The sequence below is a fragment of the Macrotis lagotis genome, chromosome 1 (genome assembly GCF_037893015.1).
Source record: "Macrotis lagotis isolate mMagLag1 chromosome 1, bilby.v1.9.chrom.fasta, whole genome shotgun sequence".
NCBI lineage: Eukaryota > Metazoa > Chordata > Mammalia > Peramelemorphia > Peramelidae > Macrotis > Macrotis lagotis.
The window spans coordinates 581781071-582243547 of NC_133658.1; the positions used below are offsets into that span (position 1 = coordinate 581781071).

The 462477-nt window shown below is 37.6% G+C and overlaps 6 protein-coding genes, 1 long non-coding RNA gene, 1 other non-coding gene and 2 pseudogenes across 29 annotated transcripts; 4 read left to right on the forward strand and 6 right to left on the reverse strand.

The window, feature by feature from the left end:
- Nucleotides 1-14438: 14438 nt before the first annotated feature.
- Nucleotides 14439-164523, reverse strand: LRCH3 (leucine rich repeats and calponin homology domain containing 3). 6 transcript variants are annotated; one of them, XM_074214729.1, is made up of 21 exons: nt 164249-164522; nt 106754-106898; nt 101496-101622; nt 96055-96160; nt 94461-94597; nt 92157-92266; nt 78176-78269; nt 72176-72296; nt 69011-69159; nt 63784-63863; nt 59729-59780; nt 59174-59323; nt 56354-56401; nt 54464-54517; nt 43761-43835; nt 38255-38303; nt 37648-37755; nt 36673-36791; nt 35876-36013; nt 30473-30550; nt 14439-21394 (listed from the first exon to the last, which is right to left on the reverse strand). In XM_074214729.1, the coding sequence occupies exons 1-21, from the start codon at nt 164502-164504 to the stop codon at nt 21269-21271; spliced, it is 2322 nt and encodes a 773-aa protein (XP_074070830.1). In that variant the 5' UTR covers nt 164505-164522; the 3' UTR covers nt 14439-21268. The 6 variants fall into 6 exon arrangements, with proteins under 6 accessions (XP_074070830.1, XP_074070832.1, XP_074070827.1 ...); XM_074214726.1 differs by lacking the exon at nt 14439-21394 and adding an exon at nt 21413-25050 and having other exon boundaries at nt 164249-164523; XM_074214731.1 differs by lacking the exon at nt 43761-43835 and having other exon boundaries at nt 164249-164521.
- A 10261-nt stretch (nt 164524-174784) lies between these two features.
- FYTTD1 (forty-two-three domain containing 1) lies at nt 174785-215727 on the reverse strand. 4 transcript variants are annotated; one of them, XM_074214744.1, is made up of 9 exons: nt 215481-215727; nt 209506-209637; nt 191710-191858; nt 186604-186716; nt 183170-183266; nt 182654-182715; nt 180942-181016; nt 179804-179930; nt 174785-177283 (listed from the first exon to the last, which is right to left on the reverse strand). In XM_074214744.1, the coding sequence occupies exons 1-9, from the start codon at nt 215578-215580 to the stop codon at nt 177188-177190; spliced, it is 951 nt and encodes a 316-aa protein (XP_074070845.1). In that variant the 5' UTR covers nt 215581-215727; the 3' UTR covers nt 174785-177187. The 4 variants fall into 4 exon arrangements, with proteins under 4 accessions (XP_074070845.1, XP_074070844.1, XP_074070843.1 ...); XM_074214743.1 differs by lacking the exon at nt 215481-215727 and adding an exon at nt 214926-215100; XM_074214742.1 differs by lacking the exon at nt 215481-215727 and adding an exon at nt 214863-215100 and having other exon boundaries at nt 182654-182709.
- Nucleotides 215656-305957, forward strand: RUBCN (rubicon autophagy regulator). 9 transcript variants are annotated; one of them, XM_074214737.1, is made up of 22 exons: nt 249786-250007; nt 273882-274035; nt 281240-281323; nt 282891-283050; nt 283402-283508; nt 284088-284244; nt 285009-285305; nt 285393-285545; nt 290080-290175; nt 290900-291015; nt 291605-291809; nt 292337-292438; nt 293318-293392; nt 296411-296471; nt 297163-297298; nt 298575-298720; nt 299542-299606; nt 300006-300244; nt 300858-300919; nt 301913-302066; nt 302829-302922; nt 303334-305957. In XM_074214737.1, exons 1-22 carry the CDS (start codon nt 249943-249945, stop codon nt 303495-303497), a joined length of 2892 nt encoding a protein of 963 aa, XP_074070838.1. In that variant the 5' UTR covers nt 249786-249942; the 3' UTR covers nt 303498-305957. The 9 variants fall into 9 exon arrangements, with proteins under 9 accessions (XP_074070841.1, XP_074070835.1, XP_074070838.1 ...); XM_074214740.1 differs by lacking the exon at nt 249786-250007 and adding an exon at nt 215656-215897 and having other exon boundaries at nt 285009-285545; XM_074214734.1 differs by lacking the exon at nt 249786-250007 and adding an exon at nt 215938-216128 and having other exon boundaries at nt 285009-285545.
- LOC141510319 (U6 spliceosomal RNA) lies at nt 217103-217209 on the forward strand. The gene has a single exon (XR_012474820.1). It is a non-coding gene; the product is annotated as a U6 spliceosomal RNA (small nuclear RNA).
- On the reverse strand, nt 242564-249916 carry LOC141507256 (ubiquitin-ribosomal protein eS31 fusion protein-like; annotated as a pseudogene).
- A 7326-nt stretch (nt 305958-313283) lies between the features above and the next one.
- LOC141507257 (deoxyribodipyrimidine photo-lyase) lies at nt 313284-339107 on the reverse strand. Of its 3 annotated transcripts, none has more exons than XR_012474111.1 (11): nt 338983-339107; nt 332868-333220; nt 332586-332731; nt 331338-331524; nt 328737-328891; nt 324293-324491; nt 321959-322111; nt 317145-317266; nt 316540-316699; nt 315694-315986; nt 314495-314580 (listed from the first exon to the last, which is right to left on the reverse strand). XR_012474111.1 is itself a non-coding variant. In XM_074214745.1 (10 exons), exons 2-10 carry the CDS (start codon nt 333196-333198, stop codon nt 314435-314437), a joined length of 1599 nt encoding a protein of 532 aa, XP_074070846.1. In that variant the 5' UTR covers nt 333199-333220; nt 338983-339107; the 3' UTR covers nt 313284-314434. The 3 variants fall into 3 exon arrangements, 1 of the variants encoding a protein (XP_074070846.1); XR_012474110.1 differs by having other exon boundaries at nt 314497-314580; nt 315011-315986; XM_074214745.1 differs by lacking the exon at nt 315694-315986 and having other exon boundaries at nt 313284-314580.
- A 555-nt stretch (nt 339108-339662) lies between these two features.
- LOC141521543 (uncharacterized) lies at nt 339663-351272 on the forward strand. Its single transcript, XR_012477999.1, has 4 exons — nt 339663-339787; nt 348356-348490; nt 348899-348993; nt 350818-351272. It is a non-coding gene; the product is annotated as an uncharacterized LOC141521543 (long non-coding RNA).
- Nucleotides 351273-356785: 5513 nt separating this feature from the next.
- On the forward strand, nt 356786-376162 carry MUC20 (mucin 20, cell surface associated). 2 transcript variants are annotated; one of them, XM_074234221.1, is made up of 4 exons: nt 356786-356987; nt 372155-373153; nt 374960-375051; nt 375536-376162. In XM_074234221.1, exons 1-4 carry the CDS (start codon nt 356900-356902, stop codon nt 375602-375604), a joined length of 1248 nt encoding a protein of 415 aa, XP_074090322.1. In that variant the 5' UTR covers nt 356786-356899; the 3' UTR covers nt 375605-376162. The 2 variants fall into 2 exon arrangements, with proteins under 2 accessions (XP_074090322.1, XP_074090331.1); XM_074234230.1 differs by having other exon boundaries at nt 356788-356987; nt 372170-373153.
- Nucleotides 363956-365301, reverse strand: LOC141521545 (tubulin alpha-4A chain pseudogene; annotated as a pseudogene).
- Nucleotides 376163-384347: 8185 nt separating the features above from the next.
- On the reverse strand, nt 384348-457611 carry MUC4 (mucin 4, cell surface associated). 3 transcript variants are annotated; one of them, XM_074214747.1, is made up of 24 exons: nt 457420-457611; nt 431104-439191; nt 429262-429386; nt 428248-428412; nt 420668-420820; nt 419717-419847; nt 418708-418796; nt 417270-417449; nt 416080-416199; nt 412375-412494; nt 412001-412206; nt 411332-411422; nt 410566-410733; nt 405500-405601; nt 404076-404309; nt 402492-402626; nt 400396-400574; nt 400092-400251; nt 398638-398790; nt 396708-396781; nt 391409-391473; nt 390801-391012; nt 388210-388375; nt 384348-384871 (listed from the first exon to the last, which is right to left on the reverse strand). In XM_074214747.1, exons 1-24 carry the CDS (start codon nt 457493-457495, stop codon nt 384679-384681), a joined length of 11385 nt encoding a protein of 3794 aa, XP_074070848.1. In that variant the 5' UTR covers nt 457496-457611; the 3' UTR covers nt 384348-384678. The 3 variants fall into 3 exon arrangements, with proteins under 3 accessions (XP_074070848.1, XP_074070847.1, XP_074070849.1); XM_074214746.1 differs by having other exon boundaries at nt 400396-400577; XM_074214748.1 differs by lacking the exons at nt 384348-384871; nt 388210-388375; nt 390801-391012; ... (2 more) ...; nt 398638-398790; nt 400092-400251 and having other exon boundaries at nt 400499-400577; nt 402451-402626.
- Between the last annotated feature and the right edge of the window lie 4866 nt (nt 457612-462477).

Here is a 462477-nt window from a genome sequence, read left to right on the forward strand (position 1 = left end):
TAGGAGAGTCCCTACTTACTTAACCTTCTTTCTTCCTTTTATAGTTTTGCTCAAGCTTTTTTTTCCTCTTTCCCAAATCTTTCCAATCCATTACTCAGACTATTCTACTTTCTTTTACATTTCAACCATATTTCAGCCTACATACCATTTTTAAAGGCATTAGCTTTAATAAATCCCTATTTTTTCCAATCCCATTTAGATTCTCTTCATTAATCTGCATGTCACAAAATTCAAGTGCTCTCTAGGAGATCAAAGAGTTCCAAATCTCTCATTCTCTCAAAAAAAGAAATAGAAACCTGTATTGTCTATTTTTAGTCCCAATAATGAAATAAATTTGTGAGACAAGGCCTTAGAAAAAATTCATTGAAATTTTTAATGACTACAAAAACTTTTAGGAAACATGTAGTGGCTTTTCTTTCTGTAGAAATATACTAGTAGGATTTCTGACTACCTTGAAAACTCATTAACAAATTTTGCCTGACTGCCTAATTAATACATTTTCCCCAAATTCAAGAGATTTATACTCACTTTGGTGAGTCTGGACTTGCAAGAGTTGGGGAGGGTTGGGGAAACAAGGGAAGTAACAAAGTTAGAAGCAGAAGAGAGAGAGCTGGGGAGAGGGAAGCTTACAAGAGATTTAAATTAAATGTCTATAGTGTTAATTCCTTTGAGATCTAGCCAATTCAGATCCATCAACAAAAATCCAGTAGGGTCATCCTTTAAGGCCATCTTTTAGTTGTACAATGCTGGTAATGATTTTAGATCCATGCCCAGTTATTTTAGGAGTAGTCCTTTAAGAAAACCAATAAAAAAAAACACTAGGTTTTTGAGACTTAGAAAATTACAGTAGAACTGAATTACAGTAGAATCTCAGTTTAAGAATAACCTAGTTTATGTATACTTTGCTAGATGAGGGAAAATTCTTTTGCAAAATTTGTCTTATAGGACACAAAAAATAATTCTCAATATGAACATCATATTTGGACTTGAACAGCTTGGGAAGGGATGATGTTCAACAAGGGCAATGGTTTTTTTGTTTGTTTTCATGTCAAAGTAGCTTCACTCAACACACATTGTCCATTTCTACTTCAAAACTATCTTCATGGACAGCTCCTTCTCACTATTCACAACCATCCCCTTTGCTCATGCTCTCATTATCTCTTACCTGAATTGTAGCATAGTCTCCTAATTGGTCTACTTGTTTCAAGGACCTCCCCTCTCTGATTCATTCAGAAGTGAATATAAAGGAAAAAAAAAGTCAGTGCATCAAAACATGAAAGTGATTCTGAAAGAGTGAAAAATAAGTGGAGGCAGTAGTGTTACTCTTACTTTTAGTGAAAGTAGCATAAGAGAGAACACTCCCAACATTGACATCCCTGATGTTCTCCAGGAAGGAGAGTCTCCTTCCAATCATAACCCTGCCTCCTCCTCCCTCTCATCTCTCACACCAGCCACAACTCTTCTTCTCAAAGGTAAAGTACAGGCTAATTTGGCTTATATTGTGTATTAATCATTGCTATTGTATTTCAAGTGCATTAGGGACAAAAACTTACTAAAAATAATTATTTTTGTATAAATATTTTTGGAGATGTAACACCAATAATCTGATTCTATAGTACTTCCTATGGGAAAATTCATTTTGCAATACAAAAAAATTGCATGATGAACAGAATCTCAGAAAGAATTAAATTCATAAACTAAGGTCCTACTGTATTGAACTATCAGAGAAATATGAACCCAGCCAAAAAAAGTCATTGATTACAACAATAGGGGTCGGGCAGAGAGAACAGGCAGGTACTCCTTTTTCAAAGCCATGATTCTATATAAAAACCTGGAAGCACCCTTTACAGCTTATAAAAAAGGTCTGATACTTCCATCTCTCTTATCTAATCCGAGCCACAGCACAAAATGAGAATACTCCCCAAAAATGGTGAGGAGAGGAGTCCTCACTGGCAATTTTGACTTGTTGGATTAATCTTCTCAGAGTTTGTCCCAATCAGGGACAAACGTTACCAGAGATTTTGACCTTAAGGAATAGCAAAACAAATTAGGTTAACCAGTACATTTATTGATATTTCTCTAAGTTGCAGACTTTGGAGTGCATGGGGGGGATCAAGTTGGTGAGTTAGACTCCTCAAAATGGGAAGTTACTTTCATCTTTAAATAGCCTCGTCCATTGGGAGATATGATCCAAAGGTCACCTCAGGCTTGTCCCACCAAAGAAGGATATGTTCCTTAATGTAGGATGGGGAAGGGGCAAGGTGAGGAAGAGGAGGAGGGAACACAGGAAGAGGCAGGGGAGATGACCTACCAGAAAAAGGAGAGTCTGACCTTCAATATGTTGTACCCAAAGAGCTAGACAGAGACCAGAATTTGATAAGTTTGGAGATCTTTAATATTCCCGGGGACTGTCTGGGGATAAAGAATACCCAAATCAGACAGTACCTGAGTGTTCAGGGGATAGGGTTTTTATAGGGTTTTTTTTGGGTTTTTTTTGGGGGGGGGGACTGAGAGCAAGCAGGATACAGAGAAGCAAAGACAGCAGTTAGATATATTATGTTGGCATACACATATGTAAACATAGGGTTCCGTATAGATGGGGTGAGAAGGGGTCAGGGTCTTTATGTAATGTTTGAACATATTTTCTGAGATGGAGGGAATCAGGAATTTACTGTCTTATGGTTCCAGCTGCACCTGGGGAAGGGGGAGGCAGTCCTGGAATTTAACAGATACAGCAAGATAATTAGGCTAACAAGGGGGCTTTGTAAATCTTTAGACAATTTTATGGTATATCCATGACCCCTTGGGTCCTCTCAGACTATTTTCTGACCCAAAGGCACCCAGCCAAAGTTATATCTCTAAGGAATTTCTCAGGGCCCAGAAGGATGTCAGGGACCTCTTTCTATACAGGAATTTCATAAACATTGATATTGTACTTCATTCCCCATTTTTTTTTTCAAAATAACTCAAACCTTTGAGTTATCATCTTCATAACCTGGATAAGCATGAACTGCAAGCATCTTTACAAAGGATCCAAATATCATCATTACATCTCAATCCACCTATCTCTTTAAGTTGTACAGGCCAGCTACATCAGAGATAAGACTCTCCTTAGACTGGATATAAACATACAACCCAATAGTCTCCCTCCTTTTCTTTCAATGGAGAATATCTGCACCCTGCCTCTCCTCCTTTTCATGAGAATTGTCATACTGTCTTAAGCTTGTAACATACATTCAACAATCATCTTAGTTCAGAGTACCCAGCATATGGCTTAAAAATAAAATAATCTTAGCCTTTGCTCTTATTACAATAATGTCTCAAACATCCTTAACCAAAATGAAATTTTTCAAAATATTCTCAAATATACCATTGATTTTTGTTGTCGGGTGGGGCTCTTCCCTCTGTGGACTGTCGGGGACTGCCTAAGAAAGACAACTCACACAGGTGATGGGGGCAAGTCCAATTTATTTCTGCTTCTGTAAGCTTATATACTATATTCTATATGCGGAAGCAGGGTATGGGAGGATCTCCTGAGGTCTATATCAGATTGGCCTGAGCCTCTTGCATTGCCTTTGTTGATTGTCTCTATGTGGAAATTTGTCAAGCAAGGGATGAAATAGGGAAGTAGATGGGTAGATATGGGGGGTAGATATGGGGGCACCTCCCAGTTTCCTTGTGGCCAAGGATTTGAGGCGACCAAGGTTTGCCTTGGCCTATATCCCGGAGTTTGCTCTACGGGACTTCATCTCATGTCCTGCAAGGCCAGTAGGTATGCTGTGGGGCGGCCTCCTACACCAAACTAATTTAACAATCTAGGTTATTTAATTCCTCCCATTCTGTACAAATTTTGTCAGAATGTTTCAACACTAGTATCCCTCTTTTAAAAACCCTCAGCATGCTTCCCAAAACGCTAGTTCAGAAACTTTAAAAACAATGAGAGTCATCACTCAGGCCACATGGCCAGCAGATATTCATTAAACGTGATTTCCTTTGAATAAAAGAGTCTCAACCCCTGGATCTTAGATTTTTTTCTTTCCCAATGGCACATCCCACCTGTGGAGGGGTCCTTCCCTTTAAGGCTTAAGCACTTGAGCTCTCCTGTCTCTCTTTCTATTGTTTTTGAGATAAGACTTTTTCTGCCAGTTCCCAACCATCCTCCTCCTACCCTCTTCTCCCCTTTTTATTCAGCGAAGGAATCTTCTGAGAGGGGAGTAGGCTGGTTCAGCTGGAAGGGGAGACAGATCTAGGAAGGTTCATTCCCTTCCCTGCTCTTTTATTTCCCCCCCTTTTGATCTAGGAGAGGAATCTTCTGATGGGGAACAGGCAGGACCTGGTGATGGGTGGGGGGGATGGGGTTTGGAAATTCAGGGGCTGAGGGCTCTAAATTTAACAAAACAGTAATATGTGTAACACATTAAGAACTAGATTTCACAAAATAATCTTTCCATTATTATATTTATACCTGGACCTACAGATCTAGAGCAAAGTCTAACAAATCATTTAAAATTTTCAGGAAACCCAGAGGGTCATGCTTTGATAATTTCCCTCATTAACAATCATTAATTCCAGCTTTGACATCATTACAGTAAAATAGTTTATATTTCCAAAAGCAGATCACATGTTTGATAACACCCTTCAATCTTACTTATTGATAAGTCATCTAATTAGTGTTACATAATTTTTAATTTCCTAATCATTTACCAAAGCCCCTCACATTTATTCAATATCATTGGAAAGGGCATCTAGCAGTTAAGATATAATGTAAACATTAAATTCTTAACCTATATGAAACATAACAAGCTGACATCTCTTTCTTTTAAAGCAACATAAAACAACAGGTTCTGTTAAAGTTAACCTTATAATTAAGTATCTTTTACTTGCAAACTTCTTCTGAATTTTTGCTTTTTAATTTATTTTATCTCTTCTTTCATATACACTTCTATTTTCAAAGAAAATAAGATCCTCTATCAATGTTAGTTTTATACAATAATTTTTTCAAAAGCCCAATGTACACTTATTACCCATGATGGTGTTACAGTTATATGTATAATTTCCTCTTTTAACAGATAATAAATAAGCTACATTGATCTTACATATAAATATTCCCTTTCATAAACATGAGGTGAAAAACAAAGCCTTTCACAAATTTTCTGGGCCAAAAGGACCTTGAGAACTATAACCCATTGGCAAGATATTCTCTAGTTGTTTTTTTCATAACAAAATCTTTACAAATGTGATAGGTGAAACTTCAATGCATTTGTTATTACAAAACAATTTTAAAATCTCAAAAACTATAGCTTAAATTGTTCTTATACAAAGTTTACTAATTGTACACAGCATATTTCAATTGCATGTATGTTTTCCTTATTCCCTAAAACTTTAAAATACAAAGAATTAAGACCAGGGAGTTGCTAAAAAATCCCTTTTTATGACTACAAAATTTTCTCCATACTTCTTTCAGATTCCAAAAGTCATATTCAAATTAGCCTTAAATCATTTTCTTTTCAAAAGCCTAAAAAGTTTGTAAATTCTTTTTATCTTTATCAGTGCAATTCTAACTAATCAATGCTCTCACTTATAAGAACTTTCTATCCTCACTGACAATATTTCTTAATATTAGAACATTCTATGTTCTGGGAATTGGAGATTCCCCACAATTTGAGATATCAAAGTAATATATACTAATTCTTTACCTTTACTGTTTATCATTACTCACTCACTCCAGAATTTCCCCAAATACATGATCTATATCCTAATCAGTGTAAAATATTACCTTCCCCTTGTTTAGTTATTCTAAAGCTTAAGAATACATAACTCATAAGTCTGTTCTGACTCCCATGACTCTAGAGGGGCCATAAAACATCAGAATCCAAACTCAAAAATATTTTTTATAAACCCCTTAATTCAATTTACATGTATTTTTAGATTGGCACATTATAGGATCAATAATAACATAATAAAATTAACATTTACCTAGCAATTGCTTTCATATGAAACTTCTCACTGTATGGGGTTTATTACTTTTCAATCAATCCATTGCCCAACATTGCAAAAAGTACCAATTTAATGCAATTTTAAATCATCTCAACCTCATATAAACCCATATCTCCCTATAGACTTACAGTTCTATAGTTTCTTCTTTTCTCATAATGATTTGTACACCATTTTCCAAAGTTCCCAAAATCCATCTTTGGTGTACAAAGTCAACCCTGCTCAAGCCTTCTGTCTACATACTTTTACCACTCTCCATACTTAATAAATGGTTCAAAAAAAAACCCCAATTGTCTCTATGTCTGGATTTTCTTTCCAGTACTTTCAGAATCTCTTACTCAAACTATACAACTCACATTTTCCACCATTCCTTTTCATTAACTCTTATTGACTTTAATTCATACTATTCTGAACTAGAATCACATAGTTTATACAGCTATATAAACCACAGATATGATTCTACTGTTCACAATACATTTTCCATTCCAAGGTTTTAATATTTAACATTTCTTGATTATAACTGCTAAAATCCTGGAGAAGGCAAACAGTCATTAAAAAATCCCTTAGCCTAATTAGAATATTCCATGCCCCCCTTCTTCAAATAGAGTAAACTGAATAACTTTTATAGAGACTATCCTAGATTCTTTCGGGGGGGGGGGGGTTGGTCTTCTATTCTTCAACCCTTATATGTCCCATAATTTTCTGTAATAACTAACAATATCTGAATCTATATTGATAAATTCCTGAAGCTGTAATGATGCCATATCATTCTGGAAAAAGATTAACTATTTAGTTTCCCCTGTACAGGTGTATCTTGGTAACCACATTATACACTTTAGGATTAACCTGACTCTTGTCTTTCTGAAATTTATTTTCCCTATTTCTTTCTATGATTTGTTTGTTTAACATATTTGGTAATATTTGCTATTTCTTTAACTTCAAAATGAGGTCCCTTTTAACACTTACTTTACTAATTCTTCCTGAAGTAGCTCTCTCTCCTGTAAGGGGGAGGGAGGGGGAAACACTCTGGCAGCACAGAATCACAGAGAACAGGAAAGAGAAGGGAACATAAACAGGGAATGGGGGGGGCCCTTCTCATAATAGTAAAATAGCAGGGTGAGTAGTTTGGCCTCAGTCAATTTAACACCATAATCCATTCCTTTTTTAAATAAAAATAAAAAATCCCTCTTGGAAGTGCTCAAGAGACAACACAGGGGTGAGGAGGGAGGGATCAGATTAGCCACTGTAACACAGGCAGAAAGCAGGCTCAAGGGGAGAGCCAGTGAAGGCATTAGATGCCTAAAAATCTAGGTGCCCAAAATAACAATGAGCAGCAATTTAAATGAGGTAATCCAAGGAAATTTTAGGGGAACTTTTCTCCCCATCTAGTAAATCAATAGAAGAACCCAAACACACATGTAAATAGACAATCTGAACACATAAAGACAGCTGAGGCACAAGCACAGATCAAACAAATGCAACAGAATTTTCCGGACTGACATTTTCAACACATATCCACAAACACAGGCCAATGGCAAATTCCTGACATCTCAGGAATGCCGTGAGGGGAGATTTCAGTGTCGCGTCCGACCATCTCTCCCTCCCAAAGGCCGACCAAATGTGTTCCCTGCTATTTTGCAAGGAGCACCCAAAAGAGGGGACCTAGATATCACGTCTGATACAGAATTCCCCTGCAACCAAAAGTCTAGACCCAGAACCAGAACAAGCTTACCTCCGGAGGTGTAACAGCATCTCCACTTAGGCCGAATGGGGGATTGCAGTCGAGGAGAGGTTCATACTAAGACTATGTCTACCTAGTCCTGGGGCCCTGGAACATCAGCAGCAGCTGGCTCCCCTAGGAAATGGAGAGACAGTCCATTCGAACCTAAACTCGAGGCTCCTGTAGTCTCCTTTGATGACACAAAACACAAAGATCTTGCTGGGGCCTTCAAATGTTGTACCCAAAGAGCAAGATGGAGACCAGAATTTGATAAGTTTGGAGATTTTTAATATTCCCGGGGACTGTCTGGGGATAAAGAATACCCAAATCAGACAGTACCTGAGTGTTCAGGGGATAGGGTTTTTATAGGGTTTTTTGGGAGGGTACTGAGAGCAAGCAGGATACAGAGAAGCAAAGACCGCAGTTAGATATATTATGTTGGCATACACATATGTAAACATAGGGTTCCGTATAGATAGGGGTGAGAAGGGGTCAGGGTCTTTGTGTCATGATTGTCTGAGATGGAGGGAGTCAGGAATTTAACAGATACAGCAAGATAATTAGGCTGACAAGGGGGCTTTGTAAATATTTAGACAACTTTATGTTATATCCATGACGCCTTGGGTCCTCTCAGACTATTTTCAGACCCAAAGGCGTCCAGCCAAAGTTATATTTCTAAGGAATTTCTCAGGGTCCAGAAGGATGTCAGGGACCCCTTTCTATACAGGAATTTCACAAACATTGATATTGTACTTCAAATACAACTATCTGGAGGGTCCATTGATGAGATTAGAAGGTGAACTCTTTTTTTTATTATTAATGGAGTCATCTTTAAGCAAGTGGATTTCCAGCTACTTGTTACAGAAATATATTTAAAATATATGCATAATATATATATGTATATACATACATATATATATATATACTTCTATATATAATGTCTATATCTATTTTACTGTTCACACTTTGATGAAGATCCAGCAAAGGAGACTGAAAAATAATGGGCAGACAGGAGAAGAACCAGGACACTAGAGGAAAAAAGGGTATTAAAGAGAAGAGATGATCAACAATATTAGAATTTGCAGATAGTGAAGGATGAAATTTGAGAAAAAAGCCCATTAGATTTGGTGAACTTTGAAGAGAGCATTTTCTTTTTTATTATATAAATATTTTATTTTTTTTCCAATTACATACAGTGGTAGTTTCTACCAATCTTTTTTTTCCTTCTTGCAAGGCAATGGGGTTAAGTGACTTGCCAAAGTCACATAGCTAGACAATTATTAAGTGTCTGAGGCCAGATTTGAATTCAGGTGCTCCTGACTCCAGGGTTGGAACTCTATTTACTGTGCCACCTGGCTGCCCCCATTTTTTTTGGCAAGGTTTTGAGTTTTACAATTTTTCTACCTTCCTCTCTTCCCTCCCCCACCCCCAACAGAAAGCATTCTGATATAAGCTTTACATTTGCAACCAAGAGAAGCATAGATCAAAATTGAACATGTTGTGGAAGAAGAATTGGTTCCCAAAGGAAGAAAGAAAACATTAGAGAGAAAAAAAATTCATAATACATAAGACAACTATAAAAAAATGAAGATAATAAGCTCTGGTCTTTATTTAAACTCCACAGTTCCTTCTCTGGATATGGATGGTATTATCCATCCCAAATCCCCTAAGATTACCTCTGCTTATAGCCCTGATGTAATGAACAAGTCCATCATGGTTGATCATCAACCCATGTTATTGTTAATAAGTATAATGTGAAGAGAGCATTTTCAATAGAAAGATATAAGCTACACTGCAGAGTTAAGAAAAAATGAGAAAGGAAAGGAAGTGGGAACACCTTCTCAAGGAATTTAGCCATGAAAGAGAAGAGAGACAGAGAATAGGTAGTAAGGATGGATGAATTAAGTGAGGTCTTATTGAACATAGGAAATACATAAATAAGTTGGTGATGTATAAAAAGTTTAAGAAACAACATCTGCCAATTTGACTGTGGCAGAATGAGGGAACATAAGTAGGGGAAAGACAATGAAAGTTTATTAGACTTCTCAGATGAAGTCAAATAGTTACAGCCTAGTCTCAGCCACAGGTATGAAGCAAAAGGAATTAGCAAAGTTGACAACTTCATACCCTTGATTAGGGGCTGGGCTATTTGGTCTATCATATTGATGAACAGGAACAGTCTCATTCATAGTATGCCAATTCTATTCAACTCCCTATAGACTACTATTTTTTTTTTAGGTTTTTGCTAGGCAATGGGGTTAAATGGCTTGCTCAAGACCACACAGCTAGGTAATTATTTAAAGTGTCTGAGACCGGATTTGAACCCAGGTACTCCTGACTCCAGGGCCAGTGCTTTATCCACTGCGCCACCTAGTTGCCCCCTTATAGACCACTATTAGCTGTCAGGTGCCATCTACTTTACTTACTTGCCACACAAAGGCAGGGGAACCTTTTTTCTGACAAGGGCCATTTGGATATTCACAGATCGTACAAAATAATCTACTTAAAATTAGCCTGCTTTATTTTTGCCAAACATTAAATTAATTCCTTCCTAAAAGGCTACTAGCTTTATTGAATTTTGAGTACTGCCTGCATTTGCTATGGCAGCACCAGACTGCATGATTTCCTGGGCCTTATATGGCTTATGACTGGATGTTCCCACTCTTTTTCCAAGGGGAGATAGTACAACAAAGTACTCTGGCCTTCTTCTTCTCTAACCAATGTAAGAAACTTTTTTTTTTGCTTTCCATTGGACCTTATATTGATTGGCATTAACTCTATGAGATGGCTCAGATAACCACTGATTTCCATTTGCTTCCATCTCATATAACTTCCATATAAATTGCTGAATTGCTGAAAAGGTATATACCAGTTCTGATACTCAAGAGCTCATGATGCCCCTTTCCTTAATGGTCTGCATTTTTTTTTTTTTTGGTTTTTGAAAGGCAGTGGGGTCAAGTGACTTGCCCAAGGTCACACAGGTAATTATTAAGTGTCTGAGGTTGAATTTGAACTCAGGTCCTCCTGACTCCAAGGCTGGTGCTCTACTCACTGCACCACCTAGCTGCCCCAGTGGTCTGAATTTTAAGAACTCCTGTGAAAAATGGAGTGCCTCTATGGGCTGATACAAGAATAGCTTGGCTAAGAGTTTCCTAGTATGCAAAATGGACAATTCTGATTGTATAAATTAAGTTTGTGCCCAAACAAAACTAATGCAGATAAAACTGGAAGATTAGGGAAAAGTCTTGGCAACAAGTTTCTTTAATAAAGATTTTATTTTTAATCTATAAAGGAAACTAAGTAAAATTTATAAGAATGAGTCATTCCTCAACTGATACATAGTCAAAGAATATGAAAAGGCAATTTTCAGAGTAAGAAATCTAAGCTATAAATAGCTATATGGAAACGTTCCAAATCATTAATTAGAAAAGTAGAAAATAAAATCATTCTGATGTACCTTACACCCAACAGACTGATTAATATGACAAAAAAAAAAGGAAAAGGACAAATGCTAGAGAGGCTGTGGGAAAATATTGAATACATTGTTGGTGGAGCTGTGAATTAGTCTAATGATTCTGAAAACAATTTGGAAATATGGTCAAAAGGCTATTAAACTGTGTATCATCTAGCTATATTGCTATTAGACCTATATCCTAAAGAGAATTGTTTAAAAAGAGGAAAAGGATCCATATATGTACAAAAATATTTATAGCAGCTCTTTTTCTGTATTGGCAAAGAATTGTAATCTAACTGGATCATTTGGTGAATAGCTAAATAAATTGTGACGGGGATAGAATAAATAGTATGGTGCTAAAAGGACTGATAAGGGGGTGTTTTCAGAAAAACCTGGGAAGCTATATATAAGCCTGATACAAAGTGAAGAGTAGAATCAAATCAATCCATAAAGTAATAGGAATATTGTAACGAAGATCACCTTTGGAAAACCTAGTTGCTCTGATCAACATGACTCACTGTAATTCCAAAGACCTTGTGATGTAAAATGCTACTCACTTCCAGATTGAGAGGATGAGTCCATCTGACTCAGAGAGCAGGTTGAAACGTTTTTTTCTTTCTTCCTTTATAATTTTTTTTGGACATGGCTAACACAGGAATTTGGTTTACATGACTACAGGTATTTGTAACGAGTTTTGTTTTACTTACCTTCTGAAGGAATGGGGAGGAGGAAGGAAGAAAGAGAATTTGGAACTGGAAATGAAATGGGGGGGAGGGAGGGAGGGAGAGAGAGAGAGAGAGAGAGAGAGAGGGCAAGAGAGAGAGTTTGCATTGGGAGCCTTAGGCCTAAATTGGCTGTCAGCCCCTTTCCCTAGTCTTTCATATTATTCTTTTCCCCTTCCCTTTCCCTAGACTTCCCTGGCCTAGTTAACCAAATTTTCCTCTATTTTTCTTGCCCCTTTGTCTCTCTTCCCCTTCATTTGCAAGCTTTTAATGTTAATTTCTGTGCCCTTTTCTAAAAATAATTTTTCACTCATTTTCTTATCTCTTCAATTTCTACTTATTTTAGGTTTTGATCTTTTATGAGTCTCCATATTCCCCATGATATTGAGGTTTCTAGGGTATCTATTTTGAATTTCCTGTTCTGAATAGTTTCTGCAAGGTTGCCTTGTAGCCCTTGGCCTCTTCCCCCTTTTCTATTATGCCTCACTCTACTGCCTGTAGAGGTAAAGGGTGTAGAACTACTCTTCTATAGTATTAATATTCTATAGTTCATTACTACTGCTTGCCCTTGTCTCCCCATTTTTCTGTGTCAGTTTTTCCCACAATCTCTGATTCTTCTCCAGATGCAAAACGTGGTCCATAATGGAACAATACTCTTTCAGGAGGACCATCGAAACCTTGCAAATTTCACCTGATGTAAGGGTCTTATATCCTATTATAGGCTCTCTCTCTTCCCCTGCCCCCAGGAGCATTCTTCAGTGGGACCCCCTTGCATACTAAATCTAGATTTTTTTCTTTCCCCAGTGTCATTTCTTCCTTTTACCAACCCACCCATTCTCTTGTACTCTATTATTCGTCAGAGACTACAGTATTTTCCCTCCATTGTTATTTACTTCTATTTTTTTATTCCCTTCTCCCTTTTATGCACCTTCTCATCCTGCAATTTAGTTTCACACACAAAAATAAAACACTGATTCACTTATGTGGTGGGGTGTATGAGGTTTCAGACCTATTCCTTCATTTATTAAATTTCCATTATCACTCCTGTCTCCTTACTTTTGGAAAGACATTTAATGGTCTTATTTTGTTGTGGAAGTGGTTGTTAACCTCATAGGTGTCTTTCTCTTTGTAGTTTTTTCCTTCTTTCTTTCCTAGAATAATTTATAGTTTTTTCCTTCTTTCTTTCCTAGGATAATTTAGATCATTACTCAGTCCTTTTTTGATTTCTTGTATTTCTTTTGTCAGAGGTGCTCATGAATCAAATGATCTGCTCATGTCTGGTTTTCAAATTCCTGGTTCAAACATCATACTTTATTGCACTCCCTCAAAGTCATCCTTTCTAGGATGCCATTAAATTCATGCAACACAATTTGTTTAACCATTTCTCAACTGACAGGCATTCAACTGTTAGCACTATAGGTACACATACACAATCTATATTTTGGTACATATGGGTTCTATTTTTGCTATTTTGATTTTTGCCCAGTCATATGATCTGAGTCAAATTAAGAAAATTCAACGCCTTTCTTGTTCAACAAAATTATTTTCCAGAATTGGTGGACTAATCCATATCTTCCACAACTAGTTTATTAATGTTCTGCTTCCTTATAGCCCTTTCAGCACTATATCCATTTTTTATCATCATTGCCAATTTATTGGGCATGAAGTAAAACTCCAAAGTTGCTTTAATTAGCATTTCTCTTAATACTGTATAGTGGTTTTAACTACAGATTTTGAAGTTACAAGGGTGAAAAATGCAGAAAATTTGTCATGTATTTTACTGTTACTTAAATGTCTTTTTGCTGTGAATTAGTGTGTCCTTTGGTTAGTCTGGTTTTTACCACCTGTGACAGCTCCTGATCTCTGGTATTGATTGGATAGTGATCAAAAACTGCCAAAAAGCTTTCAGGGTATCCCACAGTTGAGAAAGACCAGGTTAAATGTTCTCTAAAATCAAGTATATTCACTGAGCACTCTTTGGTCAGTATTATGTTAAATGCTTGGAGGCAATACTATAAAAATGGTGACAGTATGACAATTACTGACATTGGAGCTAGAGCAATCAAAAAGGGGTTTGAAGAAGCAAAATCCAAAAAACTCTTAGGAGAAATAATGAAAGAAGTAGTAAAAAGGGAGACCTAGTACTATAATCAGATCTCAATTCTTCTATAAATCAAACAAACAATTATGATACTAGCTAAAAAAATAGAAGTATTTAGTGGAACAGATTAAGGAAAACCTAAAAGTAATAAAAACAGATGTAGATTTTGATAAATCCAAGGATACCAATTATTGAGGTAAGGAGTCCCTATATGATAAAAATTGCTGGGAAAACTAGAAAGCAATGTGGCAAAAATCAGCTCAGTTGCAATTTTTTATATGACAAGATGTTAGTCTAAACATTGTCACATAAGAGATAAAAAAAGAACTAAATAAAATCTCAAATCATTTGTTCAGTTAGAGGGGAAAGAAGATCTCTTTTATAACTATAGAGAATAAAAATTTTATCTAAAGAAATGATCACAAAAGATAAAATGAATAAGTTTGATTATATAATATTGGAAAGTCTCTGCACAAGCAAATTATTTGCAGTAGGGATTAGATGAAAAACAATTTGTAAAAATCTTCACAGCAAACCTATTATCCAAGATAGTATTAATATACAATGGTGTACTGGAGAATGTTTAACTGGTCTTCAAAAAATGTATTCTTGACATTTTCAAGTTTAATATGAATTAACATTTTCTCCTTTAAATCATCAAAACAATAAAAGAATCACCAATTTATGGCATGTAAATTTTTTTTCTGTTGTATGCTTATTTTCCAGTCTATTTCTTGATTTTTAAACTTTTTAAAATTAAAAAAAAAATTTAAGGCAATGGCATTAAATGCCTTGCCCAAGGTCACACAGCTAGGTAATTATTAAGTGTCTGGGGGGAATTTGAACTCAGGTTCTCCTGACTCCAGGGCCAGTGCTCTATCCACTGCGCCACCTAGCTGTCCAGCATGTAAATTCATGAGGTGAAATACACCAAAAATTAATCTCTTCTCAGCTGATTTCTTTCCTCTATATCATATAAGGGGGCCTGAAGAAAAGACACTTTGGGAAATTTACCCCCTTGCCCCACCTTACTTGCCACATCTTTCCAATTTTTTATAGGTTTTGTTTTCCAGTTACACTGTGGAGTTTTTTGCTCTTCTTTGCTCTTCTCCAGCATTTAGCACACAACTGGATAAATGCTTAATGGTTATTGACACGCAGATCATTCTTCAATAGCTGGTCAAAGTACACAAATGAAATGTATGCTGTCAACAACTATATGGAAAAGGTAGTCTTCATATCAAGAAAAAATGAAAATCACTCTGAGGTTCACATCCATCACTTTGACAACAAGGACGAATATAGCAGCTACTGGAGGAATTATAAGACAACAGGCACACTAATGCACTGTTGGTGACATGCATTTTTTTTAAATAAAAGATTTTATTTTGATTTTAACAACTTGTCCCCTAATCTTGCTTCCCTACCCCCCCCACAAGGCAGTCTGTTAGTCCTTACATTGTTTCCATAGTATACACTGATCTAAGCTGAATGTGATGAGAGAGAAATCATATCCTTATGGAAGAAAAATAAAGTATAAGAGAAAGCAAAATTACATAATAACATAACTTTTTTTTTTTAATTAAAGGAAATAGCCTCTGGTCTTTCTTCAAACTCCATGATTCTTTCTCTGGATACAGATGTCATTCTCTGTCAGACAGCCCAAAATTATGCCTGATTGTTGCACTGATGGAATAAGCAAGTCCATTAAGGTTGATCATCAGCCCCATGTTGCTGTTGGGGTACACAGTGTTCTTCTGGTTCTGCTCATCTCACTCAGCATCAGATCATGCAAATCCCTCCAGGCTTCTCAGAATTCCCATCCCTCCTGATTTCTAATAGAACAATAGTGTTCCATGACACACACATACCAGTTTATTAAGCCATTCCCCAATTGACGGACAATCACTTAATTTCCAATTCTTTGCTACCACAAACAGGGCTGCTAATAATATTTTTGTACAAGTGATGTTTTCACCCTTTTCATCATCTCTTTGGGGTATAGAGCCAGTAGTGGTATTGCTGGATCAAAGGGTATGCACATTTTTGCTGCCCTTTGGGTGTAATTCCAAATTGTTCTAAAGAAAGGTTGGATTGAGTTCACAGCTCCATCAACAACGCATTAGTGTCCCAGATTTCCCACATCCCCTCCAACACTGAGCACTGTTGTTTCTGGTCATATTGGCCAGTCTGAGAGGTGAGGTGGTACCTCAGAGATGCTTTAATTTGCATTTCTATAAGTAGTGATTTAGAGCAATTTTTCATATGATTATGGATTGCTTTGAGCTCATTTGTAAATTGCCTGTTTTTGCATATCCTTTGACCATTTGTCAATTGGGGAATGGCTTTTTATAAAATTTGACTCACTTTGTATATTTTAGAAATGAGTCCTTTGTCAGAAATACTAGTTGTAAAAACTGTTTCCCAACTTACTACACAGTTCTTGTGATCTTGCAGTGTTTTTGTCTGTGCAAAAGTTTTTTTTTTAATTTAATGTAATCAAATTTATCTAGTTTGTTTTTAATGATGTTCTCCATCTCTTCCTTGGTCATAAACTGCTTCCCTTTCCATAGATCTGACAGGTAAACTATTCCTTGATCTTCTAATTTGCTTATAGTATTATTTTTTATGTCTAAATCCTGTAACCATTTTGATCTTATCTTAGTATAGGGTGTAAGGGGTTGGTCTAATCCAAGTTTCTGCCATACTCACTTCCAATTTTCCCAAGTTTTTACTGAAGAGAGTTTTTATCCCAATAGCTGGACTCTTAGGGTTTATCAAACAGCAGATTACTATAATCGTTTCCTGCTATTGCACCTAGTCTATTCCACTGATCCACCACTCTATTTCTTAGCCAATACCAGACAGTTTGGATGATTGATACTTTGTAATTGTAAATCTGGTAAGGCTCATTTTCTTTTTTAAAAAAGGGAACTATATTCCTCAGATCACTAAAATGAACAAATCCTTTGACCCAGGGTTATGACCATTATGTAATTCTGGGAGTTCAGGGACAGAGGATATGAGTATACTTATAACAGCACTGTGTCCTAGCTAAGAATCTGGAAACAAAAATATCAATTATCAGCTGAGAAATGGCTGAACAAATTATATAAAAATTCAATGTGCTTTTATTGTGTCATAAGAAACAATAAGTCATCTTCAGAGGACGTGCACAAATACTTGTCTGAACTGATGCAGTGATGTGAGCAAGAATCAGGAGAACAATGTCTAGGATGGTCATAACACAAGGGGAACAACGGTGAAAGATTTGAAAATTTTGAAGCTACAACCACTTATGACTTGCAAACACAGATAACAAATTCTATCTTCCACCTGTTGGTAGAAAGGTGACAGAGGAATAGAACCAGGCATACATTCTTGGATATGGCCTGTATCTTTCTTTGTTTTGCTTGATTGGCTATATTTGGCATCAGGAATAAATTCTACAAGGGGGAGTTAGTGGTGAGTGACAGGACATTCCAAAGATATTTTGCAGAGTGGAAGGGAAAAACAGAACAATTTGTGATCTTTTAAAAAAAACAAAAAACAACCTGATAACATATGGTAGAGGCTTCCTAATGACTTCATTGCTTCTTTAGTAATGGAATATCCTGTCTTGTAGCTGTTCCCTTTCAGTTCAGGATAGCCTTTGCTGGTAAATGAAATCTCTTAGCCCCTCCTCATTAGCATAATAATCATCAATCAACTTTCTTCCCAGCAATCCCTGCTTGGTGCCTTAATGGCAATTGTTTCAGCCCATAATATTCTGGGCAGTGGAATATTTTCCTATGGCCAGTTGTAACGCTAAATACACATCCTGGAAGAGGGATTATTTATATGAGAATATTTGTATTCTTCTGTAAGAGGCATTACTGCTGAATCTGGGTATATACTGCTAAACTGAATGGAAGAAATCTAGGAGACTTTCAAAGGTTCTTCTTGTAAGGTAGCTTAGGCATAGTGGTCTTTCTAAACTCCATTTCTATATAGAAGAGAGAAATAACTAATGGCCATGTAGGAGAAAAAAAGATGCTTTGGTAAGCCAACATTTGAGATATTTTGACAAATGGAAGCTTTAAGTCAAAACTTTTAAGTGAATAGCCAAAGGAAGATGTTGGGGTTGATTAGGTTATCAACAATCTTGATGTGATCACAAATAAAGTCCCAACCATTTAGGCCATGGTACATGTACATCAATTCTCATGTCCAATATCAGTACTCTGAGTTTTGAATATTAAGTACCTAACAAGAAGGTCTTATGGGATCTTCTTTAATCTTCTACTTAGGGAATCTGATGCTTTTCTTGCCATTCATCTCTGTGAAGGAAGCTATGGTACAATTTGAAATCAGTCTTTATGCTATTTAAGTGTTTCAGGTTTTTATTTTAATATCAATGTGCTAGTTTACACTAATGGCAACATATAGGTAATTTAAAATAACATGTTATTGACATATTTATACTTTTTAGAAATGATGTAATATATTTACAGACATACAAATATATGACAGTGTTTTAAAAATTCCTGTACTAATTACACGTTTACATTTTCTGAAATGATCAAATGAAAATGCTTTATTAAGCTACTTCATTGTAATATAAAAAAGGTTTTCAAATATCCACATTTTCCTTCATTCCTATAGCTGTTTTAAAAGTCCATTTTTTACAGAACCATTAGAATTCATCTGGATAAGCAACCATCACCAGATACTATAGAGGATCTAAAAATAACTGAGATGATGACTTATTTAATTAGTTGTGCTTCTTTAAAATAATAAGCTGTAAGAGAAAATGATAAACATTTTCCACTTTCTCTGAATATAAAGGCTCTTTCCAAGTCAGATTAACGAGTATGCAACAAAATGCTGCAATGGGAAAGAAAATATGAAGACTGGGTTCTTTCTTTTGACATAGAAAAATATAATTCAATACACATTTGGCATTTTTCTTTTCATGACTACAACAAAAAAATTGCAGCCAAAAAAAAAATTCCCATTCCAAACTCTAAATGCAATGAGAAGCTGCAACAAGTTTGTGTTTGTTTTATGTTACATAAATAAATAATTGACACAGTTTTAGGTACCTCTTTAAATCCTGGGGATCTACAGCATGCATTTAGAGTTGGAAAGAGCCACCCCTTCATTTTATAGATGAAGATGAGCAGTAAAGTGAATTTTCAAATGCCAAATAGGTAGCAGGTTGGTGAGTCTGAATCTTTAAATGCCAAACAGTGCTACTTCTACTATACCGGGCTCCAACTACATTCATTTCATTTTTGTGTTCCTCCCTGAGCACCTCCTAGGAAACCCTGACTACCTGCACAGCTGCCCCTTCCCCCACCCCCATCAGGTGTGGCTCTGAGCTCAGAATCAGACTCTACCTTATCCCAAAACCCAGAATAATTGTTCAATTTCAAACTTGTCCAAAAGACCCCATTGTTAAAAGCTTCAAATTTCTATGCTTTCAGAGAGAGGATTTTTTTACTTTGTCAAAGGTTCACTGGATTTGGAGCTGGAAGGGATCATCTAGTACAGTTCTTAACACTCTGAAGATAGGAATGCTGAGGTTCAGGGAGAGGAGCTGACTTTTCTGAGGTCAGAGAAGTAGTAGTAGTACAGCCAGGACTGAAACCCAAGTTTTCTGACCATTGGCATACCTGGGTGATCAGGCTGTGACATATTATCAGGAATACTTTCATGCATGAGAAATGGCATAAAGAAATTATTTAGGATATGAGTGATGACAGATGGTCAGTGTGGCACTGAAGAGAACTGAAAGACCATGTCTAGTGAAATGGATAGGTCCTCTTGAAATACAGAGATAAGAATCATGTACTATCAGAGGACTATGTCAATTAAATAAAGTCTCACACCTAAATGCATGCATTGGCATCCAAGAATCTAGATATTTGGCTTCTTATCCCTTCCAGACCCTACTAATTTGGTTCATAGAGGCAGTTAATACTGAGAGATCTAATTTATGAGGAACTGGCAATGAGATTAATGGTAAAAGTGGAGAATGGGTCAGGCTTAAGTCACTGGCTGAGGGTCCTTTAAATGATTTCTTCTTCAATGACAGACTTCAAAACAAGGTGAAATCATTAGGAAAAGTGAGCAAGTTTACTGAATGCTAGTGCTGTAAGAAAACAGAGATATTATCTAATCCAACTCCTTCCTTTTATAGTTGAGGAAACTGAGACCCAGAGATGTGTGTTTGGGTCATGGCCAGTGGAAGAACTGGCCTTTAAGCTCAGTCATCTTTCTATGAAACATGCTATTTCTCAGTAGATTTCTCAATCTATCTTTTTAAGATGTCCATAATTTAGGCTTAGACCCACAAGAAACTGAAGACTGCCTTCCCTCTTCTGCTTATTTTTCAAGGCATTTTGTTGGGCTTGAAGTCTTAGAGACTGTTTGCCATGTCTTCTTTCATCTAGTGCTATGGCAACTAATTAAGAAGTGATGGTTCTGAGAGGGTATGGGAATGGAAATGATGGTGTAGTAAACGTTCTTAAGTCTAAAGAATTTAGAACCTGTTGCTAAGGTCTATATTATTTGGGTGCTCAGAAAAAAGACTCCAGCCAATTGATAGGCAGAACCTTTTTCTACAAAGTTTGGTCAAAAGTGGAAATAAGAGAAGAGGTGGGCAAACCTGAAACATCAGGCTTAGGAGCAGATAAAATCTATCTTTTGTATCATATTATATATAGATTCTTTGGAACAGACTCATCTGTGTACCTATGATGAATCATACTGTATTATTTGGCTTTGATATGATAACATGGTTTTTAGTTTAAATCCTTATGTGTGACTAGAAAAGGTGAATGCTTACTTCAGAAAGTCAGTACTTAATTCTTTTTATAGGACTTATGGAAGAGGAAAAGAAATTATCATGACTGTGTCTTAATGGGATCACACTGTGTTTCTGTGAGGAAATTCTACTGAATATCTTAAAGGAACCCACTGTACAAGAAAACATCATATTAAAATTGAATAGTCAGTTTGGACCAGTAATTCTAGTTTAACAATAATCCTCCCACAGAACCAAAGAAAATGTACTTTTAGGGAGGCCAGTATTCCTCAAAATCAAATGGCATAAGTTCCCCTAAAATGGAGAAATGAAGTAAAACATTCCTGTCAGGAATTCTGGAAATATTCCCTTCTAAGAAAACACACCCATACACACTTTAAAAAACCAGAAGCCTGGCAGTGGTAGTCACATCATCTCTCTCGAACTTCTGCTTGGCCAAGACAAACCCTCCAGGTCCTGGGAGTCTTTACACAGCAGACAACTGGTGCTGCTGCTGCTTGGGTGGGGCAAGTTCAAGGAGGGCCTGGACAGTCACTGCTACCTGGGTCAAACCTTTTTCTTCTAAAATATGAAGAGGCAAACATAATCGCTCCTAAAAGGAGATAACATAACAGAAAAAAAATGAAAGAAAAGAAAATGGAATGAACACCAAAGTTTAAAAACTAAAACAAAACCAAACAACTCTGACCACTTACCAACTGAAAGATGAAATGTTAAGACATGAGAAAATCAACTAAAACACATAAAATCAAATGTATAGACTGTATTTCACAACTAACTATTCATGATAATGAATTTATTCTAATAAATTAGGAGGGATAACTACAAAAGTTGCATATCCACCACTATATATACTAGTATGTTCCAAAGACAGTCATTTTATTAATCATCAAAATTCAATACATAGAGAATATATGAACTGAAACTGTATGGACTGGAGGAGGCTGAAATGCATCAGTGGCATATGCTTTTTTTTCCTAAGAGGAATATTACACAGGAAGAGCAGAGGACAGTGGGAATTGAAGGAACAAATACCGTTGTTTTTTTTTTTATGACAAAAGATCTAAATATAACAGTAGACACCTGAAATAGAAAAAGAACTATAAGCTACCTATAAGACCTGGAAGAGATCACTGAATGAAAGATCTAGACCAGGAAGGGGCCTAAGTCTTCTAGTCCAACGTTTCATTTTACAAAAGAAGAAACTGAGGCTGAGGGAGACTAAGTGACTGTCACAGAGGTCATAATCATCACTCAAAATCCCCTGACTCCAAAGTCAGAGTTCCTGAAACTGCACCACACTGTCTCCTAATGCACCACAAGGGAATACTTTGGAAATTATGTGCCAGGTACATCAGAGATGTTGACATAACAATTCTGATACACCAGGGAGCAATGAATATGAGGTAGACTGTCATTTGCATATTTAGAAACTTGGATTTTACTACTTTGAGAGACGATACAAGAAAAGAAACAAGTAGAGTTTGAACTCTTGTGCTTGTTCTTCATTTATGGTCAGTTCTTTTTAAATGAGACTAATGGGGAAGGGTAGGGAGCTTAAGCTGAATTAGGGAAAAGTTTGAATTGCAGTAGCTTTAGTCTTAAATAATCTTTTGTAGTATTTAAGTGTGTATATAGAAATTAAAATGAAATTAACAAAATATTATACACACACACACACACACACACACACATGCCTAAATTTCTTGGACAAGAAATGAGGTGCATACAACACTAAAAAGAATACCAGGGAAGTTATAACTGGTGTGACTGACAATATAAATGCATTTATAAATGAAAAAAGATGCTTCTCCTGTGCATTCATTTGCTTAATTTTTACAGGCACTCATTTCTCAGGGTTAATAAGTTTTGCAAAAATTGTATTTTGTAAACAGTTATAACATTTACTTTCAGGGAAGTTATTAGTACTTGTGCTATTAGTACTTGTGTTTCTGATTTAGTAGGCTTTTTCTTTTTTTGGCAAAAACAAGATACTTAATATTTGGTAGTGTTTTAAAATTAGAAGATTTGTATATATCTTTAAATGGATGAATTAAAATCTAGGACAAGTTCCTCCAACAGTTTTTCTTCTCAGATTAGACATTTCTCCCAAGTAGAAAAGTACCCTTCTAAATAGAGCCAACTATGCTGGGGGAGTCTCTCCTGGAGAGAGATGGTCGGTTTAGGTAAATTTAGATTGGGGTGGTGAAATTCAGCATGCAGAGACCTACAAAATCATTTGGTCTGGTGCTTGCCACAGCAACTGCAAGTGGAACTCAAAATTCAATAAATCTAGAAGCTTTTTAGGGGTGAATTAATTAAATGTTTGAACATTTATAGCAGTTTAATTTTTAAATTGATCATTTTGTATGACCTATGAATGTTATAAATATCCAAATCCAGAAAAAATGTTCCCCACTTCTAATTTAGATGATGTACTTTTTACTTCCATTGTCCTTAATGCCAAAACTACATGTAAAATGCAATAAGAACAAATGCTACTTTATAATTAAAAATGAGAAGAGATTTTTTTTAAAAAGGAGAAAAACTGCCAGAATGATCATTGTCTCAGTCATCCATTGTCCTAAGCAATAAAATACTCTTAAAAACAGGAAAGAAGGCACCAGTATTCACTATTTACAGAAGTACCCAAAGTAGTCATGTGAATTTCTGTGGCTGGTTGTCCACAGTGCAAACAAGCTCAATGGCAAATCCCTTCATTCAGTAATTGCCCTCTCTAATAAGGAAAATTAAAGCAGACAGATTTTTAGGCTTTAAATCAGAACTCAAAAGAGAATGTCAGGTATCCAAAAAAAAAGTTTATCTTTTCTTCATTGAAATATTTTCTCCTCCTCATCTTTACATGGACTGAATTTTAATAAAGACTTCATGAGGCAGGGCGGCTAGGTGGCATAGTGGATAATGCACCGGCCTTGGAGTCAGGAGTACCTGGGTTCAAATCCGGTCTCAAACACTTAATAATTACCTAGCTGTGTGGCCTTGGGCAAGCCACTTAACCCCATTTGCCTTGCAAAAAAAAAAACAACCCTAAAAAAAAAGACTTCATGAAGGTGATTGAAGTAAATATTGAGGAATGCATTCTTATTATAAGCTTTAGTTATGAGGTAGTGCTTTAATTTTTCATTAGTATGGCTTGAAAGAGCAAATGTCACTCATTTCTGAAGGATGAATTCAAATTTTCTGCTTTCCATCCAAAGCAATGCTGCTGCCTGAAAGAAATACAACTTACATGCCATTCTTTCATAGAATGAGGATGCCCAGTGGGATAACATCTGCCTCACATGACACAAAGAGTTCTAATGGTTTTCACAAATGTCACAGGCTCCTTGTCTGTACTCCAAGGAGTCAGAAAAAGATCTTGGTCCCAGATAAAGCAAAAAGTTCAAACTCTTTTTATACTTTCTTAAGTCCAATGAGGGAAAAAAATGGCCCAGTTAAATTGTTTTGTCTTTGTTTCACATTCTGAATTCATCTTATGGGCTTAAAATGGATGTATATATAGAAAACAAATAGGAAGAAAAAATATTTACTTGAATTTTTGCCAAGACTAAATCTCACTGCTAAATACAGAGTCAATAAATAATGTGTATGTATGGACAGAGGAAGAGTTCCAATTTTTAAGTATGGAAAACCAGCAAAACAGTTTTGTTGACTTGGGTCAGATGAGAGCTAGAAACCAGCCAGACCATAACCTAGGAAATATATCACTACTTTACTGGTGGTTAGTAAACCATCACAAAGTCATGCTGGGTATTTTACAAGGAAGAAGCATTTTACTACTATGGGTGACAAGGATGGCTTGTTAAATTGGTAGGTCCCTGTCTTTTGAAAGTTAAGATCTATGTAAAGCTTTTAGTCTAAAAATGGGCTATTACGAAAAGTATCTCTAGCACATCTAATACTGAACAAAAAACCTGGAATCAGGAGAATGTAGATATTCACTATTAAAAAAAATTATTTTCGAATTCCTATTCAGTAAATATAAACACAGAATGTGAGAGACACTTACTGGAAGCCTAATTTTCAGCTAGAGGGAAAAACCCAGTTATAGAACATACATAGAGAAAGCATTAAAGTACAGTAAAATGCCACAAAGCCCAGAAGCTGAGTAGACAAGGAGATAAGAGAAGATTCTTCTGACTGTGCCCCAAGAGAAAGAAGTGTTTCAACAGTCCTTTTAACGCTGAGGTTTAGCTGAAGGATGTCTGAAGGGGAACAAAGATTGTCCTGTCCAAAGTGTAAGCAGGAAAGGAAAACAGACAGAAAAACAAAGTCAGTGGAACAGAAATACAGTTTTAGTGCAGAATTAAATCACGAAAATATATCAGTTATATCCCAAAATATACAGAATACCGGATTTCTTTTTATAGTTGCAAATAACTGAAAAGATTTAAAAATAAGCATTTAAAAAATCCCTATAGTTGCCCAGACCTGATTTTACTAGTGAACAGAATAAAAATAGCTTGCTCCAGACTTACTGGACAAAGGTGTATGCAATCTTTTGATGCTAAATGAGGTTCATGTCTGCTGGGGGCAACAAGAGAGCAGCTAGTCTTCTTTGTTTATTTTTTCCCCCAATATAAGAAATGGTTTCTGGAAGGAATTAATAGATGGGGTAATAGGCAAAGAGTTCGGAGAAGTAAAAATTCAATCCCTAGAGGATGGGACAATCTGGAAAACAAGAATTCTGGAGATCAACTAATGATTGATATTTATATAGTGCTTTCAGATGCACTGCAGAGCAGTAGGTATCAATCAGTAAACATTAATCAAATACTACTATCTTCCAGGCTCACTGCTAAATGCTGGAGATACAAAAGACAAGAGCCAGTTCCTGCCCTCAAGGAGTTTATAATCTAATAGGGGTGGGGATGAGTTGCAAACAAATATCCACAAAAAGAAATAATTAACAGAGGGAAATCACTAGAATTAAGAGAAATTGGGAGAGGCTTCCTATGAAAGATGGGATTTTGTTGGGGTCTTCAAGGAAGCCAGGGAGGTCAGCAGTTGCAGCAGAGGAAAAGTGAGAGTCACTGGGATGGAGGGATACCTAGAGAGGATACCCAGAAGACAAGATGAAGTTTTCTGTTCATGGAACAGACAGGACCAGTAAGACAGAAAGACTTAGGCTTGAGTCTGGTGTCTGATATACTGGGCATGCGACTCCAGGTCCCTTAACCTCTGTGTTTTCTGGGTAACTTCCTAGAATTATGAGGTGCAGGACACTTGGTGAACTGTTTTAGTAGAGGAGGCTTCCTCACTGAGAGTCCAACAGACTCAAGAAGTTATAGCTCAGCCTTCCCTTCTTACCCCCAACATACACAGTGTTTGCAAAGTACTTAGCAAAATTGGATATCAAATTTGAACTTTCTAACAATCAGGTGATGTGGGTGCTAAAGATAAATATTATCCCCTTCAGAGGTAGGACTTGAATTCAAATTTTACATAGTTTAATAGTCTATCTATTATGTTGTCTAATCAAAGCATTATAAAATCCATTGCATGAAGACCTCTAATTTAGATAATTTACTAAATGTTTGTCCTGAAAGAGCTAGTAGCACAAGACCAGAAAATTAACTTACTTACTCACTGGGAGAATCAGGCCATTTATATTAAAAATCATCTCACGTATATATAGAATCAGAAAATCACAGAATTGGAAACACTAAAGATAATAGGAAGACAGGTCATACTCATTTGTTTTTTAAAGAAGATTTAAGAAAGTATATTAATTATAGTGCAAAATAAAATTAAAGAGATGAAAAATGACAAATTTTCTTGGGAGTTAACAGCTGATATGAATCTTTTTATATAGAATATATCCATATGTATTATATATGTATATACACACAAAATATCTATCTTTATATATAGAAACATACGTATACATCAACTTGAGAGTTTTATATATTAAATGAAAGTTTACTTTCTATTCAAGTCAAATTGAAGCAGAAATAGGAATAAATATATTATTTAGTGTGACAAGACTTCCTACTATCATAAGTTTCAAAATCTTTGTATTTCAGAAAGATCAACCAATGAGAACTCTAGATGAACATGGAATATAAAAACATAAATGATAATGCATTCTAAATAGAATAATAAATCAATCTATTTAAAATATAAGCAATTTAAAAATAGGTCCAGACCACAATCAATCTTCCAACATCAAAAATAGTAAATATTGTTCTTTGGTGCTAAGGTAGAAAGCTAAAGGGGCAGGTAAGGAGCCAAGTTGGAAGGAGATTCAGAGTTTTGAAGAGGTCTAATTTATTAAGCACGTGAGTTTTCTTAATGGCTTATTCTACTATCTTTGAAGAGTTCTTCTTCTGGGCAAGGATTAATAAACAGCTCATCTGAAGATGAGCACATAGTTGAGATAAAGAGGTTACACAAATTCTTTTTTCTACTTTTTCCTCTGACTGAAACTGAGGGCAGTGGAGGTCAAGAAGAAATGGGATCCATCTTGTTTCTCTGGTCTCATAGCATTTATCTTAGGCAGATGTTAGAAACCTGGGTTCAACTTGGGATGCTGATAAGCTTGGTGAGATCCATAATTCTGCTTCCTTCAATGTGCTCTGTCAACTCAATGGAAAAAAGAATTCCTTTGGGTTTGTTTGGATGATTCTACGATATGTTCAAAATGATTTGGAAAATCAGTCCTTTCAAGAGATAATTGATAAAATATCCAATTTTGCCAAAAGCCCAATTCCCTTACTGATCTAGGAGGATTTGTGACTGGGAATCTTTGATCATTTAATGAGGTATTTTGATGAATCAAAGCTAATATCAAGCAATAACACATTAAAACATTTCTAGAAGCAGCGAAGGATATTTAGTTTTATCAGCATGTTTTTTTCTGGTGTTGACAGCAATAAGTGGGAAATTCAGTGCCTAACAGTAACAAAGAAACACTGATAATAATTCTTGGCAAGAATTGCTAAAAACAGGGGTGGCTAGGTGGCACAATGGATAGAGCATTGGCCCTGAGTTCAAATTTGACCTCATACACTAGCTGTGTGACCTTGGGGAAGTCACTTAACCCCATTTGCCTTGCAAAAAACCCCCAACAAAAAAAACAACAAGACTTATTTAGAATTGTTAAAAACAACAGAAGAAGAAAGAAATATTAGAAGTAATTACACAAAATAATTTTCTTTATGAGAATTTTTCTGACAGAGATAGATGCTGTTAGGACACTGGGATGATTAAAGGGAAACTACAGTAGGAAAAACAGTATTTAATCTAATTAGTATACACCTGGGAAAAGAATAAGGGGAGGAAATACAGCAAATAAATATTTAATAACATGACCACATGTTGCAGGAATGATGAGTTCAAGAGTGATACCCACCAGGCAAAATATAAAAAGTGATAATTCTATTAACAGGCAACAATTTAATTTAAATATTATTTTTTAAAAAACTAAGTTAATTAGTAAGAAAATATTTTAGAATCAGTTCTTCAAAATTAATGTTAACAAAAAGTATTTCAGTATTTATCTCATAATTTCCTTAAATGGACTAAACAATGCAATCATAGGATCTCAAGTTTTCTTCTGTCAAGATAAATGATAACATTTATATTAATGAAAAATATTGCAGGAAATTAAACTAAATTATCTTAAAGTTCTTGAAATTAATCAATCAGGAATTACTAAATGTCTTCCTTGAGTCAAGTACTATGCATATTTTTTTATTTAGGCTACACTTTAAAAATAATTTTGTTTTAGGAATCACTGAATATAAATATTAGTTTATTTAAACCTCAGGTACAGAACTCAAAACATTGAAGAAGATACAGGACAAAAGATATTCCAGTATACTTCCCTAAAAAGAAGCTGGCAGGGCATTTTTGACTGGTGAAAATTACTGAATTTTTCTCACTGTGAAGATATAAAGTGATGATATCCTAAATCATGTAATCTCTCCCTTCTGGTTTCTTTTCAATGGCAATGGTGAAAAAGTTTTGGCACAAAAGGGGTATCTGAGATATATTTAATGACCTCTGTAACTGGAGAGAGGTAAAGATAAAGATTCAAGAAGTAGCTTGAGGATTTGAACTTATTGCAACTATTAATTCCAAAGAAAAACATAGAACTGTGGAAAACTGAACCCAATGGACGAGTATAGGGTTTGGGTACCAAATCATGGAGTTGATAAAAAAAAAAAGAGTTTTGAAGATATAAAATGCAAAAATAGACAGACTAGGGTTGCTAATTATATATTAGGGACAACAACTTTAAACTGTATATTTCTTAAATCATATTCTTTATTTACACATGATTTTAATTAGCATTTTTAATGTTTATATATTTACTATTTTAATAAAGTCAAATAGTTAACTGAGAGGGACAGTCAACTAATTTCTGTCTTTGATAAATATGGGACACCCTTTAATTGCCTGAAAAGTCAGAAGTAGATGGGGTGGCTAGGTGGCGCAGTGGATAGAGCACCGGCCCTGGAATCAGGAGTACCTGAGTTCAAATCTGGCCTCAGACACTTAATAATTACCCAGCTGTGTGGCCTTGGGCAAGCCACTTTAATCCCATTTGCCTTAAAAAAAAAAGTCAGAAGTAGGGTACTTGCTGGTAGAAGACTCAAAGTATGGGAAACCTACATATAGACAGTTCTGCTGATGTAGAAATAAGAATTCCCCAAAAAACTACCTATATCACTTTATAATACAGGGCTGTTTCTCTTTCTCTCTCTTTCTCTCTGTCTCTCTCTCTGCTCCTGCCCCTTAACACTTTAAGGCCTCCTACTGCTCCATCAAAAAGAAACAAACTCTAAAAAACCCTCTAAAATAAAAGCAATGATAAGGAATTTGGCTTGAAATCTCTACCAAAAGAGACTTTTGCTCCACTGTGCCCACAAGCTTGCATATTTAGCCCCTACATGGCTGTCTTCTGTCCCTCTGTGCTCAGGAACCCATTCTCTTTCTAGCCTCAGTGTATGCCTCCTCCTGCTCTCGTTTCTCTGTCCCTGGTCCCCTGTCATTGAAATGTGTGCAGACTCCATCCCTCCATGGGTCCTAGGTCTGCTTTCCCATCTCCATTCTTCTCTCCCTCCCTTTCTCATGTCTATTGGTAAATTCACTTTATGTAAAAATTGCTTTTATAGAGGCCTGTGAAATGGTTCAGTTACATAAAATGAGAACTTTCTATTAAAAAAGGTCCCTTCTAAGTACTAAAAATGAAAATATTATCTAGTTTATAGATAGATGCCAGAGAGTTAAAGACTTTCTGGGCTCAATTTATAAAAATAATTTTAAATTAAAATATTATAAAGCTGGAGACTATAATGAGGGTTACTGATGGATATTTTTTAACATTTAAAATAGTTGTTTGTAGAGTATTACTTATATATTGTTGTAACATATCATTTTTGTTAATGTTTATATCTGTTTCAAAACTCACAGATACAAAACAGGTATATTAATTATGTAGTTTTTCCAAGATTTGGATTAGAAGTCTATATTCTTAATCTTTATAGGCTCTGGTAATCAAGAACAAGATGCATAAGACCAAATCAAGAACTTGGCTCAGAGTTGGACCAAGAGATCACCAGAAACTTGTATTTCTAAGAGTTGTTTTGCTAAATAACATATAACTCTTTATAGACAATAAAAGAGCAGTAAACTTATTTACCTGAGGTACACCAATTTTTCTGCAAGCCTCTAAGAAATTCTCCACATTTCTCCTGCACTTAGCCATTGTCAATTTAGGCTGCAATGAGAAAGAGAGAGAAAGTATATAATATGTATATACACACACACATGTATACAGACAACTGCTTCTTTTAGTATTGCCTCAAAGTCTCTGGCTAGAATTGTTTTATTGTTATGTGGCAATCATCAGTTTTATTTTTAAAATTTTATTGAATCATACATACACAGACACACACATTTATTAAATGCCTATTATGTACCTGTCATTGTACTGTTTTGGGGATATAAAAAGAGGCAAAAGACAGTCCCTGCCTCAAAGAACCTATAATGTAATGGGGAGGAGGGGGGCGTGGAGAAAACATGCAAACAAGTATAGATAAAGCAAGTTATAAACAGGAGAAACAGGAAATAATTATCAGAGAAAAGGCACTGGAATTAATAGGACTGGGATAGACCCTCATCTACAACACATACATATACATACAAAACAAAGAGTAAAATAGTTCCAGCAGGAAACTTTGTGTAAGGCAAGTACTAAAAAAAAGAGAATTATTAACTAAACACAGGCACATACAATACATACATGTATGTATACATGCACTTGTGTTTATAATCATGCAACAACACATATGTGATTAAATAAATTTTAAATAAAACATGATTATTACATAACAATATAATGCAATTATTCTAGTCAGGGGGCTTTGATTGTGTAATATAAGAATTAGAAAAAGGAATTAACTAAATAAAACTATTTGCTTCTGAATAGGTTAAAGATTCTGGATGCTTCTTTTAAGTGACAATAATATTTGAACTTCAAAATTTGTACTAGAAGTAACTAATTTTCCAAATGTCTATCTTTAGTGGAAAAAAAAATGCCGGGGCAGCTAGGTGGCATAGTAGATAAAGCACCTGCCCTGGAATCAGGAGTACCTGGGTTCAAATCCGGCCTCAGATACTTAATTACCTAGCTGTGTGGCCTTGAGCAAGCCACTTAACCCCTTTTGCCTTGCAAAAACCTAAAAAAAAAAAAAAAAAAAACTGCTAATAATTGTTTCCTTGCATAGCTATTGTGCCTGATGGTTCCTACCAATGCTTGTAATCACACTGTTCTAAGTTCTAGAAAACCATTTTGGTCTCATAAGTTTCTATTAGACATATTCCTCTCCTAGCTTATATGTTTTTACCTTGTCAGAATAACCAGGAAATTCATATGACCAGTTCTTCTTCCAATCCTGTATCTTTTATACTTAGGTCTAGGATTAAACAATCAGTTAGGTTGTCAAAGGGAAAATTTATTTGGAGAAATAAGCTGATGGGTGTAGGTAATGTCTTCAAAAGTGGAATTTAGTGACTCTCATACCTTGGTACCAGAAGTAACTATGGACATGGCCCTCCAGCAGGTGGGACACAAAGTTAAGAAACAGTGAAAATTGAAATGAGAGGCTAAATCTATACTAAAGAGTTGGAGGATTATCAATCTAGAGGTGGAAGAGATGACCTCATCTAATCTTCTAATTTTATAGATGAAAAAAGAGACTTGAAGAACTTAGCCGATGTCACACAGACATAATCTGAACCCACGTACACTTTCCATAGTACTATGTTGTCATTCCCATAGACTTTATGAGAGTGCTTAAAGATGCAGGGAACATAGGTGATGGAACTGTGGTCCTGGGCCTAGGCTGTGCTATTTTTATTTTATTTGAGGCAATGGGGTTAAGTGACTTGTCCAAGATCACACAGCTAGGCAATTATTAAGTGTCTGAGGCTGCATTTGAACTCAGGTCCTCCTAACTCCAAGGCTGGTCCTCTATCCACTGTACCACCTAGCTGTCCCTAGGCTGTGCTATTAATTATCAGATCCAAATTGATTCAAAAGTAAAAGGAAAAAAAATCTGTTTTAAGGCAATAGAAGAGTCAGTTCCTTTATTGTAAGGATAAAGGGATCCTTTTCAGATAGAAAAAATGAAATATTTTAGTACACTTTCTGGGTATGGTACATAAAGAAAATATACACTAGTTGCTATCTTCACTCTAGGAATTTTCTCTTGGAAAAGAGACTGATCCAATTAAGAAGGGATGAATATCATTTTTCTCTAGGTAAGTCTTTCTGAGGGAGTTGATAAAGAGTGACTATATTAGCTACTTCCAAGAAGGTGAGTATGTGATAGATATAACTTCAAGAGAGATGGGAACATAATGGAGGGAAAGAGGATTGGGGGGAGGAAAAAATCCAGCACCTACATGGTGAGGAAGCAAGAAATATGGGACCCTATCCTTTAAAGCACTGAAAAAATCCACCATCAATAACAATCATGAGATATGGAGATATGAGGACCTGTTTTATTTTATTTTTAAGGCAAAAGGGTTAAGTGACTTGCCCAAGGTCACACAGCTAGGTAATTGTTAAGTGTTTGAGGGCACATTTGAACTCAGATCCACTTGACTCCAGGACCAGTGCTCAATACACTATGCCACCTCCCTACCCCATTTTTGTCTTTGTGGGTCATAAGGACCCTTTTTTTTTTTTTAGGTTTTTGCAAGGCAATGGGGTTAAGTGGCTTGCCCAAGGCCACACAGCTAGGTAATTATTAAGTGTCTGAGACCGGATTTGAACCCAGGTACTCCTGACTCCCAGGCCGGTGCTTTATCCATTACGCCACCTGGCTGCCCCTGATAAGGACCCATTAAAAAAAAAAAAAGATTTCCTTTTCAGGTTTAATATGAGAACTCTAAAATAGATAACTCTAAGCTTTGGAGCTCTTCAGATGTTTGGGCAAGGACAAACAATAATCTCAACTGCCATTTAAAATGTGCTCTAGGAACCCTCAGCATCCTTGATAAATGAATCAATCAATAACTATTAAGAACATACTATAAGCTAGGCACCATGCTAAGCATTGAGAGAACAAAAAGATTTCTTATTTTTTTAAATAACATTTTGGTTAAATAAACTTCGATTAACTTTAAATCTCTTTTTCCCCTATTTTTCAATTTAGTTAAGAGTCACACTATCCAGTTGTTGTTAACTTTACAGGATAATAACTAATCTGAGATTTCACTTAAAGAATTTATTTGTTATAGGAAAGCCATAAGTATGTCATTCCATTCTCTTTTCTGAGATAATTTCAGTGTGCTAAACCTTAGCATTTCCAGAGTTAATGTTCTTCCTTGAAATTGTAAATTTATTGTTCAGAGTCTCCTGTCCTGCCAATTAAATTTTAAAAGGTTATTATTCGTGCTATTTCCTAGTTCAATAGCAAAATAAGTTAAGTATTTTCATTTATTAAACTACCCAACTAGCTGAGTAATTATCAAAGTGCTTAATTTTTCTCATACTTATTTTACATGATTTAATGGAAAATACTGAAATGGTGGTTGAAGAAAAGGAACCTTTACTTGGTCCAAATGAAATTTTTCCCTAAAAATCTAGCACTGTAAGTTTTTGAAAGTGATTTTTTTTTTGAAAAAATAATGCTAATTATATTTTAGGAAATGATAGCTTGTTAACTCAACTAAGAGAAACCAGGAAGTGTACAGAATAGAGAATAAACTTCTTCTTTAGTGACTTCCTCCAATAATATGCTGATTCCTATCTACTCAAGAACAAAATAAGATGTTTTTTGGTCCACTGAGTTTGTTTCTATACAATGGTTTCTGGCAGTCTTCTTTTTATACACCTGGATATATTTTCTAATCTCAGCATAAAAAGATGGCTAGCTGCTTCTTAAGGCATACAAATGATGGACTATGTACTTAGTCCTGACTGGCCCCATTCTGAATTTTATTAGATGAAGAAGAATTCATTCAAATCTTCTAGAGATTAGCCCAAGATTTTCAGTCTTTTTTCCTGAGTATCTGATATATGATCATGTTGCTGGACACAGGAGTCAAACTCAGGGTCTAAGACACACAGAAACACTTTCTTCTGATCAGAAGAATCTAAAAGTTGTAAGACAGAAGCAAGGCATTACCTTTGGAGAGGCTAGGGTAAGAACATGATAAAGACAAAATTCAATAGGCCTATATGTATATTAGGTACAAATGAAAAGAGAAGAATTGTCTATTTAATGAAAATACAAATTGTACTTTAGTCTGAAGAATCCTGGGATTCAGGAGACTTAGGTTTAAAATGCAATTCCAATAATTCCAAGTTATGTGATTATAAGCATATAACTTAATCTCTCTAGAGAGTATTATAGAACTCTGCCCAAAGAGCAATAAAACCAATCATACCCTTTGACTCAGCAATACTAATACTAGGCCTGTAACCAGAAGAAATCATAAAATTGGGAAAACTCCCACATATTCCAAAATATTCAAAGCAGCTCTGTTTGTAGTGGCAAAGAATTGGAATTGAGGGGATGCCCATTAATAGGAGAATGGCTGAATAAGTTATGGTATATGAATATTATGGAGTACTAATGTTCCATAAGAAACCATTAATGGTCGAACTCTAGAAAAGCACAGAACGAATTATGGATCCTGAGAGAAGGAAATAGAACCAAGAGAACAATGTATGCATTTACAGCAACATTGTGAGTTGATCACCCATGACAAATGCAGCTCCTCTCAGGAGTTCAGAGAGCTAGTACAAACTTAGAAGACTGGCTATGGACAATGCTATTACATCCAGAGGAAGAAAACCCAAACTAAACTAAACTTAAAAAACCCCTACAGAACCTGAATGAACACTTCATTCACAAATTTTTCTTACGTTTTTCTTTTCTATCTCATGGGTTTCTTCCTTTTCCCTTAATCCTAATTCTTCATACAGAAAATTACTAATGTAAATAAATAAAACACAAATGTGTATTTACAATATTCACCAAATTGTTATCTTGTATATAATGGAGTTAATATTTTCATTGCCTAGCACAGGTTTATGTGGAGGAATGTGTTTGGTAAAACTTGGGGCACAAAATAAATTTGTTACTACTATTAAATCAATAGGTAAATAGGATATGAAAATTTAAATCTAACTAAAAATGTAAACATGTAAAGTATCATTTAGGCTATTAAAAAGATTGAGTTGGGGGCGGCTGGGTGGTACAGTGGATAGAGCACCAGCCCTGGAGTCAGGAGTTCAAATCTGGCCTCAGACACATAATTACCTAGCTGTGTGGCCTTGGGCAAGCCACTTAAACCCCACTGCCTTGCAAAAACTAAAAAGATTGAGTTAATCTGTCAATTAACCAACTGTTCTCTAATACTTATAGGGCAGCTAGGTGGTGCAGTGGATAGAGCACTGGTCCTGTGGTCAGGTGGACCTGAATTCAAATCTGGCCTCAGACACTTAATAATTACCTAGCTGAATGACCTTGGGCAAGTCACTTAACTCCACTGCCTTGCAAAAAGTAAAAAAAAATTATATACGTACTACAGCAGGTGAGGGAACATGAATACTGGAAACAGATCGAGGCCGCACATGGTTGGCCAAATGACAAAGAACAACACCATCAGTAAGAGCTGCTCCAAGATCACATGGCAGAGAAACTTTCAACCGAAACTCAATATTCTGGATAAAAGAAAAGACTACACATTATAATACATTTTAATATGAAATATTACAAAGAAGGAAAGGACCTGAGAAGACTATGAAAAGACATTTCATTTGCATATGAAATCATTCAAAAATTGAGAAAAAAAGATTACTAAAATGGTGCAATACTTATATTCTCTTTCTATTTCAAGTGTGAGAATAAATTGCCGGGGTTCAAAAGTTACATTCTCTATCTTCTAGAGTATGTAAGGCAACTAGATGAAGGCACATTATAAAACTAATCATACGTATTTTCTGTGAACTGATCTTTCAGTCCCAGTGTAAAATAAATTGTTCACTACAATCTATATGCTCATAATAGGTTACATTCTTCTCCTCCTTCAGCAAGAAAAAATGTAAAGGACTTTGAAATTTCTTTAGATTTTAAATCTCATCTTTTACATTTAATCATGTCCTGAAGTCTCCAAAAAAAAAATCTGTTTATCTTAGTAGCACTGATTCAGAGGCTAAGAAGTGACATAATGCTAATGAAAGAAGAATTTATTTTCCACTTTACAATCAAGACAGAACATACTTAATGTTCTCAGTAAATGGGCCTTTGTTGTCAGGATTAATGAATGATGTCATGATGCTTGACTACAGTGGTACCACTCAAAGGTAACAGGAATACATACCTTTCGTAATTGATCAATTAACTCCAGCTCTTCCTCACGTAGTTTGGAATTCTGTCTTGATCTAGAATCTGCAGATTCAGAGGCTGAAGTAGCAGAAGAAGGAAGGGGTGAGGAATGACCTATAAAAACCATGAAAATAAAAGACTAGATCAGATAAACACCAAGCTTTGCATGAACACGAACACACTTGTTTTGAATAAACAAACAAGCGGGATGATTTCTCTATGTGGTTAACTTTGTGGTTAGATTTTTTTAAAAAACCTCATACTAATATTTCTACTTCAGAACAGTCAGAGTCTCCATGTTCATATTTAGAAGAGTTAGAACATTTGTTTCTGCTCCTTGGTTATTTCTTTTCCCTTCTGGGCCCAGGCTGAAAACTATCAAATTAACAAGTTACAAAGTAACAAGTAGTTTATTTTATAATTATTTTCATTATTCAAAAATGAAGAGACCAGGCTGTACCAACATAGAAAAAATATAATAATCTCAGAGGGAATTCAGAAAAGGAAGAAAGTCAATTCTGCATAATTCAAAAAGGTTATTCTATTTTTTCATTATATTCATTTCTACAATCATTATTTCTTGTTTTACTAGCTGGCTAAGATGGAAACAAGTACAACTTTTAATGCAAATAGTATTGTTTTATTTTCGATAGGTCACATGGCAGTGAGATCACAGATAAGGATATGTTTTACACTTTTGGCATGATAATGAGGTGCAGAGACCGAAAAGAATAGAACACATTAGTCTCATTCTGCAGTATACAAGCTGTCATTTTCTTTTTCTTTTTTTTTTTTTAAGATTTTCCAAAGCAACAGAGTTAAGTGGCTTGTCTAAGGCCACACAGCTGTGTAATTATTAAGTGTCTGAGGCCGGATTCGAACTCAGGTCCTCCTGACTCCAAGGCCGGTGCTCTATCCACTGTGCCACCTAGCTGCCCCATAAGCTGTCTTCTTCAGTACTATCACATACCTTTATTTGTTTCATCTCTGACAGCTGCTCGGAAAAGAAAACTTTCTGGTCGTTGGGGATGGTTTCTAAAGGGAGAAGCAGCAGGAGAATATGGAGGGGAAAGGTGTACTGAGACATCATGGAAAGACAAAAAAAAAATTGAGAATGAAATAAATTAAAATGTAATAGAAATCTTAAAGTAAAAATGTTTAATGAATAGACAAATAAGCATCAAATTAAAACAAGAAAACAGCACGAAAATTAATTTTGCACATCACAAAAAAGTATGGGAAAGGTAGGAAGGCCTACATACAGAATATTTTTACTTTATACAAATATTTTAATCTCTCTGAAAGTGTTATTTGAATTGACAGTGCATGAATTTTTTAAAAACTTTTAGGCTGTCCACTTTTCATTTCAAAAGCTAATAAAAATTAGGTGACTAATCTGTCCAACCCATCAAAGGGTCATAATGGCATCCATTTTATTTTTTTTAATTTCTACTTCAGATAAAGAAGTTACAGCATGGAAATATTTGCCTTTTGAAAAACAATTAGCAAAAAAAATTCTCATTATATGAAGGAGTAATCTAATTTGAAGCTGCTTAACTGTGATTTTGTGCTATTACCTGTTTGGATTGTAGGTGAACTTGGTGAGATGGTAGGTCTGTCATCATTCTGTGGATAGACAAATGTCAATAGTTATAATTCAATGGGAAGTAATTACTTAAACCCATGATTCCTTTGAGAATGTGTAAGGAAAGTATGACCTTTCACTTGGAAATAAAAATCAGATACAAAGATTTGTTAATTTTCTTTAGAGGTTAAATTTAGTCTTTTAGTTTGCATATGAGTGATAGAAGAATATGTGCTCCTATGGAAACAGGAAAAGCTCTGCTTCATGAACCATTTTGGATAAAAAAAACTATTATATTATATATGATATATATATATATATACATATATATATATATATATATATATATATATATATATATATATATATATATATGTATATATATAGTATACTTTACAGGAAGAACACAGGAAAGGCATTAGAACAAAATTCCATTTTACAGCAGTGCTTTCCTAGAATATCTAACAAAGTACTAAGGGCAGAAGAAAGAATGTGTGGAAGTACTGATCTAAGGCTAGCCAAAAGAAGGAAGGAGCAGTTTATGAATTTTAGATAAGGAAAGTATATTTGGAGGTATACTCTGTCTCAAGGAAAAGTTTTTGAATATTTCAAATTGTAAAATGTTTTGAATTCTTGGATCCTAGGGAACTAATAAGCCTTTCTTATTGATCAATTCAGGTTTTAGTAGATAGAAGGAAATGATGAATAGAACTGCCAGACCTTATGATTTGGACTAGCAAAAACAAAGTGAAAGTACATGAAACTTTAGGAGAAAGCAGCTTATAATTGATAAGGAAGAGGAGGATCCTGGTATACCCTGGTATACCAGGGTAACAAGGTGGCATGGTAGAGTTTAAATTTGACATCAAGACTAGCTAAGTGACCCTGGGAAAGTCATTTAATCTCTGTTTCAGCTTTAGTTTTTTCATTTGTAAAAGTGGGATTAATAATAGCCCCTAATTCCTAAGGATGTTCTGAGCATCAAATGAGAGATCTGTAAAGTACTCTGCATATCTTAAAGTAGAAAGAAAAGAAGGAAAAGCATTTATTAATGCTAAGTGTTTTAGAATAATTATCATATTTAATCTTTACCTAAAAGGAAAGAGGTGCTACATAAATATTGGTTTTATAGCAACGTGATGTGTACTTTACTTTTTTGTTTTTGCAAGGCAATGGAGTTAAGTGACTTGCCCAAGGTCACACATTAAGTCTTTTAGTTTGCATACGAATGATAGCCTCATTTGAACTCAGGTCTTCCTGATTGCAGGGTCAGTACTCTATCCACTGTGCCACCTAGCTTCTCTGGTGAGTACTTTAAAAAGGATTTTACAGGATTAGAGAAAAAAAACAGGTGGATTCAACAGCCTGTGGTTATTAAAGGGAAGTCAGCTCAGGAAAGTTTAACAATAAAGTTGTAAATAATTTTAATGGGGAAGAGAGGAAGAAGATATCTGAATAAATGTGGCTATATGGGGAGCTCTCTGATAAACTCAGATTTTAAAAAGTTATATTAAAAAAAATTCCAAAGATGACAGAAAGAATCCAATCTAGGAAAAAAAAACTAAAAAGTCATTAAAGACCTAAATCAACAGGGTTAAGATGGCTGAAGTTCAGTATAAACTGAGGCTTGCAAAGAAAAAAAAGGAGCAAAAACAAAAATGACTTAAAAAAACCCAAAGAAGAAGCTATGTTGAGAAGGACTTTCCCAGGTTCAGATGGCAAGGAAGTATCCGGAGCAGGATTTGAACTCAGGCTTACTGTTCCAACTAGTTGCCTCTGATGCTGGCAGATGTGATAACCCAGAAAGAGAATGTAGAAAGAGAACCTAGATCAGAGCTTTGGTTTCTAAACTAGTGGAGAAGACAGATGAAAATCTAAGATTGAGGAGTGGAGAGAAAGGCAGGAGACCCAAAGAGGAATACTATTTTAAAAGCCAAGGGAGAAGAGAGCACAAGCAAAGGGAATGATATATGGTATCCAAAGCTGGAAAGAGAAATGAGAAAAGGACACTGAACTAACCAGTGAAGAGCCTGTTGATAACCTTGGGGAAAATCATTTCAGCTAGGGGCAGGGCTTGAAGCCAGACTGAAAAGGACTGAGAAGCAGTAGAATAAGAAAATGAAGATGATGATAACAGACAATACTTTTCTGAGTAATTCTTCCCTACTATTATAGAATGTTAACATACTCACCAAATAGCTATCTCTTGTCTTTTCAGTGACTGTCAATTTAAATTCATCAGAGACTAGTATTCTAATAAATGTAGTATCATTAAAAAGAATATTGCCATTAGAGATATGAGCCTTCATATCATATATCAAGAAGCTTGGGGTCACCAAAAAAAAAATACTGCCCAATTTCTAAAATGCAATATAACCCAGTTCCCAGTTTACTTCTAGGTCTACTTGATCATTCTACTTCACTATTCAACATGTATATGAACAGATAATCTCTATAAGATGCTGTTCATTTAATATCATATAAAAATCTGGATAATAAAGTTCTTTTTATCCAATTTTTCTCTGTATTTAATGAAGCCAATTCTTTTGATTATGTATTTTATTTAAGGAACTCTTTCATTAAAGGGAACATTTAAGGAACTGTTCCATGGTTTGATGTAATTAGTACAATATCATTTGTACAAAGAAGCCTCTGGAGCATGCCACCATCCATCTATAGGAAATGTGCTGGACATCCTTCATAAGAGTAGCAAAAAACTTTAGGTGAGCTGTGTGCGTGTGTGTGTGCATGCATAATATGTATATATTCCTGTTTTATGCCTTAGTTGATACAAATAATTATAGGCTCTTCAAATATTCCTCAAACTTTATTCTTCAAATAAAGTTATTTGTGATATTACAAGATTCAAAGAATAGTCTAAGGTTTTAATGCATGTATAAGACACATCTATCAAAGCAAGTCTTGAAGATAGTGTTGTTCCGAATCAAATGCTTTTTTAATAATCCACAAACAATAACCACAGTGAGATCTTGAACTTTTGTCTACCTTTCAGACTGACTATAAATATGAGGTCTGCTAAAGAACTCTGAGAAAATCTGACTATTTCATTTTATTTTCAAGAATGCCCTAGACATGTTTAAAAATTGTTTTCATAAAGAGTTTTTAGAGATAGACAGATAAGTGGTAGAGTGGATAGACTACTAGGTCTCACATCAAGAAGGCTCAAATCCAGCTGCAGACATTTACTAGATGTGTGACCCTGAGGAAGTCACTTAACCTTTCTCATCTATTCAGTGAGCTGGAGAAGGAAAAGACAAACCACTTCTGTATCTTTGCCAAAGGGTCAGGAAGAATCAGACATGACTAAAAAATGACTGAACAATGAATACAAAAGAGATGGAAATAAAGGCAGCAACTATTTTGTTTTTGTCTTTGTATCCCCATTACCTAGAATAGTGTCTTGCACATATTAAGCCCTTAATAAATACTTGCTGAATTTACTTGGCTCCATATAGCAAAACAATAGAAAGGCAAACTTTTGCTCAATATGAAAAATAACTTTAGGGGCGGCTAGGTGGCGTAGTGGATAAAGCACCAGCCCTGGAGTCAGGAGTACCTGGGTTCAAATACGGTCTCAGACACTTAATAATCACCTAGCTGTGTGGCCTTGGGCAAGCCACTTAACCCTGCTTGCCTTGCAAAAACCTAGAAAAATAAAAATTAAAAAAAAATAACTTTATCAACTATAGCTACTCAAATAAAAAAACTGCCTTCAGAGGTTCTCAGATGAAGGATAGACGGTTGTCAGGAATGCTGTAGAGAGACTCTGAGACGCACCTGATGACTTAGAATCATGTGATTTCTTCAATTCTAAGTTCTGTCCTGGGGGACTGGAAAGAGGATGACTTTATTACCACAAAACTTAGCTGAGCTCATCAACAGATGGAAGCTCTTCCATTGGGGTAAAACCATTCATAACTTGATTTTTGTTAAAGTATTTTCTAAGTTTTCCAAAGAGGATCTGATCAACACATTGACAAAATGAGGATTAATTTACTTAAAATGGTGATTAGCTAAGAAGAAATTGGTTAAACTTAGAGCTAGAAAGAAATCATAAAAATTAGGCTAAAAATGAAAAAAAGGTGGGGCAGTTAGGTGGCAGAGTGGGTAAAGTACGGACCCTGGAGTCAGGAGGACCTGAATTCAAATCCGATCTCAGACACTTAATAATTACCTAGTTGTGTGACCTTGGGCAATTCATTAACCCCATTGCCTTGCAAAAACAAACAAAAAAAAAAAGGAGGGGAGGAATTTCCTTTAGTTTTTCAGGGCTTCATATTTCTCATTATGCCAAACAGGACTTCATGAACAAATCTGGAATATAACAAGCAAAAATGGGCTTAAATTGCACCATGATGGGTTCAAGTGAGATAAGATTAATTTCTTGACAATTAAGCTTATTAACTTAAGTATGGATTACTAACAAAATTTGTAGAATTGCCTTCCCTGCAGGTCTTTAAAAAGAGATTAACAGGGGTGGCTAGGTGGCACAGTGGATAGAGCACCAGCCCTGTAGTCAGGAGTATCTGAGTTCAAAGCTGGCCTCAGACACTTAATAATTACCTAGCTGTGTGGCCTTGGGCAAGTCACTTAACCCCAATGCCTTGCAAAAACTAAAGAGAGAGAGAGAGAGAGAGAGAGAGATTATCACAGTTTATTATTTTTCTGTCATTAACAGACTGGGAGTAGAGGGCAGAATAGACAACCCTTAAATAGATAAATTCTTTTCTTCTTTATAAGATTAATATTTCTGTGGAAAATTTTGCTGTTTTTAGGTTTGGAAAGTGTCATAACATGATCTATTCTAAGAGGTAAAATATGATGTTATTAGTTTTAATCTGATTTTGTATTTTTACCAAAGTAACAGACTTACTGATGACAAAAAACTCTGTTGAGAAGATAATCAAATGACATTTGAAAAACTCTAAACCAACAGAATTAATGTAGTCACACACATTTGGTATATGAAAAGATTCTGAAATAAACACCAAAATAGTGTTATAAATTAAATATAACTATGTAAGTGGGGAAAAAACAGCTATACATCAAAAAAATAAAAAAGTAAATGTAACAAAATCATAAAGATGAAGTAGGACTTGAATAAAGAGAGATGAGAAGACACCCCACATTCATCCCTTCATAGAAATGAGAGATCTACAGCGGGTTGAACATTATACTTATTTTCAAATTTTTTCAAGTTATCAGTTGTATTGACTTTTTTTCTCCCCCTGTCTAAAATACTCTGTCATCTGAGCATGGCTCTCTGAGAGGTGGAGAGAGAGGCATATTCGGGAAAACTATGATGATATAAGAAACAGAAAATATCAATAAAAACTGTAAAAGAAATAAGAAATTAACCTTAATCAGAAATTGTTACTGAACTACTGCATTGGCAAACAACACAGATTTAAAAAACAAAAGATACATTCTCCCCACCCCCACCCCCATTTTCTGGTGAATTTATATTAACAAGATACCTTGAGAGGTCTGAAGGCAGAAGAATGAGGCAGGGTAGTAGTAACACAGCCCACTTGAGTCAACCCTGACATCGACTGAATTCCAAAAAGGCAAAGAAAGATAAAAAGAAGGCAGCATTTATGTTAGTAAAATTAGCAAGATTAGAAAAGAAAAAGAAGAGGTCATTTATATATTCTTATGTCTGATTTCAAGTTGAAAGGGCAGGAAGAGAATATTTGTTAACAATCAAACCAAACTCAATATAAAAGAAAAATTTCCATTGTGTGTAACATTATCCTCCTAATTCTGCAACACTTCAGTATTTAATAAGCCTGAAATGAATTTCATGAAAAATATTTTATAATATGAAGAGAAACAGACAAGAACATAATAATTTTTTAACATAAAAAAGTGAAAATTTACATCAAAATTACATGGATTAAAAGGATTTAAATCTAAAACTAGTTTTAGTTGAATAGTATAAGTGCCTCGTGAAAAATTATCAAATAAAAATCCAGTTCAGAGTAAATTATATTTGAATCTAATAAAGATATGATTCTGTGTGACAAAGTAGCAGAGGAATGATTTATAAACAATTAGGCAGTCTTTACTTTATAGGAATGATAAAACATATACTATCACTTAATCAGATTCTTATATTAAAATAAAAATGATTTTAAAAAGCAATAAAGAGTATGCTGTGGGCTACATACACACACACACACACACACACACACACACACACACACATAGACACACATACACACAGACACACACACACACACACACAACGAAGGCATTCATTACATAATTTTAAAACACTTGAACTGAAAACCGAAATATTTAAAATTCACATTGTATGTTATTAATAAATGTATATTTCTGACGGATATGTACAATTATAGATATTGAGTAAGAGGAACTAATACATGTTCAAATTTAATTTATAATAAGGTGAATAAAAACATTTTTTAAAAGGGACTTGAAACTGGAGACAGGATTTTTCAAAGAGATAGTGGAGATAAATTTTGACTAAGTAATAAAAAATTTAAAATGATGAATTCAGTTAAATTTTAATTAAAAATATCTAAAACTAGGAATATAAATTTCATATAGACAACCTCAGGTATAGACCTAGAGTTGTCTAAATGAGATATTAAATGTATTTTTGTCTTTTTATGACCTCAGAGAGAAAAAAGTGAAACTATATTGTCTCTTGTTCAAAATATGTAGGTGAACAATTAAACAAAAAAAAAAATTTCCAGTGCCAGAGAGATTCACAAGTGAATTCTATCAAGCATTTAAGGAGCAATTGGTTCCAATTCTATATAAACTCTTGGGAAAAATAGGAGGATAAGATAATAAGATAATAAGATGGAACTCTGCCTAACTCCTTCTATTACCCCATTATGGTACTAATACTTAAACCAGGAAGAATCAAAACAAAGAAAGAAAATTATAGATCAATTTGCCCAATGAATATGGATGCAAAAATCTTAAATAAAAATCTCAGCAATTACAAGTTATCACTAGGATAATACACCATGACCAAACAGGATTTATCCAGGAATGTAGGGTTGGTTCAATATTAGGAAAACTGTTAGAATAACTGACTATATCAATAACAAATCTAACAGGAATCATATGATTATCTCAATAGATACTGAAAAAGCCTTTGACAAAATATAGCACCCATTCCTACTAATAACACTAGAGAGCATAGTGATAAATAGATTGCTCCCTAGAATGATAAGCAGTATCTATTTGAAACCATCAACAAGCATTATATGCAATGGGGATAAGCTAGAGGCATGCCCAAAAAAATCAGGGGTGAAGGATGCCCATTATCATCATTACTATTCAATATTGTATCAGAAATATTAGCTTCAGCAATAAGAGAAGAAAATAAATTGAAAGAATTAGAATTGGGAAGGAAGAAATAAACTCTCACTCTTCGCAGATGACATGATGATATACCTCAGAGAATCCTAAAAAAAAATAATCTAAAAAAAACTACTAGAAACAATTAGCAACTTTAGTAGTCACAGGTTATAAAATAAACCCACGTAAATCCTCAGCATTTCTATATACTACTAGCAAGATACAGCAGCAAGAGCTAGAAAAAGAAATTCTATTTATGGTAACTTCAGACAATATAAAATACTTGGGAGTCTACCTGCCAAGTTAGACTCAAAACTCTATGAAAACAACTATAAAACACAATATCAATTGCTCATGGATAGGTCAAGCTAATATAATAAAAATGACAATTCTACCTAAATTAAACTACTTTTTTTTAGTGCCTTACAAATTAAACTTCCAAAAAATTACTTCAATGAGCTAGAAAAAATTGTCACTAAATTTATATGGAGAAACAAAAAGTCAAGAATATCCAGGGATTTAATGAAAAAAAAGTAGAAAAGAAGGTGGCTTAGCCTTACCAGATCTAATATTATATTATAAAGCATCAGTCATCAAAACTGTCTGGCATTGGCTAAGAAATAGAGTGGTGGATCAGCGAAATAGACTAGTGCAAAAGAGACAGCAGGAAACAATTATAGTAATCTGCTGTTTGATAAACTCAAAGTGTCCAGCTTCTGTGAGAACTCTCTCTTTAATAAAAACTGTTGGGAAAATTGGAAGTTAGTATGGTAGAAACTTGTATTAGACCATTATCTCACACTCTATACCAAGATAAGATCAAAAATGGGTACAGGATTTAAAAGATATTATAAGCAACTAGGAGATCAAGGAATAGTTTATTTGTCAGAACTATGGAAAGGGAAGAAGTTTATAACCAAGGAAGAGATGAAGATCACTAAAAAAAATTAGACAATTTTGATGACATAAAATTAAAAACCTTTTACACAAACAAAACCACTGTAACCAAGATAAAAAAAAATGTAACTTGGAAATAATTTTTACAACTACTATTTCTGACAAAGGACTCATTTCTAAAATAGAGAATGGAGTCAAATTTATAAAATAACAAGCCATTCCCCAATTGACAAATGGTCAAAGGATATGCAAAGGCAATTTACAGCTGAGGAGATCAAAGTGATCCATAGTCATATGAAATATTGCTCTAAATCACTAATTATTAGAGAAATGCAAATTAAAGCATCTCTGAGATACCAACTCACACCTCTCAGACTGGCCAATATGACCAGAAAGGACAATGATCAACGTTGGAAGGGATGTGGGAAATCTAGAACACTAATGCATTGTTGGTGGAACTGTAAACTCATCCAACCTTTCTGGAGAGCAATTTGGAACTATGCCCAAAGGGCAACAAAAATGTGCATACCCTTTGATCCAGCAATACCATTGCTTGGTCTATACCCTGAAGAGATGATGAAAAAGGGTAAAAACATCACTTGTACAAAAATATTCACAGTAGCCCTGTTTGTGGTGGCAAAGAATTGGAAATTGAGTGAATGTACTTCAATTGGGAAATGGCTTAACAAACTGTGGTATATGTCATGGAACACTATTGTTCTATTAGAAACCAGGAGGGATGGGAATTCAGGGAAGCCTGGAAGGATCTGCGTGAACTGATGCTGAGTGAGAGGAGCAGAACCAGAAGAACATTGTACAACCCTAACAGCAACATGGGAGTGATGATCAACCTTAATGGACTTGCTCATACCAACTGGGCAACAATCAGGCACAATTTTGGGATATCTGTGATGGAGAATACCATCTGTATCCTGAGAAAGAATTGTGGAATTTGAACAGAGACCAAAGACTTTCTATGTACCTTTAATTTAATTTTTTAAAAACTGTCTTATTATGTAATTCTGCTATATCTCATACTATATGTTTCTTCCTTAAGGATATGATTTCTCTCTCATCACATTCAAATTAGATCACTGCATACTATGGGAATGATATAAAGACTAACAAACTCCTTTCTGTGGGGGGTGGGGGGAGGGAAGCAAGAGTGGGGAAAAATTGTAAAACTGAAAATAAAACCTTTCTAAAATTAAAAAAAGATGAAAAAGAAAATTGTAAAAAATTATTGATTACATTACAAGCAAACTTATATTAATTATATTATATTATAGTGATTATAAGCAAACAACCAGGACAATTTTGGGCTATCTGTGATGGAGAATACCATCTGTATTCAGAGAAAGAATTGTAGAGTTTGAACAAAGACCAAAGACCATTACCTTCAATTTAGGGGGAAAAAACCAATTATCCTATCATGTAATTTTGCTATCTCTTAATACTTTATTTTTCTTCTTTAAGGATATGATTTCACTCATCATATTCAACTTAGATCAATGTATACCATAGAAACAATGTAAAGACTAACAGAATGCCTTCTGTGGGTGGTGGGGGGAGGGAAGCAGGATTGGGGGGAAAATTGTAAAACTCAAAATAAATAAAATCTTTCTTAAAAAAATTATTGATTAGGGGGTGGCAAGGTGGTGTAGTGGATAAAGCACTGGTCTTGGAGTCAGGAGTACCTGGGTTCAAATCCGGTCTCAAGACACTTAATAATTACCTAGCTGTGTGGCCTTGGGCAAGCCACTTAACCCCATCTGCCTTGCAAAAAAAAAAACCTAAAAAAATTATTGATTAAAACAATTAAGATTTCATATCCAAATGTAAGGTTCCATATAAAGAATATAATTAACCTTCAGACATTACATTCTTACCTATTATATAATCACAATAAAATGTAGTTTATGTGAATGGCAAGACTAATTTGTAGAGAAAGAGGAAATCATTTTTAATTTGATTGATCAAGGAAGACATCAAGGAATATTGGGCATTTGAACAGTTTCTTAAGGAAGAAATAGAATTTCAAAAGCTTGTGATGAGAGTAGGGGATATTCTAGGTAGAGGGAATAGCAAGAACAAAGAAGCTGACGCAAAAAAAAAAAATCCTGTTGAATCCTTTAAAGATAAACATGAAATCTATGTTGAAATGCCAAAAGATATATAGAACCCAGATTTAACATGTGTTCAAAATGGTAGTCTAGACTGACTAGAATACAGGTTTCAAAAGAATGCCTGAGAGCTTTGTATTTATAATTCTAGACTAGTCTACACCAAGCTATATGCTATAGCTACTCTTCTGTTGAACTGAACTACTTGCCATTCCCCAAAGACTGGAAAACTACGTAGGTAGAAATAGGTCTGCTCTGATTTTATAAAATGCAGTGTCCAACAACATCCTTCAAAAGCTTAAGTAAAAGTGTCTTTTATAGGTAACCACTCTAGGACAAACAATGTAATAGCATTATGTAAATGCTAGCTATTATTATTATTAGATGTTTATTTTTACTGTGTAAAAATATTATTTTATTTGTGTCAAAAATAAGCCATTGTTTTCCTGATAAGAGGTTCTGTGCTGTGTCACCAGCTAGTCTTTCGGATGCTTAAAGAGAACAACCATGTCTTCACCCAGTCTCCTTTTCTTCAAATTGAAACAGCTCCAGTTTCACCAATGCAAGAAGTTTAAGAGAGAGGAAAAGATGAGAATAAAAGAAGAATAAATGAGGAAAAAAGAGAAAGATTTTAATTCCTATAGAGCAGCATTTCTTTCCAGAATCACTTGATCACTATTAAGCTAAACCATTACTTTAAAAAAGTCTATAAACTTTCGACATTCCCAAAGTTCAGTGTCTCCATCTCTCCAGCATTTCTTGTGTTAAAGAGACATTAGAACATGCTAAATAACTCAGTCATGTTTCTTCCCACAAAGACGCATTATTATTTAATTATCATCGGGTCCTACCTTGAAACCTAGGCTAATCTCAGTATCAGCAGGTCTGCTTCTAGGAAAAGAAGGTATTTTATTTTTTACTATTTCAGAGAACTATAATTATTACTACTAGCAGGACAGTACTCCCCTACAGTGATGGTAATGTTGGCATACTACTTAATTTATTATAATACTTTTATTTCTTTCTGTTGCCCTAATTAAATCCAACCATCATTTATTCTAAATATATTATAAATCCCTTCTTTGTTTATTCAGTTTACCTCACAACTAATTCTCTCTTCTCACAACATTTTTCTCTGGAAGAGAATCTAACCTCAGACTAAGGAGAACATTAGGATAATTAAGTTCCTTTATACATTCTTATCTCTACCTCAACACATCAGTAGCTCAGATCTGTTTTCTCATTCTTTCTACTAGTCTCAGATGAAATAGTTTTTAACAAAACAGTGAGAACATCCCAGAGAGGTGGAGGTGAGAAGTGAGCAGCAGAAGTCATTTTAGATGTTTGCCAACTATCCTTTTAATTTCAGCTTCCACAATTTTGCTTTCAAACATTTTATTAGATAATGTATTGGGGTGGGGAAAATCTACTACAGCTAGTAGTACAAAGTTATAATGATGGTAAAAAGAGCTAGAATTTATTAAGCACTTACTCTGTGTAAGGCAGTTTGCTAGGTATTGAAGTAGGTGTAATTATTAGCTGAGTCCAAGGTTACATAGCCACTAGTAAGTATCAGAAGCTGGATTTAAACTCAGGCCTTTCTGAATCCAGAGCCAGGCTTTCGTTTACTACACCACCATACCATTTATAAAGTATGCACATTTCAGCAAGTAAACTTAGGCCCAGAAATATTTACTTCCTCTGTTTTGCAAATCAGGACATTTGATTTACTCCAATCCCAGGACACTTCACATATTTTCCATCATATAAGAATCACTAACAGTGGAGCTTAGTAATAAATCACATCCTTTGCTCTAGTGTCCTTAACTCAAAAGCAATTAAATGATTTCATATTTTCTCTAAATCCTTATTATCTATTATCTTTTGACTTGGAAGATAAAAAAAAGCAAAATCAGAGCTGTACAGTTTTAACCTTCTGTGTCATTAGTTACAATCTCAAATAAGATGATACATGTATAGCACAATACTAACCAGACATCATTTGAAAGTATTATTATTATTATTATTATTATTATTATTATTATTATTATTATTATTAACAACTTCATTTCTATCCCCCTTGGCTCAGCTGTAAAATGGGAAACAATATATTTGTACTACCTATTTTATAAGGTTGTTGTAAGGCAGGGGTATCCAATCTTTCAGCTCTTCTGGGTCACATCTTCCAACAAAAACCCATCAAGGGTCATATACAGAATTCAGTACTCATTCATGAATAAAATGTTAACTCACCCCATCAATACAACAACAAGGCCACAGAATGTTTGGACATCTCTGCTAAGGAAAGCTTTTTTATAAGTTATAAAATGTTACATATAGACATTTAGTGGAAAGCACTAAAGTGTACACTGAGGAGACTTCTGGAGTTCTAGTCTTAATTACGTATAGAACTTTGGGGAACTCACAATGTCTCTAGATCTGAAGTTCTTTCGTATATAAAAACAAGAAACTGAAATATGTTATTTTATGGTCTTTTCTAGATTTATTATTCAATGATTATGTATTACTGCATTTTCCTGGTTTCTCTTGTTTCTGTAACAATATTTTTCCCCATTTCCTTTGCTATTTACTTTTCTGTCTTAAGAAAAGTGGGTCTCTCAAGGTTTCTCTTTTTCCTCTCTATGTACACAAACTGCTTCAGTGAGCTCATCCAATTATTCCATTTTTGCCTATATTCCTTTTCTACTAGTCACGCATTTGTCCTAGAACATCACCTTGGTTTATCTTTCATTCCCCCTTCTATTTTATGTACTCATTCTCATTCAACTAGAAAAGTACAGGGGCTTCCAAACCAGTTTCAAGTTGTTCTACAATACATCTCCTTTGCTCTGGCCTCAACTTTTTCTTTCAGTGTTAAGCAGAAACCCTGTCCTTCTTTCTGGAATGCCTTGTTCCTTTATCCTTCTACTTGTCCTATCATTTATCAGTCTTGGATTCTAATGCGATACAACAATTCACCATTGAATCTTCCCCTGGGCATTTACAAAAAGGAGCATGCTCCAGTAAGCTCCCTCTTTGCTCTGGTCTTGCAGAATCCTTATCTTCCTTCAAGGTCCAGTTTTGTTCAGATGCCATCTTCTATTTCCTACTTCCATCAGTTCTTAGCATTTTGCCTATCCTCATGTTGCCTTATATTTTATTTACCTTTGAAGACAAGAGGATGTTTTGTTTTTATCTTTGCATATCCAGCACCCATTTCAGTGTTTTACACTATGTACTTAATTGGTCTCCCAGATCTCTCTTTTTCAATTTATTCTGCTTAAAGGTTACTTTCTTAAATCAACATTACATGATATCACTCTCTTATTTAGCAAACTTAAAGAAGCTTCTCTTCAACCTATAACATCAAATCAAACAAAAAAAGGATTTGTTTGGTTTTCATGGTCCAATATAATCATGTCTCAACAGATACTTCAATTTTGTTTTCACTTTACTCTTTACTAAATACCTCCCAATGCAGTGGGACAGGTCTCCTTACCATCACCTAAACATCCACTGCTAATACCCATTTCAGTCTTTCCTATTTCTGGAATGATCTCCTTCCTCCTTCTCTCGAAATCATCATTGATTACCCAACTCAAAATCTATCTCCCTCCACAACTGATTCAGCCCACAATGATTTCTCCCTTCTTTTAACTCATTTTTACTCCAAATCAAAGTTTAGTGGTTAGTTGCTTTATGCATAATGGTTTAGTCTCCCCAAGTATACAAGATAATTTTGTATATCTAAATATATATAAAGAATGTTCCTAAAGTCTTAGTGCAGTTTTAAACCTCAAATTTTGAAAGTATAACTCTTCCCAAGATCTTTGGATCATCCTATAATATAAATTTTTTGAGGGAAGAGAGCACAAATATTTACTCTGTATTGCACCCTTTCCACTATGTCTGGCATAGTACAGGACACCAGAAATTGAAAGAATACTTAACTGATATAAAAATTTCTCTATGTCTGATAATATGCTTTGTACCTTAAAAGGGAAAAATGATGTTTCTTATAGTTTCTGTGTCATTCTGATTTTATTCACAGGCATATTCTTAATCAACAAGATGGTCACAGTGACTTGTAGTGAAAAATTGTTGATCGGATCACTCCTTCATAGAATAGGATATTAAGGCACCAAGAAGTCAATGGATGGAATAGGGAAAAGGAAGAGGAAAAAAAGGAGGACTGAAGTTACCCTTCATATACTTTATGATATCTTAGCTACAATCAGCAGAATAAAAATAAGGGGTGGAACAGAAGTACAGGTTTTTATTAATTCTGAAATTAAGAGGTTTGTGTTTAAATTTAGTAAGCAGACAATTAAGGCATTCCAGAAAATTTTTAACATACAAGAAAAATGCAATCTTAGGAACTGCAGAAATTCATAGTCTCCTAAAATTGAGGCAGCAATTACATGACATGATGGATAGAGCATGGTGATATATAGGTGGAGTCAAGAAGACCTGAGTTCAAGTGCTACTTCAAACCATTACTAGCAGTTATCACTTGATCTCTCTTAGCTTCAGTTTCCTCCTCTGAATAGGGATAACACAGTAATATCAACTATGTAGGGTTGCTGTGTGAATCAGAAGAGGTAAGACAAGTTACAATGTCTTGCAAACTTTAAAGTGTTACGTGAATATTAGCTGTTATTACTATCATTATTGAAATTAGGTTAAACTACAACTTTTGCCATTATCCTGGGATTTTTCCTTCAAAGATCCTCAACTAAATAGGTTATTCATTTTAATCATTAACAAAATTATTAACAATTTTAAAAATATCTTGTATTAAGAACAGTTTTGAAGGCCAAATCTTCATAATTTATTAGTTATTATATTTTCTATCATTTCCATGAAAAAGCAATTAATTCTGATTTCAGTAACACTAAATGAAAACTTTCATACAATGGAAACATTAGCAAAATTTTAGAGAAATCTCCAAGATTTTCCAAATTAAAAGTGCTTCATCTCTCTCATACTGAAATGGACAATGGTTGTAGAACACAAAGAAATTTTGACAATGGTAGGAAATGTACTAAGAATTTCAAACTCAAGCATGCAGTCACTCCATGCAGGAACAGGAAGTTGAATCAAGCATTACTTTCAAAAGTAAAAGAGGATAGGGAACTGCTATGGTCATCAGATTTTTAAAGTGCTAAATTTAAAAGCACAAAATAAGATAACATAAAACATGACAGTTATTTCGAAATAGATTTCTCCTCACAGGGTGGAAAATAGAATTTATGAAAATTGAATTAATTTTCTGGAGATAAAACAGGCAATAGAAGGAAACATTAATCTTCAAGAACATTTAAGAGGTAAAATAGATTTATAATCCAAATATTAAAAGTTACAAAACAAAATAATTATTATCAGTATAGATCTGCTTTTTAAGAACAAACTGGTAGATATCTCATTTTATGATTAACTATATGCCATAAAGATAATTTAGTAAAAACAGATGGTCTGTGGACCAAAATTAATACTCAAACAATAAAGAATATGTATACTTAGAAACCAAAGCTACTTCCCAATAATAACATTCAAGAATGAAATTATTCAGTTCCCAATTTAAATTGTGAACTTTTAGAGAAAATAAAAAAGGCTATTTTTTTACCGTGGTTGTAGAAAATGGTACATAAATTAAACTGAATATGATATAAATGAAGAGTTATAGATCTCTTGTGGAAAAAAATTACTTTGAAGGTCATGTTTTATGTTATTTGCAATATTTCTGAGGGAAGTGTATATTCATGACATATGCTCTCTAGACTCAGCAATGTAAAAATTGTTATTTCATGCAGGATTCTTACCACTAACAAGGCACTATCATCAGTGTGTTGAGACCTTCTGGATGGAAAGGGACACTAGGGAAGTAGGAGAAAAATGAAGTAATGTCAACAATATACAGCAAGGGCAGAAGATATAATAAACAAATATACACACCTTGGAAGAAGACATTAATATAAGATGTAACAAGAAGACTGCTAGCAATGTACAACATTCATAATGCCTTGGAATTTTGTTCATATCAACTAATCAACAAACATTTATTAAATGATTACTCTGCATCATGAATACTTGGACTTCATTGGGTGAATGCAAACAACTTATATACTACCTAAAACTCCATGTGAGCAAGAAGCAAATAAGGCAGTTCACACTCGGCAGAAGAGGAAGCAGAAGCACAAGCACTACAGTGACATTTTCATGCCCATTCAGTGAGGGGAGGAAAAAGCAGAAAGAAATTATGACCTACTCATGTCAAGTAAGTCACCTGTCTGGCTTCTCAAAGAAAATCCACGACTATAGGAGTTAATATTCAAATACTAGATAGATAAATTTGAAAATTAAAATTCCAGTTATTATCTTCTTTTAATTTTGTCCAGAAGCAGTTTAACTATTTGGAAACTTCATATAACTTATGAATATGTTATCAAGAAAGGAAAAAAAATTATAGAAGGAAGGTAAGAAAGAATACAGATTATGTGTTTCAAAAGTTCTATTGGAGTTATAATTCTATATTCTGTTTAAGATACTCAGCTAACTCAAAGATCTACCTATAAAGAATCAAATAAAAATATTTATTAGCCAATTAAAACTACAACAACAACTTTTTTTTTGGTCTGGACCACTAATTCATTATTAGTTTATATAACTTTTTATAATACACATCCTTGATGTATCAAAGAAAAGATTAGAATCCAGGTCTTGTAAATTCCAAGGACAAAGCTCTACCCACAACACTGCATAATGGATAATTATTTGAAAACAAGTTTGAGTCACAGTATAATTTTTAAGTGCATTCTGTATTTAGGCTTACCTGATTACCAATATTCAACAAGCATTTAACTGTGAAACACATTCATCACATAAAAAGTTACTTTACAAAGTACAAACTAGAACTTATATTTGTCACTTGACACATATACACATCAATTTTCCAGAGTATGGGTATCCAATGTTTTAGATCTTCTGGGCCACATCAGTGTCCAAAAAAAATTGTCAAGGACTGCATGGAGAAATGAATATTTATTTATTACTACATGGTAACCCATGTTACCACTGTGTATAATGATAAAATATAATAATGTCACATGAATTGACTTTTAAGACCACATGCAGCCCAAGGGCTAGACACACCTGTTCTAGAAGAAGTGAGTTCCCTTATGCTGGGAATGATAAAGACAGCACTGTAGAGGAAATAGGTTATTAAACAAATGCAAGTTTTAACAATCTTATCAGAAAGAAAATTAGTTCACAACAAGTAGATGACTTCTTAACAAGGTCAGGAACTTGTACATAATGAACATGTAAAATAAACAATCTATTCAATATTGAAACACTAACTTACAAAGATGGAATAAACAGTGATGGATAGTACATGATTAAAAAAATCAGGGGCTGCTAGGTGGCACAGTGGATAGAGCACCAGCTCTGGAGTCAGGAGTACCTGAGTTCAAATCCGGCCTCAGATGCTTAATAATTGCCTAGCTGTGTGGCCTTGGGCAAGCCACTTAACCCCATCTGCCTTACCCCCCCCAAAAAAAATCATGTAGAAGTAGATGTGCAGAATAAATGAAATTTGAGATTAAGTAAAAATGTCATCAGTTTGATGAGAAAAAACTGTTAATAACATGAGACTCCATCATCTGAGAGATAATTTCCGAGGACAATATCATGATACAATCATACTTTCTTACCTCGCTGTCAAGAGGGCTTTGTTTCTGTGGACTCTGTGATGCTTTTTGCTATAAATAAAGACAGAATTGTTAAGACTACATAAATCACAAAAGAGAAATTTAGATCTTCATCACAAAGCATTTATTATGGTATATATTTATTGGTAGGGGGAGTTTTCTGATGGAGATTTTCCTATATTAATGAAATAGCAGGTTTATTTTTTAAAAATCAATTATTAAGCACCTACTACATACAAGGCATTATGCCAGCAGTGTTCAGAGATTGTAATATAAGGATATCTAATGACCCTTTTCTTCATGGACTTAGAAATGAAAAAAGGTAAATTCAATAAACTTATATGCTGCACTATTATTAAAAGTATATGAATGAATGCATTCATAAATCAAAATCACATCTTCCTGATTCCAGACTCACCACTTTATAACCTGCAATCACCTGTCTGCCTTTGTTTTGTTCATTAAATTTAGAATAAAACCATCAAAAAAGAGTATTTTATACTAAATAAGGGATAGAAAAAGAATGCTCAGTCAAACCAATTAGATAAAGATTCACTATTCAACAAATAGGGAAAACTAGAAAGTAGTCTGGTAGAAATAAGATTTAGATCAACATTTAATATATACATAAGTTCCAAATGGATATATGTACTAGATGTAAATGAGAGGAACAGGGAAGGAAATACCCTTGCCAATTACAGATAAGGGAAAAGTTCTTGAACAAATGAGAGATAGAGAACATCAAAGGAGATAAAAATGGCCAGTTTTAATTATATAAGCAATTTGCCAAACAAAATCAAGGCAGTTAAAAAGTAGAAACAGTAAACTGGAAAAAAAAAAAATTCTGTGTAGAAAATTCTACAACATAAAAGTGTCATATCAAGGATATATCAAGGATAAATACAAGAGTCATTCCAGAATATTAGCTGGTAGTTCTCAGGAGAAATTCAAACTATTGACAACAATATGGAAAAAAGTTCCAAATAATATAAATGAAAATTAAAACAATTCAGAGGTAGTACTTCATATTCATTAGACTAGCAATGATAAGAAAATAAAATGGTATGTACTGGAGGGGATATGAAGGGAGGACAAGCTCACTGTTGGTGGAGCTATGAACTGGTCAACCAATGTTTTGGCAGAAGAATTTGAAATTACTGGAATTAATTCATTAAAATGTATATAATCTTTTAGCAAAAAATATTACTACACAGGGGTGGATAAGGTGGCGCAGTGGATAGAGCACTGGCTCTGGAGTCAGGAGAACCTGAGTTCAAATCCGACCTCAGACACTTAATAATTACTTAGCTGTGTGGCCTTGGGCAAGCCACTTAACCCCATTTGCCTTGCAAAAACCTAAAAAAAAATAACACTACTCCTAGGCCTATACCTCAAAGACGTTTTTTAAAAAAAGAAGAGGGGGTGGCTAGGTGGCACAGTGGATAAAGCACCGGCCCTGGAGTCAGGAGTACCTGGGTTCAAATCCAGTCTCAGACACTTAATAATTACCTAGCTGTGTGGCCTTGGGAAAGCCACTTAACCCCATTGCCTAGCAAAAAAAAAAAAAAACTTAAAAAAAAAAGAAGAGGAAAGGGGTCTATATGTAGAAAAATATTTATAGCAACTCTTTATATTGAAGCAAAGAAGTGGAAAATAAGGAGGTGTCCACCAAATGAAGAGTGGTAATGAAAATTACTGCAACAGAAGATATGATTAAATGGATGATTTCAGAGAAAATTGAGAAAACCTGCATGAAATGATGCTATGTGAAATGAAGAGAGAATACATTTTGCATTCCGACTGCCTAATTGCAAAAGAAAAAAAAACCACTTTGGAATATGAGAATTGTAATTGATATAATATCCAGACATGGTTCAAGAAGATGGATGATGTAGCATGTGAACCACATTCAAACAATTTCAAGAACAATCTGGAGCAATGCCCAAAGAGAAATAAAACTGTGCATTCCCTCTGACTTAGCAATACCACCAGCAGATCTATGTATCCCAAAGAATTCAAAGAAAATGTCAAAGACCTATATGTACAAAAACATTTATAGTAACTCTATGGTGCAAAGAACTGGAATTTAAGGGGATACCCATCAACTGGGGGAAGAATCAAAAAAGTTGTGGCATTATCATTGTGATGGAATACTATTGTGTTATAAGAGAGTTGATTTCAGAAAAAAAAAACAGAGAAAACCTATATGAACTGATGCAAAATAAAGGGAGTAAAGCTAGATCATAATACACAGTAAAAGCAATATCATAATGTTGATTGTGAAAGATTTAGATTTTGATCAATACAATGATCCAGGACAATTCATGATGAAAACTGCTATCCAGTCCAGTGAGAGAAATAATGAACTGAGGGCAAAGTGAAGTTTAATTTCCTAATTGTATTTATTTTCCTTGGTTTTATATGGAAATATGTTTTGCACTTCACATTTATAATGGGTATCATATTTAGTTTGTCCTCTCAGTGAATGGAGGAGGGGCAATGGAATGAGAGAATCTGAAATTCAAAATTCTAAAAAATGCTAAAAGCAAATAATAAATACACAAATTAACCAAATAAACCAAACAACCAACCAATAAACAAATAAGGGGAGTAAATAAAAACCAAAGTGATGCTAGATTTTTAAGTTCTTTTTCACAGAACCACAAATCATTATCAACAAACATTTTTAGTCAGTAATTACTTTTAATTAGGAGGAAAATAAAAATTAAAACAAATTCATTCAGTGGAATACCAACAAAGGACAATCCATACTAATAGTATTAGAAACACACATATTTCTGTATTTCAAGATAAAGATCTCACCTTGACAAAGTCCAAAACAGCATCTCTTTGTATTTGTTTGGTCCTTATTTTCTCCTCTTCATATTGCAGGGCAGCAATTTGTGCTTCTTTCCTTGTACGCTCTACTAATTGCTCTCGTCTCCGATGTAATTCTGTGTCTGTCTGTGAAAGCTATAAAAACATTGTTACTCCTCCTTGTAAGTAAATGGGTATAGTCTTAAGGTTGAATTCACAACAGGAGATAAGGAACAGTCCAAAGGGCTTCTTTTGTCTGTTATCTACCATTCCTTAATAGATGTATTTCTAAGATTTTCTCTAGTTTCCATTTTTGGCTTTTTTGGAATAAAATAACATAACTAAAAAGTTAGCTTTCAATTTTAAAAGGGGTAAGAAATTATAAGTGACTAACTTTAGTGTTTGCATATAAAATCTTATATTAATTATATCATATTATATCATATCAATGTGAGATCACAAATAGATAATAGGATAATATATCCAGAAACAAATGGCAATTAGTTTAATAATACAAAAATATTTTCCTGAAAAATAAAGCTCTATTACTCAGCGAATTACCTGACTGTGACTCTGTGACAGTGATAGAAGATAAGATGCTTCAACTGGAATCCTGATCAAAAGAAAGAAACACCTTTTGATAACAAGATAAATATGGCTTCAACTGACATGCATAATTTTAACATATTGCAAAGACAGTCTTCCAGTTGATAGTTATCAGTAAATTACAACAATGTGGTCAGTATTGTAAGAGTAGCCACATTTTGTAAACCTGAGCTCTTCATTAAATCAAGCTAAAGCAATAATTGATGCTACTAACTCATGTTTCATGTTATTTGATATCACAGATTAATGTACTGTTTGCCAACAAGTGTTTATAGCATTGGGCCAAACATAGCTAACTATAGACATAGCTAACTATAGATAAATACAGTTATCTAAGACAATTTTTACTAAATGTAATCAACATTTATATGTCACAGATACATATTATTTTCTTAGCCAGAATAAGCTCCCAGAAATACATGTAAATCAAGATCTTTTTTACTCAAAAGATCATTTTGCAGATGAAAATTTAGTCCTATTATAAGATAATTTAGTAATGATTCTTATATACTTGTTCTAATTTTCAATAGAAAAACTCTTTAAGAGTTTAATAATAGAATAAGAAAATTTAGTTGATTTTGCTAATTTAACAAAGAGCAGCAATTTGGTACTTAAATTCTTATTTTTATATTGCAGTCTTACATAAGTGATTTCTTACTTTCAGAACCAGTCTCTTTTCTGTAAGCACATAAAAACAAAAATTTTCAGAATATTAACTTTTTCTACTTTTTAATCATGCTATTTAGGTCTTCTCCAAACTATAAAACACCTTAATGCCTACATGCCTAAATCACTCTCTCACACCTACATCCTAGGATTCCAATCTCTTAGACTGGTTTAGCCTGAGCTAGCATGTTCCAACTTAATATTATCACCTACTCCTCCTCAAAAACCTTCCATTGAAACTCCCAGTCCAGTGTACTCAGTGTGTCTCTAACATATAATGGCAGCTGACTCCAAATTTAACATAATATTCATATGTATAAAATGTTTGCACTCTTCCCTCCATATTCCAAAGTCCCAGCCTCAAGTTCCACCCCTTCTATAAGGGCTCCAAGGCTATACTAATTATTCATCTCTAAACTCTAACAAGACTTACTTCCTTAAACTGTTTGTAATCAATATAAGGTAGTAATATAAAGAAAAAGATTTCGGGGGCAGCTAGGTGGCGCTTTGGATCGAGCACCAGCTCTTGAGTTAGGAGATCCTGAGTTCAAATCCAGCCACAGACACTTAATAATTACCTATCCTGGGTAAGTCATTTAACTACACTGCCTTGCAAAACACCCTCCCCACTCAAAAAGAAATATATTTCAGTACCAATCTCCTCTGTTCCATGAAACCTTCAAAAACAATCTAGTATAAAATGATCTAACTCTTCTATGAAATTCGGTCAATAAATCTATTAATAAATCATAAAGAAGTAATTTTTAAAAACTTCTTATTGCTAAAGAACAACAACAAAAATTCTCCTTTTTGAAGTATTTATAACATAACTCCTTCTGGACTGTACATTCCATTAAGGTAAGAGCCATGTTTCAGAGGGAGGATAAGAAACTGAAAGTTTAAAATACTCTGTATTACCACCTACCAGCATCCTTTGCCTTAACAAAACTACAAACTTATTAAAAAGTAAATACTCATATAATACAAAGAATGGAATTTTCCTTTCTGGACAAGATGGCTACCTGAGCAGGGACAGACCACATACCTAATTCAGCAAAAAGATGAAATTTGCATCAGATTAATTAATGATTGTGAGGGATATGGAGGTGTTTGGGTTCCACAAAAATGTGAAGGTAGAATTGTTAGTTTACATTACAGAGACTACCTGTATTGTCCTATGGGCAGGTATGTGAATTAAGACAAAAGACTTAGCCTCCATCTGATCAAAAACTGAGATTAGGTCAGGTCTGCCCTACCTAGTTCAGAGTTAATATAAGGTCTGTGTCCTCTTTTACCCATGCTCAAGAAGGTAGCTGTTTTTGCTCATTAGTATAATGAGCAGGAGAGGGGAAAATGTATGGGGACAAATGTAACAATTAGATTTGTGACTCCAGTTAATGACTGGCATGAAGGGGGGGATTCCTCGCCCCTTTCTCCTTGAAAGAGGTGTGCCATTTATTAAGATGTCTTAATAAAAAAAAACCATTTTAATAATAAAAAAAACATTTTAATCACCATTTAATCATGTAACAATGATCAAGAAATCCATTGAGAAATTACAACAAGAGATTTTGCTGGGAAGATCAAATATGAAAGATACCTTAATCTGATATCATATAATTTTATTGAAAAAAATTATGCTATCTAAAAATGAATACCTTTTTAAAAAATCTATAATCAATTTAAAATGTCTCTAAGTTGTTTTTATGTATACTTGTGAAACTCCTATTCTCTTCTGTGTATACACGAACATATAGAGATGTACTACAGTAACCTTTTCTTCTTGTTTGAGGGTGAGGACATTCCTATCACTAATTCAGTTGGTTATTTTTTATAGTGCAATAATATTCCATTATTCATGTACCATAATTTGTTCAGACTTTTCCCATTTAATGGGTACGCTTTGTGGGCACCTATGCTTAAGAGTAAAAAGTGCTAGGCTGAATACTTCTAATGCTTTCCAGAACATCTGGGTCAATTCAAAATTCTACCAGTAGTACATTAAGTATGTCTATTCTACTTCAGCCTCTTTCCTCAAACAATTATCATTGAAGTGGAATCTCAGAGTTGTTTAATTTGCAATTCTCTAATTATTGTGATTTCGAACCTTTTTTCATTTAGTTTCTGAGTTTTGAATTTTCTTTTGAGAATTGTTTATTCATATGTTTGAGGATTTTATCAATTGGGAATAATTCTAAATGAGACCTTGATCTTTCAAGGCATTGCTTCTTTTAATTTTAAGACAATAATGCTATTATATTAATTTTCTTCTGGCTAGGTGACCCTTGGCCACAAACAAGTTCTCAGGGTTGTAGGCAAAGCTAAGAATATCTGTTACAGTGTAGGTGTTGACTTGCGGTGAATTTATTCATTCAAAAATTTCCAAATCCAATGAAATGAGTGGTTTAATCTTTATTCCTATCTTAAACATTAGGGAAGCAAAAAACTAAAGGCTATGGAGTTTGCTTCCTCTTTTTAACTTATAAATAATGGATTTTTGGAATTCTGAGATAATAGACATCTTTCTAAGTCCTAAGGAGTTAATTTTGGAAGCAAAGGCTATTAATGGAAAATGCAATTAGAACATGATTAATATTCCATGTCTTAATTTCCCTGACTATAAAATGAGAATAATATTTTATATGTTTTTCCTTATCTCCTTAGCCTACACAAATGAACAAACTCTTCCTATTTTTAAAGCAGATTCAGTAAAAATTTTTGAGAAATCCATATTTCATTTAAAACATTATGCAAAGCTCATCTATAACAGTCTTCAAATCAATTAAGCAATAATAAAATGAATATGAATCTTTATTTAGGATTCCAAAAACTTATTTTAATATATCAAGTATAAGTAGCATAGGTCATCTTTTTGCTGAAAGGCTTTAGGTTTAACTAAAGTTTTATATACATAGTTTTAATCTAAGAAAAATATATAAGGTCTAACAAAAATTACTGGATTAATTGCTCTATAAATTATATTGTTGTTGTTTTGTCCTTCATTCTTGAAGACCATGACATGCATATGAATTCGATTTGAATAAGGGGAATGCTGTGCTAAGTTACCAGCCATGTTTTCTCCTCTGGAGCCATTTGAGTCCAGTGGCAAGATATAAATCCAGATGGCTGGAGATGGCCTTGGATGCAAGGCAATCAACACAAATGAGTCACTTTATTTCAAACTTTTCAGCCAGAAAAAAAACATCTTTTCCTTTGTTAAGTAGTTCTCTAAAAATCTAGAACCTGATTAAGTTTTTTTCTAATTCGATATCCTTTAAACTCTTATCACTGAATCTTAACTCCAATGTAAATGATTATGAACAATATGATCTGATTTCTCATACCTGTTTTGATGAACATATCTTCTTGTGTCTTCTGTTCTTTGAACATCTCTAATGGTTACTGGCTTAATAAAAGGTGAATTCTAAAACAAAGATGAAACATCAAATTTAACATATATCTGGAATTCTGAACTATGAATTTCAATTATAAACTGAACTATGTAATCAGGAATTTTGTCTCAGACTATAAATGACAGAAGAATTTGTGGATTATATTTTATCATATTGCTCTTTTAACATCATTCTAATCTATAATCTTTCTTCTTTGGACTGGACTTGTGATCTTATTGGCATCTCCTACTCTCAGAGGTCAATGCTCTGTGCCAAGATGTTAGTCAACCTTACTATCTATTTTAAAACTTGATGGACCAATGATTTTATTGGTTCATGTTCCCTACTTCAATTCATATTAGAAACCATTCATACCTCAAGGGAAGGGCAGGAAGAACTGAACAAGCACCTACTATGTGCCAAATATTGGGATAGGTGTTTTACAAATATATCTTTTGATACACACAACAACTCTGGACATAAGTATTATATTATTACTATTATTATTGTTGTTGTTGTTGTTATTATTATTATTATCTCAATTTTAATGCTGAGTAAATTCAGGTGCTCAGAGTTTAAGTGATGTGTCCTGGATCACAGATGTAGTGAATGTCCAACAACAGATTTGAAATGCAGGTCTTCTGGACTCCAAGTCCAGTGCTCTATCTATTATTGCCACCAATTTTCCCTTAGTAGACTTTTTTCCTGAATTGCCAGGCATTAAAAAACTCAACCCCTGGTGGCAAAACTTGTGGTGACAGAATTTTCCAGATTTAAGCTGATTCTAGGACAAGGGCAAAGTATGTCACATTAGCTATAAATCTTTTTTTTTTTTTACGTGGGGGGACACTGCTGGGTTTGTACTTTACTGGAAAATCAGTTTGGATTGATGAATAGTGTTGAATTTGAAGTCAGGAAGACTTTGCTAAGAAACAGATCTCTGAAGCTTATTAGTTGTAGGACCCTGGTCAGTCTCCTCATCTTATAATGGGAATAATATTAGTATCTACTTACAAAGATTATTGTTAGGATCAAATAAGATAAAGTATGTAAAGCACTCTGCAAATCATAAAGCACCACACAAATGTAGCTAATGATGATGATGATCTTCAAGAATGAATGGTAGGACATTAGTAGCAGTCAAGAGTATATTCTGCAATATTTCAGGGTTCTGTGATTTTCCTTATATGACTTAATAAACACAATAGCCTTTGAAAAGTACTATGGTACTTTTGCCCTGTGGCCAAACTAGCAATACAATCTATGGTTTAGCTTGACTAATCACTGGACAGAGATGTCACATTGTTCAATCAACCCTTATAACCAAACTTTCCAGCTTAACTGAACTTGCTGATGCCCTATTAACAGAGAACTAGAGTCACTTATATAACACAGTGGAGACAATGATCAGAAAGTAGTGCAAGAAGTTATACATAAGCACAAATGTATTCTTCCCCTACCCACAAGAATTCTAGTATTTCATAAAAACATCTTTTACTCTGCAAAGATTACTTAAGCACATATTAGTCACACAGAATCTTCAGCAATAAATCATCTAGCTCAATCTTCAATAGAAGGTCAATTTAATTCAATTCAAAGATAAATTTCTTTTACATTTATACCTGATAGTCAAATAGCACCTATTTAATAACTATATCTAGCAATGAAGAGCTTATTATGTAAATTAAATTTCTTTATTATTTCCCTATCATAAATTATTGCTGTTGAAAGGCACATGTGTTTACAAGGCTGTCTGATAATATCAAGATGTTATCATTTTTTATAGCAGGTCTTATCCTAGGACACTAATTTCCTAATGTTAATTTGTAATGTATAGCCTAAAATGCTTCCACAGTATTAAACCATAACATATCTAGCAAAATAGAAAATATTGATAATTTTACAAATACAAGTGAGGAAAAGGTTACTTTTTATAGGATTAAAGTAGTTGTGCTCTCTACCAAAGTTCTGCTCTGATATATCAAAACAGTGGCAACTTTCCACACCAGTAGAATGTAGGGTCTGATGAGATCTATAAAGGTAGAAAGCCTCTGAATATCAGTTGATGTCAGGTTACCTGTCATCTGTCTTATATGATCTGGTCATTCTGACTACTGTTCTCTTTCTCCTCCCTTTTGTGCTAAACTCCCCTTGAGGTCTATTTACAATAGGGACTTCCTTTTTCTTTCCTCTCATTCTCTTAATTCTTTGCAGTCAGATTTTTGACCTCATAAATTCTATCCAAATACCCTCTCCAAAGTTGCTGATTTCTCAATTGTCAAAACAAATGAGCTTTTCTCAATCATTATTCTTCTGAAATTCTCTGCAGCCTCTGACACTCTTCCCCTTAATATACAAACTTCTTCTAAATTTTAAAGATTCTATTCTCTTCTTGTTCTCTTATTTATCTGATTTCTACTTCTCAGTCTTCTTTGCTGGATCTACCTAGGTTGAGTGAATGACTCAAAGGACTCCCTTTTCTATTCTTCCCTCTATACTTCTTCTCATGGTGTTTTCATTAGCTTTCATGGATTCAATTACCATCTCTGTGCCTGATGAATCCCAAATCTAATAATTCTGCCTTGATTTCTCTTCTGACCTAAAGTCTCAAGTTCAACATATTCAAATCTATTATCTTTCCCCCAAACCTCCCATCTTCCTAATTTCCCTATCACAGTAGAAAGAAGTATCATCTTTCTAGTGATCCAGGTTCACAAGCTAGGTGTCATCCTGCATTCCTCACTCTCTTTCATCCTTTACATCCAAACCGTTGTCAAAGTTTGTCAATGAATATGCCCTTTTCTCTTCCCTGACACTCCCACTATCCTGGTGAAGATCATTATCCCATGCCTAGACCATTGAAAAAGCAGGCTGGCTGGTCTCCCTGCCAGTCCTTCCTCAGTTTAATTGGACAATTCAGCTTGCTAAAATGCAGGTCAGACTTTGTCATTCCTCTATTCAATAGTTGTAAACTCCAACAACTCTCTTATTTCTTGGATCAAATATAAAATCCTCTTCAAAGTTTTTCATAACCTGTTCCCTTTCTACCTTTCTAGTCTTCTTACACATTACAACTCCAGTTATTCTATGATCAAATGACCCTGTCTTCTTTGCTTTTCTTTGCATAGGCTACTCCACCTTTCAACTCTGAGCATTTTCTCTGAAAATCCCTAATACTTGAAATGCTTTCCCCTTTCTAGGTCTACCATCTCTGCTTTCTTGATTCCATGGCTTCCTTCAAGTTTCACATAAATTTTCACTTTTTCTGAGAAGCCTTTCCTAATCCTCCTTAATCTTAGTGCCTTCTTCTTAAAATAAAAACAACCAAAAAAAAACCTACATTCATCCCCCTGTCAATTTATCCCATATATTATGTGTGTATGTGTATGCTGTATAACATGTGTATGTTATATTCATAGTTACTTGCATGTTCTTTCCTCTATTACATTGTAAGCATTGGAGACTCATCACAAGAGATTGGCCACTGATGGTAAAATTTTTTGACTATTCATTTGGGAAGACTAGCTACAGTAAATTTGAAGTAATTGTCATACGACTTTGTGAAGGGAATCCCTATTTGCTATTTTTGAAGTAATAAAGTATATAAAATAGAGACAACATGGAAGCATGGAAAAAAAAGTAAAGAAGGCTATTTCCACCTTCACTGACCTAGACATTAGAGCAAGGGACACTCTCATATTGCTCCTACAGTACAGGTCTCATTCAATCATCAACTAATTTTTGAGCAAACATATAGAACCTGTCAAAGAACATTTTTTCATTGAATTATAAGTCGTGTATGATAAAACTACTTCATCACATTTTATAAAGAGATCAAGTTTTCAAAGTAGCACAAAAATTTTAAAAGGTATGGTATAAAGAATAATAGTACAAGATAAACTGACTTCAATGAAGAGGATATGAATTAATTTGAAAACATGTTAATGGGATCTATTGTATTAGAGATTAAATAATGCTTAAGAGTCTTTTCATTTTTAAAGTAAAATTAAATTTGAAATGAAATTTTATCATAGCTATAAAATAAAAAGACCAAAAAAAGAATCCAATGTCAAGATCATACCATGTTGTTAAATAGCTGCTCTTTACCCCTGTACCTTGAATCATTAATATTTTCATCATTCAGCTGTTTCAGTGTCATCTCCGAGTTGTACCACTTTTAATTAATACAACACAATTCAGCTTTACATGTAAGATGTCTTATGAGCCTCAACAAAAAAACTATTATGTACAGAAGCATTCAAATCCAAAAGTCAAAGGCCTTCTTTATTAGAATAAAATTAATCCCAACAAATAAAGTTATAGTCCTGAAGTAATCACATTCTACTTCTAAGAAATGAAGTATTTAATTTTCCAAAAAAGGTTTGAAGTGTGTTTCAAATAAACCCTGTTTTGAGTCTTTGAGTTTTTCTAGACATCAACATTCTACTCACAAGCAGATGCAACTTCTTTGTTGTTTTTTAATAGAAATATTTATGAGTCTTTTAAAAAGTCATCTTGCAGATGGCAGTGGCCTGAATGCTTTCTTTATTAGCTAAGGTCATTTTGTGCACCTTATTGAGGAATTTACATGTTAATTCATTTTACTGGCAATTAATTTATATTCTGTGTGATTAAATATAAAATAATTTGTCTAAACAATTTAATACTATTTTATGTTGAATGTTTAAAATAGATTGTAAGCTTCTTCATGGTAGGGACTGTCTTTTGCCTCCATCTGTGCTTAGCATAGTGCCTGGTATATGGCTGATGCTTAAAAAATGTTTATTGAATGAATGAGTGCTGCCAGAGGACAACTTTTTAGTTCTATTTATAATTAATGATCATGCTAATATATTGGTCAAATTTAGTAAGGGAGAAAAGCATTAATTGCTTCATTATTAAAAAAACCCCCAAAACAAACAAGTATAGCTCACTTTGGAAATCTCATTTATTCCTCTTCTTGATTAACAGATGAACTCAAAACCTAGCTGAATTTAATAACTGCTTTTAAAATATACCTACAGAACCAGAGAATTCTTGTTTCTTCACAAAACAAAGTAATATTAATACCTGAAGAATGAAGTTTTATTGTCAACTTGTTGCCCTAAGACCATAGAACTATTATGAAGACTTTTTATGAAAGAATAGGAGCATACTTGAGTTTAAATAATTGTACTACCTCATGAGAAGTTCGTCGCTGTTCAATATATGATGTGAATTGTGAGCTAAGGCTGTCTGAATTCAGGCCTTTGGGTTGCCTTATCTCTTCTTCCTCTTCTTCAGTAGCACAGCTGTCAATATAGTCAATCTGATCTAGTTCATGTTCCACTTGACATAGAGAAACATACACAAACACCAGAAAAAGCATTCAGATTAGATAACCAACAATGGAGAAAGAAACAGAAGCTAAAATGTATCATATTTCCTTCAATGACTCTTCAAGATGATTCCTGTTCTCACCACACTCTTTTACTGATATCGTCCATTTTAAAAGGAGATCAAGATATATGTGTATATAGATCTGGTCTACAGTTACTATCAGAAAAAATTATTTTCGTTACCTTTCCTTTTATGAAAGAAAATAAAAATTAGTGACAAAGTTATTATCATGAGTTTTTTCTTTCTTTCATTCTTGTTTCATTTCTTCAACAATTCCTCACAGTTTTGGATAAGATTGTTTATACATGTGAGAGCAACTTACTTTTAACTGATTGAAAGATATCATTTACATTTAGCATTTGTTTTCAAGTACCAGTTTGAGAAGTGAGGATCTCAGGTACTGCTCATGGCTTATGTGTCCTCACAGAATTAAAAGTACATGAGAGAGCTAACAGTCACATATTTCTTCCTATTTACCTATTTACCTTCCTATTTACTTTATTACTTCAAAAGAGCAAACAGGTAGGGACTCCCCTCACAAAATCGTATGACAGCTTACTTCAGATTTACTGCAAATAACCTTCCCAAATTCATAGTCAAAAATTTTTACCATCACTGGCTGATCTCTTAGTGAATTGTGAAAAGGATGGTATAGAGTAAGAAGAAAATGAATGGGGTATCAATCCTATATATAACCTGTATTTTTTCAATCCTATATATAACCTGCAGCAAATGCAACTCTATTTAATCTTTTTTTTTAACTTCATAAGGCTAAATACTTAGACAAAACTTTATTGACAGTATTATTAATAATGCTATTATGGAGGAGAGGGATTGTTGTTCAATGTTTTATAGAGATATGAGAGGAACTAAAATATTTTCCCCTCTCAAAATTTATCACAGAAGAAAAATATTAATATATTCCTCTAAGTAAGATCCAGTCTATCTATCATTGTAAGTCAAAATTTGGGTATATCATTAAAGAATAGTTAAATAATAGAAAATAAAGGAAATAAACTGTTCTTTTAAGAACTACTTTTCTTAAGGGAAAGAAAAAGGAAGAAGGAACTGATAAAAGGGAAGAAAAACATGTATAGACATGTGGATAAACTTTGAAAAACTTTCACAACATATAACTGGAAAAATAAAATAAAATATCAATTGAAAAAACTACTTTTCTTTTCTGATTTCTTTCTAGAGTAATTCCTCATTTCAATTTACAGGTAGTATAACAAAAATGCATAGAGAACTGGCATTGAAAACAAGAAGACATGAGTATTAGTCCTGCCTCTTAAAAAAATCATAGCTATATGACCACAATAAGTCACTCCTCAGTGAGCCCCAGGCAACTAAGAGCAGTTGGTTGACTTCAAGTGCTGGAGATAGTGTCCACATCACAAGTCTCTCACAGGTCAAGAAGTCTGGTACCTCCCCCAAATTTAGTCAAAGTAAAAAATAAATTTCCAAGTTATCACTTTACTTATATAAAGGAGATAAAATACATATCTCACAGAAAAACTAAACTATAAATTTAATTTCCATTTTCTTGTCTCTGCCAGACTAGCCCCATTCCATATAGCCAAAATAATATCACAAGAAATAAATGAACTGTTAAAATGATAAACTGCTCAGACATTATTACATATATGAAATGAGATAATACTAATTGGTGAGAAAAAGAAAATAAAAGAAACTAGTACTCAAAAGAAGTGAGAAGAAAAAAATTTCAGGAAACATAGAGAAGAGTCTGTTTTCTTATCAACTTCCTGAAAATCATTCTGTGATGTCATTTTTGATCATATTGCTGTCTGTTGTTCAGTTGTTTCAGTCATATCTGACTCTTCAGATGGTTTATGTCAAACCCCTTTTGGGATTTTCTCATTAAAGATATTGAATTAGTTTGTCATTTTCTTCTCTAGCTCATTATACAAATGAGGAAATTGAGGCAAACAGGGTTAAGTGACTTGTCCAGGGTCACACAGCTAGGATGCATCAGAGGCCAGATTTCAATTTGTGTTTTCTTGACTCCAGGTCTAGCACGCTACCTACTGTGCCACTTAGTTTCTTCTCCTTGATCATTTTTTTCTGAAAATATGAACAAGTACACTTGATGTCATCTCAGTGGGCCTTAGTTTCTTCAAATGTAAAACAAAAGGACTGAAGAAGATCTTTAAATTCCTCCCATCTGTACATCACAGACTTAATGATACAACAAACTTTACCTCATAAGAATGGTAATTAATGAGAATTAATTGGGACTCAGGAACTCCTTTTTACCAATCTTTGAGCCAGAGCAATGGTCAGCATTTAATTACTAAAGTCAATAAAATGAAGATCCAAAAACCTCTGAAAGGGCATAATTTTGGGGAAAAGTCAATGATTAAGCTCAAATATAACAAATTAAGTCACTTTCCTTTCTAAATATGGGCCAAAAATTGATAGTTACTATGATTTTTTGTTTTTGCAAGGTTATAGGGTTAGGTGACTTTTCCAAGGTCACACAGCAAGGTAATTAAGTGTCTGAGGCCATATTTGAACTCAGGTCCTCCTGACTCCAGGGTTGGTGCTCTATCCACTTTGCCATCTAGCTGCCCCTTGCCTATGGTTTTGATGCAAGTTGCATGCAACTTAAAAAGAGATTGAAATATTTACAGCAATAACACAAAAAGTTTCTGTTTTTATTTTCATTAAGGTTTTTCCTCAAATGAAAAAGGATACAAAAAATTTTTAAAAGGGGGAATATTTTAAAATAAATCAGAAAAAAAATTTAAACTGCATCATAGTACTGATATATGTGTAAATCTATTCCATATATAAAACAAGTTTCTGGAATCAAAAAGAAAAAGAAAAAGGCTGCAGGGACAGAGAAGAAACTATAGGAAGGAGAACAAATGGAAGGAGATGCAAGAAAGTATTTGTGGAGAAATAAGACTGAACAATTTATATGTCATCAATGTATATTTACCTCCACCATTTGTTACGACTACACTGCCTCGGTTTTCCTGGTACTGGCTTTCTCTTCGCAGTCTCTGTTCTTTAGTAATCTCTGCTACTCGCAAAGGTAAATCTGAAAATTCATCTGTAGGCTTTATGAAATATTAAAAACAATAAATATTATTTTTAACTTTAGTTGACATAAACATATAAAAAATTAATATCTAAATTTGAATGGAAAATTGTATACTAAATGAATAGAGTCAAAAGTCCAACTCAGGTATTTGTTGTATGCTAAAGTTTATTTTTATGTCACTTTTTAACAACTTTTAGCTAGGACAACACTGGGAGACCTGTTATAGACAATACTCTCTCTCTCTCTTTCTCTCTGCATATATATATATATATATATATATATATATATATATATATATATATATATATATCAAAACAGAGGAAAAAACAAAACAAACTACAAAATCTGAATGAACACTAGGTTCACTTTTTAAAAACTTCTCTTATGTTTTTCCTTCCCTATCCCATGGTTCTCTTTCTTTTTCCTTAATCCTAATCCCTGAAACAGAAAATGACTAATATGTAAACATGTTAAACACAAATGTACTTGTACAATGCTCACTAGACTATTCACCACTGGGGGTGGAAAGGAAGGGTGAAATAAAATCATGTAACATAAATATGCATGTGGATGAATGTTGAAAAACTTTCATAACATGCAATCAGAGAAATAAAAAAACCAAAAAAACAAAAACATTTTTATAATAAGACTAATAAATGGTGGCTGAATATAAAAGATGAAACCCAATACTTACCTTGAAAAATAGAAATCAATAATGTGGCAATATTAGATATTAAACAAAATAAAATCACAAAAATTTATTTAGAATGTTGGTCCTTAAAGATAAATGGTTATGAGGTAGATTCCTTTTTTCTATCTCATCAGTAGGAAACTTCTCTTCTCTCCCTAAATAATTATTACCTAGAAACACTGTTCTAAACCACCTTGCCCTACTCATTTTATAAAATAGTTATGCTACAATCAGTTCCCTATATACTGGTGGGATCAAACTCATATAGAAATGTATTACTGAAGAAAATCATAAGTTAATACTGTCTAAGTTGTACTGTATTTTATTTTCTTAAACAGTTTCCAATTACATCTTATACCATGAACAATGATTTCCCCTTGACTACCTCAGAAAAGAGTTAAGATGCCTTTTCTTCAATGGCTCCTAAGATAGTTTCTAGGCACTGTCTTACTCAATTATTTCCCTTTTGTTCTGAGAAACCAGAAATGTGAACAACTAAAGCCTGAATTAGCAAGTGGACTACAATAAAAGAACAGTAATAAAAGGAAAAAGTGAGATTGAGGAAGGAGTGTAACCATGTAGGAGAGAAAGAAAAATAGGAAAGATGAAATATAAAGGGATCAAATTAAATTGCCTTCTATGTATTTAAGGAATTTTACTGCATCTTTGCACCTCTCAAAATTTAGCATTCTGCATACAGGACCTATTAAATAAAATAATTAATAAACTAATATATTGATTTGAAAGCTTAAAACCCAGTTCCTATCTCTAAAAGGCAGTAATAAAGTTTTGCCTTTAAAGTATCCTTCAGTGTTTTTGGCAACAAAAATCCAAAAAATAACACAAATCTTAAAGATTTGGCCCACATTAGTTATTGAGGGAAGTAAACCACACTACTAGCTAATCAATTACAAGCAGGTACATGACTTAGTGGACATAATGCTGGACCCTGAGTGAGAAATAGTGGAGTTCAAATTTGACCTCAACTGTATAACCTATGGGGGGGGGGGGAGCCAAGATGGTGTCATGGAGGTAAGAATTCCCAGAAGCTCTTCCCTAGAACACTTCAAATGCTGTAAAATTATGACCAACCAAATTCTAGAGAGCAGAACCCATAGAAAGACTGAGTGAAACCATTTCCCAGCCCAAGACAACTTGGAAAATCTACAGGAAAGGTCCATTCCACCAGGACCAGGGTTGGAAAGGGCTGCAGCTACATGCACCAGAACAACAGAACAGCCCAGCTCCAGCCTTCCAGGAACAGCCCATGGGGCGCCTGGTCCATGGCAGCTGGAGTGGTTTCCAGACCACTTAACTCAAGGGTTGTGGAAGGGCAGTGGGAAAACTCTGCCCCACCAGAGTGAGTGCAAAGCCCAGTTCAGCACAGCCTCCCCTGAGACCTTGATGTAGTCGCTCTCTGGAAATCTGCAGAGCCACCTAACAGACGGAGTGGGAGAGAAGAGATTTGTAGAGGTCACTCCACTATCCCTCAGGCAGGATTCTGTTGCTTTGCCCATACTCAGATCCAGGGCCCAGTCTGGGCAAGAGGGCAAGAACCCTGTTCACAGCTCCAGGGTAGAGGAGAGTGCTTGTGGTCATCCACAGACCAGAGCACAGGCAGGAGAACAGCCAGTCTTTCATAAGACATTGAAGGAACTGAGATACTTGCAGAAATGTTCCAAAAAAACCCATAAGCTTTGGAAGTACCTTAAAATCAGGTCATATGCTGGGGAAATGAGCAAACAATAGAGGAAAAAGAATCTTCCCATAGAAAATTATTTTAGTCCAATGGAGAAGGAAAATATACACTCAGAAGACTGTAACAAAGTCAAAGATTCTGTATCCAAAGCCTCCAAGAAAAATAGGAATTGGTCTCAAGCTATGGAAAAGTTCAAAAAAGACTTCTGAAAGCAAGTAAGGGAGGTAGAGAAAAATTGAGAAGAAAACTGAGAGCAATGCAGGAAAATCATAAATACCAAGTCAGCAGCTTGGTGAAGGAGATACAAAAAATTACCAAAGAAAATAGCATGCAAAAAAACAGTATAGGTCAAATGGAGAATGCAGTCCAAAGATCAATGAGAAAAAGAATGCCTTAAAAAGCACAATTGACTAGATGGAAAAGCAGATAAAAAAGCTCTCTGAAGAATATAACTCCTTCAAATGTAGAATGGAGCTAAGGGAAGCTGATGATTACGTGAAAAATCAAGATACAATAAAACAAAACCAAAAGAATGAAAAACTAGAAGAAATGTGAAATATCTCATTGGAAAAACAACTGACCTGGAAAAAAGATTCAAGGAGAAAATTACTAGGCTACCTGAAAGTCATGAAACAGGAAAAGAGCCTAGATTTCAGTTTTCAAGAACAACTGTCCTGAAATCTTAGAAGCAGAGGGTAAAGTAGAAATTGAGGAAATCCACTGATCACCTCCTGAAAGAGATCCCTAAAATGTAAACTCCCAGGAATATTATAACCAAATTCCAGAACTCCCAAGTCAAGAAGAAAATGTTACAAGCAGCTACAATTACCATGGTGTGATAGCCAGGATTTTACATAGGATTTGGCAGTCTACATAATGGGCTTGTAGGACTTGGAATATGATATTCTGGAAGGCAGAAGAGTTTGGTTTACAACCGAGAATCAACAACCTAGCAAAACTGAACATCCCCTTTCAGGGGAAAAACATTCAATGAAATAGGGGACATTCAAACTTTCCTGTTGAAATGAGCGTAGTTGAAAAGAAAATTTGATCTTCAAGTACAAGACTGAGGTGAAACAGAGAGGGCAGATAGGAAGGGCAATTTATGATGGATTTATGATGGCTTTCAACTGCTTATATTTCTACATGGGAAGATGGCACTGTAACTAATATAAACCTTCTCATGTATCAGAGCAGTTAGAAGGAGCATCGATAGACAAGGTACAGGAGGAGCTGAATATAAAAAATACATGATCAATTATAAAGATGGAGTTAATGATGAAAGAGGAATGTACTAGAAGAAAGGGAAAGGAGAGGTAGAATGGGCTAAGATATTTCACATAAAAGAGTCAAGAAAAAGCTTATGCAATGGAGTAGAAGGGGAAAAAGTAAAGGGGGGGAGTGAGTGAGCCTTCATTCTCATCCAAAGTGGCTCTGAGAGGAAATAACATACACAATCAATAGAATATAGAACTCTAACCCTAGAGAAAAAAGGAAAGGAAAGGGATGGAAAAAGGGGGACAGGAGGAGGGGAGGGAGGTGTAAGAGAGATAGAGATCATGGGAGAGGGTAGTGAGATACAACACACTTTTGAGGAGGGACAGGGTGAAAGGAGAGAGAATAGAATAAATGGGAGTGGGGAGAAATAGACTAGAAGGAAATATAGTTAAAAATAGCTACTGTGGGGGCAGCTAGGCTGTGCAGGGGATAGAGCACAGGCCCTGGAGTCAGGAGTACCTAGGTTCAAATCCAGTCTCAGACACTTAATAATTACCTAGCTGTGTGGCCTTGGGCAAGCCACTTAACCCCACTGCCTTGCAAAAAACCTAAAAAAAAAATATATCAACTGTGGGGAAAAAGTATTGAAGCAATTTCTCTGATGGACTTATGAAAAGAATGCAATCCATCCCAGAGACAGAATCAATGGTATCTGAATTGTTTAATGTTTGTTGAGTCATTTAACCTTGCTCTGTCCCAATTTACAAAATTGGAAATCCTTTTAGGTTACTTTCTAGGACTGTTCTGAGGACCAAAGAAGATAATAGTCACAAAGTGCTTAGCACAGTGCCTGGAATATGGTAAGCAATAAATGCTGGTTTCTTTCCTTCCTTAATACTTCTGTCTAGTTAATTCTGGTAGGGGCAGTTAGATGATACAGTGAATAGAGCTTTGGTCTTGGAGTCAGGAGGACAGGAGTTTTGCCTCAGATACTTGACCCTTCCTAGCTGTGTGACCTTGGGCAAGTCACTTAACCCTAACTGCCTCGCATCCAGGGCCATCTCCAGTTGTCCAGATTCCTATCTGGCCACTGGATCCAGATGGTTCTGGAGGATAAAGTGAGGCTAGTGACTAAGCACAGCAACCCCTCACTGAAATCCAATTCACATGTATGTCATAGCATCACCTTCCTGATGTCATGGTCTTCTCCAAGAAAAAGGGACAAAAAAAATTAAATTCTGGCATACTACCCAATGCTCACTGTCATTAATTGTGTTATAATTAATGAAGTAAAAGGGTAATAGGCATTTTATGGCAATTAAATTGGATTCTGATATTTTGAGGATTGCCATGCGTACTAAATTATTCAAATTGGGTTATCTAAATAAATGCTCCTAAATATTAACTGGTCCATAATGCTAAAATTAAAAAAAAACCTATATACTTAAATAAGTCATAAAATTACCAAGCCAAACTATAGTGGGTTTTTTTCTACAACTTTCAACACAAATAAAGATTATGTGACTTTTTGTTTAAGGTTTTTGCAAGGCAAATGGGGATAAGTGGCTTGCCCAAGGCCACACAGCTAGGTAATTATTAAGCATCTGAGACCCGATTTGAACCCAGGTCCTCCTGACTCCAGGGCCAGTGCTTTATCCACTGTGCCACCTAGCCGGCCCGATATATATATAGACTCTTAAAGTTTTTTGACATCACTTCCCAATATGCTTTTCATTGATCCATCCCTTGCAACAAAAATAAAGATAAGCAAAACCAAACAAAAGAGCATACTTGTCTTTGTATGTAATATTCTGTACCCAAATCCTCAAAACTCTACAAGAAGTAGTGAGATATATTTTACCACTGGTCTTATTTAGGTTGTATTTAAAGAGCTACAATTTTCTTAGAATTTTCATGCACATTACCCTAATTTTGTGCACGGTTTTATAGTTCTGCTTTCTCTACTTGGGATCAGTTCATTTATGTCTTCTCATATTGTTTATTTTTATTATGACATTTTTTCTTTATTATTTTTCTGTCCTTTTTATAATTCAGTATAGAATATACTTTGGTTTTACACAAGCATGACGGAAGTTTAGGGATGTGTGGTCTATATTCAGACTATTATACATTTTGTTCATTTGTATATGTATTATGTGCTTATAACAGTCATTTATAAGTACTTAATGTTGTATGTGAAAAAATTTTTAATACTATTAATTAGAACATATTCCATTTTTAATTCCCTTTTCTCCTTTTTTTTTTGGAATATTTAAAAATTACTTACTTCATTCCCTGACCACCTCTTATCACCACTGTCCACACTATTAAAACCAGAATCAAGGGCTCCATATGGACGACTTGAGTACAATTCTTCATGGCTGTGAAGAAATAATTTTCAATTAATTTACATTGCCAAAGCAAATTCTAAAGTGATACTTTTATTCAAAATGAAATGATAGTATCAAGAAATTGCAGTATTCAGTGAATTAAGTGGCTTTTACATAATAAATGTATTATTGATTAAGCATTCACTTTGACGTCACTTCTGATTCTTATAACCCCAATTTTCCTTTAAAACTTTGTTCATGAGTCATTTTTCTACATGAGGCCTCCAGCTATGTTTCTTCTCTCTCATAAATTTACCTTGTATTTATTTTATTAAAAATTTTAATTCTCATAGCAACAAAAAAATTAATATTTCCATGTACAAAGTAGACCCTAAAAAAGAGGATTACAAATGAAAATAAAAATCTCTATACCATTGACTTTTTAGAAGTATACAATAGATGCAACAGGTTTCATTTTTTTAAATACTATTTTTCCAATTAAATGTAAAAACAATTTGTAACATTCATTTAAAAAACATTTTTTGAGTTTCAAATTCTCTCCCTTTTCCCCTTCCCTGAGACAGAAAGCAATTTGATATAGATTATAATCATGCAAATTATATTTCCATATTAATCATGTGAAAGAAAACTTAAGAACCCACCTCCTCCATAAAAACTAGGGAAAAAACAAAGTGAAAACTTGCACATTTCAATCTGCATTCAGTCTCTATCAGTTCTTGCCCTGAAAGTGGATAGCATTTTTCATCTTAAGTTCTTCAGAATTATCTTGGATCTTTCACTATATTGTTGAAAATAGCTAAGTCTTTCAATGTTTGATCATCATTACAATATTGCTGTTACAGGGTACAATTCTGCTCACTTTACTTAGCAACAACTCATGTGAAATCTTTCCAGGCTTTTCTAAAAGCATTGTGCTCATCAATTCTTATAGCAGTAGAGGAAATGCTAAGAAAAAATATGTTCTTCAATTAATCTGTCCCCTCTGCATTGACCATGTATCTTTCATTAACACTATCTCCCACCCTCAACTCAAAATACAAGCTATTAAAAAGAAGTCAATGAATTTTTTAGTAAAGTTCCTTGCCCCCTCCCCCCCTTACCCCCAAGTATTGACTAAATCCCTGCCTCTAGGCTCAAATCAAACCCCTAATAACAAAATAATGGATCCTTGCCCTAGTCTGAAATGATTAAGTCTTTGAACTATTAACCCGAATCTACATGTCCCTTAATTACTGTCCCTATCAATGTATACCTAATTATTTCATCTTCCATGCCCTTTAAAAGTTTACTGACTACAGTCTGTCTTCCAATGGAAAGCTAGCCCACTCTTGGGAAGCGTGATCCCCCAGGCAATCTCTCAAGCTTCAATACTTTTCCATACTGTTTAACCTCACAGGGTGAGGGAAGTGACTGGTCTAGATGACACTAAGTCCCATAGGGAATCAGTAATTAGCTTTATTCTTTCTCTCCTAAGCTTTTGCTAATCACAGTAATAGCTAAACTTTTTTTTTTGTTTGTAAATTCTTTGTGGTCAGAGTTGATCTTTTAAGTGAATTCTTAAATATTTGTTCAAACACCTGAAACCTTTAGCCCATCACACATTTTCCAGCAACAGACTCTCAAAATATAGTATTTGTTGATTTCCAAGGTATAATTGCTCATGCTGATAATTTAATAATTAATTCTTGGCATGAATCAGCTCCAGTACGCTACTATTAGCAACCATCTTTAGGTTTGGGGGTTTTTTTGGTGGGAGTCCCTTATTCCTAAATCTCAGGTCATGTGGGGAAACTTCTGTCTTGCCTGCATATACTGGCACTGTCTTTTCTAGTGGGCACCCTTTACTATTGCCTATGGGCTTCTGGTTGGCTTTTTTTAAAAAGAAATTAAATTATACGGTAGATATCACAGTGTAGTCTCTCACAATTACATAAACAATAAAGCTAACACAGGGAATAGTTTATCAAGTCTAGAATCAGGAAGATGTGAGTTCAAATATGGCCTCTCCTATACTTGTCGGTGTGATCCTGGGCAAGTCACTTAAATTTATCAATAAGATCTAGAAAATAATAGCAACTATCTCCCAGATTGTTGGAGGACCAAATAAGTTGTGATGATTGAATCACGTGATAAGCATTATATAATGTTAGCTTTATTATTTATTTTACATGTGTTTTACATTTAATTACTTATGCACATATCTCCCTCAATCAAAGGAGTACAAAGACCTTTTTGTTTCTGAAGTGCTTAACACAGTTCTTGGTTCACAGTGGACATATAATAAATGCTTAATGATTCACTGTGTATTTGAAATTAGTAAAATGTTTTTAACTAAAATAAGGTATTTTCAAATTGTAAATCTGTATTTTCTAAATTACAGTAAAGACTCAAATACAAATTTACAATATGCAATTTATTTCTTCACAAGCTGGTCTAATTATTTAGTAAATCTTAGTTGAATACTAAAATCTCTCAAGAAAAAAATCTGAAATTTCATTGGTTTAGGAAACTTTCAGGTGAGGAAACTATGAAGGTCAACACCTTCACTATAACTTATAGCCTTTAGAGAATTGTTTTGAGAACAGACTAGTTAAATGACTTGACTAGTATGTCACAAAGTCAATATGTGTCAGAGATGAGACATGGTCCCAGTTTGTACTAGCTGTGAGATCAGTCTTCTGACCACTAAAGTAGTGCTGTCTCTATAACAAATAGTATTTTTTTTTTTTTGGATGGGAGAAAAGGGCTGGAGAGAGAAAAATGAATTTAACATCAACTCTTTTTTTCCTAGTATATAGTCATTTTCATGAAGATTTAATACCATTCATGAATAATATAGAAAAATTAAAATTACTATTCAAATTTTGCTTTAAAAAAGATTAATAACACATAACTAATATATCACCTGTGATTCTTTACATTTTAAAATAAATTAGTGATAAAAAATACTCTTCCTGCTTTTCCACCATAAGTAGTAAAAAAATCCTTCCCTCATTTATCTGTTAATGCACTAGTTCATTTATTTTTTTCTTTTTTTTTAGATTTTTTTTTTTCAAGGCAATGGGGTTAAGTGGCTTGCCCAAGGCCACACGGCTAGGTAATTATTAAGTGCCTGAGGTCGGATTTGAACCCAGCTACTCCTGACTCCAAGGCCGGTGTTTTATCCCCTGCTCCACCTAGCCGCCCCGCACTAGTTCATTTATAAAATAATTTTTCTAAAAAGTAAACCTTGAAAGCAGGATGTTTTATATTCTGGTAAATGCAATCAAGATAATATTGGTATTTAATAAATGTTTATAAAAAAACCGCTAAGAAAATAACCTGAGAATTAGCAAAGGTTTAAAAAGAGCGACTTCTTCAAAATTTTCATGGCAGCATGTTTAAAATTGAAAAAAAAAAACTGAAAACAACCTAAATATCCAGAAATAGGGAATATTTAAAGATACTGAATTATGCAATTAAGATGGACAAGAATTTGGAAAGACTATGAAATATTGCAAAGCAGAGGAAAAATGGAACCAGAAAAAACTGAACATTATTCTAGACATATATGTAAGGAGAATAATTGAATAAGTAAAGAATCCTGAGAGAGACTTAATAAGTAGGAATTGAAAATTATGGCAGCATAATATGTTGAAATTACATAAATGTAAATACTACAGATATTTAATTAATTGTATTACTTGAGGTATATAATACTTTAAAAAAATAACCAAAAATTTACTTACTAGATTTTTTGAAGACAAGCTCAGAGAGCTTAAAACTGTTACATGAAAAGAGGAAAGCTCATTTTCCCCTTAAGTTGAGGCTGTGACTAGACAAATCAATAATGACTAACAGCTGTTCAGTCAGTCAGCTGGTGTTGCAACTGTATCAACAATGACAATTATCTGACACTCTAAAGATGGCAAGTGATAATGACACAATTGTGAAGCTGGCATCTAACACTCCAAAGAAGACATCTGATAAGCCCTTATTGCTGAATTTTACCAATGACTTTGGAGGGGCTGGCTGCGAAGGGGAGGGAACAAAAATATGTTTATAAGAGGTTTGATATTTCAGAAAAAGAAGCAACTTTATACTTGTTTAAAAAGAAAGCAAACCAAATGCAATTTTGTAATATTTTGGATAAATAAATCCTTAACTTGGAAATCTAATTGGAAAATGTTTTAATATAAAAGTGAAACTGCATGACAGAATTCATAAAATAACATGAAAATATAATCAAACAGGTAATTATAACCCAAAAGGATAAATATAGATTCTATTTTATTTAGGCTCTATTGTGGACCGTTAGATAGAAACTTTTTCCAATGACTGCAGATCTAATTGAAAAGACCATAATATATTTGAGGCTTTTGATATCATCAGTACAATATCCTTCACAAATAAAAGCTGCTACAGAATTTCATGCTCTATAGGGAATTCTTTTGGGCATCCTCCATGATAGTAATAAACTGTTTTCGAAGGAATGTGTCACTCTATTTTAGCTATCCTTTAATACTGATAGCTGAACAAAGTTATCCCTGCAACCTTAAGAAATCTTGGATAATTTGAAGGGGTAGAGGAAGGAGTGAAACTGAGGCTGTAAGTATGATTGGGACTTTTTGAACAAAAATAACTAAGTCATGAAGAGAAACAAGTCTTAGAGAAAACATGTTGAATCTATTTAAAAACCACTGACCTTAAGGTGACAATAGGTCATTCAAATGTGTATGTTAATAAAGCATACACCTTGATGTTACAAAACTTCTCCTAGGCAATCCTACTATACCTCACAAACCTGTTATCCCTAAACCTTTTTATCTCTCCTTAAACTTCCCATGACTCCCGCTCTCTCTCCCTAACTCAAATGCCTTATATATTATGTAAAAAACTGAGGTCATTCCCTATGAGTTCTCTCTCATGAGATGCTTCTGTAACACATGATGAGGTCGCCTTATCCTTTACTAAAGGTAATCCTTCTACCTGACAATTACATTCAATCCCTTCTTCTATAGCAAACTACCCTCTCTGTCATCTCCACTCACCACTTTTTTTATCCATCAATTCTTTTATTAGTCAACCAGAAGATACAATAGCCTGAAACAAAGACTTTTTTTATCACTTATTTTCAATCTCTATCCACTGATTCTGTTTGTGACTCCCTCACCCTGAAAAAAAAAGCAACCCTGCTGATTCTTTCATTCTATCATCCTATATCTCTTCTGTTCTTTATAGATAAATTCTTAGAAAAAGCCATCTACAAATAGGTATCTCTTATTCTCCTCTTACTTTCTTCTGAATCCCTTACAATTTGGTTTCTACCATCATCATTCCACCCAAACTGCTCTCTCCAAAGATACTTATGATCTCTCAGTTGCCAAATCCAAAGGCCTTTTACTCAGTCCTCATTCTCTTGACCTCTCTGCAGCTTGTTCTACTCCTATCTATCTGACCATTCCTTCTAAGTCTCCTTTGTTGGATCCTTATCCATATCAAACCCACTAACCATAGGTAACCCTTAGGGTTCTCTTCTGGGTCCTCTTTTCTTCTCTCTCCATACTACTTCCCTTGATGATCTCATCAGTTCCCAGGTATTTAATTACCATCTCTAATTGATGATTCTCAAGTTGATTTAACTTGCTCCAATCTTTCAATCTCCCCCATCATTAGATTTCCAATCCTGCATTTTAGACATCATGAAATGTCTGAAACTCAACAAGGACATAAAAGAAATCATTAGCTCCTCCCTTCCCTAGTATTATAGAGAACAATACAATCCTCCCAGTCTTTCAGTCTCACAGCCCAGGAGTTGTCCTTGACTTTTACCCTCATCTTTTCAAATTCAATCTGTTGTCAAGACTTTGTCAATTTCACCATTGCAAAAATCTGTTGAATATGCCCCCTTTTCTCTCCAGATAATGCTACTGCTCTGCTAAGGCTCCCCGCCTCTGACACCTGCACTAATGCAATAGCCTGTTGTATCTGCCTGCCTCAAGTGTCTCCCCACTCTAATCCATCTTCCATTCAGTCATAAAATGGATTTTCCTAAAGTATAAGTCTGACCATCACTCCCTCACTCAATAATCTCCATTGTGTTATCTAGTATCAAATACAAGTACTCTGTGTGGTAGTCAAAGACTTTCATAACCTAAGGCCTTCTATCTTCCCGGTCTTATTTCTCTATTCCCCACCATGTACACTTTATTATAATGACCCTGTTCTCCTGGTTGTTCCAACAACAAGACATTCCATTTCTCAGCTCTGGGAATTTCCTCTGGCTGTCCCCAAAATATGGAATGTTCTCTCTCTTCAACTCCACCTGGCTTCCTTAAGCCAACTAAAATCTCACCTATAGGAAACCTTTCCCAATTCCTATTAATTTTAGTGCCTTCCCTCTGTTAATTATTTCCTTTTTTGAGCTAAACTACCTAGCATTCCAACATTACCTCAGAGTGCAACTGTAATGGGCTGGACACATCATTAGAATGTCAGATGTACACTTGCCAAAAAACTATTTTGTGCTCACAAGGGGGTCAGAAGAAGCAATATCAAGACACCGTGGAGGTTCACTGAAGAACTTTAGCAAGAGAGACAATGGCACAGGATAGCCCAGCATGGTGTACCCTCATCAGTTGAGGGGGCTGTGCTCTATGAGAAAGGCAGAATTGAAGTAGCCCAAAGGAAATGTGACATACTTAAGTTTAGAGGACCCACTCCAGGTGTTCACAGGCTATCTGTACCCAACCTCTGGTAAAGCATTCCTCACTCATTTGGTCTGATCAGCCCAGTTGGACACACTGTAATTCATCTCAAATATAATGACATCATTTTGGTCTTCTTTGATAATGAAGGACAAGAACTAACCATTCAAACATTTATCCTAAATAAAGCTTGTTTGCATTTATCTGTTGGTATGCTATCTCTCCCTTTAGAATGCAGGATATACTGTCTCATGCTTCTTTTTTGTACCACCAGGACCTGAAACACAGTAGGTTTCTAGACTGACTGATTTTAGTGGAGTTGTCCTACTGAAAATTGAAGATCCTACTCTGAAACTTAGAGGACCGATCAGGTTGGCAATGGCACAGAGATCATAACTGAAACTCAGAATGCAAATGTGATAATCATGGGAGAGACTATACAAAGAAGATTATTTAGTAGAGAACACAGAATGCCTATACTAAGAGAATGAGAGGAAGAAAAGATGTCAGTAAAGACAGAAACCACTAAAAAGGTGACAAATTTTGTTGATTCTACTCCTAAAACATCTCTTGCATTCATTCCCTTTTCTCTGCCCAAATCATACCTCAATACTTTTTTTTTATTGGTCTGACTTAACTGTAAAAGCTTCCTCACTGGTCTCCATGCCTCTAGTCTCTATCTTCTCCAACTCATCTCCTATATTGGAGTTAAACTGGAATTTCTAAAATACAATACTTACTATTTCACTTGATTGCTCAATGTTGTGTCAAGACAAAATTATTTTTTAAAATAAATAGTAAAAATAAGTTTTTTAAAAGTACTTCATAATTTAGTTCTCACCTTTTTTAACTGATCACACTATTACTCCCCAACCCGTGTATGATGATACATTCCTGTAAATAAAACTACTTTGTTTTTACTAGCTTACTTATTGTTCCACATACATATCATTCCACTTTTCACCTTTGTGCTTTTGCATAGGTCTTCTGCACCTAGAATGCTCTCCATGATCACTTCCTCCATGACATATCCCTAGCTGTGTGGCCTTGGGCAAGCTACTTAACCCCATTTGCCTTGCAAAAACCAAAAAAAAAAAAAAAAAAAAAAAAAAAAAAAACCCAAAAAAACTATTAGCATTATTTATAGGGTGGCTAGGTGGCTCAGTGGATAAAGCACCAGCCCTGGAGTCAGGAGTTCCTGGATTCAAATCCTGTCTCAGACACTTAATAATTACCTAGCTGTGTGGCCTTGGGCAAGCTACTTAACCCCATTTGCCTTGCAAAAACCTACAGGAAAAAAAAAAGGTATTATTCACCTATATATACTATTTGCCCAATCCTGGTCATTTCATTCTTTTAAGTGTTCATATTGCTTAGTATTCTCTTAAATCTTCATGATTTTTTGTGCTGCAAAAAATATTTCATTATGTTCATATATCAAAATTTGTTAAGCCATTTCCCACCTGATGGGTACTTTCATTTCTAGCTCTTTACTTTAGCTTTTCTTTTTTCTTTTAAATTTCTACTTCAAGGTCAGGAAATTTGTTTTGATTATAAATTATTCCACTCCTGGCATTACTTGCCTCTAGAATGCCCCCATTCATTTGCACAAGTACATGATCAGCCTTCCTTTGTTCCATTCAGAGTGAGGTTCATCTGGTACCAGCAAGCATTGGGACTAGAGGATCTGAGTTCATCTCTAGTTTTAAATATTTAATAGCTGTGTGACTCGGGACAAGTCACTTCACCTTTGTTTGTTTCCCCATTTATAAAATGGGGATAAATAATAACACCCACCTCTCAGGGTTATTCTGAGGATCAAATATCAGCACTGGCCTGGCACACACATTGTAGGAATTATATAAAGGATAAGCAGGATAAAGAACAATGATGATTATATCTCCATGGATGTATAATATTCTTATCATTCCAATCATGAAAAATAAAAAGTCCCACCTTAGCTTCCTTCTTTTACTCTTCCTTCTCTTTCTACCTGCAGATTCCTTCCTTATTTACCTCCCTTTACATGTCAAAGTTCTTATTCAGCTTTTGTCTTTTTCTTTTCTTCAGTTCTCTATTACATTTAGAGTCTACTATTTTCCCCAGTAGAAAAGTTCTGAGACTTTCTACTTTGAAGCGATCTCCGAACTTAGAACAAATACTCAGGAATAGACTTTGCAGACTACAAGTATTTTGGCTGTACTCTAATTGTGGTGGGAAGTTTCTGGCTTGATTTCCAGTGCCAGCTCTGCTGTCAGTCCTCTTTATATATTGTCCATGATGGTCTTCTGGCTGACTTTTCAGATGAAGATCTGGGATGGTCATCTGATTATGACTCTTTGGTACTTGGATTTTTTTGTTGTGCTGTCTGTTCACAGTATTTTTTCTTTGACCTGGTAACTCAAAATATTGGTTATAATGTTCCTGAAAATTTTCATTTGGGGGCTCTTTCAGGAGTGACTGATTATCTACTTTGTCTGGTTCTAAGAGATCTGGGCAATTTTCTTTTAAGATTTCTTGAAAAAGGATGTCTAACTCTTATTTTGGTGGAACGGATGGGTATGATATAGAGTTCAGGCAGTCCAATGATTCTTAAATTTTTCCCTCTTCCAGTCTCAGACAATTGCTGTGTGATCTTGGGCAAATCACTTAACTTTTTTTTTCTTCTTGGTCTGATTTCCAGGTCAATTGTTTTTGCTATGAAATACTTTATATTTCTGTTATTTTTTCAGGCTTTGCACATTAATATTTTAATATTAATATTTAATATTTTAAAATATTTCTTGTTGACTCATGCCATCATTGGCTACAATTTGATCTATTCTAATTTTCAGATAGTTTGTAGGCTAGGAAACATTTTGTACCTCTTTAGATCAAGCTGCTAATTTCCTTTCCAATTTTTTCTTCCATAACTTATTTATTTTCCAATTTTTTTCCTGATATGCTCTCCTATTTATGAAAGCATTTTTAAACTTTGTCTTTCCTGTCCCTGTCAGTGTAAAAATTCATGCTTGGGCATTTTTTTTTGTAAGTATATTATTCTCACCTACTTCTTGACTTTAGCCTTGATGATAGGGTTGGCTCTGCTACACTTGTGGAGTGAAGGTCTGGTTGTTGCTACTTTTTTGGAGAATTCAGTGTGGAGTTATTCCAGGACCTCAGGGACAGACTGGGGACCTACAAACTTTCAATGGTCCCAAAGCTGTCTGAATAAAGGCAAAGTTTGATTGCAGATCCCTGGGTTTGAGCTTTGTAGATTCTTGATCTAACTTTGGTTCTGAGCAAAAGCAAAAAACTACTATTCCATCCCTATCAATCCAGCAGAAGGGGCAGAGTTGTTGCTCTCTTTTGGGATTCCCACCCTTGTTTATTCCTTCATAGATGAGGTTAGATAAAGGAAAAGAGATCCTGAACTTCCTCCTTTCCATTTTACCTTTCACCAAAGTTGGTGCTTAACAGTAATTTTTGAATTGAATTTCAAGTACCAAGTTATTTAGAAGTTAAGTGATGTCACAATAACAAGAAAGAAGTTGAAGACAAAACATAGGCCACTGGGGGCAGCTAGGTGGCGCAGTGAATAAAGCACCAGCCTTGGAGTCAGGAGTACCTAGGTTCAAATATGACCTCAGACACTTGATAACCTAGCCGCGTGGCCTTGGATAAGCCACTTAACCCCATTGCCTTGAAAAATGTAAAAAAAAAACCCCCATAGGCCATTGAATTTGGCAATTAGGAGGTCATTAATGTCTTCTGACAGTATTTTCAGCAGAAATCAGCTTCAGGTGAGAAATGTAGAAGTGGTGCTAACAGTAGGGCAGGTAAGCATAGACTATTCTTTCATTAAGTATGGCACACTAGAGCTGGGTCTAATGGTATTCACCAGTAGATGCTGAGGTTGGGGATACTGAGGCTGTAGATTGCTTGAATTTCGTGAATTCTAAAAGGTTAAAGATAACTAAGTATCCATACTCAATTTCTGGCACCAAGATGATAAGGTTCTATTAGCAGAGGGCCACTATGCTATTTAAAAAAAAAAAAAAAGAGTGAACTGGCCAAGGTTGGGAAAATTGGAAATTATAGTTTCCAAGAAAATTGGTATTGGTAACAGGTTCTTAAGTATCTAATGTATTTTCAGGTTAAGTGAGTTGGGACATTCTATCTCCAAATTTTTTTTAAAATTATGACACCAGGGAAATGAGAAGTGGTGAATATGTGTGTATATATTTATAGGGGCAAAATAGGAAAAGAACTCTGACTGCATCAGATATAGCTCAGATTTTGGTCATTTCCAGAAAAAGGAGAATTAAAAGCATGATTTCCACAAAACTGGCATTGGCATCCTGGCACAAAACTGAAAAATTAGAATTCTGCATATAACTTTCTTGTTTCCAACATTCTCTGTATGTTGAGGATATAGGTCAGAGCAAATGTGACAATGCCCAGGTTACATTTGTGATCTAAGAGCAAAATATCTTCCTCAATGTCTATGGAATTTCTGCTAGAGAAATTTCTGCTAGACTATAGTGTGGATGGGTCCCAAGAAAAATACACTGTACATAGTTTACCAATTTCTAAAGAAAATGGGGAAGAACTGGCTCAATATGTATAAGAATTCTTATGTGTATACTCTGGGATCTTCAGTTCACAAGTTTAGAGAAGAATTAAATGAGCCTTTATCCAGGGTTTCTTTCTAATCTTTTTTCCTTGTATTCTTTCCATCACCTAGAAGTTCCTGGGTGGGATGTTGGCTCAGATATCCTAATGAAGACTTTTCATGGTCTTGTGTTATGATTCACTTTTTGCTGTTTGTGGACCCACCATCAGTGTTCAAAGAATCAAAAGCAGAAGAAAGTCACAGAAGAAAGTCTGATAAAGAAATTTCTTTTATCAATCAGTACAAAAGGGCCATCTTCAATTCCATCTCATCAGTGTGATTGAAACAGTCAGTGGTCCTGATGGTCAAGTAATCATCACTAGTTTTCTGGATGTTTTTGTTTATCTTGGACATTGAATTGTGTCATAATCTCATGCAAAGCAGAATGACCTGGATATATAATGATGCTAGTGCTGTTCCTTGACTTCTACTACTAAAAACTATCAGTTTCACCACAAAAATTTTACTCTTCACTCTGGATTCCAATATCTTCCAACTAAATCTCATAGATGAACTTCTGAGGAGGAGGCAAGATGGCAGAGTGAAGTTAGAATGCTCTTGGAGCTTTTCCATATACAAGTGAAGCCTTAAAGTCTACAAATTCCACTAAAAAAGGTAAGATCAAAAACAAATTTTCAACTGTAGACACTGTGGAGAACCTTCAGTGAAAGTCTATCTCTTCAGGGGGAAGGGGGGAAGTAAAGTCCAACTAGGCAGGAGAGCAGGAAAGTCAGCGAGAGGTTTTAAGTCACAAGTGAAATTCAGGTCTTGGTAGCTACACAACAGTCCAGGTCCAGACAGCTAGAAAGCAAGCCAGCAGTGAGAGTCCCAACCCCAAACAAAGTCTGAACACTGGGACAAAGATACAACTGGGTTGGGAACAAATGATTACAAAGGCAGAACCTGTACATAAAAGAGGAAACAAACCTCTGCAAAGGCAATCCCTGGGTTGCATAGGCAACATCTTGACCAGTGAAAAACCAGGGATCAGACCCCAGACCTCACACAATTAAAATGAGGAAAAAAATTAGAGAGAGCTAACCATAGAAAGTTATTATGCAAACAGAGATGATAAACCTCATAGATTCCCATAACTGGAATCTTTCTCTTTTCTAAGTATATTTTGATATAAATTCTGAACTATTGCACGTCGAGAATTAAGATGAAAAGAAAAAAGGAAGACTTTCTATTTGACAATAATAGTTGGGCAGTTAGATGGCACTGGCCTTGGAGTCAGGAAGATGGGAGTTTGAATCCACCTGACACTTGACACTTACTAGCTGTGTGACCTTGGACAAGTCACTTAGCTTTGACTGCCTCACATACAGGGCCATCTCCAGTCATTCTGATTCATTTCTTGCCAATGGACCCAGATAACTCTGGGGAAGAAAGTGAAACTGGTGACTAAGCACAGCACACTCTCACTCAAATCCAATTCAAGTGCTTGTCAAGGCAGCACCTCCCTGATGTCATGGTCTTCTTTAAGAATGAAGGACAAACAGATGTCCATCAACTGGGGAATGGCTGAACAAACTGGGGCAATATGTATATGATGGAACACTATTGTTCTATAAGAAGTCATGAGGGATGGGATTTCAGAAAAGCCTGGAAAGACTTGCATGAATTGATGCTGAGTGAAATGAGCAGGACCAGAAGAACATTATATACATTAAGGACAACATGGGATGATGACCAACCATGATGGACTTGTTCATTTCAGCAGTACAATAATCAAAGACAATTTAAAAGACTTATGAAGGAAAATACCATACATATTCAGAGAAGAAACTGTGGGATTTAAATGAAGACCAAAAGCCTTCAATTTTTTAAAAGTTGTCTTTATGTATGTCACTTTTTTCCTCTCTTTTCTTCCATTTGGATTTGATTCTTTCCTTACAACATGATCAATATGGATCAGATTGCTTTCTGTCAGGGGGAGGGAGAAAAATGTAAAACTCAAGCTCTTGCAAAAAAAATGACTAGTATAAAACTATCATGGCATGTACTTGAAAAAACAAACAAATAAAATATTTTTAAAAAGAAAAAGAAAACTACTTACATGTAGTTAGAAAAAATAAAGAAATGAAACACAAAGTTATAACAATTAGGTAACAATTAGGTAAATTATTAAGGAGCAAGTAGGCTCTGAATAAAAGACTAAGGATTTCTCTTGTAAATTTGGTACATGGTGTATTCTCTGGAGCTATTTTGATTCCCTCACTGATTTGTTGAATTACTCCAAATATCTGAGGATGTTTGATCAATGACCTGAGAAATGTTGAGTTCTCTTTGTACTACTTTGAATTTATCTTTTTTCAGTTCCCAGAACAATCCACATTCAACTGAACTTCATATAAGCAGAGAGATTAGACAAGTTATCATCTGCAGTTAGTAAACTATTCAGTCTTTGTTTTAATTTTCCTGCTATTGGCTTTTTTATCCAATTTAAATAATCTAAACAAATTCGTTTAATCAGTTTAAAGAGACAAAGATAAAGGGTTTCAGTAAAGTTTAATCAGATTTTTATTAATCTGTAGTGAAGTATTGGGTCACAATAATAAAAGAAAAAACACTTACCAAGAGCCAAAACCCATAGGCCTCCTATCATAATCTGGCAGGTCTGGAGCCATTTTGCATGCTTGTATGTTCAGATATTTAAATATATGGATTTTGCCTTTTATACATATCTAGAGAAAAAGAAGAACAAATAACATGATCAAGGACCTATCCAAAGTACTACTTTATCATAGCCATGTCTTATTTAAAACATGCTATGAACTAAGAAGAATGCAACTCCTCTCAGTGTTCAAAGATCAAGGACAGTTCTGGGATTGCCATTCACAACTAGAGGGGGGGGGAATCCCCCAAAAACCACAGAATGTGAATGAATACTATGATGGCTTTTTAAAAACTCCTCTTAATTTTTTTCCCTTCCTATCTCATGGTTTCTTTCGCCTTAATCTGAATTCCTCTTATACAAAATGACTGATACATGCTAAACATAAATGTACATGTAAAACTTTACCAGACTGTTCAACACCAAGGGGAGGGGGAAGGAAAGGGGGGGATGATAAAAAATATGTAACTTATAAATCTTCAAATGGATGAACACTGAAAAACTATAAATAAACAAAATAAATAAAACAAGTTGTATAAAAAAATGGCATTTCCATATACTTAGTGCAAGAAGAATGAATAATAGTGTTAAAAACACACACACACACAAACATCCATATACATTCCCAGACATATATACATGTAATGGTACATATACCCATATATACTATATGTGAAGCATATCACACTGTAATATCCTGTGTGCTTCAAGTAAAAAAGTTTTACCACCATTGTTCTAGAAGTGTAGAAAATTAGACAGTGATTAAAATACCTGTCCATCATTAGTGGTATTAGAATCTCTAGTTTCAAAATTGGTATTCAGCTAACTGAATAGTGTCTAATAATTGTTTAAGGGAGATATCTTTTTCCCTTGGAAATTCTTTGGTGTCATATAGACATATGTGGACCAGACATTTCCATAGAGAAAAGGATTTTTATTTTTTTTAATTTTGTTTATTTAGGCAAGAAGGTTAAGTGACTTGCCCAAGGTCACACAGCTAGGCAATTATTAAGTGTCTGAGGCCAGCTTTGAACTCAGGTCCTCCTGACTTCAGGGTTGCTGCTCTATTCACTACACCATCTAGCTGCCCTCTGAAAATGATTTTTAAAGTATCTCTTCTTGCACTAATTTGTTTTCTATACCCAGTGTATAAACATTTCTTCCTAGGATATACTTGAAATTAGTGCCTCCAAAGGAATAGGAGGCAAGATAGTGTTTTGGGTCTGGAGTCAAGAAAATTTAGCTTCAGACACTAAGGATGTGATAATAGACAAATCACAATCTCTATCTGCCTCGCTTTTCCCAACTCTAAAACGAGGAAAACAATCACATCTACCTCCTAGGGTTGTCCTGAAGATCAAAGGAGATATCTGTAAATTGCTTAGCTCAGAGTCTGGCATTTAATAAGCACTTAAAAAATGCTGGTTTTCTTTCCTCCCTCCCTCCCTCCACTTTCCTAAGGCTATATCCAATTTCTCTCATTTTAAGAGAGTTCCTTACCATTTTCAATCTTAATAAGAAGAATAAAAATACACAGACAAAGCGTATACCATACCACTATCAAGAGCCACTATCAAGCTTCCAGAAATGAAAATTTAAATTCTTTGGGACTATTATATCTATCCATATATCTATAGCTATATACATATATACATATACATATATATATATATAAAACAAATAATCAGAATTGTATCATAGCAGATGGCAAACTGCAGATATAACTTCAATCTAGAGTTCTGGAATTCTATTAATTATATTATGGCAAATATTATGAGAATTGATGGAATTCTGTAACAAATGTAAGATTATTTCAGAACTGCATTTTATTTGCAAATCATTGAATAAATTATATTACCATTATTATTGAGCAAATGGCTAATACTTGCTCTGATAAACTTTTGCTCTCAGAAACATTGTTACAAAAATAATCACTAGATACAATAAATGGACATTTAAATACAAAAAACTTTAATTTTCTCTTCTTTCACGATATACTTTGATATTTCCAAGGAAGGAATTCCAATTGTAAAAAAAAGGAAAGGAAAGAAGAAGCAATAAAAGAGGTTGGGAAAAGGGGAAGAGGGAAAGAGAAGAGGCAAGAGGAATGAAATCAAGAGATCTTTCCTACTTTCCATCTCAACTACTCAAAGCTTCTAAATAATAACATAAATTTTCTTAAAGACTTCATTTAAAAAAAGAAACTTAAATGGAAATAACCTAAATTTCAAATTCTATCCTTTACTCAGTTTATAATGGTTCACCTGTGCAGGAGGAGACTGTAAGGGGTTGTTATCTAGAGTGATCATCTGTAGATGTCTGAGGTTCCGATAACAAACAGGGATTGATGTAACTTTATTGCAGGAGAAGTCTAACCTTATTAAAGGCAAGTCGGCGAGTTCTGCGTATATGGGGAGAAAATGGAAATGTTTAGTCAATTCAATCAAAAATCCCAAAGAATTAAAAGGCATATGACCAAAAAATACACATTCTTACAATACATTTTTTATACAAACTAGTACTGGTATGTATTTAAATCAATCATTATGCAGAACTACTACTCTGTTACTACTCTCTGAAGACTACAAGCACTGCAGGAGAAGACTGCAAAGAAGGGATTACAGTTTCTGTTGAGCTCTAGTGACAGCTCTTGATATCTCTTGCTCCTAAAGTAATGGGGTTAGCCAGAGTCCCAGAGGAAACAGGATGAAGAGAGGGGCTGATGGGTAGGGAGAGGGAAAACAGAAAAGATGTATAAATTTTGGGTAGTCTAAGTAGGTTGTGTATTTTGGATATGTTGGGAGTTTTCTAGATACTTTAAACTAATGAAATTACTCAATGGATAAGATCACTGATAAAAAGAACTAAGTTTTGCACAATATAACAGTTTAGACCAATCTATGACCTCAGTTTTTAAGGATTAGATGCACTGTGTACTTCTTGTATGTATTTCTTTCTTTCTTTCTTTTTTTCTTTTTGCAAGGCAATGGGGTTAAGTGGCTTGCCCAAGGTAATTATTAAGTGTCTGAGGCCGGATTTGAACTCAAGTACTCTTGACTCCAGAGTCAGTGCTCTATCCACTGCGCCACCTAGCACCCCCATTGTATGCATTTATAATAACATTTTATCTTCCTAGGATATGCTTTTTTGGTCTTCTTTTCATATTTAAACCTCTTCATTGAAGAATAGTCCCCAGAATTACCTCTGATGTACATCCTTGGTTTTTCTTTCTATTTTCACTCTATCTATCTTTTTTTCTTTTCTTTTTTTTTTTAGTTTTTGCAAGGTAAATGGGGTTAAGTGGCTTGCTCAAGGCCACACAGCTAGGTAATTATTAAATGTCTGAGGCCAGATTTGAACTCAGGTACTCCTGACTCCAGGGCCAGTGCTCTATCCACTGCGCCACCTAGCCACCCCTCACTCCATATTAAAAAAAAATTATAAACTTGATTTAGTTATCCAATTAAAATTAAGCTTTGGTATTTTCCATAATGAAGAATTTATTCTGGAAATTCTAATCTCTTTTCATCTATCATGACAAAGATGTTCCCCACCCTCATTACTTTTATAACTTGAAAATATATAGATTTTTATCATACATTTCTTTATATTCCATTTACTATGCCTATGGTTAGGCACATCATGTAGCACATATTCAACTAAATATTTAGTGAAATGGAACAAATATCTCCTCAAAGAATTTTGGTATAATATGCTGTCATAAACTTTCTTTAATGAAAATAATATTTGTTACTCCCAAGCATTTATCTAACTTCCATGATTGGGGTTTGAGCCCTTATTAAATTCTACCAACCTTCTTCCAAAGAAGTCAAAACAATAAAATCTTTTTATTCTTACCTTCAGGTAAACGCACTAAGTGATTTCTTCTGATGTTAAGGTCCCGCAAAGACTCCAGATTGCCAACTTGGGGCGGTAGTGTCTGAATTTCATTACAACTCACATCCTATGCCAAAAGGATAAAAAATATAGAAATGTTCTAGTATTAGTAATTTTATTATGTCAAACTATTTTAAAAGGGAACAGATAAGCAGAAATGACCTCTAAATCTTTAAAATCCCTAAAAATTATTCTTTCCATGATCATGATTGTCTAATTTCCATACTTTGCTCTGGTAGTTATTTTTGATAATATCAATCATCATTACATTTAGTAATCAATTTCTGAGGCAAGGTAGTAAAGGCAGGGACTGCCCTGAACTCTGCCCCAACCTTTAAATAATAATAACTTTAAATAATAACTCTAAACAAATTCTAGGCAGAACTACAAAAAAGATGAAGTAAAACAATTTTCAGATCATGACAACCTAGAAGGTCAGAAGCAGGAAAGATGTCCTGCACCAGGGTGAGAGAGGAATTCAGTTCAGCATAGGACATAGCATCACAGGAACTGTGGGGCGACTGAATCAGTAGCAGTAGGGACAGTTTCCAGACATTATGGTCCACAGACAATAAGGGCAAGAGACGAGTTAGAAGGATATTTACAGGGGTCCCTTTGTTGGCACTTGGATCTGGGTCACAAACTCAGTGTGAGGAGGAACACTAGCACAGGAGAGCTTGTGGCCACAAGGGGAGCAGGGATCTTAGTCACAGTTCTAGGATTGAAAATGTGCTTGTGGTCATTCACATATCAGTGCACAGTACAGTAAAATAGATACTATTTTTAAAATTTCTACTGTTAGAAAGTTAATTTAGTTAAACTAAAATAATTAAAGTAATCAAATACTGTTTCTCCTTTAAAATATCTTTTTACAATATTATTACGATGGTAGATATTATTTTCACTTTTCATACAGGTAATGAAGAAGAAAGAAGTCAAATGTGATCACACAACTAAAGTGAAGCTCTAAATGGAATCCAAGTGTCAAATTTTTTAGTTTAATGTTCTAATCATCAAATTTAGTTTTTATGGGCAGTTAGGTGGCACAGTGGATAGAGTACAGAAGTCAGGAGGACCTGAGTTCAAATTTGACCTAAGACACTTAATTGCTTAGCTGTATGACCTTAGGCAAGTCACTTAAAAAACTCCCATTTATTTAAATAAATAAAATTTTTTAAAAAATTTAGTTTTTAAAAAGATGCTTACTGAATTCAAGTGTCTGTCAGTGTTTTACACAGAGGCAGATACTTTAGTGTTTACTGATTTGAACTTACCATTTTAATTTCAAATAGAATAGAATATCAAAAAATGTACTTTAACTGCAACCTAGGGCACTTGGGTTAGTTACAAAGAAAAACTTCAGTGTCAGCAAGAAATTGATTTTAAAAAATATAATGGATTCTAAAGGGAAGTTGGAATCTTTTTCCTTGAAGGGATAATTTAGAATAAGATTTTGTGGGGACAGCTAGGTGGTGCAGGGGCACCTAGAGCATCAGCCCTGGAGTCAGGAGGACCTGAGTTCAAATTTGACCTCAGACACTTAATAATTACCTAGCTGTGTGACCATAGATAGGTCACCCCACAGCTTTGCAAAAATAAAGGGGGATCCACCTAAAAAAACTTTGAAATAATAAAATAAGATTTGCCTAGAGTTTAGTTTTATAAAAAATCTGTAGGAACTCAAAAGTCTGGGTCAGAAGAGTTCTAATGGTATTTTGACATCCATCATTCACTGTATATTTCAACTTGGTTTCTTTAAGATTTAATGAACTTAATTCTCTAAGTATATTTTTAAAAGGCAAGGTTTCATATTCCTCAAGTACTCCATAAAAAAATCATGGGATTATATTATGCCCCATAAACCTTCTGAAACTAGTAGTTATTTCCACGAAGATGTAAGATAATTCAGTATTTTCAATGACCACAAAGTAATTAATGGGTAATTTAAGCATAAATTGAAAAAACATGGCTAAGAGATTTTTGTCTAGCTGCAGAACATGTGAACAAAGAATAAATGTGGAACGAAACACAGATACAATTTGCATGATCCAGTCTTTTTTCAAACTTGTATTTGTTTCAAGTATTTTCAAAGTCAAATCATTTTAACATAGAAAGTAAAAATACCAGAAATATATAAGATACTGTAGTACAATATATCATTTTAATGCCAACATATACTGTTTAGCCAACTTTTGGTAACTTTTCTAACAAATCCTCTCATATAGAGTCAGTCCTAAGAATACTGAACTAGATTTAAAATAAGTTACGTTTTCTTTCCAATTTAACCTGAAAAAATGTGAGCCAATTGCGATACCAATATTATGTTGCTCATTATATTCGACATTTAAATACAAGTGGATTGAATTTCAGTACAGTTTATGATTGCAATATTAGTTCAGAAAAATGCATATAAACTTAAAAAATAATAGAGGTGCTAGGAAAAAAGTTGCACTGAAAACTCTAAAAAAATTCAGCTAGAGTTAAACTAGGAAAACCTTTGACTAGTGGGGCAAGGACGGGGGAAGTTCATATTTATAAAATAGTTTTCACTGTTCTTGTTCAGTTGTTTCAGTTATGTCTGGCTCTTTATGACTCCATCTGGAATTTTCACTAAAGTGGCTTGCCATTTCCTTTTCCAATTGATTTTACAGATGAGGTAACTGAGGTAAAACAAAGTTAAGTAACTTGCTCAAGGTCATGCAGTTAGTGTCTAAATCTGGATTTGAACTCAAATTCTCCTGTTACCAGCCTATTCAAAGCACCACCTCATTGCTCTGCTTTTCAGTGAGAAATGTTTTTTGTTACTTTTGACAACCACATTGTGAAAGAGTTAATAGTTGATATTTCTTTAGAGCTTGAAGGTTTGCAAAATGCTTTACATACATGATCTCATTGATTCTCATCAATATAGCCCTGTGAGGTAAATAAAAATAAAATTATATCAGCTTTACAGATGATAAAACTGGGGCTCAGAAAGATTAAGTTACTTGCTTACAGTAACAGCTGCTTATAAAGCTACAGGATCTGGTCATGAACTAAAGTCCCCTGACCTTGGGCTTCATTCATTCTGTCATAATGGTTAAATAAAATCTCTTATCTAAATGAGGGATTCTTTACCTGGGGTTTGATAACTATATTTTTTTTAATTAAAGATTTTATTTATTTGGAGTTTTCTGATTTTTCCCCTAATCTTACTTCCCTCCCCCCACCCCCACCCCAGAAGGCAATTTATCAGTCTTTACATTGTTTCCATGGTATACATTGATCCAAATTGAGTGTGATGAGAAATCATATCCTTAAGGAAGAAACATAAAGTACAAGAGATAACAAGATCAGACAATAAGATATCAGTTTTTTTTTTCTCTAAATTTAAAGTAATAGTCCTTGGTCTTTGTTCAAACTTCACAGTTGTTTCTCTGGATAAAGATGGTAATCTCCACTGCAGAGAGCCCCAAATTGTCCCTGATTGTTGCACTGATGGAATGAGCGACTTCATCAAGGTTGATCATCGCTCCCATGTTGCTGTTAGGGTGTATAGCGTTTTTCTGGTTCTGCTCATCTCACTCAGCTTGATAACTGTATTTTAACATAATTGATTTCCTTTGTATTCTTATGTATTTTATTTTATGCATTTAAAAACATTATTCTGAGGAGTCCAAGGTTCCACCAGTGCAACAGGCTAAAAACAAGGAATCTTGAGCTAAGTGATATTAATAGAATATATTTGAAAAGAATCTTACACAACAATAGTAAACTCAGTGTTTGAAAAGAAAAATCTCTATTAAATTAGAACAAACAAAAATCTAAACCATTATGTTAGAGCATAGATCTAATGATGAAGAGTCAAGAGTGCTAACTTAGTTTCTTTTTTAAAAAAAATTTATTTTTCCATTTATGTGTAAAAATAATTTTCAACATTAAGTTTTGTAAAGTTTTCTCTCTCCTACTCTTCCCTCATTTTGCCCTAAGGAAGTAATATGATAGTTATACATGCACAATTAAACACATTTCTATATTAGACATGTGTGAAAGAAGAATCAAAACAAAAGAGAAATAATACAAGAAGAAAAACAACCAAATTTTAAAAAGTGAAAATAGCATACTTTGATCTACATTTCAGATCTCCATAATTGTTTCTTTGGATTTGAATGGCATTTTCCATCTCAAATCTTTTAAAATTGTTTCTGATCACTATGCTGATGACAAAAACTGTGTCTATCTTAGTTGATCATCATACAATGTTGCTATTACTGTGTATGATGTTTTCATGGTTCTGCTCACTTCACTCAGCATCAGTTCATACAAGTCTTTCTATGTTTTTCTGAAATCTGCCTGCTGATGATTTCCTACAGAACAATAGTACTTCATTACATTCATATACTATAACTTGTTCAGTCATTTCCCAATTGATGGGTATTCTATTAATTTCCAATTCTTTGCCACAATGAAAGAGCTGCTATGAATATTTTTTGCATGTGGTTCTTTTTATGAACTCTTTGAGATACAGACCTATTAGTGGTATTACTGGATCAAAGGGTATGCACATTTGTATTGCCCTTTGTGTATAGTTCTAAATTGTTCTCTAGAATGGTTGGATCAGTTCATAACTCTCCCAAAAGTGCATTAGTGTACCAACTTTCCTACATCCCTTCCACCTTTAATCATTTCCCTTTTCTATCAAATTAGTCAATCTGACAGGTGTGAGGTGGTATCTCAGAGTTGTTTTAATTTGCATTTCTCTCATCAATAATGACTTAGAGCTTTTTTTCTATGACAATAGCTTTAATTCTTTTTTTTATTCAGGTTTTTTGTTGTTGTTTTTTTTTTTGGCAAGGCAATGGAGTTAAGTGGCTTGCCCAAGGCCACATAGCTAGGTAATTTTTAAGTGTCTGAGGCCGGATTTATACTCAGGTGCTCCTGACTCCAGGGCCAGAGTTCCATCCACTCACCTAGCTGCCCCCAATAGCTTTAATTCTTCATCTGAAAACTGCTTGTCCATATCCTTCGACCATTTATCAATTTGGGAAGTAGACTTAGTTTCACATCCTGTCTCTTTTATGTACTATCTGATATGGCCTTGGAAACTTTTCCAAATCTGTTTCCTCCACTACAAAATGAACAGGATGGAAAAGATGACTTTTAAGATTCCCTTCCAATCTATAATTCTTTGATCCTATCAGTGAGATAGTTAGTTTTTTGCTCTTTAAATGGCCCTCATTTCTAGTCTATGATCGCAAAATAAATCTGTATTGGTCACAAGAAAAAAAAATACTGACTGAATTGGCACAAATCTATCAATCCTGAAAACTAAACTAAAAGGTACATGTTTTTCTGATGGATAATTTTCACATATTAAGAACAGCATATGTAGAATTCACAATCAAAAAAAGGTATGAACTTACAAGCTCTGTCAAGTGTCTGAGATGCCCAATTTCTTCAGGAAGAGAGACCAATTTATTGTTACTGGCAATTAAGACTTTCAGTGGGAGATTACACATATGTATTGGCAATGTTGAAAGCTGATTCCGACTAAATAGAAAAGAAAAAGAGGAAGTAGTCAGAAAAGACCACTGAAGGAAAAATACTTCACATTCAGACTTCAACAGTACATAAATGCATAGTTTCCATAAGTGCAGTAATATTTAATATACATGCATTATCAGTTAAATGGCTTAAAGAGTTTTAATTTCTTTTCATACTCTCATCTTCAACATCTTTACTGCTTCTATACCTCTTCACTACAAATATTACCAAATTTTGAATAAAATCAATCAAATTCAAAATGAAAAGTTTTTTTAAAATTTCAAATCAATTAAATTTCTAAAAGAAATCAATTAAGAAGAGAAATTGCCCTCTTTCTAATGACTCAGATTCACAGCCTTAGAGTGATTCTCATATCTGATCACATTCCAAGTATAATCTGAACTCTTTTTCATCTACACTTTTTATCTCTATTCTCAATCTTATTCAGGCTCTGCTTATAATAAATGAATGCTGAGTGAATTCATTCAACTCTTACCTGGACCACTGTAATAGCATCCAAAATGGTCTCCAAATAACTGCCAAAATAATCTTCCTAAAGCAAAGGTCTGATGTCATTCCCTTGTTCAAGAATTTTCAATGTCTTGCTATTGCTTTCAAAATAAAATACAGGGGCAACTAGGTGGTGCAGTGGATAGAGCACTGGCCCTGCAGTCAGGAGGACCTGAGTTCAAGTCTGACCAGAGACACTTAATAATTACCTAGCTGTATGACCTTGGGAAAGTCACTTAACCCCATTCCCCTAAATTTTAAAAAATATTAAAAAAATAAAATAAAAAACCAAACTCTTCAGTTTAAAATACCCTTAAAAAAAATAATACTCTCAGCTAATCCTGGGTCCAATCTACCTTGCTAGCCACATAAGATACTCAATGTTCCAGTCACCAGAATTCATCATTCATCTCTCATTTCCATGCTTTTGGAATCCTCTTTTCCCTCTCAACTTGTTGCCTGGTATACCCTCAACCTTCACATGCATCTCTTCATATTCTTAGGGTTTAGATCAAGTGACACCTATTATGGGAAGCTTGGCCTAATCTTCCTGGTTATTACACTTTTCCTCTTCAAAATATTGTGCACATGTTACATGTTTTATTCCTTCTCTAGAATATAAACCCCCTGAGGGAAATAATTATCAATAACCATGATTTGGAGAGATCCAGAGTTTCCCTCTTTTTCTAAGGTAGCAATATTAAAAAAGTTCAGTCTCTTGAAGGCACTGCTGATAATGAGATTGGACTTTCTTGGTAGAATAGTCAATATGGTCTGCTCAGGCTTGAGTGAATTGGGAGGGTTACTTAAGGCTAGGGGTGGTCTAGGTATAGATAGTCTCACTGTTCAAGTATGACATGATGTTAACCTCAGGCTCTCATTGTGATATTCTTTCCCTTTTTAACTGTCAACCACTCAGGGTTGACTCCCACCTTCGGGAACATCTTTGAATGATATATAAACTGTGAGTCAATCACCATGACTGTATGTGGTGTAAGAGAAATGGCCAAATGACAGCCATTTTATTAGTAAAAATAAATATTAGTAAAATGATTATATTACCCATAAATTATGTCTATTGATCATTTTTAATCACACACCTTAAAGGCAAGACCTGTCATTTTTTTTGTCTTTATATTTCCAATGCCTGTTTCATGCAGAGGGACACTTAAAAGATATTTGATGAACTTTTTTCCCCTTAGTTACTATTGTTCCTTAATGTTGCCTGTGTCCTATGGTTTCCAATCAAGCAATAATTCTAACTACACTGCAACTGTAGAAAAAGTTTCATGCTATTTAATTCTTCCACTATTTCTAGAATTTTATATTTCAAATACTCCATAAGCACAAACAAAAAATTAAACAACTCATTTGTTTTTATGGCGAAAGCTTCCTTACAAACTACCATCACAAGATAAAGTCTGTTTCAAAATATTTTCAGTGCCAGTCTATGCCTTTCATCTCAGAAATTTTACCATTTTTTTTAAAGATCATTTCAGAAGTAACTTTTCTTTAGAAATCATGGAACTTAAAAAAGCAGATAAAATATCCCATATGAATAACACTGATGAAACCAAATCAGAAACTCATTTTGATTATCTTTCATGTTTACTTTTTATGAACATCTTTAGCTGGGATTACAAAAGTTCTATCTACTAATGACCAAGCAGTAGTTTTATAGGGAAGATTTTCAAAAGTTTTAAATATAGTGATTAAGAAAGTCTTCAGCTTTTCCTAAGTAACTACTGAATTCTTAGGATTCTTCAAAAGGAATTCACTCATACAGCTTTAACCACTAGTTCCCTTAATTTTTAAAAGCATTATCACAACCTAATCCCTTAATTAAAATGGTAGCCTATTCTTGCTTGTTTATGACTTCTTTCATCATGGCCAGCTATTACCCCGATTAACTCAATTGATTCAATCAATCACTCTTCCACCAAAAATATGTTGGGCTTTACAGGCCCAAATTACTCGAGCTGTTCTGGATTGACCAAAAATAGATCTCAGACTAAGCCCCCCACTTAGTCCCCATCTGGGCCCTGGCTGGTTCAAAGTGAAGCAAATAGCAATTGTTTCTATTTTGGTCAGAAACCTTGAGATGGTTCTTTGCTTCATTTCTTCCTTAGTTGCCATAATCACAGAATGGGTGATTCATTTACAGCAAATAAAATAATCCACATCCTTTAATAGGTTTGAAAATACCTCTATTGAATCAAATAATCAATGGTGGGAAAGTCCTTAATTATTTTAGAAAGAGTGAAAGTCACTAGATGAAATGATGCTACAATCAGAGTGCAATTAGGTTTACCTGAAAAGATGCAATCATTCCCTGTACGTCTTGAATAAAATAGCAAATCAATTTGGAATCTGGATTTAGACTTGGCAGGGCAGTCCTAATAGTAGAAACAGTTCTAGCAAAGACTAATGATTCTGTAGACAAGAATTTTCTTTCCTTCCTTCTGCTTAGATGTATTTGCAGGAGCAACTGTCAGGCTATATCTATATAGGAATTCCTTTCTATATTTACAAATATATCATTTGATCCTGACAAAAACTTGGGAGAATAGTACAATTTTACAAATAAACCCCCATTTTACAGATGAATAAAGTGAGGCAGACAAATCTTAAGTGACTTACCCCAGGGTTCCAGACAGTACCATCTTAGAGTCAAATTTAAATTCAGTTCTTTCTGACTACAGGTCCAGCAATCTATCTTTGTCACCTGTCCCTCAGGTTCCTGGCCTGTTTTCATCAGGGCCTGAGGTGCTAATCAAGGTCTGACTTGCTGGCACATGCTGCCTCCTACTTCTTCCTCAAAGTGTCAAGCTTTAGCTAGGCTGGGCTAAGCTTTGTGCCTTTGAATGGCAATTGGAAGGAATGAAAAGTCCGTTCTCTTACAGCAAGCTGTTTCCCCAGATGAAGACTGGAAGAACTGAACTATAAGTACCAGTGGTCTGGTGGGCACTGCATCTTCCAGAGCTGTTTTGTCTGGTGGGTATTGCATCATCCAGGGTTCTTGTGTCCTTCTGCCCTGGGATGGAATTTGGTTGGCATTTATTGCAGGTGGAGATGAGAAAAGTGGGACCTCTTTTCTTCAATGATTTCTTTTCTCAAAGCGGGTTATGAGGCCTTGTCTGGAAGCAGATCTGGTGGTTTGGGAGACACTACTATTCCCAGTGCTGTTGGGTTTGGCATCCTGGTGGTCTCCATCAAGGTTTGAGAGGAGATGGTAGTCATTTTTTTGTCCCTTATTCTTGAAAAAGACTATGACATTAGTGAAGTGATATCATGATTTGTACATGAAATGGATTTGATTGAGGGGACGCTGTGCCAAGTTACCAGTCTCACTTTCTTCTCCAGAGTCATCTGGATCCATTGGCCAGATATGAATCAGAACGAATGGAGATGGCCCTGGATGTGCAGCAATCAGGATTCAGTGACTTGTCCAAGGTCACATAGCTATTAAGTGTAAGCTGCCCAGATGGTAGTCAAGGTAGTGGTGGTAGTAGAATGATTCTCTTACTACCTCTTATCTCTCCCTCAGTGTGCCTTTGCTACTTCACCTAGGTTGGCTATCTGCCTCATGAGAGACAACTGGTACTTTCTCTGCATCTTATAGTCTAACACTGAGAGGTTATGTGACTTTACCAGAGTCACCCAGCATTTGTCAAAGACAGGATTTGAATCCAGAGTTCTATAACTCTGTGCTAAGCTCTTTATTCACATCATTATGCTGGCTAAGATACAGTACATCTTTATTAAGACAGAAATATTAAGAATATAAAGAAATTTGGAAGGACCTTTATGAAATAATGTAAAGTAAAAAAATAGACTCAGATATAGGGAACTCCAGGTGAGGAAATTCTTTTAGCCAATTCAGGTTGGCAAGTATTCTGGACTTACAGTCTTAGAGATTTGCTTAGAGCACTGAAAGGTTGATTTGCCTAAAGTCATGCAGCTAAGGATAAGCTACATGCAAGACATGAAACCAGGTTTTCTTGGTTTTAAGGATGATTCTCTAATCATTGTGTCAGGCTGTCTCTTTATTAAAGAAAATAAAAGAAATCTTTCATATTAAATAACTGTAAGAATAACTTCAGTTAAAATTCTAAGTCCAGAAGTTGAAAATTGGTTCATTTTAATTTTCTTCTCTATGACTGTTATGCCATCTTACATAACTTGTGCCCTTATTATCTAGCAAAATTTCTTGTGTATATTAATCTTCATATAGAAAGATAAATCAGAATCAAGTTACACATGTAGATGAGAGAGAGCCACAATCTCAGACATCTTTCTAGTTGATGAAATATATTTCAAAAAATAATTTGAGACCTAAGGTTACGGTGACCATTTCAAAGAACTAGACCATTTGATGTCAATTGTGAGGAGAGAAAAATGTAAAAATCTATGGCTTAGATACAATTTGGACAAAAAAGGGAAAAAACAAGAAAGATCAGAAAATACTGTTGGTAAAGATACAATGACATACTCACTGGTGATGTAAACTCAACATGCAATGTGCTATATGTAGTGTTAAGTAAAGACAGATTTACTTATTAAGATGATGAAAATCTGCGACAGAGATATTAAGTGATGCAATTTATAAAAAGTCCATTACTCTTACCTGATATTTAGAAACGTTAATGCTTGCAGATTCAAAATTGCTTCTGGGATATACCGAATACAATTTTGATACAAGTTGAGACTCTCAAGAGAAACAAAGTGGCATGCTTCTGCAGGAATTTCTGAGAGGCGATTTCTTGATAGATCTGAAGGGAAAAAAATATTTATCAGTATTTAAATCTAATCTCTCAAGTCCTCATTTAATTGAAATATTAATTATAAAACCAGGGCTTAATACATATTTTTTTAAAAAAAATCATTCACAGTGCTAAAGAAACAATGAAAGCATTAATAAATATTTGCTAAATTATAATGTATATAAATATAAATTATAAAAATGGTTTTAATTACGTTAACATAAGTAACTCCTTATGTTGCATTTTTTTTGTAACTACTGGTAAATTCACCAACATCAAACTTAACCATTACACATTTCTGAAAATGCTGTAGAGACGAGATGATGCAGTAGATTTTTGATGTTTTTGCACTTCCATTAGAAGGTAATGACATGGCAAGCACATGAATAGAATTTAAGCAAGGGGGTGCTCTGCTAAGATACCAGTTCTCATTTTCTCCTCCAGAGCCATCTAAGTCCAGATATGGATCAAGTATGAACAGACATGGCCTGGATAGGAGGCAATCGGGATTAAGTGACTTGCCCAAGGTCAAACAGCTACTAAGTGTCATGTGACTAAGATCATACTTGAACTCAAGTTCTCCTGACTCCAGGGACAATCCTCTAACCATAGAATGATAGACTTGGGAGTCAAGAATAGAGGAATTCAAATCCTGTCTCAGATACCTATTTAACTATGTGATCCTAAGTAAATCATTTAAATTCACCTTTGGTTTCCCATCTCTAAAATAGCATAATATGAAAAAGTGAGGAACAAATGAGATTAAGATATATAAAAAGGTTTTTGCAAACCTTTAAATGCTACAAAAATATACTTCATTGAAGTTTTGATTAGTCACTGCCAAAGTTATCATTCAATTTTAGAAAGCCCTTGGAAACCAGTTTTCCCTAGCCCACATGAAAAATGTCTCCAAACCATTAAGAAAATATTTAGACAAATGACCCTCTCCCCACCAATTTTTCCAGAGATTTTGACACTTATGGACTGCAAAGAATAGTGCAATTCACACCTATTCAATTTGGCTTTTTTAATTAACTTAATCAAAAAACATATTCACAAATTCAAGAGGAAAAAAGAGGATCATGTGTGAAATTATGAATTTCTATCATATACAGTTTTATTCAGTTAGACTAACTTAAGTCAGTACCTTGGTAGTGTAGGTTCAATATAGAGACAAAATAATATACTTGTAAGTCATTCAAAAGTTTAACAAAAGGAGATTTACTTAGCTATATAGCAAGGGAAATATATTCAGTGAGAGGATTCTTATTTGACTTAGCTAAATGAAGCCCTCCTATTTCTTAAGATGCCTGTGGTAGTCAGTCATTCATTCTCTAAGTCAGACAAGAATACCTCATGGTCATTTTATACTAACGCAACCAGAAAGTTTTATCAAAAACCATAGCCTTAGGGGGGGCGGAGCCAAGATGAATGTATAGAAAAATGATATTGATAATATTCATATGAACCTTCTCAGTTAATAGAGCAGGTAGAGGGAGCTTTTATAGTTGAAGCACAGGAGAAAGCTGAATTTGAAGATAAAATATGGAGTAAAAATGGAGTCAATAGAAAAAAAAGGAAATGAAATGGGAGAAAGAAAAAGGAGAGAGGGAATAGTCTAAGATATTTCACATAATAAGTTTTTTTATTACAATGAGCTACTGCAATGATATGGAAGGGGGGAGGCAAGGAGGAATGAGGGAACCTTTGCTCTCATCAGAGATAGCTAGGAGAGGAAACAGCAAATATACTCAATGGGGTATAGACATCTGGAGTAAGAAGGAGCGGGGAGCAGGGGGAAGGGGTGGGGATGTGAATAAAGGAGAAGAGGATGGACCATGGGGGGAGAGTGGTCAGATATAACACATTTTCTTTTTTACTTCTTGCAAGGGGCTGGGATTGGAAGGCCTGCCGAGGACCATAGGGCCAGGTGGATGCTGGGCCTAAGGGGGGTGGTATGGGGGCTCAGGGCTTCTTGGCCCCAGGACCAGGGATCTGTCTGCTGTGCCACTCAGCGACCCTAAAGCAGAGTCAGAGTGAAAGGAGAGAGAAAATATAGTACATGATAGTGGAGAAATAAGAAAGGAGGGAGTTGCGATCAGCAATGGCAACGTTGAAAAACTATGGAAGTAACTTTTGTGATGGACTTATCATAAAGAATGTGATCCACTCACGACAGAGTTGTTGGTGTTGGAACAAAGACTGAAGCATATTTTTTGTTATTATTATTTGGGGGAGGGTGCAGGGCAAGTGGGGCTGGGTGACCTGCCTGGGGCCACATAGCAGGGTGATCTTTGGGTGTCTGGGGCTGTATTTGGACCCAGGTGCTCCTGGCTCAAGGGCCAATGCTCTGTCTGCCACCCAGCCACCCCTACTATTATTACTATTTTATTTTATTTTGGGTCTTTTTTTTCTTATTATTGGTTTTTGCAGGGCAGTGGGGATCAGGTGGCTTGCATGTCACACGGCTGGGTGATTGTTGGGTGTATGGGGCCTGATATGGGCTCGGGTGCTCGTGGCTCCAGGGCTGCTGCTTCGTCCATTGCGCCACCTGGCCATACCTACAATTATTACTATTATTTTTTTAATTTTAATTTTTTTTCTCTCCCATTTACTTTTTTCACCCAAGCAAGTCTATCTATATTTGTGGGGGGAGGGGTATTTTGTTTACTTGTAAACAAGAATATTTTATTAATGTAAAAAAAATTTGTACAAAATGAGAATAAAAAATAAATTTTAAAAATTTAAAAAAAAACCATAGCCTTGAGAGAACTGAGACAATTAAAAGAAAAACTAGCCAAACTTGCATGGAATGGGGCAGCAAAATGAACTGGAGATGGAAATGGCAAAAACCATTCCACTATCTTTACCAAGAAAATCCCAAATGGGGTCATTAAGAGTAGGACACAACTGAAAAAGACTGAACAACAACAAAACTTGCATGAGGGTAGGGAATGGAGTTAGGATATTTCTACTATACCCTTTGATGATAAGTAAGGTCTTTAAGATCTTCTACAGTAGTATTGTCAAATTCAAACCAAAACACATCAAAGCCTGAGTTTGACACTTCTGTTCCAAGAACACTATCACTTAAATGACTTTTACTTAAAAAGATAGGCATTATGCCTGTACACATTAACCAGTTATTTTATGTACAATAAAGGCATGGGGGAAGGGAATCAAAAAAACGAGAAAACTATACTGAAGTAGTCAGGATGTTGAACCAAATCTTGGTGGTTTTTTGGGGGTTTTTTTTTATAGTTTTCAAGGCAATGGGGTTAAGTGGCTTGCCCAAGGCCACACGGCTAGGTAATTATTATGTGTCTGAGGAGGGAATTTGAACTCAGGTACTCCTGACTCCAAGGCCGGTGCTTTTATCCACTGCTCCACCTAGCTGCCCCTAGATCTTGGTTTTCTAATTGTGAATGTACTGTTTTCTTTGGGAGAACAGTTCTGGAGTAGAGTTGCAGGTTCTCTTTTTAAAAAAATACCTCTCTACTGCTGGAATATATCAATTTATCTATATCCTCCATTTTCAACTATGCAGATGTATCTGTTTGGAATTTGATCTGCCTCATTGACAAACCCTCATAATAGGCTTTCATTAGTTTACTAAGTGGTATGTGCTTCTTAATCTTAAATCACACCACCGAACCATCTTGCCCTGTCACCTTCAAATTAACATGATCACTGTTTTCAGTCTTGACGCCTTCCTTCAACTTTACATCAGTTATGGGGAGTCTGAAGATCTCCTCAGTCACCACTTCATAAAAAAGGCACCAGGATAGTCAGTTCCAAGGGAAGGGGGGAGAAGCAGCAGGAGGAAAAGGAGGAAGACAATGGTGGTGATGGTAAGGAGGAGGAAGAAATGACTTAGAAAGAGGAAGATCTGTCCTTCATTTTCTTATCTTTCTTTTTTTTTTTGCAAGGCAACAGAGTTAAGTACTTGCCCAAGGTCTCACAACTAGGTAATTCTTAAGTGTCTGAGGTCACATTTGAACTCAGGTCCTCCTGACTCCAGGGCCAGTAAACTTAACCACTGCACCACCTAGCTGACCCCTGTCCTTCATTTTCAAAAAAGATCACAACATCAGGGAGTTGGTGTCATGACAAGCACATGAATTGGATTTGAATGAGGGGTGCTCTCCTATGTCACCAGTCTCACTTTTTCTCCAAGCCATCTGGGTCCAGTGGTCAGATATGAATCAGGATGAGTGGAGATGACTCTGAATGCTAGGTAATCAGGGTGAAGTGACTTGCCCAAGAGCACAGCTAGTTAAGAATCAAGAGTCTGAAGCTGGTTCTGACTTCTTTCCTCCAGACTCCATGGCCAGTGCTCTATCCACAGTGCCACCTAGTGGCCCTTACCCATTTAGTATCGATTGGCTCACTTCCCTTCCTTAGGAGTTCCTTGAGAATGACAGGAAACCCCTTTGAGGTTTTTGTGGGACTTTAGAAGAAACTGGGTGGACATTTTTCACCTTTTCCTTTTTGTTAGAGAGTAAGCCACCTCCCAAGAATGCTAATCTTTGGTTCTCTAATTGCTCCTTGGAGAGAAGTTGTCCAGTGACCAATGGATGTCCTTTTAAGGAAGCAATGTGGAAGTATCAAATTGAGCAGAGGGTTACAATGGGTCTGCAATTGCCACTGTCTAAGCCAATATCTACTCCACAGGGTTCTCTGCCTACTCTATTGCTATTAGGGTTTGAAACATGTTATATTTCCATTAATGCAAAACATACTAAACTTTTTTAATTTCTGAAATTACTTTTAGAAATCCCTTCTTTCAAGGGGGCTTAGCCCTACCTGATCTAAAAATATATCATAAAGCTTCAGTCATCAAAACTGTTTGGTATTAGCTAAGAAATAGAGTGGTGGACCAGTGGAATAGACTGGGTGTAAAAGAAGGAAACGATTATAGTAATCTGCTGTTTGATAAACCCAAAGAGTCTGGCCATTGGGATAAAACTCCCTCTTTGATAAAAACTGCTGGCAAAATTGGAAGTTAGTATGGAAGAAACTTAGATTAGACCAACACCTAACACGCTTTACCAAGATAAGATCCAAATGGTTACAGGACTTAAGACATAAAAAACAATACTATAAGCAAATAAGAAGATGAAGGACTAGTTTACCTGTCAGATCCATGAAAAGGGGAGTAGCTTATGACTATGGAAGAGTTGGAGAACATCACCAAAAACCAACTGGATGATTTCGATTACATTAAATTAAAAAGCTTTTGCACAGATAAAACCACTGTAACCAAGATCAAAAGAAATGTAGTAAATTGGGAAACAATCTTTATAACTAATGATTCTAACAAAGGACTCATTTCTCAAATATACAGAGAACTGAGTCATATTTTTTAAAAAAGCCATTCCCCAATTGAGAAATGGTCAAAGGATATGCAAAGGTAATTTGCAGATAAGGAGATCAAAGCAATTCATAGCCATATGAAAAATTGCTCCAAACCATTAATTATTAGAGAAATGGCAAATTAAAGCTTCTCTGAGGTACCACCTCACACTTCTCAGACTGGCCAATATGACCAGAAAGGATAGTGATCATTGTTGGAAGGGTTGTGGGAAATCTGGGACACTATTACACTGTTGGTGGAGCTGTGAACTCATCCAACCTTTCTGGAGAGCTATTTGGAACTATGCCCAAAGGGCAACAAAAATGAGCATACCCTTTGACCCAGCAATATCACTACTGGGTCTATACCCTGAAGAGATGATGAAAAAGGATAAAAACATCACTTGTACAAAAATATTCACCCTGTTTGTGGTGGCAAAGAGGTGGAAATCAAGTAAATGTCCTTCAGTTGGGGAATGGCTTAGTAAACTGGTATATGCATGTCATGGAATACTATTGTTCTATTAGAAACCAGGAGGGATGGGAATTCAGGGAAGCCTGGAGGGATTTGCATGAACTGATACTAAGTGAAATGAGCAGAACCAGAAAAACACTGTACACCCTAACAGCAACATGGGAGTGATGTTCAACCTTGAAGGACTCGCTCATTCCATCAGTGAAACAATTGGGAGCAATTTTGGGCTGTCTGCAAAGGAGAGTGCCATCTGTATCCCGATAAAGAGCTGTGGAATTTGAACGAAGTTCAAGGACTATTCCCTTTAATTTAGAAAAAAAAAACAGATATCTTATTGTCTTATCTTGTTACCTCTTAGACTTCTTGTTTCTTCTTTAAGGATATGATTTCTCTCTCATCACATTCAATTTGGATCAATATACAACACATGGAAACAAAGTAAAGACTGACAGATAGCTTTCCTTGGCAGGGGAGGGAAGTAAGATTGGGGGGGAAATTGTAAAACTCAAGTAATATCTTTAATAAAAACAAATAAAAGAAGAAGCATAGGAAAGGGTTAGATTTTTTTTTGGCACAAATGGTAAAATAGATAATAATAGAGTCATGGACTTGTTTCTAGAGCAAAACAAATTGAGTACAATAACTGAACAACAATGACAAAGATTAATGATAATAAAAAAATAACATTTCTGTAGTGTTAAAAAATGCTTTCTTTTAAAAAAGTTTACCACAGAAAGCAGTTACAGCTAAAACATTTAACAAAAAGATGTTAGTTTGAAATATTAGATTTTTTAAACTAGGAAGAAATGATAAAATATGATAAAATATTGTCTGAGAATGCTAAATTTCATTTTATTCTTATATTAGAAAAAGTACTTAGATAATTGAAGCAATTCAAACAAGCAAAAAATTATTTTAGTGTTCTTATATTAACTACATTTACATAGAATATGGTCAAAAAATGAGATGACCAGTTTGACCAAAAAATGACATCAATAGAATGAATGGGAAGAAAGAAATCAAGTTAATTTTAAAATGCTGGAAGTCAGAGTAAATGTAGTCAAAAGATTAAAATAATCATGGCACATTTTTAAAATGAAAAGGCATATTGTCTACTCTGTTTTCTGCAAATATTGATATATTTATTATACCAGTACAACTAAATCAACTTTAAAGCACAGATAAATACAATTTATATCTCAAGGAAAAAACTGGTAGTAAAATAAATATCCTTACAAGATTCTTCTCTGTAATTTTTGTTTTCCATAAAACTTTTTTGGAAATTAATTTCAAGATAACTAGTTATTTTAATAGATGATCTTTCAAATCTTAAAAATAAGATTTCTAATTAGAGGGTTGGTTTTTTTACCAGATTAAGCTGCATTTTGACAGTAGTCAGTTTCATGTCAATGAAATACTTCCTTGTTTTAAAGGAATTTTGTGGAAAAACAAATGAATGAATAATTACACAAAATTTTAAAAAGTATAATAGTAACAAAGAAACTATAGCAAAAAAGAAAAAATATACACTATAACCAGGTTGGATTTATAACAGGAATGGAGAGTAAGTTCAATATTAAAAATGATAAATATAATAAATTGGAATAAGAACAAAAAAAAATTCCCCATCACCCATTGGGCTATATCAATAAATTTAAACTTTTTTTCCTTTAAAAATACAGAATTTCTGTTAAAAATAATAATAAATATAAAACAGGTAGACTTTTCAATAATGAGTAGTATCTATTTAATGATGAGGCTTATACTTTCTTCCTGAACAAGATCATGACATCAGGGAGGTGTTGCTATGACATGCACATGAAATGGATTTGAGTGAGGAATGCTGTGCTAAGTCACCAGCTTCACTATCTCCTCCAGAGCTATCTGGATCCAGTGGCCAGGTATGAATCAATGAATGAAGATGGTTCAGGATGCAAGGCAATTTGGGTTAAGTGACTTGCCCTGAGGGTAGCTAAGTAGTACAGTGGATATTGACTGGTCTTGGAGTCAGGATAAGAGTTTGAATCCAGCCTCGGACACTTACCCACTTAGTTGCTGTGTGACCCTGGGTAAATCAATTAACCCTGATTGCCTCACATCCAGGGCCATCTTTAGAAGTCTTGATTCCTATCTGGCCACTGGACTCAGATGGCTCTGGATTATAAAGTGAGGTTGGTAATTTAGCACAGCACCCTTTCTCAGATGTCATGATCATTTTTGAGAACAAAGGACAAACATCAGAATCTATCTAAAAATTTTTAAAAGTCAGCATTATACGGAATGGGGATAAATCTAGAGTTCTTTGCAATGAGGTTGGGGTTAAGCCAAGATGTCTAATATTTGAGATACTGCTAGAAATATTCTCAATATAATTAAGTTAAGAAAAAGAAATGGGGAAATAATATAAAGAACAAAGTTAGAACTTTTAAATGATATAATGATTAATATAAAGAGAACTCCTGAGAGTCAATTAAAACACTAACTGAAAAAAAAATTTCAGTCAAGCTGCAGGACATAAAGTATAATAATCCACACAAATTATCAGTAGTTCTGCATATTATCAACAAAATCTAGGCAGAAAAACATAAAGAAAAATTTCAATTAAAACATCTACAGAATGCCTCATTTGTAGGAAGACAGTGAGTCACCATTAGTAATCTATAATCATAGTTAGTCATTATACTGATCAGAATTGGGAAGAGAAATAAATAAGCATTGACTTAGGGCCTACCAATTAGCACCTATATTTGTAAAGAATTTAGCACAATGTCTGGCATGTAAGTATTTGATAAATGTTTATTGAATGACAACTAGAAAACTACAAAGACTAAAACAGAAGACCTAAATACACTGATTAATTCTTTGACAAAACTTGCTGTTTCTGCCCCACACACAGAACTACTACTACTACTACTACTACTACTACTACTACTATTAAGGTTTAAGACCCTAAGGTTAAGAACCCCTGGATTAATTCATCAATTGATGAATTATCAAAATATATGAACAGCTAGGTTGCAGAGCAATAAATCCAAGATATCAAAAGTCAAATTAAAAAAAGTTCCAAATCACCAATAATTAAAGGAAATTCAAATAACTCTAAGATTTCACTTCAAGTCTACAAGATTGGCAAATTGACAAAAAACAATTGATAAAAAAAAATCATGGTGGGGGGCGGAGCCAAGATGACTGGCGACAAGAAGGTATCCAGTCTTAGGTGCTCTCCGATAAAACTCATCAGCTAAGGACTCTAACTAAACTTTCAAGAGACAGAACCCACAAAGGGACCCAGTGAGGCAGTTCTCTTACTCAAGGTAACCTGGAAAAGAGCAGAAAGGCTCTGCTCCCCAGGGTTGGAGGGGTGGCCCGCCAGAGCCAAAGAACCTCAGCCTCCCGGAGCCAGCCCCAGGGCACTGGGAGCCACGGCTCACAGCAGCGGGGGAGTTTCCTGAGCTGCACCCCGAGGAGCACCAGGCACAAATTGGGGGAACAGCAGGACCTCTGCCAGAGCGAGCACATGGAGCCCAGCCCTCAGGGCACACAGCCAGCAGCTTGGTCTTTCAGCAGCCCAGATCCAGAAACAGAAGCAGCCGGAGCCAGTAAGCAGGAGCCCCCAGGGCATGAGCCCATTGAGCTGAGGGAGGGGAGTGAAGAGAGACTGCGGAGCTCTGTCCTCTGCCCCTGGAACAGGACTCTGGGGCTCTGACCACATTCAGATCCTGATCCCAGTCTAGGCCCCCCCCCCATAGAACAGCAGGGGCCCCCCCACCTCAGCCCTGTGGCAGAGGGAAGTGCTTATGGTCATTCACAGACCAGGAGGGAGGACAGAGCCTCACACACTGAGACCCTTGTGGGAGTGTACCAAAAGCTCAAGAAACACCCCAAACCAGGCCCAGGCTGGGAAAATGAGCAAGCAGAGAAACAAAAGGAAGACTATTGAGAAATATTTTGCATATGAGTCCAAGAGGGATAAAAATACTCAGTCTGAAGATGAGGAAGCACAAGCTCCTGCATCTAAAGACTCCAAGAAAAACAGAAATTGGGCTCAGGCTATGACAGAGCTCAAAAAAGACTTTGAAAATCAAATGAAGGAGTTGGAAGAAAAACTGGGAAAGGAAAGGAGAGAGATGCAAGAAAAACATGAAAATGAAGTCAGCAGCTTAGTCAAGGAAATCCAAAAAAATGCTGAAGAAAATAGCATGCTAAAAACCAACTTAGGTCAAATGGATAAAACAGTTCAAAAAGATATTGAGGAGAAGAATGCCTTCAAAAGCAAAACTGGCCAGATGGAAAAAGAGATAAGAAAACTCTCTGAGGAGAACAAATCCTTCAGACAAAGAATAGAATTCAGGGAGATTGATGAATTTACCAGAAATCAGGAATCAATACTTCAAAACTAAAAAAATGAAAAATTAGAAGAAAATGTGAAATATCTCATTGAAAAAACAACTGATATGGAAAACAGACTTAGGAAAGAGAATTTAAAAATTATTGGAATGCCTGAAAGTCATGATCAGGAAAAGAGCCTTGACATCATTTTCAAAGAGTTACTACAGGAAAATTGCCCTGATATTATATTCTAGAAGCAGAGGGCAAAATAGAAATGGAGAGAATCCACCAATCCCCCCGAGAAAGAGATCCCAAAAAACCAACCCCCAGGAATGTTATAGCCAAGTTCCAGAACTCCTAAGTCAAAGAGAAAATATTACAAGCAGCCAGAAGGACACAGTTCAAATATCAAGGAGCTGCAGTCAGGATTACACAGGACTTAGCAGCAACTACATTGGAAGCTCGTAGGGCTTGGAATACAATATACTGGAAGGCAAAAGAGCTAAGAATGCAGCCAAGAATGAACTACCCAGCAAGGCTGAATGTCCTCTTCCAGGGGAAAGGATGGACTTTCAATGAACCAGGGAAATTTCAAATGTTCCTGTTGGAATGGCCAGAGCTGAACAGAAGGTTTGATCTTAAGATACAGGACTCAGGTGAAGCATGGAGATTGGAGAGGGGGAACATATGAGGGACTTAATGAGGATGAACTGCACGTATAGAAAAATGATACTGATAATATTCATATGAACCATCTCAGTTAATAGAGCAGGTAGAGGGAGCTTTTATAGTTGAAGCACAGGAGAAAGCTGAATTCGAAGATAAAATATGGTGTAAAAATGGAGTCAATAGAAAAAAAAGGAAATGGAATGGGAAAAAGAAAAAGGAGAGGGGGAATAGTCCAAGATATTTCACATAATAAAGATTTTTTTTTTATTACAATGAGCTATTGTAATGATATGGAAGGGGGAAGGCAAGGGGGAATGAGGGAACCTTTGCTCTCATCAGAGATGGCTAGGAGAGGAAACAGCAAATATACTCAATGGGGTATAGGCATCTGGAGTAAGAAGGGGGGAACAGGGGGAAGTCGTGGGGATGTGAATAAAGGAGGAGAGGATGGACCATGGGGGAAGAGTGGTCAGATATAACACATTTTATTTTTTACTTCTTGCAAGGGGCTGGGATTGCATGACCTATCTGGGACCACAGGGTCCGGCAGTTGTTGGGCCTTAGGGATGGTATGGGGGCTCAGGGCCTCTTGGCCTCAGGACCAGGGATCTGTCTGCTGCGCCACTCAGCTACCCTACAGCAGAGTCAGAGCAAAAGGAGAGAGAAAATATAGTACATGGTAGTGGAGAAATAAGAAAGGAGGGAGTTGCGACCAGCAATGGCAACGTTGGAAAAATATGGAAGCAACTTTTGCGATGGACTTACCATAAAGAATGCGATCCACCCATGACAGAGTTGGTGTTGGAACAAAGACTGAAACACATTTTTTATTATTATTTTGGGGAGGGTGCAGGGTAAATGGGGCTGGGTGGCCTGCCTGGGGCTGAGACCCGGGTGCTCCTGGTTCAAGGGCCAATGCTCTGTCTGCCACCCAGCCACCCCTACTATGATTACTATTTTAATTTATTTTGGGTCTTTTTATTTCTTCTTTTTGGTTTTTGTAGGGCAGTGGGGATCGAGTGGCTTACATGTCACACAGCTGGGTGATTGTTGGGTCTATGGGGCTGGATGTGGGCTCAGGTGCTCGTGGCTCCAGGGTTGGTGCTTCATCCATTGTGCCACCTGGCCATACCTACAATTATTACTATTATTTTCTTTAATTTTAATTTTTTTTCTCTCCCTTTTACTTTATTGCACAAGCAAGTCTATATTCATGGGGGGAGGGGTATTTTGTTTACTCTTAAACAAGATTATTTTATTAATGTAAAAAAGACATTTGTACAAGATGAGAATAAAAAAAATAAAATAAAATAAAAAGAATGCGATCCACTCACGACAGAACTGGTGGTATTGGAACACAGACTGAAACATATTTTTATTATTATTATTTGGGGGGAGGGTTTGTGGGGTGGATGGGGTTGGGTGGCTTGCCTGGGGCCACACAGCTGGATGATTGTTGGTGTCTGATGCCGGATTTGGACCTGGGTGCTCCTGACTCTGGGCCTGGTGCTCTGTCCAGTGCACCACCTGGCTGCCCCTACTATTAGTATTATGATTATTGTGATTATTATTATGATGATTATTATCATTTTATTTTATTTGGGGGGGGGGGTTGCAAGGCAATGGCATTGGGGTGGCTTGCCCAGGGTTGCACAGCTGGGTGATTGTTGGGTGTTTGGGGCTGGATTTGGGCTCAGGTGCTCCTGACTCCAAGGCTGGTGCTCTGTCCAATGTGCTACTTAGCTGCCATTATTATTATTGTTATTATTTTAATTTTTTCCTCTTTCCTTTATTACTCATGAGGGTCTATATTTTTTGTGGGGGGGGGTATTATGTTTACTCTTAATCAAGAATATTTTAATAATGTATAAAAAACATCATTTGCAAATAAATGAATAAATAAATAAATAAATAGATAGATAGATTTAGACCAAGAATAACATTGTGACTTGATCAACCTCAATGGATGCAACTCCTTTCAGCAGTTCAGAGAGCTAGAACAAACCTAAGAGACATGTTTTGGAGAATGCTATCCCCATTCAGAGGAAGAGCAACAAAATAAAAACAAAATAATCTACAAAATCTGAATGAACATTACATCATTTTGTTTTGTTTTTGTTTTTGCAAGGCACTGGGATCAAGTGACTTGGCCAAGGCCACATAGCTAGGTAATTATTAAGTGTCTGAACCTGGATTTGAACTCAATTCCTCCTGACTCCAGGGCTGGTGCTCTATCCAGTCACTGTGCCACCTAGCTGTCCCACTACATTCATTTTTAAAAAATTTCTCTTATGTATTTCTTTCCTATTTCATGGTTTTTCTGTTTTCCCTTATTCCTAATTCCTTATAAAGAAAATGACTAATCTGTAAACATGTTAAACATAAATGTATGTTCAACATTCACCAGAGTATTCACTGTTGAGGGGAGAAGGGTGTGAAGGGAGGATGGAAAGAAATTATATAACTTACAAATATGCATATGCATGTGGATGAATGTTGAAAAACTTTCATAACAATTAATTGGAAAAATAAAATATCAATTAAAAGAATTGAATACAGCAGAACTGGCACAGCAACAAGGTGCTATAATTTATTTTTCCAACCACATTTGATGTGCTGATTCAGATATGCAGATGTAGTCTCAAGTCTCCTGGAAGAACAACACAAACCCCCTCAAGCATATTTTTAAAGACTTTCAAGTCTTTAACCCCCAACCTTCTTCTGGTTATCTAACTAAATTGAAACTACTCTGAAATCTGAAAGTAAGTTTGATAATTTGCCATCTATCAATGATCTGATCTATACTAGAAAGCACAAAGCACAAATACACAAAAATCAAGCATCTACATGGGGACAGCAAAAGAACAATATTTTTTTAAAAGTTAGAAAGCAAAGAAAGTATGCATGATTTTTAATTTTTTGTTATAACCCAAGTGATTTAAAGTCTAAGCAAAATAATGGAGAAAGAAGGTATATTGTCACAGTGTTCCCTAATGTTAATTCTAAAACATTTCTTAATCTCAAAATGACTCTGTACCAATTCCTCTCTCTTACTTCTGAGTGCCGTGGCTTACCATTTGTTCTCTTAGCATTACCACTACCAGCACCCTTTATTCTATCTGAAATTCTCTCAATAGACAATATATTCTGATTTGCCATTTTAGTGAGAGCTTTGCGGTAGCTGGGATTCATTTATTAAAACACTTAGGGGTGGCTAGGTGGCAAAGTGAGTAGAGCACCAGTCCTGGAGTCAGGAGGACCTGAGTTCAAATTCAACCTCAGACACTTATAATTACCTAGTTGTGTGGACTTGGGAAGCCACTTAACCCCATTGCCTTGCAAAAAAAACCCCAAACATTCTCACAAAATACTTAGGGGGCAGTGAGGTGGCACAGTAAATAGAGCACTGACCCTGGAGTCAGGAGAAACTGAGTTCAAATCTGACCTTAGACACAATAATAACCTAGCTATGTGACCTTGGGCAAGTCACTTTTCCCCATTGCCTTGATTAAAAAAAAATAAATTAAAACACTTATGAAACCCATAGGGGGCCAATGAAGCATTTTTGGACAGCCCTGATCTAGGGTGGGTGGGTGGAGGCAGGAAGTTGTGTGATACAGATGCTGATGAGGGGAAAGAAAATAGTTTGAACAGTTGCAAGTAGGGAATGAGATATGGAATGACTAAAGATGAGTAGAGGGATTGTTGAGCATTAGGGAGTAGCCAAATGAAGTTGGTTCGTTGTTGTCCTCTGTGCTCAAAGAGAACCAAATTGGCACTACTATGTTAGAGTCAAGGTACAGTGTGTTCAGCTTTAATTGATTACACCAATATAAGCTCAGAAGGTTGTACCACAGGATGGACACAAATAGTCCATTTAGAGTAGAAATGTCTCTAAAATTTGTGCATCTCACATTTCTTTTGAGCTATTGCAATTCTGTTTTGCTCATAGAGCACAGTACCTTCTTTGACATGGGTCTGCCAGTTAGGCAGTCCCTTTGTATCTGCTTTGTCTCACAATTCCAAAATTCTGCAGAGACCTTGAGAGTGACCTTGTATTGCTTCTTCTAACCATCACGTGAGCACTTGACTTATTTGATTTCTTTGTAAAGCACAGTGTTTTAGACAAATATACTCTTTGGCATTTGAGTAACATGGCTAGCCCATTGGAGTTGCACTCTATACAATAGAGTTGAAAAGCTTGGTAATTTAACTTGAGAATGGATCTTTGCAGGTTATTTTCAGAATCTTTCTGAGATAATCCAAATGGAAGTTATTCAGCTTCTTGGCATAGGACCAGTAGACTCTAGGTTTCATAGGCATGTAAATGAGGTCAGCACAACAGCTCTGTAGACTTTCAGTTTGGTGGGCAGTTTAATACCTCTTCTCTCCCAAACACTGAGCTAACTCTGCTAAACCTCATCATCTTTATGTAAATTCCTGTTAAGTATTATTTCCAAGTTAAGTGAACTTTTCAATCATATTCAAAATTTCTCCTGCTGTTCTATCAATGTATGAGATACTATGGTGCTGGCTGGTGGAGAATCTATGTTTTCTTGGTGTTGTTTAGGCCAAAATGAACATAAGAAGCAGAGAACTAATTCATACTTTGTTGCTCCTCAGCTTCAGAGACTTCACTGAGTGCACAATCATCTGTAAAACAAAAAATCATGTACCAACTCCTCTACCTACTTTAATATTGGCTTGTAGCCTTTTGAGGTTAGATAATTTACTAGTTGTGTGGTAGTTGAATTTGATGCCATTTTTGTTCTCTCAGGAATACCCTCTCAATGTCAATTCTTGTATACTGGGTAAACTTTCTATGAAAGAATTAGGAAAATATGGGCAAGGTGGGTATGGATGACTTGTGATGTGATTCACTGGAAGGCATGTCTTAGTTTACCAACTCAGTATAGTATTATAGCATCAAAGTAGGTTTGAGAATCAAGGAACTTTAAATCCTGTCTTCAATTTGCCACTGTGTGACCATGATCAAGTTACTTCTATTTACTATGTACTACTTACAGTATCTTATTAGGAAAATCACCTAGCTTTTCTGTGTCCCTGTTTCTTCATCTACAAAATTAGAGGTTCTAGGCTTAATAGAGGAGATCTAGAGTTCCTTCTAGTTAAAAGTTCATGACTCCATGTCCTAGCTTACAATGTACCACACAGGCATATTATAAATGATTAAAATTTAGACACTGCATGCCTTTCATGGTACATAAATCTCATTTGGGAAAAAAGATTTTCCAATTCCCTTTATGATGGGAAAAATGGTAGGTCAAAGGTATTCCCCTCAGTTGTTAAATCAATCAGTAAAGGCATTTGATTAATTCTTCCCTTATCCACAAATATGAGATAAATTATTCCATGCTCTCTTAATATGCTTATGATATCAGTCCTTTATGTGTAATGTTATAAACCAGTTAAAAATTTTACAAAGAAAAACATCAAAAAAGGGAGCAAATGAATGGTACATTCCCATTTTTTGGAGACAATGCCAATTTTTGATAGGTTGAATTGAAGACAAACCTTCAACTGCAAAAGAAATAAATGGAAAGAAAAAGTCTAAAAAAGAACATTCAACATTGCAGATTGAGTGAAATGCATTTAGTGTACATAAAGCAAAAGCCTTTCCAAATCTTATTAGTTTTTTCTATTTTTTTAACATTCTAATCTAAAGTTTTGAAACCCAAATTCTATTCCTCCTTCACTTCTTGCCCTCCTGGCTCTCTGAGATGACAAGCAATCAGATATAGGTTACATCTGTGCAATTTTATAAAACATTACCATATTAGTCCTTCTTGACTAGAAGATTTAAAAAAAAAGGAAAAAATGAAAAAGAAAGTGGGGGAAAAAAGCATATTTAAGTCTGCATTCAATCAATATTAGTTCTTTGTCTGAAGGCAGATAGTATGTTTCATACTTTGGCACTGTCTTGGATCACTGTATTGCTGAAAATAGGTAAAGTCATTCATAGTTCTTCATTGAACAATATTGCTTATGACTGTGCATAATATTTTCCTAGTTCTGTTCACTTCACTAAGTATCAGTTCACGTAAGTCTTTCCAGGTTTTCTGAAGTCATTCTGCTTATCAATTCTTATAGCACAATAATATTCCATCACAACCATATACCACAGCTTGTTTAGCCATTCTGCAATTGATGAGCATCCCCCCTTGATTTGCTAATCTTAGTCACTATAAAAAGAGCTGCTATGCATATATTTTTTGTAGGAATAGGTCCTTTTCCATATTTTTGGATGTCTTTGGGATACAGATCTAGTAGTGGTATTGGTGGATCAAAGGATAAAGCACAGTTTTATAGCCCTTTGGGTATAGTTCCAAATTACTCTCCAAAGTAGTTGGATCAGTTCACAACTCTAACCTGTTCCTCAGTTTTTCCCACATCCTTTCTCTAATATCCAACAATTTCCTTTTTTGTCATATTAGTTACTCCGATAGGTGAGGTGTTACCTCAGAGTTGTTTTAATTTGCATTTCTTTAACCAAGAGCAATTTATAGCACTTTTTTATATAGATAGCTTTGATTTCTGTGGCTGAACATAGACTGTTAATATCCTGTGACCATTTATCAATTGGGATTGACATGTATTTTTATAAATTTGTCTCAATATAATTGGGAAATGAGGTCTTTATCAGAGATACTTACTGCAAAAATTTTCCTCCAGTGTTTTGTTTTTCTTATAATTTTTGTTGTATTTGTTTTGTACAAAAACTGTTAAATTTAACATAATCAAAACTGTCCACTTTACATCTAGTAATACTCTCTATACCTTGTTTGGTCATAAATTCTTCCCTTATCCACAGATCTGACAGATAAACTATTCCATGCTCTCTTAATATGCATATGACATCACCCTTTGTGTGTAAATCATGAGCCATTTTAACCTTATCTCAAGGTATATAGTGCAAGACATTGGACTTTATTTAGTTTCTGTCATATAGTTTTCCAGTTTTCACCGAAGTTCTTATCAAATAATTTTTTCTTCTAAAAGCTTATGGTTATTTACTATAGTGTAATTTGTACCTAATTTACTCCACTGATCCATCACTCCATTTCTTAGTACCAAATTGTTTTGATAATTATCACTTCACAATACAGTTTGAAATCTAGAATTAACAAAGGAGGAAGTGGCAGAAAGTGAAAGAGGTTGAGATCAAGGGAACAGGTAGAAGAGCTAGCCAGAATCATTTCCTCTTCAGAGAAGGAAGTGGAGGAAAAAGTTGAGGATGAGAATATAGGATTTTAAGGCATGGAATAAAGAAAAAGCTGTCAATCTATGGCCTTGAAGTCTTTAAACTAGGAATCAAGGTGGGGGAAAAAAAAGTTGACTCAGAGAAGGATTTATTAATCTTAGAGGTCTAGGAAAGGTTAAGAATCCCCTTCTTGGAAAAGTTGTTTTTAAAGGTATAGAATAAATAGGATTACAAAGGAAATAAATTATATTAAAATACAGCTATCAAACTATTTTAAAGAATTTTTTAAGGGGCGGCTAGGTGGCATAGTGGATAAAGCACCGGCCCTGGAGTCAGGAGTGCTTGGGTTCAAATCCAGTCTCAGACACTTAATAATAATTACCTAGCTGTATGGCCTCGGGCAAGCCACTTAACCCCATTTGCCTTGCCAAAACCTAAAGAAATTTTGTTTATGATGGACTCGGTCATTCCATCAGTGCAACAATCAGGGACAATTTGGGGCTCTCTGAAATGGAGAATACCAACTGTATCCGGAGAAACAACTGTGGAGTTTGAACAAAGACCAAGGACTTTTTATCTTAAATTTAGGGAAAAAAAACCTGATATCTTATTGTCTGATCTTGCTCTTATAATTTATGTTTCTTCCTTAAGGATATGATTTCTCTCTCATCACACTCAATTTGGAACACAGTATACCATGGAAACAATGTAAAGACTGACAAATTGCCTTCTGTGGGGGGTGGGGGGAGGGAAGTAAGATTAGGGGAAAAATTGTAAAACTCAAAATAAATAAAATATTTAATCTTAAAAAAAGAATGTTTTGTTTAAGTTTTGTAAGCTTGAAGTTGTTATTAGCTGATATGAAAGAAAGTCAAATAGGGAAGAAGATAGTTATGCATCAGTAAGTTCCAAGTAGAGATTAGATAATATATTTGCCATGGACAAAAGCACAGTTGGATACCTTTCTTCACCAGCATTCAGTACAGAATGTAGGAAAAGAGGCAGATCATGGGAGTAACCCAGAGTTAATGTTTGGCTAGGTATAAGCAGCTAAGGGCCAAAAGGAAAGAAATTAAAGGATGGAAGATACTATGTGGCTATACTGTCAACAATAGGGTTAAAATTAATGAAAGGAAGAAAGTGAAACCGGAACAAGAATGATGGTCTTGAGAGAACAAGCAGGTTTAAAGACCCTAAGGCTAGGGTGAAGATGAAGAACAGATTTAAGAAGGAGCAAGGCAGGAGACAAGATGAAAGGATAGATGGCTATGATTAAAGAGAGGAACTTCAGAGTTCCAATTCATGGGACTATAAGGATAATAAGATGGTGAAATCTAGGGCATGAACGTGATAATAATTGGCTGAAAAAATGAAAATAACATATAGAAGAATTGAAAAGGTTGATGAATTGGAAAATCATGAATTCCAGGATACTGTGAGATATAGGGAACTAGGATAGTGTGGAAGAAGCTTATGAGTCAAATACAGAAATACCTCAAGACTGGGAAGAGAATGACTTCAAGAACAACAGATGATTGCAATGGGAATCTGAAAATAATTACAAAGAATAAAGCTCCAAAAAAGGCTGCAATGAAAAAAAAAGAATTTTTCTGAAAATGGAAGCTTGTAAGATAGTATTCCTAGTCTTACTACTGGCCCAGTGTTCCAGCATCAGGAGGGAAGAAACACCTGGAAAGAAGATGGAAACAATGTAAAATGCAGAAATGTAAAATAAAGCATAGACAATAAATAGGACAAGGAATCCAAAGTATACAATGGAACAGAAGTAAGGCAAAGTATATACTACAGAAGTACACCACAGAGAAGTACAACCATTCATGATTATACTTTTTTTTAAGGTTTTTGCAAGGCAAATGGGGTTAAGTGGCTTGCCCACTATACATTTTTAATGTTTATCAAATAACATTTTCTCAATGAAGGGGAGTGGGGTGGGAAGAAGGGAGATAATTTGGAGCTCAAGTTCTGGAAATGAATGCTGAAACTTGTTTTTGCATGTAACTGGGAGAAAAAATAAAATAAAGAAGAAAAAAAGATACACCATAGAACACTGATGTCAAACTTACAGATTTGTTAGCAGCATATTGACTTAGAAGATCATATATATTAAGCAGTTTTAGTGGGCTGAGTTTTATACTTCTGCCATAGAAGAAGTGGGTTGAGATAGATATGGATGAAAATATGGGTGAGAAGAAATTATTTTCACCTCATTTGTGAATCATAAGACTAAGGGAGCAAAAGCTAGGAGTTTACCTCATAATAGGAGGGAAAGAGCAGTTAAATAGCTCCTCCTTCCATTCCTCTTTCAAGAACTTTTGCTATGTACACTTGGAGGAAAAATGAATAGTTTTTGAGGATATTTACTCTTAAACATAAGGGAATTCAGTGTAGGTGGGTGGGTGAATATAGCAGAAAGTCCTGTTCAACTATTGTTCTATTAGAAACCAGAGGGGATGGAAATTCAGGGAAGGCTGGAAGGATTTGCATGAACTGATGCTGAGCGACATGAGCAGAACCAGAAGAACATTGTACACCCTAAAAGCAACATGGGGGTAATGATCAATCTTAATGGATTTGCTCATTCCATCAGTGTAACAATCAGGCACAATTTTGGGGTATATGCGATGGAGAACACTATCTGTATCCAGAGAAAGAATTGTGGAGTTTGAACAAAGACCAAAGACTATTACCATTAATTTTTTTAAAAGAACTGTTAACTTATTAAATAACTTTGCTATCTCTTATACTTTATTTTTCCTTCTTAAGGATATGATTTCTTTCTTATCACATTCAACTTAGATCAATGTACACCATGGAAACAATGTAAAAAACAGAGTGCCTTCTGTGGGGAGTGGGGGGAGGGAAGTGAGATTGGGGGAAAATTGTAAAATTCAAAATAAATAAATAAATAACAAAATAAATTTTTTAAAAGTTCTGTTTAGGTGTCTGGGTCAACAGAATTCTTGTTGCTCAGATTAGATTGATTTCACATTAGACATCAGTCTTATCTCAAAATGCAGCAAATAAATCATACCCAGAACAGAATATACCTTGCATGCAGAGAAAGCATTAAGTTGCCAAATAATAATAGCTTTAGGGGCAGCTAAGTAGTGCAGTGAATAGAGCACCAGCCTTGGAGTCAGGAGGACCTGAGTTCAAATGCAGCCTCAGACACTTAACAATTACCTAGCTGTGTGACTTTGGGCAAGTCACTTAACCCCATTGCCTTGCAAAAACAAGAAGTAATAATAGCTTTAAGGTTTACAAAGCACATATGTTACTTTATTTATTTGGTCATCACAACCATTCTCTTATTTTAATTTTACATATGAAAAAAACTGAAGTTGAAAGAAAGTGACTTGGTTGGGGACACACAGGTATTAAATAACTGAGGTAAGATTTGCTATTGGATCTTGATACTCATCAAGTACAGCACATTCTCAGGTGGTGGATAAAGCACCAGCCCTGGAGTCAGGAGTGCCTGGGTTCAAATCCGGTCTCAGACACTTAATAATTACCTAGCTGTGTGGCCTTGGGCAAGCCACTTAACCCCATTTTTCCTTGCAAAAACCCCAAAAAAATGTAAAAAAAAAAAGTACAGCACATTCTCCATAGTTACTAGCATCAACATCTAAGTGTTCAGAAATATGTTCAGAAGGCTGGGATATCTTATGGTTATGGGTCTTATTTGTATCAATCTCTCATTTATCAGATTCCTAGATGGTATTTGTGATTTTTATTTAGTTGTTTTTAGTCATGTCCAATTCTTTGTGAGCTCATTTGAGGTTTCCATGGCAAAGATACTAGAGTAGTTTGCCATTTCCATCTCCAGCTCATTTAAAATGAGGAAACTGAGGCAAATAGGGTGAAATGCCTTGCCCGGGGTCACATATCTAGTAAATGAATGTCTGAGGCTGGATTTGAATTTGGACATCCTGACTCCAGGTCCATGACTTTATTCATTACTGTCAAGTCACTTAATCCTGTTTGCCTCATGTCCAGGCCATCTCCAGGAGTCCTGATTCACATCTGGTTAATAAACCAAGATAGCTCTGGAGGAGAAAGTGAGGCTGGTGGCTTAGCACAAAATACCCTCACTCAAATCCAATTCACGAGCTTGTCATGGCATCACCTCCCTTATATCATGGTCTTCTTAGAAAAGACGACAACCTGGCTGTGATTATTTCTTTAAAAGATAACTGATTTTTATAATAAAGAAACCCTTATTAAATTATCTTTAAGCAAGGAAGAAACAGGGGAAAGATGGGAGGAAAACACAGTACAAAACATGTAACTTCTGGTCTTTTCTAGCTCATCCTATTCTCAGCTGTTTATTCAAGTAAAAGTATTTAAATAATAATCATTAATAATACTATTCTATTTATTAAGTTTCTAGGTAACACAATATTTTTTAATTCATCTTAGCTCACACAACACTTTCAGTTCTGTCCTTTACTTCTGAAGCATGAACCAGAGAATTAGAGAAGGAAAGAACTTAAGAAATAATTAAATCTAATTCTTTCCTCACATTACTCCATAATCCTTATCTTGCAAATGAGAAAGTCAAACCCAAAGAAATAGAACAACAATCTTAATTTCTGCAACAACACCTCTTGGTCTCTGCAACCCTTTCTTTTTTTTTTTATCATTCATTTTTATCATTTTTGTTAATTTCTGCTAGATTTTTTATGTTAATTTCTGCTAGATTTAATTAATTTAGCTCTCATATCTAGTCTGAATTAAGGATTCAACAACCTAACTAATTTAAAGTAGCCAGACTACTGTGAGTCACAACATAGGTAAAATACTAGCTAGTAACAACAAAATACAACAAAAAAAGTTGTTTAAGTTTAAACATGCACTAAGTTCTTCAAATCTATAATAGATTAGACTTTATCTACATCTATGTGAGGCTCTTAAAAGTTAAAGAACATTAATAAATATATTTCAGTATCTCATGAGCAATAAAAACAACAAAGAAATACCGTTTCTTAGATTCTACAAAAATGAATAAATGCTCCAGACATTCTTCAGAGCAGCTCATTCCTATTTCATTGCACCTTCCCAATTTCATCAATGTGAATTAAATTCAAATAGATTCTAAATGATAAATCTTAAAAGAAATTCAAATCAAGCTTAGGCCATCTCGCAGACAGCAAACTGACAGATGACAAAAAGAAAGAAAAGAGCAGCATTAGAGGGGAAGGCATACAATATGGAAAGAGGTAAGTATACCAATATTTTGATGAAGCTACTAATTTATTCAACCTCTTTAACAAGTAATTTGGAAGTATACTAAGAAAATTACTAAAAAGTTCTCATTTTAACCCTGAGAATTCACTTTTGGGCATATGCCTCCAAGGAGATCAAAGATAGAAAGATCTCATAGACCCAAAATATTTACAGTAGTCTTGTGGTAGTAAACAAATGGAAACTAAGTAAATGTGCACTGTCTGTACAATGGATAAACAAGCTATAATACATGAAATTAATGAAGTAATATTATATTTTAAGAAATAATGACTTATGAAATATTCTGGGAAGCACAGAAAGCCAAATGAAGAGAAGCACAAGGAAGCAATAAGAATCAGGAAAACAATATCCACAGTGGCAACAAATTAATTAGAAAAAATTAAAAATATGTAGCATAATTATAATGACCAAGCTAGTTTGTAAAGCAAAGATTTATAAAATGCACCTCCCTTCTTACTTGAATCTATGAATATGGAACTTTGCATATACTGCTAAAAGTAGCTAAACTGGGGGGCAGCTAGGTGGCACAGTGGATAGAGCCATGGGCCCTGGAGGACCTGAGTTCAAATCCAGCCTCACTTAATAATTACCTAGCTGTGACCTTAGGCAAGTCACTTGACCCCATTGCCTTGAAAAAATAAAACAAAAAAAAACAAATAAAAGTAGCTAAACTGGTTAGTTTTTCTGAACTCTTTTCTTCCCCCCCCATTCTTCTTTTTTTATCTTTTTATTATAAGGTGTGGATTGGTAGGAGGAATTGTGTGGAAATAGTGATATAAAAAGAAAAGATATTAAAATAAAAAATGAGAATTATTTGAATTAAGGGGAAAGCATCTTTTTTCTCTTTTGCCTGTCATATTTATTTTTGAATTACTATAGAAACTTCTAACAAATCCTATATCCAAGATCTAAATAGGTCACATCTGAAAGACTTAAATATGCAAATTATAGAAATAAGATCAACACAGTATTCCTGGATATACAATCCCAAAAACTAGCCTCTACTTTGTGTACACTAGAGAATACTTATAAATTTCTCTCTTCCATTTAATTTATATCAATTACTCTGTATATATAGTCTGTATTTCTATATGATGATGACAGTAAGACCTATTGCTAGCCACAAAGACCTTGTTTCATACCAGAGACAAGTGAATGTCATCAACAATACAGTATTTATTAAGAAATGCTGGTTAGTCAAAAGTCTTATGTTCTTCTAAAGATTCCTTGAGGCCATCCTACAAGTGATATCATCCTTACCAAATATAGTTTGCTATGCATTACCCATAGATAAAGTCCTTTCTATAAGTACAATTATTTCTAGAAAATTTTTTTTTAAAATCTGGAAATATGCCAGGCTCTACAGGAAACTTCAAAATAGAGGAATTACAAAATTATGACCAAAAGAATATTTGTGGATAATATACTCTTTCACAAGCAGATAATATATTAAATAAATTATTAATTATTTCTAAAATATGCATTCCCAATAAGTAGCACATTTAAAAATTAGTAGTGCTCCATGGTCCATCAAATTATTTTATAGCTGTTTACATGTTTCATCTCCCAATAGACTGTAAACTTAAAGAAGGGTTCTGGGTCATTATTTCCCCAGTGCTTTGCATTTAAGAGGTACTTAAATACGATGAAGAAGGAAATGGCAAACCATTCCAGTTTCTTTGCCAAGAAAACCCCAAATGGGGTCACAAAGAGTCAAAAAAAAACAACTGAAAAATGACTAAACAAATTATTTATTGAATTGGAACAGGAAAAACTAAACATTTGAATAGTTAAGCTGATAAAAAAATAAAATTGATATTTTAAAACATAATATTGGGATAATTTGTGATCCACAGCAATCTGTGAATAGTCATTTTAAGGATTAGAAAACAACAGAGGCAGGCAGCAGGATTGGATCATCAAATGCAAGTAGTAAAGAAATCCAAAGACAACTAAAATAAATTGATTATGATGCATTTACTTTAAATGAACCTTGTATATAAATATTCTAGATTTAATCTCCACATTTATGTTTGTATGCTTTTTGAACAGAAAAAAATTAATAGCTCCTACTTATAAATCTTAAGGTTTATAAAGCACTTTAAATGTTATTTGATTTTCAATACTATGATGGAAATAGTATAATTTAAGTATTATTTTTCCACTTTACAAATGAAGAAAATAAGATTCAGAGAAGTTAAATGACTTCTCAGGGTCACTTGTGGCTACTAAGAAGCAGAGAACTTGGATATAAATTCTTTTTCATCTTCTCAAAACAAAAAGGGCTCTTTTTGCTACGTCAATTAGGAAATAATTTAAAGTCCCTTCATATGAAAAAAATACACCCCCCCACCCCCAGCAACTGTTCCAAATTCCTCTAAAGAGAGGGCAATTATGAATTTGAATTAGGGCAAATGACTTTATTTCAAACCTCTCCCCCAGCCCCATGTGTCCATAGATATTATCTTCCCAAGTTGTGATTTTTTTCTGAAGCTTATGGACAAATCTACTTCAATCTACTTCATGGGTCCTTTTGAGTCCCTTTATGCCCGGCCATTCAAATAGTCTTAAAGCATTCCTCTTGTCACAGTGAAGTCCTTGTCCACACTCAAAAAGTATAAGGCCTCCTGAAAAGCAATTATTCAGATAATTATAACATTACTTACTTGGAAAGTGTATTTTTTTTAAAAAGTTTAGTTTCTTAATCTCTACATATCCCTAGGAGAGTGGAATGTTAAAAAATGAATGTGGGTTGATAAATTTTTGATACATTATCTTCAAAACTACCCATATTTATGAGAAAGACTACAGAAATGGAGAATTAAGTTAACTCCATAACTGAAGTCTATGCAGAACTTAAAAAGTAGTTTAGCTAAAGGACAGTCTTGCAGAATCAATCTGGAGACTAGTATTCAATGCTAGGTGCTGCCAGCAAACAATGCTGGGAGCAAATCCCATTTGTTCCATGTACCTTAGATTCCCAGTTTGTAAACAACTACTTCCTCTGAGATTCTGTTCCCACTCCTGCCCCAGAAAGCCTCTGAGGTGACTGAAGAAAAAATGTTAAGAGTTTTGAGGAGGAAAGGTGATCCATTCCATGGCAACAGAGTGCAATGGAAAGAATTTTTGGTTTAGAACATTTGTGTCCCAATTCTCTCCCTGGATGATATTTGGCAAGTCATTTAATCTCCAGAGGAATCCATTTCCCCATCTAGAAAATGATGTGGTTATATCAGATGGCTTTTAAAGTTCTTTATAATTCAATAACTAAAATCCTATCATTCACAAAGAAAAATATTATTAAGATTGAGCTGATTTTTGTTCAAAGTATGAAATCAATGAGAGTTGACTGCTAGAATATTGTTCAAATGCTACCTTATGAAAAGACTTCTGTCACTGCAACTCAAAGTTTGTAATGAACTTTCAGTTCTTTCTTGGAGTTCTCATTTTGATTAATGGTAAATCAAAATCTAGTTTCTTTAAAAGTTGAAAAGCAAAACTACAAAAGTCATGTTATAGAATTAAAAGTATTAAGCAGAAAAGAAAATTTTTCATTAATTCAGAAGAGAACTGAATCAAGAATTTAAAAATGTTTTCGTAAAACAATTTATAGTAATATTTAAAACATACTAAGTTTAACAGGCGTCATCAGATACCTTCATCTTCTTTGTTAGGAGAAAAAATGTTAACCCAAAATCACTAAAGAGCAAGATATAATTTACAAATATATTTCATTTCTCAATTATTAATTTAAAATAGTAATTCAAAGAATTTTTAACAAGAAATAAGCTAGAACTGAACCAGTTTAATCATCATTTACCAAAAAAGGAATTCTTTAGCAGTGAACTAAGACTATTAATGGATGGCACATGATGTATTCTCTTTTCCTTCAAAATGTGCATTATTACTAAGAAATGTCGGAAAACAGGTATAGAATTAACCATTAGCTTAATTAGAAGACTCTGGGACAAACATCAGTTAATTTGTATAGTAATTATCATTTATTTATTTCTTCAAAGCAGTAATTTCATATAATCTCAGCTTTAATGGTTAATAGAAAAAAATTATTACTTATATGCTATCCAAATTTTTAAATTAAAATATAAACACAAACATCTGCTGCAGCAATTTATTGGCATGAATATATTGTAAGATTTTGAGATGTAAAAAAAAGATTTTGAGATGTAAAAGTCTTGGGGGAAAAAAAATAATTTTAGAAATAAATTTTTACCTCCTTTGTTTTTCTCTTTTAGGAAAATTTTTCCTAATATTTTCCCCAAAAATAAACTAAAAAGAAAAAATGTTGCATTAATTTTTTAAACAATACAAATAAAAAGGCTTAAAATAACTTAACTCTGGCTATTCAGTTTTCTTTTTCCCCCAAATTATTTCAAAACATTTCAAAGTAGGGAGGATTTTTATACTATTAGTTACATTATCTATTAATTATGATTTGTGCATATTAAAGTAGTGGTGGGCTACATTAGTAGCAGACTACATTAGTAGACAACATTAAAAGCCCATAGGCAAATCACAAAATCAGAATCACAAAATGAGAGAATCTGATTCAAGTCATATTTGAACTAGATTCTCATTCAGGTCATACTTCAATTCTATAATAGCTCCATGCGGTTAAACAGCCCCTTGCCTGAAGACTTCCAGAGAAGCGAAACATATTCTGAGGCAGCTGATTCGACTTTCAACTCTAATTTTCCTTATATAGAGTTGAAATTTGCCTTCCTGCAGAATACATCCACTATAGTACTAGATTAATTGAATCTAATTTCTCTTCCATATACATTCCTTTTCCTTAAGTATTTGAAGAAAACTATTATGCTCCCTGTATCTTTTCTTCTCCAGAAGAAACATCCCTATTTCCTTCCACTGATCTTCCCTTCTAACTCCTTCATCTTGTCATAATTTTCTTTTTAATGTGTAACAGAATATTCCAGTAGTTAAACCTCCCTTACTCTAGTCACAAAATTTCTATTAGTGAGATTGAAAATTACTTGTTTTTTAGAGCTGCTGTTCTTTATTCATATCGGATTTTCAAGTCACTAAAACTTTGAGGCCCTTTTCACACTAATTGCTCCCTAGTCGTGTCTCCAATAAATCTGTACCTGTGCAATTTATTTTAAACTCAGGTAAAGAGTTTGCCATTTATCCTATGTGTCATCTTATTTAATTTTGTCCATAATTTCCAAGATTCTGTATTTCTCTGAAAATGATAAGATTTTAAAAAGTAAAATTCATGAAATTTATTTTATTTTTAAAATGCTTGTTTTATTGAGTTCAGAATAAAATAAATAATAAGAATAAAAACAAAAAGTAAAATTTAGGTTCAGTCTATATCTTACAAATAAGTATTTAGAATCATAATTATCTCCAAGTTAAATGGAATTAAAAACTTTCAAAGCAAATAAACATGGTCAAAAAGATCAAAATCATGTGGGAAGAGAATGATGTTCATTTGTTCTACTCCTGGAGTTGTACTTAAGGATACTATCAGTGAGTCTACAGAGGATTAACTTACATACTAATGTTTTTATTCAACTACATAAAGCTGTGATTTTACTCATATACACAACATGAACATGAAATAATCAAGATTACAGTTAAGTCCCATTTTAAAAATGGGAAAATGATAATGATGATTATGTTATTTATATGACATAAAGTTTGTAAAGGACTTTTAATAAACCAGTTAAGTCATGTGGCAGTGACTATTATTCTCCCCATTTTACAGAAGAAACTAATGTTCTTTGAGGTTACACAATTTGCCAATAGAGTTAGAATCTTAGATAAACATTTATCCCAAGTATTCTGACTTCAAATTCAGTGCTCTTCCCACTACAGCACAAGGAGATCTTCCATCAATTATTTAATCGTGGCACCTTGAGAATCATGATGCAAAAGGGAAGGGTCTGGAGGATATGGAAGGGAAAGAGTCGAGAGCAAATATTAGCTCTGACACAGAAGAGACAAAAGCTAAAAGTAGGGAGGTTTGGAAAAGAGAAGTTTTTAAGGTAGGCAGAAGGGTAAAATAAACAGTTCACATCAGGAAATAACTTGCACAGAGTTAAGGGGGATAAGATGGGGGCTCTTGAGAAGAGCAATAGAAAGGGAAGGACAAATATGAAAGGCATTTCAAAGGAAGAATATACAAGATTTGATGGTATTATTCGTAGAAATAGAAGTAAACAAAGAGGATTCCAAAATCTTTATCCTAGCAGACTAGAAGAATGGTAGTATCAGTGTCCAAAATGTTATAATTGGGAAGCAAACCAATTAAGAAATCTGACAATATTATAAGGTAAAATCACAAAGCAGAAAAAAAGCTGCTTTTTGAGAAAAAAAAATCAGTTCTAAGAAAAAAAACAAATTAGATTTTAAAAACTAAATAATTTTATTACATATTATTACAAATAAAGTAAATGCACACTTGGAAATAAAGGTAAATTTGTGATTTCATTCAATTAGCTGTCATAAGAATTCAAGTTGTAATTAGGTATTTTAGAGCTAAATACAACAGACATCTTCCTTTTAGAACACCTCAACCTTATACCACAGACTGTTAAGAATTCTCAACAAATCATGAAGAGTGTAAACAACATTTAAGGATTAGAAATAAGACATCTGAATGAATGCAAAGTAAAAATTCAGTCCATTTTTAAAAAGAAAAATTCTGTTACCCTTTGAAAAAGAAAATGAGTCTCTGATTTGAAGTGATCAGAATATATATATATATATATATATATATATATATATATATATATATTTCCTTTTCTAAAACCCTTTCCTTTAATCTCCTTTTGTCTTTATTTCTTAGGCTTTGAATTTTTATGAAAAATATTACATTTTAGAAAAATTAATTACTTGTGTTAATAAGATTAATTTTACTGTAAGCAAATAATTTCACCTTTCTCTAAAGTGTTCCTTCTTTCCTTATCTCAGTAAATTAAAGAGTTGGGCTAAATCATACATTTAGATATGGAAAGGAACTCAAAGATCATATACAACTAAATTTTTTCAATTTACAGAAGAAACAACTAAGATTCAAGGAGGATGATCTACCCAGGTTCATTAGAGCTGGGATTTAAATCCAGGTCCTCCACTCCAAATCCATACTAGGCTTTCTGCTCTCAGATTATCCTTCTACTCCTCTCCCTGTCACTGAACTGAGGACTTCATTCATGAGTTCCTCTGCTCTGATAGGGTGTCAGACCTCCACACACCAGTGCTGTCAAACTCAAACGGAAATGGCATCAATAAACCATACAATACACAAGAATTCCTGCCTGCAGTATACTGACTTGGAAAACCACATATTAATATAACCTATGCTTTAATGTATTTTTATTTATTTTCTTAATTATTTCCCAATTAAATTTTAATCTTGTTTTGCAGAACTCAGGAGTGTAGTCAGTCTGTCCAGTGTTTGCTACGTCTGCTCTTCATCATGTCTTTGGCTCTCAGTTCATTGTTCCCATCATAAAATTGACCTTGTGGTCAGGAAGACTTGTATTGAAGTTCTGTCTCTAACATATAGGCTATGTGACCTGGGCAAGTCACTTAACACTTCTTAGTGCTTTAAAAAACTCTCTAGGATTTTAAGTTTCAAAATCTTGCACTAATAGAGACTTTACCTCATCTGAAAGGGTTTCCTATGACAAAGAGATACAAGTCCAGTTTCATATTCTTATATACTGCTGTTAGGCCACATCATAAATTTTGATATACCCACAAAAGATGCAAAGCTGTTTTCTAGATCTCCCCTATCTCTTCACTCTAAAGTCTCGCTCCAGCTCTGGAATTCACCCATTAAAAGTACTCTCTGCTCCTGCAACTTCTTCCTCTGATTAGATAGCTTCTCCTACAACCTCCTTTTAGGAAACCATCCAGGACAGACATGTCTCATTCCTTTCCAGGATGCAATTCAGACCATCTCATGTGTTGCATTCTTCAATAAGAATGTAAAGTCCTTGAGGGCTCATAGAAAGTACTTAATACATTTTAGTAGAGTGAACATTTCATTTATTCAATGAGTATATATGCAAGACACACTTCCTTGTACTGGAAAAAGATAAAATGAAAAACAGTACCATTTTACAGGGGAGATGTAAGTGGGGTTTATTTAAGCAAGTTAAATACCAAAAAACAGGCAGGATGAGAATATTAATAATTAAGGGCAATCATAGAAAGTTTCCTATAGGAGGTGGCCTCAAAGGAAACTAAGAATTCTAAGAGGCCGGGGGCTGCTAGGTGGCGAAGTGGATAGAGCACCGGCTTTGGAGTCAGGAGTACTTGGGTTCAAATCTGACTTCAGACACTTAATAATTACCTAGCCGTATGGCCTTGGGCAAGCCACTTAACCACATTGCCTTAAAAAAAAATCTAAAAAAAAATTCTAAGAAGCAGAGGGGAAGAGAAAGGACATTCTAGACATGGAAGACAGCTTGTGCAAAAACAAAGAAGTGGAAAATGGAGAACAACATAGGGAGAATAATACCCTATACTACTGAAATAATAGGTACCACAAAGAGTAAAATTAAGAATAAACTGTTAACTTACTACTTCAGTTTAGAATGTGAATAAACATAGAACTATTAAATGACTATTTAAAGCCCCTTCATTTTTAAATGAGGAAAGTTACTTGCCCAAAGTCACATGATTTGTTGGTTGAGTCTTGTCTAGAACCCAGGTCTCCTGACTCCTAGTCTGGTGGTCTATTTCCAATATATATCATGCTCCCTATTAGATTCTCTAATTCTAGGCCTAGGAGAAAAGATAAACTGTTCTCTTTCAAATGTGCTGTTGGCAGTACTCACAGGTTTAGGGAAGTTTGGAGAGAATAAAGATTTTTAGGTGAAGATACTGAGCTTGGTTTGGCAGATGTTGAATTTGAGGTGAAAATGATACATCTAAGTAAAAATATACAGTAGGATAAGAAGAAAGGGCAACACCAGAGATTTAAATTTACAAATTACTAACACTGAACCTGAGAATAGGTGAATGCTTCAAGGAAATGTAGAAATAGAACAAGTTAAGGATAATGTCTTTAGTAATACTAAATGGACAGAAGGAAAAAAAAAATGAATAAAGGTTATTTGACTGACAAAAGTAGCAGAAGAGTGTCAAGGGAAAAATTTTTCAAGGAAGAAATAGATTCCTTAATGCTAAGGAGGCATACAGATCTTATAAAGGTGGAAACCCAAAGACTTGGCAAATGATTGGATCTGGGAGGTAATTAAAAGAGGCAGGAAAGAGACACACAAAATCCAGGGCAGTTTGAAGGCCCAATGAACAGAGAGGCCTGGACTTGGACAAGGAACATCTGAGTTCAAAGCCTCAAATGCTTACTAGTTGTGTGATCCTGGTCAAATAACTTAATCTCTGAGTATTCTCAACTGTAAAATGGGAATAACAATATCACCTACTTCACAGGGTTGTTATGAGGATCAAAAGAAATAAGATGCTTTAACATAGTACCTAGTAGATAGTGGATGCTTACTTCATGCCTGTTCTGATCTATCTCCATATCTATCTATCTATCTATCAGACTGGGAAGATTTTCATTATCAGTTGCAGAAGCAGCTATCATTTTCATGATAATGTAAGGAATTTAAATACAAAAGCTTATTACCTACCAACTGAAAACTTGCTAAGCCAGATTCTAAAATATCCAAGTTTAGCTAAATAAATTTTGGTAGTTAACTTTTTATAATTTTACAAAGATAAAAAGCTTAATGTTCAAATGAGATTTCAATGTTCCCATCACTGCAAAAAGTATTTTATAAATTGGAACCAACAAATTTAAGAAACAGTCTGACTTGGAGAATTTGTGAAACACTTCATCTAAAAATACAGGGTGAACAAAATGTCTCTCTGTATATAAGCTGCAATAAAGATCACTGATCCCAGCCAGCAAAACTAAATGAAACACCTGCTCAGTCAGATAGTGACCATGGCTTAAAGCTAGATGAATAACCAAACTCTCTGCTCTGTAATAGCCTCCATGAGAGCTTTCTATTTGGCTATCTAGATTTCATACCTTGGAAAAGTCTGAATACAAAGGCCCATCCTAATCAGACTCTTAGAAGACTCATTCAATAATCTGGCACTTTAAAGGGCCATTTTGCAGGGTCTTTATTGCAGTTTCACCTGCTCTTGGAAACATAAACTTATTCCCTGTAAATAATAGGTTTTTTTTTCCTACTGTCATCCTGATGATTCCATAGTTTTAACCAGAAACTTCAAAGCTTACATCTGGCATAGTCAGGAGGATTTTGAAGTTCCCAGCATGAACCAGATTTTTTGCAAAAAAGAGGCAAGGAGGGGCAGCTAGGTGGCGCAGTGGATAAAGCACCGGCCTTGGAGTCAGGAGTACCTGGGTTCAAATCTGGTCTCAGACACTTAATAATTACCTAGCTGTGTGGTTTGCCTTGCAAAAACCTAAAAAATTAAAAAAAAAAAGAGGCAAGGAACAAATGGGTCATAAACTAAAAATGAAGCAAGTGTTATCAAAAATAATTTAAAAAGAGTAGCTTGTCTGGGTAAAGGCCTTTTACAGCGCTGGTGATAGACTGAGATCCTTGAAACAGCTTTTATTGTATGTTCAAACTGCAGGAGTTAGCACTGGAAAGCAGGTTGTGCAGTGTTGAAGGTAGAAGGAAGAACTTGGTTGTATTCTGCTTATTGTTACCTATTACCTGAATGCTTATTCTAGGCAACCTAAGTTGAAACTGGAAAACAAAGGGCAGAGAGAGCAGACAGGGAAAATGGCACAAGTCCTGCTTGCTGTGCTCTGCCACCAGAATGGCTATATAGAAAGGCAGGAGAGAATGCTGTGGGAAGAGCTGGGCAGTGGGAGGATGAATATGGTGAACGTATGCAGATACCCCAAGGAGGTCATACCCAGACCACTAGAACTATAGGAAATATTATAGCTAGGAGAGAACTAAAGAGATCTTTGCATCAGTCCTCTTAGAGTATCCTAGTCATAGAGTGCAGCTGCTTTCCTGTATTTACTGGGCTTTATACTGGAATATCCCCAGAAGAATTGCAGCTGGCACAGGGAAATAATGCTGTACTAATTCAAGAAAAAGCTCTGATCTGAAATAATCATCTAGAGAGACTTTATAATTCTTTAGGTTGCATACCTCAGGGTTATGTGAATAAAAGGAATTCTTATTAGAACATGGAAGTTTCTTCCCATTCTGCTGGAAATGTGAGCTTATCCCCTTAAATAACTTATTTTTTACCATGTTACAGTTGTTAGAATCACAATTGGAAACCAGGTATTCTATGGACTAAAATGAAATAGTGAATTTTAGAATGATCTCAGAATCAAAGACCTGGTTTCAAATACTGCCTCACATACTTTCTAGCTCTGTGACCATGACAATGATCTTTGCAGCTCAGTTTCCTCCTTTATAAAATGGGATGGTGGGGGTGGAGTAAAGGCAGGGACTCCTGCTAAACCACTCTAAATACCTTTAAATAATGACTCTAACCAAATTCTAGAGTGGCAGAACCCCCCAAAATGACTGAGTGATACAATTTTTCAGCCCAAGATAACCTGGAAGATCCAAGGGAAGGGTTGTGGTACTTGGGTAATAAAGGGTCCAAAGAACAGCTTAGATCATGCTGGAGCAAACCAGATCCAATCATTCAGGAACAGACCTTGGGGCACCTGGGTCAGGCAGTGGTGGCAGTTTCCAGACCTCTCAGTCCAGGGACTGCCAACGACAACTTGGAAGGTCAGCAGGAAGACTCTGTCTCATCAGGGTGAGAGGGGAGTCCAGGTCAACACAGGCATCAGCATACCAGAGGATCTGGAACAGGCATTGGGAGTCACCCAGCACCTGCTTCCAGAGTGCTCAGATCACAGAGGGTAAGGGGGTTGGGGGGAGACTGCAGAGTTCTCTTTGCTATACCTGAGGCAGGACTCTTCCTTCACTCATACTCTGATCCAGATCATAGTCGGAGGCCCCAAAAGGAGGTCCCAAAAGGAGAATAGTACAAAAGGGCTCACTACTTGCAGTGGAATAGAGAACCTCCTCACAGCTCCAAAGCAGAGGGGCATGCTTGCGGTCATCCACAAACCAGAGCACAGGCCCAGGAGAAAAGTCATAGTCTCTCATAAGACCCTGGAGGAACTGAAAACTTCTAGGTTGCTGGGGGGTACCCCTGAAAACCCTCAAAAGGGGGTGGGGCCAAGATGGCGGCAAGAATTTCTGGAAATCGTTTCCCAAAAATGCCAAAAGTTATCAAATTATGACTCTAGCCAAAATATAGAGGGGCAGAACCCACAGAAAGATTGAGTGATACAATTTCCCAGTCCAAGACAACTTAGAAGTTCTGCAGGAAAAATCTGTTTCACAGGGACCAGAGGGTGGAAAAAGCCCCATAGCAGGGCTGAGTGCCTAGATCCCTGGGGGCACCTGGGTCTGTGGCAAAGGGGGTGGTTTCCAGACCTCCAGGCCTAGGAATCACCAGGAAGTTTGAAGGGGTGGATAGAGAACTCCACTGCACCAGAGCGAATGCAGAGCAATCGCTGGCCTCAGAGCAGCCCTGCAGTGAGAACCAGCGGTGGGAATTGGGGAAGTTGCCCCTAGATGGTAAGGGGGTCTGAGGAGACTGCAGAGGTCTCTCTCTGCTCTCACTGGGGCAAGCCTCAACTCTTTGCCCACACTCAGATCCAGGTTGCAGTCTGGGCTCCCATACCACCATAGCCAAGCAGGGACCCTCCTCACAACTCCAGGGCAGAAGGGAGGGCCTGTGGTCATCCACATACCAAAGCACAAGCAAGAGAGCAGTCAGAGCCTCTCCTAAAACCTTGGAGGAATTAAGGTCCCTGTGGGTTGCCCCAACCCCCCCCAACCCCCCCCCCCCCCGCACAAAAGCCTTGGAAGTGTAGTAAATCAGTCATATGCTGAGGAAATGAGCAAACAATAAAAAAAAGAAGAAGAAGAATCTGACCATAGAAAATTACTTGGTCCTAAGGAAGATTCAGAAGATGACAAAATCGAATCATCTGTCCCAAAACCTCCAAGAGAAATAGAAAATGAATGGCTCAGGCTATGGAGGAGTTCAAAAAAGACTTTGAAAAGCAATGAAGGAAAGTAGAGGAAAAATTGGGAGGAGAAATGAGAGTGATGAAGATAAATTATGAAAACCAAGTGTCAGCAGCTTGGTATAAGAAATACAAAAAAAAAAAAATGAAGAATATGTTAAAACGAGTTTGGGCCAAATGGAACAAAGCAACACGAAAGGCAAATGAGGAGAAGAATGCCTGAAAAAGCAGAATTGGCCAGCTGGAAAAGGAGATAAAAAAAGCTCTCTGAAGAAAATAACTCCTGGGGGTGGCTAGGTGGCACAGTGGATAGAGCACTGGTCTTGGGAGTCAAGGAGTACCTGAGTTCAAATCCAGCCTCAGACACTTAATAATTTACTAGCCATGTGGCCTTGGGCAAGCCCCTTAACCCCACTGTCTTGCAAAAACTAAAATAGAAAAAAAAAACTCCTTCAAATGCAGAATGGAACAAAAGGAAGCTGATGACTTTGAGAGAAATCAGGAAGAAAATTCCAAAAAAAAAAACCACCCCCAAAATTAGAAGAAAATTTTAAACATTTCTTTGGAAAAACAACTTACCTCGAAAACAGATCCAGAAGAGATCATTTTAAAACTGTTGGGCTACCTGAAAGTCACAACCAGGAAAAGAGCCTAGACTTCATTTTTCAAGAAATAATACAACAAAATTGCCCTAAGATCCTAAAAGCAGAGGGTAAAATAGAAATTGAGGGAATTCACCAGTCACCTCCTGACAGAAATCTCAAAAGAAAAACTTCCAGGAATATTATAGCCAAATTCCAAAACTCCCAAGTCAAAGAGAAAATACTGCAACAATTCAACTACAATGGTTTTATACTTAGGATTATATAGGATCTGGCAGCATCTACACTGAGGACTCATAGGGCTTGGAATATGATATTCTGGAAGTCAAAAGATCTTGGTTTATAAACTCAGAATCAACTACCCGGCAAAACTGAACATTCTCTTTACAAGGTAAAAGATGGATTTTTCAATCAAACAGGAGACTTTCAGACTTTCCTATTGAAACAACCAGAGCTGAACAGAAAGTTTAATCTCCAAGTACAGGACTCAAGTGAACAACAGAGGGGGTGGAAGAGAAGGACTAACTATGAGGAGCTTAATAATGTTTGTATTCCTGCGTGGGAAGAAGATACTGAAAACCCATATGAACTTTCTCATTTATATGAGCAGTTAGAAAGAGCATATATAGACAAGGCACAGGAAGGAGCTGAATATAATGGTGTGATATAGTAAAAAGATGGAGTCAGGGGTGATAAAGGAAGGTACTGGGAGGAAGAGAAAAGAAAGCAAGAAGGAGCTAAGATATTTCACATAAGAGTCAAGAAAAAGCTTTTTTCAATGGAATGGAATGGGGGAAGGCTAGGGGGAATGAGTGAGCCTTCAATCTCATCAGAAATGGCTTAGAGGGGTGGCTAGGTGGCATAGTGGATAAAGCACTGGCCTTGGAGTCAGGAGTACCTGGGTTCAAATCCAGTCTCAGATACTTAATAATTACCTAGCTGTGTGGCCTTAGGCAAACCACTTAACCCCATTTGCCTTGCAAAAAACCTAAAAAAACAAAACAAAAAAGAAAAGAAATGGCTTAGAGAGGAAATAACATACACACTTAATAATGTATAGAAATCGATCTTAACCTAGAGCAAAATGAGAAGAAAGAGATAGGAAGTAGGTGACATAAGAAGAGGGAAGATCATGGAAGAGGGTACTCAGATACAACACACTTTTGAATAGGGACAGGATGAAAGGAGAGAGAATAGAATAAATGAGAGTGGGAAGGAATAGAGTGGAGGGAAATACAGCTAGTAATAGCAACTGTAGGGAAAATACTGAAGCAACTTCTTTGGTGGACCTGTGATAAAGAAGGCAACTCACCCCCCCCCAAAAAAAAAGTTTGTTAGGAACTTTGTATCATATTGAAAATATATCAAAAAGTATTTTTTGGAACAAAATAGAATAATCTTGGCAGGCTAGAATTATAACCTTAATCAAATAAGATAGTTGGATAAGGTTAAATGTTAAGTTCTGTACTTGTGTTAAAATGAATAAATTTTGCATGAACACATAGCGCAAGTATGACTGGACAACAAATAATGAACGTTAGCACTCTCTGCAGGACTTAAGTGACCTGCAAATTCACAGGGCACTGATACAAAAGCTGGGGGCAGCTAGGTGGCACAGTGGACAGAATGCCAGCCCTGGAGTCAGGGGGCCTTGGGTTCGAATACTGCCTCAGACAATTGTTAGTGACTACATGACCTTGGGCAAGTCACTTAACTCCATTACCACAAAAAAAAAAGAAATACAAAAGCTGACTGGATCTTAAACTGCATTAATGAAAAGATTAGTGACAAGCACTAGGAAGGGGATAATCCCCTAGTCCATCTGAGCATTCTCTGTATTGGTATACATTCCACAAAAACCTTTTTTTTAAAGTACATTCTCTCTGGATGAAGTTAAATAATTGATTATTAATATTCTCTTTATACTTATATTTCTACACATTTTCTTGTCTTCCCAGAATAGGAGCTTTTCAAAGGCAGACAGTTGCATCTTTTGCTTTGTATTCTGAGCACTAAGCACAGAGGTTATCATGCAGTTGGCAATAAATGCTTGCTGATTGATTGAACAATCAATAACCCCACATGGGAGAGTGGTAGTGGGGGGGGGGGGAGAAGACCAAGACAATAATATGCATGCAAAGCCAGGATTCGGGTATTTTTGAAAGAGTCTCGAGAACAGAAGACTTAAGAGGTCAGCATGATAACCACCTTCAAATATTTAAAATTTTGTTTTGTGAAAGCTAGTTTATTCTTGTTCTGCTGGGGTCCTCATGGACAAAACTAGAAGCAGTGGGTAGAAGCTTTGGAGAGGAAGCATAATGCAGTGTGCAGAAGTGGAAGAACTGCCTCTTTAAGAAGAGGGTTCCTCATCTGACCTCAGTCACTTAATAAATACCTTAGCTGTGTGGCCTTGGGCAAGCCACTTAACCCCACTGCCTTGAAAAATCTAAAAAAAAAAAAGGAAAAAAAAAGAAGAGGGTTTCTCTCCCTGGAAGGCTTCAAGCTGAGAGACCTTTTATGGAAGAAATCATAGTCTAGACTTCAGCTCATGTTTGGACCAGATGGAATTGGAGGTTCCATTTCATTTCTGGGATTCTGCAGGATAGGGGTTTCTTCTGTAAATCCAAAATAGACTTGTTTGGGACTTAAACTCTCTTTTAAAAGGAATCATCTATCTGTTGAAGTTCTGATGACCATTCAATTCCTGGGGCTGAAGGGATAATCCAGTTTTGGTTTGAATTATATGCTTTTTCCTTAGATTAATTTAGGTGTTTAGATTATGAAGAACACATTCCTCATTAATGAGGATAGGTCAGTGGGGGGGAGGGATTGTGTTAGGATATATGTGACCCTTGGGGTCTTTTCCCTTTGCCTCAGTCTCTGTAATTGATTGGGGCCCATTTCTTGAGAAACGAATAAAACTTTCTCTTCATAAAAACAAAAATAAAAGGAATCATCAGTTTTATAATGTGTTCAGTAATGGTCAGAAATTGTGTGGCAAATTGAGCACAGCCTAAGCAGAGAGAATTGCTGCTTAGCTCTTTCCAGTGGAAATAGAAGTTACAGAAATATCCCTGGGATTAGTCTTTTTTTATAGAAATACATTTTTAATGACATCTTTTCATCACCTGCATTTGCTGATGTAGTCTTCTCTCCCTGCCTTCCAAAGAACCATCCTTTATAACAAAGAATTAAAAAAAGAGGAAAAAACAGATCAGCAAAACTAACCAACAAATAGAAGAAATCTGGTATTTATAGTGTTCCACACCCTTAGCCCCCACCTCTGCAAAAAAATTGGTTGAGTTGATTAGAGAAATTTTAGTCCCATCACCTTCTGAAAGAGATCCCTGAAGAAAAACTCCCAAGAATATTATAGCCAAATTCCAAAACTCCCAAGTCAAAGAGAAAATACTAAAAGCTGCCAGAAACAAGCAATTCAATTACTGTGGCTCTATAGCCAGGATTACCCAGGATCTGGCAGCATCTTCATTAAGGGTTTGTAGGACTTGGAATATGACATTCCGGAAGGCAAAAGATCTTGTTTTACAACTGAGAATCAAATAACCAGTAAACCTGAACACTGTCTTTCAGGGGAAAAGATGGACTTTCAATGGAGCAGGGGACTTTCAAACTTTCCTACTGAAATAACCAGAGCAAGGGGCGGCTAGGTGGCACAGTGGATAGAGCACCGGCCTTGGAGTCAGGATTACCTGAGTTCAAATCTGACCTCAGACACTTAATAATTACCTAGCCATGTGGCCTCGGGCAAGCCACTTAACCCCATTGCCTTGAAAAATGTTTAAAAAAAACAAAAGAAACAACCAGAGCTGAACAGACAGTTTGATCTCCAAGAACAGGACTCAGGTGAACCATGGAAGGAGTGGATGAGAAGGATTAACTATGAGGAACTTAATGATGAACTTAATGAACTTAATGATTCCTGCATGAGAAGATGATACTGATTAACTCATATGAACTTTCTCATTTATAAGAACAGTTAGAGGGAATATATATATATATATATATATATATATATATATATATATAAAACGCATAGCAAGGAGCTGAATATACTGGCATAATATAGTAAAAAGATAGAGTCAATGGGTGATAAAGGAAAGTACTAGGAAGAACAGACAGAAGAGGAGAAAGGGCTAAGATATTTCCCGTAAGAGTCAAGAAAAAGCTTTTTCAATGGAGTGGAATAGGGGAAGGTGAGGGGGAATGAGTGAGCCTTCATTCTCATCAGAAATAGCTCAGAGAGGAAATAACATACACACTTAATAGGGTGAGGAAATCTTATCTTACCCTGGACAAAAACGAGAAGGGATGGGATAAAGGAGAATGGGGGGAGGGAAGGGGGGGAATAGGTGATAGAAGAGAGGGAAGATCGAAGGAGAGGGTACTCAGATCCAACATACTTTCATCCAACAGGATGAAAGGAGAGAGAGAGGGAGAGAGAATAGAATAAATGAGATTGGGGAGAAAGAAGAATGGAGGTCCAGGTAGTAATAGCAACCATAGGGAAAATATTGAAGCAACTTCTTTGGTGGACTCATGATAAAGAAGACAATTATCCTAGAGACAAAGCCATTGGAATCTGAACACAGACTGAAGTACATTTTTTTTTCTCTCTCTCACTATTCTTGAAGTTTCTCATCTTTTTTGGGGGGGGGGGATGGGGGTTTATGTCTACTCTCACAACAAGATTATTATAATAATAAACAACAAAAAAAAGAAAATTAAAGAAAAAATTTTAAAAACCCTCAAAAGATTGGGACAGTATGTCCTACACCCAGGAAGCAGAGTCCCACCTTAACAAAGATTTAAAATCAGATCATAGGCTGGAGAAATGAGCAAACAACAGAAGAAAAAAAAATGTGACCAGAGACAATTACTTTGGTTTTTGGAGGACTGAAATACACACTCAGAAAATAACAAAATTGACAAAACTCTTACTCTTTTCAGATTACATGATGGTATACCTAGAGAATCCCAAGAAATCCTCCAAAAAACTACTGGAAGCAATTAGCAATTTTAGCAAAGTTGCAGGTTATAAAATAAACTCTCATAAATCCTCAACCTTTCTATATATGTCTAGCAAGATACAGCAGGAAGAGCTAGAAAGAGAAATCCCATTCAAAGTAACCTCAGACAATATAAAATACCTGGAAGTCTATTTGCCAAGACAGACTCAGAAACTTTTTGAAAACAATTATAAAACACTTCTCACACAAATTAAATCAGATTTAAATAACTGGGCAAATATCAACTGCTCATGGATAGGTAGAGCTAATATAATAAAAATGACAATTCTACCAAAACTAAACTACCTGATTAGTGCCCTACCAATCAATATTCAAAAAAAAATTACTTTAATGAGTTAGAAAAAATTGTAAGTAAATTCATATGGAGAGATAAAAAAGTCAATAATTTCTAGGAATTTAATGAAAAAAAGTGCAAAAGAAGGGAGCCTAGCCCTACCTGATATAAAATTATATTATAAAGCATCAGTCATCAAAACTGCCTGGTATTAGCTAAGAAATAGAGTGGTGGACCAGTGGAATAGACTAGGTATAAAAGCAGGAGATGATTATAGTAATCTGCTGTTTGATAAACCAAAAGAGTCTAGCTATTGGGATAAAAACTCTCTCTTTGATAAAAACTGCTGGGAAAATTGGAAGTTAGTATGGAAGAAACTTGGATTAGACCAACACCTCACACCCTTTACCAAGATAAGATCCAAATGGTTTCAGGATTTAGACATAAAAAACAATACCATTAGCAAATTAGAAGATGAAGGACTAGTTTACCTGTCAATCTATGGAAAGGGGAGCAGTTTATGACTAAGGAAGAGTTGGAGAACATCACCAAAAACCAATTAGATGATTTCGATTACATTAAATTAAAAAGCTTTTGCACAGATAAAACCACTGTAACCAAGATCAAAAGAAATGTAGTAAATTGGGAAACAATCTTTACAACTAATGATTCTGACAAAGGACTTATTTCTCAAATATACAGAGAACTGAGTCATATTTTTTAAAAAAAAAGCCATTCCCCAATGGACAAATGGTCAAAGGATATGCAAAGGCAAATTTACAGATGAGATCAAAGCAATCCATAGCCATATGAAAAACTGCTCTAAATCATTATTAGAGAAATGCAAATTAAAGCTTCTCTGAGGTACCACCTCACACCTCTCAGACTGGCCAATATAACCAGAAAGGATAATGATAATTGTTGGAAGGGTTGTGGGAAATCTGGGACACTATTACACTGTTGGTGGAGCTGTGAATTCATCCAACCTTTCTGGAGAGAAATTTGGAACTATGCCCAAAGGGCAACAAAAATGTGCATACCCTTTGATTGAGCAATACCACTACTGGGTATATACCCTGAAGAGATGATGAAAAAGGGTAAAAACATCACTTGTACAAAAATATTTATAGCAGCCCTGTTTGTGGTGGCAAAGAACTGGAAATCAAATAAATGTCCTTCAGTTGGGGAATGGCTTAGCAAACTGTGGTATATGTATGTCATGGAACACCATTGTTCTATCAGAAACAAGGAGGGATGGGAATTCAGGGAAGCCTGGAGGGATTTGCATGAAATGATGCTGAGTGAAATGAGCAGAACCAGAAAAAACACTGTACACCCTAACAGCAACATGGGAGCGATGATCAACCCTGAAGGACTCGCTCATTCCATCAGCGCAACAACCAGGGACAATTTTGGGCTGTCTGCAAAGGAGAGTGCTATCTGTATCCAGATAAAGAGCCATGGAGTTTGAACAAATTTCAAGGACTATTCCCTTTAATTTAGAAAAAAAAAAAAAGATATCTTATTGTCTGATCTAGTTATCTCTTATACTTTTTTTGTTTCTTCCTTAAGGATGTGATTTCTCTCTCATCACACTCAATTTGTATCAATGTACAACATGGAAACAAAAAAAGAAAATAACAAAATTAAAGTTTCTGCATCCAAAGCCTCCAAGAAAAATATGAATTGGTCTCTGGCTATGAAACAGTTCAAAAAAGATGTTGAAAATCAAGAAAGAGAGGAAGAGGAAAAATTGGGAAAAGAAATGAGAGTGATGCAGGAAAATCATGAAAACCCAGTGAGCAGCTTGGTGAAGGAGATACAAAAAAATACTGAAGAAAATAACATCTTAAAAACCAGTTCAGGTTGAATGGAAAAAGCAGTTCAAAAAAACCAATGAGGAGGATAAAGCACCGGCCCTGGAGTCAGGAGTACCTGGATTCAAATCAGGTCTCAGACACCTTAGCTGTGTGACCTTGGGCAAGTCACTTAACCCCATTTGCCTCGCCAAAAAAACAAACCTTAAGGAAAAAAAAAAACAATGAGGAGAAGAATGTCTTAAAGAGCACAACTGGCCAGATGGAAAAGCAGATATAAAAGCTCTCTGAAGAAAATAATTCCTTCAAATGTTGAAAAATGAAAGCTGATGACTTTGTGAGAAATCAAGAAACAATAAAAGAAAACCAAAAGAATAAAAAACTAGAAGTAAATGTGAAATATTTCACTGAAAAAAACAACTGACCTGGAAAACAGATCCAGAAGAAATGATTTAAAAATTACTGGACTACCTGAAAGTCATGATGAAAGAAATAGCCAAGATTTCATTTTTCAATAAATCCTCCAGGAAAACAGCCCTGATATCCTAGAAGCAGAGGATAACATAGAAACTAAAAGAATCCACTAATTACCCCATGAAAGAGATCCAAAAAGAAAAATTGCCAGGCATATTATAGGCAAATTTCAGAACTCCCAAGTCGAGAAAATATTACAAACAGCCAAAAGACACAATTCAAATATCATGGTGTTACAGTCAGGAAAACACAAGATTTAGCAGTTCCTACTTTAAGGGCTTATAGGGCTTAGAATATGATATTCCAGAAGGCAAAATAGCTAGGATTATAACCAAGAATCAACTACCCAGCAGGGAGCTAGGTGGTACAGTGGATAGAGCACCAGTTCTGGAGTCAGGAGTACCTGAGTTCAAATGTGGTCACAGAAACTTAATAATTGCCTAGCTGTATGACCTTTGGCACCCCATTGCCTAAAATAAAAAAGAAAGAAAGAAAGAAAGAAAGAAAGAAAGAAAGAAAGAAAGAAAGAAAGAAAGAAAGAAAGAAAGAATCAACTACCCTGCAAAATGGAACATTCTCTTTTGGGGGAAAAGATGAAGATTCAATGAAACAGGAGACTTTCCTGAAGAAATAACAAGAGTTGAACAGAGAGTACAGGAATCAGGTGGAGTAGAGACAGGTGGACAGGAAGGGCATAATGATGCTGAACTGCTTGAATTTCTGCATGGGAAGATGACACTGAAAATGCATATGAACCTTCTCGTTTACTAAAAGAAGCACATATAGACAAGGTAGAGGAAGGAGTTGAATTTGAAGATAAAATGAATTAAAAAGATGGAGTTAATGGAGGAGAAAGGAATATACTGGGAAAAAGGGAAAGGAGGTGGAAGGGGTAAGTTATTTCACATGAGACAAGAAAAAGCTTTTGCAATGAATGGAAGAGGAAGAAGTTGAGGAGTGAGTGAACCTTACTTTCACTGGAATTGGCTCAGAGAGGGGAATGACATACATGCTCAATTGGGTATGGAAATATATTTTACCAGAGAGGAAAGGTATGGAAAAAAGGGAAGGGGGAGCAAGGGGAGGGGTATAGGTGATAGAACAGAAGGATGATCATAGGAGAGGGTAGTCAGATGCAACACACTTTTGAGGAGGGGCAAGGTGAAAGGAAGAGAAAAAAGAACAAATGGGGCTTGGGAGGGAATAGATGGAGGGAAATACAGCTAGCATTGGCAGCTGTGGGGAAAAAAATAATGAAACAAGCTTCTCTGATAATGCCTCATTTCTCAAATACAGAGAACTGGGTCCAATTTATAAAAAATAAGAGTCATTACCCAACTGATGGATGATCAAGAAATATGAACAGTTTTCAGATGAGGTTATCAATGCAATCTATTTAAATATATATGTAGATATATATACATATATATTAAAATGTCCTACCTATTTATAGGAGAAATGAGAGTTTGAACAATTCTGAGGTACTATCTTATACCTATTGGATTGGCTAATAGGACAGAAGGAAAAAGTGACAAATGTTGGAAGGGATGTAGGGAAATTGAGTCACTAATATACTGTTGAAGGAGTTGTGAAAGGATTAAACAATTCTGTAGAGCAATTTGGAACTATGTCCAAAGAGCCATAAAACTGTGTGTACCCTCTGGCCTAGTAGTGCCACTGGTAGGTCTATATTCCAGAAGAAATGAAACACTTTAGGAAAAAATCTATATGTATAGTGATATTTATAGCAGCTCTCTTCTGGTGGCAGGGAGTTTCTGGAGACTGAGGAGATGCCCAGCAGTTGGGAAATGGCTACACAAATGGTGGTATTTGAGATGAAATGCTGTTCTTTTTTGGGAAATGATGAACAGGATGTTCTCAGTAAAAATCTTACACGAGCAGATATAATGGGAAATGTACCTTATACAAAATAACAGCATATTGCAGGATGATCAGTTGTGTATGACCTACCTTTCCTTAGCAATGTTGTGACCCAAGAGAACTCTGAAGGACTTATGATAAAGAATGCTATCTATCCCAAAGACAGATCTGATGGTGTCTGAACACTTTATTTTTCTTAAGGCTTCTTTTTTTTGGGGGGGAGGGGTTATGTTTACTTTTTTTTTTTTGCCATGGAGCTAAATAATTTGCCCCAGGTCATATAGCTAATTAAGTGTCTGAGGTCACATTTGAACACAAGTCCTCTTGACTCCAGGGTCAGTGCTTTCTCCACTGTACCAACTAGTTGCCCTCTTTTACAACATGACTATTGTAATAATGTTTTTCATGGCTACACATTTTTAACCTACACCAAATAATTTGCTTTCTTAATGAGGGAGAGTGGGGTAGGAGGAAGGGAGAGAATTTGGAATTCAAGGTTTTGGAAGTAAATGCTAAAACTTGTTTTTGCATGTAGCTGGAGGGAAAAATGTAAGAAATAAATAAAAATTATAAACTAAGATGATAATACTTATATCTTAGATCTGTTATGAGGAAAGCAATTTGTAAATCTTAAAAATGCTATTTAAATGTGAGTTATTATTATTAAATATCAAAGTCTCAATTTCTAAGCATAATTTAAATAATGATCTTTTGGGTACAGGGTACAAATACATGCAATTTGCAAGGTACTGTTGGGGTGTAATAAAAAAGGACAGATATGGGAGTTGGAAAGATGGGGGTAGGTTTACAGTTTTATCATTTAGAGGAAGAAGACTATTTATATTATGGCTTATTTCAAAGAGCAATATCAAGATCAAATAGGATAAAGCACTTAAACAAATGCAGGCCACTATAAATGTTTTTTGGCATTTACCAGTATATATTTATATAGGCTTTAGGGTTCATAATAAATCATTACCCACCCTTTTTTCATATTATTTTCATACAACCTAGGTAAGGAAGGTCTTCTAAAATCAGGGTTGTTAAGCTGGTCTCCATCAACTTAAAAGATATTATTTTGATAACTATATTTTAATATAGTTGACTTCCTTTATAATTCTATATATTTCACTTTTATACATTTAAAAGCACTGAGAAGCAACTTCACCAGACTGTCAAATGGATCACATAACACAAAAATGGTTTAGAATAACAGCTTCTCTGAGAATCACAGGTTAAGTGACTTGTCACATGACTAGTTAATGGTAGAGATGCTGAGCACAGAGAAAAGTAAATAGGCCAGTTGGAGAGAACATACAGTTTATAAAAGGTAATAATATACAATAAGCCAGGAAATAGAGGATGTGAAGAGCACTAAATACCAAGTTGAGAAGGTTACATTATCTTCGGAGTAATACGAAGAATCCACTACTAGTTCCTGAGCATGGAAATTAATATAGTGAGATTTATGATTTAGAAGACTTTTAAAATTCTTAAAAGGATATATTAAGGGGCGGCTAGGTGGCGTAGTGGATAAAGCACTGGCCCTGGAGTCAGGAGTACCTGGGTTCAAATCTGGTCTCAGACACTTAATAATTACCTAGCTGTGTGGCCTTGGGCAAGCCACTTAACCCCATTTGCCTTGCAAAAACCTTAAAAAAAAAAAAGGATATATTAAAGAAGAAAGAGACTATATGTCATGAATAAAATTAGAATGTTGCTGCACACCTGGTTAAAGGTAATGAGGGGAAGGGAGGACCACTATCACCTGACTGAAAACTGGGGGATGAAAGATAATGAAAAGTCAAGGATGACTCCAAAGTTGTGAATCTTGGTGATTGAAAGGTTGGTGGTGCTCTCAACAGAAATAGAAAATTTTTAAGGAAGGATAAGATAAAAGTTACATTTGTTGAACTTGATGCTTTACTGGGAAAAGGTGTTTAGAAATTCAAGTATGAAACTTGGGGAAAATGCTAGAGCTGTATATATAACTTTGGGAATCACTGGCAAAAAGATGACCATTGAAGTCTGCGAATGTGAAAGAGAAAAGGAAGACCAGGGAAAAGTTGTTGGGTAATGCCTATAATGAAGGGAAGGAGAAAGAAAAATGAATAAAAAAGAAAAAGTAGTCAGGAAACTGAAGATATTTTTATACAAGTTAAAGAGGGGACATTATAAAAGTGAAGGTGAATCAGTGCCAAAAACTACTGAGAACTCAAAGGAGAGACTTTTCACAATAGACTGACAATTCAGGGAGAATTTCAGTAGAGGATGGGAATAGGAAATTGAAAAAAAAATTAAATTGATTCTGTGCCAAGTTTTTATTGATTCTATGATTTTGCTCTGAAAGAAACCAAGACATGGTTGTCTATGAATGTAATTGAGAAATTTAGGTGGGCTGTAATGAGTTAAGTTTAGAAGTATAGTTCTTCAGCAAATCATTTTTCTATTCTTCAAGAAAATCTGCTGTTCTTGAAAAATGTAGTTGGATAATAATGAATCTAGTTCAGTATCTATATATCACCAAGCTATCCTTCAAGGATATCTGCTTTACTATCCAAAGAAGTCTAATCCACCATCTCTGACCTTGCAGGTAGACTCAAACAATGAACATTTTATAGTCAAAGGAAGGAAGGAGGGGGTTGTAACTAGTCCCTCATTCCTAATTTCGAGTCAGTCATATTGTCCTACTTGATTCCTCTCTGAAACCAATCAAACTGATTTCATCATCTGTAATATTGAGTTCTTGTAATAATAATAACTAGTTTCCAGCCTTTAAGTCCTGTTCTGTACTTCCCAAAACTAAAAAAAGTATCTGTCCTTCTACCTGCAGTCTTTTGTCTAACTAAGGCAGTCTTTGGATCCATTTTATAACCAGATTTATTCACTGATAATAAACTTATTTTGTTCCAAAAATATGTACCTCAGTGTACTTTTGATGCCTTTCCACTCCTGACAAAATGAAGGAGGGTTGAAGTAGAAAGTATTTATTTAGGGAAAAGGAAGAGGGAGATGCAACAGTAACTAGAATGGGTAGCAAGATCAGGGTAGCATTTTTTTTTTGGATGAGAGAAGCCTAAGTTTATTTGTAGCTGAGAAAACTAGTAAACTAAAGAAAAAAAAGAAGAGACAGGATAATTCATAGAATAAGATCTTGGAGAAACTAAAAGAAAATGGAATGAGGGGTGGCTAGGTGGTGCAGTGAATAGAGCAACGGTCCTGGAGTCAGGAGTACCTGGGTTCAAATCTGACCTCAGACACTTTAATTACCATTACCTAGCTGTGTGGCCTTGGGCAAACCACTTAACCCCATTGCCTTGAAAAAGAAAGTCTAAAAAAAAAATGGAATGAAAGATACAGGTTAAAATATATGTTAATCTGAGTCTGACTCTGAAATATGATGAACTTTTGAAGCATCAGGTTCAATATATCAAAAATTAAGTATAATATGCAAGAATATTATGCATAAGAATAAAAAAGATGAAAAACCTCCAATTTCATGTAATTCAATAGGGAGATAAGATATGTACACAAATAATTATAAACAAAAATGAAATAAGCACATAGGAAGGGTCAGACACATGATATAGTAAGAAAAGGAAAAATCAGAATTATGAAGAAAGTACTTTATAGGATTTGAAACCTTACATAAATGTGAGCTATCACTAAAATCACTTCTAGCTAAAGTGATAAGGCCAGGCTTTTGAGCTGGTTCTCTTTCACTAGATTGTAAGTTTCTCTTTCACTTCTCTCTTTGTATGGCCTATACCTAGCACATAGGAAGAGGTACATAATAAATGCCTCCTGATTGAGCTATATATCAAAGAGAAGAATTAACAATCAGAGAATTGGGGAATTTGAACAAATGCACAGACTCAAGAAGGCAAATGGAAGAAATCAGGAAGTAACTAATAATCCAGTTTAACCAGAAGAGAGTACACAAATGGGGGAGCAGTACAAAAATCCTGGATAGACAAGTTGAAATCAGATTATAAAAACCTTGAGTGACAACACAATCTCTATTTGATTCTATGGGTAGTAGAAAGTTAGTGCACGGTTTTGAGCAGGGCAATGAAGGGATCACACTCATGCATTAGAAAGGTTACTATGAAAGTAGTATGAAGGATGACTCTAGAATTGATGACCTAGGTTTAAAGCTCACCTCTAAAAGGAGAGTGACTTTTTTTTTTTTTAGGTTTTTGCAAGGCAAATGGGGTTAAGTGGCTTGCCCAAGGCCACACAGCTAGGTAATTAAGTGTCTGAGACTGGATTTGAACCCAGGTACTCCTGACTCCAGGGCCAGTGCTTTATCCACTGCACCACCTAGCCGCCCCCAGAGTGACTTTAAAGAAATCATTTCATCTCTCTGGGACTGAGCTTCTTCTGTAAAAATGAAGGGATTGAATAAGATGCCCTATAATATCTCTTCTCAATCTAGATTTATGTAATTATATAAGGGGAACTGGGAGCAAGGAGATCAGTGAAATAGAGAGATAGAAGTGGAAACAGAAAGCAGTGATTGTGAAAACAAAATTTAGCAAATGATGGCATGGCTAAGCCACCGCACCAATTAAGTTGGTACAACTTGGAAAAAATGTCCAATGCTTAAAAACTTCTTTTTTCAATTTTTTTTTTTTTATTTTTTTTTTTTTTAGTTTTTGCAAGGCAATGGGGTTAAGTGGTAATTATTAAGTGTCTGAGGCCACATTTGAACTCAGGTACTCTTGACTCCAAGGCTAATGCTCTATCCACTGCGCCACCTAGCCGCCCCATGTTTAAAAACTTCTAATGAGAGAGAACGCATCTCCAGAGGCAGTTCATTAAATTTCTGATCTGTCTGAAAAGTCCTTCCTGAGAATACTCCAGAATCTTCCTTTATAACTCCCATCTAATATTACCCTTTATGGTCAAGAAAAACAATTTTAATCTGTCCTCCACGTGACAACTCTTCAAATACTTAAAAACTATCATGTATCCCATTTATCCTCAAGCTCTCTCCAAGCTAACTATCCCCAGTTTCTTCAACCAACCCTTTTATAGTATGATTCCCAGTTTTCACACTGATACAAAAGCCCATTTCTTTCCCCATGTAGCTGCTGAAAAGCCTACCCCTCCTCTTCATGTAGTTCAATTTGTCAAAGTCATTTAAAAAATGTAGGATCCAGACTGAATTCATTATTGTTATGGAATGCCTATGACAGAATACAACAAGACTACTACTTCTTACACATGACTTCATAATATGGACAATGAGCTTCTATTGATGCAGCCTACTATTACACTGATTTTTCTTGGTTATCGTGTTATATTTTCTATTCATATTAGGCTTGTAATCCACTAAAAACCTGTTGTACAGTCTTACTTCCACTAACCTTTATCTGTGCATTGAAATGTCAAAACTCAACCATGTAGAACTACATCTATTGTTATTAATTTTCAGTCTGGACCATCACCCTGGAGTGTCAAAAGACTGATGTCAGATATATGAGCTAATTCTTCCAGATTCATGTCATTTGCAAACTTGAGAAACATGTCATTTATGCATTCAAGTTATTAAAATGTTTGACAGAGCAAAACAACATAAAGATACTTAGGTACTTCTCTAGAAAACTCCCTCTGGGTTAACAATGTTATATTAATCACTTCCTTTTGGGTTTTGGTAATTCAACTAGTTCAGGTGGTTGATTGAAATATTTTGCTAACTACTGCAAGTTGAGTAGGTGTTCCATTGTTCAGTCTAGAAACAGCATTTCCCCTCAATTTATTCACATTAGCAATACCTAATCTACTCATAGATCTTTGCAGTGATATCAGACTAAGATCCTGATTTTATATACATATATCTGGACATAATCATTTAACCAGTCAATACATTTATTAAGTACTTACTATATGCTAGGGACAGAACATAAATACAAAACAATGTTCCCTATTTAAGAAGTCTGAATTCCCATGGGGGAGACAAATACATAAACTGGTACATAGGAGATATATAAAATAGAGGGAAGCATTAGAGAGAAAGACAGTAGTGGGAACTGAGAAAAGCCATTAGGAAAAGTTGAGTCTTAAAGGGAGCCAGGGAAATGAAGAGGGCACTAAAAGTCAAGAGAGCATTTCCTAGGGTGAAGGACAACCAGTACAATGGCATAGACAGAGGAGAGGGAAGACAAAAATGTAAGGAACAGCAAATAAGCCAATATGGCTGACTGGAAAAGAGAAGAATAGTGTGTAAGAAGGCTAACTGGAAGGGGCCAGGTTGTGAAGATGCTTAAATGCTAAACCAAGAAAGTAATATTTAAACTTAGACATAGTGGGAAGTCATTAATAATGGCTGAGTAAGGGAGTGACCTGGTCAGACCGATGTTTTTAGAAAATCATTTTGGCAGTTGTGTGGAGGATAGATTGTAGTTGGGAAAGATTGGAGACAGGGAGACCAATTAGAAGACCATTATACTAGTGAAATTCAGAGATGATGAAGGCCTGAAATAAGATCATGGCTGAGAAAATGGAAAAGAAATATATGTAAGAGATATTAGGGAGAAAGAAATTTTTAGGTGTGACAACTCACTGGAAATGTAATGACAACAAGGAGTTGAAGATGACACTATAGTTGTAAACTTGCATGCCTGGAAAGATGATAGTACCCTTAAGAGGATGAGTTTGAAGATAAAGTGGTGATTTTGGAATCAGAGAACTTAGGTCCAAAACTTGCCTCTGTCATTTACTACCAATAGTAGTCTCATAAATAATACGAGGGGGCTGTACTACAATCTCTAGTTTCTTTCAAAGGTGAGTTCAAATTCAACCTCCTAAATGAGGTTTATCCTGATTTCCCCAGCAACTAATGCTCTTTCCACCCATGTGTACATTACTGACCAATAAATGTGTAAATCATTTTAATCCAACAAAGTATAAACTCCTTGAAGGCAAACGTTCTCTTCTTGTCTTTGTCTTGCACACAACAGGGGGCTTCAGAAATGCTTGCTTGTTGAATGAAAAGATGATTGGAATCATTAATCAGTTAATTCATTTATTAAGAAATTATTATAAAGTACTAGACAAGAAGTCGGTGGCAAAAGTATACTTGTTTGGTTTTCAGCATGGACTTGGACTAAAACCCAATTCAATTTAAATTGAAAGAAGGGGGGTTGGGAAATTTGGAAGACAATCTAATACTGCATCATCATTTTGTCTAATATCAACTAGGCTCCACTGTTTCTCTGAAATCCTTTCAGTCATATCCTGTTGAGTGCCAAATTTCCAGTGGTTTACAGAATCATCTGTAAAACCCATTTCCTTCAAAATTTGGATTATCAAAAACCTTAAGTTTTCTGGATACCAGACTTTTAGACATATTCCTTTCATTAAGAAAAAAGGCCTATGTCTCCTCATGTAATCTTAGAACTGGAAAGGCTTGTGGAATATGTCTAGTTCAATCTACTTATTTTACAGAAGAAGAAACTAAAACTCAGACATTAAATGATTTTGGTCATGGTCACACAATTTGTTAGCATAATAGCAATAACTCTACTCACTATTTCATGCTGTCTTCTAATATGTAACCCTAAATGATCTAAATTAACCATTGAAGGTTAATAAATTTGGCTGTTATTTTTTAAATCTAAATAATTTTATTAGTTCACTGTTGTGATCATATCATTTATCTCTTAAGTTGAGTGATTCTCATTATGTCTTACACATTAGGATTGGAAATAAAACTTTCATACTTTAATTATTTTTATCTTTCTGATTATTTTAAATATTTCCAGTAAATAATCATGCTTTATATCCATACATCAAAGTTCCTAGAATGTAAAACTCCTAGATTATGTATGTTGCACAATATAATGAACTCTGATGTTGGCCTTCAAGCAACACTTCCAAATTTTATATAGTTTATGCAAAAACTGGCATAATTTTGGTATGGTTTATAATAAATATGGTTCTAGAAAATATGATTTTTGTGCCAAAAGAGGCAGAACAACCAACTAAAGATGCATTATGAAATTATAAAATGTTTTTAAAAAAATAACATGGGGAAGCTAGGTGGTGCAGTGGATAGAGCACCAGCCTTTGAGTGAGGAGGGCCTCAGTTCAAATCTCAGTTCAGAAACCTAATAATCACCTAGCTGTGGAACCTTGGGCAAGTCACTTAACCCCATTGCCTTAAATTGAAATAAATAAAAGTTAATTGTTAAAAAAAAATAAATAAAAATAGCAACCCTTTGATTTAAGGGCTTTTTTTAATGTTAGACTAAAAGTGTCAAAAACAGGGCCTGACTATATAATACCATTTTTACAAACTTAAAATGTAATAAATTAAACTTGATTATGAATGTACTTCTACAAGAGAAAACTTTTACTTAAGCAGTGTCCTACCAACAAAGTACTTGAAGCCTCATTTCACCAAGTGAAATTTGCTAGAATTTCAAGGAGGACCTCCAAACACTACTTCAAAGTAGTAAGGACAATGAATTAGATAAAAGAAGTAACATGGTCCTTCAGAATCAATTAAGTAACATTGAAATAATAGGACAATGAACACTACTTCTTCAGGTAGTCACTTCTGTTAACTAAATATGGAAATTGTAGTCATGAGTTACAGATTTAGATACTGCCTTTCAATAAGCAGGCATATGGTGGGTGATTGCTCAGTTTTTTTATCAGGGTAAGCAATTAAAAATTTTAATATAGGTCATTTTCAAAATACAAATTGTAAACATACTGTTGCTTAAAGAAGTGTCCAATTCTCCCCCCCCAAAAAAAAGTTATACAGGATGATATAAGCAGAAATAAAAGTTACATATATTATGGAAGACACTCAAATTATAAAAGGAAAAGCAAATGCACAGCATAATTCCTTATCACTGACAGAAACCACCAAAATTCAGAATTACAAATGAGTAACATATAACAAACTGAGTTGGTGTTAAAAAAAATAAACAACTTTCCTCTAATTTCCATGGACACAAACTAAGTTGTATTAGTCTTGTTTTTACTTTTCTAATATCAATGGTAGTGTATATCATGTCAACCTAAAATGAGTTTGTACCAAATAAACAAAATACATAAAACCTAACAAAAGATTCTTGTGTAAGTTATTTGAATATAAATGAATATATATAAGCAAACAATCAGATTCTTCATTAATAAGTCTGCATACTATTTTTCCATATTGAATAAGAAGCAATGTTATTCAATATATTATGACCAAAAACATCTTACTTAAAAAAAAAGCACATTTATTTTTTCAAAAGCTGTGTGGGGAATTCATAATGATAAGTCAAAATTAGAGGCCAAGTTTTCTGTTTGTTTAAACCTGCAAATGGATAAATTTTGAAAAATTCTATTCTAGGAGAACATTATATTTAAATAAGAAAAACCTAATGTGTTTAACCTGGCATCATCATATACATTTGGCTTCTATGAAACTGCATTTAGACATCTAAAAGAAGGAAAAATAATGCATAATTTCTAACAAATCTTTCCCTTCCTTTTTTTCAAAAAGTATAGCAAAATGCTAAAGTTGAAAAGTCTGAGGATATTATGATGCAGCATACAAATTTTATCAAATAAAAATCAAGCTAGCAACATTTGGACTCTGTTTTAAGTGGACTCCTTAATTCTATTTAAGAGAGATTATTAAGGGCAATTAAGGGAATTAGTTGTACTATTAGTTCAGAAAAGTAAAAGCCATCAATCTCTGAACGAACCAGGATCAAAGCTATTCTATATCTTAATAGTGGGGGTGGCTAGGTGGTGCAGTACACACAGCACCGGCCCTGGAGTCAAGAACACCTGAGTTCAAATCCAGCCTCAGATACTTAATAATTACCTAGCTTTGTGGCCTTGGGCAAGCCACTTTAACCCCATTGCCTTGCAAAAACTAAAAAACAAAAAACCCCAAAAAACTTAATAGGTAACGGGACCTGGGCTTGTGATTCCGTTGATAAAAGGAGTTCCTTCTATTACTGTGGGAAACTGCCTTCTCTGAAACCTACAGGTGAAACCCCGGGTCATGGATCCACTAAGGCTGTCAGAAGCAGCACCCAGGTCTTTCTGGCTTTCAGATCTGCTTTCCATCAGTTAGGAAATGCTGCCTCTCAAGACCTTGATAAGAACAATTACAGAAATCATAGAAAGGGGAAAAATATAGGATCTGAATGCTAGATGGAGCTACGTTTCTTAAAGTTAAATGTCCATCACCTCATTGTAATTACAGTAAAAAAACCAAACTGTAACAAGCAGTATCACCACTCGTACCCACAGTCTCCGAGTTCTGATCTGGGCCCCCGGACTTGGGTCTTCTAACTGCATTTTCAATGGTTTCTACTGTAACTTAATCGTCTGCAGGGGCCCGCGGGCTGGCCCGGGTGCCCAAGCGCGGGAGGCGCGGTACCTGCGGGGGGCCCAGCCCCGGTACCTGCGGCGGGCCCAGCCCCGGTCTGGGGGTGCAGCCCCCGGACAGCCGCGGGCCGCTTCCTGAGCACGCAGGCGCCTGCTTCTCCGCGGTCGGGCCCCGCACAAGGACCGGCCCCAAGTCTTCCCCAAAGGACAGAAGCGCCCGCGGCCCCGCAGCCACCCGACGGGGTGGGGCCCAAAATAAAAGGCCTCGGGCGCGGCGGCCGGGCGGCACCCGGCCCCGCCCCGCCCCGCCCCGCCGGCCGCCCTCCTGTCACCGAGGGATGCTGCCCGCTCCCTCCCGGGCCTGGGGGCTGCGGGGCCGGGCCGGGCCGGGGCTGAGGGCGGAGGGGCCGGGCCGGGCCGGGCGCCCGCGCCCCCAGCGGCCGCTCTCCCCCCGGCCCTCGGCCCGGCCCGGCCCCGGCCCCGCTCTGCCCCGGCCCGGCCCGGCCCCGGCCCCGCTCACCGGCCCGGGTGGTGTCCGTCAGGTCGTGGTTGGCCGCTCCCCGGGGGAACTCCCTCAGTTTCCGGCCGCTCAGGCTCAGCGTCCCCGTTACTGCTGCCTCTTCCAAGGCCCGGTCGAGGGAACGACTCCACGAGGCCGGACCCGGACCCGTCCCGGGGCTTGGGCCGCAGTTTATGCCGCAGAAACTGCCGTTGGGCGCCGCGAGCCCCGAGTTTTCGGCAGCGGCAGAAACAGCCACTATCCCCGCGGCCGCCATTTCCCAGCCGACTCCTCTCCGGCCGCCGAGAAGGCGCATGCGCCGGGAAGCTCCAGGGTGGGAGGGGAAGAGGGCCCCCCCCCCCGCACCGCCGGGCCGCCCTTTGCGCCTGCGCGGCCGAGAGGGCCCGGCTCCGGGCAGCGTGTTTTGGGGAGAAGCTCCTGGGGCTGTCCGGGCCGGAATTCGGAGACGGGTCGAGACGTGGCAAGTGAGGGCTTCATTGGCATGACCCCTAGCGCGGCAGAAGGGAAGAGGCTGAACCGCCCCCCAAAGCCACCAAGTAACGAGATGGCGCTTTCTCCAGCTCCCGTAAGGGGGTCACCTGTGGGGCCATCCCCTGGGGTTCCCGCCCGCCTCCTGGCCCGGGGGCCCCTGATCGATACACTGAGTCTTTCCCCGACTAACAGCCCAGGCACCCGATCGATACACTGAGTCTTTCCCCGACTAACAGCCCAGGCACCCGATCGATACACTGAGTCTTTCCCCGACTAATACACCAGGCACCCGATCCATAGCCTGGAAATCTTCGCCTGATACAGTGCTTAGCTAATTGCTTAGCTACACTCCTCCGGGTTTGCAGTAATTGCTAAAAGGAAACGCCGGGCTTTAGATAGTAGCAAAGCCTTTATTTGTGGACCTTATCCGAGGCAAGACTTGAAAATTGAGCCCTTCCGTTAATCCACCTGGAGCTTTTGAACGACATGGGATCACAAAATAAATGCTTAGGTGCCGTAGAAGGAGGGATTTTCTGGAATTAAAATACGTATTTTTTTTAAATACTGTTTAAAAATTGCTGTTCACCTGCCCGTTTTGTTTATTTATAACTGCTAAGTTTAGATAGCAGCATTCCTCTCTATCCATCCTGAAATTAATTTCAGCCCCATTCCATACCATAAAATGTTAAGAATCAACACCTCCATCCTCACCACCTCAAGACTTTAGGGAGTGAAAAAGCGCCTTTTTCTTACAAAAATCACTGCAATTCCCTTTTCTCCAAAAATATATTTCTTGGTGATCCTCCCGCAAATCCCTCAAAAGAAACTGCAGGGAGGGAAGACCCTTTGAAAGTCCCAGCCTTGGAATCCCTCTCCAAGAAGGTAGGCGGGCCCTCCGACTGCCGGAGACAGAGAGAGCTGCGGGACGGCCGACCCAAGTGGCTCGGGGTATTTAGGATCTGGCCCGAGGGACCTCGGAAACCGGGCCCGGGCCGCCGGGCGCGTTTGTCTCGGCGGGAGGTGCTGCAGGTTTCGGATCAGGAGAAAGGGTTCTGTGCCCCGCCCGCTCTGGGAAAACAGCCATTCTGGCACCTGTTCCTCAGGAGCACTCTTTACCCATCAGATCGCTCAAGTATTTAAATCTTAAATTCGCTAGTCCTACCATCAACGTATCCTCAATTGTGCACAAGTAGGATTTGTTTTGATTTTACTTAATGAGACAGAAATGTGACATCCAGATAAATCATCTCACCTTGGTCTCCTCCAATTTCCCCAATCTCTATTTTGTATTGTATTAGACCTTCCTTACATAGTCCCTCACATATAGGGAGTTGATTAATACTTGACTCTATTGCTTATTCAAATCCAAATAAGTCTAGATTTTGGATTTGGAGCTCTTAGAACTGAACAAATAAGTCTAGATTTTGGGTTTGGAACTCTTCAATTGAACAAATAAGTCTAGATTTTGGGTTTGGAACTCTTACAACTGAACAAATAAGTCTAGATTTTGGGTTTGGAACTCTTACAACTGAACAAATAAGTCTAGATTTTGGGTTTGGAACTCTTACAACTGAACAAATAAATCTAGATTTTGGATTTGGAACTCATAACTGAACAAATAAGTCTAGATTTTGGGTTTGGAACTCTTACAACTGAACAAGTCTAGATTTTGTATTTGGAACTCTTACAACTGAACAAATAAGTCTAGATTTTTGAATTTGGAGCTCTTTACAACTGAACACGGGAGATAAAGAGTTCAGGGCCCTGTTTGGAGTGCAGCGAGTAACAGCAGGGCGAGCTAGGCCAAAAATGAAATCATTCAAGGGAAATGATGCCTCCAGTTTCACTCATACAGCCCTCACTACCCATTTTACAGGGTAATGTTTTGACCATTTAACGCCACCTACTGTTCGATGGAGTAAATCTCAACTTCAAGAAAGTCAAGGTGCGGCTAGAATACACATGGAAGAGAGATGGTAGTCATCTTCTGGGAATGGGTGGGGTAGGGGGACTCAATGAAACAAAAGGCCAGATTCCTCTTTCATAAGTGCACTAAAGATTTAATGAAAGACAATGAAAGAGATTTATGTAATAGCTTCATGAATTAGGTTGAAAATGTCACAAATTGTAACTGTTCAATTCTACAAAGTTCTGCATCTTTTCTAAATGCTGTTCTGTCTTGGAAACAGGAACAAGAAAAAAATTAAAGAATAATTTACAGTTGGAATTGTTGCTGTGAATTTTTCTATTTGTTCCTAGATACATAGAATTTAAGCCATCCAATTTCAGTAAGCAATAAGGGGGTGGGGGTGGGGGGCTTTTGATCAACATTGTTTTCATCCATCCACTGCAACAGGAAACATGATCACCTTGTTGGTTTAACCAAAAGTCAAGAAACTAAGATCCTAATTAATTCCATTCTCTTTACTAGGAAGCCTAATAATCAACCCTTATATTTACACCAAAGGAGAGTACAATATTTGAAAGTTATTTTCTTCTAAGTTTATAATAACACATTCTGGTCAAACTCTCTTAATGCATCATTAGTTTAGCACTGGGACTTTCCCTCCCTAAAGTGTTATTACAACTGCCAAGGGGCTGAATTCAACCAAGGTTATTTTGCAGAACCAACATTTTTAATCGGTTCTACATTCAAAATAAATAACTATGCTTATGAACACTGGTATTAAGGATTTGGATTTCTTAAGGTATTGCAAATTTCAAGGTCTGTTGTTAATGTTAAAAGCTGATAAACTGTTACAGACTTAAGGAGTGGGAAAGGGGAATCTCCAGAGTGATCTAAGTGGAAACTTCCCTTGAAGGGAGAGTAAACCAAAGACTTGACTTTTATAATATAAAATAACAGTATCTATTACTTAATGGACAACTATACAAATTTGAAGCAGGACAAAAAGTAACAAGAGTAAAAAGCAATTTTCTGCCTTTTCACTCATCCCATTCCAGAATTATTAAAAATAATAATAGCTTTCTGTTCTAAGACATTTTAATTTCCTCAAAAAGAAAATTTCATTTTCACCAGAAAACTGAAAGTAAAAATTAGATATTGTATTGGTCTTTAAAAATTAAAGCTATATATGGAGAGTAATGAACAGAAAACAAGTATTACATGTACACTGCTCTGTATAGGAAATAGTATCCAATGAAACCAGAGTTCCTACATAATATTTCCAAAATGGATTTGCAAAAAAATTAGGTCTGTTGGGAAAAATATCACTTGAATAACCATGTAATTTTCAGAAGTAGTTTTCTCTAATGTTCTACTTGACTCAAATGAAGTCTAAGATATCAATATAAAATTATCTTGGTTATAGTATCCCCTCAACCCGAGTTTTTTAGTTCTTTTTCTGCTTTCAGGAGGTAAGGACATGGCCCAAGGGAAGCACAAGTTTCAGACCTGGAAGCTAGCCAAGACATCGACTGCAGCAGAATCACAGCCCCCCAAAAGGCCCACATCAATCAGCAGTGGAAACTAAAGAACCTGAAAGAACATTGAACATGAGGTTATGATGAAAGCCAGCACTAGCTTGCCAAAGAAACTCTCTCTGCTAGAAACCCCAGATAAGGAGGCCAAAAAAAAGGAATTTGGTGGCAAGAATTAATTCTAACAGGGAACATGAAAGTTAAACCTTGCTTGACCATCTGGCCTGTGGCTCTGAAATCTCAGGTGCCCTAGTATGCCTGTGGATACATAGATGGTAAGAACTTTATTAGGGGAGAAGAAATAGAATTCTCTTTAGTCAGGGATGCCTGATCTCTTTTCACAACCTCTTAGACCTCAATTTGACCAAAACAGAATACCCCCCTCAGAAGAGAACACTTTTCTAGCTGTCCTAAGACTGCTGGTGTCTACAGCAGCTCCAGAAAGCATTTCAGCTCTCTTTTTATTTCTCGCTGCTTGTACCCTCCCTGAACCCCATATCTCTAACTTGGAAGTATTAAAAAGGAAACAGTTGCTCTAGAAAATAAAAGATTGTAAAAAGGCGCTTTCCAGTTCTAAAATATGTTCCCATGATGGATTGGGGGGAGGGAGAATTTAGCAGGAAATTCAGTCAGGTTGTTTTTATAGTTTTTGTGATAGACCAGGCATGTGGTAATAAAAGATCTGGATTAAGAGGGGCTTTAGGAATGGAAAGAGATAGATGCATTCACATGACTTGATAATGACTTAAAGAGATTGAGGTAGATGAGAGATATCAAGATGATTCTGGAAGCTTTGAGCCATTAGTGATATGGAATATGCTGATATTGATATAATTAACAAAATTAGGACCAGGAGCTGATGCTAGATGAAAAAAAGTTTTTATCTGAACCATTCTGAGATTAAAGTTTCAGATGCATATGTGTATCAAAAAAGTGTAGAGTTGGGGCGGCTAGGTGGCCCTGGAGTCAGGAGTACCTGGGTTCAAACTCAGTCTCAGACAATTAATAATTACCTAGCCATGTGCCCTTGGGCAAGCCACTTAACCCCATTTGCGTTGCAAAAAAAAATTTTTTGAAAAGTGTAGAGTTGAAAATATAGTTCAAGGACTGAAGACTGGGGCAGATTAAATATTCAGGGGTTATTCAAATAAAATGGGTCCATCTATGAGGTCATGAAGGTTCATGCTGGGAGGACATAGAAAAAAAGAAGAGAAAGCTTCAGCTGCAAAAAGGAGATAATCTGAGATAGATTGGTGTTTGTCCTTCATTCTCAAAGACTCTGACATTAGATTTGAGTGAAGGGGTGTCAAGTCACTAGTTTCACTTTCTCTTCCAGAACCATCTGGATCCAGTGGTCAGATATCAATCAGAACAACTGGAGATGGCCCTGGATTTGAGGAAATCAGTTAAATGACTTGCCCAAGATCACACAGCTAGAAAGCATCAAGTGTCTGAGGCATGATTTGAACTCAGATTCCCCTGACTTCAGGGCCAATGTTCAGGACCTAATTGCCCAATAATCTGATAGATAATGAGAAAAAAGGGCAGATAGAATATGGAGATGTGAAAGAGAGGTTAAAGAGATAAGAAAAAGTTGTAATTACAAGTCAGTGGCTTCAAATATAGCTAAAAAGTCAAGGATAAGAATTAGATTAACAAAATAGGGATAAGCAAAGACAAAAAGAGCATTTCATTTGATAAGGTCACTGGTAACTTTTCTAAACAGTAGCTTCAGAAGAATGATGGGGACAGAAAACCGACTTCTAGGATGAGGGTCTTGAGTTATGTCTGATTCATTGTGATAAAGATACTAGTGGTTTACTATTTCCTTCTCTAGTGAATTAAGGTAAACAGATACAAAGTGACTTATCCAGGGTCACACAGATAGTATCTGAGGAAGAATTTGAACTTAAATCTTCCTGACACTAAGATCAGCACACTATGCACTGAACTATCTGGCTGCCTCCTAGGCAGTTGTTTCTTGTCCTTCATTATCAAAGACCACCAAAATGATAGTATTATGTTAGACACAAATTACAGTGTGTCTCACTGACTGATCAGACCAACATAAGCTCAGAACACACACTACCATAGGTAGGGTACAAGCAGTTCATATGAACACTTAAGAGTGCTTAAACTTATGAATCTCACATTTCCTTTGAGCCACTTCAATTGTTTTGCTCATAGAGCATAGCACCCTCACTGATGGCCATATTGAGTAGTCTTGGTAGTGTCTTCTATGCTGCACAATCAATTCTGAAGTTCTTAAGAAAGACCTTTAGGGTACCCTGGTGTCACTTTTTCTGACCCCCTTGCCCAACATGAGTTCTCCATAAAAGTCTTTTTGGTAAGTGTATGCCTGGCATTCAAGGAACATGCCTCCCAAATACTGAGCTAGCTTTGGCAATTTTTTTTGGAGTTTTACAAGGCAAAGATGTTAAGCAACCTGCCCAAGGCCATATGACTAAGTATTAAGTGTCTGAGGCTGGATTTGAACTCAGGTCCTGATTCCAGGCCAATGCTCTATCCACTGCACCACCTAGCTGCTTGATTGCTTAGCTTGGAAAGGACAAGTATGTGATCAATCCAACACTCTGCATCACACGTCTTCTTAACTCACATCCTTACAATCACATAGATGACAGTGTATGCTGTGAGGGTGCATTCAGTAAGTTTCATTGCATTTTACGTCAACAGAAGTGTTTGTGATTACAAGGTCACAAGATGCACTCTTCAGAAGTAGGTGACCATTGCAGTTGTTTCCAACTAAGGGGGAAAAAAGTTTTCCTCCCAAGGATTCTCTACCATGGATGGTGGTCTGAGCCTTCTCTAGCATTTATGCTATTCAGAATTATAAGCTTGTCCTCTTGTTACATTTATAAGGATTCCCAGGTCTTCATAAAACTTTTAATTTCAGGGTTTGTCATGGAGCATAAGCACTGATGGGAGCATGTTTTCCTGCAAATAGCAATCTCATTGTCAAGAGCCTCTGCAAGCATATTTACCTACCCCAGCTTCACAGTGCTGCTCTCCTTCACTGTAGTCACTCCTGAAAAATGTATATTCAGCTCCAACTTCATTAAGTTGAACTTCATTTGCCAGTCTAGTTTCTCTCAAAGGTGCATTTTGGATATACCATCTGTTTTTCTGCAACAAGAGCTGCCTTTCAAGTCTATTGGATCTTGTGTTGACTGTGAGTATATGCGCATTGCCTGTACTGATGGTTAGTGGAATCTTCTTTGAAGCTTTTGTACATTTTTTGTTTCCTGCACAGGATGGGATCCCTGTTGCAAATGGCCAGCAGGCCGGGGTTAGGTGAACAATTTTTAGGGCCCTTTGCTCACTCTAGGAGGTGAGCAGAGGGATTCTTAAAACAGCTGCTCAGCAATAACACTACTGGGTCTATACCTTGAAGTGATAATGAAAAGGGGTAAAAACATCACTTGCACAAAAATATTCATGGCAGCTATTGTGATGGCAAAGAATTGGAAATCGAGTGAATGTCCATCAATTGGGGAATGGCTGAACAAACTGTGGTGTTTGTATGTTACAGAACACTTGTTCTATTAGAAACCAGGAGGGATGGGAATTCAGGGAAGCTTGGAAGGATTTGCATGAACTGATGCTGAGTGAGATGAGCAGAACCAGAACATTGTACACCCTAACAGCACCATGGGGTTGATGACCAACCTTAATGCACTTACTCATTCTATCAATGCAACTATCAGGCACAATTTTGGGGTATCTTCAATGGAGAATACCATCTGTATCCAAAGAAAGAATTGTGGGGTGTAAGCAGCAAAGACCAAAAACTATTACCTTTAATTACAAAAAAAAACCCAAATCATTATCTTCTTATGTAATTTTACTCTTAGAATTTTATTTTTTCTTCCTTAAGGATATGATTTCTCTCTCATCACATTCAACTTAGATCAATATGTACCATGGAAACAATGTAAAGACGAATAGACTGCTTTCTGTGGGGGGGGGGAGTGAAATTAGGGGAAAAATTGTAAATTTCAAAGTAAATATTAAAAAACCACAGCTGCTCAGACACCCAGGGGCCTATGGAATCCCACTGCTGCTTTCCTGTGGTGAAACAACCCTATAGCCTAGGACATCTGTGTGCAGGGTTGTGACTGCAGCTCACAATATACCCACATCTGCTGCTTCATCACTTGCCTGAAGTAAGAATGCTAAAGTGGTATGAGTGATAATTTTTGATGAAGGGAAATGGGAAGGATACAGGAGGAAAAAAATCTGGGTAAAGTAAAAACAAAAACTAATGAAAATGTGTTTTTAAAAAAGGTTAGATAATGAAACCTACTTACCTCACTTCTTTCAATGAGACAAGTGCCTAAGGCAGAATGTTTTATGTATTATCAAATATGGTCCCTATATTTTACATTCTTGCATTAGTTTTTTCTATTATTCAAGGGTTCAATTTAGTGGAGAGAAAAATTTAATTAAATGACTGGTGTAAAAATTTTTTAAGCTTAAAAACATTTAGTTTTTCAGGGCAAGGGAAAACTGCTTTTCTTTAAAGTTAGCAGATTGAATATAGGAAAGAAAAGGGAAAATTGAGTTAGCAAAATCCTAAAAAATTGATGTAAAAGATGATATATGTGGATGATGTGGTTAAGTGTAGCATGTCATTAAGAGAGTTAAATTTGTAGTCAGAGAATCTGATTTTGGATCCTGACTGATTCAAAGTCACAACTCTTAAATAATTAGTTCTCATTTCTGTAAAAATCAACTGAATTTTTAAAGGGCCTTTTCAGCTCCAAGTCTAATTTTTTCAATGACTAATTCCTCAGGTAAAAACATCCTGAATGTTTGGTTTTACTGCAATAAGAATTTGTTCTATGAATAAAGATTTCAACTTATACATTCCTTGATAATCTTCGTAACTATGTTAACTATGAGCAAAGGGGTAGGAAGCATTTTCACTTTAGGTAGAATGATTCTCAACTGATGCCAGCAACTAGTTCAAACTTTACCACTTGGTAGAATAAGGCACTTGAATATGATCTTAAAATTTTTTTATGCTTAGATTGAAATAGGTGTTATAATTTTCAGTTACAATAACTTTATTATTTGACTTGAACAAAAATTCTATAAGGCAGGTTTTGTTCAGATAAAATTTGGGACTGCTTTGGGACTCATAGAACTCAGGAATTCCCTGAGTTAATAAAAATGAACAGAAACTTGTATCTGTTAATGGTCTCCACTTTTGAAGAAACTACTGTTTTGCTTTTGATGGATTTTGAAAGTACAGTATGAGATGCATAGACATTAAATGACTTGCATGGTCACAGAACTATGTGCCAAGACTCGATTTTTATCCTCTCATACTGCCTAAAAGTAAAGACATCAAATGATCCTCTCCCTAGACTATTCATTCTAACAATCATACACTACTTGGCTTGATTTCATAATTGCTTGTTTTTCTCAATCACTTCAAATGTATCTTTCTCTTTTTTTAAATTTATTTTTATTAGGTTTTTTTTGCAAGGCAAATGGGGTTAAGTGGCTTGCCCCCAAGGCCACACAGCTAAGTAATTATTAAGTGTCTGAGGCCGAATTTGAACTCAGGTACTCCTGACTCCAGGGCCAGTGCTCTATCCACTGCGCCACCTAGCTGCCTCCAAATGTATCATTCTTACATGTTCTTTGTATTCTTCTAAGTGTCTACTACAGCTGTAAATTGTTTGGTAAATTAATTCTCTACAGTACTCTGCTGTCCATTCTCTATCACCCATACACATTCAGTTATTTTATAAGCTATTTATATAGTGGAGTTTGGGGAGAGAAAATTGGGCTAGTGCTATGACTTCCCTAATGTGACTTCCACTGAGGAAACTACCACTACCATGGTAGAGAGCTTTCTAAAAGGTCTCTGAAACTGTTTTCTAAATATGATTGGGGAAGCTGTGAAAAGCTAGATTCAGAGAGCTGCTCTCTATTCAATAAACCAAATTGCGCTTAAACTATTAAACAGTTAAAAAAAAATCACAATAGAAAAGGTATACCAGGGCAGCTAGGTGGCGCAGTGGGTAGAGCACTGGCCCTGGATTCAGGAGTACCTGAGTTCAAATCTGGACTCAGACACTTAATAATTACCTAGCTGTGTGGCCTTGGGGGCAAGCCACTTAATCCCATTGCCTTGCAAAAACCTAAAAAAAACAAAAACAAGAAAACAAAAGAAAAGGTATACTAGTCCTAAATAAAGGAGCTTCTTCAAAAGTGGAGACATATTACTCCAAAGTATACAGCTCATGTATGAACCTCTAGCTGCACAGGTTGATTTAATTAGTGTAATGTCAAATGTATTATTTTTTTTGAAAGGCAATGGGGTTAAAGTGACTTATTAAGTGTCTGAGGCCAGATTTCAACTCAGGTTCTCCTGACTCTAGGGCTGGTGGTCTATGCACTGAGCCACCTTCCTTCATTTGATATTTATCTGTCCCTTAAATGTATTATTTTTAAGCACTCTTAATATTTACTTGCTCCCCATCCATTAAAAAATAATACAAATTCCTTTTCACGAAAACTGTATTAAAACCACACAATTTGTTACCTTAGGTTACCATTTCAAGCTTTTTAAACTAGGCATAGACCATATGAAACCTGCAACATTTTATTTTTAAAAAAAATTAACAGCTTCAGAATAGTTCCAAATGTAATAACTTTTCCAAAAAATACCAAAAAGTACAGTGTAAAGCACCTTCTCATTAAATACAAACTTTCTTTTCATGATGCATTGCATCAATGTTTTGCATCGATCTTGATGCAAAAAGAATTTTATGTTGCATCCTGAAACATTAGAAATCGTATACACTGAAACAGGATGACTAACACCAATTAGCTGCTTAAACTTCAACAGAGGGACTTTTTTCCCCTTAACAAAACTGACCGTTTTCTGCTTGTTAAAAGTCAATACTCAAGAATTTCCACTTAGTTATAGCGAATGCAAATTTGTATTTTTAAAAAGAAAACTTTAGGTTGAATAATGTTATGGAAGCATTAAGACAAAAAGCTTTAAGAAACCAGTCCTGTTGCTTGATGTACTTAATGTCAACATTCAATAATGGATTTCAAAATAAAACACCACCTACATTACTTTTATAGAATCATTTCCAAGACTAATGCAATAGAATTTCAAAATAAAATACCACCTACTTTACTTTTTATAGAATCATTTCCAAGACTAATGAAATAGGAAAATAAAAATAATTTTTACTCCCCTTTCAATCTTTTTGCAAAAAGATAATGGTAGCAAACTTGTACTCCGGTTTTAGCTATTTTTTTTAAAAATCATCAATTATCAAGCTGATCACCCTCAGTTTAAATCCCCTTAGTCTTGGATTGACTATAAGCTTTGTATCTATGAAAATGATTTGAAATGGGTCCCTGGTCTCTATTAGAAGCATAAATGCCCTAAAAGCAATTTTAATTTACTTTAGGATTCTATGGCTGACTCTATATAATTCTTTATCGGTATAAATCAGAAGTTACTCTCATTCAGACTTGACTTCTTTGGTATATGCACATAAATGGCATTGACAGCTTTCTATCACTTCTTAAGAGACCAAGTTAAAAATCCAGAAGGGGCAAGAGATTGGGAGTAGAGTGGCAGAGGGAGGAAGAGAGATGGCGGAAGATAAACTGAGGAGGATGGGATGGGGAAAAATTTTCTTTTTATAGGAAAATAAAGTCAACACACTTAAGGTGATCTAAAATCCCTACCATCTTTTTTTTTTTAAAGATGTGGAACATCAAAAAAGTCAGGTTTAGAAATGACAAGACCTGTAGTTGAAATGTTCCCTCAGTTTTTTTTTGGCATTATACCATGGTATACAACTATCTAAGGATCCCTCAAGCACATTCTTGGCACAACAGACCCCTTCAACATCACTCTATTAACATGAAGTTGATCACAAATATAAAACAAAGTTTCAGCTCACCCTGCTTCCTTTTTTTCTTATTCAACAAGTTCAAGTTTACAAATCACTTCTCTTTTAAAGGGGCCACTTTCAACATTTTTTTCCAGTGTGTTTAATGAATGCAAAATTTAACATGCCAGATAGAGGAACTTAGTACTTTAATGATGTTTACTTTACTGCTGAGATTTCTAACCAGGTAGATATGTATGTCAAATGATTTTAAATATGATCTGAATGTCTGGTCTTGGTCTCAGGTCCATGTATGGCCAGTTTACACAATACTCTTTTAATTATTTCCCTTTTCATTTCCTTCATTTGATAAAAACTTAAAAGTGGGATTTTTATAGTAGATATTCTCCCCCAAGGTCACTATAGGTGATTATGCCAACATGCATTCACAACCTTTAAACACACTGAGTCAAATTTCTGGCTAAAATATAGTCACTACAGACTTATTCTAGGAAAGTAAAAAGGAATAATGGGAAATTTACCTTCTGTCATGGACCCATTGTCTAAAAATAAACTTCAATTGAGAAGAAAATAACAAGTTTCAGGTATACACATGCAAACATTGAAATTCTCAATTTCCTGATAGACTTTTTTTGTATCCCTGCTGATGAAATCCATCTCATGTCAAATGCCAATCAGAAAAGAAATAGAATGATACCTCTTTAAAAAGAGATTTACAATGGACGTGTCTATGCAATCTGAATGGATAAAGGAAAAGAAAAGATAACAAACAGCACTATTACAAAAATAATTAACTTCTAAAGGTCTGTTACATGTATGTTGCATGAGGAACCAAAGAAGAATGCTACCCCTTTATCATCCAATTAAGTCCATGTAGAATTTTCTGTCAGACCAAAAAGGACAAATAGATCAGAATTTTCCTGGTATTCTCTTAGGGGATTACTTTATACATTAAAAAAAAAATACTATTCCAAAGTAAAAGCAGTAAGAGTTATTTAGATTTGTCAGTATCGAAACAAAGTTCCATGGAATTTTTGGGACACACCATCTTCTGTCAATTCAACTTTTCAAACAAGTAGTTGTCACTCAAATTGTCCCTTTGACAGATGATCTATCCCACAGTCACAAAACGACTTCCTTTGTTCTGAGTGAGAGCAATTCTTTGTTCCTTCAGGATTCCAAATCGCTCATTCAACGTCATCCCGGTCTAAAAAAAAAAAAAAAAAAGTTCAACAATTTGATTTCAAACCATTCAACTAAAATTTTACTTGGGACAAAGAGAACTTAATTACCACACAGGAGAACTTGTGGCTAGTTTTGTGGAGAAAAGGAGGGAGTCAGTGCCACAATTCACAAGGGAATCTACATCTAAAAGATGGTTTCACTGAAGAATTAATAAACTATGAAACAAGAACCGATGAAGAAAAAAAGCATAGGACCTGAAATCACTGTGAAGAAAACTTAAGACAAAAGGGAGAGGTCCTCCCAGTGTTTTATAATCCCAAGAAGATACATTTCCTAAGTGGAAAGAACTCCTTTCCTATTTTGTTAAGAACAGATGGGAAAATTTGAAAGCAACCTTACAGACATCAGCTTTCTTATATTAGATAGCACAGTAAGATTAAAATAAATATACAACCTAGTAAGTCCCAGATTAGGTACTATTCACATTTAAGGCTGTAAAAGAATTTTTTTTTAATTAAGTGTTCATATTAGTCCTGATGCAAATTCCTCTGCTTTCCTCCCTCTATCTCCCCAATAAAGAAATTATAAAAGTATGTTTCTATCTGAACACAGAGGTTCAACAGATCTCTCTAGAATTTTCTTGGATCACTGTCTTGATCACAATTATTATTTCACAACTGATCATTGTTACAAGATTGCTGTCACTGCATACAATGATCTACTGGTTCTGTTCACTGCATCAGTTCTTATAAGACTTTTCAGGTCTTCCTGTAACCATCCTGCTCCTTATCTCTAAAGACAATCTCCTCAATTTCCTATCTTTCCCATCACAAAAAGTGCTTTATTTCCTCCTTTTTCTTTTATCTCTTTGAATGACTCAGAACTAGTAGTGGCATTATTGAATCAAAAAGTTTACAAATTGATAGCCCTTGGGCACCATCTCATTTGGTTATAAATTCTTCTCTTATCCATAGATATTAGAGGTACATCTTTCTTCCATAATTTACTCATGATTTCACCCTTTATGTTTACGTGCTGTATCCCATTTAACCATGTCTTAGTATATGGCATGAGAGCTAATCCTAATTTCACCTAAATTGCTTTCAAATTTTTCCAGTACTTGTGGAAAAATTCCTAACAAGTAATAGATATGACCATAAAGACAGTGATTTCATTTACAAGAAACTGAAAAGCTTTTGCATAAACAAAAACTGTAAAGAGAGGGTTAAAGAAAGGAAGATCTCATTGGGGGAAATTCTGTATCACATACCTGATAACAGTAGAATACCCAAGACATTTAGAAAACTTGTACAATCAAACAGTATTCAAAAGAACTGCATCTAAGAGTCACTAACAGAAATAAAATTAAAATAAAGCCGAGGTTTTTAATTACCAAGACAACAAAGAGGCAAATGGACAAAAGATGGAAGAAGAGAAAAGCTGATACTGACAATGTCGGATAACTGAATTTGTGCAACCTTACTGAAAAGAAATTTGGAATTGTGCTAAGAATGCCTGTCCTCTGACTCAGATATCCTACTGCTAGGTATTTATTTCCACCCAAGGAGGTCAAAAGATACAACGGTACTCCATACATCAAAATACATATATGGAAGCATTTTGTAGCAAAGAACAGGAAACAAAACAGTTAATTGGAAAATAGCTAAATAAACTATGATACATGAATGTGTTAAGGAACATTATGGTGAATGGTAATAAAACAAAGAATTAAGAGAAAACTTATATGAACTGATGTAAAAGTGAAGTAAGCAGAACTAGGAAATCAATACACACAGTGACTAAACACTGTAAAAAACAAGAACAAACCGAGGATTAGGTAATTTAATTACCAACGATGAAGAAAATTCTCCTTCCCCTGCCTTCTTTGCAGAGATGGGGAATTAAGAATATAGACATGCATATATTGTAAAAACTTGTTTGATATTTAGCTTGGCTTTAATTTATATTTTAGTTTTATTTTTGTTACAAGAATAACACTCTAGGGAGAGGAAGAAGAAATGTTTAGGAAAGAATATGATGGGGGACAAAAGATACAAAACTTATTTTTTAAGTTTTGGCAAGGCAATGGGGTTAAGGTGGCTTGCCCAAGATCACACAGCTAGGTAATTATTAAGTATCTGAGGCCAGATTTGACTCAAGTCCTCTTTGATCCAAGGCTGGTGCTCTATCCACTGTGTCACCCAGCTGCCCCCCAAAAAACTTTTTTTTTAAATAGAAAGAGTTGGGGCAGCTAGGTGGATCAAGCACCAGCCCTAGAGTCAGGAGTACTTGAGTTCAAATTGGGCCTCAGACACTTAATAATTACCTAGCTGTGTGGCCTTGGGTAAGCCACTTAACTCCATTGTCTTGCAAAAAAAAAAGTTCCCAAAAATCCATAGAAGAAAAAATTCACCAAATACAAAAACATTAAATACCTAATATGTATTAAGGTATTGGTACTGAGTAAATGCTGCTGTTATTTTGTTAAATTAAAATAGACTCAGTAAACTGCTTCAAGTACTAGAAAGAAAACAAAATTTACCTGTTTTCCAACACTGTTTATGTCAAATTGTAAGGGAACTCCTTTAGGAATCTTCTTCTCTTCTGGGTGATCCCTTTTCATCAGAAATGATGGTATAGGAGTACGAGTTAAACGGGGTCTCTGAGCTCTGTTAAAACAAAATTTTCAAAGTGAAAATTAAATTGATGTAGCAAAACTATAAAAACTAAAAGAAAAATTTGTATATAAGGTATCTTGGCCTGATTACTACTTTTAAATACTTAATATGTAGCTTCTACAATATATGAGAAATAAAATATTTTGAAGGAACACTTAAATTCACCTTACTGACTTCTTCTTGGCACCTGAAACATAAAGGAAGAGTGTGTAGTAAAAAAAAAAAAAAAAAAAAAAAAAAGAGCAGGCCTTTGAGTCAGGAATGAGAAAGGATCAAGTCCCACTTTCAACACTCCAAAGTTAAGTGACTATGGGTAAGTCACTTAGCCTGAAAGTCTCTGAGGTAACTGGGGACTTGCTGATATACACTGATGAAGGAAAAAGGAAAATTTCCAAACTAGTCAAGTCACACTGGCAAGAATTAAAATAATCCAACTGATTTAATGCTCTAAAGATTAAGTCGGTGAGGCTCACTCATAACAGACTCAAATAAATAGAAAAATAAAACCTCCTGTTTACCCTTTCCTCCCTTAGGTAAAACAAACTGTAATTAGTAACTCATTACCATGTCAGTTTGTTTTATATTTCTGTGCCAAGAGGAGACAGAATTTCATACTGTGATAAAAGCACATGAGCAGCTAAGTTCAGCAGAAATTACAATGTGCTCTGCAAAGTGAAAAGCCAACATAACTAATCAAATCATTAAGGTGAACAGATCAAAAACAAAAGAACCCCAGCTTTCATAGTCTCTAGCTCCATTATGAAGAGAAAAGGATGAAAGATTAACTATTCAAGGTGATATATGGGATAGAATGTATGACCACTACTAATCTGATATCAAATTAAACCTTCCAGATCACTCTGCTGAAACTTAAAAATAAACTAATAAAGCTAAATCTCTAAAATAACATTAAAAATGAAATGAAATTATGCAAACCAATCAAATGGCAAAACATTCTACAGGTTTACTGGCAAAAAAAAAGGAAAATTTTTTTATACTTACACTGAAGAATGAATTGCTCCAGGATTATCAATGGAAACAGTCAAAATTCCTCCATTAGTGGTAGAAGTTCGCCATCTAGTTAAAATACATGAAAATACCTCATTGAAACTGATAATCCACATGAAAACTGACAAATCTCTTATCACTTTAATTTTGTGAATTTCAGCCTAATAAAAATTTGAAAGACATAAATTTAAGTGATTTTATTTTAAATATTTCTGATGTCTAATTCTGTGCTATTTAAACACCTTTCTACATAAGCCCTTTTATCAATGGCATCAGTTTTCTTAGTCACCCAGAGCAGACAAATGCAGGTCCTCCATTTTTATCTCTCCACCATCCCTTATATATACAATCTGCTATTAAATCCTATCAATTCTTTCTTTATGATCTTTTCCAGTTATATTGCCATCATCTTTGTCTAGGTCTTGACACATGAACTATTCACAAGGGCTTTCTTGTAAATTCTATTTTTAATCTATACTGCACCCCAATTCATATAGCAAAATAGCCACCACAATAATCTACCAGGTCTACAAACTCACAATTATCCATGGGATCAAGTATAAATTCTCATTTTATCACTACCAACATTTCTCTCCTCTCCCTTTCCAATGTTTTAGCGATGCTGGTCTTTCCATCACTTTTTTAAAATTTTTTTTAGTTTTGCAAGGCAATGGGAGTTAAGTGGCTTGCCCAAGGCCACACAACTAGGTAACTATTAAGTGTCTGAGGCCAGATTTGAACTCAGGTACTGCTGACTCCAGGGCCGGTGCTCTATCCACTGTGCCACCTAGCTGCCCCTTTCCATCACTTTTTAACATTAAAAACACCACCTTAATCTTCTTTCCAGGCTCATTTACAATTCCCTTTCTTTCACGAAGTGTTATTTCCTTTATTCCACTCAACAAGGATATCCTCTCCCAGCCTAAGAGTACTCACTGAAACATCAAGCTTCAACTTTTTTATTTTGGAAAGGCCTTCAGCTAAAATAATTTAATATAGCATATCCTAATCAGGAAACAATACTTCTGAAGACAGAGAAGGATATATATGAATATAACTTACCCTATATTGCCCAAGTGAGACAATATTTAATTATGTGACGAAGAATTTCACACTAGTATTTGTGCAGTTTTAGTTTATTATTTTATGTAAACACATATAACATAACTACCTAGTCAAGAGACTAGCATTAGAATTCATCTCTCTTCTTCCATATTCCACTGTTTATTACTATGCCATCAACTGATAAACCATTACAATCCTTATTTTACAGTCCAAAAGCACTCACTAAAATATGTAGTAATAAAAATACTTGAGTAATGTTCAAAGTACTATAATTGTTAATATAAGCAAAATTAAGTGTTTTTTGAGCACAGAAATATTAGTGCAGCTCTGTTGATTGTAACTAAAAAAATGGTTCACGTATAAAACCTGCTTCAGTTCCAAGGATATATATTGATCAATGATACTAACATTCTACAGGCTACAATCTTTAAAGTTTCTTTTCCAAGTGAATACTCCTTTAAAAATCCAAAGATGGGTAGGAAAGAACAACAAAAAAACTAAGCAGGAGCTACTGATTTCAGATTAATCCAATTTTACTCATGCTTATTTTAATTTCTTTTATTATACAACACATGCTCATTTTGGTAGCTGAATTTTTGTTTTAAAAATGATGTTCTTAAAAAAAATCAATTTAGACTTACTGACGAGTTCTCTTTGCTGTTGGTTTATCTAACAGTTGTCCTGGGTGCACCTGGGTCTGAACCTGAAAAAATAAGCAAAGCAACTGTTCTTGTAGAAAACACAGGGTTGTGCACCAAAAAAAACTAGGGAAAGGAACTACTTTATTGCTAAACTAATGTGTAGGGATGAAATAAACATAGGGTTGGGTGAAGAACATTACTAACAAGCTAAATAACTTAAGTTATTTCAAGTAATGGAGATTCCAAGCATGTGCCCAGGAACTGGCTGAGTAATACAGTCTTAAGCAAATACCTGCTACAAATTAAAATGAAATAAAGGTTTCCAGAGGAAGTAATTTTTCCCAAGAGTAAAGTAAGCAGGGCAGATAATAACAGATGTTTATGAAGGGTGCTGCTCTCCCATTCCCAAAGCACTTCTCTTTCACTGTCCAGCTACACCATGAAATGATACTCCTAAATTACACCTATCATAAATGGCTAAAGGTCTTCTCTTCTGATTGACAAGTTTTCCCATACCTTTAGGCCTCTTCTGAAAAGAAAGGTTGCCTGACGCGTGTCTTTTTGTTGATTTAATTTAGTCCCATTCCTGGTGAAATTGACTGGAACATTATTCCTGTAAAAATTATTAAAAACAAAACAAAACAAAACAAAACAAAAAACCCCCCAACACATTACTGTGAAGATCTCAGACACTTCAAAACAAAAATTTCAATAATCCATGTTCAAAAGAGGACTAAGATTCTGAGATAATTCACAATGAAGAGGAACCCGAATTATTTCTGTATCTACTGACAAGTTTCAGTAATTCAAATTGTGAGTCAAAAGTTGTTAACTTCAATGTAGAAGTACTCTGCCACAGTAGTTTGCCAAGTCAGCAATAACATCAATAACAGTATTTGCCTCCGAAAATAAAAGTTAAGGAAAAAAATCAAAAACTGACAAGCAGGGAACATCAATTTGCAACTGGATAACTTAAATTTGGTTTTCAGCTTTCCACGCAGACAGAAAGTTGCATGCCCGATTCAATTTATTTTCAAGAAACCTTAGTATACTCAAGGTAAATGTCCACATCCTAAATTTCTAAATTGAGATTGTCCCTGTCTTAAAAAGGCCATACGTAAACTTCATAAAGTAAACAAAAACATGATGGACAGAATAGTACAATGGCATGAGTTCTAGGGCCCCAAGTCTTCTAAAGTTTTCAATTCCACACTGGTCTGACTTATTTAACTATTCTTACTGCTCTTGACTTTTCAGTGGCTTTCCTTTGAGCAATTCTATGTGTTCTCTCTGGTTATTTGACATGTTTCTAACCCAGTCATTTACTCCTAATCCTACTTATTATTCAAGACCCAGCTCAATTCCTTCTCCATGAAACTTCTCTTACTACTTGAACTCACAATGAACTTCTTTTTCATAAACATCTTAAGTCACATAAACTAGCACTTTATTCCCATTTTATTTAAGCGCACACAAAGAAGAATATAAAATACAATATTGTAATTGCAAAATTAAATAAATGTGAGCTCCTGTTGCCATTACAGTTTGACTTTCCAAGAAGTAAATAATCTCAGTGAAGACTCTCCTCATGCTTTACTATTCTTCATAGTAGCTTAGGTTCACTTTGGGGCTTAAAAGATGTACTTAATGCCTATTTTCTGAATTAACTATCCCCAAATTTTATAATTTTTCAATTCTAAAATTAGATGAAGGTTGACATGAAAAACCATTGCCTATGCAAGTAATTACTGTATGTCTCTGTTAGGTACTGGAAACATAAAGACAAAACAAAACAAAAATCTTTGATTTAAGTACCTATCCAGAAAACACTTTACCCTATGCATAATCTTGTTAATGGTATCTTTGAAATATAGACTGTTTTAATGATGAAATGAGATTATATCTATCATGACAAGATAGCCACTAAATTCCTTTCTAATTTTCCAATTCTATAATGTTGTATATGCTAACAGACTAGTCATTGTGTACACTACTTTCACACAACTGTTTTTCTTTGTTGTACAGGAGACTCCTGGTAGAAGACAGATACAGAAATTATTGTGATGTGAAAACAAATGGAATGAAATGCAAGTTAACAGCAACGGAAGCCGTCAAATAGCAAATAAGAGAAATGAAAAGAAAAAAGAAAAAAAAACACCTCTTAGGTAACTTAATGCTAGAGGGATTATGGAAGGCCAAGCATACTGTTGATGAAACTGTAGATTAATTCATCTCAAAATTTGGAATTATACAAAAACGAAAGTCACTAATGAATAGAAAAAAGGAATAACAGGCATTTATCTCAAGAATATCAAGGTCTCCTATTACAAAAAATGATAGCAGTACTTTTAGTAGTAACAAAGAATTAGATGGAAAGTAGGTAACTCACTGATAAAGGAATAGCTGAACAAATTGTGGCACATAAATACAACAGGATGCTACTATGCTATAAGAAATCATGAATAAGAATAATTCAGAGAAACTTATAAAGACTTATTATGAATTGATGCACACCAAAATAAGTATAAGCAGAACGATTTACACAAAAACTATAATAATGTAAATGAAAACAACATTGAAAGATGTAGAAGTCTGTTCAAAACATTATCCAATCTTGATTTCAGAGGACTGATGAAGCATGCCTCCTACCTCTCTGCTGAAAGATGATGGACTATAGGTGCAGAATTTTTCTTGACTTTCCTTATTTGTTAAAATAGAGGGGGGCAGGGGAGGGTTGATAGTCCCTGGGAGGTGACTGATATAAAAACAAGAGCATCAATAAAACATTGTTTTAACTATTTAAAGGCATCAATATGATCTATTAAAAAAATAAAGCTTGTTTCCAAAGAGGTTTGGCATCACAAAACCTCCATTCTGATGAATGTGTTTAAGTGCACAAACAAAAGGATCAGTCTCCACATACAGCTCCAGTTGGTTCAAACTGGGATATCTTGCAACTCTAGTAGCAATGTTTTAAAACAAAATCATAAAACCCAGGATATTCTAGTTAACTTCTACACAGATTCAGTAGATAGTTCTTGCAAAGAAGTGAACAGCTGGGCTTTTCTCCTTGTCTTTACAGAGAGCAAATGGTCAAAGGAACAAATTACATCTAAATTTAAAGCTGCTACTGTGGTCAAATGGGGAAAAAAAAAAAAAAGCTAGATTTGGAGTTACAGGACCTAGGTTCAAATTCAGACTCTGTCTCTAAGCTTCATTTTCAGCAGCTTTAATTTCCTCATCTATAAAATGGGGGGTTGATTTTATGTAGAGGTTTCTTCTTATAGGTATATATCTATGAGTAAATGATTCAGTCAACTAATACAGCTTCAGGTCAACCAGACTGCAAGAAGAATGTCTGATTTGTTCTTTATGCCACAGGCTCCCAGGAAAGACGACGCAAGTCTAAATCAACTTCCACACCCCATTTGTGGTTAAAAGATTTTGTGATTATAGCAACAGATTTAGGGGAAGGTGAGTGAAGCTATAAAATACAAGTTTTGGGACTCAGTGCTAATGGGTGATTAGATCAAGAAACTCATGGAATGTTTGCTTGTTTGGCACTCATATTTTAGGTGGGTTTTTTTTTTGCATGACAAACGGGGTTAAGTGGCTTGCCCAAGGCCACATAGCTAGGTAATTATTAAGTGTCTGAGGCCAGATTTGAACTCAGGTTCTCCTGACTCCAGGGCCGGTGCTCTTATGTACTGTACCACCTAGCCGCCCCATTGTCATATACCCCAAGCATTCATATTTTAGGGATCACAGCTAGTGATCTTGAAAAGACATGCGCTCAATCATTTAAGAAGAGTGTGGACAGATTAACACAAATCTACCATCACTCCTGAAAAAAAAAAAATCACAACCAAAACACATGCATGCTAACAGAGTGGCATCATTTTAACTCAGGAAGGAGAATACATTATAATATTCTACTTCAAACCTCTCACCTCCTGCTTAACTGGTTAGGTCTCCTGAGAACTGGGATCGGTTTCCTCTGCATGTCATTTTGCCTCTGAAGGTTTGTCTTCCTTTTTAACATTGGATAATATCGCTGTATGTTCTTTAAAAACAATAAGAATAACAATCCAATTAGCATGGTTTCTTACCTGTAGACAGAAGGTATTCTTCAATGAGGGGTAATAAAAAGAGTATAAATAATTTTCAGAGTTAGAAAAATGGGTTCAAGTCCCTGCTCTGACATAGGAACTACACAAATAGTGAAAATTATCTCCTCTGAGCTGTTTCTTTGTCTGCAAACTAGGGAGAATATCCCCTGGAAACCATTTTTAAATCATAAGGTGACACAATTATTTATATTTCTGCCTTTCTTCCTCTCTAGAAAGAGGTCTTAATTCACCTAACCTTTGGCAAATCTCCCTGGACTCTGGATAGGACTTTCCCCAAAGGTGCCTTTAATAAATGTTGAATGAATGAGTAAATGATATAAATAGAAATGTGAACTATTTGCTGAAAGTAGTTATGGGGTAATTCAAACAGTTGAAACCAACATTCTTAGCAAAAACAAAATTGATACATCCTCCTGAAAAAGGAAAACACTGTATATAAATTTTGTCCCTCATCAGGTAGAAATCTATTTTTTTAAACTAAATATGAGCCTAAAGTCTGTCAGAAAGAAAATATTTAGTTTTTATAGTATAAATAAAATAGGTAATGTTAATTCTCAACTTGTTTTCCATTCCAAAAGTTTGCTTCTTTATATATCATTTATATTATATATTCCCTAGATCACAGATTTTTTAACCATTTTTGGTGTCATGAAATTTGACAATCTGGTAAAGCTTATGGGCCCATCTCATAATAATGTTTTTAAATTCAAAAAACAACAATTTCTCTAGACATGTTTTCTCATTTGTGAAATGAGGCAACTACACTATGTACTCAATCATTTTTCACAATCCATGCAATATATGACTAGTCTCTCTCATCCTCTTATTAACACAGCATACTCATGCATGTCTTCATGTTCTCTTGACCAGAATATTCCCCCCTTTCACCTATACAAACCCAATCTACTGGATTGGGCTTTTAAAAAAAAAAAACAGTCCAGTTTAATTACCTAGTATATGTTAAGAGCAATAAGTACAAGAAAAATGTTATATTTATAACAGGTAAATAAGTAACTTTAGTGGGAAGACACTACTAGGCAAATGAGGGGAAATCAAGACACATGGAAAACATGGCACTTCAGTTGCATATTGAAGAAAGTCATGGTATCTCAAAGATGGAATGTGAAGAGAAATATTATTTCCAGCAAAGGGAACAATCAGTGCAAAGGCAAAGTGATAGAAGATAAGAGTATTAACATATGGGAAAACAGTGAGTACATTCAGATGACTAGACTATCATGGAAGAGAGTGTGATGTGTTAGATAAGGTAGCAAGACAGCAGGCTAGAAAAAAGCTTTACAATCTAGAGGAGTTGATAGTTGAGCCTAGATTTTACAGGAAGCCATTGAAATTTACTGAATAGGAATGACATGATCAGAGTTGTGTTTAAAGAAAATCATTTTGGTAGGTATATGCAAGATGGACTGGAGGAAGGAGAAATCTGAGGTAGGAGGACCAATTAGAATGCTGCTATAATAGTCTACTCAAACTGGAAGTAAACATATACAAGGGATATTATGGACAGAATAACAACTGATTTGAAAAGAGATAGAAAATAGGAGCCCAGGAACAAGTCTTCACTGGTGATCAAGATACAAATGAAGGGATAGTAATGAAATTTGAGGAGTTAAGCTGGGATAGAAGAAATGAGAAAGCAGAGTCATGAATCCAAAGAAGAGCCAGCATTTAAGCCATGGTTTCAGGTGTGTAAAATTCTACACAGAAATCAAAGAAGGATGAAGGTTGAGAAGAGACCATTAGATCTGGTAATTAAAGAGATCATATTTTAAGTTGAATGAGGTCAGAAGCTAGCCAGCAGAGGGATTAGGAGTAAGGGGAGAGGATGTAGATACATTTTTCAAGCATTTAGTTGAGAAAAGCAGATACAAGACATGGTCTAATAAGCATTTTTTAAGTTTATGATAGAGCTGGACATTTTTGTACAGGAAAAGAACTAGCTGATTGACACTTGAAGATGAAGGAATTAAATAGTGTGGCAATTTATTGCAAAAGACAGGAGAAGTTGGGACAAAAGTCCATAGAAATGTAGAAATGTGTTGGCCCTGTTAAGGAAAGGCCAATTCTTCATCACAGATTAAACTAAGAGATACTGGAGGATATACATCAAGGAAATGTGAGATGAAAAAGGGTGAAGAGAACAAGAGATTGAAGTGAAAGGCATTATTTACTAAGTTTCAAGGCTGTGGAGAAGGGAAAGTGTGGTGGGGGATTTGGAGTGAGAAGAAAAAATTTGGAAGATGCTAGGGGAATAAGCAATTAGGGAGTAGGACTGTCCTGTTGTACTGAGTACATACTTGAAATTAGTAACATCAGGGAAGCTAGGTGGCACAGTGGATAGAGCACCGGCCCTGGAGTCAGGAATACCTGAGTTCAAATGTGGCCTCAGACACTTAATAATTACCTAGCTGTGTGGCCTTGGGCAAGCCACTTAACCCCATTGCTTTGCCAAAACTAAAAAAAAAAAAAAAAAAAAAAAAAAAAAAAAAAAAGTAACATCTGCAGTAGACCCAACTATGTGACTCACTTCAGCAATATATGAATGGAGGGGCAGCCAGGTGGCACAGTGGAAAGACCATCAGCCTTGGAGTCAATTCATTTGAATTTGATGAGTTCAAATCTGGTCTCAGACACTTAAAGATTACCCAGTTGTATGACCTTGGGCAAGTACTTAACCCCATTGCCTTAAATAAATAAAAATCTTTTTAAACATTTGTGTGTGTGTGTGTGTGTGTGTGTGTGTGTGTGTGTGTGTGTGTGTGTGTGTGTGTTGTATACACACATCTATATGAATAGAAAACACAGAATGCTCTGGTAATACAGAACTAGGTTTTAGTAAGGTGTGACAGATAACATGACATAGGATCACTGGATTCAAAAGTAGTTAAACAAGAGGTGAAGATTCAGGTGCATACAATATTATAAGCATAAGAAGAAATTGCATGATAAAAGAAAATGACTATAGATAAAAGAATTACAGACTTCTTGAACATAGTAACTGAACACTGCAGAATGTTAGTAAGCTCAAAGGAATTAAGAGAGACTCACTGATTTCTTGCAGTACTTCTAGTATATTATTAAACAATTCATCCCTCAATTTTCTAATTCCTTGGGGAAAACAACTACATTTTATATATTCTCAATGACTAGCAAAGATTTTCTGACCGATTCAAGTAGAGAATTTCTCTATTTCTAGATCTGTCTTTGTCTTTAAAACAAGAGATTTCAATTAGTAAATTCAAATTGTTGTTACTATTGCAAACAGTAAATGAGAAAAATTATTCCTTGAGAAATAGAAATACATGTTTACTTAATCAGAGAAATACAAAAAAATCTATAATTCAAAGTCTTAGGATGACAAAATCACTATATGCTATATAAACTGATCAAAGGATAAGAAGTTCAACATTCATATCAGAGAAAAATTAAAAAATAAATAGAAAATCTACTTACATTTCAGAATATTCTTTTAAAAGGTGAAGGAAAGGACAGGACTTCTCTCTAAAGTTCCTTCTTATTCTATATTTATGAGATTAAGTTATCCCAAACTCATATAAAAACATAAGACATTCTGCAATACAGAATGTTAGAATACAAATTCTAACCTCTATACTAATTGGTCTGCTAAAGTTCCTTCCAGCTCTAAGTCCAATGATGGACCAGAGAAATAATGTAGAAATTTTACCTTTAGTAAAGCAGCCAGACTATCTTACTAGAAGTAAAGCAGCAAGACTATCTTACTAGAGATGCAGGTATGTCTTTTTCAGTTTTATGGAACTATGAAAACACAATTCTAAACAGAAGTACTTCACATAGCCATTTGTGCAGTTGCTCAGGGCGGAACAAGTTACAATGATCAAAGAGGACAAATTAATTTTATTATTCATTCCATTCACAGGTGAATTAAATCTTATTCATCTATATAACAGTAAAACTACCCTGAAGTTAAGAATAATTGGAAAGGGGCAGCTAGGTGGCACAGTGAATAGAGGACCAGCCCTGGAGTTAGGAGGACCTGAGTTCAAATGTGGTCTCAGATACTTAATACTGCATGACCTTGGGCAAGTCACTTAACCCCATTGCCTTGCAAGAGCCTAAAACACACAAACAAAAAAAAGACTAATGGAAGAAGTGAATTCGTGAAAAGTATGAGTAAGATTATTTTATAAAAGTATTTTATTATATTTTTAAACTGGAAAACTCTTTCTTTTGGGTCCTTTGGGCAGTTATTTTAATAAAAATATAAGTTGTTTCTATGTGAATGGTTACAATTTTTTTTTTACTTTTTAACAGTTTTTGAGCACTCCTATAATTCATTTTTAGCCATTATAATCACTATGAAGAACATACTTAAAGAACAAATGCAAAAAAATTAGTAGAGCTGGAATTAAAAAGCTATTTCTAGTTTTAAGATTGCTAGATAGTTTCTGGTTTACCATTTATCATACTGTTTATGTAAATGTGCATGTAACAACAGCATGAAAATACAAGTTATTAATTATGGTGATTCAATAACTGATCCTACACTAAATACAATGCCTCATCCAGGTTCTTGAATCTATGTCATGTCATTGAAGCACCAGCTCTGGCAGGTTCTTCCAAGCTGAAACCTTAAATATAGCCCCAGTTATGAACTGCCCTCTAAGGATTAAGCTTGTTTTAGTTTCAAAAGATTCCTCATTTAAAGGCTAAGCTACCAGATAATTAATTTTGACCATGGCAACTTACAGAATTAGCTCCTAAGGTTATTCACATTCAGCGTGGAGTACCAGCATGATTAAATAATAGTTCTTTTGAAGTCCTTATTAACTAAGATATTAGTCTTCTATATATCATTTCTAAACCAAGTTTGGAGGGAAGGCAAAGAGGAACAGATGTGGAGGTGTAACTAGTTTCATACCATCCTACCTTCTCACTTAGGGGTGGTCGATTGATAGAGCTGATTCCTTTACGAACCCCATTTACTTTCCGAGCTGCCAGGCCAGTAATAACTCCATATGAACGTCTTTTTCCAGGACCCATTCTTCCTCTCCGGCCCAAACCATTTTTGCCAAATCCTATTGAGATGAAATGAGAACGAGATAATCAACTATAATGGAAAAAATATACTGGAGGCTACTAAAGCTTAGATTATAAAGTTATTGGGGGAGGGGCTGCTAGGTGGCGCAGTGGACACAGCACTGGCCCTAAAGTCAGGAGTACCAGAGTTCAAATTTGGCCTCAGACACTTAATTACCTAGCTGTGTGGCCTTGGGCAAGCCACTTAACCCCACTGCCTTGCAAAAACTAAAAATAAAATAAAATAAAAAAATAGAAGTTATTGAGGGAGACCATTGCTAGGTTACCTTCTCCTTTTCTTCTTCTAAAGAACTTTTGAAACTCAAACACCTATTTGGAATCCTCTTAGAATCTCAATATAGAAATTTAATAACCACCCTGGTCTGTGTTCATGGGGATCACTCACTTGAAGCTGGAGTTGTGTAAGACCTTTGGATAGCCACAATTATCCCTTCCACATTGTGTTGGAGGTATATAACACTGCCACAATCTGGAAAATCCATGCAAAATTTTTTGACCCTCTCTTTGTACCAGAGAAGTTTGAATTATGGTATTAAGAGATATAATGAAACTGCAACGAGTAAAGTCATGATGTGGAAGGGATAAGTGTGGTTCTTTTCACAGTACCAGGGAAATATGTACAGTATGCAAAAAAAGCACATTTTAGAGAATAAAGTCATCCTACAAATGTCTGAAATTTATTTCTAAGATTGGCTCCATACCCAACTAGGCAGAGCTGAGTCTCTCCCCCTTTTTTTCTCTCTCCTCATAGCCTATATAGTTAATCGGTCAGAACAAATCTGATTAAATCTCAGATAGCACTGCACTTAGCAATTTCATCACAGCACACTTTATTTTTGGTTAATTTTACCCAAGGAACAAAAATATGCCCTATTGTTCTTACTTGTACACATTTCTCAATGTGTTAATGGCAAGATATCCTTTAAAATGTTCATCTGCAGGATAGAACAGAGAAGAGTAGCATAGGCAGTAGTGAAGACAAACCTCAAGGGCTATCTAGACGTCTTAGTCAGTACACCTTTCATCTGGCTACATAAACTGGCCCACTTTTCTATTCATATATTTCCAATTGGAATATGAATAAACCCCTTGAGACCTGTCAACTGTTGGGCTAAGGGTTGTGGAAATGAATAAAAAAGGACACTAAGAAGTGTTACCCTCATGAGGAGTTCTAAACTAATAACCCTGGGAGGGAGAAACTATTATTATTATTATTTCCATTGTACAGTTGAGGAAAATGGGACGAATGATTATTAAGTAACTTGTCCAAAAGAGGTTTGTTAATAAGACACTGAATTTGAACTTGAGACTTTCTGAGTTGAGGTCATCTCTTTTTATTATGCTATTACGAAAAGGCACATTAATTACACCTTATCACTAAGTATATACAACATGTACATGGCCATTTTGTATAATTTTGCTATTTCAAAGAACTTTAGATATTTCTAATTTGTTATTGTTGCTTTTAAAATATATTCTTGATCTTATTTCTTTTTTTTAATCTGACAGCAACTTCTTAATTCTTGATTAAGAATATATCCTAGAGTTAGTATGGAAGAAATTTAGATTAGACCAACACCTAACACCCTTTACCAACATAAGATCCAAATGGTTACAGGATTTGGACATAAAAAAACAATACTGTAAGCAAATTAGAAGATCAAGGACTAGTTTACCTGTCAGATCTATGGAAAGGGGAGCAGTTTATGACTAAGGAAGAGATGGAGAACATCACTAAAAACAAACCAGTTGATTTCTATTACATTAAAATAAAAAGCTTTTGCACAGATAAAACCAATGCCAACAAGATCAAACTGGGAAACAATCTTTGCAACTAATATTTCTGACAAGTGACTCATTTCTAAAATATACAGAGAACTGAGTCTGTTTAAAAGAAAAAAGCCATGCCCCAATTGACAAATGGTCAAAGGATATGCAAAGGCAATTTACAGATGAGATCAAAGCAATCCATAGTCATGTGAAAAATTGCTCTAAATCATTACTTATTAGAGAAATGAAAATTAAAGCTTCTCTGAGGTATCACTTCACACCTCTCAGACTGGTCAGTATAACCAGAAAGGATAATGATCATTGTTGGAAGGGTTGTGGGAAATCTGGGACACTATTATATTGTTGGTGGAGCTGTGAACTCATCCAACCATTCTGGAGAGAAATTTGGAACTATGCCCAAAGGGTAACAAAAATGTGCATACCCTTTGACCCAGCAATACCACTACTGGGTCTATACCCTGAAGAGATGATGAAAAAGGGTAAAAACATCACTTGTACAAAAATATTCAACCTGTTTGTGGTGGCAAAGAAGTGGAAATCAAGTAAATGTCCTTCAATTGGGGAATGGCTTAGCAAACTGTGGTATATGTATGTCATGAAACACTTTTGGTCTATTAGAAACCAGGAGGGATGGGAATTCAAGGAAGCCTGGAGGGATTTGCATGAACTGATGCTGAGTGAGATGAGCAGAACCAGAAAACCACTGTACACCCTAACAGCAACATGGGGTGATGATCAACCTTGATGGACTTGCTCATTCCATCAGTGCAACAATTGGGAACAATTTTGGGCTGTCTGCAAAGGAGAGTGCCATCTGTATCCAGATAAAGAGCCATGGAGTTTGAACAAAGTTCAAGGACTATTCCCTTTAATTTAGAAAAAAAAATTACTGTCTGATCTTGTTATCTCTTACACTTTATGTTTCTTCCTTAAGGATATGATTTCTCTCTCATCACACTCAATTCAGATCAATGTACAACATGGAAACAATGTAAAGACTGACAGATTGCTTTCTGTGGCGGGGTGATGTGGGGGGTAAGATTGGGGGGAAAATTGTAAAACTCAAAATAGATAAAAACTTTAAGAATATATCCTGGGAGGCAGCTAGGTGGTGCAGTGGATAGAGCACCAGCCCTGGAGTCAGGAGAACCTGAGTTCAAATCTGTCCTCAGACACTTAATAATTACCTAGCTGTGTGGCCTTGGGTAAGCCACTTAACCCTGTTTGCCTTACAAAAACCTAAAAAAATTTAAAATTTTAGTTATAGATGAAAAAATGTGATAGTCAATATGAAGCTGTGAGAGTTCAATAATCATTAAGAAGACCAAAGTGAAACTGCCCAATCAAGTCAATAAACCTTTCCTAGATCTTGGCCCTCAGGTCTCAATAATGAGCACATACCCAAGGAGATCAAAGACTCTGCCTCCCCCCAATATTAACAGCAGTACTGCTTAAAAAACTAAAAGCAGAGTTATAAGTTGGAGAATTAATTGAACTCATTGTGTTGTATGAACATAATGCAACATTACACCATGAGAAACAAGAACTAAAAAAACAGAAGACTTTTACAAAATGATACTTAGTGAAATAAGCAGAACCAAGAAAATAAGAAATAAGCACTCTGAAGACAATAATGTAAATGAAAACAAAGCACTGGATTTAGAGTCAGAAGAAGCAGATTGCAATACCAGCTCTCCTACTTTGCACCTGTGTACCTCTACGCAAGTCACCCTCTCTCTGAGTCTTAATTTCTTAATATATGTCAAAAATGAGAGGGTTGGACTATCTGGCCCATAAAGTCATTTCCAGATCTATTGAGCCTTATGAACTAAAACCAAAGAAAGTCATACCGTATTTCATTGTGATGAATAATCTTGGACCTAGAGTAGAGAAAAATCTTTTTTCTTAGGGTTGTGGATATAGGTATGGAGTTTTACACACATGATGTTAGATATGGTACTAGACTCAATTGGTTTTAACTGGGGTGGGCGGGTAGCGATAATAGGCATTTAAGTGTCTGCTATCTGTGAGACTTTTACTTTACAAATATGATCTCATTTGATCCTCAACAACCAGGGAAGGTAGGTGTTAACTATGATCCCCATTCTACATATGAAGAAACCAACGCTGATTAATGGACAGGAAGATGGATCCCAGCACTCTATCCATTTTGGTTGTAAGCAGGAACAGCAAGTATATCCAGAAATGACTGATATAAAGAGGTATTCACAAGACTGTTTAAAAACATAAGCTAAGGAATATAGCATGTCAAATACATATCTGGTTCTATAAACTCAGCATACTATCATTATCACTGAATGATGAGTTTATCAGTTTATAAAAAATCCTGAAACACAAATCACTGGAATTAAGTATTCAATTGTTGCAGTTAAACATCAATTTCAGTCTGATACAGATTTCATTTTGTAGTAACCAGGAGAGAAAAGCAAGTCTTAGTAATTTAAGCAATCTTTTAGGAATAATTGTGCACAAAATCATCAACCAATAACAATTTTATTTCCACCACTTAATCATCAAGATATTTGTTAGTTGTAGCATATATCAGTTTTAAACCAAATTGTAGACTGTTACATATTCATTTAATCAAGCAATCAATCACAAGTATTAATTCCCTCCCCAAATTGTAGGTCACTTGAGTTTTAATTTTGTAAAATTTTTCTGGATTTATGGAAAGGATGTGTAAGTTTTCCCAGGCTTAATATGTCAGTATTGAGATAAAGCTGCTAAACAAGTTGAAGCATTGAAAGTGGTAGCTTAGTAAGATGAAGGCTATGTGAAATGGGCTTCACCTCAAAAACTCTGTATCTTCACATGTTGTACAACCTTTGATTTTCCTTAAGCACATATCTACCTAATCATACCATTCTTCTAACTCCAGTAGCTTCCTATTGGTTCCAGAACCAAATATAAACAGCTTGATTTGGTTTTTAAAGCCCTGTCCAACCTGGCCCTAACCTTGCTTGTCATTTATCAACACATAACCATTCTCCATTATTCTCCCTGGTCCTCTCACACATTTCATGTTGCTCTCCATAATTGTAAAGAATTGCCTCAGAGACTCCCATCTCTTTCTTCAAAATACAGCTTAAAACATCACCTTCTATATAAAACCTTTTCCAAATCCCTTCCAAATTGCTAGTGCCACTCCTTACCACTTATTTATTTACATGTGTACATGTGTCTCACCTTGAATGATACTAACTTACGTGAAAGAAATTTTTTTTATCCTTTGTCATTTTTATCATGAGGACAGAGTATACTTGGATCCTTAATAAAAGCTTGGTGAATTTGGCAACAGAAAGTCAACTGGATAAGGAAGCCACTAGTTCTGCTTTGGGGCTTTCTTGTTTTCAATTTCCTTTCCCATAAAGTAATGGAACTGGCATATTTATAAATAAACAAATCATTCCCCAATTGATGAATGGTCAAAGGACTAGAAAAAGGCAATTCTCAAAGAATTCAAAGCTATCTATAGTCACATAAAAAAATTGCTCTAAACCATTAGAGTAAAGAAATGCAAATTAAAAAAAATCTTAAGTACTAGTTCACACCTCTTAGATTTGCCAATATGACTAGAAAGGAATGTTAGAGGGAATGTGGGAAAGGTGAGTCACTAAATATATTCTTGGTAGGGTTGTGAACTGATTCAACCTTTCCAGAGGAATTTGGAATTATGTATATCCTTTGATCCAGCAATACCACTATAGGGTCTATGCCTTGAAGAGATCATGAGAAAGGATAAAAATCCCACATATACAAAAATATTCATAGTAGCTCTTCTTGTAGTGGCTAAGAATTGGAAATTGAGAGAATGGCTGAACAAACTGTGGTGCCTGTCTGTCCATCTGTATGTATGAATGAATGTGTATAATATTGAACTATTGTTCTTTAAGAAATTTTGGGCAGTAGGTGGCCCAGTGGATAGAGCACCAGCCCTGGAGTCAGGAGGACCTGAGTTCAAAGCTGGCCTCAGCCACTTAATATAATCGCCTAGCTGAGTGACCTTGGACAACTCACTTACCCCATTGCCTTAAATGAATAAAATTAAAAAAAAAATTCTTGAGGGATGGGGTTTCAGAAAAAGCCTGGAAAGACTTACAATGAATTGACACTGAATGAAATGGGCAGAACCAGAAGAATATTATTAACATTAATAACATGAGACGATCAACCATGATGGACCTGTTCATTTCTTTTTTTTGAAAATTTCATTTATTTAAGGCAATGGTGTTAAGAGTGACTTGCCCAAGGTCACACAGCTAGGCGATTATTAAGTGTCTGAGGCCAGATTTGAACTCAGGTCCTCCTGACTCCAGGGCTGGTGCTCTATCCACTGTGCCACCTAGCTGCCCCTTGACTTGTTCATTTCAATAATCAAAGACAATTCTAAAAGTCGTGTGGTGGAAAATATCATCCATATCCAGAGAAGAACTGTGGAGATTAAATGAAAAACAAAGCATACTATCTTCAATTCTTAAAAGTTGTATTAGGTAGTCATTTTTTTCTCTCTGATGTTCTCTTTCTTCTTTTTGAATGTGATTCTTATATCATCAGGATCAATATGCTTATAAATGTAGAGCCTATACTAGATTGTTTTCTATTGGAGGAGGGAGGGAAGGAGAAAAATGTTAAACTTAAAACCACACAAAAAAAATGGTTAAAAACTATTGTTACATGTAGTTGGAAAAACAAATAAATATTTAAATTTTAAAAAAATGGTTTGTCAAATAGTAGATTGTTTTCTCAACCAGTACCAGGCAGATTTGATGACTGCTGTTTTATAGTATAGTTTTAGATCTGATAGAGGTAGGCCACATTGCCCTTTTGTTGCTTCAGATGAATTTTTCCCTGGCTTAGTAACATAGTTATTTGGCAGTTTGATTGGTATGGCACTGAATTAAGTAATTTAACTTGGGTAGAATTGTCATTTTTATTGTGTTAGCTCAACCTAACCATGAGTATTTGACATTTTTCCAATAAATTTAGATCTGACTTTATTTGGGTGAATAGTGTGCTTTATAATTGTGTTCATAGTTTCTGGGTTTGTCTTGGAATGTAGATCCCCAAGTATTTAATGGTGTGTATAGTTATTTTAAATAGAATTTCTCTTTCTATCTCTTGCTCTTGGGCTTTGGTGTTCATATAAAGAATTGCTGATGATTTATGTGGGTTTATTTTATATCCTACTTTGCTGAATTTATTGTTTCAGGGAGTTTTTTAGATGATTTTCTAGGCTTCTCTAAGTATACCATCATATCATCTGCAAAGGGTAAAAGTTTTGTTTCCTCATTGCCAATTCTGATTCCTTCAATTGTTTTTCTTCTCTTATTGCTGGAGCGGGCAATTTCTAATATATTGAATAGTAATAGTGATAATGAGCATACTTGTTTCACCTGATTTCATTGGAACCGATCTGAGCTTATACCCCCACATGTAATATTTGTTGGTGATTTTAGATAAATACTATTTATTAAGGAAAACTCCATTTATTCCTAAGCTTTCTTTTAATAAGAATGGATATTGTATTTTATCAAAGGTTTTTTCAGCATCTATTAAGATAACCATATGGTTTGTTTAATTATGCTGACATCAGGCATCATGTTGGTGTCATAAAAGGAATTTGGCATAACTCCTTCCTCTCCTATTTTTTAAAAATAGTTTATGCAGAATAGGAATTGTTTCTTAAATGTTTGGTACAATTCACTTGTAAAACCATCTGGACCTGAAGACTTTTTCTTAGGGAGTTTGATAGTTTCTTCAATTTCTTTTTTCTGAAAGGGGGTTATTGAAGTAATTTATTTCATCTTCTGTTAATTTGGGCACTTTGTATTTTTGTAAATATTTACCCATTTCACTCATGTTATCCAATTTACTGGCATATAGTTTGGCAAAGTAACTCGGAATTACTGCTTCAATTTCCCTCTCCTTGGTGATTAGTATACATATTCATTGTTGACACTATAATTTGATTATCTTTTTTTGGGGGGGTTGCAAGGCAAATGGGGTTAAGTGGCTTGCCCAAGGCCACACAGCTAGGTAATTATTAAGTGTCTGAGACCAGATTTGAACCCAGGTACTCCTGACCTATTATTTGCCGTTTGATCCATCCAATACTTAAGATAAATTATTTAATTTCCAATTAGTTCTTGGTTTATCTTTCCATGATCCTTTATTACATACAATTTTTACTGCAACATAGTTTGAGAAGAGTGTATTTATTATTTCTGCCTTTCTGCATTTGATTGTAAGGCTTTTGTACCCTAGTACACAGTCAATTTTGGTATAGGTGCCATATACTGTTGAGAAAAAAGTATATTCTTTTCTATCCCATTAAGTTTTCTCCAGAGGTCTAGCATATCTAAGTTTTCTAAGATTTCATTCACCTCCTCAATTTCCTTCTTGCTCACCTTCTTAACTTCCTTCTTGTTTATTTTACTGTCAGATTTATCTAGTTTTTAAAGAGGGAGATTGAGGTCTCCCATTATTAAAATTTTGCTGTCTCCTTGTAATTCACTCAGCTTCCCTCTAGGAATTTGGATGCTATACCATTAGGTACATACATGTTTAATAAAGATATAGCTTCATTACCAATAGTGTCATTTAAGAATTCTTTATCCCTTTTAATGAGATTGATTTTTGCTTTTGCTTTATTTGAAAATAAGATCACTACCCCTGATTTTCTTGCTTCAGTTGAGGCACAATATATTTTGTTCCAAGCTTTCATCCTGTGTGTATCTCTGTTTCAAACGTGTTTCTTGTAAATATTATTGTAGGATTCTGTTTTTTTTTTTTTAAGGTTTTTGCGAGGCAAATGGGGTTAAGTGGCTTGCCCAAGGCCACACAGCTAGGTAATTATTAAGTGTCTGAGACCGGATTTGAACCCAGATACTCCTGACTCCAGGGCCAGTGCTTTATCCACTATGCCACCTAGCCACCCCAGGATTCTGATTTTTAATCCATTCTACTATCTGCTTCTGTTTACGGGACAGTTTTATGGGAAGGAGAAAAATGTAAAACTCAAAACCATGCAAAAAACCCCAAAATATTTAAATTTAAAAAAATAAAGGGACTGGATGATCCCAGAGTTCATCCCAGCTCTATTATAATTCTATGATTACTAGATCTTCTACTTGGCTCAGACTAACCTGCTTATGCTTAATTGATTCCATCCCTTAATGAATGTTATACAGAAAATCCCGCCTAACCTTAAAACCAAATATACAAGAACAAAAACCCATAAATATGACAACTACTATCTCACAAGAGATTAGCAATTCCTCTCTTCACTTGCACTCTAAACTCTTATAAAGAGCCTATACTCACTGCTCACTTCCTTATAACATGCACCTAAGAAAGCCTCAACTCTTGCAATCTGACTTCAACATGCCAAAATGTTAAAAGTTATTCTCCCCTCCAAGTTTGTGACTCCTTCACTCTTCTATTTCTGTTGCCACCACCCTACTAGTCATGCAAGTCCACAGACCCAAAAATCATCTTCAATTTCCTTCTCATTATCACCTCAAATCTAATCAGGTGCGAAAACTCCCTTTTCTCCAGTATATCATTTGTCATGCTTCTACAAAAATGATTTTCCTAAAGTATAGGTCTGACTATATCATTCTTCAGGCTCACTGCAACATCTTCAGGGTCTTTCTCTTCTTCAAATGCAAAATAACAAATTCCTTAAGATCCTTTACAGACTAGCTCCAAGTTGTCTTTCCATTCTTATTTTTCTATTATTTTTTGTTCTAGAGTTTCTTACATTCTACTTTTCAAATAGTTGTCCCCCAAATTCAATATTTCATCTCTCACACCCTCCCCCCACCAGAACTTGTCATTTTCTAAGATTCACCTCAAGGACCACTTTCTCCCCGGCTTTTCTTAATTACTTCAGTTGAAAGCATTTTTTTTCTCTGCAAATTTTTCTAACATACAATAACTAGACTCTCTTCATTTCAATGCAAAATTATTGCCTCTCGTGATTAAGGTTTTGATGAGGAATAAGAAAAATTTTTTAAAGTGACTGCCCTTATACTTTCTACTGCCCCTATAATTTCCTACTTTTCATTTATACTTACATGTCATAAAACATAAAACATCTTACATGTCATAAACCATCATAAACCAAGAATATTATATTTTTAAGGAGTAGGGTGTCTTTTTCATTATTGAGGCATTTTCAGTGCCTAATCCTCACTAGTTTGAATGCAGTAGTTACTTTATACTTAATGAATACAGAATATACGGATCATAGACATTATTTCATTCTAGTATTGATCAAGTCACAGAGAGTATTTCCAGTTCAAGGTTCTATTTTTTAAGAATTACATAAGCAAACAGGCCAAGTGCCTAGAAATAGGAATACAATGATTTAAAAAAACTAGATTTATCAGAAAGGCAAAATAATTTACTATAAGTAGACCTATAAGTACAAAAATAATTTAGTATAAGTAGACCTATCAATTTATCTAACTACTATCTGAATTACTTTGGAGCTATAATCTTCAAAACTAAATTATGAATACCCTTTGATTCAGCCATACAACTACTAGGGCTATACCTCAAAGAGAACAAAGAGGGTATGTACATAAAATGGTTGTTTAAATTGTTGCATATTAACGAAGGAAAAACAGTATTATAAAGGAGTATTATTCCACAGGAAATAATGAAAAGGAGAGATCATAGGAAAACTGGAAAAATGTATATAAACTGATGCCAATTAATGAGCAAAATCAAGAAAACAGTTTATAAATCACTATAAAGGAAAACAGTTTTGAAAGATTTAAAAGTTGATGAATGCATTAAACAACCATGACTCTGGAAGACTGATGATTCAGGATATCTCCCATCTCTTTGATAGAGATATAATGGGCAAAAGATGCAGAATGAAATATGTATTTTCTGACAGTCAATATGAAGATCTGATTTGCTTAACCATTTTTATTTTACAAAAGAGGGTACTAATTTTGTTCTATTATGTTTGAAGAACAATGATGATCAAAACCAAAAACATGGTAAAGTATTTATAAAACAGGGAAAGAGAATTTCACAAAGTCATGTAGGTGTATAGGACAATATTTGGATTATTTAGTATATCATATACTTTATAAAAGTTAACCGAGAATGACTTTTTTTTGCAATTATCTTTTTCTATTCTTTGTTTAGGAAAACGATCACGTTTGCTGACACCTGCCAAGGTCTTAATTTAAAAAATAAAATAGGGGAAAAAGGGAAAGAACTCAAAAGGTTTAGCCTGTATTTAAGAAGATTAATAGGAGGAACAAACAGGGATACTATCTAGAAAATGGAAGACATTTTGTTTAAGGTCATACTAGAAACATTGGTGAAAGCTAAAGAGATTTCACCTTAAACAACTAAAGAAATTTCGAATCCATAAAGTAAACTGCCCTGTCTTTGTGGATTTCTCTCTACCTCCATGAAGATCAGGATTTATCTAGTTCAATCCAGTTAATTTTGCAGAAGAAATGAAGCACTAGAGAGGTTGCAATGTGTAGGAAGCAAACCTGGCCAGTAAGAGATCTTCAAGACTAGTCTGGCCCCCTTGTACCAAGTTGCTGCCTCTCAAAGATAGTAATATTGGCTCATTGTCAGAAAAGCTACAAAGGTCGGGTTTCCCCCCCAATAAACAATCTGGAATCAGATAACTTCCTTCCAAACTCTAAAATCATCATTTTAAACATATTTTATTCGGAAAACAATTTTGATTATATTGAGGAATATAGCTCCAAAATAATTTAAATAGTGGTTGAATAAATTTATGAAGCTCACCTATAGTAAATTATCTTTATGCCTTTCTGAAAAAGCTAGTTTTTAAAAATCATTCTATTAACTTAAACACTTAAAGTGCTTCTAGGTACTTCACCTATCACTTCACTTATGTAATTCTTAAAAAGTAGAGTCTTAAACTGGAAATGACACTGTCTGTGATCTCATCAATACCAGAATGAAATAATTTCTATGATCTGTATATGCTACATTCAGTAAGAATACATTCCATTCAAAATAGCTAGGGTTGGGGGTGGCTAGGTGGCATAGTGGCAGGTGGCACAGTGGATAAAGCACCGGCCCTGGAGTCAGGAGTGCCTGGGTTCAAATCCGGTCTCAGACACTTAATAATTACCTAGTCATGTGGCCTTGGGCAAGCCATTTAACCTCATTGCCTCGCCAAAAAAAAAAAAAGAAAAAGAAAGAAAGAAAAAGAAACACCCATCAACTCAGATTATAACCATTTCCTAAAAATACATATTTTTGAATAAATAGAAATCAATCTTCCAAAAGGAGACCTCAGCAACTGACTTCCTTAACAAGCTGAGAGATGCTAAAGAAGGACAACATTGGTTTAGAATATAAATTCATTCCTAACTTTTTTACAGAAGAGGATGGCTTAAGTTTTAGGAGCAGTACCACCAAATAAAATAGTGAGAAGCAGCTTTTTATTATATTCATTATTCATATGCAAGAGTATGTATCTGAAAATTTCTGCATGAGAAATGACTTTAAAAATTTAAGAGAAGTTTAGAAAAACTTGCACAAGTTAATTGAGTAAAGGAGAGACACAGCTGGCAGAACCAAGAGAACAATATACCTAAACACAGTAAAATAAAGAAAACAACCATGAAATTCAAAAAAAAAAATCGAGTTATTACTATAATGGTATGTTCTAAAAGGACTCGACTCCAGTAGAGTGATATATGATGGTATTATAGTAGATACTGAAAGGCTACAGAATCAGATACTGTAATGATGAATTCTTTTATTTTTTCATTTAACTGCACTTCTTTGCTATAAGTGAAGATGGGCTAAAAAGTGACAGGGAAATGACAATATTTTTAAAGCATGTTTAAAAAAAACCACCACAATTTCTTGGGTAGAAACAGGATAGGAAAACTTTCTTTGTATTGAAGCCTCAGTTCTTTCTTAACACAATACATGGCACAAAGTAAAATAGTTTTTCAATCATTCACTGATATTTTTGAAAAATCAGTTTAAAGAAAGCTTAGCAAAAGAATCATTCTGAGGGCATTCAAGAATGAAACAAAAAGAAATTAAACAGATAAAAAATGGAAAAGATTTGCAAACATTTTTATATCAAACTCTTTTTGTCAACCAAGACACAGTGTTTATGCTCTTAACATGCAATCCAAGGGGTAGTTAGGTGGCACAGTAGATAGAGTACCAGCCTTGGAGTGAGGAGGACCTGAGTTTAAATCTGGTCTCAGGTACTATTAATACTTAGCTTATTTGACCTTGGGCACTTAACCCCATTGCCTTGTTAAAAAAAAACCCAAACATCACCACCAAACAAAAAAACATGCAGGAGGAAGCAGAAACAGCCCTGCAGAAATCAGAGATAGGAGAGTAGCCATACTATATCAAATATATAGAGAGGAGGTCCATGTTTGAAAACTGAGAGGGGAGAAGGAAAAAGTTGCAGAAAAACTCCTTGGATCTTATTATTACTAAGATCAAATAAAAGTAACAGTACAACAATAAAGGTAATCAAGAGAAGAACAAAAACTACTGACCCATATTGTCAAATGTTCCTACTTCTACACATTTTTTGCAAAAAGTTCTATGTTCTTACATCACAGCCATTTCTCCCCATCTAGAGCCCTCCCCTTCATGGAAAAGACAAGAAAAAAGATCTGACACCAAGACAAGTGCTCTAACAATATTTGCTATCTGGTGAACTACCAAGTGTGCCTCCAGATCTATACTATAAAAAAGGAAGGAGGGTTCCTTGTCTCTTCTTCAGAACTCTAGTTTTTTCAACATTCAGAGATAACTACCTTTTTGTAGCTTTTGTTCTTATGATTGTTTATTTTGTTCTACATTACCTCATACAAATCTTCCCATTTGTTTGAATTTCTCTTTTCTTATTGCACAGGCATGTTCCATTACATGTATCACAATTCCATTTAAACACTCATTTCATGAGAACAATCCTCATGCAGATGTAATTATTGAAGAGCACATACACACACGCACACACAGAAACAGACACCAATATATCCCAAAGATATTTTTGAGAAATGATAATCACATACTTCTGTTTGAAACAAAACCCTACACTTTTAACTCCAATGTTCTTCTCCAGGGATGTTACACAATATAAAGATGTGGAATACAAGCTTCCATAAAAGGAAAGAATTATCCAAAAGGCAAAAGAGAGAGAGGCACCAGAGGCGCAAACTAGCTCTAACTTATTACAAATGAGGAACTATAAGGAAAATTAGTGTTAAAATACAGAATTAGAAGTAAACGATGGGTCAATTATATAATGAAAGCAAAAGAAAACTGGACGGTTTACATGTTACACTGATATTCACAAATATCAAGAGAACTCCAAAGACTCCCAGGACATTGGGTTGATCCACTAAAATCTATAAAAGAAATTTTACAGAATGTACAAGTGGATAAATCACAGATGTATACCAATATACATAGCATGTACCCACAGCAAAAAGTTCAAATTCATTGGCATTTGTTGCTATTCAGTCTTTACTTCAATGTTTCATTGGCAAGATAGTCAATATATAAACACCTTCTGTCAAACATCGAAGTCACTGTATAACAAAATTATAATCCATTTTTAGGTTAAAAAGTTTTTTTAAAAAATCAATTTTTAAAATTTCACCACTTTCAGGGGCAGCTAGGTGGCGTAGTGGATAAAGCACTGGCCCTGGAGTCAGGAGTACCTGGGTTCAAATCCAGTCTCAGACACTTAATAATTACCTAGCTGTGTGGCCTTGGGCAAGCCACTTAACCCCGTTTGCCTTGCAAAAAAACCTAAAAAAAAAAAACCCTCAAAAATTCACCACTTTATTTCTGTTGGAAAGGTCTATCTAGGCAGCTAGATATTAGCATCTCTTTATCTCTCAATAGTAATATAAAACTTTGTACCATTTCACTTCTTAAAATGCATCTAACAAGATTTTTGCTTTTTTTATTCATTTCTACTATGCCTGCTTATTTTTTATTTTCTCTGTCCTGACAATTGATTTATCCCACAGATCATTAAGCTAATGTTAGCCAAAACTTAAAATCTGCAATTTCATTGTAGTACAATTAAAATTAACTACTAAAATCACTCTTAAGCTTCAAGTCACAATGACTACCAATTCAAAGGAAAATTTTCAAGTATGTGAACATCTTATAAAAATGTGGGTCGGCAGGGGTGGCTAGGTGGTGCACTGGATAAAAGCACCAGCCCTGGAGTCAGGAGCATCTGGGTTCAAATCCGGGCTCAGACACTTAATAATTACCTAGCTGTGTGGCCTTGGGCAAGCCACTTAACCCCATTTGCCTTGCAAAAAAAAAAAAAAAAAAAAAAAAAAGTAAGTTGGACAAAGAGCAACAAAAATGTGCATACCCTTTGATCCAGAAATACCACTACTGGCTCTATACCCTGAAGAGATTATGAAAAAGTAAAAAAAATCACTTGTATAAAAATATTCATAGCAGTCCTGTTTGTGGTGGCTTAGAATTGAAAATTAACTGAATGTCCTTCAATTGGGGAATGGCTTAACAAACTGTGGTATATGTATGTCATGGAACACTATTGTTCTATTAGAAACCAGGAGGGATGGGAATTCAGGGAAGCCTGGAAGGATGTGCATGAATTGTTGATGAGTGAGATGAGCAGAACCAGAAGAACACTGAACACCCTAACAGCAACATGGGGGTGATGATCAACCTTAATGGACTTGTTCATTCCATCAGTGCAAAAATCAGGCATAATTTGGGGGTATCTGTAATGGAGAATACCATCTGTATCCAGAGAAAGAATTGTGGAGTTTGAACAAAGACCAAATAAATTAACTTTAATTTAAAAACAAAAATATTATATTATTAATTTTGCTATCTCTTATGCCTTAATTTTCTTCCTTAAGGATATGATTTTTTTCTCTCATCACATTCAACTTAGATCAATGCATACCTTGGAAACAATGTAAAGATTAACAGACTGTCTTCTGTGTGTGGGAGGGGGGGAGGAAAGCAAGGTTAGGGGGAAACTTGAAAAATTCAAAATAAATAAAATCTTTCTTTTATAAGGAAAAAAATGTGGGCTGGAAGGAGATAAGATTATGATTCTTCTTAAAGGTAATACAAAGCCAAAACAACACAGTGGTCTGAAAGGAAAATTTTCTGTTGCCCAACAACCTTGGAAGTATGCAATCACCTTAGTGATTTCTCAACTCTGGGTTCAGAGCTTAACATCACATTATAATTTCTTTGAATAATTTTATTTAGTATCCACTTTAGAATACCAGAAAAAGTTATCTTACTTGTCATCCAACAAAGACATCTAGATCAGAGATGTCAAATTCATATAGAAACAAATCCCTACCATGGTAAACATTCTCCAATTACATATTAATCTGGTTCCAGTTTTACTGGGAAGGTTTGCAGACCTTGAGTTTGACACCTCTCATCTACATGACTATATGTTCAATAGGCTTTCTATGTGTAATGGTCAAAAATAATGTGCTGACATATTGATACATCTGAAATATTTTCAAAGTATTACCTAGGTCACATTAATTCATCCCATTTCCAACTTTACATACACACCGTAACTACTTTTACCCTCTAAATATTGCAATTTGCTTTGATTAAAATGGAAGGGAAGAAGTATTTATTATGAATTTATGTGCTGGGGCACTATACGAAGCACTTTACAAATGCTCATTTAAAAGAAGTAAAACTCTTTATCAAGAGATTTTTCCCTTCTCAGAAGGATGATACAGTTGAAAAATACTGAGCTTAAGAGTCAAATATGCTTGAGATTGTGTCCCAGCTATGCTATGTGATCTTGGACAAATAATCACTTTTCCCTTTCAGGTCACAATTTTCTCATTTGCTAAAAGAGGAGGATTGACTAGTTGATCTGAAAGATCCTTTATGGCACTAAATTCTGAGATTTGGGTCTTATTTTCTAGCCCCCCCCCCAATAAATTTAAGGAATGAACTGTTAATTTCTATAACTTCTAGGAAATCATCTTCATTTTCTTTGATGTACAGAAAAACTTAAAACCAAAGACACTTGTATTAACAATTTCAATTACAAGTTGGATTTTTTCCTTGCATCACATTTATTTCCAACTACATCCCTCTCTCCAAAGGGTCCAAATCTTTTTAAAGAAAATGAAAAAACTTTTAGAAAAAAAAATTCAATTTATCAACCAAGTCTGATAACATCATGCTCCACACCTACACTACATTTGCAAAGAGATGGAAGTATAAGTTCTTATTTTTTTTCAGCCTGATAACTGTAATTAAAATTTTTAAGTAAAATTTTATTTTATTTACTATATTTTATTAATTTTATATTTATTAAAATAAAGTTTTGGGCTTTTTGTTCTTTATACACACACACACACATATACACATATATATAGTTGCAGACAATCTGATTCTACTTACTTCAATCTCCATTTGTTTCTAAATCTTCCCATGATTTAATAATAATAATTTAATAATAATTTTTATTCATATTTTCTTAACAAGCAATACCTTATTTATGTTTTACAATTTGTTCAATCATTTCCCTTTCAGTTAGCATATCTCTACCTTGTTTTGTAGTGCTATAAATATTTTTGTGCAAATGGAACATTTTTATCTATTACTACCCTTGGAGCACATATCTCATAGTGAGTTTGATGAGTAAAGGGGAAAGGGCATTTTAACAACTTTTTAGAAATATAACTTAAAATCAAATTTCCATTAAATTCCAAAAGGAGTTGAGTTTAGAATGCGTACAGGAAATCACAGTTTCTTTTCAAGACTTACCAGTCTGTTGTTGTAGTCCCCATCTGGCTACTCTCATCCTGAATTGCCGGGCACCAGTTTGTTTAAGTCTTCTATTCAATTTTGGAAAATTCTGCTTTCTTTCTTCCTTCTTATTCAATTTGATGATATCATCTGTGTTTGAGAGATATAAATCATATAAGTTTTAACTTATCGGTTAATTACTTAAAGACAACTAATTGGATCTTATATAACATCCTCTTCTTCCATCTATTATTCAGCTGAGATGAAATTTTGAAAAGACAGGAAGGTTAGGGAAAAGGAGGTAAGACTCCAAATGCATGTATTCCATTGCTTGCTTACTGTTCATAAAAACGTTTTGGTAGGCAAAGAATACTGAAATCAGAGACTGAAAGGTTTACCGATAATCTAGAAATTCCTATTTTCATACTGTATCCCTTTTTAATATTCATCATCTTCCAAAAACTGCCTTCACTTCAACTTCTCTATCTCATCACTCTAACTGTCCACACCTGAGCAACTAGGTGTGGATCAAGCAAAGGGCTGTGGTCAGAAAGACCTAAGTTCAAATGCAGCCCGAAGACACTTAACCTCGTCTACAATCTATGCCTCGACATTGGGGATATCTAACAGAATCTACCCCTCAGGGCAGCTGTGGGCATAAATGAAATACTTGTAAAACTGTCAGAGCAGTACACTTCCTTCCCTCCAACTAGGTTAACAACAACACTATTTCAAACTGAAATGAAGTATATCGTCTTCCATCAACACTTCTGGAACTTAGAACTGTACCAGTGTTCTAGTCACTATTTGGACATGTCCATTCTGCAGGAAAATGGTCCTGGTTCCCTCTTGCCTTCTGAGGAAAACTTTTGCTTCCTCAGGGAAAAAAAGCTCAGTTCCAAAAAAAGAGGGAGCAAGTTCATTCATTTCCACTAAAGAGGTACCACCTCCCTTCCTAAAAATAAATAAATATATGGTCCTTAATTTCAAACAATTACAAAGGCCCTAGCCTTTACAAATTTCATTATCCATCTTTTCTTGCACTTAAATGTGACCTCAATTTCTTTTTTCAGAAGAATGTTGATACCAAAACTTATCTGTTTAGATTTAAATCATCAGATCATACTTAAAGATTAAACTACTCAATTTAAGTGTAAGAAACACACAAATATAGAGAAACACTTCAAATTTTTATGGATTCAAACTTAGACCTTCTGAAATTTTTCATAAAATATAAATGTTTAAAATCCATTTCTTTAATAATATTAAGCCCAACTCCTAAAAAAGTCATTTCTAACTGTCCCTTACACGGAAAATCATAACCAGTTAATCTAGAAATGATTAATCCATGTGACAGAGGGGAAAAAAACTTTACAAACTATAGGTCTTTTCCTCTTTATTTACAGCAGTGGAAGATTATTACTAGTAACTATTCATTAATTTATTTAATCTTCATATTTTTCCAATGCCAAATTACTAGCTTTAACAAAAAGAGAAATAAAAAATTTTGAATATCTTTATGAAAAAATATTTTACAATGTGAAAACTGGATCATTCTGCTTACTGAAACATATTCTATGACTCTACCTGTTCCCTATACCTAGATTATGATTCCTCAGGAGATGAAAGGGATTTTTGAAAGTCATGTTGGTCAAACCCTAAAGAATTCTCTCTATAGTATCAAAACCTATCTAAAAACTTTTAGTAAGCAAGAGGCCCTCCATCTTTGGAGACAGCTCATTCCAACTTGGGAAATGGCAATAATCAATAGGAAATTTCACTTTATATCAAAAATAAATGTGCCTTCTTTCTGCAACTTCTACCCAGGGCTTATTATCACTCTCTAAGACCCAGAAGAACAAGTGTTTGCATAGTGTGTGTGTGTGTGTGTATATATATATATATATTCTTCTAAAGTCCTTTCTTCCCTAAGCTAAATTTCTGCAGCTATTTCCACAGGATCATATTAAATCATGAGAATCTCAAATCTCTTTACAATACCAGTTGCCCTCCTAGATTCCCTTCAGCTTTTCTATTTCCTTCCTAATACATGGTGTCCCAAAATTCCATGAGTTTAACTAGGACAGCATATAAGGGTCTTTCCTCCTGGTCTTTGACACCAAATCCGTGCTAAAATCACATTAGTCTTTTTTTGACCACAACATTTATATTGTTGATTCATATCAAGTTTCCAACAAAATTCCCATATATTTCTTCAGATAAACTGCTGTTCTCTGGTCTCCTCTTTTATCTTATTCTTGTATGTCTATTTAGTCCAAGTGCAAAACTCAGGTCTTTACTCCAGGCCCAGCTCTTTATCCATGGAGTCATTCAGCTACCTCCATGAATGTGATTATGTTATTATTGTTGTTATTATTATAATCATTACTACTACTTCTAAAAAAAATGCCTTTTCCCCTAAAGGTACCAGTAGTTTTTGTAAAGATTTCATAAAAGAAATTCACAAAAACATGAGGCAGATGGTTTGTATTCTTTGTTAATACATTCTAAATAATATAGAAATGGATAACATTTTTTAATTATCACAAGGTCAAGGACAGATCCCTCAGGCATTTTACTAAAGATATTCCAAGTAGATTAGAAAGCATTAATGACTACTTTGTGGATCTTAACATAAAATTATCTAGCCCATATTTCACTATATTGTCCCCAAAATCACTGCTAAAATCTAGGTAAACCATTCTATCAAAAAAGAAATTAGTCAGAGGACCAAGGCTTTTTTTTTTGCAAGGCAATGGGATTAAGTGGCTTGCCCAAGGTCACACAGCTAGGTAATGATTAAATGTCTGGGGTCAGATTTGAACCCAGGTACTCCTGACTGCAGGGCCAGTGCTCTATCCACTGCGCCACCTAGCTGCCCGGCCCAAGGCTTTAATCCTAGTTTCTGTCATGCACTCACATTAGGTAATCACTCAAAGGAAAACCCAGTTTCCTCAGATATATAAGGAAGGTAATAATACTTGAACTATCTGCTTTTAAGAGTTATTATAATGGGGCGGCTAGGTGGCGCAGTGGATAGAGCACTGGCCCTGCAGTCAGGAGTACCTGGGTTCAAATCTGACCCCAGACACTTAATCATTACCTAGCTGTGTGGCCTTGGGCAAGCCACTTAATCCCAAGAAAGTAATCCATAAATTATAAAGAGCTACATAAATGTGAATTATGAGATTACCAAATAATTCCCCCAGAGTAAACTTGCAATTTAATAAGGGACTGATTTTTCTCATCTGGGTAGATTTTGAAGCCTGGATGACTCCATCAGGATATTTCAGAATATTATTCTTAATAAAGTTAATCTAGATAACCTCAGATCTTTTCCAACTCGGATTCAATCTAGAAAATAGGAGTTTACCTACATTGAAGCAAACAAGATACTATTTATTCTCTGACAAAAAGTAGTCTAAATTCTCAGTTTAGATTTCAGAGATACTAAGTTTGATCAAATAACCAAAACTCCTAAAAAGGGAGTTGCTTTTTGGGTTACAGCAATTCTATTATTTCAGTAGGATAAAAAATTTAATAAATTGTAGAACAATGTAAAATATTAATATTTAAAAGTTTTTTGACCCCTTTTTATAAATCACCCATGTCCCCAAACCAACTTAATTCCTGTACAACACAGGAAAGGATTTTTCCTTGCAAAACAGGGATAAAAATTAAAAATGCAAAACAGAATACTATAATGAATCATCATAATAAAGAGCATATCTTCTACAGGTCTAGAAATAGCAACACTTTTGTGCTTTTTTACAATGAATTACTTGCTCATGACCCCAAAAATGAGGGAGTGAGACTAAGCTATACCTCAGTTTCATAGCTCTGGATCAAAGAGCAATTACATTTCAGCTTTTCTTCAGTGAACTCCTAAGTACCCACCAAAAAATTTGAAACCCCAAAATATCAGAAACATCCAGAAAATAAGAAAGATTGTGAAGGTATCTGCCATCTACTTGGCCAAACCTCAACTTAACTCCCAATTACCAGTTTAGAAGCTATAAGCATCGTGAGATTTAAATAAATCAGAAAAAGGGGGCAGCTAGGTGGTGCAGTGGATAGAGCACCGGTCCTAGAGTCAAGAGTACCTGAGTTCAAATGTGGCCTCAGACACTTAATAATTACCTAGCTGTGTGGCCTTGGACAAGCCATTTAACCTCATTGCCCTGCCAAAAAAAAAAAAAACCAAGAAAAATAATAATCAGAAAAAAATGTGGTTACTTTGTGAAGTTCATCATACCATTTGACTTTGATCCATTATGAAAAGCTAGTCCTTAAAACCATACAAGAGGTAGATACAGGCAAGAAAAAAAGCTTAACTAGATTTTTATAACTGGTTTCATTGTAACAAGAAACTATGCAGGTAAGATATCCTGAGTTTTATGAGTATCAAGGATCCCTATTTTCAAAAGGGCACACCTAGAAAATTCACATACTAAGGCACATCAAAAGCACACTACAGAACAAATCACACATAAAGATTTCCTCACTCACCACAATTACAACTATGAGGCACAGTACAAAGCAAAAACAGTGACAACATGTACCAAAGGCAGCCCACTGGAAATAGCACAATGTGTAGTACACCCAGATTCAAATCCCAGTCTCACATTTAATACTTTTGTCCTTTGAATTCTCTTTATGTTAAATGAGGAATTTTTTTTTTTTAGTTTTTGCAAGGCAATGGGGTTAAGTGGCTTGCCCAAGACCACACAAGGTCATTATTAAGTGTCTGAGACCAAATTTGAACTCCAGTCCTCCTGACTCCAGGGCCGGTCCTTTATCCACTGTACCACCTAGTGGCCCCTGAATGAAGAATTTCAAGGAAAAAATCTTTTCTGGAATCCCCAACTCCTCTAACTGCTTCCCAGAAATGGGAAATTATCTTCAATCTATCCTCTCTCCTACCTATACAGTTATTTTTCATGTGGGTCTCTCGAAATAGATTCGAATTTTTTTGCTTCTATTTTTATTCCCTTAGAAACAGGCAGATACACAATAGGAACTTAATAAATGTCAGCCAAAGGAAGACAATAGGTTTATAGATTTACAGTAGCAAGTCTTTGAATGTAAGTCGGGCATATATTAAGTACCTATGTGCTGTAGAAATCAAGGCCACAAAAACAAAACCTCTGCTCAAGACACCCAAACGCCACATATAAACAAATAGACTTTACAGAGCAACGTGCTTTCCCGGATAGGTTAAGACACCATCTAGTATTTTAGTATTCCTCTAATATTTAGAGGAATAGTAAAGTTTCTTATATAAGATGGCATTCGAGGAAACTGAGGCTGGGACGTTAGTTTGTCTTTCCTGCTTCCCTTCTTCCCTGACATCTCGATCCGCAATATAGATTTAACTTTTAATAGCGGAATCAAGTCGCACGAATCCAGCTCTTCCCGGGCTACAGCAGCGCTATCACCTCGCCCTCTACGCGAGCCCCCCCGACGGGGGACACGTGTGCCCCACAAGAGCAAGCCCTGCCGGCGGCGGCCTCCCCTCCTGCTGCAAGCACAGGTGCCGGCCCGGCGCCCCCGCCCCCGGCCATCCGCCTCCATCCAGGCTCCGCGATTCCGCCCGCGGCCGGGCCCCGGGCCCCCCACCTCGGGGCCCCGCACCGAGAGCGGCCGCGACTCCCTCCGGCGCCTCAACCGCCCCCTCCCCCCGCCCGCAACTGCCCAACGTTCGGCTGCAACCCCCTGGGCAGCTCCCACAGAGCCCAGCGGCGCGGGGGGGCTCCGGGGGGGGCGGCCCCGCCCCTCCCCCCCCCCGGGCGTCCTCTCCCCGCACCCCCCGGCCCGGCCGCCCCGTTCCACCCTCGCCTTTGGTCCGGCCCGGCCCGGCTCGACAATCCCGGTGCCCGGTTCGACCCCGCAAGCCAACCGCCCCTTCCCCCCTCAACCGGGGCACTTGGTTCCACCCGCTCGCTCCCCGCCTCCCCCTCGGCCCCACGAATTGGTGCGGCCCGACCCCTCACCCAGAGACATATCAATCTTATCGAGGTTTTCGTGGCTGCCGCTCTTCAACGGCGCCGGAGCGGCCAGGGCGGCCGCCATCCCGACGCCGAAGCCGCTCATGGCGCTGGCTGTCTTCTCGGGCACTCGCCGCCGAGCAAGGGCTGCGTCCGGCCTCGGCCGCCTCCCCCAGCCTGACTGAGACGAGGAAAGCGGGAGCAGCGCGCAAGCGCGGCTCCGGCCCGACCCTCCCGCTCGGCGCAGGGCGGCCGTGCCAGGGCGGGGGGCGAGGGAGGGAGGGAGCAGCGAGAGCAGACCTCGGCCAGTGAGTCTCCGCTTCCGGATCGCCTTTCTGGCGCCCCCTCGGGCCGGGAGGAGACGCTGCAGGCGCTTCCCGGGGGGGGGGGGGTGGCGGCTCCAGCCCCGCTGCACCGGCGACGGTACGCCTTCGCGTGGTCATGTTGCTTAGCAACCAGGCCGGGTGCGGGAGCCGGACCCAGGCAGGGAGGGAGGTGAAGCCAGCCCGGATGCCAAGGCCCCCCTGCGGGGTGGTGCCCCTGCGACGACTGCGAGCCCTGCGGCATCCTATGTGGTAGGGACGGGTCCTGCCCAGCCTTGCTGGAGCTGCACCCCTGTGGCATGGCCCTCTGGCTGCTGGACCTAGGAGGAAGGTAGGGCATCTCCAGTTGGCCTCTAAGTAGCCCGGCAGCCCAACCCTTTTCTTTCTAGGGACCCCCTCCTTAAAATGATGGTGATAGGGGCGGCTAAGTGGCACCGGCCCTGGAGTCAGGAGTCCCTGGGTTCAAATCCGGTTTCAGACACTTAATAATGACCTAGTTGTGTGGCCTTGGGCAAGCCACTTAACCCTATTTGCCTTGCAAAAACCTAAAAAAACAAAACAAAAAAATGATGGTGATGATGATGATGAGCTTTCTTATGAATGGGGATGACAAACTGATGGAATTTTTATAACACTTTACAAATAGCATCTTAAATGAATTAATTAAATTCCTTAACACATGATGGGTTCTTATGTTTCGTCCTTAAGGATAACGATTTCTCTCTCATCACACTCAATTTGGATCAATGTATACCATGGAAACAAAGTAAAGACTGGCAAACTGCCTCCTGTGGGGGGTGGGGGAGGGAAGTAAGATCAGGGGAAAAATTGGAAAACTCAAAATAATTAAAACCTTTAACAAAAATAATCAAAATTTTAAAAAAGACCCAAGTTAATCAATGAGACACTCTAAAAAAAAATGTGATGGATTCTTGCATGCTCAGATTTGTCTTCAATTCAAAATATAGTTGGTATTCATAATTCCAGAGGACTAATGTTGAAACATGCAACCCACCTTTTGATAGAAAAGCAAGTTGTTGTTTTTTTGACATGGCCAAAGTAGAAATTTGTTTTGACATAATAGATTTTGTTTTTCTTTCTCTCAAGGGGGTAGGAGGAAGAGGCAGCAGACTTTTGCTGATTAAATAAATATCTGTACACATATACTTAATTCAATAAACAAAGTTGTAATTGGGGTAAAACTTTAAAAAAAAGCATCTGAGGTCTAAAAGAGGTGGAGGTAGGCAATTTTATTTGTACAGAAACCTCTTCTACCTCATTCCCATTGTCCTCACCTATCTGCTCGTGCTCGCTTGGGCAGCACATATACTAAAATTGGAATGATACAGAGAAGATTAGCATGGCCCCTGCGCAAGGATGACACGCAAATTCGTGAAGCGTTCCATATTTTTTTTTTATTTTAGAGAGGGAGAAATAATATCTTTAATATATGCTAAAACATTGTAATCTAATGTTAGTTCATTAACACTCTTGTGGTCTGATGACAGTATGTAGCTATCAGAAAGCTTGAATAACGATATCAAATTACTCCTTGGTCTCTAAAATACACGGTTTTGAGGTATCTTAATTGTTTATAAAATGTCTTTTATATACTTAAAAGAATTGAGTTCCATTCTATTCCATCCATTTTTTGCATGTATAAGCCCTGAAGTCTAGGAAAATAAAACTGTTAACAACAAGAAAAAAAAAAACTATCTGCTCCCTTTTGGCTAAGGAACTACCTATGGCAAAGCTGTGAAACTGCAATGTAAATATAGCCCATCACTGCTGTTCTCACATTAGGATTGTAGCATAGTAAAATTTGATACATGGAAAAAAGTCTAAATATTGAAAGTATCAGCAATATTATACCTTTTTGTACACCAGTTTGCAACTAGGGGAAGTTAATCAGCAGACAGAACCTGTGGTTTTTACTCTGGTAAGGTCATCTTAGCTTCAAGAGTTTAATCCTCAACTCAAGGGACTGGCTTTTGTTAGTCCATGATGTGATAATCAATGTATAATTTATGTGAATGTGAATTCAACTCACAAGAGATCAATTCATAAAAATCAGCATGACACTTTATAAGTTTACAAGGAAAAATAAAATTGCCAAGTGGACTAGATGTTTATTGATGTTGCCTGATCAGAGCATTATTTTTTTCTCATTAGAAAAGCCAACATAAAATACCATCTTCTGTGAAAGTAATGCTTGTTATGATTCACATGCCTGTGGTACTTTAATGTGCATAAAGATTTCCCCCCATAAGGGGCGGCTAGGTGGCACAGTAGATAAAGCACTGGCCCTGGGGTCAGGAGTATCTGGGTTCAAATCCGGCCTCAGACACTTAATAATTACCTAGCTGTGTGGCCTTGGGCAAGCCACTTAACCCCATTTGCCTTGCAAAAAAAAAACTAAAAAAAAATTTCCCCCCATGGATAGATTCAAACAAAGTCAGAGGAACTTAAGGAAAAATTATGTATCTTGCCTTTGTAGTGTATGTCCGATAAGCTGGTTTGATCTTACTGATTAAATCATTTTTGACTCGGCAGTGCTAGACAAACTGATAAATTCTTTGTATCCGTGTCAATATTATCCCAGATTGTTACATTTGATTAATTACACTTTAATCTCTCCCCAAGCTCTATTTGAGAGAAATTTTGGCCTCATCTATCAACCAATATTTATTATTTAATCAGCACCCACTGTATGCCAAGCCCTGTGCTAGGCACTAGAGATACTAAGACAAAGCCAATGAAGAATTCCCTGCCCCCACAGAATTCATATTCTGCCAGACATGTTGATCACTAAATAGTAGTTAAGAGAAACAAGCATTGGGGCAAAAAGAAGAGGGAGAGTAGGGGATTTCCGGGACAGGAACAAGGCTTCAGCTGCTCCAAGAATAGGGATGGTTTGTGTAGGTGGGGAGCATTTTGGGATGCAAGGGGTAGAAGGCATTCCAGATGAAAGAATGTACTGTTTCTTAGGCTTTTTTTTACTTATGGAATAATAATCTTTGCTATGAATAATCAACATGTTAAGCATTTCACTTGACAAGACCATGCAAAACACATTTATGTAATGTCCCTTCCATAAGAGCTGCAATTTAAAAAAAAAATCATTCAATATTTTATTTATTTATTTTCCCAACTATATGCAATAGTAGTTTTCACTAATTTTTTTTTTTTGCAAGGTTTTTAGTTTTAAATTTTTCTTCCTCCCAGCCCTTCCTCTTCCCCCGGAGAGAAAGCAATAAAATATGGCTTATACATGTAAAACTATGTTAAACATGAATACATATTAATCATGTTGTGAAAGAAGAATCAAATCCAAGTGGGAAAAAAACCCCAACATTAGAGAGAAATAAATGACATAATAATAAATGACAACTTTTAAAAATTGAAAACAGTAAGCTTTGATCCACATTTAAACTCCACAGTTCCCTCTCTGTATAGGGATGGTATTTTCCATCACAAGTCTTTTATTATTGTCTTTATGGTGTTGCTGAAATGAACAAGTCCATCATAGTTGATCATCACCTGATGGTGGTTATTAGTGTCTACAATGGTCTTCCGTTTCTGAGAGCTGATATTTTTATGAAGTTCTTTTCATGTTCAAGATGTGTTGTGTTTCAAGTTTTGTTAATTTTGTAAACATTATGCTTACCATTCAATGTAGGTTAGGTTAAGTAAAATTCATATCAAACAAAATTATTTATATTCCAAAGTACACCTTTTGATAGACAGCAAGAAGAAAATTCAGAATCAAAGTGGGAAAAGAATATAAGCCATCTTTATTGTTGTTATTGTTCAGACAAACTAACTTTTTGTGATGCAGTTTGGGTTATCTTGTCCAAGATACCATGGTTGTTGGTCATTTCCTTCTCCAGCTCATTTTATGGATGCAGAAACTGAGAGGGTTAAATACTTTGCCGGGGGACACAGAGCTAGGAAGTCTCTGGAGGCCAAATTTTAATTCAGGAAAATGAGTTTTTGTGACTCCAGGCCTAGAACTTTTGTCATACACCTAGCTGCCCGAGGCATCTTTAAGGAACAGTGAATATAAGACTTTGAGAGCTAAAGGTAGAAAGATAGAGTAGAAATAGATCTCAGAAGGGACTTTGTGGTAGTGGCATAAAGAATCTTCTGAATACTGAACTATTGAAGTGATTAGGGTGATTCAAAGTAGAGTAGATCTGGAGGCAAGAAGTCAGGACAGGGTGTTGTAGTAGTCTACAAGATATTAAATGAGAGTATGCAAAATGGAAAGAGAAAGACATGAGTGACCTCAGAAAGGAAATACTAGGGGCAGCTAGGCGGCGTAGTGGATAGAGCACTGGCCCTGGCATGAGGAGGACCTGAGTCCAAATGTGACCTCAGACACTTAATAATTACCTAGCTGTGGCGACTTAACCCCATTGCCTTGCCAGAGAGAGAGAGAGAGAGAGAGAGAGAGAGAGAGAGAAAGAGAGAGAGAGAGACTGAGGGGCAATGAAGGAGAACTCCCCTGAGCTTCCTCTTAAGTCTATCAGCAGATGTTTACAGCCCCAACACCCCAGGGAGAACAGGCTGACTTCCTCCATCTCAGCAGCCAAGCAGGGAGTACTATTATCACAAGAAGAAGTGAGTTGGATACATAGAAAGGGAATTACGTATACAGCAAAGCGAGTACACTGATGCAAAAATCAACTTCAGTCGCAACATTCATTTCTAAAATCTAAAACACATTTTCAAAATAGAAGGTATGGGAATTAATTCTTTGTTTTAAAAGTTCCCTTTTAAAAAGAATTGACAGTAAAATGTCTCCTTAATCCAAGGAGGATAGAACAGTGTTTTATCTGGGTAATTATGGCAATATTAATTGCTAATTTGCAGTCTATATATACACCAAAGTAATAATTCCTTTCTGATCCCCAGAAATTATTTGTTTGACTTTGAAGTTTATAGGACCATGCAATTATTTACTAGCACTTGTGGGAAAATATAAATAAAACCATTTATTTATTTATTTTCCCAACTATATGCAATAGTAGTTTTCAAGCAATTTAGATTGTTGTACAAATTTTTCCTACCTATGATATTATGAATTGTGGATCACTACAATTGTTAGCTAATCAAAATTGCAGATAATCCAAAAAACAGTGAAGAGAAATGATGCAAAAATAATTATAGTAGTAACAGCTGATATTTAAAGAGAGCATTAAAGTTTGCAATAGCTTTTTGTATATTTCATTTAATCTCAAATTCCAGTCACCCTTCTTGTAAACAAAAAATTCAATAATATGATCCTCAGCTCTGAAATTTTGGAATCTGATCCTATCCTTCTTTCCACCTCAACTTTCCTAAACCTATTTTTTTCCTTTACTTCGATTTGGACAGTTCCTTACTCCTCCGTCTTTCCCTAATCCATCAATACAGCTCTAGCTTCTGTACTGTCTCTATTGCTGATATCATCAGCTTTCAAATGTTCAGTTATTTTCTCAGATCTATATCTCTAGTCCTGTGTTCTTACCTGAGTTCCTGTCTCCATCCTCACTTAACCTTTTGGACATCTCAAACAGGATGTCTCACAGGTATTTCAAACTCATTGTGTCTAAAATAGAACTCATTATCTTTCCCCCAAAACCCTTTTGTCTTCCCAGTTTTTTTTTCTTCTTCCAATTACCCAAGTTCATAACCTTTATTCATTTTTACTGACTGAAATGGGAGTTAAAACCTCCATTTCATCTTTTGTTTCTTTGGATATTTTATATTTTTGCCCATTTCCTTTGAATTCTTGGTTTTATTAGGTTATGACTATAGAATAGGTTCAAATTTTTTTCTGTTCATTTTTTTAAATTTTGATAATTTGATTTTCCCATCTTTAAAAATCAGATTAGCTAAAGACTTATTGATTTATCTCTCCAACTTTCTCCTTCTGTATTTATTTAATTATGTTCTATTGCTTTGTTTTGGGTGAATGATACAGTGTGGGGCTCAGCTAGGGTTTGATTAGTGATAGAATTTCACAAAAACTCATGACTCAGAGTGATAAGGGGCAGATAAGTTTTATTTTGCTGGTACAAAATTATTGCCTGTGACCTTTATTCCTAGCAGGTGATAACCAGCAGGGAAAAGAAATCTAGGATTTATATAGGAGTACAGGAGATTTATAAAGGTGCTGGGAAAGGTGTGGGGACTGTCAGTATAAAGGAATATATATCAGCATGTTCAGGGGTAACAAAAAGCTAACAGTTGGTTATCATGTTGGGCTTCTGCCTCTCTTTCTCTGTCCTTGTAGGATCTTCTTGATGGGTCCTTTCTAGTTGGCAGAAGACAGGGTACACAGATGGCTGTTATCAATTCAAGGTCTGGTATAAGGGAGGAGGATTGTTCTCAGGACTGGTAACAAGGGATGTTACAATAACCTAATTTCTCAGGACACACAAAAGGACATCATGGAAAGGCACAAGATCTATCTGCTTAGTATTTCCTACCACAACATGAGAATTTTTGTTGCATTTTTAGAAATATCAATTTATTATTTAGTTTGCACTAAGAAACAATGAATATTTTAAAAGCATGGAAGGAGTTATATCCTGATAAGGAATGAACAGTCAAGATTAATATGTATATATATATATAATATGAATGTGTACACAGACATATATATATATATACATATATATATATTTACGTGTGTGTGTGTGTGTGTGTGTGTGTGTGTATACGTGCACAACAATTAGAATAATGGAAATGGAAAGAAGAGCTAAAATCAGTCAGTAAACATTTATTAATCATCTTCTCTATCAGGCACTCTGCTAAACAATTGAAAGTTAATGCCCTTAAGAGGAGATATGAGAAGTTACCTCCCACAATTTCTTTGTAAAGGTGGGAGCTCCATAAGTGAAACTTTGCTTATATTTTCAGACTTTTTCAATGAGTTGCTATTTTTTATTCTTTTAAAAATATTCTTTTTTTTTTAAATAAGGGGAAGCTTTAGGGAAAGATAAGAGGGAGAAATCCTGGGAGAAATTTAAGTAATATAAAAACAAATCAGTAAAAATATATTTTATACATTTGTATTAACTTTAATAAAGTCAAAAATTAGGTCTAGTTTAGTGACTTAGGGAGAATAAAGAGTTGCCTGTTTATAGCTTTAATAATTTATCTATTGGGGAATGCTCTGGTTCATATCCATATCCACATATATATACATATACAAACACATCTATGCCTTTATGCATATATGACAATTTCTTGTATATCTTTAATGTCAAACCTTTATCAGAGAAATTTATTGCAAATATTTTTCCCAATTAACTATTCCCATTTTAATTCTAATTTGCAATGACTTCAATTTTATGAAATCAAAATTGACTATTTTTATCTCCAGTTTCTCTTCCTTCTTTAGTCAAAACTTCCCCTTTCTATAGCTACAAACGGTATCTCCTTCCACCCTTTTCTAATTTGCTTAGAATATAACCTTTTGTATCTATACCTGTTGTATATTTTTTGATTTAAATATAATTTCTTTTACACTACCTTCCAATTTTCCCAGTGTATTTTGTTAAATAGTGAATCCTTAGGTTACAAGTTTCTGTCCTTGGATAATTAAATTCTATTCTCCTGTTCCATTGTGTTTGAATCTTACATTCCTAATCTGTTCTATTGAAGAACTTTTCTGTTTTGTTTTGTTTTTTTTAACTCAGGACCAACATGTCTTGCTTACTATTAAGTACAGTTTGACACCTGGTCCTAGTAGGTCTACTTAATTCCCATTTTTTTATATTTTCCTTTAAGAATATTGAACTTAGATTTCTCCAAAGGAATTCTTTGACCTAATACTATCAGGAAACCCTTGATTGTTTGTTTAGTATAGCATTAAATCTGTAGATTATTTTGGGTAACATCATCATTTTTAAGATATTGGCAATATATGTTTATTATGTATTTTTCTAAAATATTTTGTAGTTTTAATCATATGATTCTTGTATGACTTAGTAATTGAATTTTCAGATCTTTTATATAGTCTATAGTTATTTTGGAATAGAATTTGTTTTTTTTTCTAGCTCTTCCTGCTGGTTTTTAGGCATAAACAGAAAAGTTAATGATTTTGTGGGTTGATTTTATTTTATTACTTTCCTCAAATTATTAGTTGTTTTGATGAATTTTTAGTTGAATCTCTAAAGTTCTCCAAGTATAAATCATCATATCATATCACCAAATAATTTTGTTTTCTTATGTAGGATTATTTTCTCAATTTCTTTTTTGTTGCCTTATTACTTACTATAGGTAACATTTCTAGAACTATATCAAGTAACTATATTCTATAATATATTAAGTACCTGTGGCTTTATAGTAAAGTTTCTAGGGTTTTTCTATGATAGTTAATGCTTCCTGGTTTTTCATAGAGTAAGGAAAGACCTAATTCTTGTGTTTTCATGTGTATGTGTTTTAACACAAATGCTCTTGTATTTTGTCAAAAGTCTTTTTTTGTATATGTTAATATGATCATGTGATTATTATTAGTAGTAATGTAGTCTGATATATTTCTAGGTGTCTTAATGTGACCCAATCCTCTTTTCAGGTATAAATCCAACCTGACTTGGAGTCAGGAGTATCTAGGTTCAAATCTGGTCTCAGACACTTAATAATTACCTAGCTGTGTGGCCTTGGGCAAGCCCCTTAACCCCATTTGCCTTGCAAAAACCTTTAAAAAAAAAAAGAAAGAAAAAATATTAAAATTAAATCCAAACTGATCATAATGAATGATCTTATAGATTGTTTTAGCCTCTTTGTTAACATTTTATTCAGTATTTTTTCATCAATATTCATTGGAAGTACAAGTCTTAAGTTTGTATCTCTAATATTTAATTTCCCCAATTTAGGCATCTGAACCATATTTGTTTACTATAAAAATTTTGTCAAGGTGCTTTTTTTATATGTATTTTTACAGCTAAGTTCCATTATGTGGGATCTAATTGTTCTTGTAATTTTTCATAGAATTCCCCAGTATCTGAATCTATTTAGACCTAGAGTTTTTTCTTTGAGACTTCTGTTATCACTAGTTTTCAAGTTGTTTTTTTTTTCCATTTTTCTACTTCTTGTTCTGGGTGTTTTATATCATACTTTTGAAAATATTCATCTGCTTTGTCTAAATTTTTAGTTTTGTCCATATATAATTAGACAAAAGAGTTTCTAGTAATATCTTTAATATCCTTGCCATTTGTTGTGATTCTTCATTTTCATTTTTTGGTTTATTTCATTATTTTATTTTTTTATCAAATTATGTTATGGTTTGTATCATGAATCATTAAAACACCTTTTATTATTATTGTAGCAGGTTTTTTATTTTCAATTTTATCTCTTTAATTTTCAGAATTTCTATTTTATAAAGATGTTTTAATTTGTTGCTTTTCTACTGTTTTTTCTTAAATTTGTTTGCACAATCCATTGATCATTCTACTTATATTTAGACTTGGCCTTAGCCATGTTTTTCTTATCTCTCTGTCAGATACCTAGATATGCTGTCTAGAGCAGAATCCATACCCCTGAGTATTTAACCATTTTATTCCCAGAACTCTGGACTTATGACCCTTATTGGTAATTGGTATTCTCCCTTTTCCTCAACAGTCACAGAGGAACTTGTGCCCTCCATCTTGACCCCTCCCCTACTTGCTGCTTCTGGAATCATAATCAGATCAATTCTGTCATTGTTACTGGAAAGAGTGTGTCAAATACTCCCTCCCCTGTGAGGATCCCATTAACTTTCCTAAACCAAAATATTCCTCTTGCATATACCACCATTTCTTCTATATGTGGGATTGCCACTTATTAGAATGTAAACTTTTTTTTTTTAGGTTTTTGCAAGGCAAATGGGGTTAAGTGGCTTGCCCAAGGCCACACAGCTAGGTAATTATTAAATGTCTGAGACCAGATTTGAACCCAGGTACTCCTGACTCCAGGGCCAGTGCTTTATCCACTGCACCACCTAGCCGCCACCTAGCCATCCCCTTAGAATGTAAACTTCTTGAGAGTAGGGACCATCTGCCTCTACAATCTTCATTCATATTCCTAGTGCTTAGCACATCTCATGGTAAGCACTTGATCAATACTTTTCATTCCTATCTGAATTTGTTACTTCAAAGCTGAAGGTCTTGTTTGCTGGCAAAATTTGTTGTTTGATATTCAGATTTTTAAAAAAATTATTTTATTTTGCCCTAGAAAGTCATTAATAAATATTAACATTTTCTTAAGCAAACAAGGCCAGAAAATGGAAACTGCTCATGAAACTTGTGGATCCATTAGAAAGTTCTTGTTCCTTTCAGTAGCACTTTATTTGGCACATAAATATTTTGTTGCTCACTCATTCATTCCTTCTATCAGTTCCATATCTATTATGGATATCAGATTTTTATCAGAGAAATTTGCTACAAAGATTTTTGCCATTTCCCCCTCTAATTCTAAAGGCATGCTTTTGTTTTTGCACAAATATTTTGATTTACATAATCAAAATTATTTTTCTGCCCTGTTATTCTCTCTATCAGGAGAGAATACTTCTTGTATCCCTAATTGTAAAAGGCATTTTCTCTTCCTCTAATTTTGTTTATATTACCTTTTTTTTTTTTTTTTTTTTAGGTTTTTGCAAGGCAAATGGGGTTAAGTGGCTTACCCAAGGCCACACAGCTAGGTAATTATTAAGTGTCTGAGACTGGATTTGAACCCAAATACTCCTGACTCCAGGGCCCATGCTTTATCCACTGCACTACCTAGCTGCCCCCTATATTACCTTTTTTGTCTAGGTTATGTATTCCTTTGGAGCTTGTTGTAGCATAAGGTATCAGATGTTGATTTAAATATAATTCCTTCTAGAGTGCTTTTCAGTTTTCTCCATCAGTTTTTGTCAAATAGTGAATCTCAGTTTGGTAGTTTGTGCACTTTTTTTTTTAATATGTTTCACTGAGGAAATAGCATGGATTTTAACCAATAAAAAAATTGTTTAAATATTATTGCTTTTAAGTGTAATTTGAGCTCTGCTACTAGTATGTCCATTTCACTCCTACTTTTTTTTATATTTTCCCTTGAAAGCCTTGGCCTTTTCAGCATGACATTAAATTTTTAAGGGAATTTTTGTGTATTATGATTTGTATTTTGATAGTATGACTGAACCATTAATAATTCTTATCCAATAATCTAAATTTTCCTTCATTTCTGTAAAGAATGCTTTGTACTTGTGTGGGATAAAAATCCACTTAAGGGGTGGCTAGGTGGCTAGGTGGCGCAGTGGATAGAACACTGGCCCTGGAGTCAGGAGTACCTGAGTTCAAATCTGGCCTCAGACAATAATTACCTAGCTGTGTGGCCTTGGGCAAGCCACTTAACTCCATTTGCCTTGGAAAAAACCTAAAAAAAAAATCCACTTAAAAAATATAGAGACTCCTCTGACAAAAAAAAAGTTTATTTTGGCTTTTCTCAAGAGAAAGGGCACAGTCCAAGTCTCAGAAAGGTAGGGAAGATCAAGGAGCTGCCCCGAATTGACAGTCAAGCAAGATTATATGGCCTAACGCAATCCCCTCCTCCTCCCTATTGACCTTCTCTCTGTTGACTCATTGGTTAGTCCTCAGAATTAACTTTCTACTTTTGAAAATCTACCCCAGCAACAAAGAAAAGAATGAAAGATTTTCATAAAATATTATCTCACCATCCAGATGATGAGAATAACCTTCAGAATTATAACTATTTTACTGAAGAAATGTAACTTGTCTTGGAACACAGTGTCTTAGGAACAGTCTACTTCAAACAAGAGGAGGCTAATATGCTTCTTCGGAATGCAAGGTTTTTTCTCATGGGAAAAAATCTACTGTCCTTCTAGTAATCAGTAAAAGTAGCCTTCTAGAAATAGTTTAAGAATAATAGTTTGTTCTTTCTTTAATATTTCTTAACCCTGAGAGGATTTCACTAGAAATAGTTTTATTGGGAATATTCCACTTAATCCACTCTTCCTTTTTTTTCTTAATATATATATATATATATATATATATATATACACACACACACACACACACACACACACACACACACACACACACATACATACATACACATATATATTTTGCATCTGAAGACCTCTCACACTATCCTTAATACCCCCTCAGGTTCTATTCTCTCTTCCTTTCTACTGGGGACCCATCTTCCCATCTTCCTGTCCACTGGGGAACCTGACCAAACAACCCATATACACCCACATAGGCACAATGGAGGAAGGTGAACTCATCTGGCCTCTTTCTTTTCTGCTGGAGGTATTCAATATCTTTCTGTATCTGCAGAGTCCATTCCAATCTCCAATTCAGATGACTTGTTGAAATCTCCTCTTCTGGTAAAGGAACTTTGTAACACAACATCTTATTAGACTCATATTTTCATCATTAGACCATAAAATACTAAAGCTATTAAAATTCACATTTTGCCTTACTCACCATCAATTGATATACATCCTTTACTTCAACAAAAGTATAACTTCTATAATTGTTCACTTAACAAGTGAATGTGTTGAAAATTATCAAGTTAACTTGAGCTTATAATATTTACATTAGATGACCATCCTAAGATGTATATAAAGAATGTCTAGCAAATGATATACAAGTACCCTTAATCTCTTGCTCTTCATCAAAATAACTCAAGCATCTTTAATTAAAATAAATTCTTCTTTCTTTCCAAAATGTTTCTAACTAAACTGTAGGTGATTCTTCTCCTGATATACTCAACTGACTTACATTCCCTTCTCAAAGTAGAACTTGAAATTGCTACTGCACAGAAGTGTATCTTGAGATTATATAAACCATCTTTATTCTTCTTACCTAAATATCCTTTCTCCTAGCATAAAATCAAATCAAATCAAGGAATCTTAATTCTTCTCAAAACATATAGCTAGCAGCAGAGATTAACACCACATGCTAGCCTATCTAGCTATTAAAGCTCCACTTAAACTAAAATTTCTATATCAGATTGACCTTTAGCGATTTACTATAAAGATCCAGGACATCAAAGGAAAATTCCTTTACAGATATAATTTTGAGTGTGAGTTTCCAGGCAGAGGTCATGTGGTTAATCAGACACCTTAAGTCAAATTTCAGATTTATACAGTGAGACATTATTCAAATGTCACATTTGGGGAAGTCAAGTCCAAAGGATCCAGTCTCAGGTTGCACTGAAATTGGCCACTTCAGCTTTTTCTCCCAATACACCCGTCAACTGTGTAGTGTCCAAACCACCTTCTGGCTTCCAGACTTCAAGAGAGCATTTACTCAACAGCACTTCCTTTGCTGATCATACCTGATGTCAGACACAAAACAAAAGCCAATTAAAAGTCCCATGATCTAAAATAGTAATTCCATCTAATGAGATCTCCAAGTGAATCTACTTCACAAGGAGTAAATGCTAATTCTAATCTGGATGGGGGGAGGGGTCACAATCAATCAGCCCTCTTCCCTACTCACATATCACCTATATCTACTCTTGAGTGTCCTTATCATCAGAATACATTAAATAAGGTTATTATCTTTTTCTTTTTTTTACTTTTATTTTTTATTCTCATTTTGTACAAATGTTTTTTTTACATTAATAAAATATTCTTGTTTAAGAGTAAACGAAATACCCCCTCCCTCCAATGAATATAGACTTGCTTGAGCGATAAAGTAAAGGGGAAAGAAAAAAAATTAAAATAAAAAAAATACTAATAATTGTAGGTATGGCCAGGTGGTGCAATGGACAAAGCACCAGCCCTGGAGCCCCCAGCACCTGAGCCCACATCCAGTCCCATAGACATGCAAGCCACCTGATCCCCACTGCCCTGCAAAAACCAAAAAGAAGGGAAAAAAAAGACCCAAAATAAAATAAAATAGTAATAATAGTAGGGGTGGTTGGGTGGCAGACAGAGCATTGGCCCTTGAGCCAGGAGTACCCAGGTCCAAATCTGGCCTCAGACACCCAAAGATCACCTTGCTATGTGGCCCCAGGCAGGCTAACCAGACCCATTTGCCCTGGACCCTCCCCCAAATAATAATAATAAAAAATGTGCTTCAGTCTTTGTTCCAACACCAACAACTCTGTCATAGGTGGATTACATTCTTTATGGTAAGTCCATCGCAAAAGTTACTTCCATATTTTTCCAACGTTGCCATTGCTGATCGCAACTCCTTCCTTTCTTATTCCTCCACTACCATGTACAATATTTTCTCTCTCCTTTCACTCTGACTCTGCTGTAGGGTCGCTGAGTGGCGCAGCAGACAGATACCTGGTCCTGGGGCCAAGAGGCCCTGAGCCCCCATACCACCCCTTAGGCCCAGAATCCACCTGGCCCCACGGTGCTGGAGAGGCCTTCCAATCCCAGCCCCTTGCAAGAAGTAAAAAAGAAAATGGGTTATATCTGACCACTCTCCCCACATGGTCCATCCTCTGCTCCATCACTCACATTCCCCCTCCTTCCCCCTGCCCCCCCCCTTACTCCAGATGTCTATACCCCATTGAGTATATTTGCTGTTTCCTCTCCTAGCCACCTCTGGTGAGAGCAAAGGTTCCCTCATTCCCCCCTTGCCTCTCCCCTTCCATATCATTGCAATAGCTCATTGTAATAAAGAAAAATCTGATTATATGAAATATCTTGGCCTATTCCCCCTCTCCTTTTTCTTTCGCCCATTCCATTTCCCTTTTTTTCTATTGACTCTATTTTTACACCATATTTTATCTTTGAATTCAGCTTTCTCCTGTGTTTCAACTATAAAAGCTCCCTCTACCTGCTCTATTAGTTGAGAAGGTTTATATGAGTATTATCAGTGTCATTTTTCTATGCAGGAATACATGCAGTTCATCCTCATTAAGTCCCTCATATTTTCCCCCTCTCCTCCAATCTCCATGCTTCACCTGAGTCCTGTATCTGAAGATCAAACCTTCTGTTCAGCTCTGGCCATTCCAAAAGGAACATTTGAAATTCCCCTGGAATACTGAAAGTCCATCTTTTTCCCTGGAAGAGGACATTCAGCCTTGCTGGGTAGTTCATTCTTGACTGCATTCTAAGCTCTTTTGCCTTCTGGCATATTATATTCCAAGCCCTATAAGCTTCCAATATAGTTGCTGCTAAGTCCTGTGTGATCCTGATGGCGGCTCCATGATGTTTGAACTGTGTCCTTCTGGCTGCTTGTAATATTTTCTCTTTGACTTGGAAGTTCTGGAACTTGGCTATAATATTCCTAGGGGTTGGTTTTTTGGGATCTCTTTCTCGGGGGGCGGGGATCAGTGGATTCTCTCCATTTCTATTTTGCCCTCTGCTTCTAGAATATCAGGGAAATTTTCCTGTAGTAACTCTTTGAAAATGATGTCAAGGCTCTTTTCCTGATCATGACTTTCAGGTATTCCAATAATTTTTAAATTATCTTTCCTAAGCCTGTTTTCCATATCAGTTGTTTTTTCAATGAGATATTTCACATTTTCTTCTAATTTTTCATTTTTTTTTTGGTTTTGAAGTATTGATTCCTGATTTCTGGTAAATTCATCAATCTCCCTGAATTCTATTCTTTGTCTGAAGGATTTGTTCTCCTCAGAGAGTTTTCTTACCTCTTTTTCCATCTGGCTAGTTTTGCTTTTTAAAGCATTCTTCTCCTCAATAACTTTTTGAACTGTTTTATCCATTTGACCTAAGCTGGTTTTTAGCATGCTATTTTCTTCAGCATTTTTTGGATTTCCTTGACTAAGCTGCTGACTTCATTTTCATGTTTTTCCTGCATCTCTCTCATTTCTTTTCCCAGTTTTTCTTCTAACTCCTCAGTTGATTTTCCAAGCCTTTTTTGAGCTCCGTCATAGCCTGATCCCAGTTTCTGTTTTTCTGGGAGTCTTTAGATGCAGGAGCTTGTGTTTCCTCATCTTCAGAGTGAGTATATTCATCCTTCTTGGGATCATAGATAATGTATTTCTCAATGGTGTTCCTCTTTTTTCTCTGCTTGCTCATTTTCCCAGCCTAAGCCTATTTTGGGGGTGCTTCCTGAGCTTTAGGGGCACTCCCACAAGGGTCTCAGTGTGTGAGTCTCTGTCCTCCCTTCTGGTCTGTGAATAACCATATGTGCTCCGTCTACCACAGGGCTGAGGTGGGGGGGGGGGGGGCCTAGACTGCGATCAGGATCTGAATGTGGTCAGAGCCCCAGAGTCCTGTTCCAGGGGCAGAGGACAGAGCTCGGCAGTCTCTCTCTTCACTCTCCTCCCTAGGTTCAATGGGCTCGTGCCCTGGAGGCTCCTGCTTACTGGCTAGCCTGCTTCTGTTTCCAGGTCTGGGTGCTGCCGAAAGACCAAGCTGCTTGCTGTGTGCCCTGAGGGCTGGGCTCCAAGTGCTTGCTCTGGCAGAGGTCCCCTGCTGTTCCTCCACTTTGTGCCCGATGCTCCCCGGGGTGTAGCTCAGGAGACTCCCCTTCTGTTGTGAGCTGCGGTGCCCAGCTCCCTGGGGCTTCCTCCGGGAGGCTGAAGTTCTTTGGCTCTGGCAGGCCGCCCCTCTGACCCCGGGGAGCAGAGCCTTTCTGCTCTTTTCCAGATTACCTTGAATAGGAGAACTGCCTCACTGGGTCCCTTTGTGGGTTCTGTCTCTCAAAAGTTTAGTTAGAGTCCTTAGTTTAGAAGTTTTATCAGAGAGCACCTAAGACTTGATCCTTTCTTGTCGCCATCTTGGCTCTGCCCCAATAAGGTTATTTTCTAAACATTCAAAAAGCAGTCAAGTTCCTCCACCATCTGGAGTATTCCTTGACATACCAAAAAAAAAATAAATAAAACTTCACAAATATGTTTCACAATTTAACTAGAAGGTCTATTATCCTCCTAGTGGCACTAACTTCTAATCTGCAGACCCACATTCCTTTGTCTGAAATCATAGCTGTTTTATTTCTGGATAAAGATGGTATATAAGAGGCCTCTTGGCTAGCCTGCTGTATTACAATAAATAAACACTTCCTTTGTCTAGGAGATTATTCTAAGAATTCTCACATAACAATTAGCCAGAGATTGTCACAGAAAAAAAAATCACAAATTGTTATCATTATTGTCTTTCCAATGTTGCTCAGGTGCTTTTAGTTCAAACAACCACAACTTTGAGGTTATAAATATATATAATACATATAACCACAAAAATTCCAGTTTATATATGTGTGTGTGTGTGTGTGTGTATGTGTGTGTGTGTATATAATTAGCAAGTTCTTATACAAAGAATTCTCTATAATAAACCTGTTTAATTATTAGCCATGTTTGAAATACAAATTATCACTTTTCAGAATTCATTCAATCCATTAGAATATTTTAAGGGTCTCTAAATTTAACAAAACAGTAATAAGTATAACAACCACTAGATTTCACAAAAATCTTTCCATTATTACATTTATACCTAGACCTACAGATCTAGAGCAAGGTCCAACACACCATTTAAAAATTTCAGGGACGGTGGTGCGGAGCCAAGATGTCAACAAGAGAGGATCCTCTCTTAGGTGCTCTCTGATAAAACTTCTAAACTAAGGACTCTAACTAAATTTTCGAGAGACAGAACTCACAGAGTGACCCAGAGAGGCAGTTCTCCTACTCAAGGTAACTTGGAAAAGAGCAGAAAGGCTCTGCTCCCTGAGGTTGGAGGGGCTGCCCGCCAGAACGAAAGAACTTCAGCCTCCTGGAGGCAGCCCCAGGGCGCTGGGAGCCATGGCTCACAGCAGCAGAGGAGTCTCCTGAGTTACACCCCAACAGCAGGCACAACTTGGGGGGGGGAGGAACAGCGGGGGACCTCTGCCAGAGCAAGCATGTGAAGCCCAGCCCTCAGGTCACATAGTGAGCAGCATGGCCAAAGCAGTCCAGATCCAGGAAACAGAAGCAGGCAGAGCTGGTAAGCAGGAGCCCCCAGGGCATGAGTCCATTGAACCTAGGGAGGGGAGTGAAGAGAGAGAGAGACTGCAGAGCTCTGTCCTCTGTCCCTGGAACAGGACTCTGGGGTTCTGACCACATTCAGATCCTGATCGCAGTATAGGCCCCCCAAAAGAACAGCAGGGCCCCCCCACCTCAGCCCCATGGCGGGGGGGGGGTGCTTATGGCCATTCACAGACCAGGAGGGAGGACAGAGCCTCACACACTGAGATGCTTGTAGGAGTGTCCCAAAAGCTCAAGAAGCACCCCCAAAACCAGGCACAGGCTGGAGAGATGAGTAAGTAGAGAAACAAGAGGAACACCATTGAGAAATATTTTGCCTGTGAGCCCAAGAAGGATCAAAACATTCAGTCTGAAGTTGAGGAGGTACAAGCTCCTGCATCTAAAGACTCCAAGAAAAACAGAAATTGGGCTCAGGCTATGACAGAGCTCAAAAAAAGACTTTGAAAATCAAATGAGGGATTCTTTCTAAAGAAAAACTGGGAAAAGAAATGAGAGAGATGCAGGAAAAACATGAAAATGAAGTCAGAAGCTTAGTCAAGGAAATCCAAAAAATGCTGAAGAAAATAGTATGCTAAATCAAAGGTCATGACCCTCTGGGTTCCCTGAAATTTTTTTAAATTTTTTTATACATTAATAAAATATTCTTGTTTAAGAGTAAACAAAATACCCCATCCCTCCCCACCAAAAAATATAGACTCTCTTGAGCAATAAAGTAAAGGGGAAAGAAAAAAATTAAAATTAAAAAAAAAGTAGTAATAATTGAAGGCATGGCCAGGTGGTGCAGGGGACAGAGCACCAGCCCTGGAGCCAGGAGCACCCCGCTCCATACACCCAACCATCATTAGGTCAAATGAATAAAACAGTTCAAAAAGTGATTGAGGAGAAGAATGCTTTAAAAAGCAGAATGGGCCAGATGGAAAAAGAGATAAGAAAGCTCTCTGAGGAAAACAAATCCTTCAGACAAAGAATAGAAGTCAGGGAGATTGCTGAATTTATGAGAAATCAGGAATCAATACTTCAAAACCAAAAGAATGAAAAATTAGAAGAAAATGTGAAACATCTCATTGAAAAAACAACTGATATGGAAAACAGACTTAGGAAAGATAATTTAAAAATTATTGGAATACCTGAAAATCATGATCAGGAAAAGAGCCTTGACATCATTTTTTTTAGGTTTTTGCAAGGCAAATAAGGGTTAAATGGCTTGCTGAAGGCCACACAGCTATGTAATTATTAAGTATCTAAGACCGGATTTGAACCCAGGTACTCCTGACTCCAGGGCCGGTGCTTTATGCACTACACCAACTAGCCGCCCCCCTTGCACTACACCAACTAGCCACCCCCCTTGACATCATTTTCAAACAATTACTACAGGAAAATTGCCCTGATATCCTAGAAGCAGAGTACAAATTAGAAATGGAGACAATCCACTGATCCTCCCGAGAAAGAGATCCCAAAAAACCAACCCCCAGGAATATTATAGCCAAGTTCCAGAACTCCCAAGTTAAAGAAAAAATATTACAAGCAGTCAGAAAGACACAATTCAAATACCATGGAGCTGCAATCAATATCTCACAGGACTTAGCAGCAACTACATTAAAAGCTTGTAGGGCTTGGAATATAATATGCCGGAAGGCAAAAGAGCAGTCAAGAATGAACTACCCAGCAAAACTGAATGTCCTCTTCCAGGGAAAAAGATGGACTTTCAGTGAACCGGGGGAATTTCAAATGTTCCTGTTGGAATGGCCAGAGCCGAACAGAAGGTTTGATCTTCACATACAGGACTCAGGTGAAGCATAGAGATTGGAGAAGGGGAAAATATGAGGGACTTAATGATGATAAACTGTATGTATTCCTGCATAGAAAAATGACACTGATAATGCTCATATGAACCTTCTCAATTAACAGAGCAGGTAGAAGGAGCTTTTATAGATGAAGCACACGAGAAAGCTGAATTTGAAGATAAAATGTGTAAAAATGGAGTCAATAGAAAAAAGGGAAATGTAATGGGAGAAAGAAAAAGGAGAGGGGGTTTAGGCCAAGATATTTCATATAACAAGATTTTTCTTTGTTACAATGAGCTATTGCAATGATATGGAAGGGGAGAGGCAAGGGGAATGAGGGAAACTTTGCTCTCACCAGAGGTGGCTAAGAGAGGAAACAGCATATATACTCAATGGGGTATAGGCATCTGGAGTAAGAAGGAGTGGGGAGACAGGGGGGAATGCGTGGGGATGTAAATGAAGGAGGAGAGGATGGACCAGGGGGGAGTGGTCAGATATAACACATTTTCTTTTTTACTTCTTGCAAGTGGCTGGGATTGGATGGCCTGTCTGGGACCATAGGGCCAAGTGGATGCTGGGCCTAAAGGGGTGGTATGGGGGCTTGGGGCCTCTTGGCCCCAGGGCCAGGGATTTGTCTGCTATGCCACTCAGCTACCCTACAGCAGAGTCAGAGTGAAAGGTGAGAGAATATAGTACATGGTAGTAGAGAAATACGAAAAGAGGGAATTGTGATCAGCAATGGCAATGGTGGAAAAATATGGAAGTAACTTTTGTGATGGACTTATCATAAAGAATGTGATCCACCCGCGACAGGTTTGGTGGTGTTGGAACACAGACTGAAGCACATTTGTAATTATTATTATTATTATTTTGGGGGGGTGCAGGGCAAATGGGGCTGGATGGCCTGCCTGGTGCCACATAGCAGGGTGATTGTTAGGTGTCTGAGGCCGGATTTGGACATGGGTGATCCTGGCTCAAGGGCCAGTGCTCTGTCGGCCACCCAGGCGCCCCTATTATTATCACTATTTTATTTTATTTTAGGTCTTGTTTTTTCTTTTTTTGGTTTTTGCAGAGCAGTGTGGTTGGGGTAGCTTGCGTGTCACACAGCTGGGTGATGGTTGGGTGTATGGAGCGGGGTGCTCCTGGCTCCAGGGCTGGTGCTCTGTCCCCTGAACCACCTGGCCATGCCTTCAATTATTACTACTTTTTTTTAATTTTAATTTTTTTCTTTCCCCTTTACTTTATTGCTCAAGAGAGTCTATATTTTTTGGTGGGGAGGGATGGGGTATTTTGTTTACTCTTAAACAAGAATATTTTATTAATGTATAAAAAAATTTAAAAAAATTTCAGGGAACCCAGAGGGTCATGACCTTTGATAATTTCCCTCATTATCCCTACAAAGAAATCAATCATTAATTTCAGGTTGACAGCATGGCAATAAAAATAGTTTATATTTCCAAAAGAGGATCATTAGGGTTATATAATTTTTAATTTCCTAATCATTTTCCAAAGCCCCTCACATTTATTCAATATTATTGGAAAGGGTATCTTGTAGTTAATATATACCTTCCAATCTCTTGTAAACTATACTTCCTATACTTCCTTATCTGCATTTAATGTGGGGGAAGAAATCTGCAATTTTACGTCTTTAAAATTTAAACATTAAACTCTTAACCTACCTGAAACATAAGGGTTTTCATGCTGACATATCATTCTCTTAAAGCAAAACAAAACAACAGGTTCTCTTAAAGTTAACCTTATAGTTAAATATCTTTGATAAACAAACCTCTTCTAAATATGTGCTTTATATATTTATTTATCTTTTCTTCCAAATACACTTCTATTTTCAAAACAAAGAAAATAAGATTCTCCACAGATTTCTTACACATATGATAATTTCATATCACATACCTATGATAATTTCAAAAGCCCAATGTACACTTTTTACCCATGCCAGTGTACACATAAAATTTCTTCTCCAATAACAGAGAATAATAAGCTCCATTGATCTTACATGTATATATATTCCCTTTTATAAACATGAGGTGAAAAAACAAAGCCTTTTACAAATTCTCTGGGCCAAAAAGACCTTGAGAGATAAAACCTGTTGGAATTGTATTCTCTAGTTTTCTCATAACAGTCTTTACAAATGTGATAGGTTAAACCTGAATTCATTCATTGTTTATTATTGTGACACAATTTTAAATTCTCACATTATTTCAATTTCATGTATATTCCCTTTACTCCCTAGAAATTTGCAACCCCGAAAAGTTAAGACCAGTTGCTGCTAAAAAATCCCTTTCTATAATTACAAGATTTTCTTTGTACTTCTCATAAATTCCAAGTCATATTCAAAATAACCTTAAATCTTTCCAAGTCTAAAAAGTTTGCAAATTCTTTTTATCTTTATCAGTGCAATTCTAACTTCTCAGTGATCTAACTTATAAGAGTTTTCAATTCTCACTGACCAACAGTTCTTAATGTTAGAACATTTTATGTCCTGGGAATTGGAGATTCCTGTCAATTTGAGACATTAAAGTAATCTGTACTAATTCTTTCACTTTACTGTTTATTATTACTCACTCAGCCCAGATTTTCCCCCCAGATACATGAACTATACCCCAAGCATAATTTGAATCGATGTAAAATATTACCTTCCCCTTGTTTAGTAATACTAAAGCTTGATTAAAAGCATATAACTTAGTCTGTTCTGACAATAGTTTTGTCAGATTCCCAGTCTCCACCACAGCCATTCTGTCCCTATTGATTTATAACATTTCCATTAATTCTTTTTCCTTCTATGACTCTGGAGGAGACATAAAACACTAGAATAAAAAAAAAGCCAACCTTTTTTTTTTCTTTATAATTTTTTTTAATTTTTTTAATTTTTAATTTTAATTTTTAATTCAGTTTTACATATATCTTCAGATTATTTTGTACAAAAGATTAGCACATTATGGAATCAATAATAACATAATAAAATCATTAACATTTACCTAGCAATTGCTTTCATAGCAAACTTTCCCTCTTATTGGATTTATCGCTTTTCTGTCAATTCATCACCAGATATTGCAAGTGTTAATTTAATGCTATTTTCAGATTACCTCAACCCCATTTAAACATAAATCTCCATTTGAACTTTTAGCTTTCTATACTACCCTTTTTTCTTACATTGATTTTTTTTTAGTTTTTTTTTTTTTTTTGCAGGGCAAATGGGGTTAAGTGGCTTGCCCAAGGCCACACAGCTAGATAATTATTGAATTCAGGTACTCCTGACTCCAGGGCCAGTGCTCTATCCACTGCACCACCTAGCTGCCCTCTTACATTGATTTTTTAAATCACCTCCCAAGGCTCCCCAAATCCCCAAATCAATCCTTTTACTTATACAATGTCAAACCTGCTCAAACATTGTCTACATACTTTAACCAATTTCCATACTTAACAAATATTTCAAAAACCATAATTGTCTCTATGCCTTGATTTTCTTCCCAGTTCTTTCAGAACCTCTTACTCAGACTATAAAACTTACTTTTCCCCCTAATATTCTTTTTCATTAACTTTTTTGACTGTAGGTAATACTGTTCTGAACTAGATCCCCATAGCTTAGTTAAAACTTTATTTTACAGCTATAAAACCCACATATATGATTGCACTTTTCACAATACATTTTCTATTCAAAGGTTTTAATATTTAACACTTCTTGATTTTAACTGGTAAAACTTTTGAGAAGGCAAACAGCTACTTAAAAAAAATCTCATAGCCTAATTGGAATGTCCCCTGTTCCCCTCTTCAGATAGAATAAACCACATAACTTCTCTCATAAGGAGGCAGGTCCAAAAATCTTTCCTGGGGCTTCTTGTGTTCTCAGATCCCCTTTTAACACTTATTTTACTAAGTCCTCATGAAACAATTCTCTCCATTATTTATTAGTCCTTTTTCTTAATAAATTCTCTTTTTGCTCCTGCTTCCCTCCCAAGGTTGAGATAAAACAAACCAAAAAACCCCAAAATAAACAAACTTAGGCAAGTGCCCTGGGAGAAAAGAAGCAGGGAGGGGGTAGGAGGGAGAGGAGGAGAAAGCCTTCAGGCAACAACACAGAATCACCATGAGGAAGCAGATAAGAGAAAAAGTCAACAACATTTTATCATTTTCTGCAGTTTTCCCTTTTTACTTTGGATTTCTTCCCCATTATTAAGTCTAGACCCTAGAGCTCTCAGCCAGCATTTCTGGACCCTCTGTCTTGTCCTTACGGACTCTAATTGCTTGGACTTCTAGAGAATCTCTCCCTACACACTATATTAATTGCTTGGGAGTATTTCCACCCCTGCCCTTTTTGCTTCACCTATCAGATTCAATATGCAGGTTTGAGCTGTGTGGGGGTGACAAGGGTCGGGTCTCCCAGGGCTTGTATACACAAATTTATGGACCCGGGGTGTGCCATCTCTGAGTCTTTTCCTGTGGTGGGGTTTCTCCTTGTGGTGCTACCTCTGGAGGTCCTTTAGCTTTCAATTTTGCTCAAACTAAGTTTCTCTTGGGGATTCTTCCCTCGCTCCTAAAGGGATCTGCCTGGGCACTAAATCACAAGCTGCTGACATAGTGCCTGTTTGTGTCTGTGTCCAGGTGAGTCTTAAGGAGGGGGTTAATTTCCCCACCCATGCACCAAACTGTGTGGGATAAAAATCCACTTAAATGAGTATAGAAACTCCTCTGAGCAAAAAAAAAAAAAAAAAAAAAAAAAAGTTTATTTTGGCTTTTCTTGAGAAAAGGGCACACTCCAAGTCTCAGAAAGGTAGGGAAGATCAAGGAGCTGCCCTGAATTGACAGTCAAGCAAGATTATATGGCCTAATGAAATCCCCTCCTCCTTATAGTCCCTCAACTCATTGGTTAGTCTTGAAAGTGACATTCTACCCCCAGCAACAAAGAAAAGAATGAAAGGTTTTCATAAAATATTAGCTCACTGTCCAGATGGTGAGAATAACCTTCAGGATTATAACTATTTTACTGAAGTAATGTAACTTGTCTTGGAACACAGTGTTAAGGAACAGTCTACTTATTATCAAACAAGGGGAGGCTTATGTGCTTCTTTGGAATGCAAGGTTTTTCTCATGGGAAAAAAGTCTACTATCCTTTTAGTAATCAGCAAAAGTGGTTTTGTCAAAAATTAGGAGAGTGAGCCACCTGTTTGGAATCCAAGGGGCTTTCTTCTAGAAATAGTTTAAGAATAAGTTTGTCCATTCTTTAATATTTCTTAACCCTGAGAGGACTTCACTAGAAATATTAACCCTGAAATGGTTTTATTGGGAATATTTCACTCATATTTATAATTTATATATTTCTTCTTTGTGTATCTTTGTACCAGATATTTTATATGTTGTTGTTCAGTTTCTTGGTGACTCCATTTGGGGTTTTCTTGGCAGAAATACTAGAGTGGTTTGCCATTTCCTTCTCTCTCATTTTATAAAAGAGGAACTGAGGTAAGCAGGGTGAAATGATGCTGACTCCTAATAACAAATTCCACTGTATCTAATGTCCGGGAGTGTGCTGACATCCTGGAGGGGAAGATTATCTTTGCTTTTGTGGAGGTCTTAAGCATAATTGATAAGGCACTCCTTTTAATAGAAAGTCTGATAGCCAGCTCCTCCTGAGTTGCCCCATTGGGAGCCACTCCCTTCTTTGAGTGGACCAGCCTGAGATGGCTTTGAAGAACCCTTCTTTTGATAGTCAAAATAGTAGAAAATCTCCAGTTCTGGACTCCATTTGGGGGCTCTCTTTAGCCAGGCCTTCCTCTCCCCCACCCACACATTGATTAGTCTTCAAAGTTACATTCTACTTGTGAAAATCTATCCCAGCAACAAAGAAGAGAATAAAAAAGGTTTTCATAAAATATTAGCTCACTGTCCAGATGGTGAGAATAACCTTCAGGATTATAACTTTTACTGAAGTAAGGTAACTTGTCTTGGAACACAATGTTCAGGAACAGTCTACTTATCAAACAAGGGGAGGCTTATGTGCTTCTTTGGAATACAAGGTTTTTCTCATGGGAAAAACGTGTATGTTAATCTAATTCTCTTTTACTCTTAAGGTCAAACTGTGGAAGTTAAAATTTGTCCTTTATTAGGATAAACTCTGAAGGTTAATATATATTTAATTTAATTATTATTTTTAAGGCCAAACTCATGTAGTCCTCAGTGACTTGCCTATGGTCACAAAGGCAGTAAGTGTTTGAACCCAGATATTTTATATATTATTTTATAATAGTTTGGAATAGAATTTCTTTTTATAGTCTCTTTTGGGGTTTGTTGACAATATGTAGAAAAGCTGATGATTTGGGTGGTTTTATCTTATATCCTCTTGCTAAAAAGAAAATTCTTTGTTCACTCTTTTGCCCTAATTGAGATAAAAATCAGGAGAAAGAAAATGGATAGTTTATTATGTTGCTACCAAAGTAGCAACATGTTGAGAGGCTGATCATTAGAGATCATCAAGTGATTCAAGATGGAGTTAGCTTCTGTGAGATCTTGGGCAATTACCTTGCTAAAAAACAAACAAAAAAGATGAAATTAGCCTTCATTGAAAACTTTTATAATGAGATTAAGCCAATTTGATAGGCCCATGGCATTAAAAGGGGATGGGCCCTTGCATCTCAGATTCTCAATTGTTGGTGTAACAGGTGGGGGTCTGGAGGGGGTGATCAGGTACTTCCTGAATAACAGGAAATAAAGAAGATGGTGATAGGGTGACACCTCTCTCAGCAGAACCTCCCTCAACACTGATTGACAAGAAGGACTCAGAACCATGGGGTCTTTGAGTCAACATAACTTTCCATACTGTTATTTTTCATGAAGATATTGATTTCTTCTGTTCATTTTAATTGAATCTAATGAACTCCAAGTAACCTATGATCTTATGAAGAGTGGCCATTTTATTTCCTCCATATTCTTTTATTGCTATCACTAGTTATTCTTAGGATTGTATCAAAAGTTTTTTTCCCCTTCTTGACATTCTCTTAAATTTTAATCAACTCAATGGCTACTCAAATTATTTTTTTTAATAGTTGAATTCTTTATTAACACATATACATTTATTTGTCTTCTGGCTTGTTGAAGCAGTAGGTTAGACAACATTTGCCACAATAATGCCTGTCAAAATGGCTAGCCATAAAGACTCCAGCACCACATTCATCAGAAGGGCATTCCTGTCCAAGGCGGTTAATCTTGCCATTCTCATCAACCTTATAGTACTTCAGAACAGCAAGACCTTCTTTCTCTTATGTCTGTTCTTTTTGGGAGTGGTGTAAGACTTCTTTCTCTTCTTGGCACCACCCCGAAGCCTCAGAACAAGATGAAGGGTAGACTCCTGAATGTTGTAGTCAGACAAAGTCTGTCCATCTTCCAATCTTTGTTGATCTGGGGAATACCTTCCTTATCTTGTATCTTGGCCTTGACATTTTCAAAGGTATCAGATGGTTCGACCTGGAGGGTGATGGTCTTCACGAAAATCTGCATCACGCTGCCTGGTCCACCTGCTGGGTCCACCTGAGAGGGAGCAGAGGTACAGGGGCCATCAGGGGCGGTGGGTGGGTCGTGGGCGTGCACACTCACTCTACTTAAATTATTTTTAAAGAAATATGGTAAATACGTGGTTTTTATCTTTGTTACAGTTAATATAAAATGAATCACTTGTAAGGGTTTCCCCCTCCCAAAATCCACTGTAAAATGTTTCCAAACAAGCCTTTATCACTGTACCACTTTCAGATTTGTTTTTCCTTTAGTAGTTTTGAACTTAAAAAGTAAACTCATATTTGAGCAGTTTTATCATTTAGAAAATTTTATATTACTGTCTCAGTTTATTGAAGAGTATGCTGCCCCCAATAAAATTCTAAGATACAGTAATTCAGCATACTTTGGGCAATAAAACTACAATAGCATTACCAAAATTTGCATAGTATTATGCTGCAAAATTTGCAGTAGCACTTTCTGAGTAAGCATGCAGTTAAACCAAAGTGAGTGATTGATATTGTAGTTAATAACTATATCCTGCTAAAACATCATTTTCATCTTAAGGAATAAAAAAAAATTCAAGAATGGTGAACAGACTCAAATGTTTTTAGATTTGGAAGTCAGAAGATAAAATTAAAAGTAAAGTTAAGAAATTTTGAATCATAAAGTGAAGCACTATACAGAGACATGTAGCTAAATAGAAGATATATAAAGGAGTTAAAAGAAATGTAACCTACACCATAATTATTTTTAGTCAGCTAAATTACAAATGCCCAGCAGTATTATGTAGAAATCTCTTTTCCTTTTTCCTTCCCATCTCATCTCTGAAAATTCTCTCCAAACTTTCAAGTACGATTCAGATGTAACTAGAACAGTTATTTATTATTCTTTTTTTAAAGAAAGATTTTATTTTGAATTTTACAATTTTTCCCCTAATTTTGCTTTCCTCCCCCCACCTCCCCATCAAAACAAAGTCTTAACAGTACTCCTAATTTTATTGGAAAGGCCTCTAGAACTTCTCCATTATGGACAATATTTAATCTTAGTTTTAGATGCAGATTGATTACCATATTAAAGAAAGTTTCATTTGTTACTAGTCTTTCTAGTGGTCTTAGCAAAAGTAGGGATTGGATTTTTGTCAAACTATTTTCTATTATCTATCCATCTAATCAAGTAGTTTTTTTTTATTAAATGTATTTTCCTAATATTGATGTATTTTCTTAATATTGAACCAGTCTTTAATTCCTTTTATAAATCTAACCTCAGCAAAGTATATTATCATAATATATCATTAAAATCTCTTTTCTAATAATGTATTTAATATTTTTAAAAATTGTATTTATTTAAGGCAGTGGGGTTAAGTGACTTGCCCAAGGTCACACAGCTAGGTTTAATAAAACATAAATAACCACTAAGCTTGGATGTCCAGAGAAAGATAAAGAATATATTTTTGATGGAGTAAAAAAAGGTTACTGTGTTCCTGACCTAGTATTCCTACTATGATTAAGTGTCTCAGGCTGGATTTGAAATCAGGTCCTCCTGACTCCATGGCTGGTACTCTATCCACTGTGCCACCTAGCTGTCCTTCTATTTAATATTTTGTATGTATTCATTAAGAATATTGACCTATAGTGTTTTTGCTCTGTAATTTAAGTATCAGGACCATATGTTTAACATAATAAATTTGGTAGACTCTCTTCTTAGTTTGTAAACTACTTATTTAATGTTGCAATAATTCTTGAATGCTTGATATATTTACTTGTAAATTCATCTAGTCATGGGGATATTTTTCTTTAAGAGTATTTATAAATATTTCAATTTCTTTTTCCAAGATTGAGTTATTTAGTTATCTATCTATCTATCTATCTATTTATAGTTTTTGCAAGGCAGTGGGGTTAAGTGACTTGCCCAAGGCCACACAGCTAGGTAATTATTAAGTGTCTGAGGCCAGATTTGAACCCAGGTACTCCTGACTCCAGGGCTGGTGCTTTATCCACTATGCCACGTAGCCGCCCTATTTTCTTTACTAAATTTATAATTTTTATGATTTATCTTTTGACCTATTATCTTTTTCAGGATTAACTTATTTAATTTCCTTTTATGTTTGAATCCTTCCTTTAGAGACTTTTATTGACTATCATTTTGTTGTGGTCAATAAAAAAAAGTCCTTAGCATAGCTGCATTTCTGCATTTTATTATGATTTTTTTTAATGACCTAGCACATAATCCATTTTTGGATAGGCACCATATAGAGTTGAGATATATGTCACTTTTATTAAGTAGTTGATTTGCAATAATTGACAAAGATCTAACCAGCATATCTTTTCTAAAATTCTATTTAGGTCCTTAAGTTCATATTATCTTTTTTATTAGATTTATCTAGATCTGAATAAGGCACATTGAAACTGCCAACTATTATAGTTTTACTGTTTCTCCCTCTGATTCAATTAACTTTTCATTTAGATATGTAGATAGGACCTCATTTGGCACATACATTATTGATGTCTTCATTATCTTTGGTACTTTACAGCATAATGTAATTTCCCTTCAAACCTCTATTTTTGCATTTTGAGAAATAATTGGTATCTCTTTTTTAATTAGCCTGAAAAAAATTCCACATCAATTTGCCTTAACTTCTAAATTAACCTTACTTAACTTTAACTTAATCCTTGTTTCCTTTTATCTAGAGTTAACAGTAATTTCTTAATTGCCAAAAAATTGTCCTAGTCTTGGTCTAGCTCTTCTCAACCTAGATGCTGCATTTGAAAATGTTATCTATCTTCTTTTTTAGAATCTATTCTGGATTTTGTTGCTTCATTCATCTGTTTGCTCCTTTACTGGTTCCTCATCTAACATCATACCCCTTAACTGTTGGGTATTCCCTAAAGTTATGTCCTTGGCCCTTTTCTCATTTCTCTTTATCTTGGTAATCTCAAAACCTCACCTAGGTTTAATAAAACATAAATAACCACTAAGTTTGGATGTCTAAAGAAAGATAGAGAATATATTTTTGATGGAGTTAAAAAAAAGGTTACTATGTTCCTGACCCACTTCTAAGAGGTCAGAATAATGATGACCTATATAACTCAAGAGGAATTGAGATTTGGTTTGAATTTTACATATAAATAATTTTTAGGCTTTTCACATCTCTTGGAGAAAAACAAAATAGCAATATACAAAAGCAGCAACTCAGCCACAGAAAAGAGAAGGAATCATACATGGCCTTTCTCTCACCAGTTTCTGGGCTAGCACAGTACGAATGGAAACTAAAATTTGTGACCACCAAAATCCCTGCATGGATTTACATAAGTAGATGGCTTCTGGTTACCTACATAAGTTCTTAAGCTTAAAATTGTATTAAAAATGTTTGGAGGGGCAGCTAGGTGTCCTTTTGGTTAAAGCACCGGCCCTGGAGTCAGGAGTACCTGGCTGTGTGGCCTTGGGCAAGACACTTAACCCCATTTGCCTTGCAAAAAAAACCTAAAAAAAATGTTTGGAACAGGTTGTACCTGAGAGTTTAATTTGTTGTTTTTTTTTGGTTGAGACATGAAGACTCCAGAGAAGCACAAAATACCTGTTCCCCTACAGAGATTTTTTTCTCTTCTAAGTAAATGGATTCTAAATGCCCCACCCCAATCTCTATCTTGAGCTTTAGTTCTATATCGCCAATTGCTTTTTAAACTTTTCAAAATTAATGTCCCAGAAACATCTTAAATTCAACATGTCTAAAACCGAGTTCATTATCTTTTTCCCTTAAACTCTTCCTTTCACAAAATTTTCCTCTTTGTTTTGAAACACATATCCTTTCAGTACCTCAGGTTTATAATCTAGGCATAATCTTGGACCCTTCCCTTTCCCTCACCTCACACACACACATATCCCCTTTTGTGGTAGAAGCAATAAGTTGGAAAGTCCTTTTCACTTAGGCTAGGATAGTTTTTCCTTTAAAAAGCAGTAAAACAATCCTCCAGACAGTCCAGAGTACTAAATGGATTGAACACTTAGACCTGAAGTCAGGGCAACCTGAATTTACATCTGGCCTCAACTACCGAACAGTTTATGACTTTGGGTATGTCATTTAATCTGGAGGCTTCATTTTCCTCATATAAATGGAGATAAAAATACCATCTACCTTTTAGGGTCATTTTATGAATGAAATTAGATAATATTTGTCAGGTGCTTTACAAACTTCAAAGGACTATATAAATGCTAGCTATTATTAGTATCAATAAAATAATATTAGTCATATAAAAAAAGCCCAGTGAAAAAGCTGTTGGAATTCCTCTGGCTCTATGCCTGGCCCCCAAATGACTTTTACTTCACTGAGACCACAGTGAACTTGGTCTGCTCAGGCCTGACCACCTGCCTCCTCCTAGACATTTTGTCTTCCTTTATCTTTAGTAACATATTCAGTCACCTTTGTTGAGGCAGTCAACCAACAAATAAGAGTTTATTAAGTACCTACTATGATCAAGACATTGTGGCAAGCCTTGAGAATTACAAAAATAAAGATTGAGTAATCCCTCCTCTCTAAGAAAGTCTGTTGTCATCTACTTGCTGGACTCTGCCATTTGGAAGATCTCAAGTTTAACATATCCAAAATAGAAATCATTAGCTTTTCCCCCAACCTGTCCCTCCTCCGAATGTCATTTCTAGGGAGGACTAGACCAATCTCCTTGTTCCTCAGTTTCACAACTTTGCTTCCCATCTTTAGTCAGTGGCCACCTCTCCCTTACACTGTCATAATTTAGGCCCTCATTAGACCAAAGCCTCATAATTACTATCCCTGCCTCCAATTTCTTCCTTCACCAAACATCCCCTCAAACAGCTGCAAAATTACATCCTTCAAAATACAGCAATAGTCATGTATCCTATATTGAGAATCTTTCGTAATTCCATTTTCTTTCCAGCATAAAAATAAACTCCCTAGCCTGGCCTTGTGAGTCCTTCACAAACAGGTTCCAGGCTAACTTTGCTGACTTGTTTCATTACTTCCCTTCATGTATTAGATGGTCAAGCTAAACCAGCTTTCTGTTCTGTTTCTTTTAATAATTCTCAAACCTGTCAGAAGAATATCACCCCAGCCTCTCTCCTGTGTGCCTTCACACATGTCTGCTGCTCACTTCTCATTTCTATCTCTTAAAGTCCTCCAAATTTTTCCTCCAAATTCAATGTTGGTACTAAATCCTGTGGAAATGTTTACTCCTTTCCTTACCTGATTGTGAAGACAGGAGGAAGGAGTCATAAAGATGGAGCCTGGAGAAATGAACTTTCTGGAAAAAGGGACTTAAGGATTGCTCTGTGGCAGTTTGTTTTGTGAAGGGCTCACCAGTCACTGACTCGGACATTAAGAAAGGCTCAGATGTTAAATCACCAGTTGCTCAAACAGTTTACAAGTTACTACAAAAAGTTCACAAGTTAGGTTCTTTGGAGAAGCAGCAAGATAGTGAATTACATAGAAGCCAAGAGGAGGGATGGGAGAGTTTGGGGAATCATGTTCCCCAGCAAAGGGAAAGGAGAGTTTGGGGTTTGATCAACTGAGCAGTGAGCTGAGCTTTTAAGGAGGATATAGGGAGCCATGGGGGGGGGGGGCTCAGAGAGCAGGGGTGAGGTAATGAGGGGCATGTGGATGAGGGGGGCTAGGCCAAAGACTGACCTTTCAGGCTAAGGCAGGGATCCACTGTTTTATTGTTTGGGTGCTTATCTTTTGCTTGGGAGGGCCATGGTACTTTGCTGAAAGTTCTTGGACCTCATAGCTGGGACAAGGGGATTCTGAGGAGGTGGGGAAGAGACATGGTCAGTACCGAGGGTACAGTTTAATAACTATGAAACATACTTCTCTGTCCACTCTTTGCTTTATTTCAGTTGGATTATGGCTCCAACTTTGGGAAGAGCAGGAAGGGAGGAGAACACATCAGCCATCCGACAGATGTTAAGGTGTTCAGTGAACCTTGGACAGAGCCGTGGGAAGCGCTCATCAGTTCAGGCATCTCCGGGGTGGTACCTCCTCAGCTGCAAGAGTTAAATCGTCAAAAGGACGATCACTGGGTGGGCCAGAAGCCGTGGTGGCAGTGAGGAGGGCTCCAGAATGGTGTAAATTAAACATAAACCTCACTAAACGTCAGTAACTAGTGGCGCCCTTCACGGATGCTGGGCCCTCCGGGGGCAGCTGGATGGAGCAGGGGCTACAGCACCGGCCTGGCGCCCGGAGGGACCCGACTTCAAGTTCTTCAGATTCGGCCTCAGACCATGCTTAGCTTGCGACCTTGGGCAAGGCACCTTACTACATTCCCTTGCAAAAACCAAAACCCGCAACCCCACTACAGACGCTGTTTGCACATTAAAGGGGGCTGTTTAAATAGGGCCTAGTTTTTAGGCCGTGTTGGCACTCTCAGGGCCTCGATCTTGCGCCCCTGGGGGGGCTGAGGAGCGGAGGCACAGGGCTTCGTGCCTGGGCCGAGCCGCAGGGCAGGCCGGGCAGCTGGTCCATGCCCCTGCCGGGCCGGCCGGCTGGCTCCGGACCCCAGGACCCGCCTCCTCACCCGCTCCGGCTCAGGGGCTGCGGGGTGGGCAGGGGAGGCGGGGCTGCCGGGAGAGGCCGGTCCGGGAGAGGAGCAGGCACGGAAGCGTGGGCCAGGCCAAGAGACTCCGAGGTCGCGGCCCGGGCCCGCCCCCGCCGGAGCGCGTGTCGGGAGTGGTAGTTCTTCCCGCGTGGGGTGCCGGGAGGTGTAGTCCTCGATGGCGGAAGCGGGGGCGGCGGGGCCAGAGGCGCCGGAGCAGCGGCGGCCGCGGCGGCGTCAGCGCGGCAGCTCGGCCGGCCGGAGGCTCCCGGCCCCGCGCGCCCGGCCTCGGCTTCCCCGGAGCGCTTGGACGCCCGGAGCCCGGCCAGGCAGGGGCTAGGCGAGGCGGCGGCCCCGCCGGCGGCCAGGCCTCCTCCCGATGCGACCCGAGAGCCCCAGCATGGAGATCGGCTGCTGCGGAGAGGCGCCGCCGGAGGAGAGCAGGTGGGAGGAGGGGAGGAGGGAGGCCGGCCGGGCCGGGCCGGGGCGCGCAGAGCCAGGGGAGGTGCGGCTGTGCCGAGCGCCCGCCCCGGGGCAGAGGGCGGGCTCGCCGGGAGCTGCGGGCCAGGGGCCGGGCCCGGGGGCCCGGGGCGGCGAGTGCCCGGGGCCGAGGAGGCGGGCGCGCAGGGGCGCAGCCCCGGCCCAGGGCGCCCGGGCGGGCGGGCACCGCGCTGCCGCCGCTGCAACGTGCTCATGCCTCCCCGAGAGCTCGTGCTTGCTGACAGTCCCGTGTGAAACGTCACGGCGAATAAACAAAGCTGCGTCCTTCCACGCGTTGCCGCGTGAGGCGGCTTTCTGTTCCTTTGGTGGTACCGAATGTGGCAGGCTCCGAAGTGGGAGCGGGGCACGTTCCTCTGCGAGGGCAAGGGCTAGCTTGTGCTCCTGTAGTCCCATCAGTCCCGCTACACACGTCCCAAACGCCTTCCTACAGTTTTAAGTTTCGTGGCTCACGTAGGTAACCGGACCCTGCTTCACTTGTGCCGCAATGTGGTTGTCAGAAACTTTGTTTCCATCTAAAATCTTAATGCACTAGCTCAGGGACTGGGGAGAGAGGGACCATGCAGGACTTCTTAACAGTTTTACTTCCTTTTTCCTATCTGTTCGAAGTGCTGTTTTTGTATATCGGGGCTATTCCATTTTCCTCCAGGTGTCTGAAACACTTTACATGAAAAACTAAAATCTCAATTCCTCTTTGAGTTGTCAGTCCTCATTACTCTGATCTCTTACCACTAGGTCGGGCACACAGTCAAGTGATCAGCTTTTCACTGCATTAAAATATATTCTCTATTTTTCTCTGGCATCCAAGCTTAGTAGTTATGTTTTATTGGAGAAATAATAGGAGATATTGCACCTTTGACTTGTTTGCTCAGGGCACCATATGAGCTCATTGCCAGATACCTTTGTCCCCATAGTTCACTGTCTGTGTTGCTTTGTTCCTTGCCGAGATGTTCCAATACTAATTTCAGCATAGTATGAAAGTATGAAGAACTTCCAGAAATCATTGCTCTGTGACTTTTTAGGTGGCTAGTTAATTTTTTTAGAGTGAAGAGATTGAGGTTTGATCTCAAACCCAAAAAGGATTCTCCACAGCGTGGTCCAGGATCTCTCCTTCCCTCCCAGTGGGAGAAGTGTGTCCCTAAAATTCTTCCACTGTCTTGTTAGACCTTGAAGATGATCTGGAGTTGTTTTTTTTTTTGCAAGGCAAATGGGGTTAAGAGGCTTGCCCAAGGCCATAGCTACTTAATTATCAAGTGTCTGAGACCGAATTTGAACCCAGGTTCTCCTGACTCCAGGGCCAGTGCTTTATCCACTGAACCACTTAGCCGCCCCCCCTCTAATTCTTTTAGATCTTTGAAGTAAAAACTATTTTCATAATATTACTAAGTTATTTTAATTTCCTATAGGTAAACATTTCTATATATAACCTACATTGAGTAAAGCTTTTTAGGGGATTCTCCAATAATTTTAAGAATGTTAGAGGTGGTCCTGAGACCAAAAAGATTGAGAATTAACCTTATATCCTGGTCATAGATTGCCTCTAATTTTGTGTATCTTGCAAATACAAACCCATAGTACTAGAGGAAACTTATTTTAAAAAGTCAGGGCAAATCTAATGCAACCATGGCAAAAACAAAACAAAAACTAGTTAATTCATTTGTATGGTGGGTTTAGCAGCTTTTTATTTTTGTGTATGAAAGACGATGCATTTTTGATAAATTTCCTGTTAGAACCACAAGATTCCAAGTAGCAGGGAGGAGCTTGGCATTGCGGGGTGCTGCTTGAAGGATGGCTTTTTTATGACTCATCTCTCCCCTTCCTCCCTCCCCTTTCCTTACCGCCTGTCTTTTCTGGATCTGGGACTTTGAGATAATGACTTACTACATCAGAAACCTAATTTTTAACCCTTAAGTGCTGTAAGACTCTATAGTTAATAATATGTTTTCTATTCTATTATTTTTGGATTCTCTTTTTCATTGCCAGTCTGAGTAGATATTATTCTGTCCAAACTCTAATAAATGATACACCAAACATTTGTTCTTAGGGGAATTCCTGAACATTGGTAGAATTGTTTAAAGCTATAATTTTAATCTCTTTGCCTTGATAGCCCTGTATTATAATATAACCTCTGAGGATCCTAATCCTAACTTAAACATTCACAAATTAGTTATTTCCCCCAATAAGGCTACATTTTCTCTTAGGATGATAGGTAATACCTGCTGAGGATTAGGAAAGTGATTTTCTATTTTGATTAGTTCAGTCATCCAACCACTGTGCTTCTCCCCAAGATTATCAATTAAAAATAATTTTATTCAGCTGGTCTTTCATAGCTTCTAGAAACAAGTATTTATCAAGATGACATAATAAATGGTTAGTACAAAATGTTCCTCAAAGATCTGTGACACTTTCCCATAAGTCCACACAGACTTCAAGGGAACTAGACTCAGGCTTTGGGAAACATGATAAAAGGGGTAGCTCATAATTTCTGGAAGTCCTTTTCTTCCTTTTGTGGGTACTCAAATAAATCACCCTTAGGCATGGTGTGGTTTCTTTGTGAAATTGTGATTCTGTATCCAGACTACTCTTGGCTTCAGACACTGCCATCAGCTGATCAGGGGGTTGATAATAGAATACCAGTGAGAGAATGAGAAGTCCAGCATTGCTCTATTATGCTTTGAAGTTTGCTAGATTGAGGTCCTTGACCAGGTGAGGAGGTGGGAAAGAGACCTGGTCTCTGACCACTCTTCTCTGATCTTCATCTCACTGTCCTAATGATTCCTTCTCCGTTTCTATACTTGTTTAATAATTTGTAGAAGACCCTTGGATTATGACCAGATTTCCTTGGGATATCTGAACATGTTTCTTGTAAAATGTCATTTCAGTTCCAAGGACTTCACCAAAGTCTTATGTAAGATTTGGATTATTTGACAATATTATCACTATTTCATATGACTAGTTAAGATAAAGAATTTTTCCCAAAAAAATCTCCCAAGTAATTTTAGATGAAAGAAACTGAGAATGGTTTGTATTTCCTTTACATTTTAGTCTTTGTTTGCCTGTACCAGCTGCCCTCCCATTATGAAAGAGTGGTGCTGCAACAGGGTTTGGATCTCCTGGAAGAAATGAATGAAATCATATAACTACACCAAAACCATAAGAGCTGAAGGAATCAAGAAGTAACATGGCTTCTGACCAGAGAGACTAACTTGGTAACTGCAATTAGGAGAAAGGGACAAAAGGACATAGAGATGATCATACTTTTGAATATTTCTATTTGGTAGAGAGTAATTTACAGTTAAAACAAAAAATTCCTGTTGAGAATATATTTGTTATGAATATAAAAAGCCTGAGCAATGCACCCTGACCCTGACTTGTCATTATCTTTTTTTTTTTTTTTTTTTTAGATTTTTCAAGGCAATGGGGTTAAGTGGCTTGCCCAAGGCCACACAGCTAGGTAATTATTAAGTGTCTGAGACCGGATTTGAACCCAGGTACTTCTGACTCCAAGGCGGTGCTCTATCCACTGTACCACCTAGCCGCCCCCGACTTGTCATTATCACTCAAAATATTTCAATGATGAGTAATTCATATCATTTACTGACCAGAGTACTAGAAGAAAATAAAGTTTAAGTGGTCATTTCCAAACTAAAGACCTATTACCTTGCCCAGCAAGAGATATTTCTAGTTAGTGTGTTAACTTGATGGTTTAGTCATTTTTGTCTCTTGGTTAACCCTGTTTAGTGTTTCCTTGGCAGAGGTACTAGAGTGGTTTGCCATTTCTTTCTCCAGCTCATTTGATAGATGAGGAAACAAGGCAAAGGAGGGTGGAAGTGTCTTGCTCAGGGTCACACAGCTGATAAGTGTCTGAGGCTGGATTTGAACTCAGAAAGATGGGTTTTTCTTACTTCAGGCGTTGCACCCTGAGCACTGTGTTGCCACAAAACTGTTTGTGTTGTTACTTTATTGGGTAATTATTCAGGAACTGAAATGATATCTACAAACTTAGTTATTTCTTGATTTTTAACCACAATTCACAAAATCTCTGAGTGGGCAAGAACTTCAGTTATCTGTTCCTCTATAAAACATGTCATTGTCCAATGTATGTATGTTTCCTTTACTGGCATATGTTTTCACTAGCTATCCTCTGTCTCTGGAATGATCTCTCCTGACTTTTCTGGCGTCCTTCAAGTCCCAACTAAAATTCCACCTTATACAAGAAGACTTTCCCAGCCCCTTTAATTGCTAGGCCCTTCCCTTTGTTGATTATTTCCCATTTATCCTGCATTTTATCTTGTTTGTACATATTTGTTTGCTTGATATCTACCTTTAGACTGTAAGGGTGGAGATTGCCTTTCTATCCCCAATGCTTAAAACACTGTTTAGTACTTGGTAGGAATTTCATAAATGATTATTGATTGAGTAAGTGATGCAAATGAAAAAGTGACTTGATAAAGTAAATTAAAAATCCTTACCCTTCCTCTGGAAAGCAGATGTTCTTTTAAACCTGGGTTTAAAGTCTGTGGACAGCTATTAAGGGATCTTTGAATTAAATGGGGGGGAATTACATTTTTATTTCCATTAGCCTCTCTTTAAAATGTAGCATTTCCTCTATTTAAAGACATTATTCTAAGAGTCCATCCTTTTCATCAGACTGCCAAAGGGCTCTATAATCCAGAAAAGGTAAAAAATCCTACCTGCTGTAAAACAATCAACCACCTACTTGTAGATGTCAGTGACTGTGCTTCAGCTCTTCCTCATTCCTTTGTTATCTTTAAAAGACTTAAATTATACAATGCAATCTAAAGCAGTTATTCTACTGGCAATTATTTAGTGCTTACTCAGTGCCTGGTACTTGAGCTCTACTGGGGGATATCAACCTAGGCAAGAAATTTCCCCTGTTCTCTAGGAGCTAACAGTCTAATCATTATGTCATTATGATGATAATTGAGCCCTTAGGAGCTGATGAGATCACCAAGCAAAATACTGGAGAGCCTAGGGCAGAACTTTGAGGGGTACCCATGATTAGGGAGCATGACCAGGGTGAGAGGTCAGACTGAGAAGAATAGTATCAGAAGAGAGCAGCATCAAGAAAACCTAGGGAGTCTTTAGAGTGTATCAAGAGAAAAAGGTGTTGGACAGTATCAGGTTGCAGAGAGAGATTCAGAAGGGTTAGAGAGCTGAACAGAGCAGTTCCAGTTGATAATGTAGTCTGAAGTCAGATTGTAGAGAGTAAAGAAGAGAGTGAGAATAAAGAAATTGGAAATAGCTATAATAGATGGATGGTCTTCTCAAGGAACTTAGCTCTAAAAAGGAGAGCTCTGGGAACACAATAGAGGATTGAGATTGGATATTCTGCTTAGTTTTTCTGGTGTGGTGTCCCAGAGTGTTGTATAATCTATGAGTGGTGACCTTGCTATTTATCCTGAGACAATTATCAGTCTAATTACTACCATTCCTTTCCTTGTTCATCTTTTTCTTAAATCCAGTCCATTCTCTCATCTTTTTTCAGTTCACAACTGTTCAGTTCTCCTTGCCTCTACCAATATTTATACTGCCAGTTTTTTTATGCCAGTAGCATAAAAAAAACTGCAAACAATAACCTTCCAAGTAATAGAGAACATTGGACAGTGACTCAGGAACCAGGTCATAGACCAGGGGGAGAGAAATTTTACGTGCCATTTTCTGGGTGTCTTCATCAGGGTTTAATTCTCCCAATCTTGCCTTTTATAATATCATCTCTACTATCCTTCAAAACATAGTTTCTCCAAAGAGCACAGGACTTCCCTATTGCAATTCCCACATCTCCCTCAAAAGCATTACCCATATACTTAATATAGCCTAGAAATAGCGTCATTTTCCAGATCTTTTCTAGTATAACTTTTCTAGTATATCTAGTATGTGACTCTAGGATATCTGCAACTCAGTACCACTGTTGCCCAATTAATTTGGAAGTTCTTATTCCATAGTGACTTTGCTGGGCAGGGAGCTATATCTTTCTATATACCTTCTGTATATTAATAGCCTCTGATTTTTAATAATAATAACAATAATAGCTGCTATTTTTATAGTGCTTTACAAATGTTGTCTCTTTTACCTCCATCCCGATTGTGGAATACATGGATGTTTCATTTACCAATACTGGTATAATTTGGGATTATAATAAATACATTCCCAAAGAAAAAAACTACAAGAGCAGATGGATTTGCTAGTCAATTTTATCAAACATTCAGATTCTATTCAAAGAATAAGTAGTTTCAGTACAACATAAGCTGCAATAATAGGAAAAGAAGGAGACCTTCCAGTCTCTTCCAGTGATGTAAATATGATCTTGATACATCAGCTGTACCAGGGAAAGACAAAGCAGAGGATTAAAAATACAACGAATATACCTTGCAAATGTTGATAAAAATTTTAAATATTAGAAAAAAAGGCTAAAACAGCCTGTGAGAGTGATGATACTGATCAATTTGGAGTTATACCAGAAATTCAGGGTTAATTTAAGATAGGGAAAATTATAAATATGATAATGTTGACATGAATAATAAAAACCACATGATTATACCAAAAGATTCTGAATAGGTTTTTGACAAATTCATTATCCATTTCTGTGTATCTTTTCTTAATATACTAAATATATCTAAAATTAAGATCAAGCATATGTAATGGAGAAAAGTTAGAGACTTCTCCAGATTCAGACTTAAAGCCAGGATGCCTGTTATTGTCACTATTTAGCATAGATCTAAAAGTGCTAGCTATGGCAATAAGATAAGAAAGAAATTAAGAGAATTAAGATAAACAAAGGGGAAACAAAATTATTGCCTTTTGTTAGGTAGATTTATTTAGAAAAACATAAAAATTTAAGCATTAAATTGAACTGTTATAGATAATGAAGTAAATCCACATAAATTATGAGCATTTCTTTATTTTTAGCAATAAAAGTATACTTAAAGAAATTTCATTCAAAATAACTATAGAAACATGGAACCAATGTAAACCCTAACAGAATGCCTTCTATGGGGGGAGGGGAGGGAAGCAAGAATGGGGGGAAATTGTAAAACTCAAAATAAATGAACTCTTTTAAAAAAGCTATAGAAGCTTTAAAATATTTGAGAGAGTCACACCCAAGAAATATGTAAATCACCCTTTTCAGAACTGTAGACTTAAAAATAGGAGAAATATTAATTGCTCAAGGGTAAGTCAGGGTACTGGGTATGGGTGGTATTCAGGGAAGACTAGCTACTCTGCTGTGAATTTGCCTGATCTCTGTTCATCTACCTTTGGTATCCATTCTCACCTGTGACTCCACCAAATTGTAGGATGCTTAGCAGCCACACCCTGGTAAAACCATCTTAGCAGACGTCCTGAGCCTGGTTGAGGGTAACCAATGGGCCTCAAACCTGTCAGTGGGTTAGAGGGATGTCTTCCCCAAGCTTGTGAAGACTTCCTCCAAAGGAATAGGCAGGAGAGAATAGTCTATTCTAAAGGACATTGAGGTGGGTTGAAGCAGGTTTCTCTGTAGAGCACTGGAGCCTGTGGTCAGATATCAAAGACGTCAGTGTTATCCTCCACATCCCAGTCATCTTGACTTTTATCTTGGATTACTCTGGTAGAAAGACTAAAGCTGATGACTTCATGAAACTCTGCCTGACTTAAATCCAGCTCATGCACAAGTCAAAACATCACCCTGAGATGTCATTGTTCTCTTCAAAATGAAGGCAGACAAAATCAGTTTAACATGGTACCTGGCACCTAGTAGGCTCTCTATAAAGGCTTCTTTCCCTTCCCCTCCTCCCTTTGGTCCTATCTTGCACAGTTTTATGTGTTCCTTTTCTAAAGTGAGAATCTAGTATAAGGCTTATGCTTTCTTAGAAACAGCCAGATGTCATAGTGGATAGAGCAGAGAGCCCGGATTTGATCTCAGACACTTAACTAGCTTTGTGACTCTAAGTCACTTAATCTCTCTGCCTCAATTTCCTCACCTGTAAAATGAGGTTGGGTGAGGTAATAAATAATAATAATATCTATATCTTGTAGAATTTTTGTGAAGATCAAATGAGATTTTTAAAGTACTTAGGAGAATTCTGGACATAACATATGATAGGATTTATAGAAATACTCCTTCCATTAAATTAAATTTAGTCATTACTTATTTGAGTCAAAGGATAAGAACAATTTTTTCAAAGGAATATGTCCAAGTTATCAACCTCCATATGAAAAAAATGCTCTAAATCAATAATAATTTGACAAAAAAAGCTTAAATTTTGATATTCCAGAGGAACTATGGGAAAACCAACACTTTAATTGTATTATTGGTAGACCTGTGAAGTAATTCAAACCATTCTGAAAGCAATTTGGAACTGTACTCTAAAAGTTACCAAACTTGGCATGCCTTTTAACCAAACCATCTATATTTGTGTTACTTGTACCTATACCCCAAAGAGATCAGAGAAAAAGGAAAAGGTTCTATATATACTAAAATATTCACAGCACCTCTCTTTGTAGTAGCCCAAACTAGGGAGCACTCAATTATTGGAGAATGGCTTAACAGATTGTTGTATTTAAAGGTAATGCCATAAGAAATTAATAAAGAGAAATGAATTACGAGAAAAGTTCAAAGGAAATTGTGAAGGACTTTATTGATTGAGAATGAAGTGATTAGAACTAGAATAGTTAACATGATGATAACCAAAATGACCACCAATATAAAGATAAAGCACAAATCCAGATGACTGGGGAGATACATGTACTGCCCATATCTCTTCCAGAAAAAAAGGTGGATTTAAAAGACAGAATTAGACATTTTTGGGGACAGTTATCAGAGTTGGAAGTTGTTTTGTTGGATTATGCATATTTATAATGAGGATTTTTTTTTTGGTTCAGTAGTGGGAGAGATAATGAATGAAAAAGAAGAAATTTGGAATTAAAGAGATTATTGACTCTTAGAATGTGGATTTAGTGTTTATCAAATGGTTTCTGTGGAATGCTGAGATTGCACACCTGTTAGCTTCCTCAGTTGTTTGCTTTTGGGACAGAAACCAAAAAAGGGTTTGTCTAATCTTTCCTGTGACACATTTTCTACCTTCTGTGACTGCTGTGCATTTTGGTATTGTTTCTGTGTGAATGTTACTTGTCATCCAAACACTTCGTAATACAGTTACATGCAGTGTACACCTATTAAATTTTTATGTAGAACGTTAAGTTTTACAAATAAATTACATTCAGGGGCGGCTAAGTGGTGCAGTGGATAAAGCACCGGCCTAGGAGTCAGGAGTACCTGGGTTCAAATCCGGTCTCAGACACTTAATAATTACCTAGCTGTGTGACCTTGGGCAAGCCCCTTAACCCCATTTGCCTTGCAAAAAACCTTAAAAAAAACAAATAAATTACATTCAAATATGATGATCAGTTATAGAATAATAAGATTGTTTTTGTGTGACTTCCAAGGCAACCAGTCTCATGATTTTAAAGTCAAGTTTTATATTTAAATGAAAAGATTGAATATCTACTCAGTGCTGGTTGCACTTTGTTTTTGGGAAAGTCGCTTTCCCAACTCTATGGCTTTATTCCTTTTTTTTTTTAAGGTTTTTGCAAGGCAAATGGGGTTAAGGGGCTTGCCCAAGGCCACACAGCTAGGTAATTATTAAGTGTCTGAGTTCGGATTTGAACCCAGGTACTCCTGACTCCAGGACCGTGCTCTATCCACTGTGCTACCCAGCCACCCCGTATATTTAATGTTGAGACATTACTGACTCTTTTGGTTATGTTTTTGAATTTTATTTATACTGTTTGTTTTTATGTAATCTTTATTTACAAATAGATCCTTCATTTCTTGTAAAAAAAAAATTTAAAAAGAGGGGGGGACACATTCAGTACAACTAACCCAGTACATTAACTGAGTCAGACTATAGGCAATTGTCCACACCACTGGAACCAAGTTTAGTCTTAATTACATAGCATTGAGTTCTTTGTTTTTTTTCTTAAGTTATTCTGTGTCAGGTCGCACTAGTCTTGTCATACATGCTTCTTTGTATTTGTCATTTCTTCGGGCATAATAATATTATAGTCATTTATCACAATTTGTTTAGCCGTTCCCTACTTAGTGGCAAACTAAGTGACAGACTTTGTTCTTATCAAAAAGTTCATTTTTGTTAAAAGTGTTCAGCGCAGGACCTGGTGAAGAATAGGTTCTATAAAGGCTTCCTTCCCCTCCTACCTTTTGTTCTATCTTAGATTTTTTTTTTTTTTTGCAAGGTGCACTGGGTTAAGACCAAGGCCACACAGCTAGGTAATTATTAAGTGTTCTGAGGTGGGATTTAAACTCAGGTACTCCTGACTCCAGGACTGGTGCTCTGTCCCCTGTGCCACCTAGCTGCCTCTCTGCACAGTTTTAATTTATAATTATGTTGCCTTTTCTAAAGTGAGAATTAAGTATATTCTACCATTGTAGAAGCAGCAGGTTGTCACGGTGGATAAAGCATAGAGCCTGGAGTCAGGAAGACTTGATTTCAAATTTAGCTTCAGACACTTAGTACTGTATGACTCTGGGTAAGTCATTTAATTTCACCTTAGTTTCCTCATTTAATAACTGCGCCTTTACCTTGAAGGTTTTTGTAAAGATCTAATGAAGTTTTTAAAATGCTTGGCATTCCATATAGTAGGTGATGTAGAAATACTTACTCCATTGAATTAATTCAATTACTTACTGAGAATCTATTATATATCCATCACTATACTAGGTGCTTTTTGAGTACAAAGGAAACATAAAACCTATCCCCTACCCCTAAAGGAGCTTACCCTCCAGTTAAGAAGAGAAATCTGTTATTCTAGGTCAAAGGATTTAGAATATAGTATAAGTAAAGTCATCAAGGTGGAGATAGCTGTGGGGTATTCACTGCTCTGGTCCAAGTGAAATAGGCTTGAGGAAAGGTGCTAGCATTGGGCAGGACAAGTGGAACCAGATAATGGAGAGAAAGCCTTATATTTGTTGGAGTGGAAAGGAGTTGGATTCATTCCAGGGAATAATGTAATGAAACTTTTAAGTCTCTTTTTGAATGTTCATTTTTTCTTTTCCAGTTCTTAAAATTGAGTATGTCTGAATTGTTATAAATTCTTTACCTTCTCAAATAAAAAGATGGAATCTAGTAATTGGTGAGATAGTTGGCATAACTTATTGGCTTGAACTTGAACCAATTCATGGTGTCTCCTTGGACCATTGAGGTTGTTTGCTTCCTTCTAGTCATTTCTTAGCCCTTTTTAAGGAGCTGCCAAAAAAAGGATGGATGGGTGGAGTCAGTGGCTGCAGAAAGAGGAGCAGGTCTAGGCATACCATGGGGAGTGCTGGTGGACAAGACTGGTCTTTGGAAAGCTCATTCCCTGACCCTTGTGGCTAGTATAAATGAATTCACCTGTACTTGTGATTTTAAAGATTGTTAAAAAATGAGGGAACTAAGGCTCAGAGATAGAATTTTCTTACTGCAGGAAAACATCCATTTTAGTTTCATACCATTTTTTTCTCTGTAAGGATCTACTGAGACCTACCATTGGAACTTTGTTTCTTCATTTGACTTCTTTGGGGATGTTTATCCCTTAATGCCATTGCTTGGTCAAAGGATATGAACATTTTAGTCCTTTTATGAAATCTGGAACAGTTGGACTTCTAACAAATAAATAGTTTGTGTGATGTGAAGAGAAAATTCCAGTTATTTTAATTTGCATTTCTCTTGTTAATGGGTTGGGGCATGATTTAATTTGGTCAATTAACTTTTGCAATCCTTCTTTAAGGACATAATTGTTTATATCCTTTGATTGTCATTTGAACAGTGATGATTCTTGATATCATATATTTGTCAGTTTCCTAAAAATTTTGGAGAACAAGCTTTTATTGTGATGTTTGATGCAAGATTTTCCCTCTTCTGTCATTTTCCTCATCATTGATTTGATTTTTACAAAAGCTTTTAAATTTTGTGGAGTCAAGACTTTATCTTTTATGATTTTTTTTCTTTTTTCTTTTTTTGTTAAGAATTTCCTTCCTAGCCATTTCCATATATGTGTGTGTGTGTGTGTGTGTGTGTGTGTATTTCTTTTTGGTGATTTGGCCATTTTGTGTTTTATATAAGACAGTCATTTCCCTGCATAATGGCTCCCCAAAGAGTTAGTTTTTTTTAACAGTGAAAGGTTTCAACAAACCATCAATATCAGTTAACTTGTTAATATATACAATTAATTTACATTCCTAATCCACTACCTCTCTAGAGAAAAAAGATAAATGTTTTTAATCATTTGTTCTTGGAATTGGTCATGGCCTTTAATTTGAATTTAGTTGTTTTTTTCTATTGTTTTCATTTATAATATTTTAATTTTGCATATTCTGTTCTTCGATTTTCATTCCTCATTATTCCATATAAATTTTTATATATTTCTCAATTCTTCATATCCTTTATTACAGCCTAATAAAATCCATTGGATTTGGAAAGCATAATTTATTTAATCACTCCCCACTCAATTTATTTCCAGTTTTTTACTGCTAGAAGTGAGCAATATATTATTAAAGGTACAATGACTGAATTGACATATCCAGAATTAGAGAGGACTAGGCAAGATGGGAATGTAAGAGTACCCATCAAATAGAAGTTTTGACTTGTCTTGAAGAAGAAAGTGAGGGGAACAAAATAGAACAGTATCACTGACTTCAAACTTTTTGGAAACCTCTGGAAGAGGAATTGTAGATGAGTAGGTTTTTATAAGGATTAAAATTCATAACAAATAGCTTTTCAGAATAGAATATGATCCAGCTTCACAAGTAATAAATCCCTGGAAACGCTTCTGACTCAGAACTGGACTTATTGAGGAAGCCTAATCTATTTAACCATGGATTTGCATACTTCTTAATTTTATTAATTGCAGGTAAAGGTCATAATCAGAAGAGACACAGAAAGAAGTAAGTAGATGAAAATCCCTGCAGACTTCAGGGGTATACCATGGAAAAGACCCTAAAGATAAGAGGTTGTAAGATGCCATCTTATCACCACTATCATTTAGATTATGCTCCAGAAGCATAAACGTGTGTGTGTGTGTGTGTGTGTGTGTATTATACCTCTATATCATGTAAAATGCTTTTATAAAGAGCTGGGGATTATTTGATTAACATGAAGATGAATAAGACAGATGTGATTGTTGTCTGTAACAAGAACAGCAACACTTCCTTGCTTCTAGGCAAAAATGGGGATATATGGCCTTGGTAACATGAGACTAGAATAGGAGAGGAGACAAGACTTTGCCTGGCAACATGAATGCTGTGAATCCAGAATGGGATTAGAGACAGTAGTGGACAGTGGTGTTTGTTCTTATTTGGCAAAGAGGTTCCCTTGGACCTCTCTGCCCTAGCATCTAGACTGAGGCTTTCAGTCCTTCCTTGTTAATCCCTTTTCCTTCTTGTGGTTCTATTAGGATGTAGAAGAACCTATCCAAGAACATATCAGAGTATGTCAGATAGCACTCAGACTTAACAAATAATGAAGTCATGAGGTATCCATGTCACCAGCAAGAATGAACATATCTTCTAGATGCCACAAAGGAGGAAATGAAAGTTGCTTTAAGAACTTTAATTCTCCCTTTGTCCCATATGTCTCCTCTCCTATCTTCTCTTCCTTTCTAGAGTGGCTATTCTGTTCGTTTTTTTTTTTTTTTAGGTTTTTACAAGGCAGTGGGGTTAAGTGGCTTGCCCAAGGCCACACAGCTAGGTAATTATTAAGTGTCTGAGGCCGGATTTGAACTCAGGTACTCCTGACTACAAGGCTGGTGCTCTATCCACTGCTCCACCTAGCTGCCCCCTATTCTGTTCATTTTGAGGATTTTATATTCCTTCTCTTCTTCACCTGGGAATCCTGTTGTTTGGAAATAGATTTTTTTTCCCTTTCTTTCTACATTTCAGACTTATCTTTTTCATGTTGCAATTTACTCTTCTGCATAATTTCTCCTTGCTGAAATTGTTGCTCAGTACCGACCTGTGGAGTCACACTGAGTTTCCAGAATCTAAATGGTATGAACAATTCATGGATGAGACGGGCAAGTATTTTAATGGAAAGCAGTTATGTTCTATAATGAGAGAGAGGAGTGAGAGAATATTTGATATGTTCTGATTGTACGTGTATAACCTATATCAGATTGCTCATTCTCATGGAGAGGGAGAAGGGAAGGGAGACAGAAAAACAGAATTCAAAATCTTGTAAAAATATCAATGTTGAAAACTACTTTCCATGCTATTGGAAAAAATTTAAAAAAGGATTAGAATGAAAAAAATCATTCTTTCTTGAGTCACATCATGTGGTTCATTTGAAAAGAATTCAGTAGTCATTTATGGAATATACCATCTTTGTATAAGAAGCATTTTACATGATATGGAGGTATGATACACACACACACACACACACACACACACACACACACACACACTCTCTCTCTCTCTCTCTCTCTCTCTCTCTCTCTCTCTCTCTTCTGGAGCATAATCCAAAGAATAGTGGTGATAAGATGGCATCTTCCAACATCTAATCCTTAGGGTATTTTCCACCTTTGTGTCCAAGGGTTTCAAATGATTCTCTTTCCTGAAATACATTTTATAAGAAAAGATTTGAATTGATCTGTTGGAAGATCATAAGGAATGAAAATACAGCCTCACAGTCCTTAAATTTATAACAGTATACAAATCACTGGAAGATCACACATACATCGAGGATATATGTATTTAGTTTCACCACGCCATCCAGAGGTTCTAGTCTATGAAAGGAAATTATTTTAGACAAGTCCCAGGAAGACCTGTCCTTCTCAGAACTGGTGGCTAGACCCAAGAGGCTCCAGTATTTAGGGCTAGTACTACTTTATTCTCAAAAGGGGTAAAGGGAACCAGTTTAGAGTAGGAAGACTCCATGTACCTTTTAAAAAAATAATTTTTTCATTGAGCAATTTATTTTTCTCCCCCCCCACCTCAATTAGGTTGGGGGAGGTGGCACAACTCTTATGAATGATAGGCAAAACAAATACTCACATTGGTCATGTCTAAAACTATGTTTCATTCTTCTTGACTGCTTCACTTCTATCAGGAATATGCAGTTAGTTTCTGGGTATGGTTCCAGGCACCTTTTGAATACCCCAATTACAGGTAAATTAAATGAAAATATTCCTTTGGTAAAGATTAAATTTCCTATTCTAACATTCATTCTTTTTGTTTGCTTGTTTGTTTTGTCTCGAAGTTCCTCTTTCTCCTTCTGAGGAAAGAGGCCTAATTTGCCCAAACCACCCTCACCTTTTCCTTGAGAAAAGATATCCACATAGGTGCTTCCTCTCCTTTCATTCATCTCTAAACCTGTTAATGACTTCCAACCTTATCATGTAACTCAAAATGCCTTCTCCACAATTACTAATGATTTTTTTTCCTTTTTTTTTCTTTTTTTTTTTTTTGGCAAGGCAGTGGGGTTAAGTGGCTTGCCCAAGCCCCACAGCTAGGTAAATTATTAAATGTCTGAGGCTGCATTTGAACTCAGGTACTCCTGACTCCAGGGCCGGTGCTCTATCCACTGTGCCATCTAGCCACTCCCCTAATGATTTTTTAATCACCATATCTAATGATTTGTTCTCAATCTCTTCATCCTTCACTTCTTTTATTACACTGTTGACTATTTTTTTCCTGGATGCTCCTTTCCCCTCTAGGTTTTTGTGACTATTTTCTTCTGTTTTTTTTTAACCTGTCTGATTCAATTTTTTTTCAGTATCTTCATCCATGTTATATGTAGTCAGTCCCATATTACAGTTTCCCCCTCCCCGCATTATTTCATTTGATAATGTTCATGACCCTTATAGATTCAATTGTTATCTCAGGGAGGGTGATTCCAGGCCTGTTTTTCAGCTTTGGTCTCTTCCCATCAGCTCCATTTTGGCATATACAACTACCTTTTGAATATCTTGAATTGATCATCCCATAGACATTTCAGATTCAACATGTCCAAAAAAAGAATTATCTTTTCTTTCCCCAGTAATCCTCTCTTCCAACTTTCCTATATGTTTCAGGGGTTCATGATCTTTCCAATTACCTTGACTTGAAACCTTAGTGTTCGCCTAAACTCATTTTTTTTTTGCATTTATCTAAGTGAGCTTTATTTTTTAAATATTTTATTTGTTTTTCCAATGACATGCAATGGTAATTTTTACCAATCATTCTTTTTTTAAGGTTTTGAGTTTAGCATTTTTCTCCTCTCCCCCTTGAGAAAGCAATCTGATATGGGCTCTACATTTATAACTGCTAAAAGATAGATCCATATTGATTATGTTATGAGACATAAATAGAAGAAAACATTAGAAAGAAAAAATGACATGATATACAAGACAACTTTAATTGAAGATAATAAACATTGGTCTTCATTTAAAATCTACAGTTCCTTCTCTGGATATGCATGGTATTTGCCATCACAAGGCAAGAAATTGTCTTTGATTATTGTACTGCTGAAATGAACAAGTCCATCATGTTTGATCATCTCATGTTGTTAGAGTGTATGTTCTTCTAGTTCTGCTCATTTCACTCAGTATCAATTCATGCAGATCTTTTCACGTTTTTCTGAAATGCCATCCCTTAAGATTTCTCATAGGACAATTAGTGTTCCATCACATACATATACCACAATTTGTTTAGCCATTCCCTAAATGATGGGCATCCTTTCAATTTCCAATTCTTTGCTTCTACAAAAAAAGAAGTGCTATGAATATATTTGTACTTGAGGGATTTTTACTCTTTTGCATGATTTCTTCAGGATACAGACCCGGTAGTGGTATTGTAGGATCAAAGGGTATGCACATTTTTATTGCCCTGTGGCATAATTCCAAATTGCTCTCCAGAAAAGTTGGATTAATTCACAACTCCATCAACAATGTATGGGCGGCTAGGTGGCGTAGTGGATAAAGCACTGGCCCTGGAGTCAGGAGTACCTGGGTTCAAATCCAGTCTCATACACTTAATAATTACCTAGCTGTGTGGCCTTGGGCAAGCCACTTAACCCCGTTTGCCTTGCAAAAAACCTTAAAAAAAACCCCAATGTATTAGTGTTCAGTTTTCCTACATGCCCTCCAACATTCATCATTTTCCTTTCTAGTCAAATTGACCAATCTGAGAGGTGTGGAGATCAACATCTTATTTTTACCTTCCATCCAATCTGTTGACAGATTTTGTCATTGATATCTTCTCAATGTCTCTCAAATGTTTCCTCTCAATTTGTAGCCACTACTCTAGTTCAGCCTTCATTGACTCTCCTCTGGCCTAATGCTTTCAAACTGACCCAAGTTCTGAACTCTAACCATATCACACTTTTGCTTCATAAGCTTTGTATTGCCTTTTTTCTTTCAGAATCAAAGTCTAAACCCTGTGTTTAAATTCCTTATTTAAAACTTCTTCATGTTGTGGTTCCTTCCTGTCTGCCCAGCCTTCTTACACTTTCCTCCACTCCATATCCTCTTAAGATCCAACTCTGACCCACTCCCTGTCCCTCACAAAGGATGCTCCAGTTCTTGTCTCTGCCTCTTCCCTGATTGACTTCCCTGCCTGAAATGCCCTCCCACTGCCTCTATTTCTGACTTCCTCAGCCCAAATCTTACCTCCTTTCCACTTTTCACCGACTGCTAGAGCCTTTCATCCGAGATCTTCATTCACTCTGTAGATTTTCTGTGAATTTAGATACTTACATTTTTCTCATTTTAGAATTTGAGCTCCTTGAAGACCAGGGCTGTTTTTTTAGGGTTTTTCTTTCTTTATTTTTTTGTACCTCTGTTGCTAAGTGTAAGAATTTAATAATTGTTTACTGATACACTCATATTTCCTCCTCCCTAATCACAGAGGTTAAGAAGACTTGCTAAGGCATTGATTACTTAATAATAATAATAATAATAATAATAATAATAATAATAATAATGAATGTTTGTCCTTCATTCTCCAAGATGACCATGACATGAGGAGGTGATGCCATGTCAAGCACATGAATTGGATTTGAGAGAGGGGAGCTATGCTCAGTGACCAGATATGATTTGGGATGACTAGAGATGGTTCTGGATGTGAAGCAGTTAGGGTTTAGTGATTTGCCCAAGGCCACACAGCTAGTGAGTGGCAAATATCTGAGACTGCATTCAGACTCCCATCCTCCTGACCCCAAGGCCACTGTTCTATCCACTGTGCCATCTAGTTGCCCTCATTGATTACTTATTTTGGTTATTACAGAAGAAAGAAAGCTTGTTGCCCCACTAGAACACCTAGACAGCTACTACAGCCTATATTGATAATGGGGTCTTTGAGCATTCTTTAATAAAGATTGATTTGATGCAAGGTAATTTCATCTAAAGCAAGATTTTTTTTAACCTTTCTGATGTCATGAATTAACCTTTTCAGCAGTCTGGTGGCCCTTTTTCAGAATAACATTTTTAAAGCATAAAATATTTAGGATTACAAAGGAACAGAATTATATTGAAATATAATATTCAAGATATTTTTTTAAAAAATATGTTCACAGGTTCAAGCCAAGAACTCCTAAGGCTAAGTTATTATTGTCACCCACTTAAAGCTCTGAACAGATTTAACCTGGAAAAGACTGGTCTTACCAGCTGAAACTAGCTATGCTTAGGTGGTTAGGTGAATGTGGAGGATATTTGATCTTCATGGTGATCAGTTTACTTGTATTTAGATCTCAATGGATTTTCATTTCTTCTCTATAGAGTTTTAGAAGTAGCTTGCCAAAAAGAAATAAGAAATTATCCTGGACAGATGTGGCAAAAGGGATGGTAGAGGGGGACAAGAGGTTACCTTGCAATGTTAGCAATTTAGTACTTTCTTTTCAAGTTCTGTGACTTCTTTTATCCACATCTGCTGTTTTTCCCTTGCTTCAAAGAATCCATTTCTTATCTTTGTTACTAATTGCATTGAATTTCAAGTTTTTCTTGCTTTAGAGATTGCACTGAGAAATGCCAAGTGTACAAACTGTAATGGTCTCCTTGGGAAAATTATTGAAGTAAATAAAACACTAATAGCTCTTCTCTCTCTCTCTCTCTCTCTCTCTCTCTCTCTCTCTCTCTCTCTCTTTAGGATTTTTGCAAGGCAAATGGGGTTAAGTGGCTTGCCCAAGGCCACACAGCTAGGTAATTATTAAATGTCTGAGGCTGGATTTGAACTCAGGTACTCCTACTCCTGACTCCAAGGCTGGTGCTTTATCCACTGCACCACCTAGCTGCCCCTAATAGGTCTGCTGTTGAAAAACTGCATGACTGTGATGCATCTTACCCAGAACAAGCTCTTCTGGGCTTTGAAGAGACTTATGATTATGAATGTTGATGTGAAGATTAACTCTCCCTTGTTATACACAGTTGGATCCTAGCATTTTTCTCTTTTCTCACTCCTATTGCTCTTGACTACTCTGATTTTACAATCATGTCCTCTTACTATCTGAACAGGGGTTCTTAACCTTGAATCTGTGAACTTGTTTTAATTTGCTTGAATTTAAATATAATTGATTTATTTTGTAGTTCTATATATTTATACATTTAAAGATACTATTTTGAGATAGGGTCCATAATTTTCATTAGTTTACCAAATTAGTCCTGACAAAAACAGAACACTTGACCTAAATGAAAGTTGGAAGATGGATGGAGGCCTGCCTGAGACTCAGGATGACTCAAATTCAAGATCTGACCTGCTTTCAAGTCTTGTTTTTTAACTTACGTTTTTGTGGCCCTAAGCAATTCCTTTAAGCTTTGAATGCCCTCATAACTTTCAGAAACTTAACTATAAGAATACCACTGCCCTGCAAGAGCAGCGGAAGCTCCTTCACCAGGAGCTCCCCATGTTTAGGTAGTCACACTAAAAATGCGTCTTTCACATGTTCCTCAAACAACACTCCTTATCAAATTGTTTTTCTGCTCAAAAATGTTAGTAACTCTCCCTTGCAGGATGAGACTCAGTGCCTCTGTCTGACCTTCCAGAGTCTGCCCTAGTCAGCAAGTCTTTCTTAGTTACCCACAGTATATCAGAAACTGAGATACAAAGACTTTGCACTTTGGTGCCATACTCCCTGATCTTATAAAGCTTACATTCTATCAGGAGAGGCAATATGTATTTACAAAAAAATATGCATAGTAATTGCAAAATAAATATAAAATTACTAAAGTTGGCACTAGCACTCAAGAGGAACTTGTGCTTGTTCTGTCTCTTGTGGGAAGATGGTGGTTCTGGGAAGTAGAGGTGAAGAAAAGGTATTTACCAGGCAAATGTGCAAAGATGGGAGTTGGTCCCCATGGCTTGGGGAGCAGAGAAAAGTCCAGTTTGTCTGGACTATATTACAGGAAGAGTAGAAAAGTCTAATGAATCTGAAAATAGAGATTGGGAACAGTTTTGAAGAGCTTTAAAAGCCGGTCGATGAGTTTATTTTTATCTTAGAGGCAATAGAGGAGTGACACAGATTTGTGCTTAAGGAAAATCACTTTGTCAGCTATATGGACCATGGATACCAAATTGGAAGTTAATACAATAGTTTTAAGTGAGAAGTGATGAGGATCTGAACTAATGTGGTAACTGAATAGAGAAAAGGGGTCGGGTATAAGAGGAGGTGTAGAAGAGAGACTTGGACAAAATATATGGATTTCTGAATCACCTGCAAGGAAGTGATAAACCCATGAGAGCTAAAGAAATCACTGGGAAAGAGAGTATAGAGAAAGAAGAGGACTTGGACAATTAGAGTATAACAGTCAAATTGTTACCGAGGATTTCCATAATCTCCAAATTAAGACTGAGAGGTCTTGAAGATGAAAGAATTTACATATAGCCATGAAGTTTTAAAAACTGTTCTGGATTTATTATGCAGGCCTGCAAAGTATACAGATTAAAATCTTTTCTCCTCCTGGAGAAGCAGCAAGCTGCTTGAGGACAGGTTAAACAGCAAAGGACTAGGCCAGGTGATTGAGGGAAAAAGAAAGTGAAAGGGGGAAAATAGCCAAGAGACCTGACTGAGATGAATGTGAGGGGGAAAAGAGAGATAGCCACAAGGGCTGACTTAGTCCAGCCACAAGGCATAAAGGCCCATGGTTCTCCAGTGGACCTTAAATCTGGAACATGTGACACTACTTTAAGGAGAGAGAGAGAGAGAGAGAGAGAGATCCTATCCTTGCAGAGTGAAGATCCAGTGAAGGAGACAGAGAGCTTCTCTTTCAGTCAGACTCAAATGCACTTTTGCAGTGGGTTGGACAAGGGGACAAGGGTGAGGAGTAGTCTAGCACCTGGCTTCCAGAATTCTCCAATAGGCAAGCCAAGTGCAGGTCTTTTCCTGTCCCAAGGTGCAGGACTTCTAAGACATTTCCTGTTGTGCCTGTTCCAGCTTGATCCATCAGTAACCAAGGTCAGGTAGACTGGAAACTGGAAGCTGGAGGAAGGGGAACAAAACCAAGGCAACTCCCATCTTGATGAATTCACATTCAAAAATGGAGTCACTTTGAACCACAGGGTGTTCCCCAGATAGGCACATTCAGTATTTTTCCTTCTACAAAATTTGTTTCCAATCATACCATCTCTTATGTCCACAATTCCTTGCATCAAAATGTACAGAGAGTGGTCAAAAAAAGATAAAGACCAATGTGGGGGGGTTTGGCTTTCAGAGACGATGGGTAACTGCACAGAGCAGTTCCAGTAGAGTGGAGGTGTTTGACATGGATTGTAAAAGGGAGAGGGGGAAGAAGAAGTGAAGGTAGTGAGTATAGACAGTTCTCTTTGAACTTGGTGAGAATGAGAAGACAGATACAGGCCAATAGCTTGAGGAGATAATAGGGTCTATGGAACATTTTTGAGTTCCAGGGTTGGTTCCCGCTCTTAGCAGCATTGCTGCAGCCAGGCTAGTTGTCCTTATCTTTCCCACCATTTCCTTATATATGTGTTGATATCAAAAGGTATAGATAACTACCTTTTTTCACTGTTGAACTATGCTAGTATCCATATAGTTCCTGCTTCCTGAAATGTCCTCTCTCTTCCCTTCTGCTTAGTTGCATCTGTCCACTTACCACTTTGAGCTTCTGTTACTTTCATTTCACTTTTCCAGGATTCATTTAATGATTAAAGTGTACTAATAGTCCTTAATAAATGCTTGTTGACTAATTCTTAATTTTATTCCATCCTTGCCTTTGCTTTAACAGGATCCCATTTATTTGTTATATGTGAATAGAGAATTATTACAAGAAGGCATTTAACTTGATAAAGAAAAATGATCTCAGAAATACTGGAGTGGTTTACCATTCTTTCTTTAGCTCATTTTACAGATGAGGAAACTGAGGCAACAAGGGTTGGTTACATAATTTGCCCAGTCACACACCTAGAAAGTGTCTGAAGCCAGATCTGAATTTGGGGAGATCCTGACTCCAGACTTGGTGTTCTATCCACTGCTACCTAGGAGTCCTAATGGAAACTTTAGTAGGTGTTAAATTATTTTCTCTGAGTCTGAGGAAATGTATGTGACCCTAATTAATCCAAATGATGTATTTAAATAGTTGCCTCTATTGTTTACAAGGGGATTGTTTTGTTGTTGTTGAATTCCAAGACCTAATATTGATACAGGATTGTGGTACTAGTAACTTGTCCTTTGGGTATCAAAGAAGACCATGACAACAGAAAAGTGATGTTATGACTTACACATAAGTTTGATTACAGTGGGGGTTGTGCTACAGCACCATTCACACTATCCCTTGTGAGCCCAGTGACCTGTCATTGTAAGATCAGGACCTTGACCTTTTAGAGTCCTTTCTTTTCCATATCACCAAGGCTTTTCAACTGTAGGGCAAAGCTAAACCCTCCCTTGATTGTCTAATTATCAGTACAAAAATATTACGACTATAAACTTTGGACAGTATAGTAAAGCTAAAACTACTGTGGGAGAAATAACCATGTCAGAAAATCATCTTTTGTGAAGGTTTCACTTCTCATTAATGTCAACCCATGGAAACTTAAATGGCACAGAAGATATATACCTCCTGCTCCTGGCATTCCAGGCCCTTCACAACATATCCCAGTCAGCCATTATAGACCGTATCATGTCCTACATATGAACCACATTAAACTATTCTTTCTGATATAGGCCTGTCTCCATGCTCCCATCAGTCCTGGCACCTGGAATGAACACTCCTCCCCTCCCACCTTAGCTAGATTTCTGTTTATGAAAGTCTCTCCTTTCCTTTCTTTGTTTCCCCCGTCTCACCAAGACTTGTCACTGGTACTGTTTCCCCTGAAGCCTATCTTGGCCTTCAAGGTGAAAGTGGACTCTTCCTCCTCATATTTTTTGTTACTCAGTTTATTATGACTTATTCGTTGTACTCTTTTCTCATTTCCTGTCATCATAATTTTTGTGCAAATATATATTTGAACAATTAGAAAATAGGCTCCTTGAGAGTAAGATTTGTAGTATCTGTCTTTGTATCTCCAGTGTCTTGCAAGAAGTAGGTACCTAATAAATGTTTGGGGTTTTTTTGAATTCTCTACTTTGTTAGATTTTTGTCAAATTGAATAATTGATGTGAATATTTTTTATAAAGCTTGTCATGTATTCATGGCATTTATAGTCATCATAGTGATTATTAATAATATTAATAATTATTCTTGGATTTGAATCAAACCTGATCATGTTTGAGTGTGGCTGTAACAAGTTAATGGTAGAGATAGTAACAGGACATTGAGGCAGGATGAGGAACTCAGGTCCATTGCTGGGCTTAAGGTAATAATCATTTTATATAATGAAATTTACCTATAGCTTATTTGATATCATTGCAGGAGAGAACATTGGAAGTTACTAAGTAATTTGAAGACTACTGTAGAGGGTTTGGTGTCAGCTAACAATCCAAATGTATGGTCCAAATATGGAGGTCTGGAGCGACTTTGCAGAGACATGAAGGGGATCCTTTATCATGGCCTCATCAGTGACCAGGTATGCCGAGACTCTTCTTGTTTACCAGTTATACAGAAACACTCATTTGGGAAGAAGGGAAAATGACTTACATTATAAGTGAGTGGGTTAGTTTGCAGGGAGAAAATGGCTAAGTAGGTAATTGAATCTCTGGGAAGCAGAAAGTTAATTAATTCAAGAGGTTCTCAGTTCAAAAACTATATTTTTTACTTAAAATCACATGGCAGTTTTTTGCTTAAAATAACACTGAAAATACAAGACAAAAATATGATAGAGTTGACCCTTGACTTGAACAGCGTTCCGATTATTCTAAAACTAGTTATATCTAATTTTGGGACATTTTCCCTTTTTTGCTCTGAAACCAATCTGATTGAACTGAATGATAAGCTGTGATTTAAATATTATTTGAGAATACCTTTACATCTTAGAATTCTATGTTCTTTGCTTGACTCTTAATGAATTAGAATCTTGAGTCTCTGTTCCCAAATTAAGATGTTTATATATTGTCTACAAGTTAGTAAAGGGAAAAATTAGCTGTGTGAATTGTTGATACTTTCCTTGCCAAGGTTACTAGAGTATATCTTCATGAAAATGCATTTTCAAAGCTGAAGGACTTGGTGAGAGAGAAGAATTAACATTCTTAGTCCTTGATGACAATCAGTTGCTTTGGAGACCAGCCTAGGAGAGTTCTTAGAGATATGTTATTGCGCCCTTTGGTGTAGTTGCAATATATTTTAATGTTCCAAGGAACTCTTCCTATCACTTTATCATTTTTTGATTGAAACTTGGAGAATAGTTTTCAGTGCCGCTTTTCTCCCCGCAAGGTTCCAATATCATTGAGTTCATTTTCTTTTGTTCATGCTTCAAATTTTTACTTATACTTTTTTTAGGTTTTTTTTTTTTAAGGCAAATGGGGTTAAGTGGCTTGCCCAAGGCCACACAGCTAGGTAATTATTAAGTGTCTGAGACCGGGTTTGACCCCAGGTACTCCTGACTCCAGGGCCGGTGCTTTATCCACTGTGCCACCTAGTGACTTCTTTGCCATTCTTGGTAATAAACCTTGATACACCATGCTCTTCATTGAAGGATCTAATCCTGGGTAAATTTTTGTGAAGTAAGTGTAAGGTCCCAGGATGAAGGTAGATAGAGACTGTCAGAAGACCTGTGTTCAAATGATTGAATCTCTGAGGACCCGAGGAACTCTGCAAGACTTTAAGTTGTAGAGCAGATTTGCATTGGTAAAGAGTTTCCTCCAAGTGTTTATTTTCTCCAAAGTTCCTCTTTCTACCCCATCTTTTCCCATACTTTTCTTCATTTTTTTTGGTTTTTGCAAGGCAGTGGGGTTAAGTGACTTGCTCAAGATCACACAGCTAGTAGGTATCAAGTGGTAGGGCTGGATTTGAATTCAGGTCCTACTGTCACCAGGGCTGCTGCTCTATCCACTGTATCACCTAGCTGTCCCTCCTATAAGAAATTGAAAGTTTTTGATAAGTTCTCATTTATTCATATTCTTGTGCCTCCTCTCTCCCAGCCTCCAGAATGTAGGGATTTTATATGGCCACCAGAGAGTCCCAACAAGTTCTGTTCTCTTTTTTAATTTTTATTTATTTTTTTGCGAGGCAAATGGGGTTAAGTGGCTTGCCCAAGGCCACACAGCTAGGTAATTAAGTGTCTGAGGCCAGATTTGAACCCAGGTACTCCTGACTCCAGGGCTGGTGCTTTATCCACTACGTCACCTAGCCGCCCCTGTTCTCTTTAAAAAAAAAAAACTTTTCTCTATTAAGATTTATTCTTAACTATCATTTTTTAGAATATCTGACGAAAGATTTAGGAATCTTCATTTCCAGGGTTTTTTGAGTTTTAATGGTAGCAGAATTTTGGAAACAGATGGAAGGATTTCTAATGGTTGAGTTTCAAAGAACAAGACCAGTTGATAAGTTTTTACTTAGGGCTAGAGAGGAAAGAAATTGAAGTATTTGTGTGTCCCCCTCAGACTATATTACTGTAGTTAACCTAAGTGTTGAATTTGTTAACTGCTCAGCACCATCACCTGAAAACATGTTGATCTCCTAACTTCACAGATAGGGAAATAGAGGCGAGGGAGAAAGGAGCCCTTGAGATTTAGTTTCTTTGCTGTTCCTGAAACAAACAACTTCCTTAGGTGCTGTAAACTCTCCATAAACAACTTCATAAGAAACTCTAAAAATGGTTGCTGTGATTATCATGAAATCTTAGAACATATCATGCCCTTGAATTCACAATTTTATTTAGAATAGATTCTCCTTAGGAACAGGAGTAGGCCCCACCACACAGGTACAGGTCTGGTAAGATCAGACTTCAGAGATGATCTAGTCTAGCACATTCACTTGGCAGCTAAAGAAACTGCAGCCCCGGGAAATTAAATGACTTGTTCAGGGTAACACAGTGAGAGATGGAGCCAGAGTTGACATCTGACGGAGGTCTTTTGCTTCCAGAAACTGTTTTCACTGTTGAGAGTCAGTGGTACAGCCCCCAAAAAACTGATCCAGACTTTCTAGTGATGAGATGTCACCCTTGTCCTGTTTCTTCTTCCTTTGTTTTTCTCCTCCAAGTAGTGCCATGATACTAGATCCCCTTCTCTTTGAATTTAAAGCCCCATTTTAAAAGTATTACTACTCTCAGAATAGGATATAGAAAATAGTAGTTGATTTACCAAGAAAGCAATATATAGTAAGATGCCTCTGGAAAAAAGAGATCTAAAAATGACTTCATCAGCAAAATGCTACAGGGTTTTAATAATACAGAGGAAATGGTTCTCAATGTGTAATCTTGGGGACCCTTTCAGAGGATCATTGAATTCAAAACTATATAATAATACTGGGACCTTATTTTCCAATTAAAATATTCCTCTCTTTTCCATTAGCATAGTTGTTATGAGGACAGATTTTCTTCATAGACTTCAACCAGAACAACATTACAATAAATTAAATGCAGTGGAAGCAATGGAACTTTAGCCACCTTCTGTCTTCTCTAGCTTGCCATACATCAAAGAAATCCACAAAAATATGTAAAATAGGGTCATTCTCACTATTTGGGGGGGGATATAGTTATTTTTATATTTTTTAATTTTACTTATTTAAGGCAATGGGGTTGAGTTACTTGCCCAAGGTCACACAGATAAGCAATTACTAAGTGTCTGAGGTCGAATTTGAACTCGGGTCCTCCTGACTTGTGGGCTGGTGCTCAATCTACTACGCCACCTAGCTGCCCCATTTTAGTTATTTTTCATGAAAATATTATTTTTCTTGATTTTAATTTCTCATATAGTGACATTTCCTTCTCTAGCTCATTTTACAGATGAGGAACTAAGGCAAATAGAGCTAAGCAATTTGCCTAAGTTTCTGAAGCCAGATTTGAACTAGTGAAGATGAGTCTACTGGATTCCAAGCTCATAGTGCTCCACCCCCACCCCCAATATCCCCTATATGCTAACAATAGATAGCAGCAAAATCTCTTCTAGGTCCTCAGTAATTTTTTTAAAATGTAAAGAGGTCCTCAGATCAAAAAGTTATTGAACCACTGGTCTGAGAGTTGCCTTAGGTTAAATTAGCCTTATGTTAATCATTATGTTAAACATTACTTACAGGCATCCAATATGAGTCTGACACTGGGCTAAAGTGCTGGAGACACAAAGTCAGTTAAGAAACAGTCCTCTCTTCTCTCTCTCTCTCTCTCTCTCTCTCTCTCTCTCTCTCTCTCTCTCTCTTTCTTTCTTTCTTTCTTTCTTTCTTTCTTTCTTTCTTTCTTTCTTTCAGTTTTTGCAAGGCAAGGGGGTTAAGTGGCTTGCCCAAGGCTGCACAGGTAGGTAATTATTAAGTGTCTGAGACTGGATTTGAACTTGGGTACTCCTGATTCCAGGGCCGGTGCTCTATCCACTGTTCCACCTAGCTGTCCCAACAGTCGTCTCTTCAAGGAGCTCACAGTCTAATAAGGAAAACAACATGTCAGCAACTATAATAGACAAAATAAATTGAGTATAATCAACAGAGGAAAGAAACTGAGTCAATAAAGGGTTTTGTCTCTTCTGATTCAGGCTTATTTGAAGCCAGGAAAAAAATGTCTTATATCAGTTTCTCAGGAAAATTTTTACCTTTCCATACTTAGCAAAGATAACAATTTTTCATCTTCATCATCTTCAAAAAGCCTGGATTTCTTTTTTATGGCACTATAAGAAAACTTACTTTGAGAAATTCTTTTTAACAAAATCTAGAGTTCACTAGCACCAAGATTAGAGGCCAATTCACATTGTAAAATCATTTCACTTGACAAAATTATTTGCCTTGGTTGTTTTTTAATGACTTGCCCTGTAATACAAATTATTTTAAAATAAATAGATATATTCTCTCTGGGAATTGAAAAGTTATTAATGGTATCATTAACAGAGATGCTAGGAACAATATTGGGTGGAGATCAAAAAGAATGAGCCCATTTCCATTGAAATTGCATGTCTGGTTTGGTCAGGCAAAAGCAACCAGTTCTTCACTGATTTACTTAGGGAGCCCCCATGGAAGAGATGTGAGAAATGTAAGAAACACTGGATATAGAGAAGGAAGATTTAGGTGTGAATCTTGACTCATTTTTTACTTGTGACCTTTGGTAAGACAAGTGACTCCTTAACTGAAAAATAAAGAGGGTTTGGATTTCATATATGTTTGATCCCTATCATCTAAAAAAATCCCTTTATCCTTGAAGTTATGATGGAAGGAATAATGTAGTCATGCTATTTGGAAGCAAAGTATATGAGGTTCACGAAATTGCTACAGAGTAGGTTGGGTGGCAGAGTGGGATGAACAATGTGGAGTAGGTGTGTGTCTAGGCTCACTAGAATAGTGGATCAGAATCTAAGAAACTAGGAAAGGCGTAGTCCAGGATGTAGTCTTGCTGTAACACTGACTAATGAATAGCGAGACCAAGCAAGCAAGTGATCTCATGGTCCCAGAGGCCAACTATTGGCTCACTCTCAGTCCAGCCTAATAAAAGTAGTGTGAGTGTTTCCCAGGGAAATAATTGAAATACCCAGCAAGTCTTTGAGAGGTTCCACTGTGAGTGAACTGCACAACTGCAGTGAATACCAAAGGAAGACTCTTCCTCCTCTCTTTATCTCATATTTGGCAACCCAGGATTGAGACATACGTTGGGGATGTTTATTAGTAAAGTACTATGTATGAAAATATCCAGTGAAAATGATGTGGTTCATGTAAAACATTAGCATTACTTTTTATTATTATTACTTATTATTTTTTCTTTTTTTCTTTACTTTTTTATTCTCATTTTGTACAGATGGTTTTTTTTACATCAATAAAATATTCTTGTTTACAGGTAAACAAAATACCCCTCCTCCTCCCCCATGAATATAGATAGACTTGTTTGGGCAAAAAAAGTAAAGGGGAGAGGAAAAAAATTAAAATAAAAAAATAATAATAGTAATAATTGTAGGTATGGCCAGGTGGCACAATGGATGAAGCAACAGCCCTGGAACCACGAGCACCCGAGTCCACATCCAGCCTCGTAAACCCAACAATCACCCAGCCGTGTGACATGCAAGCCACCCGATCCCCACTGCCCTGCAAAAATTACTTATTATTGTTAATAACACTTTTGAATTACTTATTATTAATAACACCTTTGAAGTCAGTTTATTTATACATTGAGAAATGTATACATCATTTCTTATAAAAAACAAAAATCCTAAAATCAGCGCTGACTGTAAACTGAGCAAAATTGTCTCAACTTTCATTTCCAGACATGAAACATAATAAATACAGTCCTAAGAAGGGAAATTTATAAAAGATGTGAACCAAATCATTGCTGTTCCATATTCCTTTGCTAGTTCTCTGTCAAGAGTTTTGGTTCCCTTTTTCATTTCCTTATTAAGGAAGACTTAGAGTCTCAAACTTCTTTAGGTTTCTATATTCTGGGCATCAAGGTTTTAGCATGGAGAGGGAAGAGAAAGAATGAAATATCCTACTTAAGTCTTCCATTGGCTCTCAAGTAGAGGGGTCTTAGGGAGAAGTAGCTAAGAGCTCATGGTAAGCTTTGACCTCAGGGTTATTCCTAGGGCCCCCAGAGCCTTCTTTCCCTCTTTTCCTTTACCTTTTACTTCTTTTTCTTTCCAAAGAAAGAAACCTTCCTCTGTAATATAGACTAGAAATATCCTAGGACAGAGGTACCAGAGGTGATTAGATAGAATGAATAGAATTTTCTAATCTAAATTTTTCCTATTCCTTAAAAGAAGAAACCAGAGCACAAGGAGTCAAATTATTAACTCAAGGTCATCTGGTGGCAGTGCTGCCCTGGCCTGAGACAAATGCCAGAAGCCTGACTGTACTTGGGTGTGATTCTCTGACTGCTTTTATTGCCTCCTGCCAAGTAGGCAGAAGAGACCAGTATCAATGTATTTTGAGGCCTTTTCCATTACAAGACTTAGATCTTGAATTTCCAGTCCACAAAAGCAAACATCCAAGAGACAAGATAATGAACAAAACCTGATTCTGTCCTTGATAGCTTGGCTGCAGAGGGGGACCAATTGAAGCTATCTCTTTTTGGCTTTCAGTCTGGTGCTGCCCACCACCTCTGAGTATAATCTTTTTTTTCTTTTTTTAGTTTTTTGCAAGACAAATGGGGTTAAGGGGCTTGCCCAAGGCCACACAGCTAGGTAATTATTAAGTGTCTGAGGCTGGATTTGAACTCAGCCACCCCTGAGTATGATCTTTTACAAGCCAGCAGGCATGTATTCACCTGATGGGGTCTGCTAGGTGGCACAGTGGATAGAGCACTAGTCTTGGAGTTAGGAGGACAGGAGTTCTAATCTGGCTTCAGACACTTGACTCTTACTAGCTGTGTGACCTTGGGCAACTCACTTAACCCTGATTGCCTCACATCCAGGGCCATCTCCAGTCGTCCTGATTCATATCTGGCTGCTGGACCCAGATGGCTTTGGAGGAGAAAGTGAGGCTGACTTAGCACAGCACCCTCCACTTAGATCCAACTCATGTGCTTGGCATGGCATCACTTCCCTGATGTCATGGTCTTTGAAAATGAAGGACAAAACATTCCTCTAAGGTATAATATAAGGTGTCCTTGGTGATATAAATGAAGGTTATACCTCTTGTTCTCTCTTAGTATATCAACACTACAACTGGCATGGAACCAAGATGACATCTCACTATTTTTGTTTTCTGGACAGGTATGTTGCCAACCGAATGATTATTGGCAGTTTGTGAAGGACATTCGGTGGCTCAGCCCTCATTCAGCCCTTCATGTAGAGAAGGTAAGATGTGAATTTGAGGGATATGCTTGGAAATGCTGGAGGTAAACTATTATCATTCAAATGCTTACTAATTCCCTGGCCTATGCAGTGAAGTGAATGTTATGTGTGTGTATGGCAAAGGTGTGTTGTGGGCAGAGAGTTATTAACTAAGTAGGTAAGATAGTACTGATTTCCTAGAGAAGAACTGGGTTAGGATAGAATGGGGGGAGAGTGCCTGCTTTATTTTGAGGAGGAGAGTGAAAGGTTTGGCATAAATGACTTCCTAGTTCTCTGACAGCTCTAAACCTGTGGTCTTATGAGCCATTTAAACCTAGTCATTTATGGGTTGTTACAGAATGCTGTGGCAAAGGAGGAAAAGTTGCATTTTTCTCAAGTGAGGAGTGGAATTAAGTGATTCCTGAAGTTCTCTTATAGCTTGAAAGCTATGATCCTATCCTGTGACCTAAGACTGCCTTTGATTTGTTAGAATGGAATTTGTGCATTGAGTAGTACAGTTAAGGATTGCAGAATCTAGGACTACTGGCATCAGCTTGTCTCTGAAATAGCATCAGGAAAGAAGGAACAGGAAAAGCATTAGAGTGTAATTTTTGGCAACTTTTAAGAGAAAGTACTATCAGGAAGAGAGGAAATTGCAGGTTTCCAGAGATTCCCTTTGCCTGGAACCAGGTGTGCTACACATTGGCTGTTACTATGACATTGCCCTTATTCTCCCCCCCCCCCCATTTTTGAGCATAGGATGGTAGATGCAATGGTAGAATAATGACAGAAATGGTGAAATTCCTAAAATTTTCTGGGGACCAGAGTTCCTCTCAAAGAATCCCTTTATCTGTTTCCTCCAACATTTTTTTTTGTTTTTTTTGTAAGGCAAACGGGGTTAAGTGGCTTGCCCAAGGCCACACAGCTAGGTAATTATTAAGTGTCTGAGATCGGATTTGAACCCAGGTACTCCTGACTTCAAGGCCGGTGCTTTATCCACTACGCCACCTAGCCACCCTTTCTCCAACATTTTTGAAACATCCTGCTAGGGAGTTATCTAGCGTTGCTTGACCAAATGAGTTAGTAGGAGAAGGGAATATCACTGAACCATGTAGATACATCATCCACCATTTTTCAACCTCTTAAGATTTCTTTGGGTTTTGCTGTTGGCTATCACTCCCAGATCCATAGCAATGGCAAGTCAGTCAGTGTAAATCAACCGACATTTTATTAAGCACCTGTTAGATGTAAGAAGAGAGGCACAGTGGAGGCAGAGTTAATCTCAGAATCATGAGTGCCTGAGTTTACATCTTACCTTGGATATGTTCTGTCACTTCACCTCTGAGTGTTCTCAGGCAATTCTCTAAGACTAGAAATTGCAGAGAAGATGACAATTCTTTGCAGGTAGAGGGGCTTCCTCATTAAGAGATCAGATAAAAGAATGTTAAAGCTGGAAGGATCCTTAAAGATCCTCTTCACTCCCTCCCCTCTTCTTTGACCCAGGGATTTTCTCTCTTAGTTCACTTCTGAAGATTTTGATGAACCTTAGACTTTCTGTGATAACAGTCCTCACAGTCTGTCTTTCTCTCAGTTCATCGACTTATATGAGAATGGTCAGCAGAGCCCGGATGGTGTGAGGGACCAGGCCATTGCAGAACTGTGGTTGCAGCACAGTCTGCAGTTTCACTGTCTTTCGGCTCAGCTGCGCCCCTTGCTTGGAGACAGACAGTACATCAGAAAATTCTACACAGGTAAGTAGAGACCTGGGAGCCTTTCCTTCCTTGGCGCTTCCTGGTGTCTTGCAAAGTGCTCTTCATCATTTCCAGGACAGTGGTTCCCTTTTCCTCAGAGCAGGGTTGCCAGCTCTCTCTCTTTCATACACACACACAGGGATACTCCTTCTCTTCCCCTCCCTGCTACCCCCTCGATTACCAGACTTTTTATGCATCTGTTTCTGTTCCTGATTCTCCCTTTACAAATCTTTTAAGGCCTGTTCTGCCTAGACTCTTTTTCTGACTAAATAAAGAGTGGTTTCTTCTCCCCCCTTCTTCCCCAACCATGAATTTTCTGAAACTCTTCCTGGGTTACCTTTCTCTTTGTAGATGCTGCTTTTCTGCTGAGCAGTGCTCATGTCACCGCCATGCTGCAGTGCCTGGAGGCAGTAGAGCAGAACAACCCCCGGCTCCTCGCGCAGATTGATGCCTCCATGGTAAAGAGGCCAAGGAGGTCTTAGATGCCTTGTCCTGTTGCAGCCTGTTTTCATTGAAGGGTTCAGGATCCTGGGATAGAAGAGTAAAACCCCATTCCCCTCCCCTTGCTCTGTTTTTGGATAGTAGAAATATCATTAGATGGGCCCTAGAGTTAAAGAATCTAAGGATGGGGTTAGTTTGGATTTGCTTTCTATTTTGAAGAATTGGTTCTCGTTTAAGAAGACAACAATAAGATGCTACAAAAGTCTCCCATCTGAAAAGGCCCTTCGCCAGGGAAGAGGAGATAAAAGTCTAGGTGGAACGTTTAATGCATCCTTAGTAAAAATGTTAGATTGGCTCTGGTTAATCAGAGCCTCCTGGCCAGACACTCCTGAACTGACCGGATAGAAAGCTTTTGGTAGTGGAGATCAAGGTTCCCTGAACTGCTTATTGATGGAGAGGTTGTGTTGCATTGTTTGATGGTAAGTTCAGGCTGTACCAGAATCCTGAAGCCAGGAATCCCAGAACTGCTAGTCCATATGCAGTTGTCCTCCTTCAGGAGTACCCTGTTTCTGTGCTTCAACCCTATTTCCTTTCAGTTTGCTAGGAAGCATGAGACCCCGCTGTTGATGACCAAAAGCCAGAGTCTGACAGCACTGCCTGGCTCCTGCACTACCCCTCCTGCCAAGTACACCCAGCATTGTTACTTTGGCTCCTTCTCTGGCACTTACCAATCTACCCCCATGCCCATCACAGGTGAGGAGGTGGGGAGACCAGTGATCCCATGCATTCCACACAACTCTTATGTGTGAGTGTGGGTGAGAATGAATAACTTGTGATTAAGTTGTTTAAAGCTCCTTAAACTTTATATACGAATTTAATCTTTTTTAGCTGCCCAGGATAAGTAGGTTAGAGAAAATAGTAAAAAGAGAAATAGCTTATAATTTTTTTCCTGGCCCAAGAAGGATTTTTTTTTTTTAAGGTTTTTGCAAGGCAAATGGGGTAAAGTAGCTTGCCCAAGGCCACACAGCTAGGTAATTACTAAGTTCTGAGGCTGGATTTGAACTCGGGTACTCCTGACTCCAGGGGCAGTGCTCTATCCACTGCGCCTAGCCAGTCCCCAAGAAGGATTTTTAAGAAAATGATTTTTCCTTCCATAAATCTTCTTTCTTCCATGTTATAGTGGGAAAAAAAGCTCTGGACTCACTCAAGAACTGACTGCGAATTTTCATTCTTATACTTACGATGGGTGTGGCATTAAAATCACTTGACCATACTGGGCTCCCAATTCCCCTATAAAATGAGCGGTTAGATTAGGTGACCTCTGGTCTCTTCCAGCTTCATAGGTTTATTGTGATCTACCTTCCTTAGGCTTACATATCTAGCCCAGGGTTGGGCAAGTACTACATCTTACAGAAATACAAATAGATTGTGCAGTTCCTTTGATTGTGTGAGCATTCTTTGTTTTAACTACTATGTGATATCAAATTAACCCTCTGCTCGTTTTCTTTTCATCCTAGACAGAAGACCCACTTCCTTTTCCCTTTCTGGCCCTCCATATAAACCTCAAGAAAGCAAAGAGTCTGTCGCACAGGCAGAGAACCAATCTTTCCAGGGCTCCTTACCTTCTGTAGTCTCAGCAGCGGCCAGGGATTCACCACCTTCCCCAAACGACATGAGCTCTAGCGCCCTGACCAGCCCCAGTGAAGAGCCTTGGACCAGCAGCCAGGATGACCCCCAGAGCGATGCCAATGATGGGCCTGAGTATCTAGCCATTGGCAACTTGGGCAGTCGAGCCCGAGCTACCAGCTCTCAGAGTAATGGCAGCAACAGCAAGAGTAGCAGTTCTAACTTATTCTCTTCTAGCAGCTCCCAGAAGGCCAATTCTCCTACTTCCTCTGTAGGGGAGCAGGAAGGAGTTGGTCAGAGCCAAGTTCCTGGGCTTCTTCGTAGATCCAGCTTTTCGGAGGGCCAGACACAGGCTGTTTCTGGAGGAGCCAAGAAGAGTCATACCCGTTCACATTCTGACACCAACATAGCTTCTAGGAAAGTCCAAGGTAATGAATGATTAATACAGGACATTCAGTCTTCTTAAATTGACTTAGGAATAAGTTCTAGCCAGCAATCTTAAGATGACAAAAGGAAGCTCACTGTTGATGATAATCTGTGTGCTGCTGGGGAAAGGAAGGTTTTCCCACCAACCTGATACCATGGGTCTTTGAGAATTATTCTCTTCTTTTCTCAGTTTCTAAATGGATTAAAAAGCCTTTCATGGGTTCTTCTTCTCTTAATCTTGAACACTAATAGACGCTAGGGCTTAGAGTTAAAGGATCCTCTTAGAATTTTATGCCCTCCAACATCTTAAAATCAGAGAAACTACATCCATGAACTTCAAGAACAGTTTTCATTGTTACTTCTTTCAGTGTTTCCTTTGCTCAGTCTAGTTTAGCACAAAATGATGCTTTGAACACATTCCAATGAGACATTGGAGTTTGTTACTGGAGAATAGAGTAGAGATATTACGAGTGGGAGAAACTGGTAACTGATACTAGTAACTGGAAATGAGGGAGCTGGCTCCTCTGTTATTAGTTCTGTTTCGGTGGTAGTGGGGTAAAATGATACTGACTTCCTTTACCTTCTTCATGGTAAAAGTCATATGGCACCAGTAAAATGAGGATTACATTTGTCCCATCATCGTCCTCCCCAGGCTATATAGATGTCTGATAGCCCTCTAGTGGGTTTCCATTGTAATGGCATTCTCACGATCTTTAAAAGCTGACATGAAATACCTTTGTGCTTGAACGCAGCCTTGAAAAGGTACCCATTTGGAAAATAAAGGACCAGAGGAGAGCCCTGATCAACAGCTGGAGCTATCTTTGGTTTCTAGTGATATTACTACAGATGTTAATGCTTTTTTTTTTCCCTGGAAAGTTAAGAGATGGAGATTTTATTTTCAGCTGCCTATAAATACAGTGATTCTTTTGACCATGTTGTTAATTTGGCTGATCTGGAGACAGCTAAGAAAAACTTTGAAAACAAAGTCTTTGTTTTGTTTGACCCCTGGACAGCCCCAGGAGCTGCTGGACTGGGTTCTCTATTCCAGAATTCCTGCTAGCCCCTTTCCTCTGCTTCCTATTCCTGAATCCTTGTGGAGGGGAGCACAAAATTCAGTTTTAGAAAAAGTAGGGAGGATATTTGTCTGAGGTGTATGGTAAATGAAAGCAGTTTCCTCTCTCTCTCTCTCACTCACTCACTCACTCACTCACTCACTGTTGTATCTGTATTCTTTCTGCTTTCCTTTCTCTCCACCTACAGAAGGCCTCAGGAATATCACCATTATAGTTGAAGATCCTGTTGCAGGTTTGGGAATCAGTCCTATTCTATTCCTCTTCCTTCTCTTCATCTAAAACAATTTGTTTGGCTTGACTCAGAGTCTCCCTTCACATTCCGGTGTTAAATCAAGTTTGGCTAGTTTGGAGGCGTCTTTGCCCTTCTCTTTTTTAAAAAGCCTTTATTAAATATTTACTACATTTCAGACACTGGGCCTAAATGCTGGGGACACAGAATAGCAAAAAGCATACCCCCCTGCCTTCAGAAGTCCATACTATCTTAGGGTGGTAGAGACTGTGCAAATAATTATATGCATAGAAGATAGGCAGCCAGAGGGTAAGGAAATAGACCACCTACAAAAGGTTAGATTGGAGTCGAGTCTTGAGAAGAATCTGGGAAACTGGGAGGTTTGACACCAAAAGGCTTCTCTGTCAAAGTTTAGTGGTGCTCAATCTCTTGGCAGCCTCTAGAAGTCAAAAATTATCCACATGACTTCCCATTGAAATTGAGAGGTTAAGTCAACCAGAGATTTTGTGATGCATTGAGTGGCACAATTTTTCAGAGGCTAACATCAAACCATACTGCTTCTCTTGACTTAACACCATTTTATATTCTCTTTTCTGTGATCCAGAATCTGGTGCTGCATGTGCTTTGTTATTCCCACTTCTTTTTGCCCTTTTATCCATTTTCCACCACTGTCTAGTCTTTTTTGTTTTTATTCCATTTCAGCCACTGCCCAGGATTTTCTCAGGGAAATAAGTCTTGTTCATATGGGTTTCTACTGGGGTTATTGAACAAACATTATTAGAATTTGACCAGTGGCTTCTGCTAAAAGTTTAGATACTATATTTTAAACAGATGGAAAGGATTCTGAAAACCATGTCCTTAAAAAGAATGATCAAAAAAAGTTGGGTATAGCTGCCCTGGAAAGAACTAGGTATGTGATAGTTGTCTTCTACATTAGAGTTTTAACTGTATTTGAAGAAGATGGAACAATTTGAGGCATTGTTGTGTTGTTTTATAAAGAAAAAATTAAGGATGGAAATTATATAATGACAGATTTTAACTCAATTTGGAATGAATTACTCAGTTGCAAGGTGAGATAGTAAAAAATTACCTTCTGTCTGTGATACTGGGGAGGGACTTTTCCCTTTACATTGCAGGTTAATACTTTCCATCTGAAAATTCTATCACTTCTGGGTCATTGGGTATTCCATTCCATGATTGCCTGGGCACAGAAGACTAATGACTTAGCTAGTACTGACTTCAGCAGCATGTCTTAATTACACACTACTGACCTTCCTTGCCAATCTCTCCTTACTCTAGCGTCTGGTGGTCAGGAACACTCACACAGCCTGACCAGTGATCCTTTACAGCTCAAAGCTGAAACAGTACACCAGGGCCTTACCCAGCCATGTGATAGATAGCAGGCCATAAGTAGAGCAGCTGACAAATTGGTGTTCTTTGTCAAAGAGGACAGTTGGATATTTCTTACCTCTTATTCACCTGCCTGGAATACCCTCCTTTTCCCTTTGGATTGTGCAGGTGAAAGATGAAATGACTGAGGAAACAAATGATTGAGCTTCTGAGCCTATTGATTTATTAAGCAATGCAGACCAATAGCCTTCTTCAGCTTTAGCACTGGATCCCAAATACAGAGGAGAAACAGATTGTTTTTATACATTATACATTTATACATTATACATTTTATACTTTAAAAACAAATAAGACAGTTAATAAAACAAATAAAACAAAAAAAAAATAAAACAGTTAACCAGAATGCAAAATTGGGTAATCTTTTTTCTATTTGGTGAAAAGCTTAGGCACTTTAAAAGTTGAGAGAAGAAGAGCAAACAGGTGCAGTTTACTGAAATAGGAAAAGAGGTTTCTCACTTTACAAAATGTCTCTATTTAATCAAAGGAACATGAAAACAATAACTGATGGATCAGTATGAGGCCAGTTTTCAGATAAGACATTGGGGTCACTTGAGATGTTAATAGTGAGAAAACTCCTTGCCTTAATCTTAGGATCAAAATGGATTTCTGGTCAGCATAATTTAGGTCCTGAGTTTACAGTTTCTAAGCAGCAGGTAGAGGAAGTTCAGATTCCTGACCCATATAAGGATAGGTACAGACAATAAAAATGCCACAAACTGAACAGAAACTGAACTTAGAAACACCTATAGAAAGGAAACTGAGCTAGTTCCAGAATTAAGTCATAAGATGGAGTCAGTGTGCTTCACTCACTTCCCACAATTAGCCATTTACTATCTTATCCTCTTGATTCCTCCCAACCTCAGGGTTCGTTGTGTTCCTTTTCTGGCAGAGAGGTATCCATGACAACCCGTATACAACACTAGAACCTCCTTTCTTGCATCCAGTCCCATTGCTTTCCATAACCCTTTTATGCCAGGACAACATATGAGCAGCTTTTATCATAACTCTGAAAAGGTTAGGTATAAGTAGTCCTATCTCTTTCACTTGGTATTTCCATCCATAGCTCTCCTGCTTTTGCCTTGACTACTTGGGGATACTGCCTTTTAAAAGAGCTGCTTGATATCTTCAACCCAGTTCAGAAATGTAATTTCTAATTTAATGTGCATAAGTTAACTATTTTAGTCCAGATCGAAGTGTGTGGAAAAAAAAATATGGTGACTAGGGCATACCTCCTTGTGGTTTTGCAATCTAGTTTTCAGGGAAAATGGGAATTCTGAATTTTCATTCCTTTGGCAGTGAAGAGAGACTTCAGAAAACATTTGCCTTAAATTAAGGCTGTTATGAGGGGGATAGCATTATTAGAAGACAGGTGAAATAAGTTGGGGCAGTTTTTCTGGCACTCATTTACTTTTTTGGGAGAAAAAAATATGCTTTTTTTCTTTTTCCTGGGTGTACTGAGTCAATTTAGTGATTTTTCTGGGTATCCCTGTTTTTGACATCTTAGTGAGATGAATGATCTTGGCCCTTAGCAAGAAGAACTGTAGAAACAAAACTATTGGGGTAAGGAAGAAAAATACAGAGGATTAACTGATTTCATAATGCCCCTTTGATTTGCTTGTTTCTCACATCCTTAGCCACTCTTGCTATTGTTGGAGACATACTTGACTTGGCTTCATTTCTACTTTCCATATGTTCCTTTTAGTGTACCGTTTTCCTTCTTTGACAAAAGGAGTAAGGATAGGCACATCTTGAAGTTTTAAATTCAAGGGGATAGTTCTTCACTGTTCACCCCTTTTTTCTTCCTCTCTCCCTGCCCCCCATTAGAATCCAGAAATGATAACTCAAAGTTGAAAGTACCTGTCTCCTGCACTGGCCGAAGTAGTGAAGTCAGTACTCCCAGCTCTCTGGATATGGAGTATGGTGAGTGAGTATGCAGCGTGTCAGGAAAGCCCAGGCAGGGGGGAGAAGTTGAATATGTCTTGTTTATATTCTGTCTTTCATCTCCCTGCACTCTGGAATAGCTCAGTACACAGTACATGCTAATTTTCCCTTTCACCATTTCTAACTCTGGTTCTATAAGTCACACTTTTCTATTACTTTACTTTCTTGCTTCTCCTCCTTGATACCTCTCTCCTCTCCCCTCTCTTGGCCCTTGTATTGCTATCTGATGGTCTAGAAGGTATTGCCTAGATTTCCTGCAGAAACAGTGGGATCCTGAAGATACTATTGTGGAGGTCTTGGTAAGATGTCCAGAGAACCTGTTGTGCCTAGAATCCTGTAGTGGAAGTGGGAAGTACCCTATTCTTTTCTGATTCTTAGCGAAGGAATTTGGGGTAGGGGGTGGGATCTGTCTATTGTAGGTGTAGGCAGCAAATTGATTGGGGTCTATCTGTGACACTCTCTGAGGTCTGACTATCTCCAGTGACCTCACCAAACTTTCCTCCCAAGAGTTTTGGTGAGCTGGATTTCCTTAGGTTTAGAGGTTCTCTCTCAGGAGATAGAGACTTGTTCTCTCCAGCTTGGTTCTGTTGCCTGGAGAAAGCTGGGAGCATCTTTGCTGTTTCAGATACTTCATGATAAGTTGGCTCCAATAATTTGTGAGCCCATTCAGAACTGACCACTTTTCTTCATTGTTCTTCCCCAGATGGTAATCAGTACCTGTGCTCAGGGGAAGGCATGTTCAGAAGGCCTTCAGAAGGACAGTCCCTTATCAGTTATCTGTCTGAACAGGATTTTGGTAGCTGTGCGGACTTGGAGAAGGTAAAGAGGCCTAGGGGCTAACAAGGAAGTGAAAAAGGCTGGTTTTGGAGGCCATGGGCTTCACTGAAACTATATGCTATCTCAGACCCATCTCTGGGCAGTTCCAGGAAACCTTTCTCTCTGAATTGGAGTAGCTTGTCCCTGCTTTTTTTCCAGAAAGTGAATGGTGAGGAATTGGGTTTGTCACCTGGTCACTTGATTCATCACTTAAAAATGCTTTTTCCAGCAGAACAACAAAATTCACTCTTGTTTGTGAAAAACTGCTGTGCAGACCTTAGATTATAAATAAAAGCCCTTGGACTACTGCCATGGTTTTTATTTGTGCCAGAGGTAGTGCAGGAAGAGGTGGGCTCTGGGGAACCAGAGGGAAGGGAACTGCTTTCAGATGAGATGGAACGTAGTTGCACAGCAGTGAGGACAGAGACACCTTAGACAAGAAGCTTTTCTGGAAGTCAGCCCTTCATCTGGTAACTTTCACAAAGTGTGATGAATCAAAGCAGTGATTGTCTGGGGACATCAGTCTTCAAAGGTTTGATCAATGAGACCTTTAACATCCCTGGCTCTTCCTTTGGTATCTTCCCTATCCCAGGAGAATGCTCACTTTAGCATCTCAGAGTCCCTGATTGCTGCCATTGAACTAATGAAGTGCAATATGATGAACCAGCACCTGGATGAGGAAGAAGAGGATGATAGTGATAAGGAGATCCAGGAACTGAAACAGAAAATTCGTCTTCGGCGGCAGCAGATCCGTACCAAAAACCTCTTCCCTGCCTACCAGGAGACTGAGCATGGAAGTGAGTCTCTGGGGTCCTAGGCTGCCCTTGCCCTGCCCTGCTTTGGTCTAGTCCTTTGGGGATCACCTGAGTTCATTTGGAACATCATACTTCTTCCAGGGGTTATCCTGCATGGTATGCTTCTCCATCATCTCATCTCCAGTGTTCTTATCAGACTCAGGATATTAGGTTTGACCTAACAGGGTCTGGCCTGTTTTTCATCAAAGGAGCCACTCTTTGTATCCTCAGTTGGTTCCTATGTGGTTTTTTCCCCCCTACTTTGTAATATGCTAAGGGTAAAAAAACATTCTTGAAAATGTTTAAGGCTGCAAGGTCTAATGTTACATTTTCTCTCCAAGAAGATTCTGAGATGGCAAACCAATAGAATGTTTTCATTTTTTTTTATCATGTTTACCAGTTAGGTTCTCACTTGATACCTACCTCTTTTTGAATTTATGCTTTGTCCTATCATCTTCTCCTTCCATTGCTGGGTCATAATGGTGCACATGGCAGTCTTGCTAACTACTTTATCTCACCCCAAAAAACAGGCTTTCTGGTTACTTCTAGCGGTTCCCAGTTCAGCTCACGTGATTCAGCCCGACTTTCTGACTCTGGTTCCACTGATGAAGTTGATGAATTTGAGATCCAAGGTAAGAGATGTCACACTATTATACACAAATTTCCATGATTTTTTCCTTTAGGTTTGGATAGCAGCCTCATGAACCTACCCTAGATAGGCATTTACTTAAAAAGGAAAAACATTCCTGTATAGGAAACTAGCCGTGTCTACAATTATCCACAGTAGCTTGCTTGCTGGAGTAGACCTTTCATTCTCAGAGACTCTGGAGTCCTCTTCATATCAGTCTAGGGAACTCATTTGCTTATGCAGATTGTAGTAACTGGTTTTTTGTTCCATTTGAAACTTGATTTCTTGCTTCAGAATGTCTAGTTAAAGTGAACTTACTGTTCACAGAAACATACAAGCTGCATCTTAGTTATTAGTTAGTTAAAGATCCTTCCATTTTTTCTTCAAGCCCATGAAACCAGGAAGGAGGAATCTTCTGTTCCATTTAAGTTTCAAGGGTTGTCATTGCTAAGAAGTGAAACCTTCACCAAAGGTGACTTTCTGACATGTACAGAGATGAGTGTAGCATTATGAATCTATTTGTTCAACTTGAAGGAAAACTAATTTATGAACACTGAAATGACCTGGTGCAGTTGTCCAGGGACTATTACTATTCAGTCTCAGTTTTGTGTATCAATTGGGCAATGGTTGTTACCTTGCCATAGGGAGCATGCTTTCTAATGGGTTTGGAGAGGTAGATTTTGAACTCGAGTGGATACCTACTCTCTGGACTTGGTATCAGTCTCCCAGGACAGGCCAAAGTTTGATTTGGGTATGGTTAAGAATGAAGGGCTAAGTCCTGACCCCCTTCAGGAGGTCAGCTCCAGTCTTGTTCCTGCCCTGTTATTTCTCCTTCCTGTGACTGAACACTGAAGTGCACCATTTTGTCACCGTTGTTATACAGATGGTAGTGATGGGTCTAACCTGATTCACACGTCAAAGAACGGACTGTCAGTGTCCATGGCTTCATTGTTTTCAGGTAGCCTGTGTTAAGAGTGTTCTCTGTATGTATTTATGTATGTCTCTAGCACGTGTGTATGCCCTTTGATTATTGTGTGTCTCATTGTTCTAGAGAATGTCAGGGTTTCTTGGGGAACTAGTCAAAAACCTGAACTTGAAAGTCACATATAGAGAATGAGCCTTATTAAACTAAGCTGCCTTCACAGGCCCCACCTCTTGTCTTATGGTTCTCTGATTCTTGCTCTGAAAATTCCAGGATAAATGGCAAACATAATAGGGAGAAAATTGCAGATCAGAGTAGTCAGACTTATAATTTAGCCACTGGTACTATCTAAGTGGAAATATTAATAAAAAAATGATAGGAGGTTTGTAGAGCCTGAACTCAGGAACCCTATATGGTTTGCCTGTACTTGGGTTTGGCTCTCCACTGGTAGATAGTAAAGCCTTGTGGGCTAGACCACTAATTCTTTGGAAGAACTAACTGCTCAAAGTTAGAACACATTCTTCGATACCTAAAAGCAAAATGTCGTATTAAATAGCTAAGAATAAGAATATGTTAAGTAATATTTTTAATTACTTTTATATCGATCATATATATAGTAAATGCAGTTAGAAGCAATATAGAAATGTGGTAGTTTGTGTATCTTTCTCATTGATCCTTAGCTGTTATCTATCACTCTTTAATCTAGTCTTGAATAGTAGAGTAGAATTTATTCAGGATCTAACAGATTTCAAGCCATTTTAGCATCAATAGTCTTTCCTCAACTGTAGATTTTTTTCGTTATCTAAAAAAGTAACCTCTGTTACCCTAACTGTTAATCAGGATAAAAAAATGAAAATATTTTACTGATATCATTTCAGAATTCTCACTTTGTTTAAACCATCAGATGTAATGAGGACTGGGCCTTATTTGACCTTTCTGACACATCTGATCAGCTAAGATACTTTATCATGTTTCTTCTGACATTCTTGCATCTCCTTTTGACTCCTATTTGTTCCTTGTACTATTCAGTAAGGAAATTTCTTTCTAAAAATCGAATTTCTTTTAGGTTTAAAATCCTAAATCCTTGAGAATTTTCTTTTTCTTCCTTTTGCTCAGGGTCTCTCAATCAGTAAGCTACACATCAAGAGTATCTCTTCTTCCAAGCTAACTGTCATAGTCTGTTCTATGGAATTATCTACTTTGAATGTAGAGGCAGTTGTAACTTCTTTGGTTTTCTTCTTTATTCCACCTGACTGGGTAGAAAAAAGTGAGGAGGTTTGGAGGAGACAGAAATGCTTATCCCCAGAGTTCCTGAGTGATCTTAACTTTCAGTGCTTCAGGAGGATCAGAATTTGTGTTTCATGACATAATTTTCATCACTTAGAAATGATATTAATGGAAATCTGGACCAATTATGGAGGGCCTTGAATGCTGAACCCAGACCTTTGTATGGAGGAATAATCACAGCCCCTCACAGAATTTTTGAGCACTCATAATGAGTCAGCACCATGTTTGACAGATATAATTGAGGACATTTGAAATTTCAGGCCTCTTTCCTGTTTATCCTATCACATAGTTTACTTATCTTGAAGAGAATTATCTATCTAAGGGTTTTCTCTTCTCTTCTCTTCTCTTCTCTTCTCTTCTCTTCTCTTCTCTTCTCTTCTCTTCTCTTCTCTCTTTTTTTTTAACATAGCCTTTTCTGTTTCTAGGAAACATACCAGCTTACCTCCATTCCTTTCTTATGTTCTGGGGGCCTAAAAACTTTAAAAGCTCAGTTCCAATTCCATGGTACGAGAGATTGTGTAGCTTCATTCACCTTCATGTGCAGGGAAAGAGAACTGGTTTGAGTTCAGAGGACTTAAATTTGAGTTCCAACTCTCTTTCTTTTAATTGTCTTTTTGACTTTGTACAAAAGAGTTGACCCTTGGCTCTTCAAATTTATTACTGTAAAATGTTAAGATTAGATTAGATCATCCCTTAACGTCTCTTCCTTCTCAGAATCCTCTGATCCTGTGAATTTGCTAGGAAATTACTTGATTAAAAATAATCCATCTTACCTAAGTGAAGGACATATTCTCTAATGTCTATCTGCCTTTGAACTTCTTTCCAGAGATCCATAACTTGAACAATTCTGCACGCACCCACAAAACATTTGGGTGCCATATCAGTAAGCATAAAGTTGATCAAACTACATTAATGCTAAAGAAAAAGAGAAAAAGATAGTAGTCAGTTTAGAATGAAGTTCATCAGGGATGGTAAGTTTTGATCTGACTTTTAAAGGACTGAACAAGAATGATGAGAATTTTAGTATCCTCCTTGACTAGGCAGAGATGGCTGGGCTGCCTACCTAAGCAACCTTTGCTTGATCCCCTTTCCTCCAGATCACAAGGGTAAAATATGAGGTGGTTGATGATCTCAGAAACTTAATCCCAAAAACCTTAATAAGAGGGTAAAAAGATTTACCAGCTTCTCTCTAACAACTGTAAGAGCTCTAAAAAGGAGTACAAACATTAGTTTATCTCCTGCCAGATGTTTTACTCAGTTTTTTCTTTGGGGATTTATTGCGATAGAGAAATGCCTGTGCCCCCTATTTTATGGGTCAATGAAGCTTGTGTGACTACCTCCACATCCCCCACTAAAGTCCAGAGATCTCTCCCACTGTAGCCCCTATGGGACATTTCAGTTGTTTCTTGTGCGTTTGACTTGGCTGTGGTGTGATACTCCCTGATAGGTTGTTTCCTTAGCTTAATCTCTTTCTTTAGCCTTTTCCCACCAGATTTTTGTAGATGTTTGTGTGTCTGTCACCTCTCTGTCACCCTCGGTGCTGTGCGTAGTATCACTGACTCGGCCTAATCCTCACTGCTGGTGTTACCTGTGACCTCTGAACTCGAGGTTATGCCCCAAGCATCACTGAACCTCTCCCCCACCCTCCTAGAAGACAGCATGTAGTTGTCCCCTGCAGAATGCCTACCTGGCAAGAGCACGGAATGATTGCTTACTTCACAGTTATTCACCTTCTTTCTGTTCCCCTCATGTTTTGTTTCCATTCAGATGCTGACATCAGGAGGAGTGCAAGCTCCAGCAACAGATCCTACCTTTCTTCAGAGTCCTTGTAAGTATTTACTTGGTAAAATCTCCTCTGAGGCATAAGGAGATACCATCAGGGCTTTGGGGGGGACTGGGAACAGAAGTTCTGGGGCCACTCCCAGGGTTAAGGCCACAAAATTGCTTGGCTCTGTCTGTGGTAAAGCAGCAGTTCCAAGGTCAGCTGTTCAGGGCTTTGGGGATGGGGTATTCCTCCATTGGATGGCAGGGGAGAACTCCAAGATTGAGGCAGATATTGTTTGGAGGGGGCTTAGCACCCGAAGAGGCCTCATCTAAATGTTCATTACACTCCTTCCCTTTCCCTCCCAACTTTTCTAAATCTTAAGAGCCTAGGATTCTACTCTGGGAAGCAGTAAGCTTTGAAGTGATGGCAGCCCTTTTTGAGTGGAAGTGCTTACATAATAAGGGAGCCCGGGGACTTGAATCTTTCTTCTACCCCATAAATGAGGAAGTAGGGAATGTTAATTTCTGAATAGGAAAATAAGAATTCAAGAAAATCAGACTTTTTGAAACCCCACTAGGCAACACCTGCCTCCAGTAAGGGCAAAAAGAGAAACTAAAGGAAGAAAAAAATAATTTGACAAGAGTCCACATCTGCAGAACCTGGGTAATACAGGGATCCCCCGTTGAATCCTATGACCCTCCATCCTTCCCGTTGCTCGGCCTACATGTTTTATTTCCTGTCTTGTTCTCACTAGCAGCTCCCACTGTTTTCTGCATTCCACATCAGCTGAGGCAGTGGCCATGGGCCTTCTGAAGCAGTTTGAAGGGATGCAGCTCCCAGCCGCTTCCGAGCTAGAGTGGTTGGTTCCTGAGCATGATGCACCCCAGAAGGTAAAGATCCCTTCTTGCTCCTTTCACCCTCTTCCATCCAGCTTTAAACCTTTTCCACAAGGCTACCTCATGACATTTCTTGTTTCTCCTCCCAGATCCTTTACACACACACACACAACACCTTGGGGGAAGGGGTATGGGAAGAGGGTTTTCCCATCACTTGAGATGGGGAAAAGGTTGACTTTGATATCTACTCCTTTGGTTCTCATAGGCCACATATTAGACTAAGCAGTAAAACTCCTGACTTGTGTCTCTTTATCACCTGGCTGTGTGAGAGAGAGCCAGGCTTACTGTAATAGACAACTTGCCTCTTCATTCCAGAATAGACTTTTTTTCTCTCTCTCTTTTTTTGGCTTTGGGGATGCTCGATAGATTTCTGTATGGTGGATCTTGAGCCTAATCCTAGTCTCCTCTCGTCCATAGGAAGAAAAGCAGAATGTTAATAAGATGCAGGACATTTTGTCAAATTCATTCAGAGAGAGGCCAGCTGAGTCTGGGGTCAGTGTCAGGCTTTATGTTCATTCCATCGCAAATCCAGGGACCCATTCCCATCCTCATCTTTCCTCACATCCCTTAGGAAGCACAAGGATTAACCTACTTTCCCAACATTCTCCAGTCCAGGGGCATTTTAAAGTAGTATCTTCAAGCTTCTTTTAAAATATTTTGATGAACTATTTCAACAAAATTGGCTCTGTTTATAATCTCATATATTTTATTTTACGCGTTTATTAACTTTATTCTGAGGAGACCATAAATTTCAACAGACCATCAAAGGAGTCATCTTTGACAACAACAGTCAAAATAAAAAAAGATACCCCAATCCTAGACTAAAACTAGGTCTAGCCCTAAACCAGATAAAGGATTCTGAATTGGCATCCTAATGATGTTCTTCCATTGAGCCATGGTTCCCAGAATTTTAATAGCACAGAGTTCTTGGAAGATTATTAGGATATTGTACCTGAGAACCAGTGTACTTGATTCAGATGGAGCAGCTAGGACAAAGCCCAAGGAAGAAGGGGGAAGGATAGAACTGACTCAGAGAAAGCTAAGATTACCTGAAGTCATCATGGTTACTAGTGAGATGATTTACAGCACATTAATTCACTGGCAGACTATATGGGATAGAGCAATAGCTCCTAGAAGGTAGGGTTGGTTTAATTTTTATCTTTGTGTCTTGGCAGATAGTCGGCTTAATAAATTTTTGTTGATTAATCAACAAGGGAGGGGAAGGATTTCTTGTGCTGCCACCCTCCAGGTCACTTCCTCTCTCTTCCAGCTCCTGCCCATTCCTGATTCATTACCCATCTCACCAGATGATGGGCAGCATGCTGACATCTACAAACTACGTATCAGAGTTCGAGGGAACCTGGAGTGGGCCCCACCCCGTCCCCAGATAATCTTCAATGTCCATCCTGCCCCCACGTAAGCAATCAGTGGCCTTATTTGTTTGATAAAATGCCAATGATTTGTTTGCCAGAGATCTCTATTCACCTTTCTCAGTATGTGAAATCATTAATTATAGTACCCAACTACCTCATCTAAATTCCCTTTTTAAGTGGGAGAAGATGATGAATTCTCCTGAATTTTATTCTTTCAAGAGGTTAATTTGTCACTAGTCACTAGCTCTGGTATCTTCCCAGTTTTTCTTACTTTTTTTCCCCCTTTTTTAATTGCAAGACAATAGGGTTAAGTGACTTGCCCAAGGTCACATACACAGCTAAGTAATTCTTAAGTGTCTGAGGCTGGATTTGAATTCAGGTTGTCCTGACTCGAGGGCCAGTGCTCCATCCACTGCGCCAACTAGCTTCCCCGCCCGCCCCCCAAGTTATTCTTTTAACAAGATCAATAGCTACTGGCATTTTTTGACCTTCATCCTCTTTTCAGTGGTTTTGAGAGGGTTCACTATATTTTGACTGTATTTGGTATTAAGTAGTTTCTTTCTATTCTATTATTGCTCTTCCTTTTCTGCTTTATGATCCTGTATTCTGTTATGAATAAGGGCTGTCTACTGTAGCCATCCCTCTCTTAAATTAGTCTTATTCCCCCATATGAGGTTCTGTTGGTATTTGGGTGACAAAAGCCAGATGGCCAAACCTACAAATAAGCAATTTTTCTTCTCCTTGTAATCTAGTTTTGGGAAGTGAAAACCCAATGTTAGCACCTCCCAGTGCCTTGATGTGAGGGCTCTTAAGATATATTTGCCAGGTGTCTGCCAATCCTTGATTTACTCCCTCTTCTCACAGGAGAAAAATTGCTGTGGCCAAGCAGAATTACCGTTGTGCAGGTTGTGGCATCAGAACAGATCCTGGTGAGTATCTTTCCCACCCTTGTTCTATGGATTTTTCTTTCCCATTCCAGGGAGACAAGGAAGGATATTCAGAGAAGAAATGAAAAAAATTATGATGGACAGTATCCAGGGAAAGGCTAAAGAGACTGAGAGAGGAATGAGTGAAGTTGAGAGAACACTAGCAGTTCTTGAGAATATCAGCGGTCTAAGATTTTCTCACTGGGATGGTGAAGAAGAAGAAAACTAGATGTTTCAACCAGGGCCCTAAAGGCTAGCTCCTTAACAGCCTGTTATTCCTGTGCCCTCCTTCCCAGCAAAGATGCCATCTGGTCCCCATACCTCATTAGATATAGGCCTAGCTTTGTATTGTTGTCTACCTTGCGTTTTTTTGTTTGTTTGTTTGTTTTGTTTGCTCCCCAGACTATATCAAGCGACTTCGCTACTGTGAATATCTGGGCAAATACTTCTGCCAGTGTTGCCATGGGAATGCCCAGGTGATCATTCCTAGTCGCATCCTACGCAAATGGGACTTCAGCAAATACTATGTCAGCAACTTCTCTAAGGACCTGCTTACCAAGATTTGGAACGACCCTCTCTTCAATGTGCAGGACATCAACAGTACCCTGTATAGGAAGGTCAAGTTGCTTAATCAAGTCCGGGTAAGGCTGTGAGAAGAGATTCCATTATAGATTCTTTCCCTTGTCATTGCCTCCTTTCTTTTGGGCATGCAGGCTCTTCTCATCTTCCCACTTTTCTTCCTTTTGGCCTTGGACTTCCAAGTTAGGTTCCTCATCCTTCCTGATTTCTCCTCCCTCATCCCAGAGATTAAGCTTGAGAGAGAATCTCAGACTTGAGTTTGGCTCTAACTACTGCTCCAAAGAAGCAGATTTAATGCATTATGAAGTTATCCTAAGTCTGTGGATATGAATCACTCAAAAGTATTGTTACTGGTAAATTAAGTATTGTGTCTGGTGGCTGGGCTTTCTGAGTTCTTTTCTCAGCTTAGCCATCAGTATTAGAATTTGAGCAGACCACTCAGATAACTTGAATGGCCCAGGTTTCCTGTTCTGTCATTACTTGGACTGCCCTTGGAGCAGACTGGAGAATAGGGGGTAGAGGAGGCATACCAGATCTTCTTAAATTCATGGCCTAAGAAATCTTCCTACACTTTTCATGGATTCTCAGATGCAAAGGAGTCAGCTTCTTCTGAAGCCCTAACCTCCCCTTTTTTCACTTTGTTTTCTTCACTTTCCCTCACATCTCTTTGCTCAGCTCTTGCGGATCCAGCTGTACCACATGAAGAACATGTTCAAGACTTGCCGACTAGCAAAAGAGTGAGTCTCACATGACCTTTATAACCCTGGGATCCCTTTCCAGGAGCCAGTCTTAAACTTTTGGGTGTCAGGACTTCTTCACACTCTTAAAAATCATTGAGGGACTCCAAAGAGGAGTTGTTTACATGAGTTCACTCTACTGATATTTACTGTATTAGAAATTAAAACTTAAAGAAATTTAAAGTATTAGTTTATTTTAAAATAAATCCATTATATCTTAACATCAATATCATTTTTATGAACAATTATTTTCTGAAATACTTTAGTGAGAAGAGTGATGGTGTTTTACATATCAAATACAAATCTCTTTGATGTCTAACTTAATAGAAAACAACTAGATTCTCTTGTCTGCTTTAGTTAGCATTCATCTATTGTGCTGTTGTTTTGACTGAAATATATGAAAAAAAAATCTAGCCTTACATGTATAGACAGAAAGAAAGGAGTTTTTAATTGGCAAATGACATCTTACTATTACTAGAAAAATAGTAATTACTACTCTGTTGCTACTATAAATTTCTAGGAAAATTTGCTTCATAACTCTCCCCTCCTCTGTTCCCCCAGTTCCCTTCCTGAGAAGACCCCCAGGGGTCTGTGGTCCATTCTTTGAAAACCCCTGTTTTTTTGGTTTCTGTTTCTAAGCTTTGTCTAAGTAAACCCCAGACCATTGGCTTTTGAGAGATGTAAAAATGGCCGCATGGAGATTCCCCCATCAGGTTGTGCTTTGGTCACCTTTATGTCATGGAAGAGACCTGAGATGGTTATTGGAAGTATTGAAGAGGGCTATCATCTGTTTCCCATTTAGTTGGAAGGGTCACTTTTCAGGAACCTGCTCACTGTCAGGGTTGGGGGAGTGGTTTGCTCTGGAACAGGGGGCCATAGCAGAAGCATGCTTCATCTGGGCCCTGAGACTATTAGGGCTACCTGTTCTGTGGTCTGATGTGGGAGGGGTCCTTCAGAACTCTGTCCTCATGTATCTCCCTTCTGTGTTCTCAGTCTCCTGGATGCCTTTGACACAGTTCCGGGACACTTAACAGAAGATCTCCACCTGTACTCCCTCAATGACTTGACTGCTACCAAGAAGGGGGAGCTTGCACCTCAGCTTGTGGAACTTGCCAAGGCAGGCGCCACGCATGTTCAGCACTGCATGGTGAGAAATTCTTGCTTTTTGATTTATGTGAATGTTTTGATTGATAGGTGTAAAGTTCTGAATACATTGTGGAGCAAATAACATATTCTAGACTATTGAAAAGATGCAGAGAAGAAGGGAAGTCTTCTCTTACATGGAGGAGCAAGTACTGAGACTTTCAATGCCCTTGGGTCAACTATCTTAAGTCTTGGTATCTCTGGTGCCTGAAATCCAGAGATCCCTCAATTCGATGCTTAGATAATTCCCATTTTGAGTTCTTAGGATCTCCCCTGTTGAGGAGCTTGTAGCAAGGGAAGGAGCAAAGAATCTTGTTTAAGATTAGGAGGGTGGCAAAGGTTTTCCTTTCCATGGATAACCTTTATATTTAATGTTTGTTATATACTTAGGACGTTTTGTTTTCAAATGATAACCCAAACTGAAGCACTATATTTAAGGGGCCTCAGAGAATTTTGCTAACTGTCCCCTCACTGAAATTCAGCCTTGTGATCAAGGGCATCAGAAATCCAGTCTTGCTCTTGGCCTTTCTTTCCAGAGTTTCTGTCCAACATTGTTGATCCACGTTGCTAGGTCTTCTTCTGTCCTCTTCTTCCTGTGGAACTCTAGAGTTTGTAGTACATGGAAGAAAGTGAATTGGTCAGAGCTTGTAGCCACACGCAGCTTTCCAGCTGGGCACTGTGTCCTGACTCTGTTCATACTGCCCTCCAGTAGGATGATCCCTGATATTCTGTCCTTCATCCCTTTCCTATCTGTTTTCTTCCTCAGCTCTGCCAAGCCAAGGGCTTTATCTGTGAGTTCTGTCAGAATGAGGATGATATCATTTTTCCATTTGAACTTCATAAGTGCCGGACTTGTGAGGGTAAGACCCAAGGGAAAGGGGAGAGAATACAAGTAGCCCATCTTATGCTGTTTTCTTAGTTGTCACAAGTTAGTTTTTGTAATCCTGAAAAGATTGTTAACAGAGTGAGGGCCAGGAGGTTTGGGTTCTAGTCCTAACTGTATCACTGGCTACCAAGTTACTTGAACCAAGTCTTTTCACTTTGGGTGCCTCCATTTTCTTAAAGTAAAATAAAATATGTAAAATAAAGGAGTGAACTAGATGATCTCAGGTTTCTCCAGCTCTGGAATTTCAGATGTGTTTTTTGTTCATTTTGTTTTAATGAACAAGTGGTCCTGTTCTTCTCTTAGTGGGTGAAGAGTAGTTAGTCCAAGCCTGGAATAACAGAGAATTGTTCTGTTTCTCACTACTCCCGCCCCCAATCCTGTGTAGAATGTAAAGCTTGTTACCACAAAGCCTGCTTCAAGTCTGGAAGCTGCCCCAAGTGCACACGGCTGCAAGCCCGGAGAGAATTGCTGGCCAAGCAGAGCCTGGAATCCTATGTGTCAGAGTACGAGGAGGAGCCAGCCGAGGCAGTGGCCCTGGAGGCCACCTGAAGAATGGCAGACATCCCAAAGACGCTCACACCCAAACCGGCCACTGGACTCCTCACCCCTCCCCAGCCTGGTCCTGGTCTGGGGTGGGGGATTTTATTTTTAATAACTAATATAAGCCCCCTCATCTAGGCACACCCCGTCTGGGATGTGCCAGGTTACTGGGCTCCCTGCTTTCTAGTCTGCTATGGAAGAGGATTTGTTGGGAGCTAAAAATTTCTACCAGGACTGGCAGTGGTCAAAGACTGCTGAACCTGTCTTCCTTTGCCACCTACTGGCGCTTGGGGCCAGCCTGTTCTTCCCTGTTCCTGCTGTATCCTCAGTACTTTTCCCATGCTTCCTGATGGTTCTAACACTTCTGAACCAGGGTTTTCCCAAGTCCCTAGTAGAACCTCCTTCTCTTTTCCTGCTAAAACAGGAAATGGTTTGTTTTTTACTCTCTTCCACCCTGGAATTGGGTTAGCCTAAACCCTGAGGAGGATCAGCCTAAAGCAGAGATAGCATCCTGGGTACACTGCAGCTACTGCACCTTCTCAGGCACACGAAATGTCCATGAGCCTGTTCTGGTGGGGTCCGGCCAGAGCAGGCGTCCCTGAGGCAGCAGCTCATTGCCTGCTTCAAAGGGGATTCTATGTTCAGGAGGCTCCGAAGGTGCGTCTTACCTGTCCCATCAGCCCAGGATGCAAGTTAAGTCTTAACACTCTGAAACATGGGACAGGGATGATCTTTGGCAGTCAGGCACTTCTCAGATATCAATGCTGCCTTGCTTAAAGGTGATCCCACTGATGGGGCTGGGCCCCTAGTCACTGGGGACTGTAGGGGAAAGTAAAGCTTGGCCCACCTTCTTCCTTTCATCCAGCAGTGACTACAGGTTCACCCTCAGCAGCCAGTCTTGGTTGTCATTCCTTGTGTGATTGGCACTCCCCCCTGCCTTGGTGAGGCAGAGCCAGGCTGTCACTGGATGTGCCTGAGTCCCTGTGAGCACGTGACTTGTGGTCCTCGTCTCTAGACACAAATCAGTGTTGCTAATTATTCACTTAAAACCCTTCATCTAGCCCAGTGACAGTTATCTGATTGTCCTTTCTGTTTTAAATTATTTTTTTCATTTTAAGTACTTTGGGGAATGGTTCTCAGTTTGGAAATGTATGCATTTGTGGAGGGGTTTTTTTGGTCACTTTACTATTGATATCCTTGTCCACCACAAGTAAAACCTGTAGCCCCAGACTTTAAGGATTGCTGCTTTATGGACTACTGTTGGGCACTTTTGTCTGCACATTCCTGTCTTCCTGCTGTTACATGTACCCACTGTGGCCATTCTTGCCTGTCTGCTGCTTCGGGAAGGGAAATTGAAAGTGGGGAGGGTTCAATGCTGACCAGGTGAGCCTTAAGCACTCCAGAAGTGAGTCTCAGAGGATGAAAAGGCAGAGAGAGCATGGCCATAGGGAGGAAGGGAAGTAGGACAATTCCTTGAGGATCCTCAGTATGATGTAAAGACCCTTATGCTGGCTCTGGTCAGTTCGGTTTGAGCCTACAGAAAGCCTAGTCATTAGTCCAGTCTCAGAAACCTAAGAACCTGGACATGAGCCTTGAAAAGTTGCTGGGAATGGGACCACAGGCCTGCTGCTTTGGAATGGCAGTGATTCTACCTCCACTTGGGGCCTGGGCCAAGAGGCCAACCTTCCTGAATTTCAGTTTCTGTGCTGAGGGAGCAATGTACCGTCTACAGCCCTGCCTGTTTTATTAAGCTAAGGTTTACAGCAGGAAGTACTATAAGCGCCACAGCCCACCCAGGGAATCTTGCCAGTGTTCTGGATTTTTCAATTCCTTCACCTTGTTCCAGATTGTTAATCTGGTTCAGGAATGGCTCTATCACCCTCCAAAGGGCCTCTGGTTCTGCGTTTTGGGGTTTTTTTGGGGGGGGTTATGGAAGTGAAGCAGGGACAGGCAAAAAAAGAAAGATAATTGTGTTGTGTGTGTGTGTGTGTGTGTGTAATATGAGAATGTTTTAAAAGCACTTTTCCAACTTTTCAGTATCTGAAAACCCAGTGTTCTATTTGAGAAGGGATTTCTCTATGCACTGATTTAATTTGGGGGTGGGGTAAAGGAAGCACTGAAGAAAGTTTCTTCTCCTGAATGGAGGTAGGTGGAACTAAGTACATATTTTCTGTTAGTGAAGGAAAAGGCAGCTGCTTATGGAAGTGGGGACAAGATTCAAGACATGGCAGAGGGGTGGAAAGTCAATCTACACCAGTGAGGCTGCTCTTGACTTTGTCCACCAAGGTATTAAGAGTCTGTTGTAATAAATAATGTTGAGATTAAAATGTTGAGTGTAAATAAAGATGATCCGTCTGTATGTCATAAAATACATTGCATTCCGAGCTGGATTTTTGTTTGTTGTATTGTACTTCTTCCACAGTCTAACAGTCCAATGTCGCCTTTAATAAACTAAGGAAATGAAAACTCTTCCTGTTCTCTCTTGTCCTGGTTGATTAGGGGCCCACCAGGAGCAGAGCATGTCTAATAAGCATTGTTTAGCTGTCAGTCTGAGCCATAATGTAGTAATGTAATGCCTTTTAGATTTCATATTAGTTTGACTAGAATGTCAGTTCTAGGCTTAATATCCACCTCTTGCTTCATCCAGCTTTACTCATCACCTCTGTGTTCATCCATAGCCCCTAGGTCTTTTCTTCTATTTAAGGTTCTCTGTGTAAAACTCCAAGTACTTAGTTGCTATTTCCACATGGACATTCAAACCCATGGAGAAAGCAAATTCATCTTCTAAAGTTGCTTCCTAATCCTATCTATTTTTGTTAGAGTAGGAAAATATGGTATTATAAGTTGTAGGTTGAAGATTGCCAGAAACAATTTTTATTAACTTAGTATTATTCTATACAAGCATTTTGGTAGTCTGGAGGGAGAAATGGCTAAGCTGGAAAATGTCTTCATACCCTTGAACATCTGTTCTACTTTATCCCAAATTTTAAAATAACAGGATTCTTGAATAAGGAAATTCTACACATTGATAAAACATAGTTACACAACTCAAGATAAGGTAAAAGTTAACATTTTGATTTGTCAATCTAGAATAATTTTTCTAAAAATACTACTTGATCTCTTCAATCTTCCCTCTCCACTTCTCTAGCTTGTTACCAGGGCCTTGATGCAACCTGTTATAGTGGTATTAAATAAAACTGTAATCCCTATAGGCCAGATACTTGGAAAGCCACAAATTAACATCTGTGTTGTATTGGGTTTTTGTTTTGTTGGTTAACATTTCAGTGTGTTTAGAATGGGACACGTTTGACATCACATTTAGTCTAAGAGTGGTTCATCTCTTAAAGGCTTTTGGAAAGAGGCTTCTGCTCTTTGGTGGATCTGATAAAGGCCCCTTTGCCCTTATCCTTCCTTTGATGGTCATTACTCTAGCTACTTCAAGAGAAGAATTGTCCCTGGGTTAGAGGTGAGCAGGGCATATTTTCAGCATTGATAGGGAATGACTAATGAGAATATGAGATATGTATGTGGGTTGTCTGAATACATGGGCACCAGTGGCATGGGTTGATACGGTTTGTGGTTTGATTTGCATTTGTAAAGAGGAAGAAAAGGGCCAAGCCTGCATCACCAACATGCTTTTTACTATCTCTGCCCCTTCAAATCAAGAGATCATTTAGTCAATAAAAGAAGCAGAAGTCACACGCCCTACAGGTTAGACTATACCAAGAAATACAGAATAAATGAGCTTGTCAGCTTGGGAGTAATATAGCATCTTAGCTCAAACTTGGAGAGAGTGATCTCATCTAAAAGGAGGTCCTTGAGAGTTTCTAGAATTACAAATCCTAAGATTGGCAACATGATGAGGCTAGCTCTCATTACTTTCCATAGTTTAAAGGACTGCTGCTTCATGGACTACTGTTGGGCACTTTTGTCTGCACGTTCCTGTCTTCCTGCTGTTACATGTACCCACTGTGGCCATTCTTGTCTGTCTGCTGCTTCAGGAAGGGGAACTGAAAGTGAGGAGTGTTCAATGCTGGCCAGGTGAGCCTTAAGCACTCCAGAAGTGAATCTCGGTGAAAGTCTTCACTGCTTCTCAGGTGTTCCTATCTCCATCAGTAAGCATTTGTCAAATACCTATTTGCCAGGCACTGGGGGGACACGAGGAAAAAAAATCCCTTTCTTCAAGGAGCTTATGATTAAATGGGGAAGGAACCATGCCAATAAATAGATACAAAGCAAGCTATAAACAAAATAAGGAGGAACCAATTGAGGGAAGGCACTAGAATTAAGGGACTGGGAAGAACTTCCTGTTAAAGATAAGGATTTTAGGGGCGGCTAGGTGGCCTAGTGGATAAAGCACTGACCTTGGAGTCAGGAGTACCTGGGTTCAAATCCAGTCCCAGACAATAATTACCTAGCTGTGTGGCCTTGGGCAAGCCACTTAACCCCATTGCCTTGCAAAAAAAAAATAGGTTTTTAGTTGGAACGTGATTATGATTTTTGTCCATTCTGGAAGAAGACCATGACAGCAGGGAGGTGATGCCTTGACAAGCACATATACTGGATGTGAGTAAAGGGGTGCTGTGCTAGGTCACCAGCCTCTCTTTCTCCTCCATGGCCAGATTTGTATCAGCACAACTGAAGATAGGACTTAGGAACCCAGGCAAGGTGCAGTTGGGGAGGGAGAGCATTCTAGATAGAGAAAATGCCCAGAAGCTAGGGATATATGCTGTTCATGGAACAGCCAGGAAACCAAGGTCACTGGATCGAATAGTACATGTCCAGGAATAAAGTATACTGGAATAGTAGGAGGGATTTAGGCAATGATGGACTTTGAAAGATTGTGTGTTTGAGCTGAAAGGGAGAGGGAGTCACTGAGGAGGAGGGTGACAGGTCAGACTTACACAAGATCACTCTTGGTGACTGAGTGGAGATAGATTATAGCAATAATTCAGATGTGGGGTGATGATCTGTTCTAGACTGGTGTCATTGTCAAAGAAGGGACATATAAGAGATGAAATCCAACCTGTTGGATTTGGGTTGGATATTGGGGATGACAGCAAAGAGTCAAGGATGACGCCTGGATTTGTGTACCTGAAGCATCAAGGATGGTGCTATAGTAAAAGGGAAAATGGAGGAGGGGGAAGGCTTTTAGGGGGGAAATGAACTGTGTTGGATATATTTAGTTGAAGATGTCAACTGGCCATCCAGTTTGAAATAATCTGAAAGGCAGCTGGATATATAAAATCTCAGGTCAGCAGAGTGGCTGAGGAAGATTTGGGAATCATTCACTTAGAGGCAGATTATTAAATCCATGAGATCATCATATGAAGTGGAGAAGAGAAGGCTCAGGACAGATCTCTGAGGAACACCTACAGTTAGCATTATTTAGAAGGGAAAAAAGGACACTTGAGAAGGAGCAGTCAAAGGTAGAAGGAGAGCCAGGAGAGAGTAGTGCCTCAAAAAGCTAGAGAAAAGAGCATCTAGGAGGAGATGGTGGTCAGTAGTGTCCAAAGCTGCAGAGGTCAAGGAGAAGGACTGAAAAGATCCTTGGATTCGGCAACCAAGAGATCATTGCTAATTTTGGAAAGCTGTTTTGATAGAATGTTGAGGTCAGGAACCAATTTAGATACTTAGAGAAGAGAAAATGGAAGCATCTATGGAGACATGCTTTTCAGGGAATTTAGACACAAAGGGGATTAGATTTTAGGACAATAGTGGAAATAGATCAAGGGATTTTTTTTTCAGGTCTGAGGCGACAGCTACAATTGACTTGCAAATTTTTTCTTCACTGCTTCCCAGGAGGTCCTTTCTCCTTATGGGAAAGTCTAAAGACTTCCAAGAACTTGAGTCTAGAATCATCTGAAATCTTTTACAGTAGGTACACATCATCCCCTCTGCCAATCAGGACTCCTGTCTTTCTCTGTGTAAGTAGTGACATAGTACCAGCTGTCTTTTTCCAAAACTGCAATCTGCAGAGTTGTACTTTCAGATTAGTCCCAAAATTTTAGAGTAGAAAAAATGTTAATGCTTTTTTAAAAAACTACTAAGGAGAGGGGAGTGAAGAGAGAGAGACTGCCGAGCTCTGTCCTCTGCCCCTGGAACAGGACTCTGGGGCTCTGACCACATTCAGATCCTGATCCCAGTCTAGGCCCCCCCATACAACAGCAGGGCCCCCTCCACCTCAGCTCCGTGGCAGAGGGGGGCGGCACATATGGTCATTCACAGACCAGGAGGGAGGTCAGAACCCCACACACTGAGACCCTTGTGGGAGTGTCCCAAAAGCTCAGGAAGCACCCCAAAAACAAGCTTAGGCTGGGAAAATGAACAAGCAAAGAAACAAGAGGAAGACCATTGAGAAATATTTTGCAAATGAGCCCAAGAAGGATCAAAATACTCAGTCTGAAGATGAGGAAGCACAGGCTCCTGCATCTAAAGACTCCAAGAAAAACAGAAATTGGGCTCAGGCTATGATAGAGCTCAAAAAAGACTTTGAAAATCAAATGAGGGAGTTGGAAGAAAAACTGGGAAAAGAAAGGAGAGAGATGCAGGAAAAACATGAAAATGAAGTCAGTAGCTTAGTCAAGGAAATCCAAAAAAATGCTGAAGAAAATAGCATGCTAAAAAAACAGCTTAGGTCAAATGGATAAAACAGTTCAACAAGTTATTGAGGAGAAGAATGCTTTAAAAAGCAAAATTGGCCAGATGGAAAAAGAGATAAGAAAACTGAGGAGAACAAATCCTTCAGACAAAGAATAGAATTCAGGGAGATTGATGAATTTACCAGAAATCAGGAATCAATACTTCAAAACCAAAAAAAATGAAAAATTAGAAGAAAATGTGAAATATCTCATTGAAAAAACAACTGATATGGAAAACAGACTTAGGAAAGATAATTTGAAAATTATTGGGATACCTGAAAGTCATGATCAGGAAAAGAGCCTTGACATCATTTTCAAAGAATTACTACAGGAAAATTGCCCTGATATCCTAGAAGCAGAGGGCAAAATAAAAATGGAGAGAATCTACCGATTCCTCCCGAGAAAGAGATCCCAGAAAAACCAACCAGGAATATTATAGCCAAGTTCCAGAACTCCCAAGTCAAAGAGAAAATATTACAAGCAGCCAGAAGGACACAGTTCAAATATCGTGGAGCTGCAGTCAGGATCACACAGGACTTAGCAGCAGCTACATTGGAAGCTCGTAGGGCTTGGAATACAATATACTGGAAGGCAAAAGAGCTTAGAATGCAGCCAAGAATGAACTACCCAGCAAGGCTGAATGTCCTCTTCCAGGAAAAAAGATGGACTTCCAATGAACCAGGGGAATTTCAAAGGTTCCTTTTGGAATGGCCAGAGCTGAACAGAAGGTTTGATCTTCAGATACAGGACTCAGATGAAGCATGGAGATTGGAGGAGAGGGGGGAAATATGAGGGACTTAATGAGGATGAACTGCATGGATAGAAAAATGATATTGATAATATTCATATGAACCATCTCAGTTAATAGAGCAGGTAGAGGGAGCTTTTATAGTTGAAGCACAGGAGAAAGCTGAATTCGAAGATAAAATATGGTGTAAAAATGGAGTCAGTAAGAAAAAAAGGGGAAATGGAATGGGAGAAAGAAAAAGGAGAGGGGGAATAGTCCAAGCTATTTCACAGAATAAGATTTTTTTTTTATTACATTGAGTTATTGCAAGGGAGGCAAGAGGGAATGAGGGAACCTTTGCTCTCATCAGAAATGGCTAGGAGAGGAAACAGCAAATATACTCAATGGGGTATAGACATCTGGAGTAAGAAGGAGGCGGGAGCAGGGGGAAGGGGTGGGGATGTGAATAAAGGAGGAGAGGATGGATCATGGGGGGACAGTGGTCAGATAGAACACATTTTCTTTTTTTACTTCTTGCAAGGGGCTGGGATTGGATGGCCTGCCCAGGACCATAGGGCCAGGTGGATTCTGAGCCTAAGGGCTGGTATGGGGGCTCAGGGCTTCTTGGCCCCAGGGCCAGGGATCTGTCTGCTGTGCCACTCAGCGACCCTACAGCAGAGTCAGAGTGAAAGGAGAGAGAAAATATAGTACACGGTAGTGGAGAAATAAGAAAGGAGGGAGTTGTGATCAGCAATGGCAACATTGGAAAAATATGGAAGTAACTTCTGTGATGGACTTATCATAAAGAATGTGATCCACTCACGACAGAGTTGATGGTGTTGGAACAAAGACTGAAACACATGTTTTCTTATTATTATTTGGGGGAGGGTGCAGGGCAAGTGGGGCTGGGTGACCTGCCTGGGTCCACATAGCAGGGTGATCATTGGATGTCTGGGGCCGGATTCGGACCCAGGTGCTCCTGGCTCAAGGGCCAATCCTCTGTCTGCCACCCAGCCACCCCTACTATTATTACTATTTTATTTTGGGTCTTTTTTTTCTTCTTTTTGGTTTTTGCAGGGCAGTGGGGATCGGGTGGCTTGCATGTCACACGGCTGGGTGATTGTTGGGTGCATGGGGCCTGATATGGGCTCGGGTGCCCGTGGCTCCAGGGCTGGTGCTTCGTCCATTGCACCACCTGGCCATACCTACAATTATTACTATTATTTTTTTTTATTTTAATTTTTTCCTCTCCCCTTTACTTTTTTGCCCAAGCAAGTCTATGTATATTCATGGGGGGAGGGGTATTTTGTTTACTTGTAAACAAGTATATTTTATTAATGTAAAGAAAAACATTTGTAGAAAATGAGAATAAAAAATAAATTAAAAAAAAAAAACTAAGGAAGGGAGCAGTGGCTGCTCCCAAGTGCCATTATTCTCCAGTCACCCAGCATCAAAACCTTTTAAGTTATTTGGCTACTATTTCTGTGACTCAGGTGTTTTAACAAGCACAACCATGGGACCCATAGCCAATGGATTACTAAGCACTATAGATTCTTTGTTGTATCTCCTCCATCCATGCCTTCCTTTGCATTCCCATTCTCACCATCTTTGTTCATGTCCTTGTTCCCTTGCACCTAACAATTGGGATGGGCTTCCAGGCTATCCAGCGCATTACCAACAGATAAAAAAGTCATCAGAATTAGAAATTATCTGGTTCAACTTCCTCCTTTTATAGATGAGGACATTGAGCCCCCCTTCTATATCTTCAGTCTTCTAAGTAGTCCCCCAATTTTCTGTAATAAGTTCAAATTTCTTACTGAATGGTAGTCTGCCCTCAAGTTGATATTGATTACTGTAAAGCAAGGTGTGATGACACAAGAGCCAGGGAACCCAAGTTCAAATCCTGTCCCTGGTGACCGTGGACATATCAGTTAACTTTCTTGGACTTCAGTTTCTCCATCTTTAAAATGAAGTGGTCAGATGATTTAACCTCTACCACTTCTACTAGTTGGTCTTTTTCAGTTCTAGAGCTGAGCTTCCCAGTGAGATTAGATTTGGGGGTTTCGTTTAGTGTTCTCAACACTTACTTAAACTAGGGGACCTCAATTTTCTCTTCCAACAAAAGCAAACTTAGAAAAGGAAAAAAGGTTAAAGTGAGCTCTGAAAATGAGTCCAGAAATTCAATTCTATTAGAGTCAAAGGCAGTTAATAGGTTCATCTCCCCATTGGGAAGTTTGTGAGGAGGTAACAAAAGCTTTCCAAAGGCGAGTCTGACTCAGTAATTAATAATTTGCCAAAAATACCTAAAGGAGAGGATGAATTATTCCATCACTACCATCCCATCCCCTACAACCAACACTGAGTTGAGTGATTAAAAACTACATGATTCTGAATCAGACACATTCTCACAGAGGTATAGACAAAAGCTGCATTTCAATGATTTTATAAACTTGAGAGATTAAATGAAGACTGAACAATCAATAGGTGTGGGTTCTAGGTTTCCCATATACAGAAATCAAATTGCAGAGAAGGTATAAACAAAACTCTCAAGATGGATATCTGAACAGTTCATGGACACATGTGTAAAGCTTTAGGCTATTGTAAAAAATAAATTTTTATTGACAGCTTTTTGTTTTTGTCTCCTTTGTGTCCTACCTTATTCGACCCCCACCCCCACCTCCCAAAGAACATTCCTTACAATTAAGTTGCACAAAACTAAACATTAAAAAAAAAACACCTGATAAATGCAATGTCACACCCATGGTCGACCATTTCTATGAAAGAGTACAGGAAGGTGTCTCCTCTTCTTTGGGGCCATGACTGGTCTTTATAACTTCCCAGCATTTCAATTTTGATAGTTTTGTGGTGGTTCTTTATATTACTGTACCCATTGTGTCTGCTTACTTCATGCTGCATTAGTTCAATCTTTCCATTCTTTTAACTTCATTTCTTAATGGCACAGTAATTACTCCATTATTCAGATACTACCATTTGTTAAACCATTTTCCTCAAATATAGGGAATCTACTCTGATACCAGTAATGCTCACCAAGGCAACATACAAATCTCAAGCTATAACTGGGTCTCCTGGGTAGGCTAGCAACCTCAGGACCAAGGTCCATTCACATTAAGTATGACCAGCCATATTAGGATGTATTGAAAACCATCCTTCCCATAGTAGTATATCCCCAGGACCCTGAGTCCTTTTGAATGTTACAGTGGTAACCCTTAGATAAATCCACAGACTTCCTAAAAACAGATACCCTTTTTTGAATACTGGACCTAGAGAAACATAACAAAGAAAGACAGGTCTAGCTTGACATTAATTTCCAAGTAACATCTGTGAAACTTTTGGAAACACAAAACCAAAGTGCCCTGATAAGTCCAAAGGAGATTATCTGTCACATATATAGAACAAAGTGTCGATGCTTGGAAGGAGGTAAGAACAAGAAACAGCGGAGCCAGCAAAGCCATTTAAACAAAAGAATTGGAGCCTGGGCTGCAGGCTGTCCCTGGGTCACTGTGCCTTGTGTGGGGAAGAAACTGGATTTAAGGAGAGAAGCCAGGAGATGGGGGCCCTTAATCTGCAGGGCTGTATTTTCGTTCAAACTCTGCCACATCAAACTTCCTCTTACAGCCGGCATAGTTCATATAGCGGATCTTTCCAAAGATCTCACGTTCTGCCCAGCCCTGGTCATGGATGCCACAGATGGACCACATGCAGCCTGTATCACAGGGAAGAAGCAGAAGGAATAAATTAAAAGCGGTTAGATAGCACAGGCCTGGAGTCAGAAGACCTGTGTTCAAATCCAACCTCAGACTGGCTTTGTGACACTGGATAAGTCATAGTCTCAGGGTTGTTCATCTGTAAAAGATGAACATCTTCCAGAGTTGTTGTAAGGATCAGATAAGATCACGGAAAAGCAATTGTGACCCAGAGCAAGTCACAACTGGTTTGCCTCAATTTCTTCATCTAGAAAACGAGGTTCATAGGACGCAGTGGTTTAGAGCACTGGCCCTGGAGTCAGGAGGACCTGAGTTCAAATTTGGATTCAGATACTTAAAACTTGCTTATCCATGTAACCTCGGATAAGTCACTTAACCCCATTGCCTTGCAAAAATAAAAAAAAAAACAGGGTTCATAATAGTACCTACCTCCCAGGATTGTTGTGAAGATCCAATGATATAATAATTGTAGCATGTTTAACATAGAAGTCCCCCTAGCCCAATGACCCCAACTGGGATTGATGGTAATTTCCTATAGGAATCAATTCTGAACATCAGATTCAAATACATTTCAGGAGAAAGTCAATCCAAGGAACAATAACAAACATTTACAAAACCCTCCAAGGTTTGAGAAGGTCTTTGTATGTAAGAACTCATTTGATATAAAGCAGGGGTTTTTAACTTGGGGTCCTTGGTTAGATTTCAGGACATGAATTTGGATGAGAAAAAAACTGCATCTTTATTTTTACTTATCTTTGATTTCCTTTGTAACCTATACATTCTATTTTGTGTATTTAAGTACATTGTGAGAAGGGTCAGTATCCTTCACCTGACTGCCGAAAGGATCCCAGACTTCTAGAAAGGGGAGAAGCCCTTGGTAGAGAGGATAACAATTAGGAAGTGTCTACAGTGAATTTTGGACATGGCGAGGGGTGGATGACATGACCCATGGAGGATCTTTCAAGCCAAAGAACTGGCCATAGGAAAGATAAGACAGAGTGAGGAGCTAGAAATGACATAATCAGCCCAGCACACCAGCCCAGCCTCAGAAACAGCACCAGAATGGCAGTCAGAAGCCAGGGTTCAAACCTTGCTTAACCATTTATTATTACCTGGTGGCCTCTGGAAAAGTCATAGACTTCTGGCCTTCCTCATTTGTGAAATGAAGTGATTGGACAAGGTCTCTCAGGTCTTCCAGCTCTAGCTCTATGTGAGTCCATACCTAAGTGTACTATACCCTTCTGCCCTTGGGCATTTTTCCTATCAGAGAACTGGACCTGGGGTCGGGAAGATCTGAGTTCAAATCCAGCCACAGACATTGACTAGCCTTAGTAATCTTGGGCAAGTTAAGCTCTGTCTTCCTGAATTTCCTCAACTGTAAAATGATGATAATAAAAGCCCCTACCTGTGAGGATAAAATGAGATAATATTTGTAAACTGCTTAGCACAGTGTCTGGCCCATAATAAATGCTTCCTTACTCTCTTCCTTCCCTTCTCCCTTCCTTTCTTCTTTTCCTCCTCCCTTCATTTTTTCCTCCCCGTTCCCTTCCTTCACTTCTTCCTTCCTTCTCCCCTCCCTTTCCCCTTTCTCTTCCCTCCATTTCCCATTCTTTCCTTCCCTCCCTTTTACCCCTTCCACCTCCCCATTGCTTCCCACTCCCCTTCTTTCCTCCTTTTTTCTTCCTTCTCTCCTCCTTTCCTTCCCTCCCCATTTCCTTCCATCCTTCTCCCCCCTTCCTTTCCCCTTCATTCTCTTCATCTCCTTTTCTTCCTCCTCTCCTTTTATTTTTCCCTCCCTCCCTCCCTCCCTTCACTGACCTAATAAAAAATTCCACTCTGAGTTTTTTTCCTAAATGAAGCAGTGCTCATCTTTGGCTAGGCAGGGGCCCCAAAGGGACAGCCTTCAGGACTCCAGACCTGCTCTGCACAATCTCAAGGCAACCACTAACCATCCTCACCTACATAGCCATTGGGATCTCTGCCGTCCAGTTGAAACCGGTCATTGAGATAGATAGCAAACTCTAAAGCTTCCTCGGGGGAGCGGGTCCACTCCAGAATCTTCTTGGCCCAGTACATTCGGAGGAATCCATGCATCTTTCCTTCCTTCACCATCTGCATCTTCAGGAGAAAAACCAATACTGTAAAACAGCAGGCAGCCCTGACTTCAAGGGGACAATCCCCTAAGACCAGGGAGTGAACCTCTAATTCTGGGAATTGATAATGGGTTCGAAGAGAATCAAATGTGCAAGTCAGGATGGAGCTCCTCAGTGCGCTTCAGAGAAGCTTCTCTGTGAGCCTTTATCCTTGGTTGGCATGAAAAGAAGCCATCCTTGGGGCTGTTCCCTTCTCCTGGGGGGTGCACTTGTGCCTGGCTTGTCCCACTGGACAACAGTCAGGACTGGGGGAATGAGCCCATTGACTGTGGGACCCCCCCACCACCACTCCTGTAAACTCAGGCCAGGGGTCCCTGCCGCACTGCTGGGCTTCGGCCAGGCTGGGAAGAGTGGGTGAGGCCCCCTGAGAAGGGAATGAATGGGGGAGCATGGCTGGGCTGGTGGAGTACCTGTGCGGCATTCCAGAGCGGGTCATGGGTCTTCCCAGACTCCAACTGTTCCAATGAGTACAGATGAGGTCTTTTGTCCTTGGCGTGCAGCCTCAGGGTGGTTTGGGCCCAATCATAAGCACCTGGAGATGAACAATAAATACTCCTGTATTAGCTCTCTCCCCTTCCCTCCCCAAGCTCTCCAAAGGGTCTCTGCAGGAGGAAGAGGAGAAAGGTCCTTCTGATGAAAGGTCAAAAATTTAACAGATTTAAAATTTAAAGATACTTTTTTTCAGTTTGTTCTCTCCCTATCACTATCCAACCTTCAATGATCCACATGAATGGAAGGGAGAAAAGCAAATTGTCGCAATTTATGGATATCTTTTATTTATACAGCTTCATTTCCAAATATATCCCTCCCTCTTTCTTCCCCTATCCAGGGAGCCCTTTTAAAGGCACAAATAAGGGGGGGTGGGGAGTAGTTAGCAAAATTAATCAATATATCAACTGAGTCTGACAGCCCCTATATCCATAGGCCCCCCAACCTCTGAAAAGATGGAAGGGAGGTATTTTAAAATCATTTATTCATAAACAAGTTTGGTCATTATAAAATTATTAAGCTTTCAATAATTTATTTTAATCTATCTTCCCACAAGTCCCATAAACAAAAGTTCTACTTCTCTGACTAAACTCAGTGCTTTTGGGCAGTGAAATAGCAAATTGGTGAAAAAAAGAGGGATCTGACAATTCAGAAATCAGATAATTAAGAGGTGTTATTTTTAATTTGCTAAAACTGGTTGAAATGTTGTTATTGTTTTTCAGTTGTTCCAGTCTGGTCCAACTCTTCAAAACCCCATTTGGGGTTTTTCTGGCAAAGATAATGAAGTGATTTTATCATTGCCTTCTCCAGATGAAGAAACTGAGGCAAGCAGGGTTAAGTGACTTGCCCAAGGTCCCACAGCTAGTCAGGGTCTGAGGCCTCACGAAGTTGAGTCTTCCTGACTTCAGGACCAGCTCTCTATCTACAGAGCCATCTGGTTGTCCACAAAGCATCTAGCTGCTTCAAAAAGAGTGCATACTAAACATTATATAATGTTACAGAAAACACTAAATATGCACTCATACGTGTATCATCCACACATGCACACATATAGATATAGCCACATACATGTATTATACATATGTATGTGTATATATATATATATATATAGATAGATAGATAGATAGAGAGAGAGAGAGAGAGAGAGAGAAAGGGGAGACAGAGAGGAAGGGAGGGTGAGAAGGGAAAGAGAAGGAGAGAGAGAAAGGGGGAGGGAGAGAGAAGGAGAGAGGGAGAAAGGGAGAGAGGGAGGGAATGAGGGAGAGAGAAAAAGCAAAATTAGAATGTTAGGACACTTGATACTCTGTCAGGGACCTTAGTGATAATCTAGTATCTGGGGTTGGAAGAGTTCCATCTACTTCACCACCTAAGTAGATCATAGAGAAGTGTGAACGCAACTGAGGATTCCTCCTGGAAGTCAACTAATATATCCATGAGCTAGATGGATTATAAACAGTTCTAGATTATAATCTAGATTATAAACAGTTTTATGATGCCCCCAAAAGTGGGGACAATAAAGTATAGAAGGTGTTCTAGAAAGGGTTAGGTAGCACTCTATCTTGGAGTCTGGGGTACTTCTAAGAGGAAGAGGGGAAGAGATTAGAAATGGCATAGCTGGGGCAGTTAGGTGGTGCAGTAGATAGAGCACCAGTCAGGAGGACCCGAGTTCAAATTCGACCTCAGACACTTAATAGTTGTGTGGCCTTGGGCAAGCCACTTAACCCTTACCTTGCAACTCCTGCCCCCCCCCCAAAAAAGAAATGGCATAACTGGGTGGCACCATGATATCCATAGTGCTGAGGTTGGAATCAAAATAGACTCTTTCCTGAGTTCCAATGTGACCTCAGGGCAGCTAGATGTGCAGTGGATAGAGCACTGGCCCTGGAGTCAGGAGGACCTGAGTTCAAATCTGACCTCAGATACTTAATGATTACCTAGCTGGGTGACCTTGGGCAAGTCACTTAACCCCATTGCCTTGCAAAAAAAAAAATCTGACCTCAGATACTCCTAGCTATGTGACCATGGATAAATCACTTAACCATGTTTGCCTCAGTTTCCTCATCTGTAAAATGAGTTGAGAAGGAAATGGTAAACGACTTCAGTCATTCTTTACCAAGAAAGCTTGAAATGGGCTAACAAAGTATTGGACATAATTGAAAAACAATTGAACATCAGGCTAGAAATACAAGGTGAATTCATGACAATGGACTCCCTTGAATGCCCTGATAGATACAGAGACAAAAATGTGGATGACAGAATTCATGATCACTATCTCCCAGATTACTGAGACTCTCAAGAAAATTCATGTGCAAAGAGGGAGAGGCTCTGGGAGGAATTTGGAATGGCTGTTACTATGGATAGACTATCAAATAAATTTGAAATAACAGGAAGAGGGGCATTATAGTTTTTAAAGCAAACTCTGTGACTAAAATACAATAAAAATAAAGTGAACACTGTGCTTTCTGGGTTATCAATAAGGAGCTATCCAAGAATGGAATGGCTTGCCTCAGGAAGTCATTTGAGTCTAGAAATGTTCAGAAAGAGCCTGGAGGTTGACTAGTTGGGAAATCTTGGTTGACATTCCCTAGTTATGTTTCCTGGGCAAATGACTTAGCCTCTCTGTCTCAGCTTCCTCAGCTGTAAAACAAGGTACCCACAGGGTTGGGATAAAACTCAGACAAGATAATACATGACAAGCTCTGCAAACTCCAAAGTGCTAGGGAAATTCCAATTGTTTCTATTTCTAATTAGAAGCTGTGATTCTGTGATTTCATCATAATAGGGAATTCTCAGTGACTTGACTCCACCAATGCATGTTAAAAACTACTGACAGGTTAAATGACTCGACCTGGTTCATATGATCAATATGACTTGGGCGGGGGGGACTTAAACCAGGTCTTCCTCTATTCATACAACTTATCAATGTCACATAATCCTTATGAGAAACACTATGACACTGTGGTCTGAGAGGCAGCTTCACAGCCAGGGAGACCCAGGTCCAAGTCCAATGTCAGATACTGGCTGGGTGATCTTAGGCAGACCTCTTGAGGTCCCAGACAATTCTCTAAGACTACAAGATGCAGAAAAGATACTTGCTACAACTAGAAGGAGTTTATGTAGGTAAAATTTTTAAAATATTTTTATACAGGTATTTTTTATATAGCTATATATATTTTATATATAGCTATAATCACAGGTCTTGTTCCTAGCTAATAGTGTAGAGGGGATTCTAGATCAAGTTTCATTTTAGACTAGACGATCTTTTTTTTTGTATTTTTTTTTTTTGCAAGACAGTGGGGTTAAGTCTAGGTAATTATTAAGTGTCTGAGGCCTGATTTGAACTCAGGTCCTCCTGACTCCAGGGCCAGTGCTCTATCCACTGCTCTAGCTAGCTGTCCCAGACTAGATGATCTTGAAGGTACTTTCAAACTTGAGAGTCTATAATTTTTGTCAAAAATTTTTGAGAATGTATTGCCAATGAAGAAATAAAGATCTTAGAGACAATAGGAGGACAGTGGGACAACCCCTTCAAACACTGTTGCTCAAGCAACAGAATCACCACTACCCTTCACTGAGTCTTGCAAAGATTTTAGGATTGACAAACTGGGTAGGCTCAGGGTTCCTGGAGTCCTGGGGGGCAGTTCCAATAACCCCATCTGAGCTTTTAAGAGGTTGAACTCAGCTAAGCTCAAGCCTTTCCTAGAGCCAGGGCTGACTGGTTGCTAGTGAGGAATCAGCCTCAAGGCGTTTTGGATCCAGCCCAGTACTTCCCCCCAAACAGCCTGGGGCAGGCTGGGTCCCAGCAGGGCTTCTACATAGTCCTAGCTCCTACCCTGGCAGAACAGCCTCAGGAAACTCCAGGGTACCAGTGACCCAAGTCAAGTTAATCTTAATTTCTATTTTTGTAAAAGATTACTGGATCAAAGCAATGTCATAAACATGTCTTAATTTCCATCAAGACATTTGACAAAAAATCTGTATTTTCTGTAAACAAAATAAGTAAGTGTTAATACAATTAAGTAGATTTGTATCTGTTTAAACAGCTGAACCCAGAGGGTTGATGAATGGACCCATGCCAATCTAGAGAGGGATTTAATGGGATGCTTCTTGGATCTATCCTATTCAAAATTTCCATCAATATCCTAGAAGATAGCCTACACAACATACTTATTAAAAGCACAGAGGATGTACAGCTGGAAGAAATCATGAATAAATGAATCACAAAATCAAATTTCAGAACAACCAATAGGCTACAATGATAGGCTGAAACCAGAAGCAATAAATGGAAAGTTCCATGGATAGGTTCAAAAAATAAATGGCACTAGGATAATAAGTGACAGAGATTTGACTTTGAGAGGGGTTCATATGAAAGAAAAAATGCCCTGAGGATTTTATATGTCTACAAGTTTTCAGTAAAGGCCCACAGTATGAAAAAATTACTAAAACATAATTAATCTAATCCTTGGATGAATTATTAAGAGGTTAGAGCTAGATCAAAAAGGAAAAACTGAACAAACGGAGAAGGAAGATATGAAGATGATCATGGTTTGCTAGTAATGACCACAGGAGAAGGCAAAGGGAGTAATATATAGCCTTTTGGGGGTCTGGGGGGAGGGAATAAAATTAATATCTATACTGTGCTAAGTCCTTTACAAATATTATCCCGTTTGATTAGGCAGTATTGACTTTCCAAACTCCTCCAAACCCATATAAGAATTTGAGAGACGATATTTACCTTCTAACTTGTCATAGTTCTTATTGTAGAAGCAAAAATTGTCAGCCAGCTCCCTCCTCACCACAGCTTCTTCCACAAAGTTAGCCACAGAATCTGGGTACCGACTTCGATGTTTCTGCACTTCTAGAATGGCCCGCTGAACAGAGACTTGCCCTGGTGGGATGGGAGGGGAGAGTTAAAACATCAGAGTTAAGAGAAAAAAGGGGTGGTGGTGGAAGGAAAACTATTTAGGAAATGGGGCAAGCTCCTTCAGGGCCCAGGAAGCATCCTATCTCCCTACCACCCTAGAGACACCTAGCACACCACCAATGATGGACCCAGCCTGGTCAGTCCTTGGCTTTCTACAAAAATATCCTAAACACAGGGCTATTGGACAATTATAAATTTATTTCAGTTTCTCCTAACATATCTTTCCCTCTCTGAGCCACCTTTCCCAAAAATTGTTTCTTGAATACTGTCCACTATGGTAGAAGTTGTAGGTGGATTATAAGATCATGGATCCAATGCTCTCATTTTACAGAAGAGAAAACTGAGGCCCCTAGAGATTAACTAATTTGTCACAGTCACATAGCTGGAATGAAGGCAGGATTTGAATGAAGAACTTCCTGACTCCAAGTCTAGTTATCATCATCATCATCATCATCATCATCATCACTGTTAACATTTATGTAATGCTTACTATGTCCCAGGCTAAAACTTTCACAATTATTATCTCATTTTATCCTCATAACTCTGTAAGGTATATGCCATTATTAATCCCATTTTACAGGTGAGGAAACTGAGGCAAAGTTTTAGTGACTTGCCCAAGGTCACCCAGCTAGTATCTAAAGCAGGATTCCCTGCTCTAAGTCCAGTGCTCTATACACAACAGCTGATTTATATATATTAAGTACCAAGAAAGTAGATGGAGTGCTTAGGGAGCAACACTGCATCATGGATAAACCACTGGCCTTGGAAGCTGGAAGATTATGAGCAGGGTGGTCTTGGGGATGGGGACTCTTTAGGTCTCAGTTTTGTCATCTGTCAAAAGTAGGGCTGGATTCCATGACTTCCAACATCATTTCCAGCCTTAAATCTATTTTTCCTGTGGAGTCATTTAATCTTTTCCTTGGTTTCCTCATCTGTAAAATGAAAGGGTTAGACTCAATGCTTATGGTCCCTTCCAACTCTGAATCGATGACTTTAGGAGCCTACAGAGATCACAGTCAAGTAGAGAAAAGAAGTACAGTTCTTCATCACTCCTATGTGGTCTTCTCCACCTCCATTTTCTGGAATAAAAGTTCCTAAATTCTTTTATGTCCTGGATCCCTTTGGCAGTCTGGGGGAGCCAATGAACCCTCCTTAGAATCATATTTTTATTTTTAATAGTTATAATAGCTAATATATTAGTAATATAACATTCTTTTTTTAAATTTAAAAATCATGGTTTTATTTTTAATAGTTATAATTGTTCATATATTATATATTATATATATATCTAATTCTAAAGCTAGAAAGTTTTTATTTCTGACACAATTTTTACTATATCACATATGGAATATTTAATTACATAAATAGCAAGTTTGAAATTAAACAAACAGAAAAATAAATATAACTTGAACATTCTTTTTAATGCTGAAGAACCATGTTTTTATTTTTTTATTTTAAGTTATAATTATTCATGCTATATATCTAATTCTATAGCTAAAGTTTGAAACTAATCAAACAGAAATCATTAATATAACTTTATTCTTTTTTAAACCTGAAGAAAAATATTTTTATTTTTAACAGTTATAATGATTAATATATAATAATTATATAGCCAGCAAGTTTGAGACTAATCAATTAAAAATCATAAATATGACATTCATTTTTTAATTTTGAAGAACAATTTTTACATTTTAACAGCTATAACTGTTAATATATATGATTATATAGCTTGCAAACTTGAAACTAGCTAAATAGAAAACAATATAACTAATATTTAATTTTAAAGAATAATCTTGTTTTATAATTAACAATTATAATTGCTTATATTACATATATATAATATATATAAAATTATATATCTATCAAGTTTGAAACTAATCAAATAGAAATCACAAATATAACATTTAGCATTTTTTTAATTCTGAAGAACAATGTTTTCAAATGCCTAAGCTAAAAACACATAGAGGATTACAAAGAAAACCAATTATACTGAAATACAGTTAACAAAAACACTTTTTAAAAAATTTACAAACTCAGTTTAAGAAATTCTGTTCTAGCGTTAGCCAAATAATGAGAGAATGAAACTGTGGAATTCTAATGAGGTAATAGAGGAAGAAAAGCAGGTTTAAGTGAAGACTCACTCACCAAAGTGGAACCAAGGGGAGAGGTTGCTGAGCGCATCCTTGTTGGGATTGTTCCGGTCAGATCCAAAGTATGGGAGCCTCTCGGCAATGAAGGACTGCAACATTGTCAGGCCGGAGGCAGTGCCTGGCTTGGCCCAGGACACCTCCTTCACTGATCTATCCACCTGCAGCCCTGCCCTGCAGGCACTCCAGTCCACAGGCTGTGCTCAGGAAGGGGAATGAGAAACAGTGATTACAGTAACACACCATGCAGACCTCAGACATGGCATCTGGCCCACAACATGCCTAAGGGCTCCAGGGCCTTGTCATCTGCCTTCTGATGCACGGTCAGGCTTGTCCTTCCAATCTCTCTGCAGTCGCCTTTCTTTATGCATTGTCCATTAGACTGACAACTCCTTGACAGCAGGAATTATCTTTTTTTTTAAATTATATAAATATTTTATTTGTTTTTCCAACTGAGGAGAAAGTGAGGCTGGTGACTAAGCATAGCACCCCCACTTAAATCCAATTCCTGTCATGGCATCACTTTCCTGATGTTGTGGTCTTCTTCGAAAATGAAGAACAAACATTATATGCAATGATAGTTTCTACCAATCATGTTTTTTGTAAGTTTTTAAGTTTTATAATTTTTCTCCCTCCCTCCCTCCCTTCCCTCACATTGAGCAGGAATTATCTTTAAAATTTTTTTAAATTTTAATTCCTTTTTAAAAAATTTAGTTTTTTTAACTGAACAAAAATATATTTTCTCTCTTTCTCACCTCCTTCTCACACTGCCCTTTCCTTACCATGTGATTGCCTTATTTTATTAATTTAAATTTCCAGCATCTAGTAGAGCATTTAGCAGATAATAAATGCATTTTTATTCATTCATTCAAATATGGACACTCCCCTGCTAGGAGAGAATCATGAAATCTCAGAGTTGGAAAGGACCCATTTTGCTCAACCTGAGCAGAAACCACTCTGACTAGTTGGTAATCTTCCAGCCTCCCTTAGAAGACTTCTAGAAATAAGGAATTTAATTTAAGGCATTTGACCATAGCCCACTCTAATTTAGAACAGCTGTAAATGTTAAAAAGTCTTTACTTAAACTGACTTAAATCTAATCTTGGTGCAATTTAGGGTTGCAGGACTAGAGTTAGATGGGGTCAGGGAGATTAGTTCTCCAGGTCATCATTTACCAAGTGAAGACACTGAGCCTCATGGAGATTGGAGTCACTTGTCCAAAGCACACAGGTGCCTGACTCTAAATCCAGTGTTCTTTATACTAAACCACTCCTTTTCCCATATGACAGCTGTCATGTTCTCTCCCTCCCTGAAAACCCCAATTCTTCTCTTCCCTAGGCTAGAGAGCATCATTTCCTTCAAATGACCCCCGACTTTAAGTGTCCTCACTACTCTGCTGACCAGCCCTTGGGTGCTCTCCAGTTTATCCATCCTTTTCCTAAAAGGAGCACTACTAAGACCTAAACATAATTCCCCAGATACCTCCATTTGTCCAAGTCTCACATGCTCATAATCATTCTCACAACCCACATATAAAGTCAGTTGCCAGATCTTGCCATGATCCTCTCAAGTTCAATCCTTTTTGCCTATTCACAGCTACTACCTTAATTCAAGGCCTTATCACCCCTCATCTAGATTTTCTTTATTCCTTATTTTCTTTCTCTCCCTTCCTCTCATTATCCCTTTCTTTCTTCCTTTTGTTCTTCATTCCTTCCTTTCTCTTTTTTTCTTCCTCTCTCTCCTTTTGTTCTTCCTTCCTTTCTCTCTTCCTCTCCCCCTTTCTTTCTGGCAATTGGGGTTAAGTGACTTGTCCAGGATTTCCCAGCTAATAAGTATCTGAGGCTGGATCTGAACTCAGGTCATCCTGACTCTAGAATCAGTGTTCTATCCACTATTCCAACTGGCACCCATTTTCTAATTGGTTTCTCTCCTTTGAATCTATCCCCATTTCAAGTCCATCTTTTAATACTGCAGCCAAAGTGATTTTCCTTAAGCTGAAGTCTGACCATGTCACTCTCTTGTTCATTCAAATTCAATAGCTCCCTAGTGCCTTGAGAAAAAAGAAGAAACTTTTCTTTGGCTTTTAAAATACAACCTGATTTCAACCTATCTTTCCAGTCTCATTTATTTTAATATTGTTTTTTATTAATTTTTATTAAAAATTTATATGTAACAATGATCCAAGACAGGACTTATTTTGAAAAATGCTACCCGTTCCTAGGGAAAGAACTATCAGAGTCTGAATACAGATTGAAGTATACTTTTTTAACTTTATTTTTGGGAGGATTTTTTGGTTTAAATTTTCTTTCACAACATGACTATTATTATGGAAATGTGTTCCATGACTACACATCTATAACCTTTATCGAATTGCTTATCTTCTCAATAAGGGGGGGTGGGAAGGAAGGGAGAGAATTTGGAACCAAAGTTTTTAAAATGAAAGTTAAAAATTGTTATATGTAAATGGAGAAAAATACTGAATAAATTTTTTAAAAATATATTTATATCAATTATGACTTTATTTCCTATAGTCTATAATCCAGGAAACTTGGTATTTCTCTAATCTTCACATATTGCACTTCCTCTCCCACATCTTTACCATTAAGCTGCTCATCCCCATACCTAGAATAACTCCTTTTACACCTCTCTTTATTCTAGACTTTGTTAAATCACCCGCTTATTTTTCCCAAAAATCTTAACATATTTTCAATTTACATGTAAAAAGAATTAATTCTTATGGACTTTGAATAAAGATCAAGGACTATTACCTTCAAATCAGAAAAACAAAAAACTTTTATTTTATTATGTAATTGTTATCTCATACTTTTATTTTTCTTCCTTAAGAATATGATTCCTCTGTCATCACATTCAACTGAGATCAATGCATAACATGAAAACAATATAAAGACTAACAGAATGACTTCTGTGGGGGGGTGGGGGAGGGAAGCAAGAATGGGGGGAAAATTGTAAAACTCAAAATAAATAAAATCTTTCTAAAAAAATTAATTCTTTTTTAAATTTTGTGTTCCAAATGTTTTCCCTCTCCTCCCCCCTCATTGAGAAGGTAATCAATTTGATGTAGATTATATATGTGTAGTCATGTAAAATATATTTTCATATTAATCACATTGCAAAGGACAGCACAGACAAAAGCCCCAAGAAAAATTAAGTTAAAATTATATACCTTGATCTGCATTCATACTCTCTTCTTTCTCTGGAGCTGGATAGCATTTTTCATCATGAGTCCTTCAGAATTGTCTTGGATCATTGAATTGCTGGGAATAGCTAAGTCTTTCATAGTTGATGTCCTATAATTTATAAAGCTGTGACTGTGCAAAATGTTCTCCTTGTTCTGCTCACTTCCCTTTAAGCACCACCTCCAGATAGCACTATGTCATGTTGAGTATCAACTTCATCCTCCTCCTTCCCCTTTTTGGGACACTGGGCTCTAAGAGTTGAATTTTTGCCTTATCTTGCCAAGGAATCACACCACCTCTCAACCACAATGATGCCTTCCCCCTTGCTCTAATTCTCTTTTATGTGGTGTCTTTATCCATTAGAATGCACACTCCTAGAGAGTAAGACTAACTTGATGGTATTTATAATGCAAGTAGCTCAACACCTGGTACAGATACTAATCAATACATGTTCTCTCTTTCTCTTTCTCTCATTCTTTCTTTACTTCCTTTCTTTATTCTCACTCTCTTCTCTCCCTCTCTTTTCTCAATTCCTTTCTCTTTTCTTCCTCTATCTTTTCTCACTCCCTTTCTTTTTTCCTCTTTTCTCATTCTCTTCCTTTTTTCTCATTCTTTTCTTCTCTTCCTTTCTCTTTTCCTCACGCTTCCTCTTTTTCTTCCTCTCTTTTCTCAACCTCTTTTCTCATTCTCATCCTTTCTTCTTTCTCATTCCCTTCCTTTCTTTTCTTTCTCTTCCTCTCTTCTTCTCCTCTTCTCTCCCCTCCCTTCTCCCAAACTATCTTGAATCTATTTGCACTGATTTCCTATATCTTTATTCCCACATTAGGATGCAAATTTCTTGTTTCTTTTCTTTTCTTTTTTTGAGGGGGGGGAGGGTAACTATCCCCAGTGGCTAGCATTGTGTCTACTACGTGGTGGGTACTGAAAAAGTGATTTATGATTAATTGGTGTAGCTCAGGTGTAACCCCCCTGAGCAGGGGGGGAGGGCCACTGCAGAGAAGCAGGCAGAGAAATCGCAGCCCTATGAGAAATTCTATTTCAGGCAAACACATCATAAGACTGTATAAAATAGTCACTTGGGATACTGAACTCCAGGGCTTTGCTGCTAGTTTTTCCAAAGTCCATTATGCCACTTTCCTGGTGCCTCATCTTCAAAAAACTTCTTTACAGGTGGGGTGTTTGAATCCTTCACCAGACCCTCCCCAATCCAAGATCAGTCCCCTTGAGGGCATGGGTACATCTTACCTCGGCCTGAATATTTGAAGCATATGGATGACATATAATAGGAGGAAACTCAGTAAGAAAATGAGGAAGCCGGTCATGAATCTTGTGTCGAATGGTTCGAGCACCATATTCCTGTTTGTCAGAGGCTACCCAGCAAGGAACAATGTTGTGAGCATCTACCTGAAGAAGAACCAATTGGATTATAAACTCTCTGTGGGCAAAAACCATACCTCTTTTACTCCAGCTTCTTACTATATACATATATATATATATATATATTATATATATCAAATATATATCAGTTAGCAACTATGTATTGATGAATTAATGTCCAAGAACCCCCAAAAGAATCAGTTTCTTACTGAATGACATTATGGCCTTCTACCCCCATCTAGCCAATGTAAATTTCAGATACAACTATTGCTTTTTATCTATACCTTATTTTTACTTACAACTTTTCCTTTTACATCATCTTTATTCTACATAATCCTTTTTCTCCTCTCATAAAACATACTTGCTAGCAAAGATTTAAGAAAAAAGGGGGGAAAAAGCATTTTGGCAAAACCAACAAATGCATACAATTCAGGATGTATTGGAGCCAGAAAATACTAGAGCCAATTGTTAAATTTTCAGTGTGAGCATTTTTATCTTGGAAATCAGTAAATGTATCAAACAAATGAGGGCTTGGTAAATTGTTTTGTTGATTGTTTAAACTTAATAAATGGGGACAAAATGTTAATAGTGCAGATTAAATCTAAAAGTATGTCATGTCATTTTTTTTCTCTGAAGAGCTAATTATTAAATATATATCAGCACATTAGTTCAGTCATATCTTAGTGATACATTTGAGGTTATCTTGGAAAAGATACTGAAGTGGTTTGCCATTGCCTTTTCCCTAAAAAGTATTTTTTTTGGTTTTTGTAAGGCAATGGGGTTAAGTGACAGAACTAGGTAATTATTAAATGTGAGGTTGGATTTGAACTTAGGTCCTCCTGACTCCAGGGCTGGTGCACTATCCACTGCACTACCTAGCTGCTCCTTCCCTAAAAAAAAGAATTAAAATAATTTTTAAAAACATGATTTGAGGAATTTGATCAATACAATATTCAATCAGAGTCTCTTTGAACATATATATTTATGTTTATATATAAACATACACACCTCCTGATAGGAGGTGACAGACTCCAAGTGCTTAAAAGGACACACATATTTTTAATATAGCCAAGTGCAGATTTCTTTTGTTTGACCATAATCATTTGTTACAGGACTATTTTCTTTGTTTTTCTGGGGGGGGGGTGGCAATTTAGGGATGGCGAGGCAAGCTATGAGAATGTTGCATAAAAAGAGAAAAGATGGTCAGTAAAACATTTTAAAGCATCAAAAAGAACAGAAGGAAACTCAGAAGACAGTACACAGAGGCTTTGAAAGAAACATGACAATTTAATAAAATAAAGTTTTAAAATATCAAGCTGCATATGACAAAGATTGTCTTTTCTACTTTGTATGTAGAAATACTGTGCATGCTTATTAAATTTAGAACAAGAAAAAAAACGATACTGAAACTGAGATGGAATCCTAACTACAAAAAGCTGGTACATGAGGAGTTGAAAAAGTCCTTCTGCAAGAGCTTCTGAATGGCAGAACAGGAAGAGAGGCCATACTCCAGTGATAAATGCCACATCCTCTTTAAATATCCTTTTCCTGCTGTGGCTAAGTAAATTTCCTTTTGTTAACTAAGATATTGTAGATAAGGGTCTCATCTCATTCCAAATCTGAACCTGAGCTACCAGATTGTCCCGAGGCCTGACTTATATTAGCCATGGTCTCCTACCTCTACAAAGAGGGGAAGGAGAAGCAATTTCACAGCTTCTCTCTTACCTGGTCACAAACAGGTTTTCTACAAAAAAATGTAGAAAATACAAAACCTATTCAATTTTTGTGTTCAGTCATTTTTTCAGTTGTGTCAGACTTTTTTTTGTGACCCTTTTGGGGCTTTCTTATGAAAGATACTAGAGTGATTTACCATTTCCCTCTTGGAGGTCATTTTACACATTAGGAAACTGAGGCAAACAGGGTTAATTGACTTGGCTACTAAGTATCTGAGGCCAGATTTGAACTCAGGAAGATGAGTCTTCCTGACTCTAGGCCTGGAATTCTGTCTATAACACAGCCTACTCATAGCAACCCATAAACAATCCATACAATTCCACCCCTTTATGATTAGTCCTACAACTTTTCCTAGTCATCTAATCCTCCAGAATCACCCCCCCCCACCCTGCCCCAAGGAAAACAAACTTGGAGTCAATAGACTGGCAAATTCCTAATATTCTGGTGATTTTCCACTTTTATTTCAAAGACTTGTACAATCATCCAGACTTATGATACTAGACCTCTTCCAAGAAGGAAAATCTACTTGTGGCTGCTGAACAAGCAACCTTTTCTCTACCGCAATCTCCTACCCCCTTAGACTTAAACATTAAGCATAACCAAATATAATGATGGAGGTCAAAATTCAAGTCTTTGCTCTACCATATTGCAAAAGACCTTACTTTCTGACTCCGAATTTCATTCATTCATTCATTCATTCATTCAATCAAAATGACACTACTTTATTGTAGGCACCTACCTGTACAAAGGGCACCTGCCTTGGCAATGCATCTTGGACATCCTTCACCCACTGGGTGTGGTGGAGCAGAGGGGAGAAGTCAGTCACGATGCCACCAATCCCATGTGTCTGTACAAAGGTAGGAAGTACATCCTTGGGCAGGCCTAGGAGCAGGTGGAAGGGGATGCCCAGCTTCTCACACTCCTGCAGCAAAGCGATGACAGTACCCCTTCCCAAGTCAGAACAGGATTTCTCTACAACCCTCTATCAATGCCTTAGCCTGGCACCTCCCTCCCTCCCTCCCTTGCCCAATCATCTCAGATTATTCTTCACAGGTCCTGGGGTCAAGCCAAATAGGACTCATTGCTATCCAGATGTTTCCTGCTCTCATGCCTTTACTCATGTCATTCCTGAACACTAGAAGACCCATATCTCCCATCACCACCTAAAGGCCCACCTCACCTTGAACCCCTTGTATAATGCCAACTCCTCCGTGCAGCCTTCTTCCAAGCCTTCCAAGTTTTTCTTTTCCAATCTCATATAACAATTTCTTCCTATCTTATGCTTGCCCTATTCAGTTCTGTATTTGAAAATTACTATGTGATACTGTAGGTAAATTATTAAATGAAGGCATGAACCATGTGTTAGGATCATAAAAAACTTAGATTTAGAAATGGAATGACACATTTAGTACAACTTCCCTCATTTTTCAGATAAGGAAAATGAAGCCTGAACAAGTTAACTGACTTGCTCACAGTCACAAAGGGAGGTAGGATTTGAACACAGGTTCTCTCATTCCAAAGTCAATAGTGCTATTGTTGTTGTCCAGTGGTTCCAGCCATATTTCTATATTTGGGATTTTCTTGGCAAAAATACTGGACTGGTTTGCCATTTCCTTCTCCAGCTCCTTTTACAGATAAAGAAACTGAGGCAAACAGGGTCAAGTCACATAGCTAGAAAGTGTCTGAGGTCACATTTGAACTCAGGTCTTTCTGACTCTAGATCTGGCTCTATTCACTGACACACTGACACACACACACACACACACACACACACACACAGTAGGCAGCTAGCATAATCCAAAGTCATCCTCAGACATTACCTGGGTGACCCTGGGTAAGTAACTTGACCTTTGTCTACCTGTACATAGTAGGCATTTTATAAATCATTATTAAAGGAAAGAAAATCAGCTAGTGTACCCCTAAAGAAGCTACAGACAGCTCTATTTCTTCTCCAGCTCCCCCATATGTCCTTTGCCCATTTACCTCGGCTACTTCTTCCAGGCCACGAAGCATGAAGTCGTAATGGCGGATGGTGGCCCCCAGGAAGCAAGAAGTAAGGCAGAAGCAGACATGCAGGGGTAGTTTCTGTTTCAGGGCCAATCTTTGGGCATATAGGAATGCCCAATTATCTGCAAAAAAAAAAAGGATAGAGGAGGGAGGGCAACTGAGGCCAAAGCATGTAGCTGCTCAAGAAGGCAGGCACCAAAGCCAAGGAGGCACCCCTTCCCCCTGGAAACCCCCTGAGCCATCTCCCTCTCCCCAGACCTTGTACTCTCTGGTCCCGAGACATCCAGTACAAAAAGGCCTGGGAATGGTCCTGCAGATGGCAGTCCTGGGAGATGAGTCGCACCCGCTGTTTGTTGAAGCGAAATTCCAAAACAGAGGGAGCTGTGCGTAGCCTGGACTGCCTGACGGCTTCCTGCAGGCCTTCGGCTCCTCCTTTTTTCTCTCCTTCTCTCTTGTCTTCCTCCTCTTTCTGAACCATGTTGCTCTTGATGAACTGGTGCCTCTGGAGGGGCATCCTCTTGGCTTGACTCTCTGGGCTTTCCACTTTCTCTGGCTCATCATCACTGTGGTTCCTCTTTTTGGGGGCCATGGTGGGTCTTATGCCTTTTATTCTGAGAATAAAAAAATAGAGGAGTTGGATTAGACAGGGGAGAAGGGATTTGTGATAATGAGCGTGAAATATTGAACTCTCTCCTCAGCGAGTGGCTGGGTGGATCCGTATAATCACCAGAGCTATAAATCACAATCCTCCGTACAAATCTAATTTGGCTAATTTGGGTCCTCTAAGCCAACCTCTCCTTGAAAAATGGTTATGACCACATGGTTATAACATTTCCCTAAATGGCTGAGAAGAATATCCAGTTTCCTCAGTCTGCAAGAAAAGAACTATCATGCCCTACTGAGAAGAGTTTCAAATCTAAGACAACAACATATAAATTCTTGCTTATCACTACCTCAAAAACCAGGAATAATTCTCCCCTTTTCAAACAATCAGCCAACTGGAAACATTGTGTTAAATTTGGGCATAAAATTGAAAAGATAAAAATTAATAAAAATTAAAAAGCAAACTATCTTAAGAAGCTTACAAGCTAATCAAGAAGACTGCAGATATTTTATATTTTATTATACTTATTTTATCATATACTATAACATTATATTATATACACATTTATGTGTGTATACACAGATATATGTATACACATAAACATATACACACATGTAAAAGAGTAGATGAAAATAGCCTTAGAACAGAAAGCGCTACCATCAAAGGGATCAGGAAAAGTCCCCTATAAGAGGTGGTATTTAAATTAAGTCTTAAAGCAAGGATAGAGAACCTTTTTTCTGCCAAAGGCCATTTGTATATTTATAATATTTATTATGTTATAAATATTTGGTTAAGCATTTAATTAATTCATCCCCTATAAAGCTCCTAGATATACTCAACTTCAAGTCCCACCTGTGGTTGCAATGGCAGTTTTACTGCTTATTGATGGAATGTTCCTGCCCATCTTAAAGAAAGACTAAGAGCAGATAGGTGACCTAGTGGATAGAGCACCAGTCCTGGTATCAGGAAGACTCAAGTTTAAATCCAAGCCTCAAACACTAGTTGTGTGACTCAAACAAATTATTTAACTTAACCCTGTTTGCCTTAGTTTCCACATCAACCAAATGAGCCAGAGAAAGATATGGCAAACTACTCCAGTATCATTGCCAAGAAAATCCCAAATGACTGATGGTGAGGAAAGTGAGCAGAACCAAGAGAACACTGTGCACATTAATGGCAACACCGTGTGATGATGAACTACGATAAACTTAGCTCTCCTCAACAGTACAATGATCAAAGACAATTCTTAAGAACTTGTGATGGAAAATACCATCCACATCCAGAAAGAGAACCATGGAGTCTGATGTAAACCAAAGCAAACTATTTTCAATTTTTAAAATTTGTTTTGTGTTTTTCCTCTTATGGTTTTTCCCCTTTTGTTCTGATTCTTCTTTCATAACATGACTACAGTAGAAATGTATTTGGCATGGTTGTATCTTCACAACCTCTATCAACCTGCTTACTGTCAAGGGGGGGGCAGGGGAGAGGGAGAAAAGTGTGGAACTCAGGATCTTACAGAAGATGAATCTTGAAGGCTGTCTTTACATGCAATTGGGGGGGGGGGAGGAAAAAACTTTTTAAAAGGAAAGAAAACTCCAAATGGGGTCAGACACAACTGAACAACTAAGATTCTAAGAGGCAGAGGTTAGGAAGGAGAGGATTTCATCACATGCAACCCTCTTCCAGGGCAGTCCAGGTTTCTAGCATTCTGTGTCCAAGGAAATGTACAAGGCAATCTCTAGCCTTCTTTTCATGACTTTTAAGCTAAGTAAAAACACATTAATTTTTTAAGCAGAGATAAGAAAGATTTCTTTTTCTTTTGAGGAAAGGAGGTGTAATTATTCAAAAGTCAGATGGAAAAATTGTTCCTAGCTGAATTTGAAGTCAAAAGAAGTAAATCCAGGTCTAGCCTCACATATTTACTCCCCTGAGAATAAATGAAGGCTCAATTATCTTCAGTTAGAGGAGGGAGGAAAACTGGGACCATGAAAATTCTGGTAAAGCACATAAAATCTCCCCCTGAATGAACGACTCCAACTATCCAGATCACACAATCTTTGGTCCAGAGACATCCAGTCCCCAAAGACCCTCTCAGATGCTGTTTCTTCATCTATAAAACAGGAATAATGATATTTGTACTGCTTACTTCAATATAAGAAAAGCATTTTGGAAATTTTAGAATGTTTTAGAAATGTAAACCATTATTGAAAAGCAGAATGGCAAAGTCAAGGGACCTGATTTTGAATCCTGCCTTTACTTCTAGTTGTGTGATCACAGGCGTGTGACCAGTCTTCTAAGCTTCAATTTTCTCACTTCTAAAATGGATCTAGTAATATCTACAACACCTGTCACAGGGTTGATGTAAGGATCAAATGAAATCATGTCCATAAAATATTATGCAGAGGTTAGCTGTTATTTTTTAATTTTTAGACAACCATAAAACACTGACCTGCTTTCAAAATTGAAAAAAAAGAGAACAGAGGATGTTTCTATTTCATATGAAAGACCTCAACAAAGAAATGCTTGCTCTGAAAAGGAGGTTGGTCATCTATCAAAATTCAGGAATAATAAGCAGGCAGAGGAAAGCAGTATTGGCACCTAGAAAATGTGAAGGGAAAGACCCAGAAGAAGAATGCTTGGCAGATATTCTCTGGAGCATTCACCAGTGACAAGACAAAAATCATCTGCCCACATTCCTGAGATCACAGATCCATCAAAATCAAAGGATTTCATGTAACAGTCTATTACAAGGCTGAGGCAGAAGTTACCAAAAAAAAAAACCAAACAACAAAAAGGAAATGACAAAAGGCAAAAAAGTAGGTGTAGCAAAGAATGAGAGGAAAAAAAAGGAGTGAAAGAGAAATGTTGGGAAAGGAGAGCAGGCTCAGGATGTTTCTTTGGGGGAGTGTTCATCTCTGATGTAACATGCTCTTTATCAGATTCAGTAATAAAAAGGGGTTTAACTTTTAATCTAAGAAAAACTGTAGTGGAGATCCTTTTTATTGCAAGGGCTGTTTCCCCCACAGATAGCATGGGACTGTTGTGTGGCTTAAAGGGAAGACTTCTTTAACCCACTTCATCCCCCTTCCATAAAGGAGACTTTAATTCCTGCCAGGAAGGGGAAATAAGGCATAAACTTGGCTACTTTGCCATCCTCTGAGAGACAGGAGGGGGGTGATACTATAATAAGATCTATCTGCTCCCTTAAAAATTATTAGTTTAGGGGATATGATTTTTAGGTTAAATCTAACTTCTGATGGCAGTCTCTTATTGGGGAAAGCAGGACCTCATGTTTTATAATTTTACATTTTCAGGTTCAATCTAACTTTTTTTTTAAAGTTTTTGCTAGGTAATTATTAAGTGTCTGAGGCTGGATTTGAACTCAGGTACTCCTGACTCCAGGGCCAGTGCTCTATCCACTGTGCCACCTAGCTGCCCCCTCAATCTAACTTCTGATGGCAGTCTCTGACTGGGGGAAGCAGGATTCCAAGTTTTAGATAAACCCAACTTCTGAAGGCAGTTTCTTAGCGTGGGAAGTAGGACCCCAGGTGTTATATTTTCAGATTAAATCTAACTTCTGATAGCAGTTTCTTACTGGGAGAAGCAGGACCCCAAGTTTTATATTCAAAGCTTGACTCCTTCTCCAGCAAAATATCAGTTCCACAACACACACATAGGAATTATCAAAGAAACCCAATTATCCAATTTGCTAGCCAAAAGAAAATCAGAGAAAAAAATTGGAGAATATACACCAGACAATATTGAATGAAGGCCCTCTAAAGCCCTAGATCTCTCTGAAGGAGAAGGTTCCTGGGTCTCTAATGTAGCAATTGGGGTTAGGGACATGAAGGAGGCTGCCAGATTTCTGCAAACTGAAATCTCAAAGCTGGAAGCCAGTGCAAAGAGACCCAGTGACTCAAAAAGACTGGAAGCTTGATGAGAAGAACTGCTCTCTCTTGATCTCCACTAATAAGGAGTCCGAAATCAATGGGCTTTGTTATTGGAGGGAGGGGGGTTTGATTTTAAATATGACAGGTTTGCTGTATTTTGCTGATAAAGTATATTGCATAACAAAGCATATTTGAAGAAACCTTCTTTACTTATTAATGCATTTTCCAATAAATATTTCTTTGCTTCTGTTTATTATCTGTTCCATGAAGTTTGTCTTTTCTTCTCAAAGAAGACCATGACATTAAGAAGGTGATGCCATGACAAGCATGTGAATTGGATTTGAGTGAGGGGGCCTGTGCTAAGTAACTATCCTCACTCTCTCCTCCAGAGCATCTGGGTCCAGTGACCAGATTTGAATCAGGATTGGAGATGGTCCTGGATGTGAAGCAATCAGGGTTCAGTGATTTGCCCAAGGTCACACAGCTAGTATCAAGTGTCTGAGGTTGGAGCTGACCTCAGGTCCTCCTGATTTCAGGGCCCACTGCACCACCTAGCTGACATCTGTACCACAGAGGGTGTCTCATAAATCTTAGTACAATTTCAAACTTTAATAACTTCAGAATCATGGGTACTACAGATTTAGTCCCCCAAAAACAGTTTATTTAAATTTGTTTAGTTTTGTGAATTTTGAATAATACACTTTGAATTTGAATTTTAACAAGAGGGAGCACCCTGTGCCTTTGTATTGCTAAAGTTTATTTAAATTTATTTAGTTTTGTGAATTTTGAATAATACTTTGAATTTGAACAAGAGGGAGCACCTCCTCACTCTGTATTGCTAGTACCAGTTTTGGGATGTGGCTGTTATCAGATCCAGATATTAATGGAGGAGACTCTCTGCTTCCATACCTCAGTCCCCTGACCTATTAGGCTTTTTCCTGTGGGATCACATCAAAATTGTCCTTCATGCATCCAAAACCCTTTCTTTGTTTAATCTTCATATTAGTATTAAAAATGAAACGAACAGCAGCTGGAAGATTTTCCCCGAGGTTTGAAAATCAGCAATTCATCAGCACCAAAACGGTTTATGTTGAATTTTCAGAAGAAACACCCAAATTTTGAAATTTAAATAATTCACTTTTCAAATTGGTTTTCTAAAAAAATAGGATGTAAGCTGAAGCCATTAAAGCTCACAAGGGCACTAAGACTTTTGGGACACCCTGCATCTCCTCTAGATGCCGAAGCCTCCTTAAGCTGCAATCTCAATTATGCTTTTTTAAAGTAGACATTTCTTAACTGTTTGTTTTTCTGTATTTCCATTTATTCTCATACTTGATGACACATTTCCGTTGATTGCGCCCTTTAGAAAAATGAGTTTTTTAAAAAATATATTATATATACATATATATTTCTAAACGGGCTTTTTTTCTACCCATTTCTGTAGCCCTGCAAGTGAAAGCGTGCTGACTCGCCATGCCCTCAGAGCAGCGGCCCCCGCTCGTGTTTTCTTGCTGCACGCGGCGGCAGGAGCGGGCCCGCGCCCCGGCCTCCCGGGCCCGGCCCGGCCCGGCCCCGCTCCGGCAGGATGAAGCGCAGATCCCGGGCTGTCCGGACCTCGCGGGGGCATCCGACTCCTTTCTGCGGCAGAGGCGCCTGCGGCCAGCGCGGGGCCGGCGGCCGAGCCGGGTCCTCCGCCTCCGGGTCCGGGTCCGCAGCTGCAGCCGGGGCAGCCCAGCCCGGCCCGGCCCGGGGCCCCCGCGCGCATGCAGGACGGGCTGGGGCAAGGCTCCCGGAGGCCCGGGGCCGGCCGGGGGAGGGGCGGGCCGGGCCGCCCCGGGCCCCCTCGCCCCGCCCGAGGGGCGCTCCGGCTTCTGCTCACCTGGGGGCGGCCGCCGACGGAGCCGGAAGCCCGAGGCCCCCCGCGGCCGCGGGAGCTGGCGGCCAGCCGGCCCGAGCGCGCCGAGTCCGCGCGGTCCGCAGCAGCAGCTCGAGGTCTGGGGAGGAGGCGGCGCCGCCCCCGCGCTTATGCAACCCGCCCCGCGCGCCCCCGCGCGCGCGCCCCCGCCCGCGCGCCTCCGGCCCCGGCTGCCCAGCTCCGCCCCCGCCCGGCGGAGGAAGCGCTCCGGACACGTGACCCCGCGCCGGGGGCGGGGCCCGGCTGCCCAGCTCCGCCCCCGCCGGCGGAGGAAGCGTTCCTGACACGTGACCCCGCGCCGGGGGCGGGGCCCGGCTGCCCAGCTCCGCCCCCCGCCCGGCGGAGGAAGCGCTCCGGACACGTGACCCCGCGCAGGGGGCGGGACCCGGCTGCGTGCGCAGCTCCGGCCGGCGCCCGCTCCTCCGGGGCGTGGCTGCGGGCCGGGCGCCAGGCTCGCCCTCCTTTATCATTGTTCTTTCTAAAAATGTGGCATCCTGCCAACGCTGCATGAGGCATCCTGAGAGCCCGCAGATAACGCTTTACAGTCTGCAAAGCGCTTTAAACGGACTTTTTTTTAAAGAAAGATGTTATTTATTTTGAGTTTTACAATTTTCCCCCCATTCTTGCTTCCCTCCCCCCCCCACAATCTGTCAGTCATTACCTTGCTTCCATGGTATACATGGATCCAAATTGAACGTGATGAGAGAGAAATCATATCCTTAAGGAAGAAACATAAAGTATGAGAGACAGAGCGGAATTACATAATAAGGTAACGGTTTTTTCTACTTGTTCAAACTCCACAATTCTTTCTCTGGATACAGATGCCTAAATGGACTTTTTTATTTTTTTATTTTTTGCGAGGCAATGGGGTTAAGTGACTTGCCCAAAGCCACTCAGGTAGGTAATTATTGTGTCTGAGGTGGGATTTGAACTCAGGGACTCCCGGGCCGGCGCTCTAACCACTGCGCCGCCTAGCCGCCCTTAAATGACCATTTCGTAAAGGGCCTCCCGGCTTCCTCCTGACTGCCTTCCCTCCCAGATGATCTCTAATTGATCCGCAGCTCTCCCGATTTGTGCTGCTTACGTTGCTTGTCGTCTCCATGAGAACACTGAGCCCCTTGAGAACAGGGCCTGGGGTTTGCCTTTGTCTCCCCAAGTTGCTTTTCAGTCGTGTCCAACCCTTTGGGGTCCTCCTTGGGATTTTTCTAGGCAGGATTTCATGAGTGGTCTGCCATTTCCTTCTCCGGCTCATTTTACAGATGAGGAAACTGAGGCAAGTGGGGTTCAGTGACTTGTCCAAGGTCATACAACTATTAAGTATCTGAGGCTAGATTTGAACTCAAGTCAGGCTCTATCTGCAGTATCATCTAGTTGCCTAAATAACTGCACAAGTATAGGCTCTTCTCTTGACTGAGTGGTAGGTGTAACTATTATCTGCATTTTTACAGGTGAGGAAACTGAGTCTGAGAGAGGTAAAGTGTCTTGCTGAAGGTTACACAGCCAGGAAAAGGATAAGGGAGCATTCAGATATTCAAAGGTGGGTCTTCCTGACTCCCAGGTGCAGCTCTAGATCCACTACAGACTACAGGCTAAATGCTTGTCCTTCACCCTTGGAAGACCGTGGGAGGTGGTGCCATGACTAGCACATGAAATGGATTTGAGTGAGGGGACACTATGCTAAGTCACCAGCCTCACTTTCTCCTCCAGAGCCATCTGGGTTCAGTGGTCAGATAGGAATCAGGATGAGGGGAGACAGCAATCAGGGTTAAGTGATTTTACCCAAGGTAAATAAGCAAGCAAGAAAAGTAGCAAGTGAGTAGTGGACAGAGATATGACCTTGAAGACAAGTACACTCAGGTTCTTTTCTCTCCCTGGCCCTGTCCTCTACCAAGAACCAGAAGCTGAGTGACTCTAAGCAAGTCAGTCGCCCCTAATAACTGGAATTTGCCTTTCTTAAAATTTTAGATGACCTAAGGGAATTCTCTAATTTGCAGAGCGGGTGTGTTCATCTGCATCTGTTGTCCAGAAGTGTCAGTAGAGGGAGTTCTTCACCAAAGCTCTTTACACAATACAATCTCTAGTCAAGTTAAACCAAAAAGAAAAAAAAAAAAAAGAATAAGAAAGCGTATTTTATTGGGGGTGTGATGGAGAAGCCGAGAGGAGAAGGTGAAGCTCTTCATTGGATACAATCAGAAGATCTGCTTGTAGACAGTTATCAATTGGAATTTATCAATTACTCATTCTATAACCCTGGAGAACTACACGTTTTGTGTATAGATGTGCAGGTTGGAGAAAGCTGCCAACACTGACTAGGAGTCACAAAATTTGGGTTTGAATTTCCTCTCAGACACTTAAATCTTAATGATTATGAGCAAAGAATGTTTTTTTAAAAAATTATTTTTATTTTTAAATGTATTTTATTTCTTTATTATGTCCATATTATTTCTATTTTATTGTTTAAGACTTAATATTTATTGCCTTTATTATTTTATTTTTATTTATGTATATGTATAAATATAATAAAGTATAAGATTAATAATAACTAAGTTTTATATAGCCAGACATTATGCTAAGCAATTTACAATTTTTAATCTCATAAGATTCTCACAACAACCCTGGGAGGTGGGTGCTATTAATATCCCCATTTTACTGATAGGGAAACTGAGGTGAAGGGATTTGTTCAGGGTCACACATCTAAGGAAGCATGTGGATAAATTTTAAAAAGCACATGCTGGAACTATGATAGCATCCATAAGGAGAACTCTCTCTAGTAATACAGGTCTTAAGAGAGTTGGCTGGAGCATTGAGAGGTTAAGAGACTTGCCCACATAAGGGTCTCATAATCAGTATGTATCAGAGTCAGAATTTGAACTCAGATCCCCCTGGTTCTAAGGTCAGTTTTGTCTATGCTATTCCAGGTTGTCATTCAAATAACATCTACACAGGCGAGAGAAGAGACAGACAGACAGAGACAGAGAGATAGACACCCACAGAGACAAGATAGTCAGAGATAGAAACCCAGAGACAGAGAGATTGACAGAGGGAGACAGACACAGACCAAGAGATGAGAGAGAGAGAGAGAGAGGGAGAGAGAGAGAAAGAAGGGGGAGGAAGAGGACATAGAGCCACACATAGAAACAGAGATATAGAAAGACAAAGAGAGTGACAGAGGGGAAGGGAGGTAAGGAGAGAGGAAGAGAAGGAAAGAGAGAAATAAAGAGAAAAAGACAAAGACAGAGACCAAGATATATACATAGAGGGAGGGAGGGAAGGTGAAAAGGAGAGAGAGAGAGAGACAAAAATAATTTATTAGCATTTATTATGTTTTCCAGTACTGTATTCCAGGAATACAAAGACATCCCCTGCCTTCTAGAAGCTTCCATTCTAATAGAAGAAGAAACCCCAGAAAGGAGAGTTAGAAATGAGAAGTGAAGTAGTGATAGAGTCCCATGTTTCCATTATACACTATTGCAATAACTAGCTGGTGGCTCTGGCTGCCTCAAGTCTTTTCCTACTCCAGTTCATCCTCCATTCAACCACTAAGGTGATTGTTTTAAAGCACAGGGCCAATCATATCATCCACTACTCATTAAATTCCATTGCCTCCTTATCACCTCAAGGATCAAATAAAAAAAACTTACCCTGTTGGCATCCAAAGCCTTGCTGACCTAACCTCCTTTTTATCTTCCCAGTCTTTTTTACACCTTGTTCCCAACTGTACACTTCGGTCCAGTGAAGCTGCCTCCTGGTTACTCCAAGCACGAGACCCTCAGGCTCTTGGCTTTGGGCACTTTATCTGGTTGTCCCCCATGCCTGAATGCTTGCCCTCCTCAACTATGCCTACTGACTTCCCTGGCTTTTTATAAATTCAAACTAAAATCTCATCTATTACAGAAAGCCTCTCCCAACCTCTCTTAATTCTCATCCCATCTCTCAGTTATTTCCTTTTGACTGAATAGAGCTTGTTTTGAATTATTTTTCTCTATATGTTGTCTCCTTTAGATTGGAAGAGACTGCCTCTTTTTGTATCCCCAGGATACAGTAGTATAACACAGTAGACAGTAAGACATAGTAGATAATTAAGAAATGTTATCATGGATGAGGGAAAAGAGCTTCAAGATGACTTCCTAACTTTTCTCTTTGGGAAAGAAAAAGTCTCACCTCTGTCAAAGGAGCTGGGGAAGGAAATGGTAAACCATTATAGTATCTTTGCCAAGAAAATCTTTAATGGGTTCATAAAGAGTCAGACAATGACTGAAAAAACATAGTGGAAAGAGTATTAGCTCTTATTATATGATCTTGGACAAGTCACATAAGTCTCCTGAGCCTTAGAGGAGGTTTGACTAGCTGGACTTCAAGGTCCCTTCCTCTTCTAGATCTATGCTCTGGTGATAATGAAATTTATTTGGAAAAACTTGAAGGGAAGAATACCAATATTTCCCAAGGAAATATTTTTTAATAATCTATTTTTTTCCAATTACATGTAAAAAATTTTAACATTCATTTTTAAAAATTTTGAGCTTCAAATTCTCTCCTTCCTTTCCTATTTCCCCTTTGTGAGAAGATGAGCAATTTGGTATAGGTTTTATGTGTGCAGTCATGCAAAGTGTATTTCTAAATCAGTCATGTTGTGAAAGAAAATACTGGCAAAAAAATAAAGTAAAAGAAAATATTCATCTCAGGAAGTGGATATCACTAAAAATAACTTTATAACATTATTTCAATTAAGAAATGTCATTTTAATGAAGATTATATAGTAGCTTGAAAGTACCAATAACACAGATAACCAGAAGTGTAGGAAAGACTAACAGACTGAGGAGCAATTGTGGTATTTTATAACCATGAAGAAGGGCAGATATGACAACTACACTGAAATATTTAGTTTTTCCCCCTGCTTGGGGAACTTCAAATTTCATTTCAACTTCTTGTCTAATAACCATACTACATAATTCCCCATTCCCTCTTGAGGCCAGTGATCTCTTCCTTTGTTCACCATTGCTACAATTGAATATGGCCATATCTTAAATCTCCCCATCATTTAGAATTTTACTACTTCAGAGGTCACAGCCTCCCATCCTCTCATTCACACAAAACCTATTCTTTCTTTATTCCATTCTGGAGGAAGATAGTGGTGCAGTAGATAGTCAGGAACACCTGAAGTCCCACCCAACTTTAGGCACTTAATAGCTGTGTGATAAATCACTCAACTGCTGTCTCCCTCAGTTCTCTCAACTGTAAAATGGACAACAGCACCCATATGTCAAAGAATTATTGTGGGGATCAAATGAGATCATTATGAAGTACTTAGCACTTAAGGAGATAGAAGTGAATTAAATTTTCAAGGAAAAGAGATGAAAGGCAAGGGAGGGAGACAGACAGAGAGAGAGAGAGAGAGACACACACACACACACACAGACACAGAGAGAGACAGACAGAGACAAAGAAGAGAGAGACAGAGACAGAAAAAGGAAGAAGAGAGACACACAGAGACAGAGACAGAGAGAGAGAGAAAGAAAGAAGAGGGAGAGACACAGAGAGACAGAAAGACAAAGACAGAGAGACAGAGACAGAGAGAGTCAGCATCAATGGATCAGCTGAGTTTACTCATGGTAAATTTGTAGAATTGCTCTGTGTCTGTTCCTTGGAACCACACCTTCTAGGAACTGGATTGCCTCTGACAGTCCAGGTGTCAAAGTTATAGTTCACCAATGGCATTCTTGCCAGGTGAGCTTAATCGGCAGCTGTCCCCCCGCCCCAAGTTGAGTAGGTATTAAAAGTCTTTACCCTAACCCCTGAGAGCCTGTATGCTTCCAGCCCCATCCCTGCAGCCATGAACCTTACCTTGCTGTTTCTGCTTTTGTTGTGTCCTGTGACCCTGCTCCAGGAGACAGGTGAGAGGTTTTGGGGACATTAAACCAAGAATCAATTACCTATGTGATGAGGTACAAAAAAATGTTTAATTGGGCAAGAAATTTAACCTGGGTTTCAGTTCCTTAATCTGTAAAGTGTGCCAGTCTCTCTAGTCCTAAAATGCCAGCCTCCAGTGATCTGGCTTGGCAGAAGATACCCCTAACCTTGTTCTGTCACTCACCCTGTGTAGGATTGAGGCTTCTTTTTGGCACGATTACCAGATTACTATTACTTGACAGAATGAGCGCCTGGGGACTGTTGCATGTTCCTCCTTCATTTCTAAAACATAATAGTGAGAGCTTATGTTAAAAATAGTGGTTTATGGGGTGTCTAGGTGGCGCAGTGGATAGAGCACCAGCCCTGGAGTCAAGAGTACCTGAGTTCAAATCCAGCCTCAGACACTTAATAATTACCTAGCTGTGTGGCCTTGGGCAAGCCACTTAACCCCATTTGCCTTGCAAAAACCTAAAAAAAGAAAAATAGTGGTTTAGGAGTGCTTTCCTCATAGCAGCTGTGTCAATAGAGAAAACCTTTTTTGTGCTCATTTTACAGAATAAGAAACTGAGGCTCAGAAAGATCACCCAGTTAGTAAGTTTCAGAGCCAGCTTTGGAATAGCTGTCTCCTGGGTTCAAATCTCTTCAGAGTGAACCATATCTTCATAATCACCTCCTCTTTTATCATCTTTACCTTCTGAATGTAACTTAATAAGGTCATCATTTCAAAGAATGGGGAGGGCTGCTTCTGTTGCAAATTCCAAACTCTTAACTTTTACTGAGGTGCCAGCCTGCCTGCCAGTCTCAAAGTTTGCCATTGATTAAATCAGCAACCATCCATTTTAGGGGCTTTGTGCTTCAAAAGAACACCACTTGTCCTCCCTTCTATATCAGATCTACTGGTGGAGCATTCAACAAGCTGAGGGGATTTTCTTAAGGGAGGTCAAAGAGTCCTGTTTCTGGAAAGCCCTTTAAGTAAGGGAGGAAGCATGGAATCAGGGAAATTGTCCTAGGAATTCTATTCTACCTCGCAATCCAAAGTCACAGGCCAATTTTGTAAGAGATCAGCCCAAAGTTAGCTCCACAGAATCTCTCTTTGCCTCTGGTAGAAGTGTGACATTCCAGAGAATGTGGGTCCCAGAAGGAAGAGATGCAAAGGGGAACCAGCCCAACTAGGTGTTAATTTTAGCTGCCTTACTGAGATCTTGATGACCTGGGGGCTAAGAGCTTTTCCCCCTTAAAACTTGGTTTCATTTTATCAAGCCATAGACATACACACACACACACACACACACACACACACACACACACACATATATATAATATGTATATATATACATATATATGTGTGTGTATGTATGTATATAGAATAATTTATATATTAGGACAATAGACACTGTGTTAATAGTTGGGGGAAATGGGGCAAAAGATAATTCCTGCCCTGGAAAAGCTCATGACCTGATAATGCCTGATGGGCACCATTCAGGAGAATGAATTGGGAGTGATGACTGTACTGTCCATATACAGATATTGGGGTGGGCTCCTATGTATTCCTTGAGCTCAGGATTGTCTGTGCCTGTGTTTGATCTGGAATAGGAAAGATCTTCAAGTCTAATCTGACTCATTTTATAGATAAAAAAATCAGGTCCCTGAAAGGCAACTTGAATAACCTCATACAGCTGATCAAAAACCATTCTGATGCTAGCAGACATACAGCCTCCAACTACACCATGTTCTCTGTGTGAGTCTTTGTGGGGAAATTTGATGCTGGAGGAGAAGATCGTAGAAAGAATAGGAGAGCAAAGCTGAGAAGGGAATAATAGCTCATTTTTATATCCCTCTTTAAGATTTGCAGAACCCTTTGCAGGCATTACTTCATTTCATCCTCATATTCTCATACTCAACCTGCCAGGTAGGTAGGTAGAGATAGCCTCTATTTTGTAGATGAGAAAACTGAAACTTAGGGAGGTTAAATAGCTTGTCCAAGGACAAACAGTTAGGCTAGTGTCTGAGGTGGGATTCAAACTTGGGTCATAGGATAAGAAAGAGACTTGAAGGGAGTAGACCTTTATTCAATTCCTATGTCAGACTCTTACTAGCTGTGTGATTCTGGATAAATTACTTAACTTTTCTAAGCCTCAGTTTCTTCATTTGTAAAATGAAAGAGTTGGATTCTGGCCCCTTTCAACCCTAAATCTACAATCCAAACTCTGACTACTGGAATGATGTTGCAGGAGACTGCAGAGTAGGAGAATGCTGTTTGTCCTTCATTCTCAAAGAGGACCATGATATCATGGAGGTGATGCCATGACATACAAGTGAATTGGATTTGAGTGAGTGGGTGCTGTACAAAGTCAGCAAAGGCTCTGCTCCAGAGCCACCAGAAATAGATCAAGTAGACTACAGATGGTCCTGCAAATAGGTGGGAGACCTTGACCTTTTAAAGGCCTTGACCTTTTAAAGATAAGATCATTAACAAGTCTTTTTGACTAAGGCAACATCCATTCAGTGATTAAGGCTAGGTAAGAAATGAACCAAGAAATGACCTCTTTTACTAGTCAAAAAAAAAATCAACCTGGAAGGGGAAGTCCATGGGGGTTTCTGGTCAGGAAAAAAAATGGAAACAATTGCTCTGAACCAAGCCACATTCAAGTGGGGTTTACCCTGGGATTTGTTATTGGCCAATCTAAAATAGAATAAGAATATGAGGAAAGTATAAGAATAACCCCCCAAAGAAGGGCAGAAACCACTCAGACCTCATCGGGTCCATAGTTCTCTTTCCTTAACATCTTGTACACAGGATGTTTTCATAACAAAGTACTCAAAGCACAATTTGTACCCACCCCTTATCTTCATCACATACTTTTCTACAAGTCTTCTCTCTGAAATTCTATCCTTGTTGAACCTGTCAACCTAGGGAGAGCAGTTCTGTGTTCCTTCTAAATAAACCCCTGGACAGGTGCTAATAGAGGGCAATGGAAAAGGTATTGGAAAAGAGGGAGAATGTACTTTAGGACTGGGGTCAGGACACCTGCATCTCATTTCCAAGTCTGCTACAGCTTAAGTCCAAGGGTCACATTCCCTCCTCTGTTCAGTACCTCAGTTTCCACATTTGAAAAGTGATAAAGGAAAAGCATTCCATGCTATGGGGCCAGGCTGTGAATGGATGATGTTTGTGCTGACCTTAGAGAAGGTGATCAATGGTAGAAGTAGAGGAAGATGATTTAATGAATAGAAATTGTCACTAATTTCTACCAGTAGAATGTAAACTCCTTGGGAGCAAGGGTCCTTTGATTTTGGCTTTGTCTTCCCTTTGTTCTGTGCTTTGGGTATTTTGTCACCTAGGAGGGTATCTTGCATTAATAAAGTTGAAAGCTGGTTCTCTCTCTCTGCTTGCCCACAGAGGTTCTCTTTTTTTCTTCTCCCTTTCTAGGAAGCTGTTCCCAACACCCTCTCCTCTGCTGCTCTGGAGCAAACAACTATTGCAAACGGGGAAGCTGCTATTGTGATGAGTTCTGTCACCTTGTTCCTGACTGCTGCCATGATTATATTGACACTTGCAGACCTGGTAAATAAATAACCCATGGATTGGTGACCAAAGATCCCATAATCCTTATTAAAAAAAAGGGGGGGAGGTTCATTTGCTAACTTAACCTATCACTTCCAAGGTAGCCATCTACTGACAAAAGACACAGGATGTTGCTTTCTCCCAGTATTCCCTAGTCCCTTTAATGGCTTCTTTGCCAGTAATATCAAAATGGGCAGTTCTAAAAATCACAGGTAGGGCTCTAGTTCCCAGTAGAATGTAAACTCCCAACTCCTATTGCTGTCTTGACAAACCCAGACTCAGTCGTAATCAGATGTCAGGGGTTTGGGAAGGGGACTGTGCAGAAAAACTCAGAAAATGACTATTTGGGGATTACTAAATTCTGGGCGAATGGCAGAAACTTGGACTCCTTCCACTTTTTTCTTGCAGCCCCCCAGGGAACCAAACTCATAGCACAAGTGGTAGTAAGGATATGGCCCCTTGAAAGCATTACTCCAGGAAACCAGACCTGGATTCAGACTATGGTGAGTTTAATTAAACTTCCCCCCAAGAAAATTGGGACACCATAATGGATTGTTGCTGGACTTGTAAACAGATCCAATAATTCTGGAGAGCAATTGGAAACTCTACCCAAGTGGCTTACTGTGCATTCCTTTTGCTCTAGCATTACTACTACTACTACTACTACTACTACTACTAGATTTGTTTTTCCAAATAAATTAAAGGGAAAAAGACCTGCATATACAAAAATATTCATAGCAGCTTTTTTTGTAATGGCAAAGAACTGGAAATTGAGAGGATATCTATCAACTAGAAAATGGTTGAACATGCTATGGTATATGATTGGAATACTATTGTGCTATAGGAAATGATGAGCGGGATGCTTTCAGCAAAATCTGAGAAGATTTGTATGAACTGATGCAAAATAGAGAGGAATCAGTAGGAAGTTGTACTCAGTAATTACATTAAGTTGTACTCAGTAATAGCAACATTGTACAATGAGCAAAATATGATTTTCTTAACTCTTCTCAGCAATACTATAATCCAAGACAATTCCAAAGGACTCAAGATGGAAAATGCTATCCACATTCAGAGGAAGAATTGATAGAGTCTGATCAAAGCATACTATGTTCACTTTATTTTTTCACAGTTTTTTCTTTTTGTTCTATTTCTTCTTTTACCACATGACTAATATGGGAATGTTTTTCATAATTATACATATGTAATCTATATTAAATTGCCTATCCTCTTAGGAAGGAGGGAGAGAAGGGAGGGAAGAAAAATTTGTAACTCAAAATTTATTTTAAAAATGAATATAAAAATTGTCTTTATATGGAATTGGAAAAAAATTTAAGAGAAACATAAAATTCCTACCCCCATCAAGAAAAAAAGAGGACTATGGAATAGTTAACAAAGCAGGGACTTTCCTTACTTCTCCTGGACAGTCATTGCTATGTGGACAAACTTTTACTGTAAAGATTGTTCAGTCATTCATGTCAGGGAGTAAAAATTCAATTAAACAAATTCAGCTTTTCTTCCATTTTCCTAAAGGAGAGAGTTGAAACCTAAGCAAAGATAGAATCTAAACTGTGATGGACCTAAGAGCCTTGACTCTTCGGACCTTCTCTCTACCACACATACTATGAAGAAGATTGTCTTTAAGAAAGAGAGGAGAGACAGAAAGACAGACACACAGACACAGAGACACAAAAAAGAACGAGACAGGTGAAAGAGAGAAGAGACATACAGGGAAAGTCACAAAAAGAGAATGAGACAGGAAAAGCACAGAGAGAGACATAAAAAGAGAATGAGTGAGTCAGAGACTAAGACACTGAGAATGAGAGAAAGAACATTTATTAATTTCTTACTATTTGTCAGGTACTGTGTTAATCTCCAAACATATAAATACAAATGAGTAAATTAGTTCCTACCTTAAGGAACTTCAATTCTCCCTAATTATAGCCCTTAATTTACTCAAAGGGCAACCTCTTCCAGTGTAGTTCATATAATGCATATGGTACTATAGCTACTCAAAAGAAACTCCATTTTTTTCCTCTGCATCTATTCTTTTCAATATTTGGAGAGGAGAGATAGACAGTGGCAGATATTGAAGTAGTTAAATGTGGAGAGACCGGTCTGGGGTGCTAGACTGGTCCTCTTTGATAAGTTGTCTCTATTTGACCCTCATCCCTCCTGGTCAGGTTCTATTTCAGTGCTCTCAAGTCCCAGGTAAGATGAAACTTAGAAATCCCGTGGATCAATTGAGCTCCTGATCCCAGAACCTCAGTGCTCTGGAGATAATGTCTAAGATAATGATGCCCCACACTTTTTTTTGCTGTCAACTACAGGTCTGGCAGCTTCTTGACACTGGCTTCCCTGACCTGTCCCTGTCCAGCACAGTGAAGGGAGCCAAGAAGAGAGACTGACTCTTATGTGATCTGCTTCCCTCTGGACCATTCCCAAGCAGGACCAGTAGTGGACAAGGAGTCAACAGGAGCTCATACTAGGATATTCTTGAATATTAACACAGAATATTCTTTCAGCACTTAGTCTGGATTTCTCTGTTTGTTCCCATCACTTTACTACCTTGTGTTGTACTTACCTGTATATCTTCAACCCAAACTCCTAGTTGAGGGCAAAGACTAATTTTTATTCTTATATTCCCCAGCACTTGCTGGTGCCACTTAATATGTTACATGAGAGAAAGAGTCAGAAGGAAAGTTGAATACCATTCAGCCCAAGTCTTTCATTTCAAAAATGAAGAAACTAAAGTCTTAAGGAGTAAAATAATTTTACCAATGTCACAAAGCTGGGACTAGAACCCAGATGAGATGGGAGAAATAGCCTAATTTTTTTTTTTTAGGTTTTTGCAAGGCAATGGGGTTAAGTGGCTTGCCCAAGGCCACACAGCTGGTAATTATTAAGTGTCTGAGATCAGATTTGAACTCAAGTACTCCTGACTCCAGGTCCAGTGCTCTATCCACTGCACCACCTAGCCACCCCTCTAATTTTTTTTTAAATGTTTTGTTAAGATTTAATTGTAAAGAGGGGGGGTTAGATTAAATAATATCTAAAGTCCCTTGCAGTAACTTTTTAAAACCCTAAAAAACCTGGTCCCCTTGATTGCCACCTCTGCCATCATCCTGGTATAGGCCTTCTTCACCTTCTGTTTCAACCAGGGCCATAATCTGCCTCCATTCAGCCACCAGAAGTGCAAGTCTGATCATGTCACCCTCTTCCTCAATGGCTCCCTTTCATCTTCAAGATCAAATACAAAAATCTTCTGTTGGACTTGGAAAGCTGCTATCACCTAGAGCCCTCCTACCATTCCAAGTTCTTTATACAAAACCTCCTCCTGGATATATATTCTGAGATCCAGTGAGCCTAGCCTCCTGACTGTTCCATGAATAAAATGCTTTATCTTTTGGCTCCAGGTGTTTTCTCTGACTGCTCCTTATGTCTGGAATGCTGCTGCTGCTGCTGCTCCTCCTCCTCCTCCTCCTCCTCCTCCTCCTCCTCCTCCTCCTCCTCATGTCCCTTCTTTCCTTCAAGTCCCAACTAAAATTCCACCTTCTATAGAAAAACTTTCCCAACCCCTCTTAATTCTAGGGTCTTCCCTTTAGGAATTATTTGCTATTTATCCTGAGTTTCTTTTATATATATTTTTATATATAGAGATATAGGATTTATGAATATGAATACTTGTGTATGTATATCCACAACATATCTTCCCATATATACATGCAAAACAAAACACATGTGCATACATTGAATTCACAATGCATAGTGACCTCATATACATACATAAGCATATACATATAGACATATAATATATGTACACTACACTTATGCAACACACATGCATTTGTTTTTGAATTTGTATTGTTAATGTTTGTAGCATGTGTGTGTTCATATCTATGTGTATGTCTGTCTATGTTTATGTCTATTTGTGTCTGTTTCTATGTGTCTATGTCTAAGAGGTTTATGTTTATATTTGATGTGTCTATGCCTTAGTTTAGGTCTATAGTCTCCTTCATTAGATTGAAGACCAAGACTGGTCTTTTTGCCTTTCTTTGTATCCTCACCATAGTGTTTGGTAAACAGTAGGTGCTTCATAAATGCTTATTGATGGACTGCTTGCCTGACCTTTTAGCCTACTTGAACATTACTTCCCCTAGATGCTCTCACTCTGAGATGGGGTCAAACTGGCTTTTTCTCTTTCCTTTACCTGAGATGCTCCATCTCCTTCCTTCCCCAAACATTTGTCCTGGTCATCCCAAATGCCTGGAATGACTTCCCTCCTTCTCTCTGAGTTATAGAGTCATTGATATAATGGAATCAGCTCCCATTGGAATAGGTAAAACATACTTGGCTGTACCATTCTCTTGGCATAGAAGCAATAAAAAATAATAAACACTATTAAATAAAATATTTGCCACAAACATCTGGCCATTTTTCAGCCAAGGATCTCACCCAGAAGAGGTGCTCAAGGAACCAGCATGGGTCTCTCTCCTAGGTCAAAAAATGTAGTCTTTAGGGACATCCCACAAGGCTTTTCCAGGCAAGGTCTGCCCTGTTCTGTGCTGTTTTATATCCAGGGTCAGAAATCACCCAAAATACAGCAGCTACTCAAGGCAATGTTTCCTCCTGTGTCTTCAGAGAGATAAGCCAATAGTAAAATATAATCATAGTGTCTATTATTTGAAGACACTAATAATAATTATTAAAATATTTTTATTTTAAAATAACTATTAACACAATTATATTAGAATATATTTTATATTTATATTACATATTACAATATTATACAATAACATGTTACATTTTATATAAAATATTATATAATACATATATTATAATAATTTAATTGTAATTCTAAGTAGTTGTACTAATTATTACAATTAGTTATGATAATATTATTTTATAGCTTTTTAAGATTTGTAAAGCACTTTTCAGACTTCTCTTTTGATCCTTGTAACAATCCTGGGTGAAAGGGACTATCATTATCCCCATTTTACAGTTGAGAAAACTGAGACAGGCAGCAATTAAACAACTTACCCAAGGTCACCAGGCAGTTAATGTCTGAGGTCAAATTTGACCTCAGGTCTTTCTGATTTTAAGTCCAATGCTCTCTAAAGGGCTGTAATTCTAGGTGTCACTTGAAGTCCCGAGGCCTTACTCAGTGTTAGATTCTTATCCTTGGCTGACCCTTCATAGAAAGGCCCTGTAGAGGCTACTGACTTTAGGGTCCTTCCTACATTTTTGGATACAGGAGAAATGGACTCACATTGGAATCCCCAAGACCTTTTTCAAATAAGTGCCTTGCCTGAATGGGACCAGGAATCTTAAAGTTACTAAAAAGGAAAAAATGAAGAAAACATGTATTCAGCCCTTAAGATTCCCAACTCAGCTCTCCAGGGCTGGAAATTCTCCAGATGACAATAAAGGTACCTTCAGGGAAGGTTAAGAGGGGAAGCATTAGAGCTAGACTTTCCTTGGCTCAGTTCCATAAAACCTTATCTCCAGGTGACTTGCAGGTGTTAGGTCTATTTATGGTTTATGTGATTAAAGGGAAAAAAGGAAATAGAGGAATGGGGGGAGGGGGCAGACAGGAGTGGTGAGAGGCTAAGGTTAGCATGAGGAAGAGGCCTTAGTTGTTCACAGATCACAGATTAAGTATTGACCCTGGGACCCACCTGTAAGTGGAATGAGGAAGCCCCTTCCCAATTCTGGGTAGGGCAGGGCAGAGCTGAGATGCAAAGCTCCCTCCTCCGTGCAAGCTGGTGCTTTCCCATTGTATAAAGGAGGAAATTGAAAATGGGTCTTGGGGTCACAAGAAGCAAGGGGCAGAGGCAGAGACAAAGTAAGACCCATCTTCCTGATAGACTCTCAGGACTCTTTCTGAATCCGATGCCCCATCCAAAGGGAATTTATTTTCCCCATTTCATTTCTCACGCAAAAAGAGGATATCTTTCTTTGGATATCTTACCCCTGCCCCATCTAGGTGTCACAATGGATAGCTATGGACCTGAAATCAGGAAGGCCTGAGTTCAAATTCTGACTTAGATGCTAGCTAGTTGAGTGATTCTGGGCAAGTTACTTTCTTCAACTATAAAATGAGAATAATAACAGTACCTAATTCCCAGGGTTGTTGTGAGGATCAAAGATGATAATATTTACATAGTACTTTGCATAGTGTCTAGCATGCAGTGGGAATTTGATAAATGCATATTCCCTTCGCCTCTCTCTTTCTCATGTCAGCAGGGGAACTAGATCTATATCCTGTCAAGAGACCTAGAGGAATATCCTTAGCTTCCTGAAGAGACCCCCTATAGAGGATTTATGGGAGAAGATGGGCAAGAGTTCCACAAGATAAGAAGGTGTGAATAATTGGTTAGTCAGCATTGGCAGGGAAGGGAGAATAATGCAGAAAAATCAAGAAGAGAGCTTTAAATCATCAAAAATATGAATAAAATGACTCTATATAGTCTAGATTGAATTGGTGTCCAAGCTTGCTAAATTCACATTTCCTGAGCCTCCTTTAGGTCAGCCAATGATTCCTGAGATCCGTAGGCTAGAGACAAAAAGATTGGAAAGCTGAATGTATATCTCAGTCCAGAACTTCAAGTACCTGGACCAGGAATATGATTGTAAATTTAGAGCAGGAAAGGAATCCAGAAACCATGGAGTCTTTTTTTTTCCAGATGAGGAAACTGAAGCTAAGAGAGATTGAACTTGTTCAAGGTCATATGGGGAGCAAGTATCAGAGGCAAGATTTGAACCCCTGTCTTCTGATACTGTAGTTAATGCTTTTTTCAATAATAATAATACCATCATCATTATCATCTCCCTAATAGTTGAAGACTGGGGTAAGAAAGTGTCATCAGGTTGTGAAGCATCTTGAAAGTTAATCACCCCATTCATTAATTGTATCAGGGAGCCTGTAAAGATTTTTGATAATAAGGGTATCATGGTCAGATTTAATCATAAGAAAGATTATTCTGGGAGTGAGGTGCTTGATGGCACAGTGGATAGAGCACAGAACTGGAAGTCAGGAATACCTGAGTTCAAAATAGGCTCCATATACTGGGTGGCCTTGGGAAAGTCATTTAATTTCTGTCTACCTCAGTTTCCTTAACTGTATAACAGGGCTAATGATAGTACCTATCTCCCCTGATTGTTGTCAGGATCAAATGAGATAATGTTTATAAAGCATTTGGTTCAGTAAGCACTATAGAAGTGCTAACTCTTATTTATTATTATGGTTATTAATAATCATTCTTTTATTATTTATTTTAATTTATAAAATATAACTATAATAAATAATACCAAAAGCTAACATTTATATAGAGCTTTAAGGCCTAGCAAAGTGCCTTAGATATGTTTACATATTCTATTCAATCTCAATTCAATATAAAACCTTTCGATGAATAAAATCACTTCCATTTTACAGATGAGGAAAGTGAGGCTGAGAGAATTGATTGGAGGAGGGGAAAAGACTAAGGAAGCTCTAATAGAAGTCTAGGTAAATGGCATTGAGGAACTGTGAATCCATAGGAACCTGGGTTTTATTTTGTCTATGCTTCAGCTCCTTATTTCTTGTGAGTCCAAGTTCTGTTTTCAATTTTCTCCTCTATTCAAGGAGGAAAACACCAACTAACAAGCGGGGAATTCCTAACCTCTCAGCTCTACCTTGCTCCACCCAGAGTTGGGAGGGGGGTTTCCTCATTCCTAGAGGAATCTCTAGAGCTAGAAATAGAGGAAGGATGGATAAGAGAGACTAGACATTTCAAAAAAGAGTATGAGAAAAAGGGAGAGGGGAGAATCAAAAATAATCCCAAGGTTTTGAGCATGGGAGGCTGGGTAAATAGTAATATCACTGACAGTATAATGAAGGCAAGAGGAAATTTTGGGGAAAGATAATTGCAGTTTGGGATGTGGAGGTTTTATCTAAAACTTAATTTACTCTCACCCCATTCATTAAATATATACCCAGTTTTTTTTAATAGGGTCCAATAGAAACTAGAAGACCCTTCCTCCCCCCCCATCTCAATAGTAATCCACTGCTCAAAATGATTGGCAAAAATAGCATCTCTGAAGTTTTCTGTCTTGTTCACCTTTTCCAGACTCCTTGAACTTGGAAATAGAAGGGATGAGGATCAATGCCTCCATTTTATAAAACAGGAGAAATTAGAATAATAGGTCACAGGGACCTTGGTGGAAGGGAGAGGCAGGAGTAGTGATGGGTCACTGTCCAGCCTGCTGTCCTCTAACCTACTAGCTCCCAACTAGGTGATCTGAGACCAACTGGACCCAGCCAGTGGAAGCAATAGTTTAGGCATGCTGGTAAAACTGGTGGAGTTCCACCCGGCTGCCCCACCTCCCGGGGATTAAGGAAACAGGAAAGAGTGAGAAGGAGAGTTTGTGGCAATGGGCACAATGGGCTCCCTGGTCCGAGAACTGGGCTTGCTTTTCTTCTTACACTGTGTGGTGGGGGACACCAGCAGGAGCAGCATGGGTAAGGGCAACACTCTGTGTGTGCATCTTTTATAAGCTTCCGGGTGTGGGCATGTGTTTATATATGTATCTGTGTCTTTGAATGCATATAAGACTTTAAAGGGATTAAGATTGGAGAAATTTCAATGAACGTGGGTTGTGAAGATGTTATTTGATTGAGAGGGAAGGGGATTTGATATCTGGTGAAGGAACTTGGACTTTATTTGATAGTAATAGGGAACCATTGAAAATGACTGAACAATAACAACTAGCTCTCTGACAGAAAAAAAAAACCCCAAACACCTTATTTTCTCAGTCCATAAAGAAATATGTGAATGGGACTAGAAGAAAAAGATATGTTTGAATGAGAATTTTTTTTAAAGATTTTATTCATTTTGAGTTTTAAAATTTTTCCCCTAATCTTACTTCCCTCCCCTCCAGAAGGCAATTTGCCAGGCTTTACATTGTTTCCATGGTATACATTAATCCAAATTGAATATGATGAGAGAGAAGTCATATCCTTAAGGAAGAAACATAAAGTATGCTATTAAGTTTCTTCCTAAAGTAAAAGAGATAGCAAGATCAGACAATAAGATATCAGTTTTTTTTTCTAAATTAAAGGTTATAGTCCTTGGTCTTTGTTCAAACTCCACAGTACTATTTCTGGATACAGATGGTATTCTCCATTGCAGACAGCCCCAAATTGTCCTTGATTGATTGTTGCACTGATGGAATGAGTGAGTCTATCAAGGTTGATCATTGCCCCCATGTTGCTGTTAGGGTGTACAGAGTTTTTCTGGTTCTGCTCAGCAGCAGTTCATGCAAATCCTTCCAGGCTTCCCTGAATTCCCATCCCTCCTGGTTTCTAATAGAACAATAGTGTTCCATGACATACATATACCACAGTTTGCTAAGCCATTCCCCAATTGAAGGACATTTACTTGATTTCCAATTCTTTGGCACCACAAACAGGGCTGCTATGAATATTTTTGTACAAGTGATGTTTTTACTCCTTTTCATCATCTCTTCAGGGACCCAGTAGTGATATTGTTGGATCAAAGGGTATGCACATTTTTGTTGACCCTTGGGCATAGTTCCAAATTTCTGTCCAGAAAGGCTGGATGAGTTCACAGCTCCACCAACAATGTAATAGTGTCCCAGATTTCCCACAACCCTTCCAACAATGATCATTGTCCTTTCTGGTCATATTGGCCAGTCTGAGAGGTATGAGGTGGTACCTCAGAGAAGCTTTAATTTCCATTTCTCTAATAATTAATGATTTAGAGCAATTTTTCATATGACTATGGATCCAATCATCATTTATTAAAAAAAAGTTTAATTGATTCAAAATGAGGCCCCATGGAATCAAAGATAGTGAGCTGATCTTTGAGTTAGGAAGACCCAGGATTTGAGTTCTACTTCTGATGCATATTAGCTCTGTAACCTGGGCAACTCCAAGACTATAAATTGCAGACCAGTTACTGCTCTGTATTGGTAAAAGGAAGTTCCCTTATCAAGAGTTTTCTTCTCCAATTAAAAAATACCCAGATCCAGTCCAAAAAATGCAATTATACTCTTTATGCTTCACCATGAGCTGATGACCCAAATGTTCCAATGTGATTCTGCTCCTGAATAAGAGAAAAGTAGCTTCAGAATGGAGATGGGAATGAAGGAGATTTTCCCCTCTTTGCCTTTAAATGTCTATTTATTCTTTCAAGTCCAATTCAGTTGCCACTTCCTCCAAGAAACCTTCCTTGGTCCTCTTGCTTAAAAATATTCTTCCTCATATACTTCTAACTATGGGGGGTAGAGCGAGAGACACTCCTTTGTGGGATGACAAAGATTTTGAGAAACAAGACTGATGCTTGGGAAGGTGCCCTTACCCTTCCCTTTAGAGGTAATGGGGTCATTTGAAAGTTTCCTTTTTTAACTAAATATGCTTGATAACTAGGTCCTATGAAAGTCAGTTGTTTCTTCACATTTGCTTCTGAGAAAATGAATGGAAATCTGAGCCTCTGGTTATACTACTATTAGGTAAGGATGGGTTTGGTAATCTTGACAGCCAAGATACACAGATGTTTTGTGTGGAGGAGAGTGAAAGAGAACTTGTAACCTACTTTGTCAAAACTCTCTTAAGTATCAGGTTAGAGCAGGAAGAGACTGCCAATAATCTTTTTTTGAAGAGGAGTTAATTAAGATCCTAGAAAAAAGCCCATTCAATTTTTGTTGAAGTTGACACTGAGCTAAAGAGGAGTCAAATAAAGCCCAAACTCATAAATACATTCCCTTAATCTATAAGAATTTTTGATTACAGATCTGTCAGATACTATAGTAGTAGCTGGAGATATAAAATCACAAATGAAACATTCCCATCCTTAGGAGCTTCTATTCTTATATATTCACAAAAAAGGATCTTAAGGCTGCTTTGTCAGACTTCTTCATTCTACAGAGAGATGCCCAGAGTTATTGTCAGAATCCAGATTGGGCCTGGGGTCAGGAAAGGCTGAGTTCAAATACTGCCCAAATACTTATTAGCTGGGTGATTCTGGGCTGAACACTTAACCACTAGGTGCCTCAAGTTCCTCAGCTTTAAAATGGGGCATCTACTTCCCAGGGTTATTGTGAGTATATTTGTAAAATATTTGTAATATTTTTAAATAAATAATTTTTGAGATAATGTCTGTAAAATGCTTAGCACCATGCCTAGTAAACAGTAGGAGCTTAATAAATACTTGTTCCCTTTCCTTCTTTCTGAGTCTCAGTCCAATGCTCTTTTAGACTGATTATGGAAACTGGATAGCTTGATCCTCCTTTCCCTTCCCAATCCTTTTTTCTTTGGAGAATAGAAGTAGAGTCAGCAGACTTAAATTCTCTGTCCTGAGGTAAGTTCTCCCAGGATAAAAAGCAACCCTGGTTGTGGCTGTGTCCTTTGTAAACTATAGCAAGGGTTCATAGAAACCTTGAGTTTACCTCAGGATCAGTTGAGCACAACTCTGAATCTGGCAAGTGTTTGCTGAATGAATGAATGAATAAGCAGGAAGGAGTAAGTGGAAATGCCAGTTGATAGGTGTGTGAAGCTAGCCCCACCGAAATGAGCAGTGTGGGCCTGCCTCTGTGACTTCCCTAACCTGCATTTAGATTAGATCCTGAGATTCTCTTCTAGGGAAATAGAATAATGTTTTGAGACAGTCCACTGACATGAGAGAATCTCTCCTGGGAGAACCTAGGATCTTCCTTTCGACCCTTGCTTTCTCCAACTGGGCCCATAGTGTCCTCCTCTCCCAGTATAGGGACAGCTATCAATAGACTAAGTCCTCTTCCAGTTCCCAGTTTATGTCTAAGGAGAGCCTCCTGGGCCAGTCAGAGAGCTCAAAGATGACCAAACCCTCGATGAGTTCAGATGCTGAGAATAACAAAGTAAAACTATGGGAGTTAGTTCAATTCAAAATTTTATTGCAAACAATGGGGGAGGGGATGAAGGGAAGAAACAAACAGCACAGACATACACATTACCCTAGGGCAGCCCTGTGCTATGGGCACAGAGACCCCAATCCAGTCAGTAGAAAGTGGGGCTCATCTTCTGATTTGGGTGAACCCTTTGAAGTTGGCCAAGTGTATATGAAGGGTCAAGGGCAAGATATTACTTTTTGTGGGGGTGTTGTTATTGGGGAGAAAAAACCAAAATATTGACTGAGGGATACAGCTGTACCAACTTTTGAAAAATATTATCATCAGATATTCTTCCATGAAACTTATAGTCTAAGGGAGAGCTGTCATGGTGGTCTAGAGACCCCCAAGGCCTAACCTTATAACAAAATTTGGACACTTTAGATGATTGAGGATGTAGGGAGCTGGGGAACACATGATGGGATGGGGAGAAACCTGATTTTGTTGCTGCTCCTCTTGTGGTTATTAGCCCATAGTCTAGTTCCCAGGTGGCCATACTTGAGGCAGCTTGGGGAACTGGAGTTATGTGGCCCTGGGCAGGTGACTTAACCTCTGTCTTTGTTCTTTCTGACTCTAAGCCCAGATCTCCATCTATTCCTGGTACCTATTAGCTATATGACTTAAGCAAATCTTTGAATATTTGTGCTCTAGTCTGCTCTCTAGGACAATGGGCTGCAGAGTTGGGATTGACTTGGTTTGGTAGTGATAGTTTCCTCAACCTATACTAGCTCTATTAATTAGGTGGAGTGATAGATGAAGAGCTGGGCCTGGAGTCAGAAAGATCCAAGTTCAAATTTTGATACCTAAACATTGTGTTCAAAATTGCTTTTCTTTACTTCCTTGTAGGTTTTCTTCTGTTCTCTGCTGTGTACTGTTTACTTTATCCCCCCCTCCCCTCCCATCTCCTCCCAGGACATCTATAATTATGCATGGATATATCTATCTTATCTATATATAAACTTCTACTTATATACTTATATGCAAACTCAGATACACATAGTCAACAGGGAGAGTGAAATAATCAAACATTCATTAAGTGACCTAGAGATCTACAAACAAGCTTAGTCATCCTATTAAAAACTATTGTTTACCACTAGGGTGTGAATAAAACCTAGTATTTTCAGAAGGAAAAAAATTATTAAGTACCTACTATTTGCCAGGCACTGGGTATACAAAGAAATGGGGGGAACGAGCATTCCTTCAATTTCCAGTTCTTTGCTGATATAAATATTTTTGTATAATATAAATTTTTACCTTTTTATGATCTCTTTGGAAAACAAACCTAGTAGATGCTGTTGTTGGATCAAAGGGTATGCAGTTTGCTTGCCCTTTGGACATATGGAACTCATATTCTTCTTGTATTTTTTTTTGTGTGTGTTTTTTTAGGGGTTTTTTTTGCAAGGCAAATGGGATTAAGTGGCTTGCCCAAGGTTACACAGCTAGGTAATTATTAAGTGTTTGAGACCGGATTTGAACCCAGGTACTCCTGACTCTAGGGCCAGTGCTTTATCTAAGGCGCCACCTAGCCACTCTGAACTCATATTCTTAAAATTTTTTTTTTAATTTTACAAAATTAAAAAAAAATTGTCCTTCTCAGCAACAAATGGGAGAGAATTTATAATATAAAGTAATAAATTTTGATTTCAAGAAAGTCTATATAATAAATATTACATTTGGGGGCGGCTAGGTGGCGCAGTGGATAGAGTACTGGCCTTGGAGTCAGGAGTACCTGAGTTCAAATGCAGTCTGAGACACTTAATAATTACCTAGCTGTGTGGCCTTGGGCAAGCCACTTTAACCCCATTGCCTTGCAAAAACTAAAAATAAATAAATAAATAAACAAATAAATAAATATTACACTCATAGTGTTCAAAATTGTCTATCTTTTCTTTGCCTCCTTGAAGGTTTTCTTCTGTTCTCTATTGTGCAGTTTATTTTATTTGCCCTCTTACCTTCCTCAGGACAGCAATAATTAAGCATGGATTATATATATATATCCATATATATGAATATATAAATATATACATATATGTATATATACACATACACATATGCACCCCTACAAATATACATTCCCCCATACATATTCATATATACATATATTTTTATTTGTGTGTATATCTCTCATTTTTATATTTCTTGAAAGCAACAATCTCTCCTTACTCAATATCTTGTCCTCCTATTCCTTAATCAATCACCCTTCAAAGAGTCCCTCTCTTATATATCCTTCTATACTTACTTCCTTATTGATCTATAACCCTTCTATATATCTCTTATTCCAGTCCCTTACCTTCTAACTCATTATCCTCCCTATCTCCTCCTCTTATTTCTTTCTGAATTTAGACTTTTATAGCCTTATATATTTGTATATATATTGTTCTCTCTTTAACCCATTCTCTATGATATTAGGTTTCTAGAACTACCAACTCTCCTTCAACATCTAATTCCTCTGTATCAATTCTTTTCACACGTCATTAGTATAAAATTGTAAGTCTTTTAAAAACTCTTTTCCTAGGCCATTTTACTGTTAAGAATCCCATATGAAAAATTGCTCTTAATCATTACTGATTAGAGAAATGCAAATTAAAACATCTTTAAAGTACCATCCCACACCTCTCAGATTGACCAGTATAACTAGAAAGGAAAATGATCAATGTTGGAGAGGATATGGGGAAATTGGGACACTGATGCATTGTTGGTGGAGCTGTGAACTAATCCAGTCTTTCTGGAGAGCAATTTGGAATTATGCCCAAAGGGTAAAAAAACTGTGCATACACTTTGATTCCACAATACCACTATTGGTCAATATCCTGAAGAGATCATGAAAATAGATGTGTGGCCTTGGGCAAGCCACTTAACCCCATTGTCTTGAAAAAAAAAAAACCTAAAAAAAAAGAAATCATGGGGGACAGGATTTTAGAAAAGCCTGGAAAGACTTGCATGAATTGATGCTGAATGAAATGATAAGAACCAGAAGAATATTATTAACATTAACATAAGGTGATGATCAAACATGATCGACTCATTCATTTCAGCAGTACAATAATCAAAGACAATTTTAAAAGACTTGTGATGGAGAATACCATTCACATCCAGAGAAGGAACTGTGGAGTTTAAATGAAGACCAAAACATATTATCTTCAATTTTAGTTTTTATATGTTTTTATATATTTTATATGTCATTTTTTTCTCTATATTGTTTTCTTTCTTCTGTTTGGATTTGATTCTTCTCTCACAACATGATCAATATGGATCTATGTTTAGCATAGTTATAAATGTAGATCCTATATCAGATTACTTCCTCTCAGGGAAGGGAGAGAGGGAAGGAAAAACATTGTAAAACTCAAAACCTTGCAAAAAACAAATGATTGGTAAAAATTACCATTGTATGTAATTGGAAAAGCAAGTAAATATAAAAAACTCATCCTATTCAGCTCTTCCCCATCTTTTTTCTTTCTTTTTTTTTTTTAGTTTCAAAACACAGAGGCTGTTTATTTCGAAAGGATTTTGCAACAAACAGTAAAATGGTTTCAGGTGGCCGCTTTACTCTTCCCCCTCATCCTCATCCTCATAGGAGTCGATGCTTGACTCCTCATAATCTTATTCCAGGGCTGCCATGTCCTCCTGAGCCTCAGAGAACTCTCCCTCTTCCATGCCCTCACCTACATACCAATGCACGAATACTCTCTTGGCATACATCAGGTCAAACTTGTGGTCCAGGCAAGCCCAGGCTTCTGCAATGGCTGGTGTGTTGCTCAGCATACACACTGCTCTCTATACCTTGGCCAGATCTCCACCAGAGACCACAGTGGGTGGTTGGTAGTTGATGCCAACCTTGAAGCCAGTAGGGCACCAGTCCACAAACTGGATACTCCATTTGGTCTTTATGGCCACGATGGCAGCATTGACATCTTTGGGCACCACATCACCATGGCACAGGAGGCAGCAGGCCATGTATTTGCTGTGGCAAGGGTTGCACTTCACCATCTGGTTGGCTGGCTCAAAGCAGGCATTGGTGATCTCAGACACTGAGAGCTGCTCATGGTAGCCTTCTCAGCAGAGATGACAGGGGCATAAGTCGCCAGGGGGAAATGGATTTGAGGATAGGGCACCAGGTTGGTCTAGAACTCTGTGAGGTCCACATTAAGGGCACCATCAAAATGAAGAGAAGCTGTGATAGAGGAGACAATTTGGCTGTTGAGACAGTTGAGGTTAGTGTAGGTGAGATGTTCAATATCCAGATTTTGGCGGCAGATATCATAGATGGCCTCATTATCCACCATGAAGGCACAATCTGAGTGCTTGAGGGTGGTGTGGGTGGTCAGGATGGAGTTGTAGGGCTCTACCACAGCTGTAGAAACCTGGGGAGCTGGATAGATGGAGAACTCTAGCTTGGACTTCTTGCCATAGTTGACTGAGAGTTGTTCCAGAAACAGGGAGATAAAGCCAGAGCTGGTGCCACCCCCAAAGCTATGGAGTACCAGAAAGCCTTGGAGTCCTGTACACTGGTCAGACAGTTTGCAGATTTGATCCAGCACAAGGTCAATGATTTCCTTGCCAATGGTGTAGTGGCCATGAGTATAGCTGTTAGCAGCATCCTCCTTTCCAGTGATCAGCTGCTCTGGGTGGAAGAGTTGTCTGTAGGGGCCATTTCAGATCTCATCAATCACTGTGGGCTCTAGGTCCACAAAGACAGCTTGAGGCACATGCTTGCCAGCCCCAGTTTCACAAAAGAAGGTGGTGAAGGAGTCATCTCCTCCCCCAATAGTCTTGTCACTGGGCATCTGCCCATCAAGCTGGATACCATGTTCGAGGCAGTATAGCTCCCAGCAGATATTGCCTATCTGGACACCTTCCTGTCCTATATGGACTGAGATGTATTCATGCATGGTGATGGTCAGGGCCGGAAAGTCTCACGTGAGTCTGCGTGATGGATCTCAGTGAGAACTGCCCCCTATCTTTTCTTCTAACTTTTCAATTATTAATAACAATCTTGGACATATGGTTTACATTTCCATGTATAGATAGAAAACAGTTTCTCCTTATTGAGTCTCTTGTAATTAGCCTTTTTTTTTTTTTAGGTTTTTTGCAAGGCAAATGGGGTTAAGTGGCTTGCCCAAGGCCACACAGCTAGGTAATTATTAAGTATCTGAGACCAGATTTGAACCCAGGTACTCCTGACTCCAGGGCCAGTGCTTTATCCACTACACCACCTAGCTGCCCCTGTAATTAGTCTTTGATGTTTACCCTATAGTTTTCTTGGTTCTTGTATGTCAAATTTTCTATTAAGTTCAGATCTTTTTAAAAAAAATTCTGAAAATATGGTAATTCATTGCATATCCATTTTTTTGTTGTTGTTCAGGATTGTGCTTAACCTTGTTGGTTATGATATTTTTGGTGACAACCCCAGTTCTTTAGCTCTTTAATATGTAGTGTTCCAAGTCCTGCAGTCTTTTAAAGTAGCCTCTTAAGGTCTTGTGTAATTCTAATTGTGGTTCTGCCATATTTGAATTTTTTCCTTGTTGCTCTTAATATTTTCTCCTTAACCTGGGGATTTTAGAATTTAGTTATAGTATTCCTATCAGTTTTCTTCCTAAGATCCTTTTCAGGTGGTGATTAGTGAATTTTTTCTATTTCTATTCCCCCCCCCCCTTCCCCTCTTGTTCAGTACAATTTTCCTTATTTCTTGTATTATTTTACCAAGATTCTTTTTTGATTATAACTTTCAGGTTGTCTTATTATTCTTATGTTTTCTCTTCTTGATGTTTTCTGCAGATAAATTGTTTTTCTTGTGAGGTGTTTCACATTCTCTTCTATTTTTTCATTCTTTATATTTTGTTTTATTTATCTTTTATAACTTCACTGATTTCCCTTTGCCCAATTCTAATTTTCTTTTTTTAAAGAAAGATTTTATTTTGAATTTTACAATTTTCTTCCTATTCTTGCTTTCAATTCTATTTTTCAAAATGTTATTTTCTTTTTACAGTAAGATTTCCTTTTACAGTTTTACTTTCTTTTTGTTTTTTTGCTTTTCTTGGATTGTTCTTATTTTCTTCTTTAGTTTTTTCTCAATCTCTTTTATTTGGTTTTTAAAGTCTTTTTTTTGAGTTCCTCTTGAAATTACTCTTTGGGTTAGGAGAGGTTTTGTTTTGTTTTGTTTTGCTTCAGGATCTTTCTTCTGAAGACAAATTCTGTTTTTTTTTTTTCTATTCCTATACTGCTATGGCTGGGGTTTTTCTCCTTTGCTTGATCATTAAAAACATTTTTTTTTTTAACAGGTTTTTCTTATATTCACCTCTAGTCCTGTGGTAGGACCTTAGGAGTTTTGTCCTGGGGTCAACCTCTACATTCCTTTTCCTCCCTCCAAGTCACAACTGGGGTCCCTCAGCACTGATCATACTCCCTGAGAACCCTCTAGTGGCTATAACCTTCAGTTCTCCCCTCTGGCCAGGAATCTGGATCGAGAATTTAATTCTATTTATAGTGTCCACAGTGTCCCGAGGTACAGACTCTGCACTCAAGGGGTGGGTGCTGGATCTTTCTTGCCTAGGATTGAGTCTCACCTGGACAGCTGGACCTGGTGTCCCTGGCTCAGACGTCAGGCTTCTCACACAGTCCAGGAAGTGAAAATTCCTATGACTGAAGCAAGGAGCCTATCACCTAATGGAACTGCCCTAGGGCTTGCCTCTTGATGTTTCCGGTAGCTAGCCTGAAGGTGTTTGCTCTCCATTCAGATAGCCAGTCCTGAGATTTTTCTTTGGATCTTGTCCAATTGTCCCAGAAGGAACACTTTTTATTTGCTTTTGCTGCTCTGTATTCACCCTGGGGTGTTTTTTGACTTGTTTGTGGATGAAATCTGAAGGACTTGGGGTTTTCTGAACTACTCTACCATCTTCCCAGAATCTGGAACTCACATTCTGTTAAGAGAGATATCTAGGAACACACAGGATAAATACAGATTATATTAGGGCAGGTAGGTGGTGAATTGGATAAAATGTTGGATCTGGAGTTAGGAAGACCCATCTTTCTGAGTTTAAACCTAGGCTCATATGCTTGTGAGCTATATGATCCTGAACAAGTCACTTTAACCCTGTTGCCTTAGTTTCTTCATCTGTAAAATGAACTGGAGAAGGAAATGGCAAACCACTTGGAATTTTTGCTAAGAAAATCCTAAATGGGGGGTCACAAAAAGATGAGCACAACTGAAAAATGATACACCAACATATTTGAGTGATCTGAAAGGGGAAGGGGAAGGGGATGGACAGTGTACTAGGAAAGGCTTCCCTCAGAAGATGATGTGAACTGAGGCCTAAAGGAAGCCAAGGATATTAACAGGATAGGTAAGGGGGGGGCAGAACATTCTTTGGGGAATAGATAAATAATGTAAAAACACAGAGGTACAAGATGGAATGTGGAATTTGAGGAATAAGCAAGGTGAAGGAGAGAAAAACCCTGAGTTAAAAGTCTTGGGGTTTGGGGGTGTTCACCATTCTTGGGATTGAAGAGCAGGGAGGGTCTGAAGGGAAGGGTAGAGAAGAAGGTGGAGTTTACCATTTTTCAGTGCTAAATCAATATTGACTCCTGTTGGGTCCTGGGACTATTGAAGCAGTTGCAGCTGTGTGATGAGACTTGGGAAAGACAGGAGCCTGTTTCCTCATTCAAGAAAAGAGGGGCTTGGACCAAATGATATTTAAGGTTCCTTTCAATCCTAACAGATAGTTTAACTAAGACCTATCATTTTTCAATGATTTTTCTGAATTGACCTTCCAAGGGAACCAGAAATGTGCCATCCAGTTTGGATTCTGCTCTGAGAATTTTGACACTCTTGGCTAGAAAATAAAAATAAAAATCATCTCAATCAGATTCCTCATTGCCCCATTTGACCTTCTCTTTATTTTTTTGGAAAGATTTAATTTATTTTGAGTTTTACAATGTTTCCACTAATCTTGCTTCCCTTCCCCCACCCCCCATAGAAGGCAGTCTGTTAGTCTTAACATTGTTTCCATGGTATACAATGATCTAAGTTGAATGTGATGAGAGAGAAATCATATCCTTAAGGAAGAAAAAATAAAGTATAAGAGATAGCAAAATTACATAATAAGATAACGGGTTTTTTTTCTAATTTGAAGGTAATAAATAGTCTTTGGTCTTTGTTCAAAGTCCACAATTCTTTCTCTGAATACAGATGGTACTCTCCATTGCAGACAGCCCAAAATTGTTCCTGACTGTTGCACTGATGGAATGAGTGAGTCCATCAAAGTTGATCATCACCCCCATATTGCTGTTAGGGTGTACAGTGTTTTTCTGGTTCTGCTCATTTTGATCAGCATCAGTTCATGCAAATCCTCTCAGACTTCCCTAAATTCCCATCCCTCCTAATTTCTAATAGAACAGTAGTTTTCCATGACATACATATACCACGGTTTGTTAAGCCATTCCCCAATTGATGGAAATTCACTCAATTTTCAATCTTTGCCACCACAATCAGGGCTGCTATGAATATTTTTGTATGTGATGTTTTCACTCTTTTTCATAATCTCTTGGGGGTATAGACCCAGTAGTTTGACCTTCTCTTTAGAGAGCAAGTCACCCCTGACTTTAAAAGAATTCAATCTAAGCCTAGTCCAAACTGGTTCTCTGTTTAGAAATAAACAGAAAGTGGGGTCCCACTTTGACTAGTGCTCTGAGACTAGAAGTGATCATATTCCTCAACAATGCCTTGTTTTGCACTGGGAGAGGTCTTCTTTTGAGTTAGGCTAAGAGGAAGGTTTTGTTAAAATAGGGGAAAGGATAGATTAAAGAGTAATGTTAATTATCTAATGATACATAATAATATTAATTTTCCTCACTATTATGTTCCAAAGGGATACAAAGGAAGGTTGAAGGACAGTTCTTGTTCTCAAGGATCTCACCATCTAATGGGGGAGACAGTGTATGAGTTGATTTGTATAAACAGGATGTATACAGCATAAATTGGAGATAATTAACAAAGAGAAAACACTAGCAACAGGAAAAGCTTCCTGTAGAAAGTGAGATTTTCATTGGAACTAGAAGGAAACCAGGGAAAAGAGAGGGATAGAGATGAGGAAGGAGAGGATTCCAGGCATGGAGGACAGCCAACTTGACATCAGGGACTGTCTTTTGTCTTTTTTTTGTACTTCAGCACTTAGTACTGTGTTTATTAATTGATTGATTGAGTCTGGAGATGGAGTGTCCTGTGTAAAAACGGCAAGGAGGCCAGTGCTATTGGATCCAAGAATATTTGGCAAAGATGCACTTAAAAAGTTATAAGAAGACTAGAAAAGTTGAGGAGGTATAGAATATGAAGGGCTTTGAATGCTAAACCAAAGATTTAATTTTTAATTTTATATTGATTAGCAAGTCTATGGGACTAGTTACTGCATAGATAAACACATGCATGAAGAGACAGGTATACTGGACTCTAAGTAGGTGTGGATAGTGTGATCTGATCAGTGTGTTAACAATGTCTACTTGCTTGAAATATCCCCTCCAGTTGAGTGACATAATACCTGAAAGTCTCCTATTTGAGAAAGGTACTTTCTTCTGAAAGTTTGTTGTTGCTGCTGATGTTCAGTTGTTTTAATTGTGTCTGACTCTCTGTGACTCCATTTGGGATTTTCTTGGCAAAAAAACGCTGGAGTGGTTTGCCATATACTTCTCTAACTCATTTCCCAGATGAGGAAATGGAGGCAGAGTTAAATTACTTGCCCAAGGTCACACAGCTGAGTTTGGATTCCGGTCTTGCTGACACCAGGTCCAGTACTCTATCCAGTATACCATCTATCTCCCCTGAGTTAAATATTTCCCCTTCCTATAACTTTTTATTTTTATTTGTTTTTGGAATGAGACCTGAAATTTCATTGGTGGCATAGTAGGTTGAGTACCTATTCTGAAGTCAGGACCTGAGTTCAAATGTGACCTCAGACATTTACTAAACTGTGTGACTGTAGGCAAATCACTTAACTCTGATTTCCTCAAATCTAGGACAGTCATCAGTGAAACATTTTGGTGTCTTTGGAAGTTTGATAAAGATTATGGATCTATTTTCAGAATAAAATTTTAAAAATGATTGAAAGAAAAATTAAATTTTAATTAGAAGATAGTGAAAATAGAGTTTTTTTCCTCAACCAAGTTAATGAGTCATCTGAAATATATCTGTGGATCCCTTGGAGATTTGTGAACCTCTTGGTTAAGAACTTTTATCTTAGAGAGTTGCATAAGATGCTGAGAAGGTTAGTGATTTTCCTAAGGACAGACAGTATATATCCTCTAATAGGTCTTGAACTCAGGTCTTTTTGATATAAAGGCAGTTTTCTACTATATCGAATTGGCTCTCTCTGTAATTTTCTTTTAAAGTTTGTTTATTCTGGGACCATTAGATGATAAGGAGGATATAGCACTGACCCTAGAGGCAGAAGGATCTGAGTTCAAATACAACCTCAGATACTAACTAGCTGTATGATCCTGGGCAAGTCAACTCAAACATTCTTTTATTCCTAGAGCATGGACTATAATTTGAATATCAGTATGGGTAAGTTCCAAGAATCTTTTCAACAGATTAAAAATATTTGTGCCCATGGCATTTCATGAAACCATTGACTAGAAGTATAATGTAGGATGCATTGGTAGATAGGTTTTCTGTATGGATTAAATCCTAGCTCTTTTGAAGTTTTGATGTACTACTTCTTGAATGTTAAAAATTAATAATCAATTAAGGCATTAAGTATTAATACCTTCATATGAATGGATTTATCAAAAAAGTAAGTAAACATTTGATGAAAGAAAAAAGTCAAAGAATAATTAATTTTATAGCTCAGGGTAAGTTTGAGAACTCGTCTCATAAATTAGGAGTTGTGAACATAAATCTAACTGAGGCCTAAAAGGCATGTAGATACAAGTCAGTTAGATTATTTGCTGTTCCTTCTAAACAAAATTCCATTTTTCCAGCTTCCTGTCTTTGTCTAGATTACCCCCATACCCAGAATGTCAAGTCCATAAGGATTTATGAAGCAGGGTCAGGCGATTCAAAGACAAGCAAAAACAATCCATGTTGTCAAGGAGCTCACAGTCTAATAGAAGAATGCCTGCATGCCCATAACAGTTATGTACTATATAGATCTAGATCTATGTCTATAATTATATCTATGTCTATATCTATAGCTAGACATAAATTTAGATCTATAATTATCTCTAGTTCTATATCATAGATAGATCTGAAACTTGACAGGGAAGTCACAAGGTAAACACAAGGAAGAGGAGTATTGTAGGCTTGGGGGACAGTCAATGAAAATGCCTGGAATCTGAATATAGAGTGTCTTGTTCCACAAACAGCAAGAAGGCAGTGTCACTGCATGAAGAGGTGCTTGAGTGTGTGTGTGTGTGTGAGGGGAGCAGTAAAATAAGCTTTGCTTGCACCACAATTAAGCTGAGGGTGGATTCAGCTTTTCAGAGCTGAACAAATGTTTTTCCTTTTTTTTTTTTAATAGTCTGCTGATGAAGTCTTCCCTATTTGCACAGATGTACAATGTGGGCAGGGAGTTTGTCATTTTATTATCCCTGTAATTCTTCCAGTACTTAGTACATGTTTGATAAAAGAATGAATGAATGAAGGTGAAAACATGGACCCTGCCTTCTCAGTTACTCAGAAGATAAAGCAGGGAATATTTGAAAAAGTCTTTTCATCTTCATGGCTATAATGTAGAAATAATCTCCCAGACACAGTCTCATCTAATACAGGTCCAGATGTCAACAGCACCGACCAGTTAGTGAAAATGAACAGCACAGAAATAACAGCAGTGACTCCAAGAGGACCAACCATGTCAGAGAGAATCTCAAACCCTTTTAGGAGCATTGTCCTTGAAGAGAACTCCGGAATAACTAAACCCCCAGAAATAGAGACTGTCATCATAGAAGAAATAATACCTTTTACAGTCCTGGCTGAGTTCACTGATATAGCAGACATAGCCAGCAACACCATAGAAAGAGAAGGAACCCCAATCGAGAACACAGCCCTTACTGAAACTTTGACTACAGTCAGTCCAATTATAGAAGCCACTAAGCTGACAAGCAACTCTATTGATAACTCCTCTACATTTGACAACACCCAAGAAATAGAGACAACTACAGCTGTATCTTTGTCTATAGACTATACCAACCCAGAAGAAGAGACTGTAAGCCTTGAGATAGGTACCTCTGCTGAGACCTTAGGTGTAGCTGACAATAATTTACAGTCAAAGATCATAACTGAGGAGACAACCTTAACTGGTGACATCACTGAAACAGTTGGGACTACAGCAAAGACCACCAGTCTACCTGGGACTTCAGTGACAATCAATGGCTCTTCAGAAGAAGGGACCTCGACCCTCTTAAATACTATTTTCTTTTCTGGGACATCAGTTTCATCTTCTTCAGCTGAAGAAGAGTCGAGTGCATCTGTAGAGACCTTGACAGAAACTGACACAATCACCATGGTGTTATCAACAACAGGTGAAACTTCTAATGCAGTCGAGACCCTCGATACCACAGGTCACACTGTGGAAACTACAGACAAAATGACAACTAATACCTTGAATACAATCTATATTCCTACCACAGAAGAAACCACAGCTGTCTTTACTGAGGTCCCAACTGTTATGTACTCCACAGAGGAAAGGTCAACAATAACCAAGTTCATTACCACTGCTGAATTTTCGGATAAAGGGACTGAAGGGACAACTCCAGGTAAGAGCTCTATCCTCTGACACTTTTTGCCACAGTTAGTACAGAAGATAAAACATCCCCTCTGACTAGTAGCCCTCTTCTCTCTATCCCTTCAATTATAACTAACACCATCATAGGAATAAATTCCTCCACAGACAAGCCTTTAAACTCAGACAAGACCCCAGCAAGTCTCAACAATAGGAAAACAAATTGCCATTGGCTTGAGGAATCAAAACACCAAAACTGGTCCCAATAACTTATCCTCATTTAATAGAGTAGTAATTGAGACTCTGTGCCTAGCCTAAAGTTATTCTATGAATAAGTAGGGAAAAAAACTAGATTTTTGAACCTTGAGCCTTGAACTCCAGACTCTAACAAAAGTTTACAGAAAAGACTCAGTCCTTGGCCTCTTTTTAGCTAGAGAAAATGATGAAGAGAGTAGGATAGGTAACAGAGAGTGGTCAATAATTGCTCAGGTCATACTTTAGCAGGAACATGGTAAAGGGAAATCCTGATGATGGTGGGTTGGAAAGAGCAAATATGAAGAGGTATTTTGAAATTGAATTATCTCTGAAGATCCTACAAAACATGCTACTGTAGGCTATAAATAACCCTGTATAAAAATAAGAATTTGAAGGGCTGAATGCCATGTGGAAGAGGGTTAGATTTGTTCTACCTGGCCCTACAGGAAAGAATAATGCAGGTGAAATGGGTAGAAGATGCAGAGAGTGGATTAAAGCTTCATGTTAGGAAAAGATTCCTAACAGTAGAAGTATCTAGAAATAGTTCTTTCTGGCTATAGTCAGCTGCCCATTCCTCAGTGGAACTTTTTTTTTAGTTTTTTTTTTTTTGCAAGGCAATGGGGTTAAGTGGCTTGCCCAAGGCCACACAGCTGGGTAATTATTAAGTGTCTGAGGCTGAATTTGAACTCCTGACTCCAGGGCCAGTGCTCTATCCACTGTGCCACCTAGCCGCCCCTCTCAGTGGAACTTTCAAGCATTAGAGGGTTTGTGATTTATGTTTGCAGTGGACTGAAGTCCATTTCAGCTTTGAGATTCTGTGATTCTCAACAACACCCTGGTCAGTAACCTTCTCACCTGTACTAGAGATACATGCTGAGTCTCTTAGAAAAAGAAAATTGGGGGTGGGGTGGGGAGAAGGAGGAGATGGAAGAGAAAAGGAGGAGAGAGAGGGAGAGTAAGAAAGAGAGAGGAAGGAAGAAAGTAAGGGAGAGAAAAGAAAAAGGGAAAGAGGGAAGAAGGTAGAAAAAGAGAAAGGGTGGAGAAAAGAAAAGAAAAGAAAAGAGAAAGGAAGAAAGAGGAAAGAGAGGAAAAAGAAGAGGGAGGAAAGGGGGAAACTAAAAAAGAGAGAAGAGAAAGAGGAAAGAGAAAAGAGAAAAGAGAGGAAGAGAGAGGGAGGAAGAAAATGAAGATGAAAGAAATGAGAGAGAGAGAAGAGGGGGAAAGGAGAGGAGAGAAGGAGGAAGAGAAGGGAGAGAGAAAAAGAGGAAAAAGAGAAAAAGAGAGAAAAATGAGAGGGAAAGAGGGAAGATAGAAAGGGAGAGAAGAAGAAGAGAGGGGAAGGGAGAGGAAGGAAGAGAAGAAAGGAGAGCTAAAGAAAGCAGAGAGAAAAAAGAAGAATGAGGAGAAAGGGAAAAAGGGAATTGGAAAGATAAAAAATGGGAAAAGGGACAGATCTCATATTCTAAGCTAACTAAGGTAGTTTTCTATTTTATGTTTTGGAGATTACTTGGGCATTTTAGATATGTTAGAATTTATAACCAGAACTTGACTAAATTTTCATTTTTCTATTTTCACTAATTCATAGGTCACGATGGAGGCTTTCTCCTCTTCCGACTGGTTGTATATTCCTCCTTGGACCTCACTGATTTCAAGGTGGCAAAGGAGTTCTTGAACAAGGTAACAGAGACATCCCCATAGAGGAAGTGGGGGCAGAGGAGTAGAGGAAAGGCAGAATGGCTACTGGGGGCTTCAGGTTGAGAGTCAGAGGGGATAAGAGAAGAAATTACGAATGATACTTGGTTCCTCAATGAAGGCTAAGGATCTGCATTCATAGACTCTCAACTCTAGGTTACCATGTTTCTTACCACCAGAGGACTCACAGAATCTTTACAAGTGGTTTCCTGAGAATCAGGATTGGACAGCATTGGCCTAATAACTGAAAAAATGGCCATAAATTCAGACCATTAACTAGGGTCAAGGTCTCAGGAACAAAATTTGAGCTTCTAGAGACTGGTGAGATTCCATAGGATGTTATAAAGGGGAAGTTCAAAGGCAGATTTGATTGGCTCAGCCTCTAATTCAAGGGTTTGGAAAGGTACCTCTTCTTGGTGGTGACTTGATAGGTTGGATGGGTAAGTAATTGACTTTTTGTCTTCTGCAGTTTCATCAGGATCTGCAGGTACAGGTCCCCTACACCCAAATCTCCTTGATGCGGGTCACCAGGGACTGAGAAGTTGTTAGCAGCAACTTAGAGATGCCTCAGATTCCTGAAGAATGACTTCAGTAAAGAGAAGAAAATCCTGCTAATATCTATGTCACCACAAGGAGGAATGCAGGTCACATTCCTGTGCAAAGGTCTTCCTGGACGGTCTCAGCAGAAGCCATCCTCTTTAACCCCCTACCTCCACAAAGAATACCATCTCCAGTTGAGGAATCCTCCTGAGTATTCTGGGCAGAGATCAAAGAAACTTCCATATGAATATTCTAATAAAGGGCTATTTCCCCCCATCCTCCCCACCCCAGTCTGCAATCTATTCTATTACTATTGGGTGACACTGGATCCATATTGGGTTCTGTGAAATCAGGATTCAGGTATTTTGTGATTCTGGGCTTTATTTCTCCTCTCAGAGAAGCCCTCCACATTCAATTCAATTTATTTAAATAAGCATCAAGTACCTACTGTGGGAGCAAGACACAAAGTTCAGATACTGTCTAAACTATTGTTCTCATGAAATTTACACTAACTATAAATTCCTATTCTTCACATATCCACCTGTTAATATATATGTCCATGTTAGTATATATACATATATATATGTATATATATATATATATATATATATATATATATATATAATTTTTTAGGTTAGAATGGTATATTATCTCTATTTATATAGTGCCTTGAATTTGGAATCAGAGTTTTTAGTTTTTGGCTCTTTGTGTGACCATGGACAAGTACTTTTTTGGATGCCAGTTTCCTCATTTGTAAGGTGAAACTATCAGATTTGAAGATAAGTTCATAGAAACTTAGAACTAGGAGCTTTCATTTACTTAGTGTTTTTAGGTTTGCAATATGTGTATGATGTTACATATGTGCATGATGGTAACTACAACCTGGGAACATGACCTATGACTCTACAGAGAATGTAAACTACCTTGATTCAATGTAAACAGCAAAAGAAGCTCCACCTATCCTGTGGAAGAAACTGCATGCGACCCTGGCCATCTTGGGCACTAATCCTTCTTTGTTCTGTTTCTACATAATACCAGATTTGGCCTGAAGTTGGTGAAAGGATCCATTTTATTTTATCCTGTTGCCACCCAAGTTGATTGATCTCTTATGAGAAAACTTCCCCAATTAACCTAATTAAATCTAATAAAAAACCTATTAATAATCAAATTGGCATGGGTCCTTCTTTCTTTGGTATATCAGTATTCTCTCAGAGTGCATGTCTCCCTACAATTGACATAATTAGGGCAGAACAGATCTCCCCACTCACAATATGATTTAATCCTCACAACCAATTGAGACATGCTATTATTCCAAATTTATAGAGTCAAAGTGGTTGCAATAACAGTGTCTAGGATCACACAGCTAGTAGATACCAGAGAATGGATTTGAACCATATGAAAAAATAAACCTTAAGGTCTCTTTAAATTCTAAAATTATGATCTTATGATCTATGTAAAATAGATAAGGCAAGTTCATTCATTCATTCATCCCCTTTAAACTGGGGATGAGTCTACATGATTTATAAGGTTCCTTCCAGCTGTAATATTCCATGACTATAAATAGTATTTATTGAACATTTACCAAATATAAGATGATATAGTAGACCCTGTGAATAACATTCAAACAAACACAAGGACATAAACACAAAGCTAAGATATGGTTACTGTCTTCTTATATGTAAAACTTAGTCAACTTAAAAGTTAACACCTTCATGTTTGTGTGGTCTGTGTGGATTGGAACCATAATCTTAGACTTGGTCTTGGTAAGGAGACATCAATCTACACATGAACAGAGAGACCAGAACTAAGAGAGAGAGAGCTTGAGTCCATGGCAAGGAGAGAAGAGGTACCAAACTTAGGAAATCTTGATTCTGTCTGTCAATGTGGGAGGTTTGATACTTGTCAAGTATGTGATGAGTCCTTATTGAGTGATCTACCCTAGAGATAGCTGTTCAGAGGCAGTGAATGATCAAGTTCCCAGAGAAGGAATTATAACCATCCTAGGATAGTAAGGAACCTCTAGCCTGAAATATAGCAGCAGAGGGCCAGTGAGAGAAAGTAGGGAGGGACAGGAGGTCTCAGGTACTTCCTAGGGAAAGGAGAGAGAAAATTCCTGAACCATACAGGATTAGGAGTTGAGTAGTAGTGAGGGATAAAGAAACAAATCTAGACCTTGTTCTCTATTGGTTCTGTGAATTAGAAAGGAGTATCTATAAGATGAGTTTATTTTTTTTCCTTTGGAGCTTCAACTGCAAGAGACCACTATATGTCTAAAAAATAGTTCCTGCCCTCTGAGATTACCTTCCATATGTGTGTGTGTGTATACATATATACACACACAAATATGTGTATAGCTATATCTACACACACACACACACACACACACACACACACACACACATATATATATAAATATATATAAAACATTTTTTAGTTATTTTACATATTTTCATCTCCATTAGAATGTAAGCTCCTTGAGGGGCAGAACTCTTTTTTCCCTTTCATTGAGTCCCAGAGCTGAGGTTTCACTATGGTTCTCTATCAACCCCAATTGCTTTGGAAAAGCTTCAACCAGGGAGAGCACTGTCTATCTTGAGGAGTGGTTTAGATTTCTGGGTAGGGGAAGGTAGGGTCAATTGAAGAGAGAAGAAGAGTTTCTTTGACTATTTGAGAACTTAGGTGTAAGTCCTTTATGTTTTTTCATTTTTTGGAGGGTCCAGGGGCTTCTGCTGCACCAAGAGAGTTATACAAAAGGGGTAGAGAGTAAAAAAATCTCTAAGACCAGAACTCACCCTAAGTGTAGCCAGGGTATTTAAGAGGAAAAGGCAACACAACCATGGCTAGTGTATTTGGGAACATCTCTAACAGCACCATAGATGCAGAATATTTAAATACTATGAGAAACAGGAGGGACGGAATTCTGTTGTGACAAGGTAGTATGGCTGTGGTTACTTAGGGCCATTTCTCACTTTATTATATTTTTAGTCTATTTAAAACAATAAAGCACCATAGTTATGCCCATTTCTGGAGGGATATAAAGGAGTGTGTGTTCTGTATGGTTTGTAAGAGGTTCTCAGGTTCCTTCAGTTGTGTTCAAGGACCAATCCTTAGAGTGTGTGATGTTTGTGCTTTCACGTTCAGTGGAAGTAACTGAGAGGTTCTTCTCTGCCCACTCTTGTCCTTCAAATAATTACATTTAATGGTGCTATCTGCATTTGATCAGGTGGCCTATTTATATAAAATTTATCTTGGATATGGGTGAAAAAAGGCAATAGTTGAAGGAATGGTGTTTAATTTATTCAATTAAAGTTAGTTCAATGTGAAGATCCATAAGTTTAGGCTGAGTTCTGAGCAATAATTTCTGAGCAACAGACTCTGAAGACTGAACATATACAATGTTTAGGATTATGCTAAAATACTGTAACAAAATTAACATTATGGATATTTAAAGATATACATGGTAATTATGCTCTAGGAAAATTAAGCATGCATGTTAAATAGTTCATATAAAATGACTATAATTAGTATTATTTTTTTGTATAACCAAACTACATTTTTAGCCTTTTTTAACTTCCTTAATATTTATTTTTGGAGGCACACAGCTAATAAGTGTCAGAGTTCAGATTTGAACTCAGGTCCTCCTGACTCTTGGTTCAGTGCTCTACCCATTATGCCACCTAGCTGCCCTTCTTACTTTTTTAATTCTCTAGTATCTATCATAGGTCTTAATTTGAAAATTTTCTCTAATACTTTGTATAGATCAGTCCTCATATATATATATGTATATATAAACATATATGTATATGTGTGTGTATCCTGGATCTAACATTTCCAGAGCTCACTGCTTCCATAAATTCTCTTCCCTACCCTATACCAAGAATGGAACTCTTTTTACTCCCATGACCTGCTCTCCAATATCTGAAGCACATTTTCTTCTGCTTCGTACTACCTTTTTCCTACAACAACTCTTGATCTGAATGTACTACAAAACTGTGGATGACCTTTTCCAAAGTCAGTAGCATAATCATTCTACTTAGGGTAGGGGTGTGGGAAATCCAGATCAGACTAGGATCAGTGATACTGGGGAAGGGAAAGGACCTTTTCTTGGGTCCTATATCTTTAGCATATGAATATAGGATACAGGACCTGAATATTGAGATACTGGAAAATGGGAACAGTGTTTAGGCAGAAAAGACTCCAGGTCCAAGGGTTGCAGCAGGAACATTCCAATCAATTATGAATTGTGCTCTTTTAAGTTTAAAACAGTTGCAGTTAGGTTCATCCAGGGCAGTAAAGTGGACTGTGTGGGGTAAAGAGAGACCACTTGATATTAAATTCTTTCCTATTTTGATCAGGAAAGAGGAAAAAGAGAAGAGGAGAACTTTGAATATCTAAAATGGGAGGTAGAGGTCATTACAAAAGAAAGAAAATTGGAGGCCAGAGATACAGAAGCATCTAAGTCTTTATATTTTTGTCCACTGTTTGTCATTTGACTTTATAATTCGATCTTCACCTTCAACTGGTCAACAGCTACACTGAAGCCATTCAAGAGCATTTTAATCATTCACTAAAATAGATTCTCTACTTCTCATTGTTTGACAATTTTTAAAAAATACTTTGTTACAAAAGAACATTATTTCTAGAGTGTTCCTTAATTGAGTTATCACTGCACAAGAAGGTTATAATCAACCTGAGGAGAGCAGATGTAGTTACATTTAAAAAATATTAGTAAAATGTCAAATTAATTGTACAGGCAATAAGTGCAGTGGGAATTCAGGTATCACTTTTAGAATGGTGGCCATAACATTCAAGAAGGTAAGATTCCAGTTGGGTTTTAAAGAATGAATTTTAATAGGTAGTATGGGAAAGTGAGACCAGTCCGGGGAGTGTGTATATGTGTTTGTGTGTGTATGGCTGGGGGCGATAATCTAGAAATAGAAAAGTACAATGTATGTTTGGAGAATAGACCCGTTGACTGGAACAGAGTTCATATAAAAAGAATTAAGAGTAAGGTGGTAGGAGTGCCTTAAATCTCAATCCTTGAGCAAAGTGGAGTCATTATTTTGAGCAGAGGTGTGATAGTATATATTGCAATATTTTGATAGATTAGTAGAATGTCATTGCCTGCTCATGACCATTTTGATTGTTTTCATATCCTTTCATGTTATTTCACGGTATTTTGTGGCATAATTCTTTCATGATACAATAAATGAAAAAGATCATCAAGGGTCTGTGTGAGTGAAGAAGGAAGTAAGATTGGCCCATTTCCAATAGATGGTCCAAATGTTGAACTAAATGCAAGAAATAGTAAAAAAAGCAACCCTGGATGAATCCTTTTTTTTTTAGTTTTTTTGCAAGGCAATGGGGTTAAGTGGCTTGCCCAAGGCTACACAACTAGGTAATTATTAAGTGTCTGAGCTGCATTTGAACTCAGGTCCTCCTGACTCCAGGGCCAGTGCTCTATCCACTGTGCCACCTAGCCACCACCAGGCCACCCCCGCCCCTGGATGAATCCTCTGTGAGGTGTTTATGGAACTACTTGGATAAGAACCAGATTTTATTTTTTTTAAATAATTGACTTTAAAATAACCAAATAAAATTAACATTTCCATATATATACTATAGAACAGAGAGGATTATACATGAAGCTGTGAATCTCTATTTTGTAGATAGCTTTTATATAGCTTTCAAAGCTGTCCTGTTTATTTGTGATTCCTTCTGTTCTTTCTTTTCTTCTCCTTTGGGGGTGGGAGGAGACCATATTCTGTCACCTTCCCCTTCCCCATTGGAAAAAAAGAGTAAAACAAAACTTTTGTGACAAATAAGCCTGGTCAAAGAGAATAGATTTCCAATTGGTCCTTTATATGAGTCACACATGAGCACCAATATACTTCCAATATAATTCACCAGCATGGCAACCACCTCACTTCGACACCCCCCCAAACTAATTATTAACTCAAATTTATAGAGGAAACATACCCTGTTCCCAGGACTAACATGGTTTAATAATAATGTCATCAATATAAAATAATCAACTCCCACCAAAAAATTATGAACCTGATGCATCATTTGGTCAATCATCTATTTATAATGTAGAACTAAGTTTACTGCAACATTGTTTTTCTGCAACCAAAGAACAGTAAGCACTTCTACCTCATAACTTTTCCTTCCCTTCATCTATTATAGTCATGATCTTCACCATCTCTTGGTCAATATAATCTAACTTGTTCCTGGATCTGGGACTCACCAGCATCAAGCATCTTCAAATAGTCTTTATGAAGTTCTCATTCATCACTGTTACTAGTTTGGATACTTGCAAAACAAGGTAAATAGTCATGGTCCCTGAAATTCAAAGAGCTTTAAGAGAAGTTAAAAGAATCACAGGGAATGGACTAGTGAAAACCATGGAAACTGGAAACAATAGAAATAAGCATCTCTGTGTGTGTGTGTGTGTGTGTGTGTGTGTGTGTGTGTGTGTGTGTGTGTGTGTGTGTGTCCTTTTATCAAATGAGAGAGAATGAGAGAATGAGAGAACTCCAGGGATAGACCCTGGGACAATTCAGTCAGGGATGATTTATTTGGGAGCATCTCTGGGTAAAAGCTCAGAAGCCAAGTGATTTTTATTTCATTTTATATTTTTAATTGAAAAAATGTATCATGATGTTAAAAAGTCAATAGTAGCAATAGCCTAAATTATGTTACTCTAATAAAATTTACCTTTCTACTTTTGTGTATATATATATATATATATATATTTAAAATTAGTTCTTTTATTTATTAAATACTGGCACAGACCACATGACAATAAAGTTTGTAATACTTTAAAATTCATTTGGTCTAAATTCTTGGCACTATAACAAGAGGAAAGTCTTGAGGTACTTGTCTTAATATTTGGGGTTGGCTATGTGGAGGGTAAAATCTCATAATTAGGTCATAGTAAGATTATTTTTGTCAATACTTGGTCAAGAATTATGAATTATTATTCTGAATCTTTTTCAGAATGGTTGACAGATGGCATATTTGGTCTTTCTTTTGCATCCTATTATTTTTTTATTTTTTAGGGTTTTTTTTGCAAGGCAAATGGGGTTAAGTGGCTTTCCCAAGGCCACACAGCTAGGTAATACTAAGTGTCTGAGACCAGATTTGAACCCAGGTACTCCTGACTCCAGGGCAGGTGCTTTATCTGCTATGCCCACCTAGCCGCCCCCTTTTGCATCCTATTATGAAGCAACAACTGATTTCTCCTGCATGTCGTGGTCCTGAAGTTACCTTCTATATTTTATTGTGATACTAGTAAAGTCACAACCTCTTTGTGTTCTATGTTACTCTGACTATAAGTTGCTGACCTACATTGGTGACAATGAAATCACAGGTTTGGTTTCTGTCTTTATTTATATAAATCAGTTTTGTATATCTATATATATCTATATCCAGCTATATATAAACAGATAAATATACTGTATATGACTAGTTACTATAAACTCTTTTGTCTTTTATTGTATAGCTACATTTATATACATATGTTTGTATGCATTATATTGACACACATATATATAATTAACATATATGCACAAAATTCTCTAGATATAGATCAATATATAGGGATATAATGATTCAGAAACATGATGACATCATAGTGACAATACACAAAATGGCATCTTGACTTCTTGGACCTAGACGTCCAATTGTCTTTCTATCTCATTTCTCTATATTTCTGCACTATGAAATGCCAGTATTTAGATTGTTCATTAAACATGTCCTTGCTTCTTTGTTGCTTGTTATTTTAAAATTGCTTTTGGTAGGCATTTAATGAAAAAGGAAATAGAGTATCCCCAAAGTCTTAGTGAGTTTTAAGTTTTAGTTTTAAACTACTTAAAACTACAACTGCATTGAGACTTTGGGGAGTGTGTGTGTGTGTATAGACAGACAGACAGCAACAAAGAGATATGACAGAAAGATCTATTGATTGGCAATTCAGGACAAAGAAGGGGAAGACTACTACCCCTTATATTGACTTAAGGATCTTGCATGTATCAGCTTTAGGTCAAATATAGATTTATCATTGAGGGCAAGCAATTTAGGATTAGGAGGACCCTTTGGGACCTGCCAATCCCTGTTGACAATAAATGGTAATTTCATCATGGGCACCTTTTCCTTTAGTGAAACTATGAAAGGGGTTGTTGACAGAATACCTTTGACTTGAAAAAGGTTCTGAATTTCTTGGTTGGACAATCTCAGAGTTAAGTACATGAGGACCAGGGAGCAGCTGCATGGCAGATATAGCATGAATATCTGTGCATCCTTTTTCTGTGCTATTTTAAAAACACACCCAACATCTTCTTGAGTTTCTGAGTTATATCTCTCTCATATTTCTTTCTTTCCCAAACCCTGAAAAAAAAGCATGCTTCACTGGAATCCATGGAGTCAATAGAGGAAAAATCAGGTCAGTATTAGAGTTACTAAGTCTTCATTATAGATATTGTGGGCAATGAAGGGACCATTAATACCTTTTCCCTCCCCCACAGTGCCCATTTGAGACATGTAGGTTGTACTTGTCTCCTTGTTAAAGGAGACCAAAAGCCTTGTGATTTCTTCACTGATAAACTAACCCCCCACCAATCTTTGCCAGCCCCCTACCCCACAGGTACCTATCTCCTATGCATCCTTCATCATTCTCAACCATAAAAAGAAAAGTCAGAAATGGAATCCTTAGTTTTTGAATCCATGAAATTCAAGAGCAATTTGATTTAAATAGATTTTATTTATTCAGAGGTAAACCCAAAAAGTCTCATGTGCAAAAGTATCATTCAAAGTGCATTGGTCCATTACCCCAAAATGAGTCTTGTTGAGTGTATACATGTGTGTGTTTCTCTTTGTGATTTGTCTCCCTATGTGTATAGTGATATGATGTATTGTCCCAGTCCATTCTTTCATTCATTAACCATTCTCCCTGAAAAATCCTGAAACATTTCCAATGACTATCTTCCCAAAGCACCAGAATGTAGAGCTGTAAAGGTGAGACTGGAGTGGGGCAATGCCACAGCTGGCTGGCTCTCCTTGCCCTTAAGTTTTTCACCTCTCAAAATCACTGTTGGTATACCATCTCCCTGAGTTTCGCCAGTATCGAAGAATCAAGAAGGTTCCAACTCCCAATAGGAGGAAAGCACCCAATACTCCAAAGAGGATCCCAAGAAAGGCTCCCTGGCTTAACCCCAAATGTTCACAGCGTTCACCCGATGGAGAGTAGATGGAATAGGATTTACAACTGGCAATAGAAAAGAGGGAATAGTCATCATGGCTGGAAAAGTAATGACAAGTCAAAAGGCATTTATTAAGGACCTGTTTGGGAATCAAAGAAAGGCTAATGGGGGAATTGTGGGGCAAGGGAAAGACTGATGGAAATAAGCATTTACTTAATCCCTTCTATGGGCCAGCTCTTTACACATTGCATTTCTAATAATAATGATAATAATAATAATAATAATAATAATAATAATAATCACTCTGTGTCAATTATTATTATCTCATTATTATCTCATTTGATCCAATAATGCTGGGAGATAGGTGCTGTTATTATCTTCTGTTTACAGATGAGAAAACTGAGGCAAACAGAGGTTGAATGACTCACCCAAGATCATACAGCTGAGGCAGGATTTGAACTCAGATCTTCTGACTCTAGCTCCAGCACTCTATCCATTGTATTATCTAACTTACAATAAATATCCTTGCAAGGTAGGTACACTTATCCCCATTTTACAGTTGAGGACTCTGAGGTAGACATTGATTTGCCCAGGGTCCCACAGTATCTGAGGCAGGATATAAACTCAGACTCCAGGTCCAATACGCTATCCACTGTACCACAAAGCTGCTGCAGGTAATATATTAAGAAAACAATCAAATATAAACAAGAAATATATAGGAAAATTGGAGATAATAGATAAAGGGAAGGCTCTAGATTCACATTTATGATGAAAAGTTTTTCTGGGTTTTTTTGGTTGTTGGGAGGGAGCAGTAGAAGGAATAGATTATAAATAGATGGAAAAAATTTTTTTTGGAAAAATTATTTTTAAAAAAGGAGCTGAGAAGAAACTTCTCTAGCTTCTTCCTTATCACTTACTAAATTGTTGGAGAGGAAGGAAGTTATTCCTTGATAAATCAAGTTAATCTCTGAGGAAGAGAAGTCAGAGTCAACCTTAGGACAAGATGAGGATGATGAGGGCAAGATCAGCACAGCCTAGTATGCTTGTAGGAAGCAAAGTCCCAGTGTAGCAAACAGTTAAGCTCTTTTTAAGTTCAAGGCCCAAAAGGTAGGGTAATACCATGAAAAGAATTCAGGACTTTGAACCAAGAAGATCTAGAATAAAAATATACTTAGGAGCAAAGATTTAAAGCTAGAATGGACCTGAGAGGCCATCTAGTCAAACCCCTCATTTTATAGATGGGGAAACTGAGGCTGCATGTATGGGGTCACATAGCTTGCTAGCAAATATCAGAGGCAGGATCTGATCCCCAGTCTTTCTGACTCCAAGTCCAAAACTAGACCCATTTATTAGCTGTGTGACTATGGACAAGTCCCTTAACTCCTCTGAAGCTTGGGAAACATCTGTAAATTAGAAATAAAGGAGGGAATCTAAATATCTGAAATTCTTATCCTAGAGGAATTCATAGGGCCTTGCTATATTAGGTGCAAGACCTGGAGGCTATAAAAAGGAGGTATGTCTCTGAGCTTTTGAAATATGACAAGACTACCATGCAAGCTATGTAACTCATATAAAATGTTTCATAATATCCCTCAGTCTCTAGAATAGATAGCCAGGATGGAGAGAGATTAAGTATTAACGATGATCAAAATAGTCTGAAATGTCTTAAGAGATTAAAACTACTCATTCATTAGTGTCCCCTAGAGCCTTTTCTCTAAATTCCCCTCTGCTCTATTCCTCAACCCTAACTCCTTCCTGCTTTTCTAGGAGAGAAAAAGATGTTTCTGAGTAAGGGATAGGACTAGCAAAGTTCAAGGACCCTCTAGATCAAATCAGGAGGGATTTGACTCTGACTCATTAGAAGAGACCAGTATGTCTTTGGAGTTTTATGAATAATTTTGGAGAAGTTACAAATATAAAAAGATATATAATTTTTGGTTACTAAAATGTGTTTTCCTAAAGCACAGGTCTAATCATGTCATTCCCATGCCCCTGATAGTACTTCCCCAACCCCTCTCCTCACCACACCCCTGTGTAATACTTTAGTGAGTCCTTATCATCTCCCAAATCCTTGGAATTCAAAACCATCATAACCTAGCTCTTCCTATCTTTCCAGTTTTCTTATCCCTTTCTCCCCAACACATACTCTTTGATCCAGTGACACTGGCCTCCTATCTGTTCCACTAACAAGAAGCTCCCCCCAAGCCTGGAATGCTTTGTCTCCTCTGCTCTGACTACTGACCTCCCTAGATTCCTTTAAAACTCAGTTAAAATTCCTCAGTCAACAGGAAGCCTTCCCTAGCCCCTCTAAATTCCAGGGCCTTCCCTCTATTAATTATTTCCTACTTATCCTGTACTTTGTTTTGTATATATTTGTTTATATTATCTTTCCCTTTAGATTGTAAACTCCTTGAGGGCAGGAAGTATCTTTTGCCTCTTTTTGTAACCCGTATCTGGTACATAGTAGTTGGCACAACGTATTGGTTGATCTATAAAAAATCCTCATTTTGATATCTAAGCCCTTCATAACCTGGCCACCTTCTTTCCAGTCTTCTTATACCTTACTCTCCTTTACAAAGTCTGCAAACCAGTGAGACTGTATTGCTTTTGTGCTGTTCCTCATTGTTCTTTGATGCTTCTTATGTGAGATAAGATAATCCATCTTCCAAATCCAGACATTTTTACTGGTTGTCCTCCACACCTGGGATGCTCTTCCTCCTCATTTTTGCCTGCTATCTTCTCTTAAATCCCAGATAAAAATCCCATCTTCTATTTAAAACCTCTCAAGCAGGGATCTCAAGCAAAGACAGTTTGTTTCACATCCACAAGACAAGTGTAACATTTCTCATTAATCTCCCCTTGTTTCTGCAATAAAGAATACTATACAAGACTATTGTCTTGGCAGGTGGTCCAATAGAAACAGTACTAGACCTGGAGTCAGGAAGACTATTCTTCCTAAATTAAATTTGGCTTCAGACATTTACTAAACTCACTTAATACTGTTTGCTTCAGTTTCCTCATCTGTAAAATGAATTAGAAAAGGAAATGATAAATCACTTCAGTATCTCTGCCAAGAAAACCTCAAAAGAGGTCATGAAGAGTTGGGCATGATTGAAAATGACTCAATAATTCTCACTACCTTATGCTTTGGCATAAGGATAAGGAATGAGGTGCTTATATCCAAGCTTTGGGGAACATATTTCAACCACCATGCTGAACTAACTCTCCCCTCCCCTCATCCTGCATGATTGACCCTTTTTTTTTAGGTTTTTTTTTTGCAAGGCAGATGGGGTTAAGTGGCTTTCCCAAGGCCACACAGCTAGGTAATTATTGTCTGAGACCGGATTTGAACACAGGTACCCCTGACTCCAGGGCCGGTGCTTTATGATTGACCCTTTCTTACCTGCAATTTGGCCCATGAGGTAGGTGCTGACACAGACCTCCATTCTTACAGTAGCCCTCAGCACAGGGGGACACACAGGAGAAGCCAGTTTTATCATTGTAGACAAGGTGGTAACCAGGGTAAGAGCCATTGCAGCTGAAGTATTTCTTCAGGTCATCCACTCCAACTATCAAATAGAACAGAAAGCATGGGTTGAAAGAACATGTTTTCTCATCTTCTTCTGAAACCAGAATATACTAGAGGATACTAGAGATGGAGACCAGAGACATCTGAATGTTTCCATGATCCAACTGCCCAAAGAAATTAGTAGGTGCTGTCATAGTTAGGATTGCCATTATCAAATTCTTTGGGCAATTATAGAGAATGGGGATGGAAACTCTTCCTCCCTCCCTGGAAGACTTTCTTATTTAAAGCATAAAACCTCAAGAAGTGATCTAATCCAGACCTCTCATTTTGCAGATGCTGGGTTCTCAAAAGAAGAAAGATGTTACCATGACCTCACAACAAGATGGTGACAGAGATGGACCTAGAATCTAGGTCTTCTCTCAATTCACTGAGAGTTCACTATTAGACATAGTATCTTATTTGACTTTTACCCAAAAGTAAGTTTTTAACTACAGTGGAAAAATCTTATTGACTTTCCATTTGATTTCATCTGGTTCTCAACTGTGTTTGTAGTTGCCAGTTCAATATGGCAGTAATAGTTATTGTCACCAGATGAGAAGGTCACTCCAGTAGAAACTAACTGTGTGTCACAAACTATGTATTGCATTTGGGGAACATAGGTAAGCCTTGGCTAACATTGCTTCAACAAATATTATTCGCCCAAAATATATATTACTTTTTAACAAAAAGGTGTTGTAATGTTCAGAAAATCACTCATTTATAATATTTATAATATTATTGTCATGAAATTAGTTGGTCCTTATGACATTTCATGTAACAATGTTTTTCTAAGGAGTCAATTAACAAAGTTGGGCAAGGTTATCTCTGTAGTATCTTTTGTCTTTTGGTGACATTTTAAAAAGTGAATAAGGGAAATGTTTCTTATTTCTCTCAACTGTTCTCCCCCCCAAAACCCCTAAATTAAATCGCTTTTCAGTTGTATGTGGACATCAATTTTTACCTTGTAGGTCAGTAGCTGTCTTTAGAATAATGGTTTCTATCAGTTGATTCAAAGTATGAATTTGAAACCTTTTTTGTTCATGAACCCCTTTGGCAGTCTGGTGAAGCCTATGGGACTCCTTGGAAAAATGTTTTTTACTTTTTAAACTCATAATCGAAGGAAAGGCTATATTTTAGTTAGAATTAATGAAAATAAAGATATATTTTTAAAAATCTATGTTCATAGACACCCTCCCCCCAACTTTACATAATGGGAAGGAGATAGCATTGTTTCTCAGAATTCTAGACAAAGAACAATTTGGGGATATTGATAGCTTTTCCCTAACATCCCAGACAGAGCTAGTCTCTAGCTAAATGTATGACTGTCTTAGGAGGTAGCAAGTTCCATAGCACTAGAAATTTTAAAACAAAGTTTGGATGTTGGATATGTCACAGAGGAGATTCTTGTCTAGGTATGGGTCAGACTAAAAGGATATTTGGGATCCCTGCTAATGATGAGATTCTGAGAAAAGATGATTCTTCAGAGGAAGTCATGAGTGTCTGAAAGATACTCATGGATTCCTAGTAATCCCAATAATCTGGCAAATCAATCTCTTAGATCTGGCTACTTATTCTTGTGGAAACATTTAAAATTTTTTTTTTTTAGTTTTGCCAGAAATATTAAGACATAATATTTTTCTCTAAAACCCTTTCCAAACTTCTGGGAAAAGACTTTGGGAAGCAGGGTGATAAACTACATTAGTGGAGTCAAACTCAAACAGAAATGGGGATCATAATCCCCACATAAGTAGTCCTATGGAACATATGTTGACTTGAGTGTTAAAGTTACTGTTATATATGTTTTATTTTATTTTTCCCAATTATCTTTTAATCTGGTTCTGCAGTACTTTAGGAGTGCCTACTTGCTACTTACTGCACCTCTGATGTCAAATTTCCTGTCCTCCAAGCTTCAGGGCCCCTTCCCACTGAAAAGAAAACATCTTTTTTCCTCCATATAGATGTCTAGGAGTCTTGAGAAGATGGGAGGGATGGGATGGATTTTTCCCTTATTCAAGACTCCTATAAATTTTTTTTTTTAGGTTTTAGCAAGGCAATAGGGTTAAGTGGCTTGCCGAAGGCCACACAGCTAGGTTATTATTATTGTCTGAGGCTGGATTTGAACTCAGGCACTCCTGACTCCAGGGCTGGTGCTCTATCCACTGTGCCACCTAGCTGCCTCAAGACTCCTATAAATTTACTTAAAATTGTCTTGGGGCAGAGTCATATCAGAGGACGTGATGGATGATGACAGATTGGAAAATTCTCTATTCCTTTTTCTCTACTAGCAATAGTTTAGCTATTGATAAATTGAATAAAACACTCTCCTGCAAACTGGTACTTAAATGTAGAGTATATTATTAGTGTTAATATAATATTCTTCCATACCCTCCTCTCCCTTCCCTCTATAAGGTAGAATTATGACTCACCTAATTTAACATCCCTGATATCTTTCTTAGTAACAGGGAGAAAGGTCACATTTCTCCGTGGTTTCAAAATCCCCGAGGGTCTATCCCATTTCCAGAAGACCTCTGGGACTGCTTCTATCAGCCTATTGTTCAAAAAGTCAATCACGGAGCCCCCAGGATAGTACTGGAACTCTGCAATCACACTCCACTTCTGAACCGAACCTTGGGTAGTGCTGTAAACCAAAAACACCAAATTGTTCTCGGTGGGTGGGGTCAGAGTCTATGGGATGGTGGCTGTCAGAAGGGTGGATAGATGATAAGATGATAGGTCTTGAACTGGAAGGGGCTTTCAGAAACCATTTTAGGCCAACCCCCTTGTTTTACAGATGCAGAAAAGAAAGGAACTAACTTCCTCAAGGCCACATTGCAATGTTAAAAACAGAATTTGAATCTAGGTCCTCCTATTGCAAATCCAAATCTCTTTCCACAATACCATATTATTTTCTAAGACTCAAGGTTGTCACTAAAGAGTGGCAAAGGGAGAAGACTAGATCAAGGGAAAGGGGTGGGGGTGGGAGAAGCATTATAACTCTTAGGTATGGTCAGAAGAATTTGAAATTTCCACCTACATTTTTGTAACCCGGCTGTTCTTCAGAAAAGCCCGACCTTCTAGGGACTTCAGTTTATAAGTTACCTGAGATGGGAGCAGACAGAATGTAGACATCAAGCAGAGAAAAAGAACCCAATTTACATCAAATTATGTAATTCTAAAATCTCTTCTGATCTTTGTTAATTTATAGATATAGACTTTTGTCATTGGTGTATTACAACTCTTTCCTTCTTCATCTGTCTCTTGGCTTCCCTGACTTCCTTCAAATTCAAGTTAAAATCCCATTTTCTGCAAAAAGGCTTTCCCTCTGCTCCTAGATTTTCCTTCTCTTTGCATTCCCCTCCTCCTTCTCCCCCTGCCAGGGACATGGGGTGAGGGGAGGCAGAGAAAGCAGAGATGTGTCTCACTTATGCCTCACCTATGATTGCAAAGGATTGAGCCCATACAACTGGCAATGCTTAATTGTATTGACTAGGTGTATGTGCTCATCCCTTCTCAATTACAGGTGAGGCTCAGCTCTGCCTCCTTTCTCTGTATGTCCCTGCCTCCTCCTATTCCTTCCTCCAAATCCATCCATTCACACAAACATAATATTTCTGGGAGAAAATGGATTAGTGGCATGATTCTAGGCCAATGGCCACTGATAGGAAAATAGATTTAGACTAGAAGGGACCTTAGAGATCATTTAGCCTTAAACCCCTTTTTCATTTTGTTGTTATTGTTGAATTATTTCAGTTGTGTCTGACTCTTCGTGACTCCAGTGGGGTTTTCTTGACAAAGATACTGGAGTGGTTTGCCATTTCCTTCTCCAGTTCATTGTACAGATGAGAAAACTGAGGCAAACAGGGTTAAGTGACTTGCCCAGGGACACACAGCTACTAGTGTCTGAGGTCAGATTTAAGGTCAGGAAGATGAATCTTCCTGAAAAAACAGAAGCTCAGGCAGGAAGTAATTTGCCAAAAACCCTAGAGTAGAAAGTATTCTAAATCCTAAATTCTTTCCACTACATGATGCTGCCTCTCTGTAGTAAAGGATTTTAGAGTTTGGAGGGATCTCAAACATATAGTATAACCAACCTAGAATTGGAAGAGACTTCCCTTAGAGGTCCTCTAGTCTAACATCCTTACTCTAAAAATAAAATGATGAGACCCAGGAATAAGTGACTTGCCCAAGATTAAACAGTTAGTAGATTTAAACTCAGGTCCTTTAACTTTTTTTGAATAAATAATGATTTTCAGGGACCCACTAACTGCCCAAGGCTTTGCACACAGTGGGTACTTAATAAATCTTTCCTGAATCAAAATTATCTTCACAAGGAAAAGGACAGTGGATAAAGTGAAAAAGCACTCTCCTTCTCTCATCATCATTCAACACAAATTGAGAGTGGGGAAGAAATTTCTATGAGATGCTTCATTCTCTCACAGAAGCCCTTGGCTCTCTCTCTAAAGAGAGATCTGTTGATAGCTCAGTGTATAAGAAATAAATGGTTCTCACTGGCATTTAGAAAAGATCTTAGTAGAATAACATTGAGCTAAGATTCAAAGTAATGCTTATGCAGTGCTTAAAATTTGTCAAAGATTATTTGGGATGAGCAAATTATAAAGTGATTTACTTCCTAAAAGTCTGTTGGAATAGAATTGACCAGTGTAACATGGGTTTTGGTAGTCAAGAATCAAACAACTTAAGTGGGCCAGTGTTCTTTTAGATCTTCAATCATTTTATACTGGGAAAATAAATAGAATAAGCACTTTTTTTTTTTACTGAGGTAACTTTCTTTAAATGAAATGAAGCAACTTTAGAAAAAAGAACTCTATTTACTTAATTAAATTACTTAATTATAAAATCTTTTCTGATCTTTGTTAATGTATAAATAAATATAGTCTTTTGACATTGGTGTGTTAAAACTCTTTCCTTGGGGGCAGCTAGGTGGCACAGTGGACAGAACGCTGACCTCGGAGTCAGGAGTACCTGAGTTCAAGTCCAACCTCAGACACTTAATAATTACCTAGCTGTGTGGCCTTGGGCAAGCCACTTAACCTCATTGCCTTGCAAAAAAAAAAAACCCCAAAAAACAAAAACTCTTTCCTTTTCCTATATCTGAATTCTTTCCTTCCTCATCTCTGTCTCTTGACTTCCCTAACATCCTTGAAGCTCCAGTTAAAGTCCCATCTTCTACAATCCCCCTTTATTCTGGTGTTTTCCCTCTAGTGATTATCTTCAATTTATCTTGTCTTTATCTTCTTTGTGCAGACTGAAGCTGAATGCAGAATTCCAAAGAATAGAAAGTAGAGATATAAATATTATGTACTTAAATAAGCAATGCAAAGAAATTCAAGAAAATAAGAAATATCAAGGGAATGTTTCATACAAAATGCAAAAATGGACATAACAAAGAATAAAAGTAGAAGGGATTTAACAGAAATAGATTAAGAAGATTTATAAGAGGTGACAGCGGGGCGGCTAGGTGGCTCAGTGGATAGAGCACCGGCCCTGGAGTCAGGAGTACCTGAGTTCAAATCTGGCCTCAGACACTTAATAATTACCTAGTTGTGTGACCTTGGGCAAGCCTAGCAAAAACTAAAAAACTAAAAAAAAAAGAGGTGACAGGAATACATAAAAGAACTACACAAGAAAGATCTTAGCATCACTGATAATTATGATGATGTTGTCACTGATTTGGAGATAGACATCTTGAAGAATGGAGTCAAGGGGGCCTTAAGAAGCATTGCTAACAATAAAGCTAGTGGAGATGACAGAATTCCAGTTGAGTCATTAAAAATTTGAAAAGATGATTATAAAGCAAATAATATTTGACCCAGATGTGAATTTTCCTTAGTCACAGTTAAAAATATTTGACCAGACATAAAGCCCTTATATGGGTTTGGATTTAGACATAGGTATATAATTTGTTAATATTTATGATAATTATATAACCCTCCAGCTTGGCAGATGCCAACTTTGTTCTATACTCCTGTCCTGTAGTCAAATAGTGAGGATTTGTGAAACACAGCAGACTGGACTTATAGACCTGAGACTTCCATAGTGTCCTGTTGCCAAAGCTAAACAAGAAATAGTGTAAATCTCTTGCCCATGGCTCCAGCATTCCTTTGGTATGTCTGAATTCAAGAACCTGCAGATAGGAGAAAACCTTCTGCTTAAAATGATGCTGTTAAAATGGCACTCAATTTGCCAACCAATTTGGAAAACTCAACAGTGGCCACTGGATTGGAAAAAATAAGTTCATATCCCAATTATAAAGAAGAGCAATGCCAAGGAATGTTCAAATTAACAATTGTGCTCATTTCACACACTAGCAAAATTATGCTTAAGATTCTGCAAGCTGGGATTGAGCAACATGTGAACTGAGATTTACCCAGAAGAACAGACCAGTTTTCAAAGAGACAGAAGAATTAGAGACCAAATTACCAATATTTGCTAAATTATGGAGAAAGCAAGAGAATTCCACAAAAAAACCCAAACAAACCCTACTTCTGCTTCATTAGCTACACTAAAGCTTTTTGACTGTGTGGATGACAACAAAATGTGGCAAGCCCTCAAAGAGATGGGAGCAATCATTTTACTTGTTTCCTCATATACAGATCAAGAAACAATAGTTAGAACCATACATGGAAAACTTCATTGGTTGAAGATTGAAAAAAGAGTACTATAAGATTGTATGTTGTCACCTTATTTATTTAACTTATGTGCAGAGTACATCATGTGAAATGCTAGACTGGATGAATCAAAAACTGGAATTAAATTTACCAGGAGAAATAGCAACAATCTCAGATAGGGAGATGACATGACTGATGACAAAAAGTGGAGGAGTAGAATTAAGAAGTCTCTTGATGAGAGTGAAAAAAGAGCAGTATATAAAAAAATAGCTTGAACCTTAACATAACATAAAACAACAAACTAATATCTTGGCAACTGTTCCCATCACTTCCTGGCAAATAGAGGGCAAAAAAATGGAAGCAATGTCAGTTTTTATATTCCCTGTACTCAAAGATCGCTGCAGTTGGCAGCTATAGCCATGAAATTAAAAAGACTTTTGCTCTTTGGAAGAAAAGCTTTAGCAAGTCTGGAAAGCATACTAAAAAGCAGAGAGATCTTGCTCCTAAAGGTCCATATAGTCAAAGTTATATTTTTTCCAGTTTGGCTCTGGGAGTTGGACTATAAGGAAAGCTGAACATGGTAGAATTTATGCTTTCGAATTGTGGTTCTAGAAAAGACTTTTAAGAGTTCTCTAGGACAAAAAGATCAAATCAGTCAATAATTAAAGCAATTAATTCAGGCTATTTACTAAAAGGTCAAAGACTGAAGATGAAGTTGAAATACTTAAACCACATAATGAAAAGATGAGACTCAATGGTCTCAATGGACTCAATGATGTTGGAAAATATTGAAGGCACAAGGAAAAAGTAATGGCAGAGGATCCGATGGATAGATTCTGTCTTGGAAACAATGAGCATGATCTTCAATAGAAGAGATAGTAGAGGAAAGAAGGGCCTGGTGAGCTATGGTCTATGGAATCATGAAAAGTAGGACACAACTGAGCAACACTAACAACATAAAACAGTTATAAAATGTTTAACATCTGTAATTTTGGAAGAATGTTTTTGACATATACTAACTCAAGGAAATATAGTTGTAAATCAAAGAAACTTGCTCTTTGATAAATGCCTTATAAAATAATAAAAATATTTTTGAATCCATATGATTTATTTCTTCTGGATTTGATTTGTCATTATTCTAAACCAGAGATGTCTAATTCAAATAGAACTGGAGCCTGCAGGCTGCATATATCTTTGTTCTAAATAATTTGTGTTTAAAATATTCATTAAGATTGAATTTGTCTCAACCAGACATTTCCTTGATTGGATACTTTTTAATAACTACTCATGCTTTCCCACATAATATAACATTCTTTGCCATTCACTCTATTCTGGACATGTGGGTTTTTTTTTTTTAGTTTTTTGCAAGGCAAATGGGGTTAAATAGCTTGCCCAAGGCCACACAGCTAGGTAATTAATAAGTGTCTGAGACCAGATTTGAACCCAGGTACTCCTGACTCCAAAGCCAGTGCTTTATCCACTACGCCACCTAGCCGCCCCTAAATTTAGTGTTCTTTATCTTACTCTAAACTTCATTCTTTCAACCTGTGAGCTTGACCATCACTAGGTTTCCTCAATTCATTTCTGTAGCCCCTGACCTCAGGTCCTTCTGACCCCAGAGCGGATGTTCTATCCACCATGCCAAATATGCTTTCTACTCCATCTACGTAGACTTCAACCTGAATCTCGACATATTGTGCTCACAGTGGCATTGACGTCTTCTTGAGTCGCCATTTCATTTTCTCTAAGCGAGAGTTCAATGGTTCTCAGAGGAAGGTCTGGAGAAAAAAGAAAAAAAATTTGCTAATAATTCCTCCTACTCAGTAAACTCCAGTAGCTCCAGTCTTCTCATATCTTACTTCATCTCCATATTCTGTGATTCAATAACATTGACCTAATTCTTTGAAGAAGAAACCCTCATCTCCCTACCAGGGCATCATATTAGCTCTGGGTTTTATCTCTCCTACCTGAAAGGCTCTCTCTAACTCATCTCCATTACCTCATCACTTCCCTGGCTTCTTTCAAGTTGCAGCTAAAATCTCAACTTTTACAGGAAACTTTTCTCAACTCTTCTTAATTCTAGTGCCTTCTCTCTGTTTATTATTTCTGATCTTTGCTATCTATATATCTTGTTTGAACATAGGTTTTGACATGTTGTCTCTCACATAGATTGTGAGTACCTTGAGGGCAGGGACTATCTTTTGCCTTTCTTTGTATCACTGGCACTTAACACAGTGCCTAGCACATCATTTAATAAATGTTTATTGACTGACTGACATGGAATTTCCCAGGAAATTCACCACTGAAGTCTTAGACTAAAGAAGGAAGAATTGAGGGGTTGGATGACTTTCCAAAATCACCAAGAAAGTCTGGTGAAACTGAAAGTGACCTATTCTCTCAATTCCTATCCAAGAACCCTTCCCATTAGACAAAGATCTCTCAACTTTATGAGAGGGCTCCTAAATTTCTTGTACCTCATATCACCTCTAGCCAAAAAAAAAAAAAAAAAATGTGGTTTAGTTCATAAAAATCAGTAACCCCATACAGTAATTCAGGTCTCAACAGTGCTGGGCTCCCTTTATTAGAATCATAGTCAATATCTGAATCTTAAATCTTAGAAATAATCTAATTCTCCCCTCTCCCCTCCCCCTCCAGTATTTGACATATGTGTCAATTATGGCTGAGAAAAGTGAAATAATTTGCCCAACATCATTCTTGTCCATTAGTGGCATAACTGGAAGTAGAATCTCTGATTCTAAAATCTAGAGCTCCTACCATTACACTACATTGACTTTCTTAAAGGGTCATAGGAAGTGAGAACAGGGGAAAGACTTAGAAGGCAAAGAAGACTGTTAACTCATCCTGTTTTTTAACAGCAGAGTTATAACTAGACATTTTGGCTTCCAGGGCTAGCAGCACCAAATGGACTCTCAAGTCAATTTTGCACTTCTTTTTGCACTTTATTGTGTTTTTTGTTTTTGTTTTGCTTTGTTTTTAGGTTTTTTTTGCAAGGCAATGGGGTTAAGTGACTTGCCCAAGGCCACACAGCTAGGTAATTATTAAGTGTCTTAGGTCAAATTTGAACTCAGATACTCCTGACTCCAGGGCTGATACTCTATCCACTGCACCACCTAGCTGCCCCTGAACTTTATTGTGAAAATAATAGAGGTAATTAAGACAAATATAGTTGAGTGGGATGGAGAAGTGGTTATTATAGTGGCTTGTAGATCAGTGTTATTAACAATATGGTAATTCCCTATTAACTAAGTTCAGGTCCCCAGTGTTGAAAGAGTTAAGGGCTGTCAACATGTAAATGTAATCCCTGTTAAAACTGCCTAATCTTTTAAAAAATCAACATTTCAAGATTTTTGTATTAGTTAAATTTCAGTGCCCTGGGGAAATTCCTGATTGCACTGTCCAAGTTATAGCTCTGGACATTGCTATAAGTTATTTCTAACAAAATGATATTGGAGTCTGAAGTCTCAATTTCCATGACCTCCCTCCAGAGTTTATCCAAGATCTGGAATTTAAAAAATATGGAACTAGAATCATGGTAATTCCTTTCTACATCTGATGGCCATTGGTGGGGTGGGGAGAAGGTAGTATTGTAAATGCTACAAGGACCAGGTCATACCTGAAAGCACAGTTGGTGTAAAAGGGTTCCCAGCTATGAAGCATTGATTATCAACAAAAGCTGGGGGGCAGTCACAGGTGGCTTGGCAGTCAGAGGAGATAAAGCACTTTCCATCATTGAAGCAATGTCTCGGGGGGCACTTAGTCTCACAACCTGAAAAGGGAAAAGGAGAATCATCAGTCAAAGAAGTAATGGTGGAGTTGTGGACAATCATAATAACTGTTATTTAGGTAGCATTTTAAATATTGAAAAGTGCATTGGTTTCACTGCCAGCAAACATACCTGATAAAGACAGGAATACAATAAGGTAAGTAGAGAGGATTGATCTTGCCCATATTCTTGTCTTTCTTAGGCACATTTTTCATCCTACTGATATCTATTCCCCTTTTTCCTTACCCCCATATTCCCCACAATGTGCTCCACATTAGACTCATGTTTCCTCTTTGCCTGTCTTTCTCCCATTTATACCGAGACAGAGACTAGATTGTCAGTCTTCTTGATTTCAAAAAAAGACCCTGGAGATTGGGGAGTGTAGTAGAGAAGGTGGCAAGTTTTCTGCCCACACATTTCCTCTCTTCTTCCCTCTTTCGCTACCCCTTGGATACAGTTGTCTTCCTGACTTTATTTGGGACCCTCAGGTAGTTCTGTTGAATTTAGGGGAAACTGAACTGGGTTTGGAGACCATTGTCTCAGACTCATTGAATTTCATCCTTCAGCCCCATCATAGTTTAGAAATTGGGGACAAAACATAGGGCTGTCTTCTCCCTGGAGTCTCCCCTGTTCACTGCAAATATTACAGATGATGTCTCTCTTTATCTAATCTTTCTCCAGTCCCAGGTTCAGGTTTTCCCTAATTCCGTGTCCCATACTTATATACCAACCTCCTGTCATAACCTTTTCCCAGCTTCTCCCTCTCCTTCTTGAGGACTACCTCCTGGGTTTCTCCTCCCAAATATGGCACCCTTCCTTGCTTCCACCTCTTCTGCATTCCCTCCACTTCTGTTAAACCCACATTATAGCAGCAGTTTACACTATGTGTTCCTTCTCATTAAGCATCACAGTTGTAGAGCAACAACACAGATACAGAGCTAGGAGGGGCCCAAGGAACCATCTGGTCCAATACTCTTATTTTGCAGATATGGAAACTGAGACTTTTATTTATTTATTTACCCAAGGTCATATAGGTTATAAGTGGCAGAATCAGAATTTGAATCCAAACCCTTAGATAGTCAATCTCATTCCCACATTCTAACTTCCTTTCTCTGTGTTGTTTTTTTTTTTGGCTAGGCAATGGGGTTAAGTGACTTGCCCAAGGTCATACAGCTAGGTAATTATTAAGTGTCAGGTCAAATTTGAACTCAGGTCCTCCTGACTCCAGGGCTGGTGCTCTATTCACTGTGCCACCTAGCTGCCCCTCTAACTCCCTTTCTCTTAACTTCTGGGTCAATACTCACTTGCACAATGTCTCCCATCTCCAGTCATATTCTGAGGGCAGGGGCCACATCCTTTTATAGGATCACATAATACACCAGGGAAACAATGCTCAACACAGGAGTCAAGCTTGCGGTCACAGAAAAAGCCGAGAGTTTCCTGGTCACACTTACAGGTCGCCACCTAAAACAGTAATCTTATCAGTGAGTTTGTTAAATGTGAGATATCATGGATCTCATTGTGTTTCCACAGCATCCCTCTCTCCTTTATGACCCACAGCCAGCACCCTCCTAACATCCTACTGATGTTCGGTGGGATGAAAATCACCTGAAGAGATGAGTTGTCTATTCGGTTGCTGTCACTGTAGTTGCACTGGTTCTCATTTGAACAGTTGCAGACCACAGCCCTGGGTTGTAGAACAGAAGATAAGTTTTCTGCATTGCTTACCCAGAGCTCAAGGGTAAAAGGGTTCAAGGATCGTGGAGTCCACGATAATGTTCCATTTTCTTCTTCAAAGCAAAAAGAGATCACAGTAAGCTGGAGCAGGTCAGGGAACCAAGTATATCTGTCTTGATTTCTGACACATATCTAGAGTGGCTTTTATGTGATCTGGCTACTTAACTTTTGGTTCTGTTATTTCCACCCTCCTTGCCTCAGATTCTGCCATGTCTGACCAAATTTTGCCATATTCCTAGGTATGGTAAGACCCTTGAACAAAGAGAGCTTCTCTAGAGTGGTTCAGGTCCATCTTCAAGTTGACAAACTCCCTTCTCTTTCTACCTTTCCCAATCTCAATGGACACTCCTTCCAGACCCAAATAAGACTCAAATAAGAAGTTACAATATTACAGGTTAGGTGGCTTCTGACTGGAAGAGAGCCCTAACGGGCACCATTCATAGGGCTACTCAGAACATTCCCCAGGTTTATGTTGATTAGCACAATTTCCTCAAAAGCTGGAGGAGAAGTGATGGACACAAGATATAGCAACATACATTTTTGGATATGGATTTGATTATGTTTATTAGTTTATTGGTTTCAAAAGTTGTTCTTTTCCCTTAAAAAAAGGACCCTTCTTCCAGGCTCTTTTGAACTGGATTGGATTTCCTATTCCACAACTTTATATTAGTTCTCTTTTTTCTTATATATGCATATATATATATATGTATATATGTGTATTTGTATAGATATATGTGTATATAAGTGTGTTCATATATATATATGTAACCATATCTCTAGAATCAATATCATATATATTACATATATTTATATAAATATAAATTCCAGATTCTATTCATATGAATTTTACAAAGTTCTGGGAGGAAGGTCACACATGTCTGAAGCTACATTTGAACTGAAGTCCTCTTGACTCCATGACTGGTACTCTAACCATTTAGCTACCCTCAAAAGTCATAAAAAGAGGGTTGAAAAGAGCTTCTAAGGTAGTAGATAGTTAACTAGTTATTTAGTATTTATTATGAAATAACTTTTATACAATAGTTTGTAATATACAACAGTTTCTAATTTAAGGACTAAGGAAGGGAAGGAGAAGTCAGGAAGGAAAAAAGTACAAAAATTATAGTTATCATTAATATTAACAGAATGAGCATGAATATAATTGTAATTTTTCCCATGTCAAAGAGAATACTGCCCTGAGAATAAAAGGATTTAAGAAAGAATTCTTTCTTGTGCAGAGAGAAGAAAAAAGGAAAGCGAGTTGGTCTAAGTCTAGGTATGGGTTCCTTGGTCTTTCCTGGGATTAACAGAAAAGTTTTTTCCTTAGATCAATGAGCTCTTGAAGTGGAAGTAAACTGAAGATCAGATACTTTTATTATAAACTATCAGGAAACTAGTTATGAACTGCTGGGATTTTTTTTGGATAACAGAAAAACATGAGAAAAGAAAAAAAATTTCTCCTTGAAATAAAATGAGAAAAGCCAGAGTTAGGTTAAATAGTATTATTAACAGTTAATGTTGGTAAGAAAGGAATTAAATTATATTTAGACATTTTAATTTCTTCAATTCTTTCTCTAAGTTGTATACTATATTTTTAAATATATAGACAAATATTATCAACTAATTATTAATTGATTTACTATATTTTGGGATTTTAAAATAGCTATTATTTTTGTAGGAAAACCATAATCGATTTCATTGCTATATGCTCTAATTTATCTCTGTCCCTGAGGATATTCTAGAAAATTGACAATGTTGTCATAATTGACCAACTGATCTGACTGATGGTGGGTTACATGAATTGCAGGCAGAATGCCTATGAAGAAATAACTCCAGAAGAGCTAGCATTGAAAACCCCAGACCATAAAATGATCACAAACTTTACACAGGCTATAAGGAGGCAGATCCATTCAATAGTCTGGCTCTGACCTTCCTTTCCAAGAAGAATGAGCCCAGTCAGCTTTCATTACCCATGGTGAAGTCAGGAAGGTGTTTGTTGAGGTAAAATCTGGATCCTGGCTCATTGCTACTATATGTCACTCTCTGGGTCTTCCCCATATAGGCATGGATCAAGGTGTCACCTTCAAGGATGGGTGGGAACTGGTCTGAAAAAACACGAAGAAAAAGTATTGATCTCCCAAAATATTGCTTTCAATATTATTTCTCTTCTTTCAGATGTACTGGGCTTGTCTCAGACAAACCTGGATGCCACTGCCCCTTTTAAAGAAGTAAGAAGATGAATTATGGTTCTTCCACGTGGCCAAAATTTCATCCCCTTTGCCTTTCTTTCCTGTTCTTTCTCTTCAAAAAAGTTTATTACAAATTTTCAACTATGGAAATGACAATAATGGTTATTGTCCAAAGTGAATTAGCAGATGCTGTCTCCATCTTTCCAAGAGCTTAAACCCTATGAATGACAACATTAACGGGGATGATCAAGAATAATATGCAGGCAGTTGAGAAGTGTAGGTGGCACCACAGAGTTCTGGGCTTGAGGAGTCAGGAAATCCTGAATTCAAATTCAATTTCAGTGATTTACAAACTGTGTGGCCCTGGGCAAGGCAAATAATAATATTAATAACTTACATTTATATCAAGCAGGGGCTTTGCCAACTGATTGATTCAGCAGTAAAATGAGAATGGGTCAACTAAGTGGTGCAGAATAGAGGATTTAACCTGAAGTCAGAAAGACTACTTTTCCTGAGTTCAAATCCAGTCTCAGAAACTTAGAGGCTAGGAGACTTTAGACAAGTCATTTAACGCTATTTGCCTTAGTTTCCTCATCTGTAAAGTGAACTGAAGAATGAAATGGCATCTGTTACCAAGGAACTCCAAATGGAGTCATGAAGAGAAGACCGTAACTGAAAAATGCTGGCACAAAGGTTCTCAATAAATTCTTGTTATCCTTCTCTCTTCCTCAGAGACATAGCAAGGAGTCATTCCTTGGCCCAAGCAAAATCACAGAATTTCAGAGCTAAAAAGGACTTTAATGACTAGTTCAACCCCATCATTTTACAGATAAAGAAACTGAAAGGGGAAGTGATTTGCTCAAAGTTAGTGGCAGAATCAAGATTCAAACCTGGGTCTTCTAAATTCAAATACACTGGGTTTTTTTTTTTTTCGGTTGTATCACAGCTGTACTGATCCCAAGCCTCTGTAATCTGCCTTGGGTCTGGTAGCATTTCTTTAGCTTTTCTCTAGGGTACCGAGGATAATAAGGTGGAGAAGCGAGGAAATTTGGACAAGAGGCAGATCACTGATATTGTCCAGTACTTTCTTCACACTCTGGCTTCTTTCTTTATCCATTCAGGTGTTAGCATTATCTTCTTCTGGAAATTAGTTTGCATGTACTGTGTACTTATGTTTATTGCATCTACACAGGAAAATGTAAGCTCCTTCAGGACAGGAATTTTGACTGTTGTCTTTGAATCCCCTGTTCTAATACAGTTTCTTGTTCATAAAATAAATGTTTCTTACAGTGAATTGAATTGTATTTTCCCCCATACCTCCTCCATGTAAGAACTTTAGGCCATAATAACCATGTTGTCACTTACTGAGGGTCCCATTCATGCTCTGGAAGTCTCTATAGATGTTTTTGGTGGCATTCCCGATATTAAGATTCCTTGTGGCCAAGGCATCATATATACATAGTGTATTATTATTACACAGGGTAGCTGCTTGTTCATAGAAGGTATCGTTTTTTTCCAGTTTGGACAGGAAGACAGGAATGAAGTTGCTGGTCATGTTATCATGGCTTTCAGCAAAGAGGCTATTTCCAGTGACATTCCCTGAAATAAATAATACAATCCAGGGTGATGAGCAATGATGGTATATGGGATATGTTGCCCTCATCTTTTCTATATTATGCCTATAGTCTCCATTTATACCATTGAGGGTAAAGTTCCAGGTTCTGGGACTATAAGGTCAGAGACCAATCTTTCTGTATAAGAATTTATTCAGCTACTCCTCGATTGACAAAGTTCCTCTAGGTTTCCAGGTCTTTGCTATAAGAAAAGGGCTGCTATAAATATTTTGCACATTATTCTCATATGCACATATGGGTTCTTTTCTTTATTCTTTAATCTCTTTAATCATCTAATTGTGGTATTGTTGAGTCAAAGGGTATGTGCCATTTAGTGACTTTTTGAATTAGTTCAAAATTGTTTTCCAAAATAGCTAAACTAATTTCAGTGATACCAAGAGTGCACTGATAAACCAGCACTCTTGCAGCCCCTTAACAACTGTCCTGTTCATCTTAAGGAGTATGAGATAAAAACTTAGAATTGTTTTAATTTGCATTCTCTTATCATTAGTGATCTGAAGCATTCTTTTTACATAGTTATTGTTTGCTTATATTCTTTTTATGGTGGGGGGGAGAACTGAATGTTCCTAACTTTTGATAACTTATCTATTGGGGCATGGTTCTTGTTCTTGTATATTTGAGTCAATTTCCCCTAAATCTAGGATATCATATTTTGAAATAAAATTTTTCTATAAAGATTTTTCCCCAGTTAACAGTTTTCCTATTAATTTGAACTCTATTCATTTTGTGCAATTTTATCTAATCAAAATTGCTCATCTTATCTCCTCCAAACTCTCTATTCTTTATGTCATCAAGAATTTTTCCTTTATCCATAGCTATGAATTTCTCTTTGTTAGGAATCACTGTTCAGATAGACAAAGGCCTTTTTTACTTTCCCCTCCCAATCTTTCATGCTTAGAAGTGGAATCTGGCAGTAGAGGAAAAAAGAGATTTTAATATTAGATCTTTCAGAATGCAAAAGTGATATAACGGTAGCACTAAGATCTTCAGAGTTTTTAGATGAACTTTGAGGAAACCCTCCCATCCCTAATACAGAGACAGGAGTCTATTTCCAGTAGAATTGTGACTCTTGTGTCTATTCATCTCCCTTATCCTGGCCCCAGCACCAAGTTCTAGGACTTCCTAGACTATAATTGAGACCCCCCCAGGACTCACAGCTCATTCCGTAGTGAAAAACATCCTCCTCAGAGCTGTTATATGGAATGGAGGAGCCATTGGACATCTTGAAATCATCATAGATATTGTTATTCCACACCCCTAGGGAAGAAAGAAGATAGTGATTATGTATATGGTAATCCTTTTTCAAGAAATTAAACTGCTCTTTCAGTGGGTGAGGGAAGGGCTGGTGAAAGGAAGAGAATTTGGAACTCAATTTTTTTTAAATGTTAACAAAAAGGGGGGCAGCTAGGTGAAGCAGTGAATTGAGCACCAGCCCTGGAGACAGGGGGACCTGAGTTCAAATCTAATCTCAGATATTTAATAATTACCTAGCTATGTGACCTGGGGCAAGTTACTGGACCTCATTGCCTTGCAAAAGCCAAAAAAAAAAAATGTAAAAAAAATAAAGAATTGGGGCAGAGCCAAGATGAAGGGATCGAGTCTTCGGAGCTCTCTGATAAAAACTCATAAACTAAGGACTCTAACTAAATTTTCGAGAGACAGAACCCACAAAGGGACCCAGTGAGGCAGTTCTCCTACTCAAGGTAACCTGGAAAAGAGCAGAAAGGCTCTGCTCCCCGGGATCGGAGGGGTGGCCCACCAGAGGGGTGGCCTGCCAGAGCCAAAGAACCTCAGCCTCCCGGAGGCAGCCCCAGGGTGCTGGGAGCCGTGGCTCACAGCAGCGGGGGAGTCTCCTGAGCTGCACCCCGGGGAGCACTGGCACAAAGTGGGGGAACAGCGGGGGGGGGGGGGAACCTCTGCCAGAGCAAGCACAGGGAGCCCAGCCCTCAGGACACACAGCCAGCAGCCTGGTCTTTCGGCAGCCTAGACCCGGAAACAGAAGCAGGTGGAGCTGGTAAGCAAGAGCCCCCAGGGCATGAGCCCATTGAGCTGAGGGAGGGGAGTGAAGAGAGAGAGAGACTGCAGAGCTCTGTCCTCTGCCCCAGGAACAGGACTCTGGAGCTCTGACCACATTCAGATCCTGATCCCAGTCTAGGCCCCCCCATAGAACAGCAGGCCCCCCCCCCCCCCACCTCAGCCCCGTAGCAGAGGGGGGCGCTTATGGTCATTCACAGACCAAGAGGGAGGACAGAGCCTCATACACTGAGACCTTTGTGGGAGTGTCCCAAAAGCTCAGGAAGCACCCCCCAAAAACAGGCTTAGGCTGGGAAAATGAACAAACAAAGAAACAAGAGGAAGACCATTGAGAAATATTTTGCAAATGAACCCAAGAAGGATCAAAATACTCAGTCTGAAGATGAGGAAGCACAAGCTCCTGCATCTAAAGACTCCAAGAAAAACAGAAATTGGGCTCAGGCTATGATAGAGCTCAAAAAAGACTTTGAAAATCAAATGAGGGAGTTAGAAGAAAAACTGGGAAAAGAAAGGAGAGAGATGCAGGAAAAACATGAAAATGAAGTCAGCAGCTTAGTCAAGGAAATCCAAAAAAATGCTGAAGAAAATAGCATGCTAAAAACCAACTTAGGTCAAATGGATAAAACAGTTCAAAAAGGTATTGAGGAGAAGAATGCCTTAAAAAGCAAAATTGGCCAGATGGAAAAAGAGATAAGAAAACTCTCTGAGGAGAACAAATCCTTCAGACAAAGAATAGAATTCAGGGAGATTGATGAATTTACCAGAAATCAGGAATCAATACTTCAAAACCAAAAAAATGAAAAATTAGAAGAAAATGTGAAATATCTCATTGAAAAAAACAACTGATATGGAAAACAGACTTAGGAAAGATAATTTGAAAATTATTGGAATACCTGAAAGTCATGATCAGGAAAAGAGCCTTGACATCATTTTCAAAGAATTACTACAGGAAAATTGCCCTGATGTTCTAGAAGCAGAGGGCAAAATAGAAATGGAGAGAACCCACCGATCCCCCCGAGGGAGAGATCCCAAAAAACTAACCCCCAGGAATATTATAGCCAAGTTCCAGAACTCCCAAGTCAAAGAGAAAAATATTACAAGCAGCCAGAAGGACACAGTTCAAATATTGTGGAGCTGCAGTCAGGATCACACAGGACTTAGCAGCAGCTACATTGGAAGCTCGTAGGGCTTGGAATACAATATACCGGAAGGCAAAAGAGCTTAGAATGCAGCCAAGAATGAACTACCCAGCAAGGCTGAATGTCCTCTTCCAGGGAAAAAGATGGACTTTCAATGAACCAGGGGAATTTCAAAGGTTCCTTTTGGAATGGCCAGAGCTGAACAGAAGGTTTGATCTTCAGATACAGGACTCAGGTGAAGCATGGAGATTGGAGGAGAGGGGGGAAATATGAGGGACTTAATGAGGATGAACTGCATGTATAGAAAAATGATACTGATAATATTCATTTGAAACATCTCAGTTAATAGAGCAGGTAGAGGGAGCTTTTATAGTTGAAGCACAGGAGAAAGCTGAATTCAAAGATAAAATACGGTGTAAAAATGGAGTCAATAAGAAAAAAAGGGAAATGTAATGGGAGAAAGAAAAAGGAGAGGGGGAATAGTCCAAGCTATTTCACATAATAAGATTTTTTTTATTACATTGAGCTATTGCAATGATATGGAAGGGGGGGAGGCAAGGGGGAATGAGGGAACCTTTGCTCTCATCAGAGATGGCTAGGAGAGGAAACAGCAAATATACTCAATGGGGTATAGACAACTGGAGTAAGAAGGAGTGGGGAGCAGGGGGAAGGGGTGGGGATGTGAATAAAGGAGGAGAGGATGGATCATGGGGGGACAGCATTCAGATATAACACATTTTCTTTTTTTACTTCTTGCAAGGGGCTGGGATTGGATGGCCTGCCCAGGACCATAGGGCCAAGTGGATTCTGGGCCTAAGGGGTGGTGTGGAAACTCAGGGCTTCTTGGCCCCAGGGCCAGGGATCTGTCTGCTGCACCACTCAGCTACCCTACAGCAGAGTCAGAGTGAAAGGAGAGAGAAAATATAGTACATGGTAGTGGAGAAATAAGAAAGGAGGGAGTTGCGATCAGCAATGGCAACGTTGGAAAAATATGGAAGTAACTTTTGTGATGGACTTATCATAAAGAATGTGATCCACTCACGACAGAGTTGATGGTGTTGGAACAAAGACTGAAGCACATTTTTTGTTATTATTATTTGGGGGAGGGTTCAGGGCAAGTGGGGCTGGGTGGCCTGCCTGGGGCCACATAGCAGGGTGATCATTGGGTGTCTGGGGCCGGATTTGGACCCAGGTGCTCCTGGCTCAAGGGCCAATGCTCTGTCTGCCACCCAGCCACCCCTACTATTATTACTATTTTATTTTATTTTGGGTCTTTTTTTTCTCTTCTTTTTGGTTTTTGCAGGGCAGTGGGGATCGGGTGGCTTGCATGTCACATGGCTGGGTGATTATTGGGTTTACGACTAGGCTGGATATGGACTCGGGTGCTCGTGGCTCTAGGGCTGGTGCTTCGTCCATTGCACCACCTGGCCATACCTACAATTATTACTATTATTTTTTTAATTTTAATTTTTTCCTCTCCCCTTTACTTATTTGCCCAAGCAAGTCTATCTATATTCAATGGGGGGAGGGGTATTTTGTTTACTTGTAAACAAGTATATCTTATTAATGTAAAGAAAAACATTTGTACAAAATGAGAATAAAAAATAAAGTAAAAAAAATAAAGAATTAAGCAGGTAGTATTCATTATGGAAGAAAAAGATTTCCTAAAGGATGACTATGCTAAGGAAGTTTTGATATGAAATCTCTTTGGAAATTATTAAAACAAAAAATAATTACCGAAAATTAGTACTGGATGGGATGGATTGGAATTTGTCCAATATAACCTCTCCTTTTACTGATGTGAAAAATGAAAGCACAGAGAAGTTAAATGACTTGTCCCATATCACAGTTGATTAATAGCAAAGTTAAAAAGCAAAGAGAGGGGTATAAGAGTTCAGCTATCCCAAGTTCCATCGCTGCTTTTTTTAGATTTCCTAATCCTTGAAGTTTGGGAAAATCTTATCTGTCTACAGTATTTTCAATACCTTTCATTTGTTATTGTTTGATGGAAAAGGGATTTCCAAGAAGATGAATTTGGATTGCAAGACTTGAACCTTAGAACCATGGAACCATAGATTTGGCATTGGAAGATGTCTTAGAGAATTCCCTCATCTTACAGATGAGGAAGCTGAGATCCAGGCAAGGGAGTAAGTGGCAGGGCCACTAGATCCTTTTCCAGTGCCTCACAACCTCCTTCGGAAAGAGATAGAAATATAGGCAAATAGGCAGACAAGAGGCAGAAGAGATAGGGAGAGAGAGATAAACAGAGATATACATAGAAAGACAGAGATAGTAAGAAAGAAACAGAAAAATAGTGAGTCTGAGAGAAAAGGGGAAAGAGGAGAGACAAGGGAGAAGGTGAGAAACGGAGGGAGAGAGAAGAAGAACAGAGAGAGGAAGAAAGGGGAGAGGAGAGAAAGGGAAGTCAAGTGAAAGAGAGGGACAAATAGAGAAGAGAGAAGGAAAGAAAGAGAGAAAGAGAAAGAGAGAGGGAGAAATGGGAGAGAGAGAGACAGAGAGAAAGGGAGACAGAGGAAGACATATAAAGAAATAGAGGAAAGAGAGACAGACACAGAAAGAGCATATATTCAGTGTTAGATTTAAGCTGAGGCATAGTTTCCTTTCTCAATTCTATGTGAGAGTCAAAACAAGAATCCTTATCTCTAGATTTCAGTCTAGGCACTAATGGGGGGCTGGAGGGACTGAGGAAGGATAAGGAAGAGAGAAATTAAGCCTCAAATAAAGCAGATTGATAATAGGCAGGAGTCACAGAGCTTTCTAGAAAACAGCTTCACAATATGTAGAAAGTAGGAATTCCCTCCATTGACAGCATCAGCAACACCAGGGTTAATGACTTTCTTCTTGGACCTTGTCTTCAAGCCCACAGAGCAATTGTACACTATTAAAGTCAGATCACCTTTTTATGCCATCTGGTTTAGAGAGCTACTATGATGGGAATTCTATTGAGCATAGCAAATCCTATTTTCCTCCACTTCTATTATTTCAAGTCTTTACCCAACCTAAGGGACTGTGTTCTCTGCCCCTTACCCAAAAGGCCCTCAGTGTGGTTTTGATACTCTTCTGGCAGGTTGGTAACAGCTTGCAGAATGTTGGCTAATGCCTGCACAGAGACTATCACGGTCCCATCAAAGCTGGCAGAAATGATAGTGTCCTTTTGAATCAATCTAATTCCAGAGGAATTATATATCTTTTCACCTAGAATATTGGGAAACAAACAAAAAAGTCAGTTGAGTCTGGGAAGAATGAGACTCAATGATGAAGCAAAGGAAAACCTTGAAACCAGACTGGGGGACATCCAAAGAGTCTTTAACAAAGGAGAAGTTATTATAGCAGTCCTAGTCCTAACTAATATAGTTTTACACCAAGTGTCCCCAATATTTCATTCCTCCTAGATGAGTTTGTATATGTCCTCAAAAGACATGAAAAATGAAACACTTTTAGCACTCCTTTGTTAGCATATTGAGGTAGATAGAACAGTTGAGCACTGGAAGTAGATTCCTTCTTTCATTTGTTTCTTCTCCCCCCCCCTTCCTTTTTTCCCTTCTTTCCCTTCCTTCCTTCCTTCCTTCCTTCCTTCCTTCCTTCCTTCCTTCCTTCCTTCCTTCCTTCCTTCCTCCCTCCCTCCCTCCCTCCCTCCCTCCCTTCCTTCCTTCCTTCCTTCCTTCCTTCCTTCCTTCCTTCCTTCCTTCCTTCCTTCCTTCCTTCCTTCCTTCCTTCTTTCTTTCCTTTCTATCATAACCAGCTTACTTTGTCCTATCCCAGAGAAGGAGGAGAGAGGTGATCCCTCTCTTACCTTCTGAAAAGTCACTCTGGGTGTTAAAAGTCACACTCTGGTTATTGAGTAGAACCTGGATGGTATCATTAGGTGTAAGAAACCAATGAACCTGAAAGGAAATTGAAAGTGTTAAAAGTCCTGTCCAACTAGAGTCATATAGCCCACAAGAAGATGAAACTTGAAATTCAGAAAAGGGCTGGGGCAGCTAGATGATGCAATAAGTAATTAGAGTCAGGCATTGGTATTGGTATTGGAGTCAGGAAGGTGCTGGTCCCAGTCCTGCCTCAGATACTTACTTACATAGCTGTGTGACCCTGGGCAAGTTATCTGACATTTTTCCGATTCAGTTTTCTCAAGTCTAAAATGAGTATTATAATAATAGCAACTATTTCATAGTGGGAATCAAATGAGATAATATGTATAGTGATTTGCAAATCTTAAAGTTATTGAAATGTTTTCTATCTATCTTTTATTTCCCATTGTCATACATGGAGCCCCATTCATAAATAGAATCCAGCCATCCAAATGCTGGACATTCTCCCCCTTTCTCTTCTTCTCCCTTTCCCCTTCTTCCCTTCCTTCTCCATTGCCTTCTCCTCTCTACTGAGCTATTTTCTTTCATGAGAGGTTCCTGTGGGCTAGAGGAACCTGAGAGAGTTATCTGTGGGGAGATTCTGTCTCACTCACTGTGTTATTTATATCGTTGGCCTGGTAGTGAGCAGCAAAGGCAACAAATTTGGTTGCAAGGGCTGACTCCATCTTAGCTGTCCGACCATGCAACAGGAAAGATGAATTTCCATCTTTGGCTTGAACCAGCAGAAAGTCTCCCAATCCATTGAAAGTGTAGTTAAAACCATCCAGAGTAGTGATATGGGGATCTCCAAACATCCAGGCTGGAAAAGTTGGGGAGAGCACATTAGTGTGATAATACAAGGACATGGGAGTAGGTAGGGTGAAGAGCCTATCTGTGGCCTCCTCCCCTGTCCTGACTTCAAGTGGTTCCACTGTCTCAATGATATTCCTTAGCCCCAACCCCTTTGGCCAGAGCCCAGAAGCCTTACCAGGTCGAGGGGGCCTATACCCAATACAGCTGACTGGAGGTCTCTTCTGCTGGTACAGGTAACACAAGAAGGGCTTGTTATTCCACCGGCAGCACCAGTTTTGAGCCTCCTTTTCTTGGTCTGTTGAGAACAATTTGTTGAAGGGGAAATGAAGTAATTGGAGAATCCAAGAGAGAAGAGATCAGGTTTGAGTCTAAGTAAATTCATGACACCATCTCTGAACACCATTTCCTACCTGTCAGCCCAAAGCACGGATAAAATAGGAAAACCTAATATTATTGAGGGTTCATAGCATTTGGAGTTGGAAGATACCTCAATCTAGTCCAAGAAGAGTTCATCTAGTGAAGAAAGGAGGGCCAAGAACGACTTACTTAAAGTCACATAAAAACTAAATGACCAAGCCAGAGTTCTATTCCAATTAATTTGAATCCAGGTACTCTTTAAAGTAAACTACCCTACTCTGTCAACTCCAGAAGTTTCCTATTGCCTTGAGGATAAAATATATACTTCCTTCTTTATCTTTTAAGCGTTATACCACCTAGCCCCAATCTATCTTTTTGGGCTCATTGAGCACTACTTCCATCCATATTCTGTAATTCAGAGAAACTGGTGTGTTTCTTAAATGCTCCCCTCAGGGGTGGCTAGGTGGCACAGTGAATAGAGCACCTGCCTTGGAGTCAGGAGTACCTGAGTTCAAATCCGACCTCAGACGCTTAATAATTATCTAGCGGTGTGGCCTTGGGCAAGCCACTTAACCCCATTGCCTTGAAAAAAAAAATGTTCCCCTCTATTTCCTACAACCTTGCTTTTCTACTTGTCATTTCTGTCTCTCCCCAACCCCTTCCTTTATGATGCAGTTCTGATTCACCTAACTACTGCTGTCTTCCCTCCCAAACTGCCTCCCATTGAACACACTTTATCTCTATTTCTTATTTTCTTTATTCTATAGATATTTTGGTATGTGTTTGTCTTCCCCATTAGAATGTAAGCTCTGTGAGTAGAAATTGGTTCATTCTTTGTGCTTGTATCTCTAGCAACAAATACAGTGTTTTCCATTTAGGAGTAGTAAATGCCTGTTGATTGAAAGAAGGGAAAGTTCTCAGGGAGAATACATTATGTTGTTTGTGATATTGAACTGGTAGTGAGCAACAAAGGAAATGAATTTGACTGCTCAGACCAACTCTCTTAAAATATTTCCCTCATTGATCTGTTATATGGTCTGGAGTTCTCATCATTTGAATCATTAATGGCTTATTATTTAGATACATTACTATTATTATTATGATTACATTTGTTGATATTGAGTCATTTCAATCATGTCTGACTCTTCATGATACCATTTGGGGTTTTCTTGGCAAAGGAATGGCTTGCCATTTCCTTTTCCAGCTCATTTAACAGATGAGAAAACTGAGGCAAATAGTGTTGAATGACTTGTCTAGGTTCACACAGCTAGGAAGTATCTTAGACCAGATTTGAACTCAAGGAGATGAGTCTTCCTAATTCTAGGCTTGGCACCCTATGAACTGTGCCATTCATTTAATAGAAAGTACTATACAACAATAACTTATGGTTAGTATGTCCACCAAAGTCCTCATCTGTCTCGTCCTTGTGGCATGGAGATGAGAGAAGGTCTTTATGGGGTATGCCAAGGGAACACAAGCTCTTTCACTCCAAATATGCTGAAAATGTTTGGAATATAGGCCTGGTCATGGATCTTTTTCCAGGAATATATTCAGTTACATTTAGTGAAGCTCATCAGCAAATTGGTCTCTGTGTGATAAATTTGTCAGTCAAATAACTACTGGAGATCAACTAAATTGTAAAAGGATTGTTATCTGTTAATGGAAACAAGGACCCTAATCAATGAATTCTCAAGTCTTTGATAAATCAGAACAGTATAATTTATATAGTCTAGTCAAACCTGACTGGGCAGCTAAGTGTTATTGATTGAAGAGCTGACTTTCCCCCATATTTCTGTCCTTTCCCTCTCCTCTCATTTTTCAGGCATGTCAGACTCTTTGTGAACCATTTGAGGTTTTTTTGACAGACCACTGGAGTGGTTTGCTAATTCTTTCTCTCTATATAGGTAAATAGTAATGCTGATTGGGCCTTTAGAAAGACCTGATCCTAGGGTGATGGCCAGGTCAATAAAGGATTGGAGGAAATAAATTCTGAAACAAACTTTGCCAACTTTAAACATTTTCTTTATAAAACATGGAGCCTTGACTTTCATGGTTACAATTCATTTGCTTTCATTCTCCTTGAAGCTTGTGAGAAGGCAGATATAGTTCACCTTAAGTGGGTACCTACCCCTTTCTAGGCCATATACGAAACACACAGATCCTAAGAGAACATGAAGTCCAAACTCCTTCATTTTACAGATGTGGAACCTTAGACCCAGGAAAGTGAAATGAATTGACCAAACTCATACAGGTACTATCAGAGGCAGGATTTAAGTACAAGACTTCTAGAGCCAGAGTTTGTACCCTGCGGTAACCTTTACTATAAAAACAATTCAAAATATATTAATTGTTACAAATTTAAAATAAATCTAGAGGTATTTATTTTAGAGTAATCAGGATATTATAGCAACATTGTCAGATTTGGGGTTAGGAAGACCTAGGTTCAAATACTGCCTTCAGATAATTAACATCACAGAACTACAGGCAATTTGCTTAGTTGGGATTCTTGAAACAGATTTGGAGAGGAACTCAAAGGCCAGCAAGTCCAAGCCACTAATTTTAAAGGATAAGTGATTTTTTTTTTAGGTTTTTGCAAGGCAAATGGGGTTAAGTGGCTTGCCCAAGGCCACACATCTAGGTAATTATTAAGTGTCTGAGACTGGATTAGAACCCAGGTACTCCTGACTCCAGGGCTGGTGCTTTATCCACTGTGCCACCTAGCCGCCCCTTGCAAAATGGAATTTTAAAGATAGTATTTATGGTACAGCATGATTATGAAGATCAAATTAGATAATATTTGTAAAGAGTTTTAAATTTTATATACTTGTCAGCTGTTTCTATTATTTTCCCTTTTAACACTTTTTTATGTTTGTAAAAAGTTTGGTTGTCACAAAACAAATCAGTTTGTGATGCTCTACATTTTTTAAAATGGCTCATTGAGTTATTGAACATAGAAACCAATCAATCAATAATCATTTATTAAGTACCCAGGAATCTTATAATCTAAAATATGAGATTATCAGAGAACTGACTCCATGATAGAATAGCTCCAGGCTGAGGAAATTCTTGGAAATGACCCAAGATTGACTCTAATTTTCCCCTCTGAACTCATAAGGCAGTAGGCTCTCTAGAATGGGAAGACTCTTACTTCCTTCCTTCCTTGCCTCGCCATACTTTTTTCCTTCCTTTTCTCCTTCCTTTTTCCCCATTCCTTTCTTTCCCCCCCTCCCTTTTTTCCTTCCTTCTTACTTTTTCTCTTTCTCTTTCTCTTTCTTTTTCCTTCCTTCCTTCCTTCCTTCCTTCCTTCCTTCCTTCCTTCCTTCCTTCCTTCCTTCCTTCCTTCTTTGTTTCCTGGTTCTGAGCTGATGATAGGTAAGGATGAAAGGGCAAGGAGCTAGAAAGATAGAAAGCTCTATCTTTGAAGTACATGAATAGAATCTACTTGGGAAGAGCAGTGGTTTGCAAGGAAGAAATAAATATGCAGTTGGAGAAGATCTGGTAAGATCAGAGAAGGCATACTCACCAAGGTTCCAAGGGTCCTGGACAATCCAGCCATCACGAAGCTCTCCCCAGATGCCATACACACAGCAGATGCCCCCACGCCAGGAAGAAAAGCTGCAGAGCTGCCTTTCATTGGTCCAACCTATAATAAACCCCAGCTCTGCTCAAATCCCACTTCTGGGAGATTTTGATGAGAATGAGGATTGGGTAGCAAGCATAGATCCCAAATCATTCCTAGATCCTACTTCCCTGAAGATTTGGGAATGGGGAAAGATTGGTAGGCTTGGAAAGTAAGAAAGTATGGAAATAAATTTAAAAAAAATCTTTTTAGTTCAACTAAATATATATATATATATATATATATATATATATATATTTTAGGGGTTTTTTTGCAAGGCAAATGGGGTTAAGTGGCTTTCCCAAGGTCACACAGCTAGGTAATTATTAAGTGTCTGAGACTGGATTTGAACCCAGGTACTCCTGAATCCAGGGCCGGTGCTTTATCACACTGTGCCACCTAGCCACCCCTTCAACTGAAAATATTAAGAAATAAATATTTCTCAAATCTAAAGTCCTTTTCCAGACTTTTCCCTTTAGGAAAGTATATAAAAGGTCAAGAACAAAAGTTAAGATCTGAGAAAAATGGGTTAAGGACAGTAACCAAAGTTAGAACAAGAAATCCTATATTTCTAATTAAGATCATTGACTTCCCCATTTACTAAAGGGTTAAAAGTTATGACCCACAGCACCCTCTTCTACCCCCCACCTCCACCAAGGGATTAGGATGTTGTTCACTATAGAAATTGTGAGGTTAGTAGTCAAAGAAAAAATTGGATAGTCTTTGGAGAAGATTAAGTGAAGGTTCATCACAAACTGTATTTTATCATATTATGACTATTTTTCTTATTCAAGATTCCTATAAATGTTGCTTCAAATTGCTCAATGGCATGGGGAGCAGGATGGGGAGGTCAATTTGGGTATTTCTCACTAAAGTAGAAATGCTCAGTTTTAGAATAATGTGAAAACAAACCATTTCTGCCAGATTTGTGTCTAAACCCAGAGTACAACATTAGTGTTTTTTTTTCTTTGAAAATAATTTAGCTTAAATTCTTTGGGAGGAACTGGGAACTCACGGCAGAGCAAAGAAGCTATGGTAAGAAGGACTGGGGAAGAGAGAAGGAAAGGGAGAATGATGGATGGTGAGGGTATCACCTCTTCTCATTGGTTGAAATCGAAGGTCCCATATACCCTGCTGCCAGGAGCAAGGACAAAACATGTTCCAATTGCTTCTACTCCTTGAGTTCTGTTTGAGCCACAGTAGACACTTAAGGCGGTAGTTTGGTTGGATTTCCCATTCTTCTTGCAACTTATATATCCGAAAACCCCTGTAACCTGGAATGGAGGGTAGAAAAGGAGACAGAGGGGAAGTTGAGTCTAGGTCACAGTCATTTTTTGTTTTCATTTTGGGTTTTTAGCAACAATTTATACGGTTAAAAAAGAAATGTCCCTTTCCCATACTAGTCTTTTGTCCTGTTTTCCTTTATTGAACAGCCTGAAGTTTTCTTATAGTATCATAAAGGTCATAGATATAGAAGTGGAAGGGAAATCAGAGGTCATTTAGTCCAATCTTTTTATTTTAGAAATGAGAAAACTCAGTCCCCAGAAGCTTAAATGACTTGTCCAAGCTCACAAAGATACTTCTTTTTTGTGATGCCTACCAAGAACCTCAGGAGGTAAACATGAAGATTATGTCAGTATTACCCCCAGTATATCTTAGATAAATGCTCAGAAAGTCAAGGCAGGGGTGAGGCTGAGGATCAATAGGTCAGGAAGTCTGTAGTACATCTTCTGCATTAGGAGTTTGATGTGAACCTAAATTCTCTAGGATTGAGATCCTTCCACCAGTCATTTCTCAGATGGTACAACTGGGTATTCAGATATAAGCCAAAATCTCAGAGAAATTTGGAGTCCATATGCTAAAGATCTTCAGCTCCAAATACAGAACAATATGAATTCAAGATGTAGAAGAAATTGACAGTGCCATTGCCCCTTCTCCTCCCCACCCCTAAACTCCATCCTCCCACAGAGACCAGTTTACAGTGTTTTATGTTTGTTAAGTACTCTAGGTTCCTTAAAAGGAGGCTCTTCTAGGGAAAGTTACCTTCTAGAGGTAACCAAGATACCCTGCAGTCCAAGTCCTATTGACTTGGAAGAGGGGAAGGGCAGGGGGGGTGACAAAAGATAGTGAACTTGGAAAATATATGTCTTGCTACAGAGTTCTAACTTAGCTGGGATGAATAGAATGTTGTTCCATAACACCTAAAGTAAAGTCAGTGGGTTCCCTCAATAACAAAGAAATAACTGAATGCAGTACCTGGTTAGCAAAAATTATTGGTTAAACTATCAGATAACACTACATTTGTTAACAATACCTCTCTGTAAGCCAGATAGAAACCAGAAATTCTCTTCCTGATCAACTGAATTTGTCTTAATTCTAATATTATTTTCATATCATGAATTATAAAATAGATTTAAGCTTTGCAATTTCTTGCTGTTTGGTTTAGGAATCAAAAATGCTAATTATATATATATGCTCTAGTGTCTGCTATTTTTTTGAAGATGTGTGAATAAAATGAAGATATTCTATTACCTGTTTTAGAATCTTTGAACAGATCAGGACGATATTTCTCTTCTGGGGGTCTTGATGTTAGTGGATCGTTGAAGAAATGTCCATCTCCCCTGCGAACAAAGGAGAGAATCTGAGATTGCAGTGCCAGCTAATGTTAGAGGTTATTTTGTGCATGTTCTGTGGAAAACACACTATCCTAGGTAGTATGAGCAGTCTAACCCACAATCCAAGTATATAGGTAGGGAAATGTATAAATTCACTCATCAGGAGCCAAGGGAAGAAAAACAGCAGAAAAATGAGTCTGAACCTGGTTATATCTCTCCCAGAAAGGGATCCTAGAAGGCAAATCAGAGGAGAGAAGGAACAATTTGGTAATTAATCTAGCATTTTGGATTCAAATTAACTCACTAAGACATTTTGTCAGACCTCTCTCTTTCATTCTCCTTTCCAACCAAAAAAAAAAAAAAAATAAAGGCATAAAGGAAGAAAAATAAAGGGCATTTGCCTTATTGCCCCATTTACTTGGCATATATTTTACATTTACTTATTTGAATATATTGTATCCGACAGTAGAAGGGAAGCTCCTTGAGGGGAGGGACTGATTTTATTTTTGTCTCTGTGTCCCCAGAGTCTAGTTAACTGCCTAACACGTAGAAAATACCAGGGGTGGTTAGATGGCGCAGTGGATAAAGCACTGGCCCTGGAGTCAGGAGTACCTGGATTCAAATCCAGTCGCAGGCACTTAATAATTACCTAGCTGTGTGGCCTTGGGCAAGTCACTTAACCCCATTTGCACTTAACCCCATTTGCCTTGCCAAAAAAAAAACCTAAAAAAAAAAAGAAAATATCGAATAAAAGTTTTCTGCATTGAATTTAAGTCAGTAGGAAAAAAGAGACATCTTATATGTTAGTGGTGGGTGAGGAGAAAGTAATACTACCCATCTGAAATGATGTTCTCTGTCCTTTCTTAGAATCAAGTATGACAAACTGAAGATGAAATTAATGGTAATAGCCATCTTCCCCATGATACCTGGAGAAGCCTATGAGAGCATCAGCTGCTGAGATTGGTGGCACAGTCCACTGCATCCCACCATTTTGGTAAAGGATCAGGGCAAAAGAAAGGCTTCCATCAGTTGTGAGGATGGCTTGGAAGGTGTTTTCCTAGAAGTTTGGGGCAAACATATAGACATTTATGTTAAATACCACCCTTCCCTCTATCCCCAACCACTGCCCCCAGTGTTTTAGGACAAGTAATAATGAGAAATGTATATGTGTATGTGTATGTGTATGTGTATGTGTATGTGTATGTGTATATGTGTATATGTGTATATGTAAATGTAAATGTATATGCATATGTATATACATATATATTTGTCATTAGCACATTTATGGTTTTAGAGAAATTTTCATCCATGGCTCTCTCAGGGCACCTTTACAAACTGGAAATTGCTTTCTTTATAACTCATTTCCATGAGCTGAGAAAACATTGCAAATAATACAACTTAAAAAGAAGTTTTATAGGATATGATTAAAGGGCTCAAAGTTTATTAGCAGGAATAAAAGAAAGTTAAAGGAAAGCTTGATCAGTCTCAGATATATTGTACATAAAATGCTGATCTATCACCCTTTGACTTAAAATGAAGATAAAAAATTGCAGCAGTGAGAAGAAATTTATTAAAGCATTTTGTATGTATATCTTGGTACTCATACTCTTAGTTTGATGCCTTATACACGACTGGTTTGCAATAAATATTGGAATAAATGAATGACTTTAGGCTAGTCATTGCAAAGAATTTCCCAACTATAAGGGCTCCCCAGAATACTAAGTAGTTTTTGGTTGAATCTTTTTCTCTGGAAAACTTTTAAGAGCGAGTTAAGTAACTTTCTTATTTAAGGAGAACTATGGGAGACCTCTAGCTGAAAGACTCTTCAATGCTTTTCAGATGACTATATAGGGAGCTTTCTGAGTTTTTCTACTTACCCCAGATATTCTATAGGCTGGGTATGGAGGGGCTTTAACCCATGTGATCTTCAAGGTCCATCTGGCTTCAAAGTGGATACCGGTAAAATTTCGAATCTGAGATTCCACTTTCTTCAGGAAGTCATTTTTTTCTCCATAGAATGTACTGTATTCCTAGGAATGAGAGAGGAAAATAGAAAGACCTATCCAGAATCTTTTGCAGTTGCTCATCCTTCCTTCCTCTATGTTTCTTCTACTACTTTACCTTCCTCTCCCCCATGCCCAAATAATTTCACATCATTTTTCATCAACTTGTGTCTTTTTAATAAATTTTCTCAATATTTTCCAAACCTTTATCCCTTTCCTTGACTCCATCCTGAAATTTATGCTGATACAAGTGGGGACCAGGTCTTTGTTTTTTACTCTTAGTAATTCCTCTAAAAGTATAAGAGTATACTTTCACAGAATCAGTCTTAATGGACCTCACACCCTCTATGAGCAAAACAGATTAAGAATTATTCTGTTCATTTTGCAACACTGAAGCACAAAAAGACTAAGAGATATCTCCCAAGATTTCCTAATCTATAGAATGCAGTAAGGCAGAACAAAGGGGAGTAGTTGAGATATGTTAAGACCCTTCCAATTCTAACATTCTCTTATTCAGAAATAATAACATTTATAGAGTGTCTACTATATGCCAGACTCTAGTGCTTTACAATTAGTTGGTCTTCATGACCACCCTATTAAAAGTGACCCTGACCTTGGAGTCAGGAGGACAGGAGTTCAAATCTTCCCCTAGACAGTTGACTGTTAACTAACAGTGTGACCTTGGGCAAGTCATTTAAACCTGATTGCCCCTCATCCAGGGTTATCTCCAGTCATCTTGATTCATATCTGGCCACCTGGACCTAGATGGCTCTGAAGGAGAAAGTGAGACTGGTGACTTAGCACAGCCCCCCCGCCCCCATTTCAAATCCAGTTCATGTACTTATCATGGCAACACCTCCCCTGATGTCATGGTCTTCTTTGAAAATGAAGGACAAACATTACAAAAGAGATATTATTATCATCAACCTGTTATAGATGAGGAAACTGAGGCAGAGCTTAAGTGATTTGTCCAGGGTTATGCAGCTAGTTAGTATCTGGATTTGGACTCAGATCTCCCTGACTCTGTCTTGGGGGGGGGGGCGCTCTATTGTACTAAGCTGGAGCCTTTTGGCATCCAATCAAGTATTCTTTCCACTAGGACATTCAGACCTTTGACTTCTTTTCCCCAGCTCTGGATTTCCAATTTAGAAATGAATTGTTTATTCTGACCACAGGATCAATTAGAACCCTAACCCACGGGAGGAAGCTGGGAATCATGGGGAGATAGTTGTTCTATCCTTTGTTCTAGGAGAAGAAATAATCTCGGGAAGATGTCATGACTTGCAAGTAAATTGGATTTAAATGAAGCAGAGCTATGCAAAGTCACAGGGAGGTAAAAACAGGTGGACAGAACTGGGATTCAAAGAGGACCCCAACAATAAGGATCTAGTTAAATGTCTTTTCTTTTCTCACCCTCTCTAATTAAATCCTACCGATTCTCTGAAACTGTGTTCCTAGTGCCCATCACAGGGACAGAGACAAGTACTTATTTGTCTTTCAGAGCCCAGTTCATATGCTGACTTCTCCATGAAGCCTTCTCTTTTCAATCCAACTAGGAACAGCTTCTCCAGTCTTTGACTCTCAGTAACATTTTTATTCAATTCATATAGTACTTTCTGCCTGTATCACCTCTTACTTCCCCTATTCTTCAGGAAAGAGTTTTAAAATTAAACAATTTAAATTAAATAACTAGAGTTAATCCAGTTTAACAAGTATTTTTTGTGTGTCAATATATATTTAAATTGATTATAAGAGAAGGCAACTTAATAGGCCAGATTGTAGTCTAATAAAGAGCAAAGCAACCATGAAAAGAGGTACAAAATCATGGTGAAGAGATCAGAATACCTTTTCTTCACAGTTATTTTTGGCAGAAAAGGGGAGTGGAGAGGAGGCATGAAAGTTGAAAATTTCTGAACAGGCTCCAGGGACATGCAGGAGAGGGGGGATTGTGTTTTGAAAGGAGACAAGTGAAATGAAAGAAAAAAATATATAAAACAGCAATTGGTAAAAATGTGAGCAAGACCAATTTAAATTTGATGAATCAAACAATAATTTTTCTTTTCTTTTTAAAGTTTTTTATCATTTGAATTTAAAATTTTGAATTCCAAATTCTATCATTCCCTCTTTTCTTCTCTTTCTCCCAGATGGTAAACAATCAGATATGGATTATACATATGCAATTATGTTAAACATTTCCTTATTAAATATTTTGTAAAAGAAGAGTCAGGTAACAGGAAAAAAATCAAAGTGAAAAATAGCATGCTTTGCTTTCTCTGAAGGCTAATAATATGATAATATAATAATATAATTAGTTCTTTGGGATTGTCTTGGATCATTGTACAGCTGAGAATAGCTAAGTCATTCACAATTCTTTATTGAACAATATTGTTGTTACTGTAAATAGTATTGTCTAGTTCTGTTTATTTCACTATGCATCAATTCATGTAAGTCTTTCTAGGTTTTTCTAAAATCATCCTGCTTGTCATTTTTATAGCACAATCATAATCTATTATAATCATTTACCAAAACTTATTTTACTATCCATCAATTGATGGGCATCCCTTTGATTTTTATTTCTTATTCATCACAAAAAGAGCTGGTACAAATATTTTTGTATAAATAGATCCTTTCCCTCTTTTTTGGATACTTTTGTGATATAGAGCTAGCAATGGCATAGCTGGATCAAAGGGTATACACAGTTTTATAGCCCTTTGAGCATAGTTCCAAATTGCTCTCCAAAATGGTTGGATCAGTTCACAACTCCATCCACAGTGCATTAGTGTCCCAGTTTTTCCACATTCCCTCCAATATTCAACATTTTCTTTTTTTTTTGTCACATTAACCAATCTGTCAGGTGTGAAATGATACCTCAGGGTTTTAATGTATATTTCTCTAATCAATAATGATTTAGAACATTTTTCATGAGATTATATGAAAACCGCCTATTCATATCATTGGGAAATGGCTTGTATATGCACAGATTTGACTTGTTTCTCCTATTTGAGACAGGGTCAAACAATTCTTACAAGTCTAAGATTTGGTGGGGGTGGGGGGAAGTCAATTGGCAAATAAACTAGGACTATCAAACCTAATGAAGATGCTGACTAGTATTTATTGGAGTTTCTTCACCACAGTTTCTTATAACAGTAAAAACTAAGGCCCAGATCTATCCAACCTATTGGCAAAACTACATTCAATTGAGACTGGGGTAGACTTTTTTTTTCCTTTTAAGATAGGTGGGGCCCTGGTCACAGTTGCAAAGGATTACTTAGTTACTGAGTTGAGCTCAGAAAATACACGCTTATGGGTTAACCTAAAGTTATCAAATCTTGTAAACTTCTGGTGTCCCAATTCTGAAATTCCTAGGATTTATGAAGATGCTGCTAATATGATGGCCAACCCTTTCCCAAATAAAGGGAGGAAGAGTCAGCATAGAAATATGTGGCTCTGATTCAAATCCTTCCATAAATGCCAGTGCTCTCAAAAAAGTTTTACTACAACAAAGGAGGAGGACTAAGAATTCACTGAGGGTTGACAGATATGTTCTTTTTTTATCTATAACCTTAGAGCCTGCCTCAATAAAATGCTGAACAACAAGTGGAGGTTCATGATATGTGCTGGCACTTAAATGCTTGAGGGTGACATGAAATTGCTTACGGGCTTGAGACATCTAGCACACTTGAAACCACTTTGAAAATAAGACATGCAAAGTAAAAAAGTCTTTGAAAAAGTCAGAAAGATTGAGAGCATTGCTTAATGTGTGTGTGGGGGGGGAATTGTGTCCAACAACTTTGGACTCTGATAACTTCCCAAATGACAAATTGTAGAACAGTTGAGTTGAAGGATGTCAAAAAAAAAAAAAACCCAGCTGAGTTGAAGGATGTCAAAAAAAACCAACAACTAATATTTACTTTCAAGTGACCACACTGGAACTAATAGTATCATGGTATTCTTAGGTACCTGAGTTCTGTCAGCTGGTTCTGTTCCATCAAAAATAACTCAAAAGATCCTAAATAGCTGGATCAATAATATTATAATGACTCCCATCTAGATAGAGCAATTTTAAGGATACCCATTTACTTCTCAAGGTTTCCTTAATGTTTACATTAAATATGCCCTTGAGAAACCTACATAGAACTGAATATACTTTTAAACTTCTTCTTTTTTTTTTTTTTTTGCAAGGCAATGGCGTTAAGTGGCTTGCCCAAGGCCACACAGCTGGGTCATTATTAAGTGTCTGAGGTTGCATTTGAACTCAGGTCCTCCTGACTCCAGGGCCAGTACTCTATCCACTGTGCCACCTAGCTGCCCTGAAACTAGAAATTCTAAGAGAAATAAGAAGAGAAAGCAATCTAGGGGAAGGAAGCAGTCCGGGTAAAGGCAGGGAGTGCTAGGAAGTGAAGTGCTAGAGTACTGGGCTTGAAGTCAGGAGTTCAAATCTGGTCAGACACTTGACACTAACTAGCTTGTGACCTTGGGCTAGTCACTTAACCCTGATTGTCTCACATCCAGGATCATCTCCAATTATCCAGATTCACATCCAGTCACTGGACCCAGATGGCTCCAGAGGAGAAAGTGAGGCTGATGACTGAGCACAGTCCCCCCTACTCAAATCCAATTCATGTGCTTTTCATGGCATCACTTCCCCTGATGTCATGATCTTTGCCTACTTCGAGAATGAAGGACAAACATCATCATGTATGAAAAACAGAAAGCTCAATTCTCCACAGAATGGATTACTTTAACTCCTTTTTCTCTCCTTGAGTTTAACTCCCTTCTTTTAAGGAATTTTCTTATACTAAGATCACTTAGGAAAAATGATATAGCATTCTTCAGTTTACCAACAAAATGTCCAGGAAAAGCTATACTTATGAAATGAGCTTGTAAGAAGTGAGAGGCTGGAATATAAAATCTTCAGATAAACTTTCAACATGTATGTAGCTAGATTCTCTAGTTTCGGACAAGGTTGAGATACTAAAACGAATACTATATACAAGTACTTTGAAGTCTCCACACATAATTACAAGATGACTTAAAACTTCACTTTGTACAAGTAGGGCAACTGAAAGACTAACATGAAATATTGGACTTGCTTTCTATATTTTTTCTTTCTTTCTTTCTTTCTTTCTTTCTTTCTTTCTTTCTTTCTTTCTTTCTTTCTTTCTTTCTTTCCTTCTTTCTTTCTTTCTTTCCTTCCATTTCTTTCGTTTTCCTTCTTTCTCCTTTCCCCCCCTAATTCTTTTCCTTCCCCCTACTAGGTATGGCGGGGAGTTTGGGCTGAACATTCAGCACCAAATCCACCAGGAATGTCACGACGGCATCCTTTTTCTCCTTGTACATGTCCTTGCACTTGGCTATTTTCTCCTGGGTTTCCTTCTCTAATTGCTGGTTTTGGGTGCTGTGGCTGCTAAGGACCTCAGCCTGCTTAGCCTTATACTCCGCCTCCCTCTTGTGTTCGAACAGCTCCGCCTCAAGCTGGGCTTCTAACTTGGCTCGCTGCAGTCTCTGAATTTTGCGCTTGCGGGCCTCTCCAATCTTCTCTAAAGTGCGCTTTTCTGCCTGCAGAAGCTGCTGGACGCCCGAAGACTGGCTGGCCATGGCGCGCTCCACCAGAGCCCCAACCCCACCCCACCCGCACCCCCTCACCTCCCCGACCCACTCAAGGGCTGCGGACCCGCCCCAAGCCGGGATGCGGACAGGACCACGCCAGCAAGCATTTATTTATCACCTATTATGAGGTGCTAAGGGCTGGGGCCACAATAACAAAGTCTCTGCTCCCCTCGGGGGCTACTTTTTATCCCGAGAAGTGATCCGCAGACGGTGCAGGCATCAAAAGTAACACAAACTATATACAAAGTAACAGATAAGATCGATTTAGGGATTAGAAACCGGAATGATGAGCAAGAACATAGAAGGAGACGAGAGATTCTAAAATGTAAACCTGAGCAGAGAGTGCCATGAGGCCACGGGAGGCCGGGTTAAGACCCAGAGGGCAGGGACGAATGTCATAGATGAGAAACAGAAAGAAGGCCAATGTGGATGAAGAATAGGCTGAGAGAAGTAAAGGACAGAATGGCTGGGCAGATGGGTTTGCAAACCTTAAGGCCCCGAAAAAAGAACAGCTATTGTTGTTAGCTATTAATTAAACGCTGAAGACAGGAATTTGCAACTGATGCTACAGGGAGTCGCTGGAATTTACTGAGCAGAGACAGTGATATGGCCAGACCTGAGCTTTAGAAAGTGAACTTTTATTATTTATTATTTTTTTAAAGGTTTTTGCAAGGCAAATGGGGTTAAGTGGCTTGCCCAAGGCCACACAGCTAAGTAATTATTAAGTGTCTGAGATCGGATTTGAACTCGGGTCCTCCTGACTCCAGGGTCCGTGCTCTATCCACTGCCACCTAACTGCCCCTAGGAAGTTAACTTTGACAGATGTGTGGAGGATGGAGAAGGGGGTTTACTTGAAGGAGGAAAGTCAATTAAGAGACTGTCTCAATAGTCCAGGTGAAAGGTGATGAAGGACAATTAGGGTGGTGGCTGTGGTGAAGAGGAGATAGGTATGAGACATGCCATGCAGTCTTGGCATTGAATTGGGTATAACTGAGAATGAAAAGGCAAAAGAAAGGTGACTGGAAGAATAGAGGTGACCTCAAGGGAAACAGATTACTTTGGAAGATGAATGGGTTTTGGGAAAAGATAATGAATTCTGTTTCAGACAAGTAAATCAACTTGGAAATATCTACAGCAAAACCCATTCAAAATGTCTAACAAGAAGTTGATGATATGGGACAACACAGGGTTGAGCCTCAGGAGAATGGGTAGTACCTTTTGTAGGTGATTTGAGACCAGAATGGAATTAGAAATTCCTTAAGGTGGATGATATGGGGAATGGATTGTAAGCTTTTAAAAGGCAGGAATTATGCCATATTTCAGCCCTATATCTCTTCATTTCCTGGCCCATAACAGAGAGTCAATAAATATTTTTGATTGAATGGATGACAATAGAACCAATAATTGACCGAGGAATAAAGGCAGACTTGTTGACATTATCCAAGTTTATTATTAAAGCAGAGTTCTTAAAATGATCTGAATTTGGTGTGTGTGTGTGTGTGTATACACACACACACACACACACACACACACACACACACACACACATATATATATATATATATATATATGTAAACTCTGGGGATGAAACACTCTAGGTTGGCATCTGATGATGATGCATCTTAGTTTCCTGGGTGTTACAGCAGGGTCAAATGACTTACCTAAAGTCACATAACCAGGAGTCATCAGAGGCAAGATAATTCTTTGTCTACTTTACCATGCTGATACTCTTGTCTGGGTATCTTTGATCCCAATTCTTACCACTGTCTCCCCTCCCCTTTCCACTTCTCCCACTCAATTCTAGATCCCCTTAGTACCATTTGAACCAAGCCAGTCATACCCACCTGGTAAAATATTTCTCCTCGACCACTGGAAAAATCAGCATCAGCCCAAAATGCAGCCACTGTAGCCAAACGGTAGTTGTCTGTAAAGCCTGTTTGAGGTGGGTGTGGGTAGGAGAAACGGTCATATTCTGAGGGTGGGAAGATGATTTGGCCATTGTCTGTAAACTGAAGGCAATCATGTTAGGCTTCAGGTGCTTTTAGTGGGGGGGGGGGGGATCAGGAGAGTTGTTTGGCTAACTGTGCAGAGAGGCAGTAGTTGACATCTTTGAGATGATACAGTATCTTGGTAAAGTTATATCACCCATCCCCTTACTTTCAGAATAGACTTTTTTTTTAGGTTGCATTTTTTTTTTTGCAAGGCAAACAGGGTTACATGGCTTGCCCAAGGCCACACAGCTAGGTAATTATTAAGTGTCTGAGGCTGGATTTGAACCCAGGTACTCCTGACTCCAGGGCCGGAAAGATATTGGAAAGCTGTAAATTGATCATATATACATTATCTATATATAAAGAAAAGCAGCTTATACATAGAAGAGATCTCTGTTTTAATGCATAATAAATAATAAATAAATAATAAAAATAAATAATAAATTCCTCTTCTGTTAAGTGTTTGATAAGTTCAGAATAAACATTTTTAAAAATAATCATCCCACATAACTCATTCATTATCCCATATATTCAAAGAACAGCTAAAATGCCACAATCTAGGGGCTTTCTCAGCATAATACTTTTAAGAAAATGCTCAATTTCAGTTAGAGGCTAGTGAAATAAAAATATTTCCCCCCATTCCAGATCATGGAATCCCTGAAGCCTATCTCCATGGACCCTTGAGGATCTATGAACCCTAGATTAAGAACTCTGGGACCAAAAGAACCCTCTTCATTGCTGATTAACTCAAATACAAAAGAGAAGCTTGGAGCCAATGTTGAGGTTTCTGAGCAAGGAGGTCCTGAAGCTAGAGAGGTTAAATCACTAATTAGATAGACCAAGAGAAGCTACTCAAGGTTGACTTACATAGAGGAAATCCTGGAGCTTTGATCCAAAGGGGAATCCAATCTGAGGCTTGAAAACACCTACAGTAAAGTCCACATCTCTACTGACATATTTTTGGTCCTGTTTATAGGGAAAGAGTGGAATGGCTAAAAATGAAAGTAGAAGAGAAATGTGAGACCTTTGAAGGGGAAGCCTGACCATATCTAAAAGGCTTCTCTCTATACAACCTCATCTTGCAAAGAAAACCAACTTGTCAGTCTCTAAATAAAGGCAGGGGATATACCTCAGCTCTGAAACTGTCATCCTCCTCTCCTAGAGGATCCTGTTGTTCCTACTTCCAGAATCACTGAACAGGGGAAGAGTGTGAGAAACAATTTCAAGTTGTAATTTCTAAGTTCGTATATCAAACAGTGAACTCACAGGTTATTATTAATTATTGTCATCCTTGCTCAGTACAGAGGTGAGGGGACAGCAACCAGATTTCCTAAGATCCAGAGTTAATATATATGAACTATGGAGGCAAGAGATTCTGGGTTTGAATCCTCCTAAATCTGACCCGGGCAAGTCATTTAACTTTTGCAAATATTTCCTCATCCATAAAATGGGTGTTATGATATCAGTAGGCCCTATCTCAAAGAGCTGTTAATGTCAAAAATAAAATATAAAACATTTTGCACACTTTTAAGTACTATATAGTTACTTACATATATCATTATTATTATTATTATTATTATTATTATTATTCAATAGAGGTGATTGAGAGGCTAAGAAACTAGTCCCAGAAGACTTGACCATCATTGGTAGAACTAGAACTAGAACAGTGAGAGAAATGTGTTGACAACCAAATACTTGGGAGATCCAAAGAGCCACCCTTGTAAAGGAGGGACCAGCCAAATGTCTCTGCAGATGATTCAGTCTTTGACCCCTCAACAGCCATGGGCAGGGAAGATCTAAAAAAGAGAGCTCTCACCATCCAAAGCCTTGGCAACATCCAAGGCCTTGGCAACATCAAATGGTTCAACATCAGAAATATATTTGGTTTTATTAGTGGAAATGATTTACTGCCATAATCTAAGGGCCTCTGGGCTTTTCCATCTGGCTTGAAAACTCCTCTTTGTGTTATTAGAATATAACTCAATGAGAACAAGCAATGCTTTGCTTTGCTATGTATAACCCTGGGTTAGCACTAAGCTTTCCAAATAGTCAGTGCTTAATAAGTGCTTTTTCATCCAGTTATTCATTCATTCATTCATTCTGTCAGCTTATAAAAAGTGATGTCTGGAGGTCATATGATACATCCTTTCAACCCCATAAATTCATAAATTACCCTCTGCAGATGGAGATCATTGTCTTTTTAAATATTCCTAAGCAGGGCATTGCAAAAGCTTCCCACACCCTTCTTAGCACACCTCATTCCAAAGAGTTTTTCTTTTATTCTCACTGTATCTCTCTCTCTCTCTCTCTTCTCTCTCTCTCTCTCTCTCTCTCTCTCTCTCTCTCTCTCTCTCTCTCTCTCTCTGTCTTGGACTCTCTGTTTCTCTTTGTGTCTGTTTTTTCTATTTCTCTGTCTCTATCTCTTTTTTTCTCTGTCTCCAGAGACATAGATTTAGACTGGAAAGGATTTTAAAGATGAAAGAGCCCATTTATCCTTCATTTTAAAGATAAAGAAACATAGGCTAATAGAAATTAAATGACTTCACCATGTCAGAAATGAGATTTCACCTTGGTCTACATGATACCAAGGCTAACAATCTGTCCCATGTTCTGCCTAGTTGCCTCAAAATCAAAGGGCTTCGTCAGGTTTCAGTGACTCAAAGTGAGTATAGCAAAAACAATAAAGAAGACAATGGAGCCCCCACTGACCTGGAGCTTGGGAAACTGTAGGATTCTCAGAAGTCATCCGAATGGTTGTGCTAGATTGGAGAGTGCTGGGTTTGGATGTGCTTACAACAGGTGGAGTAGTGTCATGACTTGTGGATGTAAGAGTCTGGTTTGCAAAGACAGTGGCTCCAGAGGACAACTCCATTGGCAATAATGTGGAGGTGACTGAATCAGTGACTGCACTTGATGTACTTAACATAGAGCTAGGAGGACTGGTGTAACTGGATGGAAATCTTGGAGTGGTAGTAGTAAGCTCGGCGAAGGCAGAGTTCCTAGTTGGTTGAGAAGATGTCACTGGACTCTCACCAGTGGTAGGTTCAGAGGAGGTCAATTCTGCTTTTTTGGTTGTTTGTTGGGGAAAGGATGATGCTGGTGAAACAGGTGTGGTATAAGTTGTGCTGGCTGGGGGAACAGAAGAACTCACAAAGGGTGTCACCAGAGTAGTGGAAGTAGTTGTGTGTACAGGTACCTGGCGCTTAGTGGTGGGCAAAGATGTTTTTGTAAATGGGTCATGACCCTGAGAAGGGACAGTTACAGGAATTATGGGCTCCTGGAGGGTTGTATTTGTGCTTTTGATATGGACAGGTGTGGTTTTTTCTGTGGTTGTTGGGCTGGTGTGAAAAGAAAATTCTCCTGTTGTACTAGTTGTAGAGCTGAGAGCAAAAGGGGAAGAAGCAGCAGTTGTGATGAAAACTAAAGTAGATGATTCTGAAGAAGGATTCCCTGTGGAGGAGGATACAAACTCCAGGGTTGTACTCCCTGACTGAGATGATGTTTTGATAACTGGACCAAGAGTTGGCGATTCAAGTTTTATTACAGTGGAGGAGCTATGAGAGGAGGCTGTTGGTGATGCTGTTGGTGTTGTTCTGGGCAGTTGATTAGTTATTGCCCCAGAAGTGGGTCTCTGTGTCAGTGGACTGGAAACAATAGGAACAATTTTTGTTGTCAATCCTTGAGTAGTGAAAAGACTAGAAGTAGATGGTGATGTTTGTACAACAGGTGACTCTGTGGTAATGCTGCCTGTAGAATAGGAAAGGGTGGTAGTCCCTGGTGAATCTGTGCTCCTTGACTGAAATGCCGTTGTGATCCTTGGAACAGAAGTAATGGATTCAGCTGTTCTCACAGTCAAGGTGCTGTGAGAGGGAGCTGGTGGTGATAGTGTTGGTGTTGACCCATGAGTATCTGTGGTCTGGGAGGTTCCTGGCTGTTGACTAGTGACTGTCCCAGAAGTGGGGCTCTCTGTAAGTGGACTGGAAGCAATAGGAACAGTTTCTGTTGTCAATTTAAGAGTGGTGAAAGGACTAGAAGCAGGAGGTGATGTTTGTACAGTAGGTGACTCTGTGGCAATGCTGCCTGTTGAAGGCGGAAGAGTTGTAGTCTCTATTGAACCTGTACTACTTGATTGAGATGCTGTTGTGATCCCTGGAGCAGAGGTGATGGATTCTGTTGTTGTCGCAGTAGGGAAAGCTGCTGCTGATGGTGTTAGTATAGCCCCAGGAGTATCTGTGGTTTCAGAGGTTCCTGGTTGTTGACTAGTGACTGTCCCAGAAGTGGGGCTCTCTGTAAGTGGACTGGAAGCAATAGGAACAGTTTCTGTTGTCAATTGAAGAGTGGTGAAAGGACTAGAAGCAGGAGGTGATGTTTGTACAGCAGGTGACTCTGTGGCAATGCTGCCTGTTGAAGACAGAAGAGTTGAAGTCTCTATTGAACCTGTACTACTTGACTGAGATACTGTTGTGATCCCTGGAGCAGAGGTGATGGATTCTGTTGTTGTCACAGTAGGGGAAGATGATGAGGATGGCGTTAGTGTGGTTCCAGGAGTATCTGTGGTCTGGGTGGTTCCTGGCTGTTGACTAGTGACTGTCCCAGCAGTGGGGCTCTCTGTAAGTGGACTGGAAGCAATAGGAACAGTTTCTGTTGTCAATTTAAGAGTGGTGAAAGGACTAGAAGCAGGAGGTGATGTTTGTACAGTAGGTGACTCTGTGGCAATGCTGCCTGTTGAAGGTGGAAGAGTTGTAGTCTCTATTGAACCTGTACTACTTGATTGAGATGCTGTTGTGATCCCTGGAGCAGAGGTGATGGATTCTGTTGTTGTCGCAGTAGGGGAAGCTGCTGCTGATGGTGTTAGTGTAGCCCCAGGAGTATCTGTGGTTTCAGAGGTTCCTGGTTGTTGACTAGTGACTGTCCCAGAAGTGGGGCTCTCTGTAAATGGACTGGAAGCAATAGGAACAGTTTCTGTTGTCAATTGAAGAGTGGTGAAAGGACTAGAAGCAGGAGGTGATGTTTGTACAGCAGGTGACTCTGTGGCAATGCTGCCTGTTGAAGACAGAAGAGTTGAAGTCTCTATTGAACCTGTACTACTTGACTGAGATACTGTTGTGATCCCTGGAGCAGAGGTGATGGATTCTGTTGTTGTCGCAGTAGGGGAAGATGATGAGGATGGCGTTAGTGTGGTTCCAGGAGTATCTGTGCTCCAGGAGGTTCCTGGCTGTTGACTAGTGACTGTCCCAGAAGTGGGGCTCTCTGCAAGTGGACTGGAAAAAACAGGAACACTTTCTGTTGTCAATCCATGAGGGGTCAAAAGACTAGAAGCAGGAGGTGATGTTTGTACAGTAGGTGACTCTGTGGCAATGCTGCCTGTTGGAGGTGGAGTTGTAGTCTCTATTGAACCTGTACTACTTGATTGAGGTGCTGTTGTGATCCCTGGAGCCGAGGTGATGGATTCTGTTATTGTCACAGTAGGGGAAGCTGATGAGGATGGCATTGGTGTGGTTCCAGGAGTATCTGTGGTCTGTGAGGTTCCTGGCTGTTGACTAGTGACTGTCCCAAAAGTGGGGCTCTCTGTAAGTGGACTGGAAAAAATAGCAACAGTTTCTGTTGTCAATCTAAGAGTGGTGAAAAGACTAGAAGCAGGAGGTGATGTTTGTACAGTAGGTGACTCTGTGGCAATGCTTCCTGTAGAAGATGGAAGAGCTGCAGTCTCTATTGAACCTGTACTACTTGATTGAGATGCTGTTGTGATCCCTGGAGCAGAGGTGATGGATTCTGTTGTTGTCGCAGTAGGGAAAGCTGCTGCTGATGGTGTTGGTGTAGCCCCAGGAGTATCTGTGGTTTCAGAGGTTCCTGGCTGTTGACTAGTGACTGTCCCAGAAGTGGGGCTCTCTGTAAGTGGACTGGAAGCAATAGGAACAGTTTCTGTTGTCAATTTAAGAGTGGTGAAAGGACTAGAAGCAGGAGGTGATGTTTGTACAGCAGGTGACTCTGTGGCAATGCTGCCTGTTGGAGGTGGAAGAGTTGTAGTCTCTATTGAACCTGTACTACTTGACTGAGATACTGTTGTGATCCCTGGAGCAGAGGTGATGGATTCTGTTGTTGTCACAGTAGGGGAAGATGATGAGGATGGCGTTAATGTGGTTCCAGGAGTATCTGTGCTCCGGGAGGTTCCTGGCTGTTGACTAGTGACTGTCCCAGAAGTGGGGCTCTCTGTAAGTGGACTGGAAAAAACAGGAACACTTTCTGTTGTCAATCCATGAGGGGTCAAAAGACTAGAAGCAGGAGGTGATGTTTGTACAGTAGGTGACTCTGTGGCAATGCTGCCTGTTTGAGGTGGAAGCGTTGTAGTCTCTATTGATCCTGTACTACTTGATTGAGATGCTGTTGTGATCCCTGGAGCAGAGGTGATGGATTCTGTTGTTGTCACAGTAGGGGAAGCTGATGAGGATGGCGTTAGTGTGGTTCCAGGAGTATCTGTGGTCTGGGAGGTTCCTGGCTGTTGACTAGTGACTGTCCCAGAAGTGGGGCTCTCTGTAAGTGGACTGGAAGCAATAGGAACAGTTTCTGTTGTCAATTTAAGAGTGGTGAAAGGACTAGAAGCAGGAGGTGATGTTTGTACAGTAGGTGACTCTGTGGCAATGCTGCCTGTTGGAGGTGGAAGAGTTGTAGTCTCTATTGAACCTGTACTACTTGATTGAGATGCTGTTGTGATCCCTGGAGCAGAGGTGATGGATTCTGTTGTTGTCACAGTAGGGGAAGCTGATGAGGATGGCGTTAGTGTGGTTCCAGGAGTATCTGTGGTCTGGGAGGTTCCTGGCTGTTGACTAGTGACTGTCCCAGAAGTGGGGCTCTCTGTAAGTGGACTGGAAGCAATAGGAACAGTTTCTGTTGTCAATTTAAGAGTGGTGAAAGGACTAGAAGCAGGAGGTGATGTTTGTACAGTAGGTGACTCTGTGGCAATGCTGCCTGTTGGAGGTGGAAGCGTTGTAGTCTCTATTGAACCTGTACTACTTGATTGAGATGCTGTTGTGATCCCTGGAGCAGAGGTGATGGATTCTGTTGTTGTCACAGTAGGGGAAGCTGATGAGGATGGCATTAGTGTGGTTCCAGGAGTATCTGTGGTCTGGGAGGTTCCTGGCTGTTGACTAGTGACTGTCCCAAAAGTGGAGCTCTCTGTAAGTGGACTGGAAAAAACAGGAACACTTTCTATTGTCAATCCATGAGGGGTCAAAAGACTAGAAGCAGGAGGTGATGTTTGTACAGCAGGTGACTCTGTGGCAATGCTGCCTGTTGAAGGTGGAAGAGTTGTAGTCTCTATTGAACCTGTACTACTTGATTGAGATACTGTTGTGATCCCTGGAGCAGAGGTGATGGATTCTGTTGTTGTCACAGTAGGGGAAGATGATGAGGATGGCGTTAATGTGGTTCCAGGAGTATCTGTGCTCCGGGAGGTTCCTGGCTGTTGACTAGTGACTGTCCCAGAAGTGGGGCTCTCTGTAAGTGGACTGGAAAAAACAGGAACACTTTCTGTTGTCAATCCATGAGGGGTCAAAAGACTAGAAGCAGGAGGTGATGTTTGTACAGTAGGTGACTCTGTGGCAATGCTGCCTGTTGGAGGTGGAAGAGTTGTAGTCTCTATTGAACCTGTACTACTTGATTGAGATGCTGTTGTGATCCCTGGAGCAGAGGTGATGGATTCTGTTGTTGTCACAGTAGGGGAAGCTGATGAAGATGGCGTTAGTGTGGTTCCAGGAGTATCTGTGGTCTGGGAGGTTCCTGGCTGTTGACTAGTGACTGTCCCAGAAGTGGGGCTCTCTGTAAGTGGACTGGAAGCAATAGGAACAGTTTCTGTTGTCAATTTAAGAGTGGTGAAAGGACTAGAAGCAGGAGGTGATGTTTGTACAGTAGGTGACTCTGTGGCAATGCTGCCTGTAGAAGATAGAAGAGTTGAAGTCTCTATTGAACCTGTACTACTTGATTGAGATGCTGTTGTGATCCCTGGAGCAGAGGTGATGGATTCTGTTGTTGTCGCAGTAGGGGAAGCTGCTGCTGATGGTGTTGGTGTAGCCCCAGGAGTATCTGTGGTTTCAGAGGTTCCTGGTTGTTGACTAGTGACTGTCCCAGAAGTGGGGCTCTCTGTAAGTGGACTGGAAGCAATAGGAACAGTTTCTGTTGTCAATTTAAGAGTGGTGAAAGGACTAGAAGCAGGAGGTGATGTTTGTACAGTAGGTGACTCTGTGGCAATGCTGCCTGTTGGAGGTGGAAGAGTTGTAGTCTCTATTGAACCTGTACTACTTGATTGAGATGCTGTTGTGATCCCTGGAGCAGAGGTGATGGATTCTGTTGTTGTCACAGTAGGGGAAGCTGATGAGGATGGCATTAGTGTGGTTCCAGGAGTATCTGTGGTCTGGGAGGTTCCTGGCTGTTGACTAGTGACTGTCCCAAAAGTGGGGCTCTCTGTAAGTGGACTGGAAACAATAGCAACAGTTTCTGTTGTCAATCTAAGAGTGGTGAAAAGACTAGAAGCAGGAGGTGATGTTTGTACAGTAGGTGACTCTGTGGCAATGCTTCCTGTAGAAGATAGAAGAGTTGAAGTCTCTATTGAACCTGTACTACTTGATTGAGATGCTGTTGTGATCCCTGGAGCAGAGGTGATGGATTCTGTTGTTGTCGCAGTAGGGAAAGCTGCTGCTGATGGTGTTGGTGTAGCCCCAGGAGTATCTGTGGTTTCAGAGGTTCCTGGCTGTTGACTAGTGACTGTCCCAGAAGTGGGGCTCTCTGTAAGTGGACTGGAAGCAATAGGAACAGTTTCTGTTGTCAATTTAAGAGTGGTGAAAGGACTAGAAGCAGGAGGTGATGTTTGTACAGTAGGTGACTCTGTGGCAATGCTGCCTGTTGGAGGTGGAAGAGTTGTAGTCTCTATTGAACCTGTACTACTTGATTGAGATGCTGTTGTGATCCCTGGAGCAGAGGTGATGGATTCTGTTGTTGTCACAGTAGGGGAAGATGATGAGGATGGTGTTAATGTGGTTCCAGGATTATCTGTGCTCCGGGAGGTTCCTGGCTGTTGACTAGTGACTGTCCCAGAAGTGGGGCTCTCTGTAAGTGGACTGGAAAAAACAGGAACACTTTCTGTTGTCAATCCATGAGGGGTCAAAAGACTAGAAGCAGGAGGTGATGTTTGTACAGTAGGTGACTCTGTGGCAATGCTGCCTGTTGGAGGTGGAAGCGTTGTAGTCTCTATTGATCCTGTACTACTTGATTGAGATGCTGTTGTGATCCCTGGAGCAGAGGTGATGGATTCTGTTGTTGTCACAGTAGGGGAAGCTGATGAGGATGGCATTGGTGTGCTTCCAGGAGTATCTGTGGTCTGGGAGGTTCCTGGCTGTTGACTAGTGACTGTCCCAGAAGTGGGGCTCTCTGTAAGTGGACTGGAAGCAATAGGAACAGTTTCTGTTGTCAATTTAAGAGTGGTGAAAGGACTAGAAGCAGGAGGTGATGTTTGTACAGTAGGTGACTCTGTGGCAATGCTGCCTGTTGGAGGTGGAAGAGTTGTAGTCTCTATTGAACCTGTACTACTTGATTGAGATGCTGTTGTGATCCCTGGAGCAGAGGTGATGGATTCTGTTGTTGTCACAGTAGGGGAAGCTGATGAGGATGGCGTTAGTGTGGTTCCAGGAGTATCTGTGGTCTGGGAGGTTCCTGGCTGTTGACTAGTGACTGTCCCAGAAGTGGGGCTCTCTGTAAGTGGACTGGAAGCAATAGGAACAGTTTCTGTTGTCAATTTAAGAGTGGTGAAAAGACTAGAAGCAGGAGGTGATGTTTGTACAGTAGGTGACTCTGTGGCAATGCTGCCTGTTGGAGGTGGAAGCGTTGTAGTCTCTATTGAACCTGTACTACTTGATTGAGATGCTGTTGTGATCCCTGGAGCAGAGGTGATGGATTCTGTTGTTGTCACAGTAGGGGAAGCTGATGAAGATGGCGTTAGTGTGGTTCCAGGAGTATCTGTGGTCTGGGAGGTTCCTGGCTGTTGACTAGTGACTGTCCCAGAAGTGGGGCTCTCTGTAAGTGGACTGGAAAAAACAGGAACACTTTCTGTTGTCAATCCATGAGGGGTCAAAAGACTAGAAGCAGGAGGTGATGTTTGTACAGCAGGTGACTCTGTGGCAATGCTGCCTGTTGAAGGTGGAAGAGTTGTAGTCTCTATTGAACCTGTACTACTTGATTGAGATACTGTTGTGATCCCTGGAGCAGAGGTGATGGATTCTGTTGTCACAGTAGGGGAAGCTGATGAGGTTGGCGTTGGTGTGGTTCCAGGAGTATCTGTGGTCTGGGAGGTTCCTGGCTGTTGACTAGTGACTGTCCCAGAAGTGGGGCTCTCTGTAAGTGGACTGGAAACAATAGGAACAGTTTCTGTTGTCAATCTAAGAGTGGTGAAAAGATTAGGAGCAGTAGGTGATGTTTGTACAGTAGGTGACTCTGTGGCAATGCTGCCTGTAGAAGATAGAAGAGTTGTAGTCTCTATTGAACCTGTACTACTTGATTGAGGTGCTGTTGTGATCCCTGGAGCAGAGGTGATGGATTCTGTTGTTGTCACAGTAGGGGAAGCTGATGAGGACAGCATTGGTGTAGTTCCAGGAGTATCTGTGGTCTGGGAGGTTCCTGGCTGTTGACTAGGGACTGTCTCAGAAGTGGGGCTTGATGTCAATGGACTGGAAACATCAGAAACATTTTCTGTTGTGGATACAGGATTGGTGATAGGACTGGAGGTAGAAGTTCCTTCTGCTGAATTGCTCCCTGTTGTAAAGGACAAAGTTGTGAGCTTAATTATGTTTTTACTGATATGCAAGAAATTAATAGCTTGATTCTAGTATAGGCCCTTGTATTAAGTAGAGAAAGAGTTAATTTAGATTGATCTTGGAAGCCAGGAGATATGTTGGAAAAGAAAGTCTCCCTGGTATTGGGAAGATATCCTACAAAGGCTTGGAGAAGAAAATTGGAGAATCATTTGTGTAGAACAGCAAATAAACTAATATATCTCAACCACAGCTTATGTAGAAGGGCATAATCTGTAAGAAGCCTCGAACTTTTGCTGTTGGGTGGGGGGAGGAGAGATAATGTCAAACCTTCACCTTAGACAAATCTCCTTGGCCAAGATGTGAAGAATGGATTGAGAAGCGAGATCCTTCAAGTAGTCAGATCAATTAAAAGGCTATTGCAATAGTCCAAGTGAGAGGTTATGAGGACCTGAACTGGGGGTGGTGGCTATCTGAATAGAGAGCAGGGACCCACATAAGTGATGCTGTAAAGAGCATCTTCTCAGTGAGATTTAATGAGAGATTGGATATGGATAGATGTAAAAGTTGTGGCTGACCTTGCAGTTGTGGTGTCAGTGATTGGATTGTGGTTCACTTAGCAGTAATAGGGAAGTTGGAAAGAAGAGAGGATTAAAGAGAAAGACATTGATTTCTCTTTTGGAATCAATGAGTCTGAGATGCTTATGGAAGAAGGGGCATAAGAATGGGAGCAAACAAACAATCATTAAATGTCTATTATGCTCCAAGTACTCCAAGTCTTAGGATGCTCACAACAACCATGGGAGGCACATGTTATAATTATCCCCATTTTATAATTGAGGAAATTGGGTATAGCTTGTAGAGCTTTCTCTAGGCAAAAAGGTATGCACAGTTTAATACCTGTAAAGATACAATTCCAATTTGCCTTCCAGAAAGATTGGACCAATTATATGCCAGTCCTCTCCAATAACCCTTCTAACTAAAGCTTTCCTTTTTTTTTTTTTATATTTTCCAATCTGATGAGTATGAAGTGGAACCTCAGAGGTATTTAAATTTACGTTTCTTTTATTTGAAACATTTTTCATATAATTATTGATAGTTTCAATTTTTCTGTTGAGAGCTTCTTATTCATATTCTTTAATCATTTATCTGTTTGAGTGACTTTTTATTACAAAGTTGTATCAATTTCCTATATAGTATAGGTCATAGACATTTATCAGAGAAATTTACTCTAAATATTTCCTCCATTAACTGCTTTTCTTAATTTTCCAATTGTATTGATTTTATTTGTGTGAGACCTTTTCAATTTTATATTCTCTAAATTGTATGGATTTTTTTGCCCATAATCTTTTTTTTTGGTCAGAAACCCTTTATCCATGATTTTGAAAAGTACCTCCTTCCATTCTCTTCTAATAAGTTTATGAATAAGTCTGGATTTCTATCCTATATCCATTTGGAATTTACTGTAATATAAAATATGAGAATCTAATTTCTCTCAGACTACTCCCTAATTTTCCTAGCAGCTTGTGTTAAAGAGTGAATCGTTACCTCAGGAATTTATGTCCTTGTTTTTATCCATCAATATGATGCTGTGTTCAATTTCTTTTTTTTTTTTAGGTTTTTGCAAGGCAAATGGGGTTAAGTGGCTTGCCCAAGGCCACACAACTAGGTAATTATTAAATATCTGAGGACCGATTTGAGCTCATGCACTCCTGATTCCAGGGCCGGGGCTCTATCCACTATGCCACCTAGCCGCCCGTGTTCAATTTCTTTTTTGCAAGGCAATGGGGTTAAGTGGCTTGCCCAAGGCCACACAGCTAGGTAATTATTAAATGTCTGAGGTCAGATTTGAACCCGGGTACTCCTGACTCCAGGGCCGGTGCTTTATCCACTGCGCCACCTAGCCGCCCCCTGTGTTCAATTTCTTAAGGATTTTGTTTACTGAAATCAATTTTTTTTTATTTTATTAAATAGGTGCCAGTTTATTTTGGTGACTACTGCGTCGTAGTATAATTTTAGAAGTGGTGCTAGTAGTCCTACTCTAAATTTTAAAATTATATTCCTAGGGGCGCAGTGGATAAAGCACCGGCCCTGGAGTCAGGAGTACCCGGGTTCAAATCTGGCCTCAGACATTTAATAATTACCTAGCTGTGTGGCCTTGGGCAAGCCACTTAACCCCATTTGCGTTACAAAAAAAAAAAAAACTAAAAAAATTATATTCCTTTAAATTCTTGACATTTTATTCCTCCAAATGAATTTTGTTATAACTTTGTTTTGTTCTACAAAGTAATCATTTTATAGTTTGATTGGTTTGGCACTTCATCTGTAAATTAATTTAGATAATATTGCCATTTGTTATATTTTATGATATATAACATGTAATTATTATTACTTTAATAACTTAAAGTACTAAGACTTTTGTGACATATGATATTAGTATTGCCCAACCACAAGCAATTGATTCCTCCCAATAATTTGCCTTTATTTATTATTTATATGAGGCTATAGGAGGATCATCTATCTTGACAGCAAGATCTGTGATTTAGATGGAGATGTCTCTTGTTCAGTGAAACTCCTTCAGTTCTATAAATAAGTTGGCAAAGTGAAAAGAACACTGGACTTGGAGTCAGGAAGATCTCATTTCAAATCCAGTGTCACCCTGGGCAAATCACTTAACTTCTATTTGCCTCCATTTCCTTATCTTAAAAATGGGGATAATAATTGCACCTGCCTCCCAGAGTTGTGAAAATAAAATTAGATAATCTTTGTAAAGTGCTTTGTAAACCTTAAAGTGAAAGAGACATGTTAACTATCATACAGAGATATAATATATGGATATAGAGATGCAGAAATATGGGCAAGAGATTCTCTCTCCAAGGAGCTTACAAACTAACTGGGGTGGAAGATGGTGGAGATGTCACAAATACATACATTTATGCATACATACATATATATGTAGTCTTCTCTAATAGTCTTAGTGATGGGAGAATGAATAATATGTTGAATGATGGGAAAAATAATGATGTCACAATGTGAGGATTGGAGCTGAGTGTGAATCCAAGATCTGAGCCATGTCTTAGCTGACACCTGTCTTTGTGGTACATGCTCAAAGATTGCTCCCTTACAGTTCTCCATGAACCCTGAAGATTTATGCAATACTAGATAAGAACCCTTAGAACGAAAGGTGTATCCAAATTGGGAAAAAAAAATAAGGCTGAAAATACTATACACAGTTAGGCAGTAGCAGAGACTAGTACTGAGTTAGACCAAACAAATCCTGTACTCAAGACATGAGAAAATAGTGCACAGAGATCTGTGATCAAATCAAATCAAAGTGTACAATTCTCACAAGCTTGCATTTTTTGATTATATACATTTTGTGGTTTTTTGTCTTTAAATATTCTGACTCTCTGGACAATAAATGGATTGGTTTCTTGCATTGCCTGCCTGCCTGTGTCTTTTCTCTAATCTGCTTCTCACAGAAGCAGTGGGGGCGCAGGTCACTCCCCACATCACAATCCAAAGTTTCCAATGTTTATTCTACCTTTTACTGTGACCATTCTCAGGTTATTTTTGAATCCTTTGCTTTGGTTGTCTTTTCTATAAAATGGAGATTTTAATATGTATTCTATTATAGGGTCATTGAAAGGAATGTGTTTTATAAGTCATACATTACTACAATATTTTTCCTTTTAATATGACAAGTTTAAGAAACTTTTAGGGTGGCCACCTTTTTTATTCTTCCTCTTTGTTGGACTGCATGTGAATCTGTATGTCATCTTGTCAACTGCTGGGCTGCAATGTTGTCAGGGACAGGGGTTTGATAATAGACATGATAAGAAGTAGAAAAAGAGAGCTGAACTTGGAGTCAGAAAAACTGTTTGAATTTCTATTTACCAGCAAGTCATTTAACTGTCCTATGTCTCAATTTCCTCATTTGTAAATCCAGGCTAATTCCATCTCACTTGTCTTATCCAGTAAGAAATTTGTAAAGCACTTAGCACCAGAGTAGGTTTTTAAATGCTTGTTCCCTTTATCCCTTCCTCTATCTATCTAATGTGTGGCAGTGAAAATCAAAGGAGAGGTTAGTATGAAGATATTTGATAAACAGTAAAACTATAACTGTTAACTGTTTCCTCTTGACTCTAATGTTGATCTTAGTGTGGAGTCATCCTAAAGGTGTGTGTAGACAATGGTACTGACGGGTGGGTGGGTGGGGTTATAGACTCTATTCTTGACATTATTTGCTTAAGGTAGAGAAGTCACACATTGCTTCATGCAGTGGGTAGCATGTGACTTTATAGGTCACGTAACCCAAACCCTTCATTTTTGGCCACCTAGGTGAGCTAGAGTGCAGGACTTGGAGTCAGGAGAAAGGAATTCAGACTCTGCCTTAGACCCTTAATTATACAATGATGGGCAAATCATTTAGTCAGTTTCAGTCTCAGATTTTCTAATCTGTAAAATGAGGATAATAATGGAACCTATCTCATTGGACCAAATGAGATTTGCAAATCATAAAGCATTATGTAAATATCAGCTGTTATTCTTGATATTGAAGAAACTAAAGGGTAAATTGACTTGCCAAAAGTCACACAGCTCCTGGTCCCATCCTTAGTGTTCTAGTGTCCTGTATTCCTCACTTTCACTCAATCAATCAACAATATTTATTAAGTTCCTGCAATGTAGTAGGCAGTATGCTAAGCTAAAGTATACAAAGAAAGGCTCTGCAAGAAGCTTGCAATCTAATGGGGGAGACAAGACATAAGAAAAGCTGAAAAGTGGAGGTGGGGAAAAGTTATTTGGGTGGGGAGGGAAGGAATTTCTCAATTTAAGAATTCTTAGTTTCCTTCCAGAGTCAGGTTAGGTAACATCTCCTATTTCTTTCTCTTTAAAGGAGCTATAGGAGCTGGGAACATAATTTCTCCCTCCTTAGATCACCTTGCACTTACTTTTGTGTAAATGAATTACCTGGGAGCAGCTAGGTGGTACAGTGGATAGAGTATAGGACCTGTAGTCATGAAGACTCACCTTCCATTCTTCAGACACCAGCTGTGTGACCCTGGGCAAGTCTAACATTGTTTGCCTCTCATCTATAAAATGATGAACTGGAGAAATAAATGGCAAACTACTCCAGTGTCTCTACCAAGAAAACCCCAAATGGGGTCATGAAAAGTCAGACACAAGTGAAATGACTGAACAACAAAAATCACTTAGAATATAAGCCCTAAAAGGAGCTAGAACCCTGGAAGGGGACCTTGAAGGTCATCCAAATTCATCTCCCTATTTTGACAGATGAGGATTGGAGGCCCAGGCCACCTTAGTGGTAAGGGGCAGAGTTTGGACCTCACACTTGGCTCCTCTGACCTAAAAACTAGCTCTTTCCCACTACACCAGGTTAAATCACTTAATGCATCCTTGACACTGACTTGTTGACTCTTTCAATAGAGGAAACAAGAATCGTGGCTAACAGGGAAATTGGTGGTTGAGTTTAAGTTCTTAATTTATTTTTCTTAAGTTGTTCCTGGAACTGGAGGTGATAAATCTGTAACAACCTCATCTGGTGTGTTTTTGGTAATCCCTGATTTTTCCCTTGCCATTTCCTGATCTGGAGTGGTGAAGTCAAGGAGGCAATTCCGAGGGAAGTGATTTCTATGATTGTCTCCCCAAATGTACTCCCATTTTTATGTAAATAAAATCATGTCCAAGAAAACATCAAGGGAGAGAGACCTTTCTCACTTTTCTTGGTTCTGGGGAGTTTATGGCTTTTAAAGGCTCAAGTTTTGTGGGTTTTTTGGTACTAGTTGGCAAAGTCAGGCTTAAAAAAAAACACAATTGGGGCAGCTAGGTGGTGCAGTGGATAGAGCATTGGCCCTGGAGTCAGGAGTACCTGAGTTCAAATCCAACCTCAGACACTTAACTGTGTGGCCTTGGGCAAGCCACTTAACCTCATTGCCTTGCAAAAACTAAAAAAACAACCCCACAATTATTCATCATAATATACTCAATATTATGCTAATTAGCTTCTGTTTTCCTGAGTTCCAACTAAAAGTCCCTGTAATTGGAACAAAATCCCTAGTTTGGGGTTAAACTTTGATTTACCACTTCCTAAAGAGAGGCAGTGTGTTATAGTAGATGAAGAACTGATTTCTGAACCAGAAAGACCTGGGATCCCTTGCCTCTGATACAGATTGACTGTGTGACCCTAGGCAAGTCATTTACCCTTTTAGGGCTCTAGACAACTCTCTAAGACAGGATTGGATTCACATCTGGATCCTTACCTTGAAGTCTCTGCTACCTTCAACTCAAAGTTTCTTCTGAGCTCAGAAATTCTATACATTTTAAAGAACTATCATTGAACCTGGTACTTAAAGTACATTTATATGAGACTCTCCTCATTGGTGGAGAATGATTACTTGATACTTTCCTGTGATGAGAGAGGCAAAGTTGGTAAGAGCTTGAGAGGGAGAGATTCTTGCTCCTCTGGCTTCTTTTTGGAGTCTCTCTCTCTCTCTCTCTCTCTCTCTCTCTCTCTCTCTCTCTCTGGACCTGTCTATGAAGAAAGCCTGGAACTGGGGATGTCTTCTCTCAATGGGAAGCCAGAAAAAAGTAGAATTCCTTTTAATCTGAGTTCTTGTCAACTCTACCTCTATCAGAGTCATGGAGTATTGAGTAATCATTCTCTACCAAGAGAAAATATTATGCAACTAGTTGAGCCCCAGGTTTCATAACTTAAGAAATAATACAAGGTATGGATTCAGAAAGGTCTGAGAAAACTTGTATAGAATATTTTATTTATATGATGACTACAACATCTTAAAAGAAAACACCTTGGGCATTAATAACAACAATGTGTGATGATCAACTATGATGCACTTGCTCTTCTCAGCAGTATATAGATCAAAAACAATTCTAAAGGACTAGTGATAGAAATATCCACATCCAGAGAAGGAACTATGGAATTTGAACTCATACTAATTCAAAGCATATTATTTTCAATTTTCAAAATTTGTTTTATGTTTTTTCCCTCTCACAGTTTTTTCCACCTTTTGTTCTGATACTCCTTTCACAACATGATTTATATAGAAATATGTTTAACATGATGTTTGTCCTTCATTCTCAAAGAAGACCATGACATCAGGGAGGTGATGCCATGGCAAGCACATGAATTGGATTTGATTGAAGGGTATTGTGCTAAGTTACCAGCTTCACTTTCTCTTCCAGAGTCATCTGGGTTCAGTGGCCAGATATGAATCAGGATGACAGGAGATGACCCTGGATGTGAGGCTATCAGGATTAAGTGACTTGCCCAAAGTGTACAACTAGTAAGTGCCTGGGGTCAGATTTGAAATCAGGTAGATGAGTCTTCCTGACTCCAAGTTTGGCACTCTATCCACTGCTTTCCCAGTTGCCCCCTAATAATACAGTTATTTGCACCCCTATTTTACAGATAAAGAAGCTGAGACTTACATGAGGTTAAGTGAATAGCCCACTTTCACACAACTAGTAAATCAGAGGCAGGTCTACTTTATCTCAAGCCTACACTTCCTGTCCAAAAGCTTCTTGATCTACTTTTGGTTATGACATTTCTTGGGAGCTGGTTTGGAAGATTAGACCAAAGCAGTGAGAAGAGAGGAATGGACACATCCAGAATCCAGAAGATTTAGGAACCCAGAGTAGGGAGGATCTAAAACCGTCAGGTGAAAGGAGAAGTAATGATTGTGTGAAGCATGTGTTGATTCAACTGGATGTGCAGAGTTTTACTTGTGAATTGCTAATGACAATATTGGTTGATTTTTATACCTATGTAGTGTCTTAAATTGCCTTTTTATTTACACAACTCTTCATTGCATTTTGACATTTATTCTAAGTACATACACTAAAAATAGGTGTGATAAAACTTACATTCCACACCTAATTTGTTCAGTCAATAAGCATTCATGGGTCCCACATTGTGCTAGGTGTGCCAGGTATACAAATACAAAGAATGAGTCAATTCCTAATCTTAGAGAATTTAGATTCTATCAGACATCAACATATTCTGAGGAAAGTACTATGTAAGCATACTACCTGATTCAATAAATACTAATTAATTATTAAAAGCACTTTTCTTTCAAAGTTTAATTAAAATTATGAATTATATATAATGACCTTGAAAATAAAGATTAAGATTGTATAAATTGAATAATTATCAATAGCAATATTCAATTCATAAATACCTGACTTATGAGTGCCCCCTCCAAGACAGTTACTGTGTCCCCCTCACCCTCCTTCTCTCCCTTCCCCAAGCCTTTTCTTCTCCAGCTCCTTTGTCCAGTTCTATGACATGTTTTTATGATCCTTTTTAATACTAATCCCCTTGAATTCAAATCCAGCATCAGACACTTTTTAGCTACATGACCTTGGACAAATCACTTAATCCTGTTTGCCTCAGTTTCTTCATCTGTAAAATGAGCTGGAGAAAAAAAAATGGCAATTTTTTCAATAACTCTACCAAGAAAACCCCAAATGGGATCTCAAAGAGTCAGACATGACTGAAAACTACTGCATATAACAATCTTCTAGGTTAATCCCCAAATATTATTAATCAGTTTTCTTCTGTTCCCTTCATTGAAACAACCCTGATTCAACCTAATTTTACTACTACCTTCTTTAAATCTCTTCAACTGGTCTATTAGAATCTTATGAGAGATCTTGACAAATTCTTTACTGGAGTCAGATATTCAGTGTCTGTGGCATTCCCTTGATCTGTGAATAGAATAATGCTATTCAAATAATGGAAATCAGAGCTGTCTGAGGTAAATAGTCTTAAATAAACTCATACTGAATCCTAGTGATCAACTTATGTTTTTTTAAAGTGCTAACAAGGCAGTTAGTTTTAGGATTAGGAAGATCTGGGTCCAGGTCCTAGCCCCTGGCAGAACTGGTGATTTGATGTGAAATAATTTAATCTCTCAGTATTTCAAGGCAACTTTCAAGCATGATAGCATAAGGGGAAGGGAACAAGCATCTATTTAGTACTTTCTACATGTCAGTCACTGTGCCAAGCACTTTACAAATATCTCATTTGATTCTCAAACAACCCTGAGAGATATGTGCTATTATTATTTCCATTTTACAGTTGAGGAAATTGAAGCAGAGAGAGGTTAAGTGACTTATCCAAGGTCACATAGCTAGTTAAGTGTCTGAGGTCAATTTTGAACTCAGGTCTTCTTAACTCCAGGCTCCATGCTTTGTGCCACCTCATTAGATAAATAGCAGAATAGTTGATGATCTAAATTGGTATAGGAAATGTCTTCATAAATCAATTTTTATACCAATTGTAGGTCTGGATCATAACAGAAAAAATACTTTAAAAACCATTCCCTCTCATGATGAAAAATATTAAATATCTCATAAAAAGAACTGATAGCCTCTAAATACAGGCTATTTTCCTCCTTCCTTCCTTCCTTCCTTCCTTCCTTCCTTCCTTCCTTCCACAAAATGACTAATATGCTCATGTATAATCTATATCAGATTACTTACCATCTCAATGGGGAGGAAAGGGAAGGAAGAATACAATTTAGAACTCAAAATTTCAAAAGAACCAAATGTTTAAATTGTTTTTACATATAACTGGTGGAAAATATAAAATATTAGTTAAAATATAAAAACCCTAATTCTTTAAGGAGCTAGAGATCATATATATAGAGCTTGCTGGATTTGGAGTCAGTCCTAGTTTATGAATCTTGTCCTTCCTCATTCCTGCTTGAGTGGCCTTGACCAAGTAATTGAAGCCCTCGGAGCCCCAGTTCATCATAATGAGGACATTGTTCTAGATGACTTTGAAGGTCTCTTCTAGCTCTAAATCTATGATCTTATAATCCATTTGAAAAATTTTACCAGAAATCAATGTTTTGCTCACTAGCCTACGTTTTGAAGTGTACATTCTCTATGGTGAGAGCAATATTTTGAGGTCTCAGCATACTGTTTTTCTTTAAGAGCTATTGAAACTCTCCTCCAGATTTAGTTGGATCAGGGTGTTCCTGTTAGCAAGATTATAAAAAGCTGCTAGATTGTTGGACCACCATGGGAAAATCAGAGTCAGGGGAAACTAGTCTCATTTATTGAATATCCTTCCCCTCACTATAGTCAACCTGAAACTTTGCCAGCATCAGGTCTTCTGGAAGTCTTTCATTTTATTCTAATATTGAATCTGAAACACCAAACAGGTTTAGTTAACCCTGAACTTCAAAATCCTTTTCTACTGATTTCTTCTCTCCTGTCTACAAAACATCCCCAGCTCTCCCCACCCTTAAAAAACCTTCACAAAAACAAACCACCCCTAATAATTATTGATCTATATTTCTCCCCCTCTTATGAGTCAAACTCTTTGAAAAAGCCATCTTCACCCAGTGCCTCCACTTCTTCTGATCTCACTCTCTTCCTAACCCCTTATAGTTTGGTTTTCAACCTAAACATTCATCTGAAACTGCTCTTTCCAAACATCACCAATCAGATCACCAGATCTAATGTTTCTTCTCCAATCTTATTTTCTTTGACTTCTCTGCTTTATTTGACACTATTGACCATTCTCTCTCTCTCTGAATATTCCTTCACAAGAAAATTTCTTCCTCCTGGCTTTGTTTTGTTTTGTTTTTGCTACTTCTCCAATTATTCTTCACCATTCTTTGCTGATCTATCATTTATATCACATCCATTAAGTGTGGATGCATGCCTCTTGCTTTTCTCTCTATATGATCTCACTTTGGGACCTCATCAGTTCTCATGGGTTCAATTAGCCTTCTTTTTGCAAATGACTCACTTATCCACATATCACATATCCACATCCAACCCTGGTCTCACTCCTTAGCACCAGTTACTGAACAATAATTGCCTATTAAATATTTCAAATGGGATGTCCTGAAAGCAAATTCAAAAAGTGCAAAACACAGCTCATTATCTTCTTCTCTAGCCTATCCCTCTTCCAAATTTCTTTGTTACTGTAAGTGGCAACATCATCTTTCTAGGCACCCACATTTCCCTCCTTGAGTCCTCACTCTCTCTCATCGTACATAACCGCCAAATTGCCAAACCATCAAGTTGACAAATACTTTCAATTTCATCTCTGAAGAACCTCTTGAATACATCCTCTCCTCTCACAAGGATTACCGTGTTGCTCAGGTCTGCTTGATTCTTTGTGATTCCATTTGGGGTTTTTTTTGGGGGGGAAGGGCAAAGAGATTGAAGTGGTTTGCCTTTTCCTTATTCAGCTCATTTCACAGATGAGGAAACTGAGGCAAACAGGATTAAATGACTTGCTCAGGGTCAACCAGTTGGTAAGCATCTGAGACTGCATTTAAACTCAGGAAAATGAGTCTTCCTGACTCCAGACCCAGCATTCTGTATCCTATGATGACTGCTTTAAGGACTACTGTCATAGCCTTCTATTTGGTTTCCTTGCTTCAAGACTCTTATCAAACTATCCTCTACATAGCTGTCAAATTGATTTTCCTGAAGGGTGGTTATGGTCATGTCATTTCCCCACTCCTGATAAACTCTGTTGGTTCCCTATTACCTTGATCTAATAAATTCATCTCCTTGAGAACCTGGAAGTTTTATGCTTTTTCAGTCTTTCTACATTTTATTCTCTTTCTTAGATGATCCAACCTACTCCATATTCACTCACAGTGATCCCATCTCAGTGCCTTTGCCCTAACTGGGCCCCATGTCTAGAATGTCCCCTCCCCCATCCCTGGCTTCCAGCTTTTAGAAGACATGGTTTCCTTCAGATATTAATTAGCTCAAGCACTGTTTTCTTCATGCTAGTCATCTTAGGGGCTAATGTGTCCTTTCCCTTTTTCAGAATGATTTTGTACATAATTCAGTTCATATTTCTGTGTATACGGTTTTTCTCCTCCATTAGAATTGAAGCTTATTGAGGGAAGGGACCGTTTCACTTTTGTCTTTGTATCATCCTCAGCTCAGTGTCTGGCACATACTAAGAGCTTGATAAATGCTTGCTGATTGACATTCAGAGAAGAAGCTTCTTACTTCTTCATACTTCATGCTTCATGCTTTGCTTCCTTGGGGGTGACTGGCCAAGAGAGATGATCACTAATCCCTGCTGGTTCTAAAATTCCATGGTCCTATTATTTTAGCTACAATCACTTATGCAGCAGCTTTTAGAACCATGGATTCTCAGAGTTGAAGGACCTTGAGAGGTCATTTAACACAATACCTATCTGAATAAGAATCCCTCCACAATCTATCTTTTTTCTTTTTATTAGGAGTTTCACAAACACCCCAAATCCCTAAACATTTCCACATACAAAGTAGAACAGAAATTAAGATTATATGTGCAACTTCTAATTTCTATTATGTACAGTTTGCTTTAAAAAAAAGTAAAATCAATTTTACATATTACCTTCAAAGCTGTCCAAGTCTGTTTCCTTCTAACTCTTTCCATTTTCTTCTGTACATTTAAAAAAATGATTTAATGACCTTCTTTTCTTGTCTCCTCTGTACCTCTTCCTTCTTCTTCTTCTTCTTCTTCTTCTTCTTCTTCCTCCTCCTCTTCCTTTTCTTCTTCCTCTTCTTCCTCTTCTTCCTCTTTCTCTTCTTCCTCTTCTTCTTCTTCTTCTCCTCCTCCTCCTCCTTTTCCTTCTCCTCCTCTTCTCTCTGATTCTATTAATTCCCCTCTCCAAACTATCTTCTTAAGTTTCAGGAAAATTAAAAATTAAATCAAATAAGCTTATTGATGATAGTCACATCCTTAATAAAAATTGTCTTGTGGGAAAGTGTATCTAGAGTTCCAAAAAACAACTTATAAAAACTTGGAGCACAGCTTGTTCTTAGGAATTTAGGATCATAGATTTAGAACTGGAAAGGGCTTTAGAGATCATCTGGACTACCCTCCATGGGATTTGAACCTAGATCCTTTGAATCAAGATCTAATAGTTTTAGGGACTGCCTATATTTCATGGATATTCTTGAATTTCAAAAACCTGGCATTTGGAATAGACTATGAGTTTATTATATCAAATAACCAATATAATCCAAGTGACTACCCAAGATCTTCTTGAGCTTCATGATCTTTTGAGGTACATAATTTCTGAGATCAAGAGAACTTCTAGGAGGAAGTATCAAATTGATTAAACTTTGTAAGTTTAAAAAAAAGAAGTAAAAATGAGGTGAACAAAGTCATACTATGAGAGCTTTCACTTATTTTTCCATTCAACAAAATAAGTATGATGTAAGGTAAAATATATAGGAAAAGAGAAGTCCAGATAAAATGCAATTAGATATTCAAGAAAGAAAAAGAGAGATCATTTCTGCTGATTTCAAGTTGGAAGAGTCATGGAAGAAATGACTCCTGAACTAGGGTTTGGTTTGTTTGGTTTTTTTTTTTAAGTCTTTGCAAGGCAATGAAGTTAAGTGGCTTGCCCAAGGCCACATAGCTAGGTAATTATTATGTGTCTGAGGCCAAATTTGAACTCAGGTACTCCTGACTCCAGGGTTGGTGCTCTATCCACTCACTGCCCCACCTAGCCACCCCCTGAACTAGGTTTTGAAGAAAGAAGAGAATTTCAATGTACAGGGATGTAGAAACATGTTTCCAGACCTAGTTTAGATCCTGCATCAATTCAGGAGAATTCAGAATGAGATTGGGGAAGAATTAGCTATCTCGTCTTGCTAGAACATCCAACACAGAAAGGAGAGTAAAATGTAATACAATTGAAAAGGTTAGTTTATCCTATGATCCCAAAATCTGTGTTTGTCTTGGGAGGTTCTATTTTATTATGGGAAAGGAGTCATTTAAGATGTGTAAGCAGGAAAATAATAAGATGAGATCAATACATTAGGGAAATGTTGATTGTTTCATGAAGGCTGAATTGAAGGGGAACAATTCAAGATATGGACATAAATGATCAGACCTCCAAAGATCATGCCCTGTAAGATATAAACCTTTACCGCTCTGACCTTGAAGGTCCTACTACCTACATAGTGAGAATTCAATCTCTAGCTAGCCCCAAACTCAACCAAGCCTACTCCAGTCATTTCTTAGACATCCACCCTACTGTTATGAATATTGTTTTCTTGATTCTATCTCTTGCTGTGGAAACAAAAATCAAATCAATTCTAGCATTGTTTCTTAAAAGGCCATTTCCATCAACTTCTCAGTTGCTGTACTCATTATTCCTGCAATCAGGAAAAATTGAAGTCAAGTCTTGCCTCAGATACTTACAAGTTATGTGACTAGTCACTTAACCTCTGTTTGCCTCAGTTTCTTCAATTGTAAAATGGGCATAACAGCAGTACCTACCTCACAATGTTGTTATGAGGATCAAATCAGAGCATGTTTGTAAAACCCTTAGTATAATGCCTAGAAAAAAGTTGGCACTTCATTAATGCTTGTTTTTTTTTCTTTCTTTTCTATGCCTGAGAAAGAAAAAAAGGGATTTTTGAATTCTCTCTCTCCATCTTAGGAAAGAGATTTGGCTTCAAGACAGCTTAAATTGTTCCTTCTTTTCTCATTCCCTCCTCCATAGCTAGGGCTTTTTCTTTGAGAATGCTTTCATATAGATACATAAATATATATGTATGCATGCATAAGTATGTATGTATATACATATTATATATATATCTTTCTTTTGCATATTGATTCCCCATTATGGAATGAGCTCCATAAGAATATAGACTTCCTTCCTTCCTTCCTTCTTCCCTTTCCTTCCTTCTTTCTTTTTATCTGTCTTTCTTGTGTGAATGCTCTTTCTCTTCCTCAGTTTTTTCCTTTTTCTTCTCTCTCTCTCTCTCTCTCTCTCTCTCTCTCTCTCTCTCTCTCTCTCTCTCTCTCTCTTTCTCTCTCTCTCTTTTTTTTCCTCTTTCTCTTTTTTGTTGATTGACTGATAGACCCTGGGCACTCACTCTTCCATATCCCTACAATCCTGATCACCCACATTTTAAGAAAGGGAAATTGATTTCCAAGGGATAGGTTTTAAATTTACAATTAAATACAAAATGGTACCTTTGTAGCTGTCTTCATATCCCTTGCATTTAATGCAAAGTATTTCATGTAATGGACAATTGATAAATGCTTACTGTTTGGCTGATAGCTACAGAATCTAGCGAGTACCCCAGATTATATATAAAGCAGCATCAGATCCACAATCATAATTCCTAACCTGGTTGCAGTTTTAGAAGTATTTCCTAATCTAATGCAGTCTTTTTTTTTTTTTTTTTAGTTTTTGCAGGGCAATGGGGTTAAGTGTCTTGCCCAAGGTCACACAGCTAGGTAATTATTATGTATCTGAGGCCAGATTTGAACCCAGGTACTCCTGACTCCAGGGCAGGTGCTCTATCCACTGCACCACCTAGCTACCCCTAATGTAGTCTTAATCTGGACACCATCCAGGATTTGGGTCCAATCTCAGCAAACTACATAACCACTTTCTGTGCGGGAAAAATGCCACTGACTGTTCCTCCCAAATAGTTCCTTTGGATGAAGTGGGGGTCAGAGAGAGGAAGAAGGGAGGGTTTGTGTCTGTTCCTCTTTCTGAAGAAGGACCAAGAACAATCATTCACCTTCTTCCAGACTCCACCTCATTCATGAGTCATCAACAAAGATGCATTACACCTGTAGGGGAATAAAATTTATACCTCCCTGTTATCTATAATTATGCAATTCCTTCCTTGAAAGTGGGAGAGAAATGTCATGTCGTCACAATGCCCCATTGATAGGCATAGAGACTGAGAACTTCATTTTGCCAGTTGCCCACCCCAACTGAGACTCCTTTGAATACATTCCTGATCAGAGTCACCTACCTCCTTTGCCTTAGACTCTTCTTGACAGCAAATTCCTACTCTTATCCCAACATTTAAGGCTCCAGTAATTTTCGGGTATTTTAAAAATTGTTTTCTCATCACAATCTGTGTGAAAGATTTCTAATAGTAGCTAGCATTTCCATAGTTGGAACAGGGAGGGAATAAGCATTTCTATCATACCTACTATGTGACAGGCACTACTATGTGATAAGCACCTTTTATAAATATCTCATTGAATCTTCACAACAATACTGGAAGGGAGGTGTGATTATTGCTGGTATTTTACAGTGGAAAAAATTGAGGCAAGCAAATGACACGTGACTTGCCCAGAATCTCTCAGAGAACCAGAACAGAGAGGGAAGGGGTGGGGGGGGGGGAGAGAGAGAGAGAGAGAGAGAGAGAGAGAGAGAGAGAGAGAGAGAGAGAGAGAGAGAGAAACTCTGCTTTTCTGACTTCCAAACCAAAGTGTTTTCTTAAGGTACCACACACAATTTGAGAACTTGTTGTAAAGAAGTCTCTGAATTCTAACTGAACATTTTTTTATATACAAAGGAAAATTTTTATATTATTAAAATATCTCATTTCTTTTGACAATCAGTAAATAACAGAAGCATACAAGTTATATGAACAATCAATGATGATCAATTTTAAATATTTTCTTTCTTTTGTCCTTATTCATATATTTGTTGAAAGTTAAAAGAAAATGAACTAACTGAGCATCTTTAATCCAATCTGTACTACAGTGGATAGGGTGCCAATTCTGGAGTCAGGAAGACTCATCTCCCCAAGTTCAAATCCAGCCTCAGGCACTTACTAGTCGCTAAATCCCTGTTTGCTTCAGTTTTCTCATTTGTAAAATGAGCTGGAAAAAAGAAATGACCAACTACTCCTGTGCCTTCACCAAGAAAACTCCAGCTGGATTGCAAAGAGTTAGATACGATGACAAGAAGTGCGTTGTATCTAGTCAGTATCGGACTCAGGACCCCTGAATCCTGATCTCATTATCTTTCTAGGGCAACATCTGGTGTCAAAAGGGTCTTAAGAAGTCTTTGTCCAACCTCCCTCAACCCCTCATACTTAGGGAAGTAATGTAAGTGACCCTTTTGAATATCAGAAGATCCCCTTCTTTGCTGGGGAAGATGGGAGGAGAGGAATTTCTACAAGTCTTTTTCCATTTGCAGAAAAAATGAATAGTAATGCTGCCATCTAATGGGACTTGGCACAGTTGGGAGGAAGGGCTGCCTAGGAATAGAATTTTTGAGTTGGAAGTGACCTTAGATACTCATCTTTTCAAATCTCTTCATTATATAGATTATAGTGATTAACTAATTCATAGGGGACAGCTGGATAGAATGCCAGACCTGAAGTCAGGAAGGACTCCTCTTCCTAAGTTTAAATCTGAGCAACTCACTCACTGTGTGACTCTGGGCAAGTCACTTAATCCTACTAGCCTCAGTTTCCCATCTGTAAAATGAACTGGAGAAGGAAAGACAAATCACTCCAATATCTTTTCCAAGAAACCCCAAATTGACTCACAAAAAGTCATACGAAACTAAGATGAGTGAACAACAAAAAAGGTTAATGTAGGCAGAGCTAGGATTAATACATTTGTCTCCTGAGTCTGTACAGAGGATTTACCACTGCCACTCCAGTGATCCTTTGATAGAAGTTTTCCAAGGTCTATGTGATCCCCCTAGACTGTTCTCTAGAAGACGTGGGAACCCCTCACACCTGAGATGGATGTTCTTCTGCTTAAGGTGCTCCCAACAGCATCTCAGAAAACTATGAGTTCCATCCAGAAAACAGCCATCAGCCACCTCTGTCACACATGGACCAGAAGCAAAAAGTAGTCTTCCTCCTTGCTCTGCTTCTCCCTGTCCATCTGTTTCTCTTTCTGCTCTCCATCTCCTACCTTTGTCTCCTTGCCTGTCTCACTCTCTTTCATTCAAATCTTCTCTTTTACTCAGTCATTTTCTCACTGTCTCTGAATCTATTTCTCTTTCTTTTCTAACATTTAGTCTCTTTATTTACTGAGAGATTTTCCTACTCTTTATTACTGGTTTTCCTTCTCTCCCCCTTATAATACTTTTCTTTCTTTTTTATATTTTCTTTTCCATTATTTTTTTCTTTTTCTATCCCTGAATTCCTGTTCTGTCACTGAGTCTTCTCTATGCTATTTTTTTCTTTTTCTTTCTCTGACTTCCAGTCTTTGTCCTCTCTGTGTCTCTTTTATGCTATTTTTTCTTCTTTTTCATCCTTTATGCTGTCTCTGTTTCTCTGTTCTCTGTCTACCTCTCTGTCTCTCTGTGTCTCTTTCTCTCTCCCTCTTTCTTTCCATTTATGTTCTTGGTTCTTCTGAACTAGTCTGTGGCACCACTTTGCTACCTTATCCAACCACCCTCCGGCACTCAGGATTTTCACTTACCCATTGGCCAAAGGAGGAAGAAGCAGTAGCAGCTGAGAAAGACCCAGTGGATCCTTCTCAGGTAGGTTCTTCCCATGGCTCAGGGCAAGGCTCCCTTGGGTTCCTTCACCTTAAGCCTCTGTCCTGCTAAGCAGGAGGCCCCTCACCCACTACAAAGAAATAGAGGTGAGAGGAGATGAGGTGAACCCTTCACCTGTGACTGCCGAAATGAAACAGGCTGGTTTTACTATAGAGACCCAGGGTACTGGCGTAGAAGACAAAAGAAGGCGTGGTCCTCTGCCAATCATCTCTGCACCTTCTTTTCTTCTTTTACTCCAACCTCCCCCTCCTATACCAGGAAAAAAAAAATTAATGATACACCCACTGCCCTGCTTTGCTGGCTACCTGAGCCAAGTTGGCCCCTGGTGGGTGGGGACAGGAGAAGAATGTTTGAGAATTGAAACTAAGAACGTGCTAGGTTTGTGAGGGCCCTTCCTCAGAGGATCTCTGTTTAGGTAGCTCCTACTTTATGATTTGACCATCTCACATCCTTCCAGTTCAAATGCTGGAAAGTTGTATTCAGGAATCCATGGGCTGTTGAGAGTAGTATAACCTATTGCTCCAAGAGTTGGAAAAGAGGAGAAACAGAGGAAGGAGGAAATAAGGCAGGTAATGTGGTTCAGTGGCTAAAATATTGACTCTAGAGTTAAAAGGCATGGGTTCAGATTATACATCTGATATTTGCCACCTGTGTGTGTGCTGACCTTGGACAAGTCACTAAACTTCCTTGGCCTCAGTTTCCTCATTAGTAAAATGAGGGGACTGAATTAGATGTCCCTGCAGTCCCTTCCAGCCCTAGATCTCTCATACTATAAAATGTGGTTGACATAGTTGTTCCTCCCCTGAATGTTCTCTCTCTCCTTGGCTTCTTTGATTCCTTAAGTACATTTTCTTTTCTGGACTTCATCCCTCTTTTTTTTCCCTTCCTATATGTACTTTTCTCCTTTAACTTCTGTGGTAACTTCTAATTATTTATTTTCATCTTTCTTTCTGAATTTATTTTCATTTCCTATCCATTAAAGGAAAGTTACCCCTAAGATTGTTTCCCAGGACCCCTTTCCTTCTTTTTTCCCATTCTTTTCTTTGATTATCTCATCAGCTCCCCAAATTTAAGCTTCATCTCTTTTAAAATAACTCCTAAATCTATATATCTGACTCTTTAGTCTTCTCCTGAATTTCATTTCCACATCACCAAGTGCCTAAAAGACATCCCTCACTCGTTTATTCAATTAACATCTCAGATTTAACATTTCCAGAAAGGAACTCATCTTTTCTTCCATCTTTCTGCCTCTGTTTCTGTTGAGGACAAGACCAGTTTCTCAGTCATGTAGACTTACAATCTCATCCTTGTCCTTCCTTCCTCTATCTACCATCTTTGATCAGGTGCCAAGTCTTGTTGATTCTATCTCCCTACTTCTCTCACATTTTCTCCTTCTTTCCACTTATAGGTTCACTACCCTAGTTCAGATCCTCATTACCTCTTTCCTAAATGATTACCTCCCCCCTCTAATTATTTCTTTTACAATCTACAAAATTAATACTACTAAAATCATGTCATTCATCTGCTTGAAAATCTTCAATGGTTCTCTTTTGTCTCTTGGATAAAAGACAAATCCCTCATCCTAGGATTTAAAGTGATACATAATCTGCTTCTAATTTACCTTTCCAGAGGTGTCCTATTTTATTTCTCTGTACGTATTCTACTCTCCAGCCAAATTGGACAACCAATTATTCCCCAAACGCCACATACCAATTTTGATTCCTGTGCCTTTGCTCACTTCATCTTCCATGCTTCTCATTATTGCTTTTTTAGAATCCCTAATTTCCTTCAGGGCTCAGTTCAGATACCAACTCCTAAATCCCTTCAATTATTATCACTTTCTCTGGCCTCAATATTGCCTTAGATTTATTTATATGTGTATGTGCTGTATCTCCCCCACTTTCACCTTAATAGAATACATGTTCCTTCATAGTAGGAACTATTTTTGTTTGAGTATTTATATCTCCAGTAACTTGTTTAATAAACTGTATTTAACAAATATTTATTGATTGATTAGTTGATCATTCTATAAAGTAAGAAGGTTGGATTAGTTAATATTTAAAGTCTTCTTTTTCAGTTTTAAATTCTATGATCCTACTATGTGGACTTTAGTATCTGCTCTGTCATTAATGAGGAAAATTAAGTTTGGAGATTCCATTTAGGGGGAAGGGAAGCAAAACTATGAAATACTAAGTGGATAAAAATATATGTCCTTCATTTTCTAAGAAGATCATGACATCAGGCAAGTGATGCTATGACAGGCATATGAATTGGATTTGAGTGAGGGAGGCTGTGCTAAGTCACCAGCTTCTCTTTCTCCTCTAGGGCCATCTGGGTCCTGTGGCCAGATAGGAATCAGGACAACTGGAGATGGCCCTGGATATGAAGCAATCAGGGTTAAGTGAATTGCCCAAGGTCACACAGCTGGTAAGAGTCAAGTGTCTGAGGCCAGGTTCAAACCCCTGTCCTCCTGATTCCAAGACCAGTGGGGAGGGACACTCTATGGATTCCATAAAATCATGGGGAGGTATTTGTGAGGGGGAAAAAAGAGGCAGTAGAAATCTTTAACTGGCTGGCCACAATGGTTCTAAGAAGGCGGGGAACTAAGGAAGGAGTAATGATTGAGAGTAGGCAGGGACATTCTAGACAAGAAAATGGGGTGGGTTTATCAAGTCAAGTGCTCTAGGAAGGAAATAGATTATCAAAAGACAAAAGCAATTATAGATTTAGATCTGGAAGACACCCTATAGATCATCTAGTACAATTCTTCACTTTTACAAAGGAGGGAACTTAAAATTCCAGAGTGGGGAACAACTTTCCAAAGATCAGAAATAGAATTTGAACTTAGGCACTGTGATTCCAAATTTAGTGTTCTTTCTTCTACATCAAGAGAGATTTTGCAAGCTAGAGTGTAAGTTATTTTTACTAGACATTTTAACATCATTAATATAATAAATAAAAGCCTTTAATAATATTTTTCTCAGTTACGTGTAAAGACAATTTTTAACATTCATTTAAAAAATTTTTGACTTCCAAATTTTCTCTCTCTCTCTCTCTCTCTCATATCCCCCCTCTCAGACAAGTTTTAATAACTAGCAGAATATGTTGCTTGAAAATTTGCAAAGTATATCTCATTTTGAGCTTTACAACAATCATTATAAGTTTTATAGCCACTGTTAGCTTCATTTAACATGAGAAAATTGGGGGAATGAAAAGGGTTTAGTGTGTTGTCTGTAGTATTTCAGGAGGATGGTGCTTTGACAGATTCAGTCCTGATGTTATTACCAATGCTCTGCTTTTTGGGGTCTCTCAGCTAATGAAAATTTTATATGAAGGGGGAAATCCCTATTCCACTAAATCCCTGCCTCTGATCTCAAAGGACTTAATCCTCTGAGTGAGAGGGTTACAAGACGACTTGATTCTATTCTTCCAGATATAATAGGAGCCAGAATGAGTTATAGGCATTTCTTGGTCTGACTTGGCCTTGCAAATAGATGGAATAATGATCATTTATACAGGAAGATTTCAGGGGTCCATGAAGTTCTCATCCCTTATTCTTTTTTGTTTGTTTGTTTTTGTTTTTTTGCAAGGCAAATAAATGGAGTTAAGTGGCTTGCCCAAAGCCATACAGCTAGGTAATTCTTAAGTGTCTGATCCCAGGATTTGAACCCAGGTAGTCCTGACTCCAGGGCCGATGCTTTATCCACTTCGCCACCTAGCTGCCCCTCATCCCTTACTCTTCCAACCAAACCAAATTAACAAAATACAACTCCCTACCCTTTGGGCCAGTGGCTTTCTGACTTGAGGCATTTTTTTTTTATTACCTATATGATATTGGGAAAGCCACTCACTCAGGCCTCAGTTTGCTGAGCTATAAAATGAGGAAATAAAATCAGTTCTACATCATGTGAAGCCTGAAATTCCACAAGCGGATCTTGTTTTTTTGACTTAAGACAAGCAGATAATTTATCTCTCATTAAAGTGCACGTATCTGGGGCGGCTAGGTGGCAGTGGATGAAGCACCGGCCCTGGAGTCAGGAATACCTGGGTTCAAATCAGGTCTCAGACACTTAATAATTACCTTAATTGGCCTTGGGTAAGCCACTTAACCCCGTTTGCCTTGCAAAAACCTAAAAAAAACCCCCCAAAATAAATAAAGTACACCTATCTTTAGAAAAGGGCACTACATCTTTACCTGATATTGATCATAGGGTAATACGTCTAGAATGAGATCCTCTAGTCCACTCCTTCCATTTTATAGATAAGGAAACTAAAACCTAATTTTGTCAAGTGACTTGCCCCAGTTCAATTTAGTACACAGGTGAGATGGCTTGGCAACACAGGGTCCCTTTTACTCCAAATTCAGTCTGTTCTTTGCATCATGATACCCCTTCCAGTTAGATTTACCAAATGCTTTCCTGAGAATGAGGTGGCACAGTGAATAGAGTACTGGGTCTGAAATCAGGAAGACTCATACTCCTAACTGTTGGACTCTGGGCATGTCACTTAACCCTGTTTGCCTCAGTTTCTTCATCTGTAAAGTGAACTGGAAAAGGAAATGGCAAACTACTTCAGTATCTCCAATAAGAAAACCTCAAATAGTCAAGAAGAATTGGATACAACTGATACAACTGAACAACAGCATTCTTGAGGATGAATTTTTTTAAAATTCTTTTTCAGAACCCTTATAAGTATTGAAAAGTACCCTGGGCTCACCAAACATCATTATTATTGGTTGAATTATTTTATTAATTTTATCCTTTTATTTGATTCTCACACCAAACCTATACTTTATTATCTTCATTTTAAAGATGGTGAAAGAAAGGCAGCTAGGTGGCACAGTGGATAGAACACTGCTCCTGGAGTCAGGAGAACCTGAGTTCAAATTCGACCTCAGACACTTAATAATTACCTAGCTGTGTGGCCTTGGACAAGTCACTTAATTTATTGCCTTGCAAGCAAAAAGACAAAAAAATAAA

What these genes read in the sequence shown, in the direction of transcription:
- MUC20 (XM_074234221.1), top strand. Translation starts at nt 356,900, where the DNA reads ATGGGCACAATGGGCTCCCTGGTCCGAGAACTGGGCTTGCTTTTCTTC. An exon ending in CACCAGCAGGAGCAGCATGG is followed by an intron (nt 356,988 to 372,154) that starts GTAAGGGCAACA and finishes TCCCAGACACAG; the next exon opens with TCTCATCTAATACAGGTCCA. An exon ending in CAAAGGAGTTCTTGAACAAG is followed by an intron (nt 375,052 to 375,535) that starts GTAACAGAGACA and finishes TGTCTTCTGCAG; the next exon opens with TTTCATCAGGATCTGCAGGT.
- MUC4 (XM_074214746.1), bottom strand. Translation starts at nt 457,495, where the DNA reads ATGGGAAGAACCTACCTGAGAAGGATCCACTGGGTCTTTCTCAGCTGC. An exon ending in CCTTCCTGACTTCACCATGG is followed by an intron (nt 400,578 to 402,491) that starts GTAATGAAAGCT and finishes TTTGCTTTGAAG; the next exon opens with AAGAAAATGGAACATTATCG. An exon ending in TATCAGGGATGTTAAATTAG is followed by an intron (nt 388,376 to 390,800) that starts GTGAGTCATAAT and finishes TCTATTTGATAG; the next exon opens with TTGGAGTGGATGACCTGAAG.
- LRCH3 (XM_074214726.1), bottom strand. Translation starts at nt 164,504, where the DNA reads ATGGCGGCCGCGGGGATAGTGGCTGTTTCTGCCGCTGCCGAAAACTCG. An exon ending in CTTAGTGCGTTTACCTGAAG is followed by an intron (nt 94,598 to 96,054) that starts GTAAGAATAAAA and finishes CCATATACGCAG; the next exon opens with AACTCGCCGACTTGCCTTTA. An exon ending in ATGATAGTGCCTTGTTAGTG is followed by an intron (nt 43,836 to 54,463) that starts GTAAGAATCCTG and finishes TTTGGAATTCAG; the next exon opens with TCGATGTCAGGGTTGACTCA.
- FYTTD1 (XM_074214741.1), bottom strand. Translation starts at nt 215,061, where the DNA reads ATGGAGGCGGATGGCCGGGGGCGGGGGCGCCGGGCCGGCACCTGTGCT. An exon ending in CCTAACCAGTTAAGCAGGAG is followed by an intron (nt 183,267 to 186,603) that starts GTGAGAGGTTTG and finishes TAATTTTTACAG; the next exon opens with GAATAATGTTCCAGTCAATT. An exon ending in TAAACAGTGTTGGAAAACAG is followed by an intron (nt 177,284 to 179,803) that starts GTAAATTTTGTT and finishes TTTTTTTTTTAG; the next exon opens with ACCGGGATGACGTTGAATGA.
- LOC141507257 (XM_074214745.1), bottom strand. Translation starts at nt 333,198, where the DNA reads ATGGCCCCCAAAAAGAGGAACCACAGTGATGATGAGCCAGAGAAAGTG. An exon ending in CTTCAAATATTCAGGCCGAG is followed by an intron (nt 324,492 to 328,736) that starts GTAAGATGTACC and finishes TCCTGAGCACAG; the next exon opens with CCTGTGGACTGGAGTGCCTG. An exon ending in AGATCCCAATGGCTATGTAG is followed by an intron (nt 314,581 to 316,539) that starts GTGAGGATGGTT and finishes CCTGTGATACAG; the next exon opens with GCTGCATGTGGTCCATCTGT.
- RUBCN (XM_074214732.1), top strand. Translation starts at nt 249,943, where the DNA reads ATGCGACCCGAGAGCCCCAGCATGGAGATCGGCTGCTGCGGAGAGGCG. An exon ending in ATGGCCTCATCAGTGACCAG is followed by an intron (nt 274,036 to 281,239) that starts GTATGCCGAGAC and finishes TTTTCTGGACAG; the next exon opens with GTATGTTGCCAACCGAATGA. An exon ending in AATGTCCATCCTGCCCCCAC is followed by an intron (nt 298,721 to 299,541) that starts GTAAGCAATCAG and finishes CTCTTCTCACAG; the next exon opens with GAGAAAAATTGCTGTGGCCA.